The sequence below is a fragment of the Schistocerca gregaria genome, chromosome 3 (assembly GCF_023897955.1).
Source record: "Schistocerca gregaria isolate iqSchGreg1 chromosome 3, iqSchGreg1.2, whole genome shotgun sequence".
In the NCBI taxonomy this organism is placed as follows: domain Eukaryota; kingdom Metazoa; phylum Arthropoda; class Insecta; order Orthoptera; family Acrididae; genus Schistocerca; species Schistocerca gregaria.
Window position 1 is genome coordinate 525,461,590 of NC_064922.1, and position 435,167 is coordinate 525,896,756.

At 39.8% G+C, this 435,167-nt stretch overlaps 2 protein-coding genes across 4 annotated transcripts; one reads left to right on the forward strand and one right to left on the reverse strand.

The window, feature by feature from the left end:
- Nucleotides 1–31,354: 31,354 nt before the first annotated feature.
- On the reverse strand, nt 31,355–308,707 carry LOC126354008 (tonsoku-like protein). 3 transcript variants are annotated; one of them, XM_050003320.1, is made up of 25 exons: nt 308,003–308,707; nt 303,268–303,314; nt 286,804–286,931; nt 275,755–275,884; nt 270,044–270,215; nt 261,384–261,501; nt 242,434–242,625; nt 230,299–230,413; nt 229,980–230,131; nt 211,749–211,895; nt 188,068–188,254; nt 187,453–187,560; nt 165,169–165,326; nt 162,776–163,012; nt 162,565–162,682; nt 148,898–149,301; nt 139,214–139,347; nt 103,235–103,420; nt 98,477–98,704; nt 92,170–92,345; nt 83,014–83,189; nt 62,365–62,493; nt 34,090–34,240; nt 32,212–32,473; nt 31,355–32,076 (listed from the first exon to the last, which is right to left on the reverse strand). In XM_050003320.1, exons 2-25 carry the CDS (start codon nt 303,278–303,280, stop codon nt 31,785–31,787), a joined length of 4,113 nt encoding a protein of 1,370 aa, XP_049859277.1. In that variant the 5' UTR covers nt 303,281–303,314; nt 308,003–308,707; the 3' UTR covers nt 31,355–31,784. The 3 variants fall into 3 exon arrangements, with proteins under 3 accessions (XP_049859277.1, XP_049859278.1, XP_049859279.1); XM_050003321.1 differs by having other exon boundaries at nt 148,898–149,298; nt 308,003–308,620; XM_050003322.1 differs by lacking the exons at nt 303,268–303,314; nt 308,003–308,707 and adding an exon at nt 294,075–295,821.
- A 19,782-nt stretch (nt 308,708–328,489) lies between these two features.
- Nucleotides 328,490–393,795, forward strand: LOC126354010 (tRNA N6-adenosine threonylcarbamoyltransferase). The gene is made up of 6 exons (XM_050003324.1): nt 328,490–328,788; nt 334,926–335,147; nt 350,880–351,099; nt 351,250–351,428; nt 368,775–369,006; nt 393,589–393,795. The coding sequence occupies exons 1-6, from the start codon at nt 328,674–328,676 to the stop codon at nt 393,623–393,625; spliced, it is 1,005 nt and encodes a 334-aa protein (XP_049859281.1). The 5' UTR covers nt 328,490–328,673; the 3' UTR covers nt 393,626–393,795.
- The last annotated feature ends 41,372 nt before the right edge of the window (nt 393,796–435,167 follow it).

Below are 435,167 nucleotides of genomic sequence, written 5' to 3' on the forward strand. Positions count from 1 at the left end.
TGTGAAAATTACAGAACCATCAGTTTAATAAGTCACAGCTGCAAAACACTAATGCGAATTCTTCACAGATGAATGGAAAAACTGATAGAAGCCGACCTCGGGGAAGATCAGTTTGGATTCCGTAGAAATGTTGGAACATGTGAGGCAGTACTGACCCTATGACTTATCTTAGAAGAAAGATTAAGGAAAGGGAAACCTACGTTTCTAGCATTTGTAGACTTAGAGAAAGCTTTTGACAATGTTGATTGGAATACTCTCTTTCAAATTCTGAAGGTGGAAGGGGTAAAATACAGGGAGTGAAAGGCTATTTACAATTTGTACAGAAACCAGATGGCAGTTATAAGAGTCGAGGGATATGAAAGGGAAGCAGTGGTTGGGAAGGGAGTGAGACAGGGTTGTAGCCTATCCCCAATGTTATTCAATCTGTATATTGAGCAAGCAATAAAGGAAACAAAAGAAAAGTGTGGAGTAGGAATTAAAATCCATGGAGAAGGAATAAAAACTTTGAGGTTCGCCGATGACAATGTAATTCTGTCAGAGACAGCAAAGGACTTGGAAGAGCAGTTGAACGGAATGGACAGTGTCTTGAAAGGAGGGTATAAGATGAACATCAAGAAAAGCGAAACTAGGATAATGGAATCTAGTCTAATTAAGTCAGGTGATGCTGAGGGAATTAGATTAGGAAATGAGACACTTAAAGTAGTAAAGGAGTTTTGCTATTTAGGGAGCAAAATAACTGATGACGGTTGAAGTAGAGAGGATATAAAATGTAGACTGGCAATGGCAATGAAAGCGTTTTTGAAGAAGAAAAATTTGTTAACATCGAGTATAGATTTAAGTGTCAGGAAGTCGTTCCTGAAAGTATTTGTATGGAGTGTAGCCATGTATGGAAGTGAATCATGGACGATAAATAGTTTGGACAAGAAGAGAATAGAAGCTTTTGAAATGTGGTGCTACAGAAGAATGCTGAAGATTAGATGGGTAGAACACAAAACTAATGAGGAGGTATTGAATAGAATTGGGGAGAAGAGAAGCTTGTGGCACAACTTGACTAGAAGAAGGGATCAGTTGGTAGGACATGTTCTGAGGCATCAAGGGATCACCAATTTAGTACTGGAGGGCAGCGTATAGGGTAAAAATCGTAGAGGGAGACCAAGAGATGAATAATCTAAGCAGATTCAGAAGGATGTAGGCTGCAGTAGGTACTGGGAGATGAAGAAGCTTGCACAGGATAGAGTAGCATGGAGAGCTGCATCAAACCAATCTCAGGACTGAAGACCACAACAACAACAATGTAATCACAAAAGTAGCGAAAACTGACACATGTGAATGTATACAATAATAACAGAAACAAAAGCGTTTCAGTAAACATGGGACCAGGTTCGTATGCGACATAATTGCAAACGTGTTTTAAGGAACCACCACTCACTTCAGTATGAAATATTGTGCTAGTTAGTCTACATTTATTTGGACTGTAAACTTTTAGATAAGGTCCCCATCTAACTGGACTCAAAAGTTCACCCAGTACTTACCTCAATAAGAAATTAAAGACAGCAATGCATTTAACTCTGTCAGCCACTGAATACTGCTAGAAAAACTCTACTGCTATGGTTGTAGAGACGCAGAGCTATCTCTGATCAGATACTACCTGAGTGACAGAACCCACATTGTGCTGTTCAACAATGTGACATCAAATGTCTTAGAAGGGTGTGCCACAAGGTTCTGTGTTTGGACCTCTACTCTTGATAGTACGTGTAAATGACTTGCTCAGCACCATATTGAGTAAATCCACACTCTTTGCAGATGATACCACTATTCTTACAGCTGGCAAAGTCTTAGGAATGTTAAAGCAGAAAAGTAGGGGTCGTCACAGAGCAGCCAGCAAGTGGTTACAAATCCTTGTATTGTTGCATACTAACCATGAAAAAACTGTAAATATCCTCTTCAGGTTATGTATTAAAGATGATGGCAATGGCTGTGTTGCAGCCAAATTACTTGGCATCCATTTTGCCTCAAAAGCATTGAAGAGTCATGCTGATTATATAAGTTCTAAGTTAGCATGTGTGACATTTTTTTAAAAGTAAACTAAGATCTCATGTTAGTGTTAAGTTATTGTTAGTGCATACTTTGCCCTTTTCCACATCCACTTGGTATACCATTTTGTCATGGAGAATTCCTCTGGAGTTCTGACTTTGCAAAAGAAGACAGATGCATCTACAGTCTTGTATTTTAATAAAATAATACAAATACCAATGGCTGCATCCATTTTTATATCTAACTGTCAAAAGAAAACCAATACAGTCAGGAAGTAATTAACATAACAGACATCTGAAACAACAGAGTGATGTATCAGTTGTTATACTTAAGAAATCTCAGTTACAGGTACATGGGGCATAAAACTATTTAACATGTTGCCAGTACACGTATGAATTGCGGAGTATGTTTAAAAGCTCCACATTGAAATACATCAGAAAAAATTATTTTATGCAATATAATTGATCAAAATGTGTCATAAGTGCTATTACAGCTTCAATTAGATTAAACTTATATATGTGAATATATCATGTGCAGTAAGATGCAGAATTTTATACCTTGCTAGATAATAATGATCTAATAGATAATAATGATCCAAAATACCTTTTACACCACGCATGCCATTTATGTGATTGCATATGAAAATGAGTATGTATACCAAAGACATCATCGATTATATATTTATTGCTTAAAAAAAGTGTAATAAATAAATCTAAATTTCTTTCAGTACGTTACATGCTAACATTTACGGTATACTAGTACCTTTTAAAGGAAATGCTCTCTGTGTTGTCCTCACGTCTGGAGACAATATTGCATTTTTCTCTGCTGCAAATTACAAATTCTTTTAAACATCTAGGTTCTGCTCATACAGCTTGAGATGAGAGTTGGTTTCACTCCATTCCTTCAGTAATATCGATACTTGGCGTTTGAGATAATTCAAGAGGAAAAAAATTCTGGAGAATTGAGGTCAGATGGCCTTGGAAGCCAAGGTACAGGTCCTGTCCGAGCTATCCATCTTGGACCATACAGGAATGTCAGATGTCTTCAGCAACAAAAAATTCACTGTCCTGCATGTAGGTCCACATTCTCTGACATTATGCTAGGTAAGGCATGCCATGGGTGAAATTTGAGCCAAACTGGATGGAGACTTAGTCGAAAAGATTATATCTGAAATACATTAGGATTAAGCCAATATCTTAACTCAAGTCAGTGCCAACTCGTCACCACATATTCGTAATTATCTCGTGCACAGCCCATTGATCCATGTTTATTGGAACGTTTTCACATCAGTTAACGTATACTTTCACACATCAGTTTATGCTGTTGTGATCCAGTCTGTATACACAGGATGATCATTAACAAAACCGACAAACTGCAGGGATGGATTTCTGATGGGAAATGGAAGAAAAAAGGTCGTATGAACATGTGTCCAGACGTGGATGGCATATATGCAACAACAAATCATCCTGGAACACAATACAGAGAATCATCGCATATCCACATGACAACAGATGTTCACAGCAGCCTCCATAGGAAACAATGCACATGTTCACACATCGTATCCTGTATTGCCCCACTCTTTTGCATGTTCTGGCCTCTCTCCAAATAGTGTCACAGACATCATGAACACACTGTTGAAGGGTCTGCATATCAGGATCTGGTTCAGCATACACAATGCTTTTCACATGCCCTCGCATGGAAAAATCCAGGAGGTTAAGTCTGATGTACTAGCAGGTTTTGCCATAGGGCGTTTACATCCTAAAGGTGTGGCAAACTATAATGCAGAAGTGGGGTGATGTTCCGTCATGCAAAAATCACATAACTTGTCATATTGTCAAATGCACATTCTGAAGCAGCCCAGGCAGAGTATGCTGCAAGAATTGCAAGTACATTCCTCCATCGAGGCATTGTGGAATAACAACCAGCCCAAGTATGTGGTTGCCAAAAATCCCTGCCCACCTATTGATGCTGAAGAGATACCTTAACCATTTCCTGAAGATTGTTTGTAGCACACAGATGACAATCATGCAGACTGATGATGCCAGTTCTGGTAAAGGTTGCTTCATTGGTAAAGAGAGCTGGTAACAGAAATCCCATAATTGTGATGGTCTGGCGCAAAAATCATCAACAAAATCCTTCTCATAGAGAGAAATCTCCTGCTGATAATCCTTGCAATAGTTTCAGGTAAGAGGGATAGTAGCAGCTATCATGCAGGATACACATAATAGTACTTTAGCTCACACCTTGTTGCCAGGTCACTTGCCTAGAGCTTGTACTAGAATTTGTCTCAGTATTCTGTATAACCTGGCCCTCCATATCATGTACACACAATCTGCTACCTCTGTGGACATTTGTCTGTCTGAAAGGACCCAATGTCACACAAACATCCAAAAAGGGCTTGAAATGTTGTTGGATGTGGCTGGTGTCTGCATAGCCATACTCCTCTCTACTGTTCCCATCTGCTTGGCCATACACAAATACTGTCTTGGCTTGTTCCCGACAAGAATACAGGGCCATTATAATGCTTACAGTACACTGATTCAATCAGACAGCTTGCACCACAAAAAGAACACACAGCATATGGCCAGAGAAACTTTCATTTATTAGCGCCGTCTACCATGGCAACATGTGTCCAGAGACCTTTTTTTGAGCATTTCCAGTCAGGAATTCGCCCCTGTAATTTGTCGATTTTTATCAATGTTCGCTCTATGTAATAAAAAAAATTATTTATAAAATTTACAGATAAATAATACAGGGTGGGGCAAATGGAAGCTGCCCAGTCAGTGGATACAACTGGATGTGAGTGTAGTATGCATACAACCAGACCCTAAGATGATGGAGCAATTTCCCATACAGCCAGCTAGATCTTGGAGCACATTTATGCAATCTTCACACCTGACAGAGTTGTTAGCAGAAGTCAGTCTGGTTGCGGCCCTAGCTGGCCATGCAGGTCACCTGATCAGTCAATGTGTGATTAATTAGTGTGCCAACCCCTCAAGTCTAACGTGTATCGCAACAAGTCTCATAGTCTCTGTAGCAGAAAATTCTCGATGAGACTGCACCAATTTCAGCAGTCCAGCTTCAACCTGCCTTCAGCAACTAGCTGACCAGGGCCCAAAAGCGCCAAGAGATGTATAGTAGTCACTTTCAACATCTGCTACAGTCAGGTTAGTACCTTATTTTCTTTCCTCTGCTGTTTCTTTGTATCCTGGAACTCTGTTCTCCAGAACACTTTTATTTGTCCCACCCTGTTTATCTTATCTGGTTCACAGCTTGCTGTAAATATTTTAATCTGTCATGATTTACGTGACTGGTAATTCAGTTTAAATTGGTGCTATCAGCAGAAATCAAAACCCGGGCCAACCAAGTGAAAGTACCATTCATCGAAGGAGGGACATATATATCAGAATCTCAGTAAGTTGCCTTACTATGCCTGCTTTCATTCACTGCTTTCGTATGGCATCATATTCTGGGGTAATTCATCGTTGAGTAGAAAAGTATTCATTGCTCAAAAACGTGTAATCAGAATAATTGCTGGAGCCCACCCATGGTCATCCTGCAGACATCTATTTAAGGATCTAGGGATCCTCACAGTATATATATTCACTTATGAAATTTGTTGTTAATAATCCAACCCAGTTCAAAAGTAATAGCAGTGTGCATAGCTATAACACCAGGAGAAAGGATGATCTTCACTATGCAGGATTAAATGACTTTGGCACAGAAAGGGGTAAATTATGCTGCCATAAAAGTCTTTGGTCACCTACCAAACAGCATCAAAAGCCTGACAGACAGTCAACCAACATTTAAAAATAAATTAAAAGAATTTCTAGATGACAACTCCTTCTACTCATTGGCAGAATTTTTAGATATAAATTAAGGGAGGGAAAAAAAACTAACTTAAACATTAGTGTCATGCAATATTTTGTGTAATGTAATATCTTGTACAGACATCTTTCATTAACCTGACACGTTCCACATTATTACAAAGTGTCGTATTCATGATCTATGGAACAAGTATTAATTAATCTATACTGGTATCAGGTTGGTGCACATGTCGGTAGCGTTTTTGTTTTGTGTGTAGGTATTCTGGTTATTGTGGTTTTTTTTATCGCATGTCATTTTTCACTTGCAGTTCACTGTTGCTGTTTGAGCTTAAATATTGTCATTTGGAGATAGTGAGTGGAGCTGCAGATGCTAGAAAATGGAGTTCCAGGCTCTTGCCTGGTTGTGGGGATGTGGCAGTTGCCGTACTCCTCACATGAGCAGCATGCTGGTGGACACGAGTGAGTCAGATCAGCATGGATGATCGGGGGGGGTGGCAGTGGAGGCAGGCCCACCCTCCATCCCAGTGTGATGTTCGAATGGAGATAGTGTATGCACGTCTGAGTAAATAGTATAGCCAGCAGACAGGCTTGGACCTGTACAAAAAACTCTGTCAGTATTCAGAGTCTTGGGTCTTCTTCCCCTGTATTCCAGGTTGGTCATCTTGCATCATCCTCTGTATTGTGACATTGTAGTAGTATTGCACCAGTACTCCGGGTTTCAGATTCTTTGTCCCATTATTCCAAGTCAACCAGCACAACAATTCACCACTCTGAATGTCCTGCCAGTTTATATTTATGACAACAGGCCCACTACAACATAAAATGCACCAGCACAATTGGGCTATTGTTTGAATTTCCCACCATTTTATACCAACTGGCCTTTGTACAATGGGTGTGGGGAAAAATCAAGACTCATTGATAACATCTTTGGTGACAGACAGCACACTTCAATTCTCCTTGTTATACTACTTCGACTGGGACATCTATGGATTCATTGCAAGTGGTACGGACAGGCATTCACAGCGGCCCATGCTTAACAGAACTATTTTCAACCTTTTAGCTTCAGGCAGGCCTGACCTTATCGACGGAGTCGGCATGGAGCCAGGTATTGTGATCATGGTGACGGTGGTCATGAAAGTTAATAAATCCAAGAAGGCTAAGAGAGTATTTTTGCTAGAAAGAGCAGATACATAGTTGTTAGCATTCCACTTAGAGAATGAATAGACATCATTTAGTTCCAGTATCATGGACGTAGAGGAATTATGGACAAAATTTAAATGCAATATAAATTTCACTCAAGAGAAGTATCTGGCAAGTAAGTAGATTAAGGACTGAAAAGACTCACCTTAGCTTAATGACATAATCTGGAAATTACTGAGAAAGCAGACACTGTTGCACACTTGGTTCAAAAAAAGAACGTGCAAATAACAACAGGCAAAAGTCATTAGAAATTCATGATTCTGTATAAAGATGGATGCACAAAGCATAAAAAAAACTATTACCATTGTACCTCAGCAAAAGGTCTACTGAGTACTCAAGAAAATTTTATTCCTACATGTAATTGCTAAGTGGGTCAAAGGGTTCTATCCAGTTTACCAGTCAAGTGTAGTAATACAAGACAGCAGCAGAAGGAAATCCGAAATTTTAAATCTCGCATTTAAGAGGTCATTCATGCAAGAGGATCGTACAAGTATACCGTTATCTGACCACCATAGAGATGCCCTGAATGGAGGAGGTAGTAATGGGCATACATTGCGCAGAGAACCACCTTGAAAGAATTGAAAACAAATATGTCATTGTTCCGACTGGATTCCCAGTTCGGTTTTATGGAGTTTAGTCTACAGCATTGGCTCCCAACTTACCTTGCATTTATCACAACTCTCTCATTCCATGCAAACTTCCAAACAACTGGAAAAAAATCCAGACATGGGTGTCTACTGTCTATAAGACAGGTAAAAGAATGGACCCGCAAAATTGCAGACCAATATCCTTAACATCTGTTTGTTGGAGAATTCCTGAATGTGTTCTCAGTTCAAATATAATAAATTTCCTTGAGCTTCTGTGCGACACTCAGTCTGCAGTTTTCTTACATTATATCATGTGAACCATGGACAAAGGGTAAAAGTCACATTTCACATTCCTAGATTTCTGGAAAGCACGTATCATGGTGTCCCATTGCAGAATGTTAATGAAGGTTATCAGATGTGCAAATGATTAGAAGACTTCTTCTGTAATAGAACCCAGGATATTTCCCTTGAAGGAGAGTGGTCTTCAGACAAGGGAATCATCAGGAACGCCTCACGGAAGTGTGACAGGACTGCTTTTGGTTGGTTGGTTTGTGGGGGTTGAAGGGACCAGACTACAAAGGCCATCACAGACCCTTGGACCGCTTTTATTCCTTACATACGTAAACGATATGACTGATGGGTGAGCAGCAGTCTGTGGTTGTTTGCTGATGATGCTGTGATGTAGAGCAAGCAGGTGTAGTCGAGTGACTGCAGGAGGTAAGAGTTGACTTTGGGAGAATTTCTATTTGGTGTGATGAATGGCAGTTTGCTCTACATGTAGAAAGGTGTAAGTTAATGCTGATGAGATGGAAAAACAATCCTGTAATGTTTGAATACAGCATTAGTAGTGCTTGGCTTGAGACTGTTACATCAATTAGTTATCTAGGCACAACACTGCAATGCAGTATGAAATGGAATGTGCACATCAGAATGGTAGTAGGGAAAGTGAATGGTTAACTTTGGACAACTGGGAGAGTATTAGGAAAGTGTGGATCATCTGTATCGAGTCTGCATACAGACCACTAGTATGATCCATTCTTGAGTACTTCTGAAATGTTTGGGATCTCCACCAGGTCAGATTAAAGGAAGATTTTGAAGCAATTCAGAGATGTGTTGCTCGATTTGTTACTGGTAGTTTCGATCGACATGCGAGTATTAGAGATACTTCGAGAACTCAATTAGAAATCACTGGTGGGAAGACAAAGACAGCATTATTTTTGTGGAGCATTACTGAGAAAATTTACATAACTGGCATCTGAAGCTCACTGCAGAAAATTCCACTGCAGCCAACGTTCATTTTGCGCCATGATTTTGACCAAAATAAATTTACTATAAATGTTTACCTTATGCCTCTGAGTGCATCAAGGAAAATGATGCTACCCCTTTGTTCTAATATGCAATCCATGATAGTGTGATATGCCTCCCTCTGGTCCTCACGCAGTTGTGGCCTCTTAGTTGCTACATATGCGTGCATGTTATCGACACTGTAATTCATGTTGTGTATGTACTCCCTCTGCAGTACATGTTATTGGCCCTTTTGCATCTGGCACGCCAAGTGGAGGTAACATTTTGTTGTTCATGGCCACAAATTTGTACTTGATGACAACCAACACTTGGCTGAAAATTCCTGGCCAACACATAATGGCCACAGTGGGATTCTCTCTCTGGATTATGGCAAATTCTTCCTTACTCATTGCCTCCTTATATTTCTCCCACAGTACGTTTGAATTACATGGGCTGCATGTCATCAATATTACAGCAACGAGATTTCTTATGTGCAGAGGAAGTAAGATATATTTGGTGTCATGCTATGTGCTGTCCCCATGCTGATCTCCTTCATGTAACCCCAACTTGTGACATGGCTCTCAAAATGTTGTGCACACCTTGCCATTTACTCGTTCCAACTCCATGAAAGAATGTGGTTTGTGAATCATTTGCAGCATCATTCTTAAGAAGAATAATTTTTTGTTTGCACTGGGTACACACCATTCAATGCATCATTCCTATCAATATCGTGTCCGGTGGTACACTGGCCAACTTTTTACCTGCAGAAAAGTTTCCTTTACTTGTGCCACATGTAATATTTGCACATCTCTGGATACACCAAAGTTCTCACAAATAGGTCCTTCTGCCATAGTTGTAATAATTAATGATGTATGACAAACTCTTGTAGAAAGAGGCCCTTCTCAAACAACTGGTGTTGAATTTCCTGCAGAAGCACTCTGGCAAAGTTCAAAAGAAATCTGTTTAATGGTGAAAAAATCTGCAAAAGTGGCTCATTTATTCTATCTCAAAAAACTCAATTTTTTGTTGCAAAATTCTCAGTACTAGTGCTCACACTACCTTGCGGAGTTTACCAATTGGAAAAATATGTCCAGACATCCTGCCCGTTATAAAAACTCACAAATGTATACCAATCATAGCAAGAATTAAAAAATTACGTATAAGATCAAGCAGGTAAAAAAAGCTCTCCAAAGAGTTACCATGAAACTGTTGAGTGCTATGAGTCTAGATGAAAGTTTTTTTTTTTTTTTTTAATAAAAATGTGTCAATTAGAAGAGTCCTTTAATACTGTGATAACAGATGCAGACATACTTGCTGACAGACTGGCATCTGATCACTCTTTTGAAAGAGAAATCTCTTTTCCCGAAGAGTGAAGATATAATTTACCTATGAATCTAACAAAGAACATATTGATGAAAGTGAAGTGAATGTTGATTTAAGATACTTTTCTCTGCCCTACTGTCTATATTGATATCTGCTCACTAAAAGACAGATTTTAATACGGACAGTAATAGTAAGTGCTTCACCTTTCATCTTTCTATGTGAGATTCATGTTCTTCAGATGTGGGATGGTGAAAAAGTAAAAGCTGGGTGCATGGGAATTGGGACTTACGTGAGTTAGCTACATGTTCCATAGACAATATGAACAATTATTTTATTGGAATGCTGTGGAATGAGTCAGTTTAAAGGATATGTATACATTTTTAGTGTTAACATTAATGAACACTTTTTTTTAGTTCTGATGCAACTACATATATTTGTAAGTATAGTTGCATGACTAGGTTATATTTTATATTATTGGGCTAATGATTAAAGATTTTCATTGTTGCATAGTGCACTCCTTTTTGAGTGAATGGCGGCTTTAATAATGCATAATAAAATGGTGATGAATAAGGCATCAATGGGGAGGAACTAAATGATGAAGATTTGAGCTTAGTGTAACATTCTTCCTGTTGGACGTTCTCCATAAATCTCATTATCATATTTTTGTAACAAAAAACAATTTGATTGATTTCTTTTCCCAATGCCTATGTAAACTTACAAGTCCTGCTGACTTCACATATTTCAGTAGGTAGTGGCGAAAGAGATGATTTCAAAACTTACACCTTAGGCCATCACTTTCTGAAGAATGATTATATGAGCTGTCAACTTTATAGTCATAGGACGTGATATCTTTGGATTCTATTTTGAAAGAGTTTGCTAAGTGCAATGCTAGAAAGAAATCCAACACATAATGTTTTTATTCAAGGGATAAATTTTCAGTCCATACACTGAACAAGTGTGGAAGTTACACATGGCTTTATTATTAGAGTATTTCTTTTTCATATCACACACAAAATTTTGTTTTCGCATTCATCTCCAAACATAAACAAATTGGCAATGTTTAAACAATGGAAAATCCAATATGGAATATAACAATATAATGAAAATCATTGTTGCTACTCACCATATACAGGAGATGCTGATACACAGAAAGGCATAACAAAAAGACTGTTGAAAAGTTAGCTTTTGGCCAACAACGCATTTATCAAAAATAGACAACATATACATACTCAAACAAATGCAATTCACACACACAGGGCCACAGTCTCTGGCAGTTAAGAGCCAGATCCCGTTGGCTCCAGCTGCCAGACAGTGTTCATGTGTGTGCGAGTTGCATTTGCGTGTGTGTGTTGTCCATTTTCAACAAAAGCCTTGTTGGTCGAAAACTAACTTTCTGACAGTGTTTTTGTTGTGCCTTCCTGTGACTCAGCATCTCTGTTACATAGTGAGTAGCAACTATTCCTTTCCTTATATTGTGGCAATGTTCATCTATTTTCAACTAGTTTCATGGCAAATTTTCCAAAATTCACTTACTTATTGGTGGATTTTCTTCAAGTGTAATGAACATATAATTTTTCAGGCCTACTTATGCAATTATACTTAATAATGATCTTCCTTTCTTTCTTTTAACAAGTTGCCAGTTTTTAAATAAATCTTCATCTGTGGGAAACTAGAAGCTGTTCAGAAGAAATGGTTGTAGATCACATTTCAAACTTGCTCCGTTTCCTGTCAGACATTTTATGTTAACAGGCAAATGATCAAACATTTTTGTTGATACATATTAAACTCCATTCTGAATCACTGACCTCATGTAATAAAGAGCAATAAACTTAATTTTAGTGTATAGCGTAATAGATATTGACACTCCTGTTCTTGTCAAATTGTGATGGATTATTTATGACAAATTTTACTGGTGAATAAATAGTGAATGTACAATTAAGAGTGCCTAACTCCTTGAAGAGGCAACTAACACATGAATACGTATGATACTAAATGGAAATATGCAAAATATGTTAGATGGTCGATTTCTCTGTTTACAAGACTAGCAATGACATGAAAGTAGAAAATAGTTGAACTTAACAGTCTGAGCATCTCAATAATATGCTTCTTGCAGTTCAAATTTAAAACAGTTATTCTACCATGTTTACTGACATCTTTTCATGCACTGCATTGTTGGCATGACTATTTGTTGTACAGAACTGAATGCAGTGAATTTTCTCAAAATTTAGGGAGAGGCCATTTTAAGAGAAGCACTTAGCAGTTCTTAGTAAAACATCATTAATAATTTCTTCTGCTGCTTTCTCTAAAATTGGATTTACTATAAAACTAACATTAGTTGCAAAAAGAGGTAATTCACCTTGAAAAATGTTCAGTGGAACGTCATTCATATATGCAATAGGAGTGGGACCAAAATTGAACCTCGTGCTACTCCCTCTATGATTTCTCCCCATTCACTAAAATTTTCTCTCTTCCATACTGTTTCAGTTATTCAGCCCAAATTTTGCAGTCTGTTTGTTAAGTGTGATTGGAATCAATTATGTGTAAACCCATCAATTCCGTATACCTTGGTTTTATAAGAGAGTAACATGAGCTACACAATCAGACACCTTGGGAAGATTTAGAAAAAAATTGTTATTTAAGGTTCATAATACTTGATGAGTGAATATATAAACAGCAGTCTCAATTGAGTTTCTATTTAAATTTGTGATTATTCTTGAGTATATTAGTGTTTTTAGAATATTTTGGAAAAAATTTCAGCATGGAAATTGGATGGTAATTGCCGAAGTCTTTCTTGTCACCTTCCTTATCAAGAGGTTTAACAGTGACACACTTGAATCTATCTGGAAAACTTCTCTGTGCCAGTTATGCATCACACGTGTCACTAAGGACATGTTATGTTAGAACAGCTCAACAGAACTTTGTTTGTATTCCAACACCATAGGAGCTTTTGTTTTTCAGCAATTTTATAATACTATTAATTTCAGTGTAGGAGGATACTAATTCCATAAAAAATAATATTAATCAGGGTCCTGCTGCCTTGAAGCACACAACTTGGAAAATTTAAAATTAAAATCAGACTAACAACTAAGTAATGATCCCAATTCATTTTACTTCTCAGAATCTTTTATAAAATCTCCACTAATTCGGGAATACCACAAATTTTCTCAAGTGAAATTTCCTGATTTCCAGAAAAGTTTTAGCATTTTTCCCTGACAAAGTTTGAGATCTCAATTAAAGACATAAGTTGACAATAAAATTTAAGGACTTCAGTATTTCTCCTCCATTTGAGCAAAAATCTTAAGTACTTACATTAACATCTTTTGTAATGAACTGTTTTTAGATGGAGGAAGCAAGTCAGATGGTATATGGTTTTTATTAAGTCCACTGTTGTTATTTTATTTCAGGAAAACAAAATGCAGTTGGTGGCAAAAATTTGCATTTCTTAGGAATAGCAAGACAGATTTAAAATACCTTCACTGACTTGAGAAATAACCTCAGAAAAAAGCAGGCCTGTTGAAAGAAGTGTGTAAGGCAGGGAATAATTGCATAATCCAACACTATAGGTGACGGCTAATAAAATGTCGGTTATACTACATTCACTATTGACAGTTATTACCCACTGTGTTATGTCTATTATTTTACAGGTATTGTGTGATTTTTCTTTCGAGAAATATATGAGTATATACAGTACAAACCTCCAATGACTGCCACAACTTTCTTCCTCTTATCACCCATTCTTTCTAATATATAAACTACTTTTGAAGTGGCAAAATGTACTAGAACAAATAAAAGTTTACAAAATTCCACACTATACAATGTACTTGCTGTGAGACAGACGGGGCCGCTGTGTCAACAATCTCTGAGAATCAGATCCAAACAAACCACTCCTCACGCTTCTCATCGGCAACTGCTAGGCTAGAGGCAAGAAGTGGTGGCAACACTTGCAAGCTGAGGAGAGTGGTAGGAAGGGGAGAAGCAATAAGAATGAGGGAGTAGGACGTGGCGCACATACTCAGCTGCATCCAGCCAACAACGATGCATTACATCTCAGTAAACAAACCATTTCATCTACTGAAACAAGATTTTTGCCTTTTTTTCCCAAATTTCCCTGATATGTTTGAAATTCCTGGATTTCCAGAACTTGTGGCAACACTGTAATTGCTCTTTGTTTCTTATCTGACAAGTGTTTCAGTAACAAATCTAGATTTCTCATAAATAGCAGAAAGTCTCCTAAGGGGATCTGAAGACTATTATAGTTCGAAGACAAGTATTCTGCAGCAACAACTCACAAGCACATGCTTTTACATTCTGAACTACGTAAAACTGTTTGTTTCAATATTTTTGGCTTTTTGTCCAAATTTTACAAATGTTGCAACTCTCCCTTTTTATAACGTTGACTCTATACAAAAATGATGCTGGTTTATAATCACTGATATCATATTCTCTATCCCTATGGTCACATGGTTTTCAGAGAGGCACAGAACATCTACCACCTCAAAATTTCTCATACTTCTAGGCACACAATAAACTCATCTACCTAGTTTAAATGGGAGGTAAGATACTGTGTGAAGAGTTTGACAGAGCACTGAAAGACCTGAGTCGAAACAATGCCCTGGAGTAGACAACATTCCATTAGAACTACTGACGGCCTTGGGAAAGCCAGTCATGACAAAACTCTACCAGCTGGTGAGCAAGATGTATGAGACAGGTGAAATACCCTCAGACTTCAAGAAGAATATAATTCCAATCCCAAAGAAAGGAGGTGCTGATAGATGTGAAAATTACCGAACTATCAGTTTAATAAGTCACAGCTGCAAATTACTAATGCGAATTCTTTACAGACGAATGAAAAAACTGGTAGATGCGGACCTCGGGGAGGATCAGTTTGGATTCCGTAGAAATGTTGGAACACGTGAGGCAATACTGACCTTACGACTTATCTTAGAAGAAAGATTAAGAAAAGGCAAACCTACGTTTCTAGCATTTGTAGACTTGGAGAAAGCTTTTGACAATGTTGATTGGAATACTCTCTTTCAAATTCTGAAGGTGGCAGGGGTAAAATACAGGGAGCGAAAGGCTGTTTACAATTTGTACAGAAACCAGATGGCAGTTATTAGAGTCAAGGGGCATGAAATGGAAGCAGTGGTTGGGAAAGCTTCTCCCTGATGTTATTCAATCTGTATATTGAGCAAGCAGTAAAGGAAACAAAAGAAAAATTTGGAGTAGGTATTAAAATTCATGGAGAAGAAGTAAAAACTTTGAGGTTCGCCGATGACATTGTAATTCTGTCAGAGACAGCAATGGACTTGGAAGAGCAGTTGAACGGAATGGACAGTGTCTTGAAAGGAGGATATAAGATGAACATCAACAAAAGCAAAACGAGGATAATGGAATGTAGTCAAATTAAATCGGGTGATGCTGAGGGAATTAGATTAGGAAATGAGACACTTAAAGTAGTAAAGGAGTTTTGCTATTTAGGAAGTAAAATAACTGATGATGGTCGAAGTAGAGAGGATATAAAATGTAGACTGGCAATGGCAAGGAAAGCGTTTCTGAAGAAGAGAAATTTGTTAATATCGAATATAGATTTGTGTGTCAGGAAGTCGTTTCTGAAAGTATTTGTTTGGAGTGTAGCCGTGTATGGAAGTGAAACATGGACGATAACTAGTTTGGACAAGAAGACAATAGAAGCTTCCGAAATCTGGTGCTACAGAAGAATGCTGAAGATTAGATGGGTAGATCATGTAACTAATGAGGAGGTATTGAATAGGATTGGGGAGAAGAGAAGTTTGTGGCACAACTTGACTAGAAGAAGGGATCGGTTGGTAGGACATGTTTTGAGGCATCAAGGGATCACAAATTTAGCATTGGAGGGCAGCGTGGAGGGTAAAAATCGTAGAGGGAGACCAAGAGGTGAATACACTAAGCGGATTCAGAAGGATGTAGGATGCAGTAGGTACTGGGAGATGAAGCAGCTTGCACAGGATAGAGTAGCATGGAGAGCTGCATCAAACCAGTCTCAGGACTGAAGACAACAACAACAACAACAACCTAGTTTTATCAGCCCTTAATGTTATGATGAAACAAACTATCTTTACTTTTCTGGAAAATGTTAGATGTATTATTGTCTTGTTCTATTCTAATTTCTTTCGCAACTGTATGCTTCTAACCTGACTCTAACCTAAAAAAAATGGTACCTCCTTCTGGCCCAACTCCAGTATCATCTTGAGTAGGCTTACAAACTATCTGTTCTAATTAGCTTTCAGAAAAGGCATGTAACAATGTTCTGCAGGATGGGCTGTTACGAATACCACTTACAAAACTGATTTTTCCTAGTGATTAATATTTCCTCCAGTGATTATAGTAAGACTAGAACATATTCTCATTACCAAACTGAGGTTTTCTCTAAAGTCTTTGTTTATGTCTGCTGATTTATATAAAAATCCAATTAAAATTTATGCCCACCACTGATACCGAGTTGAGTTTTGCCCAAACAATTTTGCACAGAGCTTCAGTTTTTATCCTGGTGTATATGAGCTATTGTATCTTCTGAGAGAAATACACCACCACCATTTTCCATTGGCTTATCCTTTGGTATAACTTCGACATAAGCCACAAAAAATCTCACTGTTGTCAATTTCTAGTTTTAGCCAGCTTTATGAATTACATGAGTGTATGACGTTCACCTGCTTCATTTCTTCATTGATAGTCCCCGGTGTCAACATATTGCATTGTTATATTGGCTCAAAAATGCGGGTGGAAGTTCAATACTGACTACTGTAAATGATGTAGATGACAGTTGCACAGTTGTGCTTCACAGTTTCTAATATCCTGTGTTCTCCCTGGTCCATGTACAGAGCCACACAACCTACCACCGATGCCACCAACGGCCAAGTGGACACGCAATGTCACGTCCTGTACTTCCTGCAGAAGAGACAGCATCTGCTGGAGAGGATAGTACTTAAGGTACCTCTGATATCTCTGGTACAAGACTCTTGGTGTTTCACCCAACACACCTACTCAAAGTAATTTCCAATTTCTTGACAGCAGTGAAAGCTATTTCCACTTGTTTATGAGCAGCAACTAACTTATTCCATGCCTGAGACAGCATTCACACTGAGGCTGCATTTTTACATGTGCAGAGCTCATCTGAACAATAAACCTTAAATAATCCTCACTGATTTGTTTCGACTTCAGTATCTGTTATGCTAACAAAGATTGCCAGTTATCTTTAAGATCTTGACAACAACACCTACAGAAATAGACTGCATATATAATGAGAGAAAAACCAGGGATAAAAGTACTGATTCCCTGAAGCTAACTTCGTGTCTCCAATGTTTTGAAGGTTATACTGACTCATGGACTCATATAAGAGTGCTGAACATGATTCTAATGGGTAAGTACTTACACTGCAATAACAGGGGAAACAATTTTCAGAAAAGATATTGCAGCCAAAGTTTACAGAATACACAACTGTAGATCACAATTTACTATGAAATACTTTAGGAACACCACTCATAAGAGAATGAAAATTCTCATAAATATACCTTTCATCACCTGTAAAAACATAATGAAATTACAGAATGATTGTTTTTGATAATATACTGTGAATTTTGTGCAACACTCACAAATGTTCAAAAATACACATTACATACAACAGTAAAATGCTATAATGTCGAATTTCCAATCAGATCTATCTGGCACACATAGTCTCGAACACAGGAAAATCTGGAAGTCAACCTGAATATGTGGCAATTTACATCAGCATGCCAATGATAGGCTAAAGCGTCAGTTTATCAGAAAACAGCAAAAATCAGAGAGCACCAACAAGTCACTTAATGACTAATGACTATACCACCTTGCATGATGGCTTCGTGGACATGATTCTGTTGCTTGTCACCTGAATTACAATTTGTTCTTTTGCGTAACTAGGTGCAAGGCATTGGTTTCCTGCTTAGGTTAGAAGCCTGTGACACTGAAATAGTTACATTCTATTCTTCAAGTCTGCAACTGGCCATTGCTGAAAATTGTATTTTTGGCTTATTGTTGCAATATTGGTAGTGTACTTTATTCTAAATTTAGTGTAATCTGCTGGAATAGAGAGTGTCTCAGAGCTACTCTAAGGCCTTCACTAGCCAGATGGAGCATTTCTTACTAGAATCTACATCCTTTTATAGAATTCATATACTGCAACTGGATGTCCCATACAAGTTATAAGCTATGCAGACCAATTCTGTAACCAAGTATACTTAAACGTACAGGGTCATTAAAGTCTTAGTTTCAAAACACTGTAGAAAAAGAACAGTTGCTCAGAATGACATCAAATTTGAATGGAATATTATCAAGGAAGTGGAAATGTTTTGAGATAGGAAGTTCAAATACAAATGACAGCTGAATCACAATACGACAGCTGTGGTGTGAGTTGCACTTTAAACCAACTGTACTGTGCAATGTGCAAGGCTGCACAACTTGGGCGTTCAACAGTTGTGGTATTCATAGTTGGTCAAACCCCTCTGCCTCAGAAAGGTCATACCACCCTGGGTGGGAAAGATCGGTTTTTAATTGTCCTGAGGGAAAAAAAAGCAAGAATGAAATTAGTTTTTAATTTTGATAAGATTGGTGCAAGACATGTTCAATATGCTGTCCACATTTTCTGCCACACATTGAAATCAAGGAACAGGATGTTCCACAGCAGATCTCAGAGGTCATGTTGTAGTGTAACAAGACATTTCGTTAGGAACTACCATGGTACATTCTTAGGCTCTTCGAGAAATGGTACACATTTACCTGAATGTAGACAGAAAAACTATTATTTTCAGTTAATTGAACTGGAGTGGAGCAAAACACCATCACCAGGCTTCTGTTTGTGCAGACAAAAGAATATACGCAAGAGTTGCACATTCCTTGAGCATGAGTGATGAACTAACATCGTCACCTGTTGTGGTGGACATGTTATTTAGTGCAGCTGCTGACAGAATGTGTTATGGTGGCCAATCAAGGAATAGCCAAAGAACCTTTATTAGCAATAAATGTCATTTACAATGTAATGTATTGGACTGACACTCTTGTATATGGACAAGAGAGAAGGAGCAGCCTGATGCTCACTGTAATGTAAATTGTATTATGTTTAATCTGACAATATATGGTTGAATAATGGAACTCTGGTTATGAATGCTTCACATTGTTTAAAGAAAGAAATGAGCTCTTTTTAAGCTAATTCCTGAAATCTTCGGGGAAGAGGATCTGAGCATGGAGAAGAAGATTATTGGCTGGGACCAAATAGCAGGACCAGCTGTAGGAGGTAAGGTTACAGGCGACTGTAGTATCCAGAAGATATTAGCTCATAAAGCAAACCTGAAAAGGTCATGTGCTATTCTGGGAGGATGTATGTAACTGCTAGATTTGACGTCTCCCTGTGAACACTAGGCACACAACATGTGTCGACTGTTACGGCCAAGATGGCAAGAAAAAGACGCACAAACAAACTAATAAGTACAAAATCTTGAAAAAATCACAAGAAATATTGAAGAAATACATGTTGCCAGGGGCAACAACAGTAAATGGTTATGGAACAACAATGCATGTAGCAGACAAAATGTTATTCAGTGTCACTGAAGAAATTGTTAAATGTGAAAGGAGAAGATATCTGCAGAGGTTTTGTGTAAGAAACGTAAATGAGCCTATGGCATTGTGCGCCGGGAGGAGCTGTATCAACCACTGAGGGCAAGTACTTACTGCATTTGATGCCACATTGAGTGACTTGTGCGGGATGGGGATGAAATGATGATGAGGACAACGCAACACCAGTCCCTGGGCGGAGAAAATCTCCTGCCCCAGCTGGGAACTGAACTCGAGCCCCTGGACATGGCATTCTGTCGCACTGACCACTCAGCTAATGGGGGTGGACTGTGTAAGAAAACTCACAAAATGAAATGATGCATAGTGCGGTTGACTGCAACAATACTGTGCATGTGTGACAAAATACAAATACGAGGCATTTAGGTAAGTTTTGTGTTACAAAGTGGAAGAATTGTCAGCAAGTTTTCAGCAACCAACAGACACTGCATCGGTAGATCCACAAAACACACTGTCTACAGCGGTGGGCAGCCAAGTGACACCATGTAAGCCCAGCAGCAGCGCAGCACGATTATTCAACATGACATAGTCGCAAAGCAGTCACAGTTTGTCTCAAGCACGCTGTTTTGTCAGCGGCAAGATGTGATTATTATAGTTTTATGCACTATTTCTTTCTGTTGTGGTAAAAGGAGACTAGAATAACTGGCTAGTAACATGGTGCAGGAAGCAATAAGACTTATTAGTAATTAACAGTTTGATCAAAGGATATGCCTATGTGCACCAGGAACAGGGCCGTGGAAGTACAATGAATAAATATGACGACCTGACTTTGGGCAGTTGGAGGAGATGTTTAATGTCCAAAAGGACAGTATTAATATGAAGATAAATACAAATAATGAACTCTCACTAGTACCAGACAATAATAAGATTAGTAATGAGCTATCACAAATGTGGAACAGTATAATCAATTTACAAATAAATTACGATGAATCAAGAGAGGAGCTTAAACTTAATATTCTGGCAGCTCACGCACTTCTGCAGTTCTTTAAGGTATGGTAGATAGTACTAAATGCTGTGGAAGAAGAGATGCATAAGGAAATAGTACAACGGTCTGACTTAAGTAAGTAAGGAGATATATCAACATATTCACAAGAGATGATTAGTGGTTTGGAGAAAAGGATACAGGCACTGGTAGATCAAAAATTTCAAGAGACACAAGAAAATTTGAGTAGTGTCAAATTTTTTGAGAAAGAGGATACTCAGCAGAAGAATGAGTTGAAATGGTTATAGGATGAGTTGGCCAAAATACACCAGGAACCTAAAAATAGTCAGTGCACAGGACAATCTAGTGTTAATAGTACGTTGTTGGAAGAATTGCAATTTATAAATGCATTTTCCACAATTCAAACTCGATGGTGAGTACACCCTACTTACTTCTTAACCCTTTGAGCACTGTGGATGTCATTAGCCTCTGCAGTGGTATTTCCTATAGGTGCTCCAGACGGCTGGAACCTGAGTCCTAATGACAGCTTTTACCATCAGCTAATTTCACTACCTGTGGTCCTGCAGATGTCTATAGCCACTCAGCGATATTTCCATTGGATTTCACAGTCGCCGTTCAACATTCTTGCTAGTTGGTTCATGTGATCATCTGCATTCTGCTTCTGTGGTGTAGTTTAGCTTTCTGCCTATTCGTCGGGATTTTTAGAGTACTAACATTTTTGAGTTCCACGACAAATGGCATGTCGGCCTGTTTACACTGACTAAGAGACACTCACAAGGAGTGACAGTGATGGTGAGTGTGGCATCTTCAATGACTGTAGTTATGGCAATCATTCTACAGAAGAATCTTGTAACAATACACATCCACACACTTCACCTAGTAGAAGTCACCAGAATAGTTCTTGTTGTTGTGGTCTTCAGTCCAGAGACTGGTTCGATGCAGTTCCCCATGCTACTCTATCCCGTGCAAGCTTCATCTCCCAGTACCTACTGCAACCTACATCCAGGGAATCGGTTTAGTGTATTCATGTCTTGGTCTCCGGCTACGATTTTTACCCTCCACACCACCCTCCAATACTAAATTGGTGATCCCTTGATGTCTCAGAATATGCCCTACCAACTGATCCCTTCTTCTAGTCAAGTTGTGCCACAAATTTCTCTTCTCTCCAATTCTATTCAATAACTCCTCATTAGTTATGTGATCTACCCATCTAATCTTCAGCATTCTTCTGTAACACCACAATTTTTGAGTTTTCTTTTGTTTGTTGTGTTGTTTTGGGTTTTGTTTGGCCTGGCTCTCCCAAGACTGTCAGTAGTTCTAATGGAATGTTGGCAACTCCCGGGGCCTTGTTTTGGCTTAGGTCTTTCAGTGCTCTGTCAAACTCTTCACACAGTATTGTATCTACTGTTTCATCTTCATCTACATTCTCTTCCATTTCTATAATATTGTCCTCAAGAACATTGCCCTTGTATAGATCTCCTATACACTCCTACCACCTTTCTGCTTTCCCTTCTTGGCTTAGAACTGGGTTTCCATCTGAGCTGTTAATATTCATGCAAGTGGTTCTCTATTCTCCAAATGTCTCTTTTAATTTTCTTGTAGGAAGTATCTATCTTACCCCTAGTGGTATGCACCTCTACATCCTTAAATTTGTCCTCTAGCCATCCCTGCTTAGCCATTTTGCACTTCTTGTCGATCTCATTTTTGAGACGTTTGTATTCCTTTTTGCCTGCTTCATTTACTGCATTTTTGAATTTTCTCCTTTCTTCAATTAAATTCAACATCTCTTCTGTTACCCAAGGATTTCTATTAGCCCTCGTCTTTTTACCTACTTGATCCTCTGCTACCTTGACTATTTCATCTGTCAAAATAGTTCTTAAGATTCTGAAAGTGAAGATAAATCAATCTGTAAAAGGCCACACCTTAGTGACAAATTTGATTGGCAAAAGCTTGATTTCACTCCTGCACTGCATACATTTGATGACTAATCTTCAGGACATAATCGCTAACTAGCGCCTGATTCATGGGTTCTATCCTTTTTCATGCTATTTCAAGCAGAAAATCTGATGAAATTTATAACACTTGAAACAAACCGATTTTACACTTTCACAATGGCAAATACATTGGAATTAGTTGACAGTCCACTTGGAAAGATATGGTTTTGAGAACTGTATTGCTTCATTGGTTTTCAGCTTCTCAGGCCAGCATTAAAAAGTTAAGAACGAGGGAATATTGGTCGTTAAATGTACTTCTATGCACTTCAATTTTCACCACAGTTATGTCCCATGATCCTTATATGTTACTTTTGAGAATGATGCGTTTCAGTGACAACTCTGACAATCATGGGGATAACAGGTTAAAATTAGGCAAATAATTGATAAAGTTCATATGGCGTTCTGCAGTGTATTTAATCGCTACAGAAACTGCGTTGATGAAAGCCTATTATTGTTCAAAGGTTGCTTATCTTTTAAACAATTCATTCTTTTGAAATGAAGTAGATGTGGAATCACGACATTTGTGTTGTGTAACTGTAAAACTGGATATCTCTTTAATTTCATTGTATACACAGGCACAATAACAGAAATTGTAGCCCATAATTTGGAAAAATCTGATGATAGAGTGGTGACACTAATGAAGACATGCTGTGAACGTGGAAATAACCTGTATATCAACAATTGGTATACAAGTCCACACTTGTTCCTCTGGGTTCACAACCTTACAACAGCAGCATGTGGTACTGTACGAAGCAACAGGTGCAATTTGCTGAAGCTACAGAAGAAACTGAAATGAGGAGGAGTTGAATTTATGACAACTGACACGATGCTTGCCATGAAGTGGTGTGACAAGAGAGAAGTGTTGATGTTGACTATCTGTAACACTACAGAAATGGATGACATGGGAAAAAAAAACAGGAGGACTCACAACGAAGCAAGTTGGGATAATTTTAATTCCCATCTTGTTTTGCCATCTGCCTCCTTAAAATTCATTTTTTCACTTTTAACTAATTACAATTAACATATGTGAGTGTAACCTGGATTTTCATAAATGAGAAAGACTGGCCCTGTTTTAAAGAATATAACACCAGATCTAGTTTTATGTATGCAATTGATTTTCTAATTTATTTTGACTATGCTTAGTTAATATAATTTGTTATGGGGCAAAATCAGTAATTGTTTTGTAACTTAAGTTCTATTGTTGACAAATAAACAAATATAAATTCAGCAATAATTGTAAATATTTGGATGACTAAATGCTAGTATTCTTAAAGTATCTATTTGGCTATAGTCAGAAACATGTTAGCAAAACCAGCTCTTAATAAATTCCAAAGTAATTAACAGTTTTGTCAAAAGTATTGTTTGCGTAAATATATTTGTTAATTTCATTATGTAAACAAATAATTCGGCTTAACCCTCGTAGTAGAAGAAACTACGAAAAAGAATCGACGTATTCCGTGAATTTAATGACTTATGTTGAAATTGTAATTTCTGTAAATTTAACTTCGAACAATGTGTAGTTTCAGCACCTATTATCATGAGAATATATAATGCCCCGATTTTTGGTCCCGAGACAGTCAGTCCATGGCCAAGTTTCAGATGAGGAATCTGTGTTGGTTTAACGACAACAATGCATCAACTTAACAGTGAAATAAGTGTTACACCAATAGGCCATGTGTTAAAGCAATGACAGTGTCTGCTCCATATGTACCTTTCTATCCTTCAAGAATTGTTGTGAACTTTGTGGTTACTTTTTTACTGCTCGTAGATGTTCAACAGTAAACTATTGTACCAGTATGCGGATGTTCACCTGCAACCTATTAATAAGGCTTATCGAAAGTTAAACAATAGCACACTGGCAATATATAACTGTGTACTACTGGGGGGTTGTAAACAGTGAAAGTAAACTACTGTGAAATGCAAGTGTGCACCTGTCGGCTACATCATTTACAGTAGACACCACCTAGTTTTTCAGCCAATACTGCGACAACGAGGACAACAAACGAAAAAACAAAGCAAGCAGAACTGTCACAGACAGGAGAGAAAGTAATGAAACTGCAATGTGTTGTCAACTACAACGCAAGCATAGGCGGAGGACATGCTATTAAGCTCAGTTGCATCTTCGCGTAAATCTGTTAAATGGTACAAAAAGGACCCCCCCCCACACACACCCATCATGTTGTTGACATTTGTTTTGAACACACACACTCTTCGCAGATCGGTGACAGAGAAAATACCATTAGCACATTTTCAGTTAAGTCTGGTACGAGAACTTGTGGAAAAATTGGCTGGGAAGGGAAGACGAGAATCCTCTGCACTTTACTGGAAGGCACTTTCCAAATGTCATTCCAAGTGGCAAGTTCAAGAAATGCAGACTATAGCATAGCTGTGCAGTCTGCTCGAAACAAAATGTGTGCCAAGAAGTAAAATACGAGTGCAAAACATGCAACATGCCCTTGCTTGTTGTACCATGTTTTGAAACATACCAAACAAAGAACTTTTAGTCAATTTGGCACATCTGGAAGATGAAGTTAAGCCCTTACCTCTGAAAAAATCATTTGAAAATAAAAATCAGAAAATGAAAAATAAATACAAAAATAAAAAATTAACTTCTCCTTTGCTGATCCAAAGCCCAGATGAGAAAGAAGGATAGGAAATGAAACAGTGCAAAAACATGCATAAATAAATAAAAATAGAGATTTATCTGACCTTGAAGAGCCTCTCCTGATGAATTACTGTGCTGACACACACCTTATGTACAAACATGTGAAACATCCAGTCTGTGCTGGCGAACACAGACTGGATGCTTCAAGTGCAAGACCATCATCGGATTCAATCATGAATAACTAAAATCGTGAAAACCCTACAGAAAAAAGGTCTTTGACAATTTCCCAATTTTTTAAGCAACTATTATATCAGAAAATCATCAGTTGCACACACTCACTCATTTCTGAAGCACAAAAGGTTATTAGGAATTAAAGGTGACATTTAATTAGGCAGTGTAGAAAGTTTAGTACTTCCTTATCGAATTCTTAAACAAAAGTTATACATCATCATTTATATCTGCTGTATCATAACAACTGTGTCACATATAAAAAGAATTCAGAAACGTTGACTTTAAGGTCATGAGAAATTTGACAGAAGACGATTGACCTTTTCAAGCATATTCTGACCTCCATGCATTTTCTCTTTAATGGAGAATACTATTAACAAACAGAAGGAGTCGCAATTAGAAAGACAAAGCCTTGCAAGGGGAGGGGATCTAAGACAGCTACCCACCCTCAGTAGCTCACTTCGTCAGTGCACCTGATGATGGCGACATGTCTGATCGCCGAAATATTGTGCCTGTTGGACAATATGGCCCGTCAGTACACCTGTGCACTGTTCGAACATTATGAAATACGTTTAATCACCACACAGAAAATGATAAATTCAGAGAATAGTTCCCAAAAGGTTCCACACATACTGATAAATGAATTACTACAAATGACGACAGGATTATCACCTATCCATCTTTTAGGCTATCTTATTTCTTTCTTCAACCTTAACAAATCAATTCTTTACTTCCCTTCTTCCTTCTCCACCAGGAGCACCATTCTATCTTTCCTTCAATCCATATTCATATGTTTCTATCAGTGAACCCTTCTATTTTCCACAATTTCTATCACAAACTGTTTTCACATGATAGCCGAGGACAGCAACACGTGTGACACTGTGACACGGATGAATGGACGTAATTTTCTCACCATGCACACACCAATGTTTTCATAGGATAATTGATTAAAGCAACACGTGTGATGCTATGACATGGACAAATGGATGTAACTGTGTATATGAATCAGTATGCTACATGTTAGGCATGTCACACATTGTAGGGGAAGATAATGGGGGACAGCCCATGCATGCAGGACAAAAGTCTTAAATATGACATGCTAACATGAGCGTAATGAGCAGGAGATAGCAGTGCCGCCTAATGAGAAGTCGATTAATTGATAGTGCAGATGCGCGATCAATAAACAGTGATGGAAATAGATAAAAGTATATGAAAAATACAAGGAGGCAGCCTGAACAAATTAGAATGTGAACTGATCACAAAGTCAGAAATGTCTTGTGGATAATATATTGGAAGAAAGGTTGGTGAGTCTTGAAGGGAAACAGTATTTGAGTACTCATTATAAGTGTAATAGAGGGATATGATGTACCTTGTTAAGATCGGGTATGGAGTTGTGTTGAGTAAATTCAGGCTTAGGTAAACCCACGGGTGGGGTGGCCCAACCATATTTTTGATGATGAGTGAAGGAGGTAGAGGGGTATATCACACAGTATTTTGAGAAAATAGGGACAAGAATACCGGACCTTGGAAAGATGGAGAAAAGAATATGTTGAAAGGAAATGAGAGGGCAAGTGTCTGAAATTAGATAAAGTTGCTTCAAAAATAAAAGAATGAAAAAGAAAAACAATAAATAATTTATGTGACTTGCCCGTCCTGAGCTTCATTAGTCGGATACTGTCATGTTCTAAAGTTTGATCCTTATAGTAAGGTACTATAAGCTAATTTTTAAACAAGTCCTAAGGCACAGGCACATTGTTGGGTTCTAGAAACAAGAAATAAGGCGAAAATGGTATGTATTTGTTAGGAATTTAGAGGCAAGAAATGATTAGAGTCTGTAAAATTGTATAATAAAGAACGTGAGTAAAATTAAGTGATCTGGACGACCAGGGTATAGGGAAATGACAGCTGACAACTCAAGCATTTCCGAAATGCGTCTGCAGCAGCAGCTTCACTAGTTGCACAATGAGCAGAGGAGTGCTATCTTGCATAAAAATGATCCTACACACATTTCCACAGTTTTGAAGGGTTGGAATGATGGTGCACGAAAGAATCTCATAGCATTTACCAGTGATGGTACATGTAACAGGACCTGCAGAAACAATCTCCTTGAAAAAATATGGGCCTACAATAAATGATGCTTTCAACCCGCATCACACAGTTATCTTTGCAGAATGAAGTGGTTCCAGTTGATGTGCATCTGGATTTTCTGTTGACCATATTCTGCAGTTCTACTTATTTACATGTCCTCTTGTCCACAGAATTTCCATTGCCGTTTATTGTCCATTTCCATGCAAGCAAGAAATGCTGGTATCTGTGTGGAATTCATACTTAAAAAGATTTTTATCATTCTGACAGTAACACTGTTTCAATTAAAGAGACAAATTACTTTGAGAAATACAGCAATTTGCAATATGTACTTTCTTTCTCACCAACCTTAAGTGACATGTCTAGTCTGTAGCTCTACTTACATTGGAACGATTATTTACTTTATCCTGCAAAAGAGAGATCATTTCCTTGTCATTACATTTTTTAAATTTCTTTGTCGATGTCACTCAAATATTATAGGTTCTTACCTCTCATGTGTTTGAAAACTTCATCTATCAACACTATCTTTTCTATAAACTCTAGATTGTCAGAAAGAGTTTTGAAGAAAAGAAAAAAATTATGTTTTAGTCTGCTACAGCATGACAACTGACAAAATTCTGACAACACTGTTTAATATATAAGTCAGTTTTTTAAATTGCTTCTGCAGTGCAACAGTCAGTTCAATTCTATTACATCCTCATTAAAATTTCAATGAGAGCATACTGGATTGTCTGCTGCAGCTTTCATTATTTGAATTAACTACAACTCCACTAACTCACATTGAACTTCCTTTCACAACCACCCTCCCCGTTACTGTGGTGTTTCACAGAGTCACTGACGTTTTGCATACGTCTCCGCTGTATGCTACAATGATTTTTGGCTGTCAAAACACATGAACAGTAAGCAGTAATAGTTGCACAGCTGGCAGTAAATGGAGGGAAGATAAAATACCTGATCTTTACACACTAATCTGCATTTTTCTTCAACAACACAGATTCATGCAATTTGGGGTCACCATTCAGAATCGAAAGATCACAATGGGATTCTCTTGGAGGAGTCGTTGGTTGGCTATTGTATCCATAAATACATAGTTGTAAATGTATGTCTGTGTTGTTCCATTCCATGTCATCGTATTAATAGAATGCTGTTTAAAATCAACATTTACCAATACCCTGGTCTCATTCTACCACAACAGTATTGTGGTAACAAAGGTTGAAAATTACATCAATACACAATCACAATATCACTAAACAACTAAGGGCACGGCCGACTTCCTTCCCAATCCTTCCTTAACCTGAGCTTGCGCTCCGTCTCTAATGACCTCATTGTCGACGGGACGTTAAACACTAACCACCACCACCACCACCACCACCACCACCACCACCACCACTAAACAACGCTCAATAAAAAATGTTGATCTAATACAACAGTTAATGAGCAGTTTGAAGAACTTTCTAGATACATTGATTTAAATGTTCTCAGGCAACTGACTGAAGGTCTACAATAGCCTATTACTGAACTGAGCTCCTTTCTTCTTCTTCTTCTTCTTCTTAAGAAAGAAATGGGTTCAAACTTCACTCCCACACTTCCATTATTTTTACAGTGATACGATGATAGGTGACCAGGCTGACGTTGAATGTCTGGGAAGTATCATATAAATTCAAATTTGTGGAATTCAGTTGCCAGATCAAATACCTTCTACAGGAGTCAGGCCTGAAAATTGAAAAATTGTGGAATTGGATGTTGGCTGGATCATGAAGATTTTTTAATTTGCCTTTCATTTCGCCTTCACAGCTCAATAATTCATCAGGAACAATGTGTGGATCGGATTCCATGTTCAACTCAGTTCCCTTTCCCCCAACAGGATTACTGGTGTAGGTCAGGGACACCAAGTCATTCAAGTGGTATCCAACTGAAAACTTACACCAGGCCCTTGAGTCATACAAAATTATTATTATTATTATACAGGGTGAGGCATGAGGCATAATAAAGAGCGATTTTTAAAAGGCTGTTATGTAAAAACACTTCATTAATTTTTTTTAATTCCATAATCTTAAAATATACCAAAAAACATTTTCTGCAATAGTAAAACATTGGTTATTTTTTGAAGATAACTCCAGTAAGATTGAATCCGGTTAGATGCACACATTCCTCCAGCCAGACCTTCAGTGACTCATCACACTGCGCAGCACTGCCAGTGGAATTTGAACAACTTCCTGTCGGATCCGCTCTTTCAGGACTTCAGTTGTTCAAGGGGGGGTCATCTTGGTAAACTTTGCTTTTCAGATAACCCCACAAGAAAAAGTCACATGTTTTGATGTCCACTGAAGGAGAAGGCCATGCAATATCGCCATTTCAGGACTTCATATGATTTGGAAACAAACAACTGACAATATTTGTGCTTACTCGAGCAATGTGTGAGGTTGCTCGGTCCTGCTGGAAATAGTCTCATCATTCACTTTGTAGTGTGCAAGTTGAGGAGTTTCCCAATAGGTCTGCATATCTCTGCGGAGTCACTGTTACAGCACTGCCAAGGCCATCTACAAAAAAGTGTGGCCCTATGACCCCTAATGACATCGTGCGCACCACACAGGAACTTTTGCAGAGCACAATGGTTGCTGATGCAGTTCTCTAGGATTAACGTCACTCCAAAATCGAAAGTTCTGTATGTTCACATAACCAGAGAGATGGATGTGAGCTCCATCGCTCATCCACAAATGGTTTACAATGTCCTCATCTTGATTAATCATGTAGAAACTTTTTTTAGCAGAACTGGCTTTGGCTGACATAATCTGTTTTCTTAAGGGCCTGAACCATTTGGATCTTGTGGGGGCAAAAGTCCAAATCTTGGTGTAAAATTTTTCTTACCACTCTGTTTAAAATCCCAATTGTAGCGCTGTGCCAGCGAGCTGAGTGACAAGGGCTTATCTCAGTGGCAACTCTTACATGTTCGATGTTTTCAGGTGTGTGCACAGTTTTTAGTCTCCCAGTTTCTTCTTTGTCGTTGACGTCTCTTCAAAGTTCTCAACCCATTTTTTATTGCACAGGCAGGTGGAAGCGGCCAATTCTGATGAATGTTGAAGTGGTTATGGAATGAATGAAGTGTTAGCTGGTATGAACTACTGTTTTCATAAAATGCTTTGACAGCGAACGCATGATGCTGTGGTGTGCAGCACTCCAATATGACTAAATGATGTTTCGTGCCAAACGTAACTGACACTACCCCCTCCAACCCTCTCCAATGCAGCTTGATTTGCATACTTTTTACAATCGCTCGATATTTTGTCGCACTCTGTACTTTCCACATAGCTTTTGAACTCGATGTTTTAAATAAACTACAATGTATGCATTGTGTACGTAAAGACAGCACAGAGGAAAGGTAAATCTGATTTAATAAACTGGTAATTATGATCTATTAGCCTTTTTTATGATGCCAAATTTCAATCTTGTTGATCTGTGTAATTCCATAATATGCAGAACTAATCTCTAAAATGAGTCTCTTTCAAACAGTTTACCGAACACAGAGGATTAGCTGAGTGTTCCACATAATATCACTGTCTCATCCACACAGATTCATCAGTGCACAGAAATAAATTACACAAAAGATGTAATTGTAAGTGTAGGCTTCTGCGACCGTAGTCACTGCCAATATTTTTTTTGTTTCAGTGTATGTGACCCATCTGTCAATTCATAAAATTCCTCAGGATTATTTGCTTGAGGAAGGCCATTTACAACATTGGAGAATTTTATGTACTGACAATGTGGTCCTATACCCTGAAAAATTTTATTGACTAAAGATGTAATTGTTTACAATTAAAACAAGCAAGCAGCCATCACTGCTATAAAATTCATATCAAACAATATTGTGGTAACTCGAGCGAACATACAATACACCTGTTGTAAACAACAATATATTTGAATGGAGGATACTGACTTATTATGTGTTGCAATAACTATGTGATTGATGTATATGCCTTATAATCTATCTAGTAAAAAATGGTGGGTTTCAAAATTTTAATTCATAATGAATAAAACAAATTATGCATTTGAGGTTATGAACAATAGTCCTCCTGGAGCTTTGCGGATGCTGCACTGTGCACCCCAATCAACAGTACTCAGATCTGCTGACACAATTATTTCTCTTGAATAACTGACAGGTGGAAGCCATGACAATGGTGAGGTGCCACTTAAGTGCAGTAACACAGAATTACAGCCTGAAAGGTCGATTTGTTGAATGCACAACTGCAAAAGGCGTCGTAGTGAAACAGATGTGAGAGCTGTGTTGCCTTGCAGACGGAGTTGCTTGAGGTTTGTTGCTTTTTGTAATGGCCTAAATTTGAAATCAGAAGAAAAAAATTAACTAATAGGCAATTTTAATAGGTTTTTTACTAAAGTCATGTTTATTATAACAGTTACTAAAAATAAATCAATTAGCACAATGATATAGCAGTCTTGTAGTTTTTACCTAAGTAGTTCCCATATATCTGTATCCTTTAAGTTACAGTTGGAGAGGTCCAAGCTTTCCAAATTCTCAGGCTCACAACCTGCACCAGCCAGAAAGATAGCTAAATCCCGGGCAATCGTACTACAGCCATCTTCACATCCTGACTGTGTGTTACCCAAATTAAGTTCCTTTATTTTTACTGGAGATATTTGTTTCAGGAAGTCTCGAGCTCCTTCGAGACCAAGACAATTAAAACTTACATCCAGTTCTTCAAGTAACTCAACTGCCAAAAAAGAAAGGAAGAGAAAATAACAAATATGTACCAAACTATACAAGAGGTTAGTTAGAAAAGAACTTTTGCTGAGAACAATGTTCAAAAAACTACATGTTGCACAAGATTTTATAAAATACATTTTACTGCATAAAGCAAGAAGAATATGCAATGCCTATGTGTGATCAACTCATGAGACATCTCTTTGAAAATATACGACATTTTAATGTCACTTTTGTAACATTATTCTCTAACAAAGTCTGACTAAACAATTCATATTAGTAAAATAACAAACACGATATCATAGACACTGGATGGGGGAGGGAGGGGGGGGGGGATCTTCACTATTGTTTATTAAATTTGACCTTAGTGACAATGGAAGTTATTTATGTTCTGACAAAAAAGTATGTCAAATGATTTGAAACACTGACAGGTAACTAATATAACTAGATAGACAAAAAAGCTGTTCTCCTAGCAGTGACAGGAGAAATACATAAAAGTTAGTGAAATGTAGAAGCTTTCAGAGCCAGTGGCTCCTTCTTCTGATGGAAGGGTTGAAGAGAAAGGAAGAAAGATGAAGGAAAAGGACTGGTGAGTTTAGGAAATGGGGAGGGTTATGGAAAATTTGCCCAGGATGAGAAGGAACAACTGAATCATATGGTATCATCTAATTATATTATATTTTCAACTCTTAAATGCAAACAGACAGCTAAATTTATTAAATACAGTAACATATACAGGGTGTGTCCCCTAAGAGCCATCAGCCACATTTCTCTGGCACTTCAGCAGATATTTGCATTTTCTTTTTTGCAATCTATAGCTGGAGTCAGGAAAAACAAATACTGATCGTCAAGTCTTTCATGTAATACCCAATGCTCATAGAAAAATAATGGTTCATTTCCTGTTACGAACTAAATGATTTTTAAAGTGAAATTTGATGTGCCCATTTGATAGAGCAGTCCCTAATTAGCTTGGAAGACTAACCAGTTCTCCGGCAGTGACAGCACCAACCAGGCCCACGCTGATTGCTACTGCCACACAGTAGCACTGCTTAGTAGTAACTGCTGCTGGAATACTGGTTACTCACCATGTTTTACTGTCACTATTTGTCTGGGCTGCATCCAGCTACAGACTCCAAAAAATAAATTGCAAATATCTGCCAAAACACCAGAGAAAATCTCCCTGACGACTCTTAGGAGGAACACCCTGTACCTATATATAGACTTGGAGCAAAAATAGTATGGACTAACAATATACTTTCTGCCTACATTAAACTACTTTTCATTTTTTACATACTCATTAGAAAATGGGAAGTCTGTGCCCCTGTACAAAAATTAACAACAGTAAAGAGTTGGCAAAGTAATTGTTTATAATACCTCACACAAATGATACGTGGAACAATGATATGGAACTGATGACAGAAATTTTTTGTGATGGTACCAAAAAGCCAAATATGAAAAGCAAATCTTGATTTGTATTGAAACAAAATTACAAATCACAGGACTGAAATTATTGCACATGTTAACAGAAAGTGAGTATACTGTAAAAAAAAAGAGGTCCATAATTTGATAAAAAAATTTAAATCATGCAATCAGAAGTTTTAATTTATCAAACAAGGATATACATACGGCATTCATGCATATTTTCAGGTCCGCTAGTAAGTGAGCAAGCATGAAGATTCAGGGAAGTTAAGCTAGATAATGATGTGAATATCACTTGAAGGTGCTTCACAGCCTCCTGTCCCAAGGGATTGCAGCTCAGATTCAATCGATGGAGGCCCTATAGTGTTAAAAATTTCATTAATCATTTATACATCGGCAAATAGCAAATGAACATCAATTTGAAAGATAAGCATTGTTTGGTTATTTAGGAATGACACAACTTTTTTGTAGATTTAAAAACAAAGATTTCATGACTTACCAAACAGGAAAGCGCTGATAGATAGGCACAATTAAAAAAAAAAAAAATTGAGCTTTCACAGCCTTTAAATATGTCTGTCTGTGTGTGTGTGTGTGTGTGTGTGTGTGTACACCTGTCCTTTTTTCCCCCTAAGGTAAGTCTTTCTGCTCCCGGGATTGGAATGGCTCCTTACCCTCTCCCTTAAAACCCACATCCTTTCATCTTTCCCTCTCCTTCCCTCTTTCCTGACGAAGAAAGCGTGGGTTGCAAAAGCTCGAAATTTTGTGTGTGTGTTTTTTTATTGTGCCTATCTACCAGCACTTTCCCGTTTGGAAATTCATGGAATCTTTATTTTTAATGTATTTTTCCCATGTGGAATGTAATATATATAAAATAGAAAGAAACTTCCACATGGGAAAAATATATTAAAAACAAAGATTCCAAGACTTACCAAGCGGGAAAGCGCCGGCAGACAGGCACATGAACAAAACACACAAACAGAATTACGAGCTTTCGCAACTGGCAGTTGCTTCGTCAGGAAAGAGGGAAGGAGAGGGAAAAATGAAAGGATGTGGGTTTTAAGGGAGAGGGTAAGGAGTCATTCCAATCCTGGGAGCGGAAAGACTTCCCTTAGCGGAAAAAAAGGACAGGTGTACACTCGCACACACACACACACACACACACACACACACACACACACACACACACACACACACACACATATCCATCCGCACATACACAGACACAAGCAGACATATTTCATATATATTCTGTTGATATATATATATATATATATATATATATATATATATATATATATAAAAATAAAGATTCCAAGACTTACCAAGCGGGAAAGCACCGGCAGACAGGCACATGAACAAAACACACAAACACACACACAGAATTACAAGCTTTCGCAACTGGCAGTTGCTTCGTCAGGAAGCAACTGCCAGTTGCGAAAGCTTGTAATTCTGTGTGTGTGTTTGTGTGTTTTGTTCATGTGCCTGTCTGCCGGCGCTTTCCCGCTTGGTAAGTCTTGGAATCTTTATTTTTAATATATTTTTCCCATGTGGAAGTTTCTTTCTGTTTTTTATATATATATATATATATATATATATATATATATATATATATATATATATATATATATATATATATATCAACAGAATAACGTTTAACAACAATAATAAACAACAATAATAAAATTTTCATTGAGGCCAAGCATGCAAAACAATTAGTGCCTGGTAAGCCAAAGATATTTAAATGTCAGTGAAGTTATTATATAAAACTTTTCACAATGCAAAAATTTAACATTCTCCCTTGTTTAATATCTTACACACACTCGTATTTTGCATAACTTCCTTAGTCGGGCAGCAAATGATGTTTTTTTTTGATAAATCCACAAGTTAATTTTCTGTATCTACACTTGAAATGTTAACTTCACCAGCTGTAACTAATTCTCAAACACAGAATATGTTTTGTCCATCAGTGAAATTCAAGATTCTGTGCGAGTCGAACAGCAGCTTCATTGTCCACTCATAGGCAAGGTTTCTAATCCTTTATCTGGTGAAGTTCAGTTAAAAGTCTCTTCATCTACACCATTTCTCACGCTGCTTCACTAACCACTGCAACTTCAGCTTTTCTAGTAGAGATTGCAAGGGAAGTTCGTAGCTGACTCATCAAACTGACAGGTGCACCAAAGTACAGGCAGAGAACACCTGAGGTAGATCTTCCAGTCCACCTCCCTGATCAGCATCATTAGAACAGTCAAGAATGTCTTTGTCTTCACCGTTTTTTTAAAGAAGTCCATAGTCATATGTGCCTCCCAAGTACTGAAAAATTCTTTTTACCCTTATTACATCACATTCTGTTGGATTTTCAAGACATCTAGATACTCCTCCAACAGCATACGCCATTGTCTCGTCTTGTCCCACAAATCAGATACATCAGGGAACCCAAACAGAGTTGCCACAAGTTTCCTCAAGTGTAATTCCCTTATATTTCCCCGATTTCTGGACAAGTTTTAGCCTTTTTCCCGACAGATTTTGAGATTTCAAGGGTAAGCGTAGACGTACGTTGACAACCTGTCTTTGCATCTATGGTACAAGAAAAAATAGTGCAAACGAGGAAATATCTAAAAAAATTGCAAGTAGATAGCGTTCCCTGATGTGAGCAAAAGTCTAGTACTAATGTCAACATCTTTTGTAATGAACTGTTTTTAGATGGAGGAAGTAAGCCAAATGGTGTATGTGTTTCATTAAGACCACTGTTGTTATTTTATTTCAACAAAACGAAACACATCTGGTGACAAAAATATGCATTTCCTTGGAGTCAGAAGACAGATTTCAAATACCTTCACTGGTTTCAGAAATAACCTCAGAAAAAAGTAGGCCTGTTGAAAGAAGTGTATAAGGTAGAGGATAATTGTGTAAACCAACACTGTAGGTGACTAACAATGGACTGTTGGTTCTACTATGTTCGTTATTGTCGGTTATAACCCACTGTGTTATATAATTATTTTCAGGTATTGTGTGATTTTTCTTTCGAGAAATATAAGAGTATATAGTGTACAAACTGCCAGCGAATGACACAATTTTCTTCTTCTTAACGTCTATACTTTCTAACACATAAACTACTTTTGAAGTGCCAGACTGTACTAGAACAAATAGAAAGTCTATAAAATGCCACATGATACAACGTACTTGTGGTGAGACATTTGCAATTCCTGAAAACCATCACCCATGGCCTCTGGCCTGCAGAGGAGCACCACAGTCCTGGGTCCATGGATAAACCATGAAACAGACCCGGCCTGAGGGCAGGTCGATGAGACTACATCCAATGCACATTAGTGGGAAGCGGATGGCTTCTGATTGGCAGGCCCAATCCATTACAGATACCTGCAGAAACATCCTGTGGTTTTAGCATGGAAATCCACTCATGTGACCAACAACTCACAAGCCACAGACAGCATGTTGATGAAATGAGACCGTGGTGATCAATACATGCAACAAAAAAATTGCTCAAGTACTCTGAGAATCAATAATAATGAGGATAGGTAGCAACTCATCATAAAGATGATTGCTGAGCCACAGACAGGCCCGTAGAAAAGACAATCATCCTCTCTCAACTAAATTTTCAGCCATAGCTTTTGTCAGAAAACAAGAGCACATGCACATTCACACAATCACTCAGACAAAACTCATGCACACATGACCATTGTCTCAGGCTGCTGGATCAACAGTATCTGAGAATCAGGTCCAGACAAACCGTCCCTCATACTTCCCATTGGCAGCTGCAGGGCTAGTGACAAGCAGTAGTAATGAGGGAGTAAGGAAGCAGCCCATGTAGTCAGCTGCACCCAGTTAGTGATGATGCATGACACCTTGGTAAACAAACCATTTCATCTACTGAGACAAAAACAAGATTTTTCCAGTGGTTTTTTTCCCTAATTTCCCTGCTGTGTTTGAAATTCTCTGATATTCCCTGATTCCCAGAACCTGTGCCAACCCTGCCATCTGATCATCTTTAAGGATATTCAGCGTTCAAAGGGTTGTTTTCTGTTCAAAGGGTTGTTTTCTGTGCCACCGTCCTTTGTAATTGGAGCTGTTATGGCTCTACACCTCCCCCCATGAACCATGGACCTTGCCGTTGGCGGGGAGGCTTGCGTGCCTCAACGATACAGATAGCTGTACCGTAGGTGCAACCACAACGGACAGGTATCTGTTGAGAGGCCAGACAAACGTGTGGTTCCTGAAGAGGTGCAGCAGCCTTTTCAGTAGTTGCAGGGGCAACAGTCTGGATGATTGATTGATCTGGCCTTGTAAAATTAACCAAAACAGCCTTGCTGTTGTGGTACTGTGAATGGCTGAAAGCAAGGGGAAACTACAGCCGTAATTTTTCCCGAGGGCATGCAGCTTTACTGTAGGGTTAAATGATGATGGCGTCCTTAGGTTAAAGTTAGATATAGTGGAAATTAGTGAAGTTCGGTGGCAGGAGGAACAAGACTTCTAGTCAGGTGAATACAGGGTTATCAATACAAAATCAAATAGGGGTAATGCAGGAGTAGGTTTAATAATGAATAAAAAAAATAGGAGTGCAGGTAAGCTACTACAAACAGCATAGTGAACATATTATAGTGGCCAAGATAGACACGAAGCCCACACCTCCTACAGTAGTACAAGTTTATATGCCAACTAGCTCTGCAGATGACAAAGAAATTGAAGAAATGTATGATGAGATAAAAGAAATTATTCAGGTAGTGAAGGGAGATGAAAATTTAATAGTCATGGGTGACTGGAATTTGACAGTAGGAAAAGGGAGAGAAGGAAACATAGTAGGTGAATATGGATTGAGGCTAAGAAATGAAAGAGAAAGCCGCCTGATAGAATTTTGCACAGAGCATAAATTAATCATACCTAACACTTGGTTCAAGAATTATAAAAGAAGGTTGTATACATAGAAGAATCCTAGAGATACTAAAAGGTAACAGACAGATTATATAATGGTAAGACAGAGATTTAGGAACCGGGTTTTAAATTGTAAGAGATTTCGAGGGGCAGGTGTGGACTCTGACCACAATCTATTGGTTATGAACTGTAGAGTAAAACTAAAGAAACTACAAAAAGGTGGGAATTCGAGGAGATGGGACCTGGATAAACTGACTAAAGCAGAGGTTGTACAGAGTTTCAGGGAGAGCATAAGGGAACAATTGACAGTAATGAGGGAAAGAAATACAGTAGAAGAAGAATGGGTAGCTCTGGATGAAGTAGTGAAGGCAGCAGAGGATCAAGTAGGTAAAAAGATGAGGGCTAGTAGAAAACCTTGGGTAACAGACGAAATATTGAATTTAATTGATGAAAGGAGAAAATATAAAAATGCAGTAAGTGAAGCAGGTAAAAAGGAATACAAACGTCTCAAAAATGAGATCGACAGGAAGTGCAAAATGGCTAAGCAGGGATGGCTAGAGGACGAATGTAAGGATGTAGAGGCTTATCTCTCTAGGGGTAAGATAGATATTGCATACAGAAAAATTAAAGAGACCTTTGGAGAAAAGAGAACCACTTGTATGAATATCAAGAGCTCAGATGCAAACCCAGTTCTAAGCACAGAGGAGAAAGCAGAAAGGTGGAAGCAGTATATAGAGGGTCTACACAAGGGTGATGTAGTTGAGAACAATATTATGGAAATGGAAGAGGATGTAGATGAAGACGAAATGGGAGATACGATACTGCGTGAAGAGTTTGACAGAGCACTGAAAGACCTGAGTCGAAACAAGGCCCCAGGAGTAGACAACATTCCATTAGAACTACTGACGGCCTTGGGACAGCCAATCCTGACAAAACTCTACCATCTGGTGAACAAGATGTACGAGACAGGAGAAATACCCTCTGACTTCAAGAAGAATATATTAATTCATATCCCAAAGAAAGCAGGTGTTGACAGGTGTGAAAATTACCGAACTATCAGTTTAATAAGTCACAGCTGCAAAATAATAACGCGAATTCTTTCCAGACGAATGGAAAAACTGATAGACACCGACCTTGGGGAAGATCAGTTTGGATTCCGTAGAAATGTTGGAACACGTGAGGCAATACTGACCCTACGACTTATCTTAGAAGAAAGATTAAGGAAAGGCAAACCTACATTTCTAGGATTTGTAGACTCAGAGAAAGCTTTTGACATTGTTGACTGGAATACTCTCTTTCAAATTTTAAAGGTGGCAGAGGTAAAATACAGGAAGCGAAAGGCTATTTACAATTTGTACAGAAAGCAGATGGCAGTTATAAGAGTCGAGGGGTATGAAAGGGAAGCAGTGATTGGGAAGGGAGTGAGACAGTGTTGTAGCCTATCCCCGATGTTGTTCAATCTGTATATTGAGCAAGCAGTAAAGGAAACAAAAGAAAAATTCGGAAAAGGTATTAAAATCCATGAAAAATAAATAAAAACTTTGAGGTTCTCCGATGACATTGTAATTCTGTCAGAGACAAAAAAGGACTTGGAAGAGCCGTTGAACGGAATGGACAGTGTCTTGAAAGGAGGATATAAGATGATCAACAAAAGAAAACAAGGATAATGGAATGTAGTCGAATTAACTCAGGTGATGCTGAGGGAATTAGATTAGGAAATGAGACACTTAAAGTAGTAAAGGAGTTTTGCTATTTGGGGAGCAAAATAACTGATGATGGTCGAAGTAGAGAGGATATAAAATGTAGACTAGCAATGGCAAGGAAAGCGTTTCTGTAGAAGAGAAATTTATTAACATCGAGTATAGATTTAAGTGTCAGGAAGTCATTTCTGAAAGTATTTGTATGGACTGTAGCCATGTATGGAAGTGAAACATGGACAATAAATAGCTTGGACAAGAAGAGAATAGAAGCTTTCGAAATGTGGTGCTACTTAAGAATGTTGAAGATTAGGTGGGTAGATCACGTAACTAATGAGGAGGTATTGAATAGAATTGGGGAGAAGAGAAGATTGTGGCACAACTTGACTAGAAGAAGGGATCGGTTGGTAGGACATGTCCTGAGGCATCAAGGGATCACAAATTTAGCATTGGAGGGCAGCACGGAGGGTAAAAATCGTAGAGGGAGGCCAAGAGATGAATACACTTAGCAGATTCAGAAGGATGTATGTTGCAGTAGGTACTGGGAGATGAAGGAGCTTGCACAGGATAGATTAGCATGGAGAGCTGCATCAAACCAGTCTCAGGACTGAAGACCACAACAATAACAATAGCTCAACAACCTCTCATGCCACAGTGCTTCAAAACCTTCTTGGTGCAGTGAGTCTGACTGACTTGAATTGAGCCATCTTCTTTTCTATCAATTTCAAACCCAATGAAATATGATGCTGGCTTTGATTTTATTTTGAATTCTCTTTCAAGATTTCCAATATATATTTTTAAGTTCACTGTTACTGTTTGCCGCAATCAATCCATCATCAACATTGAGTACGAAGAAAACTTTGTAAGATTCTTTCTGTCTCGTAAAGAGACAAGGATCAGCTTCATTTCTCTTAAATCCTAATTCCATCACAAAATTAGTGAATTCCTCATTACAGCAGTGGATGCATTTTTTCAGGCCATATAAGCTTTTCATTAATTGACATACCTGCCTAGAACCATCATTACAACCTTCAGGGCGTCATAAATGTAATTTCCTTCAGGTGGCCATAAAGAAAGGTGGTAGTCACATCTGTATGTGCAGTGTTCACCTTATCTTTAGCTGTAACACTGAGTAATGTCCGAGTAGTCAACATCTTTTCCACAGGGCTGAAAGTCTGTTCATAATAAATCCCTTTGTTTTGAGGAAATCCTTTGATAACCAATCTTGCTTTGAATCTGTCAACCAACACATAAGCATTAGTCTTTAGTTGACATATCCACTTACATGGAATTGTCCTCTTTTCAGGAGGCAAATCTTCCACATTCCACATCCATTTTCTTGATGTCCTGCCAATTCTTGATCCATTGCTGCTTTCCAGTCATCTTGTTGACTCAGCTTTATGGCATCACCATAAGATTTTGGTTCCTTATAGATCATTAACTGCATTACATAGTGTTGAACTCTTTTTGGATATTTTAGCATTAAACGTTCATGCAATTGTGGCCTAATTTTTCCATCATCAGATTGTTCTAATCTCTCTTTCAGTTTCATCCTGTAAATCATCATAATTATCAAACTCAATCTGTTCTAAATTCGCTTCTGTTTCACCCTGTAAATTATCATAATTATCAAACTCATTTTCTTTTGGAAACTTAATTTCACTTCGCTCCTAATTTTGTCTGATGACTCTGAGATTTCCAATGAGAGACATCAAGATCCATAGGAACTACTGGATTTTCCTTTTGCATTATTTTCTCTTCAAAAATAACATGCTATGATCTCATTAACTGACAATTTTCTTAAACCAGAGCCAATAACCATCGCCATGGTCATAGCCAATCAGAATCCTTTTTATTGCTTTTCGATCGATTTTCTCCCATGATTGTTTTGGAACATGAACATAACATTTAAACCCTATTATATGTAGGTGCCTCATGTCAGGCTTCTTTCGATACCACATTTCATATGGAGACATCCTTACAATACTGGAAGGTCCCGTTTGATTCAGGATGCATACTGCAGAATTTTTATCATTTCAGCTCAAAATTACGGAGGAATGTTTCCACGAGCATGCATCATAGCCCTGCCTGTTTCAACAAGAGTAAGATTTTCTCTTTCACTGCATCCATTTTGCTGCGGTGTGTATGGAAGATTAAAATGTTGTAAAATCTCCCTTGTCTATTTATTGTTGAACTCTCCTCCATTATCACTTAAAGAGGTTTTTAACTGTATGCACAGCAGTCTTTCTTTCAGTTATGAACAGTATTAGTTTATTATGAACTGATTTTTCCCTGTCGAAATAAAATTTCTTGATCACATGATTTGGCTTCTTACAGTAATGACAGACAACTTTCTCTTCCCACTATAGTTGCATAGGAGACTGTTTCAATGACTTACTTATAAGAGCCTCTTGAGGTGTAGAATCTCCTCCTTTATTCGACAGTGCTTTCTCATATGCACAAAGTTGAGCTGCCAAGTTATCAACTGTCTATCACTTTTTGACATAAGCATCCAACTGGATTTAAATGAAAAATACTCATCAGGTAGTGTGCCTACAATTTTACAGATTAAAAATAAATTGGGTAATTCCAGATTTTCTACATCTTTGGCCTTTTCTTGCTTCAAACCATTCCACACATTTTTCAGTTTCATATATGAGTTGCTACATCATCCCTAGAATGTTTCACATATCCAAAAAATCATAAACAAAGGTCATAAACTTTATCTTCCAAAACACTATCAAATAATTTACACAATTCTGCTCATACTTCTCGAGATGTATAAGATACTTTATTTTCTGCAACGTTTCCTCAATCATATTCAAAGTCAATACAATTAAAGCATTGCTGTCAGCCTTAAGATAATTATTTGGTTTGTTTTTATGTGTCTGTTTTTCTTGAGCAGTGGCATCTTCTGTCAGTTCTACAGGTTTAACTAACCCACCTTCAATAATATCAAGTGCTCCAGGAATACCATGTGGACAGATATTTGCTTTGTATTTCAATTTGATTGCCCTTCCAGTAAACCAATGTAGATTACTGTTGCGAATCCATAGTTGAACTTCACTCCAAAAGTAACACTGATGTACAAAGTTGCAACATGCGAATTTCAAAATTTAAACTTCATTTACATATAAAACTTACAGCTTGTGTTTCTTCAATTCCTGCAGTAGTGCACCTTGGCCCATAACCTGTTTGGTTATTTAGGAATGATACAAGTTTTTCACAGAAAAAAAAAGAAAACTTAAGTGAAGTTATTGAATTAAACTGTTCACAATGCAAAACTTTACCAGGCATAATGTTATAAAGATTTTACAAGCTCTTAGTAGATCTTTTTCAATTTCAAAAAAAGGAAACAAATTACAAAATGTGTACACAATTAAAGACTTTTACAATGAACTAAACTTTCCATGCTGAAGGAAAAAAATTCTATGAATTTCAGGATGTATTTCCATTGTGAGTTATGAAAATATTTTGAATAGTGCAAAAGTATTTCAGTGGTTTATTCAACTTTGATGCTATCTATAATACTTGGCTTGCTTTTTTAATTTCATGTTTGTTCATCTTAATGGATTCATTGTGTAACTTTCATGATTTCTATTTTTTAATGTTGACTGGTGTAACTGAAGCTGAACACAACGTGTTTCGAAAGCTACATTTCTTTAGGGTTCAGTAAAGGGTAGCCCTAGTTTTTCATGCAGTGTTGAAATAGAGAAAAGATACACACAGTGGACCATTCTGTGTGCAGTATAACAATGGCAAGTGAAACTGAGAATGGTGATGTAATTAATGAAGGTGACTGTTGACCAGGACGGTGTTGATATGGAACCTATTCATGTATCAGGATTAATTAACAAAATTCAAACTGTACAAGCAATTGAAAATGAAAGTTCAAATTTGACTATGAACACTGAATCATAAGAGGCACTGGTCAGCAACAATCAAGTTGAAAATGTAGGGAAGGTGAGCATGTTAATGCAGTTGTTACAAAAAGTGGTCGCACCTTTCAGGCCAGATATTCAAATATTATCTGATGGTAATCACAATTTGAATAAAAATCTAGATGATCATGAGCAAAATTTGAACAAAGAACTAGATAATCATGAAAGAAAAATGATGGCAGATAACCAATGATTGAGTCAAGAATTGAAGACAGATAATCAAAAACTGAAAATAGTTTTGAAGAAAATATTGACACACCTGACAACTTTCAAAAACAAAAAATCAGAAATATGAATGACCTAAAACAGTGGCTCATTTTTAAATAACATCAAAACAATTGATGTGTGCCTTTCTGAATCATATCACAAAGCTACACAATAGCTATAAAAATGCAAATGAAAACACTAGAACTACCCAAAATGATGATTCGTAAAACAAGGGAAAGGGAACCACTTACCTATAGCGGACTGGTGTGTAGTCCACAGAAATATGCAATAGAAAAAAGTTAACTTGCAATTTATTTCTGTTACATCACTTCGATCATAAGCTTTAATGCTCGTTTATAACATTTTAAAATTATGTAAATTTTCTATTACTTGTTTCTGTGCATCCCACAACTTTCTGCTAAAGGTATTCTTTTCTTCTTCCTAGCTCTATAGCACTTGAAGTGCCTTCGCCTGCTCTATGACATCACTCCATTTATCCTTGTCCAGCATCTTGCTTCTCCATCCTCTGACACCAATAATTTTTAAATCCTACTGTATGTCATCCAAGTATCAAAGTCTTGGTCTTCTCCTGCTTCTTTGTCCCACTGGATTTTGCAACAGTGCTGTTTTTGTTGGGTTCTCATGTTCCACATGAAAAACATGGTTGACTCATTTCAGGCAGTTTATTTTAATTACCTTTATGATTTCAATACCTTTGTATAATCCTCCGTCTTCATTAGTTGCCCCATATATTTTGCGTAACACCTTTTGTTTACAATATTCTATGAGCTCTTCACACCCATTATATCAGTGTCCCAGTTTCTGAGACATATGTTCATACTGGAAGTATTAAAGTTTTATTCAGTTGACGATTTGTTCTTCTGGACTGATTCTTGGACTAAGTTGTGAAGACAGACCATAATAGCATTTCTTAGATAGGTGGATGTGTTGCTTTATTTCCTTACTAATATCGTTCTGCGATGTTACCAGTGTTCCTAGACAGATAAATTCACTAACAGATTCCAATTACACTTGGTAAATTTCTAAAACTGTAGTCTGGTCATATTATTCGTATGCATCTGGTTTTACTGATGTTCACTCCCAGTGCCATTTCTATTGTTGTTATCACTAGTGCCCTATATGTTTCTTTAGCAGCTAGTTCTGTTATTGCAATAATATCCACATCATCTGCACAGGGCAGAAGCTGCAGCATTCTATTGTATATTGTGCTTGTTGTGTTGATTTGATCTGTCCTTATTACCTTCTCTAGGGCAATGGTGAAAATCACATATGAAAGTGCATCCCCTTGCCTCAGTCCACAGTTAGTTTAAAAATTTAGCATTAAATTTCCTTGGGTCCATACGGTTCAATCTATTTTCCCCAAAATCAAACATATGAGGTGTATTAACTGTTACAGTATGCCCAGTTGATTCATGTCTTCAAAAGGCTTACTCCTATTTAAAGTGTCATTTGCAACAAATATATTATGTGTTTCTATATTGCATTTGGTCAATAGTTGACTTGCCAGATCTAAAGCCTGCATGATATCTCCCAATCACTTTTTCTGCAAAAGAATTTACACAGTCACAAAACATGGAGGAGAATACTTTATATGTGGTATTTAATAATGTTATTCCCCTATAGTTTTACATTCCAGGGTGTCCCCTTTCTTATGCACAGCACGTATCACACCAATACTCCAATCATTTTGGATGACTTTTTGCTTCCACTCATATATGAGATGCATCTAACTAAATTTTCTCCGCCACATTTAATAAGCTCAACTGGCAGGCTGTCATTGCCAGGTGACTTACTGTTGGCTAGTTTCTTTCCTGCTAGCCGAACCTTGTGTGTTGAGGACATCCCATTTTCCTCTTCTTCCACTTCTTATGTGTCAGTATTCACAGAGTCTGATAATTCCTTATAAGTACTCTGCCCAACAACGTAACACTCCTCCTTGCGATGCCACTAGTTCACAATTTTTCCCTCTATACTGTGTTGCTTTGGTTGAAATTCTTTTCCAAGGTTATTGACCTTTCTGTAGAATTTACTGCTTTCATTAGTGGGTATTCAATGTCCTGCAACTGTCTTTCATTAAAGCTTCTCTTCTTTGCTTTCAATATCTGCTTTTCTGAACACCTTTTTTCTATACAGTCAACCACAAGCATTCTCATTCTTCTGGTCTGCATCTTTTTATATGCTTCATTATTTGTTCTTGTTGTCTCCTCATACCCTTCATGATACCATTCATTCCTTCTGCTCTATTGTTCCTCTGGTACCGTGCGCTGTGGAATTTGAATCCCCACCAGATGTCATGGATGTCGAAGACCCCTAGAGGTCTCTACACTAACGCGCCGTAAGCTATGGCGGCACGCGCCGTGTGGCCCGCTGTTAGTGTGAGGGTGCCACAGTGGAACACGTCGTTCCAGTGGCCAATAGCGGCACCCTCGATAGCATACTTAAGCACCTGCCTCTCGCTCAACCAGCCCCTCTAATCTCGCGTACATCTGTGGACACATCGTCTCGTGTTAGACAGCTTACTTACTTTCTTGTTCTGTGTACGAGTGGACGTGTTTTTTAGGTTTCCTGTGACTCCATTCTTCGATCTTGTTGTTTGTTCTCTCCTTCGTTGGTCATGTCCATCCGCTCCTTTCGTGTTGTTATTGTTCGCAGGCCTCTCTGCGGGTCCCGCCGCACTTGCCGTCATTTACACCTCGCGACCGCTCCAGACGCAGTTGCAACAGTTTTGGCAACGAGGATGGGATTCGCCCTTCGGGTCATAATGTCGCGGCCATTGAGGCCCTTCCTCGTTCCAAGGACCTATCTGTACTGCAGGTGTTTTTGGGCAAGGTTACTTATTACTTAAAGTTCTTGCCCCAGGCTGCCTCCGTTGCTCAACCCCTCAATCACTTGCGTCGCAAAGGGGAACTTTTGGTTTGGATTCCTGCCTGTTACACAGGGTTTTCTCCGTTTAAAGGCAACGCTGAAGTCCGGCCCTTGCCTTACTTCCTTCTCTCTGGACCGCTCCTTGGTTGTGGCGGCTGATGCGTCAGCATACGGCATAGGGGCCGTCCTCGCGCACCAGCATTCCAATGGCTCCGAACAGCCCATCGCTTATGCCTCTAAGACGTTGATCCCAGCACAACGGAACTACTACCAGGTTGAAAAGGAGGCCCTGGTGACCGTGTTTGCCGTCCAAAACTTTCATACCTATCTCTTTGGGGCAAAGTTCTCCCTTCTGACGGACCATAAACCCTTGGTTACACTTTTTGGATCCTACTCTCACCTTCCAGAGCAGACAGCTCAACATCTCCAGCACTGGGCATTGTTTTCATGTAATTATGCTTACACCATCCGGTATAAGTCCACCACACACCATGCTAATGCAGACACTTTGTCACGTCTCCCAGCAGGCCCCGATCCTGCCTTTGACCAACAGGAGGTCCTCTGCTTTCACACTGATTCCACCCACCGGGATGCGCTGGATGGTCTGCCTCTTATGGCTGCTCACATTGCTGCAGCTACCTGCTGCGACCCTGTCTTGAAGCAGGTTCTCAACTACGTGGTCTATGGGTGGCCGTCCTATGTTACTCGTAGGATACAGTCCGATTTCAGCCCCTGGCGCCACCTGCCCCATAGGCTCTCCGTGGTCGATGATGTCCTACTGTTGGCCATGGAGTCGGTTGCTCACCAGGTGGTCATCCCTCCGGAATTGCGGCTTTGGGTACTCAGTATGTTACACCACGGGCACTGGGGTATGTCCCGTATGAAAGTTTTGGCTCGCTGGCATGTGTATTGGCCTGGCATCGACGGCGATATTGAGCACCTGGTCAGAGGGTGCACTGTCTGTGCGCATCACCAGGCAAGACCCCCTCAGTCATTTGCACCCTGGTCTGACAAACACTTAGACCAAGCGATGAAAACCCACTGCATGAATAAAACTCAAAACTAAATCTGCCATTGCAACGTCATTTGAAAAAAGTGCAGGAAGCATATCAGGCAGCGCAAACGTCTGCCTGAGCAGAGTTAAAAGTGGGCAGTCCAACAAGATGTGGACCATCATCAAAGCTGACCCTCAGCGACATAAGGGTGGGTCCTCATGGCACAATAAATAGCTGTGTGTTATCCAGCTGTGGCCAATGCGCAGCTGGCAGAGGACAACAGAGTCCTTGCGAAACAACTGCAAGGAAGACTGCCACCCATGGTATCCTCCTCTATGGCCCGAAGTTTGTTGGTATAAGGAAAGGTGTGCCATTCTTCACCCCAGGTGGGAAGTACCTTCTGCCTCAAAACTGACCTGAGGTCACTCTCCGAAAGGAGAGTGCACTGACAGCCTGCTTGGCCAACGTGTCAGCACGTTCATTTCCCGGGATGCCGACGTGACCCGTGGTCCACACAAAGATCACAGAGCGGCCGCAACGGGCAAGAGTATGGAGGGACTCCTGGATGGCCATAACCAGACAAGAGTGAGGGAAATACTGGTCAATAGGTCGTAAACCGCTCAGGCAGTCACTACAGATAACGAAGGACTCACCTGAGCAGGAGAAGATATACTCTAGGGTGGAAGAGATGGCGACCAGCTCGGCAGTGAAAACACTGCAGCCAGCCGGCAATGAGTGTTGTTCATAATGATCTCCTAGAGAAAGAGCATAACCAACATGACCAGCAACCATCGAAATGTCAGTAGAGACCACGTCAGAGCTTTTAAACGCGGGAAGGACTGAAAGAAAACAGTGGCGGAGGGCCTCAGGAGGGACTGAGTTCTTCGAGCCCTGTGCCAAATCGAGCTGAAGGCATGGGCGGGGCACACACCACAGAGAGGCCCGGAAAAGAGGTGGAAGAGGGAAAATCTCAAGCCCAGAGAGAAGAGCTCTGACGCAAACTGCGATCTTACACCCTGACCAGGGCCACCATTCTGGAAGATGGATGACCGACTGAGGGAACATGAGATGATAACTGGGATGCCCAGGCAAACTACAAACATGTGTAGCATAAGTGGCCAGTAACCGTTGGCGCCAGAACCGCAATGGAGGGACACCCGCCTCCACAAGTATGCTGTTGACAGGGCTTGTGTGGAAAGCTGCAGTGGCGAGTCAGATCCCACTGTGAAGGATGGGGTCCAGAAACTACATTGTGCAAGGTGATGCCAAACTGTAAGCCAGGCTACCATAATCTAGACGAGACTGAATTAACACCTGGTACAGCTGTAGAAGGGTAGACCGATCGGCACCCCAGCTGGTATGACTCAAGCAACAAAGAGCGTTAAGATGCACCCAGCATGTCTGATTAAGCTGCCGAATATGAGGGAAGCAAGTCAACCGAATATCAAAACCAGATCCCATAAACCATAGTGTCTCCACCACAGCAAGAGGTTCGCTGTGAAGATAAGGCCGTGGCTCAGGGTGAACAGTGCGTCGCCGACAGAAATCCATAACGCAGCTCTTGGCAGCCGAAAACTGGAAGCCATGCACTACAGCCCAAGACTGCACCTTGTGGATAGCGCCCTGCAGCTGTCGTTCAGCAGCTGCAATGCCAGTGGAGCTAAAGTATAGGCAGAAGTCGTCAGCATACAAAGAAGCCAAGACAGACGTTCGCACCACCGCAGTGAGCCCATTAATTGCAATAAAAACGAGGCAGACACTTAAAGACAGATTCTTGTGGTACCCCATCCTCCTGAACTTGGGAGGAACTACGGGAGGCTGCAACTTGCACGCAGAAGGAACAAAGCGACAGAATATTCTGTATGAAAATCAGGAGCAGACCCCAAAGGCCCCAACCATGAAGTGTAAGGAGGATGTGATATTGCCATGCCTTATTATATGCCTTCTGCATGTTAAAAAAGATGGTGACCAAATGCTGATGGCGGGCAAAGGCCGTACAGGTGGCACACTCCAGGCACACCAAATTATCGCCGGCAGATCAGCCCTTACGGAGCCCACCCTGAGATGGAGCCAGAAGGCCCTGAGACTCAAGTAGCCAACTCAACCTCTGGCTCACCAAGCGTTAGAGCAACTTGCAAAGAACGTGGAGAGGCTAACCCACCTCCAGTGGGTTCTTTCTACGTTTCAACATGGGGATTATGATGCTTTCCCGCCACTGTGACGGGAACTCACCCTTGACCCTGATACATTTAAAAAGGTCTAGGAGGCGTCACTGTCAGTCCACTGAGAGGTGTTTAAGCATCTGACAGTGGATGCGATCTGGCCCGGGAGCCGTATCACGGCAAGCGGCTAGGGCACTTTGGAATTCCCACTCACTGAACAGAGCATTGTACGATTGAGAGTGACACATGTGAAATGAAAGGCTCCGACGTTCCAACCACTCTCTCAGGGAGCGGAAGGCCAGTGGGTAATTCGCATACGCAGAACTCTGAGCAAAATGCTCTGCTTAGTGATTTGCAATTGTGTCGGAGTCAGTACAGACTGCTCCATTCAGTGAAAGCGCAGGTATGCTGACGGGGTCCTATAGTCATAGAGTCACCGAATCTTGGCCCAAACCTGCGATGGAGAGGTATGGGGGCCAATGGTGGAGACATACCTTCCCCAGCATTCCTGTTTGCATTGGTTAATGAGGTGGTGGCCTTGCACAGAGACGTTTAAAGGCGATAAGGAGTGCCAATAAGGGATGCTGCTTGTTACACTGGAGTGCCTGCCTGCGATCTTTAATTGCCTCCACGATCTTGGGCGACCACCAAGGCACAGTCCTCTGCCGAGGGAACCCAAGACAGGGAAAGGTAGATTCTGTGCCAGTAACGACGCCGGTTGTGACTGAGTGAACTACCGCATAAATGGCGTTATTCGAAAGAGGCTCAATAGTCCCAGTCAGCCTTATTCATAGCCCATCTGCAGGTGTGCCCAGAATAGTGACGCTGTGGCAGTGACAGGAAGAACGGAGAGTGGTCACTATCGCACAAGTTGTCATGCACATTCCATTGGACATATGGTAATAGGCTAGGGCTGCAGATCGAAAGGTCAAGGGCTGAGTATTGCCATGTGCCACACTGAAATGTGTGTAGGCACCAGTATTTAAAAGAGAAAGGTCGAGCTGTGCCAATACTTGCTCAATGATGCTGCCTTGGCCTGTTGCCACAGATCCACCCCACAGAGGGTTATGGGCATTGAAGTCACCCAGTAACAGAAAAGGTGGCGGCAAATGAGCTGTTAGCACAGCCAGGAGATGCTGCAGGACATCACCATCCGGTGGAAGATAGAGACTGCAGACAGTAACAGCCTGAGGCATCGATACCCGAACAGTGACAGCCTCTAAAGGTGTTTGTAGAGGGACAGACTCGCTGTAAAGAGAATGAAGGACATAGATGCAGACACTACCAGATACCCTCTCATAAGCTGCCCAGTTCTTATAATAACCCCGATGGTCATGGAGGGCAAGGTTCGCATCGCCGGAAACCAAGTTTCGTGAAGAGCAATGCAGAGGAAAGGGTGAAGGCTGAGAAGTTGTCAGAGCTCAGAAAGATGGTGGAAAAAACCACTGCAGTTCCACTGGAGGATGACATTGTACATGGCCGAGAAAGGCGTGAAGAGCCCGAGGAGGCAGATTATGCTGCTGGGTCATCTGCTGCCACCGATTGAGTACCGATGGGAGTCGCATCCATCATGTCTGAGGGACTGGTGAGATCTAGGTCCTCAGTGGACATCAGAATCTCCACCGCATCTTCAGATGCAGAGGTTGTAGGTAGCGGTGGAGTGGGTGCCACCACAATTTCCTTGGTCTTAGCGGTCTTTCATTTCGATTTCTCACACTGTTTCTTTGGTTGCCCTTGCTGGGAGGGCTTCTTTGATTCAGTCTCTGGGACTGAAGAGGACCGCGAAGCCCTACGACCAGCTACCTGTGGCTTCTTCAGCCCGCGGGGGTGATGCTCCCAAGGTAGGTGGTGCGGGAGCAACAGGGAGGGAAGTGCCCCCCACCATCAAGGGGGCATGTGTGGTCCTTCGGCTCTGAGAGGTGACTGTATGTGGTGCAACAGATGGAGCTGTAACAGGAGTGACAGTGGCGGCATAAGATGACGTCATGCGTCCTTCTGTAGAATCTTACAGCTGGCGAGCAAGGGGGATGGTGCTCTCTGCAGTTCACACAGACGGGAGGCAGGGCACATGGAGTATCGGGATGGGATGGATGACTACAATCACGACATATGAGGCTGGAAGCGCAGCGGGAAGACATATGGCCGAACTTCCAACACTTGAAGCACCGCATCGGGGGATGAGTATATGGCTTGACATCACAGTGGTAGACCATACCTTCACCTTCTCGGGTAATGTGTCACCCTCGAAGGCCAAGATGAACGCATCTGTGGCAATCTGATTATCCCTTTGACCGTGGTGGATGCGCCGGATGAAATGGACACCTCGTCGCTTTAAGTTGGCGAGCAGCTCGTCATAAGACTGTAAAAGAAGGTCCGTGTGGAAGATAATGCCCTGGACCATATTTAAGCTTTTATGGGACGTGATAGTAATAGGAACATCCCCCAGCTTCTTACAAGTGAGTAATGCCTGTGACTGGGCAGAGGATGCTGTTTTTATCAGGACTGACCCAGACCGCATTTTTGAAAAGCCCTCCACCTCCCCAAACTTGTCCTCTAAATGCTCTACCAAGAACCGAGGCTTCATGGACACAAAGGATTCCCCTTCAGCTCTCGTACAGATTAGATACTGGGGTGAATACATCTCGCTGTCATTCATAGCCTTTCGTTCCTCCCATGGTGTGGCCAGGAAGGATAACGATTTGGTGTCACATATGTTTGCATTAAAGTGAGCCCTCAAATGCTTAGAGACTGTTGGTGGTTGGCCAGCAGCAAGAGAAGATATGCCACGCTTCATTGCGTGTCATCCACCCTGATGCCACCTAATCCAACCAAGGGCACTCCCCACGGGTGCCACCCAGCCACAGCAAGGGCCACCTGGCAGGATGGCCATCGTCAGCGCAGAAAGCAACACTGCAGAGTGTATGGCGGAAAGAGGAGATGACCAAGAGATGAGAGCAAGCGGGACTGCAATGTAACAATGAATAAGCTGGCTAAAGGTCTCAATGTACGATGGACACAATGCACCACGTAAGGCGCCCTTCCCCAATTGGCTCACTCTTCGGAGTAATTTTGAAATATGGTAGTCAAACCCAAGTGGGGACCATCACATCAGGGCCAAAGCGTTTGAGACTCCTTTTAGTCGCCTCTTACGACAAGCAGGAATACCATGGGCCTATTCTTACCTGCAAACCTGCAGGGGGTGTACAGGTCTGTAATGCTAATAATTTGTGTAGGTTCATGTCTCTAATTGGTGGTATAAATTTCATTGCAATCACATCTCATGGTCTTTGTGTTTCACTTTTTCCAAACAGCAGTGTATTTCATTCCAGCTATGTAGCTTATAAGTATTAAGGTACAATTAAATATTGAATAACATTGGAACAATCATAAGAACATGTGCAGTACATCTCTTCTTAGTGATGAAGCTTGATCAGCATATGTCATTTTCCTCCTTAATTAAATCTCTAACACGTGGTGAGAATGGAGTAGAGATGCTAGGACAGAGGTGCAATTATCTTTACACCAAACACTTCACAATATACTTCTATTGATTTAAAGAAGTAACTGTTGAAAATTTTGACTTTGCGAGCAATTCTTTGTTGACAGTTTGCTGAAAGCAGTCACCCTGCATTCTTGATATTGTCAACAATCTCTCCAAGTTTTCATCTACAGCAGACAATCAAAACTATTCCTGTTTTAGTTACCTGGCTAAATATCTTCTCATATTCAGCATTACTATTAAGTATCATTAGAATACCTAACATAACACAACCTAATCTGTCTTCTTCTTCTTCTTCTTTTTTTTACATAGCCATCACTACTTATTTTTTCCTGTCAGGGACCACTGTAGGTCAATTCTTTCTCCACTTAAGATTTTATCCAGTAGATAATGTATCCAAAATGCACAAAACTGGGATGACAATTCATCCATGGCATCACGCTGTTTACCTGGATGGGTGTTCGATAACATTGGAAACTTTTCCACATAATACACCAGGGCAGAAAATAATGCATGAGAAACAGATCTAATTTGTGAAACCGTGGCATTCATCAGCATTCCACTATTCACTGGTAAATGCAGCAATTAACTGGTGGGTGATCAAAAAGTCAGTATAAATTTGAAAACTGAATAAATCACGGAATAACATAGATAGAGCGTACAAATTGACACACATGCTTGGAATGACATGGGATTTTATTAGAACCAAAAAAATTACAAAAGTTTAAAAAAGTACCACAGATGGCACTTCAACTGATCAGAATAGCAATAATTAGCATGACAAAGTAAGACAAATCAAAGATGATTTTCTTTACAGTGAATGCTCAATATGTGCACCATCATTCCTCAAAATACTTGTAGTCGTGGAATAATGTTGTGAACAGCACTGTAAAGCATGTCCGGAGTTATGGTGAGGCATTGGCGTCTTTCAGCATCCCTAGAGATGTCGGTCGATCACGATACACTTGCGACTTCAGTTAACCCCAATCGCACGGACTGAGGTCTGGGTACGTGCGAGGCCAAGCATGATGAAAGTGGCGGCTGAGTATACAATCACCAAACGACGCGCGTTACAGATCTTTCACGTGTCTAGCAATATGGGGTGGAGGGCCATCCTGCATAAACATCGTACGTTCCAGCAGGTGTTTATCAGCTAGGCTGGGGATGATGCGTGACTTTCTCATTATGCAATGAAGCTTCCACGACAGTTCTAGGGTTTTCGGTAGCCCTAGTTCTGCAGTTGTGGGCGTTGACAGACCCTTGGAGCATGAAATGAGCTTTGTCGATCCACAAAATGTTACTCAACCAATCGTCGTCTTCTGCCATCTTTTGAAACGCCAACACCGCAAATGCCCTCCGCTTCACTAAATCGCCAGGTAACAGTTCATGATGCCAATGGATTTTGTACAGATAGAATCGGAGGGTACACCTAAGTGTCAACCAAACAGTAGTGTATGGAATGCCAGTGCGACATGCGACTGCATGAGCACTGACTTCTCCGCGCATAGACGAACCCACTACAGTCTCCATTTGTTCCTGAACTGTCTCAGCAGCATTAGGCCTTGTGCTCGGTCGGCCACTACGGGGTCTATCGCCTAAACAGCCCGTGGCTTCGAACTTTAAAATCATTCTCGCCATAGCTGCATTTGTCAATGGACCTTTACCCGTTCGAATCCCCTTCCTATGGCGATAGGATCGTAATGCTGAACTAGCACATTCCCCATTCTGATAATACAGCTTCACTAAAAGCATCCTTTCAGGTAACGTCAACATGCTGCGACTGCTGGCGCATCAGATTCTCTCTCTCATTACAGCTCCTTTTATACACGATTGTCATACGCAGTCACTGACGTTTTGCTGTCCAGCACCATCAGTCGGACATTTTGTGAAGTTTGCTTTTTTTTCTAATAAAACCCCATGTCATTCCAAACATGTGTGTCAATTTTTATCTCTCTACCTACATTATTCCGTGGTTTATTAAGTTTTCAAATTTATACTGAGTTTTTGATCACCAGGTATTTTCGAACAGAAGAGAAGAATTCCTCCTCTCACCAAGCCTGAGACAATCCACAAGTTGAGAAGTACAATTACCAATGACCAAATTACAATCCTCCTCTTGGTTTCTTCATCTATCAACCTCAAGAAGATAATAGGATTTTACCACTATAGGTTGTACTAATTTTGGGTGTGTGCAGCAGTACACCTGGCAGTAAATAGTTGTGAGGCACATTAGACTGGAAAATTATAATTTGATAAAAACAGACATAAAGCTTTATTTAAATCCGATGACAGGAATATAAGAATCCTTTCTTCACAGACAGTTTGTACTTAGTTGAGAATCCCGTTTAATCGTTTTGCTTGTAGATGAAAATAAAGTTGGTAATCCACTAACATTATTATTAATTGGGAATTAATTTAACAAATGAGGACATCCAACAACAAAGAGGTTAGGCATGTAATTTTTCAACAGACCTACTCCATTCTTCATTCCAACCATTATATGCGTATTACCAAGAGATATGGCTAAACAGTTACTGAATGAAATATTAACCTCCTTGAAAGTGTTAAGAAGTGTTTGTTTATTGATACCTGTAGAATCCCCTTTAAAGTTAGGGGGGGGATAATTAGCTGCTTTCAGTTTTTGGACTGTCTTACTTTAAACAGTAACAACTATAGGATGAAAATCAGAACTGTCTTTGTTACTACTGTCTGTTGAAATAAAAAAAAGGGTAATCTTTCAAAGATTCTACAATTTCTTTTTTTTTCTTTTTCACCATTTCTCCTATAACTGTGATAGTTTCTGTTCTTGCACAGCCGTATCTCTTCACTATACTGTTGTCTGGGAACATTTTCCTTAATAGGTAACACATATGGTCAGCACAACTGATTGGCAAACTGTGATCTAAAATAAATGTGGCAAACAAGCATTCAGCATTTATCACTTCCACCTTTAACATCAAATGCAATTACTTTTTTACTTTTGCTCACAACCTTAACTTTTCTAGGTGTTTTTTTGTTTCTACAAGTTTCAAATCTTTTTTTTTTCCTCCATGTGGTGTACAAATGTCACATTGGCGAAGAGTACAAAATTCAAATGATGGACCTTTCCTAGACTCGATAACACAGGGCAACTGATTTGAATATTGCTTCAAGAAAACTTTTTTTTTCCGAACTACTATGAATATGACGAATACTATACATGTGAAATAATCACGGATACAAAAATAAACCATTTTTGGGGATTTAAGTAACAAAATAACACTCTTATGAATCATCCACTCTAATGATTTATACTGATAATAAAATGTTGCATAATAAGCTATTTCACTTAAGCACAATGACAAGACACACACAAAGCCAAACACAGAATAACACTGACCAGTTACAAGTATACATTGTACAAAATGTATAGGAATGAGGAAAAGCAACAATCAATGTAAAATTGAGGATGGAATAATGACAATATTATGAAAATGACAGATTGCTACTCATTGTTTTGAGGAGACACTGAGCTGCAGACAAGCACAACAAAAATACTGCTCTACATTTGCTCTTTTGTCTAAAAGGCCTTCTTATAAAGTAGAAAACACACTCACATTCATACAAGCACAACGCACACACAAAACCACTGTCTCTAGTAGCTGAGGCCAGATTGTGTACAGCAACTTCCCCTGCTGGAAGAAGCAGTCTATGGGTGGTAGGGCAGGAATAGAAAGGTAAGGGTAGGTGTACTGCTGCTTGTGGGAGTACGCAGCGACATGATGGGAATAGGGTAGGGCTTCTAGGTGCATTATAAAGGTTTTGCGGGAAGGAGAGAAGTAGAGGATGGGAAAAAGAATAGTATGTGCATTGGTTAAATAAAAGGCTATGCACTACTGGAATGGGGCAGAGAAAGAGATACGTAGGTGAAGGACAGGGTCTAGAGAAGGTTGAGGCATTGGGGGAGGGGGAGGCTACAGGAAGTTAGAATATAGTGCACAGAAAGTTCCCACCTGTGCAATTTAGAAAATGTTAGTGTTGGCTGGAAGGATCCAGGTGGTACAGACTGTGTTACTGAAGTGAAGCACATTATGTTGGACAGCATATTCAGCAACTGGGTGGCACAGATGTTTCTCGGCCACAGTTTGTTGGTGGCCAGGTATGTGGACACACAGCTTGATAGTTGTTATGCCCACATAGAAAGTGATACAATTGTACAGCTTAGATTGTGTATCATATGACTGCTTTACCAGGTAGTGCTGCCTTGCATGGGCTAGGTGATGCCTGTGACCAGATTGGAGGAGCTGGTTGTGGGAGGATGTATAGGACTGGTCCATTGGAGAGATATGAGCCATGATGCAAGGGGTTAAGTGCAGGGGTGGGGTAGGAATGGACAAGGATATTGCATAGGTTCAGTGGATGGCAGAATACTGCTGTGGGATGGGTCGGAAGGGTAGGGTGTAGCATATCCCTCATTTCAGGGTACGATGAGAGGTAGTTGAAAACTTGGCAGATCTGATTCAGTTGCTCCAGTCCTGGATGGTACTGAGTCCTGAGAAGAGTGCTTCTTTGTGGCCGGATGGTGCGAATGTGGAAGGTGATGGAAGATCTCTCATGATTGCAATATATGCTACATTGCCATAGCCCTCCTGACCGCACTCTTCGTTAGTCCCTAGCAGCCCTAAACTGCCCCTCTATGACCATAAGCAGCAGTACACCTTCCACCACCACTGCCCTGCTATCCATCTCCCTTCCTGCCTCAGCCTCCACCTTACCCCCACCAACCACAAATTGTGTTTCCCAACATGTGCAGCTGCTGTAGGTAATCTGGCTGCAGTGGCTAGAGACACTGGTCAAGTATGTGTGAGTTGCAAATGTGGGTGTTTTCTATTTTATGACATGGCCTTTTGGCCAAAAGCTAAGATGTATAGCAGTCTATATGTTGTGTCTGTCTGCCTGCGACTCAACATCTCCTCTATATAGTGATTAGCAATCTATATCGTTTCCATAATACTGTTGACACACATGCTAATTTCTATAAACTTCCAAGGTGTACATTGGTATTAGGTTCGACAAAAATTAGCTAAAACTCCAGAGAAATGATAGAGTGATAAAAAATTGAGAGAAAAAGTGGAAAATCAGGAGTCTTCCTTCTAAATCAGGAGAGTTGCAGATAAGTGTTTGATAAAAAAAAGTAACAGGTATTCATAATTACACACAAGAGTTATTCAAGGAAATGGAGCCTAAAGGGCTGAAGAATACCCCACATTTCGATTGCAATCACAACAGCAAATAACACAATGCAGAGAAAGAATCCGAGTGGTCAAAGTTCACTCTCAATTAATCTCACAGTAACAAGAAGTTCATCAGTCTATTGAACTGAGTACAACAATTCATGATGTCATTACTGACATGCAAAAGTCATGTGATGAAAGCAATTCCAGCAACACGTTAATTTATGATGTACAAAGGCATTCTTCTGACACTGAAATTAACATTAATGAGCTGGATCAATTTTTTAAGGTAAAAAATAATTGCAGTAATGAAATTGATTGAAGTTTGACAAGAGAAGACATTGATTTGCTGATGCAAGAAAACTAGAATGGTAACTGCTACTCCAATGTAACAACAGACAATTTTGCTACCAACAGACAATTTAAAATTACATGTTTACGAGTTCCTAATGAGGCAAAAAGGACCAATATTTGTAAACTGTAGGACCAATATTTGTGCACAGCAAATGTATATTGGTGACTGTATGGCAAGAGAGATCAACATGGAAAAGTTTACAGCATCTGCATAGTCTGAAACAACACTCTTAGGTAGATAATTGTAAATGGATTGAGAGAACGACATTTGTAATTTATTAAGCCTTGACAAGAATGTAAACAATTGTGCCTGGAAATTCACAGCTTTCTTGATGAAATTATTGTGAAATAGGATATCGAAAAAATAGCATGAGAAAAAGAATAAAATTGTATGTTACTTATGGAAGGAATAAGAGAAAAAATGACTAGAAAGGTAAGAGGAAGAAACTTCAAATTTATTGTTACACGAGAAAACTCAGGGTAACTTTTGAAACTTGTGTAGAAATTCACTGTTTTTTTCTTTTCTTTACTTTTTTTCCATAGGTGAGTGTATTTAAAATTATCTACTTGTACTGTGCCCAATAAATTTGCTTGAGACTATTATTCATGTCTTTACGATGCGCTGGCACGCGTCTTGCCTTGGAGTGATTCTACCACCTGTTATTTCCCTGTTGTTCAAGATACCAGCTAGTGACACTATTTCATCATGACATCAGAGCCTCTGCAAGGAGGTGGTATATAGGAAAATTATGTCACTTCACAGGATCCCAGCAGTTGGCGTACTTTATTGTAAAATCAGAGTACTTCCAAGTATAGTGAGTGATTAAGATGAAATTATGCAACGTAAAGTGTGTTTACAGCGGGATATTCCAAATTCTGAGGTAATTATGTACAAACATGTATTTACATACATAAACTGCATGCCACAAATCTAACTCTGCCCCTTCTATTTTCTTTCTTCATTTAAGAACATGCTACCTGTTAATATTTATGTATTTAACCTGGAAATATTATATACCTTGTATACATGATATTAATGGCATGATTAATCTTGTTATGTGCACACATAATAAGTTCATATTTGACTACCATGATAATACCAATTCAAGGATCAGTTCCCCTCAATATACATTCTTTTCAAATTAATCAGTCTTGCTTAAAGACAGACTGACAACAACAAGATGGACTTGAATGTGATGATGTAAAGAGTATGGTGAAAAGAGGATTATACACTAAGTTAAACTCGTTATATGTCAAAAAACATAGCAACTGTGAAGCTAGTATGGACTATCGAAACATATGATTATTGTTATCTTGCTACGGATCACCGTCATTATGAGGGAAATCAAGAAACTAAGTACTTTAAATAACGGGCTCTAGGCTTGTCTAGCTTTGAAAACAAAACATTCCTTCTAACTTCTATATGAAATAACTAAAATTAAGATTACTATTAATTATCTTTCATTATAAGGAACTTGTTTCCTATATTTTTAAAGCTAGTAACACTGTCTGAAATCTGAGATGTAATCATACCCAATGAATTCTTTCACACATTAGGAGGGTGTAGCACACCGTGAGAGTAGTCTGTCTTAACAGAGTACTTAAAATGTAGCAAACACTCATTTATAACCAGTATCGGTGTGATAATGCAGGGAATACCGTAATATGAGCTTGTCTACCATGTGCCCCACACAGTTATAAAGATTGTTCTGATAGTATTACATTTCGTTGAAAGAAAAATTCTATTAAAAGGACATTTTGTGATTTGTTTGAAAAATGAGTCACTGCACATATAAAAGTTGTATAGAAAGTGGATGTCTGAGGGTATGACGGCCACAGTTGAGGTTGATTGGTGTCTACCAAATTCACAGATGCACTTTCACATCTACAGGATGAGCTCAGAGACATGGAATCAATAAAGGCTAATCACAGTTGTTCCTCTTCACACTAATGGAATATTTTCTACTTACATCTAAAACACAATCAGAAATAAAAGGTTGACTCTTTTGCAGCTTCTTTTAGGCACCTCCTTCACCCAAAGAAAGAAACATGATGGAGGCATGAAAGCAATGATGCAGATCATAGATCAGGAGGAAGATAAAGTGTGGGAAAAGAAATTGATGCAACAATTAACTAAAAGCCAAAATTCAAATTGCAGAAAACTTACAAAGAGCTATCAAACATAGGTAGGCCAAAAAGAGTGAAAGAGAGCATAGAATTTAAATTAGATTATTGAAAATAGAATTCGCGGAAGAAATGAGGGGACGGCACGTTAGCAACTGCTAAAGAAGTGCCACTGAGAATATTGGTCTCACAGTTTATGATTTTTGTTAATAGCTGTTGTTTTCCCAGTAGCTGTGGTATATATTTCAGAATAAAATTTAGCCATCATGTATACATTATTCAAATGGAATAATACTTGGTAAAAAATACAATTATGTTGTGAGATTTCTTTAGTTCGTGAGAAGTCCTCACATGTGACCGAACTGAGAACTGGAGAAATCAATTCTGTCCCTTGACTGCTACTATGTTTTTCATTGTTTGTATCCCACTGTTCATTATTCTGTTCTATTTCCCACATAATTACCATTTATAATGTACATTTTTATAATGTTAGTAAAACTTATGAAAAATAAGAACATACCTGCAATGGCAGTGATTTGTTTGCTGAAAATGAGCTACTCAAATGGGAGAGACCAGCAGCTGAAATATTATTGCAGCTGATGTCCAACTTCTTCAGATGAGGCGTTGTTAATAAACATGCAGCCAAGAGCTATGAAAGAAATCAATGGCAAAGGAATTACTGTCAGAAAAAAAAAGTTGTAACATTTCCAGCAAGCGAGCTCAATGAGAACTCGTATCAAATTATGACAAAATTATACCTTTTACGGAGACACAGGAGACAAAAAAGTGCATCAGATACAAATTCAGTGGGACAAGAACATCCCCCCTCTCCTCTTACACACACACACACACACACACACACACACACACACACACACACACACAAATGGACTGAGCTGTTAAATAAAAGAAAGTGATCAAAAAGACTTTTTAGTTCGGAAAAATTCTCCTTGAATTGAGGATGAAAGTTTGTTTCTTGGTTGATCTAGTGCATTGAAAATATAGAAAACTATGTAAGAAAACATAAATAAATCACAAAAACAAGAGTGTGGCTATGAAACTTCTGGGCAGATTAAAACTGTACACCAGACCAGGATTTGCATAATAACAGACACTAAGAATTTGAAGTAATAAGACACGGTGTACAACATGGTTCTATATTGGTCCTGTGTTATTTTGATATAACAGTGATCTTCCACTTTCATTATCAGAAGATGCAAATGACTCAAGTACAGGGAATAAAATGAAGTACTTGTCCTCCAGTTGAAAAGCCAGCTAATGAAATGTTTGAGAACCTCAACAGATACTTCTAAGCTAATGGATTACATTCAATTTTGACAGGGCTCTGAAGAGAATGGTCGATACATGCCCAGAATTTTTTTACATATGAAGAACACATTACAGGACATGCACTGTCAAAGCTGTACTTGCTAATACACGCCAAGACTATTTAAAAAAATTGTTGAAGTTACTCATTGTTGCCAAACAGAATTGCTTTTAACAGTGGTTTGTACAGCTCTTCCTGCCTAGTGCATAAATCACAAATGAGCAAAAGCACCAGTGACAGGACAGGACAGTGCACGATCTGGTGCTCCACACTTAAGGAATTTCATGCATCTAATCTGTATGAAAAATGTAACATATCATTGAAAAACTTCCAGTTCATATTGACAGCTAAAATGTTGCAGCTATAATTCTAACAAAGGTGACTAGCACAGAAGAATAATCATGTAATCAAGGCTTGTTTTGACACATCACAAATGTCTTCTATCACATCAATGGGGAATTTAATTTGTTGGAAAGGAATAGTACATACATGAACATAATTTTAAAACAATTGTTGTGTATTTTGTACATTCCAGTAAGAATGAAATAGTTGCTTGTTTATTCCTCATAGTCAGCAAAAAATGACCAAAACAAATGTTTTCCTTATTATCCATCGCAAAAAAGTTAATGCATGCAGGCACTTCTCAGTAATTACTAATTTCATCTAAACAATAATGAGACGGGGCAGGAAATGATTCCAGCTGTTATTCTGCATATCAAACTGCCTTGCAGAAATATCTGATAAAATGTGGTGACGTGAACTGATAATGCACATGTGTACAAGGTTCTGAATATCATGCCACTGATAAAAATGAAATGGCAAAGAGCTACTGCTTATCTTACTGTCCAACAAATTCCTTGTAATAGGCTTGATACACATTATGTGTTTGGGGAGTGGGGACGGGTGTGCGCTGTATTCAACAATATTTCTATAGTCGTCCTGAAAGACAGACACGTCACTATGTTACAACCAAGAGCCCAACAAAAGCAACAGTAGTTTTTTAATTTTTGTTCTAATGAGCTCCTAGGTTCCAGAAGAAAGATAAAAAAATATGGAAATATTAATCCTCTCTTATTTATGGTTGGTATTATTATGTAGGTCTTCCGCAGGATTAGATGGTTTCACTGCATACCATGTTCTTCATATTTCATATTTGCAAATCGAGAATGTTAATTGTAGTCTACATTACTATGAAATTTTGGAAGCTGCAGGAAGACTGAATCTGTTAGCATAGACGTGCTAAGGAAATATAATGAATATTATCTCGGCTTGATGTTCACCATTTTCTACTTGCAAATACCACAAAATGAACTGCTAACTACTGTTATTTCTGGTTAATAAACAAATTGCACATTCATGTGCATCCTAATCATGAACAATTATGTGAACAGCAACCCTCAAAAGATATTGAATTCGACTTGCCAAATTATGACTTGGTTGTCTCTTCTTATCCACATTCTGATGTACTGCCAACCATTTTGTGAACTTGCACTGTGATGGCTCTGCTGGGGGTGCATGTCCCTCCTGGTACCTTGCGGGCAATCATACTGGCAATTTTCAACGACTTTTTAATTACACTTGCACAATGTTCCTTAACAGCTAAACAATAGGACGTAAGTCAAGGTGTCTGATTTCACCATTCCCTTGATACTCCATAAAGTTTAGTACTGCTCACGGAACTTCACAATCCTTAAAAACGGTATAACCAAACAACGAAGTAGAGGGAATAGGTAGCATCAAATGTTCCGGTTTGCAGACAAGTCACACACAACCTTAACCAAAGCCACACTCTAGAATTAATGAAGCACATAGGCTCAGCTGAGTTTGCAGTGTGCATGATTACTGTTGTAGGTGATTCAGAAATAAAGAAACTACATACCTTTTCCCAGTATTGTAATTATTAATATGACTGTCAGGTTTACAGCTGAATCTTATAACCATATTCATGTAATATTTTGGCATTTCAACTGGCCGATATCTGCAGATGGGAAGCAGAACTGTTGAAAAGCCAGATCCGAAAACCCTAGATAGCCTGCAGAGTGGCAATGATGCATATTCCAGCAGCTGTAAGTGCTGACCCATAGCAGAGTGCACACGCAGAGTCACATGTGGTGAATGTTAGGATTACAATCAAGACAACTGCCATTAAAATCTGTTCTCACCCACATCACAAGCACTATGAGGTAATACACACTAAAATGGGGTTTGTAACTTCGCTAATCTGCTTCAGATTTGGAGTAGTTTTTAAATGAAATTTCACACACCGTAAAGTTAAACAATGGAAAATGCTGGATGGAGTAATGACAATATTATGAAAGGTATAGATTACTACTCACTAGGGCTTCTGATAAATATTGATACTTTTTCCAAAAAGTATTGATATGTATCTCCGATATCCTTCCCCCCTCCCCCTCCCATTGTATATATCTGTATCAAAATGACAACATTGAGTGCTGGTATTTTTATTTTATATTTTTTCAGAATTTTTGGAAAATATTTGAAGCTGTTCTTTTGAAATTGTAGTAGAACATAACTTTACTTTCATTGTGTGAAGAAGTCTTACTATTTTTTGAGCTTTCATCACATCCAATCTTTTATATTTAAATGTGTGAAGCAAGTATAGGTGATACAAAATTTGTCTGACTGCACTGGGGGGTGGCGGACTGAATGGAATAATAAGATTTCCGATGTCAAGAAACAGCACACCAGTTAAGTTAAAAAACAATTTTTAATGCAACTGACGAGTTATTTCTTCACATGGGCATTCTTAAAAAACAGCTGCTGAAAATGATGAACAAAAATCTGAATGACAGACTGGTCTTTGTGGTGGGAGGAGACATGTGAGGGGAAATGCTGATGTAATTGGTGCTCAGCGCTACCAACAGAAACTGCCACATTTAGCTTCACCACATTATTTTGACATGACATGAAGGGTTCTGTACAAATCCGATAAGCGACAAAACTAAACGACAGACCCATTGGGCACCTTTTATGTGCCACTTACATGTAGTTACCACAGTTAGAAAAGTAGTTATCGCCAAGCATGAATGTGCATCATTTTCCTTTCAATTATTGCTCTAAGGGGGATAGGCAGGCTGCTAGCTTGTTGGATGAGTGAAATATCTTATAGCAGACCAGTATTTAAATATACAACATTAAAATGAGCCGTATATTTAACTCGTGTAGTCAATATTTTTTCCCGTCGATATACAGATACTTTTATTCGATATATCGAAAGCTGATGATTTTTTTTAAATATTGATATATTGGATCCTCAATGTTTTTTAAAAATATCGTCAATCCTACTTCACACCATACAACTGAGATGCTGAGTCGCAAATGAGCACAACAAAAAGATTGTCGAACAAGTAAGCTTTTGGCAAGAAAGGCATTCATCGGAATTAGATGAAAAACACACACACACACACACACACACACACACACACTGTATCTCTCACTCACACAAATGCAACCCACACACTCGCACACATGACCACAGTCTCTGGCTGCCAAAATCAGAATGCAAGCAGCAGTACACTTACATAACATCTACCCACAGAAACATACACAAAGTTACAGAAGCATCATGTATACAGAAAAAAAAGAAGCGTACACCAACACCGAAGAGATGACATAAAATATCTAACACATCAACTTACAATAGCTACACTCACAAAAATTTGATATCATAATCTAGTACACCAATATCTCCGCTACAGAAACCATCAACATCATCAAACAACACTTAGAACAAGAATGAATCACTAAAGCACATAAAATAAATGGCAAACATTCAAAAATTAAGCATGATGCAAAACTATTTCTCATCTGACAGTCAGTTCTACTCACAACAAAACGGAGTCAGCTGTCAGTGGACTCCAAGTCAAAATTTTCCTTAATCAAAATAAGAACAAAATATCTGAAACCATAGTAAGACCCAAACAAAACAGAACATTATACTGGCATTGCTAAGTAGCTGACATCATTTGCTTTCTAGACTAAGCACCCAGTCACACCCACCAACTCTACAATGACAAACACAATCCATCCAATAACAAAATTTGCCATAGAAACAGAAACGACAAAAAGTTAAATTTTCTTGATCTCGCAATTTCCATATGCATGAGCCCACCAACACAGCCATGAACTAAAACTCAAACCATCTTGTAAGACACAAAAAAGCTGATTCCAATACAAGCCACATGGACTGAAAATAACCCCACTCAATGAAGACAACTACAAAACTGAACTACAGATAGTCAACAAACCAATAGTTTTTTAGAACTGATATGGTGGAAGGGATATCTAGTGCACAAAAACAAACAGATCACCATCAACATTGAAATTCAGGTACACACAACACAAACACACAAAATTCACATATAAAATGCAAACCCACATGAACAAGAAGCATCCACAATGACAGACAAATGATATACTCTTACTAACAACAACAAAGCATCTCATAAGACAGGCAACATAAAAAATAAGGACTGAAAGTCAATACCAACAAAAACTCAATACAGAGAACTAAGGACAACCAATAGCAAGCTGACATGGCAGCTGGTTATTGACTGCAATTGAATCTACACGGGATAGACAGTCAGAAATTTTAATATTAGGTACACACAGGTTAGAAGAGCACTAAAAAGCTGCCAGTCTACATTCGCAGAATACCTTACAGATACGGACCATAGTTAGACAGACATCAACACTGACCTAAAAATTCTCAAATGCAGTAAATGTCTTTCCAACAGAAACTAGTATTGAAGAAAACTACAAAATATGGAAAGAACAGATATAATAAATAAGTACAAAGCTCTCTGCAATGGAACTCTGTTGTCCGCTCCTAAAGAACTGTTAATGCACATGACTAGGCTCGGATTCCCAGCTACAGAGAGCCTGCCGTCTGGTGCAAGACCTCTCTCTCTCTAACATACAAAGAACTAATGTAACAGTTTAACATTCCTAGTCATAAATTTTCAATGTAAACACCATTTACAGATTAGCCCTTAAGTCCCTTTTATGTAAGAGCCTTAATGGTACAGATGACAAACAGTAAAAGAAAATCACCTATACCACAAAGAAAAGAAAGTAACAGAAATGACATGTGATAAAAAAGTATATAAAAAAATCTGTTTTCAAATTTTGACCACATCCATAGCTGCATTGTTAACATCACTCTCCTTGCTATGGTAGAACCCAGGTTCAATTCTCAGTACCTGCTCAGATTTTTTATGAGTTAGGGATGTCTCAAATGGTTTCCACTCAAGTCTTGTGAGGCTGAATAAGGAGCTGCTTGAATAAAGTGAAAAAAGAATCTGTGGCATTACAAGGATTCATCTACTGGAAGTAACAGCTGGAGAGATCGGCAACATGGTGATCACTTGTCCCACAGCTATAGATGGCTTCATTCAGTTGGCCACTCAGAACAGACTTAAGGCCTAATCTGTAAATGGTGTTTATGTTTCTTATTTAAATTTGTGAATAATTAAGTTAAAACAGAAATAGTAAAAAGCCATTTATCCACTTACTTAATAGAAGAAAAAGAATAAACCATCTTCTGACAATGCTATAACTTCAGTGAAACATGCTAGGGCAGAAATGAATACATAATTGTATTTGATCAAAATGGAACCCATAGAAAAACAAATTTATTTGTAAGCAAAACAGAATTACAAGTGCGAGTTCTAACTTCAAGATGAAAAACGGTGTTGACTTATTCAGCACATTTATAACTTTGGGGAAAGATTGTGCAGGCAAAAGGCAATCAACATTATACACATTTGAAATAACAAACTAAAATATAATTTAGCGATTAAAAAGGACAATACTCTTTCATTTTCAAGAGAGAGCATTTCATTATAGTGAAAACCTTACCACTACAGAAAAAGCATTTTCTCAAAAAAGCAATGAAAATCTAACTGAAACCAGTTCAAAGCAGCATATTCATACATTTTGATTTATTAAAAAATTTTCTTTTAAATTTGCTTCATATTCAACAGTTATATTGTATTCTGCATACAATATCTTCTCTGTTAGTCCCATTTGGTATGGGCCTCAAGAGTATATTGTAATCAACCTCTTCTGTAGACTGACTGCTTTTTCTCAGTATCCTACCAAAGAAAAAACCTATGGCTGAGCATATGCGATCGCTGATCAGTCCTTTTCATATCCCCAAAATTGTTACACCTAGCAGTTTATAAGAGTTGACTAATTCCAACTGATATTGCAGACACAGGCTATTGTGTTTTTGCATTTCGTGAAGACACAGTTTTATATTTGTGATCATTTACAACTTTTTTCAGATAGTACTTCATTATAAATAGCTGTATCATCTGCAAAAAGTCTGTGATCACTATTTAAATAGTCTACCAGGAAATTAATATAAGGCAGTATCTGTAGCACTTCTACAAATGTTGCACTGATGACTCCTGGTGGAAGACAGTATGCTGCATCCTCCTAACCAAGAAATCCTTGATCCAGTCACAAATATCATTTGATTCTCGATATGATCACACTTTCAGTATCAGATCTGATACAATACTGAATCAAGCGCTTTTCAGATGTTGAGAATTACTGCATTTATCGACTGCCTTGATTCATATATTTCAGTACATCTTGTTATAAGAGCGCAACTTGAGTTTCATATAAGCGATGGTTTCGAAATGCATGCTGGAGGGGATCATTGTGTTTGAGGTATCTTATTATGCATGAGAACAGAACAGGTTAAAAGATTTTACAAAAAATAGATGTTGATAATATTGGAAGCTATTTCTGTCGATAATGTTGTTGTTGTTGTTGTGGTCTTCAGTCCTGAGATTGGTTTGATGCAGCTCTCCATGCTTCTCTATCCTGTGCAAGCCTCTTCATCTCCCAGTACCCACTGCAACCTACATCCTTCTGAATCTGCTTAGTGTATTCATCTCTCGGTCTCCCTCTACGATTTTTACCCTCCACGCTGCCCTCCAATACTAAATTGGTGATCCCTTGATGCCTCAGAACATGTCCTACCAACCGATCCCTTCTTCTGATGAAGTTGTGCCACAAACTTCTCTTCTCCCCAATCCTATTCAATACTTCGCCATTAGTTATGTGATCTACCCATCTAATCTTCAGCATTCTTCTGTAGCACCACATTTCGAAAGATTCTATTGTCTTCTTGTCCAAACTATTTATCGTCCATGTTTCACTTCCATACATAGCTACACTCCATACAAATACTTTCCGAAATGTCTTCCTGACACTTAAATCTATACTCGATGTTAACAAACTTCTCTTCTTCAGAAACGCTTTCCTTGCCATTGCCAGTCTACATTTTATATCCTCTCTACTTCGACCATCATCAGTTATTTTGCTCCCCAAATAGCAAAACTCCTTTACTACTTTAAGTGTCTCATTTTCTAAACTAATTCTCTCAGCATCACCCGACTTAATTCAACTACATTCCATTATCCTTGTTTTGCTTTTGTTGATGTTCATCTTATATCCTCCTTTCAAGACACTATCCATTCCGTTCAACTGCTCTTCCAAGTCCTTTGCTGTCTCTGACAGAATTACAATGTCATCGGCGAACCTCAAAGTTTTTATTTCTTCTCCATGGATTTTAATAACTACTCCGAACTTTTCTTTTGTTTCCTTCACTGCTTGCTCAATATACAGATTGAATAACATTGGGGATAGGCTACAACCCTGTCACACTCCCTTCCCAACCACTGCTTCCTTTTCATATCCCTCGACTCTTATAACTGCCATCTGGTTTCTGTACAAATTGTAAATAGCCTTTCGCTGCCTGTATTTTACCCCTGACACCTTCAGAATTTGAAAGAGAGTATTCCAATCAACATTGTCAAAAGCTTTCTCTAAGTCTACACATGCTAGAAACGTAGGTTTGCCCTTCCTTAATCTAGCTTCTAAAATAAGTCGTAGGGTCAGTATTGCCTCACGTGTTCCAACATTTCTACAGAATCCAAACTGATCTTCCCCGAGGTCGGATTCTACTAGTTTTTCCATTCATCTGTAAAGAATTCGCGTTAGTATTTTGCAGCTGTGACTTATTAAACTGATAGTTCGGTAATTTTCACATCTGTCAACACTTGCTTTCTTTGGGATTGGAATTATTATATTCTTCTTAAAGTCTCAGGGTATTTCACCTGTCTCATACATCTTGCTCACCAGATGGTAGAGTTTTGTCTGGACTGGCTCTCCCAAGGCCGTCAGTAGTTCTAATGGAATGTTGTCTACTCCGGGGGCCTTGTTTCGACTCAGGTCTTTCAGTGCTCTGTCAAACTCTTCACGCAGTATCATATCTCCCATTTCATCTTCATCTACATCCTCTTCCATTTCCATAATATTGTCCTCAAGTATATCGCCCTGGTATAGATCCTCTATATACTCCTTCCACCTTTCTGCTTTCCCTTCTTTGCTTAGAACTGGGTTTCCATCTGAGCTCTTGATGTTCATACAAGGGGTTCACTTTTCTCCAAAGGTCTCTTTAATTTTCCTGTAGGCCGTATCTATCTTACCCCTAGTGAGATAAGCCTCTACATCCTTACATTTGTCCTCTAGCCATCCATGCTTAGCCATTTTGCACTTCCTGTCGATCTCATTTTTGAGACGTCTGTATTCCTTTTTGCCTGCTTCATTTACTGCATTTTTATATTTTCTCCTTTCATCAATTAAATTCAATATTTCTTCTGTTACCCAAGGATTTCTACTAGCCCTCGTCTTTTTACCTACTTGATCCTCTGCTGCCTTCACTACTTCATCCCTCAAAGCTACCCATTCTCCTTCTACTGTATTTCTTTCCCCCATTCCTGTCAATTGCTCCCTTATGTTCTCCCTGAAACTCTGTACAACCTCTGGTTCTTTCAGTTTATCCAGGTCCCATCTCCTTAAATTTCCACCTTTTTGCAGTTTCTTCAGTTTTAATCTACAGGTCATAACCAATAGATTGCGGTCAGAGTCCACTTCTACGCCTGGAAATGAGTTACAATTTCAAACCTGGTTCCTAAATCTCTGTCTTACCATTATATAATCTGTCTGATACCTGTCAATATCTCCAGGCTTCTTCCATGTATATAGCCTTCTTTTATGATTCTTGAACCAAATGTTACCTATGATTAAGTTGTGCTCTGTGCAAAATTCTACCAGGCGGCTTCCTCTTTCATTTCTTTGCCCCAGTCCATATCCACCTACTATGTTTCCTTCTCTCCCTTTTCCTACTACCGAATTCCAGTCACCCAGGACTATTAAATTTTCGTCTCCCTTCACTATCTGAATAATTTCTTTGATTTGATCATACATTTCATCAATTTCTTCGTCATCTGCAGAGCTAGTTGGCATATAAACTTGTACTACTGTAGTAGGTGTGGGCTTCGTATCTATCTTGGCCACAATAATGCATTCACTATGCTGTTTGTAGTAGCTTACCCGCATTCCTATTTTCCTATTCATTATTAAACCTACTCCTGCATTACCCCTATTTGATTTTGTGTTTATAACCCTGTAGTCACCTGACCAGAAGTCTTGTTCCTCCTGCCACCGAACTTCACTAATTCCCACTATATCCAACTTTAACCTATTCATTTCCATTTTTAAATTTTCTAACCTACTTGCCCGATTAAGGGATCTGACATTCCAAGCTCCGATCCGTAGAATGCCAGTTTTCTTTCTCCCTGTCAATAATATTGGAAGCTATTTCTGTAGGATCACTTAGCTTCCCTTCCAGTAGACAGGTGACTGATGCTTTCTTCCAACAGCTGAGTACAGTCCCCTCCTCAACACAATGCATTATGGTTTGTGAGGTGTCTTTCAATATGATACTGGTGTGATAGTCTCACAGGTTTCACAAACTGTCCTCCTGACTGTGCCTGTCTCATTAAACTTCTCTCTATCTACTCCATCTGCTCTGCTTTCTTATAGGAAAAGGCTACTCCACTGTACTCATTGTTGTTTCCTTTTCTTATGTTAGTCTTCGAATGCGGTGCTGTAATCCTTGAGGTCAGAAGCCAGAATATGTAACCTGACAAGAATGCAAATACCACTCAGAAGAATCAACACATAAATAAAATCTTATTGTTATGTAATCTTTTTACCATTGGTATTACAATGATGATACCAAGAATCACCACTTTTTCTGCTCACAAAGAAAGAATAACTTTTTTGGTAATGTACTGAACAGCAAGAAAGCACTTTCTATCTTGCACTATGACCACAGTACAGTGATTTCGATGGCCTCAGATCATAATTAATTATTTCGATTTTGAATAAACCAACCGATAAAAGTCTAAATATACACACAGTTTTAACCATCTAAATAATTACAAAAACAGTCAAACCAACTCGTTATGACAGTGAAAATCCCCAAATCAAATCAAAGTGGAAATACGAATATTTTTCAGGTCATGCATATATTGAAAGCAATACAGATTTATTATTAACATTTCCTAAAAACTGTATTATATTTCATTTATGTTTATGTACACAGCATAATTCTACAAAAAAGTTTTATGTTCACACACTGAGTGGCTATTAAAATTATGAGGTTAGCAAATTATACTATTTCTGCTGATCAGTTTGGTGCATATTTCTATATGTGCAATATTGGTTCTGTGAGTTACATTGATATTCTCATATTTGAGTGTGTTGCCCTTTTGTTAAGTGTTGGTGTCCATCCTTACGTACTATTTTCTTGAGGCTGCTCTAATTGTCTTAATTTCTTCTCTTGTCACCGTTTTTTTTTTTTTTTGTGTCCTAACTAGTGTGATTTGGGGGCTTGTTAGTTAGCATATTTTTGTTTTTACATTACTGTTTCTTTATTGTCACTGTAGATCATTCAGTCTTCTTTTTTTTATATATTCATTCTACTAATTTTAATGAAATTATATCTTCAGGTAAGTACACTATGTTGGTCTGATGTGTGTCTCTCAGGCGTAATATGATGTCCACACAACTTGTAACAGAGCACGGTGAGATTATTCTACTTATTCTTATACCAATTCTTACATCATTTTTCCCCTCCTTTTATGATTTAATTTTGTTGATAACACATACAAAGTAGTTAATTGAAATATTTAATTTCTTATTGCAGCAGGAATTCAAAAAACTTTATTATTCACTGTGCAATTTCCTGATTACTGATGGCTAAGTGTAGTTACCTCATGAGGAACTATTTCTTCTAAAAAAAAAAAAAGTTCTTGATTTACTATACATACAATGAGAAGAAAAGTTGTTTGTTTCTTGATTTGGTATAGATCATCTGAAAGCCCTCGTTCTCCTCTTTCCCAAAGATTTTGATTTTTCCAAAAACATCAAATTTTAAAAGTTATTTCAATTCAATAATTTCATGTTCTAGAATCTTTTGATATTAAAATGTAGTTATTACAAACATTTAGTACCATAGTTTTGTGGCCTTGATTTTTCTCTTTCAAAAAATGCTAATTTTCACTTAAGTAGCTAGTTAATTATCCACACTAAAAACTTGCACTTCCTCGAGATTTCCTAGAAAATTTTGAAAATGCCATTTCATAGTTATATATCCAGACATAGATGATGTGACTTACCAAACAAAAGCGCCGGCAGGTCGATAGACACACAAACATACACACAAAATTCGAGCCTTCGCAGCCTGCGGTTGCTTCGTCAGGAAAGAGGGAAGGAGAGGGAAAGATGAAAGGATGTGGGTTTAAGGGAGAGGGTAAGGAGTCATTCCAATCCCGGGACTGGAAAGACTTTACCTTAGGGGGAAAAAAAGGATAGGTATACACTCGCACACACACACGTCCATCCGCGCATACACAGACACAAGCAGACTATTTTTCCCACATGGAATGTTTCCCTCTATTATATTCATACCATTTCATAGTTAGCCGCACATTATGTAAACACCATGTACTTGGTATCAAGTTAAAGTGTGTATTTACTTTGAATCAGTCAGAACCCAGGAGTGAAACTGTAAACATCATGTAGTTCTAATTATAGAAACAAACTATGTTTCGTAATTTTCAGTCAGTCATGATTGGACATCTACTGTGTGCAATTATTATGCCAGTTGGTTGGTTGGTTTGGGGGATTAAAGGGACCAGACTGCTATGGTCATCGGTCCCTTTTTCCAAAAAATCTAAAACCACCCAAAGAGAAGAAAAACGAACAACAGGAAAGACGGCAGACGACACAGGACAAGAACTATTCAGACAATGAACAGACAAAACAAAGTGAAAACCACACAGAGTGTGGCGGTGGTTGGCCGACCATAGGGATAAAAAAGGAAAAGCCAACCACCGAGAACACATTAATTACTCAGTTTAAAATCGTAGGCCAAAGGCCAGACTCAACACAATACAATAAAATGAAACAGAAACACTAAGATTAAATGATAAAAAACCCCTGACCGATTAAAACGTAAAACTATGTCAGCCATAGCAGAGTCATCTGTTAAAAGCGCAGGGAGTGTGTCAGGGAGTGCAAACGACTGCCTGAGCACAGCTAAAAGTGGACAGTCCAATAAAATGTGAACCACTGTCAAAACGGAGCAGCGACATAAAGGTGGGTCCTCACGTCGCAATAGGTGGCCGTGCGTCAGCCATGTGTGCCCAGTGTGCAGCTGGCAGAGGACAACAGACTCCTTGCGAGAGGCCTGCAAGGAGGAGCACCACACATCGGTAGCCTCCTTGATGGCCCGAAGTTTGTTTCGTGAAGGCAGGGCGCGCCATTCAGTGTCCCAAAGGTCCAGAATTTTGCTGCGTAGGAACGCTCACAAATCTGTCTCTGGGAGGCCAATGTCCAGAGATGGCGTACTGGTGGCCTCTTTCGCCAGGCGGTCAACATTCTCATTGCCGGGTATCCCAACATGGCCTGGGGTCCACACGAAGATCACAGAGCGTATGCAACGCGCAAGAGTACACAGGGACTTCTGGATAGCCATCACCAGACAAGAACGAGGGAAACACTGGTTGAGAGCTCGTAAACTGCTCAGGGAATCGGTACAGATAATGAAGGACTCACCTGAGCAGGAGCGGTTATACTCTAGGGCCGAAAGATGGCAACCAGCTCAGCAGTGTAAACACTGCAGCCAGCCGGCAACGAATGTTGTTCAGAATGGTCCCCTACAGTTAGTGCATAACCATCGAACCGTCTGTGTAGACAATGCCAGAGCCCTGATACGTGGCCAGGATGGAATAAAAGCGGCGTCGGAAGGCCTCCGGAGGGACTGAGTCCTTCGGGCCCTGTGCCAAGTCGAGCCGAAGGCAAGGGCGAGGGCGAGGCACACACCATGGGGGTGTACGCAATATGGCCCGGAAAGGAGGTGGTACAGGGAAACACCCAAGCCCGTAGAGAAGCTGTTTGACACATACAGCAATCGGACAACCCGACCTGGTCCGAAGTTCTGGCAGATGGACGACAGACTGCGGGAACAGGACACGATAATTTGGATGCCCAGGCAAACTAAAAACATGGGCAGCATAAGCAGCCAGTAATGGTTGGCGTCGTAACCGCCATGGAGGGACACCAGCCTCCACAAGTATGCTGTCCACAGGGCTGGTCCAGAAGGCACCAGTGGCAAGGCGTATCCCGCTGTGGAGGATTGGATCCAGCAGCCGTAACGCAGATGGGGATGCTGAGCCATAAGCCAGACTCCCATAGTTCAGACCGGACTGGATTAACGCCTGGTAAAGCCGTAGGAGAGTAGATCGGTCGGCGTTCCACCTGGTGTGGGTCAGGCATCGCAGAGCTTTTAGATGCCGCCAACACACCTGTTTTAAGCTGCCGAATATGAGGCAGCCAAGTCAACCGGGCATCAAAAACCACCACCAAAAACCTATGTGACTCCACCACTGTAAGAAGCTCGCCGTCGACATAAAGCCGCGGCTCCGGGTGAACAGTGCGTCGCCGGCAGAAATGCATAACGCAGGTCTTGGCTGCCGAAAACTGAAAGCCATGCGCTACAGCCCAAGACTGCACCTTGCGGATTGTGCCCTGTAGCTGACGTTCAGCAGCTGCAATACCAATAGAGCTGTAGTAAACGCAGAAGTCGTCAGCATACAGGGAAGCGGAGACAGAATTTCCCACGGCCGCAGCAAGCCCGTTAATGGCTATTAAAAACAGACAGACACTTAGAACAGAACCCTTTGGCACACCGTTCTCCTGGACTTGGAAGGAACTATATGAGGCCGCGACATGCACGAGGAAGGTACGATACGACAGAAAATTGCGGATATAGATCGGCAGAGGGCCCCGAAGACCCCATCCATGAAGCGTAGAAAGGATATGATGACGCCATGTCGTATCATACGCCTTCCGCATGTCGAAAAAGACAGCGACCAGATGCTGACGGCGGGCAAAGGCAGTACGGATGGCTGACTCCAGGCTCACCAGATTGTCGGCGGCGGAGTGGCCTTTACGAAACCCACCCTTAGACAGAGCCAGAAGGCCCCATGACTCCAGTACCCAATTCAAGCGCTGGCTCACCATCCGTTCAAGCAACTTGCAAAGAGCATTGGCGAGGCTAATGGGACGGTAGCTGTCCACCTGTATAGGATTCTTCCCCGGTTTCAGAATGGGGACAACAAGACTTTCCCGTCATTGCGACGGAAACTCACCCTCAACCCAAATGCGGTTGTAAAGGTTGAGGAGGCATTGCTGGCAGTCCACTGAAAGGTGTTTCAGCATCTGAGTGTGGATGCTATCTGGCCCAGGAGCGGTATCAGGACAAGCGGCGAGGGCACTGCGAAATTCCCACTCACTGAATGGAACATTGACAATTCAGGATGGTGGGTGCGAAAAGAAAGACTCCGACATTCCATTCGCTCTTTAATGGAGCGTATAACATTTCAGCTCCTCAACACCAAATTAAAACGTTGCATTAGGAGGTGTCTGCTTCGTGCAAAAGGTCTTGAGTTCATATTGACGACAACAAGTAATTCTTCATTACAGACGTTTATTTACAAACAGAACTGACAGACTTCACAGACTCAACAACTGACTCTCAGAGCTAACCGCACTGCATATCCGAACTGGCAACTGACAACTCCTAGTTGTATTAATATCTTTCCAAACAATGAGAGACTTTGACAATGTTTTGTTTACAATACGATAGCAATTCACAACTTAAAACTAAATTAGACATTACAGAATTTTAGTACAGATTAAAGTAACTAAAAGGATCAGTACATATAAATTCTTACAAGCATAATTTCCAAATAGATTTTATAACATTTTTCTACCAGCTTCTGGATAACCTTCACCAGATTTGTACCGATGTTTCCAGAAATATCTTGACATTTGATTCTGGATATTTCTTGAGTGATTTAGAACAACTATTTATATGTAAAATGATTTAAATCGTGTTTCAAAACGTAAATAAATCTTTTTAGCAATATTTCTTGATACAAATCGTCTTTCGAAATTAGGTTATGAAACAGTTTTCACAAGTTTTCGTATTTTTGCGATCATAATATAGAATTTCTCCATAGAAAGTTCCAGAAGTGTGCATTAAACGTTCATTTACAGACTTTCTCTTTAGCTGGTGAGTTTTTAAAAGTATCTTGTCCATATTATACGAAATAATTTAGCTCAAAACTGATAATTTATACAATTAATCAGAGCTACAGCACACAGTGAGTCTTTCTTTTACAAAATGAAATATAATTACAAAATTGAATGGTAATAGGTTACTAACACTAATATATATTTACATTAATTCTATTTTTGTTCTTTCTGTGCAAAATGTCCTAATATTGACACAGTACAATATTTAAACATCACCAAAGTTTCCCTTTACATTTTGCATATCTGTATCGACATCCCCTAAAAGTCTACAGTATCGAATACTTCAATATGTCCCAATATGTCCTGTAATGTTACAAGCGGAAGCGCAAGGGGTAGTTGGCAGAAGCGGAATTCAGGGCAAAGTGCTCTGCCAAGCGGTCGGAGTCAGTACAAACTGCTCCATTCAGTGAGAGCGCAGGGACGCTGACAGGGGTCTGATAGCCATAGAGGCGTCGAATCTTGGCCCAGACCTGCAATGGAGTGACATGGAGGCCAATGGTGGACACATACCGCTCCCAGCACTCCTGCTTGCGGTGGCAGATAATGCAGCGCATGCAGCCGTTTGAAGGCGATAAGGTGTTCAATTGACGGATGTCGCTTGTGACGCTGGAGCACCTGCCGGCGAGCTTTAATCGCTTCAGCAATCTCAGGCGACCACCAAGGCACAGTCCGCCTCCAAGGGGACCCAGAAGAACGGGGAATGGCAGATTCGGCGGCAGTAATGATGCCGGTGGTAACCGATTGAACCACTGCATCAATGTCCTCGTTAGAGAGAGGCTCAATAGCGGCAGTGGAGGAGAACAAGTCCCAGTCAGCCTTATTCAGAGCCCATCTGCTAGGACGCCCAGAAGATTGACGCTGTGGCAGTGACAGAAAGATCGGAAAGTGGTCACTACCACACAGGTCGTCATGCACTCTCCATTGGACAGACGGTAAGAGGCTAGGGCTACAGATCGAAAGGTCAATGGCGGAGTATGTGCCATGCGCCACACTGAAGTGTGTGAAGGCACCATCATTTAATATTGAGAGATCGAGCTGCGCCAATAAATGCTCAACGATGGCGCCTCGACCTGTTGCCACTGACCCACCCCACAGATGGTTATGGGCGTTAAAGTCGGCCAGTAACAAGAAAGGTGGCAGCAATTGGGCTATAAGAGCAGCCAGGACATGCTGCGCGACATCACCATCCGGTGGAAGGTAAAGACTGCAGACAGTAACAGCCTGTGGCGTGCACACCCGAACAGCGACAGCCTCTAAAGGTGTTTGGAGAGGGACAGACACGCTGTGAAGAGAGTTCAGGACATATATGCAGACGCCACCAGACACCCTTTCATAAACTGCCCGGTTCTTATAATAACCCTGATAGCCACGGAGGGCGGGGGTTCGCATTGCCGGAAACCAAGTTTCCTGCAGAGCAATGCAGAGGAAAGGGTGAAGGCTGATAAGTTGGCGGAGCTCAGCTAGATGGTGGAAGAAACCGCTACAGTTCCACTGGACGATGGTGTTGTCCATGGCTGAGAAAGGCGCGACGGGACTGGGAAAGCAGATTATGCTGCTGGGTCACCTGCTGCCTCCGATTGAGCACCTGGGATAGTGCTTTCCATGGCGTCTGAGGGACCGGCGAGATCGAGGTCCTCAGCGGACGCCAGAATCTCCACCTCGTCCTCAGACGCAGAGCTTGTAGGAAGCGGTGGGATGGGTGCCACCGCTATGTCGTTAGCCTTGCGGACTTTCTTCTTCTTCTGTTTCTCGCACTGTGCCTTCGGTGGTTCAGGCTGGGAGGGCTTCACCGGGTCAGTCTCAGGGACAGACGACGACCGTGAGGCCCTACGACCAGGGACCGGTGGTTGTTTGAGCCACTTGCGGCTGTCTGCTTTTGTACCGGTCGGAACATGCAAAGGGAGGTCCCCAAGGGACCCTTCCTGGCGAGAGGAGCCGAAGAAGTTTTACACTTCTCCAGCTGGGAAGGGGGAACTGATGTCCCCGATGGTTGGTGGGGTGTTGCTCCTGACGTAGATGGAGCAGGAGCAACAGGAAATTTAGTGCCCCCCACAATCAAGGGGGCAGGGTTGGACCTTCGACTCTGAGAGCTGATGGAACTGTAGCAGGAGTGACAGTTGCGGTATAAGAAGATGTCATACGCACTGGATGAAGCCGATCATATTTCCGCTTCGCCTCAGTGTACGTCAGTCGGTCGAGGGTATTGATTTCCATGATTTTCCGCTCCTTCTGCAGAATTGGACAGTCCGGCGAGCAAGGCGGATGGTGTTCTCCACAGTTCACACAGATGGGAGGCGGGGCACAGGGAATATCAGGATGGGATGGTCGACCACAATCGCGACATACAAGGTGGAAGCACAGCGTGAAGACATATGGCCGAACTTCCAACACTTGAAGCACCGCATCGGGGGCGGGATATATGGCTTGACATCACAACGGTACACCATCACCTTGACCTTCTCACGTAATGTGTCAACCTCAAAGGCCAAGATTAAGGCACCGGTGGCAACCTGATGTTCCCTCGGACCCCAGTGGAAGGGCCGGACGAAATGGACACCTCGTCGCTCCAAGTTGGCGCGCAGCTCGTCATCGGATTGTAAAAGGAAATCCCTGTGGAGGATAATGCCCTGGAGCATATTCAAACTTTTATGGGGCATGATAGTAACGAAGACATCCCCCAGCTTATTACAAGCTAGCAAGGCTCGTGACTGGGCGGAGGATGCCGTTTTTATAAACACCGATCTGGACCGCATTTTGGACAAGCCATCCACCTCCCCAATCTTGTCCTCTAAATGCTCTACAAAGAACTGAGGCTTCACGGTCATAAAGGATTCCCTATCAGCTCTGGTACAGACAAGATACCTGGGTGAATACGTCTCACTTTCGGTCAATGCCTTTCGCTCCTCCCACGGTGTAGCCAGGGAGGGGAACAATTTGGGGTCATAAACGTTACCCTTAAAATGGGCCCTCCAATGCTTAGAGAATATGGAGGTCAAACCAGACAGGGGACCATCACATAAGGCCGAAACGTTTGAGACTCCTTTTAGTCACCTCTTACGACAGGCAGGAATACCGTGGGCCTATTCTCACCCCCGAACCCGCAGGGGGTTATTATGCCAGTTATTGAAAGTCATACGAAGTAAGGTATTACTCTTACACCAGTGAACAACATGCAATTTAGTTAACTGGTGAGCTTACTGATCTGTATCCTGCATGTTACACAGATGATCATCTAAAAGAGAGCACTGTGTGTTAATAAACATTAAGAGTTCAAAAATCAATTGCTGCAGTATTGTGCACCTTATTTAACAAATATTTATCAGGTTCATTACTAGTAGGACGAGAATCAAAGAAGATATGTTATGAGACTTCAGACGCATAACTCCAGGCCTGTAAAGCTTTAATGCGAGCAAGATGATGAAACCAGAGAAAGAAAGAAAAAGAAAAAATCAAACAAAGTCTAATGACAAAGTGTGTAGTGAGTAATATGGACTGTTTTGACATGTCTTTACAAGATGACACAAATACCAAATGATGCCATAAGGCTGGCAAACATTGTTCTAATGTTTATGTTACTTTGTATTTCAATGTGTATACTCCAATATTACTCATACATCAAAATATTTTACTGCAAGTGAAAAAGCAAGCAAGAAAATCAGAGTCAAATCTAATGTTACAGAAAGATGTGCTTGTACGTAAATGTTTAGTATAACTGGATAACAGATGAGAAACACAGGACTATTAAAAGAGCTTTATGGAAACAAAATATTGGGCTGATTTCAGTTAGCTGTAAAAATATTACCATTTTCAAACCATTTAAGACGTTTTCTTTCCTAAAACAAAAAAAATCATGACACAAACACTTTTTGCAGTTTCATAGGTGGAATCTGAATAAATAAAATTTTCAATCATTCTCTTCAACTCTCAAATGAAGTAACTTTTTTCATCAATCAGTAATTAGCTACTTACACAAACTATACAGAGCAAAATAAGAAAAGATACTGCTTTTGAATAATGACAAGTTTTATGTTTCTGTTGACAGTACATGGGGTGATGCCACCTACCCACAATTATTCTGTCTATGTAGCACACAAACATCAATTTTTATATTTAGAGTTTGTAAAGAAACATGTGCTGCAAAGGTGTATTTACACAATGATACCCTACTTCTGAACCTGCAAACTATTCCTCCTTCACTCCTGTTAGTAGTTTCTGACAAATAAGAGAAGCATAAAGACATATCAACAAATTAATCTTTCAAACATGTGGAACATTAATACTGCATTTACAAACCTTCATTCCATCATCACCCAGACAGTTCCCTGACAAATTCAGCGAGAGGGTATTTTGATAGCGAAGTGCTTGGAAAACTGGAGACAGGGATACTGAAGTCAGTGCAAGATCTGCAAGCTGTAGGCACTGTGTTGCTTGGCACATTTCCAGCACCTGAAGAACATGAGCATCTGCAACTACAACATTAGAGAAGATACCAGCACTTGTTACTTGTCTTTGACAATAACAATGTTTGAGTTTTTTCACATTAAAAATCAATTATCAATAGAACTAATGCATATTTTGAGCAGCAACAGTGTTATGTCAAAAAAGGAAAAAAAAATGTAGGTTTTCACATGAGAACACGGTATGATTGGCTAGAGCATTAATACAAAATAAAACACTATCTCTGTCACACAGTTCTACACTACAATGATAATTCAAATAAAATGTATAGCTACAAGAGCCATTTTAAAGGGGTCCTGAAAATAATGGAAATTCCTGCACTAGCAAAACATTCCTTTGCATACTCTCTAACAGCACTTTCCTTACAGTTGATGAACTGGTGGCTCTTCTCATGTTATTTAAGAAGTGTATTACAATATATCTCTTTGGGAAGCTCTTTAACAGCTGCTCAGGAGATAAAATGATACACAGGAAGGGATTCTTAACATTTCTGAGTGAGAGAGATATCATATATGGACAAATGTGGGGTGTTTAGGTGGCTGCAGTGTTGTCTGAACCTGTGACTCATTAAGAAAATGTCTACATTTCAGCCTCTCTGTGAGAAAGCATATTTTTGTTATCCTAAAACAAAACTATGCAAATCAGTCTTTGTTTTCCTTGGATTCTTTTGAACTCTAATAAGATTTGCATAATCCAGCACACCAACCTACATCCACATCCATTCACTGCAAACCACTGTTAAACAAATGGCACAGGGTACTTCCCATTGTATCAGGTAGTGGAGTGGAAAATATTTGCACCACTTTGAAATCTTATAATGATCTGACAAAACTTTTATGCAGCTTTTTTCAGATAGTACTTTGTTAAAGAGAACTGCATAACTGGAAAAAAGTGTGAGGTTAAAATAAATGTTGTCTCTCAGGTCATTAACACAATCGAGACTGGCTCACTCACTCTGGATGGGGCAGTTTTTAAACATATTTTTCGGAAATCATAGCTTTGTAATAGTTAATGCAGTAAAGTCATCTGATGTTTCATTTGAAATGACGAAACCTCGTTTATCTGTTCTTAAAAATCTTGCTATAAAATATTAAAATTAGCAGATAAAAAAAGATTTACTGAATCATGTTCTTATTTCGGGGGAGGGGGGGTGAGAACCCACCTCGTTCACACCATTCTTACAAATAAACTGCCTGAGTGTGGTTTATTTTGGAACAATAAGGTATAAAAAGAGTTACATCACGATTTGGACACCACCAGGACATTTCTTTGCAGCACTTCTTTCTTCTGCCTCTTAGTGAAACGGAGCAGCCTTTGGAGACAGGTGGTGGATGAGATTTTTTTCTATATAGGTGGAATTTTTTCCACAAAATGTCATCCACTAAGTCCACTTGGACCAAGAACTGTACAGGAATTAACCTCTTACCTTGTGCTGCCTTTGGCGCAGACCAACTCCCTAATTATGTAAGAAATTGGGAGAGAGTACACATTTTTCTTTTTTCCTCATCTCTGTTTCAAAGAACATGAATGAGTTCCTGATGCCCATCACAATCAAATGAAAGAATAACTTTTTCCGCTATTTGAACTGCTTTCTCTTGAAAGGATGAGAAGCAATCACTTGATCTGATTTATCTATTACTACTTTGTGAATATTACGATCCAGAACTACTTCTGGTTTTGCTTCAGTCATTGGTCCCTCATGACCACACAATTACCTCTGTTGCTGAAGCGGTGTGGCATGAAGAAAGCATAAAAAAAATAAACCATCCTTCACGTTCCTTCATTTTAGGCAGTGCGGACATTCCCTTCTCTCTTTTAAAAAAAATCACATCATCAACTGTCCTTCCTTGATTCTTGGCTTTACAACCATCGGTTGAGGAAGATCCTTTCTGTTAGCGATGTAAGTGCCTACTGCCCTTGTCTTGCACTGCCATGAATAAAGACAGCGGGTGATATATAATTGTGATCCTTGAATACTGTATAACCTTTGTCAAAGTAATTTTATAGTACTTTCTTCAAAAATGCCATAACACCTGGCTGCTACAGGCTGTTCTCAGTTCATATTTCTGTCCTAAGTATGTACCCAATCAAAGCATTGCCAACAACAAATGACATTAATCATCTGATTTGCTCTTCATGTAAACATGAAAATATATTTGTCCTTACAATTCAAACTTTTAAAAAACAGTCACTGATTTTTGGGTTTTCGCTCAGTACAGGTGAATTATTAACACAAAAAACTCTTAAATATCATCAATTTTGGCTTGGTCCACTTTCTACATACACTGTTGGCATTCGACTTGTTTTGCCATCTGTGCTCAACTATTATCGAACCAGCATACCGATTAGTTTCAGTGGTTGCTGCTTTGCCTGGGATAAAAATGAAATGATCATATGGGATTATTGGCTGGGAGCGACCACATCTCGAGGCTGTTTGGCTGCTTGATGAAAGTCTTTCAATTTGACACCATTTTGGCACTCTGCATGTCAATGAAACTGAGATGAAACAATTGGAATGACACAAACACCCAGTCCAAGAGTGAAGAAAATCTTTTGACCTGCCAAAGAACAGAACCTGGGACCAGTGATCAAGAGGCAGTGACAGTAACCACTAGACCACGAGCAATAGACTACCCGGCATAAACAATGCACAAGAATCAGCTGGTGTGGGAATGGTGTCAAGTGGTGCCTGCACACCATCCCAGCTTCTCATCTGCTGTCTTCAGTAGTTACAGCAGTTACAATGACAAAGTAGCATACAAAGTGCTGCTGTTGAGTATAGATGTTAAGAATTCAAACATTATGCAGTAGCAAAATGCAGAGACCCTTTCCTTGTGCAGTCCACATGGTTACCAACAGTGGGTAGAAAGCACAATGGCTGCAATGAATTTTTAAGTACACCACAAGCAAGGTTCAGGCACTGTCTGCCCAATTAACTGCCGCTGATTGAGTCATATTCGGGCTCCGTCCCAACACACTTCACTTCACTTAAGCAGTCAGGAATTTCATTTTATACCTCATAGGAACACACTTATGTCAATAAGTTTTACTTAAACAGTTAAAAGTACTTGAGAATTGTCTTGAGCAAAATTCAATTTATTCTTGTTCACTAATCTACATACATGTTTCGGCATTGTTATACCATCCTTAACAATCTTATGAAAAGGAAAGTTGCTACTCACCATATGGCAGAGATGCTGAGTTGCAGATAGGCACAATAAAAGGACTGTCACAAATAAATAAAGCTTTCAGCCATTAAGGCTTTATCCAGCAGCAGCACCAGCAGGGATGGTGAGGGGGGAGGGATAGTATTGTGGGGGTGGCGGACAGTGAAGTGCTGCAGGTTAGACAAGTGGGGAGGGGGAAGTAGTGGAAAAGGAGAGAAGTAAAAAGACTGAGTGTTTTGGTGGAATGACTGCTGTGTAGAGCTGGATTTGAAACAGAGAAGGGGCTGAATGAGAGAGGACAGTGACTAACGAAGGGTGACGCTAGGAGGGTTACGCGGTGTTTCTATGTTTTATTACAGGTGGTATTTTAATAGTCTCTAATTTGTAACTAATAACGAAACATGGAACTGGCCAAGGTAGGGTAGCTCGCATGCCTCTACGACACATACAGCCATAATGTGGCGAGGTCATACTAACCTCTTGTTCCTGGACAGGGGCAGCAGTCCTTTCAGTAGTTGCAGAGACAATAGCTTGGATGATTGGCTGACCTGACATTGTAACATTAGCCAATGTGGTCTTGCACTCTTATTGTGAATGGCTGGAAGGTAGGTGAAACGATAGTTGTGTTTTTTTTCCCTTCCCTGACGGTATACAGCACTACTGTATGGCTTAACAGGGTTGGCATTCTGTTGGGTAAAATATTCCAAATGTGAAAGAATTCCACATTCGCATCTCCAGGCAGGAACTGCTCAGGAGGATGTCATCATCAGAGAAATCAATACTGTCATTCTACAGGTTGGAGCATGGAATATTAGATCTCTTGATAAGTTAGGTAGGTTAACAAATTTAAAAAGGGAAATGGATAGTTTGAACTTAGGTATGGTAGTAGTATTGTGCACTGGGAGGGAGAATAGTACTTCTGGTAAAGTCAGTACAGGGTTATTAAGATAAAATCAGATAGGGGTAATGCATTAGTAAGCCTAAGAACGAATAAGAAAGTACAAATGAGTGTAAGTGACTATGAACAGCATAGTGAACACAGTAATATAGCCAAGATAGACATGAAGCACACCTACCAAAGTAGTATAAGTTGATATGCCAACTAGCTCCATATATGATGAAGAGATTGAAAGAATAAATAATGAGATCGAGGAAATTATTCTGATGGTGTGACTGGAGTATGGTAATAGGAAAAGGAAGAGAAGGAAGATTAGTAAGAAAATTGAACTGGGCAAACAAATGAAAGAGGAAGATGCCTGAGAGAATTTTGCACAGAACATAATTAAATCATTGCTAATACTCGGTTTCATAATTATGAAAGAAGGCTTATATGTGCAATAAACCTGGGGACACTAGAAAGTTTGAGCGTGATTACATAATGATAAGACAGAGATCTCAGAATAAGATTTTAAATTGTAAGAAATTTCCAGGGGCAGATGTGGACAATGACCATAATTTATAGGTTATGAACAGCAAATTAAAAGAGAAGAAGTTGCAAAAGGGTAGTGAATTGACATGGAAACACTGAAGGAAACAGGGGTTGTTGAAAATTTCACGAGTAGCATTACACAACACTGAACTGAAACAGACGAAAGGAGTACAACGCAAAATGAATAATTAGCTTTGACAGATTAAATAGGAAAGACAGTAGGGGATCACACAGGTAAAAAGATTAGTCCTCCCTTAGGAGATATTGAATTTAACTGATGAAACTAGAAAACATAGAAATGCACAATGGCTAAGCAGGACTGGCTAAATAACAAATGCAAGGCTGTAGAAGTCTGTGTAACTATTTGAAAGACAGAGGCTGCCTGTAGGAAAATTGAAGATACCTTTGGAGAAGACAGAATTGACTGTATGAGCATCAAGAGCTTAGACAGCAAATCAGTACTAAGCAAAGAAGCGAAAGGTGGCAGGAATATGCGGAAGGTCAGTATAAGGGTAATTAGCTTGAGGACAATATTATATGAAGAGAAGAAGTAGGTGAAGGATGAGTTGGGAGATACGATTCTGCTAGAAGAATTTGACAAAGCATTTAAGTACCTAAGTGGAAACAAGGTCCCTGGAGCAAATGAATATTTCCATAGAATTATTGAGATCCTTGGGAGAGCCAGCCATGAAAAATGTATTCCACCTGATGTGCAAGATATGAGAGTTGCAAGATACACGAGTCAAATGAAATACTCTCAGGCTTCAGGAAAATGTAATAATTCCAGTACCAAAGAAGGCAGGTGATGACAGATGCGAATACTACCAAAACACACTTTGTAGACTGGACTACACTCTTGGAATTTTCAAGGTAGCAGGAATAAAATACAGGGATCAAAAAGATATCTACACCTTGCACAGAAAATGAGATTGTAACTGTAGGGGCCGAATGACATGAAAGGGAAGCCATAGTTGACAAGGGAGTAAAACAGTGTTGTAGCCTATCCATGATGTTATTCAATGTGAACACTTGGCAGTCTGCGAAGGAAACGAAGGAGAAATTTGAGAAGGGAATTAAAGATCAGAGAGAAGAAATAACTTGATCATTCACTAATGACATTGCAATTCTGTCAGAGACAGATAAGGACTTGGAAGAGCAGTTGAACAGAATGGATTAGTGTCTTGAAAAAAGATTATACGACTAATTTCAATTAAAAGTAAAACAAGGGGAAAGGGATTTTGTCAAAGTAAATCAGGCAATGCAGAGGGAATTACATTAGGAACCAAGAAGTTGAATGCAGTACAAGAGTTTTGCTACGTGGGTAGTGAAATATCTGTTGATGGTCAAAGTAGAGAGGATATAAAATGCAGAGTTGCAAAATCATTTCCAAAAAAAAAAGAGGAATGGGGTAACTTCTAATATAAATTCGAGTGTTAGGACATCTCTTCTGGAGGTATTTGCCTGAAGCTTTGTATCAAACTGTATTTAGCTTTGTATCAAACTGAAATGTGGACGACAGCCATTTCAAATAAAATGACAGAAGCTTTTGAGATGTGGTGCTGTAGAGAAACACTGAGAATTAGATGGGTAGATTGAATAATAAATGATGAAGTAGAGGAATTGGAGAAAAAAATAATTTATGGCACAACTTAACTAAAGGAAAAGATCAACTGATAGGACGCATCCCAAGGCACCAAGGAATTGTCTGTTTGGTAATGGAAGCAAGTGTGGGGAGAAAAATTGTAGAGGGAAACCATGGCTTGAATGTAGTAAGCAGCTTGAAACAGATGTAGGCTGTGGTAGTTATGCAGAGCTGAGGCATGCATGGGATAGACTGGCATGAAGAGCTGCATCAAACCAGACTCCAGTGACGGCAACAACAATAACAACGAAAAAAATATATTTTTCTATAGCATAATTCTTGTATTTTTCATTGTTTCTGTTATTTATTTACTACTTCTGAAAAGCTGCTATTATGACTACAATTATTTCTTTTCCTGTTATGTTTTTGATGCTTGTATGAAAGTGTGCCAGATCATGAATTAGAAATCATACTAACAGGGTTCAAACTAATAATATTTGTGAGTGTGAACACTTAGTTTCACAATTTTTTTCTGTGATCAGGACTGGTATAGGAAATTTATTTCATGGTGACACAAGTCCAGTTCCAATTAAGTGTTTTGATCTGATCCCTCTCACTTCTTTGCGGAATTGATTAATGGCATGTTTTTAGGTGTCCTGACATGTTATTGTTTCCATTTTATACACAATATTTCGACAACCAACCCACAAGTCTTCTTCAGAAGCTGCGAGTACACATAACAGCAAAACCTGTAGCACCCGAGAAAGACAGCATGGTTGGTCATCCAAACATTATGCATAAAATGGGGAACAACAACTTGAGACGAACTACAGGAAGTACACTGTTAAAATGTATCAACTTTCTATTTCCTGACAGTTCCTTAAGGGCATAGAGCATAGTTCACTGCAAAGAGCTGCATAGTTTTTCTTGTACTACAGTTTTTTTGTATGTATTAGTTCTACTCCACAATTAATTTCTGTGGAGAGCTGTTACACTATCTAAAATGTTTTAGATCCATATCAATGTTTGTCGGTCTACGGTTCACTTCCATGTAACGTACCACAAATTTTGATTTAAAGCTGACTTTTCTTTAGTGTTCTTCTCCATGTATTTAGTGTAAAAATTCCTAGTCATCTCCTCAATAAATCTTGACACATAGTTTTGGCAAGTGCACTGACAAATGCTAGATGTTTTGTCTCTCTGTGGTAGAGTTTATCAACAATCTCTTTCATATTAAACAGTCAGTTGTGTAGGCTATATTTAGCCCTAGTTGTCAATCCTGTGGTGAGCTGCTTTATTGTTGTAGGAATGTGTACAACATTAATTTAATTATATGCTTATTGCCCTTCTGTGTGTGTGTGTGTGTGTGTGTGGTGTGTGTGTGTGTGTGTGTGTGTGTGTGTGTATTTGTCTGCTGGTGTGTTCTTGTTCCAAATAAATGTGAAGGAGACCTCATGCACTTAATAAATAAATGAAACAAAACCACAGGGATCATGCCCGAACAGTAATCGTGCAACAGATATATGGTACATATTTATTCACAGAAATAAAGCAACTTATGGTATTAAATATATGGACCATAGTCAAATGAAAACTGACATATCTAAAAGTTCTGAAAGAGAGTAGCTCTTCGCAGAAACTAATCACTGAATGTAACTACTAAGCAGAAAGTATTATAGCAGACAGGGAGGACATACTAATGAATAAACATATCTATCGCCTGCATTGTGCTCTGTTCTCAAGGAATTGTTAGAATGTAAAAACACACACACACACACACACACACACACAATAATATAGTGTACTTAAAATGTCCTCCAAGAAAATTGGCAATCAGCAGCATGATCTGTTGTTTGTCCACAGCTTTTCTGAACAGTGATTATGTGATCAATCCAAACCATTGGCTTAAGTTCTTTAGCCAGGATAATTTTGTATGTTCTGGATCATGTCTGCCATCAATCTTTCCTTCAAGTATTTGTTGCAACAGGTTGTATTTGTCATTGCACATTATACGGCCAATGTATTAGTGCCTTCTTGTCTTGGTGGTATTGAGAATTTCTAAATCTTTGTTCATATGCTGCAGTATTGCTACATTAATGACTTTATCTGACCAGTAATAAGAAAGACAGACTCCAATAAGAGGAAGCAAATGTGCTACTTCCTCAAGTTTGTCAATCTGCCAAAGAAACTGACGATCACCATATCACATGTATGTATTTGTTTGTCCAATGTTACTTACATTTAACAGCAAAATTAAGGGAAATCCATTGAGGACAGTGTAACAGCAATGAAACATTTATGGGAAACTGTTTTGCTCAAGGTTGGATCCTCAAATATATTTTACAAAATATGACAAGGGGCACAAAGCTGGAGACCTCCCTTTGTGTCTAATAAATGCACATTATTAAAACCTGCAAAATGAATATCACTGTCATGGTCTTTCATGGATACGTGAAATAAGAGCAAACCAAGTTAGCCTCAAACTTACACAGTTATCTCTCCACCACAAAGAACAAAAGTATGATATAAAAACTGATTAATAATTATGATACAACTAACAAACGTTTTTGGGAAACAGATGTGCACATTGCTATTGTCAGATAATTCTTTGGTGGGAATAAATTAAAAAGGTTCTTTAGATGGCACTGTTAAAGCCTTTGGTTCCTTACACTAAAGACAATTTTATTTTCAGAGACCATTGGCAATAAATGTATTTCATTTCTTTATCCATAATTATGAATGTCACATTCATGAAATACCATTCATGCACAAGGATTTTATTTATATTACAAACAGATATTGAACAGTATTACCTGACTGTAAACTAGCGGCAGCTTCCACATATCTTTCTGTCAGTGGTGGTAGGTTCCATGACACAACAGATGCTATCAATTCATTGCTACCAGTTATGAGAGAAATCGGGTCATCTTCAGCTAGCAATGCTCCATCACTGGTTTGAAGAGTGAGTGTTGGTCGCAAGCCTTCTAAACTAGAGAGGGTTATAATGATAATGACAAAGTTAATAATAACAACAAAACTATTATGAAATTGGATGCTTATGTCATTATCGCCATTCTATGTACTTCAATTATGTTTCACGTCTTAATTAAACATTACTTTCAACTAGTATCTACTTTTTATTTTCCATTAATAGTATCATTGAATGAAACATTACATTCACTAAATGATCAATTGTATAAGCTACATATGGTAATCAAAAAAATATACATTTGAAATTAATTCTGATATGTAGAAATCAGATCAATGGTTCTACAGTGAATACAATGTTGTTTGCAAAATATAAAACAAGCTCTGACACATAAGATTTTTGTTTGTTCCACTAACTGCACATCATATAATCTAATGTTAGAGAAATTATATTGGAGAAATGGGTAGATCACATAACTAATGAGGAAGTATTGAATAGGATTGGGGAGAAGAGAAGTTTGTGGCACAACTTGACCAGAAGAAGGGATTGGTTGGTAGGACATGTTCTGAGGCATCAAGGGATCACCAATTTAGTATTGGAGGGCAGCGTGGAGGGTAAAATTCGTAGAGGGAGACCAAGAGATGACTACACTAAGCAAATTCAGAAGGATGTAGGTTGCAGTAGGTACTGGGAGATGAAGAAGCTTGCACAGGATAGAGTAGCATGGAGAGCTGCATCAAACCAATCTCAGGACTGAAGACCACAACAACAACATTGGAGAAATGAAAATGTGAGAGATTAATACAAAACAAATGCCATAGTTAATGATAAGAAATATACTTAATCTAAGTTAAATTTACATGTCTTGTTACTTAATGCACATATTACTACTAGGTGAAGTTGAACCCCCACTGCATCACGCACAGCTTTATGATCTAATTTTCTTAGTTTCCATGCAGCTTTCGTTATTTCCTCTGTGAAATCTACAGTAAGTGTTTCTGTCTAAAGTTTTTGACAAATTTATTTGGACTCTTTCTAGACATCTTTTGATATGTTGAATCCAAGGTAAAGTTTCCACTTTTTCTGTCTATGTTAAAATTTTCTGGGTAAGTTGTGTTGCTGGGTGTATGAAAATGTGGCTATAAAATTTAAATTTTCTTTTCAGGTGTCTGCCTTGTGGTTTAATAATAATAATAAAAAAATTGTGATAAATGTAAATACAGATGCAAATTTTGCTTCAAAATGTGGGAACACAAATTACTTAATAGATGCTATTCATAGTGAAATGTATCTAGATGAACTTTTTCAGAGATAGTTTGAAATTGCTTTATTTTCTGCATATAAATATGGCGAATGTTTTCAGTTTTCATTTCCTGGTATAGTACTTCTACTGGCAAAGCCCGTATTGGAAATGTAAGAAGAATGTGTTTGCAAAATAAAAAGTGCTTTAATGCAACTACCTATCAGTGTGATCAATGCTCTGGTCCAATGACAATTATGAGCAGCTGAATTAGGGTTGCCATCTGTCCCTTATTGTATGGGATGTCTCATATTTGAGGTTAAAATTTTGCATTCAGTATTATGGACTGTTGTCCCATAAAAATGAGTGTTTGTCTTTCTTGTCTATAGATAGTTTAAAATACATATTTGAGTGCCATTGAGGTCCAAAGTAGCTCAATTACCGGTTTCTCTTTGGAGCCTCAGGAAAAGGAAATCTCATGACGTCCCAAAATTTGGTGGTAAAGCTGAGCATACTGGATTATTTACCTTGTCCTTCACCACATTCTTCTGTAGGTCTTCCCTTCCAACTCCCAATATGACTATTCAGGCTGTTTGAGACTAAATCTATGTAAATTGTGAAGTTATCAAAGGTCATTGAAGACATCAATGTTAAGATGTCAGATTCTGATGAAAATTCTTACAACTTCTAGAAAGAAAGTTCAACAAGCAATATCAGATCAAAATAGCTGGGAATCATCATAAACGGGGGTGAAACCTGATGCTGGACAATGCCAAAAGGCTCAATACTCCATCTGTGTGCGTATCTCACTTCAGTGAGTCAGATCTTAACCAACATAAAAGGAATACAAAATAACAAATTGAAATAAAAAATCTGGATCAATAATCTTCCAATCAAGTGCCTTCACAAACACAGAACGATAAAGTGACTGCAGCAGAACTGTGTTTCATGTGGAAGAACAAAGGGAGAAAACTTGGTGGAAGATATATTGGTTCCTAAGTCTCTAAATGATGAGACCACACTTGTTTCTAAAAACTATTTCTTTTCAGTTGCAATAGCAATAAAGGTAACTGTAAAATCTTTCCTCTCTGTGTAAGATACTATACAGCTACAAGCAGTTTACAAAACAAGTTGCTACATTTTTACGGAAGTGCCAATAAAAACACTAGTTCAACTCCTCTCATTAAAACGGGCTCTAACCTGCCTCCTACAGCACCAGTTCCTATGCCTCTGGTTGCTACTGGCTTTGATCTAATGCTATTTATTCAGTTTCATAAACACCAAATGTCACAGTTGATGATGGCAGTCCAGCAGCTCATTAATGCATTGATGCTGCATCAATTCTGCTACAATATGCAGCCATATTCACAGTACCACCTCAATGAATTCTACCATTCTGAGTTTTCAATAAACAACAAGAGAAATGGAATGAGTACTACATCGACGATCACTGTGCTACACCTCAAGTGCAAAGTACCATGAAACTTGCTTATTTCTTGTCAATGGCCGGCACAGGAGTTTACCACCTCACTCAGAAGTTATTCCTGGCAAGTAGGCTGAGGTTACTAGTTTCTGAAGATTTAGTTGCGGCCCTCACTAAGCATTAAGAGGATCCGGTACGGGTTACTGCAGCTCGTTACAAGTTCTTTTGATTGCAGAAAAAGCCAGAATAGACTTACCATCAGTGGGTCACTGAACTTAAAGGTTTGACATGACACTGTCATTTTCAATGTGGCTGTGGACAGTTCTATAGAGACGCAATGATTCATGATGCCAGCCAGTGCGATTCGTGAACAAATTCTCAAGCATTCTGATCCTACTTGGAAACAAACATTACAAATTAATGAACATGAGGACTTGTATGACAGTGACGTGGAAAACTTTGAGGTAGCTCCCATTTGCAGTGCAATGAAAAGTTACAAACAGGTACGGCCTTGTGACTGACCACTGCGGACAAACAGGCCACCAAGCCGTAGACCGAGTAAACAAGTGTCAACATGTGTGTTCGCTGTGAAATCATGTTCCCGTTGCTTTTCCACACATAAAAGACAATACTGTCCTTCGCGAAATATGTCTGCTTTGCTTGTTGAAAGCCATGTCATGTACAGTCTATTGTGTTTGCAATGGAAAAAGAACTCAACCCACGATCACTCTTCTAAGTGCGGAGCACCTTCTCACTCAGTGAATATAGCTTTTTCTAAGCCTGTTGCCAATACCAGTAATGACAAAATTCAGGGTGGGCCTTCAATCTCCGCCCCCTTCCCGCCAAGTGCTGCGCAACGACAGTCAAACAGTTTGTGAACTTAAGACACTGGTGCTTCCATTACACTGCTTAATCGTGCAGTGCACAGAACTGATTGATTACTTTCACTTACAAGTTACTGCAAAAGAGTCAATGCAACTATTCCCAAATCAAGAAGGAAGCGCCTGTTATTACCTATGGTGTGACGAAGTTTCACCATTATCTGTTTGGTTAAAAGTTTTCCCTAGTGACGGACCATAAGCCACTTCAGTCTTTGTTTCAGCCATCCAAACCCTGTTCCTCCATGCACGGCTCAGAAGCTACAACTTTAGGCTTGGGTATTGTCTCAGTATAAGTATGAAATATTGTACCGGCCCATGTCGAAGCATGGAAATGTTGACACCTTTTCTCGCCTTCCTGTTGGTCCTGGTTCTGAATTCGATGATACTGTCGCATCTTGTTGTCAAATTGATGCGCAGGAAACTGAACTTTTACAGACATCCCCCTCCTCTATATCCGTACTGCTTGGTATCATTCAGTGAAAACCATTCATATCTCTTTTGTGTGACAATATTTTGGTCATGTGCACCACGTCTTGGTCCAGCATGGTGTGATTTTATTGCCAAATGGTTCCCAATAATCCCATGTGCTTATTCCTAAAGTGTTGCAATGGTATGTCTTGTGACTGCTCTACCAAGGACATTGGGGAATTGCAAGCAAAAAACAGTTAGTACGTCAACACTGTACTTGGCCAGTCATGGTTGCCCACAATGAACAGATGATGTCACAGTGTCACGCATGTGATGAAACTCTATCGGTCCTGCCATAAATGTTTTCAGATTGGCCAAAGTCTCAATCATTGTGGCAATGAGTGCATACTGACTTTGCTGGTTCCTTTTGGGACACTTGTTGGCTTATTGTTGTGGACTCTTGTAGAAAATACCCATTTGCAGTGCCCATGAACTAGAATACATTGCATAGCACCATCAGGCTCTGTCATCTATTTTTTGCTTGGGACGTTTGCCTGAAGTATTGATTACAGACAACAGACCACTGTTTACGGCTCAGGTCTTTGAATAGTACTGCCAATGTTATTGCTCACCCTACAAGTGCTCCGTTTCGTGCTCAGTTGAATGGAGAAGCTGAATGACTTGAGCATACGTTCAAACAACATATGAACAAACTATGTGCCTCCCATACATGGGAGCAAGTGCTGTTGCTCTTCCTTGCAACATATTGCTTCCAACCCCATGACGGTCTGTCACCAGCGGAGCTTACACATGGCTGGCACCACCACACACTGCTCTAGTTGTTGCACCCACTGCAGCGCACAGAGCCTCCCACACACTGCAAATATCAGTTTGCACCTAATGATTTTGTTATTTTCAGAGTTTGTGGTTGCAACAGGCCCTGGGAGAGAAGAACGATTCTTCAAAATTTGGGTGCCTACAAGTATTTATGAACTTTCCTTATTTTTGTGAAAAATTCTGTATTTTAAGGTAAATGTTCCTTCTTTCTTATACCACAAAGTGGCAATCCTAAGCTGAATGGTCTGTATAAGGTACATGCCATGTAAAGCAATGTAGTATTGAGCTGTGGGACATAGCACCTTAGAACAAAGAAACACTTACACTTATTTACCAGCAAAAGTTCAAGTGTTAGTATAATGCGACCACATTTAACATGGTAGTTTTCGGGGATGGGTGTTTTGAACCATGAGTGCATCAAATACTAGTAGAGGTTGGGCCTGAACTACTCCATTTATGACACTGCCAATCACACAAGCAACTGCATCATAGCTGTTAACGATCGCTTTTTGTGCACTGCGGTTTTCTTTTCTTATTTCATTCTGAAGTAAATGAAGAAGTCTCTGGTCTGTCACACAGTTTGATTATGAACTTCACAACACAGAACAGTTGGTGATTCCTATGACCATGTGTCAATTCTGCTTTCGCAGAAACACAGAATGTGGGTAAAGGCTGCTGACCGGCAAGAGAAAGGGGGAGGCTTTTTTCTCCACACTGCTTCTCTCCCTCAGGCAGATATAATTTAATTTCTGTATGCTTGCAGCTGACTGCCAGTTTATAGGGCCTGCACTCTTCACTACAGCTACCGGAAAACAAAACCTGTCACCGTTACTTTGACCACACCGGAATTCTTCCCCTATCATATGAACTGAGTTATTTTTTGTACTACTTCTATGCTAACTGCCTTGTGAGTTCTGCCTGTAGCATTGTCAAGTATGCTTGCTCATGAAATGTCATAATATTATGCAGATTTTGGAATTAATGAATTAAGTGAGAGAAAAAAATAATGTGAAGAAAGACCTTAAACCAGAGAAGCAGTTCAATGGCAGGTAAATGCTACTGCTTCTCAACATAAACAATCCTTTGTCAAAAGCTCAAATACAACCAAAAGAAGAAAACAAGCAAAAACCATTTTGGGAGAAGCATAGATGGAAAAGCATCTTTCAAAATGATCTCACACGTGTACTTCTGTCATTCAGTTAATAAGCATATGTGGTAAATTAACAAGAGACAAGTGAGGAAGCACAGATGACAGTTAATGCTTCTTAAGAAATTCAGATGCTGATTGTCAGGGAGTATCACAAAATTATAATTACTCAATTAACCACATCCCAAAATAGCAACACATTGCAATTTAAGCTTATGAAATGAGATAGATGGTTGAAGAAAAGAAGCTACGCACCTATAGTAGCGACGTGCTGTTTCTTGCACCAGCCATCCTATACTGAGACTGGCATCTGGAACTGGGATAAGAAACTTCTTATCCTCAACACACACTCTTATAGCATGTACCACTGAGGCTTGAGAAGTGGATGGTAGCAAACGCTGAGATGATGAAATTTCACCACTGTGACTGGTACTAACATCCAGTTGAGACGATCGACCTTTGTGAGGTTGCTGGCGTTTCCACCTGCAAAATTAAGACTTATCAAATCATTCACAAATCACATTACATATTTTATCGATTTTGATAAATCTACAAGGTTGTAACAGATGGTGGGTTTAGAGGATATAGAGTAACTGTAAACGAATACATGAAGGAAAAGGAGTTATGTCCTCCTGATAATTAGATCAAAGATTCCAAGACTTACCAAGCGGGAAAGCCCCGGCAGACAGGCACAATGAACAAAACACACAAACACACACACAGAATTAATAGCTTTCGCAACCGATGGTTGCTTCTTCAGGAAGAAGAGGGAAAGACGAAAGGATGTGGGTTTTAAGGGAGAGGGTAAGGAGTCATTCCAATCCCGGGAGCGGAAAGACTTCCCTTAGGGGGAAAAAAAGGACAGGTGTACACTCGCGCACACACACACACGCACACATATCCATCCGCACATACACAGACACAAGCAGACATATTTAGGCAAAGAGTAAGGGCAGAGATGTCAGTCGAGGCGCGCGCACACACACACACACACACACACACACACACACACACACACACACACACACATATCCATCCATACATACACAGACACAAGTGTGTTTTATTCATTGTGCCTATTTACCGGCGCTTTCCCGCTTGGTAAGTCTTGGAATCTTTGTTTTTAATATATTTTTCCCATGTGGAAGTTTCTTTCTATTTTATTTACAACTTTGTTTTTAGATATATTTACGTACATTCATGTATATATAACATTTAGAGAGCTTGTGTATATAGGATTTAGAGATCTTACATTATGTCATAAAAGAAATAGGACATCAGAGAATACCCCAAGAACAGTGGAATTTTGTACACCATACTAAAATGCATAATTCGCCTTTAAGTGCAGATTCATAAGTCAAATACACAATGAAGTAGGCCCCAAACTCATCTAAAGATTTTTCAGTGTGATTTTCAGGATGCCAATTTTCTTGGCATACCAGTACTGTACTATCTCATGTTTGGTTCTTTATTTTTGCATAATGCCATATGTACCAGAAGATGAGCACGTACACTTGAAATTCAGCGAATAGCCAATAATGTGGAAAGAAACACATTGTTTCAAAGACACTGACTGCCTCTGCGGAAAAGATTAATAAAATCCAAATTTCTTTTGCAAACCAACAAAAGTAACTTCATCATTATGCATGGTAATTAATGCTGGATTGCCAACAATGTAGAAATTAAATAATATCAGAAAACTGTTATGTGAATGTATTTTAATTCACTTAACAGCTCCTAGCCACAGAAATCCATTTTTGTAAATGAAAACACCAAAATCACAAAACGTAAACATGTGTCACAAGGAGACTCCCCCTCCCCAACCACCACCACAACAGCTCAGTCTGCTCCACATATGCTTCAATCTGGCAGCTTGGCCACAAGCAGGAGAATGCACTGTACATGTGAGACTTCTGCTCTGGGCATATACATGAGCCTACTTACAACTGCTCAAACAAACCTAATTAAACAGTTGTGGTGTCATGCTTATTGAAAGCACTTCGTTGTTACAAAATATCGCACAGCCTTCGAGACATTTTTCTGTTGGTAGACACTTGCGTGCACATTATGTTTTATTTTTATAAATGGCGCATTTTCTTTGCAACTTAAATTTTATGTTGGCGTTTTTCTCTCATTTATGTTTTATTGCTGCAGTATTATACTGCAGTAGCGGGCTAAAGTAAGACTATCAGTTCTTAACAGTGAAAATTGATGACGTTAAAAGTAAGAAGCCTCTTGCCCTGATGTAATATGGCTATGAGCAGACAAAATTCTGTCCACACCAACATCATTATCTCCAACACAAGATGGACACAATTAACAAACTAAAGAAAAATGAAATGAGTACATTTGCAAAAACATTTGGAAAAGGGTAGAGTGGTGCTCTCTGTAAACATGACGAGTTGAGTTGTAGACAGGCACAACAAAAAAGGGTGTTACCCATTTTGCTTTCCCCAAAGCCATCTTCGGAAATGAAAAACATACACAGACTTGCACACAAACAAGAACACCTCATGGACACATGACCAGCATTTCTGGCAGCTCGGACTGGAATGTAACTGTCACATTGAACGAAAGTAGCAATCTGGAGTGTGGCAGGGAGGAGTAGCAAAGTACAGGTGGGTGGAGAGAAGTATGGTGTCTGGCAAAGCACACAGGGATTTAATGGAGGCATGGTAAGACTTACAGGCACAACATAGGGGAGCTGTGGGGTAATAAGTGGGAGAGGGGATTGAGCAGAAAAGAAGAGGTGCAGGGAAGGGGAAAGATGTATGGGTGTGTTGGCAGACAGTGGCACTCAATGAGGGTCCTGAATGGGAATAGCAATGAGGTGATGGGGCAGAGGGTGCAGGTACAGTTGCTTACCATAGGTTGAAGCTGGGATAATTTTGGGAATGGACAGTGTGTAAAAGGATAACTCCCATCCGCATTTTTCAGAAAAGCTGGTGGTGGGGACAATTCAGATGGCCTGGGTTGTGAAGCAGCCACTGAAATCAAGCATTTTATGTCTGTGCTCCACACTGTGCCACAGGGTGATCTACCATGCACTTGGTCATAGTTTGATGGTAACCATTAATCCTGGTGGAGAGCTGGTTGGTAGTCATACCAATAAAAAGCTATGCAATGATTGCAGCAGTGCTAATATATGACATTGCTGCTTTTACAGGTGGCCCAGCCTCTGATGAGGTTGGATGAGACTGTGACAGAATTGGAATAGGAAATGCTGTTTGATGGACAGGGCAGGCCTTGCACCTGGGTCTTCCACAGAGATATGATTCCTGCGGCAACAGGTTGGGTTTAGGAGTGGTGTAGTGATGGACTAGGAAGTTATTAAGTTTGGGTGGTCAAGCAAACATCACTTGAGGTGAAAAGGGATCTTGGGTAAGATGTCCCTCACTTCAGGGCATAATGGTAGGTAGCCAAAGACCTGACGAAGGATTTGGTTTCACTGTTCCATTCCAGGGTTGTATTGGGTGATGCAGGAAGCATTCCTTTGTAGCTGATTCTTGGAGATGGTGGGAAAATTGTCAGTGAGCGGGGAAATGGAATGCAAGTTCTGTTTTCACATTAGGTCTGAGGGTAGCACCTATGTGTGAAGGCCTTGGTGAGACCTTCAGCATACAGGGCAAGTGAGTGCTTGTCACTGCAGATATGCTGTCCCCAGGTGGCCAGACTATATGGGAACAATTTTTGGTGAGGAATAGATGGCAGCTGTTGAAATGCAGGTACTGTTTGTGGCTGGTGTGTTTTATGTGGGCAGAGGTGTGTATGGAACCATCAAAGAGGAGGAGGTCACATCCAGGAATGTGGTATACTCGGTCGAGGAAGACCAAATGAAGTGGATGGGAGAGAAAGTGTTGATATTGTAAAGAAATGAGGATAGGGTGTCTTGGGCCTGATTCCAGATCATGAAGATATTATCAATAAACATGAACCAGACCAAGGATTGAGGATTTTGGGAGACTGGCCATAGGGATCATCTCCCTGTGGAAGATCCAGGTGCAAGACCTGCCCATCCATCCACCCTGCACCTCCTTTTCCAGTCCTGTCACAGGCTTATCCTACACCATCAGAAGCTGTGACACCTGTGAAAGCAGCAACGTTATATACCAGTTCAGCTGCAATCGTTGCACTGCTTTTTATGTTGGTATAACTACCAACCAGCTGTTCACCATGATGAACCAAACTGTGACCAAGAGTACGGTAGGTCACGCTGTGGCACAACATGTAGATGAACATAACATGCTTGATTTCATTGGCTGCTTCACAACCTGGGCCGTCTGGATTCTCCTCTCCACCACAAGATTTTCTGAACTGTGCAAGTGGGAGTTATCCCTACAGAACATTAGAGGCTCCCGAAATTATCCAAGCCAAAACCTGTGGTAACCTACTGTCCTCATACCCTCCACCCAACAGTTTCAGCCTCCAATGTGCTATCTCCTCTCGATGCATTCCCCCCTCTCCCTTACTGTGTGTCACCATCTGCCAACTACCTGTCCATCTTACCCTTTCCCCGCTACTCTCCTTTTCTGACTTCCCCCCCTCCCCCCCCTTTCCTAACAGTCTCCTGATATACTACACATAGCAGTCTTGTCATCCCTCCATCCTGCAAGATAGTGCTCTTCTTTCTACCCATCCTTATCCTGCTATCCCCCCCCCCCCCCCCCCTGCTAAACTCCAGACTGGGACTGGTCCCATCTGTTGGAGATGATGGTGAAGTATGTGTGAGGTGCACTTGCTCAAGTGAATCTGTGTGTGGGAAGCTCTTTGCTCTTTGCTGAAGAAGGCTTTGACTAAAGCTAAATGTGTGACAGTCTTTTTGCTGTGCCTGCCTTCAACTCAAGGGCCATCTTTACGGTGAGTAACAATCTATCCTTATCCTACTATTGGTGATATTCCAAACTGGAGTTTCCACTGGTTGTCAGGCACGCTTACATGACATAAAATGTCGACTAGTAAGTGTCCTCTCCAGTATTTTAACACAATCAAAGAAAGTTCACTTTTGATACACACCTTTCATTTGAAGAACAAGGTTGTGATGCATCTTCAATGTTATAGTCATCGTCTGTGCTAGGATTTAGGCAATATTCATTCAAGTTCAATGATGAGTTCGGGTATGCTCTTTGTGGAGAGATATCTGATGAGTGCACATTATCAGCAACCACTCTTTGTCTTCCAGCAGATCCAATTAGCCCAGATCTGTCAAGCAAAATGAGAACGTAATTTAGTACATTAGATTGGAAAAGAGAAAAAAAAGCAGAAAATAAATCCAGCTAAACACTGATGAAGTACTGTGAGATTGAAAATGCTGCTGTGAGTGATTTTACGTCACAACTACATAAAATATTTTCTGTGACACAGTAAACTTTGACACGTAATTTGGTAGACACCTTTTTCCACACAAAGCGCTGCACTTCAAAAGTATTTTGGAAGTATAAAGTGCATTATCATTGACATCTGATGTAGAACACAAACAAAAATGTAAGCCTACTTGTGCTGATAACACAAACACTACTTTGCTTACACTAAAAAAGGAAAAAAAAAATATGTTACTTAAGGAAAAAAAATTCTACAGGCCTCCAAAAAGAAACAAGCCGGAGTGTGGAAAGCGCAAACCAGTGACAGGAGTTTAATATTGGAGCATTTGTAACGAGATGTGGTTACGACCAGAGCGTGGAAGATCACAGCCCATTGCTAGCCGCTAGAGAGCACACGTAGATGTCACGTGAATAGAGAGCCAGCAGCAGCATGCATCAATCGTACAACGCTGCCAGTCGTATTGCAAACAGTGACATGGAGGGGTCAACAGAAGAGCAAAGGAGTGTTGATCATTTTCTGACAGTGGCAGAGTAGGAGGAACGGACATTCCTCGGCGAATGCCACAAGTGTACAGCAAACACTGCATGTCCCTTGCAAGGGTCAAGGTGCGGCACAAGCACTTCAGGGAAGGACGGGTGCAATTAGCTGGTGGTGCAAGGTCTGGAGCACCACACTGAGTGACAGTGAAAGCCATAACCACGATGGTCGGATTGAGCATCTCACCCGTGAGGTCATTCTGCTCCACGACAATGCAAAGCCTCATACGGCCAACAAAGTTGCGGCACTCCTGCAGAAATTCAAATGGGATGTTCTTGGCCATCCTCCACACAGTCTGGACATCTCTCCGTGTGATTATGCCATTTTTGGTCTCCTTAAAAAGGCTCTGAGGGGCAAACGATTCAACTCGGATGATGACGTCCAGCTGTACGTACGGAGCTGGTTAACATCGCAGCCCTGGGAATTTTATGAGACAGCCATTCACCACCTTGTGTCACAGTGGGACAGCCAGGGTCAACGCGTCTAACATAGAGGTACTGGTTTCTGTAATTATGTCTCCGCCTCATTTCTTTTTCAATGCCCCTTATACCTTATAGTTACATACTGTGCACAATTACATCAAACAATATGCCTGACAGGTGTGAAATATTCGTGATGATTATAAATGATGTTTATCTAGAGAAAACCTATGAGTGTGTGTCTATATATATACATTACATATTATGAAACCTTACAATGCTAAATGGAATGAGAACAACTTTCTCTTTAGAACACATGTAAATATAATCATAAGACAATTTCTTCTATCAGTGCAATGTCACTTGTCTCAGTGACACTTCCGGGTCACAGTAAGAAAAAAAGAAACTACTGCTGGCCAGAGGAAAGACTCTAAATATAGGTCTCTTGTTACCTCTAAACCCATACTTAGACAGATCTGTGGAATGCACTGACTATGTACATTGAATAATACCATGCAGGGACAAATAGCAGATGGACAGAATGTTAAACGCACTGATAACTTTGCTGTTGAGTGGCTTTAAGCCCTACGAACTCACACTCACAATCACAATCTCTCTCTCTCTCTCTCTCTCTCTCTCTCTCTCTCTCTCTCTCTCTCTCTCTCTCTCTCTCACACACACACACACACACACACACACACACAAAATTTGTTATGAATAGGGACCTGGAAAACTCACATTTGCAATGAATGTGAAAAGAGATGAGAATTGTGCCTGAAAATTCTAAAATGAAAAATTATCTAATAAGTGCTATTTCATATGGAATTCCTTCCAGATTAACTATTTTATCAAATCTGCCCTACATAAGATGCACACAACAAAATGCAACATAGAACTCAGCTGTGGGACCCAGCGTCTTAGTACAAAGAAACATGTATGCCTGTCTGCTAGTTAAAGTTCAAAATCTGTATACTTTGCATACTGTAATATGGCAGTTTTAGATGGCGGGGTTTTGGTCTGTAGTTGTGTCAAATATTGGTAGAGGTCAGGCCTGAAATACCTCATTTACCACACTGCAAATGTCCAACAAGCAATTACAAAGTAGCATTTATTAAATCCTTTTTGCTGTGCCTTGCCCACTGTTCTATTTCCTTGTTTTGAAATAAATGAAGGGACTAATCTCAGTCAGTCACAAGAGTTCGATTATGGTCCTCACAACACCAGAAGGGATTCGTGATCGCCATCACCATGTCACTGTATTTACATCATTATGAGTTTTGCTAGGCAGGTCAGATACCAGTTTCCTGATAGGAAGTTATTTGACACAAATGTCATCTTGAAATCAGCTGGTTTGCTTTCTGATCCAGTCAGCAAATAAATATTAGAGGCAGACAACTTCAAACACAGTTCAACATAAACATCACTGAACAAAAAACCACTCCATCCTGATAAACAGAATTTTTTTTTATAAACAAGACAAAACTTGAATAAGCAAGTGTGTCAGTTGTGCATTTACATGAGAGCAAATACTGACCAATTGTGAAATTGGAAATCTGGAAGAAATGATATTGGAATGTTTGTATGACCAATGAGGAGTGGCGATGTAGATTTATGAAATTTGGTTTTTGGAGCTCCCCATGCACGAATAGTGACACACTGTGTCAGTTTTGCTTACACAGAACATGAGTGTAGGCTGGCTGCCCTGTGTGACGTGGGTGGGACTTATTTTCCCAGACCACTCCTCTCCACTTTAGCAGCCTTAACTCTAGTTCGTTTGCACTTGCAGCCAACAGCCAGTTTATAGTGTCCACACTCTAAACTATAACAACTGGGAAACAAGACCTGTCAACACAGTATTTGGACCATACTGGAAGTCTTCCTCCAACATGCAAATAGGTACTTCTGGGTTATATTTCTATGACAAGTACCTAGTCGGTTCTATCTCTGGAACTGTCAAGTATGGGTGCACAGCTAAGAGTTGCCATATAAGGTCAAAATGAATATTCTGCAGATTTTGTAAGTATTGAAAAGAGAGAGAATTAAGAAACTGTTCATCGGTGGGAAAAATGCTACTACTTCTCAACAGAAACAATCATTTGTTGAAAGCTTAAAACACAGCTGAGGAAAGACAATTATCAGAGATCATTTCAGAAGAAAATTGTTAAAACTTTAGCAAAAGCAAATATTCCAGTCAAAAAGCAGTCCAAACAACACTTTTTTTTTAAAAAAAAGTCACTTTCAAATGACTAAGACTTAGACTTCAGGCACAATGTTTGCCAAACTATTAAGTTTATATGTCTAATCCCTTACAAAATAATAATAATAATAATAATGATTTAGATGTGAAATTCACCAAAAATGTATGTTATATTTCCATGTCACTAGTTATGAACAATACAGTGTGCAAGGTGGAATGAAATATGTTTCCATTATACAATGGTGTTGTTAACACAGATTTAGACCTCACAACATACTGACATATGTTGTCAACTACGGTGTTGTGTAAAAATTCAAAGTTAATTGGTCAAGTGTTTTCCAAGATTTTTGGGAACAAGTTCAAACAATGACTTGTATAATAGTACAGATTATAGATTTTGTACCTCTGCCTGTTCATTAAGGATGTTGTCTGGGTGTTTCCCGATGCGGTGCAATCTCTGTTTCTTCAAAGATATTCAATAATCTAACTTTTTCTGTTTTGTGAAGAATGGTGATGATCTTAGTGATTTCAATAGTGGCGCTAAAGACTGATAGATTGGATTACCTAACATTAACATGCTGTCTATTTCTCATTTGGAAATTTCTCCTTGTTTGATACATTATATTAGGTTATTATAAATGTGGAAGGAATGTAATGAAATGGAATGTAAGTAATTTAGGAAGAAAGGCGACCACTCAACAAATAGTACAAGTGTTGAGTAGTTAACAGCCACACAAGGAAGAATGAAAACTTGCTAGCTATCAGACCAATTACTAACAAAGAGATACAGGGGCTGGCCAGTACTTACCTCAGCTCAGTACAGCCGATAAAAACACAAAAAATTACCGAAAATTTAAGTTTCTAGCTTTCGGAATAAATGTTCCTTCATCAGGGAGGAGAGAGGGGAAAGAAAGGGAAGAAGCTATCAGACCAATTACTAACAAAGAGATACAGGGGCTGGCCAGTACTTACCTCAGCTCAGTACAGCCGATAGAAACACAAAAAATAACCGAAAATTTAAGTTCCTAGCTTTCGGAATAAATGTTCCTTCATCAGGGAGGAGAGAGGGGAAAGAAAGGGAAGAAGGGAAAGTGGATTTAGTTACTCACAACCCAGGTTATGAAGCAACAGGGAAAGGAAAACAGGGAGAGTAGCAAGGATGGAGGCATGGTTGTCAGAGGGAAGCCAAAGATATTCTACTGTAGGTACTGTGCCAGCTTCAAACCAAAGAGGATGCATACAGAAGTAAAGAGGTGTATAGTATAAAGATGTAGGATGAGAAGACGCACGAATGGCTAAAGAGGAAAGGGAAACAGGAGAAGACTGAAAAGTTAATGGGAGTGAGGTTGTTTAACGTAGGTTCAGTCCAGGGGGATGGCGGGATGAAAGGATGTGCTGGAGTGCAAGTTCCCATCTCTGCAGTTCAGAAGGACTGGTGTTGGGTGGGAGAAGCCAAATGGCACATACGGTGTAGCAGGTTCCTAGGTCCCTAAAATTATGCTGGAGGGCATGCTCCGCTACTGGGTATTGAACATCTCCTAGGCGGACAGTTCGTCTGTGTCCGTTCATGCGCTCAGCCAGTTTAGTTGTCATACCAATGTAAAAGGCTGTGCAGTGCAGGCATGTCAGCTGATAAATGACGTGTAGTTTCACACGTGGCCCTGCCTCGAATTGTGTATGTTTTACCAGTAGCGGGGCTGGAGTAGGTGGTTGTGGGGGGATGCATAGGGCAGGTTTTGCAGCGGGGTCAGTTACAGGGGTAGGAACTGCTGGGTAGAGAAGGTAGTCTGGGAATATTGTAGGGTTTAACAAGGATGTTACGGAGGTTAGGGGGACGACGAAAGGCAACTCTGGGTGGTGTGGGGAGAATTTTGTCAAGGGATGATCTCATTTCAGGTGTTGACTTGAGAAAGTCATATCCATGGCGGAGTAATTTATTGATGTATTCGAGGCCAGGATAATATTGGGTGACAAGGGGGATGCTTCTGTGTGGTCTGAGGGTAGGAATATTGTTGTTGGACGGGGAGGAATGTATTGCTCGGGAGATCTGTTTGTGGACAAGGTCTGCAGGATAGTTGCGAGAGAGGAAAGCACTGGTCAGGTTATTGGTGTAATTGTTGAGGGATTCGTCACTGGAGCAGATACCTTTGCCACGAATACCTAGGCTGTAGGGAAGGGAGCGTTTGATGTGGAATGGATGGCAGCTATAAAAGTGAAGGTACTGTTGTTTGTTGGTGGGTTTGATATGGACAGAGGTGTGGATGTGAGCTTCAACAAGATGAAGGTCAACATCCAGGAAGGTGGCTTGGGTTTTGGAGAAGGACCAGGTGAAATTCAGATTCTACCTACAGTAGAATATCTTTGGCTTCCCTCTGACAACCATGCCTCCATCCTTGCTACCCTCCCTGTTGCTTCATAACCTGGGTTGTGAGTAACTAAATCCACTTTCCCTTCTTCCCTTTCTTTCCCGTCTCTCCTCCCTGATAAAGGAACATTTATTCCGAAAGCTAGGAACTTAAATTTTCGGTTATTTTTTGTGTTTCTTTCGGCTGTACTGAGCTGAGGTAAGTACTGGCCAGCCCCTCTATCTCTTTGTTAGTAATTGTTTTACATCTTTATATGAGATTTTCCATTAATTAGCTATCAGACCAATCATTTAATGAGCAAGTGTGTCTCTTCCCCCACTCCCCTGCCTCCAACTCAACTGCAACACCTCTATCTCTGTGCAGCTACACTGTGCCAACACACAGCACCGGGACTGCAGTTTGGTAGGTGGACTCATTGAGAGGCTGTGTTTACTGGGGTGGATCAAGGGAGAAAGAGGCAGAATGTGGGAGAACGGTTTGAGGAGGGGTAGCTGGCACTCGGTGGGAGACAACAGGTGAGTGAAGTAAGAATGTTGGAGGCACAGGCAGCAAGTGCACAGGATAGGAATGACATATGGGTACTAGAGCCAGTGAGTCTGTGAGGCGCACAATGACGATGATGTGAAGGTGCACATTATCAAGACTATTTTCAACCAGGATACCATAATGAGAGTACTTAGCAATTTCCAAAAAACTTTAAACATAATTTCAAACCTTCTCTAAACTTCTTCTCATGTAAATTCTCAAAGCCAAATATTTAACACATTAACTACCTTGTGAAGTAATCAAGAGCTTTTAAACAACCTGGGACTTAATTATGTATACTGACCTACCTGAGATGCATATTTCTGATCTGTTGAATTTATCTGTGGGTATTTACTGTGTTCTTGAGTCTTTTCTGTATTGCACTGCCTGTTCTGCATCCTATTTGAAGTGTTAGTGATGGCCGTGGTCAGCCGTCTTCAGGCTGCTGCCTCGGAGTGTAGCGGCAGCGGGGAGTCTGGTGCATCGCAAGGTACACCCCAGGTGTTACATGCTTCACCCACTGTCCCTGCTGTCGAGACATCTTTGTGGGTACCGGGTGCGGTTGGGCCACCCTCTCCCCAAGGGGAGTGAAGGGTTCAGCGGCGTTCGCGGCGCACGAGGCGGAGGGGCAATGTGGAGGCTGCCCGTGTGGCATCGCCCGCTCTGCCTGTGAGTGGACATGTGGCCGCTCCTTCAGCAAGGTCCGAGCAGGCACACGGGGGGAGGGGTTTATTAGTTATTGGGAGCTCCAACGTTAGGCGGCTGATGGAGCTCCTTAGGCAAATAGCGGAAAGGTCGGGGAAGAAGGCCAGTGTTCACTCAGTCTGCTTGCCGGGGGGTCTCATCCGAGATGTGGAGGAGGCCCTACCGACGGCGATAAAGAGCACTGGGTGCACCCGACTGCAAACTGTTGCTCATATCGGCACCAATGACTCCTGCCGTCTGGGTTCAGAGGTCATCCTCAGTTCGTACAGGCGGTTGGCGGAGTTGGTGATGGCGGAAAGCCTCGCTCGCGGGGTGGAATCAGAGCTAACTATTTGTAGTATCGTTCACAGAACCGATCGCGGTCCTCTGGTTTGGAGCCGAGTGGAAGGCTTAAACCAGAGGCTCAGACGATTCTGCGGAGAGCTGGGGTGCAAATTTCTCGACCTCCGCTATTGGGTGGAGAAATGTAGGGTCCCCCTGAATAGGTCAGGCGCGCACTACACGCCGGAAGCGGCTACGAGGGTAGCGGAGTACGTGTGGAGTGCACATGGGGTTTTTTTAGGTTAGAGAATTCCCTCCCTAGGCCCGACAAGACGCCTCCTGAGATGCGGCAAGACAGGAGTAGGCAAAATAAAAAAAGGGAATAACAATATTAATGTGCTAATAGTAAACTGCAGGAGCGTCTATAGAAAGGTCCCAGAACTGCTCTCATTAATAAACGGTCACAACGCCCATATAGTACTAGGAACAGAAAGTTGGCTGAAACCAGACGTAAACAGTAATGAAATCCTAAACTCTGATTGGAATGTATACCGCAGAGATAGGCTGGACAGTGAAGGGGGAGGCGTGTTTATAGCGATAAGAAGTGCAATAGTATCGAAGGAAATTGACGGAGATTCGAATTGTGAAATGATTTGGGTGAAGGTCACGGTTAAAGCAGGCTCAGACATGGTAATTGGATGTCTCTATAGGCCCCCGGGCTCAGCAGCTGTTGTGGCTCAGCACCTGAAGAATAATTTGGAAAATATTTCAAGTAGATTTCCCCACCATGTTATAGTTCTGGGTGGAGATTTTAATTTGCCGGATATAGACTGGGAGACTCAAACGTTCATAACGGGTGGCAGGGACAAAGAATCCATTGAAATATGTTTAAGTGCTTTATCTGAAAACTACTTTGAGCAGTTAAACAGAAAACCGACTCGTGGCGATAACATATTAGACCTTCTGGTGACAAACAGACCCGAACTATTTGAATCAGTTAATGCAGAACAGGGAATCAGCGATCATAAAGCGGTTACTGCATCGATGATTTCAGCCGTAAATAGAAATATTAAAAAAGGTAGGAAGATTTTCCTGTTTAGCAAAAGTGACAAAAAGCAGATTTCAGAGTACCTGACGGCTCAACACAAAAGTTTTGTCTCAAGTGCAGATAGTGTTGAGGATCAGTGGACAAAGTTCAAAACCATGGTACAATATGCGTTAGATGAGTATGTGCCAAGCAAGATCGTAAGAGATGGGAAAGAGCCACCGTGGTACAACAACCGAGTTAGAAAACTGCTGCGGAAGCAAAGGGAACTTCACAGCAAACATAAACATAGCCAAAGCCTTGCAGACAAACAAAAATTACAAGAAGCGAAATGTAGTGTGAGGAGGACTATGCGAGAGGCTTTCAATGAATTCGAAAGTAAAGTTGTATGTACTGACTTGGCAGAAAATCCTAAGAAATTTTGGTCCTATGTCAAAGCGGTAGGTGGATCAAAACAAAATGTCCAGACACTCTGTGACCAAAATGGTACTGAAACAGAGGATGACAGACTAAAGGCCGAAATACTAAATGTCTTCTTCCAAAGCTGTTTCACAGAGGAAGACTGCACTGTGCTTCCTTCTCTAGATTGTCGCACAGTTGACAAAATGGTAGATATCGAAGTAGACGACAGAGGGATGGAGAAACAATTAAAATCGCTCAAAAGAGGAAAGGCCGCTGGTCCTGATGGGATACCAGTTCGATTTTACACAGAGTACGCGAAGGAACTTGCCCCCCTTCTTGCAGCGGTGTACCGTAGGTCTCTAGAAGAGCGAAGCGTTCCAAAGGATTGGAAAAGGGCACAGGTTATCCCCGTTTTCAAGAAGGGACGTCGAACAGATGTGCAGAACTATAGACCTATATCTCTAACGTCGATCAGTTGTAGAATTTTGGAACACGTATTATGTTCGAGTATAATGTCTTCTCTGGAGACTAGAAATCTACTCTGTAGGAATCAGCATGGGTTTCGAAAAAGATGGTCGTGTGAAACCCAGCTCGCGCTATTCGTCCACGAGACTCAGAGGGCCTTAGACACGGGTTCACAGGTAGATGCCGTGTTTCTTGACTTCCGCAAGGCGTTTGACACAGTTCCCCACAGTCATTTAATGAACAAAGTAAGAGCATACGGACTATCTGATCAATTGTGTGATTGGATTGAGGAGTTCCTAGATAACAGAACGCAGCATGTCATTCTCAATGGAGAGAAGTCTTCCAAAGTAAGAGTGATTTCAGGTGTGCCGCAGGGGAGTGTCATAGGACCGTTGCTATTCACAATATACATAAATGACCTGGTGGATGACATCGGAAGTTCACTGAGGCTTTTTGCAGATGATGCTGTGGTGTATCGAGAGGTTGCAACAATGGAAAATTGTACTGAAATGCAGGAGGATCTGCAACGAATTGACACATGGTGCACGGAATGGCAATTGAATCTCAATGTAGAGAAGTGTAATGTGATGCGAATACATAGAAAGATAGGTCCCTTATCATTTAGCTACAAAATAGCAGGTCAGCAACTGGAAGCAGTTAATTCCATAAATTATCTGGGAGTACGCATTAGGAGTGATTTAAAATGGAATGATCATATAAAGTTGATCGTCGGTAAAGCAGATGCCAGACTGAGATTCATTGGAAGAATCCTAAGGAAATGCAATCCGACAAGAAAGGAAGTAGGTTACAGTACGCTTGTTCGCCCAATGCTTGAATACTGCTCAGCAGTGTGGGATCCGCACCAGGTAGGGTTGATAGAAGAGATAGAGAAGATCCAACGGAGAGCAGCGCGCTTCGTTACAGGATCATTTAGTAATTGCGAACGCGTTACGGAGATGATAGGTAAACTCCAGTGGAAGACTCTGCAGGAGAGACGCTCAGTAGCTCGGTACGGGCTTTTGTTAAAGTTTCGAGAACATACCTACACCGAAGAGTCAAGCAGTACATTGCTCCCTCCTACGTATATCTCGCGAAGAGACCATGAGGATAAAATCAGAGAGATTAGAGCCCACACAGAAGCATACCGACAATCCTTCTTTCCACGTACAATACGAGACTGGAATAGAAGGGAGAACCGATAGAGGTACTAAGGGTACCCTCCGCCACACACCGTCAGGTGGCTTGCGGAGTATGGATGTAGATGTAGATATGTATTTTTTTGAATAAATATCTCTATCACATGGGTACATAACAATTCTCCACTGCTATTTGTTTTATTGTATTTATCTCCAGTGTGCAGTTCTGTTTGATTATGGGTGTTCTGTTCAGTCTGTGGAGCATGAGTAAGAAGCTTGCTTGTCAATGGGTGGTATATCCTTTATTTTAATTTGTAGCTGTTTTATGAGTATCAATCACACATTATGTCATCAACTTAGCAGTACTGGCATACAAGTTTGCTTTTTTTTTTTTTTTTACGAATGAGAAGAAATTGTTCTCCAAGTTGTTCAAGAATATATTGGCTAAGAGGCCACTAACTGATGATCCCACTGGCATTTCTTTGTGTTAGGAATAAAGTTCTTTGCTAATAAAAAGTAATTTTGTGCTGTTATGGTCTTGAGTATGGTTCCTATTTTTGTATGTGTGAGTGAGTGAGAGTGAGAGAGAGAGAGAGAGAGAGAGAGAGAGAGAGAGAGAGAGAGAGAGAGAGAGAGAGAGAGAGAGAGAGGGGGGGGGGGGGCAGAGAGGGAGGGGGGAAGAGGGTGAGAGGGAAAGGGGGAAAGAGGGAGGGAGGGAGGTAGGTTGATGGGCGGGGGAGAGAGAGAGGGAGGGAGAGAGAGAGAGAGAGAGAGAGAGAGAACGCATTTTTGCCTTGTTGTTTAAAGTCCTGGTGTGATGATGCAGTTTCTTTCTTCTATTGGAATGCAGTGGATAGTATGATAAAAGAAAACAGTCAAAATTGATATATAAAATGAAAAACTGAGCAACAAATTGTCAAAACAAAAGTGAATTGGTTTAATAGGTTGGTGAGTCAAAAAGTGAGCTAAGTAGTTAGGTAATCACACTCCAGCCGCCACTCGTGACACATCAGCAGAGTCACAAGTTATATAGTTAGTTTTTCTGTGTGCTTTTACAGTTTAACTCACAAATTAGTAGCAGCAGTGTGGATAATGTGTGTGTAAATGCTAGACGAGCTGGCCGCAGTCCGCCAACAGCTGGAAAAGGTGTTGACTGCGTTCAGCAGTCTGAAGGCTGCTGCCTCAGGGTGTAGTGGTGGCAGAGAATTTGGATCATAGCATGGGACACCTATATTGTCACTGGTTTCACCCTTTGGCCCTGCTACCAAAGACTTTACAGCATATCTTACTCGTAGGATCCACACTCACCACAGGGTGAGTGGCGGGTTGTTACACTACTGCGTTACTTTATGTGAAGAGTCAATGTGGGGATGGCCATATGGCCTCGGCCTTTCACCCTGTAAGTGGACAGGTGGGCACTCCTTCAGCAGGATCCAAGCTGGCACATAGGGGGAGGTGTTTACTAGTTACTGGGCTCTCATGTTGGCACTAATGACCCTCTGACTTGTTCTGAGGCACCCTCAGTTCATACAGGCGACTGGCAAGAGTGGTGAAGGCTGCTAGCCACATTCACTGGGTGCAAACAGAGTTCACAATCTGTAGCACCATATCCTGAACTGATTGGAGTCCTTTGGTTTTGTAGCTAGTCTCTTTAGTAGTCTTGTTGCAAACTTCTACACATTCCTTTAATAAATGCAGTCTCTGGTTTGCCTTCCACTCAAAATAACCTACTTGACAGGTCTAGTTTAAGTTGTTCATAATTGTAAATCCTAAGTATTTAGTTGAATTGACAGCCTTTAGATTTGTGTGATTTATCATGTATCTGGAAATTTAACGGATTTCTTTTAGAACTGATGTGAGTAATCCGACACTCTCCCTTATTTAGAGCCAATTGTTACTTTCTCCACCATTCTGATATCCTGTCTAAACAATTTTGCAGTTCGTTTTGATCTTATGCTAGGTTTACTATATGGTAAATGACAGCATCATCTGCAAACAATCTAAGAAAGATTCACTGGATGTCTCCTAAATTGTTTCTGGAGATTATGAACAGCAGATAGCTTGCAACACTTCCTTGGAGACCACCAGATATTCCTTCTGTTTTACTTGGTGACTTACCACTGATTACTGTGAATTGTGATTTTCCAATAGCAAATTATGAATCTAGTCGCACAACTGAGACAACACTGCATAGGCACACAATTTGATTTGAAGTCTCTTTTGAGGAACGGTGTCAAATCCTCCTTGAAATCTAGAAATATGGAATAAATTTGAGATCCCTGCTGATAGCACTCCACTCCATGTGAATAACAAACCGGTTGTGTTTCACAAGAATGACATTTTCTGAATCCATGCTATGTGTCAATAAACAATTTTCTTTGATGTTGTTCATAATGTTCAAACTCAGTATGTGTTCCAAAATTCTATTGTGAATCAATGTCAGAGACACTAGTCTGTAATCCATCAGATTACTACTATTCCCTTTCTTGAGTATTGGCATGACCTGCGCAACTATCCCAGTCTTTCGGTACAGACCTTCTGTAGAGTGAGCAGTTGCATGTGACTGCTAAGTATGGAGCTATTTCGTCAGTGTACTCTGAAAGAAACCTAACTGAAATACAATCTGGACTGGAACACTTGCCTTTATTATGTGATTTAATCTGTTTCGCTATACCGAGGATATCTGCTTCTAAGTTAGTGGCACTGTTATTGACAATATTACCATTGCTACTGTGCAGCAAAGATACTGGCTGTGTCTTGCCGCTGGTGTAGTTTACATACCACTAGAATCTCTTTGGATTCGCTGCCAGATTTTGAAACAGAGCTTTGTTGCAGAAGGTATTAAAAGCATCTCACACTGAAGACTGTGCTAAGTTTCAAACTTCAGTAAAACGTCACCAGTTTCGAAATTTTGTGTTCTTTTCAATTTAGTATGGTTTTGTCATTGCTTTTGCAACAGTGTTCTGGCCTATTTTGTGTACCTTGGTGGATTAGTACCATCTTTGATTAATTTATTTGGTATACATCTGTCATTTTCTTTGAATTTAAGTCACGTCTGATGCTTACATGGTTAGAATTGAAAGAGTGGAGACTGTCTCTTAGGAATGTGTCACACGAAATTTTGTCTGCTTTCTTAAATGGATATATTTTGTATTTATTTTTAGTGGATTTGGATGTTTGGGTGTTCAGTTTCACTACAATGACACTGTAGTCGCTAATATCTGTATCCGTCACAATGCTTCCTATTTGCTCAGGATTATTTGTTGCTAAGAGGTCAAGTATGTTTTTGCAACCATTTACAAGGCAAGAGGGCTTCTGAACTAATTGTTAAAATAATTTTCAGAAAAAGCATTTAGTACGATTTCAGACAATGTTTTATGCCTACCACTGACTTTAAACATGTATTTTCGCCAACACATCAAAGGCAGATATAAGTGACCATCAACTATAATTGTACGAGTGGGGTATTACTGAAAATGAGATTCAAGTTTTCTTTGAACTGTACAGCAACTGTGTCATCTGAATTGTGGGGGAGGGGGGGGGGGGAGGTAAAGGGAATTTATTAATTTATTCTGGTTATCATGTATAACTTCTATCCGTACTGACTCATAGGAACTATCCGACTCAATTTCACTTCAAGATAAACGACTCCAACAGCAACAAACACTCTACCACCATTGGTACACAATAAATCATTTCTGAACATGATTAGGTCCTTTGTAAAAATTTTGGCTGAGTTTACCTCCAGCTTTAGCCAGCTTTTGATACCTACAATTTGAGTTTCAGCACCTTCTGTTACTGCCTAGGACTCACGTTCTTTCCCAGCACAGCTACAACAATTTACAACTACAATACTGTTTGTTGCTAGTGTACTCCTGTTCTGTGTTTGCCCTCCATCCTTTGAGACTGTACCCCATTCTGTACTTTTACAAGATCCTCTAACCTACAAAACCTTCCAATCCATTCCAGACACTTCTATCTACCAGTGTAGAAACTTCCTGTGTGTAGTGGACTCCTGACATTTTAAATGGAACTTGGGGGCCTCTTTTGAACATCCACTAGTCAATACACAAAGAGCAAAATAAGATTGGGAACCACGCAAAGGAACTTTGCCTGTTGAAATTCTTCATAGTAAATTACCCAGGTGTTCCTGACATAGTATGTGAAATTACTGCACTCCAAGGAAGTCGTCATTCTCACGTTATTCTTGGCAAGTGGAAACAGAACCCACCCATAAAAGAGGGTTGTAATCAGGCAAGCTTTCAGAACCAGTGGCTCCTTTTTCACACAGAAGGGTCATAGGGGAAGGAAAAGGGGTGAAGAAAAAGGGATGGAGAGGTCTAGGGGAAAAAGGTAGACTTTGGGAAAGTTAACCAGAACCATGGGTCAGGGGAGAATTACCACACGGGATGAGAAGGAAAGATTGATTGTTGGGGAAAGTCTATGGATTCAATGCTGGTGGTATGGAAAAGCAGTCTTGTGAAGTGGTCCAGAACATGTTTTATAAAAACTGTCTTGAGCAGTTAGTTTGAGAACCCACATGAAACTGAAATATTATAAACCTTATAGCTATAAATGGACCTGACCGAGTGTCAGTATGACCTTATCAACAGTGTCACCCATGCCATTATAGTAGCAATGCTTACTAAAGTTTGTAAATTTATGAAGAAGGCTAGAAGAGTATTTATGACAGAAAGGGCAGATAAGCAGTTGTTAGCATCCTATTTAGACAGTGAATAGACATAATATAATCCCACTTTGATGGATGCAAATCAATATTTAAACTGATTGTAAACCACACTCTGGAAAAGTATATGCCAACTAAACAAATTAAGGATGGAAAAGTCACACCACGATTAAATAATAAAATTTGGTAAACACTAAGGAAGCAGATTGTTGCACTCCCTGGTAATAAAAGAATGTACAAATGTCAAAAAGCAGAAGTTAGAAGAAATCGTGCATGTATTAAAAGATTGAAGTGCCAAGTGTACAACAACTTTCACAGTCATACCTCTGCAAAAAGAATCTTGTAGAGAAATCAAGAGATTTGTAGTCTTACATAAAATCACTAAATGAGTCGAGGTTTTCTATTCAATCACTCATTAGCCAGTTTGGTATGTAAACTGAAGTCAAGGAAACATGCAGAGGGACTGTACAGATAGGCCATCATTTGACCATTATACAGACTCCCATATGGAGGACACAGAAACAGGCATAATTATAGTTGAAAACAAGTACACTGCCAGCTCCTGACGGAATCCCACTTCCCTTTCCAAGAGAGTATCCTGTGGCACTGGCCCTTTACTTAACTTGTGTTTTAGCAAAAAATCTTGCGCAATGCAAAGTCCCATGTGACTGGAAAAAACGTAGGTGACTCCTATACCATGTGGTCATGATTAAAGTACAGCTACTCACGGAGGCCCAGTGTCGGCTGTGATTATAGTATAGCAGAAAAACTTGATAGATGCTACTGTGTTAATGCAGAACCAATTTATGCTGGAAAACAAGTTAGTTCCTGCAGCCACCAGGTGCTACTCTAGTGCTATACACTGTTTTTATGAAGGTATGACATAAATGCTGTTATTTGATAGTCCATAACATGGGTAAACAGTATGGCTATCAAGAAGAGACTGTGCACTGTTAGTGAATCAATTTTATATGGACGACTACAATTACGGTACTGAGCTGAGAGACTACCATTGACTGAAAGCCCTGAGGAGAGTCCTGATGACATTACGTGGTTTAAAGTTATAAAAAAATCCAGAAGTATGTGTATCAAGTCTGAGATTAGCACCTCTGATGACAAAGTTAAAACAATATGGAATATAGTTAAAAGGGAAACAGGGCAACCAACGTCACACGACAACAGTATTACTGTTAAGCACAATGAAAAGCTTATAAATGAAAATATTTATAAATTTATAAATGAAAATATTTTTAATAATCATTTTATAAATGTAGTGGAAAATATAGGCACCAGCTGCTCACCAGATAGGGCAGAACTCTATATGAAAGAGGCATTCCCGGTGCAAACAAATGAAATTGAATTCCTACCCACCTCACCGTCTGAAATTAAGAAAATAATAAATTCACTTAAGATTAAAAACTCACATGGAACTGATGGTATCTCCAATAGAATACTAAAATCTTGTCCACACCTGATAAGTCGAGTTCTTAGCCACATATGTAATAGCTCATTGAATCAGGGAATATTTCCTGACAGATTGAAATATGCCATAGTTAAACCCTTGTATAAAAAAGGTGACAAGACAGACGTCAACAATTATCGTCCTATTTCACTTCTGACATCCTTCTCAAAAGTGTTTGAAAAAGTAATGTACTCAAGAGTAACTTTACACATTAGTGGGAATAACGTTTTAACAAAATGTCAGTTCGGTTTTCAGAAAGGTGTTTCAACAGATAGTGCTATACACGCTTTCACTGATCAAATTTTAAATGCTCTGGATAGTAGAACATCACCAATTGGGATTTTCTGTGATCTCTCTAAGGCTTTTGATTGTGTGGATCATGAAATCCTCTTAGATAAGCTGAAGTACTATGGAATGAATGGTTTAGTACACAGATGGTTCACTTCATATTTAACTGGTAGAATGCAGAAGGTTGAAACAGTAAACCCACATAGTACACAAAGGGCAGCAGATTATTCAGACTGGGGATGTCTCAAGAATGGGGTACCGCAGGGCTCTGTCTTGGGGCCTTTATTGTTTTTAATATATGTTAATGACTTGCCTAATTATATTCATGAAGATACAAACTTGGTTCTCTTTGCAGATGACACAAATATTGTAATCAAGCCTAAAAAGCAAGAATCAGCTGAGGAAAATGCAAATAATGTTTTTCAAAGAGTTATTAGGTGGTTTTCCGCAAATGGACTTTCATTGAACTTTGAAAAAACACTGTACATACAGTTCAGTACAGGGAAAGGCATAACACCGGAAATAAATATAGAGTGTGGGGGAAAATCTTTAGCTAAAGCAGATTGTTGAAAATTTCTGGGTGTCTGTATTGATCAGAATTTAAACTGGAAGACACACTTTGACAATCTACTGAAACGATTGAGCTCAGCTACCTATGCTATTAGTGTCATTGCAAATTTTGGAGACAAGCACATCAGTAAGTTAGCTTACCATGCATATTTTCATTTGTTGCTTTCTTACGGAATCATCTTTTGGGGCAATTCATCACTAAGAAAGAAGGTATTTCTTGCACAAAAACGTGTTATCAGAATAATGTCTGGGGCTCATCCAAGATCATCTTGTAGACAATTATTTAAAGAATTAGGGATATTGCCAGTAGCTTCACAATATATAAACAGCCTAATGAAATTTGTTGTTAGTAACCCAGATCACTTCAGAATTAATAGCACAGTCCACAGCTACAATACTAGAAGACAGGGTGACCTTCACTACCGTTCATTGAATTTGACATTGGCACAAAAGGGGGTGAATTATACTGCCACAAAGATTTTTGGTCAATTGCCAAACAATATCAAAAGTCTGACAGACAACCAATCGGCATTCAAAAGTAAGTTAAGGGAATTTCTGAATGACAACTCCTTCTACTCCATAGATGAATTTTTAGACATAGGCCAAAGAAATACAGTAAGCATTAACAATTGTTCCGTATATAAGACTAACAATGATTATTTGGGATAAATGAATCTTGTGTACTTTGACACGTTCCACATCATTACGAAAGAACGAAAGAATCGTGTTCATGATCCATGGAACAAGTAATATATATATCCTTTCGTCTTTCCCTCTCCTTCCTGAAGAAGCAACCATCGGCTGCGAAAGCTAGTAATTCTGTGTGTGTGTTTTGTTCATGTGCCTGTCCGCCGGCGCTTTCCCGCTTGGTAAGTCTTGGAATCTTTGTTTTTAAAACCCACATCCTTTCGTCTTTCCCTCTCCTTCCTGAAGAAGCAACCATCGGTTGCGAAAGCTAGTAATTCTGTGTGTGTGTTTGTGTGTTTTGTTCATGTGCCTGTCTGCCGGCGCTTTCCCGCTTGGTAAGTCTTGGAATCTTTGTTTTTAATATATTTCTCCCATGTGGAAGTTTCTTTCTATTTTATATATATATATATATATATATATATATATATATATATATATATATATATATATATATATATAATAAAAAAGAGGAAGATGACAAATTTGAAAACACGAAGGAGCTTGCTACAGCATCTGGATGAGGCAGACATCTTATCCCAGTGGAAGTTTTTGATGAAGTTACTGTTGCCCTGACTGACCATGCAGCAAATGCCCAAGATGGTGCTAGTGATTGTGCAGTGTCACGAGTATTGCCCATCCCATGATCAACAGGACGGCAAGATTTATGGTCTATATTAAACTGGTATCTATACAAGATGGTGCAGCAGCATTCTGAATATGCCCTTCTATGGAGTGGAGAATTTTGGACTACAGGGTGCAGTGAATAAAACAGAAATTCCGAATTTGGGGTGCTGTTAAAACTGTGTGTTGTGCATAAAGTGTCATCGCACTCATTGTATGTGACTATGTGATGTGGATTTTCAAGCACCTTTATTCTTGGTGCATTCTTCTTTGGAGAGAATATACTCAGAGGGCTGGTCCGGTGTACCGTAATGTTTGCACATTATTGGAATCTCCTTGTATAGCATGCGATTTCTACTTTGGAATAGTGTAACTGCAGAAACTGCTGTCTTAATGCAAGATGGGGCAACACTTCATATTACTCACCCAGTGAAAGATCTGCTTGATGCACCCTTCCACAAATATGATATCTCCCTAGGTTTTCCAGATGTGTGGCCTGCAATATCGCTTGATCTGAATCCATGTGAGTTCTGGATCTGGAGATAACTAGAAGAATGCATTTACCAGGGGTACGTTTTGTCTCTACCTGATCTGAAGGCCAGTATACAGGAACACTTTGCTCAGATTCCACCAGAACTGCTGCAAACAACTCTTGGTCATGTCGTTTTTTGGATCCAGCATCTTGTGGATGCCTCTGATGCTCATACTGAACAAATTTTGTAAGCAGCACTTAATAATACACTCAACATTAGTCTTTCTCCCTTGTTTGACCTCTTTTTACCATGTCCTTTTCCTAATCCATTACATATGGAAACATTGTTATACACCTTTCTTGAATTCACAGTGTTGGATTTGCATCTGGTGGTTAAAATTGGAACTAATTCTTCCCCACTATAAATCAGTTCTGCATTAATACATTACAATATCTACCAAGATTCCCTGCCATATGATAATTACAACCCACAATGGACTTCTGTGAGAAGCTGAAATTTAATTATGACCACCTGGTATATAAGAAGGGTAAAAAAATCAGACCCACGTCCTTAATACTGTACCTAGACAGATTGCCTGGCCAGTACCAAAGTCAGAACTCTACCTATGTCCTGTGGGTTGTCTATTTGTTGCACTGCAGACATTTGTCCACCCTCCCCCCCCCACTATTGCGTGAACCATTGATAGTGATCTTGGAGCAATTCTTTCCATCCGCTGTCACATGTTTACATGTCTATCTGTCTGCCCGGCTATATAGGCAATGGCATGAATGCCAGCAGACAGACAAATTCTGCACTGAGCAATTAAGTTGGCCACATCCTTCAGCCTATCAGTCTGAGCTGTATCACTCACTGGTCTGTTGGCATCGCTGCATGACCAGTGCCACTGTTGCCTGAGAAAGCACAGCTTCCCATCAGTCCCCAAAGCAGTCTGTTAACACTCCCTCCGACTTCACCACATCCCACCTCACCATACCCGGTGGCATTGTTGCAGCTCAAATGTATGACAATGGTCAAGCACCACTTCCCATTGGGCATTGACACTTGTTTATTTGTTTCTCTAATGCTGCTGCACACGCCAGGTGTCAGCTGTGCCCTCACTGTAGCCTCTCATGGGCATCAGCCACGACCCCAATGTAGCATCTTGTAGGTGTTTGCCTGTGGCCTCGCAGTAGCATCTCACTTGGCTTGGCCCCAGCTACACCTCAGGATCTCAGCAGATGCCAGCTGTGCCTTGTCACAGCATGACATGCACAAGTCGCACCAATGCCTCTGTACCACCGAGCATCAGCAGTGATCTCACAGCAGCAGTACACCAATACCTGAAAGGCTCATGTTGATGCCAACAGGACTGGCTCTTTGGCGCCCTGCCTACCAGAGACAGAGGAGCATTTCCTGTTGTATTACTAGATGTCACACATTATAAACCTTGTCTTGCCTTTGCAATATGTTATTGCTGAAGCTACCTGGAACTGCTGTATTCACATGCAAGTGCCAGCAGACAAAAGGATACAAAAGCTGGTGATGAGACTGTTCCGTCAGTGTTCCCAGCGCCTTTACCTGGCGTCATAGTTTCCAGATATGGCTGCCACTGTGTCCTGCCCCACACTTGGCATTGAACTTTCCACAAGGGTCGATACTGTCAGCACCTCTTGCTGATGTATCACCAGCCCACTGGAGTCTGGTTGAACTCATCAGGACCTCCCTCACTCCACTGGCTCCTCGGAGTCTGGCACAGCACACTGGCGTCATCATGCCTTTGGCAACCACCGCCCCAGTCAAGCCTGCCTCCTGTCACCGATATCTTACCAACATATCTGCTTCCAGCCTTTCAGAGACCCAGCTGACATTTCAACCAGCATTTTGGCATCCGGCTGTATTCAGCCAAAATTGCCTCCATGTATGCCTCACTTCTAGGCTGACACAGCCTCACTGTTAATCCCGCTGGCCTGGGACCTCCATTCCATCCTCCTGGAATGATTAAATTTCATCTACGACACTTCCACATCCCAAACCCATTGCTCACCTGGTCTTCTGGGAGCCTGGGCAACATGCTGTCTTCCTTTCACTGATGTCTATCTTGGTCGCGTGTGAATCTCTGGCTTTGGTCAATTATGCTGGCTGCATCTCATGGTCTATCAATCAGAGCCAACTGAACTCAGACCCCACTCTAGGCTTATTATCACCCACATCCACTGTCCCTCAGTCAGATCCACTTGCACCTCACCTAGTCATGCACCACCTCTCACTGACCTTCTGATGTTCGCCGATCAGTCTTGGCAGCCCATCGTGTTCCAGGGACCACCATTTGTCATGTGCCACCTCCCATCAGGCCACTGACAGGTGCCACTACTGACCCCACGGCTTTGCCATATTGTGCCTCATAATATCTTGTGCAGTCAAGTGTCTGCTCCCTCAATATAATTTCTAGGCATAATGTTATAAGCATGTAAGGACAGCAGCAAAGAAGGACAATGATCAACTTTGGTTTATTGGGAGAGTTTTACGAAAGTGCAGCTCAACCAAAAGGGAGACCAAGTGCAGAACAATTATGCGACCCATTCTTGAGTACTGTTCTGAATATCTGGGGTCTCCAACAGATCAGATTAACAGTAGATGTCACAATAATCCAGAGGTGTGTGGCTAGATTAGTTACTGATAGGCTGAATCAACAGGCGAGTGTTACAAAAATGATTTGTGAACTCAAATAAAAGTCCATGATGGGAAGACAAAGTTCTTTTCATGAAACACTGAACTGAGAAAGTTTAGAGAACAAGTATTTATAGCTAACTGCAGTGCAATTCTACAACCACCAATGTACATTTTGTGTAAAGATCACAGAAACAAAATTAGAGGAATTAGAACTCTTTCAGAGATATATGCACAGTTGTTTTTCCCTTGCTTCATCTGCTAGTGGAATAGGAAAAGAAATGACTAATAGCTGTACATGGTATTCTCTGCCATACGACATACAGATACTTACTGAGTATACATGTAGATGTAGCTAAAAAAAACTTTTGAAAACATTAAAATGGTTTAAATGGTCAAATTATTCAGAGAGAAGTGACAGAATGGAATTTTGTGGAAAGCTGCTGAGAAAATTAGTAAATTTAAACAAACAATTTGACAAATTGACTCAGTGTGATGCATTAAGAAGAAGATTATCTGGGAAAGTAATAGATTACATGATCTCAGATAAGAGGAAAGTCAGTGGCCATGCTACAGTTGATTTACCAGTTCCCAGCAAATCATCAAAGTTACACACCGTCAGGTGTGTTTGGCACTTGGATAGGTTACTTTTCGGGCTGTCATGTGCTGTTGATGTGCTGGGGTGCTCTCAACCTCGTCATGCCAATTCAGGAGCTACTTGAGCAAGTAGTGGTAGCTCCAGATAGTGTCGGAAGTTCCATGTGGCTTTTCGCGGATGATGCTGTAGTGTACAGAGAAGTTGCAGCATTAGAAAATTGTAGCGAAATGCCGGAAGATCTGCAGCGGATAGGCACTTGGTGTACGGAGTGGCAACTGACCCTTAACATAGACAAATGTAACGTATTGCGAGTACATAGAAAGAAGGATCCTTTATTGTACGATTATATGATAGCGGAACAAACACTGGTAGCAGTTACTTCTGTAAAATATCTGGGAGTATGCGTGCGGAACGACTTGAAGTGGAATGATCATATAAAATTAATTGTCGGTAAGGCGGGCACCAGGTTGAGATACATTGGGAGAGTCCTTAGAAAATGTAGTCCATCGACAAAGGAGGTGGCTTACAAAACACTTGTTCGACCTATACTTGAGCATTGCTCATCAGTGTGGGATCCATACCAGGTCGGGTTGACGGAGGAGATAGAGAAGATCCAAAGAAGAGCGGTGCATTTCATCACAGGGTTATTTGGTAACCGTGATAGCATTACGAAGATGTTTAGCAAACTCAAGTGGCACATTCTGCAAGAGAGGCACTCTGCATCGCGGTGTAGCTTGCTCGCCAGGTTTCGAGAGGGTGCGTTTCTGGATGAGGTATCGAATATATTGCTTCCCCCTACTTATACCTCCCGAGGAGATCACGAATGTAAAATTACAGAGATTCGAGCGCACATGGCGGATTTCCGGCAGTCGTTCTTCCCGTGAACGATACGCGACTGGAACAGAAAAGGGAGGTAATGATAGTGGCATGTAAAGTGCCCTCCGCCACACACCATCGGGTGGCTTGCAGAGTATAAATGTAGATGTAGATGTAGATGAAAGTTTACAACGTTCAGGAGAACAGTGTGCTTACCACACGCCTCTCCATATCGCATCTGATGACTTAGTCTGCTGAGGATGATAAGGCAGCTAGTTAGCATCTTTGGGCCTTCTTGTGCATTTTGGACAGAGTTATTGTTTTTGTCTTCTTTTTTTATAATAGGAGAAATAGGCAGGAAAAACTGACGGTTATCCCACTAGGAGCTTGTTAGTTTGGGGTGATGAACGTAAATCAAAACTGGGCTAATAAATCTGGGAAAAGGTTTGAAGTGAGAAGGAGTCAAGAGATTTATGAGCAGTGTAATAAGGAGACAAACCAGGTGAAAAGGCAGTAATTTGATACAGAATTTCAGAAAGCAATGAATAATAGTATAAAAGGTAGTAGTAATTCTAACTAATGTGTGCAATGAAGAATTTGATATTTTACTCACAAATTTTCATAGCCGTCGAGAAAGTGAAACCTCTAGGGGAGAAGAAATGACTAGTAGTAATTATGAAGATGCTGGAATTAATAATATGATGTGTAATGAAGAAATAAAGGTTGGATGTAATCTAGCTGATTTTGATTTCGTAACATATGCGTTTGATAATCTCATACTGGAAGGTGAAGAATTTTTGCAATCTAATGATGATGTTACTATTAATACAGATGTTGATGAGAAAAATATTGATATCGATGAAGATTATGATTATGCAACTAATGGGATGTTTTGGAAATTAAGGGACAAGCAATAGAGGATAGTGACTGAGAGTGTGACGGTGAAGACGTAGGGTGAGCAAGTCACTGATAGAAATATACATGGCCGGCCGCAGTGGCAAGCGGTTCTAGGCACTTTAGTCCGGAACTGCGCGATTTCTACGGTCGGAGGTTCGAATCCAGCCTCGGGCATGGATGTGTGATGTCCTTAGGTTAGTTAGGTTTAAGTAGTTCTAAGTTTTAGGGGACTGATGAATTGAGATTTTAAGTCCCATAGTTCTCAGGTTAGATTAGATTAATACTTGTTCCATAGATCATGAATACGACACTTCGTAATGATGTGGAACGTGTCAGGTTAATGAAAGATGTCTGTACAAGATATTACATTACAAAAAATATTGCATAACACTAATGTTTAAGTTAGTTTTTTTTCCCTCCCTTAATTTATATCTAAAAATTCAGCCAATGAGTAGAAGGAGTTGTCATTTAGAAATTCTTTTAATTTATTTTTAAATGTTGTTTGACTATCTGTGAGGCTTTTGATGCTGTTTGGTAGGTGACCAAAGACTTTTCTGGCAGCATAATTTACCCCTTTCTGTGCCAAAGTCAGATTTAACCCTGCATAGTGAAGATCATCCTTTCTCCTGGTGTTATAGCTATGCACATTGCTATTACTTTTGAACTGGGTTGGATTATTAACAACAAATTTCATAAGTGAATATATATACTGTGAGGTTACTGTGAGGATCCCTAGATCCTTAAATAGATGTCTGCAGGATGACCGTGGGTGGGCTCCAGCAATTATTCTGATTACACGTTTTTGAGCAATAAATACTTTTCTATTCAACGATGAATTACCCCAGAATATGATGCCATATGAAAGCAGTGAATGAAAGTAGGCATAGTAAGCTAATTTACTGAGATTCGTATCACCAAAATTTGCAATAACCATAATAGCATACGTAGCTGAACTCAGATGTATCAGCAGACCATCAATGTGTAGCTTCCAGTTTAATCTCTCATCAATGGACACACCTAAAAATTTTGAAAATTCCACCTTAGCTACAGACTTCTGTTCAAAGTCTATATTTATTACTGGAGTTGTGCCATTTACTGTACGGAACTGTATATACTGTGTTTTATCAAAATTTAAAGAGAGTCCGTTTGCTGAGAACCACTTAATAATTTTGTGAAAAACATCATTTACAATTACATCACTTAGTTCTTGGTTTTTGGATGTTATTACTATACTTGTATCATCAGCAAAAAGAACTAACTTTGCATCTTCATCAATATGGAATGGTAAGTCATGGATTTATATCAAGAACAGTAACGGACCTAAGACCGAACCCTGTGGGACCCCGTACTTGATAGCCCCCAGTTTGGGAATCAGCTGTTGTTTTAACATTACATGAACCACTTATTTCAACTTTCTGCATTCTTCCAGTTAAGTATGAATTAAACCATTTGTGCACTGCCCCCCTCAAACCATAATGATTTAGCTTATCTAAAAGAATTTCTTGATTTACACAATCAAAGGCCTTTGAGAGATCACAAAAAATACCAAAGGGTGATGTTCGGTTATTCAGAGCATTTAATATTTGATCTGTGAAAGTGTATATAGCATTTTCTGTTGAAAAGCCTTTCTGAAAACCAAACTGACATTTTGTTAGTACTTTATTTTTACAAATATGGGAGGCTACTCTTGAATACATTACTTTCTCAAAAATTTTTGATAGAGCTGTCAGGAGAGAGATTGGGCGATAGTTTTTGACATTTGACGTATCCCCCTTTTTATGCAATGGTTTTACAATGGCATATTTCAGTCTATCAGGGAAAACACCCTGCTCCAAAGAGCTATTACATACATGGCTGAGAATCCTACTTATCTGTGGGAAACAAGCTTTAAGTATCTTGCTGGAAATGCCATCAATTCCGTAAGAGCTTTTACTTTTCAGTGAGTCTATTATTTTACTGATTTCAGAGGGAGAGGTTGGTGGAAATACAGTTGTTTCAAACTGCACAGGTATGGCCTCTTCTATTAGAATCCTTGCCTCTTCTAGTTAAGATCTAGATCCTATTTTCTCCACAACATTTAAAAAATGATTATTGAAATTATTTCCAATTTCTGATTGTTTGTTAGTACACTTGTCATTCAGTTTTATGGCACTAAAGTCTTCCTGTGCCATTTGAACCACTTGAAATATACATGAGGGCCAAATTTTGCTGCTATATATTGACAGCTGATTAGTTATCTGGGGAGGAGAAGACAGAAATATTAACTGTGTTAATGAAGGATGTGGAAAACAAGGATTATAATTTTTGAGGATATCTCAGACTATTTGTCATACTGACAGAAACATAAGTCTGGACTAGATTTGAGAAAATTTATGAGAAAATGGATCCTGTTTGGTGGGTGAAGATAAAGAATAAATTGGAAAATGAGGAGTCTGTGGGTGATACTCAATGTGTTACTGTGGTTTGTGAAAATGAAGTGCAATCTGGTACTGCTATGAATATTCTACAAAGGATGAGAAACTAGTAGGAAAAGAAAAATAAAAAAATATGAATTTTTAATCAACTGAGAATGGTCCTTTTATTAAAGGGGAGATGGGAAAGAATGTGACGCACAGTGAAGCCCATTTATTTATTTTGTAATTGATGGTTGAGGAGGTAATTGCTTAGTAGGCATTGGTAATCCAATTTTTGTAATACCTGAAAACTTTAGTGAAAAAATTAAGTAAAGCATAGATTTTGTTGAAATAATGCTAATGGGAATCAAAACAAGAGGAGTCAGTGGAAGACATAATAAAATTGTGCAAAAACAAAGAGTTACCATTTGCTTCGGGGCCAATATTTTTGCAAGGTTGCTCAGTACTGTAAGCTGAAGTGAGAACATTTTTGGGGATGAATTGGATTATGAAGGTGTAAGTAGGTTTCTAATGATTAATACATTCAGAACAGAATTTCTTCGAAGACAAAAACGGTTATTCAAAATTGTGTAAATAGTAAGAATCAGATTTGGAGAGGAAAGGGAGACTTATGCTAATGAAAATTTTGTTGGGTATACTGAGGATGAGTTGTCTCACGAACAATACCATAGTATAGTAGGAGCCAAATCAGAAAAGGAAAAAAGTTAGTGCTTAGAGCAGAAAACAAAATTGCACGTCTTACTCTAGAATTATTATGATGTAATGGATGAAAAACCAGGAAAAGTTAGAAACTGTGTATACCTTAAAGCTGAAGCCTCATCAACCATTCTTTATCAAACCTCATGGTTACCCAGAGAAAAAGAAGTAAGAGAATTTCAAGAAATGGACAGCTGAGGAATGACAGATGCACTTGTGAGTGCAATAATCCTCTTCTTGTTGTCTTGAAGAAAGATGCAGGTATAAGGCTTGTTCTCAACTATTAGACATCTTAATAAATTTTTAGAACAAGAAAATAATCATCCACAGAATACTGATGAATTGTTACACAAATCTGGATCTAACTTCATCAAATTCCATTTGAGCATGATTCCAGAAAATCTACTGTTTTCCTTTAAGGGTAATGTTATCAAATGGTTGAAATGGCTCTGAGCACTATGCGACTTAACTTCTAAAGTCATCAGTCACCTAGAACTTAGAACTAATTAAACCTAACTAACCTAAGAACATTACACACATCCATGCCAGAGGCAGGATTCGAACCTGCGACCGTAGCGGTTGCTCAGTTCCAAACTGTAACGCCTAGAACCGCACAGCCACTCCGGCCGGCTGTAATGTTATCAACATTGTTTAGTATCTTTTAGACTTAATGTGTACATTGCTGAATCCATTCAAGCTTTGCAGTTTGTTTTGGGGAAAGATTTGCTTGCTAAATTAACTGCCTATATTGGTGATATTTAACTATCTGGAAAAATTGGGAGGAATATTTTGGATTGTTCTGGAAAGTTAGTGAAAAATTAAGGGAAGGGAAGGAAAGATAAAACTGAGGTCTCTGCAAAAATTTCATATCCCAAAAACTTAAAAAGCAACTGAAATTATTCTTTGGACTTCATAGTTTCTAGAGAATATTTGTAAGCACTCAGACTTTATTATTTTATTATTTACATTTTATGGCCTTCATTGGACCACTCTAGCCAACTTTATACAAGGAATTTTTCAGTTTCCTCTCAGCCCAGTACTTCTTCATTCACTCGGATCTCATCCTTCTTTCTTCATCAGAAATCACCCTTCTTATTGTCTGTTTAGTGATTCTCATTTGCAGTCTGGTTTGCTTGTCAGTGAGTTTCCTGATTTTGTCAGTTTTGTTTCTTAGGTCTTCCAATGTAATCTGCAGCTCATCCATATCTTCCTTGATTTTGGTGATCCGCTTAAAGTGGCACTTACTACTCCACAATTTTTCTATTATTCTTCTGATGATCCTGTTCTCTGGTGTTTTGGTTAGACTTTAACTAACCTATATGTAAATAATACATTGGAGAAAAGTACTGTTTGAGTTTGTAGTGATAGCTGCAGAAGGCTGAAAGGAGATTCAGAAACAACTTTGTGAAAGCACGATTTCGTATGGACCAGATCTGTCATTACCTTTTTGCATTATGATGGATAGCAGTAACTCAGGAGTAGGAGCATATTTATTTAAGGAAAAAGAAGTTGATGGGAACAGCAAACACAGATTTATGGCTTTTACAGAAAAATGAAAAAAAAAAATATGTATATTGATACACAAAAACTTCTTAAACTTACTGAAAGCCCAGTGTACAGATTTCTGTTTACTGGGTCACAGACTCATAGTTCACTCAAATCGCAAAGCAAGGAGTGTAAGCTTTATCATAGCAGACTGACTAGGTGGACATTATTCATTCAACACTGTAACTATACTAGTAAATAGATAAACGGGAAGAAAAATTTAACTACTGAAGATGTTTTCTCTGTATTACCAGTGAGGGTGGGAGGGGTTTGAGTTAGTGGATAGCATTGATGATTGTGAAAAGGAATTCAAAATTATGCTACTGAAAGGCAATAAAGATGAGAAAGAAATTAAAAATATTTGCAATGATCCAAGAAGAAATCAAGGCCACGATCCTAATTGGAAATTTGCAAAAAGATATGTAGGAAAGAAGGGAGACGAAACAGTTGATCAGTACTACTAAGTGTATAAGGGAATAATTTTCAGAAGAATTGATACTTGTAGTAATAATTGGAAATTATGTTGGCCTCATAAGTTTATTTAATTAATTATGTACATGAAAGTTTTGGTCTTTGTGTTGCTCTGAAATGAATTCAAAAGATTTAGGAAATAAGGAAAAAACTTGTGACTTGTGATAGGAGCCAAAGAGTTAAAGCTACTAATTATTCATGCAGAGGATTAGCGAAAAACATTGTAAGAAATAAATAAATTATATGTACCATACCATTAACCATAAATAGTTTTTGTTACATTTCTAATAGTTGAGTTATTTTCAAAATTGAAAAACTTTACCAAATGAAAATTTGTGAAAGAGTTATTTCCCCAGTGTTGGAATACTTAAAGTAATCCTATCAGACAATGCAATTCAATTCATCTAAAAAGTCAGAAAAAATTTATGGAGAGAGAAGAAATGTATAACATACTAATTTCTGCGTATCGTCCTTCGAGTAATCCTAAAATACGCATCAGGTGCAGAGAACCATAAGGTCCTAAGGCACAAAAACGTTAATTTTGAGATTGTAGCATATTTCCATGCTCCTGATATATGTTGATTTTATGGTGAGTCATGTTTATCTGTGCTGCAGACAAACATGGTATAAATGAACATTCATCAAAAGTTGTCTCACTGATTTTTGTGATACTCACTTCAATATGTGCCTGATGACGGTGTGATTTAGGCCCTTATGTTTCTCAGTGCCTCATATGAAGAAAGTTGGCAGGTTATGTAGAACATATAGCAGCAAAAATAATTTGAACTGAATTGAACATGTTACCAACTTTGAAGACATCTTGAATAATTTACAGAATACTTCCACTGGATTTTCCCCACACGAAATTTTGTTAGGTACAAGATCAGCCTACCTTACAATAGTGCTTACTGTCTACATAGCATGCAAAAGTATTGCACCAAAAGACAGAGAAGACATTATTTGGAAAACATTGGAGAAGCAAATGGAGATCAGAAGACACTAACATGACCAGAAATTAAAAATTATATAATTTTAAGTGTGTGATATAGATTTTATTAAAACTCATGGAAGATCAAAATACATTAGCAGTGAACTGAAAAAATTCTTTGACACGTATACTGGACCATTAATTTTAAATCAAGCAAGGTCCTTGCATTTAAGAACTGTGACTAACTTAAAATCTTACAAACAGGTGTCTAATGTATCTAACTAATCTGTGCATGCATATCATCATAGCAACTTTGACTCGACTTTTATTTGGGTCCTTAGGGTTTCCATTACTATTATTTTTTTTATGTTCTCTCAGCAGGACACAATACGCTTTGTATGTCATGTGCATAGTTAACACAAGGACCCCTAGCTAAGTAGCTAAGTAGGTATATATCTCCTGACTATCCTTCTCTTACTTTCCTGCCAATTATGGCCACTGCATGATTTCTGTAACTTTGAACTGATTATGTTTTTTGCTGCACTGTTTATACAATTCACAGTTACATATTCTCATTGCCCAAGTACTTACGCAATTTGTTGTTTATTATACCCTCACACTCAGTGCTTATGCAATTTGCAGTTTATCACACCCTTCATCTCAGTGCTTATGAAATTTAAAATTAATTATATTATTCAAAATGTTGCATATACTATTTGCAAATTAATTACAGTCTTCCTCTCTGTGCATATACAATTTGGAGTTAATTACACTCTTTCCTTTAGGACTTTACACACTAGTGGGACCCATTCTCGAATACCACTTGAGGATGTGGGATCCCCACCAGGTAAGGTTAAAGGAAGCTGTCAAAGCAATCAATTCAGAGGCACACTTCCAGGTTTGTTACTGGGAGTTTTGATCAACACACGAGTATTTTGGAGAAGCTTAGTGAATTCAAATGGCAGTCCCCAAAGGGAAGACGATTTTTTCCCCCCCATGCAACATTATTGAGAAACATTTGAAAAACCAGCATTTATGATTGACTGCAGAACAATTTCAAAAACCACAAATACAAGATAAGAAAAATTAGGGCTCATACAGAAGCATATATACAGCCGATTTTCCAATGCTTCATTTGAGAGTGAAACAGAAAATGGAATGACTTGTGGTGGCACTAAGTACCTCCGCCACAAATGGTGTGGTGGCTTGTTGAGTATGTATGTAGATGACACGTGTTAAGGCATGAGATTGATAGTGAATCTCCCTCTATCTCTGCAAAACTTATCAGAATATGTTTACCTCCCATGCCCACAGGTGGCAGCCAGCACTGTGCTGACTTAAGCAGATCAACCACACTTGTGGTGTCAGTAGTGTGTTGGGACATTTAAACTGGTAATAGGCTGGAGGCGCTACACTGTCATATAATTCCATGTTGTGGGCGAGCAAGAGATGTGCGGGTGTGGGTAAATAAAGTAATAATCTATGAGAAGAGTTAGATAGGTATACAATGTACGGAAGTTCGGGTAGATCCAGGTAGCTTTCTTGGATAACCTAAGGGATAAGGTGACCACTCACAAGAAACATGAAATCTGGGTTCAAGTAGTCGTACGGCACAAACTGTGTACATCACTTTTTGCAGTACATCTATACCTATTACAGTTAAGTTTAACTCCACAGCTAAATTTCAACACGTTATCTGACGACAAATTTACACTAAAACTGATCTCTCCAACTGAGTAATAATTTAAAATATCTAATATGGCAGTCAACCGTTATCATTAAAACCAGTAAGATAAGGTAAATGTCATCACTTTTCTGGTCGGATCCACAGAGATAATTTAATTGTAAAGTTCTCACGAAATCATGTTTTGAAATGTACTACTGTAATTAAATTTAACTGTAATAAGTGCAGATGTACTACCTAAAACGATATATGCAAATTTGTGCTAGACCAGGTCTTGATGCCTGATTTCCTGCTTATTGCGAGCAGTTGCCTTACCTCTTAAGGTGTCTGGGCACACTCCCCGGACGAACTCAAACTTCCTTACTACTTACCTGCCTCCTACCTATCAGCAGATGTGTATGTAGATTCCTTGAATACTATATGGAAGTAAACATGAGGTAGTACATAAACTACACCAGAGGTGCTCCACCTTTTAGGCCTGACATCTACTACAAGCATTTTAGTCTTTAGATATCTACTGATTTAAAAATTCACAAAGGTTTAACACCACCAAAGCCAAAATTAATCATTTTAATAACACCAAATACATAAAAGGTAATTTTCTATCCAACAGAAGTTTCAGCCCTACTACCCAATTTTTCAAGATAAGAGGGCAGATGGGAGGGCAGGGGGTAGGGAATTACACCATCATAAATGTTGAAAAACATTTGTTCAGATGCTTGGCTTTGCATACTATCAGGAAGTTTATAATCTTGCAAATAATTTTTCAGAGGCAACCTTACATATTCTGAAAGATGAGATCAGTCAGTTTATTTCTGGACTTAGATTTCATTACATTCATTGTTGAAACACTGTCTCATGTGGATAAGTTGACAAAAAAATGATAAAACTTACAATGTCACTTTCTGCAGTGTTAGGGTATGTCTTCACACTCACTAATTACCAAAAGTTGTCTTCATTTTATTCTGACATTATGGAAAAGTCATTTTGAATCCTCTTCAAGTTCAGTCTTACTACAAGAGAAAAACAGTATTCATTCCATTTAAAAGATCTTCCTCCACAAACAGCCATTTAGAAAGGCTGAGCTAAGAAAGCCTGAACAGTTCTACTTTTTTGAACTCCAAATTCAGTTTTCAAATTCTGTCTCCAGTGTTGTCAGGTTGCCCGTATGTGTCTTTGCAGTCTCTTGATTCAATAATGTTTGTTGATCTAAAAGCTCTAACTAATTGAATTTGAGGAAAGTATTTCACATTTAATTTTGGTAACTGTGCTATCCGAAGGTCAAGTTTTGCATGAAACACTTTATCGAAGACATAAACGTTCTGACAGTTCCTTTTTTTTCCCTTGAAGTTGTTTAACTCACATAGTTTAACTGTCATATGAGTTACAAATGCTAGAACCAACAACCAGATTAAATCACAGAGAACTAGGTAATCTCCCTCTTTTTCATCTGACACACAAGATTTTATCACAGGCAGAAGTCCTCTAAATCTGCTTAAAACCATGGCTATACTCAGCCACTGAACTTTGGTGGGCAACTGTAAGTCTCCATACCAGCTCTCCAGTTCTAATAGCGCACTGAACTTTCTTCTCTATAGTGATTGTGAGCAAACTGAATTCACAATTTTTGTAACAATACTCATAACATGTATCATTTCCAAAATACATCCACAACGCACTTGCTGATGCATGATACAATGATACTCAAAGAAAGAAAGGAAATGTTTGTTGTTAGCACACAAGGTTACAAATTCTTGGTATTTGCCCACCATGCAAGGCACTCCATCAGTAGTAATAGCCACAAGTTACTGAAATGGGAGATCATATTCAGAAATGAAGGATTTGAATGCATCTTAAAAATCTTCTCCTCGTGTAGTATCTTTCAAGGAGGAGGCTATTGGTGTTTAACGTTCCGTCGACAACGAGGTCATTAGAGACGGAGCGCAAGCTCGGGTGAGGGAAGGATGGGGAAGGAAATCGGCAGTGCCCTTTCAAAGGAACCATCCTGGCATTTGCCTGAAGCAATTGAGGGAAATCACGGAAAACCTAAATCAGGATGGCCGGAGACGGGATTGAAACGTCGTCCTCCCGAATGCGAGTCCAGTGTGCTAATCACTGCGCGACCTCGCTCGGTAGTGTCTTTCAAGAACAAAACTGTAAGAAAGTCTTCTTTTACACTGAAACCCAAAAATACCAATCTTAAAAAAAAATCATAAATTGGGGTGAATAACTCCAGCTACTGAGCCATCTAGCTGCAATGAGAAACAAGCAGGACTAAAAATCTTTTATCAGTTGATCTCTTACATTTTCCGGCACTAATTTCACTTTTCTTGATACACTATGTCTTGCCAGTAGCATGTCTCTGATGACTGATACTAATCTCTGACTTGGCTTTAAATGGGGAAAACAAGGACTCACTAACAGCCAGAAGGCATTCCTTAACAACAATGCCATCATAAAATGGTTTTCCACATTTCATCAGTACTTCTGATTGTGTTATGTTTGATGAAAAGCTGTTTTGCATTGACCTTGCAAGAAATACTGTTGTGATTGTAATTTACTTTTAACATTAGAATGTTTCTTCCTTCTCAACTCACTACCAATAGCTGCTTCCAATCCAAAGTCTTTTGTGAACTGTTCTAAAATGGTGTTCAATACTTCCCTTTCCAGATGAGGCTCAAATAGCATTATATATTGTGTAGGTTCTTTAAATGGCCTACACATAGAAATAAATAACTAATGATTACTGTTCGCACCATCCCCGTGCGGCAGAGATCTTCTATGGAGGTAAGATTATATCTGAGTAAGTTAACAGGAAATTGAAAGCCATATTACAAAATTTTTTATGTACCTCAATTGTTGTGTCTCCCCACTTCACACCATAGTTGTTTGGAGATGTTTGTTGTCAATTGTGTAGCATACTATTCGGCAGTATTGACTGATGCTGTGCTGCCCTGTTGTGTGTATTGCACTATTTTGATAGCGAGTGTTTCAAAAATGAGTGATGAGTGCTTATCTGACATGTCAGTACAAACTGCAAATTAAGTATTAATAAGTATTTAACCAATCACTACCACCATCACGCACACTGTCGTTTCGTGGAAGCTCAGAAACAGAGGTTTGTGTTGCCTACTGGAGGCAGAGCTTGTTCATCCCGAACACCACACCTCATCCTGCGACAAACCCTGAGCTCTCTCCCTGCTCACCGCTACCCCTGCTCACAGCATGCAAAATTACAGTTGTGAGTAGAACCTCACCATGCAGCACGAAAGATTGTCGCTTGGCATGAGCATTAAAGGCAGCGAAATGTAGATGGAGACAAAAGAGGTGGAGACAGTGTTATCAGACTTACCAACTACAAATGCTGTTAGAAACTCTCATTGTCAATAAATAAAATTTCACAAAACAGCTCATTTAAACAGATTTGAGACACAGGCTTTTAAATATCAACTCATAAAGCCAAGGCTATTGACTGGTCAATGGTGATCAACAGGTTGAGCTCCCCTGCACTACACTGATATTGAGGTAGAACAAATTTTTAGAAAAAATTACAAAAGGTGTTGGAATTAATCAAAATCGCACTGAGCATTTTGAACAGTGACTAGATGACAGTGAGACAACCAAGTGTCTGTATAAAATAATAAATCCTCTTCAGCTGCCAGTAAGTTCTTAACTTATCACACAGCTGGTTTTGAAGCCTAAAGCTTCATCTACAGGTGCCACCAAATTATTATGAAAACTATCTTTCTCATTCCTGTACTCTGTTCATATGTGTCAGCTTTTGGAAAAAGCTATAATTCTGCTAGACAACTTTGTAATTTAGTTTCAAGTTGAATTTTTCGTATGCTAAATAAATAACAGGGGCTCCTTCAAAGCAGAAATTTCAGTTTATTGGGTCCTATGCAATATAAATTGGGAACTTACAGAGAAATGTGCACTCTGTAGTATGTTTGACACATGTCTGACAAGAAACAAAAAGATTAAAATGTGCTGCCATATCTCAAACTCTTGAATCATACAGATGTCTTTTAATATGATGATGGTTATAAAGATGATTACCAAGAACAACTAGAGCTACGAGAAACAATAAGGAAAGGTAATAATACTATACTTTTCAGCTTCTGTTCTCTTTCGTTTGGTGGGGCGTTTTTCAATTCCAAGATCATCTTCCAGCCAGTCTTCTCCAACATCACTAACTGATAGAAATCCAGTTTCGTTTGTTACATTATTCTCTCTGTCTACTGACTGCAAGACAAAAGAACACAACCATTCTTGACATGACCATTCATATGATGAGAAATTTCAGAGATATATAAATTTGAGACGCATCGCAGGATATATATATATATATATATATATATATATATATATATATATATATATATATATATATATACAAAGGCAAAAAATAAACAATTTACAGGAAGAAATATCTACAGAAACTGAAATGTACATAATTTATTGAAAATAAGTCATATTATTACTATTTTAACAAATGGTAGTTCAAGATGTATCTCATGGCTTTGGAAAGGCTGAACATTTCTAGATATTTCATGAATTTACTCCTCCGCCAGGGTAGCCGAGAGCACTAATGCACTGCTTCCTGGACTCGGGTGGCGTGCCAGCCCCAGATCGAATCCACTCATCAGATTAACGTCGGAGGGCCGGTGCGCCAGCCAGCCTGGAAGTGGTTTTTAGGCAGTTTTCCACATCCCCCTAGGTGAATACTGGGATGGTCTCCACATCCCGCCTCAGTTACCCGAGTCGCAGACATTTGCAACATGTTCACACTATTCCATGGCTTACACTAGACACAGACAGCTGGGGTACACTAATTCCTTCCTGGGGGGGGGGGGGGGGGGGGGGGTTACGAGGGTGGCGATAGGAAGGGCATCGGGCCACCCCTTAAACTTATAATGCCACATAAGATTAACCGTGGCCGAGCCCACATAACTATGGGACAAGGCTCAGGAAGAGGAAGATTTCGTGAATTTACTAATTCTGGCAATACAGATCACTTTTGTTAATGCTGCAGAATTCCACATTGTATGCCAGAGAATCTGAACAATTTTACCTCACCAAAGCCAAATGAGACATCAATTATTATTGCAGGATCTCCTGAGTGTTAAGATGAGAGTTTCTTTGGGTCTTTCTTTTGTTTAATTCATTAAGATAGCTTGTAATTCTTTCATTAAAAGAGTGTATACAAAAACTGGAACCTTTCCTTTCGTTTATATATATGCTTGTAAGTAAACTATGGGCTGTATATCCTTTCGTATTAACTCTGAAGAATATGTATACTCCACTGCAAAATTCTGTGTAGTCTGAGAAACTCCATAATATCTGAACATAACCTGAACTATTCTTCCAATTGCGTAACCTCTCACAGTTACTTAGTTAATGGTATGACAATGTAGGTACTACATAGGACAACAAGAAATTAAAAATTAGTGGATACACTTTTGATATCACTAACACTTAGATAATGTAGATACAATGCATCAAGCCATCACATATATTAAATGCAAGAACAACATAAGAACAGCAGCATACGATCAGACAGTTGATTGAAGTAATGCAGCATCCAATCACCTTGTTATTAATTTTTAACATATCTGGTAGCTGTATTTCTTTAAGTAATTACCTACATCCACTACCATGAAGCTGAACCACCATTATTATGGATTATTGATACTTTTACAGTCTTGAATGGTTTCTGCCCTAAACACACATTAAAACTAGTCAATGATTCTCCATAAAATATAACCTGTAAGTATTACGAACCACAAACATATCTCAGTTCTGATACTAGTGATTCTTCATGCTCACTGCTGTATGCTCTATTTGTGAATTAAAGAAGTGGTATGTCCAATTCTAAAAATGCACATCTTCATGCAGCATTGTTTTTGATCTGATGAGTGCACTAAGAAAACATAGATGCAACTTCTTGACAGAATAAGTTTGTGTGCCAATGGATTCTTTTGCCTTTCACTGAAATACTGCTTTTTGAAAAATTAATAAAGCATGCCTCAAATGTTTAATTAATAAAAATAAATTTTCTCTGAGTAAACAAATCCATTTTTAAGGAGAAAAGTCCATAACTTAATATAAAAATGTATTTTGTACTGTTCATATAAAGAATATTCCAGAGAAATGTTTATATATCGAAAATTTATAAACCTGCTTTCCTCTGCCATTAACGCCATATCTCAATTTATTATGTTGCATTTTAGAAATTTTTCAGGCTGCCGTGAAGGAGAGTTGACAATGTGTTGCTTGGTGGCCAAAACCAAACGCTACTAGTATTCAACTGGCATTTACTTTTTCAAACTTTTATTTCAGCATCCCTGAGATCACTTTTACAATGCCATCAGTCAACATTCTCACTGATCTGATGGGAATCTGATGCTAGATGGTGGAGTTCAAATCAATTAATAAGCAATTAAAATTTTTCTATGCACCATTTTGCCATTTCAGAGGCTTTGCCAGCAGCAGATGTGATTAAAAGTTTTATCATATTTGTGGCGGTTATTTTTAAGTCGATTAGAAGATGCACTCTCTGACCACTAGACAGAGATACCATCTGTAACAACTGAAAGATAGTGCGGCCAGAGATGATTATTAATGAGCAAGCCGGCATGTGCTAATTAATCACTAGCTGTCTGTCTCTGTTGTGATCTCCAAGAGACTAGACACATGTGTATGCTCATCAAGCATGAGTAACACTGTGAATGTATTATGTTAAGATTATGTGAGCAAATATATCCCATACAGTTATAAAAAAGTTATTTGAATGTTTAACAGTCCACCAAAATCAGCCATTACGATTTTGGATGATCTTAGGAACCTGCAAGAACACCAGTAATAAAGCTATGGCTGCTCGAATAGCCGGAACCCCTCCCTTGTGCGATAATGTATTCCAGAATAATATTACTAAATATGAGGGCTGTCCAGAAAGTAAGTTCCGATTGGTTGTGAAATGGAAACGACTATGAAAATCCGATAAAGCTTTGCACAGGTGTGTTGGGCAGTGTCTCTAGTATGACCCTAGATAGCATCATGTTGCTCATCTCATTTCTGATCTCACAGGGAGCACTAATGATACATAGAACAATAGTGTCTCCCGCCGAGTACCAGGGCCTTGTGAGAAATTTTGCCTCGAGCTATGTAGCCAACATTACATAACTATCGTGCGGTATCTTCTTCGAGACAATACATAGCCACATTCTGCAGGAGCAATAAAGGTGCTCCTACATCATTTTCAATTGCCAATGTTTGATTACCCACAATACAGCTCATAATGAGTCCCTCAGAGTTTCATCTCTGTTCACATGAACCGCTGGCTATGAATACAACATTTTGGCACAGACAGTGAGCTGTGGGCCAGGGTAGAGAATAGGCTGAAAGCACTGGCAGCTGCCTTCTATGATGAGGGTATTGGGAAGTTGGTACAATGCTACGAAAAATGTCTAAGTCAGAACGGCGACTATGTAGAGAAGTAGCTGGAAGGTGCAGCTAACTGTTACAAGTAAAACATATTTGATTTTCACTGCGGTTTCCGTCTCGCAATCAATCGGAACTTACTTTCTAGGCAGCCCTCGTATTTAACAAACAGCAAATATCTTTTGGAGAGTTAAATTAATTTTAATCAGAAATATTTACAGCAGATACCAGAAATCAACTTCCACAGACAATTCAAACTCAATGTTTCAAATTAACTTCCCTACTTCCAAAATTTTAATATAATATTTTAATATTAGTAATATTATACCAGGTGTCACAATGGATGACTCAACAAGTGAACGGGTTGCCTGAACAAGCATATGTCAAGGCTAAATTTTCTAAACAGAAATTATCTTAATGTGTCAAAAGATTACATTACAACATGTATTCTGTTGTGGAGTGAAATAATGATTCAAAAATATGAATGTGCACAGCTAAAGAAACGTGATGCATAACAGCAACAGAAAACTTGGAAAGTGAGAGAAACAGTAAAAAGGAATGACAGACAACATGAAAGAAATTGTTGTTGTTGTTGTTGTTGTTGTTGTTGTTGTTGTGGTCTTCAGTCCTGAGACTGGTTTGATGCAGCTCTCCATGCTACTCTATCCTGAGCAAGCTTCTTCATCTACCAGTACCTACTGCAACCTACATCATTCTGAATCTGCTCAGTGTATTCATCTCTTGGTCTCCCTCTATAATTTTTACCCTCCACACTACCCTCCAATACTAAATTGGTGATCCCTTGATGCCTCAGGACATGTCCTACCAACCGATCCCTTCTTCTAGTCAAGTTGTGCCACAAACTTCTCTTCTCCCCAATCTTATTCAATACCTCCTCATTAGTTATGTAATCTAACCACCTAATCTTCAAGATTCTTCTGTAGCACCACATTTTGAAAGCTTCTATCCTCTTCTCATCCAAACTATTTATCGTCCATGTTTCACTTCCATACATGGCTACACTCCATACAAGTACTTGCAGAAACGACTTCCTGACACTTAAACTTATACTTGATGTTAACAAATTTCTCTTCTTCAGAAATGCTTTCCTTGCCATTGCCAGTCTACATTTTATATCCTCTCTACTTTGACCATATCAATTATTTTGCTCCCCAAATAGCAAAACTCCTTTACTACTTTAAGTGTCTCATTTCCTAATCTAATTCCATCAGCATCACCCGACTTAATTCAACTATATTCCATTATCTTTGTTTTGCTTTTGTTGATGTTCATCTTATATCCTCCTTTCAAGACACTATCCATTCCATTCAATTACTCTTCCAAGTCCTTTGCTGTCTTTGACAGAATTACAATGTCATCGGCGAACTTCAAAGTTTTATTTCTTCTCTATGGATTTTAATACCTACACCGAATTTTTCTTTTGTTTCCTTCACTGCTTGCTCAATGTAGTGATTGAATAACATCAGGGAGACGCTACAACCCTGTCTCACACCCTTCCCAACCACTGCTTCCCTTTGATGTCCCTCGACTCTTATAACAGCCATCTGGTTTCTGTACAAATTGTAAATAGCTTTTTGCTCCCTGTATTTAACTCCTGCCACCTTCAGAATTTGAAAGAGAGTATTCCAGTCAACATTTTCAAAAGCTTTCTCTAAGTCTACAAATGCTAGAAAAGTAGGTTTGCCTTTCCTTAATCTAGCTTCTAATATAAGTCGTAGTGTCAGTATTGCCTCACGTGTTCCGATGTTTCTACGGAATTAAAACTGATCTTACCCGAGGTCGGCTTCTATGAGTTTTTCCATTCGTCTGTAAAGAATTCGGGTTAGTATTTCGCAGCTGTGACTGATTAAACTGATAGTTCGGTAATTTTCACATCTGTCAGCACCTGCTTTCTTTGGGATTGGAATTATTATGTTCTTCTTGAAGTCTGAGGGTATTTTGCCTGTCTCATACATCTTGCTCACCAGATGGTAGGGTTTTGTCAGGAATGGCTCTCCCAAGGCTGTCAGTAGTTCTAATGGAAGTTGTCTACTCCTGGAGCTTTGTTTCGACTCAGGTCTTTCAGTGCTCTGTCAAACTCTTCACGCAGTATAGTATCTTCTATTTCAACTTAATCTACATCTTCTTCCATTTCCATAATATTGTCCTCAAGTACATCACCCTTGTATAGACCCTCTATATACTCCTTCCACCATTCTGCTTTCCCTTCTTTGCTTAGAACTGGGTTTCCATCTGAGCTCTTGATATTCATACAAGTGGTTGTCTTTTTGCCAAAGGTCTCTTTAATTTTCCTGTAGGCAGTATCTATCTTACCCCTAGTGAGATAAGCCTCTACATCCTTACATTTGTCCTCTAGCCATCCCTGCTTAGCCATTTTGCACTTCCAGTCGATCTCATTTTTGAGACGTTTGTATTCCTATTTGCCTGCTTCATTTACTGCATTTTTATATTTTCTCCTTTCATCAATTAAATTCAATATTTCTTCTGTTACCCAAGGATTTCTACTAGCCCTCGTCTTTTTACCTACTTGATCCTCTGCTGCCTTCACTACTTCATCCCTCAGAGCTACCCATTCATCTTCTACTGTACTTCTTTCCCCCATTCTTCTCAATTGTTCCCTTGTGCTCTCCCTGAAACTCTGTACATCCTCTGGTTCTTTCAGTTTATCCAGGTCCCATCTCCTTGAATTCCCACCTTTTTGCAGATTCTTCAGTTTTAATCTACAGTTCATAACCAATAGATTGTGGTCAGAGACCACATCTGCCCCTGGAAATGTCTCACAATTTAAAACCTGGTTCCTAAATCTCTGTCTTACCATTATATAATCTATCTGAAACCTGTCAATATCTCCAGGCTTCTTCCATGTATACAATCTTCTTTTATGATTCTTGAACCAAGTGCTAGCTATGATTAAGTTGTGCTCTGTGCAAAATTCTACCAGGCGGCTTCCTCTTTTGTTTCTTACCAACAATCCATATTCACCTACTACGTTTCCTTCTCTCCCTTTTTCCTACTGACGAATTCCAGTCACCCATGACTATTAAATTTTCGTCTGCCTTCACTATCTAAATAATTTCTTTTATTTCATCATACACTTCTTCAATTTCTTCATCATCTGCAGAGCTAGTAGACATATAAACTTGTACTACTGTGGTAGGTGTGGGCTTCGTATCTATCCTGGCCACAATAATGCGTTCACTATGCTGTTTGTAGTAGCTTACCGACATTCTTAGTTTCCTATTCATTATTAAACCTACTCCTGCATTACGCCTATTTGATTTTGTGTTTATAACCCTGTAGTCACCTGACCGTAAGTCTTGTTCCTTCTGCCACCGAACTTCACTAATTTCCATTATATCTAACTTAAACCTATCCATTTCCCTTTTTAAATTTTATAACCTACCTGCCCGATTAAGGGATCTGACATTCCACACTCCAATCCGTAGAATGCCAGTTTTCTTTCTCCTGATAATGACATCCTTTTGAGTAGCCCCGCCCGGAGATCCGAATGGGGGACTATTTTACCTCCGGAATGTTTTATCCAAGAGGACGCCATCATCATTTAACCACACAGTGAAGCTGCATGCCCTTAAGAAAAATTATGGCCGTAGTTTCCCCTTGGTTTCATCCATTTGCAGTACCAGCACAGTAAGGCCGTTTTGGTTAGAGTTACAAGGCCAGATCAGTCAATCGTCCAGACTGTTGGCCCTGCAACTACTGAAAAGGCTGCTGCCCCTCTTCAGGAACCACACGTTTGTCTGGCCTCTCAACAGATACCCCTTCGTTGTGATTGCACCTACGGTACAGCTATCTGCATCACTGAGCCACGCAAGCCTCCCCACCAACAGTTTCCATGGTTCATTTGGGGGGGGGGGGGCAGAGGTGGGGGGGGGGGAGATGAAAGAAATTTTCATTATTTCATCATCAAAATAAAATAATGAAAGAAACTACCACAAATTAAATCCTGATTAATGGTAAGTATCAAGTATGCATTAGGAGTGTAAGACAGGAGCTACAAAAAGGCATAAATACATTCCCTAGGCAAAATTTTTTATCAGCTGAACATTCGCAACTGAGGAACATAGTTATAAAACAATAAATCCGCTTCAGTTGCCAGTAAATTCTTAACTTATTGCACAACTGGTTTCAAAGCCTATAGATTTGTCTTCAGGTACCACTAAATTATTATGAAAACAAGAATGTGTGGCATGTGGGCCAGTCAGTCAAGGGGGCTCACACCCATGTCAAACAAATGCTTGAGAGTGCAGAGCCAGCAACCATAGCACCTGCCTGGGCATCACAACATGGGAGTGAGTCACTTACATGTCGTGCTGTCCAGATAGGTGCTATGGTTGCTGGTCCTATGCTCACGTTTTTGTGACATGGGCATGACCCTCCATGACTGACTGGCCCATATGCCAAATATTTATGTTTTCATAACAATTTGGTGGCACCCAAAACTGAAGTTTTAGGATTTGAAACCAGTTGTGTATAAGTTAAGAATCACTGGCAACTGAAGTGGATTTATTATTTTGTAAATACAATAGATGTAACCTGCTGTTTCGCCCACATATCAGTAGTTTTGTTACAATTAATTCTGAGTAAGTAAGACAGTAATTTTACAAGATGACTTTGCATAAAGATATATGCAGTGCTGGTATGCAGGTTCATCATGAATGTCTTTCTATTATTTTGTGTGTGTCGAATCTGAGAACATGCATTATATTTTCTAATCATATTCGAAAATACCTCAATTCATTACATTTTTGCAGAAGTGGTGTTTTCAGGAGTTGCTCTTGCTCACCTAGTACTGAATGTAAGATTTTGCTACCAAAGAAACACGTACCAACCATTTATGCCTTCCATTTTAATGCATTATTGTGCCCACATTTTTGATCCGTCCCCTACTTTACGATTAATGGATCATTATAAAATGCACTCTCACCAAAATTCGCCCATGTTCCATATGTAAAGATGCAAATCTCTGTTTATCATACAGCCTTTAAATAAAGCCGTATTTGTGAGTATTCAAGCGTCTTGGAAGCTGTAAGAAATGCATGGTGCTTAGTGTCTAAAATGTGCTGAGCTTGTGACTATTTTAATATCTCTGTAGCTCTTTAAGGTCACCTGAAATCCTGCATCCCAATTCTGGTGAACAAGAGATTGCTCTGAGATAGCTGGATTCCAGTAACTTTTGCAGCTTGAGCTCTGTGCCAAATTAGACTTACGTTTGCGAGGCTTACTGTAATAGTTTCAAATACGGTTCTTGGGTTTACCATCCGACTTAATTGTTGTATCTTCACCAAAACTGTCCAGCAATTCCATGTTGCGTAGCAACTCAATACCATAAATCCCACGTACAAAGACATTGCATATGCACTGTCACAGAATAATCTACAGACACTACGAGTTGCCAATCATCGTGCCAGCTTTGTCTGCATGTCACTCATGTGTAATATATTTAAAAATGTTAATAATACCCAAAATGATACAACTTTGTAAAGTAGCTCTTCCTCACTGTTCAAGCTATCGCTATACCAAATTTCATCGAATTAATAATACTGGCATTGATAAGGAAATATGGATTAAAAACTTTCTAAGTTTGGAAGTGAAAGAGTGAAAAACTTTTCAAAGAGTAATTATTGTTCCATATTTTGCATCATATTCTTCAAATCAATCAATATCTTGTATTACACACTTTGGAAGGTAGTCCTTCCTCAGCTTCAATGTCCTCCACGCCAAATTTCATGGATATCGGTTCCACGATTTAGTTGTGAAAGTGTAACAGGCATTTACTTTCACATTTATAATTTTAGTGTGAAAGTATGGACTGGCATGGATTTAAAAAGAAAGAGAGCAGGGGGGGGGGGGGGGGGGGGATATATATCATAAGTGTTGTATTCATTACATTGAACCATATTATGTAGGACATATTAAATAATAAAAACCTTTTCGCAAGTAATAAATAATGAAAACCTTTTCACAAGTAATAACATAAATTTCAAAGAGCAAAAAAGCTTTTTCAAAGCGTAATTATTGTTCTACAGTTCAGATTATAGTCTTCAAATCGATAAGTGTGTTGTACTACATACTTTCTTAAGTAGCTTATATTCTTCCTTAGTGTTTGAGCTATCTCTATATAAAAATTTTATCAGAATCTGTTCAGCAGTTTAGACATGAAAACGTAACAGTGACGTAGATGAAAGGGGACAAATGATACACCCTCAATTTTAGTATGCACGAAATTCAAACTTCCATTTAAAATTTCCTCTTTAAAATCATCTTAACATAGCACTTTGTTAAAACTAAAAAATAAAATATAATAAGTTACCGAAGATGATGTGTGTTGGGCTGTCCGAGTACGAAGACTAGCAATGGCTCGTTGATATTCCTCTCTTGCTTGAGCCCCATCAGAATCACTATCAGAAACTGCAATACATGATGAGGAGACTTCTTTATCACCAAATGGAGCTGAGTAATTGCTATCAACTTCTGTCACATCAACTGATGAAGATACAATAGGTGAACCACTTCTATCACTGACAGGACTCAAACTACGTAGTCGTCTGCTTCGTTCAGGGCTGGAGTCCTCGAGATGCCGCCGCAAGCCAGATTCATGTCTCTTTGCCTTCTTGGGTCTATTTTCTTCTGCTTTCTTTCTGCGCTTAGCCTCTGGCATGTCTCTTTTTTGTATTTTTCTTGGTAATTCTCCAGTACTGACAGAACTCTGCCCTGCTATATTGAAGATACAAAAGATATAACAGAGTTTACTTTAATTTCTTCCTTACAATATAATGTACACTTTAAATAACTCAAATTAGATAGTCATAAGGCACCAAGTCTTCTTCAAAGTACAGAGACCTCATAAAGGCAAAGTTTTAAATTTTATGGGTTTTCTGCAACTCTACAGTGTGACAGTTGTGTGTAAAACATAATATACTGTACTATTTTAAGTTAACTTGTCTTTATGTAGAAATTACACAAGAAATAACATTTCTTTAAATTTGATTTTGTAATTTTTCTCTATTTCAGGCTGCAGTGTACAGCAATTGTATCATCAGCAGAACAACTAAGACCAACTGCAAACCCATTTGAATGTGTTTGCATTTCTACAGTTTGAGAATAATGGAATGTAGTCTAATTAAATCGGGTGATGCTGAGGGAATTAGATTAGGAAATGAGACACTTAAGGTAGTAAAGGAGTTTTGCTATTTGGGGAGCAAAATAACTGATGATGGTCGAAGTAGAGAGGATATAAAATGTAGACTGGCAATGGCAAGGAAAGCATTTCTGAAGAAGAGAAATTTGTTAACATCGAGTATAGATTTAAATGTCAGGAAGTCATTTCTGAAAGTATTTGTATGGAGTGTAGCCATGTATGGAAGTAAAACATGGACGATAAATGTGGTAATTCAGAAGAATGCTAAAGATTAGATGAGTAGATCACATAACTAATGAGGAAGTATTGAATACGAATGGGGAGAAGAGAAGTTTGTGGCACAACTTGACCAGAAGAAGGGATCTGTTGGTAGGACATGTTCTGAGGCATCAAGGGATCACAAATTTAGCATTGGAGGGCAGTGTGGAAGGTAAAAATCATAGAGGGAGACCAAGAGATGAGTACACTAAGCAGATTCAGAAGGATGTAGGTTGCAGTAGGTACTGGGAGATGAAGGAGCTTGCACAGGATAGATTAGCATGGAGAGCTGCATCAAACCAGTCTCAGGACTGAGGACCACCACAACAACAACAACAACAACAACAACAACAACAACCTGATATCATGCTGCAGTATGATGGCGCCCCACTTCAATAGGCCTGTAAGTGTTAGGAAGACTTTGGATGGTACATTTCCAGGTCACTTGATTGGCAGACGAGGACCCACTTTCTGGCCTCCAAGGTCTCCATACATGACCCCATTCGAATTTTTCTTTGGGGCTTTCTGAAGGATGCTGTCTACCAGATTATGGCGTGGGACCTGTGAGCTTGCATCAGAGCAGCAATTGCACTTGTAAGGTTGAACATGGTTGGGACTGGAATACTGCTTAGAAATCCTGCATGCCACAGAAGACACATACACTGAACTCTGTTAAGAGGCTACTAAAACTTTAGGAGTGTGCAAACCCCACCTCGCTACTTAAACCCATTTCTGAAATACATATGAACAAAGTTGTAAATATTATTTTGAAACGCCCTGTATTTGCAGCAATGAAACATTCATAAATTCTCATTAAATAGCCTTAATGAGATTATTAACTGAAGATTCAGTATCTGTAGTAAGTGTCATAGCATGTAAGAGCACAAAGAATTTCATGACCTTTTTTACAACACAGTTGCATTTCGAACAGTTTTTTGAGTTAACAGGAAGTATATAATGCAGTTAAGAGTCTGACGATAGTGCTGCAATCAAGTTGGGTACAAAATGGTGTATTGTAAACTGACATGCTATCTGTTGGGTTCAAAGCAGAAGACAATGTGACTACAGTACAGCTGCCATCCAGTTGAAATGATGTCAACCCCAGCTAGGTGATAAATATAAATCTCTAAATATTCCATAGCAGTTGTACACTCCATAGGCAGGTTGTGTGTAAATTACATTAGTAATTAACTGCATCTGGGGCATGGCAAGCTTTCACTACTAGGTAGTCCCCCATAGTGGAAAGATTAACTACCATAATAAAACCTAGTCTCTCACAAAACTCAAAAGAAATTTTGCACAAGATGTGAAGGGTATTGGGCACAAAAATTAGTGCCCAGGCAATATGTTAATGGGAAAAAGACCAAAGCAGAAAACAGCGAAGTGAGAGATGAACTCCTATCTACTAATTTTCCTTTATACACACACACACACACACACACACATACACACACACACACACACACACACATACACACACACACACACACACACACACACACACACACACACAAAACCACTTTGCCACTATTCAAATACCACATAATTCCAAAGGTGAGTGCCGTATCCTGCTACTAGTGCCCACAAGTATGTGTGTGCAGAATGTGGTGACACCGCGCATGTGTGCTTGAATCAGCAGCCAACTTTATCAATGCAGGTTGGCAGCTGGAGGCCACCTGCGCAAGGCGTGTGTGCAGTACAGTCTCCGCCATGCCGTCTCCCAGCGACACGCACATATATATGCATGGAGCAGTGCTGATTGACCTTCTCTATGTTATTCTAGTTGCAGCGTGCAAATCAGTTGTTCTGTGTCTTATGGAGTCTTGAGAGGCTATTCCATTATTGATCAGAGCTTACAAATAAAGCCATATTAGTGTGACTCAGATCAGTTTTGTGTATTACTTGGTTACTATACCATTTGAGAAGAGTTTACATAGGTTTCCACATGTGTAGTCTTTAAGTGCAGTTTCATCAGATTTATTCATTACTGGCCCCGACTGAGCAGCGTACTTTGGTTGTGACCACTCTGCCGGCTTCCAGTAAGAGACAGGGTACCGATCGACCAGTCCGCGCACCCACTTTTCCTCCATATTATGATTCAGCCAAACACTGGGAAGCGTGAGAAAAAAAGACTCAAAAGCATTTTTTGGCTTTCGAAACCGTTTGGAAAACATCAGTACCACCGTCAATGCACAGTCGATCCAAGATCATATCCCCCTCCATACCAAGAGGAACTGTTGGCGAAAAATGCAATTGCCCAGTACTATTCTAAAATTGTTTTGTCTGAAGAGTTTGGATGAAGAGTATTTGTGCAGGCTGGTTTTGAATACTGCTTTTGGTCTCTACCAATATTTGTCTTCCTTTTGGTGTGACTAGCACTCCTGGTATTTTCCAACAATTTTTAGAGCAACTGACTATGCTTGTCCTGTGTTGAATTAATTATCTGGATATCACTGTCATGGGTTCATCCGCAGCTGATCACTTGAAAAATTTTACACTTTGTTTTTCTGTCTTACGGTCTGCACACTTAGTGTAACCTTGTGAAATCTCAGTTTTTTCAACCTTCTATTATTTATTTGGGGTTCAAGGGGTCACGGCACAAGGTTCTTCCTCTGCCAGACCACATCTTCATCTATGCCTCGCCCCTCATCCGTGAAGGGGTTTCAGGACTTCCTACAGAAGATAGCCTACTACCAGATATTCCTGCTGAGGCGGCCACACTGGTCCACCTAATGCCCATTTTGTTAACCCAGACTGAGAACGTTCTCTTCAAATGTTGAAATCCAAACTGTTCTTGGCACCTTGTATAGCTCCATTCTCTCTGGAACAGCACATTGTTTTGGTGACTGATGCCTCAAAGTACAGCCTCAGCATGGTCCTAGTGCACCAATATGCCGACGGCTCTGAACGACCTGTTTCTTTCACCTCCCACTTCAGCCCTGCAGCATTACTCTCAAGTGGGAAAAAGAGGTTCTTGCCACAGTCTATGCTTGCCAGAATTTTCATGTTTTTTTGTATGCCTGCATAATCCCATTGTTTCCTTGTTTAACCCTCTCACGATCTTGCCTGACAAGGCAGCACAATGCCTACAATACTGGACACTGTTCTTGACTTGCTACAATTACAATATCCATTTTCATCCTGCCTTCCTGGGGGTCCTGATCTTGATTTTGTTAATGAAGAATTGCTTTTCTTCAATCCCAATATTGAAATACAGGATGCAGTTGCCACCGATCTGGTTCTCTGCTGGATGGTTCGGTTTGTTCAACAGGGCTGGCCATGCAAATCGACAGATCATGTTTCGGACCCCTCCACTACTATTTTTCCTTACGGTATCGCCTCTCTGTTTTTGATGGTGTTTTGCTATTGCCCACGGAAGACATCTCTCCCAGGGTAGTCATTCCGGCCTCATTACAGTGTGAGGTTCTGTGGCTTCACCAGTGTCACTGGGGAGTTTTGCACACTAAACTGTTGCCTAGGAGACATGTTTTTGCCCTGGGATTGATGGCAAAATTGTTTATTTTTTCACAGCTAGTGAGTAGTGTGCCCAACAACTTGCAGCTCCCAGTGCATCTCTGCCCTCTGGCACACTCCATATCAGCCATAGGAACGTATTAATGTAGACTTTGCAGGTCCCTTCTTGAATTCCTATTGGCTCTTGATGATGGATACATTCTTCCAGTTTCCTTATATTCTCTGGTGTGTGTCAACATCAGCTGAGATCAGAATTTGTACGCTTTTGACAATTTTTTCTGTTGAGGGGTTGCCTCGTATCTTACTTTCCGATGATGGGCCCCAGTTTTTTCCTCACAACTTTCAATTATTTTGTTCCCGTCATGGATTTAGTCATATTATGGCTCATTTCTTCCACCCTCAATTAAATGGTGAGGCTGACTGACTGACAATGACGCAGAAATGGTGATGGCACTCGGCACTCCCCTCTCCAGAGCTGTCGTCGGGTTCTGCACTGGACACATTGCCCTCGAAAGTGCCCGTGTTGACACACATTCCAGCCCTATGCTGCAGTGCCCGTCAAACACGTCGTCCCAACTCGTCTGCCAGCACCCGCTGCCACGGCTCCAGATTCGATGGATGTGTCTTTTGTCGGGCAGCCTGCGCACCCACTTCATATGAGGTAGAGGTGTACTGTATGCTGCTACTAGTGCGAGTGAGTGTGAACGTGCTGAGTGTAGTGTCGCTGCGCGTGCATGTTCGAATCTGTCGCCAACTGTATCAGCATAGGACAGCTGCTGGACGCAAGCACGCAGTGCTGTCCCCGCTACTCCACCTACTGACAACTTACACTTCTTGTCTCTCTTGCTCCCTATGTGATTCTAGTTTGTATTGCACACATCAGTGTTCTGTTTCTTGTGGTGTTCTGACTGTTCACAGGTTATCATTACAACCATATTTGTGTGACTTGGATCAGTTATGAGTATTACTTGGTTACTACAGTGAGTCATATAATGACTTACAAGTGAATTAGCTCCACTCTTTAACTTATTTACAGTAGATCTCTGTGATACAGAATAAAGAAAAAACTAACAACAATAAAATAAAATGGCAAAAAAGGATATACAGTATACAAGCTTACAAACTGTGAAGACTAGGATGATTTGGAAGATTTTCCAGTCACCTTTCTAAGAGTTTTGTGATCTGTTTCTTCACAGAATTTTACAAGTGTTTCATGCTAGTAGCATCAACATTTAAAATGGAGGTCTTACTGCCAGTAGTCCCTTTATGCCTTTTGTTCAGCATACAATCCTCCTGTCAAAATATGACATACTCACACGGTGATGCCACAACTATCAAAATGACAGCTCCTCTTAACTGGGAAGAAAACAAAGGTTAAAGAGTAATTCTCTGAACTGAGGTCAGCTAGAATTGCCATATAGTCATATAGTCACTGGATGGAGATACTACTTGGTCAAGTGGATAACGGATGAATACCATATGACTTCAAATTCTATACAAACATTTGTGTCAGCATCAAGTCAACAGTTTGGATATAGCCGTATAGTCTGTTATGGATACGTGGACAAGATGGCGGTCACACTAAATGACCCATTCCCAATCCATACACTCAAGTCACACCCACTTGTGCTTTTTTAATATCATTGAGGCATACTAATATTTACTTTGACGTTTTCGCTTGACTGTCACAATAAAGAACTTTCCAGACTCATAGAAAAGGCGGCTGTTCGCCTTAAAACTATGCCATCTCTGTGAGAGCTATTGCTAATACATTGTTAAACGTAACCTTCGAATTCAGATTCATTTCTGTCTTTTTTATGAATGTTGCAATTTTCACAAATATTAATGTATTCAGGGTCCTCAAAAAAAGTGTCAAATACTTTGGGAGGTGGTAGTACTTATCAAAACAAGAAAAATAAGTCCAATAAAAATGGGCCGGAAAATGCATACTTTCTGCTATAAACGTGTTCACAGGGGTGTTAAATGTGGTGTCCATTCATGACAATGCACCCCTCAGCTCTCCGGCCTCAAATTCATGACAATGCACCTCTCTCCTCTGCGGCATAATGAATGACACACCCTTTGAAGTATACCCAGTTGTTGTTGTACCTGCTGGCACACATTGAAGATGCAACCCTGTAGTGTGCACATCTCTTTAATTGGCATGTCATAGAACAATTCCTTCAAGTATTCCCAATACCAAAAGTCAAAGGGATTGAGGTCTGGGGAACAAGCAGGTCGAGTTGTGGGAGCCCCCGACTAATGCAGCAGTCCTGAAATGTTTGCATCTGATGTTCGTGCACATTGTGACAAAAGTGTGCTAGTACGCCATCGTGCATGAATAACTTATATTCGTTGTTGCAATGGCACAGCCTCCAGCAAGGTAGGCAATACATTAATGAGAAAGTCCAGATAAAGCACTACAATAACCTTTGTGCTCGCACGTATGGATCACTGCCAAGTAGGCCTGAAGACGCATTGATTAAGAATTGGTTCTGATGACCTTTTCCCTGAATGTCTTGGTGACTTACACCTACCAATATGTGCTGGTTATGGAAATTCACAACACCTTCTCTTGTGAACCCTGGCTCATCAGTAACTACAATCTTGTATGTGGACAGTGGATCTGTGGCACACTTCTGCAACAGCCACTGACAGAACTGCCAGGTGCCATGATGATCCTGTGGCCTTAGGGCCTGAATGTGCTGTAGATGATAAGGGTACAGCAACTGTTCATGAAATATCCCCTCCCCAGATAAGAGAGTGAGACATGCCATCTACTGCCGCTAATCGTCGCACACTGCTCTCAAGGGTATCTTCCAACAAACATAACACACACTCCTCCATGACAGGCGTGCACACTGTGCTGAGGACTTCCACTGTCAGTCTTCCGAGATGCGAGGGTACCTGTGTCCCTCAGATATCAGAGGGCACGCTATTTTTCAGTGTAGAGGGTATGGGCTATGTCCATTTGCTAAACCATAGCAGAATATCATATCCACTATTTTACCTGTCAAGTAGTAGGCTTCCATTGCTAACAAGTGGTGGAAGAGAGAAAATGTAAATTTACTACACCATTTGTAAGTACGAACAGGGCAATAGCAGTAAAAACATAAGTGAATCCACACTTGGAAGAAGGTAAAACACCATGATACATATTCAGGGTCGACAGTACTGTACAATAGAGCACAAAAACACAACGAAAACCTATGTAGACTACAAAACAACTTGAACCACACTACTGAGTGCAGACCACCTGATAAGGGGTGAAGTACTGTGTGTAACACATCTTAATACCCTGCTGACACATTTGAAGGAGGAATAATTCAACAACTGTGCTAATATCCACAACCAAGCATCGCGCAGTCCTTCCTATAAACACGTTTTTATCTTGTAAAGCGTGCATTTTCGGACTCACATTTATTGGACTTATTTTTCTTGTTTTGATGAGTGCTACAGCCTCTCAAATCATTCAACACTTTTTTGGACCTCTACTATATTGATTTAGCAGGCAGAATCAGTTGCATTCTCTGTCTTTTTGCGGATATGACACACAATTTTACATGGCATGCAGTGTCAACATCGTACAATTAGACTGTCATTTACACACACAGACATTTTTGCACTATTCTACTATTATTTAATTGATTCAGTAAGATAATAATCCAATCAATATTGAGCAGTGGGGTTTCACATGTAAATTTGTACTACATTTATTGCTAGGATGGGATTGTTGCTTACATTATGATTCGTGTTTGTTCCAGTTTATATGGGAATTCATGAATAAGGCACTGCTGAAGTACCTCCAGTCAAAATCTTAAGATTATTTGTTAGTAAATTAAGAAAAACAACTCTTTATGCTAATAACATTTTAATCATCTATTAATCATATAGATACTGTTTTACACCATTTATCATGGTTGTAAATTTGAATGATCCTGCTTGTGACATTGGTGTCTTCTTTCACTAACATAATGGTTTTTAGCACACACAGGGTAAAACTTGTGAGAATATTAAAAGTAGTAAATAGGCTTCAACATGTTCTTTATCTCACTTCTGTTATGATTCTCACTGCTCTCTTCTCCAATACGAAAACCCTTTTCACAATACATAGAATTGTAAGCTCATCCTTTTTAAGAAAAACTGAAGTGTAGTACTTTATAACTATATGTAACTGGAATTAGTTACACAAGCAAATGCCTGGGAATAACAATCTACATGTATATGAAGTGAAGGAATCACATACACCCACTTATAAGTAAAGCAAATGGCTGGCTTTCATTCATTCTTAATATACTAGGAAATTGTGGTTTATCTAGAAACAATTTTGCTTATAAACATTTGTATAGCCTACCTAGGAATGAAGCTCAATATCTAGTACACACATTGTGTCAGACATATTGAGCATATACTAAAACTGCGTAATCTCACAAATGGTGATTGCAATATTTGAATTGCAAGCAAGTGAAACCGCAATGCTTGAAATCACATGGGCAAACACTTGAAGGAAGATCTTCTGCAAAAATATATTCAAGAAGAGCTCTTTAAGGCTAACTATTTAATTCAAATGTCACAGCCTCACACAGAGATTGCACTGTTATTGATGATAGATTGATTTAGTACATTCTTTAATTTTGCATGGTTCACATGCTGATCTGCTTATTTGCTTTTTGCTTATATGGTATTTCAATGCAGTCAGTTCTTTTGTGTAGCATTCAAATGTATAAACTGGAATACTGTACCATCACTTAATCCTTATTTTTGGCAGTTTATCACAAAATAATTTCATCTTGAGTTGTTGAAGATTTATAGAGATTGTCTTCTACTTTCAACACTTAATGACTGAGTGAACTCACACATCTCTTGCACATGATCTATTGAAAGATGCCACAAAACTGGAATGACAGATGATAACAATGAAACAGCACACAATACTGTACAGGAAGACAGGTAGTCAAAGGTGTATGAAATAGCACACATCATACAAGTATGAAAAGAAAGTGTAAAATGCACTGCATGAAAAATTAAGCATGAACAAAATAGGAGCCAAAACGAAATTATGATTGATGATTGGTTTGCTTCAAAAAGACTCCAATTGAGTAGTACCACAAAATTTTTAAAATACTTAATGCAAGAAATGAAACAGCAATCAAAGCAGTGCATGGAAATCAGTAACCCAGCACAAAAGATAGATAATGTCAATCTTATGTGTTGTAAAGGCTATATGCAGTACTTTCTAGGATATAAAATGGATTCTTCTTTTTGACTGCTTAGCAACAAGGAAATGGATGGGGGTAGAGATGGAAATCATCTTTGGTGAAAATGCATCTGTCAAAAAAGTAGTTTGAAAATGGGTATCTGAGAAAACTGAAGTATGAACTGCTGGAAGGAACTTGTTCTACAAAATTGTAAATAAGTGAATATTTGAAAACCTTAACCGTTGGAGCCAGTAGTTTCCTTGCTTCCATCTAGCTTGCTCACTAGAAGTTCCATGAGATGATGACGTCTTGGTTGAAACTAATAGCAGAACAGTACGATAAAAACTTTAAGCAGATTGGTGTAGTTATTTACAATGAAATATCTTTTATGCAAGCTGGGTTGCTTGAGTTTAAGGAGATTTAATTTCTTACTCGCAGCTGTTTAACAGGCTGAAATAGGATTGTAGCATTTGATTTAAACTGCTCAAATGCTGGAAAAATGTCAAAAATTAACAAAATTTTTAGTAATTATTTGCAACAGACCTTTATTACTTTTGTACACCATTACCAGCACTTAAAATGAACTTTCACTGTGGTATACTCTGCAGCAATATTTTCACCGAAGTCCTAGACCACATTTTCTTCCAGGGGATTCTCAGCAGTTCTGTTATGAATCACAGTATGAAATTCCTATGTGCATCTTCTTTTACTTTTTCAACTGACTGATAAACAATAAATTCACTGTGTATGAAATATTTAGTAGCCTTCTCAATAATTACCTTACCAGGTTTGGAAGCTTGTTTTAGCCACTTGCTCTTTTTAGTCACTTTTCATATTTGTGAATTATGTTTCCATTTTTAAAACTCCGCCTTTTGCAAAACACCATTTTTTTAAATTTTATTTTATTTTATTTTTTTTTTTTTAAATATTGTTTGCACATAAATGTTTTGATACCTATGTATAATCTACAGAGGGTCTTCTTTTATTTCTGGAACTGCATTAATTTTTGAAGAGGGGATTGGACAAATTATACTCATTTTTTAAAATGTCTTTTATGGCTTGACAGCACATTGTACTGTACGAAGCCCATTCACAAATTAACTTCCAACTAGCTGTTAAGTATAAACAAATGCTTTTTGTTTCATGGCACTTGCTTAGCTGAAAATCCTTTCGGGTTGCCAAAAACAAATCATGAACAGGCATTGTGTGTGTGTGTGTGTGTGTGTGTGTGTGTGTGTGTGTGAGCATTGTCATGATGCAGCTTCCACATGTGGTTTTGCCATTGCGGTCGTTTTCTTCAGAATGCTTCATGCAAGTGGCACATAACTTCCAGGTGGTATTCATTATTGACCTTACAACCATAAGGCAGGAACTCATCATGCACTATCCCATTCTAATCAAAGAAAATAGTGAGAACAGCATTCACATGTCATTGAATCTCTCGAATTTTTTTTTTACATCTTGGATCTTTCAGGCAGTTTCCATTGGGATGACTGGGCCTTGGTTTTGACATCACACCTCTATAACCAAGTTTCAACACCTGTTATAACCTTCTTTAGAAGTTCTGGATCACTGTTGACTTCATTCATCAATTCCTGAGCAATGTCTACGCAACATCTTCTTTGGTCAAAATTCAACACTTGCTGAACAAACTTTGCTGCTACACATTTCATGCCCAAAATATATTTAAAAAAATTGCTTGGCACGAACAAAAGGATATGTCGACATCATCAGCAATCTTCGTGATGGTGATTCGGCAATTTTCCAGAACCATTTTCCTTATTTCTTCCACATTGTCATATGTAATTGATGTGCTAGGGTGTACAGGGCAGTCATCATCTTCAACTTCTTCAATTCTCTTTGAAATGTTTATACCACTCATAACCTCTTGGCTTACTCACAGCAGAGCCGCAAAAGTCACAATCAACATTTCGAGACTGGTGCTGCACTTTGTTCCATTTTTCAAACAACATTTAATGCAAATTATATGTCCATCATTTTCAAAAGCAAAAATTCACCGAGCACTCAAAAATGCATATAACCTTCATGATAATAAACTAAATATTCAAAACAGATGAAAAAACAAACTAACTTCGGGAACATATGCACCAACAAGATTTAAAAAAAAAATTGAAAATCAGATGTATAAAGCCTACAAAATTCAAAAATTCGTATTACTTTTTTATCGCACCTCGGATGAAACTCCGAATGTCAATTTTTAAAAAACAACCTCAAAAGATGATTACTAAAGGAAACATTTTCCATTGCGACAATGCACAATCCCATACAGTGTGCGCGCGCACACACGCACACACGCACACACACACACACACACACACACACACACACACACACACACACACACACACACACACACACACACCATGGCTTTAAGCAGCATCCTCACTAAAGTCCTGATTTAACACCATATGAGTTTAATCTCTTTCCCAAGCTGAAGAACTGGCTGCTGACAGCACTTTACAATCGACATTCGGCTCAAGGATGTTGTCAACAACTGGCCGAGGCATCTGGTAACGCCATTCTTTTACAAAGGGAAAAAATGTTTGAATTTGGGTGGCGACTATGAGGACAAATAATGTCAACATGTAAGCACAGATTGTATACGCAAAAAACATTTTACCCTTTTTTTTTCTTTTCTTTTTTCAACAGCCAATCCGAGGTCAATTTATGAGAAGCCCTCATATGTCACTTTGTGTGTTTCTTTGTAGAGTGTTATTATTTTCACTGTTTGTCATACTTTTTCCATTTCATTTTTAACATGGTATCCCAAGTTTTCATGCATAAAAATGAGATTTAGGAAAGTGACATTTCTCAATGACTGCAACGCGATGTTTTCCTAAATCTCAGTTTTGTATAATCTGGCATTACCAGGTGAGAGTCAAGAGAAAAATGGTGTGAAACACTGTATATAACTACAGCTCAAAAATAAGCACACCAAGGATTTAACACAGAACAAAAAATATTGCTTATTGCCAAGACGTAAAACCCATAACAGCAGTACAAGCTGACCAACCCTGTCCTTCAAAATTAAGCCGTTTCTCAGAAACATATCAAGACCCACTGAAGATGACATACAGGTCTTGAGACATGTCTGGGTATAAAAAAAGCCATTGTGTTTTGCAGAAGGAAGAGTTTTGTAAACATCAAGAGCCTCGCCTCAACTTAAATCCTATCGAGCATGTTTAGAGTGCAAGGGGGAGACATGTTGCAGCACATCCACATGCACCAATGACCATTCAATAGTCGTCAACTAAGCTAATAGAGGAATTGAATGCCCTACCACATGCACTCCTTACCAACCGTGTGGCCAGCATGGGAGCACGTTGCAGAGTAAGCAGTACCATCTCTGATAATCACACACTCTATTAAGAACCATGCCCTGCCTTTTGTAATGTCCAAAAGACCATCTTAAGTCATGGTGACTTCAGTGTAATTATTGTCTTTGAATAAAGGTGTCATTTCTGTTAATTTCATTATGTATTTCTTTCAGTTGCCTTCTGTGCTACTATTTAGTAGTTCTTCCTATGTAAGGTCCAAGTGCCACTGAGCTATGTTCCTTGGAGGTGACACATTATGCCAAAGTTATTTTTGTTCCTAATTTTTGTAAACTTGTGTAGATAGAAAAAATAACTGTTTCCATAGCTGCTCATTGTCATCTTCATAGTTACCAAAATACTAAACAGGAAATAATTTCATTGTGAAACACAGTATTTCATGAAGTCTTCAACAGATGTGTATTTTGTATCACTATTATGTTTTATTGAGACCTCTTGCTGAATCAACCAATGATTACAAATTAATGTCTCCTGATGATACTAATTTCATCCAGCAAACAGGTTGGACTATCTGCTGGATAAAAATCTTGATTAAAATTAAAACACCACATACCTCTTTCCAAAGCATTCCTCAGCTGTCTTTCAATGGCTTCAAAAAGAATCTGATCATCTGCCTCCAGGCCACCACTTTGTGAATACCACTCCAGAAGGCAGTCCAATGGTGTCTTCCCCTTAAGCAGAATTAGAGATTATTCTAATTTGATCTCAAGTGATTTTCACACACAGTAAGGTAACATGAATATAACCAACATGAGTCTGTTTACCTCATTTGTACGCGTGACAACACATGCGCCACGGTTCAGCAATACTTGGACAGTTGAGAGATTTCCGCACAAAGCTGCATCATGCAAAGGTGTAATCCCACCACAAAGTGCTCCTCCTCTGTCATTAATCGCTGCACCATGATCCAACAACATCTCTACAATCTCAGGGAAACCAAGATTGGCTGCTTCGTGTAAAGGCAACCAGCCACAGTGATCCCGAACATTCACAGGATGACCCTACATCATAAATAATGGCACAAAATCACATATTTATACCTTATGAAAATTTCTCTTTACTTTTTTTTGTTTTATGAACTTCTAAAGGCAGAATTTTTTAAAAAAAGTGAATGTCTTTTTATAAGCTTGGTGGAGGAGATACAGGAAACCAAAAGGGGAGAAAAGTAAAAACAGTTGCCATAGCTCATGAAACACAAAATTATGCTACGGATGATGAATGAAAACTTGCCTTGTTGAATACTTACGCCATTTACACACTTATTCTTAATATTCTTCAAAGAGTTTAAATGAGTAGTCTTTGCTATGTTGTGGCTTAGAAATGTCTAATCACTATCGATAAAAAATCTGAAAAAAAAAACACTAAAAAAGGTAACACTAGAAGCCAGACACTATCTCACTTCACAGTATCAATGGGCTACATAGATCAGGGGCTGGAATGACACCAATGGCGTGAATTTATGAAGTTAGAGAAAATGTCCAACTTGGATATGAAGATTTCAAAGCACCATTCAACCCTGCTAACCCTACATTTGATACAGGGCTATTAAACTACTTATATGAGGGGTAATCATGAAGTAATAACTATCATCTTGAAAAGTAAAGCTACACAATATTTTGTTTGTTTGCACTTAAATACCTGCAGTTCTGGTAACCAATGAAATACGTATGCCACATTACTGCAGTATGCTATTAAAGGGATAAAAATGGCGCATCCCGCTGATAAAGTGGAAATCAGTTGCAAACACCCCCCCCCCCCCTCCCTCCCTGCCATGCTCTCAAGTGTTACTACGTAGTTCACTGGTAACGTGCCAGACTACATATCTAAAGGTCTCAGGCTCAATCCGCAGCCACTCTCAGTATTTTTATGAGTCTTTTTCACTTCTTTCACCTCTGGAAGCATTTGTTAGCATGAAAAATATAAACACAAAATGACAGAACTGATAAAAAGATCTACGAATTCTAGTCTTTTGTTGTTGTTGTTGTATCGCAGATGTAATAAAAGGAAAGGTGTCATGTAAAATATTTTCGTGAATATCAACATGCATGCCACCGGAGTTCTGCAACAATCTGAGAATGTGCCCACTGGATATTATCTCAACGACTGTTTATTCTAGGATCCCATTTGAGATTACATACTCTTGTTAACATTTTAATTTAATAATATCTTTATTAACATATATCTATACACTTCACTGTAAGTGCTCCTTTTATGATGCAAAGTGTTACAAAAACATCATCTAGATGCAAATGCTCAACAACCAGTGGTGCAGAAACTCAGATGGTAAGCTTTGTTAGAAATTGTGGCTACTGTCTTTTAACCAGTGCACTCTGCACCGAAGAGTGCTCTGATATTAATCTTCATGATGGACTAAAATAATCTGCTACATTGGGCCTCATACTTAATAAGGGCAGAAATCCTTGTTCTATAGCTGGGTGCATATAAGAAAGTACCAGCACTGGCAAGAGTGCAACACCCGGATTCCGACCCTGCCTAGTAGAATTTATATGCTCGGAAAACTATTGCTCTTGCTTCTTAATGTATTACTTGTTGTGTTTGCTTTATGTCAGGCATAATAAACACTATAGCGGCTAAGTGATATCACCACACCTAAACCAACATGAAAATCAATACTAAAATTTCTGTACACACCCCAATGTGCATGCTACATACACGTGGCTGGAGCGTCATGTGGTCCACTGCTCCTTGCCACTGCATATTACCCCACCACTCACTCTTTTATGTGCACAATGCTATAGTCATAGTTCAGTTAAGGAAGTAAACTTCACTTGTTCTACTCAATAAAAGGTGTCTGCACCAAGATTTTATAAGCAAGATGAGGCATGTAAAACAACTTATCACAAAACTGGGTGTTCACTCATTAACAGAAGTGTAAACATATCACCATTGTACTGTAGTACATAACCCAACAATGTAGGATCCATACAACGTTTAAATAATGAAACTATATTAATAACTGTGAAATTAAATGTATGGAAGAAAAGAATAATCTAGCTGAAAATGCAACCATGTTGGCACAATTTTTCGATCCACTAGTGAACTGTTTCATCTGCCATAATTTTGTTGAAATATTTACATGGACATTTTCTTTCTAGATGAAACTTACAATGTAAAAATATTTTACTGTTTTACATACCTGCTCAAGAAGTTTCTTAACAAGAGCTTTGTTTCCAGCAATGCAAGCAGTATGCAACTGTGTCTCCCCTTTCTCATTTCTACGCACCTTCAAACCGATTGACCGTTTTCTCGTAACTCGGGACCTATCAAATTCTTCATTTTCTGATTCTGATAAGTCTGAAAAAAAGGAAAAAGTCACTGACTTTTTATATTTCAGAGACTGCTTATATTCATATCAAATGGAAAAAGAAATCCACACTTTCACAATAAGACTTATCGATGGAATGACAGACAATGGGAACTGGGAAGCTGAAAAGAGATGTCAGAGTAGCGTCTGGTTATATCAATCAATTATGCAGGAGACCATAAGTGAAATTCAGAAAGTGTGATAGATTTAAAGACAAATTAAAGCTTTGGCCAAGTCATGCCCCACAGCAGATTGTTAATGAAAGTACGAGCATATTTAATAGGTTGCCCGATATGTCAGTGGCTCAAATACTTCTTAAGGAACAGAACCCAGTACGTATCTGGCAGACAGGGCGGTCAGCAATCTGCAGTTGTTTGTTGATTATGCTTTGGTGTATGGGAAGATAATAAAGTTGAGTGACTGTAGGAGAATACAAGATGACTTTGACAAAATTTCTAGTTGGTATGACAAATAATAGCTGGCTATAAATGTAGAAAAATATAAGTCAATGCAGATGAGTAGGAAAAACAAATCTGTAATGTTTTAATACAGTATTAGTAGCAGACTGCTTGACACAGTGACATTGTTTAATTATCTGGGTGTAACATAACAATGCAGTATGAAATGGAACAGGCACAAGACAATTGGGATAGAGAAGGTCAACGGTCAACTTCAGTTTTGTGGGAGAATGGACACTAACACAGCCTATTCTTGAGTTCTGCTCTCAAGTGTTTGGGATCCATACCAGGTCGTAATGAAGAAAGACACAGAAGCACTTCAATTCAGAGGCAGGCTACAAGATTTGTTATTGGTGGGTTTGAACACCATGCAAGCATTACGGTTGCTTTGGGAACACAAATGGGAATCCCTGGTGGTAAGGTGATGTTTTTTTAACACCCACTGTTGAGATAATTTAGAGAAAATGCATTTGAGGCTGACTCTAATGCTGCCAACACACTTTTCACATAAGGACCACAAAGATAAGATACGAGAAATAAGGGCTCATACAGAGGCATATAGACTGTTGTTTTTCCATCACTCTATTTGTGATTGGAACAGGAAAGGAAATGACTAATTATGGTACAGTGTACTCTTCATTATGCACTGTATGGTGACTTATGGAGTACATGTGTACATGTAGATGCAGATGCAGATGCAGATGATAGCTCAGTTGGTAAGATAACCTCTCAACAAATGCAAATGTCAGCCTGATACATGATTTTAATTATCCATGAAGAGTCATTCCTACATTTATGCACTGCCAATCACAACGAGAAAGTGGTTTTAAAAATTCATATTTTTACCTGCTTAACAATTCAGCACTAATTTTCTTCACATGCTGTAAATGTCATAAGTTCTAAATTTTTTTTACCCCTAACACCTATATGAGGTAGAAGTTGCTCCTTCTCCACTAAAAGATCATTGGTGGCATTGCATTGGTGGAGGGAAAGGGACAGGTGTGTAAAAAACAATGACTAACAAAGGCTGAGGCTATGTGGGTTATGGGTACTTAGGATACATTGTAAGGAGGGTTCCCACCTGTGCAATTTAGAAAAGCTGGTGCTGCTGCAAAGGATCCAGATGGCACAGGCTGTGAAGCAGTCACTGAAATGAAGAACGTTGTATTGGGCAGCATGTTCCGCAATGGGGTGGTCAAGCTGTTTCTTGGCCACAGTTTGCTGGTCATGCAGACAGACAGCTTGTTGGCTGTTATGCCCACATAAAATGCAGCACAGTGGTTGCACCTCAGCTCATAGATCACTTGCCCAGTTTCACAGGTAGCCCAGCCTTTGATGGGAGTTTTGCGACTGCAGTCAGTACTGCAGTATCATCATCATCATCATCATCATCATTATCATCGTCAGTCAGCTGGTACATTGTCTGAAGATGGCCTAATATTAAACGCTGAAACTACCCACATTTTTAGAAAACGATTGTCCGATCAAGACTGATTTTTACTAATTCTATTTTTCTGTGTGGTGACTTTTAACTTATAGATGTTTTTTATTCATTCCCTGCAATATTGTTACGTAGCAGTTGCAATCAGGTTTACACTCGATGGCCACTGCAAAATGGTAGTAAGAAAGCAAAATTTCTGGCAAAAAATTAAAGAAAAAAGTTGTATACACCACAACTAAGGACAATAAGTATGTCATGAGTGTTTCAAACTGTATAAAAAATTAACAAGGTTATCTTTGAAGCCAAGAAACTGTACCATTTATATTATATTCAAGGAATGAATATACACTCCTGGAAATTGAAATAAGAACACCGTGAATTCATTGTCCCAGGAAGGGGAAACTTTATTGACACATTCCTGGGGTCAGATACATCACATGATCACACTGACAGAACCACAGGCACATAGACACAGGCAACAGAGCATGCACAATGTCGGCACTAGTACAGTGTATATCCACCTTTCGCAGCAATGCAGGCTGCTATTCTCCCATGGAGACGATCGTAGAGATGCTGGATGTAGTCCTGTGGAACGGCTTGCCATGCCATTTCCACCTGGCGCCTCAGTTGGACCAGCGTTCGTGCTGGACGTGCAGATCGCGTGAGACGACGCTTCATCCAGTCCCAAACATGCTCAATGGGGGACAGATCCGGAGATCTTGTTGGCCAGGGTAGTTGACTTACACCTTCTAGAGCACGTTGGGTGGCACGGGATACATGCGGACGTGCATTGTCCTGTTGGAACAGCAAGTTCCCTTGCCGGTCTAGGAATGGTAGAACGATGGGTTCGATGACGGTTTGGATGTACCGTGCACTATTCAGTGTCCCCTCGACGATCACCAGAGGTGTACGGCCAGTGTAGGAGATCGCTCCCCACACCATGATGCCGGGTGTTGGCCCTGTGTGCCTCGGTCGTATGCAGTCCTGATTGTGGCGCCCACCTGCACGGCGCCAAACACGCATACGACCATCATTGGCACCAAGGCAGAAGCGACTCTCATCGCTGAAGACGACAAGTCTCCATTCGTCCCTCCATTCATGCCTGTCGCCACACCAATGGAGGCGGGCCGCACGATGTTGGGGCGTGAGCGGAAGACGGCCTAACGGTGTGCAGGACCGTAGCCCAGCTTCATGGAGACGGTTGTGAATGGTCCTCGCCGATACCCCAGGAGCAACAGTGTCCCTAATTTGCTGGGAAGTGGCGGTGCAGTCCCCTACGGCACTGCGTAGGATCCTACGGTCTTGGCGTGCATTCGTGCATCGCTGCGGTCCGGTCCCAGGTCGACGGGCACGTGCACCTTCCGCCAACCACTGGCGACAACATCGATGTACTGTGGAGACCTCACGCCCCACGTGTTGAGCAATTCGGCGGTACGTCCACCCGGCCTCCCGCATGCCCACTATACGCCCTCGCTCAAAGTTCGTCAACTGCACATACGGTTCACGTCCACGCTGTCGTGGCATGCTACCAGTGTTAAAGACTGCGATGGAGCTCCGTATGCCACGGCAAACTGGCTGACACTGACGGCGGCGGTGCACAAATGCTGCGCAGCTAGCGCCATTCGATGGCCAACACCGCAGTTCCTGGTGTGTCCGCTATGCCGAGCGTGTGATCATTGCTTGTACAGCCCTCTCGCAGTGTCCGGAGCAAGTATGGTGGGTCTGACACACCGGTGTCAATGTGTTCTGTTTTCCATTTCCAGGAGTGTAAATCAATGTGGGGAACTGAAATGTTTAAACATGGTTTGCTGCCATTCTATAATTTACGAAAGAATGGCATTCTGTAAATTTAAAATGTAAACAACGCAAATTAAGAAATAATGTCAGGCCTGGAAGAGGTACAGGACAAGTGTTGAAACGTCTTGTGATAAAAAAAAAAAAAAATAAAAAAAATAAAAAATAAATTAAAAAAAAAACCACTGTGTTCCACGCAAAGCAGATTTGTAAAATTCTTTTGAAGTGTCAATATATTTGAAACAAAACATTTTATTCAATAATACTACAGGACATCAGAGACTGCCCCAAGAGCATCACAATTTTGTAAACCATACTGAAATGCATAATTCGGCTTTAAGTGCATATTCATACATGCAGATTCACACTAAAGTACACCCCTATCTGATATTAACCTTTTCAGTTTTCAGGTTGCCAATTTTCTTGGAGTACCAGTACTGTATTATCCTATGTTTGGTTCCTTACTACAACATATTGCCATATATGCCCGAAGATGAAAACATGCAGTTAAATTCAGTGAACAGTGGAAACTAGCCCACAGTGTGGAATGATACACTTTGTTTAAAATAAATTGCCTCTGCAGAAAAGATTAATAGGAGCCAAATTTCTTTAGCAAACACACAAATAACTTCATTGTTCTACAAAATGATTAATGCTTGATTGCTAATAACATGCAAATAAAAATCAGAAAACTGAAACTAATAACATATTTTAATCTTCTGAAATACTGTGAATATATTTTAATTCACCTGACAGCTACCAGCACATGACTCCATTTGTTTTCATTTGACATAAAAGCTGTAAACGAAGAGAAAAGAGCAAAATCACAAAATGTACACATGGGTCACATGGAGACTAACCCCCCACCCTACGCACAACAAAACAGACTGCTCTGCACATGCACAAATCTGGCAGCTATGGCATGTAAGAAATTTTTTTTATAGTAGTATCGGCTGGCTTGCTACTACTTCTCATACAAATAACAGCCACACTTCAAGTAGCCAGAAGTGGGAGAAGGCAGTTCTCTGCACGTGCACAAGCCTACTGCCAATTGCTCAAACGAACCTAAAATTGTAAACAGTTGTGACATCAAGCCCATTGAAAGCAGTTTCTTGTTAGTAAGTATTGCATAGTCTTCACCCTAAAGCATTTGACACATTTTGCTGTCAGCAGACACTCACCTGTGCACTGTTTTTTGTTGTTGTAAATGGTGCATTTTCATTGCAACAAAATTTTTATTTTTGTATCATTCTCTCGTTTATGTTATATTGCTGCAGTGTTGTTCTGCACTAGCACTCTAAAGTAAAACTATTTGTTAAAGTATCAGTTCTTACTGTCAAGATTACAAAAATTTAACTGCAGACTACGACAATGAAAAATTCCCAGATTTTCCCCAGTTTTTTTCTGGACGACAAAATTACTGGGTTTTTCATGGATTTCCCGGTTGACCCGTGGCATATACTACCTGAATCATACCTAGGCAACAGGAAACAGTATGCATCAATAGGGAACAAAAATCAGTTGGAAACGAAAGTCAGGCTCCAGCTCTTGGCTGACATACGAGTACAAATACAGAGCGGCAAGTTATGTGTTTATCTTTTTCTATTTTTCTTGTAGTATACTTATTAAATTTTGTGCATGTTTCTCTGTTTAAGAGGTTTCATCTCACGTTTTTGTAAACGTAAATTCATTCAGTCTGTAGCACAGTAGTTGCTCACTGAACGCCTGCTACGTTGGTCATTAACGCAACAGCACCCATTGGTGACACATTAGGAGGGTAGCTAGTTGCATATCTTGAATTGTCTGCTTTTATAGTTCTCTTCTTCAATTAGTCTTGCTAGAATGGCTTGGATGTGTGCATGCCATGTGCGGATGCAGGAGGAGCTGGCCGCAGTTCGCCAAGAGCTGAATGTGCTTTCGGCTATGGTCAGTCACCTTCAGGCTGCTGCCTCAGGGAATAGCAGTGGCAAGAATCTGGTGCATCACATGGGTCACGTCAGATATTGCTTGTTTTGCCCAAGGGCTTTGATTCCGAGGCACCTCCTACCGCACCCTACATGGTGGATCTGCTCTCACAGCAGGGTGAGTGGCAGATAGTAATGTGTTTGTGTCACTCGTAGAGGAGGGTCAATGTGGAGACTGGCCGCTCCCTCAGCAGGGCCCCAGTAGGCACACGCAGGAAGTGGTTTACTTGTTATTGGAAGCTCCATTGTTAGGAATGTTATGGAGCCCCTTAGGCAGATAGTGTTCAGTGCTGGAAAGAAAGCCAATGTGCACTCGGTATGTCTGCTGTGAAGCCCTCATCCAAGATGTGGAGCCAGCCTTCACTGTGGCTATTAAGCAAGTAGAGTGCAGTCATCTGTACATTTTGGCTCACATTGGCACCAACGACGCTTGTCGCATGGATTCTGAGGTGATCCTCAGATCATACAGGCGGTTGTAAAGGTAATGAAGACTGCTGGCCTCGCACTACGGGTGCAAGCAGAGCTCACAATTTGCAGCATCGATACCAAAGTTGATCGAGATCCTTTGGTTGAGAGCCAAGTGGAGGTTCCCAACCAAATGCATTGTCGACTCCGTGTCAGTCCTGGCTGCAGATTTCGAGACCTGTGTTATTGTTTGGGGATTTGTTGGACTCCCCTTGATAGGTCAGGGGTGCACTAACGAGACAGCTACTCAGGTAGCAGGGTGCAACACACAAATGAAGCACTACTCAGGTACAAGAGTACTCGTGGAGTGCACATGAGGTTTTTTTTAAGTGAGGCACCAGTCTCAGGCGTTCTGATGAACACTCGCAAATTGATATGCAGTAAGGGAAATCAAAAAGGCGTTCAGTAAAGACATTTCGACTGTCACAATTTTATCAAGAAACTGCCAAAGTATTCGCAATAAGGTTCCCAAATTTACTTCCTACTAGGAGAGCACTAAAGACGAAGTTTTAAATTTCACTTTCAAGAAATCATTCACACTGGAGAATCGAACAAATACACCATCAGCTGACCATCGAACAAACGCCATATGGACTAAATAGTAATAAGTGTGCCTGCCATAGAGAAACAACTGAAAAATTTGAAAGCAAATAAATCACCAGGTCTGGATGGAATCCCAGTTCCATTTTACAAAGAGTACTCTATGGCACTGGCCCCTTACCTAGCTTGCACTTATTGTGAATCTCTCGCCCAGCACAAAGTCCCAAGCAATGGGAAAAAAGTGCAGATTTCCAGTATATAATAAGGGTAAAAGAATGGACCTGCAAAATTACAGACCAACATCCCTAACTTCTATTTACTGCAGAATTCTTGAACATATTCTCTATTTGAATATAACAAACTTTCTTGAGACTGAGAAGCTGATATCCATGAATCAGCATAATTTTAGAAACCATCACTCCTGTGAATCTCAGTTTGCCCCTTTCTTGCATGATATGCTTAGAACTATGGATGAAGGGCAACAGGCAGATTCCATATTTCTAGATTTCTGGGAAGCATTAGACATGGTGCTCCACTGCAGACTGTTAAAGAAGATACGAGCATAAGGAATAAGTTAAGAAATATGTGAGGGGCACACAGATTACTTAAATAATAGAACCCAGTATGATACTCTCGACGGCGAGTGTTCATTAGAGACAAGGGTATCATTAGGAGTGCCCCTGGGAAGTGTGACAGGACTATTGTTGTTCTCTATACACATAAATGATTTGGCGGACAGGGTGGGCAGCAATTTGTGGTGGTTTGTGGTTGATGTATGGTAAGGTGTGAAAGTTGAGTAACTGTAGGAAGATACAAGATGATTTAGACAAAATTTCCAGTTGCTTTGATGAATGGCAGCTACCCCTAAATGTGGAAAAATGTAAGATAATGCAGACAAGTTGGAAAATCAAATCTTTAATTTTCGGATATAGCATTTGTAGTGTACTGATTGATACAGTCAAGTCGTTTAAATATCTGGGTGTAATGTTGAAAAGCAATATGAGGTGGTATGAGCATCTATGAGAACTGTGGTAGGGAAGGCGAACAAATGGTTGACTGCGGTTTATTGGGAGAATTTTAGGAAAGAGTGGTTCGCCAGTAAAAGAGACAGCATATAGGACACTGGTGCGAGTGTTTGGTGTCTGTAGCAGGTTGGAATGAAAAGAGACATCGAAGTAATTCAGAAGCGAGCTGCTAGATTTGTTACTGGTACATTCAAATAAAACGTGTTACAAAGATGCTTCGGGAACTCAGATGGGAATCCACATTCCACTGCCACAACGTACATTGCGTATACGAACAATAAAAATAAGAGATGAGAAATTACGGATCACACAGTGTCACATAGGTACTCATTTTTCCCTCGCTGTATTTGTGATTGGAACAGGAAAGGAAATGACAAGCAGTGGTACAGGATACACTCCTCCATGCACCATACGGCAGCTTGCAGAGTATCGATGTAGGTGTAGATTTACATCAAACAGGGAGTGCCGCAAGGTTTAGTAATGAGGACATTGCTGTTAAATCTGTTTAAAAATTACACAGATGGAGAACAGAAAGGCAAAACAAAAAAAAATATGTATGCAGATGACACAACAATACTGAACAGTGACAATACTAGACAGTGAGAAGAGCACATATTTCAGCAAACGATACAGACCAATGGCACACCGAAAATAAACTGGTAATAAACTGCAAGAAGACTATATAAGCAGTGTTCAGAAACAAAGGGAGAACTGATCGTATGGATTTAGAAGAGGATTAAACACGACTGGAAAAAATAGATTCTACTACATTTCTATTTGCTGCTGTGAATAATGACCTAAAATGCAAACTGCCTATTAATTCTGTCTGCAATAAATGCAGCTCTATCATATTCATTACAAAGCAGCTATCACAACATGCAAAAAAACAGTTTCTGTGTGCAGTATACCATGGATTGTTCGAACTGTACCTGTAGTGTGGGGAAACTACGGGATTCAGCATACAAAGTGTCCACATTGGATGGGAGAAAAGAGTAACATTTCAAGAAGGATTTTTGAACATGTAGCAACTGCTTTAAAAACTAGGTATATTGTCTTTTGTGTCTTTATAAACATCTAATATAATAATGTATATCAACAAAGATAGTTCGTATGGGATTACAAATGCTAGTGTGCACACGCACAACACACAGAAGGAGAGGGAGTTAAAGAGCAAACTGCACCATTGACAGCCCTTGAAAAAGGACCTCAGTACTCAGGTATCAGGTTACTAAAAAGTCTGCCCAACATCCTACATGAAAGTATACACGACCCTGACTTTCCAAATAAATTCAAAGACTATCTAGTGGAAAAAGAATTTTAGTGTTACAGAATACCTGTTAAATTTAATTTGGATGTATTGTTTTTGTAATAAATGGTGTTAAGGTGTAATCAAAATCGTTGCTTCCTAAGGAATTAGGAATATGTCCTATATAACATGTATACTTGCAGTACACAATGTAATCTTACAGGATCAAATAAAATTCAGCTGTGTAAAATATGGGTGGTATAAACACATACATAAAAATTCCCCCCACCCCCTCCCAACTTTCTATATGCTGTCATGTGGTTGGAACGTGGAAAGGTTCTTGAGAACATGCTAGAATGGAGTATCTAAATGACATGAATATAAAAGCAACAGTTGAGGTCACAGGTACTGTAGTGTGCAGTACATTCAGCAAATGGATGGTCTAGTTCGTTGTTAGCCACAGTTAGACTGTGACTCTTCATGCTGGTGGACAGCTGGCTAGTACTCGTACCTTCATAGAACACTGCATGGTAACTGCAGTTGGTTGGTTGGTTGGTTGGTTGGTTTAAAAAGGGGGGGGGGGGCAAACTACTGGGTCATTCTGATAAAAATAATTCCACAAGGCTGGAAATAAAACAAACGAGACATAGAACACCAAGCCAGAAAAAAGGAAAAACCACGTGCACAACAGAAGGGCAACAAACACTAAAATGGACAAAAGTAGACAAGCAAACCACAGAGAGATGCAAGAAACAGATAGAAGGGGTAAAAACAAGAGAGCAAATGCCCATGGCTGGCAGACCACTAGAATAAAAAGGATAAGCCAGCCAATCTGCGACAGTAAAACATCCAGCCCAAAGCAATAGTGGGGAGAACACAAAGGGACAAAGGACATGCACTAAAACTTAGATCGAATGATAAAACCCTCCCTCATGTATAAAATGTAAAACTAAATTAGCCGATGACGCGTTGTCAGCTAAAACTAATGGTAAAAATTCCAGTAACTAAAAATTCCATCACAGGGTAGCCAAAGGAGGACAGCTCAACAAGATATAGGCCACTGTCAGCCGGGTGCCACAACGACACTGAGGTGAGTGTTCACGGCGCACGAGGTAGCCATTTGTCACCCAAGCGTGGCCAATGCGGAGCCAGCAGAGAACGACTGAGTCCCTGTGAGAGGACGGCATGGAGGACTGCCACACATTCGTAGTCTCCTTAATGGGACGCAGTTTGTTGTGTTTACTGACATTATGCCATTCCGTCTCCCAAAGTTGAAAAACCTTGCAGCATTATACTGAATGCATATCAGTTTCAGAGATGCCGATCTCCGGAAGCAGTTTCCGTGTAGCCAGTTTGACCAGACTGTCAGTAAGTTCGTTGCCTGGGATGCTGACGTGACCTGGGGTTCAGACAAACACTACTGAATGACTGGACCGTTCCAGGGCATAGATGGACTCCTGGATGGTTGCTACCAAAAAATGACGGGGGTAGCACTGGTCGATAGCTTGTAGACTGCTCAAGGAGTCGGTACACACAAGAAATGACTCCCCAGGGCATGGACGGATGTGCTCAAGAGCACGATATACAGCCACCAGTTCTGGAGTGAAAACACTGAAACCATCAAGCAAGAAATGCTGCTCAATATGTCCACCATGGACATACGCAAAGCTGACATGACCATCAGCCATCGAACCATCGCTGTAAACCACTTCATGGCCCCAGTACATGTGACGAATTGAGAGGAAGTGACAGCGGAGAACGGCAGTGTTGACTGAATCCTTAGGGCCATGTGAAAGGTCCAGGCGAAACCACGGCCTAGGTTACACCAAGGATGTGCATGGGATTGGACCTCGAGTATAGGTGGTAAAGGCAAGGACTCCAGTTCAGACAGAAGGGATCGAACGCGAACTGAATTGTAAGCCCTGACCTGGGCCACCGATGGGGGAGATGAATCACTGTGGGTGGAAAAAGGAGACGGTAATTCAGATGTGCAGGAGAACTATGAACGTGTGCAACATAACTGGTGAGCAGTTGTGCCTGCCTAACCTACAATTGTGGGACTCCAGCCTCGACCAGGACACTGGTCACCGGACTCATCCTAAGAGCTCCCATTCTAGTCAAATGCCACAATGGTGCACTGGGTCGAGTAAACCTAACACTGAGGGCACCACCGAACCATAACACACACTCCCATAGTCAACGCACGATTGAGCAAGGGCTCTGTAGAGCTGAAGCTGCAGAGAGTCATCTGCACCCCAATTGGTGTTGCTCAGGCAGCAGAGGGCATTGAAGTGCTGCCAGCACTTCCACTTAAGCTGACGGAGGTGAGGAAGCCAAGCCAATTGGGCATCAAAAATCAGTCCTAAGAATCGAATGTCTCCATTAAATTGGGTGGATCATCATTAAGGTAAAGTTCTGGTTCTGGATGAACGCTACAACACCGACAGAAGTGTGTAACACGTGGCTTTGCGGCCCAAAACTGGAAGTTGTGGGCTAGAGCCCATGACTGCGCCTTGTGGATGGCTCCCTGTAGGAGCTGCTCAGCAACACCAGTACTGGTGGAGCAGTATGAAATGCAGAAATAGAGAGAGAGCGAGATGGACGGCCCAACAGCTGATGCTAGACCGTTAATGGCCACTAAGAAGAGAGATACACTCAATACGGAGCCCTGTGGGACCCCATTCTCCTGGATATAGGGAGAACTATGGGAGACACCAACTTGGATACAGAAAGTACAATGCGACAGGAAATTGCAGATAAAAATCTGAAGTGGGCCTTGGAGACCCCACTTGTATAATGTATCAAGGATATGATGACGCCAGGTGGTGTCATATGCTTTGCGTAGATCAAAAAAGACAGTAACAAGGTGTTGGTGTCTGGAAAAGGCTGTACGGATAGCAGACTCAAGGGACACAAGATTATCAGTGGTAGAGTGACCCTGGCGGAAACTGCCCTGGCACAGAGACAGTAGGCCACATGACTCCAGGACCCAACAAAACCGCCGACACGCCATACATTCCAACAGTTTACAAAGAACGTTGGTGAGGCTGATGGAATAATAGGTATCCACATCAAACAGGTTTTTGTTGTTTGTTTGAGCACTGGTATGATGGTGATCTCCTGTCACTGCAATGGAAAGCTGCCATCGCAGCAGATCTGGTTGAAAATGACAAGGAGATGTCGCTTGTAGTCAGATTGTTCAAATGGCTCTAAGCACTACGGGACTTAACATAGGAGGTCATCAGTCCCTAGACTTGGAACTACTTAAACCTAACTAACCTAAGGACATCACAAACATCCATGCCTGAGGCAGAATTCGAAACTGCAACTGTAGCAGCAGCGCGATTCCGAACTGAAGCACCTAGAGCCGTTCGGCCACAGCAGCCGGCGCTTGTAAGACAAGAGCTGTTTAATCATCTGACTGTGGATCTGATATGGCCCAGGAGCTGTGTCAGGGCAACGTTCAAGGGCACTGAGGAGCCTCCACTCTGTAAATGGGGTGTTATAGGGTTCACTGTGTCGTGCAAAGAATGAGAAGACTTTCCCTTCCATCCGCCATTTGAGAATCCCAAAGGCTGGGGGCCAATTCACCGACACAGAGGCTCAAGTATAGTGCTCAGCTAAGTGCTCGGCAATTGCGTTTGCAATGGTAGATAACACGCCATGAATGGTAACGCCACGGACACCTATTTGGGTTTGGAACCCATAAACAAGTCTGATATACGTCCAGACTTGGGAAGATGACATATGGCACCCAATGGTCGAGACGTATCTCTCCCACCACTCCTGTTTCCATCTTTTTATAAGCTGGTGAACACGGGCACGGAGCCGTTTAGAAGCTATTAGGTGCTCCAGGGAAGGGTGCCACTTATATCACTGTAGAGCTCACCTATGCTCTTTAATGGCCTCAGTAATTTACAGTGACCATCAAGGTACCATCTTTTGCCAGGGGCACCCCAAGGAACAAGAGATGGCACTTTCCGCCACAGAAACAATTGTTGTAGTGACCTGCTCAACCATCAAATCGATGGCACCACGAGGGAGGGAGACTCGATGATGACAGCAGCAATAAAGGATTCCCAATCTGCCTTGGTTAAAACCCATCTGGGTAGGTGGCCAGGGGCGAAACAGCAGGGGAGTGACATGAAGATCAGGAAGTGGTCACTAGCACACAAGTCATCATGTGCTCTCCAGTGGATACATGGGAGAAGGCCAGGACTGCAAACCGAGAGATCAATGGCCGAATATGTGCCATGTGCCACACTGAAACGTGTGAGGGCACCTGTCTTGAGGGGGCAAAGGTCGAGGCGAGTGAGCATGTCCTAAACAACTCTGCCATGGCCATTAACCTTGGTTCCACCCCACAAATGGCTATGGACATTGAAATCGCCCAGAAGGAGAAAAAGAGTGTGTGTGTGTGTGTGTGTGTGTGTGTGTGTGTGTGTGTGTGTGTGTGAGGGGGGGTTTCAAAATGAGTGCAGCTGACGCATGGGGTGGTGCTTCACCATCTGGAGGGAGGTAGGTAGATGTTACAGATGGTAATGTCCTGCATTGACCTCACCCTGACAACCACAGCTTCTAAAGGTGTTTGAAGGGGCATAGGTTCACTGCAGACAGAGGTAAGGATGAAAATACATACTCCACCTGACAGCTGGTCACAGGCAGGACAGTTTTGGTAGTACCCCCAGTAGCGACTATGGGCGGGGGACCGCATTGCGGGAAGCCAGGTTTCTTGAAGGACAATGCAAAAGGCAGGTGTACTGCGTAAGAGTTGACATAACTCAACCAGGTGGAAGAAAAAACCGCCACAGTTCCACAGTAGAATGATGCTTTCTCTCATCCTGGGTGGCATGCAGTGACCAAGAAGGCAAATTAGGCCTCAGCATCACCTCTCGTCACTTGAGTGTTCGCATCCAGCATCACTGCATCTGAGGTGTCGGCTAGATACAAGGTCCTCAAGGGATGCCAGAATCTCCACCTTGTCCTCGGACACAGAGCCGTGGAGGAGTACTGATGTAGAGGGCACTGAAGGCTCCCATTTCTTAGGGGACTCCTTCTTTGAAGTTTTGCCCTCTCGCCGCTCCTTAGGGGCTTGCTCGGAGGGCTTATCAGCAGTAGCTTCAGGGACAGAGGAAGATCTTGAAGCCCTTCGATTAGCAGCCAGTTGCTCTTTCAACCATCGGCTGGTGTCCACTGGACTACTGGGGGGAGGGGGAGGGGGGGGAGGGGGACTGTGGAATGTAGAGACCCAAGGGACCCCTTCTGCATAAGAGGAGCCGCAGGAGGCTTTTACTTCTCTGGCTGGGGAGAGGGGACCGATGTCCTCGGCATTTTGGAGGGGGAGGGGGGGGGGGGGTAATGCCCCCAAAGTAGAAGCTCTGGGAGCAACAGAAGAAGGTGTGCCCCCTGCCAACCGGACAGTAACCTTATATGATGGGCGTAACGGCGTCATCGATGGTAACGCCGTCGCGGCGGTTGATATGAAGGTAGCATGGGAACAGGGTTTAGTCTGTTATATTTGTGTTAAGTCTCATGGTAAGATAGCCTGTCCAGGGTCTTGTACTCCATAATTTTGCAATCCTTTTGCAGTACCAGCCCGTTCGGCGAGCAGGGAACGTGATGCGGTCCACAATTCACACAGGTGGGAGGAGGCATATGGAGTATTCAGATGCAGCGAACTTCTGCAGTCTCTACATGTGGCACTGGAAGAACACCACTAGGACATGTGCCCAAATTTCCAGCACTTAAAGCACCGCATAGGGGGAGGGACATAGGGTTTGACGTCGCATTGGTAAACCATCACCTTGACCCTTTCAGGTAATGAATCACCCTCACAGGCCAATATGAAGGCACCAGTGGCAACCATATTGTCTTTGGGTCCCCTGTATACGTGCCAGATGAAATGAACACTCTGCTGTTCTAAATTAGCTCATTATCTGACTGTAAAAGGAGGTTGCGATGAAAAATAATTGCCTGGACCATATTGAGGCTTCTGTGAGAGTACCAAAACAGGAATATCACCCAGCTTGTCAGGCGAGTAACGTCCGGGACTGGTTTCGGGGTGCCGTCTGAATCCAAATTGATGCACTGTGCATTTTGGACAGCGCTGTCACTAGCCCAAACTTATCCTCCAGGTGCTCAACAAAAAAAAAACCAGGGGCTTCATTTCCAGAAAGCAGTACCCATCAGTTCTGCTGCAAACTAAGTAACGTGGCGAATAAGGGTCCTGTCACTCTGAAGCCCGACGTTCCTCCCAAAGTGTTGCTAGAGAGGGGAATGATTTAGGGTCATACTTGTCAGCATTGAAATCAATCTTTTCTTTCTTAGAGACTGCTGGGGCCATTGGGTCCCCAGCAAAAGAAGATTTAGTCTGCTTCATTGCGGGTCATCCACCCTAATGCCACCCACTCTGATCAGGGGTCCTATTCTGTACTGTTCATACTGATCGGTGTAGTAGATTAGTCTTGGTAGTGACATCATTTTCGGTTCTTTATCGAAATATCCTATTCAGTAAGCTTCTGAGACTTGTTATCGAACAGTCCTCTCACTGATTTTATGACAATTGTACCGAGAGGCTGAGACTGTTCTGCGACCATGTGGGCTGCAGATTCCTCGACTTGCGCCAAAGGGTGGTGGAGTTTTGGGTTCCACTGGATAGGTCAGGAGTCCACTACACACAGCAGGCAGCTACACAGGTAGCAGGGGTTGTGTGGCGTGGACTGGGTGGTGTTTTAGGTTAGATGGCCTCGGGCAAGTACAGAAAGGGCAACAGCCTCAAAGGGTGTGGGGCAAAGTCAGGACATGCAGGGACCAAGCAACAATCGGTATTGTAATTGTAAACTGTCGAAGCTGCGTTGGTAAAGTACCGGAACTTCAAGCACTGATAGAAAGCCCCAAAGCTGAAATCATTATAGGTACACAAAGCTGGCTGAGGTCAGAGATAAATTCTGTCGAAATTTTTACAAAGGCACAGATGGTCTTTAGAAAGCATAGACTGCATGCAACCGGTGGTGGCGTGTTTGTCGCTGTTAGTAGTTGTTTATCCTGTAGTGAGGTAGAAGTGGATAGTTCCTGTGAATTATTATGGGTGGAGGTTACACTCAACAACCAAGCTAGGTTAATAATTGGCTCCTTTAACTGACCTCCCGACTCAGCAGCATTAGTGGCAGAACAACTGAGAGAAAATTTGGAATACATTTCACATAAATTTTCTCAGCATGTTATAGTCTTAGGTGGAGATTTCAATTTACCAGATATAGACTGGGACCCTCAGATGTTTAGGACAGGTGGTAGGGACAGAGCATCGGGTGACATTATACCGAGTGCACTATCCGAAAATTACCTCGGGCAATTCAACAGAGAACCGACACGTGGAGATAACATCTTGGACCTACTGATAACAAACAGACCCGAACTTTGCGACTCTGAAAGCGCAGAACAGGGAATCAGTAATCATAAGGCCGTTGCAGCATCCCTGAATATGGAAGTTAATAGGAATATAAAAAAAGGGAGGAAGGTTTATCTGTTTAGCAAGAGTAATGGAAGGCAGATTTCAGACTACCTAACAGAACAAAACTAAAATTTCTGTTCTGAAACTGATAATGTTGAGTGTTTATGGAAAATCGTTTTAGACAGGTACATGCCGAGTAAAACTGTGAGGGATGGGAAAAACCCACTGTGGTTCAACAACAAAGTTAGGAAACTATTGCGAAAGCAAAGAGAGCTTCACTCCAAGTTTAAACGCAGCCAAGACCACTCAGACAAACAGAAGCTAAACGATGTCAAAGTTAGCGTAAGGAGGGCTATGCAGGAAGCGTTCAGTGAATTCGAAAGTAAAATTCTATGTTCTGACTTGACAGAAAATCCTAGGAAGATCTGGTCTTACATTAAATCAGCAAGTGGCTCGAAACAGCATATCCAGACACTCTGAGATGATGATGGTATTGAAACAGAGGATGACACACGTAAAGCTGAAATACTAAACATCTTTTTCCAAAGCTGTTTCACTGAGGAAGATCGCACTGCAGTTCCTTCTCTAAACCCTCGCGCAAACGAAAAATGGCAGAAATCAAAATAAGTGTCCAAAAAATAGAAAAGCAACTGGAATCACTCAACAGAGGAAAGTCCACTGGACCTGATGGGGTACCAATTCGATTCTACACAGAGTACGCGAAAGAACTTGCCCCCTTCTAACAGCCGTGTACCGCAAGTCTGTAGAGGAACGGAAGGTTCCAAATGATTGGAAAAGAGCACAGATAGTCCCAGTCTTCAAGAAGGGACGTCGAGCAGATGCGCAAAACTATAGACCTATATCTCTGACATCGATCTGTTGAAGAATTTTAGAACATGTTTTTTTACAAGCATATCATATCATTTCTGGAAACCCACAATGTACACTGTAGGAATCAACATGGATTCTGGAAACAGCAATCGTGAGCGACCCAACTCGCTTTATTTGTTCATGAGACCCAGAAAATATTAGATACAGGCTCCCAGGTACATGCCATTTTCCTTGACTTCCAGAAGGCGTTCGATACAGCTCTGCACTGTCGCCTGATAAACAAAGTAAGAGCTTACGGAATATCAGACCAGCTGTGTGTCTGGATTGAAGAGTTTTTAGCAAACAGAACACAGCATGTTGTTATCAATGGAGAGACGTCTACAGATGTTAAAGTAACCTCTGGAGTGCCACAGGGGAGTGTTGTGGGATCATTGCTTTTCACAATATATATAAATGACCTAGTAGATAGTGTCGGAAGTCCCATGCAGCTTTTCGCGGATGATGCTGTAGTATACAGAGAAGTTGCAGCATTAGAAAATTGCAGCGAAATGCAGGAAGATCTGCAGCAGATAGGCACTTGGTGCAGGGAGTGGCAACTGACCCTTAACACAGACAAATGTAATGTAACGCGAATAGATAGAAAGAAGAATCCTTTATTGTATGATTATATGATAGCAGAACAAACACTGGTAGCAGTTACTTCTGCTAAATATCTGGGAGTATGCGTGCGGAACGATCTGAAATAGAATGATCATATAAAATTAATTGTTGGTAAGGTGGGTACCAGGTTGAGATTCATTGGGAGAGTCCTGAGAAAATGTAGTCCATCAACAAAGGAGATGGCTTACAAAACACTCGTTCGACCTATACTTGAGTATTGCTCATCAGTGTGGGATCTGTACCAGATCGGGTTGACGGAGGAGACAGAGAAGATCCAAAGAAAAATGGCATGTTTCGTCACAGGGTTATTTGGTAAGCATGATAGTGTTACGGAGATGTTTAGCAAACTCAAGTGGCAGACTCTGCAAGAGAGGCACTCTGCTTTGCAGTGTAGCTTGCTGTACAGGTTTTGAGAGGGTGTGTTTCTGGATGCGGTATGGAATATATTGCTTACCCTATGTATACCTCCCGAGGAGATCACGAATGTAAAATTAGAGACATTTGAGCGCGCACGGAGGCTTTCCGGCTGTCGTTCTTCCTGCTAACCATACGCGACTGGAACAGGAAAGGGAGGTAATGACAGCGGCACGTAAAGTGACCTCTGGCACACACCGTTGGGTGGCTTGCGGAGTATAAATGTAGATGTAGTAGTAGAGAGGTTTTGGATTTCGGTCTGGCCCTGTCGATCGGTGAGCTGTGGTTTATTTACACCTATAATTTGTGATTTTTAACATATTTAGCAGTTTTAGCTTTGGATTTAGTGATTTGGTTACTAAAGAATCACCAGAGGACACATCCAGTTGGAAAGTAAGTTTATGATAGACTATTTTCCTTTGTTAGAAATATGGTTAGGTTAGGTTGTTCCTGTAAATGATTACATAAAAAAAAAAACCGTTTTCGCTCAATATTCTCTCAAAATAAGTGTTATTTGTATGCAATTAAGAGTTTAAACATCATTAAATATCAAGACATCGGCTCTGCTTATGTATATTACGTGAGTGTGAACTGACGTTACTGGTGCCTTGGTGTAGTTTTTTCCCACAAATGGGTTAGTTAGTAATTATCGAAACATGTTTACAACTTTCAAGTAACAATGGAAATCAATTATGTAAAGTCTGATATTGGAAACCTTCCAAACTATCACGCATTTATGACTTATGCAGCACTGTTTGGCAACGAAGTCAGCGTACATTCCTCTACACAATACTACAAGAATTGTGCACTCCATGTCTGTTGTTTGGCGTGGCCAAGTGGTTAGCGTGGGGGAATGCGATACAAAAAATCATGGGTTCGCGCATGGGCGGATGCAAAAAAATTTTTTTTCTTCTTCATATATGTAACACGTTCCGAGACGCTGTTATTCGTGTAAGTTAAGATTTTTCTGCAATATTCGTTATTACTTACATGTAAGAGCGCACTTCCTCAGTAATGATTTTGTTATTTGTGTGTGTTTAAAATACAAAATATGATATTGCTGTGAGTGAAACAACCAACGGTGACCATTATATTTTTTCTTCTCACAAATAATTCACCATTTGTTCCGAATATGTAGCGACTTCTGAGTATGCAGTTAGACAGGAATCGAAGAGCACAACTTAAATTATTGGGAATGTAACTAGCAGCAGTCATCTTCATAATCTTGCTTGTCACAAGTATTTATCTGCAACTGGATCCTCAACCACAGTAGACAGAGATGAAAGATTTCTGCCGTAATATTTTTAGACTGTAGCACCTTATACGAAACATTTTCATTCATTTAAAAAAAAAAGATGCTTTTTCGAGAGCTCTTGCAGTTTGTCCAAGTTTGTAACACGCATCTCATGAATGAAAATGTTCGTATATGGTGCAAAAAAAACGAGAGAGAGAGAGAGAGAGAGAGAGAGAGAGAGAGAGAGAGAGAGAGAAGAGAGAGAGAGAGAGAGAGAGAGATGACAATGCAGCGGCAATCTGCAGAATACAGTCAAATACGCTATCATTATTATGCGTGCATGGAAACATGCTTTCAGAGAAACTGTAAAAACTTTTATGCATTTTACCTGACAATCATGGAAATGGACATACTGCGCCTGATACTGTTAAGGAGGAGGCAAGGGCGATGAAGGCAGGCACATCAGCTAGATGGAATGCGGCGTCATGCGTAATGGCAAAGTAAACGCAATTTTCAGTACTCGGAAGAATAGTGCGCCTGTGTCGTCTGCTAGCCACTTTGTGTTTGTGGTACTGTGCGCGCTGCAGTGCGCATGTACAGATCTGTGGCTGCTTGCTTTTGATTGGCTTGCGTGACACGAACCAAAAACAGCGCTTCAGATCTCTATACCCGAATGGTATCACTACCGAAATACATACTGAATAACGCAGCGACTCTTAATTCGAGCACTAGACCGTTCGGTGCTATTGAGTACCAAAATGATCGGCACAATGGCAGAAAAATACAGACTAGGCAACCAAGGCTCTACCCATGGGCGCCACCCAGCAACAGTAAAGGCCACATGGCCGGGAGTGCTGATGCCCCACGAAGACAGGCATCTGCTCCTTGGCATACTGAGTTTACAACTCAGGCATCAGCAATGCAATCCCTGTGTTGTCAGGGGGCTACCACAAATGGGTACCTGACAGTCCCAACACAACAGACTGGCTACTGTGCTGGATATTGGGCACAGAGAAATCCAAGATTGTCATGGGGGTGAAAGAGGACTGGAGACAATGGAAAAAGATGACATACCCCGGAAGGTGTCCTCACCCACATAGTTGAATTGCAGGTGGCGATGCAAAGCCATGATGACAAGAGGTTCAGGAGATCGAATCTAAGTGCACTATGGATAACTCATGCACCACATAAGGCTTCCTTCCCCATATGACTCGCAGTTCTGTAGAATTTGGGAAGTGGCAGGTCAAATCATACCATGGGACACATGGGACCTGAACTTATAGGGCCAAAAAGTGGGAGACTCCTTTAAGTCATCTCTTACAACAGGCAGGAATAACTTGGGGCTATTCTAACCCTCAGACCTGAAGGTGGGGGGGGGGGGAGGGGGGGGGGGGACTGCTGCACAGCTAGGATATGACATGACAACTGTACCTTTATACAGATAGAAATATGGGTATGACAACTAAACAGCTGTCTAACTGCATGAATACGTTAACACCCAGTGTCAAATTGTGGGCTACTGCTGCACACTGTAACACACATCTTCAACAGGTGTTTCAATACCCATGATATAGGTCCACTTAATAAATAACCATGAAGCCTAGTTTTTTAATACTGTAATTGTGCACATAATTTCTTTTGAGCTATTCACATTATTTACAACAGAACCAAAACATCACTGTACATACAGAGTAGATTCTTTCGTGACAAAGCTAACTAACAGTCTTTTCGACAAATGTCCAGAAAGGGTGGGAGTGGATAGGCAAAATTTTGACGCCAATGTTCTTAAATTTAATTTCTACACAATTTGGAATTATTTATAGACAGTAGTAACAAACTAACATTAAATTTTATCAAAAACATATAAAGTGAAAACAGATTCCATCAACTGATAACTTACTTTCTGGCCAACCCCTTGTTTGTTAACCATGTTTCCTGTTGATGTTATTAACATTAAGACTGGTTTAAGAAGAATAGCTTTCTCATGAAAAATGAAGAAACTGCTTAACTTCAAGGAATTTTCCTGTAAGCAGCTTTATAAAATGATTTATAGAACAAAACTGTTAATATGTGATTAATCAAGAAAAATATTTTAAAATAAGTGGAAATGCAGAAGAAGGATCACAGTATTCCCTACAGCGCACTACACCAAAGGTGGTAGACAATACCTTCGGTATCATGCACTGCATGCACTACTTTGATCCAATATTTCCAAAAGCTAGATTAGTAAATAGTCTACACAACAATTTTAAGGAAGCCATTTTCAGAAACGAGATCAACACTACCAAAAAACGATTCCCACACCTGTCAGAATAACCTAACAATGGCTACCGCTATTTGCACACTATCACTGCTAAGCCTTAATGATATTCCTTATCATATATTTTTATCAGTTCTTATATGTTGTTTAATGACTCTAATATTTTATTGTATGATTTGTCCCATATCATACCATGTTTCCAAACTGTGGAGATGGTTATCAATATTATGATGATATTTGCCTTATTTTTGTACTATATAAAGTCTACTAGGAAAAAATAAAATAATTTCCTTGGGACAACAATAAGGAAACTCAAAAACCAGAAAGAGTATACCTGTCAAGGATACATCATCACCAATGTCTGGGGTTTCATTTTCTTCAGTATCTGATGTTTCACTCTCTTCTGTGTAACCAGTCAATTCCAGTTCTTTCTTGGTGATCTCTGAAAGATAATTATCATTTTACAACTTTAGTTCATACATTTCAACAAAGAGATTTTATACAATTGCATTTAGTACTTAGCAGTGGTATTCACAACTGAAAAATATTATTTTTTCTTATTTATACGGTAAGTGAAGCATGTGCCAGGCAATTTGTGCAGCACTGTGTCACATTGCACTTGTGCCGTGTCAGGCTGTTTGAGTACACAGCAAAATTTATACTGGAGCAAGCAATGACCCTTTGTAGCAAGTGTTATTTTCGCTCTATAAATAACATTACTCTCCCTTTACATTTCGTGCTATTCTCTCCTGTGGAGAAGGAAGGCAAATTTCTAAAGAATATGGGATCTTAGCAGAAATGAAAACAATACTTAGTCTGTAGCTGCACCCCAGCCATATCAGGCAAAAACTTCACTTGGTTGAGCTATAATCTACGCTATATTCTAAATCTTTGTTGCATTATTTTAACTGTATACTATCAGTCTATGAATGGAAAAACTAAGATATACCTGCCAAATTATTGTGTCCTCCTGCTTTTTGTACATAATACAAGCTTCGCAAAACTGTAGCCTCCAATTTCTTGTCATTTGCAAGAACAGCAAGTGCACGAGCTTTCTCATATATGTTTTGCACTTCTGATAGTGGACTTTTCTTCAATTCCATTAACTGGGCAATTGTAAGTGTGGTTTTACATGCCTGGAAGAATTTTTTTTTACTGTTAATATTTGTAGTATTTTTTTTAACAACGCCACTGTCTATAAAGCAGAAACTGGTGGCAATTGTAATGAAATTGGTTCAGTTCTTTAAAAACCATGCTACTGAGTAGATGAGTTTTTACGCAAAGGACAGACATTATTGAGAAATGAATCACAGGCACTCCCCACTATCAGAGTTCTAAGGTTAAAAGAATATACTTTTCAAACAAACAGGAAAATTATTGTAACAATGATAAAAATCTGGTATCTTATGTGCTAAAAAAGAATAAATCAGTGGTTCTAGAATTACTGATGCCCTATTCACCAGATATTAATTCTAAGTCTTCCAAATCTGAAATCATTGAATTTTATAATTCAGCTAAATGCAGTGTGGATGCATTTGATCAGAAATGTGCAAATTGTTCAGTGTTGAGAACATTTGGGTGTTGGCCAACAGCAGTATTTGGAGCATTGCTTAACTTATCTACAGTAGACACTTTCATCATATGGAATGTATCAAACAAAAACAGCAAGACAGTGCAAATCTGCAAGGCATTGATCAAAGCAAATATCAAAGAGGAAAATGAATTACAAAATTTTTTCTAATCACTTGCAGATTACAATGAAACAAGTTCTTTTAAAAATTTTAAACACGATAGCAGGGTTGACAAATGTGCGGTGTTAAGTCCAAGCAGGACCGAATCAGCCAAAAAAGTCAACGGTTCACTTATGTCCAGGTCTTTAAGACATGAAAAGTACCAAATGATACTCTACATGTCAAAAATAAACATGAAATATGCATTCCATTGACAAAAAAAAGATCCCTTGACTGTCGTGAATGAAAAATAGAGCCACCATTTAGAATGGGATACTTTTCATTGTTTTAGTTGATTCATTAATGTAACTACTGTCATTTTTTTAAGACACTGTTTATTTTTTTTCTTTATAGTTTACTTAACTGATCAAAATGTTCAAATGTGTGTGAAATCTTATGGGACTTAACTGCTAAGGTCATCAGTCCCTAAGTCTACACATTTCTTAACCTAAATTATTTTCAGGACAAACATACACACACCCATGCCCGAGGGAGGATTCGAACCTCCGCCGGGACCAGCCGCACAGTCTGTTACTGCAGCGCCTTAACTGATCATTACTTGATTACAAAACTTGTCTTTGAATGTTGTTGAAATACATTTTCTTTGTTTTTAAGATAATTCCAAAAACTCCATTTAAGAATCCAATGTTAACTGTTATTAATTGTTGGCAAGATCATGTTTCCTTTTTTAACAAAGACTGATTTTTCATAAACAGAAGCCTTCTTTATTGAGTCTGTAACGACAGTTTAGATTAACATATATAGGTTTCAGACATTTTTTGTTTTGATGGTCAAGAAGTACCCTATGAAGTTGCTAACACCAGTCCAAACAAAGAGTGTAGTTAAGGGACAAAGGAACTTTTTGAAGGGATAAAGGACCTCGGATTCCTTACACTCACTTCTCAATATGTTTATTCCTCGATGGTTTTTGTTACTGATGATAAAATCAATTTCAGCTGAACTGTAATACACACAACAACAGAAGACGACAATAATTTTTATGTTGACTCTGATTTACCTCCATGCCCAAGGGTTCAGAATGGAGTTATGTACTCTGATGGGAAAATACTCAACAAGTTCCCATCTAACATAAAGCAAGCATTAGGAATCCCTACCAATTCGCCAAAAAAATTAAAAATGTACATCATTAGACACTATTTCCAGATCTGAAAATTTAGATTCAGAGAGTCAAAAGTTTTGTTTGCCACATTACAAGTAGCAGTGTTTGTCACAAATCTATATTGCAAGTAGTAATGTCCTGTAAATAGGACTCTATATTTACAGATGTAAAAATATTTTACCTGTAAAATAACAGTGGAATCAAGTAAATATTAAGCTACTAACAGGAGATAAGCAGTAGCAATATAGTAACACTGCAGAGACTGCAAACCTTCTAACTGCCTCAGACACAACAAAAACAGAAAAAGACTGTAAGGGCAGTTTCCAGTGGTATTAACATGAGATGGCTATGTACAGGGGACACAATTCCTGTAAATTACAGACTTGCGGGTTGTGGACTCAGAGCTGGTGTCTGACCACAACCCAAATGTTTTCCATTGGGTTCAGATTAGGCAAATTTTGTGACTAAGACATCAATGTGAGTTCATCATGCTCTTCAAACCACTGTAATACAGTGGGGATAGAGATCAAACATGAAGGGATGCAGATGGCTAACAACAATGTTCATACAGTCCACAGTTGTTTCCTCAATTACAGCCGCAGGTCCCATAGAAGCCGAGATGAAAGTCCCAGATAGCACTATGCTATCACTGACCTGGTGTAACAATGTTTCCATTGATTCACGGTCCAGTCTCGATGATCCCATGACCACAAGAATTGTAACTGGCAATGTCGCTGGTCAACTTAGGGAATATGTAGGAGTCATGCTCTGGAACCCCAATTCAACCATGTGTGCTGAACAGTGTGCTCTGAAATAATTCTGCTTGCATCAGCATTGTATTGGTGTTGCATCTGTCACAGATTGTCACCTACCCTGCTTTACAGAGCAGGCAAGCCTCCAATCTTCACTTTAAGTGACAAGATGTGGTTATCCAGCACCTTCTCGGCAACTGCTGGTTTCATCGTCCTTCAACCACTTTTCATAGATGCTCAAGATATTAGCACGTGAACAACTTCGCTATTTCCGAGATGTTTGGTCCCAGGCTCAGTGCCTTAATAATTTTGACCTTTGTCAAAGTCACTTATATCAGTGGATTCCCCCAACTGCAGGCCAAATCATCAAAAATCTCTTACATGGAATGCCACCAGGAGACATTCAATTTTGCAGTGGGCAGCAATCATAATGTTTTGGCTCATTTGTGTAAGCCAAATGTTTTACTAATAACTCTGTAAGTAGTGATGATCCTGATAAGCTTTGCCAATGCAGCAATTTCAACTGTCATTACACAATATTTTGGGAAAGGGTTTCTAATCTTAAAACTTTTAGTTAATTTGTCAGTTGCACAGGAAGGGTTAGCACAGGTATCAAGTACAGTTTGCAGCATTTAGTTTTAGTAGGAAAAGGGAGAGAAGGAAACGCAGTAGGTGAATATGGATCGGGGCTAAGAAATGAAAGAGGAAGCCGCCTGGTGGAATTTTGCACAGAGCACAACTTAATCATAGCTAACACTTGGTTCAAGAATCATAAAAGAAAGTTGTATACATGGAAGAAGCCTGGAGATACTGACAGGTTTCAGATAAATTATATAATGGTAAGACAGAGATTTAGGAACCAGGTTTTATATTGTAAGACATTTCCAGGGGCAGATGTGGACTCTGACCACAATCTATTGGTTATGAACTGTAGATTAAAACTGAAGAAACTGCAAAAAGGTGTGAATTTAAGGAGATGGGACCTGGATAAACTGACTAAACCAGAGGCTGTCAGAGTTTCAGGGAGAGCATAAGAGAACAATTGACAAGAATGGGGGAAAGAAATACAGTAGAAGAAGAATGGGTAGCTTTGAAAGATGAAGTAATGAAGGCAGCAGAGGATCAAGTAGCTAAAAAGAAGAGGGCTACTAGAAATCCTTGGGTAACAGAAGAAATATTGAATTTAATTGATGAAAGGAGAAAATATAAAAATGCAGTAAATGAAGCTGGCAAGAAGGAATACAAATATCTCAAAAACGATATTGACAGGAAGTGCAAAATGGCTAAGCAGGGATGGCTAGAGGACAAATGTAAGGATATAGAGGCTTATCTCACTACGGGTAAGATAGATACTGCCAACAGGAAAATTAAAGAGACCTTTGGAGAACAGAGAACCACTTGTATGAATATCAGGAGCTCAGATGGGAACTCAGTTGTAGGCAAAGAAGGGAAAGCAGAAAGGTGGAAGGAGTATATAGAAGGTCTATACAAGGGTGATGTACTTGAGGACAATATTATGGAAATGGAGGAGGAAGTAGATGAAGATGAAATGGGAGATACGATACTGTGTGAAGAGTTTGACAGAGCACTGAAAGACCTGACTCGAAACAAGGCCCCAGGAGTAGACAACATTCCATTAGAACTACTGACGGCCTTGGGAGAGCTAGTCCTGACAAAACTCTACTGTCTGGTGAGCAAGATGTATGAGACAGGCAAAATACCCTTAGACTTCAAGAAGAATATAATAATTACAATCCCAAAGTAATCAGGTGCCGACAGATGTGAAAATACTAATGTGAATTCTTTACAGATGAATGGAAAAACTTGTAGAAGATGACCTCGGGGAAGATCATTTTGGATTCCGTAGAAATATAGGAACACATGAGGCAATACTGACCCTACTACTTATCTTACAAGCTAGATTAAGGAAAGGTAAACCTACGTTTCCAGCATTTGTAGACTTAGAGAAAGTTTTTCACAATGTTGACTAGAATAATCTCTTTCAAATTCTGAAGGTGGCAGGGGTAAAATACAGGGAGCGAAAGGCTATTTACAATTTGTACAGAAAGCAGATGGCTGTTATAAGAGTCGAGGGACATGAGAGGGAAACAGTGGTTGGGAAGGGAGTGAGACAGGGTTGTAGCCTCTCCCCAATGTTATTCAATCTGTATATTGAGCAAGCAGTAAAGGAAACAAAAGAAAAATTTGGAGTACGTATTAAAATCCATGGAGAAGAAATAAAAACTTTGAGGTTCGCTGATGACATTGTAATTCTGAGACAGCAAAGGACTTATAAGAGCAGTTGAATGGAATGGATAGCGTCTTGAAAGGAGGATATAAGATGAACATCAATAAAAGCAAAATGAGGATACTGTAATTTAGTCGAATTAAGTCGGGTGATGCTGAGTGAATTAGATTAGGAAATGAGACACTTAAAGTAGTAAAGGAGTTTTGCTATTTGGGGAGCAAAATAACTGATCATGGTCGAAGTAGAGAGAATATAAATTGTAGACTGGCAATGGCAAGGAAAGTGTTTCTGATAAAGAGAAATTTGTTAACATCGAGTATAGATCTAAGTGTCAGGAAGTCGTTTCTGAAAGTATTTGTATGGAGTGTAGTCATGTATGGAAGTGAAACATGGACGATAAGAGGTTTGGACAAGAAGAGAATAGAAGCTTTCGAAATGTGGTGCTGCAGAAGAACACTGAAGATCAGATGGGTAGATCATATAACTAATGACGAAGTATTGAATAGGATTGGGGAGAAGAGAAGTTTGTGGCACAACTTGACTAGAAGAAGGGATCGATTTGTAGGACATGTTCTGAGGCATCAAGGGATCACCAATTTAATATTGGAGGGCAGCGTGGAGGGTAAAAATCGTAGAGGGAGACCAAGAGATGAATACACTAAGCAGATTCAGAAGGATGTAGGTTGCAGCAGGTACTGGGAGATGATGAAGCTTGCTCAGGATAGAGTAGCATGGAGAGCTGCATCAAACCAGTCTCAGGACTGAAGGCCACAACAACAACAACAACAACAACAACAACAACAACAGTTTTAAGTCTAGAGGAGAGGACTATATTACAGTAAATCCTAGCGAATTATTGAAAAGCCTGCAATGTAGTTCCCAATATGATAGCTTCAATATCAACAACTAAAACAGCTTCAGCACTTCACAGACTGTGGGCAAAAGTGTTCAGGCAAATCCGAAGTTCAGAATCAGTTTTCACGGTAGAGATGAAAGGAGTAAGCTAAGACTAGAGGAAATGTTAAGACGACCAACAAAGACAGTCAGGTAGTAGGCATCGGAACGTAATATCAGTACCAGTAAATAACTCTTTGTGGTATAAACGTCAGGTAGCTATTATTTTTAAGACAATTGCAGGGCATGAAAGTGTCACCAGTGATTCAGGCTTTTGTGTCAGTATCTTGGTACAGAAACTCATTCCCTTATACTCTGAATGCATGCAACAGCTTGAACTACAACCTCAATTACACATGTTAGGATGAAGCCACACACATAAACACGAATAATACTCATTACACTAGTGTGAAGACCATATCATTTGTATTAGAGTGGTGCATGAAGTCATGGTATAAGGTGTTCTATACAAGGAGCTAATGCATAGCTTGTGGTGTTACTTAGGAGGCAGTAGCGCTAACACATTAGTGTAATTGAAGTGTCACACCTCCTTGGTCTGTAGCTAAATATGCCAGATAACAAATTACTTGCATAGTTAATTATTTAACCAACAAAAGCATCCAGTCTGATATAAGTAGTATTTATATTACTCCAATGATTTCCACTATTTTCTGTACACCTTTGTTTGGATAAAGACTTGCCTACAAAATACATAAGTTATTGAAAGAGCTTCTAGCAATGTACAATACAGCAGCTTGCAATAAACAGGGAATGTAAAGAACACTCACTCAGTATTTCCCATCAAACTTAAAAGGTCTTACAAATGAAAACGATAAACTTATTTTTCAACACAGGAAAATTAAACAAAAAATAGAAATCAGTAGGCGTGTTACGCTACTAGAAAACCACTTCGAAGAAAGATGATGAGATATTGACTCTTACACAGAAGATTACAGCAACTAGCCACTTTTTGCAATGCTACTTATTTATTTAAACATCACAGTTACCAGTTTAGAACAGACAGGTTCATCTTCAGATGGCTAGTTCACGTTTTACATTAGCTTTCACAATGTAAACATGTTATTGCAAAAACAGTGAAAGAAAAGGTAAAATGGCTATATACACACAGATCAACTTTAAATCTCAGGCTCAAAGTGTTAAGTGTTTAACAAATCTTCGAATGCAGTAATGCAATGGTGGATTGAGGACGCAGGAAGAATTTTATATCCATCAAGTAGTTGGACAGAGTGTTAATGCAATGCATATTTACCTAGAGTTATTTGTTTGTGGAAACATTAATGCAGACTTCCTGTAAATATTAATGATCAAGATGAGTTATTTGTATCCAACTCCGGATTATTACCCACTGAAAAGTTCACAGCAAGGATTGCACTTTAAAGTGGAACATCCACTGACAAATTATTTTTAGATTCAACCAACTCCAGAGATTTAAAAGTGAAACAGATAGTAAATAGTTCATCTGACCAAATGATGATGATCAAATTTCAACAAGTATGCAGAGGCCTCTAAAGTTAAGATGGTAAAAGAAAATATATGACAATAATATCCGTCATTATCAGCAATAACTCAGTATCTGTACTCTGACAGAATGTATGACCATAATACTGGCAAGAAATTTACAAAGGAAGCAGTGGAAATTAACTACTACTTAAACACATTCCTATTACAATGGGCCCCATTTTCTTCTAAAGGAACTGAGTACCAAATTAAAATGAAGCAGGGTACAGGATGTATAACATCAGAGATTAAAGTACTTGGTTCCAAGAAGAGAATGCTTGACCTTATTATGAAAACAATCTACAATTGAAACACCATTACAACTAGTACTATGGAACCTCCAGCCGATCAAGCAAAAAACAAAAATCATGAAATATGCACAAAACACAACACTCTGGAGCATTATTAAATAAAAAATAAATATGAAACAAATAAACACAGAGAGGAAAATGAAACTGAGAGTCTTGATAATAAGGACTCATTGAAATCATTGGGGCCAAATTCATTAATTACATCCTCACAGTGATATATACACTGCACCTTTTAATAAACAATCAAATGCGGATTCATTTCATCTAATGCAGTAGACATTGTTTACAACATCAGCAAATGCTGGTGTAACATCTATGGAGATATAAGAATCATTATGATACAGTTGTTATTGTGGTCTTCAGTCCCCTCCCTCTACAATCACCCTCCTCTTCCCCCCCCTTTTCCTTCCACTGCCAAATTCAAAATTCCTTGGCCTCTGTCACAATTTGCCCATTTAAGCAATCACTTTTTTTAGTCAAGAGTCAAATTGTGTCACAAAATTATTCAGTACAACCTCGTCAGTTATTCTATCTAGTCATCTAATGTTCAAAATTCTTCTGTATCACCAGTTTTCAAAAGCCTTCTACCCTCTACCAGGCTACATTCCATACAAATGCCAACAAAAAAGTAAATTCTTTCTTAGAGAAATATTTTTCTTGATATTGCCAGTCTGCATTTTATAACCTCTTATACTTTGGCCATTGGCAGTTATATTGCTGCCCAAATAGCAAAACTTATCACCTACTTTTTGTGTCGCATTTCCTAATCTAATTCTGTCAGCATCACCTGATTTCATTAGCTTACACTCCATTACCCTTGTTTCAGTTTTGTTGTTTTCATATCATAGTCTCTTCTGAAGACCCAACCTATTCAGTTCTACTGCTCTTCCAAGTTATTTGCTATCTACGACAGAATTACAAGGTTATCAGCAAACCACAAAGTTTTTATTTCTTCCCTCTAAACTTTTAATTCTCTTTGGAAATATATTCTAGTTGTGTTTACTGCTTGCTGAAAGTATAGGCTGAATAATATTGTAGACAAACTACAACCTGTCTCACTCCCTTCTCAACAACTGCTTCCCTTTCATGTCTTGCTATTCTCGTAACTGCAGTGTGGTTTCTGTACAAGTTGTACATAACCTTTCTCTCTATATATTTCAGTTTCAACTGCAGGTCTCTACAGATCCATCAGTTCAGAGTAAAGCTCTTTCCTCTCCAGATGTGATACTTGAAACACATTAAGGTGGGGTGGTTCCACTGCTTACAATTCTGCTCCTTAAACCCTCTTTTTTCCCTTTCATTATGTACATAATACATATGCTACATTTATGTGAAATGACTAATTTCTTTTTCATGCCAATGTTTACAAAATGTTAATGCCCATTAAGTAATTTCATGATTAATTAAAAACAAAGAAACAATTAGTTTATCTAAAAACAATTTATGAGAAGACTATTAAGCATTTCTGATACCTACGGAACCCATGCTGTTGAGATTTTCAATGAGCAAATTGCTAGTTGTTTATAAAATAATGTACCTCAGTCAAAAGCCCTCATGTTCTTCATACCAGTAAACATCATATTTTTTTCAAAAATTTTCTTCTTCAGAAGTTATTCATAATTAAGATTTTCACCTTCCAGAACTGTTGATTCTCTGATGATTATTCAGCCCCATAGTTTTGTAGCCCTAATTTTCCTGACTACTTACTGTAAAGAAGATACATCAAGTTGTAGACTGGCACAATTAAAAGACACTTACAAAGCTTTCGCCCACAGCCTTCATCAGCAAGAGAGAAACACACATCGTTAGTACACACAAGGAAGCACACCTCACACCAACTTCAGCAGCTCAGGCCGGAATGTCACACAAATAATTAACTATTTTTAGTGGGATTTGCGAATTCTCATGGGAGTATTCACATATTTACAACACAATTCCTATTTTATTAATTTTCTCATTCATCAATCTACAGTTAAACGGACTCTCTATTGTGCCCAGTGTATTTCTGTATCCTCTAAATTTGTGTGGCGACAGCCCATTTATATCTACATATTAAATTTATTCTTGCACATCTCTACAAAAGTGCATAAGTACAGCACCATAGACAGTCCAAGTATAGCCACCAACAGCCATTCAAAATCTTCAGAGTTTAAGTTAGCCAGCAGCCCATGGCCAGTGCAAATATATCAGCATCACGCAATTACTTCATGTTATGATACAGGTTTCATTTCCTCCTACATGGAATTCTAATACCATTAATTATCCAAAATGGTTGCTTATTAGAATCACATATCTACCTACAATTTTTTTTTAATTTGAAAGAGCTATCATAAAAAGGGTACAGGTTTTTAAAATTGCATTATAATTGACATTCAAGTTCTGTGAATTGTGTAGACTTCTGGTCAAGTGTGCTCTTCAAGATTGGCTTTAAATGTCTGCATTGCAAGTGGACTTGTATCACTAGATCTTTTGTTTACTACTATGGGATATGACTGCCTAGATCCCTTTCAGCATTACTTCCTGTACATCATGATGTCTTTGTGGCAGTCAACTACGCAAACAGTCTGCCTTTGATTGTGCTGTTGTTTCTCTGAGCGCTACCTGGAAGAGACACATCTTTAGCAGATTGACATATTTACATAAATCCTTTGACATCATTTCCTTCGAGAATCAGACGGATATTGAAATCTCCACACACTAATTTCATATCTTTCTCAAGTATTGAGCTTAGCATGCAATGGAGCTTTAGTAACCTGGGTTTACCTTAGTGGTCTGCTTTTCGGTGTCCGGTTTTTTTGCTGTAAACTGGTTTTTATAACAAGTTTTAACCAATGGACATAACACCGTGGATTAGTTTGACACCTTTTTACATTTACTTTCATTCATAATATTATGATGATCAGCTTGCCTGTAAAAATTCATACATTAATCATATCTTAACACTTCCACTACATAGTGAAGTGTTTTTAACGGTGGTAACATATTTTCAGTACAGTTCCACCTCCAGTTGTAATAGGGACTTGACGATGCATTTGCTTACATAGTCACCTCACATAAAAAATTGTTCAATTGTCATTATTAATTGATTGTGTACTATTAATGAAATAATTGAAGCAGAGATGTTCACTTTTTATGACGCAAGTAACTGGCTTTGCATGCGAACCAAGAGGAAAATATCACAGAAGATGCCAGTCAAGTACAAATAACAAATTGTCGAATTTCATTGATCTGTTATCAACATAAACTGGAAATATGGAGGAGATTTCACTAACCTCTGATGTATCTTTTAACAGAACTGTAGATTCCAATGGCACAGAAAGCATTACTGCTAAAACTACTACAGGGCACAAAAATACTCATAACACCATCGTTTTAAACTGCTGTGCTGCTGGGACAAAGCTGCCATCACTTTTGACTTGCGAAGGGAAAAAAAAAATAATAATAAATAAAAAAACTTCCTAAGGAACAACTGGCAAAAGGAGTATTGTGCATGTACACAATAGAGCAGGGTATATATGTGGACGAGGTAAAAAATTTCCCCGATTTTTTCCCAGACTTCCCGCTTAAAAATACGCTTTCTCCCAGTTGAAAATACACTTTTTCCGTGTTAACTGACAGTATACTTTTTCTCGGAACTGTAAAAATTATCAATCCTTTGAAATGGTTATGGTTCTATTCACTGGTGTAGAAATCCCAGCACTTTAGAAAACAAAACTCAAAGAAAAACAACAAGCTTTGGGAAGATGCCTAACATGTGGCAACAAGTACACTGCGTATTTTTGTATTACAAAAGTATAAATTCAACTTCCACCAAACACCATATGTTACTTTCCGAAGCATTGAAATCAAGTTGGTGATGCGCTTTTGTAAACGAGTCATAGCTCATGTCACGTGATCTCACCAGCCAATGACAGCAGATATTCAGAGCATAGGACACGTGATGAAGTCGGCCAATAGCAACATCGTTGTTAAGTGGCGCGAACACACAAATAGAAAAAGTTAGTGGTTTAAATTAATATACATACTGTTGCTACAAGAAAAGAAAAGCTTTCACATATAATATTGGTCTCTAAGATTAACAAGCTGCAAGAGGAGCTAACTTCTGCATATAATGTTGATCTTTTTTTTTGCACGTATTACACGTTGAGATACATCACACAGATGTGCCAGTAAAATTTATAACGGTGACATAAATGCCTAACCGTCTGGGCTCGAAATTATTCTAAATGGTTGTCCTCAAAGAGCTGGTTTTTAAATGAGAGTTAAACACTCTGTGATTTAACAAATTTATCGTACATTCTCCCACATACTTCATCTTACGTAAAAGGAAATTTACTTTGAAAGTAATGCTTTTCAAACAACCATTCACAATATTTTCCTGCAACCAGTTAGAAATAGGTTCATTTCAGCAGTTGCCAGAGAGCGCCAGATAACAGCCATCATCGCACTTGCACAGCTACGATGCTGCAGGAAGCTCTTACGTTCGTATGTATACAACATTAAAAGACCTTACATTATGTCATAAAAGAAACAAGACATGAAGGATAATTCACTGGAATTTTGTGAACCTTACTAAAATGCATAATTCAGCTTAAAGTACACATTTGTACGTCCAGATTCGAATGTAAATTTTCTTGGAGTACCAGTACTGTATTATCTCATGTTTGGTTATTTATTATGGCATAATAATTCAGAAGATGGAAACGTGCACTTGAAATGCAGCAAACACATGAAACTAGTCAATAGTGTGAAACTAAACATTTCATTTCCAATAAATTCACTGCCTCAGCAGAGAAGATTAACAAAAGCCGAATTTATTTAGCAAACCGACTAAAATAACTTCATTGTTCTGCAAGGTGAATAATGCTTGACTGTCAGAAAGGTGGAAATAAAATAAAACCAGAAACTAATAACATAGTTTAGGCTTCTGTAATTATGTGAATGTATTTTAATTCACTTGATAGCTCCCTGTCACAGAAATCTGTTTTGTTTTCATTTGCCATGAGAGCAATAAATGACGAGGGAACAGCAAAACCACTAAACGTAAACACGGGTCATGTGGAGACTACCCACCTCCACACAACAACTCAGACTGTTCTGTGTATCAGCCCCGGATCTATGATATTTCCAAACCGGGCCAACAATAGATAGTGGCACCCCCTCTCCCTCGAGCGTTTGAGGTAGGACACCAAAAATTTTAAAAATTCCATTTTTCAAAAATATGTTCATTTTGTAGCACACATCTTTCTGTAGAGTCTGATACATAAAACATGTATATTCAAGGAAATTTAAGACATGTTATTTGGTCATAAGTGTGCCAAAGTGCCACACCTCTTCGCACAGCATTCTTATATCGTATGTCACTGTGTTTCGGTCTTTGGAATTCAAACGTGTAATATTTTGTAATGGATGCCATCAAAAAAACTATATTCAGGACAGTGCAAATTAAAGTTTCCTGTGGTGCCTCTCCTGTACCCAGTCAGCCTGTTTGACATACTGCCCCTCTTAAAAAGTAAACTCGCAATTAATGCTGGGCAGGACTGTTTGTAACTGGGAGAACAAGAACTCTTGTAACACACACCAAATGAATGAGACTGTTTTGGCACAAACAGTCATTTTTATAACACGACACAATATAATTCATTAAGTACCAACATCAAATGTCTATTAGGCCTACTACAAGCAAAAAGTATTATGTTAGGAAATAGTTTCACATTTCATTCATACGCTCTAGCTTCTGAAGCATTTTTATATAAATTTGGAATCACCAAATTCTTCCACAATTTGTGTGATGTCTCCATTTCTTCTCCATCCTTGTTCTAACAAACAATCTTCTCATCACTAATTCTGTAACTATTCCTGCAAGTGTCAAAACTTACTCCCCGGTAAACTTCACTAACCCTACCACAATCAAAAAATGTCCAAAGGTGCGTGAATTCTTACAGGACCAAACTGATGAGGTCATTGGTCCCTAGACCTACAAACTACTTAAACTAACTTATACAAAGAACAACACACACACCCATGCCCGAGGGAGGATGCGAACCTCCGGCTGGAGGGGCCACGCAGTCTGTGACATGGCGCCTACCACAATCACCGGTTTAGTTATTCCGTATTTATTTTCTAGTTAGGCGTTATTACATATTTGTACAACACGTTTTCTACACTGCTCCCAGAATAGAGCTTTGGCAGCCGTTAGACAGGACTGTACAACTGGCCCTTACTAGCATACCGATCTGGCCAAAAATTTTCTGTCGAAACTTCATTTTCTTGGATACATCAAGAAGATAATACATAATCTTTCTTACCTCTTATTCCTGTTAATGGTTTATTTCCACTATGGCAGTCTGAGTTCATGGATTTCGCTAGTAATTATAACAAGGTGATCATTCACAAATCCAGACAACAACATAAACAGCTTTATTCTGCTCAGCTCACATAGCCCCATCCCCTTTTGTCTGCAGGAAATTTTGTTTCTAGATGCAACGGGGATTCTCCTGGCAGAGACATCACGTATGCTATGCACGCATTGAAAAATCAACTTAGAATCTGTTCCAAAACCAACATGAATAATTGATAGACCAACGTGCTCTGGATGCTAGGTGCTTTGTGAAACAATGCCTTTTTCCTCAAGGAAATGATTTTGGCACCCTCTCCCCCTCAGAAATTGACACCCGCGGCAGATACCCCAGTCTGCCCACGCCCCCTCCCTCCCCCTCCCCCCTAGATCCGGGCATGTTGCAGCTTAGGCGCACCAGTAAAATTTTTCGGCGTTGCATCTGGCTGCTTGCTGCTATTGGTTGTACGGCTAACTGCCACACTTCCTTAGCCAGAAGTGGGAGAAGGTACTTGCATGAGCTCGCTCGCAGCTGCTCAAACAAATCTAATGTAAGCAGTTGTGACGTCAAGTTCATCAGGGGCAATTTGTAGTTATTATACATTACACAGTCTTCCTAAAGCCTTTGACACTTTTTGCATACGCTTGTGTTTTGTTGTTGTATATGGCACATTTCCTTTAAAGTTAAAGTTTTATTTATTTTATTTATTTTATCTTCTCTCATTCATGTTTTATTGCTGCAGTACTATTCTGCAGTAGCGAGATACAATAATATTCTTTGTCTGAGTACTTGTTCTTACCCGTCAAAGTTCTTCTTCTTCTTTTAGTGTTCAACCCTGAGGTTGGTTTGCAGCAGAGCGCCATTCCTCTCTTCTGTCTGCTTTCCTCTTCATTTCCACATATGTGTTACATCCAACGTTATTCATGATCTGTTGCATGTATGATATCCTTGGTCGCCCCCGCCGATTCCTTCCCTCAATAACTCCTTCTGCTATTGTTCCAATGATATTGTTGTGTCGTAGGATGTGCCCTACAAGTTTGTCTCTTCTTGTTTGGATGTGCCTCCACAGAGATCTGGTTTCCTGTACTCTTCTAAGCACCTCTTCATTTGTTACTTTGTCTGTCCAGCTGATCTTCATCATCCTTCTATAGCACCACATCTCCAGGGCCTCTAGCCGTCTTCTCTCTGCTCTTCCAACTGTCCAAGTTTCACATCCATATAGGGGCACACTCCTTATTTTCAGACTGATGTTGTTGCTGGTGAGTAAGTTCCTTCTCCGATTAAATGCAATTTTGGCCTTTTGTATTCTGGTCGCAATTTCTTTCCAGCTTCTACCATCCCTTGTGATTTTGCTTCCCAGGTAAGTAAATTCCTGTATCACTTCCAGCTCCTCTCTTCCAATTCTAATTCTCGGAGGTTCATATTCTGCTCCTGTACTGCATACCATCACTTTAGTCTTTTTCTTGTTTATTCTCATTCCATACTGATTGTATAGAATTTTTCCCGTTGTTCTGAGGACTTCCTCTAGATCTTCTTCTGTCTCCGTGACTATAGCAATATCATCTGCATAACGTACCATGTCTATCTTCTGCCCATTAATTTTGATCCCCACCTCAGTAGTTTCTCGAACTTGGTCTATAGCTTCCTGGATGTAAGCATTGAATATAAGAGGAGAGAGAGCACATCCTTGTCTTACCCCTTTTCTAATATTTGCTTGTTGTTCCTGGTGACAGTTCCTAATCACTGCCACCTCATTCTTATAGAAACTGAGTATCACGCGGATGTCTTTGTACTTTATTCCAATTTTCCTCAGCACTCTGAACATCTCTTGCCAGATAACGTTATCAAATGCCTTTTCCATGTCTCTAAAGGCAATATAAGTTGGTTTATTTTTCTGTAATTGCTTTTCGATAATGAGTCTTAGTGCCAGAATCGCCTCTCTTGTTCCCAATCCCCTTCTGAAACCAAACTGATCTTCACTCAGCATATCCTCCACCTTCTCTTCAATTCTCTTCAGAACTATTTTTATGAGAATTTTTGATGCATGTGATATTAGGCTAAGAGTTCGGTGCTGTTCACATTTTGTAGCTGCTGCCTTCTTTGGTATAGGAACAATGATACATTTCTGGAAGTCTGTCGGTATCTCTCCTGTGTTATAGATGGACCTAATAAGTTTAAGCAGCATCATTTTCATGCCGTCACCAGCATTCTTTATTAGTTCTGCAGGGATGTCATCAATACCCGTTGCTTTGTTGTCCTGTAGTTCTTTTAGAGCTCTGTCAAATTCTTCTTGCAGAATGTCATCTCCCTTGTCATCTTCGTCTACTTCCTCTTCTCTTCCTATTACTTCCTCCGAAAGAGGTGTTCCAGCATACAACTTCTCTATGTATTCTTTCCATCTCTTCAGCATGTCTTCACCAAACAGCATTTTCCCCTCTTTATTTTCTATTGTGCCTGAGAGTACTGTTTTACGTTTGTTAAAAAAAAATTGATTTGCTGTTCTGTAGGCTAAATCAGTTCTTCCGTCAAAGTTACAAAAATTTAACTGAAACTAAAACAATGAAAAATTCCCAGAATTCTAAAAAATTCCTGGGTTTTTCCTGGTTTTCTCCCAGGTGAAAACATTCCTGGGTTTTTCCCAGATCTCCCAGTTGTCCCAGGTCGTATACACCCTGTAGAGGCTGGAAGGATGGAAGAGGGATAAGTTGCATACAGATAAAATTTGGTGTAGATGATCTGGAGGCCTGCTTTTTGAAGCCTACCCTTTTAGTATGGGATGAGTTTCATTTCCACAGAACAGAAGATGTTAAAAAGAGACTGAATGAAATGAATACTCTCAGTTAGCTGTAATTTCAGAATGACTAACTAGTTTCCTCAACCATTAGATTTATGTATCAACAGACCACTTAAGGGACTTATGAAAGAGGATTGGAACAGATGGGTGCAATCTATGGATTTTGAAATTGCATTGACCGGTAGGAGGAAGAGACCTACGTTTCTCAAGTTTGTGAGTGGGTGAAAACTTCATGAAACTCTAGACAAACTGAAAAAGTGATCAAGTTATTTAAGAAGTGTAGAATCAGTAATGCACTGATTCAGATTATCATATGGTGGCTCCAAGTGTTTTTTCCTTCCACTCTGAGGATAAATTTTGTGGATTTGAAGTTGACAATTAAAAAGTGAGCACATTTTCCCACTTACATTGCCTAAATATTTGATGATTGTGGACATGCAAAGTCTTTTAAGTGGGAAGCATCTTTTACGCCGGTGCGTCTTATATTCCAGAAAATATGGTATTACATAGTTTTCTTTATTTTCAAAGTGATTCCATATTCTCAGACAAAATGAACAGTTTGGGTCCAAAAAAATCATGGGAACAGCAAAAGACATGTGACATAATCCTTCCAAAAAGTCTGTCAGAAAAGGAAGTACATGAAGAACAGCTTCAGTGGGCAGTTTTCAAAGTATATCCACAATACTAACATGTCACTCAAACCTACTGGTAACAAATCTAGCAGCCCGCCTTTGAACGGCTTTGATGTCTTCCTTTAGTCCGATCTGGTGTGGATCCCAAACACTCAAGCAGTAGTCAAGAATACATCACACTAGTGTGTATGTGGTCTCCTTTACAGATGAACCACACTTTCCCAAAATTCTCCCATAAACCATAATTGGTCATCTGCCGTCCCTACCACAATCCCCTAACGCTCTTTCCATTTCATATCGCTTTGCAACATTACACCCAGACATCTAAAGGAGGTGACTGTGCCAAGCAGGATACAAACACTACAGTTTTATTTTTCTACTCATCTGCATTAACTTACATTTTTATACATATAGAATAGTTGTTATTTATCATTTAAATATGAAATATTGTCTATGTCATCTTATGGCCTCCTATGGTCACTCAGCTTCAACACCTTCTCACACACCAAAGCAACATCAACAAACAACTACAGATTGCTGCCCACATCATTTATGTATGTGATAATAATAGTGGTCTTATCACATTTTCCTGAGGCATTCCTGATATTACCCTTGTCTCTGATGAATGACCACCATCAAGGATGATATACTGGGTTCCATTACTTAAGAAGTCTTCGAGGCACTCACATACCTGGGAATCTATGCCATATGCCCATACCTCCATTAACAGTCTGCAGTGGAGCACTGTGTCAAATGCTCTTCAGAAATCTAGAAATATGGAACCTACCAGTTGCCCTTCATCCACAGTTCACAGTATGACACATGACAGAAGGGTAAGCTGAGATTTGCATAAGCGATGCTTTCTAACACCATGCTGATTCGTGAACATAAGCTCTTGTTTGCAAAGGAAATTTATGATATTTGATCTCGGAATATTTTCAAGAATGCTGCAGCAAACCGATGTTAAGGATACAGGTCCAGTTTCTTTTTTTTTTTTTTTTTTTTTGTGTGTGTGTGTGGGGGGGGGGGGGTCGTCCTTCCTTTTACCCTTATTATATGAAGGAGCCACCAGCACTTCTTTCCAGTCACTTTGGACTTTGTGCTGGGTGAGACTCTTGCATAAATGCAAACTAAGCAAGGGCTAATATACAAAAGTAGTATCTGGTTGGCATAGTTACAGATTTGATGCCACTTACCTGTACCAGTCACCTTTGCAAAATAAGTGATACCACACAGATTTTCTGTTGCTCATATTCTGCAATTCTGCATACTAAAATGTTGTTGAAGATTGAAATGTGCTTTGTGTGTTCACAGAATGTTTCAAGCCCATTCATTGCCCATTTCCATGTGAGTAAGCATTCCAGAGCTAACATTTATCTTGCCAGCAGGTCAGCAGGAAGCAACTCCTGAACATTGGGGATCTTGAATGGATAGCCATGTAGGGTGTTTGATAGGATTTTATGCACAATGCTCAGAAGCATGTCCAATAGTCTAGCAATTCCCTGTGCACTGCACATTTGCACAACACCACTCGACCCCTCCTGCAATGCTCTGGCTACATCTTTGACAGACATCGGATCAACTTCTTGCACTCTAAAAGAACCTGTCTTTTCGAATTTTGTAATAATTTTCTCCAGGCCCTTAGCCCTCTGGATCCAGGGTTCCATGTTCGATTCCCGGCTGGGTTGGGCATTTTCTCTTTCCGGGGACAGGATGTTTGTGCTGTCCTCATCATTTTATCATCATTCGTGAATGTGGCGAGATTGGACTGTGTAAGGATTTGGATATTGTACAACTGCACAATTGAGCGCTCCACAAACCAATCATCATCCAGACCCTTAGCAGACATGACAAACATTCACAGTTCTTTTAAAAGAGTTTTACTGCAGCGCATGATCCTTCATGGAGACAGTTATACTGGGGGTTTTGGAAGCAAACTAAGGAATAGACATGTGCTGCAAGTCTGTTGGTGTGCATATTCTGACACAGCATCATCTTTTTGTCACATTTTCGTCTTCTTATGTCAAAAAAGGAATTATTAATTAGACATATTTATAAATCTCTAAATCAAGAATTCAAGACATTCTCCAGAATGTTTTGAAAAGGACAAGGCTGGACTCTTAGAATTAAAACAAAGATGCAGGGACAGCTACCGTGACTTGACTGAAATGTTAAGATGTGGACAGTTCTTCGCTGGAAAAAATCATCATGAATGACATGACTTGATGTTAACAATATGAACCTACCACAAAATGATGAAGTGCAACATTCACATGATGGACATTCAGGCCAATGTGATGTGTGAGTTAAATAATGCCACAAAGAAGGAGTTTTCTGTCAGTTTCAAATGGGTGCATGAAGGATTATCCATTGTACTCATGTGAGAGGTGACTATGTAGAACAACGGAAGCATTAAAACCACCATATTAATTTTCCTCTATTTTTTTATACATCCAGTCTCAATAATTTTTGGACTGATGGGGTATGTTAAATATTAAGGAACAGATCTGTATTTGTATGTTACTAAAAATGTACCCTAATTTTTAACAATCCAAGTAATTTTATAGAGTTAGTATGATAACATAAGCACATCATGCATATAATACAGTAAAACTTTGTTTTACTTCATAATGTGTTTACGTGTTTCTGAGTTTACATTTAGTAATCCTATATAGCAGGTTTTACAGCTAAGATTTGAGAGGGATTTTGCTAATATTGATGTATTTTGCACATGCTGAACTGAAGCTTATTACGAAGAGTAATTTTAAACACTTTTCAAAAAAAATTGTTCAAATGGCTCTGAGCACTATGGGACTTAACATCTATGGTCATCAGTCACCTAGAACTTAGAACTACTTAAACTAACTAACCTAAGGACAGCATACAACACCCAATCATCACGAGGCAGAGAAAATCCCTGACCCCGCCGGGAATCGAACCCGGGAACCCGGGTGTGGGAAACACTTTTTCCTTTGCTGTCAACTGATTTAAGGGAAATGTTTTTGTCTTTATCAAATGCTGAGAGAATAGAAAAGTAATGCATTGTTTGTGATGAGAGTTGCATCAATATACACTGCAGACGATCAGAACACATGGATTGAGTACAGTTGGTCTTTTAGTGAAGACAGCATGAATGGTTAGTTTGATCTCATGACTTTAACATGTTAGCTCCCCTGTGAAACTCCCTGACAGCTTGAAACTGCATGCTGTACTGCTTGTCAAACCTGAAACCTTCGCTTTCGTGGGCAAGCACTTTCTATGGGAAGGAGGAGAAAGGTACTAGCAACAGTAGAACTTTGAGGGAGGGTAATGAGTTGAGCTTACATAGCTCAGTCGGTAAAAACCAGTCCACAGAAGATAAAGTTCCTAGGAGCACACTGGTTTGGCAAACTGTTTTAATCTGCGAGAAAGTTTCAAATCAGTGCCTAGTCTGCTGCAGAGTGAAATTCATTCTTAATTATTGTAATTTTTTTTTTAACTGTTCCAGTCCCCACCCCCCTTCCTGACAAAAGTAATGCTAGCAGTACGCATGATACCAGCTTGGACACGAACAGTGACACTGCAGATGTGGTTACTTTTATTATTTTCTTTCATTATGTGGTGTCACAACTAACCATCTAATTCTGTTTATCATATCCTCTGTCAAATTTCTGATGATGAGGTAGTCCTGAACAGTTGCTTAGCAATAAATAATTCATATGCAGCTTAAACATGTTGTTTTAAAGACTTTTTTTTATAAAGGTAGTTTTTTGAAGATAAAGCAAACTTTGAAATAAATAGCAAATCTAGTATAATTTTATGAAGAGTGGCTTACGAAATTTTCATGGACATTAATAAGTGGTTCTTAGCAAATGCTTTGTCACTAAACTTTGAAAATGCACACTATATGTAGTACTGAACTTTTAAGTGATTTCCTGAAGCATGTGTTTAAAATGTGACTACAAGCTGATAGGAGAGCCTGATGGAGTTAAATTACCAGGATTACAACTTGATAATAAACTCGGGTGGAAGGAACACACTGCAAACTGTTGGTAAACAAATCTTTATTTGCAAAGTGGATGTTGTCAGACAAAGATGATACAAAAATAAAAAAAGCTAGCATGTTTTGTTTACTTTCATTCCTCAATGTCATACTGCATCATTTTAGGGGAGGAACTAACCCAGCCAAGGTACACTTTTCAGAGCCCAAAAGTATGTAATACCAATTACTTGCAGTGTGAAGTCAGGAATGTTCTGCACAAGCTTGTTCAAAGAACTGGGGACACTAACTACAACCTCTTGGCATCTTTATTCCTTCATGAAATTCGTTATAAATAATCTATCTTTTTCAAACCAACACAAACACACACATCCCATAACTTGCCAGCATCCATAAAAAGACTCACTAAGTTCAATTTAAAAGGAGCAGATACTTTTTTAATAATATCACATAACACAAATGTTACATAAAATAGGACTATCATCATTGCACTAATGTGATGTATGTTAGTAAGTGTTTTAAAATGTTTTGTGTTTGATTAAACATGGCTAAGTATTCTAGGAATACCTTTTCTGCTTCAGTGTATGTAGATCTACACATGTGTGACAAGCAAAATATTGCCTATTAGATGAAAATACATTTTACATTTTCCACTTATTCCCAGGAATGGGAAAAATTACACTGACAATAACACGAAATTGGTGGCTTTTAATAAGCATAATGCAAAATCAGCAACTTTTATAAAATTTCATAAAATTTGTGAATATCCTTATTCCTGTACAAAAATACCATAAATCTGTGGACAGTAGTTTAGCAATATTGTTAACTGATAGTTACTGAACGTTGAAGTTAGGAGTTCAACTGTTTTCCCCATGATGAGGTTAGTGTATAAGCTTCCAATGATCATTAATTCCTGTGTAAAGAGCTATGGCTCTAGATGTGATGTCAAACGAAAATGTCATACTGTGAACAAACTCTGCTCCGATAACATTTTTTGTCACTGCTACATTTCCTGACATTTTGCACAACAAACTGTAGAAATAAATAAGTGTTTTCAAGAGATCTTTCATGTGGTACAGCAATTAAACTGCATATTTTTGCAGTGCAGAGGTATGAATATGATACCATGAAATACAGCACTTCAGTTTTGCAAATGCATAACTAAACACAGCATCTGCTTCGTTTGCCGCAGTCACAGCACACTATTTGTAATGTAATACAAATATCACAGTTTTCACATAATGAGAGATGGAATAATTTAAATCATGCTGCATGAGTGGTATCATTGCTTCTTATAGGATCACATAATAGTTTTACCAATGTGACTTACTACACTTTCCTGATGGATCTGATGCTAACACACTTCTCAGGTTTCCCACCGCATAACATTGTGCAAGAAGCAAAATATGTCATTGAAGCAACTGTTCGATATCTTCATTTGGTTGCAGGTCACAGCAGCAAGACGCTGCTGTATCTGTGACTAAGGCAATCACCTTAAGATGTTGTAAGTTGATTTAATGAAATATTGTAGGATTTGCACAATGTTATCTGATGGCAAAGCCAAGTAGTGTATTTGCAACTTACATCCTAATAACCACCTTTCAACCTAACTTAGATCTTGGAATACACAACAGATCAAACCACTGCCACCACAAACTCCATTCACAAAATAGTAAAATTATATTGAAATAAACATTCTCACTGTTCTATTTTAGTGTGAGAAGCACCTCTGCATGGCATCACATTTCCTGCATAGTGATTAGCTGAAAGATGCAAATTGAGTGGGTACCATGTTGATTTAGTGAAGCTTCAGTGCTCAGTGGCTTGTGTATATACTTCCACACTACAAAAATCTGCAATTTAATTGATACAACACATTAAAAATCTCTCAAAACCCCATCGTGTTTGGTATGATTTGTTGCTGAAAAATATCAGGAAATATGATATTGCCAGATAGAACTATTACCTCTTTTTTATAGTTAAAACAGTTTAAAGATTGCAGGCGCCAATAACTTGCAAGTGAAATTTTTTCTCATTAAAATATGAGGTTGAGCTGGCAATGTTTCCCTGCAAGAGCAGGCTGGGGTTTTCACATAAGTTTGTGATTCTTTGAGGAGACCAAACATGAAGTTAATGTGATAATTCTGACCAAAATTCAGTTCAGCACTTAATATTCAATAAGGTCAGGAATGTGTAAACTGTATTTCACCAACTTATTGCAATCATTACACAAAAGTTGTTATTTTTAAATAATTCACGAAAAATTCGGCCAATACGAGACATTTAAATCAACGACAAAATATTACAATCATACCTCTGCAGGGTTAGACTGCCACAGCTGTAGCTCCTTGTGACTGAATTCCAGTGCCTTGTCATATTCCTTTTTATCTTTGTATGTCTGTGATAAAGACACATAAATTGCTGCAATACTTGCTTCTGTATCTCCTATTGCTTCAGCACACTGGAAAACACAAATGATAGTGGTTTTACATGTCCTACAGCAAAACAAGCCATACATTTGCAGCAGATATTGAAAACAAAAAATAAGGTAAATTCATCACAGAACGAGCATGAAACTATTAGAATAATAAGAAAAAGTACTATTAGTGAGTGCGTGCACACACATGAGCATAAATGTGCACGTGTGCCCACCCACACACACATATATATATGTCTTTCTGCTCCCGGGATTGGAATGACTCCTTACCCTCTCCCTTAAAACCCACATCCTTTCATCTTTCCTTCTCCTTCCCTCTTTCCTGACGAAGCAACCGCTGGTTGCGAAAGCTCAAAATTTTGTGTGTGTGTTTGTGTGTTATTTTATTGTGCCTGTCTACCAGCACTTTTCCGCTTGGTAAGTCTTGGAACCTTTGTTTTAGAAAATAGAAAGAAACTACCACATGGGAAAAATATATTAAAAACACAGATTCCAAGACTTACCAAGCGGGAAAGCGCCGGTAGATAGCCACAATGAACAAAACACACAAACACACACAGGATAGGTATATACTCGCGCGCGCGCGCCCACACACACACACACACACACACACACACACACACACACACACACACACACATATCCATCCATACATACACAGACACAAGCAGACACACACACACACATATCCATCCATACATACACAGACACAAGCAGACATTTGTAAAGGCCTTTACAAATGTCTGCTTGAGTCTGTGTATGTGCGGATGGATATGTGTGTGTGTGCGAGTGTACACCTGTCCTTTTTTCCCCCTAAGGTAAGTCTTTCCGCTCCCGGGATTGTAATGACTCCTTACCCTCTCCCTTAAAACCCACACCCTTTCGTCTTTCCCTCTCCTTCCCTCTTTCCTGAAGAAGCAACCGTCGGTTGCGAAAGCTAGAAATTGTGTGTTTTATTTATTGTGCCTATCTACCGGCGCTTTCCCGCTTGGTAAGTCTTGGCTCCATCACAGCGGGACCCACCTCCTCTTCCTCAAAATCACCCTCTCCAAACCTTCCAGGAATTTCTCACTTCCAGCCTTGCCTCTATACATCGACTCGGCCAATGAACTCACCCGTCAACTCCTATCCCAAATCAAAGTCCTCAATCTTTCCTCTCCCACATTCTCACCGGCTGTTCATAGCATCCTCCTACAGGCCAACCGCAAATTAGAACAGCATGCCACCCTCCACCTCAAAAAACTATCCAATCTCCTGGTTTCCCACCTCCGGAAAGGTAACTCACTCACCCTCCACAACCTTTCCAACAAACCTCAACCTCCTCTCATTGCACACAGACCCAGTCTCTCCCATCTACTCAATCTCCCACTTCAAGCTCCACTCCCCCCAACACCTCAAAATTCTAGTCAACACAGTCTGGAACCACAACACCCCAATTCAGTTGTCAACCTTTCCTCCAAACCTCTCTCCCAATCCGAAACCTCTGCCCTATCCAAAGGCCTCACACCTTCAGCCCCTTTCCCAGGTTCAACCAAACTGCTGGAAATATCACTTTTCCATGAAGAAAAATAATCCTGATCCCACTCCTAATGATCCAACTCCCCAAGACACTATCCAAATTGAACCCTGCCTGGAACAGTTCCGTCCTCCATCACAGCGGGACCCACCTCCTCTTCCTCAAAATCACCCTCTCCAAACCTTCCAGGAATTTCTCACTTCCAGCCTTGCCTCTCAATCTTTCTTGAAAAACCTTAATCCTACTCCCAACATCACCACAGCCGAAGCCCAGGCTATCCGTGATCTGAAAGATGACCGATCCATCATCATTCTTCCGGCTGACAAGGGTTCCACGACCGTTGTACTTGATTGTCGGGAGTATGTGGCTGAGGGACTGCGTCAGCTTTCAGACAACTCTACATACAAAGTTTGCCAAGGTAATCCCATCCCTGACATCCAGGCGTAGCTTCACGGAATCCTCAGAACCTTAGGCCCCCTACAAAACCTTTCACCTCACTCTATCAAACTCCTGACCCCACCGACACCTCGCACTCCTACCTACTACCTACTTCCTAAAATTCACAAACCCAAACATCCCGGCCGCCCCATTGTAGCTGGTTACCAATCCCCCACAGAACGTATCTCTGCCTACGTAGATCAACACGTTCAACCCATTACATGCACTCTCCCATCCTTCATCAAAGACACCAACCACTTTCTCGAATGCCTGGAATCCTTACCCAGTCTGTTACCCCCGGAAACCATCCTTGTAACCATTGATGCTACTTCCCTATACACAAATATTCCGCACGTCCAGGTACCTCGCTGCAATGCAGCACTTCCTTTCACGCCGATCACCGGCCACCCTACCTAAAACCTCTTTCCTCGTCACCTTAGCCAGCTTCATCCTGACCCACAACTTCTTCACTTTTGAAGGCCAGACATACCAACAATTAAAGGGAACAGCCATGGATACCAGGATGGCCCCCTCGTATGCCAACCTATTTATGGGTCGCTTAGAGGAAGCCTTCTTGGTTACCCAAGCCTGCCAACCCAAAGTTTGGTACAGATTTATTGATGGCATCTTCATGATCTGGACTGACAGTGAAAAACAACTCCAGAATTTCCTCTCCAACCTCAACTCCTTTGATTCCATCAGATTCACCTGGTCCTACTCCAAATCCCATGCCACTTTCCTTGACGTTGACCTCCATCTGTCCAATGGCCAGCTTCACACATCCGTCCACATCAAACCCACCAACAAACAACAGTACCTTCATTATGACAGCTGCCAACCATTCCCCTTCCCTACAGCCTAGGCCTTCATGACAAATGAATCTCCTCCAGTCCTGAATCCCTGAACCATTACACCAACAACCTGAAAACAGCTTTCGCATCCCACAACTACCCTCCCGACCTGGTACAGAAGCAAATAACCAGAGCCACTTCCTCATCCCCTCAAACCCAGAACCTCTCACCGAAGAACCCCAAAAGAGCCCCACTTGTGAAAGGATACTTCCCGGGACTGGATCAGACTGTGAATGTGGCTCTCCAGCAGGGATACGAATTCCTAAAATCCTGCCCCGAAATGAGATCCATCCTTCATGAAATCCTCCCCACTCCACCAAGAGTGTCTTTCTGCCGTCCACCTAACCTTCGTAACCTCTTGGTTCATCCCTATGAAATCCCCAAACCACCTTCCCTACCCTCTGGCTCCTACCCTTGTAACCGCCCCCGGTGTAAAACCTGTCCTATTCACCCTCCCACCACCACCTACTCCAGTCCTGTAACCCGGAAGGTGTACACGATCAAAGGCAGAGCCATGTGTGAAAGCACCCACGTGATTTACCAACTGACCTGCCTACACTGTGACGCTTTCTATGTGGGAATGACCAGCAACAAACTGTCCATTCGCATGAATGGACACAGGCAGACAGTGTTTGTTGGTAATGAGGATCACCCTGTGGCTAAACATGCCTTGGTGCACGGCCAGCACATCTTGGCACAGTGTTACACTGTCCAGGTTATCTGGATACTTCCCACCAACACCAACCCATCCGAACTCCAGAGATGGGAACTTGCCCTTCAATATATCCTCTCTGCTCATTATCCACCAGGCCTCAATCTCCGCTAATTTCAAGTTGCCGCCACTCATACCTCACCTGTCATTCAACATCATCTTTGCCTCCACACTTCCACCTCGACTGACATCTCTGCCCAAACTCTTTGCCTGTAAATATGTCTGTTTGTGTCTGTAAATGTATGGATGGATATGTGCGTGTGTGCGAGTATATACCTATCCTTTTTTCCCCCTAAGGTAAGTCTTTCCGCTCCCGGGATTGGAATGACTCCTTACCCTCTCCCTTAAAACCCACATCCTTTCGTCTTTCCCTCTCCTTCCCTCTTTCCTGAAGAAGCAACTGTTGGTTGTGAAAGGTAGAAATTTTGTGTTTGTGTTTGTGTGTTATTTTATTGTGCCTGTATACCGGCACTTTCCTGCTTGGTAAGTCTTGGAACCCTTGTTTTTAATACAGAAGGAAAGAAACTTCCACATGGGAAAAAATATATTAAAAACAAAGATTCCAAGACTTACCAAGCGGGAAAGCGCCGGCAGACAGGTACAATGAACAAAACACACAAACACACAGACAGAATTACTAGCTTTCGCAACCGATGGTTGCTTCTTCAGGAAAGAGGAAAGGAGAGGGAAAAACGAAAGGATGTGGGTTTTAAGGGAGAGGGTAAGGAGTCATTCCAATCTTTCCTGAAGAAGCAACCATCGGTTGCGAAAGCTAGTAATTCTGTGTGTGTGTTTGTGTGTTTTGTTCATTGTGCCTGTCTGCCGGCACTTTCCCGCTTGGTAAGTCTTGGAATCTTTTTTAAAGAAACTTCCACATGGGAAAAATATATTAAAAACAAAGATTCCAAGACTTACCAAGTGGGAAAGCGCCGGTAAATAGGCACAATGAATAAAACACACTTGTGTCTGTGTATGTATGGATGGATGTGTGTGTGTGTGTGTGTGTGTGTGTGTGTGTGTGTGTGTGTGTGTGTGTGTGCGCGCGCGAGTATATACCTATCCTTTTTTTCCCCCTAAGGTAAGTCTTTCCGCTCCCAGGATTGGAATGACTCCTTACCCTCTCCCTTAAAACCCACATCCTTTCATCTTTCCTTTTCCTTCCCTCTTTCCTGACGAAGCAGCCGTCGGTTGCGAAAGCTCGAAATTCTGTGTGTGTGTTTGTGTGTTTTATTCATTGTGCCTATCTACCGGCGCTTTCCCGCTTGGTAAGTCTTGGAATCTTTGTTTTTAATATATTAAATTCATAATCTATGATACATTTATGTTATGAAAGTAATACAACATTCAGACACACTCAACCGTCACTCGATGTCTAGATGAAATTTAGTAGAAAAATGGTATTAAATCAGTTATATTTAATGTAGCTTAGGCTATATACACATACATATACATAATATATAACAGCAAGTAGCAGAACCTACTATTACCAAAGAATGGCTTCGATATCTAAATGTCCACTTTTCTCCTCTCACGATACGAGCTAACACAGATTAAATTTAACTTTATTTTCTCACAAGCAATGAGAAGAAATCACACTTACTACAGTATCTTACAAAATATCACAATCAAGAAAAAGAATGATATAATACACCTGAAAACATCACTCAATTTTGAAGGTATCATCAGGTAAAAACCATATATCGATAAAAAGGACAGTCACCTTGGTTATGAATTTGTCCTGCATACATGACAAAAAATCAAGGCAGCTGTCCTTTCTATCGAGGTATGGTTTTAACCAATGATTTTGGTGTGGTTTCCAGTCACTAAAGTGCAAAGTATGGGTACTATACACTGGAGTCTGTCACAAGCATAAACAAACTAGAATTATGACTAGCAGAGGGAATGGTCATAGGGATTGCAGACCGCTTCTGATGCTGTGAGGGTCATAATCAAATTCTGTGATGACTGGTCTTCGTCTTTCACTCCCTTCAAATTAGAAAGGAAAATGAGTGACACAAAGCATTTGGTAATGGCCACCTTGCAGTTGCTTATAGAGGTTGGCAGTGTGGTAAATAAGATTGTTCAGGCCTGACGTTTACTAGAACATGAAGCAAACTACAGTTCAAAACACCTGCCATCTTAAAAAACTGCCACCTTAAAACATCCATTATAATAGCTTTAGAACTTAAGCTAATACACAAATGTATGTGGTTTTAAAAAAAATTATTTTTGTTTTTAAGATGCTAGGTCCCTTGGCTGAGTCCTGGTTTGCATTATAGGGATGTATAGAAAGCATTCAAGTGCCCATAACTGACGTGACACCAAAGCACTTTGTGCATCTGTCCATAATAGCATTCATCCACTTCACTATTTTGCAAACACTTGCTTACACATACTGTGTTTCCAAATTATGCTTCATCAGATAATATAAAATACCAGTAACCGAAAAAATCATTAAATTTCAATATTTTTATGCAGGAAATAAATTTATTTCTAACAATTTCCAATAAAATAATTCATACGCATACAATCAACTATGAAATAGCATTTTTTTTAGTAATAATAAAGGAAAAGTAGTACACACACTAAAAACTAGATGTTTTGAAACATAGCAGTTTTACCAAGATGACAAGTGACCCAACAGCAAGATACCAGGAAACATTCAACAAACAGTGGAAAACAATCTTTATCACAAAAACTACAACAGCAAGGCAACGCACCAGTCACATGAAGTTGAGAAATAACAATCATTCTCAGAGCTATAATTGCAAAAGATTATTTTATTTCCCACAAATGATTTTACTCCCAGCATGAATCAGCATGGCATCACCAATAAGTGGTCTCATAGTCACTATATTCATGGAAAACCTGAAAAACAATGTCTTTATACAAATAACTGAACCTAAACAATACAAGATTATAAACTGGTATCATGTCAATGAAATAATATGCATGAATGATGAATGATTCATTCGCGTTAAACAGCTACATGGTGAAGGAAACAATTTACACTCTGAAATTCACTTCACGAAAGTAACAGACAACAAACTAACTTTTGTGGATCTCAGCAAACAAAGGATAGACAACGCACGATGTCACATGTATTACTACCCACAACCAATCAACTCACCAATTAACACACAAACAGGCAAGCTCCAAATTAATTTCCATAAACAAACAGAACAGCCGTAAACAAATGGAACTACACACAAGTTAAACAAATAGCAGTGCAAGATGGCCTTAACACCCACATTAGCCAGAAACTAAACTTTAAGATATGCATAAATACAGGGAATGAATCTGACCCTCCACCAAAAAACACACAAAGGAGGGAGGGAGGGATTTTGTAAATAAAGTTCCAATCAGGTACCAGAAGAAGCATGAACACAAGTGAACATCAACAAGGACCAGCACAGCCAGTAACATAAACATTGTCATTTGTGAAGTTCAAAATTTTAACTTGAAAGAATGGTTTGGTAAAATCAAACAATGGAAAATCCAGGATAGAATGTAACAATTTTATGAACAGGATAGTTGCAACTCACCGTACAGAGCAGTAGCTGACTCGCAGATAGGCACGACAAAAAGATTGTCAGAAAGTGAAATTTTGACCAACAAGCCGTTCGTCAAAAACAAACACACACACACACACACACACACACACACACACACACACAAATGACCAGTCCCTGGCTGCTGAGCCCAAACTGCAAACAAAAGTGCATGATGGGAGAGAGAACCGGGTGGTTGGGTTAAGGACGGCCAGGGCAGGGAGGGGGACACATAGCACGGTAGAAGTGTGGGACAGTAAAATGCTGCTTTTGGGAGCATACAGGGACGAGGTGCAGTGAGGGTAGGGCAACTAAATGCAGTCGGGAGGTTACACGAAAGAAGTAGTGGCAAAGGTGAGAAGTAAAACAACTGGGGGTATGTTGGTGGATAAGAGGGCTGTGTAGTGCTGGAATGGGAACAGGGAAGGGACTCGATGGGTAAGGACATTGACTAATGAAGGTTGAGGCCAGGGGGGGGGGGGGGGGGGTTATAGAAACATAGGATATATTGCAGGGAGAGTTACCACCTCCACAATTCAGAAAAGTTGGTGGTGCAGGTGATACGCTGAAGGTGTTGGTCTACAAGGGCAAAGATTCTCTAAGTGTGGGCATTGTAATAGGTCACAATGGGGCATCCTACGTGGTTGGGTTTATGGACTTTAGGAGGCATGCAGAAGGTAGAAGATAGGGGAGTGGTAGGGGTTAGGCGAGAGGTGGACTGCGGTGGGAAAGGGTTATGGGATGGGCCAAATGATTTCAGGAAAGACTGGTGATCCTGCCGGTTTTCTGGAACGAGGTTACTGTGGTAGGGATGGAAGTGGATGAACCTGACAGCTGATGGAGTCCTTCTACCAGACAATCCTTGCAGTTCAATACAACAATGATGAACACTTTGTCAGCAGGTATAAGGTCAGGATCAGTTTTTAGGTGGTGCATTGCGGTTTTTTCTGTGAATGTATGGCTAGCTCACATGCTGAGGGATCTGGAAAATGACAGTGAAGCAAGGTTCGAGGTTAAAAAATTCTGGAAGGTTAGCAGGGGGCGATTTCGGGGCAGCAGAGGTGGATCGTGGCTGGATGGAAGAGTGAACTGAGTCAGTCCTTCATGACTGAATTTGGGAGTGGGGTAAAAGGTGAGGCCTTTGGTAAGGACTGATACTTGTGTGGGGCTAAGGCTTTTGGAGGAAAGCTTCATGATTAAGTTTTGGGTCTGTTTAGGTTCTGAATTCTGTATGTGACCTACAAGCTAAGCTGCAACCACAAAGCTGCATTCTACTTAGGCATGACAACCAAAAAGCTGTCTGTCCACATGAATGGCCACTGATGAACTGTGGCCAAGAAACAGCTGGACCACTCTGTTGTTGAGCATGCCATCTAATACAACTGATAGTTTCACAGTCTGTGCCATCTGGATCCTTCCCACCAACACCGACTTTTCTGAATTGCGAAGCTGGTAACCCTCCCTGCAATATATCCTACGTTCCTGTAAACCTACTGGTCTCAATTTTCGTTAGTCACTGTCCTTACCCATCGAGCCCCTTCCAAGCACCCATTCCAGCACTACACAGCCCTGTATTCCACCAACACACCCTCAGTCATTTTGGTGAGTAGCATCTATCCTTTTCATAATACCGTTATTTTCCATTGTGTGCTTTTGCCTGACAGCTTCCATCCCGTAAACCAATGCTGCTTCCCTTTATTACTATTTTCAACTGCATTACTTTACTCAAGACCATCATCCCACTAATCCTTAGCCCTCACCGACACAGTCCTGCAAAAACCAAGTCACTCAGATCCAAACCTCCTTGCAATATCTTCTCTCCAGCCACAAAATTCTCTTGCTATGCAATTCCAAATTCCTGGATCCCATAACACACACTGAAACTCTTTCCCTCCAGGAACTAGGGAACATGCACAACACCACCTCAAAAAGCTCTCCACCCTTTTCACTTCCTACTCCTACCTTGGACTACCATTATCCGCTACCTCTACAACCACCTTCAAACCTCCCCCACATCCCCTGATAGCTGACAAACCCTGTCTCACAGACCCACTACATTTACCCCACCTTCAAAAACTTTCTCCAGCACCTAATCAGACCCGAAAAATATTAATCAACATTTCCCCCAAATGCCTTAGCCCCATCTAACTATCAGTCCTTCGAAAGTCCTCACCTTTTGCTCAACTCCCAAATTCAATCATGCAGGACTTGTTAAAAACCCTCTCTTTCTCCCGGTCCCTACAGGGGAAACTTTTTCAACACCAACTCTACCAATCACACTCAACCGAAGACCAATGTTGAATCCTGCCTGACTCGTTCAATCTTCCATCCTACCATGAGCCACTTACACTGACCCCAATTCGCCCCCTGTTAACTTTCCAGAATTTCTAAACCTTGAACCTTGCCTCACCGCCATTCCCAAAATCCCTCAACATGCAAACTAACCTTACATCCACAGAAAGAACTGCAACCCACCACCTAAAGACTGATCCCAACCTTATAATGCTATCTGCTGACAAAGGCTACACCACTGTTTGTTTTGAACTGCAGGCATTACCTGCCACAGTGACCTTATTCCAGAAATCCAGCAGTATTCCAGTCCATCTCTCTCCTCAACCCTACCATTCCCCACACTCATACCTTCTACATGTTTCCTAATGTCTGTAAACCCAATACCCAGGACACCCCATTGTGGCCAGATACTACACTCACACTGTTAGAATCTCTGTCCTCATAGACCAACGCCTCCAGCCTGTTACCAGCAACCTACCACCCTATATAAAAGATACCACACATTTCTTCAATCAACTCTCAACAATTCCTGTTCGTTTACCACATGGTACCCTGCTTGTCACTACTGATGCCATCCCCATTTACACTAACATCCCTAATGCCCGTGACATTACCACTATTGAACACTATCTTTCCCACTGCTCAAAGGATTCCAAACCAACAACCTTCTTTCTAGTTGCCATAAGCAACTATATCCTTACACACAATTATTTCTCCTGTGAAGGCATTACTTACACAGAAATCTGGGGTGGCTGTGGGCACCCACATGGCACCATCCTATGCCAACCTACTCACGAGTCATCTAGAGGAATCGTGCTGAAACATGGACATCTAGAGGAATCCTTCGAAAAAACCCAGAATCCCAAACCTCTGACATGGCTCAGATTCATTGATGACATGATCTGGATTGAGGGTGAGGACACCGTATCCACATTCCTTCAAAATCTCAACACCCTCTCCCCCGTTCGCTTCACGTGGCACTTCTCAACCCAACAAGCCACTTTCCTCAATGTTGACCTCCACCTCACAGATGGCTACACCAGTACCTCTGTCCATATTACACCTACCAACCACCAGCCATACCTCCACTTCAACAGCTGCCACCCATTCCACACCCAGAAATCCCTTCCATACAGGCTATAACCAAATGGCTGTCACACCTGTAGTGACGAGCAGACCTTCTCAAAATATACCGAGGGCCTCACCGGTTTCAGGCTCTGTCTCCGGCTGATACTGATGTTCGGCCGGAGATGTCTGCTTGTCCTGTTCCAGAGGTTGCCCCTCAGTCTGCAAGATCCGGGCAGTCGCAAAGGGTGGGCTTACTGGTAGTTGGGAGCTCCAATGTAAGGCACGTAATGGGGCCCCTTAGGGATATGGCAGCAAGAGAGGGGAAGAAAACCAATGTGCACTCCTTGTGCATACCGGGGGGAGTCATTCCAGATGTGGAAAGGGTCCTTCCGGTTGCCATGAAGGATACAGGGTGCACCCATCTGCAGGTGGTCGCTCATGTCGGCACCAATGATGTGTGTCGCTATGGATCGGAGGAAATCCTCTCTGCCTTCCGGCGGCTATCTGATTTGGTGAAGACTGCCGGTCTCGCTAGCGGGATGAAAGCAGACCTCACCATCTGTAGCATCGTCGACAGGACCGACTGCGGACCTTTGGTACAGAGCCGAGTGGAGGGTCTGAATCAGAGGCTGAGACGGTTCTGCAACAGTGTGGGCTGCAGATTCCTCGACTTGCGCCATAGGATGGAGGGGTTTCGAGTTCCGCTGGATAGGTCAGGAGTCCACTACACGCAGAAAGCGGCTACACGGGTAGCAGGGGCTGTGTGGCGTGGACTGGGCGGTTTTTTAGGTTAGATGGCCTCGGGCAAGTTAAGAAAGGGCAACAGCTTCAAAGGGTGCGGGGCAAAGTCAGGACATGCGGGAACCAAGCAGCAATCGGTATTGTAATTGTAAACTGTCGAAGCTGCATTGGCAAAGTACCGAAACTTCAAGCGCTGGTAGAAAGAACCGAAGCTGAAATCGTTATAGGTACAGAAAGCTGGCTGAAGCCAGAGATAAATTCAGCCGAAATTTTTACAAAGGCACAGACGGTGTTTAGAAAGGATAGATTGCATGCAACCGGTGGTGGTGTGTTTGTCGCTGTTAGTAGTAGATTATCCTGTAGTGAAGTAGAAGTGGATAGTTCCTGCGAAATATTATGGGTGGAGGTTACACTCAACAACCCAGCTAGGTTAATAATTGGCTCCTTTAACTGACCTCCCGACTCAGCAGCATTAGTGGCAGAACAGCTGCGAGAAAATTTGGAATACATTTTACATAAATTTTCTCAGCATACTATAGTCTTAGGTGGAGATTTCAATTTACCAGATATAGACTAGGATACTCAGACGTTTAGGACGGGTGGTACGGACAGAGCATCGAGTGACATTATACTGAGTGTACTATGCGCGAAAATTACCTCGAGCAACTAAACAGAGAACCGACTCATGGAGATAACATCTTGGACCTACTCATAATAAACAGACCCGAACTTTTCTACTCTGTAAGTGCAGAACAGGGACTCAGTGATCATAAGGCCGTTGCAGCATCCCTGAATACGGAAGTAAATAGGAACATAAAAAAAAGGGAGGAAGGTTTATCTGTTTAGCAAGAGTAATAGAAGGCAGATTTCAGACTACCTAACAGATCAAAACGAAAATTTCTGTTCCGACACTGACAATGTTGAGTGTTTATGGAAAAAGTTTAAGGCAATTGTAAAATGCATTTTTGACAGATAAGTGCCGAGTAAAACTGTGAGGGACGGGAAAAACCCACCGTGGTTCAACAACAAAGTTAGGAAACTACTGCGGAAGCAAAGAGAGCTTCACTCCAAGTTTAAACGCAGCCAAAACCTCTCAGGCAAACAGAACCTAAACAATGTCAAAGTTAGCGTAAGAAGGGCTATGCAGGAAGCGTTCAGTGAATTCGAAAGTAAAATTCTATGTACCGACTTGACAGAAAATCCTAGGGAGTTCTGGTCTTACGTTAAATCAGTAAGTGGCTCGAAACAGCATATCCAGACACTCCGGGATGATGATGGCTTTGAAACAGAGGATGACACGCGTAAAGCTGAAATACTAAACACCTTTTTCCAAAGCTGTTTCACAGAGGAAGATCGCACTGCAGTTCCTTCTCTAAATCCTCGCACAAACAGAAAAAGGGCTGACATCGAAATAAGTGTCCAAGGAATAGAAAAGCAACTGAAATCACTCAACAGAGGAAAGTCCATTGGACCTGACGGAATACCAATTCGATTCTACACAGAGTACGCGAATGAACTTGCCCCCCCTTCTAACAGCCGTGTACCGCAAGTCTGTAGAGGAACGGAAGGTTCCAAATGATAGGAAAAAAGCACAGGTAGTCCCAGTCTTCAAAAAGGGTCGTCGAGCAGATGCGCAAAACTATAGACCTATATTTCTGACGTCGATCTGTTGTAGAATTTTAGAACATGTTTTTTGCTCGAGTATCATGTTGTTTTTGGAAACCCAGAATCTACTCTGTAGGAATCAACATGGAATCCGAAAACAACGATCGTGTGAGACCCAAGTCGCTTTATTTGTTCATGAGACCCAGAAAATAATAGATACAGGCTCCCAGGTAGATGCTATTTTCCTAGACTTCCGGAAGGCGTTCGATACAGTTCCGCACTGTTGCCTGATAAACAAAGTAAGAGCCTACGGAATATCAGACCAGTTGTGTGGCTGGATTGAAGAGTTTTTAGCAAACAGAACACAGCATGTTGTTATCAATGGAGAGACATCTACAGACGTTAAAGTAACCTCTGGCGTGCAACAGGGGAGTGTTATGGGACCATTGCTTTTCACAATATATATATATAAATGACCTAGTAGATAGTGTCGGAAGTTCCATGCGGCTTTTTGCGGATGATGCTGTAGTATACAGAGAAGTTGCAGCATTAGAAAATTGTAGCGAAATGCAGGAAGATCTGCAGCGGATAGGCACTTGGTGTAGGGAGTGGCAACTTACCATTAACATAGACAAATGTAATGTATTGCGAATACATAGAAAGAAGGATCCTTTATTGTATGATTATATGATAGTGGAACAAACACTGGTAGCAGTTACTTCTGCTAAATATCTGGGAGTATGCGTGCGGAACGATTTGAAATGGAATGATCATATAAAATTAATTGTTGGTAAGGCGGGTACCAAGTTGAGATTCATTGGGAGAGTCCTTAGAAAATGTAGTCCATCAACAAAGGAGGTGGCTTACAAAAAACACTCGTTCGACCTATACTTGAGTATTGCTCATCAGTGTGGGACCCGTACCAGATCGGGTTGACGGAGGAGATAGAGAAGATCCAAAGAAGAGTGGCGCGTTTCGTCACAGGGTTATTTGGTAACCGTGATAGTGTTACGGAGATGTTTAGCAAACTCAAGAGGCAGACTCTGCAAGAGAGGCGCTCTGCATCACGGTGTAGCTTGCTCGCCAGGTTTCTAGAGGGTGCGTTTCTGGATGAGGTATCGAATATACTGCTTCCCCCTACTTATACCTTCCGTGGAGATCACGAATGTAAAATTAGAGAGATTCGAGCGCACACGGAGGCTTTCAGACAGTCGTTCTTCCCGCGAACCATACGCGACTGGAACAGAAAAGGGAGGTAATGACAGTGGCACGTAAAGTGCCCTCTGCCACACACCGTTGGGTGGCTTGCGGAGTATGAATGTAGATGTAGATGTAGATGTAGATGTAGAAGTCTTCACAGACCTTGTAAAAAAACAGACCCCTCATGCCTTATCTCTCCTGTTACCCACCATCTCCCAAAGTCCCACAACACAGCCACAGAGGAGCATTCCCCTTGTGACTCAGTACCATCCGGGACTGGAGTAACTGAATCACATTCTCCACAGAACAAATCCTAACAATTATTTACTTTAGATACTTCTTAATTAATGCATTCTCCACCAGGGTATCAAATACCTCAAGTCATGCACTGAAATGAAGAAAGTTCCACCCACAATCCTTCACACCCCTCCCTCAGCAATATTCTGCCGCCCACCAAACCTACACAATATCCTCGTCCATCCTGGAACAAAACCCTGCCCCCAACCCATTGCCACGTGGCTCATATCCTTGCAATAGATGTAAGTGCATGACCTGTCTCATACATCCTCCCACCACCACTTGCTACAGTCTGGTCACAAGCATCATCTGTCCCATCATTGGCAAAGCTACAGGTGAAACCATACACATGATCTACAAGCTAAGCTGCAACCAATGTGCTGCATTGTATGTGGGCATGACAACCAAGAAGCTGTTTGTCTGCATGAATGGCCAATGCAAAACTGTGGCCAAGAAACAGCTGGACCACACCATTGTTGAGCACAACGCCCAACACAAAGTTCTTTATTTCACTGACTGTTTCACAACCTGTGCCATCTGGATCCTTCCCACCAACACCAACTCTTCTGAATTGGGCAGCTGGTAACTCTTACTGTAATATACCATACATTCCCGTAACTCTCCTGGGCTCAACCTCTGTTAGTCATTGTCTTTACTCATTGAAAAACTTCCCTGTCCCCATTCCAGCACTGAATAGCCATCTATTTCACCAATGAACCCTCAGTCTTTCACCAATGCACCCGCAGTCTTTTTACTACTCTCCTTTGCCGCTACCCCCCGCCCTCCGTCTTACCTCCTAGCTGCATCTAGCTACCCTGCCCTCTCTCCACCTCATCTCATCCCTCTACACTCCCCCAAGCAGTGCTTTGCTGTCCCCTATCCCTAACCTGCTAATCCTCTCCCTTACCCCCACAACCCGTTTGCCTCTCCCATCATAAACTGCTGTTTGTAATCTGGGTTCAGAAGCCAGAGACTTGGTCATGTGTGTGTAAGTTATGTTTGCGCGAGTGTGTGGTTGCATGTGTATGTATGTTGTCTACTTTTGACGAAGGCCTTGCTAGCCAAAAGCTCACTTTCTGACAGTCTTTTTGTTGTGCCTATCTGCGACTCAGTATCTCCACTATATAGTGAGCAGTAACTATCCTTTTCATAATATGATTTGGTAAAAACATTTATTGTGTTTGTGTGTGTAGTTCTACAAAATACGACAATGCCAGATGAGGATAGGTGCCACAATAGTAACAGTAAGTAATCACAGAGAATGAAACTTCCTGGCAGATTAAAACTGTGTGCCAGATTGAGACTCGAACTCAGGACCTTTGCGTTTCGCGGGCAAGTGCTCTACCAACGACCTACCCAAGCACGACTCATGCCCTGTCCTCACAGCTTTAATTCTATCACTACCTTGTCTCCTATTTTCCAAACTTCACAGAAGCTCTCCTGTGAACCTTGCAGAACTAGCACTCCTGGAAGATAGCTCCATGGCTTAGCCATGTCTCTGCAATATGCTTTCTTCCAGGAGTGCTAGTTCTGCAAAGTTTGCAGGAGAGCTTCTGTGTAGTTTGGAAGGTAAGAGATGAGGTACTGGCAAAATTAAAGCTGTGAGGACGGAGCTTGAGTCATGTTTGGGTAGCTTGTAGCTAGAGCACTTGCCCGCGAAACGCAAAGGTCCCAAGTTCGAGTCTCGATCTGGCACACAGTTTTAATCTGCCACGAAGTTTCATATCAGTGCACACTCCGCTGTAGAGTGAAAATTTCGTTCTAATCACAGAGAATAATTGTGAAAAATTCTTGTACAACAAAATTATGTTCACGTATGAAGTGATGTTTTAAGTGCCCCTCTCTACAATTACACTTCCAGCCACGCCAACAAAGGTGGAAGACAAATTTGACTTCCTAATGACAAAGGGAGCTGAAGAGACACCAAAACATATCAGGCTGCAGCTGTACTCTATGCCGGAAGTGGCCTGAGTTCACATTCCTTTTAGCTGATACAGTGGACCACACAAACAAATCAAGAATATCCCTGGGGGACAGCTGAATGTTGAAGAAGACTAAAGAAGTCACCCAGATTGAACCAACACAGATGCAACATTTTAGGTACTGCCAAAAATGAATTATTGCATGATTCTCCACTTTATCTGTGGACTGGACCATTTTGTTTTGGCTCGTCTTAAACAAGTGCTACAGTACTGTGGTGTAGAAATTTCAATACTATGAATGCAGACGTGTTTTAGAGCAGATAAAAAACTAATTGTCTAACTTTATTTTTGAAGATGGTAACTACAACTTTACTACTACTCCTCATACTTCATATCCTTCAGCAGCTCGATGGAAAGAACCTTTTGAAACAATCAGAGCTTGTTATATTGTATTTGTGTGCGACTCAAAATTCACAATTTTTGCATTTGAAAAGGGTAAATAGATTCTTTCGTACGTCTCATCTAGTTACCACAAAATGCTGTGAAACAGGTATACTGAATATTTGTTAACTAACATGGTGACCTGATATTTGTACCTATATGAATCTTGAACACCACACAATACTCAATCTCTTGAGACGGTCTGGCGGGGTCTGTCTCCCAATCAAACATAAAAGCGACCCTGAAGTCCAAAGGAAGTTGAGCATGGTGTTTTTTTTCCACTTGAGCAAACAGAAACCATTCAATTTGGAAACTTAGAAACTGGAAAAGTATTTGTCGAGGGAGAATGTTTGACATTTCTGATCGCATCATGTGTTTATGTTATTTGATACGGAGATAAATTAAATCACAGAATCATTTTTAAGGGGGCAAGAGGCAAATATGCATTGGACACTGTGCCGGGGCAGACCATTTGTTGACATTTAGTTCACTCACAGGCAATTTAGATGACTGCCAAAATATACTACAATTAATACATACATTCACAGAAACTAAAATAGTAAACTATGAGGTGTGAGGAGAAAGATTATCACAGAGCATTATTTTTAAAGTACATAAAAATGATTAACTTCTAAATTTATGAAAAAAACTGATGTATGGGTTGTTATTAAAAAGAATCTGAGAATTTCAAAAGATTTTTGAGTGTACTAGTGTAGCGGCAGCTCACAAGAGCAGTTTCAACAGAGTACATGCTTGTACAAGTTCAGTCTGAATTGAATGTATAGGTGTGGTGTGGTTGAGACATGAAAAAATTCTGTTTGCACACATTTATGGATAATGCGTATTGCAATATTCTGGTTTGGTGAAACTGTGATGTGTTGCAAATTATACAGTTAAGTGAGAACACTTTCACAATTAAATATCTCAACTAGTATCCCTAAATACTGTTCATATTAATCAATCAAAATTGCTGCACAATGACTAGCCATCTATACCTTCTCAAATTTCCCATATGCACATCTAACTGCACAGACAAAAGCAAAGGAGATTCAGTGCGGTGAACTAGCTCACAGATAACACTGGTGATACTGAAGTGCCTACGTTGTTAAGAAGAATGATACTATGTTTCTTCATACATAATGTGTGTACACATACAAGCTGCACTGCAGGAAAAACAACAAACGGAAGTTTGGGTCTGGCCCTGAGTCATGCATGGGTAGCCAAATTGATTAAGGTGACCACTCACGTAAAACAGGAAAGTGTGAGCCCATGCAATACAAGTCTGCCAAATAGGTGCAGAAACATAAGCCTGGCTTACAGGAACATGCAGTTGTTATCTATAGGATCAGTTGTGCAGAGTGAGCTCAGATTTTCCCTGTTCCTTTCATTCATTGATTGTTCGGAAGTAATTCTTCACTTCAAAGTTAAGACTCTTATATCTGATTATATAATTGTCATAAAAATTCTTTGTTACCTGCAACATCTTCTGATAATAGATTAGTGCCCCATCAAAGTTTTTCACTGCTACTGATCCATCACCCATTATCTCATACAATTTCTTTCTGTTTACAAAATCAGTTTCTTCTAATACACGAAGTTTTTCTTCTGTCCGGCACAAAGCAATTGCTAATGGAAAAGACAGGGAAAAATGTTAACTCAGATGAAATAGAGGAAACTAAAATAATGTAAATGACATCACTTTCCATTTTGATCATCTACACCAACAAAGTACACATAGCATTTTTATAGAACACAGTCTTCAGAGGAAGAAAATCAATTGTAGTGAAGCTCACCTATTTTCAACAACCGCTCAACATTCTTTTGATCACTTTCATTAGGAGAATGCATTTTGTAAGCTTTTACCAAAGTCTGTTTTGCTGCCTGAAAATCACTCTGACTGAAGTAAACCTGGAATCAACAATTTTTTTGTAATTCCAATTTTTTCACATTATTTAGTTACGTTTAATCCATAGTAGTCAAATACTAACATTATACATTAAGTGTAATAATGTCTTCAAAATCAATCTTCATATGTTATACACCAGTGTTAAGGCAATAAAAAACACTTTAAATATAAGTTATAATACCAAAGATGTGCAAAGAGCCATCACAAAACACCAATAACAAATATCTACTGAAAGGGTTTAGATGAATTGGTGGAAAGCTTAATCAAAAGTGTCCCAGACGAGCATCAGCACATGTTGAAACTTTGTGTGAGAGGGAGAACACTCTCGCCAGTTTCTACTCACATCACCATTCTACTCTACATCACCATTATTTTAGTACATCCTTTGTCAAAAAATGCAGGATGGTTCAAAAAGAAAGAACTATTTCAGTCGTTTATTACAAACTGTGAAAGGCAGAACACAGTGTGCATGTCACTGGACAGAGGGCAGGTCAAAGTTCTACATTCACCCAAACACTCCACCATACACTCAATATGAGTTCCATGTGTTGCTAGAGAAACATCGCAACAGTGGTCCACCATTTCATTCAACACAAGAATCAATAGCTTCCAATAAAAAGCTCAGATCCTGAAGAGTAGCTGCCACAAGTGGGACAAAGATTCTGTCTTTTATGTGCCTCTAGAGAAAAAATTGCAAGGTGTGAGGTCTGGTGACTTAGGCGGCCAAAAACAATGAACAAAATCTTGTCCACCTCTTCCAATACAACACTGTGGGATGGTGGTGTTAAGATAATGCCGCATCTCAAGGTCAAAGTGGAGGGTGAGGGAGGGGAGGGGGCTTCCATGCATAAATGTGAAATCACTGGAATCTTCATGAAGTTGAGTAAACAACAAACTTTGCAGCATGTCCAGATAGAATTCTGTCACAGTTACCTCTGCAAAAAAGAAGGGTCAATAAACTCTGTGAACATAAACAGCACAAAACACATTCAGTTTCGGCAAGTTTCTTTCATGTTTGACAACACCACCATGATTTTGTGACTCGCAAAATTCTTACATTATGGCAGTTTACTTTCCCCAACAGATGAAAAGTTAATTCATCCAAAAACGTGAGTCATTTGGAACAAGTGTCCTCTGGCATATCCTGGGGAACTGAAATGCTAAATTTATACCTCTGGTTATGATCGCCACAGCACAACTGCTGCAGTAGCTGCAGCTTGTAAAGCTTCATACATAGGCATTGTTTTAGAAATGCCACACTGTTGTTTGAGAAAGTTCAAGTTCATGGCCTGCCCATCTTGTGTACTTCCAAAGGGCTCCATGGGAACACACCACCGATATGGTCGACAGATTCATCAGAAGTACGTGGCCAATAAGTCCTATTCACTTTGCATATGCAACTAGCTTCCCAGACTTATTTATGCCAGTCATCAATTCACTTATGCAGAGACAGCTTCTAGCTGAATTGATGGCACAATGTTTGATGCACTTGAAAAATGGACTGACTTCACGCAGATTCCAACACATAAAATGATTTCTCTTGTGATACAGTTAGCATGTTGTTACAAACAACAGTGTGGCTTTGTCAAAGCTTTGACCATCCTCTATTTAGTGACATGCACAATGTGTTTCTGTTTTTCATAACCTGTCAGTAATAAACAAGTGAAATCTGTTCTTTCTTTTTAAATTAATCTGTGTTATTGAATCATAGTAATAAAATCATGCCACTTGAATCTTGGACGACTTTCCTTGTATGCAAATTACTGTTCAAAATTCTTCCAACACGTAGACGATGATTTCAGTACACTACTTGGTTTCTCTGTGTGGGGGTTCACTACTGACCACATCTGAAGACTCTACATAAACGACTTCCATGCTTGCGCACACTCACAAATAAGTCATCATAAAACTCATTGGTGAGCCCAGAGATGCTCAACCTCCTGTTCTTGCACCTCCAGAGGTTGTATTTGTCCTTGTGTCAATCAAGATGCAGCAACCATTGCCCAACATCCTGGAACTCTCTAGATTTTCATGCTGGGATTCCTCACGCAAATGAAAACTCCACAGTAGGACAGCCAAAACAAAACTACAGCTTAAATCATATATATCATCTAAGACAGAAAACAAAATTGTAATAATGTTCAATTATTAACACTGTGCTTGTCTAAAACTAATTAATCATGTGCTAACTTCAATCTATCCAGTGTAATGGTTCAAGTGATAGCATAAGCTGCGGTGCTTACAGAATGTAAATATTTCTTTTGTGGCAGATAGTAGAGAAATCCTCTTCATCCTCAATTCTTTCCAACAGCATCAATCAATTTTAGTGTATTGATGAAAGTATGTTGTATTAGCAGAAGCACCACAGAATGTTCATAATCAACCTAAGCATAACCAGCCATGGTATAAAGGTGAATGTGTCCACATTAGCAGTGACGCATCAGAGAATGTCAGCTAAGCCTTACTCCCAAGCAAATTTTGTGTAAAAACTTGGAAAGAAATATAAGGGGTGATCAAAAAATTTCCGTGTGAGGATGTTACTGCAGCGTATATGTAACATAGTGCGATTCTGATGTCGGTATATAAGCACTGACATGAAGGCAAGGTATCAATGTGGGATTCATGCCTCAAATACTGCTGTAAATGCAGATACGTACATCAACTATGACAACATTATTACCAAATGTGTCCAAACAGGATCAATATGCTGTTACTCTTTTCTCAGATGCTGAAGGACAAACACTGGTAGACATCCATCGGAGAATGGAGACTGTATGGGCAGCAAGTGTGTTGAAAATCACTGTTGTCGAATGTTACACCAAGTTCCGTGCTGCTTCATGATAATACACATCCTCACATCTCAAATTCATAATGCAGAATTTATGCCAACTCATGTGGGACACACTCAAGCACGTGCCCTATAATGATAATCTCTTCACATGTGTTTCTCGTGCCTTTGGTCCCTTAGAAAGGGCCCTGAAGTGTTGATGATTCATGTCGGACAAGGATGTGCAGCAGGCACAGTGTTTTACCCAATTGGTATCTTCAAGCTGGAGCATCGTTGGGATAATTGCCTCAATGCTCACTGTGATTCTGCCTGATTGGCATACTGATTATAGGATATATGAACCCTTATAGCAATAACAACATCAGTCATAGTGACAACTGAATAGTAAATTTATGAAGTTATGTACAGCAAAATGCACATTAAGAGTACTGCCAACATTTTGCATACCATTTTTAGTAATGCACAGGAAATGGGCTTGTAATCAATTAAGAAATTTTAACCGTGAATTTGGCTATACCCTACAGAAAAAAGTGAACTGTTTGAAGCTGTTGAAAACAACTGTTTGAAGTTGTTGAAAACAGATACTATATACTATAATCATACTCACACATAAAACTGTAAACTGAGAATTTTTTTGTGGGAATCAAGTGTTACCATTGTTGGTGGTCAAGCCACATTCGGTGAGAATCCTGTTGGTCATGTCGAGGGAATGTGGACAAAGAGGGCACCAAGAACAAAATTGCAGACAGAAGTCTAATAAGGGGCATGTTAAGAGACGCGTTATAGAAATAATAACCAACTGTTAAACAATAATGGGGGGCTTCAACAAGCAGTGCGCCCAGTAAAATTTAGCATACCTAAAATGCGTACAGAGGCAGAATTTTGCTTAGTGGATGGAAACAAACATAAATCTTTACTGGACATCGGTTTGTAGGTGTTTGAGGACCTACATGGGGAAAAGGAAGTTGGGCCCACTACGATGTAGATTATTTGGAACAGGTGGGAGTGACATGCACTCACTAGAGTCAACGATACTGTATTTTCGGGCAGTGGGGGAACATTCTGGGAGTATATGGAAGTTTTGCCTCTTACAGGCAATGGGTACTATGTGATCTTAAGGTCAGACTTCTTACATGAACATCATGCTAAAATTGACCTTGTATGGCATATAACTGAACTCTGTGGGACATCATTCCATCTGAGAGAAACAATCAAAGCTCCACACTGCCACAAGGTTCATCTCTCTGGATAGGGGAACCTATACAACTGTGTGCAAGGCCTATAAGGATTCATTTATGGGAAAAATACAGCATGGTACAGTGAAACTACTACAGGTGAACTTAGGTGCTTTGCTGTTAACTGTTTTGTATATAGTTCAGCCACTAAAGGAAAATGAGGAACTAGATAAAGCATGGTGTTTTGTACACAGTAGTGTGGCGTGCATACAGGAATTTGTAGGTGAGCCAGTAACTTTGGAACCAAGGAGATGGACTTGTCTAAAGGGTCGACAGTCACCAATCTGCATAGTTTAGGGACAGATGATTTGGACAGAGTAAAGCATAAGCAAGCTGCCAGGTTAGCTGCATTGCAGGGAGAGATGAGACACCTGGAAGGAACAGATAAGTCAGCAAGGGAGCAGTTGCTCTTAGAGTTGGAGGAAACTGGTCTTTACAAGGGACACTGGTAACAGCTTGAAATCCCAACTGGGAATGAACTGTCTGTGTATCATAAACTGTACAGAATACCACATCACCACAATTGCAGATGAAAGAGTTCACTAATAAAAATTACGAAACAGTATTATTGAAGTAAGTACCAGTTCTTAGGGAGCACCAGTAATGATTGCTTCAAAAAAAAAAAAGTACAGATGACAATAAAGCCTATCAGTTTTGTTGTGGTTACAGTATCTTAATAGTCATACAACTACAGGTACTTATCTGGTCCCAAATAATCAGCTAGAAGTCGCACCAGAGGATTGGCCAAAAAATTTCTAGTTCCTTCAGCACATTACCAATACCAACAAATGTCATTTGGATTAAAGAATGCACCAGCCACATTTCAGTATCTGTTAGACAGAGCTTTGTGAGGATTACAGTCAAAGCACTGCATAGAATATTTGGATGACATAATTGTCTTTGTGAAGGACATGAAGCAATGTGCTACAGTTAAGAGAAGTGTTTAAGCAGATGCTTGCAGCACATGTAACACTCAGTAGAAAGAACTGTCACTTTACACTACATTAAATACAAAATTAGGGCATTTGAGTAATTGTGAAGAAGTCCAGACTGACCCCGACACTGCATAAGGAAAAGAAGATACACCCAGCATATTACTATAGAAAGTTTGTCCAAAATTTGTAGAGATAGGACAACCTTTCACTCACCTACTGAGTAAAGGAGTGAAGATTTATTGCTCACTGGAACACTAGGATGCTTTCAGTTAATTGGAAGATTTATTAACAATTGAACCAGTGTTGGTTTTACCAAATTATTATGCCTTGTTGCACATATAATCAAGCAATTGGATGTGCACTGCGTCAAAGTGGATCATCTGGCTGCCTATGCTTCACGTCAGTTGAATAAAGCAGAAGCAGGAAATGCCAAGCCTCATATATGGCACAGAATAATTTTGGTGTTATTTATACGGTAGGAAATTTAAAGTGATAATTGACTATGCAGGACTAAAATTACTATTACGTTTGAAAGTCCCACCAAGCAGGTTACAGCATTGGGCAGTAGGTTTGATTTTGACATAGTCCATCAACCACACAAGAAACATGAGAATGAAGATGACTTAAGTCAGAAAGTTAATGCAGTGCAACAGGTATGTTCTACCACTGAAAAGTGGCAGAAAACAGAAGCAGCTCAGGAAGACTGTAAGCTATTTGCAATTCAGCCATGATTCGTTGTGCACAATGAAGCATTAAGTAAGCAAACAATATTCCAACCTTGTGCTGTGGGTCTAGCAGCATTGCAGGCTGAAGTAATGAGACAGATGAATGATCATGTGCTGGAGGACATGGGGATCGAACAACTACGGAACAAAGTATAACCAAACAATATTGGCGGCAAATGCATAAGCAAGGTACAGAGCAATATGTAAAGAACTGTGTACCATATTCACACAATGAACTAAACTGGGTCAACAGCATATTCCACTGCAGATGTTACCTGAAGCTTGTAAATCATTTGAAATGATCGGTTTGGACATCTTTTGTCTTTTTGGGTAAATGCCAGCAAGGAAGCACTATGTACTAGACTACTATTCGTATTACATGGAAATCATGGCTATTCCAAATTAGCAACATACACAATGGCCAAGGGCACAGGGTTGTTGAAGTTTAGTGTTCTAGAGACATTAATTACACATCACAGCATTAACTTCATGCCAGAGTTAATAAAGCAACTTTATCATTTAATATGAACTTGAAAACTGGAGACAAGGTTATATCCACATGCAAATGGCAAGAGAGGAGAGAAAAAAAAGGGTTCATCAGACAATAGTGAAGAAGTTAAGTCATTATATCAAGAGTCATCATCATAATGATTGCCATATGCTATCACCCGACATGTTGGTGGCTTGTAATTTTTAGGTTCACGAGAATAAAAGACAAATACTGTATGAGGCAGTTTATGGTCAGAAAATGCCATCACCATTTGATGTAGTGAAGGCTAAGGTAGGTAAAAACGGAACTGGTTTGGAGTTTCACAAGAACTTTACGAAACAAATACAAAGACCCTGGAACAGCAGGAATGAACAGGGCAATGGAATGTTAAGTTACGTAAGTACCTTGTAGAGCAGTAGGTGCTGTCAACAAACCATTACATCTTGAAGAGAAAAACGAAAAAATTCTTTGCTCGTTATCAAAGTCCATAACAAGTAATCAAGACCACCTTGCCAGTGAATGTCAAACTGCAGCTTCTGACATGAACAACAGTTGTCTATGTTGGGCATATTAGAGCCTTCCCAGGCACACCAGAATCTTTATCATCATTACCAATGTTGGTCACAAAAAAAGGGGGAGGAGATAAGTAGGGGAAGAAAGCACTACAAGTTTAGTAGACCACTCCTGTGCAATCTACACATACATTTTCTTACACTTTACGGCATGCAGTTAAGCCGATATAAAGAAGAAGGTAGAGGGTTTGAGGCTTTTCTGCTGTATGTAACATCACCGGCGGAGACAGCCGCAAAGAGCATCATAATAATGGTGCTGCTGCCCTTCTGCAGTCATGTAAAGGTAATGTATTAAAAACTTTTGGGGTTTGTAAGGTGTATTTTTAAATATATGCCATTTCATGTATCACAGTAATGAGAATATATAAAGTGAATGATGCACAAATGATGAAGAGTTTTTGATTTATTTATAAGTACAGTACAGGTATGTTGTGAGACTTTACCAAATTCTTGAAGCATTAGGGTGGCTATACTACTGTATAATTGCTAACGAGTCAGGTGTTGACAGAGGACAAGTAACAATGTTAGTTTGCAAGAAGAATTTCATTCTTGTGGTGTGTTAACAGTTAATGGGGGATATAAAGTGGGATGTTTATTTGAACTGGTTCTAGTGAGTTGTTAGCATACTAATTTGGGGGTTTGTTTTTGTTTGGCAATGAAATTCAGATGACAGGAGATGGTGTTTGTCTATGTTGTTGTATGGATATAGTGTAAGAGATGTATAGCAAATGGGTATTTTCGGGTTGTAGGTTTAGATGAAATATTGGGAGAGGAAGTTAAGTAATTGTAGATAGACTGCAGCACTGATAAAATTTTGACACTCAAATGGTTTTGGTGTGCAGCGATTTTTGTGCATACTATGATGAAGAATATTCTGCTAGTTGTACCAGATAAGAAGTGCCGTGTGTTGATAACAAAATAGCTACAGCAAAGCCAAAGGGGGCAGAGTATGATATGCCCTTCCAGGATGGTGCAACTGTTGTGGAGAAGTGCAACATAAGCTATTTCTCGGGTGGACTGGCACAAGGGGATGTCCATGGAGCATTCTTGCAACACAACCATGCTTGGATAGGTCATTCAGTAGAGCACTTGCCTGAAAAAAGCAATGGTCCCAAGTCCAAGTCCCAGTCCAGCACACAGATTTAATCTGCCAGACAGTTTCAAATCAGTGCACACTTCACTGCAGAGTGAAAATTCAGCACAGAAACAATCCCCCAAACATTGGCTGATCCACCTCTCTGTAATATCATTTCTTCCAGGAATCCAAGATATGCAAAAGAGCTTTTGTGAAGTCTGGAAGGTAAGAGATTAAATACTGGCAGAAGTAAAAGTATGAGGACAGGTCGTGAGTCACACTTGGATAGCTCAACCGGTAGAGCACCATGCAGTTTTAATCTGCAAGAAAGTTCAAGATTGACCAATCCATTGATAAAACTAGTCAATTGTCCCAACACTAATCCTAACATTTACAAGATTCTGTCACTGTATCAACTCAAAATAATTTCTAAATAGCAAATCTCATAAGGCTGACCATCTATTAAGTACCCATGTGGATGACCTCGCACTTTTCTTTTTTTAGTGTCAATTGCCACTTTTCGCACCATACAGAAATTCTCTTTCGATCATTTTGTAATAAAATTGATCATCTGATGATTTCACTAGACGGTAAATTATAACATCATCTGCAAACAATCTAAGGGGATTGCTCAAATTATCACCTAGATCATTTATGTAAATCAGGAACAGCAGAGGGCCTATGACACTACCTTGCGGAACACCAGATATCACTTCTGTTCTACTCAATAATTTACCGTCTATCACTACGAATTGTAACCTGTCTGAGAGGTAATCGTGAATCCAGCAAAGGTTTTAATCGTAGGCACATACCAATCCAATGTGACTACTGTTGCAAAGGCCTGCTATGCAGTATGTTGACATCTCACGGCAGAGACAACTTTATTGCTTTGCAGTAGGATTTTCAATCAGGAAAATTGTATTCATTAATGAATCCATTAGGAAGGGAATGGGCTTTGTCCGACACCCACAGGCTGTTAACAAACTCGTGGTCATCATTTACCTTTTCAAGAATCTATTCTCTGAATTGTCACCACCTTAAGTGATCATTGGGTCACTTCCTGGATGACCTGCAATGTTTATGGATGATAAAATTAAGGTCAAAATTCTCTACGTGCAGCTGCCATACTATCACTGTTTTATGTTAACAGTCTTCTGTTGGTTCTTGGTAGAACAACAATATAATAAATGAAAAGCACCAGTTTGCTTTTGTTCTACAATATTATTTTTATTTCTGTTAACTGGTTTTCGGCTTACAAGGCCGTCTTCAGACATTTACTGAGTATTGTTACCAAAGAAGTTACAATTTTTGCAAACAACATTGGAAGAGAAGTAACACGTCTAGATTGAAGCAGAAACACACAGTAAGAAACATCTTTGACTGACTGGTGGTAATGCAATGAAAAAGTAAAAATTTAACAGTAAATAAATAAAAATGGAGTAGACAGGAAAAACTTGAACATAAAACAGGAACAGCACACTTACATAACAGTTTCCATTAATAAACAAAACTAATAAAATAAAATTAGTACTTGACAAGACTACATAAGAAGGTATAAAACATGGAGAGTGATACACAAAACAAAAGAAGAAGCAGTTATCAATGTAGCTACAGGATACATAAGGAACTTATGCAATATCAATAAGATAAACAGAAATAAATAAATGCAGGAAAATGGAGGTGTTTGAGGAAACATACCATAAAATGCAATCTTTGAGAGTTGGGTTGTTAAGAGGAAGAGACCAAATATTGAGGCCATCTCTCTCATCGGATTAGGGAAGAAGGGGAGAAGGGGGAAGGAAGTCGGCCATGCCCTTTCAGAGGAACCACACCGGCATTTGCCTGGGGCGATTTGGGGGAATCACGGAAAACCTAAATCAGGATGACCGGATGCGTGATTGAAACGTCGTCCTACCGAATGCGAGTCCAGTGTGCTAACCACTGTGCCACCTCGCTCGGTCTTTGAGAGCGTGGTGGTACAGCATTTTAACATTAACATTACATTAAAAGCAGTGGCTATGTAACAGTTTGCATTAAATAAATGAACAAATGAAACAACTACAAGAGGTGTTAAACATGGACAGTAATACAAGTACCAGTTAAACTTAAGATTAACTATTGAAACTACAGTCTATATGGAATACACCGACAACTTTGATAAAACAAGAACTTAATGTATACAGTAAAATGGAAATATGTAGGAACAGACAGTGCGGAAAGTAATGAACAGAGATGATTATATAAATTTTAGGAGAGGGGAAGTGTTCAGCTGTGTCTGGTCATTTAGGATTAGATCTAGACTGTGAGCAAGATGTTCTTTAATTTCCAGGGCTTCCAGAAGGTTGAGTTTATGGCCTTTGTTTGCTAAGTGAAGTGCATGAGGCACTGGCTGGTAGTTGTAAGGTTCACTCAGAACATGCTCATGAGCCTCACTCAGAGCATGCTCAGCAAATGCAGAGTCAGAATTCTGCAACCTCCAGCTGCGTTCATGTTCAGCTAGCCTAGTTGCTATGTCTCTGCTTGACTGATTGATGTAAAATTTGTCACAATCAGAACAGGTGATTTTCTATATCCACCTGTTGGCTAATAACTGGATTTAATCTTTGGGGCTGTTAAAAACACACTGGGCTGTTGTGTTCTTAACATAGTAGGAAAGCCTGTACTTGCAGGCTTTGAGTGCTTCGGCAACAATCTGTGATACCTCACCGAGAAATGGTAGTGTACACTATTTTTTGCAGACAGTGGATGGGGTAGCAGGTGGGGCATAGAGGAGGGGTATAATTTTCCATTTTTGTTTCCTGTGCAAAACGGGTCAATAAGAACCGGACTGTAGCCACTGACTGTGACAATAAATTTTATCGAATCTAACTCTGCTTTAAAATCATCTCTGGGCCTGAGGATGGATATGAGACGCTGTACCATTGAGTGCAATGCTGCATGTTTGTGAACTATGGGGTGTTGTGAGCAAGAAGGTATTACTGTGTCTGTAGTTGTAGTTTTTCTATAAATTTTGAAGTAATGTGTGTGCGTGTACTGAAGTCAGTGGTTAGATCTAAGAAGTTTATAAATTTGTTACCAATCTCCATTGTGAACTGAATATTTTTATGTTGACTCTTTAGGTTTTTCAAAAATGTGTTCAGTTGTCTTGTAGTTCCAGTCCACATACACAGGACATCATCTACATATCTAAACCAGTATTTGATATTTGCAATCAACGGTTCTGCTTTTAGAAAATTTTGTTCAAAATTGTCCATAAATATTTCAGCCAACAGTGAACTAAGAGGGGAACCCATAGCTAAGCCATCTAATTGTTTATACAGAGTCCCTTGGAACTGGAAATAGTTCTGTGCCAAGTATGTCTGTGTGGCGAGTCTCAATTCATTCAATTCCATAGGATTGGCATAACACTAGTGCACCAGCTCTGTCAGAATATCAATGCATTCCACCACTGGTATGTTGGAAAACAAGCTGCAGGCATCAAATGACACTATTTTATCTCTGTGTGAGACAGATATATCTTTTAATTTATTTACTATGTCAATGGAATTTGAAATACCGTGCTTTGGTTTGAATTTAGTCTTGCTCTTAATTAGGACATCCAGTTCACAAGGTAATTTGTAAGATGGAGCAGTGAATGATGATATAACTGGATGAATAGGGACATCTTGTTTCTGCAGTTTAGGAAGCCCATACATTCTTGGTTCATGTTAGTTAACAGTTTAGCTTCAAACTCAAGAATATGGTTTTGCATGAATTGATTGCATATTTAACATCCTCTTTGAATAATTTAGTAGGGTCTTTAGGAAGGACTTGAGAGCCTGTGGTATTCAGGAAAACATTAACTTTATCGACATAATCACATTTGCTCTAAAATACAATACTGTTGCCTTTATCAGAACAAAAGCAAACTGGTGCTTTTCATTTATCATCACAATTTTGTAGAAGTTTTGATGGCAACAGCACATTGTGAACACTATAAGAACCCATGTTACATAAAGAGCAAGATGGTGTGAAATGGTTTCTATATGTTACCCAGGGTTAACAATTGCCTAGGGCTACCAACACAAATTTCATAATTTCCCATTTCTCTGAATCTCACTAAGTGAAAAACTGCATTTATAACTGCAAAATATACACAATATAGCTCTTCATGTTTGTGTAATCAATTTATACTTCTTGTCTGCTCCTAAAAATCTACTTACCTCAGCTTTAGAAAGAAGTGCATCACAGCTGAGCAATGCTTTGTCTGGTAAACGATCAGCAATATCAAGAGCAAGATTAAGTAAAGTGAGGGCTCTTGATCGGTTATTCTGACGAACTAGAAGTGATGCCAATGAACAATAACAACGGTACAAGTCTTCATACAAATCGTTCTGTTTGTTGATGGCAATGGCCTGTGAAAAAGTTTCAAGAACAAAATATAAATTCATTTCAAGGATGAGAAAGTATTTTATGCACAATCCATCACTAATTATGGATGTAGTCTGCAGCTGTGACATGACATTCTCAATTATAATAATGCAGTATAGATAGTAGAGTTATAATTAGAAAAAAATATGGAGAGGGATTAAACCAACAAACAATTCTAAATGCAGCAAAATATTTTTTTAGTCTTTCCTGAATACCAACAAATGTGGACATTTCAGAGTTTACTCTTCATATTAACATATCTAAATTAAAATAAATAGATTTAGATCCAACTATTTTTAATAATTGTTTACTGCAATATTTTCTCTAAAAGTAATTCATTAATGGATTTACATTCCCCTTTGACTACCTTGTACTCTTATTGTTTTGAGTGGTCTGTTATGTGTATCTGTCTTTGCTGGTGTGTCATTCATCAAAGTTTCTCGCCTGCATTTACATTTCGTGGGGAGCAGTTGGCACCTGGTGCAAATGTGAAAGCTAAGTAATGTTAAATTTGTTTGTGCATTGTAGTGGGTTATTATTTTTAACCATATTTCTTGTGAAATTCTTGTAGAGAAACTTTCATATAGTTCATTTACTGTGCAGGATTAAATTTTCGCCAAGGCTACCAGTGGACAGGTAAAACACTCATTTTAAATATTGTGAAAAGGACAGATAGCTAGTCGCTGCAAAGATGACACACTGATTTGCAGGCAGGCACAAGAAATGACCTTCAGAAAAGAATACACATGCACATTCACACAAGTAAGCATACCTTACACACACATGAGCGCTGTCTCCGGGCACTACAGCCAGAATGCGTGTTTAAGATATGCTTGCTTGCTTGCTTGTGTGTGTGTGTGTGTGTGTGTGTGTGTTTTCTTTTCTGAAGAAGGCTAAGGCTCAACAACTGTAAAAGGTTTACATGTGCGAGCAGTGTGAACTCTGTTGTAGGTTCACAAGTAGTGGGTTACCGTGTGAGATTTATGGGAAGTGTTTTCATAGGGGGTGGGGGGGGTGGGGGGGGGGGGGGAATGCAGTGGGCATTTTATGGAGATCCTCTCCTGGAATTGCACAATATGAAGCAAAACTAATTTAATGGAGCTGAAGCAGCATATTTGTGTCCTTCAGGTACAGTTAGAAAACAAACAGCTAGACAGGATGATAAGGGAGAAGGGGACTGGGGAATGGGAACTGACAGCTGGTAAGAAGGTTGCTAAGAGATGAATATACAGTAAAACCTCACTTTTACCTTCTCAGAATTAATGTTTGTGGAAGTCCAAGGTTGTGATGCCTTGGTTAAGACACAAGTGCGGCATCTTAGAACTACACTACTGGCCATTAAAATTGCTACACCAAGAAGAAATGCAGAGGATAAACGGGTATTCATTGGACAAATATATACTAGAACTGACACATGATTACATTTTCATGCAATTTGAGTGCATAGATCCTGAGAAATCAGTACCCAGAACAACCACCTCTGGCCGTAATAATGGCCTTGATATGTCTGGGCATTGAGTCAAACAGAGCTTGGATGGTGTGTACAGGTACAGCTGCCCATGCAGCTTAAACACGATACCAGTTCCTCAAGAGTAGTGACTGGCGTATTGTGACGAGCCAGTTGCTCAGCCACCATTGACCACACGCTTTCAATTGGTGAGAGATCTGGGGAATGTGCTGGCCAGGGCAGCAGTTGAACATTTTCTGTATCCAGAAAGGCCCGTACAAGACCTGCAACATGCGGTCGTGCATTATCCTGCCGAAATGTAGGGTTTTGCAGGGATCGAATGAAGGGTAGGGGCACGGTTCGTAACACATCTGAAATGTAACGTCCACTGTTCAAAGTGCCGTCAATGCGAACAAGAGGTGACCAAGACGTGTAACCCATGGCACCCAATACTATCACGCTGGGTGATACGCCAGTATGGCGGTGACGAATACATGCTTCCAATGTGCATTCACTGCAATTTCGCCAAACACGAATGCAACCAACACTGTACCTGTCTTGGCTTTCTTTTTTAATCATGTACTTTTTTTTGAAATGAATATATCTGTGTGTGTGTGTGTGTGTGTGTGTGTGTGTGTGTGTGTGTGTGTGTGTGTGACCTTTTGGGGAACTGAATGTAAATGTTAAGGTCATTGTTTTATTAAGTTTTCATTTCCCTGGGTACTAATGTGATACCAAGTAAACTGTAAATCAAATAGTAAATACAATAAGCCGAATTGTTAAATTGTTTGTCACACAGATCCTTCGTGTTGTACCTGTTGGATTGAAGCATAGGTATTTGCATAAAATTCTGCATCACTTTTCTGGCACACAAACTTGAACTAAAAATTTAGATGTTCTAATAATTACATGGTATCTCATTATAGGAAGTGAAACTTAGTGATAAGCAATTAATTCTCAAGGTACTCCAACAAATTTCCCTGCTTCTGCAATGTGTGTTGCTGAAATTATTGACTTCCATAACTGTGATAGTTAAATGTAAAGCTTACGTGTCTTTGAACATAGCTATTTTCAGAGCCATTTACAGTTTCCTATGTTTTTAATAGTGTGATGTGGGTCGGTGTGACAGTGTACTAAAGTCTTACTTGAATGATTGGGGACGTACATATTTAGGAAATTCTCTTGAGATTGTTGTTGTTATTGTTCTTAAGTTAAAAAAAAATTAACTGTTGAAAGCTTGCAACTCAATTTTCTTAATTGGTTTGATGATCCGTTACACACAAAATGTCATATAAATATTTCGGTCACAAATGATGTTCAACTCTTCCTTGGGCCTAGGTCCCACCCCTCTTAGACAAACTCGCACAGTAGCTCTGTACTATTTTGGTAGCAAGAGCATTGTTGTCTTTGGGTGTAGGGGATTTGTACAGTATTGGACATCATTTGTAAAAGTTTTCTTTGCACAAATGACTTTTGTGACTAGGCAAGACAGTTGCTTATTTTTTGGGAGGGGGGGGGGGGGGGGGGGCGCGTGCGTTTGGTGTTATAGGTCTATTGCCTTCTGAATGAAGTCTCGAGCTGTGATTGGAGTGGGGTGTTTGAGAAAGGAACAGCTTCAGTATGAATGCAAGATGCCAAACCTTTCAGATGATAGGAACGTTTTTGAGCGTGACTGCGGGCACGGACAGGTATTCCGGTGCAGGTTAACAGTGGAGCTATTTGGACACCTAAGCATTGCCATGCAGCACCGCACCGTTTCCCTGTCCAAACTCGAGGAAAGCTAGAACCTCTTAAAAGATAAGTGTTCCTTCGTATCATCGGATTTATCGAATGCAGGCCCAAATTTTGCACTGGCTGCGAAGGATAGAGAACCTAGTCTCGGTTGTTACCGAATCCAAATTCAACCCGTATCAAGCAACTGCACAGCAAAATGATTAGCTTACAAATTAGTTTGAGTACTTACGAGTGGGGAAGCAGCCACGATGGTAGGGAATTAGAATTCGAGGTTGTCGAAAAGGAGGCAGTTCTTCCGGGATCCTTAGGTTGGGAGGTGGAGGATGCACGAATGCCCTTCGCTAATTTAGCTAATCCTTGTTTCAGGTGTTGTGTGGGGTTTGCCTCTTTTAGTAAAAAATGTACTATTAGAGGAAACTGCTAATGTTGCGGTCAGCCTGGCCTTCTTGCCTGACAATGCCAGGCTGATGTTAAATGGGTTCTGAACGGTTGACATCAGGGGAGAGACAATGAGGGGTTTCCTCTGCCAACTCCCCTTTTAGTGTATGAATGTTAAGAATCAGCCATTGTGCGCCTTGCTCGATTCAGGTAGTAGTGTTTCCATGATGAACCTGTGGTGATATGTTAGGTACTGCCCCATTTGTAAGTTTCTGGATTTGCATTCAGTGGATTTTTCTTGCTGTTAATGGTGAAGCCTTTCCTGTATTGGGGAGTATGTGCATCCTTTGTCATGTTAGTGGTTTTTCTTGGCCCCTAAAGGTTTTGGTCAGAAAGGGTCTGAATACTGATTTTTTATTGGGCTGTGATTTTGTCAGTAAGGCAGGGCTTGTGCTGAATTATGCACTTAAGAGGGTGTACTTTGGTTTCTGTATGGATTTGGAGTTTCTTTTGTATCATCATCCTAGGCAAGTGGCAATGTGTAGCAACCACAGTAGCATGATCAAGATAGGAGATTTGGAGGTGGGGCATTTGGAACCTGTACAAGCTCAGGCTCTCCTAAGATATTGCTTTGCTTTCCTGCAGTACTAACCGACAAACTGGGTGCTACCAATTGTATAGAGTATAAGATTTTGTTGTTCGATCAGGTTCTGGTTAGGCAGTCGCCTTGTCAATTGTCAACTCCTAGAATGAAAATATTGTGGGACTTGGTGAGTAAGATGCTCACAGAGGGTGTTATATGACTGTCCACCTTGCCATATGCCTCATCAATATGTCTGAATCTGAAGAAAAATGGAGGGGGATTTAGGGCAGTTGTTGATTATTGAGTTCTTAACCACAAGGTGATCTTTGTGTCTGCACCCCTCCCCGAGTTGCATTGATGTTTCTTGCAGTTTCCAGGGGTCATTTTTTGGTCACTGACCTTAACCAGGTGTGTTGTCAAATTCCCTTTGCTGAAGAATCCAAGCCAGTCACTGCCTTCTGCTCTGATTGGAACCTATATGAGCTTAACTGGGTTCCATTTGGGTTGCCCACCAGACCAGTGGTTCTATAAAGATTACTACATTCAGTGCTATGCAATATTAATTTTAAAAATGTGTCTACAATTGAAAATTCCTGGCTGATTAAAACTGTGTGCTGGACCGAGACTCAAACTCGGGACCTTTGCCTTTCGCGGGCAAGTGCTCTACCAACTGAACTACCCAAGCATGACTCACAGCCCGTCCCATTGATGGGGAGGCTTGCGTGCCTCAACGATACAGATAGCCGTACCGTAGGTGCAACCACAACAGAGGGGTATCTGTTGAGAGGCCAGACAAACATGTGCTTCCTGAAGAGAGGCAGCATCCTTTTCAGTAGTTGCAGGGGCAACAGTCTGGATGATTGACTGATCTGGCCTTGTATCACTAACCAAAATGGCCTTGCTGTGCTAGTACTGCGAACGGCTGAAAGCAAGGGGAAACTACAGCCGTAAATTTTCCCAAGGGCCTGCAGCTTTACTGTATGATTAAATGATGATGGCGTCCTCTTGGGTAAAATATTCTGGAGGTAAAATAGTCCTCCATTCAGATCTCCGGGCGGGGGACTACTCAGAAGGACGTTGTTATCAGGAGAAAGAAAACTGACGTTCTACGGATCGGAGTGTGGAATGTAAGATCCCTTAATCAGGCAGGGAAATGGATAGGTTAAAGTTATATATAGCGGGAATTAGTGAAGTTTGGTGGCAGGAGGAACAAGACTTTTGGTCATGTGAATACAGGGTTATAAATACAAAATCAAATAGGGGTAATGCAGGAGTAGGTTTAATAATGAATAAAAAAAATAGGAGTGCGGGTAAGCTGTTACAAACAGCATAATGAACGCATTATTGTGGCCAAGATAGACACGAAGCCCACGCATACTACAGTAGTACAAGTTTATATGCCAACTAGCTCTGAAGATAATGAAGAAATTGATGAAATGTATGATGAGATAAAAGAAATTATTCAGGTAGTGAAGGGAGACGAAAATTTAATAGTCATTGGTGACTGGAATTCGAGAGTAGGAAAAGGGAGAGAAGGAACCGTAGTAGGTGAATATGGATTGGGGGTAAGAAATGAAAGAGGAAGCTGCCTGATAGAATTTTGCACAGAGCATAAATTAATCATAGCTAACATTTGGTTCAAGAATCATGAAAGAAGGTTGTATACATGGAAGAACCCTGGAGATACTAAAAGGTATCAGTTGGATTATATAATGGTAAGACAGAGATTTAGGAACCAGGTTTTAAATTGTAAGACACTTCCAGGGGCATATGTGGACTCCGACCACAATATATTGGTTATCAATTAGAGATTAAAACTGAAGAACTCGCAAAAAGGTGGGAATTTAAGGAGATGGGACCTGGATAAACTGAAAGAACCAGAGGTTGTACAGAGTTTCAGGGAGAGCATAAGGGAACAATTGACAGGAATGGGGGAAAGAAGTACAGTAGAAGAAGAATGGGTAGCTTTGAGGGGTGAAATAGTGAAGACAGCAGAGGATCAAATAGGTAATAAGACGAGGGCTAGTAGAAACCCTTGGGTAACAGAAGAAATATTGAATTCAATTGATGAAAGGAGAAAATATAAAAATGCAGTAAATGAAGCAGGCAAAAGGAATACAAACATCTCAAAAATGAGATCGACAGGACGTGCAAAATGGCTAAGCAGGGATGGCTAGAGGACAAATGTAAGGATGTAAAGGCTTATCTCACTAGGGGTAAGATAGATAATACCTACAGGAAAGAGACCTTTGGAGAAAGGAGAAGCACTTGCATGAATATCAAGAGTTCAGATGGAAACCCAGTTATAAGCAAAGAAGGGAAAGGAGAAAGGTGGAAGGAGTATATAGAGGGTCTATACAAGGGCAATGTACTTGAGGACAATATTATGGAAGTGGGAGAGGATGTAGATGAAGATGAAATGGGAGATATGATACTGCGTGAAGAGTTTGACAGAGCACTGAAAGACCTGAGTCGAAACAAGGCCCCGGGAGTAGACAACATTCCATTAGAACTATTGATAGCCTTGGGAGAGCCAGCCCTAACAAAAGTCTAACATCTGGTGAGCAAGATGTATGAGACAGGCGAAATACCCTCAGACTTCAAGAAGAATATAATAATTCCAATCCCAAAGAAAACAGGTGTTGACAGATGTGAAAATTACTGAACTATCAGTTTAATAAGTTACAGCTGCAAAATACTAATGCAAATTCTTTACAGACGAATGGAAAAACTAGTAGAAGCCGACCTCGGGGAAGATCAGTTTGGATTCCGTAGAAATGTTGGAACACGTGAGGCAATACTGACCCTACGACTTATCTTAGAAGAAAGATTAAGGAAAGGCAAACCTACGTTTCTAGCATTTGTAGACTTAGAGAAAGCTTTCGACAATGTTGATTGGAATACTCTCTTTCAAATTCTGAAGGTGGCAGGGGTAAAATAAAGGGAGCAAAAGACTATTTACAATTTGTACAGAAACCAGATGGCAGTTGTAAGAGTCGAGGTTGTGTGAAAGGGAAGCAGTGATTGGGAAGGAAGTGAGACAGGGTTGTAGCCTATCCCCAATGTTATTCAATCTGTATATTGAGCAAGCAGTGAAGGAAACAAAAGAAAAATTCGGAGTAGGTATTAAAATAGACGGAGAAGAAATAAAAACTTTGAGGTTTGCCAATGACATCGTAATTCTGCCAGAGATAGCAAAGGACTTCGAAGAGCAGTTGAACGGAATGGACAGTGTCTTGAAAGGAGGATATAAATGAACATCAACAAAAGCAAAATGAGGATAATGGAATGTAGTCGAATTACGTCGGGTGATGCTGAGGGAATTAGATTAGGAAATGAGACACTTAAAGTAGTAAAGGAGTTTTGCTACTTGGGTAGCAAAATAACTGATGATGGTCGAAGTAGAGAGGATATCAAATGTAGACTGGCAATGGCAAGGAAAGCGTTTCTGAAGAAGAGAAATTTGTTAACATTGAGTATAGATTTAAATGTCAGGGAGGCATTCTTGAAAGTATTTGTATGGAGTGTAGCCATGTATGGAAGTGAAATGTGGACGATAAATAGTTTAGACAAGAAGAGAATAGAAGCTTTCGAAATGTGGTGCTACAGATGAGTGTGTAAGGATATGGTGTTATGGGCGCTCAACAATGTAGTCTTTAGCGCCCGAACTGAAACAACAATTGACAAGTGTCACTAAAATGCAGCAAGTGCAAAAATAGGGCTAAAATTAAAGGTGAAAGGCTACATAGGCAGTTTGCACGTCAACAGTTGCAAAGTGGAAAGCAGCACATAAAGAGGATAACTGCAAGAGAATGTAGGGGAAAGAGTTAAAATGAAACACATAGCACATGTTTGGAACTGGCCTATTACAAGAAAAAAAGTTGTGGTAAGCCACTTGGCAACACACTAAAAATTCCAACCTAAAATTTTAGGCTGAAGCCCAGAAACATCACAGTACCTTAAAACTTTCTTGACACTCGCCTTGTCATTGGCTAAAATCGAGGGTAGATCCCCACTAATATTAACTTCTGCCCTGACAGAACGATATAAATCACACTCAACTAAAATGTGGTGTACAGTGATTCGTACGCCACAGGCATCACACAGCGGGGGTTCCTGTCGCCATAGTAAGAAGGCATGCGTAAGAGGACAGTGCCCTATGCGAAGACGTGTAAGGGTCACTTCGTCACGCCTAGGTGACCGGCAGGAGGAACACCACGGCTGGATGGTGGGTTTCACCAACTGCAGCTTATTTTCCCTCACCACCAGCCATTCCTCCTCCCACAATTGCATATACTTCCGCCGCAGCACAGAAACAACACCTTGCAAAGGAATAGAACATTGTGTCACCTCCGGTAATCTGCAGGCATCCTTGGCAGCTCTATCAGCTTGTTCATTTCCCCGTATGCCCACAGGCCCTGGCACCCAGCAAAAGGACACTTGCTTGCCCTGTCGTTGGAGGATGTACAGTTGGTCGTAAATCAGCTGTTCCAACTTCTCTGCTGGGTACAGGTTCTGCAGTGACTGCAATGCACTCAGTGAGTCAGAGCAAACTAGGAAGTTTTTGCCCGGAGTACACCGTATCTGCTCCAATGCCTTCAGGATCACATGAAGTTCTGCGGAAAAAACAGTGTATTCCTGGGGAAGGTGAATCCTGATGACACGTTCGGGGAACACTACTGAGCAGCCAAGAAAATCCCCCTGTCAGGATCCATCAGTGTATACTACTGTAAAATCATGATGCCTATCTAAAATGTTAAAAAATAAAGATTTGAAAGTAAAATCTGATGTACTGTCTTTCTGAAAATTTGCCAAATCTAACATCAGTCTGGGCCTCTGGAGGAGCCAAGATGGGTATCTGCTCCAACCTTGACGTGAAACATTAAAACCGGCCACACCCATCTCTAAAATGCAATCCTTTGCACGAATCCCATAGGGCCTTGTTGCTCGTTACCGGTTGCGAAAAAGCCTTTCCAGTGGAGGCCGAGCAACAGTGTGGTATGCAGACGTGTATGGTGTGGATAATGTTTGATGGGCCTGGCACACCATTAGTAGACGCCGCCGGAGGTGAAGTGGCGGTTCACCTGCCTCTGCACACAGGCTCGGTATGGGGCTCGTTCTGAACGCCCCAGTGGCCAACCGAATCCCCTCACGGTGCACCACATCCAACAGCTTCATATAAGTGGACCTTGCAGACCCATACACCGTGCATCCATAATCAAGCCGGGACCTCACGAAGGCTCTGTAAAACCGGAGCAGACAAGTCCTGTCTGCTCCCCATGTGAGATGACTAAGACATTTTAAAATAGACATCACCTTAAGAGACCGTTTTTTTAGTTCCTTAATGTGTGGCAGCCACATAAGCTTAGAATCAAAAGTGAGGCCCAGAAACTTCACCGGGTCTTTAAAATTCAGAACGGTGCCCCTCATTCTCAACTCAAGCAAGTCAAAAATGGAACGAGAACGGTTAAAAAGAATACACACCGACTTATCAGTTGAAAACTGAAAACGCCTCTTCTGTGCCCATGCATCCAAACGTCAGAGAGTGAGTTGCAACTGACGAGTCGTCGTTGCAAGGCTTGAAGAAGAGCAAAATACAGAGAAATCGTCCACAAACAAGGAACACTGCACAGGACTTTTCACAACAGACGTAATACTATTAATAGCAATAGCAAAGACCGTCACACTTAATACACTACCCTGAGGGACGCCGTTCTCTTGTTCAATGCGACTAGACAGTACGTCTCCGACTCGGTACCGAAAATAACGTGGCGACAGGAAGGACCGAATAAAATTCGGAAGACATCCATGAAAACCACATTTGTGGAGCTGCCTGATGATAAGATGCCTCCAAGTAGTGTCGTATGCCTTTTCAATGTCAAAAAATATTCCCAACAGGTGATGGTGGCGCAGGAAAGCCTGTTGTATGGCCGCCTCAAGGAGGGCCAGGTTATCAAAGGTGGAGCGATACCTCCTGAACCCACACTGAAAGCAAGGTTATCAAAGGTGGAGCGATACCTCCTGAACCCACACTGAAAGCAACTAAGGAGTTGTCTGGATACTAACATCCAGACAAGGCGGCAGTTGACCATCCGCTCCAAGGTCTTTCCCACGCAGCTAGTGAGGGCAACACTACGGAAACTACCCGGGCACGTGCGGTCTTTCCCAGGTTTTAAAAGAGGAATTAAAATTGCTTCACACCACGAGTCGGGGAAGTGACCGGACATCCAAACTAGATTAAAAAGTCAGAGGAGGATTTCTTTATTTCTCCCTGTGAGGTGCCGCAGCAAGCTATGGTGGATTCTAACCTGACCAGGGGATGTATCACGAGCCCCACAAAATGCAAAATCAAGTTCCCAGATGGAAAATGGGCAGTTGGACTCTTCTGTATTGGGTGAGCGGAAGTCAAAACTGCTCCTCTCAGCAGCCACTCTGTGGGGCTCGAAAGCTGGATTCTGACTGGCAGTTGCAGTAATAGCTGCAAAATGAGCTGCCATAGACTGGGCAATATCTTTTGGGGTTGTGTGGAGAGTACCATTTCACATTATAGCAGCCACAGGGCACCTCCCACCTCTCCCAGAAATCCTCCTGATGGTCTCCCATACAATGGAACTTCGTGTAGAACGAGTAATGGTGTTAAGGAACTGCTGCCACGACCTCTTCTTGCTCTCGTATAATCCGACAACACTTTGCCCTCGCCACCCGAAAAGCCGCAAGGTTCTCTACAGTTGGCCGGCATTTGAACCTACGCAGAGCTGCCAGCCTAGCCCTGATTGCACAGCAGCATTCGTTGCTCCACCAAGGGACAGGCTGCCGCTTCGGTTGTCCCGTGGACTGTGGGATGGACACTTCACTGGCGCGGCGGATCACTTGAGTAATATGATCCACCCATTCCTGGACACTGACCCGATGTTCAAACTGGGCGAGTTGACTATACAGTGCCCAATTGGCTCTACCGAGCACCCATCGAGGTGGTTTCCTTTCCGGTTCCACTGCATGTGGCAGGTGAATCCGGATGGGGAAGTGATCACTGCCGTGTAAGTCATCAACCACTTTCCATGCAGCAGTGTGGGCGATGGCTGGAGAGCAAAGCGATAGATCAATGGCAGAGAACGACCCAGTTGCAATGCAAAAATGCGTGCTTTGACCTTTATTTAGCAAATAGGCCCTGGTAGACAGAAGAAGCCTCTCAATTGTTCTACCCCTGGGGCAAGTGCTCACAGAGCCTCAAAGCATATTGTGTGCATTAAAATCACCACAGAGGATGAAGGGGTGGGGGAGCTGTGTAAGAAGATCACTGAGAGCCTCTTCGTCAAGCACATCATGTGGGGGCAGGTAAAGCGAACATACTGTTAGCATATGGCGCACATGTACTAATATTGCAACTGCCTGTAAATCCATCGTGAGGGAGAGAGGCGAGGAGTGGTAGTCAGTGTTGACGAAGATACCTACTCCTCCTCAAGCTCCCTGTCCACTCAGGTTGTCCTTTTTGTGGAGGACATAACCACGTAGCTCTGGGGTGTACGTTTCACTGAAATTTGTCTCTTGCAGACATACACACACAGATCTATCCTGAATCAATAGACGTAGTTCTTCCACATGTGTCCTGAACCCTTTCAGGTTCCATTGTAGTATGGGAGCCATCATGGTGGTTGTATTTTCTGCCTCTCTTTCCGCCGAGGTGGGGAGACTGCAGCGGGTGGAGGCTCAGTCTTGGGGTGAGATGATTGCCCCATATTCTCAGACTCCATCAGCTCTGGGGAAGAGTCTGATGAAGTGTCTAGCGGGACCACATTAACATGATCCAAGGGTTTACCAGCCAATTTAATCTGTTGGTGCTGGTTGACATGTGCTTTCCTTTGTTTAGAGGGCTTTGCTGGAAACGGAGCTGGGGTGTTTATGACCATGCTGGGCTTTGGAACAGCCACAGCAATCGGAAATGCCTGGGGGTCTTCAATGTCAGCTACTGCACCTTTCTCTGCCGTTCTAGGAGGGGCTACAGGCTCTGATACAGTTGCTGCCTTGCAAGTGCACTGACATGTGCACGTATTCGTGCCAACACTAACAACCTGCGTCTGTGTAGATTCATCGACCTTCGGAGGCGACTTCTGAACAATGGAAGCAACAGACGTAACGAATGTGGGGGGCTGCATGGCCTTAAAGATCTTTTTGGCTTCACTGTAGGGGATACGCTTAGTTGTTTTTATTTCTGTATTTTATGTTCCTCTAGGAAGATTCTACAGTCCCTACTCCAAACAGGGTGGCTTTCAGAACAGTTTATACATCTGACAGGCGACGAACAGTCAATTTCGTCATGGGCAGCCTTACTACAGTTGCCACACATCGCTTCTCCCTTACTCCCTAGAGTTGTATGCCCAAAACGCTGGCACTTAAAACAGCGCATTGGGTTTGGGACATACGACCGGACGTTTAGTCAAAGAAATCCTGCCTTGACATGTTCTGGGAGTTTGGGGGTATTGAAAGTAAGAATGAAGGAGTCTGATTTCACCAGGTTCCCATCACCCTTTTCATGATATTCTGAATGTCAACAATGCCCTCCTGAGCCCACCAACTCTTTAATTCTTCTACAGGAATGTCAACAAGATCCCTACAGGTAACAACACCCTTACTGGAGTTCAGGGTGCTGTGAAGCTCTGTATCGACAGTGTATTCCCCCAAGCTTTTAGCTGTTTGAAGGTTAACTGCTTGCTGAGCAGTCAATGCTTCAACAAGTAGTGTCCCATTCCATAAACGCTTCACTGATTTTAAAGTTCCAGCTATTCCTTCTAGACACTTTTGGATATAGAAACCTTTTCAAAGGAACCCTCTTTCCTTTTTATAATTAAAAACACATTCTGGTTTTCAGTATGTACTCTGTTACTCTGAACTGCTGTACGTTTGCTGATGCCGGAGTCAGGAGGACTGGCTAACCTAGCCCTCTTGTTGGATTGGGCGGTAGTGCCTACCAGCGGTCTACCCATCCCACTGGCCAGCGAAAAATTAGAATGAGGAAAAGAGGAAGAATTCGTGGTATTCATGGTCGTACCACGAGCAGCTAGGGAAACTTACGTCTATCCAGACAGAGCCCCACATGCCTGGATAAGCCTTGTACAACTGAGGTGCGGCAGGTTCCCCAGAGATTGCCCGCAAGCGACTGTTCCACCTCAACAGCCATGCATCTAATCGGCGTGCAGCACACCTTAAGATTGAAGGGTTTTTTATAGAGGTATGTACCGTCCTCGCGATCCAGGCAACCAAGCCAAGATCCCCGGTCCCTAAGACACACAACGTTCCACTGTTGCGCCACACGGTGGTCGCTGAAGCATGCCCAGAGCTTACGGTATCAGCAGACTGGCGGCCCACACCAGTCCACAGCTCGAGGACCCCGGGTTCACCAAGCCCGTACCCAGCAAAAGAATACTCAGCCCCCTGAGAGAGCTACAGATGAATGCTGAAGATTAAATGGGTAGATCACATAATTAATGAGGAGGTATCAAATAGAATTGGAGAGAAGAGGAGCTTGTGGCAATACTCGACTAGAAGAAGGGATCGGTTGGTAGGACATATTCTGAGACATCAAGGGATCACCAATTTAGTATTGGAGGGCAGCGTGGAGGGTAAAAATCGTATAAGGAGACCAAGAGATGAATAAAACTAAGCTGATTCAGAAGGGTGTAGGCTGCAGTAGGTATTGGGAGATGAAGAAGCTTGCACAGGATAAAGTAGCATGGAGAGCTGCATCAAACTAGTCTCAGGACTGAAGACCACAACAACAGGTGTTCAGAGAGATCGTAAACTTCCATGGCCAGCTCTCTTGTTCAGGATCTAGTTCAAAAACTGAATGCTGCTCTATTTATTACTACAAGAGCATCTGCAGTATGTGAGGAACCAACAGGGAGATTAGTCTACTCCGTTTATTTTTCTGCAGTAAGTAAGGGTCCAACATGAAAATTAGTCTACTTTGCTTATTTTCATATGCTTATGACATACAACATATATTCCTGGGTAACTCTTTCCATTCACAAAGTGTATTTTTGGTTCAGAAACGGGTACTTCTAACAATATGTGGCGTCTGAGTATTCTGAAATTGTCCTTTCAATGTTGTTTGTTGCTAACAATATGAGCTTATTAACAGGAATTAGCATCTTTCACTCAGTCAGTACTACACAGAAATTCGAACTGCATTTGAACCACACCTCATTGACTCTTGTGCAAAAAAGGCTTGGAATATTCAGCAGGATCTATTTTTAATAAGCTACCACAAGAAGTTAATAAATCAGAAATTCTCACATATTCAAGTCTAAACTGAAAAATTCCCTTACGGATCACTTCTATTCTGTCGGGGAGTTCATGGAGAAAAATTAAGCTAATCCCTATGTTATACTGTTGATTAGGGTACTATGTATTCACAGCTTTTCATCTGCATACGATTCATCTTATTTTATTATAACTATCTTAATTTCATGTACTGACCGATCCTATGACCATGAAGTTCTGCTCCTCAATTCGGTCTTAAGGAGGTAAATGTGTAAAAACAAGAAAAAACACAATAATGATTTGTGTCATAAAGTAATATATTTCATAAGTTATATGATCAACAAAGGAAGAGAGATTAGAGTTCCTGGAGCAAAATTACGCTAATTCCTATGTCATAATGTTGATTATGGTACTACCGGGTGTTCAGAAGTAGCTACGCAGTGCCATGTTGTGGTGTGCTAAGTAATGACTGATACGATTGTCAGTTATTAATACAACATTTCCCATTGTTTAAGATATTTAAACCATATTTCACTAGGTATTTGCATCTTTTCGCAAGTCCAGTTTGATTGAAGACCAACATCATTGCGATCCAGGTTATCATTCTGACAACTGAACAAAGAGAGTTCCTTGTGGAGCATGTGTTCCACAATGGAGACAAGTTTACCTCAGAAGCAGAAGCTGTATTTGCAGCAAAGTTCCAAGGAGTCAAGATGCCTAATCGCAATGCTGTATAGAACCTCATCACCAAGTTTCGAAAGACTGGAAGCGTTCATAATGCTCCAAAATCAGGCAGGCCATCCACATCCACATCCAAAGAGAAGGTGTTGGAGGTGCAAGACATGATGCTGCAAATTCCAAAGAAATCAGTTATACAACTCGCTCAGCAGGCCCACGTGTCTGTGGGTTCCACTCACAAGATTCTTCTGAAGTCACCATCCATGTATGCGTACAAAACGTCAGTCGTGCATGAACTGAGACACACTGATTGCCCAGCGCATCTGAACTTCTGCAAACGTTTTCTCTCCTTCCTGGAGAACAATGATGAGGGAATTCTTGACACGTTTTTCACGGATGAGGCATGGTTTCACATTTTCGATTACGTGAATAGCCAGAATAGTCGTGTGTGGACTACAAAGACTCCACATGAATGTAGGGTGTCCCCACTGCTTGATCAAAAGATTGGTGTTTGGTACACCATGACTCATAAGCGTTTCATTGGGCCGATCTCCTTTCAGGACACCATAAATGCAGAACAGTACTGCACCTGCATTCTGGTGAACTGAATGAGGACGAAATTAAGAATGGCTGGTTCCAACAGGATGGGGTGACTGCACATACCACCCAGAAGGCAGTTATACGGCAAGTTATGAACTGCATAGTTACTTATAGAACACCATGTATATATTCACAGCTTGTCACCTGCATAGGATTCATCTACATTTTATTATACGTATGCTAATCTCATGTACTGATTCATCCCATGACCATGGAGTTTTGCTCCTTAGTTTGGTCTTAAAGAACTAAATGAGAGTAATATATTTCATAAATTATATGATCAACAATGGAAGAAAGATTAGGGTTTCAGGTTCAGAAAATGAAGCTATTAGGAGCAAAGCACAAGCTCCTCTTCAAAGGTATCATCCCAGCATTTGCCTTAAGCGATTTAGAGAAACCACAGAAAGCCTATCAGATGCCTGACGGATATTTTGACCACCATCCTCCAAATTCTTAACATAGTGCCACCTTGCTTGGACACATGATCAAAAAGTGTAGAATGGAAATTATCATAGGACTTGAATATGCAGCAGATCTCAAGGTTTGACATCACCTTGGTAACTTAAAACATCAGTAATGCATATGGAAACAATGCACACTAAATTCCTACTACAGTAAGTGCCATTTCTACAGCAAAGTATGTGGTTTCAATACGTGCAAAAAATAACTTTTTTGTATGAGAGCAATAGGATGAGTAAAGTATATGAGGTCATACAAATAATGCCTTAATAATTTATACAGGGTGTAAACAAATCCCCTTTACAGCTTTTGAGAACTTATAGTAGGGACCATGACAGTTAAGTTTGGCATAGGAAACCATGGCCGGAAACGCAGTTTTCCCACTACATGCAAAATACCACGACACACGTTGCTCTTACACTCCTGCTGCTTGTCCTCTGGATCTACTTACAAGTAGGTTCAATGTGACAACCGCTGACGTCAACATAGATACGGTACCCCCCATACTGGTACCAATCCCTTGTCCTCCACCATCTGCCACAGTCATCAAGCAGCTCTTCCTCAGGTGCCACAGGAGTTTCATAAATCAAGGATTTCGTGCAACTCTGCAGGTAGCAGTCTCATGGATTGGAGTTGGGATAACATGGAGGCCAAGCAACTGGCCCACCAAGATCTATACACTGTTGCCCAAATCGGACTGCACATGAAAAATAAGGCACCTATGAGATGGGGTGGAAGAAGCCACATCCCAATCACATGTCCATCCAGGAATCCTGCCAAAATGTTCAGACTGTACCGTTCCTGAAACCCATGAGGGTGCACAGCATGTGGATTTTCATCATCCCACACATACCTGTTGTGGGAATTAAAGGGCTACCCAGCAAACTCCTGCGGCGAACTCGAAACGAACTCTGCAACATCTGGGTGGACAGGACAATCTCCTCAGTTAACTTAGTTTCAGCCATGAAAAGGATCCATCACCGTTAAGTTGGGATTGTCCACATAACGGTGCAAGAATCAACTGCAGAAGTGGGCTTGTGACACAATATCCATCTTCTGCGGGTGGTTCTGGTGTAGAAGCATGTCCATCCAGGAATCCTGCCAAAATGTTCAGACTGTACCGTTCCTGAAACCCATGAGGGTGCACAGCATGTGGATTTTCATCATCCCACACATGCCTGTTGTAGGAATTAAAGGGCTACCCAGCAAACTCCTGCAGCGAAGTCAAAACGAACTCTGCAACATCTGGGTGGACAGGACAATCTCCTCGGTTAACTTGGTTTCAGCTGTGAAAAGGATCCATCACAGTTAAGTTGGGCTTGTCCACATAACAGTGCAAGAATCAATTGCAGAAGTGGGCTTGTGACACAATATCCACCTTCTGGGGGTGGTTCTGGTGTAGAAGCTGCACATGCAGAACATCTTGAACAGTTTGGTGATTCACATTCAGTCTATGTGCTATGTTTGTAGAACTCATTCTCAAATCATCTTCTATTTCAGGCAGTCTCTTCAAATTCGCGTGTGCGGTAATGCCACGGAGCGCCAGTACCCTTGCTAGTGGTGAATGTACCTTTCTCCGAGGCCCACTGGTATACTGTAGCAAAGAGGAAGTTTGAAGGTGTCTGGCACTGTGGAAAATACTCTGCTTACTAGTAACAAGCAGCCCTCCCATTGTACCAATCTTCGTCTGACACTAACATCATGTCGGCATATTCTGCAAATGTGTAGTTCACCATGGTCAACAGCAAAACACTAAATATGAAATTTAAGTGCAGCTTGCATTCAGTACTGTAGTAAGTAATTACTACTGTACAATAATACAGTATCACAAAGACCACAAGCACAAGAGCAGGTACAAACCTCTCTGGGCAAATCAACTGAATGGCATGTATACAAACCTGTAGTGAGGACGGGACATCAGGTGGTCAGTGAACCCTAATCAGTGGTGCCAAAAATGCAGGAGATTTGAATGTGTGTTGTGACATTTTGGGTGCAGCAGGATAACGGTATATTTCTGGGCGTGAGATCCTATGCTAAACTTAACAGTCTTGGTCCACACAACAAATCCTCAATGTCTGTAAAGGGAATTTAAGTTACACCCTGTATACTGGTGTGACTGACCCAATCACAATGTGCGAATGTTCCAAACAAATAACATAGAAGATGACTGTTAGCAGTGACTGTCTGAATTGGCAGGAAAGGAAGCTACAGCTATTGGAGAGATGTTATATAATGAGGACGTTTGCACTCCCATGAAGAACACAAAGTTAAATTAACTGCAATCAGGATAACAAAAATTAGCACTATCCTGATAATGGAGTCAACAGTCATGAAAATAAGAAAGAAAAATAGCTGACGCTACATATTTGTATGAACAATATCGTAGTTGCCATCTGTGTGTTAAGAAGAAGTAGAGAAGCTACACTGGATATTACTTTTCAAATGCAGCTGTTCTTCAAGGAATTACTGATAACCAAAGCAACTTTGGGCGATGACATTTAGGGTTCAAAAAACTCTTGACTTTTCAGTGACAAAAATGAAATGAAAACTGACAGCTCATACTTCCTAACAACACACAGCAAATGAGTAATAACAATTAATGTTACCTTTTCTATGTATTCAATACCCTTTGTCACATCTTCTTGACACTCAAGAACAAGGCCCAAGTTCAGCAACAATCTGCTTCTCATCAGCATCACTTCAATTTTGCTGACACTTTTAAGCCTAGACAAATAAAGATACAAATTTTATTAACCAAACATATCAGTATAATTTGTTTTATAATAATTTATCAATGGTCCATTTGAAAACAATTTCTTTTATCTTTTACATGATAATGAAAGTTATTGTAGAGAGCAAATAATTTAAGTGTGAAGGAGACTACTCACCCAACAGTAGATGCATTGAGTCGTAAACAAGCACACAAGAAAGAATGAAAATTTGGTAGCTTTCAGTGAAAGAAACTGTAACTGGCTGGAGACAATGAAAACACACACACACACACACACACACACACACACACACACACACAAACACCTGTACAACTACAATGTGATGTCTGAACACACAAGGTGTGGGTGTGAGTGTGAGTGTGAGTGTGTGTGTGTGTGTGTGTGTGTGTGTGTGTGTGTTTTCATTGTCTCCAGCCAGTTACAGTTTCTTTCACTGAGAGCTACCAAGTTTTCATTCTTTCTTGTGTGCTTGTTGACGACTCAATGACTGAACTCTTCTACTTTTTGTCTTTTTGTCTTTTTGTATGATACAATTAACATGGACAAGAGACAGTAGCATACATAGCATTCACCTTAAACATTTCCATCATCAATAGTAAACGAGACAAACAAATAATTATGAAACACAATAATACTTAATAAAAAGGGAGAAGAATGCATTATTGGTCTCAAATCAAGAAAAAAATGAAATAAAAATAAATACGACTATAAAGTGCAAGAGAGAAAGCTTTAAAATAAAGTGTTCTGGCAAAGGCATCAGCCTATAAGCCAGAATTATCATAAGTGCAATTCAAAATGAAGGGCAGAGGGAGAGAGAATGAGCAAGTTTAAGTGCCAGAAGCCAAAAAAAAAAAAAAAAAGATGTCAAGGAGAATTGAATAATGACAAATAGATTATTACAAAGTTGAAGGAACTGTTACAGGAAAAAAGCAGCTAAAAATGTGAAACAAAGTAAACAAAATTGGTATTATAAACAAATGAACTGTAGGAGTCAGTGAGTGTGAGTGAATGTCTGACCAACAGGTAATTACATAAACATTGCGGCTGTGGCCAGGCTGGCACAAGGAATGCACTAGACTGTCACAAAACATGTTGTGCAACTTTATAATATTTGTGCCAAATAACAAACTAATGAGCTGTAACTTTTAACCCAGGGTGACTACCATATAGGCAAACTAAGCATCTGTCTAGGATACCAAAGCACCAATTTCTAAACAGAAATTAAAAAACATTTTTGCAACTTGGTTTCTCTATCCAAGCATCAGTCTTGTTGTTACGCAGTAGGCAGCAACATGCACACCCCCTCAGACAATAGCGCATGCTGGTCACCTATGTCCTGCGTTAGATTCAATCAGTATGAAAGTATTACTGAGATAATTCACGAGCTCAAAAGGGAATCCCTGGAGGGAAGATGACACACTTTTTACGAGGCACTATTATGGAAAATTTGGAAAATTTACAGAACCGGCATTTGCGGCACACTGCAAAATGGTCCTACTGCCACCAATGTATATTTTGTTCGCTCAGTTTGGTGTGGAATGGGGAAATGAAATGACTATGACTATGACTATGACTAATACTGGTACTGGGTACCAAACACACCCCCCCCCCCCCCCCCCACTCATCACTTCTCACGGCCTTGCACTGTACAATGGCTTGTGGTTTGTAGGTGTATAGCTGAAAATGTAGGAGACACCATTCTTGTACTGGATATAGAACATGATAATGGATACAATTCCAATCCCTCCACCCCCGCCCCCCCTCCCACACACACACACACACACACATACACACACACACACACACACACACACACACACACTGAGATGAACATCAGTGTTGCAATCTGTTGTTGTGGTCTTCAGTCCTGAGAGTGGTTTGATGCAGCTCTCCATGCTACTCTATCCTATGCAAGCTTCTTCATCTCCCAATACCTACTGCAACCTACATCCTTCTGAATCTGCTTAGTGTATTCATCTCTTGGTCTCCCTCTACGATTTTTACCCTCCACGCTGCCCGCCAATGCAAAATTGGTGATCACTTGATGCCTCAGAACATGTCCTAGCAACCGATCCCTTCTTCTAGTCAAGTTGTGCCACAAGCTTCTCTTCTCCCCAATTCTATTCAATACCTCCTCATTAGTTATGTGTTCTACCCATCTAATCTTCAGCATTCTTCTGTAGCACCACATTTCAAAAGCTTCTATTCTCTTCTTGTCCAAGCTATATATTGTTCATGTTTCACTTCCATACATGGCTACACTCCATACAAATACTTTCAGAAACGACTTCCTGACACTTAAAGCTATGCTCGATGTTAACAAATTTCTCTTCTTCAGAAACGCTTTCCTTGCCATTGCCAGTCTACATTTTATATCCTCTCTACTTCGACCATCATCAGTTATTTTGCTCCCCAAATAGCAAAACTCATCTACTACTTTAAGTGTCTCATTTCCTAATCTAATTCCCTCAGCATCACTCGACTTAATTCGACTACATTCCATTATCCTCGTTTTGCTTTTGTTGATGTTCATCTTATACTCTCCTTTCAAGACACTGTCCATTCCGTTCAACTGCTCTTCGAAGTCCTTTGCTATCTCTGGCAGAATTACGATGTCATTGGCAAACCTCAAAGTTTTTATTTCTTCTCCGTCTATTTTAATACCTACTCCGAATTTTTCTTTTGTTTCCTTCACTGCTTGCTCAATATACAGATTGAATAACATTGGGGATAGGCTACAACCCTGTCTCACTTCCTTCCCAATCACTGCTTCCCTTTCACACAACCTCGACTCTTACAACTGCCATCTGGTTTCTGTACAAATTGTAAATAGTCTTTTGCTCCCTTTATTTTACCCCTGCCACCTTCAGAATTTGAAAGAGAGTATTCCAATCAACATTGTCGAAAGCTTTCTCTAAGTCTACAAATGCTAGAAACGTAGGTTTGCCTTTCCTTAATCTTTCTTCTAAGATAAGTCGTAGGGTCAGTATTGCCTCACGTGTTCCAACATTTCTACGGAATCCAAACTGATCTTCCCTGAGGTCGGCTTCTACTAGTTTTTCCATTCGTCTGTAAAGAATTTGCATTAGTATTTTGCAGCTGTAACTTATTAAACTGATAGTTCAGTAATTTTCACATCTGTCAACACCTGTTTTCTTTGGGATTGGAATTATTATATTCTTCTTGAAGTCTGAGGGTATTTCGCCTGTCTCATACATCTTGCTCACCAGATGTTAGACTTTTGTTAGGGCTGGCTCTCCCAAGGCTATCAATAGTTCTAATGGAATGTTGTCTACTCCCGGGGCCTTGTTTCGACTCAGGTCTTTCAGTGCTCTGTCAAACTCTTCACGCAGTATCATATCTCCCATTTCATCTTCATCTACATCCTCTCCCACTTCCATAATATTGTCCTCAAGTACATTGCCCTTGTATAGACCCTCTATATACTCCTTCCACCTTTCTCCTTTCCCTTCTTTGCTTATAACTGGGTTTCCATCTGAACTCTTGATATTCATGCAAGTGCTTCTCCTTTCTCCAAAGGTCTCTTTCCTGTAGGTATTATCTATCTTACCCCTAGTGAGATAAGCCTTTACATCCTTACATTTGTCCTCTAGCCATCCCTGCTTAGCCATTATGCACTTCCTGTCGATCTCATTTTTGAGACGTTTGTATTCCTTTTTGCCTGCTTCATTTACTGCATTTTTGTATTTTCTCCTTTCATCAATTAAATTCAATATTTCTTCTGTTACTAAAGGATTTCTACTAGCCCTCGTCTCTTTACCTACTTGATCCTCTGCTGCCTTCACTACTTCATCCCTCAAAGCTACCCATTCTTCTTCTACTGTATTTCTCTCCCCCATTCCTGTGAATTGTTCCCTTATGCTCTCTCTGAAACTCTGTACAACCTCTGGCTCTTTCAGTTTACCCAGGTCCCATCTCCTTTAATTCCCACCTTTTTGCAGTTTCTTCAGTTTTAATCTACAGGTCATAACCAATAAATTGTGGTCAGAGTCCACATCTGCCCCTGGAAGTGTCTTACAATTTAAAACCTGGTTCCTAAATCTCTGTCTTACCATTATATAATCTGTCTTAAACCTGTCAGTATCTCCAGGCTTCTTCCATGTATACAACCTTCTTTTATGATTCTTGAACCAAGTGTTAGCTATGATTAAGTTACGCTCTGTGCAAAATTCCACCAGGCGGCTTCCTCTTTCATTTTTTAGCCCCAATCCATATTCACCTACTACGTTTCCTTCTCTGCCTTTTCCTACTACCGAATTCCAGTCACCCATGACTATTAAATTATCATCACCCTCCACTATCTGAATAATTTATTTTATTTCATCATACATTTCTTCAATTTCTTCGTCATCTGCAGAGCTAGTTGGCATATAAACTTGTACTAATGTAGTAGGTGTGGGCTTCGTATCTATCTTGGCCACAATAATGCGTTCATTATGCTGTTTGTAGTAGCTTACCTGCATTCCTATTTTTCTATTCATTATTAAACCTACTCCAGCATTACCCCTATTTGATTTAGTGTTTATAACCCTGTAGTCACCTGACCAGAAGTCTTGTTCCTCCTGCCACCGAACTTCACTAATTCCCACGATATCTAACTTTAACCTATTCATTTCCCTTTTTAAATTTTCTAACCTACCTGCCCAATTAAGTGATCTAACATTCCACGCTCCGATCCATAGAACGCCAGTTTTCTTTCTCCTGATAACGATATCCTCTTGAGTAGGCCCCGCCCGGAGATCCGAATGGGGGACCATTTTACCTCCGGAATATTTTACCCAAGTGGATGCCATCATCATTTAATCATACAGTAAAGCTGCATGTCCTCGGGAAAAATTGCGGCTGTAGTTTCCCCTTGCTTTCAGCCGTTCGCAGTACCAGCACAGCAAGGCCGTCTAAACTTTATAAAAGACAGAGTTTGGGTACTACCTACCTTTCCCCTCCCTTCACATCATACCTACTTGGCTTTCTGGTGGAAAAAAAAGAAATGTGATTAATCCAGCAAGTAATGTTTCTATAATTTTGTTTACATACCCAAAAACCCAGACATGTGATTTGAAATTTGGACATGGTATGTGTGAATATTTGTGACATAATAATTTTATCTTATTTATTTATTCACGAATTCCGTAATTTAATGTTAGTTGCATAATCTATTAAAATGCAGCAGTTAATCATAGTCTAAGATTTCAATGGGGCACTTTATTGAGAGCTTGTATGCCTCATCAAGTATCTGGACAACAATCTTAGAAATTTGTAAATGGGGCACAAGATCACAATGTAAAATTATCATTATACCAGAACACTGTCTGTGATATTTAAAATTACAAGTTTAAAATTGAGGTTCAGCCACATCTTACACAGAAAATTAAATATTTATGATATAATGTAATCCCTTTTTCATTTGTTTATCATAAGTTAAGCCTTTTTTTTAAAAAAAAAAAAAAGGTAAGTGGAACAGAGAATATCTGCAGGCCTTTAGAGCAGGAATGAAAAATCATCAGAATCATTATAAAGAGACATACCCTCGACTTTATTTTAGTGGACACACATTAACATATTTTATGATGATGTGTATGGCCAAACAAAGAACACTAGAATCTCTGATGATTTTTTAAACAAATATTTACCTCAGGATAAAATGGATATGAGGCTTGAATTTCCAGGAGACACTGCCAGAATCAGGAAACTGAACAACTTGATGAGGAATTGCATATTATGACCCTCGTTGTTGTTGTTGGGCAGCTGTGGTGGTGGTGGTGGTGGTGGTGGTGGTGGTGGTGGTAGGGGATAAGACTGAGTGATGAGGGAGGTGGAGCAGGATAAACAAATTTTTGCATACGGTCTCAAAATACCTAGAGCAAGTCCTGCTTCTAATCTTACTGAAGCCTGTCATACCAATGCAGAATGACGAATACTATTTGTGGACTAAAAGCTCACAAATAAGTCTCAATTTAATAAAACAAATTTTGTCAAATGGTAGCTCCACATGCATAATATATAGAAATTTACACAATAGGTTTTGGTCTCTAGGCCATTATCAAATATTCAAGCCTGAATACAAAAACAAGCGAGAAGTACTCATATCTTAGGATACATCACAAGCAGCTATACATAACTTAATTATGAATAATGTTTGGCACAGCTATGAAATACATAATATATCCTGAAAACCAGAGGATTCTGAGATGATCAGGTCATTTCAATACAATTGCATGTGTAACTACCCAGCCTTAGAGAAAACCTCTGCTAGAGAGCTCTCTTCCAGCAGTAGATACTAGAACAATATTGTTTCTTTTTTATTTTGTAGAGAACAAATGTTAGGTACATAGTTCACAGTAATTTTATCGCTACTACTAGCTGTTACCTGTGGCTGCACTAGAGGGCCAGTAACTTTGTTACAATGAGTGACCGTAAATAAGCTATTGTATGTGCAATAACATCATCTGCCCTAATGTGACAGTTCGGACAAACGTAACTTGTGATATGTGCACCTCCCCCCCCCCCCCCCCCCCCCCCAACTGCTCCAATGCTCGAAGCAGTGTCTTTGCCACCCAGTGCATGCAGAGGGGCAAGGGCAGAGGTGCGCATTTATGCATTGTGTAACTGAAGAAGTTACACATTATTTTCTTTATTTTTTAGTGTCTAAAGTAGTTAACATATTTCCTTAGGGTTCATGCTGTCTTAGCAACAAATGTCACTGAACTTGATTTAGTTGATATTTGGAGACTCTAGGCTAATACTTTTCATTTCTTCTCATCGCAGTCTTATTTTCCAGATTTTAAAAACAAGATGATGATGGAATTTTCTGATGTAGCATGACAGAAACAGTAAACTATAACAGAGACCGATTTCCAGAAGTTTACATAGTTAGGTCAATATGTTAACCCAGAAAATCACATTTTACAAAGGATTTTGCTTCTATGGAACTTGATTTATGTTCAACCTTTTGAGACAGAGAGTATGGTGTGAATTTACTAGCAGTTTGTCATGGACCTCCCTACAAGCACTGCCTGCTGTTCTTACTCCTAGATGACTCACAGCTGTTTTAATGATAACCTCAGCATAAGAGAGGGTGCATTGGTTTTTGTGGTGTGCAATTCTATGGAATGATTGTTATACTGTTCAATTTTTGTTAATTCTTGGAGCAGTTATTCATTTGTGAAGGAAACTCTATGTACAGAAATAAAAGAACTACATCAGAAATCACAGAATTTTTTTAGCATTTCAGCTTTTACAGAGTCAGCATGTCATCATAAAATTTTTCATATTATTAAGATTCAATAAACTGGATGCAAAATTAAATGCACAAAAAATGAATTAGGCAATTATTTGTCTATATAAACAACATGAAGACTTTTAAAGAATCAATGTAAGAACTGTGATTCAACATGGACACTGTTATACAAAGTTCGCAGTATTCCCCAAAATATTGGTCAAGAAGAATAACCAATAGCGTTATCCATACATCATTTTTTTTCGAAAGGAAAATAGTGTGAACAGCAGAAGCGTGTTGTGGTGGTGGTGGTGGTGGGGGGTAGTGTTTAACATCCCGTCGACAACGAGGTCATTAGAGACGGAGCGCAAGCTCGGGTTAGGGAAGGACTGGGAAGGAAGTCGGCCGTGCCCTTTCGAAGGAACCATCCCGGCATTTTCCTGAAACGATTTAGGGAAATCACGGAAAACCTAAATCAGGATGGCTGTAGACGGGATTGAACCGTCGTCCTCCCGAATGCGAGTCCAGTGTGCTAACCACTGCGCCACCTCGCTCGGTATAAGTAACGTGTTGTGTATAGGAACACAGGAATATGGGGGAGAGGTGTCAACAGGTCAGGAAGGACAGAGATAGATCACAGAGAACACTTGTCTATACATAGAACTAAATGAGGGTATGGGAATAATGAGTTTGGTGGAAAGTGGGCTACAGGGGTGACATGAAGGGATAGAAATAAACAGAGGTATGTGGAAAACGAGTCCTGGAATGATTACTGTTTGGAAGAGATTATTTCAAGGATGGTTAAAAGTTACACAATCGAGAAATTTTTGTCTTAGCTGGGCAATGAATCCATACAGTGTCAGTTCTGGAAATGGGTGATAATGGTCACCTTCAACCACAGTTTGGATGTAACCTGCTAACTCAGCAGATAAGTTGATTTATGAAATGGCTGCTTGCATGTGTGAGTCTGTGAATGACAGGATGAGATATGTGTCAGATGGGTGCAAGGGACAGGTTTCAATCTTGGATCTTAGAAATAAATGAAGTCCTCTCATTATGTATATACATTATTGCTAATAATTTTTTTTCTGGGTATGGCACCACATCAATTTGCAAAATAACTGTCACTGAATAAAACATCTTTTGGCCATAGTTTCAGTGGCCTCCTCTGGGTCTACTTTTACAGTAACCAAATGGCCGTGGAAGCCTAAACGATTATATTTTGTGACTATAATCGCATGTTACAACAATTAAATTATAATTATACATCAATTCTGAGAAGAAATATTGGACTTACTTTTCACACACATTGAGACTTCGAAGATAAGCCTTCTTTGCTTCAGCCAAATACCTTGCATAATCTGAGTTATCTTTGTCTGATATGCTTTCAGCCATACAGAAGAAAGTGCGACCAATAGTGGCTAGTGCTCGCTGCTCTTCAATCTGATCATTTAGATCTTTTGCCATTTCTGCAAATTGCAGGTGTAAAAGAATTTAGTGTGCTGATATAAAAGATTCTATGAATTAACAGCTATAAATCAATCTATGAGACTTCTAATAATAATGCAATGGTCCAATTAACAAATTCATTGAAAAACAACTAAATGTAATGACTATTATGTTAAGACATGTACAAGAAAAATTTGGTTAAAAGGTAATCTAGAAATATCAGAGAGCAAAAGGACAAAAGAGGGAGGGAGTAAGAAAGACAATGTGTAAAAATAATATTGTGACAATAGTTTGTGTATGATTATATAGCAAATATACAAAGTGTGCAGCACAGTCCCAATAAACTGTTGATAATGTGGACACATCTAAATTTACACTCTAAAATCTATACCAGTTGAAAGTAATTGGTAACAGAACAGCATTCCTCTCTTAAATGTTCCATAGAAAAATATTATGTTGAAGAACTCATAGTCTACACGCTGCTACATATTCTTGAATTTTGTCACTGTTGTCATCGGCAGATACATTTACAGAGGAAAGTGATATTTTGTAAATAGCAATATAAAGGCTATAAGAGCAGCAGGGTCATATTAGTATCAGATTAGTCATTCCACGGCACCATCTTCCAGTGTTGGGAAGTTCACAAAGTGATGAAGAGCAATTCAGATCACAGCAAAATGAAACAGAAGTAATGATGCAAATCATCTAAAACATGCCTCAACATGTCTATTGTAGTTCTGTATGACATAATGAGAAGTCATCTGTAAAATCCATTAAGTACAATAAGTGAAGAAAAAGACTTCGCTTATGATAACATACACAAATGTAATTGCAATATTTATTAAAATGGCATTACTTAACCTTTAATAATGTAAGATAGAGTTTTTAACTTAAATCATCCTTCTGTATGTATATATAATTACTCCAAATCTCTTCGGGAAACCATGGAGGACATTTACACCACCTCTATGTATTTATGTTAATGTGCAGAACACCTAATTCATCCATCATTTCTTTTGGTCATGATCATGTTGCTTGTGGACTTCTGTTGTATTGCACTGTACAAACAAACAAAATGAGCTGGCTCATTGGATCAGGGTCTATATTCTTCTTTGTCTAACAGTTAAAAGTTGCCTCCAGATTGAAAGGTGTTTATTTTGGTTGCTCAAAGCTTCCTTGCCATGAGAATTATGTGGTAGCAAATTGCAGACAGGTGGTGAGGGAAATATATGAGGAAAGATAAGAGTTGTTCAGAATTATCATCACACTCCATTGGTATCAAAGATTATCTACTTGGTGAGGAGAGTAACACTCCACCCCTCAATAGAGGCAAATCAGGTTTCTAATTATTACATATGCAATACCTTCCCGTGTTATAAATTTTAATGCCTCTAGTTTCACATAAAAATTTATCAGTACTCTACCGGAAGGTAGAAGCCAACTCAATGGAGAGTTTCCTGTTCAATATGCCTTTCCCTGTGAAAGGCAATTCTTTGATAATTAAAGACTCAGTAGGGAAATTTAGGAAGATTTTCCAATGATATATCCATTTTGGCTTCACCTATTCATAGTTTAAACTCTATAGAGATATTGGATTCAGTATTAAGTTTTTTGAGACTAATTGCAAAGACCTCAAACTGAAATCTGCTAAATTTAGAATTTCTTAAGATTACCTTTTCCTTTATGTTGAACTGGTTCTGTACATGTATCTAGTATCAAACCATCAACCTTACTAGTCTCCTGGTTTGCAGCACTGACTTACAGTTCTTTTTCGCCTGATCTTTTTGAGACTTTCTTTAGTATTTGCAGACATCTTTGCAGTTGCTAGCTAATCCAGATGTTTGAGTCAATATAATCTGATCAAGTCCCCCCCCCCCCCCCCCCCCCAAATCATTTTGCTTGAGGATTCATTGGTTGTGATCCATAGCAAAGTGATGTACAAATACTAGGAGCCACAGTACTTGAAATAACTTTCTTGCATGCCTGTGAATATGAAATCGGTTTTGTGGCTTTAGCTCCCGTAGTTCCCTTCATGTAGGCAATCTGTGTTCCAGACACCCAAACAGTACACAGAACAAATTGGGAATATGTTAGGTTCAAAAGTAACCTCACATCAAGGGCCAAATGTCATCTTCTCCTTACAAGATAATATTGTATATGTCAAAACCACTGACATTGAAGATAATCCAACAGGTTTTGGATATCAGGGCAGATTTCCCACAAGTGGTAGTCAAATTGTATGTACTGTACTAGGACTAGCGCAATGAAAGTGAGTATTAGCACAGCAGTATCATTTTGTTCTCCATATACTTGCTTCATTGTGTGGTTGATTTCAGATCCTGCTTCTAGTAGTTCTTTGATGTATGAGTCCCAGAACGTTACATTTTGTTGCTTTAGTTGAGTTCATTGTTTGTCTCTCCAGAAAGTATGGTTACCTGTAGTGGTTTTGTATTTTGGCCTCAGTTCTTAGTCACAACTGTCAGTATTCGCAGCTGTATGCCCTTTTAAGATAGGCTTTCAATAACTGTACATATGTAAAGTGGTATTTACAAGGTTGTGTCCACTTAATTTACTCGAATTTCTTTCTTCTGTGGTGCTTATGCAGCTGCTCCCCATTTCACTAAGTTTTGCTCCTTTTGGCAGAGACGGCATTGCATGAGTACTGCTTGTTGTTTGAATGTGATTGCTGCATTCCTCGACTGATGTTTCAATATTTTGTAAATTATTGTATAATGGTATTTATGAACTTTTGCCAATGCAGTTATTTTATATGTTGTAATTAAAAATTATGTTTGTTAACAATCAATTTGCATCGTTTTACCTCAATGCCGCCCAGTGGCTTCTTCCCCTGTGTAACTTTTGACCTTTCAAAGCTGTTGCACAATTTTGTAAAAAATACCTTGAGTAAAACATTATGAAGTTCATGAATTCTTTACAGATGGGAATAATTTTATATGATTTAATGATGAACAGCTTAGTTGCGAACAAACAAATGCACTGTGTACCACGTATCTAGCGGCACCTAGCAGTTTAATCCACTTGGTTTCAATGTGGTTTCTTCATAGCAGTTTGCACTTACTTCTGGGTTAAGAATGGTGACAATATACAATTATCTAAGGAGCATTGTTTCAAATCATATTAAAGTCACAGGTCATAATCTGGCAGATAAAAAGAAAGAGTAATAAATTATCTTCCTAACCAAATGAAATACGTCAAAAATCTGAACAGCAGGACCTAGGTATTTAGATTATATTTCAAAATCAGTCATGACTGAAATCATTTCCCACTGCATGAAGGTGCCATTTTAATTTTTAAATTGCTCTTAATACATTTTGAACCAATTCACTTAGCAAAGTTCATTTTAATCCAATCATAACTTCACATAATATGACTTGAAACGTTCATTTCAATTTTTATTGATTGTATTGTTCGACACAGCCCGTCATGAACGAAAATCAAGTTATTAACATGTTGAAGACAGATCGATTGGTTACAGTCTCGCACTAGCCCTTCTTCCTCATGCAGTCACAGCCATTGTCCTCATGAGTCGGTCTACCAGTTTCAGCTGACGCCACACCAATGTTTAGTGCCGAAACATAAAACTACAAACTATCAACCCTTCTCCCGCTATCTCCAAATCTTGTTTTCAACTGTTTATGGACATCCAATTCCTCAGTGGCAGGCAATTATCTCAGTTTATCAATCGGAATTTCAACTGAGCTTTCCTGCATAACGCTTTCCAGTTCTACCTTGTTTTGGAGATGTAACTTCCATCCTAAAACGAAGTCTGTGATCTCATTCCACTTTGTTCGGCATGCTATAAATTTCATTTTTTTTTTTCTTTCACCATGTAAAATACTGGAATGCTTCCATGCTTGAACCTGCCAGCTTTGTGATTACAAGACCGCTTTACATTACTTAAATGTGGGTCTCGGCTGGAGTACCTAAAATGAAATACGCCTCGTCACATCATAACTACAGATTGTAAAGCTCAATTGAAGTACAAAAACATGCGTTTATGTGAACTTCATCACACAAATAACACATCAATGCACCAACATTAAAATTTCCACTGAAAATCATCATTCATAAAATACAGCAGGTGGTGTTATTTACTGAGCTTCTTTTTCATGCTGTCTTTTATTTTAGTTTTCACAGCTCCAATTCTCAGTCTACTTTCTTTCGATCACTCTCCTATGGGCAAAAGAGTGGGCTAACGATGCCCCCTAGGAAACCTGCCCTGAACATAATACATTTTGAATCAATAGCTGTGGTGCACATACTATTGGTCTGATTCATATTTTCAACACTAAATTACTATGGGAAAGAATACAAAATGACCCAATCTCACTCAACAGTTATAAAGAACATACCACAACTGGGGGTAAAAATCAATCAAACTGTATTTTCACCTTGGAAGCATTTAATATGCTTTGAAACATTGTTCCACATATTTCAGACAATTTTCTAGAGTTAAAAAACGATATTCTACTCACTATACTACAGCTTTAAACAATGGTGAAAATGTAACATATTTCATATATTTTGATACCAGTTTTGTATTGTATTTTATAGCCTTCAAAAATGACAGAAAATCAAATGCGTAATGTGAGTTCTGAAATTAAAAAAATAAGTGTGCTCATGACATCTGACAGTTATTAAATTTAATGCATTATCACAGATTATAGCAGTTGCTGTTTCACGGTCAAAAATTATCGATGAACAATTTAAATTACTCTTTAAAACTTCCCGTGGTTCCTTGGTACCTGTAAAGTAAACTTTAAAATTTGTGCACTAAAGGAGAATAGTAACTGTTCTCAAGACATGAATAATGATCAAATCTGATTGTTCTTCTTACTTCAGGAAGTACGGTGCAAAAATACTGAAGTAAATTTTACAGGCCACTGCTAGTTTGGTACAAAAAATGTCTTTAAGTACAATGATCTTTTCACTGAGAAATTTAATTACAGCTACATTATTTAACAAAATGTTAGTGCCCAGCATTTGGTGTACAAGTTACATACATTGTGTTGTGACTTGCAGATCTTTCAAAGTGCCGCCACACAGTTACGCGCGTCCTCTACATGCAGCGCTGTCTGCCAGCCATGCAGCAGCAGCGCCACCTAAGCGGCCAGCCAGCCAGTGGCCGCTAGACTTGGACTCAGTTATGATTTGACTGTTAAAGTGTACACACGTCTTACTCTGTTTACTTTCTGTGACTTCCATGTATTGTGTCTTCCATGAAATATATTTGTTCAACTTGAAATTATTACACATTGACTAGTTAAATGGCAGCAATTCAATCAAGAAAACTAAGTTTTTGCATCAGATGGAAACATGAAACAAAATTGTCTTAATGAAGGACGACATTGTCAGCAAAGACCAAATATTTAAAGAGCCACATTTTTGTCCACTGCTCTGATTGTAAGTGCAGTTTGTTATGGTTCTCCTCCTCCTCTTTCTTCTTTTGCTGCTGCTGCTGTTCTTTCCTTCTTCTTCCCTGACAGTATGTTCTGTGAACTTCAATACATATTACATAGGCAAGATATTATTCCTTACCCAGATGTTTATTTTGGTGTTCTAGTGCCTTTTCATATTCTCCCATGTTGCCATACACTTCTCCTATCATGCGATGTGCCACAGCCACCTCAATAGGCTTCTCCAGCACAGAGTAAAGCCTTTCTTCCTCCTTGAAGAAAAAGTAGAAATGATCCATTAATCATAAGACGTGTGTGTGTTACAAATTTGTCAGTCTGTTTGAGATAATAAGGAATCACACTTTTAGACATAAATTATTTGCTACAGATAATCACATACTAAACCATTTCAGTAAACTTTTTACGTCATCTGAACACTAGGCTTCTGCAGGCAATGCTTTTCAAACTGAACAAAGTCCAGCTCAAAGCCAGCCATAGTAAGGTGACTGCACACAATATGCTTGACATTCAAGTTCTAGTCTGTTTCCCAATGTTAACCTCTCTTGAATGTTCAACACAGTGACCACCACAAAAAACAAAAACTACTACATTATAATAAAGAAAACAATTAATTTAAAACCCTCTTGGTTAACTAAGCTAAATTATTTATGAGCTAATGTTGGCTATGTTGCTGACAATATTATTTGTTTTGATGATGATATAATAATGTGGTCATTGTTGGAGCATTACAATCTGTGTGCAACAACAAAAGATCACAATAACAGAAAATGTGGCCACAGGGTAACTTTTGAGATACAACAGAAGCATGAGTTGCTGCTAATTAAATTATAATTTTCTGGCAATGGAAAATACACTATGGGATAATGGCAATATTATGAAAAGGATAGAGAGCTACTCACCATATAGTGGAGATGTTGAGTCACAGACAGGCACAACAAAATGAGTGCTAAACACGTCAGCTTTCAGCCAAAAGGCCTTCTGAAGTAGACGAAAAACACACACACACACACACACACACACACACACACACATGTTCACACAAACACATCTATCCCATGCATACTGTGGCCGCCGAGGCTAGACTGCGGAGCAGTTGTGCATGATGGGAGAAATAATCTAGGTGGTGAGGGTAAGGAGGGGACTGGGGCAGGGGGAGGGATAGCAGGCTAGGGGGCAGGGGATGGGGAACTGCTGCTTGTGGGAGCACACAGGGATGTGATGGGGAGAGGGTACGGAGCTAGGTGCAGTTGGGAGGTTAAATGGAAGGATGCTGAGTGGGGGGTGGGGGGTGGGGTGAAGTAAAAAGATTGTGGGTGCGTTTGTGGAATAGTGGAACGAAAGGCTGTGTAGTAATGGAGTGAGTTCTTCAGGGAAAGTGACAGCTGGATGAAGGACGGTGGCCCCTGGCCCCCCTCTCTAGCACTACACAGCCTTCTATTCCACCAATGCACTCACAGTCTTAGGGTCTCTTTACTTCTCTTCTCTTCCGCTCCCTTTACCCTCCCCCCCCCCCCCCCCCTCCTCCTCCACACCATCCATCTAACCTCCCGACAGCACCTAGCTGCCCTAAACTCTCCACACCACAGCGCAGTATGCTCCCACAAGCAGCCGTTCACTGTCTCTCACCCAAAGCCTGCTATCACCTCCCCCCCCCCCCCCTCCCCAGCCCTTTCGTTACCCCCAACAGATTTCTTCTCCCATCACATGCAGTTGCTCGTAGTCTGTCTCAGCGACAGAGAGAATGGCCATGTGTGTGTGAGTTGTGTTTGCATGAAACCTGCCTGTTTGTGACCCAACATCTCCGCTATATGGCAAGTAGCAATCTATCCTCTTCATAACGTTATATTTTTCTGAATATTACAATATTCTCAGTAGGAGCATGTTCCTTATTTTGGGCTTAGTCTGTGCACTTCTGTAGGTTAATCTTTAATTTCTTTTATTTGTGTACTTTAGATTTACACAATTTTTCGTATGGGAACAGACTGTCAATGCTGTGTTTGGATGAGAGATGAGTTGAAGTCCCTCTGCTCACAGCTCCAGGCAGTGGTCTCTCTGGTCACACAGCATGAGGTTGTTCCCAATGGGCAACACTGTGAAGAGCCTGACATGAGGAATCCAAGGGACATCCAGCAAATTATTTGTGACCTTCCCAATCTGTCCACTGATGTAGATGGCCTGGTCACTGACCGCATTATGGCTGACCCCTCACCCATAGTCATGAGAGGCCATTTCAAAGTGCGACAGGCGGCACAATACTTTCCATGAGACCAATCAAAAAGGCCTCCCTGGTTTGTCTGACAAACATGTTCCAAGTGCAGTCTGTGGCTAATGAAGATATTGAGCCAGCCGCAGTTGTTTGTCCTAGTTTAGAGGAATCCTCTTAGTCTGTAAGCTCTCTGCAGCTCTGTTATGTGCTTAATGCTTGAGCTCCCAACTGCCACTGGCTAATGGGAGCTCCAATGTTGAGCATGTGATGGAGAGTCCCTTACGGATATTGCTGCTAAGGAAGGGAAAAAATAGAGTGTGCACTCTGTATTCATACTGGGGGGAGTCATTTTAGATATGGAGCAAATTCTCTTAGATGCCACAAAGAGCGAAGTGTGAACCCAGCTACGGGTGGTGGCTCTGTTCAGTACATTAATGTAAATGTCGTGTAACTAGGGCATCCTGTCGAGTAGGCCGTTCGCCAAGTGCAAGTCTTTCAATTTGACGCCACTTCAGCGACTTGCACATCTATGGGAATGAAATGATGGTAATTAGAACAACACAACACCCAGTCTCTGAGTGAAGAAAACCTCCGGCCCAGCCAGGAATCAAACTCGGGCCCTTAGGATTGACATTCTGTCGTGCTGACCACTCAGCTATTGGGGGCGAACGCTCAGATCAGTGCCAACAATATGTTGCTTTGGATCAGAAGAAGGTCTCTGTGGTTTCTGGCAGCTATCTGAAATGGTAAAAATAGTCAGCCTTGTTTGCAAGATGACAGTGGAGCTCGTCACCTGCAGCATCATTGACAGAACTGACTGAACATTAGGTGCAGAGTCAAGTGAAGGGTTTGAATAAAGACTGGAGGGATCTGAATCAGAGGCTCAAATGGTTCTGCTTCCATGTAGATTGCTGATTCCTTGACTTACATCATGTGGAGAGGTGCCAGGATGGCCTTAATAGATCAGGGGTCCACTAAAAACATGAGGCAGCTGCACTAGCAGCAGGGCTTGTATGGAGTGGGATGGGTAGTTATTTAGGATAAAGGGTCTATGAAAAGTACGGGTACAGTCTCAAAGGGAGCTGTCAAACATAAGATGATGGCAGACAGGAAACATCGGTATTATAGTTGTAAACTGTTACAGCTATGTTGGGAAAGAAACAGAGATCCAAGCTCTCATAGAATGCACTGAAGACCTTGAGACTGTCACTTATGAAGCAGTCAAGCAAATTTTTATATACTTATTTAAATAGATATATGGAGCATTTATTTTTGGTGGATTTGTGTGTTACGGTAATCAGTCTCGCTACAACAGCCATGTGGTCCTTAATTTCTACATCAGTCACAATGCTCTCTTTTTGCTCAGAATTATTTGTCACTAAGGGGTCTAGTAAGCTATTGCAACATTTACACTTTGTGTGGGCTCCTGAACTAATAGTTCAAACTAATATTCAGAGAAGTATTTACTATAATTTTAGATGATGTTTTACACCTACAATCGACTAAACATGTATTTCCACCAACACATCAAGGGTAGACTGAAGTCGCCAGTATTTTATTAGTCATGTACCAACTCAAAATGAGTCTCAAAGTTTCTTTGAACGTTTCACTAAAAATAACATCTGAATTTGGAGTCAGTAAAAGAAATCTGTTATTAATTTATCACAGTTATCACCCACAGCAACTCGCAGCAAGTATCTACTTTCAACCTTTGAATGTCAAGGTAATGATCTATCGGCATCCCCCACAGATGACATTACTGACAGAGTGCTGATTCATTGGTACCATACTCTGTTTACTGTTGCTTAGCATCTCCTCTAGATGTAGCTAGTGTGAACAGTGCTGATGCTCAACATTTCCATTTATGTGTACATCAATATTTATCGACTTTCAAACATCATTGCAGTGAAATACCAACGATAACTCTGCTACTGTGAAATTGCTTGTTGACACTATGCTTTATAATACTTGCTTACATTTTGCTATTTCATCTGACTGTCATTTTTAAGCAGTTTTGTTATTTAATATTGTTTCTGTGATTTTTTTCATTAAGTTAACGTTCTCAGTTTGTTAATTTGCATACGCCACAAATGGATGTTCTGCAATTGTACATTTCAATTTATTTTTCACTGCAGCATTACTTCAACTAATTGCAACCAAAACAAACAGCTCAGCTAAGCAATTTATATCCAAACATGCTGCTACTTTGTCCAGCCCACATAAAAAATGGAATAATGTCACAACAGCTAAGGCTAGAAGTTTCATAGCATCCTGATATGGGAGTCAACAAAAGTCTTATTTTACTTTCATGCAGGGGCACAAACCATCTAAGCCATTCTGATGGTCTCATAAAATATATTCAGGTCCAAATCATCATCATCATCATCATCATCATCATCATCATAATCTATGCAAATAATATTAAAGCTTTCATTTTTCTTGTGTTATTTCACTCAGAAATTTGTACAGATCTTATGAACATCAGTTAGCTTTCTTTAAATCAAGTGTTGCGTTAAATATTTCAAAAAAATCAAATTTGTATTACTTTTTTCAAAAATACTTTTTATTTCATCGCCTATGAACAATTTAAAGTGAAGACTTATGACAATCTGGGTATACCACAACAACTACATACTTTTGTAGGCAAATGTCATTTTTCAAGAAAGCACACCTCAAAGCACACACTACTGGCAACTCCAGCATCTCAGGCCAGAACGCAAACTCACATGGGATGCAAGCAGCAGTCTGGAGGAGGTGGGGGAGGGACAGTAACATATGGATGGGGAGAGAGAGGAGCACTGTCTGGAGGAGTGTGCAGGGTGTAGGGTGCCAGCAGGCGGAGTGTCAGGAGGTTGTGGGCAGGGAGGTGGGGAAAAAGGAGCAACAAAGGATAGGAATGGAGAAAGACGGGCACATGTGCTGGAAGAGGGCTGCAAATAAACAGGTTGGGAGGTGAGTATGGGGAGGAAATGGTAGGACAGAGTGAGTGGGTGGTGTGGGCCACTTTGCTGTCGACAACAGCAAAGTAGACCACCCTGTGGCACAGCATGCACCTGAACATAACACATTTGATTTCAACGGTTGCTTCACTACTCGAGCCATCTGGATCCTTCCCTCCACCACCAGATTTTTTGAACTGCGCAGATGGGAGTTATCCTTACAATATATTCTCTGCTATAATAATTATTCCGGCCACAACCTATGGCAACACACTGCCCCCACACCCTCTACCCAACATTTTCCACCCCCTCTGTCCAATCATCTCCCCCCACCCCTTCTCCCACTCTCAACTCCCACCCTGTCTATTTGCAGCTCTCTGCCAATGCATCGGCCCATATTTCACCACTGCTCTCCTTGCCCCCCCCCCCCCCCCCCCCACAACCTGCTGACACTGCGCCTGTTGGCAGTCTAGTCCCTGCACTGTCCACCAGACAGTGCTCGTCTCTCTCTCTCTCTCTCCCCCCTCTTAGTCTACTATCCCTTTCACACCCCACTAGAATGCTGCTTGCATCCCACATGATGTTGCATTCCAGCCCGAGGTGCTGGAGTTGACGGTCTTGTGTGCATGAGACGTGTGTGTGTGTGTGTGTGTGTGTGTGTGTGTGTGTGTGTGTGTGTGTGTGTGTGTGTGTGTGCATGTTTTACTGACAAAGACTGTGGCCAAAAGCTATATGTGAGTGTCTTTTAACTGTACCTGTCTGCAACTTGGTGTGTCTTCTTTAAGGTGAGTAGCAATCTGTCTTTTCCTACATTGTTGATCATTCAGCACCCAATATGGCAGACTGCAAAAGGATTAATGTCGCTAAAAGATAAACTACTTCTAAAAGCAACAAATACCCAAGCAACAGTTGAAAAGTGTAAACACAAAATGATCATAGTGCCATTTTTCAAAAAATCCATTTTCTGTGCTATTCTGTTCTCGGTACTCTGTTACATGTCCCTAGACTTGATCCTAGTACCAAACAATGGAAAAGTCTTTCAAACGTGCATTAGTAGATGGAGCATGGTCTTTGTGCCAAGTTGTGCTTCTCTTTGGAGTTCCAAAATATAAAGGATATGAAAATATTTGACTACAGTTCTACCAGTTAAACAGTTAATGCTGTATTTCTGTAGCTATTTTCATAAATACAACACAGTGTGTTAGTATTAATGGCACTCCAAAAAATATTTTCTTCCTGTATTTTGTTCAAAACTGACATTTTGGACACCATGGCCGTGTACAAAATACAAGTCGATTCTTAAATAAAAGAAACGCAAGTATCCATTGTTAATAATGTTACATCACCAGTTTCAAATAATCTGATTAATCTTCAGACAGTTGTTCATGTATATCTACATTTACATCATACTCCAGAAGCAACCTAAAGATGTGTGGCAGAGGGTATGTCTGGTACCACTAACTGATTCCTCCCTTCCCTGTTCCAGTCGGGAATGGCACGTGCATTAGTTCCAATTTCTCGAATTTTCTCATCACTGTCACTTCGTGAGATGTTGTTGTTGTTGTTGTTGTTGCTTTCAGTTCAGAAACTGGCCCGATGCAGCCCTCCATGCTACTCTATCCTGTGCAAGCTTCTTCATCTCCCAGTACCTACTCCAACCTACATCCTTCTGAATCTGTTTAGTGTATTCATCTCTTGGTCTCCCTCTATGATTTTTACCCTCCATACTGCCCTCCAATACTAAATTGGTGATCCCTTGATGCCGCAGAACATGTCCTACCAACCAATCCCTTCTTCTACTCAAGTTCTGCCACAAACTTCTCTTCTCCCCAATACTATTCAATACATCCTCATTAGTTATATAATCTACCCATCTAATTTTCAGCATTCTTCTGTAGCACCACATTTAGAATGCTTCTATTCTCTTCTTGTCCAAACTAGTTATCGTCCATGTTTCACTTCCATACATGGCTACACTCCATACAAATACTATCAGAAACGACTTCCTGACACTTCAATCTATACTCGATGTTAAAAAACTTCTCTTCTTCAGAAACGCTTTCCTTGCCATTGCCAGTCTACATTTTATACCCTACCTACTTCGAACATCATCAGTTATTTTGCTACCCAAATAACAAAACTCCTTTACTACTTTAAGTGTCTCATTTCCTAATCTAATCTCCTCAGCATCACCCGACTTAATTCGGCTACATTCCATTATCCTCATTTTGCTTTTGTTGATGTTCATCTTATACCCTCCTTTCATGACACAATCCATTCCGTTTATCTGCTCTTCCAAGTCTTGTGCTGTCTCTGACAGAATTACGTCATCAGCGAACCGCAAAGTTTTTATTTCTTCTCCATGGATTTTAATACCTACTTTGAATTTTTCTTTAGTTTCCTTCACTGCTTGTTCAATATACAGATAGAATAACATTGGGGATAGGCTGCAACCCTGTCTCACTCCCTTCCCAACCACTGCTTCCGTTTCATGCCCCTCGACTCTTATAACTGCCATCTGCTTTCTGTACAAATTGTAAATAGCCTTTCACTCCCTGTATTTTAGCCCTTCCACCATCAGAATGTGAAAGGTAGTATTCCAATCAACATTATCAAAAGCTTTCTCTAAGTCTACAAATGCTAGAAAAGTAGGTTTGCCTTTCCTTAATCTAGCTTCTAATATAAGTCGTAGAGTAAGTATTGCCTCACGTGTTCCGATATTTCAACGGAATCCAAACTGATCTTCCCCGAGGTCGGCTTACCAGTTTTTCCATTCGTCTGTAAAGAATTAGCGATAGTATTTTGCATCCATGGGTTATTAAACTGATAGTTCGGCAATTTTCACATCTGCCAACACTTGCTTTCTTTGGGATTGGAATTATTATATTCTTCTTGAAGTCTGAGGGTATTTCGCCTGTCTCATACATCTTGCTCACCAGATGGTAGAGTTTTGTTAGGCATGGCTTTCCCTAGACTGTCAGTAGTTCTAATGGAATGTTGTCTACTCCTGGGGCCTTGTTTTGACTTAGCTTTTTCAGTGCTCTGTCAAACTCTTCACGCAGTATCATATCTCTTATTTCATCTTCACCTACATTCTCTTCCATTTCTATAACATTGTACTCAAGAACATTGCCCTTGTATAGACCCTGTATATACTCCTTCCACCTTTCTCCTTTCCCTTCTTTGCTTAAGACTGGGTTTCCATCTGAGCTCTTGATATTCATACAAGTGGTTCTCTTTTCTCCAAAGGTCTCTTTAATTTTCCTGTAGGCAGTATCTATCTTACCCCTAGTGAGATAAGCCTCTACATCCTTACATTTGTCCTCTAGCCATCTCTGCTTAGTCATTTTGCACTTCCTGTCGATCTCATTTTTGAGACATTTGTATTCCTTTTTGCCTGCTACATTTACTGCATTTTTATATTTTCTCCTATCATCAATTATATTCAATATTTCTTCTGTTACCCAAGGATTTCTACTAGCCCTCGTCTTTTTACCTACTAGATCCTCTGTTGCCTTCACTACTTCATCTCTCAAAGCTACCCATTCTTCTTCTACTGTATTTCTTTTTCCACCATTCCTGTCAATTGTTTCCTTATGCTCTCCCTGAAACACTGTACAACCTCTGGTTCTTTCAGTTTATCCAGGTCTCATCTCCTCAAATTCCCACCTTTTTGCAGTTTCTTCAGTTTTAATCTACAGTTCATAACCAATAGATTGTGGTCAGAGTACACATCTGCCTCTGGTTCCTAAATCTCTGTCTTACCATTATATAATCTATCTGAAACCTGTCGGTATCTCCAGGCTTCTTCCATGTAGACGACCTTCTTTTATGATTCTTGAACCAAGTGTTAGCTATGATTAAGTTGTGCTCTGTGCAAAATTCTATCAGGCGGCTTCCTCTTTCATTTCTTACCCCTAATCCATATTCACCTACTACATTTCCTTCTCTCCCTTTTCCTACTACCGAATTCCAGTCACCCATGACTATTACATTTTTGTCTCCCTTCACTATCTAAATAATTTCTTTTATTTCATCATACATTTCTTCAATTTCTTCGTCATCTGCAGAGCTAGTTGGCATATAGACTTGTACTACTGTAGTAGGCGTGGGCTTCGTGTCTATCCTGGCCACAATAATGCATTCACTATGCTGTTTGTAGTAGATTATTCATTATTAAACCGACTGCTGCATTATCCCTATTTGATTTTGTATTTATAGCCCTGTATTGGCCTGACCAAAAGTCTTGTTACTCCTGCCACCGAAATTCACTGATTCCTACTATATCTAACTTTAAGCTATCCATTTTTCTTTTTAAATTTTCTAACCTACCTGCTCGATTAAGGGATCTGACATTCCACGCTCCGATCCGCAGAACACCAGTTTTCTTTCTCCTGATAACAACGTCCTCCTGAGTAGTTCCCGCCCGGAGATCTGAATGGGGGACTATTTTACCTCCGGAATATTTTATCGAAGAGGACGCTATCATTATTTAACTATACAGTAAAGCTGCATTCCATCGGGAATAATTACAGCTGTAGTTTCCCCTTGCTTTCAGCCTTTCGCAGTACCACAACAGCAAGGCCATTTTGGTTAGTGTCACAAGGCCAGATCAGTCAATCATCCAGCCTGTTGCCCCTGCAACTACTGAAAAGGCTGCTGCCCCTCTACAGGAACCACACGTTTGTCTGGCCTCTCAACAGATACCTCTCCGTTGTGGTTGCACCTACAGTTCGTTGAGATGTATATGGGAGGAAATAATATGTTGCCTGACTCTTTCCAGAAAGTGCTTGCTCGAAATTTCGGCTGTAGTTTACCCTTGCTTTCAGCCTTTCGCAGTACCACAACAGCAAGGCCATTTTGGTTAGTGTCACAAGGCCAGATCAGTCAATCATCCAGACTGTTGCCCCTGCAACTACTGAAAAGGCTGCTGCCCCTCTTCAGGAACCGCATGTTTGTCTACCCTCTCAACAGATTCCTCTCCATTGTGATTGCACCTACAGTACGGTGAGATGTATATGGTAGGAAATAATACATTGCCTGACTCTTTCCAGACAGTGCTTGCTCGAAATTTCAGTAGCAAATCTTTCTATGATGCATAACGGCTCTCTTGTAACTTCTGCCACTCGAGTTTGTTGAGCATCTCTGTAACACTTTAATGCCAACTACATGAACCTGTGACGATATGTATCAGTCTTCATTCACTCTTCTCTATCTTTTCTATCAGGCCTACCTGGTAACGGCCCCAGATTGACGAGCAATACTCAAGAATTGGTCAAACAACTGCCTTGCGAGCCACTTCCTATGCAAATGTGTTACATTTCCTTTAGACTCTTCCTGAATTCCAATCTGGCATCTGCTTTTCCTACCACTTGTTTTATGCAGACACTCCACTTAAGGTTGCTCTGGATATTATATTACATTTGTTCTTGTTTACATTAGTTGTTGGAAAAGCGACAAACAACTAATGTAAACAACAAATAATGTAATATAAAAGTGAACCACCATCTGAAGATCAAACTGACAAAAACCGCAAAGGGACTACTTGTGTAAATAAACAAATTATGAACTGTGGCTAGTTGCTGCTTTCTTCTTTGCAAGAAGCAACTTGTAAAAATTTTCTTACTGACAATGAGAACCAATCAGTCTCATAGTACGACACTTAAAGCATTCTTAATACAGTATTTATTTTCTCAGCTGCCTCATTTTTTGTTGTGAGCAGCATAATTTTGTGATACCACAGTAACTTGTCATTTTTTTGTATAAAATCATTTATGTACAAAGAGAAATTCGTAGTTTCTTTTCATCCTCCTGACAACTGCCAGGTTTGACACTTCTAATATTTTCCATTTCACTCTTTAATTTAATTTATTATGTCCTTTCTCAACATTGTTAAGTATTTGGTAAAACTTCAGCTCAAGTTAACTCCAGCTTTTGCCAGTTTTCAGTACATAAAATGACTATTACTGCTAATAAATAAGAAATAACATAAAACAAACTTCATAAATAAATAATGCATACATACCTTATACTGTTCTAATGCCTCCTCATACCTCCCATCACGGAAATACAGCTGCGCAAGCCTTTGGCAAATATTTGCCACTAACTCCAGGTTATCTCCAGAAAGAGCTTTCCTCTTTTTCTTTAACAATTCTGAATAATGAGAAAAATCATGACAAATTTATTTGAGAAATGAAACAACAAAGATAAAACACAGTGAATTCTCATGCCACACACTATAGAATAATGTAGTGAAGGTACAGATCTTCCACTGAAAGCTTAGGAGAATTTTCCAGAGTTCATCAAATTTCATCTACAGTATAAAAATCGGGAAAAAAAGAATGTACAAGAAGGATGATACAGTCAACAAGATGATACTTTTAAATAAAAGAATACTGAATGTAACTAGAAGACTAAAGTAACAATTTTTCACATTTCAAAATATGTTTTGATATTTTTTTTTGTATGCCAGGTTATATTCTGTAAAGAGAATGTAACATATAAACTAAAATACTAAAAACTCCTCCCGAACAGGCTATGAAGGCTGCCGTGTCATCCTCAGCCCACAGGCATCACTGGATGCGGATATGGAGGGGCATGTGGTCAGCACACCGCTCTCCCAGCTGTACGTCAGTTTCCAAGACTGGAATGTAACATGAAGCACAACAGCAGTGCAGTGAACTACTACATCAGGTAGACATGTGACACCCATACTTTCCTAAGTACATGCCATAGCAGTACTAATAAGTTGGTAGCAATATCACTGACCAACTTCAATTGTAGACTGTCAACTGAACAGTGCAAGGGCTGCAAGAGAATGATTGAGAACAGCACTTTTAAAAAAATATGGTCAACTATAAATTGTTCAACATCAAAGCTGAAAAATACTGTCTATAACAGTGTAGCTAAATCCCTGTTTTATTAACAAATGCACATTTAAACTAACTCTTCATGGTTATTTAAAAGAAGCTTTTCCCCCTCTTACACTACTGCAATACCTGGTATCAGCTATTCAGAGTCGTGAAGAAAAAAGAATCTGCCTCGGGATATAGAAAGCTCAAAAATATATGAATTCTGGATTATGAGTAGCGAAGGCTATGCTTTTGCCTCAAGTGGAGTTAATTTATTTTTGCTGAAAGAGTCCATGATTAAAGAGCAATACTTACAATGAAGGACATGAAAGTTTGAAAAGTTCATTGCAAATGGCATGGGTGACACTACAACCCCTTGGCACTGATTGCACACAAATACTAAGATTAAAAGAGCATAACATCCACAAGTTGAAATAGGGGAGTGGGGAATACATTATTTGCTAGAACAAAGAAGTGAAGAAATACAAGGCAAGTTCTGAAATGAAAGATGTCCAAACACCAAGAAAGAAATATGAAGATTCAAAGAAAAATCTAAAAACTAAAAGGTGGCACACTACGTGCACTCGACTTATATGCAGGACAGCATTAGGGACAGTGACTGTGGGGATAGTTCAGGGTTGTGAGAGAGAGAATAAATGACAAAAAAAAAAGATGATGGGCAAGAGACACAAGAATAGGAAAGGGAGAAACTGAATAGAATTCACATTTAAACCAGTGAATAGTTCACAGGACATAAAGAAAGTTCTGCACAGACAATAAATAAAAATTTGTGGGGTACTGTATACTGCAGTTTGTCAAGGTTGGAACTGGAGTCCTATTGACGAATTCTAATGAAATATAGTATTAATTTTTTTTTAAATGTAGAAAATAGGATAGAGGAATAGAGCAAGAAGAAAATAATGTGCTGAAGAAAATGGAAAAAAGTTTTATTTCAGAAGAAATTAAACATCCACTGAAACTAGAGGAGCTGGCTATATTGCAAACACACAGGAATCTCTGAACATAGAAACACATTTTTAAATTTGATAAAAAAGAGGTGTATTAAAGTGATAAGAATGAAGGATGGTTAGGGTTCTAAGATCAATAAATATTAGAATCATTTAAGATGAACAGTAATTTATAGCAATCAAAACTGTTGAACGAGTCAACTATTGCTTTGTTCACATTGCTTGCATAGCATTTGTCTAACTGATTTAGGGGAATCAAAAATGACCTCAACCAAAGTAGACAACTAAGCATTACAACCTGTGCCTCCAAAATATGAGTCCAATGGTTCAACTAATGCTCCATCTCACTCAATACAAAAAGATTCTATGTGATACCATACATGGCCAAGATAGTGGGAGGAGTAACAAATAATGATATAAGAACACCAGAATCCTATCCAAGAGTGCAACAAATTCAGAAATGTATGACCTAACAGATGCAGTTTTCATAACAGTGAGTGCTCTCATGACAAAAGTTTGGAAAAATCTCACACCGAAAAAACTGAACACAGGTGTGTACTGTTACAATTGAAGATTATCCAATGGAACAGAAGAAACATTACAAAGAATATCAGTTTTCTTTCAGTGTGAAATTTATTAAGGGATAAACATTTGGTTTTGAAAATGAAACAAATTACTTCCAATTTAAATGGCAGAGATGTAGTGCAGGTCAAAGCACGATATCTACAGAAAAAGAACAAAAATCAACTAAACGCCAACTGTTCCGCTATCTACCTAAGTAAATAACAGCTTCTCCATCTTCCAAACCTTAAAATGCATGTTTGAAATTTATATGAATTCCATCTCATACAGAGTTATCAAAAACTGTATATTCTAATAAACATGCTCAGGCACCTACAAAAAATGTTTCTAACAGTGAAAGCATTGGTAGGACAAATGTATTTGTTGTAATGGAGAGTATTTTGAAGAGGATAAGGTCCTTTTGTAAATAATTTGAAAAGCTTTAAAAAACAATTTTGTGGTTTTTTTTACCTCCTCATAGTTTAGGAAAAGGCTTATATAGAGTAAATGGTGAATCAGCAATCATAATCAAAGAAAGGGGTAGATAAGATATATTAATCATATAGGAAAACTATTGTCCTTGTAGATTGAAAAAACATAATGTCATTGTGGCATAAATAAACTGCAGGTGTATCCAAAACAAGACACGAGAATCAATCTCTCTTATTAAAGGTAGTAATGATCACACAGTACTAGGAACAGAAAGCTGGAAGTGAAAAGCAGAAAAAATTTAAATGCGGATTGGAATATACAGAGAGGTCCAGAAAAATGTAGACATTCTTTGATAATTAATACCTTTGGAACAAAATGACATAGCTTTGCAATTTTGCGCAGCAGCGTAGTCCATTGTTTTCTCCACAGACCTTTGCATGCATTTTGCAGCAGATGACAATGCAGCAATGCATGGAGTAATATTTTCGTTTTAGCAACACAAGGCCATACTGAAGTGGTACTGTAATTAGGAAAACTTGATGGAGGTACAACAGCAATGGGGTAATGTGTACGAAACTGAGCCACCATCATGTACAACAATTTATCATATTCAGGATAAATTTGAAGCCAATGGTACTGCTCAGGATGTGCGTAAGGGAAGGTCTGACTGACCAAAAACATCAACAAGTTCACCTTCCAGTGTTGCAACATTTTACTTGGTCACTTCAAAAATCTATGAAGCAGGGTGCACATGAAAGCGGAGTAAGCCGTCAAGCACACAATGAATTCTGAAGGCTCTAAAGTGGAAAGTGTATATTCGAAAATCACTGCATGCTATGAATAAGGATGACCCGAATCAGAGGATAAAGTACTGCAAGTGGTTTGAAGGCATGTTTTGTAAGGATGAACATCTTACGGGGATGGTTATCTGGTATGACGAGGTGAAATTCAAACTGAAAGGTATTATAAAACTCCCACAACTTTGTGTAAAGGGCTCCCAAAAATCCTCACGTTCGTGTGGACAAACATGTTAATCTAGTTGGTGATAATGTATGGTGTGGTCTGTCATCACGCGGTTTGATTGGCCCATTCTTCTTGGAAGGTAACATAACTCATGGGGTGTATCTCCATATGCTCCAAACACTGATTTTACCTGCCATCTGAGATATGTTTGGAAATTAAAGATTTTTACCTACAACAACATGGTGCCTCACCTCATTACCACAGAGATGTCAGAGCCTACTTGGATGAAAATCTACATGGGCGATGGATAGGTTGAAGAGGAACTGTTGAAATCCCAACACAGTCTCCAAACCTTCCACCTCTTGAAATCTACCTATGTGGAATATTGAAAAATGAAGTTTATCAACATAAGTCAGCAACATTGAAGGAGCTACAAGAAACCGTCAAGATGTCCTGTACAGCTATCACACTAGCAACATTGACAGCCATAGTTCAGTCAACAGTTAAGTGGTATTGACATTATTTGATTGCTAACAGAGGTCATTTTGAGCATACAAAATAACCTTCCCCCCTCCCTCCCTCCGACAAGAATTTTAATGGTATGTCATCATTTTGTTCCATTAATATTGACATACAAAGAGTGCCTACATTTTTCTGGCCCCGTCTGTACACTGCAAGGATATGCTAAATGTCAAAGGGTGGAAGCACTTTTATTGCCATAAAAGCCCACAATATCAAGTAAGATTATTATAGATTCTGGATGTGAAATAATCTGGTTGATAATAATCATTAACTGTATAAGTAATCACAGTAATCAACCTGGAGAGCTGTAATGGCAGACAGCTTCACAGAAAACTTGGAGAATATAAGGAACAATACTTATAACCAAAAGTTTTTGAAGATCAGAAGATTAATCTGTCAAAACTAGTTGTCCGTAATAAACATTAATTAATGTGATCTTGGACATAAAAAGCTTTTTAAAGGTATACAAAGATCACCCCCTTTATTTTCTCAATATGAGAAACTTCAGTCAGAATATCAGGGGGTACTTTTTCTGATCATGGTATTATAATAGGCGGAGGCTCAATCTGCCAGCTATAGAATGGGACAGTCACTCAACTGAAACTGGTGCCAAGATCAGGGATTTGTGTGAGAACATTGTGATAATTGTAACTCTTCAGGCTTTCCCGGCGAGATCTTGACATGTGGAATAATCGGGTCCACTGCCGGATGTTTGTGTCACTCGGCACAATATTTCGGCCACATAACTCGTTGCCTTCTTCAGGTGCTACCTGAGACTGCGATATTGGAGGATCTTGTCCAGTATTTATGCCCAGAGGGCGCTGGGTGCTCTCTCTGCCGCCTGCGCCTGCCTGGCGCAGCCTGTAATGACCTGGGGCTATGTAAACCAGGCATTTACAACATCCCGCGCCAGTGTCGAAAATCATACATTGGCCAGACAACCAGGACGGTGGACCTCAGGTGCAAAGAACACCAGAGGCACACCAGACTCGGACAGGCAACCAAATCTGCCATAGCGGAGCATTGTCTGGAGCTTGGTCATTCAATGGACAACAACACCAAAATTGTGACACAGACTCCAAGATTTTGGGACAGTGTCATAAAGAAGACCATCGAGATCAAGGTCACAGACAACCTAATAAACCGAGACAGCGGTTACCAGCTCAGCTCGGCGTGGAGTCCGGCTCTGAAGCTTATCAGGGCCCAACAAAAAGAACCAAGAAAAATCTCAAGAAGTAGTAACGCCGCAGAGAAGCACCAGGCGGGCACGGACCACAAACGCAACTCCCAACGCAGGACAGGCCTCTGACAGCCACCATGACCGTAGATGATGGACGAGCCAAGCACGGACAACTGTCAGAGCACCAGGGAAGTGCCAACACCTCAGGAGCAGTGCCAGGCGGGCGCAGACAGCGGACGGAATGCCCGACAAACGATGGGTCTCAGAGAGCTGCCGAGGGAGCACCAGGGAAGAGACAACAGCTTACAAGCAGCACCAGGCGGGCGCAGACCACGAACGGAGCGCCAAGCGCGAGACGGGCCTCAGACAGCTGCCACAACTGCAGATGGTGGACGAGGCGGGCGCGGACATCTGTGGGAGCACCAGGGAAGTGCCAATACCTCAGGAGCAGCATCAAGCGAGTGCGGACCAAGAACGGAACGCCAAACGCGTCCGGCCCCAGGCACCTGCCACGGCCACAGATGGTGGATGAGCCGGGTGCGGACGTCCGTGAGAGCATCAGAGCAGGGCCAAAACCTCAGGAGTAGCACCAGGTGGGCGCAGACCGTGAACGGAACGCCCGACACAGAACGGGCCTCAGACAGCTGCCAAGGATGGCGAACAAATCAGGCACAGGAGTCCGAGGGAGCACCGGGGAAGAGAGAACACATTACAGGCAGCGCCAGGCGGGCGCAGACGGCAGAGAGAGCACCCAGCACCCTCTGGGCATAAATACTGGACAAGATCCTCCAATACGGCAGTCTCACATAGCACCTGAAGAAGGCAACGAGTTACATGGCAAATATTGTGCCAGAGCGACACAAACATCCGGCACTAGACCCGATTATTCCACATGTCATTCTGATAATTCTTTTTTAAAATTACTTAAAGCAATCAGAGAACCCATTCATGAGGGCAACATGTTAGGTCTACTGGAAACTAACAGGCTAAAACTTTTCAAGTAATTTAACATAAAAGAGGGAATCAGTTAACATAAGTCTGTTGTATAACCAATTACTATAGGTGTTACACACTGTTGAGAGATGTGGTAGAAAAATATTTTTGCTTAGCGAGAGTGACATGAACCAGATTTCACAGTGTATGAACAGTCAACACCAAATATTCAGCTCTGGGAATGAAGCTATGGAGCACAAACAGATAAGATTGAATCCCGCTGTGCAATATGCCTTAGATATGTATAAGACAAGCAAAACAGTGAGGGATGGGATGCCCCCATCATGGTTCAATAATCATGTTACAAAGTTGTTACAAAGCAAAAATAGCTTTATTACAGGTAAACAGATTTATTTCACAGTATGAAAGATGAAGACATGCTCATATCTCTCACCATATATATTTTAGAGCCCACGTTTACTAGAGTCTTTCATTTCAAATGACTGTTCCTGTCATATCCCTGAATACTGACCATTCCTCCTGGGACACAATGTACATGGGAACTGTGACTAGTGTCCACACATATGAAGCTGGATGCTTTCCAAAATGGGATTTGTTCCCTGAACAGACCATCCTGACACTAGTTTTTTTTGGTTTTACCAAGCTGTGAAGATGAATGATGGAACTGTTCAGTTGATAAGGCCATGGCCGATTTCCTGCTCTATCCCACCTAATGGTATCATACTTTGTGTATGTACATATATTATTTCAGTAATGTAACCGACGTATTCTGTACTGTTGTATAAAATGGCCTTAGATGATTTTAAATAATAATAATAATAATAATAATAATAATAATAATAATAATAATGATAGTGATAATTACAATAATAATAATAATAAACCCCGTGGAGGCCCGGGATAAGAATAGGCCTCCGGTATGTTCTGCCAGTCGTAAAAGGTGACGAAAAGAACAAACCACTAATAGGGCTAACCACCCTATCAGTGTGATTAGTTGGTTCAGGACAGAACTAATGAAGCCTCGGACAAGCCCCATCATGGTCGTGGACGACGCTTGAACCCTATGCCCGTCCACAACGGTAACGACACTGCTACCCACACGGCAAATGATTTAAATTCAAATAGAGGTGTTTTGCAGGATATGCTTCCTGCAACCACTCTAGAAGGAAAACAAAGACAGTGGATGAGATGGTTAGATGAAGTTAACCGACACCTCATGTTCTGTTATTACCAAGCAACAAACTTAGGAACCAACACAACTGGATACAGATCACAGGTATACACAACATTTATTACCAGATACCCAGAATTAAGATTTTTAACAGAACAATGACTAGCTGATCAGATCCGTGTAATAATCAAAAATAACAGGATACCCCAATCAGAATTAGAAAACATCAAACAACAAGTACAACAAATACTGCAAAAAAATATTGTGCAGTCAGAAGAAGAAGAAAATACAGTAATGGACCCAAACATCCCAGAGCAAACAAACACAGAACAACATGCATCAATTAAACAATAGGAGGAAAATGAAATCTTAAGACAGCCACCAGAACAAGCACAAATAGAACACGAAGTGACACATGTTAGATATAGAAGAAAAATTTCAGCAGACCTATATAGAATACAAAGACACAAATACAGACATTAGACCATTCTTGCATAGACCACCAAATAACCCACAAGTCGAAACAACAATAACAACTATCAACACAATCATACACAACAAAATAAATGAAAATACAACTATGGAAGAGTTGCAACTACTGGTTTATGTAGGAGCACTCACTACACTAAATATACACACGAGTCAGAGATCAGAACCAACCACCACACAGAAGAAACCCACAAAAACAGCATAGCAACACAGGCTACAGATCAGAACAGAAAAACTGAGAAAAGACATCGGACAGCTAACACAATTTATAAGAAATGAAATATCAGACAAAAAACGAAAAAGGTTGGGTAAAATCTCACAACAAGAAGCAATAGAACAATTAGATGAAAAGAATGAGAAATTACAAGCAATGGCCAAACGACTTAGAAGATACAAAAAAAGTGAAAATAGAAGGAAACAAAACCAAACATTCAACACAAACCAAAAGGAATTTTACCAGACAATAGATAACACAGACATTAAAATAGACAATCCACCAAACATAACAGACATGGAACAATTCTGGGGCAACATATGGTCAAACCCGGTACAACATAACAGACATGCACAGTGGATACAAGCAGAAACAGACACATACAAGACGATACCACCAATGCCTGAAGTTATAATTTTGCAACATGAAGTCACCCGAGCAATTAATTGTACGCACAACTGAAAAGCCACTGGAAATGATAAAATAGAAAATTTCTGGCTAAAGAAGTTCACCTCAACACATTCACATCTAACTAAATTATTTAACAATTACATTGCAGACTCATGCACAGTCCCAGATACACTTACACAAGGAATAACTTATTTGAAACCTAAAGATCAAGCAGACACAGCAAACCCAGCAAAATATCGCCCCATAACATGCCTACCAACAATATACAAAATATTAACTTCAGTCATTACACAGAAATTAATGACACATGCAACACATAACAAAATTATAAATGAAGAACAAAAAGGCTGCTGCAAAGGAGCACGAGGGTGTAAAGAGCAACTGATAATAGATACAGAGGTGACACATCAAGCTTAAACTAAACAAAGGTCGCTGCACTATGCATACATTGATTACCAAAAAGTTTTTGATAGTGTACCCCACTCATGGTTACTACAAATATTGGAAATATACAAAGTAGATCCTAAATTGATACAGTTCCTAAACATAGTAGTAAAAAATTGGAAAACCACACTTAATATCCAAACAAATTCAAGTAATATCACATCACAGCCAATACAGATTAAGGGTGGAATATACCAAGGAGACTCATTAAGTCCTTTCTGGTTCTGCCTTGCTCTGAACCCACTATCCAACATGCTAAATAATATTAATTATGGATATAATATTACTGGAACATACCAGCACAAAATCACACATTTGCTATACATGGATGATCTAAAACTACTGGCAGCAACAAATCAACATCTCAACCAATTACTAAAGTTAACAGAAGTATTCATCAATGGTATCCTGTAAATATGACTTTTGGAACAGACAAATATAAGAAAAATAGCATAGTCAAGGGAAAATACACTAAACAAGAAGATTACATATTGGATAACCACAGCGACTGCATAGAAGCGATGGAAAAACAGATGCCTATAAATATCTAGGATACAGACAAAAAAATAGTAATAGATAATACAAATATTAAAGAAGAACTGAAAGAAAAATATAGACAAAGACAAACAAAAATAGGCTTACTGAAAACAGAATTGACAGCAAGAAACAAGACAAAAGCTATAAATACTTATACTTATGCTATACCAATATTGACCTACTCATTTGGAGTAGTGAAATGGAGTAACACAGACCTACAAGCACTCAATTCACTTACACGATCACAATGACACAAATATAGAATACATCACATACATTCAGCAACAGAAAGATTCACATTAAGCAGAAAGGATGGAGGAAGTGGATTTATCAACATAGAAACCTACATTATGGACAGGTGGACTATTTAAGAAAATCCTTTATAGAACGAGCAGGAACTAGCAAAATACACAAAGCAATCACTCAGATAAATACATCGGCTACACCATTGCAATTTCATAACCACTTCTACAACCCTTTAGATCACATAACATCAACAGACACGAAGAAAGTAAATTGGAAAAAGAAAACACTACATGGAAAGCACCCATATCATCTAACACAGACACACATCAATCAAGACGCATCCAACACATGGCTAAGAAAAGGCAATACATACAGTGAGACGGAAGGATTCATGATTGCAGTACAGGATCAAACAATAAACACCAGATATTACAGCAAGCATATTATTAAAGATCCCAATACCACAACAGATAAATGGAGAATTTGTAAACAACAAATGGAAACAGTAGACCACATCACAAGCGGATGTACAATACTAGCAAATACAGAATACCCCAGATGGCATGACAATGTGGCAAAAATAATACATCAACAACTTGCCATACAACATAAACTAATAAAACAACACATTCCCACATACAAGTATGCACCACAAAATGTACAAATTATACTGGAACAGAACCATTATAACAGATAAAACAACACCACATAACAAACCTGACATCATACTCACCAATGAAAAGAAGAAATTAACACAACTAATCAAAATACCCATACCCAATAAGACAAATATACAGAAGAAAACAGGAGAAAAAATTGAAAAATACATCCAACTGGCTGAAGAAGTCAAGGACATGTGGCATCAGGATAAAGTTGACATTATACCAATTATACTATCAACTACAGGAGTCATGCCACACAATATCCAGCAGAACATCCGCGCAATACAGCTACATCCAAACGTAACTACAGAAATCTGTAATTATTGATACATGTTCAATAACCTGAATGTCCCTAAATGCAATGTAATGTATATCATAACAGCTAAAAAGAAGTCACGCTTGATCAAGGTCCGCGACACTTTCCATTTTCAACCAGACATAATGTCTGAGAAAGGAATTTTATAATAATAAGAATAAGCATGTTTTGATTTTCTAACACCACAAAATGAAAAATGGTAAAGTAATTCTTCTATTTCATTTATTTTTCAGTCCCAGTGTCATATTTTTTATGTGACAAGTTTCAATCTCCCTGGAAAATCTTCAGACCTATGTTTGTGCCAACAAATACGTCTGTGTCAGAACAACCTGAGTGATGAGCAGTTTCAACACAGACACAGCAGGTTGCTAACACAACTACATTCTAGATCTGAGTATGATCGGAGGTGATCAACACGTCATGTGTTAAAAAATGAGCAACTGAGACAGAAAAATAAATGACACATTATGGTTGTTTTAAATATCAATACAGTTGCTGTACTCTTGTGAAGAATATGTCGACTATAGGGGGAGAGATATAGAGGAATGCTTGATAAGAGTTGTCGGCTTTGACCAGTGACGTAGGAAACATGCGACAAATGTTGTAAACAATATAATGACTATAATGTGTCTTTTTTTTTCCAAATGAGACAAGCTACAAATCAGCCTGTCACCACAGCCAGGTTTTGTTAGTATCACATTTGTTGGCTTCACAAATTCCACAAATTCACCCCCAAATTGTCGCCTTCCAACCTAACCTTGGGCAACGTTACAAATCAATCTGTCACCGCAACTAGTTCTTTTCCCCCTCATATTTGTTGGATTCGTCAACTAACACCCCCCCCCCCCCTGAAACATGGACCTTGTCGTTGGTGGGGAGGCTTGCGTGCCTCAGCGATACAGATAGCTGTACCATAGGTGCAACCACAACAGAGGGGTATCTGCTGAGAGGCCAGACAAACGTGTGGCTCCTGAAGAGGGGTAGCAGCCTTTTCAGTACTTGCATGGGCAACAGTCTGGATGATTGACTGATCTGGCCTTGTAACACTATGCAAAACAGCTTTGCTGTGCTAGTACATCAAACGGCTGAAAGCAAGGGGAAACTAGAGCCGTAATTTTTCCTGAGGGCGTGCAGATTTACTGTATGGTTAAATGATGATGGCGTCCTCTTGGATAAAACATTCCGGAGGTAAAATAGTCCCCCATTTGGATCTCCGGGCAGGGCTACTCAAAAGGATGTCGTTATCAGGAGAAAGAAAACTGGCATTCTATGGACCGGAGTGTGGAATGTCAGATCCCTTAATCGGGCAGGTAGGTTAGAATATTTAAAATGGGAAATGAATAGGTTAAAGTTAGATATCGTGGGAATTAGTGAAGTTCAGTGGCAGGAGGAACAAGACTTCTGGTCAGGTGAATACAGGGTTATAAATACAAAATCAAACAGGGGTAACACAGGAGTAGGTTTAATAATGAATAGGAAAATACAAATGTTGGTAAGCTACTACAAACAGCATAGTGAACGCATTATAGTGGCCAAGATAACACGAAGCCCACGCCTACCACAGTTGTACAAGTTTATATGCCAACTAGCTCTGCAGATGATGAAGAGATTGATGGCATGTATGATGAGATAAAAGAGATTATTCAGATAGTGAAGAGAGATGAAAATTTAATAGTCATGGGTGACTGGAATTTGGTAGTAGGAAGAGAAGCAAACGTAGTAGGCGAATATGGAATGGGTGTAAGGAAGGAATGAGAAAGCCGCCTGGTAGAATTTTGCACAGAGCATAACTTAATCATAGCCAATAGTTGGTTCAAGAATCATAAAAGAAGGCTGTATACATGGAAGAAGCCTGGAGATACTGGAAGGTCTGAGATAGATTACACAATAGTTAGACAGAGATTTAGGAGCCTGGTTTTAAACTGTAATACATTTCCAGGGTCAGATGTGGACTCTGACCACAATCTATTGGTTATGAACTGTAGATTAGATTAATACTTGTTCCATAGATCATGAATACGACACTTCGTAATGATGTGGAAAGAAAGATGTCTGTACATTACACAAAATATTGCACGACACTAATGCTTAAGTTAGTTTTTTTTCCCTCCCTTAATTTATATCTAAAAATTCAGCCAATGATTAGAAGGAGTTGTCATCTAGAAATTCTTTTAATTTATTTTTAAATGTTGGTTGACTATCTGTCAGGCTTTTGATGCTGTTTGGTAGGTGACCAAAGACTTTTGTGGCAGAAAAATTTACCCCCTTCTGTGCCAAAGTCAGATTTAACCCTACATAGTGAAGATCATCCTTTCTCCTGGTGTTATAGCTATGCACACTGCTATTACTCTTGAACTGGGCTGGATTATGTAGATTATAAGAAACTGCAAACAGGTGGGAATTTGAGGAGATGGGCCCTGGATAAACTGAAAAAAAAAAAAACACAGAGGTTGTACAGAGCTTCAGGGAGAGGATTAGGGAATGATTGAAAAGAATAGGGGAAAGAAAAAAAGTAGAAGATGAATGGGTAGCCCTGAGAGATGAAATAGTGAAGGTAGCAGAGGATCAAGTAGGTAAAAAGACGAGGGCTACAAGAAATCCTTGTGTAACAGAAGAGATACTGAATTTAATTGATGAAAGGAGAAAATACAAAAATGCATAAAATGAAGCAGGCAAAAAGGAATACAATCGTCTCAAAAATGAGATCGACAGGAAGTGCAAAATGGCTAAGCAGGGATGGCCAGAGGACAAATGTAAGGATGTAGAGGTGCATATCACTAGGGGTAAGATAGATATTGCCTACAGGAAACTTAAAGAGACCTTTCGAGAAAAGAGAACCACTTGCATGAATATTAAGAGCTCAGATGGAAACCCAGTTCTAAGCAAAGAAGGGAAAGGAGAAAGGTGGAAGGAGTATATACAGGGTCTATACAAGGGCAATGTTCTTGAAGACAATGTTATAGAAATGGAAGAGAATGTAGATGACGATGAAATAGGAGATATGATACTGCGTGAAGAGTTTGACAGAGCAACGAAAAAGCTAAGTCAAAACAAGGCCCCAGGAGTAGACAACATTCCATTACAACTACTGACAGTCTAGGGAAAGCCAGCCCTAACAAAACTCTACCATCTAGTGACAAATATGTATGAGAAATACCCTCAGACTTCAAGAAGAATATAATAATTCCAGTCCCAAAGAAAGCAAGTGTTGGCAGAAGTGAAAATTACCGAACTATCAGTTTAATAAGTCATGGATGCAAAATACTAACGTGAATACTTTACAGACGAATGGAAAAACTGGTAAGCCGACCTCGGGGAAGATCAGTTTGGATTCCATTGAAATATCGGAACACGTGAGGCAATACTTACTCTACGACTTATATTAGAAGCTAGATTAAGGAAAGGCAAACCCACTTGTCTAGTATTTGTAGACTTAGAGAAAGCTGTTGGCAATGTTGACAGGAATAATCTCTTTCTACTTCTGAAGGTGGACGGGGTAAAATACAGAGTGCGAAAGGCTATTTATAATTTGTACAGAAACCAGATGGCAGTTGTAAGAGTCGAGGTTGTGTGAAAGGGAAGCAGTGATTGGGAAGGAAGTGAGACAGGGTTGTAGCCTATCCCCAATGTTATTCAATCTGTATATTGAGCAAGCAGTGAAGGAAACAAAAATTTGGAGTAGGTATTAAAACCATGGAGAAGAAATAAAAACTTTGAGGTCCGCCGATGACATTGTAATTCTGTCAGAGACAGCAAAGGACCTGGAAGAGCAGCCCAACGGAATGGACAGTGTCTTGAAAGGAGGATATAAGATGAACATCAACAAAAGCAAAACGAGGATAATGGAATGTAGTCGGATCAAGTTGGGTGATACTGCAGGAATTAGATTAGGAAATGAGACACTTAAAGTAGTAGATGAGTTTTACTATTTTGGGAGCAAAATAACTGATGATGGTCGAAGTAGAGAGGATATCAAATGTAGACTGGCAATGGCAAGGAAAGTGTTTCTGAAGAAGAGAAATTTGTTAATATCAAGTATAGATTTAAGTGTCAGGAAGTCGTTTTTGAAAGTATTTGTATGGAGTGTAGCCATGTATGGAAGTGAAACATGGACGATATATAGCTTGGACAAGAAGAGAATAGAAGCTTTCGAAATGTGGTGTTACAGAAGAATGCTGAAAATTAGATGGGTTGATCATATAACTAACGAGGAGGTATTGAATAGAATTGGAGAGAAGAGAAATTTGTGGCACAACTTGACTAGAAGGATTGGTTGTTAGGGCATATTCTGAGGCATCAAGCGATCACCAATTTGGTATTGGAGGGCAGTGTGGAGGGTAAAATTCATAGAGGGATACCAAGAGATGAATACTCTAAACAGATTCAGAAGGATGAAGGTTGCAGTAGGTACTGGGTGATGAAGAAGCTTGCACAGGATAGAGTAGCATGTAGAGCTGCATCAAACCAGTCTCTGGACTTAAGACCACAACAACAACAATAACAACAACTAACAACGAAACTGTGAATATATTCACGCCAAGTTGATGTGACAGCAGCCTTAAACATTACTATCACTGGCCAAAGCCGACGACTCTTACTGAACTTTCCTATTGACCCAAAGAAAGCACTATGGCTGCTACTAATATTTAAGTTATTACAGACCTACAAAAAATCAGCCATGATAACTGGCTAATATTTCTACTACAGACAACTGCAAGTGATTCCATTTAATGTCATCTTGCTACTTTCAAGTGACAACTCTAAGAAGAAAAATGCCACGCACAAATGATTATACATGCAGGGACTCTACTCAGTGCTTAAAGACATGCATAGCAGCTATTTCACACTACTCATAATGCGCCCCTTCCCTTACACATAAAGTCATGGAGAAAAAAAAAAAAAAAAAAAAATATATATATATATATATATATATATATATATATATATATATATATATATATTAAAAACAAAGATTCCAAGACTTACCAAGCGGGAAAGCGCCGGCAGACAGGCACATGAACAAAACACACAAACACACACACAGAATTACGAGCACAGGATAGAGTTCGTATGTGCAGATGGATATGTGTGTGGGTGTGTGTGTGCGAGTGTACACCTGTCCTTTTTTTCCCCTAAGGGAAGTCTTTCCGCTCCCGGGATTGGAATGACTCCTTACCCTCTCCCTTAAAACCCACATCCTTTCATTTTTCCCTCTCCTTCCCTTTTTCCTGACGAAGCAACTGCCAGTTGCGAAAGCTCGTAATTCTGTGTGTGTGTTTGTGTGTTTTGTTCATGTGCCTGTCTGCCGGCGCTTTCCCGCTTGGTAAGTCTTGGAATCTTTGTTTTTAATATATTTTTCCCATGTGGAAGTTTCTTTCTATTTTATATATATAATGTGTGTGTGTGTGTGTGTGTGTGTGTGTGTGTGTGTGTGTGTGTGTAAATATGAGAATAAATGGTAGAAATACATGTGGCTCAACACAGCCTCTTTACATACATATGTTTTCTTAATAATTAATAACTTAAGACATAAATGAATCATAATTATTTATAGCTGCTGACACTTACTTTCTTCCTCCATGTTGTCTATGATCAGTTTTTGAAAGCAGAGACAGCTGCAAGGAAGACAACACGTTGATGAAAACAGCAATCCAGCTACTAAATGTTACAAATTCAAATACATGTTAATGATTTGTATACACTAATGGGCAATTGAATTAGAGGCTCCTTACTAGTAGAGACGGGTGCAAAGCATACAAAATTAGCTGGCAGTAGGTTGACAGTGGAATGGTGTGTGTGCGTGTGTGTGTTTGGGGGAGTGGAGGCTTGCATGGGGAAAGGGGAGCACACATATACTCATTTAATCAGAACTAAAATAACATATATTAAAAACAAAGATTCCAAGACTTACCAAGCGGGAAAGCGTTGGTAGATAGGCACAATGAATAAAACACACAAACACACACACAGAATTTGAGCTTTCGCAACCGGCGGCTGCTTCATCAGGAAAGAGGGAAGGAAAAGGAAAGATGAAAGGATGTGGGTTTTAAGGGAGAGGGTAAGGAGTCATTCCAATCCCGGGAGTGGAAAGACTTACCTTAGGGGGAAAAAAGGATAGGTATATACTCGCGCGCACACGCATATCCATCTATACATACACAGACACAAGCATACCAATATGTTTCCAAACGTGATAGACTGGGTGATATGCCTATAACTGAAATAGGATCATCTATTGCAATGCTCTTACTTTTATAATGAAGTACGGAGATGGATTATGTAGTGGGAAACAAGGTCAGATCACCATAATTATCTTGTTCAGTGGTGTTTTCGTGCGAAAGATTCAACTTCATAATGTCCAACTCATACTTATGTGACAATGACAAATAAGTCAGACAGGTGATGGCTGCTTGTGTCTGTGTATGTATGGATATGCGCGCGTGTGTGTGTGTGTGTGTGTGTGTGTGTGTGTGTGTGTGTGTGTGTTATCCTTTTTTCTCCCTAAGGTAAGTCTTTCCACTTCCGGGATTGGAATGACTCCTTACCCTCTCCCTTATAACCCACATCCTTTCATCTTTCCTTTTCCTTCCCTCTATCCTGACGAAGCAGCCGCCGGTTGCAAAAGCTCAAATTCTGTGTGTGTGTTTGTGTGTTTTATTCATTGTGCCTATCTACCGCGCTTTCCCGCTTGGTAAGTCTTGGAATCTTTGTTTTTAATATATTTTTCCCATATGGAAGTTTCTTTCTGTTTTATTTACATCAGAACTAAAATAACATTCACATAAGAATACCTCCACCTGCCTGAACAATGCTATTATAATCTACCATAAGTACCACCCGTGTGTATCACGTCTTCCAACGCAAGCATCTTTTTCCGTACATGTAAAATCCAGTGGTATGTTCCTGGGCTCTTTGAACAGCAGATGTACACATCTAGGGTAGTGAGTTTTACTCCTCACAGAGTAGAGCTGGCTCTGGACAGTATAGATGCTCATCGTTATTTCTGTCATCAGCACTGAATTGCTGGAGGTCAGTCCATATGAAGTGGTCCAGGGATGGTTGCTTGACCATTTTAAAATATTTTAGTTTTTTATATGTGATTGCCCTATATTTGAGAAGATTAAAACAGTTTTTTTTAAGTAATTTATCTTGCACCTATACCGGATGACGGCTATTTTCATTTGTAGGCGCACAATTATTTTTCACTCTGGAGACATTAGCAAAAATTTGAATATCTCTGCACTGGGTTAAGTTACACATTGCAATTGACATGATTGTTTTTGCGAATGTGCCCTCTACAAAATTGTCTATTACACAAAATACCCTGAATTCAAAAATAACCAGTCAAAATGACCTCCAAAGTTTGGTATCCAAGGTTTCAAAAATCCAGATTTAGGTCCAAAAATAACAAACAAGGAGTGATTTATGAGAGTCTATTTTTTTCCTATGGTTAGCATACACTACTAGCCTCATATAGAGCAAAAACACTTACAAATGTTTCCTTAATATTTTATGAATTTGAAAATTTTCATTTTTTGTAAAGCTTGGGGTTAGTTATCTCAGCTGGGACTGAATATAAAAATATGATTTTTGGGGAATGCCGGATATTACTTCCGTTTTACTGGATGACTTTCTGTCTATTACTACGAACTGTGACCTTTCTAACAGGAAATCATGAATTCAGTCGCACAACTGAGACAATATTCCGTAGGCACACAGTTTGGTTAGAAGACGCTTGTGAGGAACGGTGTCGAAAGCCTTCTGAAAATCTAAAAATATGGAGTCAAACTGACATCCCCTGTCGATAGCACTCATTACTTCACAAGTATAAAGAGCTAGTTGTGTTCCGCAAGAACGATATTTTGTGAATCCGCGTTGACTGTGTCAATAAATCATTTTCTTCGAGGTACTTCATAATGTTCGAATAGAGTACATATTCCAAAACCCTACTGCAAATCGACATTAGTGATATGGGTTCTTAATTCAGCAGATTACACCTATTTCCCTTTTTGAGTATTGACGTGACTTGAGCAACTTTCCAGTCTTTAGGTATGGAACTTTCTGTGAGCAAGTGGTTGTACATAATTGCCAAATATGGAGCTATTGCATCTGCATACTGGTACACCATCTGTACTGAAAGCCTTGCCTTTATTAAGTGATTTAAGCTGCTTTGCTACACTGAGGATATCTACTTCTATGCCTCTCATCTTCGCAGTTGTTCTTGATTGGAATTAGGGAATATTTACTTCGTCTTCTTTGGCAAAGGAGTTTTGGAAAAGCGTGTTTAATAACTCTGCTTTGGTGGCACTGTCATCAGTGACTTCAGCATTGTTATCGCACAATGAATGTATTGATTGCATCTTGGCACTGGTGCCATATGACCAGAATCTCTCTGGGTTTTCTGCCAGATTCTGAGACAGAGTTTCATCCTGGAAATTATTAAAAGCATCTCGCATTGAAGTACGCCCTATATTTCGAACTTCTGCAAAACTCTGCCAACCTTCGAGATTTTTGCGCAATTTCCTACCCTGTCAAGGCATGGCCACCTCAGAGGACAGCCACATAGTCAACAAACTCAGATGCAACTGCTGTATAGCATATACGGGCATGACTGCTACCAAGCTGGCTGTCTGCACGAATGGCGATGGTCAAACTGTGACCAAAAGACAACTTGACCAACAACGAACGAGCTTCAGTGGATGCTTCACAGCCCACATCTTCTGTATCCTTTCACAAACATGCCAGATTCTCTGAATTGCACAAGTGGAAACTCTACCTGCAACATGTCCTTCGTTCATGAAACTCACCTCGCATCAACCTTCACTAATCCCCAACCATTCTCCCACCCCAGACGCACACATGTCACCTATACATCCAGTTCATGTGAACAGCCCTTTTCCTTCCACATCCCTCTCCACTTTATATCGCCTTCAGCACAGATGTCCAGAGACTGCACCTCGCAGTCCACTATCTTGTCCCTGCTACAGCTTTTCATACTCCCACAAGCAGCACTATAGCATTTCCATAACCCCTACCCTGCTATATCTCCCTTAGCAACCCGATACTCCTTCTGTACCCCTACCACTCCAACTGAGACCACCACTCAATGCAGTGCCCAGAGAAGACAATGGCTGTGTATGTGAATGTGTTTTTCTGTCTGATGGACTATGTCCAATAACTAAAAAACATCTAAGAGTTCTTTTAAATGTGCCTCTTTGATGCTCAACATCCCTTTTATGTGGTGAGTAGCAATACATCCTTTTTCATATCGTTCTTCCGTTATTTGAGAATAAATTGACAAGGAAGGTTGATTTCAGTTTGAAGTTAATTTTGCTATCCATTAAATTCTTTACATGAATGGTTAAATGTTATGTACTGGATCCACATTGCATTTTTCAATATAGTACACACATAAACACTAGGCTTCACTACCGGTTAATTTGTTACCATAAACAGTGTTTCCGTTTACACATGCTTTGGCTCTGCCATCTCACAACCAAACTATCATTTTCCACCCTAAAATAGAACTCGGGCTGTCAGATATTTTTTGGGGGGGGGAAGTGGGGAGGGGGGGGTGTTCAATACGTAACTTTATCCAAACTATGGGTAGGTGGTCAAATACTTTTTTAGGCTTAATTCCTTACTCCTTTCTGTGACATTAAGGTAGTGTGATGGACAGTGTAAATCATTTTTCCATTCGCTAAATAATTATAAACATTACTATTATTTTGAAGCTCTGATTGGTTCCTGACAAAAAGAAACTTTATAAGGGAGGAAATTTATTGCAATGTTATCGTTAGTATGCTCAACTGTTTGAAGAGCTGTCTCCAAGTGGTGCTGTAATGAACAGTGCATATTATCCTTATTACAGGTTTATGTGGAACACAAATTTTTTCCTCAATACAAGTTCTCCAGAACATGAAGTCATAACACATCAGTGAATGGAGAAGTCAGTCATCTTTTTGAGATTTTCGAATCCAAAATTCGATGTTATAAATAACACAGAGCTGTACAGAGACAGTTAAGAAGGTCTGCAATTTATGATTTGTAGTTCACATTCTTCTTAGTATGAGCCAGTAAGAATTCCGGATAGTTTGTTTCACTCTTTCTAATAGTGCTCTCTCTCTCTCTCTCTCTAACACAGAGCTATGTGTAATCCAAGAGCTCAAGAGTGTATTTCATCATACCCTTAATTGTGAACAAAAGTAATAGGGCAGCAAACAGTACAAGGAATAAAATTAACTAGGCCTACATGTTTCCACACAATAACATTACGAATTTGTTCAGTAAATACGGTACTCACCAGGAATATATCGCTAACTAGTTGTTCTGTACGTATTTCGAACAGTTTTTGACAGGCAAGACGTTCACTTATTTAGCAGCATTTCAAGTGCTTTCCTTCTACTCCAAACGCGTAACGTTATCACCATAATTAAACAGTAAAGACTGCCAGTCTCCAATGCTGGAGAATTTAGAAGCGCGGATTTCGTTACGTGTGACATAAATCTTCATATTTGCAATGTTGAAAACGTCCTGATTTCTACAATATTTTGTGGTTTAACAGCTAAAGAAGGAAAGATGCATTTGAAGCACTGTACACTGAGAAATATTTTAAGCATTTTTAGGTCTCAAGCGATGTCGATTTAAAAGATAACATCGCATGTCCATCATCAAATAAATAAATGTGGATTTTAAACTTCAACCATACATCGCCAGTATCAGCCGCACGGTGTTTTGTAAACAACTGAGATTAAGGTGCCATTGTCACAACAAAGTATCTTAAAAATGACGATTACACAGATAAATGCCTCACAGCGGCGCAATAACTATCTCTCTTCTGCAGTAAATAACATAAACAAACAATTCATTTCACTTTGTAATCGTATCATTCGTCACAAGGGCAAAATACGCGCGCAAAATCCTGTTATTACTAATCTTTGGAAATAATGTGATCTGTGGATACGCAAAACGATAGCGCAGCCCGATTTCCACACGCGACGAAAGTGAAGACCTGTGCTGACGCCACAGCAAGTTGATAGAGGGTAGATTCAGCTGTGGCGTCGTGTGCTGCTATTTTCAAACGCTCCTGCTAATATTTCTTTTTCAATACGGTATCAATCTGAATTATTCGTACGAACATTGGTGTTGCCATTCATATTGTGGGATTAGAACTGAGCCAAGAATACATTGACAAGAACAGAAACCATAAATGTTGGATTTGGAAATAGATTTTATACAGAAATAACACTGTGACATCAAACAAACTTGTAACGGAAGTAGCATTCATAAGCGAAAACCAATTAGTGAATTACTTTCGAATGAAAAAACCCATTCTCAAGTAACTGCTGGAAGAAGTGCGACTTGGGCTACATTAAAAAATTCGGTACCTACTTGAGAGCTGTAGTCCTGACTCGAGTGAAACTAGAATTAACACATCGATATAAATAAATAAAATTTTATTGTCTTTTAAGTGTTACAGCAGAAGGCAACGTCAAGTTACAAATGCATATACATAGCCAGTATAAACACAAAAAGATTAGTTCATAAACGCTAAAACCACGATAAATTTCAACAAATTTCCAGAAAATTACTGCTAAAACCACGATAAATTTCAACAAATTTCCAGAAAATTACAATTTAAGTTAAAATAATCTGAACAAAGCATCTTGCATTGACAGAAATTGTGGTACACATCCCAAAGAATTGCTACTATGCTGTCACATTATCACATTAATAAAATTCATTAACTGCGTTGAAAGGAATTATGGACAACCAACTGTACAGTTTGTATTGAATAAGTCGAATACGGTGGAACTTCTATCATTTCCAGAGGCACTTTGTTGAACATTTTCGTACCCACCATTACACATCGGTTCAATTATTTAAATGGTACACATTTAAGTATGTCAATATGTTTATTATTTATAGTGCCATAAAAGTGCACATGCTCGCTGAACTGGTATTCTAATAAGTTATTCTTTGAATACACTAGAACAGAGTAAATGTACAAGGTTATTACTAATAATATGGTCTGCAGTACCAAACTTTTCGCGAGTTTGTAATAATCCTAATAGCTTTCTTTTGAAGTACCAAAAGATTCTGAACATGTTTACTATTGCTCCAAAATAAAACTCCAAAGGATTCTGTGAGAAGAGCAAAATTGGCTGATCTTACATAGACCAAAGTTACATGATTCTTTCAATTTCTTACCAAGCACACCACTCTACACAACCTTGCAGTAACATACTTAAAGTGTGGGCCTCAGGAAAATTTTCTGTCAGTGACAGTACTGAAAAACTAAACTCTACCTCAACAACCTCGTAATCTAAGTACAGTTTGCTGAGTTTTACTCTCGTTGAGCAAGAATCAATTGGCTTGAAACCAGATTGATGCTGGTGATAGAGAGTCTCTAGTCATGGTTTGAAGGGTATCAAAGTCTGAACTGACATTGGAAAAGGTGTGTCATCAGCATAAATAATGGAGTGAGTATTTATATAAAATGACAAAACATTTATCATTTGGTTAAATAACAAAGGCAGACATAGGCAAGGATATTTCGTAGGTTGGGTGGGCAATGGAATTCCATTGTGTAAGGGATGGAGAGGATATTTCTCATTTCAGGGCAGAACGAGAGGTAGTTGAATCCCCAGTGGAGAATGTGATTCAGATGCTGTAGTTCTGCATGGTACTGAGGCATGAGGGATATGTTATTTATTGGCTGAACAGTACAGTTGGGGGGGGGGGGGGGGTAGGTGCCTAGGAAGACGACCGTGTGAGTGTACAGTTTCTCAACAAAGTGGGGAGGATGTTTTCAACCATGAATATGTCACAAATGAATCTCAGCCAAATGAGGGGTTTGGAATAGTGAGTGGGTAGGAACTGGTCCATGCATAGGTTGGCATAACATGGATAGATTTGCCACAGTACAGAAAATCACCCACTATGTCGATGCTGGCCGCAAAAGTAACTGGTGAGCAACTATGTCACGCAGAACCACCTCTACAATGTAAGAATTAAAATCCACTACCTACCCAAATGTGTGTACCTCCTCACCATACGCCACAGAGTGAAGGAACATTGTCACTGGATATTAGGTACATGGATAAAGATCACTTGAGTTGGAAGACATGATACATATGAATGAGACTGATTTCTCGAATGTATTAGATTCCAAAGTCACAGAAACCTTCAAGTTTCCAGAAAGCATTTTACTACTATACTACAAGGCCCAGCAACAAATGGTGATCTGTTGCAGGCTCATCATATTTGCACAAAAATGAAATATGCACAAACCTCGAAGTTGAAGGTTTGAATGAAATTCCTCAAATCTGTGGGCACAAATTAAATTGACGCAGACAAATAGTAGCGTGTTAACCAGAAATCGTAACAAATTTCTATGGGAGTTACTGATTTGTGAAGTATAGAAACCCTAACTGGAGTGTAAGGGTACTGGTAGTGGGATGCATGTGTAAGTAACTCATGCCTATGGAAAGCCAATCTTAGGTTTAGTCACTGTCTTTAAGCTGCATCCACACAGTAGATATTTTCTTTTCACCTTTGTGAATGCACATAAATTTCCAGCATTACAGCTATGAATACACATTTAGGCATTTATTTCTTGGAAATGTAAAGTACATTGCTTCCTGTGTTCAGTGGAAATCTTTGCGCTTTTTGACAGATGAAATGCAGCTGGGCTCCATTTGAGTTTCATTCTGTAATGTGTTGAGGCTATGCTAGGAAGCGATTTATATGAAATGATGACTGTTGACTTCAAAAGAAGCACACTTAAATTTATAGGTGATTATAAACAAAGAAAACTCTTGTGGAATGCTGTTTCCAAACATTATTTGAATAATAATTTGAGATGTGATGCCCTGAGCGTCAGGTATTCGACTTTATAAGTTTTGAAGTAGGAAAGAAGAAGAATAAGGAAGAAATTTATGAAAAGAATGTATGAAAACTGTGGATGAACCTTCATGCTATGATGACTTAATAGCACAATAATCGAAGAGCCTAAGATCTGAACAAAACGAATGATACGGTATGTGAAGGGAAACGAAGGACATTGATGAGGCAAAAAATAAGTATAAAATTGGAAAACACAGTCTTAACTGTGCTATTGATAGCTACAATGCCACAGCATAGGTGCAAATTCTTATGTTGGCACAATGACACCGACACCAATGACAGCGCCCTCTAGCCGGCATTGTGCAGTGTACTGTTTCTCCTGTGTGGAATTGGGTTTCAAAAAAATGTAAACTAAATATTATGATAAATTTTATAAATAACTGACAAGTACGCCAAAGAAGAAGAGATAGAACTACAATGGACATGTTATTCCATGGACTCTTGCGCTTATATGCATGAACTATCTTTGCTTTGTCTTTCACTTTTCTTATCTGTTTGGATTCGGACCTAAGAGGACGTTCTTTTGTAAAGCTTATCTTGCTGTACAAGCTGATAATGTAAGTTGTACTTAAAACCCGAAAAATATAGTGGTTATTTTCTGAAAAGAATTTGTGTATGTGGTCAGTTAGTTGATTGTCTGATACCTGGATTGTCTCAATAGATATGGGGCTTAACAAAGGATTTTCATTGTTAGGAGCCATCTTAGAAAAATCTTTAACATTTTTCTTTTAGCTCATCTACGAGATGTGCCGTCGGTTAGGACCGTTAACCTTATTTGTGATCCCACGAGACCAGAGGCAGCTACTAATAATTTAATAGTTTTACTTACAGATTTTCTTTGTATAACGAGATAACATTCCAGGCAGAAAAGATCTGGTCACAGGATTCCAGTTCCATTATAGGATTTCATTTGTAGTTGTTACTCTTGTTCTCTTATATTGGGGAATAGAGACGAAACCACGATGTTAAGTTACATGTTGCAGTAGTGTACATCGAACAGACTTGGCAAATATTCTCTGGTGCAATAAGCACACGACTTCTCACGAGCCAGGAATAATATCTGTAGCATTTGGTAAATAAGAAAAGGACAATTAACTATCGACGATTACGTAACTAAACTGAGAACTGAGCTAGTTTACTGAGTGCTTATGCACTTCGGGCTAAATTAAACAGCATATCACACTGTTAATAATATTCCTACATTAGTTATTTCTCTTTTATGCTGAGTCATTGCATTAATGTGTGTTTCTTTTTTATATAAGTCACAGCTCATATTCATTCGATTGCATTACACTGATAACAAAGAAAAAGAGTCACAAATAATTTTTATTTTATTTCATTACAGCAGCTCTATGAGCGCCGCTACAGATTCAGCCCGTTTCATTCTGAGTAGACGACCAAGCAATATTGTTTCTATTTCATAGTGGGCGAGCCACTACAGATTTTGATTGTGTAACTTTTGTGAGCTTTGATACAGTGCAAAGTTAGGTACGGTATTCACATTATGTATTCAAGTAATAATATTGCGATACAGTAAAATCATTTCTAAGAGCACTACCGAAAGAGCTCTACTTCACCTGTTCCTCCTAGCTTCCTACATTCGGCCTACCCTTCAGTTTACACTAGCAGACTCACGCACCGCCTTCCAGGGGGGATACAAAATGAACTGTTGTTGGTTCTAACATCTGTGGGAAGTTCTTGACAATAAACAGTATTACTGATGGATGACTAAGACCATAAGCAAGTGATCTCTGACAGACAGTGGAAAAATGACTTCAGCCAGTGCAGACATATCTCTGCTGTATGGACTTCGCTATAATGAGGTGTGTCCTTTATAAGATATGGATTGTGTTATTGTACATTCCACATCCAAAACAGAAGAGCATCACATTGGTGACCTGTTGTTGTTGTTGCTGTCTTCAGTCCTGAGACTGGTTTGGTGCAGCTCTCCATGCTACTCTATCCTGTGCAAGCTGCTTCATCTCCCAGTACCTACTGCAACCTACATCCTTCTGAATCTGCTTAGTGTACTCATCTCTCGGTCTCCCTCTACGATTTTTACCCTCCACGCTGCCCTCCAATGCTAAATTTGTGATCCCTTGATGCCTCAAAACATGTCCTACCAACCGATCCCTTCTTCTAGTCAAGTTGTGCCACAAACTTCTCTTCTCCCCAATCCTATTCAATACCTCCTCATTAGTTACGTGATCTATCCACCTTATCTTCAGTATTCTTCTGTAGCACCACATTTCGAAAGCTTCTATTCTCTTCTTGTCCAAACTAGCTATCGTCCATGTTTCACTTCCATACATGGCTACACTCCAAACAAATACTTTCAGAAACGACTTCCTGATACATAAATCTATATTCGATGTTAACAAATTCCTCTTCTTCAGAAACGCTTTCCTTGCCATTGCCAGTCTACATTTTATATCCTCTCTACTTCGACCATCATCAGTTATTTTACTTCCTAAATAGCAAAACTCCTTTACTACTTTAAGTGTCTCATTTCGTAATCTAATTCCCTCAGCATCACCCGATTTAATTTGACTACATTCCATTATCCTCGTTTTGCTTTTGTTAATGTTCATCTTATATCCTCCTTTCAAGACACTGTCCATTCCGTTCAACTGCTCTTCCAAGTCCTTTGCCGTCTCTGACAGAATTACAATGTCATCGGCGAACCTCAAAGTTTTTACTTCGTCTCCATGAATTTTAATACGTACTCCAAATTTTTCTTTTGTTTCCTTTACTGCTTGCTCAATATACAGATTGAATAACATCGGGGAGAGGCTACAACCCTGTCTCACTCCTTTACCAACCACTGCTTCCCTTTCATGCCCCTCGACTCTTATGACTGCCATCTGGTTTCTGTACAAATTATAAGTAGCCTTTCGCTCCCTGTATTTTACCCCTGCCACCTTTAGAATTTGAAAAAGAGTATTCCAGTCAACATTGTCAAAAGCTTTCTCTAAGTCTACAAATGCTAGAAACGTAGGTTTGCTTTTTCTTAATCTTTCTTCTAAGATAAGTCGTAAGGTCAGTATTGCCTCACGTGTTCCAACATTTTGACGGAATCCAAACTGATCCTCCCCGAGGTCTGCATCTATCAGTTTTTCCATTCGTCTGTAAAGAATTCGCGTTAGTATTTTGCAGCCGTGGCTTATTAAACTCATAGTTCGGTAATTTTCACATCTGTCAGCACCTGCTTTCTTTGGGATTGGAATTATTATATTCTTCTTGAAGTATGACGATCATTTTGGGACATCTGCATTAATGGCATAGCTACACTGCTGCCATTGTGCCCTTGTTGCGCTGTGCACTTCACCCATGTGGAGAGCAGTTCTCGCGCTACAGTATCCAATATTGTGAATAACATTCTCCGTGCACCTAAAATTATCGAAAGAGACAGTGACTCTCATCATGAAAGTGCTTTGACATGAACGATGAGGTGTGTTGGACAACCTACTGTGTGATCATGCAATGGACTCCATTCCATTCGCTTAACTGGACTACTTTCGAACCACATCAATTCAACTCATTGGATTCGCATTCATTTGCTTGAGGTGAAGTATCATCCATGCTGTGTATGAATTCATTCATCCCAGGCCTCATGCTGCTGGCTGAAGTGCCTTCTGACTTGCTCACTGCTCATCATGTCAACCGTATATGGAGCCAAACTGCACAGCTGTTCTTCCTCTAAGGATGTCATCATAGCAATCTATTGGACTGGGGGACTCATCTTAAGCTGCCTCCTTTTCGGCCAGATCAGCTGTGATTCGCCAATGTGGAGAGCATTTTTGCTTCAAGTCAAGTCATAAGTAAGAGCAGAAAATTTGCCACTCTCCTTAGTCACTTAAGTCAACATGGGGATACCATCAGTGATATCACCCTCAGTCAATAAGTACAAGGATGCTCTCCGCTGCCTCGCCCAATCCCAAGAAGCACAGTTGCACCCCATAATCCATGATGAAGATTTAAAGGCCAGGACTCTGTTCGAGATATGGCATCGGTCCCACTCTCAAATAGATTTGTACTTCATGCACGTCATGTACAGAATATCTAAGCTGCCTAGGCACATGGAAAGATGATGCCAGCTCTCATCCACCTCGCTCTCATTATGACAACAGACTTTTCATTCTAGACTGCATCAGTAGCCAATGGTTCCTTGTCGGCAATACTTTACCACCCCTTCTCCACTGCTGACACTTTCCTGCTCAGGCACCCAGCGTTGTGCAACAAATTACTCGAAAATCCGACTCTGTAGACTCAGACTTTTATGGTGGACATGAGTTTTGATGACATTTTCATCTGGGCATTCATGGTTGCGGGTGTTAGTGAGCCAGACTTTCTCTAAAACTTCCATTTGGTTCCTAATCTGTATGGCGGCGTTTTTACTCATATTGCTAGCAGCCACTCTATCACAAGTGTAGTCAACCACGTCCCTTTGGAGCTGTTCACGTTATACAGCAGCTTCCACCACTTACCTGAATACCTGATTGCCGCTGGTACCTTCAGAATGCCCTCCACGCCAACGATCGCATTCAGACACTACAGCAGCTGAGATTCGACTCGTGATGAACATCCACCTGCAACACGCCAATGATACCACCCTGTGCAGAATTGACAAACCTGAAAAGGGAAACCATGTCGCACAGAGCCTTCCCGACCTTGAAACTCTTTCGCAATCTGCAGATACATTAACAGCATCATCACCATTTGCAAACACTAATATCAGAACCGCGCTTTTTACTCGACCTCCTCCTGAAGTGCCTTTGTGCTCCTCCCCACATGACCACATGCAAAACATAGTAGATGTTATTTGACTGTTAATGGTTCCCACAGAAGACGGCAGGAGCCTTAAACCATGGGAGGTTGTAGAGACTTTAAAGACCTTCTAGGGGCCACAAAAGTACTTACACACCTCAACAATATAATGTGTATACAAGAATCATCATAACACATCCAAACATCATAAAACATCAAAACAAAATTACATTAATGAAACACATGAGAACAAAGCGTAATAGTTTAAATGAGGCAAACATACCAAGTGTTCTTGCTACTAGGATGAAGTTAAAGTGTCTTTTTTGCTTAAATAAGTTGGAAATGTAGACATATCACCACTGATGAGTCACTGCGAGGACGAGTGGCGCGAGGCAGCGTGGTGTTGTGTTGTCCTCAGGGGGCAGCGTAGAAGCTGCTGGCGGTAAGGGGGTGTGGTCGTGGCCAAACCCTTTCACTGGAACTCAGCGCAGTGGGGTATGAGGGGAGATTCACATGTCTGAGCACATTTAAAAAAGGGGTTAACACTAAGGGAGCACTCACTACGCTGCACCAGTCCTTCCCACGAATTTTTAACGCAATTGAACTCTTCACATTATCAGGTAATACAATCGAACTCTTAAAACTAAGGGAGGGCACCTGCCTGATAGGGTTTTCTGCTTAGTTTAGTTTTTATCTTTTTTTAGTTATGGGCGATATGCGCTCTGAGGCTGAGGTTCTGTTACCATGGGGGGGGGGGGGGGGGGGCATAACTGTCTGCAGAATCCCTTTTTGTACAAAGTCCACATTAGTACAATAATAAGAATGACAGTGGCTGGTGTTATCGTAGCACAGAGTATAATGGTGGTATGTAGTTCGAAGGCTGTTTGACATTCACTTTAGTGTGCTACCAGGCGATCATAAGAAACTTGTCATTTTTCATGTTTTAACAAGTCATCAGTTGGCAATAGGGGGTGATCACTTGATTTATTTGATGAAGCAGGCAAATCAATTGACAAGGAAATCACGAATGAGCTTTCAGGTACAAAAAACATAAGTAAAGGGGTATGAATACTAAGTGAGTAAGCCATAGCAGCATGAAAGGTTATAAGTGGTGTTCCAACATGAACCGTTTGCTGAAGATCTGTACAAGGGCGTACCCAGGATCTGAACTAGGGGGGGTGGGGGGGGGGGGGGCAGGTCACACTAGTCTCAGGAAACAAGGACTCGAGACAACATACAGAACTTCTTCTTAAATAAAACAGCAAACCAGTGAAAAACTGCTTTTAATAAACATTTTAAATACAAGAATACACTTGTACAATCCGAGAAAATATACAGCATTTCTTATTAAATAAAACAGTAAGCTAGTGAAAAATTGCTAATATTTTCTGGGGGGTGGCAGCTACAACCACCCCCCCCCCCCTGCCCCTCGCTGGGTACGCCCATGGATCTGTACGGAGGCTATGTCAGAGTGGCAGCTGGCTGCAAGGCTGAATCCCGCACTACGTCAGAAAGGTGCAAAAGTGGCCACGTCCGTCAAATGCCACAATGGCTCGCAGTGCACATGTATGCTATGAGATGGGCACAACACAACGCTGCCAAGAGACTTCTGGATTGGAGTAGAGATTTATGGAATTCAAAATGAGCAATGATGAATATAAATGTCACAAAAAAGGGGGTATAGCGTTACTGAATAAAGGGACTAGATGTGTGTAATCGATATGGTTTATTCGACAATGACCAAGAAAACAGAAGTGGGATTACGCTAGATGCATTGTTATAGTGTGTTCTGTTTAAAATTACATTATGTATTAGTAAATTGGTTCATAGGAGACAGATATGTCACAACAATTACGTAGTTAGGCGTTATACATAAAACATAAACATGAAAATATAAAAATGAGGTACACAAATATCATATTATATTGCTGCATGTGCTTTATCAATAAGAAAACAAAGTTAGAAGACTGTTTGGGCTGACTATCCAAGTGTAGTAACGTTCACATTGTGAGAGGAAGTTTCTCATGCATCAATATATTTGCTAAGCACCATAACATGAGAATGACAAAGAAAAGTGACTCCAGTTTGGTGCAGATGGGGCATCTTGTTGCCCAGGACTATAAAAGTTGGGTTCCTAATCTCGGGTTCAAAGACTGTGTCGTTGAATGTCAATGCTGTTGATAATGAGAGGCGCTACAGTCTGGAACCGCGCGACCGCTACGGTCGCAGATTCGAATCTTGCCTCGGGCATGGATGTGTGTAATGTCCTTGGTTGGTTAGGTTTAAGTAGTTTTAAGTCCTAGGGGACTCATGACCTCAGAAGTTAAGTTCAATAGTGCTCAGAGCCATTTGAACTATTTTTGATAACGAGAGGAGAAAAACAAAACTCAACGAGAGCTAAAGACTTCCATATTGGAAGCAGAAAGCGCAAGGAATTGAATTAGAAAAGATTAAACTGAGCGTAATTTCTGAAGGAATTTTCCGTTATGATGTTGTAGTCTGCACGGCCCGTCGTTGACACGACGGTATCGCCTACTTAACTGTGTATATTACATTGCTGTGACTCCGACATAGCTGCTACGTACTTCTTCCTAAAACTCGACATCTGTCACAAGACAAAAACTTTACGGCGCGACCAAATTCGCCGTCCTTATGACTCCATACTGCTGGCCTCATCTGGCCCAGCCAGTTGTTTAAAACTCTCATCTATCCTTGGGTGTATCGCAGTGTCCTCAGACATGTCATACAGTTAAATGTTACTACTTCAGTAGTCTGAATTTCTTTGGAAAATACAACTGAAAAACCGTGTCAAAGAAGGCTCAAGTTTTGAACAGTGATTTCCGCTTACTGGCGGTTTAGATGCGGGCTAGATGCTCTTCGCGTCTGATGGTGCCTGATCAGCTGTCGTCAAAGAGCACGGAACACTGTTCTCGTGAACTCTTCTTCGACATCAAAGATTAAGGTCTGTGTTAGTCCACATGGACTGAATAGTTTTGTTGATATTGACAGATGAAAGTGGTTAGGGTGGTCTAGGCTGTGAAACCGAAATGTGAAGGAATGACTTTAGACAGCTAAGGGTCTGCATGATTACCAGTCGCGTCACACCAGTTGCGTGCCCTTGCAGGTATGGTTCTCTTGTTCATCCAACAGACTAAGTATAAGGCCAAAGCTTGCTTGTCCCGTGAGCGTGATTCACTCTGTTTACATTACCTATCATGGGGGTAGGCGTGTGGTATGTCCCTCCATATAAACATTTAAATACAAATGAAATAAAGCATGGTTACATCTTAAATTACCCTTCCTAATTAATTTCTTACCTAAGACATCGTTACTACTAAACTCTTAAATAATTGGCAATACTCGGCCACTTATTCTAGCATACTTCAAATCCCACAAAAATAATTATCATCCTCAACCTAATAACACAGTGACACATGGAAACACTAGGTTGATACTATACGAAATTACTGGTGCTGGCAAAACTCTAGCAAGTCTCTCCAATAAACTGATAATAACATATAGACAAAATAAATAATGGTGAAAATAATACATAGACCAAATGAATAATTGAACGAATACAGAGACATAAGTAATTGGCAACTCATCATAGTGATACAAGCAGTGGCAAAACAGCAACAAAAGCAAAAGTTCACAATATTAGTTCCCCTATACAAAACATCCTTATACTCCAGTTACATTTCGTAGCAAAATGAATGTAAGTATCCCCTGGTATTCCTTTATGCTCTAGTTAACTGATAGTCTTTGCTACTTCTACCTACAAGAAAACTGTCATGAAGTCATGGCAATGTTATATGTAATGTCACGTTAATACTACCTTTAACAAGATTCTGATGACAAGTGGTTTTATGTTTCCTTCAATGAACAGACCAATAATTATTAAACATATGATAAGCTGTTTCCTGTGTTGATTTGTATTCGTCATTGTTGGTATTTATCAGTCTCTCAACCAGTAGTTCCGGAGTGTATTTGTTGTTCCTTTTGTTCATTCACTCACTCACCTGCTTCTCTATATCCGTTATAGACGGCCTGTCAAAGCTGGTTGCCTCTGATAGACGTCGATATAACTTACCTGCTGGTACTTTTGTTTTTAATAAAATTAGAGTTCATTTGCTATACATAAAGTGTGTATGGAGAAAAGTAAGTTCCTTAGTATTGAAAATGTGCGTAAAGTTATTCAAAGGGTTCGTTATATAATGGTTAAGAATTCTGTGTTGAGATCCAGAGCTGTTTGTAGCGGTAAGAGGCAACAGATGTCGCGCTCGTGAGATTGTAAGTTTCTGACTGTACAGCTGACAGTACGGCTGCGCCCGGTTTCGACTGACTCAGCGGCAGTACTGGCTTTCACGCTGGGTCCGTCCTGTTGCTATGCGTTGAGTTTAATTCCTTGGGATGGACACAAAATTTCCTTCCACAGTTAGCTTATGTGGTTCACGACTGTTATTCATGGAGGATGTTTTCAAGGAACTCAGATAACTCAATCGTTATATATATATATATATATATATATATATATATATATATATATATATATATATATGTGTGTGTGTGTGTGTGTGTGTGTGTGTGTGTGTGTGTGTGTGTATGTGTGTGTGTGTGTGTGTGTGTGTGTAATTTTTTACTGGGGTGGTACTTAATTTGATAACCAAATTATTGTGCACTATTGTGCAGAGCCATCAATACCGAATGATAGCGCCAGTACAAGCACTGATATATTGACATAGGATTTTAATGAGTGTCAAGAGTAGTAAAGCCACTTATATATTTAGACTCTGCAGTAAAATAAACCTCTGGAAATCCACTCTATGGGTTTCAATACTTTTTAATAAATTTGATAACTTCATACAATAATGTGTTATTTTATTACAAATAAGTGACTGTAAGGGTTTTTTATCGCATTGTTTGGGGACATTTTGCCACTTTATAATGCATTTCTCCACTTATTTGAAGACTGAACCCATTATTTTGGCGTGACACAAACACTGCATGAACTCAAACAAACGAGTCTAGTTCTGTACTTTTGAACATACCAGAGAAAAATGAGAGCAGTTGCTGTGGTTCATTGATGATAGCGGGGGAAGTGACATCCTGCAATGACAGTCTAGTTGGACTGTGGTTCGAGAAAGTAGAATGCCTTTCAACTTTCATAACTCACCCTTATATTGGCATGACAACATGTAAGTAGGTGTTTCAGTATTGTAGTTGAATTACGCAAGTAGTGGTGGTATGGGCAGGCTGCATGTGTAAAGGGACACCCACACGAGGCATGCACATACATTTCCCACAGCATAACTACACATGCGCATTTGTGCATGGGTAATTTTCTGGAAGCAGAGGCTGGTGTGTAAAGTGTATTGCTATCCATGTTTGGTGCGATTCTTTGCTCTTTTAAGCAGATGACAGGCAGTTGCCCACATGTGTTTGATTGTTTTGTGTGTTGAGGGTACACTGTGAATCGATTTATGTGCAATAACGTCTGTTGACTCGAACGTTTATAGATGGTTACATACAAAGAAAAACGTCGCATTGAATACTGTTTCTGTTTATTTAAGCAAAATTTCGAGATGCATTGCCCTGAGCGTTACATATTGGATAAAAAGTCTGTACTGCAAAGAATAAGGCACCATAAGTTTCGAAGTAAAAAACTAAGAAGAATAAGCCAAAAAATTATGAAAAGTATGGATAAAAATTCATGCCATGGTGACTTACATGCACAAAAACTGAGGAACCTGATATCTGAAAAAAAGAAGTGATGACGTTTGTGTAACTTCTCAAAAAACGACTAAAAATAGGAGTGGAGCACAAAAATGATGAGGAAAAAGTACAACCTCTGTTCTAGTGACTAGCTAAGGCGTTTCTTACAATGGACAGAGATATAAAACAATCAAATAATAAATTGCAATTTTTCCACATTACAAGTTCCAAATCTGATAGAATTGAAATGTTTTGTTTTGTCACGAGCAATAAATAATTCACACAGATATATACCGACAAGTCACTAGTTACTAGGTAACAAAATTTTATTGCCAACCTTTTTGCTACGGTATCCTGAGTACAAAATCTAAAATATTGTTGTAACCTCTTTCTGAAATTTGCTAACAAAACGTTGTCATCGGTTTGTATTTCTTGTACCTCTGTTGTTCACATACTTATTTACCTACAGTCACTTTTGCGTTTGTTTCTGTCCCCTTTTCTTCACAATGAACGCAACATAATCTTCCAAGCACAGAAGGGCATTCATAGCAGACTGCTTGTGCAATGAGGCTGTGCGAATGTAGCTCTGTGGAGTCACCCGGAATAATGTCGCTGCCTGAAGTAGCTCAACTAACCTCACTGGACTAGGAGTTAATTTACTCTGATCGATGTTTGTGGCAAGGTGTTTTCTACCTTGTAGGACAATAAAATGTATTTGTGTGGAATCGTATGAACTGTTAGTTTTTATTATATGTAACTACAACCCCGAGAAACAAACCTCCCGCAGTGGTGACTCCGAAGTTCCAGAAGATCTGCGTTTAAGATGTAAAATCTCCCACGCTCGTCCATTGTCCTACAATGCCACAGCTACCTCCTGCTTAACCGTTTCCTGCTATAAGGGACGTCAGTCTCACTTCTTCGTCAACACCTGTGAATTCCACGAACTTTTCGTACATCAGTTTGGTACAATTTCGCTAAAACTTTAGGCAAAGTGGCCATTTCGGCAGTGAGTAGTGAACCAACGACAATTCTTCCATTGATTCTGCGTCTATCAAGCCAGAGTCACGACCTTTCGCACAAACTGGCCCATCACGTGTTTCGAATTCTCAGTATGACCTTACCAATGGCAGCACTGTAATGACATTGGGTGACTGTTTGACTAGCAATTCTGTTATGACAACGAATGTTATTCTGAGTGAACAATGGCGTCCTTACATTCCAGTAGTCAGTACACATGTTGCTATGAGCTTTCTTATGGGAAATAATGACACTTATTCCCGTGGACACTCCTTTAGCGCCAGTTAATCTGCATGCATTAACATTCCCAGTGTTTTGCAAAACTATACAGACGTCCACCAGAGTGCCACGATAATTGGTCAATGGTCAACAAAGGCCCCCTCTAAACGATCCTCAAACCGTTGCCAACTATTTACCACACCCCAGGCAAAGTAATATGGGTTCGAGTGATCTTCCTGGATAAAAAAAGCGAACTACCTGACATGGACTATGTCATCAAGCAGCATTCGACAGTGTCATCTGCGTCGCCACTGCCGCCACGTCATCTGAGTGATATCACATCTTCACCACTCATTCTGTAGTCACTTGCAGCTGCCACTGCTATGCATGACTTTCACACACTGCAACTCCTCCATGTGTGTGAAATGCCCGGATTCAGCACAACTGCTTTACCAGATTCATTACCTTATGAGCATACCATGTACTCAAAGAATCTGCCAGCTCCAATGGACCAGCACTACGCAACACATACTGCGAGTCAGACCCCCCTTCATGCTCGGCTCACATCTAACGTGCTGCACATACCTTCATCTCATTACCACGTGATTTTTCCCTATGCTTGTGTTCCTGCTGTGTCTACAGTGCCATGTATCTCTTCATCATTTTACGATGTGCTGTTATGTGATGGCTCTGCTCCTGCCGCATCTACCACGCCAGGCAATGCCCACTGCATGATAGTGCCAGCCTCACATACCAACGGCCCTTACCATGCTGCACGTCCTTAGTCGAAACTCCCTTCATTGAACGTGGACTCGCCTATGCTATGGTTCGCTCTTAGTGAGTACACATTGCAGTCCGCAGGCATCACTGAGAAATATGAAACTGCCAAGGCACTTCTGCTTCAATACTTATCACACTCACCAAAGCAACAACTTCATCTAGTGATAAGCGAAATATCACTTGGTCACAGTACATCTTCCATGCTGTGGCGTAAGCTTCTCTTGCAAATTGATACAAGCCTATTCCCAACCATACCTTTTAGACTGTTTGTCTATTAAAACTGCCAGAGAACATTCAAACGGCGATGCTCGATTTCAGACTAAATCTAGCTGACAGAATGCTAGTGCTCACACAGCACTACTCGTTGATTAACTTTTATCATGACCACAGTACAGCTGACAGTGTCCCCACCTACATCGTTGGCAATACACGACCCTAGCCAAGTGTAGCCAACAACTGTCCCACCTGCACTCCAGGCCACTACTGCGCATTGCACTGACCATACAATTCCACGTGCAATGGTCAGTTGCCATTGCCAACTGACTGGGTGGTGACGAGATGCTGGGGCTGGACTTCAGTTAAGTAGTTTTAATTCGACATGGTACCACGGTACTATAGGTTTTAATTTTAATGTTGACTGTGCCTTACTCTGGAATGTTATAGTTATTTTATGCTTCTGAAGAAGGCCAGATTAATTTAGCCAAAACCTGCTAAAGACCAACTGAGTCTGATTCTTCAAAATATTACTTTGTGTCTTCCTCAAAACAGATCAATCAATGGCTGTGCTCACCGCACCACACCCAGTGTCACTGACAGTGCCTCCACAACCACGTTGTCCATTGATGATGGTGTTACAATAACATCAATCACTATGCCCTCAGCACCCAACTTCACAACAGCGCATCTGGCTGTAGACTATTTGTACCATCCATGATGGGACAGTTCATCTCATCAAAACAACCACCAGCCCTCTGGTACACTGTCGACCCCACGGCCTATCTCCCAACAAATTCAAAGCAGCAAAAGGCACTGTGGACAAACTCTTGTGTGCTAATGCTGTATGGCTGTCCAACAGGGCCTGGGATTCTCCTATCAAGCTCATCCTCAATAATGATAATACTAGGCGATTGTGTTGTGATTATCTGTACCTTAATGTTTAAACTGTAATAGACAGCTACTCTGTACTGAACTTACAAGACTTCGCGTGCAGTCTTGCTGGTGCCACTATATTCAATATTGTTGACTATAGAAGGGCCTATTTACAGATACCTTTGGCTGGCAAGTATATACCAGAAACTGCAATAATCACACTACTCGAGTTTTCATTTTCGTCTTGTGCATTAAATAACGCGGCCCAGACCTGGGTGAGGTTTATTGATGGGTCTTTATACTCTGTATATCTAGATGAAATGATAGTTTTCTCGCAGTCACCTGATGAACGTGAGATTCATTTATGTACCGTACTGAACAAGTTAGCGACACACAGCGTCCTAATTAACAACGATAAATGGCAACTACAGCTAATTGTGTGTCACCTTTGTTGGATGTTTGGTTGACATTTTGAGGATACATTCCACGCCAGAGAAATGGGAAGAAATCTGCCCCCTCCCGCCACCCCCCCTTGAACTATCAAGAACTATGATTTTTTCTTAGAGTCATCAGTTTTTACAGACATCACCTCCCACACCTTGCTGAAACACTCTTGCATATGACTGAGTCGCTACACAGTAAGAACACCACTCTTAAGTGACTTGGACGCCTGAAATGCAGGCAACCTTCAACACGATTAATTCAGACCTCACACGGTTTGTACTCTCGCTCTTCCATTAATGAACACACAGCTTGTGATCAGTGCAAAAGTCGGCGACCACACGAGTGGCGGAATACTGCAACGAAAGATTGTCAGTGTAACACAACTGCGGCACTTCTTCTCTTGAAAGTTGACCGATACTCAGCAGAAGTTGTCGACTATCGATTTTAAGCTCTGGGGCATCTTCGAGGTGGTCTGCTATGGCCAGAATGACATTGGAGGACGCCCTCTAACCATTTACACCGAACATAATCCTCTTCCAGATGCGATCAAAAACCCTTCTGTTAACAACACACCAAGGTGCTTTTGCCATCTCGAACTAGTCTCACAATTTACCACTGATATCAGCCATGTCTGAGTTGCAGAAAATGTTGTCATGAACTACCTGTCTCGCTTGAGGCCACACCTACTCAGCTGGATTTTGAACTACTCGTTGATGCACGGGTCACAGATCCTGACCTACAAAAACTACTCACTGGACAAGTCACTGGTTTACAACTAGAATAGTGCACAGTGGTAGGAGACACCAAACCTATTTGGGGTGCTGCATCACATGAGAGTATACTATGAGTCCTTCTGCAATCCTGTCATAAAACTGTGTTCAGCTTGCTGCACAATCTTGCACATCCCAGCATTCACCCCAGACTCAAATTAGTCATGGAATGCTTCTTTTGGTCCAATGTGAAGCGTCACTGCCTTGTATGGAAACTTTGAGAAATTCACTATCCTAAAGGGACATTTTCAACACATTAATATTAATTTAGTCAGGCCACTCCCTAAGTCACAGGATTTGAGGTACGTCTTATCCATGATTGACGGTATGATGCAGTGGCTTGAGACCGCCATGTTACCAGACATTTCAACTGACACATTTCCCAAGGCCTTTGTTTATAACTGGATTGGCAGCTTCGGTTGTCCTATGTCGCTGATGACTGACCAAGGTCGGCAGTTTGCGTCCGCCTTCTTCTATGAAATGTGCCCGACTTTGCGGGTGCCATCATTTCCATTTGACTGCCTACCAGCCTGTCGGATGGCCTAGTAGTATGATGGCATCACATGTTGAAGGCAACATTAATCTGCCACTCGTAGTTATGGACTGATGCCCTGCCCTAGGTGCTTCTCAGAATTAGGACTGCTCATAAAGAATGCCTTAATTACTGAGGTCATATATGGTCAGCCACTCTGTTTTTCTTCAGACTTTGTCTATGATGGTGTAACTACAGCAGACCATGACCTGCTTCAATTAGTGTAGTGAATGTACGAGCACTGCCCATCCATCACGCAAATCCTACGATATTTGTTCAAAAGGAGTTTAACATCTGTTCCCAAGTTTTACTGAAGACAGATGCCACCAAGCCAGCTTTGGAATCTCCCTACAACGGTCCATATAGCGCAGTCAGGTTGTATACTGACACGTTTATCAGTATCATCTTAGGGTTGACCACTATGGTGTCTTTATACAGACTGAAATCTGCATATACTTTAGCTGGCTCCCCAGTGGCATGCCCTGCATCGGCGCCTCTGCAGGCAACAGACAGCCACTTCAAAGTACAACTAAATATGAGTGACTCTCTGCCAGGGTGTAAATCAAGAGAAACAAACACATTTCTAAAAGAAATGACGCTCAGAGACGAAAATGCTGTCTGCAATGGCAAACTAACCAACAGCTGGAATGTAAATATGATCTGCAGACAACCTTATTGCATTAATTGAAGTAGGCAATTTGAATAACTATTTATTCCTTCACAGAATTTCACTGGTTAGCCAACATTGGCTAGCCCCAGATACATGCGCACACTCGCGCACACATTCACACTGCTGACGAAAATGTATCTATCATCTATTGTTTTTACTGTTTTCAGGAATAAATAAATCAACTTAATGTATGTAAGAAAAAAAGCGAGTCGTATAAACTTCCTAATTTGTGAGACCAAGCAGCGCATAAAGAGTGGATTATATGCAATAAATAGCTCCAGAGAGAGATGTGACATCTTTTAAACTGAAAATTAGTTATATTTAACCAAAAAAGCCAGTTTTATATACTTCGTAAATTGTGAGACTGAGCATGGGTTATATGCAGCAAATACCTCCAGAGTGTCTTGTAGTAACTATTAAACTAAAAATTAGTTATTCAGAATGTCTATATGAACGAATACCAAAAGATTCTAAAATATTGATAGAGTTTCGTGTCTGCAGATGATATTTACATGCTGACTGTTGGTTTGTTTGCCACTGCTGGCAGCATTTTCGTCCTTAATGTTATTTCCCTGATTTACCCATCTGTGATATCTACTTTCGGATCCAACCTTTATGTTTCGTTTTCCTTGTACTTAAATCTTGTCACAGCTCTAAGGGCTTAAACTGCACTATACATTATTGCCGCCAGGGAGCAGCGTTGATAGGAAAGTGGCTCAACAAAGTACAACCGTGGGGAACTTTTTGGGGCTTGAGAAAAGTTGCATCACCTAAGTTGCGCCACTAAAAACTGCGAGCTCACATATTAGTCTGCAGTATGCCACTAGCTGTGGTGACACTTCTGTTGCGTTTGTGATGCCTTGTCGATAGGTATTCATATTTGATTCGAGATAAACGAAGAGTGGTATGTCTGCAAGGGACTTGGATTTTAGTTGGAGGAGCTGTTTATGAATTTGTGTTATACAAATGTTATTGTGAATGATAGTGTTCTTTGCTACAAAAGTTCTTGGTATTCGTTAAATGTATAAAAAATATTAGAGAAACATTGTGTATTATATTTGGAATAATGGTGGTGGCCATTGGTTTTGAAGGTAGTGCTAATAAACTTGGAATTGGAGTAGTAAGGGACGGAAAGGTTTTGGCAAATTGCAGGCGTACGTACATCACTCCTCCCGGTGAAGGTAAGCATTTGCCATCTGATTATAGAATCTATATGTTAAAATTCAAAACCAACAGACCAACACATTTGAGCTGTTGCGCTTAGGCGAGTTTTCTAAAATCAATTCTTTTTATGTGGCTTGATCCATGAATGCATTTCTCTTTGTAGTCTGCTTGGTGTAGAATGGAATTGATTAGGTGTCTTTTATTATGCTACGTTGCTCTTCTGCCAACAGCACTTATCTAAATGAGACTGAAGGTTGGAAGAGCGCCTCTTCCACCTCCCAAGAACTGACTTAATGGCCCCCCACATCCTCTCTATAGTATTCGTACAAGCCCCCATTTCATAGTTTTTAGACTCTAAACTATGGTTAACAACTAAATGATTGTACCCCTTCTCACCCAACCCCCTATAAGAAGAAGAAGCATCTGAAACTACAGTGGAACCCTGTTCTATAAGTTCCTCAATTAACCCCACTTATTCTGCCTTAGACCGCCCCTCCACAACCCTGAAAGCACATTCCGAGCACCCACCCCCTGGTTCAACAGCCCCACCACACACACACACACACACACACACACACACACACACACACACACACACACACACACACACACAGAGAGAGAGAGAGAGAGAGAGAGAGAGAGAGAGACCAACCACAGACTTACCCCTGCCATACTTCCTTTTCCCAAACTGCAACTCACCCACCTCCACCACAACCCAAGGCCCACTAAACTTACCCCTGTACTTAATAAACTCACGGCAAAACAAAAAAACCAATCAAGCACACTCCTCTCACTCACGCCAGTCTCATGCGCGCAAAAACTCCATAACAAAAGTAATATGTCAACAACACAATCTTGCACATGCGCAACCTAGACTTCTCGAACCAGGAACCATGACGTATGGAGTGCCATAGGTTATCCCTCTGGCACCACCACATATAACCGTCCCTGGTCCGAGATGCTGGAACTTTTGCCAATGTCATTTCCTTCCGACACACAGCACACTTGACCACCTCTGCGATCAACCCAAAAAGCTGTAGAAATTTGATCAGCTCCAACTGTGTCGGGCCCATCATAGCTTGGAGTTGCACATTACTTATTTTATCTGTCATATCCATACCTAACAAGACCTACAAGAAATTCATTTACTCACATTAACATGTGACATACAGGAAACAGCACAACAACAACTTTCACACAAAACCACTAAATCGTTAACTCACTGAAACCAATTCCTCTCGAAACTCAGGCAAAACTCAGACCAGCCACTAGACTCGGTAAGACCAAACTGAACCCATTACATCACAAAACACGAAACCCCTAAACACACCATCAGAGGGCACCATGAACCCCAACACAATGACACCTACAAACACGCCATATTCACAAACCATACTCTGCACCGTCATGACTCACATGCCTCAACAGCCTTACGTTGTGGGCCAAAGTCGACAGGTGGGATCGGACGCTTTGGTCGATGCGCGAGATGGAACAGTGACATAGTAATGTCTAATCTTGTCCTCACTGTTCCTCACAATCCATATGTGAGCGATACACAGGGATTGTAATGTATTCCAAGCTCCAGTGTCTAAAGCCAGTTCTTGAAACTTTGTTAATAGATGTTGTTGGGATAGTTTGCATCTACCTTCAAGAAAGAGTCTTCCAGTTCAGTTCCTTCAGTATCTTTGTAACACTCCTCCATGATTTAAATAAATGTGACCATTCATGCTACCCTTCTCTGTATCCATTCAGTATTTACCTGTTAGTCCTATCTGGTATGCGTCCCACATACTTGAACAGTATTCTAGAACCAGTCACATGAGAAATTTGTGACCAATCTCCTTTGTAGCCTGATTGCACTTCTCCAGTATTCCACCAATAAACCGAAGCCTACCATCTGCTTTACCCACAATTGGGCCTGTGTGATCATTCCATTTCATATCCCTACAAGGTTATATTCAGGTATTTGTGTGAACTGGCTGATTCTAGCTGGGACTCATTGATGTAGTCATAGGATAATGTGTTTTTTCGTTTTGTGATATGCACAGCTTTAAATTTCTAAACATTTAGACCAAGTTGCCAATCTCTGGACCACTTTGAAATTTTATCAAGATCTGACTGAATATTTATGCAGCTTCTTTCCGATAGTACTTCATTATAGGTAACTGCATCATCTGCAAAAACTCTAAGGTTACCATTAATACTGCCTGAAAGGTCATTAATAACAACATGAACAGCAAGAGTCCCAACACACTTCCCTGGGGCACACCCGAAGTTACTTCTACATCTGATGATTTTCCATCCAAGATAATATGTTGTGTCCTCCCTACCAAAAAGTCCTCAATCCAGTCACAAATTTCGCTTGATACCTCATATGATCATACTTCTGACAATAAGCATAGGCATGGCACAAAGTCAAATGCTTTTCGAAAGTCAAGAAATATGGCCTCTGTCTGACTGCCTTGATCCAAAGCATTCTGTGTGTCACGTGAGAAAATTATGCATTGTGTTTCAGTGATCAGTGTTTTCTGGAATGCATTCTGGTTGGCATGGAGGAGATCATTCTATTTGAGATACATGGTGTTTGAGCTCAGAATATTTTATAAGACATCTACAACAAATAGATGTCAAGGATTCTGGCCGGTAGTTTTATGGATCACTTCTACTACCCTTATTGTAGACTGGTGTGACCTGTGCTTTTTTTCCAGTAACTGGGCACAGTTTTTTGTTTGAGGGATTGTTGTTAAGAGGGGCTAACTCAGCTACAAATTCATATAGAATCTACTAGGGGAACCTTAGGGCCCTACAGCTTTGTTCAATTTTACCTGTTTCTCAACACCACTGACACTTATACTGATTTCACTCTGGACTTGCATTCATCAGTACAGCGATTCAAAACTGCGTTCGGCCATCCTGATGTAGGTTTTCTGTGATTTCCCTAAGTCTCTTCAGGCAAATGCCATGATGGGTCCTTTGAAAGGGCACAGCCAATTTTCTTCCCCATCCCAATCCTATGGGACCATTGACGTCTCTGTTTTGGCTTTTTTGTCCCCTCCCCCAAACCAACCAACCAATTTCGCTACCGAGCGAGGTGGCGCAGTGGTTAGCACACTGGACTCGCATTCGGGAGGACGACGGTTCAATCCCGTCTCCGGCCATCCTGATTTAGGTTTTCCATGATTTCCCTAAATCGTTTCAGGCAAATGCCGGGATTGTTCCTTTGAAAGGGCATGGCCGATTTCCTTCCCAATCCTTCCCTAACCCGAGCTTGCGCTCCGTCTCTAATGACCTCGTTGTCAACGGGACGTTAAACTCTATCCACCACCACCAATTTCGCTATTCTTTACAGTGACATGAGAATTAAATTGGGGCAATTTTCCTAGGTTTCCCTTTGCAAAGGAATATTTGAAAACAGTTAAGCATTGCAGCTTTTGCTTTGCTACCCTCAAATTTAGGTTCTGTCTCATTCACTAGGGACTGGACACATATGTAGGTGCCAGCGACATATGTCTAACATTTCCTCGGATTTTGTGAAAGATTATTTGAAAATATTCTGCTACGGTAGTCATTGAAATCTTCATGCCTCGTTGTCTTGACAGCCAAATGCATTTCGTTCGGCATCTCTTTATCTCTAGCCCTACACTTTGTTTTATGCCTATTATGCAGTAATCTCATTTTCTAGAGAAGTTCTTTACAGTGGCTGTATACCATGGAGTTTCCCTCCTGTAATGAAATGCTCTGCTAGGTACATATCTATCCAGTGTGTGGTCAACAATTCTTTTAAACTTGAGTCAGTGTTCCTCTACTCACTGCTGCCCTGTCCTAAAAGTTTAGAGTTCCTCATTGAGGTATGTCACTATTGTTTTTCTTCTTCTTCTTCTTCTTCTTCTTCTTCTTCTTCTTCTTCTTCTTCTATTTTCCCCTAGTTTACTGAACACACGAATCTTTCTGCTTGTTTTAGTTGTCCTTTGTACTTTGTTAATCATTGTTGCCACAACCATGTCATGGTCACTGATACCAGTTTCAATAAGTACATCCTCAGAGGTCAGGTCTGTATGCTGCCATTAGATCCAAAACATTTCTATCATGAGTGGGGTTCCGAAATATCTGTCTACGTGGTTTTCAGACATTTAGCAATATTTGCTTGTTGGATTATTAAAGTCTTCATTGGTGATTACAGTATGATTGAGGATGTTACCTACAAGTGAACTAAGTTTTCAGTTACATCAGGACATGAGTTTGGTTGGTATTAGAAGGATCTATTTACTGTTTTATGCCTACTCCTGATACTGAATCTTGCTCAAACAATCTCCCATGCAGCTTCAATTTATATCTCGGTAGATTTGAGTTATTGTCTGCTGTGACAAGTACACCACCTTCATTTCTGATTATCCCATCCTTTAGATATAGACTTAAATTTTCCCCAAAAATCTCAATGCTATCAATTTCAGGTTTCAACAACCTTTCTCTACCTAGAATTACGTGAGCTTCACTGTTTTTCAAGGGCACTTCAAACCCTGGCATTTTGTTGAGAATACTTCAGTAGGTAACTGTTAGGCATATCATTCAATCTTATGCTGATTCTTCTGGCTTTGCTACAGTTGCCGTTATCTGGATTGGTTGGAGGGTTACCTGATCTAACAAAACCCTTGTGTGCATTCCCCACACAGTCAGTTATCTTGAGTAGGAGCCTCTGATGTGTAGTGCACGTGTAACCCATTTAAAGGGGCCCAGCAGTTCACAACCCTGTGACCAAGTTTAGGAAGTTGCACCCTAACTTGTCACAGAATCTTCGAAGTCTGTTGTTCAGTCCTTCCACTCGACTTAAAACCAAGGGGCCACAATTAGTTCTGAGGAAAATGCTGCAAATTGTGAGCTGCTTTGAAACTGTGTTCACAAGGCTGGTCTTCTCAACCTACTCTGCCAGTCACTGGAATGAGCCAGGTATGACCTTGGAGCCTAGACAACAGGTCTCATTTGTTCCAATGTGCGCCACAAAGTTGCACCCTGTTCCCTCAGTGGCTGCCGGATAGTCCCTTCAAAATATTGAATGAGGCCCCCAGGTATACACACTGAGTGCACCTTTCTTGTCTCTTGCTGCCATTTCCCTAAGGGTACTATAATTCGCCATACGATTGCATGTATTAATATCTACAGAATAATTGTCTAGGGGTTATACTATGCAGATGAAAAGGTGTGTGAGCACTCTTTATTGATTTGTTTGTATACATGGGATTGTAACAACAAATACTACTCCAAGTGGATGTCTTTTCTGTTGTTCAGTTAGTGTCATTGGCTCTTTCACTGTGTGCGGTTGTTGGCAGTTCATTTCTTTAGGTCATAACTAATCAGCTGATAGTATACAGTAGTCGATAAGAATTGGTAAATCTAATGATTTGTTTTGGCAGAAGATATGAATTGATTACTTTTGTTTTTTGGTTGATCTGGCTATTACGGGGTATAAAGTTGGTTACTAGTTTTTGTATGTATTTCTTGTTCATATATTGTAAGTTTCTTGGAATATGATAGAACTTTTGGGGATATTGTTGTGTGTTGAAGAAGACAGTGAATGTGACTGGACAAAATCTTACTATGGTGATGAACTGATCTGTTGTGTGTTCCAGTCAACATTTTGAAAATTATGTGGAGCAGTTCCGAAATTTTCCACTAGCCAAGGTTGTGATTATGCATAACCTAAGAATGCAGTTTAAATCTTACGGAATATGCTCCAACTCCTCCTTGCTTTATTGATGCATTGTAGTGTCGAAATCAACAGCACATATAGTAAGATTCTTAAGGAAGCTGAAATGTTTATTCAGACCATAAAAAGATAATTTTTTATGTAGTTGCCTTCCAAGATCAGTTTCAGAGAGTATGCAAATAAAAAAGACAGGCTCATTGTTATGGATGCACATGTGTTAATGTGGGGCTAAAAAGGAAGCAGTTTTGTGTCCTGAGTGTTTACTGGATGGGCAACTTGTTTATGTTTTCCAGGTTGTTTTAGGTGTAAAATTATAGAGAGTAGAGACTATACCTGTCCATTAATTTTGTACTCATTATTTGTTAGAAGCACATCAAACCTCGTAAGAAGTAGTTGATGCTCTACTTGTATGTTTGAGTCAATCTTTTTTTTTTGTTTTTTGTTTCTTTACAGGTTTTATGCCTGGTGAAACAGCGCAGCATCATCGATCCAACATCAAAAGTTTATTAAGAGAAGCTCTGACAGAAAGTGGTGTTAAACCAAATGAGATTGATGTAGTTTGCTACACAAAAGGCCCCGGCATGGGAGCTCCGTTGGTTGCAGTTGCAATTGTGGCACGTACAGTGGCTCTTCTGTGGAACAAGCCAATTGTGGCTGTTAATCATTGCATAGGGCGTATCCTTTAATGTTATTTAAAGAGCATATAATGTACATTTGACAACACAGAACCATTCCCAAAAAATGGCTGAGTCCCATATTGTATACATAAAAAAATCTACTCACCAAACAGCAGCAGAACACATACATAAAAGACAGTTGTAATTGGCAAGGTTTCATAGCTAGTGGGTCCTTCTTCACACAGGAGGAAGAGGGGTAAAAGAAAAGGACTGGGGAGGTTTAGGAAAAGGGGTAGATTTCGTGGAAAGTCACGCAGAACCACAGGTTCCTTCTCATTCCATACAGCAAGTCTCCCCTGACCTGCGGTTCTGAGTGACTTTCTGGAAATGCCTTACTGCCATTAGAATGTAATGTAAGTAAATGACTATTTATGTTCTGCCTCGCCATTGTTTTTAATTTACCCCAAATGATACGATCATTACTGAAATGATTCTGTACATATTTTCACCAAGATTCTGATTAAAGAAGTGTTGAGCTCTGTTGGGAAGTATTAGAACTGATTTCTCACTGTGTCTGAGGCATACAGCAGTGACATACCATTACCGAGCTGGACAGTGACAAGAATCTTGATTTTGAAAGTGCTGAATTTTTTTTTTAGCTTATTTGCTTGTAGGGCTTTAATATCTGAAGTTGAGTAGCTGTTGCAACAATATTCATTTGATTAAATTCTTCACTAAATACTATTTCATTTGCTGTAATGAATTATCTTCCAAAGTGAGCAGCGTAACTATGAGGTTAGTTTTATAGCACAAGATGGCGTATTCCTAATATGGAAGTGCGTGGGTTTCCTAAGAAGTTGTTGTTGTTGTGGTCTTCAGTCCTGAGACTGGTTTGATGCAGCTCTCCATGCTAATCTATCCTGTGCAAGCTTCTTCATCTACCAGTACCTACTGCAACCTACTTCCTTCTGAATCTGTTTAGTGTATTCATCTCTTGGTCTCCCTCTACGATTTTTACCCTCCACGCTGCCCTCCAATACTAAATTTGTGATCCCTTGATGCCTCAGGACATGTCCTACCAACCGATCCCTTCTTCTAGTCAAGTTGTGCCACAAACTTCTCTTCTCCCCAATCTTATTCAATACCTCCTCATTAGTTATGTAATCTAAGCACCTAATCTTCAACATTCTTCTGTAGCACCACATTTTGAAAGCTTCTATCCTCTTCTCGTCCAAACTATTTATCGTCCATGTTTCACTTCCATACATGGCTACACTCCATACAAATACTTTCAGAAACGACTTCCTGACACTTAAATCTGTACTCAATGTTAACAAATTTCTCTTCTTCAGAAACGCTTTCCTTGCCGTTGCCAGTCTACATTTTATATCCTCTCTACTTCGACCATCATCAATTATTTTGCTCCCCAAATAGCAAAACTACTTTACTACTTTAAGTGTCTCATTTCATAATCTAATTCCCTCAGCATCATCCGACTTAATTTGACTACATTCCATTATCCTTGTTTTGCTTTTGTTGTTGTTCATCTTATACCCTCCTTTCATGACACTATCCATTCCGTTTACCTGCTCTTCCAAGTCCTTTGCTGACTCTGAAAGAATTACGTCATTGACGAACCTCGAAGTTTTTATTTCTTCTCCATGGATTTTAATACCTACTCCGAATTTTTCTTTTGTTTCCTTCACTGCTTGTTCAATATACAGATAGAATAACATTGGGGATAGGCTACAACCCTGTCTCACTCCCTTCCCAACCACTGCCTCCGTTTCATGCCCGACTCTTAAAACTGCCATCAGCTTTCTGTACAAATTATAAATAGCCTTTTGATCCCTGTATTTTACCCCTGCCACCATCAGAATGTGAAAGGTAGTATTCCAATCAACATTATCAAAAGCTTTCTCTAAGTCTACAAATGCTAGAAAAGTAGGTTTGCCTTTCCTTAATCTAGCTTCTAATATAAGTCGTAGAGTAAGTATTGCCTCACGTGTTCCGATATTTCAACGGAATCCAAACTGATCTTCCCCGAGGTCGGCTTACCAGTTTTTCCATTCGTCTGTAAAGAATTAGCGTTAGTATTTTGCATCCATGGCTTATTAAACTGATAGTTCGGCAATTTTCACATCTGCCAACACTTGCTTTCTTTGGGATTGGAATTATTATATTCTTCTTGAAGTCTGAGGGTATTTCGCCTGTCTCATACATCTTGCTCACCAGATGGTAGAGTTTTGTTAGGCATGGCTTTCCCTAGACTGTCAGTAGTTCTAATGGAATGTTGTCTACTCCTGGGGCCTTGTTTTGACTTAGTTTTTTCAGTGCTCTGTCAAACTCTTCACGCAGTATCATATCTCTTATTTCATCTTCACCTACATTCTCTTCCATTTCTATAACATTGTCCTCAAGAACATTGCCCTTGTATAGACCCTGTATATACTCCTTCCACCTTTCTCCTTTCCCTTCTTTGCTTAAGACTGGGTTTCCATCTGAGCTCTTGATATTCATACAAGTGGTTCTCTTTTCTCCAAGGGTCTCTTTAATTTTCCTGTAGGCAGTATCTATCTTACCACTAGTGAGATAAGCCTCTACATCCTTACATTTGTCCTCTAGCCATCCCTGCTTAGTCATTTTGCACTTCCTGTCGATCTCATTTTTGAGACATTTGTATTCCTTTTTGCCTGCTACATTTACTGCATTTTTATATTTTCTCCTATCATCAATTATATTCAATATTTCTTCTGTTACCCAAGGATTTCTACTAGCCCTCGTCTTTTTACCTACTAGTTCCTCTGTTGCCTTCACTACTTCATCTCTCAAAGCTACCCATTCTTCTTCTACTGTATTTCTTTTTCCTCCATTCCTGTCAATTGTTCCCTTATGCTCTCCCTGAAACTCTGTACAACCTCTGGTTTAGTCAGTTTATCCAGGTCCCATCTCTTTAAATTCCCACCTTTTTTGCAATTTCTTCAGTTTTAATCTACAGTTCATAACCAGTAGATTGTGGTCAGAGTCCACATCTGCCCCTGGAAATGTCCTACAGTTTAAAACCTGGTTCCTAAATCTCTGTCTTACCATTATATAATCTATCTGATACCTTTTAGTATCTCCAAGATTCTTCCATGTATACAACCTTCTTTTATGATTCTTGAACCAAGTGTTAGCTATGATTACGTTATGCTCTGTGCAAAATTCTAACAGACGGCTTCCTCTTTCATTTCTTACCCCCAATCCATATTCACCTACTATGTTTCCTAAGAAGTGACAGTGACATATTAGGATGCACTATCTCACACTAGTAGCTCGATTGAGACCCACAGTTTTAGTAAGTGACTTAACAATTTAGTCAGTACTGTGAAGCCATCTGTTGAGGATTCCGTTTTGGTGATATTGATTAGGCATCATATCACATTTGTGCAACCGACAAAGCAAGAGAGGGAGCTGAATCCACATCATCTATTTTTCGTAAAGTACAGCTTCATGTGTGGAATTCATGGGGCCATTTAACATGTGTTTTCCCCAAGAAATAGAAATATGATGTGCAAATAACCCAGCCCCTGCCATGCTTTAAACAACCTCTGGAAATGGGACTCTTCCCATGTAACAGGCATACGTGTACAGACAATGACTTTGCAGTTAACCAGGAGTCTGACATACAAGATTCAAACAGTGGAGAAAATGTGACTCCAAATGGTTTCCAACCAACTCACAAAACCAGAAGTCACATCAAAAGCCACCAGCTACAGTAAAATCAGCATGTTCAAAATCTATTAAGTAGCTAACATTGTCTTCATACAGAAAACATTTGAAACAGTTTAAAGAGAAGAATGGTGTAACAGAATCAAGGGAGACAGAAATGAAGTCTGATACAAATTTAACTGGGGACAGTGCTTTAGATGAGGAATCTGAAGAAGAAGTCACTAAATGTGTGTTCTGCAGCAGTCATTTCTCTTGAGACTAAGAGAGAGAAATGGGGGCTGTGCATGGAATGTTATCCTGGGGCTCACAAAGAGTATTAACTTGAAAAAGAGCTTTCATATGCTTCGACTGCATTTTTTTTTTTTTTTTTTTTTTTTTGCACAATAATTGCAGGAAATGTTGGAGAGACAGTAAGAAAGCATATATTATTATTTTAGGGTCTACTTGTTCTTTTATTTGTCAGTATCTCTGACTGTCACTTATTAGGACACCATTTCTACTTCACTTCAAATTGGTTAGTTTTGTTCTTTTCTGAAGTTTGCTTGTGTTAAGTACAATGATTTCACTTAGATTTCCAGTTAACAAACATACAGTTATTTCAGATGTAATGATATAAAGTGGAGTAATGTGAGATAAAAGTGTCACATCAGGGATGAGGTAATTGGAAGGTCCACCAACCACTGGCATAAATTTCCTGCCTCGACCTATGAGGCATGGAGATGGTTAGCCTCTGGAAGTGTGTGTCATCTGCCATGTAACTCTCCCAACACTGGGTCCCACAGATGGTACAGATGGTCTAGTGTGCATAGGACCAGTGCGACCAATGTAAATTCATGTGATGCTTCAGTTTGGCACCTAAGTTTTCAATAGGTCTCAAGTATGGCACTTGAAAAGGACAGTTGATCAGGTTGACATCAGCCTGTTGTGAAAACTGTAATGGACTTTTCGACTTGTATAAACCAGTGGTGGTCTTGAACTGGGTCACTCCACCGGGACAGCAGATAGTGCATCCTCATACTTGGCACCATACTATATTTCATGATGTGTACATACTGATCCATTGTGAGGTGACCATAAGTTCAATGTAGTATCGCTGCCCCATCAAATTACATGAACACCCAGCATGAAAGTCTGATACAGCCAACCACACAAATTTTGCACCCTGTACTGAGAGTCATAATGTGCTTCCTCTGGCCTGTAGACCACAACCAGACCCTCATTCACTGAGCTAAATATTAACATCATGTGAAAATGAGATGTAGTGCCAGTCATGATCTACATTCAATTCAGTAAAGACAAGCCCATAAAATTTGTGGCTACCAGAGAGAGCCTCCATATTAGCACCCCTGGCAGCCATAAAGCCAGTATCCGGTAAGCAGCTAAAACAGATTGCTAGCATCCAGGGACATTGGTCTCAATTGTGAGTTGGATGGTATTTAAAAATGGACATTCCGTTTAGGTGTCAATTAATTTGTTGTCTTGCTGAAGCTTTGAAATCTTTGCTATGCCCAACCTTCGAAGCTGGCCACTTAGCCCCATCTCACACCACCACTTTACGCACTTCAGGATACTCCAAGATTGAACGCTGCACCTTACTGCCACCACATATGCACTGAAATCGGTCATTTGGGACAAGTGCCATGTGACTGTAGTCATACTTCTACTATATTGGTATTACACTTGTGACACATCAACTGACAATAGTGTAAAAAAAGAAAATATGGTATCGAGATAACCCTAATCACTGCAGTGGAACCCCAGAGTCTGAAACTTTGCCACATGGGTGCCCCACATCTGTACAAACTTGCAGTTTTTTGTTTATTCGAGGCTGAAGTAGCTTGGCATTTCAAACAGAGAAAAGTAAGAATTATAATGTATATATAAAACAGAATGCAGAAATTTGACACAGTTACAGAAAATCAGTAAGATCTATAAGTAAACTTGTTACAATATGAAGGAAAGAAATACATTACTAAAAGTTGTTACATGTTATTGTTGCGAATGTGTGATGCATTACCTTGTACCCAACCAAAGGTACCAGAGACTATCAGGACATGCGAACAATTCCGTTTTTCAACTGTATGGCCATTCATTATTACTACATTGCTGATCATCCATTTTGCAGTCATTCAGAGCTTTGAAGGAGGAGCTATAAAGAACGTTTCTCAGCTTGCTTTAAAGTGATTTCATTATTGTAGATTACCGGACACTGTGTAGAGTTATGATTGAAAATCAGAGAGCAATGTTAGGTAAATGAATATCATCACTTTCATTTTAATTAAATGTTTTAGTATCACATTCCACTTGCTGGTGTACTGCAGAGCGCCTAAAGGCATGAGCAAAATGCCTGACCACAACCCGCTCCAAGTTGTGCAACATATTTGCCATTTTCTTTTTATCTAATTTGAATTATGGTTTTCCATGAGATGAGGAGCTGCAACGATCAACAAATGTTACAGCAACAAATGCGATGGCAAGTCTTACTCTACTCAATGCTCATGACTGCCAGGAGCACAGTCAGTGCACAGCCTCAGCTTCTAGTGTTTCAGTCAGCGTCTGGAGCCACTTGTTTGCGGAAGGAAATCATCTTTATGACTGTTTTTTTAACTTTTTCCGTGACAGTGCTGTCTGAAACAAAGATGGAAACAAATAGGTATGCAGGTACAAAAATTGCCTTAATGAAACGGTGAAATGAAAAAAAAAAAAAAAAGAACTCTGTGTGGCACAAGTGGGATTCATTAAAACTACACAAAATATATTGTCATCCCCCCCCCCCCCCACCCCGCCCACACCAACAGTGTGTCTCGTGAAGTTAGCAAAGCTTAGTGACTATTGGTCAACTGATCCATTATCATTTTTGCAAACAGGCGTTGTGAGTCGATTGTTGAGCCGTGATAGGTTTTCCAGTTTTGTGTTCATGCTCAGTGCCAATGACAACTCAAAGTACATAAAAAAGGAGAGGAAAACCATCACACTCTTCATAAAATTAGACCTGTGTTCAACTTTTTTGTCAACAAATTTAGATTCAGTGTTATGCCACACGAAAACTTGACTACAGATTAAGCTATTTATCCATCTCATGGATTTGTTAAGAGTTCACCTCCGGCAATGGAGGGTGAAGCTTTGACAATGCCAGCCACTCGTGCTGGCGAAACGTCAGCAAAATCATCACACGAACGTCGGCCGAAGAACCCGAGACAGAAGCAAATAAGCAGTTTGTCAACAAGTGGCCACGAAAGTCTTAACAATTTGGAATCCATTTATTATTCAGAAAGATGTTGATGCAATTGCTGGTCCTGTGAAATTCTGCTCTCGTTTATGGAATGGCACCTTGCTTTTGGAGGTGGCATTTGATGCTCAAGCACATTAACTACTTGCTACCTCGATTATCCACCACTACCCTGTTTGTGTCGAGACTCATAGAACTTCGAATTCTTCCTGTGGTGTAATTTACACCAGGCTGCTTGGCGGTCTAACCGAGGTCGAAATACAATCTTACCTCTCTGAACACAGTGTCATTGCCGTTCATCATGTAATGAAAAGGTCGATTCCTCCTTGGTGCCCACCCGCACTCTTTTCCTCACGTTTGATAGGGTGGTGCTGCTGTCCTAGATTAAAGCAAGCTATGGAATCATTACGGTTGTACAATCCGAATCCAAAGCGCTGTTACCAGTTTCATTGTTTCAGTCACACTAGAACGTCTTGTCGACATCCAGCCAAATGAGTAACTTGTGGTAGGGATGCACATGAGGATGAATGTCCACCTCCTCCTCCCTGCTGTATTAACTGCAATGGCGGCCATGCCATCTCCTCCTCCTGGGATTGTCCTTTGTATCTAGATGAGTGGGCTGTTAAAGAGATTCGGGTAAAGGAAAAAGTGCCTTACCCAGTAGCTCGCAAATTACTGGCTAGTCTCAAACATTTGTTCTCCCCTGTGGCACTTATAGTTCAGTTCTTGTTACCCCTCGCTCCATGAAGGACATAGCTACACAGACATGCAACCTCAGATTTGGCTCTGAGGTTGTGAAGTCACCCAGTGTCAAGGTAGCATTGTCATCGCCCCGTCCCACTGTGCAGCAAACTGTCAAACTCTTGCCTAAAGGGGTGGAGCTATCCACTACACAACCGGCAGGCAGGAAAGGCCAGAAGGAGTACTCCCAAGATGACTTCTTCCGTCCCTCCTGCCAAACATCACCCAAATCGTTCTCTACTCGGAAGGGCTCGAAGAAGTCCGCTGAAGACAAACTGTCTTTCCCTTTACCAATTTGAAGCTCCTGCTCAACAGTGTCGCCATGTGGTCGCTTAGCCTGGCCAGCCTCTGTCTTGCCAGTGTGCACCACCAACCATTTTTCTGCGTTGGACTCCTCCGACCGCCTGCACAAGCACGCCGGATGCTTGTGTGGACTCCATGGAGCAGGATCCTCCTGCTTCTGTGCCCTGTAGTAGCGACTCTCCACCGGCTGTCCCTTGGCAGACACTGAGTTGACATCCCTACATCTCTTCCTCCTCATGACTGTCCTCCAATGGAATGTTCGAGTCCTTTGGTCCCACAAAGAATATTTGCGGCTGCTTCTTGCATCGCAGCATCGCCTTGTACTTTGCTTTTGTACTTTGCTTTCAGGAAACGAAATTGCACCCTCAAGACCGCTTTGAGCTTCCACATTACTTACTGATTCGTTTTGACCTTCCACCTGAGTTCGGCATCCCATCTCATGGGGTGTCATGCTGCGTATACAGGATGGCCTTCATAATCAGCCCATCTCCCTGACTACCCGTCTTCAAGCTGTTACCATTCTTCCTTCCCCACGTGACTTTCTCCCTCTGTACCATTTATGTACCTCTGTCCTTCGATGGCACCAGGACTGACTTCCTTCAACTTATTGGGCAGCTACCTCCACTGTTTTATTACTCGGTGACTTTAATGCGCATCATCCCCTTTGGGGTTCTCCCAGGACCTGCCAAAGAGGTGCCCTCTTGGTTGACATTTTAACCAACTCAACCTCTTCTGCATTAACACTGGTCCACCCACTTTCCTTTATGACTCCTCGCGCACCTATTCCCATATGGACCTATCCTTTTGCATTGCCCACCTTGCCCATCGTCTTGAGTGGTCTGTTCTTTCTGATGCCTACTCAAGCGACCATTTCCCATGTGCTCTCCATCTGCTGACTCCTACCCCATCCACATGCATGCCCAAGTGGCAGCTTATTCAGGCTGACTGGCAGCTTTACTCCTCCCTGGCGACCTTCTCGGATAAAGATTTCCTCATTTGTGATGAACAGGTGGACTATCTCACAAATATTATCCTTACTGCTGCAGAATGTTCCATTCCTCGCACTTCCTCATTACCACATCGTGTCTTAGTCCCCTGGTGGGCTGCGGCGTGCTTCGTTGCAATTTGTGGACAGAGACATGCTCTCCGTGTTTTTACTGCCACCCTTCACTGGAAAACTGCATTTATTATAAACATTTGCATGCAAAGTGTCGTCGAGTTATTCGGGATAGCAAAATAGCTAGTTGGATCTCGTTCACTAGTTCTTTTAACAGTTCCACATCTTCCTCTGTTGTGTGGACCAACCTCTGAAGGCTCTCTGGAACCAAGATCCATTCCCCCATTTCCGACCTGACAGTAGTTGCCGCTGTCATCATGGGTTTTGTTGCTATCCACAACACCTTGGGCCGCCATTTTCTGGACGTTTTGAGCTCTTCCCACTATCATCCTGCCTTTATCCATAGGAAATGATGCCCTTCTTTTCTCCTAATCGTGAGCACTACAGTGCCACCTTTATTATGAGGGAACAAGAACTTGCTCTCAGTTCATCCCGGTCCTCCGGCCCAGGGCCAGACACTATCCACATTCAGATGTTGCAGCACCACTCTCTTGCAGGCAGGCACTTTGTGCTTAACACATACAACTACATCTGGGCTCATTTCCTGGACACTGGCGTAAAGCCGCAGTTCCTAATCCCGGTAAGGATAAAAACCTTACATCTAGCTACTGCCGCATCTCTCTTACCAGCTGCATTTGCAAGGTGATGGAATGTGTGATTCATGCCTAGCTGGTGTGGTGGCTCGAATCTCGCCATTTACTCACGATTGCACAGTGTGGATTTTGGCCGTGGCGTTCTGCAGTTGACGATCTCGTTACTTTGTTCACCCGTGTCATGAATGGTTTTTTGCAGCAATCCCAGACTGTAGCCGTGTTTTTCGATTTGTAGAAGGCCTATGACACCTGCTGGAGAACTGGTATACTCTGTACTCTTTACATGTGGGGCTTCCATGGGTGCCTGCCCTGTTCTCTTCGGGCATTTTTACAAGACCGAGTTTTCATCGTGCATGTGGGTTCTGCTTTGTCCGACACCTTTATTCAGGAAAATGGTGTGCCTCAGGGTTCCCTCCTGAGCGTCATCCTCTCTGCTATTGCCATTAACCCTATCATGGCTTGTCTCCCACGAGCTCCCTTTTTGGCTCCCCATTTGTTGATGGTTTTGCAGTTCTCCAAGGACCTGTCTCACTGAGTGGCATCTTCAGCACTGTCGTGATCATCTTCACTCCTGGAGCATCGCCAATGCCTTTAGCTTTTCCACTGACAAAACCATCTGTATGAATTTTTGGTGGTGCAAATGGTTTCTCCCACCATCTCTACATCTTGGGCCTGTTGCCCTTCCGTTCCTTGTCTCTACAAAATTCCTGGGGCTCGTGCTCAATAGGAAACACTCTTGGTCCTCCCATGTCTCTCACCTTGTAGCCCGCTGTACACAGTCCCTCAATGCCCTACGTGTCCTCAATGGTCTTTCTTGGGATGCCTATTGAACCACCCTCCTCCATTTGTACCGGGCCCTTGTCCATTCGAAACTTGAATATGGGTGCTTTGTTTATGCATCTGCATGCCCATCCCTTTTACGCCATGTCAACACTATCCATCATTGTGGCATCTGTTTGGCGACAGTGCCTTTTACACCAGCCCAGTTGAGACTCTATGCTGAAGCTGCTGAACTACCACTGTCCTACCACGGTGTCTTTCTCCTCAGTAGCTATGCATGCTGTTTGTCTGCCATGCGTGGCCACCCTTCCTATGCCTCCATCTTTGATAATTCCTTCGATTGTCAGTATGGGGCTTGTCCCTCTTCTCTGTTAGCTCCTGGAGTCTGCTTTCGCCACTTGCTATGGTAGCTTAACTTCACACTGCCTACAACTTTCCCCATGTTGTGAACCCTTCACCACCTCAGCTTTGTGAAGTGGCCCATGTTAACCTTGGCCTTCGTTCGCTTCCTAAGGATACTACTACAGCCTCAGTCTATCGCCTTCAGTTTCACGACCTTCGCATGAAATTTAGCGATAGTACCTTTGTATACATTGATGGCTCTCGGACTGACCATTGGGTTGGGTGTACATTCGTCATTGGCACCTGTGTCTTTTGATATTGGCTTCCAGCCCACTCCTCAGTATTTACAGCCGAGCTTTTTGCCTTGTATCAGGCCGTGGAGTACATCCGGCAACACAGCCTTCCCAATTGTGTCCTCTGCTCAGACTCACTCAGCACCCTCCAAAGTCTCTGTGTGCTATACACTGCTCATCCCTTAGTGCAGTGGGTACAGGAAAATTATCACTTGCTTACTCTTGGTGGGGCCAGTGTCATGTTTCTGTGGGGCCCTGGCCATGTCGGTCTGCCAGGAAACGAGACTGCTGTTGCTGCCTCAGCCCATGAGTACCTCTATTCCCCCCCCCCCCCCCTCCCCCCGATGATCTCTGCATTACCATCCGTCCAGAGGTGGTGTCCCTTTGGCAACACCAATGGTTCTCCCTTCACGGGAATAAGCTTCGGCATATTAAGCCTCTCCTGGCTTGGACAACCTCCTCTCGGCCCTCCCGCCGAGAGGAGATTATTTTAACTCGGCTGCGTATTGGCCACTGCCTTTTTAGCCATTGTCATTGGCTCAGTGGCGCTGCCCCACCACTTTGTACGCATTGCGTCCAAATTTTTTACTAATTTATGTTCCATCTTGGGTTTGCCATCTGATTTATCAGCTGTTTTAGCAAAGGATGCACGGGCTGTTGCCCGCATTGTACTTTTTATCCACCGAAGCATTATGGCGAAGGCCATTTTATTTTTAGTTTGGATCTCCATTTTTGCATGGTGTTTTTATTTAGTGCTTTTTCCATGTGCCTAGTTTAGATGCCTCCTATTCTTTCTATTGCGGCTGACATGTAGTTGTTTCCCTTGTCTCTGTGTTTGCCTTCTATAGTTTTGACTTGGGTGCGTATGATCTCAGTTGTATTTTGCGCCCTAAAACAAAACAAACAATTGTCTACCCACAAAACATCAGGTTACCACCAAAGACATTCCAGTATGTTAAAAAGATGTTATTACAACATTAATGAAACCGGACATTGTAATTTAATACAATAGGAACAAGGCTGATATAGATTGTGTGGCTCAGGTCTACAGTTACTACCCATTCCCACGAAAAACAGTGGAGTGATGGAAAAACTTTTCTTTTGTGTTTTTGTAATGCCTGTTGTGAACAGTTTTATTTTGTACAAGGATGTGAGTAAACAGAAAATCGCTCTTGTGGACTTCATAAAAAAAAGTTTCCTTGAAATTGGTTGCAACGGGAGGAGACTTTCGATCTTTAGAACCAACACCAAACACTGTCCTGGACAGAAATTTTGCTCGTCACTCTCCAGAAAAAGTACTTCCCACAGCCAACAAAGTAAATACTATGCATTATCGCAAAGTTTGCTCTGACAAAGGGAAGAAAAAGACCAGCAAGTGGATAAGAAAAGAAAGCAGATCATGGTGCAAAGACTGCAACATTGAACTCTGTGTACATCAATGCTTTCAGGATTACTACTTGAAAGGGAATTATGTATGAAATATATGCAGTCACTTTAAATCATAAACTATTAAACAAACAATGCCTGTGAACCTAATTCTTTTTATTATAAACACCAGAAATCATGTTATGAAACGTAAAAGTCTTTTCCGTTTCTCAAGCTGTTGGGAATGCTGGTACATCTCTACTGATGCTAGCACATACAAGGAGCATTTGAAAAGTCAATGCAAAGTCCTAGAGATGGCAACACCGGCACGTATCGAGATCATGTTTAGTTAGTAGCATCTTTGGAAAGAACGCACACCAAGTTTCAGCCATATTGGTCTATTTCTTTGTCTTTGGCATTCGTGTGAATTGAGGAAGTCAAGTGATTGTCAAAAAATGGATGAAAAATAATTTCTTGTGGTGATTAAACATTACTTTATGGAAGGCAAAATGACTCAGGAGACTAAAGAGAAGCTTGATAAACATTACGGTGACTCTGCACCTTCGATTAGAACAGTTTATAAGTGGTTTCAAAATTTTCGGAGTGGCCACATGGGCACAAGTGATGCTGAATGTTCTGGACGCCCTGTGGAGGTTACGACTCCAGAAATCATTGATAAAATCCATGATATGGTGACGGATGACAGAAGAGTTAAGGTGCGTGAGATTGCTAGTGCTGTGGGCATCTAAAATGAATGGGTACGTAATATTTTGCATGAACATTTGGACATGAGAAAGAAAGCTATCCGCACGATGGGTTTCATGATTGCTCACGCTTGACAAAAAGTGGAATCATGTAAAGTGTTGCAAGGCTGGTTTGCAACTGTTCAGGAAGAATCCGCAGGACTTAAAGTGTCGTTTTGTCACTGTGGATGAAACTTGGATATATTACTATACTCCTGAGAACAAACGACAATCTAAACAATGGGTTAGCAAAGGAGAATATGCACCAAAAAAGGTGAAGACCATTCCTTTGGCTGGAAAGATTATGGTGACTGTCTTTTGGGATTCGCAAGGAATAATCCTCATTGACTATCTGTAAAAGGGTAAATCTATTAAATGTTAATATTATTCATCATTATTGGATCGTTTGAAAACCGAGCTGCAAGAAAATGCCGGCGATTGGACCACAAAAAAGTCCTTTACCATCACGACAATGCACCAGCACACACCTCAGCAGTTGTGGTTGCAAAATTAATGGAAATGGGATTCCAACTCGTTTCACATCCCCCCCCCCCCCCCATTCTCCAGACTTGGCTCCCTTGGACTACCATTTGTTCCCCAATTTGAAGAAATGGCTGGCGGGACAAAGATTTTATTCAAACGAGGAGGTGATTGTAGCAATTAATAGCTATTTTGCAGACTTGGACAATTCCTATTATTTGGAAGGGATCAACAAATTAGAACATCATTGGACTATGTCGAATAATTAAAAAAAAAGGTTTACGCCAAGCACATAAGTAGTTTTTATTTTTGGACGGACTTTTCAAACGCCCCTCGGATATAAGCTTACATTTATCCTAATCTATAAAGTATGGAGTTTCAAATGATGTTAGAAATGTGCCTTTGAGGCTCTTTGTTATTGTACACTTAGTCATTAAAGTTGCTTGAAAACCACCAGTGCACCTGCACTGTCGAGGTGCTTGCATAGCAGCGTGGAATGTGTTAAATGATGGCTCGTATCATTCCGTGGAACGTATCTAAAAAATATAAACACTTAGTTCCTGTCACGTTATGTTATCCACTTCATACAAAAGCCATTTTATGTGTCATTAGTCAACTTGTCCAGCCATTTTTGTTTGTTGGGGGTTGTTAATTAACAGCATTTGCTTTTAATTTGGAACATCATGTGCCATTGGGGTTGATTCCAGGAGAGGCAGACCTAAACATGTTGCTTAGCGTTTGTTCTGAAGATAGATTTTTTCTTGGCAGAAATTTCCTTTCGTAAGCCTGTTGTCATGAATGAAAAGTGGAGAAACTGGGCCTTGCCTTTAGTGCTCAACAAGTTGTAAGAGCAGCTGCTAATGACCTAGCTGACGGTACCAGCACTTTCTGAATTGACAGTTGACAGTATTGGTCCAGGGCAGTGGGTGATGACACTGTTCTAAGTCATGAGTCCGTGGTTATCAGCACCCATACAAATTCCTGATTTTTTCACCATCCAGTCCCACCACTTCCCCAAATAATGAGGACAACACAAGCACCCAGTCCCCGGGTGGTTAAAATCCCCAACCTGGCTGGGAATCGAGCCCGGGATCCTGTGCTCCAGAGACAACAATGCTAGCCACAAGCTGTGGACTTCACAGAGAAGATACATGGTCTGTATGGGAATTCATCTAAGAGTGCAGAAAATCTTCCAGTCTAACAATAATTATGGGAAATGTTTTTATGATTTAATACTCACAGGTACCATCAAATGAAAACATTCCACGTGGGAAAAATATATCTAAAAACAAAGATGATGTTACTTACCAAACGAAAGGGTCGGTATGTTGATAGGCACACAAATAAACACAAACACACACACAGAATTTTTTGTGTGTGAGTTTGTGTTTATTTGTGTTTCTATCAACATACCAACGCTTTCGTTTGGTAAGTTACATCATCTTTGTCACACGAAATCTGAGGGTGCTAGTAGTAGCCATGTCTGTACTAGGGTACTAGAGCAGTTGGTGGACATTGGTATGGTGAAGGACTATGTCATTGGCAGTAAATAGCTGCTAGTTAGAGGGTGGCAAGAGCTGTGGTGGAGGAAGGTGTTTTTGCATAAGTACGCTGTGTTGAGTAGTTTTGGGAAAACTTTCGACGTATTGCATTAGGTTTGCCATATTAATATGGCCATACTGAGCAGTAATTACCTGGTTTGAGAGAAACCAGTAGGGTGGAGTCAATAGTGATATTTAAGTAGGTTAAGTTGGCAGTTAGAACTTTGATGGACTGGTCAGGCACAATGTAGCTACATAGGTGTGTGTGTGTGTGTGTGTGTGTGTGTGTGTGTGTGTGTGTGTGTGTGTGTGTGTGTGTGTGTGGGTGTGTGTGGATTTTTTTTATGGAGGGGGGGGGGGGGCACAGCAGGGAGGGGCATGTGCTTCTAGCCACTTAAAGGAAGCAAGCTTCCATTTGTTTATGTTGGCGTACATGTCATTTTTAAAAGAAACACTTTTTTTTATTTCTCTTGAATTTTGGTCTTCTTTTAGAATTGCTTGGGTTTTACAAATGGCTGTATGTACTTTTATATTCCTTAAAAAAATATCAAGATATTGAAATGGGACGCTTGATAACAAAAAGTGAGAATCCAACTGTGCTATATGTCAGTGGTGGAAACACTCAAGTGATAGCATATTCCCGCCGCCGATATCGGATATTTGGAGAAACAATTGATATAGCTGTAGGGAATTGCCTAGATAGGTTTGCACGAGTTTTGAAGCTGTCTAATGATCCAAGTCCTGGCTATAACATAGAACAAATGGCAAAAAAGTAAGAAATTGCTGTAGGTATCCTGAAACCCAAATAATATATTGTGACAATTATATAGTTTACTGCATTACAACATATAAGTGTGCTGATTTGCATTATATTGTAGAATATATAGTAAAGAGAGGTTGAAAGTTCCCTTTTCTGTTACAGGGGTACAAAATTCCTCCAACTGCCCTATGCCGTGAAAGGCATGGATGTTTCATTCTCAGGTCTTCTTTCATTTATTGAGGACAGAGCCAAACATCTTCTGGATAATGGGGAATATTCTCCTGAAGATCTTTGTTTTTCTCTACAGGAAACTGTGTTTGCGATGCTTGTGGAGACCACAGGTATGTAACGTAGGGAAATATATGCACAGTAATGTTTCAGATACCTTGTAGTTAGTGTTATAAAATTCCCGGGAATTAAAATCGAAGAAATATCCCCAGGGAATATTGCTGGCAATATTCCCAAAATTCATAAATTCCTGGGAATTTATGATTAATTAGCAAGATAGCTCCAAAAACTGTTAATTAATAGGTAAAGGCAGTAATTATATGGTTAAGTTAAACTCAAAAACTGAAATATATTTTGAGCTAAAATTATAATTAAATAAAATTCCTGGGAATTTATAATTTTAAAAACAAAATCGCTCGAATTATTAGGTCAATGTGATAATTATGTGATTTTAAAAAACATGAACACTCTTATATGTTAAAAAAATATTATTATTTATTAAAAATATCATAAAAACAACCAGAATGTAAAGTGTTAGAAAAATCAAATTAAAACTACTAAAAGGCAAAAGGTTTAATACAGCATCTTTACATCTTCAACCTTTTTCTAAGTTCCCTAGTCACTATCTCTCTCACTTTTAATGTCCATTTAAATCATCTTGATCGTTCTCTTCTACATTTCCAAATCCAAAAAAATCATCATCATCGTTACAGTTACCTGACTCGATCTCATCCCCTTCTTCCATCTCAAGGATTTCTTAGTCTTCTTCCTGTCGTGTTTCCTCAGGGTTGGCTTCTGCTTGCTTGCTTGCTTGCTTGTTTCTTTCTTCTTCTCTTTTTGAGGTGGAGCATTCGTGAGCTTACAGTTAAAAGAAAGAAATTTTAGTTTCACTGCTCGCTCAGAAGAAAGGCGGTGTCTTTTCTTCGAATGCAACCAAGAAAACGTACTAAATGTGTGCTCTGTGGCAGCTGAAGTTACTGGTGCCCTCAATATTCTTATGGCTACATCTGCCAAGTCGCAAGTGCCTCTCAACCCGCTCCACCATGACAGAGGCCTGATCATTTTATCCTTATCATCCATCCCTTCCCAAAGAAACTGAGAATAAGCTTTCGTTGTGTTTGTAGTCAGCTAAACTTTCTCTTACGTTTAAGATGTTCAAACTATATGCCATGCACAGTCTCAAACAAATCCTATGGTATCTAGTAGTTCCGTAGGATCGAGCAAACTTCCCTGCATTTTAGTGTGCAGCATAAATTCTGTGAGATGGATTTGTTCAGTGCCAAAATTTTTTCTCTCGATGAACTCTTCCATGATTGTCTTTTCTTCAGATTTTGGCATTGGTGATGTTGGTAAGTTTTCCTTCATACTTTTCTCTAGCTCATTTAATTTCCTGACCACTCTGTGTATTTGTGGGTCATTTGATTCAATGGATGTGATAAAATCAACAATTGGTTACAGCAGTTTTATCATTTTTTCTATTCTAACCCAAAACACAGCATCGTCTAATGGTTTCCTTTTGATGGATGGGTCTAGATCAGCCTTTTCATTGATAGCCAATGTTTGGAGGACCCCTTTGTTCCCCATCTGGCCTCCCCAGGTAAATTCAGAGATATTTGATCTTTGAACCTTTTCTCAGAAAAAATTTCACCGAACAAAGCTTTCAATGTGTGACTCTTTTTGCTAGTCTTTACTACAGTTATCACTTGTGCGAAGAAACTTTGAACAGTCTGGCATCCTAAGATGTCAGCACTCAGTAAATGGTGGAGGTGAGCTATACAACCTAATGGTACTATATGAGGATACTTTTCTTTCAGCAGTGTTAAGGCTGCCTTCATGTTCGGAGCATTGTCGGCAATAACCACCAAAATCAGGACCATACTTCTCAATGACAGATCTAATGATCTCTGCCAGGTATTCGGCATTATGTCTCAGTGTGTCATTTTGAAATCTACAAAAAATGGTTCTGGCTTTTAAAATCACAAAATTAATTATAGACTTGTTCCTGATATTACTCCAACCATCACATTTAAGATGTAAATTTTTTGTTTCCTTAATTATTTTTGTTATTTCTTCTTTCCTTTCTGTATACTGAGCCTCAAGATAAGTTGTAGACATTCGAAATCTTGATGGTAACTTCTGTGCAACAAAGACATCGGGGATTCACTTACACAAACTGCATTAGCTAAGGATTGGTTCAGCATTTCCTGGGGGGAAAAAATTAATGATAACAAACCATTTAATAAAGGCACAACAAAGAATAAAAACTGTTAACTTGTGCCACTTAAAAAGTTTTTATTGCCTTTGAGAAATGGGATAAACATGAAACTACTTTTTATTTTATTCCCAGTCCCAAGTAAGAATTATTAAAAAATAATCGATATGGGACACTCACACCTACAGTGTACAGAATTAAAGTATTTATATCCTACAAAAGACGCACTACACACTACATTGTAAACTCTTCTGAGATTCGAAGGAGCAGTTGCAACCTAGGCCTACTACTCCTAAAGGTGGAAAAAGTTATTTGTCAAAGGAGAAGTGAAGCCATATTATATTAGCATGAGGGTTCAGTCAGAAAAACTAACCTACTTTTGTTAACAAACTTTCGTTTTCCCAACAATAACCAACCTACTTTTGTTTTTGTGGTGTTTAAATGGCGGGAAATAATTTGGCTAGGAGCTGCCAATGTATCTCTTTGATAGACTTAAGGAAAATCACTAGAGTTTCCACTTTGGCTGTCAGTTTGTAATTCGCCTTCTTAATACAATGGAATACGTACCACATTCTTACTTTTTAACATTACAAAAAAAATTTAGACCTACAGTAGTATAGTTGTAGATCCCAAATTAGAAGTGTGTTCAGATAGGGGACTTGGCCGAGGTGGAGGTGGTCTTGGTGACTTGAAAGGAGATGTAACTGAACTTAAACCAGCCAAGGTTAAAAAAGCTTGACCTTGGGTAGTCTGGCCTACATTTGAATGTGCATCCATTGTCAATGGTTGATTGATATCCTTTGTGATTGATGGTCTAGGTATTGGTTTACTGACAGTGATAATACGTTTCAATCCTGCAGGGCATTTGATACATTTTTTATGTGGTTTTCTATTTTAACTGAATTACCTCGTTTATATTTTTGAGTACAATACTTACAAACAACACCTTGTTAAAGAAGTCCCAAACAAAGTTATTTCATTCACTTCCCACTTAAATGTTACAGTTTCAGACACTCATCTCACAAAAGGTTCTAATGAAATGGGTTCTTTAACTTGCAAACACAATTATGAACAAAAAAAAAATTAATATGGCTGTCTCTCTGAAGGCTGCAGTAATGCACTTTCCGAGAGACGTGTGTGTGTGGGTGGGGGGGGGGGGGACAACTTAATTAGATTTTATTTTATTTTAATACTCTTTTTTTATTTGAAAGCTCCTACTTTCTATTTTAAATTATAAATAAAATATTTGGATGGGTTTTAAGTTTAGGATTATATGGTTCTGGACTTAACCTCCTTGTTAGAAATAAACACATTTTTTTGGTTTCCAGTGTTTTAAATATCAAAGAATTAACCCTAGAACTGCCAAGCGTCGAAATTTTCGACTCTTAGGTTTCCTAGAACAGCCAACGTCGAAATAATCAACCTTTAGAAAAACCGAGTTTATAGTATTAATAAGCCATCTAGTGAGTAGCTAAAGTTACTAAAATACACAAGGAAGTTGGTTTATTCAATTTGTTAAGTTTTCTGTCGATGTTAGAGATATTTTAGGGTATAAAGTTTTTTTTAAAACTTGTGTGTATTTTGTAAACAGTAGTAATTGAAAATGGCGTTTCAGGGAAAAATTTTGCTAATAAACTGGCCGAGATTTATGATTTACTTGAAAATACAAGTTGTTTTATTGACATAGAACATGGTAAAACATTAATTAAAAATTCTAAAAGTGAAAGTCATAGCGATATTTTGGAAAATAAATTTATAATTCATAATTCATTGCAGGAAATTGAGTCTTTGAATTCTGAAAGTGAATCACCTCTAGTCATTCATTTGGAAAATTTAAAAAAATACTACAGATGACAGCTGGTTGAGAATTACGCATCCGGAGAAATATTTCGCAAGTTTAGGTTTCATTCAGAGAAATGTGGGGTTTCAACTTGCCTAAAAATAGTAGGCCTAGGGACTACTTTAAGTGATTTTTTTCCACCAGACTTATGGTAAATGATGTTTTGCATGGAATTTTCAAGGAAATTAATGCTAGGAATGATAAATCTTGGATTAAAATGTAGGAATTTACTAGGGTTCTTTAAATGGTAATAAGTGTTAAAACATTCAAAATCGAAAAAATTTCATAAATTCCCAATTTTTGGGAATCTTCCTGGGCCAAAGAAATATTTCCAGCAATATCTCGTTTTATAAGTTCCCTTCCACAAGGGAATATATGCGTTCCACACCACTGCTTATAGTGTTAATTCATTTTTCATCATCAGCATCTGCTTTTATTTAAAACTTTACATTTCTTGGTTTCAGTATTTCACGGTCTGTGTTAGTGATTTCATTGCACATTGAAGTTTGCTTTTGGGATGACCCAATTTTACAGTCATATTAACATAAGTCATGTGTTTGTACCACAAACCAACAATTCCAAACCTTTTCTGTGAGCATCGAGTGATTTGGTTGCAGTGTGCTGTGAGGGTGTATTTAAAACAGCAGTACATGTCGTATATTGCTACATTTGTTTGAGTTCAACAAAGCAGGATGCACACTAGGAGCCCAACAAAGCATACTTGCACTTTGAATCAGCAAACGTATACGAATGTACCACAAGGCTAAAGCCTGATTAAAATTACTTTTTGGTTGACATTTTAGACATGATAATACACGAACAATGATACTAACCTTTCATGTACAACATAACCAAATGCTACTGGGTCCTTTCACATAAGACACCATTTGGTATCACATCTACAGTTGTTATCATAAAGACTGGCCTACATTAGATAAACCTTTGTACTTGACACTGAACTTTTTTGAAGGCGGCAAATCATCATAGCGACTGATTATGGAAAGTCATAAACATAACACTATAACACCCAGTTTTTAGTGTAATGATTAATTCCTGACATATAGAATAGCAAAGGTTCAAATCTCATCATGATCTGAAATTTTTTTATTTCTAAATCTTATCAAAATTACTTCGATTGTTATTTTTTAAAATAAATTGGTTTAAGTGTGTATTTTTTTAATTTATAATATTTTACTGCATCATTTTCATCATTGTATTGCTTTTTTAATTTGCACATATTTTTTCTTCCTATCATTCTTTTTTCTGTTTGGACTCTACATGTTTTTCCTATAATCTATAACCAGATCTGCTTATCTGTTAGTAACACAGCTGCTCATGTAGCCAAAGTGAGAATAGTTCCAGGTAAGAAATGAAAGTAAGAAATTGTTGTTGATATAGTCTTCAGTTCAGACATTGGTTTAATGCAACTCTCCATGCTACTCCAACCTGTGCAAGCTTATTCATCTCCCATTACCTACTGCAACCTGCATCTTTCTGAATCTGCTTAGTGTATTCATCTTTCGGTCTCCCTCTACGATTTTTACCCTCCACACTGCCCTCCAATACCAAATTGGTGATTCCTTGATGCCTCAGGACATGTCCTACCAACCAATCCCTTCTTCTAGTCAAGTTGTGCCACAAACTTCTCTTCTCACCAATCCTATTCAATACTGACTCATTAGATATGTGGTCTACCCATCTAATATTCAGCATTCTTCTGTAGCACCACATTTCGAAAGCTTCTATTCTCTTCCTGTCCAAACTATTCATTGTCCATGATTCACTTCTTTACGAGGCTACACTCCACACAAATACTATCAGAAAGGACTGCCTGACGAATACACGCTTCCAATGTGCATTCACTGCGATGTCGCCAAACACGGATGCGACCATCATGATGCTGTAAACAGAACCTGGATTCATCCGAAAAAATGAAGTTTTGCCATTCGTGCATCCAGGTTCGTCGTTGAGTACACCATCGCAGGTGCTCCTGCCTGTGATGCAGCATCAAGGGTAATCGCAGCCATGGTCTCAGAGCTGATAGTCCATGCTGCTGCAAACGTCGTTGAACTGTTCGTGCAGATGGTTGTTGTCTTGCAAACGTCCCCATCTGTTGACTTTGGGATCGAAACATGGCTGCACGATCCATTACAGCCATGCGGATAAGATGCCTATCATCTCGACTGCTAGTGATATGAGGCCCTTGGGATGCAGCACGGCATTCCATATTATCCTCCTAAACCCATCAATTTCATATTCCACTAACAGTCATTGGATCTCGACCACTGCGAGCAGCAATGTCGTGATACGATGGATCACAATTGCGATAGGCTACAATATGACCTTTATCAAAGTCGGAAACGTGATGGTTCTCATTTCTCCTCCTTACACGATGCATCACAACAATGTTTCACCAGGCAGCGCTGGTCAACTACTGTTTTTGTATGAGAAATCGGTTGGAAACTTTCCTCATGTCAGCACGTAGTAGGTGTCACTATCGGCGCCAACCTTGTGTGAATGCTCTGAAAAGCTAATCATTTGCATATCACAGCACCTTCTTCCTGTTGGTTAAATTTCACGTCTGAAGCACGTCATCTTCGTGGTGTTGCAACTTTAATGGACAGTAGTGCAAAATTATGTGAGATCTCCCTGCACAAGAAGTGAAAATGAAAATTCGCATATAAACTAGTCAGAGTTCTGTAGAGCATGTTGTCCTGTTAGAAATATCTCGCATTGTCTTGACTTAAAGAAATGTGTAGTACGGGTTTTATTTCGTTTTATAACTTTTTGTTTTAATAAATATTCTTATGGGATAGTGCAGCCAAAGTACATGAAGTATTTATTCAAAAGAAGTGAGCAGTAAAGGATTGTGTAAAATATGGGTATATAACCACATATTTTCCGGAAATTACTTTAAGGTTCAGCGAGTACTTACACTCACTTTTCTAGTACATTTTCCCCTTAATGGCTTTTATTATTGACAGTAATATCTAGACTCAGCAATAGACAAGTTTTGTAGTTACTTAGCAAATTGACAGGTCCCTTGTAGAACTTCATGACAATTAGTACAATGTATTGTAAACAGGACTCAGTGTTTTCAGATGTAAGTAAGTATTTTCTTTGAAAAATTCCTTCTTAATCAAATAAATATTAACTCGTTGACAAGGCTGTTTCCTGCAGCAAATAGTGGCCAGCTACTTAATATAACTGAAGAGCAAACAGCTGTTTTAGCTCCTTTCTTTCTAATTTACTTCCTTAAGGTTAACTGTTATGAACAAGAATAACAGTAAGCCAAATAGTGAGAATATATTGTTGAACGGTTTACAGATCAAGGTTTTACAAATTTGATGTCTTTTGGCTTGTTTGACATTGATGATTGTTCTTTTTATGGGTCCTGACAATGAATGAATGTCTAGTCTGGCCACTGAGTGAGATGACATTCACATTAGGGAGACCCATGGTGCAGTCCAAAATTAGGTTTCCTTTGGTTTCTGTAAGTTACTTGAGGAGAATGCTGGGATGCTGTTTTTAAAATGTGCAAGCCTAATTTCCTTTGTCATCCTGAGTTCCTCCATATTAAGTGATCTTCTGATCAGTGGTATAACAACCCCTGATCTTCCTTCCTTCTTTGGCCTACATATTTCAGTTGGAAGAGAACTATAGGCATGTGTTAGTCATATGATAATCGCATTCTTACACATCAGTATTCTTTAATCAGTATTCTTTACTCTCGGCAAACTATAAATGAAGTGAGCAATAACATTGGTGTACATTATTGTATGATTTTGTAGCACTTGAAGATATGTGGAAAAGTCTGTAGTTGAAATCCCCATTAGCGCATAAATGAAGCACAATGCATTGTTTGGATTAACAGATTGTTCTGCTTTATACAATATGATTTCAGTTGATGCTTATTTCAAGTAATAGCCTGTATGGATCCAACATTTCAGTATCCTGATTTTTGTTTTGTAGATCAGTGTGAGGAGTGGAACAGATGCTAGCTGCTTTTCTTCCAGTATTCGACTAGTCAGTCTTTCCTTCACACAGATGCAGTTTGAGAAAAACTGTGGTTTCATGTTTCACTGGAGGTGCACCATTTGTTGTAATTAACATTCTTGTTTTTGTGTTTATGATTTTTGTGTAAGTAATGGAAAAAGATGATTAAATTGATGGTTGTTTCTAACACTGTAGTGATTGATTGATCATGTAGGCATTGTAGTGTTGAACCTCGCATGGTCTTGCCTACCTCCAAATTGTGAACAAGCTCACTCTGTTAGATGACTACAGCTTAGTGCGGAATCTGTGCCATTATATAGTTTGACATTTTTCACTCATTCAAATTACTGTCAGAGATTAAGTATAATATTTGATAGAAAAAAATTACAGTTTGAGCTGTGGATCATAACATTTGTCATGATCTGACACTTACCTACTGAACAACTGAGGCAAACAATATTTGGGTGTCTACGAAACACATTAGTTTCACTATATTATTACATTTCCTTGCGGATGCAATTTTGCAAACAGTATTGTGAAATGAGTAATGTTCTAATCAGTTATTAGCTTCAGTTTACGGAAAATCACTGTATAGTGTGTTATGGTATGTATATAATCTACCAAAATCACGTACGTCTTTGATTTTCCATATGTGGGTGGTGTGTGGAAGAAAGACTGTTAGAACATCTCCATCGTTTGACTTTCTCTAATTTTATCATAATGATTATATTATTACATAAGCTGTATGTAAAGGAAGTAAAATGCATTTTGAGTCACTCGGGGAGGTACACTCCCAAAAAATTGTAAAGTTTTATGGTCTGAACCCTGTTTCTTCCCTGTAGCATATCTGACAGGAGGTTGTTGGAAATTTTTGTGATGTTCTAAAATATAGATCAATTCATTGCAAAGGAAATAATTCGGATTTGATTTTTGTTTTGTTTTTCCAACTAATCCTATACTCAATCATTTAAACTGGTGTTGCATTTTTAGGTGACATGCTTCATGGATGAAAGGTAGTACTTTCATATTCTGGAAAATAAAGCTGGCCACATCCCTGGCATACAGTAAGCCATGTGTGACAAATGGTGAGCACTTGTGAGAAATCAGCATTTGGCTGGATGTAGATTTGGCAAATATGAGATTCCCAAACTGAGAAATGGTGAGCGCTCCCAATCTTCTGTAACTGTAAGCTGTATGCATGCTTCAGCAGCAGTAATGTGGCAGGACAGTGGGACATGTGTGTTACAGAGTGTAGGGATCTTGGCTTTACTATCTGGTTTTTTGAGGATGGAACAAACTTCTTGAAATAAAACTCCTCAACCTCAGGGTGTGCTACACGCTCATGAATGGGTGGCTGTTGAGCCGAATAACACAGGCACTGCAATATCATATTTATCTGCCGACACTGGGCAATTGACTTTCAAACAAAATGTCTCCCCTGTACAGGAATATACATAGTGGATGTACGAGTACAGGTTGTAGACACATGGTTGATGACACATGGAAAATTGGGTATGGCCATGAATTGTGTCCAGATAGCCAAATGATTAAGGTGAGTGCTTGCGATAAGTGGGAAGTCAGAGTTCGAATCCCAGTCTGGCACAAATTTTTATTGTTGTCATTCCTTTATACAGCTGGTGGTAGTCCGTATTTGCAACTGTGAGTACATTTCATGAAATGGTTATTAGTGTACAATCTGGAGCACTTTATGCATCTGTATTGTATAAGGCTTACTTGGGCAAGTAGGGCACTGCCTGGATTGGCCTTCAAATATGTTGCTGTTCTTGTGTGCATCATGTTGTCCAATTTAATCCATAACAACAGTTCCAGCAGGATGAGTGTATTATTTGGGAGCAATAACAACCAAATGAACTCATGTACAACTTCCTTGCAACGTATTTAAGAAAATTTTTTCTTCAATGAAAAGTGGGGGATGGTTCGTGGAAAAGTCACAGTATGCTTTGCATTAACTCCAATGCAAACACCACTCTGTTGTATCATCTGATTGTTAAGTTTGCACTGCGAGAGAAATTTATGTGCTGCTAATGTAATTGATATTCAGAGTAACGCTTTCAGTTATTTATTACAGGAGTTGTTATTCTGTCTTTATGTTATATACACAAAGATGTTGGTAGGTTTCAAGACACTAAGTTGTTCACATGTCTACTCTAGTGTAACTGCCACCACAAAGGAAGGCCTCTGGAACAGTTTCTCTGCTGTTCTAAAAGATCACTGACATGCAGAAAGATAGCAATGACAATCACAGTAATCTTCAAAATTAATTACCAAAACTGGAATAAAACTTGTGCTGTTCAATAGCAAATGACACTCCAACTGACCTATTAACTGTTTGCAAGTGGGGTGGGATATGTCAGGTTAGTGAATTTTGCAGACACAGTTTTTAAGCTTACAACAATGATGTCTGTGTAACGGAGTCCAGCTGGCAGATCGTCCATTTACTAATTCACTCAAAGCCAGATTGTTGAAAGCTTAGGCCTTCATACATTTGGAAACAATGCATAGTTTATGCACAGAACAATCTCGTACAGTTTCCACTCGAAGTCTGTACTACAATAGAATTTACAGCCTCTGTTTCATCTTAACAGACTTCACTGCTCTAATAAATTATGGTGTAAGTCTACTCTCTGTGTCATGCTGCTGGTTCTAGGATGTTGCAAACATCTGAAGTTTCTTTTTCCTCCCGATGCCTTCTGCTGTAATCTTGAAAATAAATCTTCTTTTTCTCACAGTTCTTGGCTCTTCCCAGACATCTTCCCCACCTGCCCTTCCTCTTCTGCATCAGTCTTGCAAATAAAATTTTTGCCCTGAAATATTTGCAAATAATAGCAACAGTGGTGCAGCAGTTGTCTTCCAGAATGTTGCAAGTTCTGCTCGTCTTGTGAAATATAACAACATTCTCATGGCACTGCCCCTGATATCTTTCAAACTTCTCCTTCTGCCACTAATAGAACTATTCTTTTTTCCAGAAACTAATCAACTTTTTGAAAGTTCATTCTGCACTTGTGCCTGACACCTTTAACAGAGTTGAGTCCTGCCGTGAAGTACACTGCTCATCAACTGTCTCTTCCTCTCACAATTTTTGTTACTCTGATAAAATATTCCTGCTCTGCTGAAACTTTCAGAAATACAAAGACAATATACATATGTACATTCAAAATAATATTACATCTCAAATAACATTACATTTCAAATAACATTACAGATTTACTTAACAGTTTTTCATTACATGTTCACATATCAAAACCACAAAATTAAATAAATGAAATATAAAAGACAGTAGTATGTACATATGCTGCAATCATTAAGTTTTGATATTGACACATGGAGCGTAGACACCCATAAAAACCTGCATCTCTCAACAAGGTGCCACAAAACATGGTGTACATTTTCTATTTATTTTCTAATCCTCCAACCCTGAAGGCCATATGTCCCTGGTGCACATTAAAAAAAAACACACAAATTCCCTCAAAAAAGTTCCTGTCAGCTGCTATATGTGCTGCCAATGTCTGTGTAGCTCCTGAAAGCATTGCTGACATTTTGGTAGGAGTTGTGATCTCTTCAGCCAAATGAAATCCACTCTCTTGTATGAGTGCTTTCATACGGGGAAAGAAACCAAAATTGTATGATGTGAGAAAGGGTGAGTACAGAGGCTGTGACAAAATGGTGTCACAAGTTCCTCTTGGCTGAGGACAGAGCGATGTGCAGGGGTGTTGTGTAGCAACAGCCAGTTCTTCCCACACCAAAATTCAGGATGCTTACGATGAATTAAATCATGTAAATGGCCAAGGGTCTCTTTGTAGTAAGTTTTGTTTACTGTTGCACTATCTGTGAGGAAAGTGTGAACAATTCCACCTGAATAAAAAAAAAAAAAAAAAAAAAAAAAAGACTTAAGCATCACCTTGCCTTTTGACCCGTTTTATTGCGTTTCCTTCTGTCGTGGCGATACTAACTTTTTCCAGGTGGCAGATACTAACTTCAGTTGCGGATTGTACAGGAAACACCGTGATTAATCTCCATTTATGATCCAGTTGAAAAATGTTGCCTCATCATCAGCACTACTGATCAGGTCCCCACAAATCATCATGTGATCATCATATTGGTTTTGCATCAGGATGTGTGCTACACCTTGCTAATTAAGACATGACATGTTCAGGCCACAGTCAGAAATTTGTAGAATGTACAGTGCGTAGCTCTACTGCTGCTGCAAGATGAGAGCAGTTGGCACATACCGACATTGCAACACCTTCAGTCTCGTGTGTCAGTTCGAACCATTTGTGACCGAGCAGTATGCACATTATTCTCCATACTGTTTCTCCCTTGCGAAAAATGTCACTGCCACCTAAATACAACGCAGCAACTTTATGCATCATTGCTGTAGATGTCCTGCATCATTTGAAACATTTCAGTGCAGTTTTGCTTAATTTATATCAGAACTTGATGTATGTCCATTGTCTCAGCTGCAACATACTAGAATTCTCACATAGGAGTCAATTCACCATCACAACAACTGTAGTTCTGCTTACAGTGCACAGATGCAGCTTTCTCTTGCCTGGACAAAAACTGACTAGGTACCATATCACAGTGCTGTTGTGTTCTGAGAGCGAGTGCGAAGGACACACAGCTACAGTAACAGGGGTCTTCCCTCAGGTGAATACTTGATGAGTGGAAGATTGCATGGGATGCTTGTAGAACTCCAACAGCTGCTAGGTACAAGTTGTAAGGGGTGCAGAGTACGGAACACTATGAGAATAAATAAAGAATCAGGGTGGAAATTCTAAGTGCACCCTCTTGCTAGTAACATTTGGAGACTCCTCTGGCACTATTTCCTAACATGACTTCTCATCAGTCGCACTCTGAGTTGCAGTTCATGTACATAGTGTTCTTCCATTACCATATTTGGTTATGTCTGGAGGCTCCTTCCTGTTGGCTGCGTCTCAGGATGCAGCAGGTCACATAGCTCTGAGTGTAACTATGTTTGTCACAAGGTGCCTTGAGGTCAGCTTGTACTGTTATCATCTTTCAAATACTGAGGGAATGCTTCCTGGCTTCCGTGTAACTGATTTCTGGACTGCCTCAGTGGAACAGTTCTCAAATTTTTAAATATGTATATTCGGCAGGACTGAGATTAGCAGCAGTGCTCTAGTGCACCACACAGCTGCTGTGAATCCAGTCACAGAACTTAATCATTTTATTATGCATATGTGTTTGTGTGTGCATGTGTTAATCACCAAAACAGCAGAAATATGCCCATCACAGGGATTCCACATTTCTTGCTTTCGTTCAGTGGAAACTTCTTGAATATCTTTGCATCAGAGTACATTACACCACTCTTGAAATAAAAAAGATGCAATGTCCCTATGAAAAACATTTTGTGATCTTGAATTGAGATTTTGAAAAATCACAGTTCAGCTGAAACTGATTTTTATTATTAGTAACAAAACAATTAATGAGTAATGTACCAGAAAGTAATAAAATGAATTCCAGTATTCACTTCCCTTAATGCTTCCAACACTCTTGAACATATGTATCCAGCAGAAATAAATGCCAAATATGCAGGACATTTGACTTCTACAGTATCAGAATGGGAGGGAGATAGTATTCTGCTGAGCTCTGTGACACACAGGAATAAAGAGAACTGAACAAGCTGAAGCACCATTTATTCTGGGGCAACATCATGCAACATTGTGGCATGCAGCAGTGTTGCACGCTACATGACGCACAGTGTCACATTAATCGTGCAAGCATAGACAGCACCGTGCATCATTTCGCAAGCTGCCCCAGTGTGCCGTAGCTAGCTCCCAATGTCAGTGGGTTGGTATGCTACATTATCTGTATGGCAGTGGTAAATTTAAAAATATGGAGTGGTCAAACAAGAAGTATTTACGGTTCATAGAGGACTACAGAAAAGCCAACATTTTGTTGAATGTATGTGGAAGTAATTATAAAAATAATGTAATGAAAAGAGATGTTATACGGAATCTCACTTCAAAATATAAAGTTAATGAGAAAGCTATAAGGAAGAAGATTAAAAATCTGGGAAGTGTAGTTCATTGCGAACACACAGAAAGAAAATAGTGCGCAGATATGAATAATTAAAATTCATTCTAGATGTGATGGAACTACATGCAGGAATGGACAGCTCAATTGTAAATATCTCAATTTCAGTAACTATTTGTATTTTGTAAATGATACTACTTTCTACCAAATTTGTTTGAATATGTATTAGATAAATGTGAACAGTAGTTTCAAAATTCATTTTACCACAGTAGACCATGCAAAAAAAGTTTGTGGGGAAAAATAAATAAAAAGTTTGAGTTCACTTATATGATTTTAGTTGTTTACGTAAAAGACTATACATTGTAGTACATACATAATTAATATATCTTGATACAGGTTGATACTATTAGTATCTGTTGCGCCACTCGACCTTCCTTTGTGGTGTCGTAAAATATTTTTCAAATGAAACTACCAAAAATTTCAAACACTTCTTTTTTCTTCAAATTCCTTCAAAACTAAGCTCTTAATAAAAGAAGCCAAGGTTACCAAAAGTGTAGAGCAACCATGGGCACTTGCATGACACCATTCTATACCAATGTATTCATGGGACATCTAGAGGAATTCTTCTTACCATCCAGTATCCTAAACTCCTCATCTGGTTCAGACTTATTGATATCTTCAAGATCTGTGCCAAGGGCGAGGACAGCCTGTCGCATTCCTCCAGAACCTCAACACCTTCTACCATATTCACCTCACCTTGTCCTCCTCAGTACAACAAGCCACCTTCCTTGATGTTGACCTCCACCTTGTGGGTGGCCTCATCTGTATCTCTGTACACATTAAACCTACCAACCCCCAAAAATACTTCTGTTTTGACAGCTGCCACAAATTCCACACAGAGAAGTCCCTTCCATGTAGCCTAGCCAATCCATGTTTCGCTTCTGCTGTAAAGGGCAGTCCTTTTCCAATTATGCTAGTGGTCTTGCTGAGACCTTAACAGACCAAATTTACCCTCCCCACCTTGTTTAGAAACATACTCTGTGATATGTCTCCTGTCACCACCTAAGACAGGAGCAACTGAATCACTTTCTCTGCCAGGATTTCAACTAGCTCTCATGTCCTGAAATGAGAAATATCATCCCCACCTCTCCCACAGTGGCATTCTGCCAATCACTCAGCATGTGCCTTATCCTTGTGCGTCTCTATTGTGCCCCTGCTTGCAAACTGCTGCCTCTTGAGTCATATCCTCGTAAAAGACCTAAATGCAAGACAGGCTCCATACATCCTCTCACTACCACCTTCTTCAATCCTATCACAGACATCTTGTACCTCACTAGAAGCGGGACCACCTTAAAAGCAGCCTTATGGTCTACTGACGTAGCTCTACCACTGTGTGACATTGTATGTTTGCTTGATCACTAAGAACTGCCAAAATGTGGTCAATAGAGAGCTGGACCAGTAAGTTGCTGAGCATGCTGCTGAACAGGGCGTTCATCACTTCGACTGCACCACAGCATCTGACTTCTGAATTCTTCCCACCATCACCAGCTTTTCTGAATTGCACAGAGGAGAACTCTCCATGCAATATATCCTTCGTTCCTGTAACACCATTAGGATTAACCATTGCTAGTCCCTGCTCTCCACCTGCCTTCACTCCTTTCCTGCTCCCACTCCATCCTCATTCACATATTTTAGACTACTAGTTCCAGTGCATAGTTCTTTCCATTGCTATGCTTCTCTTCTCTTTCTTGATCTCTCCCCCCCCCCCCCCCCCCACCCCCCTTTCCCCTATGCATAGCTCTCCCAATGTGACACCTAGCAGTCCACCATCTTGTCCTCATCGCATACCTGCACATTTCCACAGATTGCACTGCAGCATATTCCACCACCCCTCCCTACCCTGCTATCCCTCTCCCAAGCCAACACACATCTTTGATGTACCTCCCACTACCCATCCCAGCCAAGATTGCTGCTCACCATGGTCAGGCCTCAGCACTTGGTGGCAACAATGACATGATAGTTCTTAACTCTCTGTGTGCAAGAATCAATCGGTAACTGCTACCAGCGTTCAGGTATTCGCATGCATCTTGCCATCCCACATGAACAGAGATGAGTAAGTGTGTGATTTGACTGTAGATTGTGCCTGTCAATATCAGTTTCCTTGCATATTATTTATTGTTTTTGTCTACTTAGCAAGGTAAAAACCTCTGAACTTTCACCATGTTTGACTGATACCTGCAGTAATTTGCAGATTGAAAGTCTCGTTTGAGAGTTTTACAAATTGGGCTTATATGGCGCACAACCTCCTTCCCCCCCCCCCCCCCCCCCTCCCCCTTCCACCCACACACACCCATGAATAGATCACTTTTTGATCATTGAAATATGAAATATGTTTCACTTTGTCAGTTGCTGCTTTTATGCTAATGCATTACAGATATGCATTAACGGAAGGTAGGAAATAGGAGTCATATAGGTCTTATGTTATTTGATATACTGACAATTTTCTGTGACTGTTTTACAATTTCAAAGACACTACAGTTAAAACATTAATAGTCACAAAAAAGTTTCAGTTCATAATGGAGCTGGTACAGCAACCAGTACGTGTGATATGAAGAAACAAGTGGTCTTCGTTGCAGTGTTAAAATTTCTTTATTACTTCCCAATGATTCATTTCACCTTTATTTAGGCATCTTCGGAGTGACTGATATTTGGTAACAATAGGTATATGGGATATCGCACATAAAATATCCGATCAGGTAAATGCCCCTTTTCAAAGCCTTAAAAACACTGTACAGTGCCTTTATTATGGCATGTGGTGCAGTCCAGTAGAAACCAAACAAGATCAGGTCTACAATAAAGCTTTACGTCATAAACATGTAATGTGTGCAACCAGAATATGCACTACACCTCTGGTATGTTTATGATGTAAAGCTTTACTGTAGGCCTGATCCTGTTTAGTTTGCATTGGGCCTTAATAAACGTTTGACGAGAGACATTGACATGCTGGGACATTTTATGTTCAGTGTCCCATGTACCCATAACCACAAAATACCAGCCAATCTCAAGATGCTCAAATAAGGGTGAAACATGTCATTGGGATATAATAAAAAAAATTTATCACTTTAACCAAGACTGCTTGTTCCTTCATTTTGACAGCTGGATTCTATACAAATTTTGTGATCTTACTTAAGATGATAAAAATGTCTTCTTGTGGCATAACACTCCCCTCTCAACCTCTCACTTGCACTCTACCTCACACTTCCCTTCCTCTGCTTTAATTTTGTCACATTCCTCATTTATTTTCTATTCATTCAGTCATTATTAGTCTTTGAGCAGCCCCTATGGAATTAATTCCAGTGGTTTATGAAATAAATTCACTATTTATGTTTGCAGAACGTGCAATGGCGCATTGTGGATCTTCTGAAGTTTTAATAGTTGGTGGTGTAGGATGTAATCTTCGATTGCAAGAAATGATGGGTACAATGTGTGCAGAACGTGGTGCTACACTGTATGCCACTGATGAACGATTCTGCATTGACAATGGTGCAATGATTGCCCATGCGGGCTGTGAAATGTTTCGGAGTGGAACTATTACACCTTTTGAAGAGACAACATGCACTCAGAGGTAAGAGATGAAATCATGTAGCATGTAACTTAAAACCTTTATTTGCAAGCTGCAAAATTTTCTGCTTTGGTGAAGTGTGTTTGCCAGGGGTGTGAGAAAGTTACGTCATTGGACGCTCTCCTGAGTATATCAGTGCCAGTAATTGAAACTGTTGTTGACAGTAAGGTATGAAAGTATTTCACCATTTCTGGATTAATTGAAGTGATGAGATGCTGGCCAGTTGCTGATGGGCATTCCTGATTTTGCATTATTAATCGTCTGTAGAGTAAAGGCTTCACCAGTTCTAACTATAGCATCACAGTAATAGAACAACAAGTCTGTGGTTGATTGATATTTTAGAACCTGTTGTTCCATAGTGGGAGCAGCTACTTTTTGAAATACTTATTTATTCCCATAAATTAGCTCCATAGGTAATCCTGGCCCATCTTAAGAGTGGATTCACAGAAGTTACGTTTTTATTTCTATAGCATGATGCTGAGAACTGGTTATGTGACAAGAAAGTAGGAAAAAAACTGTAATTTATCACCATGAATGAGAGTTATATGGTGAGATGTGTTGAAAAAGTATTTCTTTTACTTATTGAGACTACTTCGTAGTTATTATCCACATTGTAGCTTTTATTTTAATTTTCTATTGAGTGCTGATTAATCACGTTCACTCTAAATATGTGGATACTAATAAATGTGCCATTTTAAATCTGCCATCATCCTCCAACTGCTGATGTGTACAAAAATTGTCACTGAAAAAGATACCACTTTTCACTCTGAAATAATTTTTTGATTTGGAGCGTATTAAGCAATTGATGTTGTGCAAATACATTGATCTAAACTGATGTTAACATGGTCAAAAAATAGTGTTACAGTGATTACAGCACAATGAAGCAAGACACTGTAGGCATCCCACCATTCTTTGTGCTCCATGATCAAGAAGCCGAAACAGCAAAGGGGACACCGGTTCCACTTTAGTAAGGCAGGATGAACTCGCAAAACATCTCATCACCAGGATCAAAGAAGTGTGGCCTATTGCTTACATATGAGCCCTGTACCCCCAGGAGTGAGACACAGAATGCTATAAGACCAAGCACTGTCCATTGAGATAAGCCCCAGAGACTTGGTATGGATTTTTACACTCTTGCATAAAATATGACTATCGTAAAAGTGACTAAAATGCTACTTTGGATCTTATTGTATCCTACATTGCTTGTTGGTCATCACATATGAAGTCTAGGATTTTGATCATTTATCAAGAAGACAAAAGTACAGAGATGTCGTACTTGTCATCTGTGTGAAGCCCTGCTGCAGTCCAGAGATCCAGATCAATGATGGGAGGTTCAAGGAAACTGAAGACCCACTCAATGATCGCGGAGCTTCTATGGGGAAGGATACCTTCAATACTCATGACAGTGAAGAAAATGTAACAACACAATCAGAAAATGAGGACCTAACAACACAATCAGAAAATGAGGACCTAACAACACAATCAGAAAGTGAGGATCTGCCAATTTTGCCATAAGAGAATCACTTACAAAGTCTAGAGCCAGAGTACTGTAGTAGTCAACTTCAATCAGAATTTTTGAAACAATAGGTTGCTGTTTCTTCAGGAGAGGGAGAAGTGCTGCAAGCTGTTGCGCATGCAGCATAGTGTAGTGGTTAGCAGCCTTGGTTTGTGCGCTACAGTTTGCTAGTTCAATCCAACCACTAACAATCATTTATTATTTACAGTTTCTGGCATGTTCTTTAAATATATTATGTTTGTAATGTTCATATATTCTGGACTGTTTCATGTTTTTATAAGTAACTGCACTCTCCATCCAGGTGTCCAGTTCTGCTCTGGCTGTATTTGGTGCCTGTAATAAACATGCTTTCAGTTCTAAGTGTTGCCCTCAGTTGATGTCTTTGCCTTCAGATTTGCATTTGATCATTTTTTTCAGTGTACCACTGTCATTTGTGATGATAATACATTAAAGCTTTTCCTATCTTCATGTCACATAGCCAATACCTAGCACCATGCTGTGGAAATGAAGATGTAACTTCAATGTGGGCCCCATCTGAAGATGAACTTGAAAATAATTTTATGGTAGTACAAAAATCTTTTGGAAAATAACTAGTCGCAGCTACTTAGGTAGCAGAGTTCTTGTGGAGTGCACATGAGGGTTTTTTAGGCTAGTCTGTAGTTTGAGGTACTCTGATCAACACTTCCCGGTCAATATGCCGCAAGGGAAGTTAGACCGCATTGAGAGTAAAGACTCTTTGACTGTCAGAATTTTATTTCCAGGAAAGTTCTCTCGCCCAAATTATTCTTGGGACCGAGAGCTGGCTGAAATCTGAAGTGCAAAGTTCTGATGTATTTAGTGAGTCATGTAACGTAAATCAGGAAGACAGATTAAAGGCCATAGGAGGGGACATGTTCATTGCAGTTAACAAAAATATTGTTTCTATTGCTGCAGAAGTTGACCGTGACAGTGGAGTTATGTGCTTGTGTATCACAGGCATAGATGAAACCACGTTAATTGTTGGATGTTTTTACCGGCTACCGATTCCGGACAGTTCTACAGTCATACAAAAGAAGTCCACGGTCAGTAGCGCATAAATACCTAGATAATGCATTGCTAGTTGGATGTGACTTTAACCTGCAGAGTATAGAATAAGATGAAACTTCCTGGCAGATTAAAACTATTTTCCAGACTGAGACTCGAGCTCGGTACTGGCGCAATTAAAGCTGTGAAGACGGGGCGGAGTCGTGCTTAGTTAGTTCAGTTGGTAGATCACTTGCTCCCGAAAGGCAAAGTTCCCGAGTTCGAGTCTCGGTTTGGCTCACAGTTTTAATCTGCCAGGAAGTTTCATGTCAGTGCACACTCCGCTGTAGAGTGAAAATTTCATTCTATAGAATAGGATGTCTATGGATATGTGGAAAGGGCGGGGGGGGGGGGGGGGGGGGTGTTACAGACTGACTGTCGTACATAGTACTGTTGAACACACTTTTCTGGAAACTATCTTGAGCAGCTAATTCAGCAGCCAGTAGGCAGTGGTTGTATTGGAGACCTTGTAGCTACAATTAGGCCAGACCTTATTGAAATCATCAGTGTAGAAACAGGGATTAGCAGTCATGATGTCTTTGTAGCAGCAGTGGTTATGAAAGTTAATAAATCAGGCAAGAAGGCTAGGAGAGTGTTTATGATGGAAAGAGCAAATAGCATCTCACTTAGACAGCGAATTGACATCACTTAGTTCCAAAAAGTTGGATGCAGAAGAATTATGTGCAAAGTTGAAGCAGATTGTAAATCGTGGTCTGGAAAGTTATGTGCCTAGTGAGTGTATTAAGGATGCAAAACACCCACCATGGTTTAATAACCAAATCCATAAGGTACTGAGGAAGCAGATGCTTTGTATTCTCAGTTCAGGAGAACACACACAAATGATGAGAAGCAAACGTTAGTGGAGATTTGTGCATTTGTGAAGTCTTTGCAGGAAGAATACAACAACTACCACAGTCATACCTTAGCAAAAGATCTGGCACAGAATCTGAGAATTTTGATTGTATTTAAAATGACCAAGTGGGTCTAATATCTCCATACAGTACCGTGTTGACCAGTCTGGTGTGGCAGTTGAAGACAGCAAAATGAAAGACGAAGTTTTAAAATTTGCATTCAAGAAATCATTCACGTAGGAGAATTGTACAAATGTACTTTCATTTTACCATTGGACAGACTCCCATATGGACAACAAAGTAATAAGCATCTCTGGTTTAGGATTTATGTAGATGCTGGCTCACTCCTTGTAGTTCAAGGTGAGTCAGAACACTTCATGAGGTCTGTCACATAATATCTTACACATTTACCTTTTTTTAAGTCCAGCTGTTGTAGTTGATTTTTATGAAGTAGTGGCCTTACTAATCATTGCCTCCGCAATACCGTGTATAGCTGAGGAAAGGTGTGACTTCTTCATGTCTGCCACTGTTATTGGAGCATAACAAGATAACTTCTACTCCTATCATGAAAAAGCATGTCCACCACTTTCCTGTTACAGACATATATTTCCGTGAATGGGTGTACAGATCATTAGAGTGAATCGTGAATTAGAGTAGAACACAAATTTTCATACAACATACATCTTGAAGGCTCTACACGACATTAAACATTACAGTATATTTTATTTGTCACAAAACCACCTTGTCTTTTGTTTCCATTCTTTGAGTGTGTGGCTGCCCCTTGATGGTCAAGCCAACACCAAGCACTGATGCCAAAACAAAAAAGTTCCCACCCACAACAGGTGAAGCCGTGTACTTGTCAAAATTTGTCATTATCGTGTATTCCACATCTTCCATTTAATGTCTGCACATACGAAAACAAACACCTGCGCAAGGTATACTTTCTGTGATTTACTCTATACATAATATTATTCCATTGCAATCATCTTTCCTTGTACTACACGAGTGTGAAAGGTCATTTGCCTAAATGGCATGTAATACTTCACATTCCCTCACTTAAAGGAAAGATGTCAGGATCTCTCAAAAATTATTTCTCATTAACATACAATAGTATACAACCTAATTACTTAAAAATACTTGATATGTTTTCCTTCTTTAAAAAGGAATGAAACTTCATTTTTAATAACAAGTTTTCCAAGTTTCGTTGTTTCATTTCAGGTAAACTGTGCTCAACATTATTAGCTTAATTTGTGTAACTCCATCTTATTTGCTTCACATCCTGTGTGAAGTAAGAAATTGTTATATGGCTTCCTCAATGGTGAGTGTTCATCAGAGACAAGGGTATTGTGATAGGACAACTTTTCTGTATATGCGTAAATGATTTGGTGGAAAAGATGGGCTGCGAGCTGTGTTTGCTGATGATGCTGTGGTGTATGGTAAGGCATCGAATTTGAGTTACTGTAGGAGGATGGGAGATGACTTATAAAAACTTTTTATTTGGTGTAATGAATGGCAGCTATATGTAGAAAAATGTAAGCTAATTCAGATGAGTAGAAAAACAAACCCACAATGTATATTAGTGCCGTGCTTGACACAGTCGCATAATTTAAATAAGTAGGTGTGACGTTGCATAGTGATATGAAATGGAACAAACATGTCGGAACTGTGGTAGGGAAGGTGAATAGTCGACTTCAGTTTATTGGGATAATTTTAGGAAAGTGTGGTTCATCTGTAAATATACAATGCTGGTGTGACCTCTTCTTGAGTACTGCTCGATTTTTTGGGATCTGTGCCAAGTCGGATTAAAGGAAGACATCAAAACAGTTTGAAGGCAGGCTGCTAGATTTGTTACTGGTAGGTTTAGACAAGTCATAAGTGTTACGGAGATGCATCAGGAACTCAAATGGGAATCCCTATAGGGAAGGTACATTCTTTTCGAGGAACACTATTGAGAAAATTTAGAGAACCAACATTTGAAGTTGACTGCTACACGATTCTACTGCTGCCAACATATAGTGCACATAAGGACCACAAAGATAAGATACGAGAGATTAGGGCTCACACAGAGGCATATAGACTATCAGTTTTTTGCTATATTTGTGTGTGGAGCAGGAAAGGAAATGGCAAGTACTGGTACAAGGTACCCTCAATTATATGCTTTATGGTGGCTTGCAGAGTATTGATGTAGATGTATTTATATAAGTACAGTGTTGCCATAGGTTCTTTAAATCTGGGAAATTGGGGAATATCAAACCCATTAGGGAACTATCAGGGAAATTTGAAAAAAAAAAAAAAATGCTGGAAAAATCTCATTTTTGTCTCAGTAGATGAAACAGTTTGTTTACTGAGGTGTTGTGCATCTTTGCTGGGTGGGTGCAGCTGAGTACATGTGCTGCTCCCTACTCCCTCATTCCTTGCTGCCGCCACTTCTTGCCACTAGCCTTGCAACTGCTGACAATAGGCAAGAAAGCATGGAGAGTGATTTGTTTGGATGCTGTAGACGCAGCTGCCGGAGATTGCAGTCATGTGTGTGAGTTGTGTTGGAGTGATTGTGTGAATGTGTGTGTGTCCTGTTTTCTGACAAAAGCTATGGTTGAAAATTTAGTTGTGAGTGTGATTGCTGAGCCACAGACAGGTATGTAGAAAAGACTATCATCTTTACGGTCAGTTACTACTTATCCTCATTATTATTGATTCTCAGAGTATTTGAACAAGTTATACGTTGCATGGATTGATCACCATGGTCTCATTTCATCAACATGCTGTCTGTGGCTTGTGAGTAGCTGGCCACGTGAGTGGATTTCCACAATGGGCCAAAACTGGAGTTTATTTCTGCGGGTATTTGTAATGGATCAAGCCTGCCAATCTGAAGCCATTCAGTTCCCACTAATGTGCAGGCTCTGCACCGTCAGATCTAGTCCCACCAACATGCCTGCAGGCCGGGTCTGTTTATGTGTGGCATAATGCAGCCGATTCTCATGGTTTATTTATGGACCCAGGACTGTGGTGCTTCTCAGCAGGCTAGAGACCATGGGCGATGGATTTAAAGAATTGAAACTGTCTCACTGCAAGCGTGTTGTACAGTGTGGTGTTTTATAGATATTTTATTTGTTTTAGTACATTTTGACACTTCAAAAGTAGTTCATGTGTTAAAATGTACGGGCGATAAGAAGAATAAAATTGTATCAGTCGCTGGCAGTTTGCACACTATGTATGCATATGTCTTTCGAAAGAAAATTCGCACAATACCTGTAAAATAATAGATATAACACAGTGGGTAATAACTGACAATGACAAACATAGTAGAACCAACATTTTATTGGCAATCACCTGCAGTGTTAGTTTACACAATTCTTTCACGCCTTATACATTTCTTTCAAGAGGCCTACATTGTTCTGAGGTTATTTCTGCAATTGGTGAAGGTATTTTAAATATGCCTTGCGACTCCAAGGAAATGCGTGTTTCTATTACCAAATGTGTTTAGTTTTATTGAAATAAAATTACTTCATTGATCTTAATGAAACACACATGCCATTTGGCTTGCTTTCTCCATCAAAAAACAGTTCATTACAAAAGATGTTGATGTTATTACTTAAGATTTTTGCTCAAATCAGGAAATACCATCTGCTTCCAAGTTTATTTCAAATATTTCCTTCTTTGCACTATTGTTTCTTGTACTCTAGCTGCAAAGACAGATTATCCACTTATGTCTTAACGTACCTTTGATATCTCACAATTTATCAGGGAGAAATGCTAAAACACTCTGGAATTCAGGGAAATATCAGGAAATTTCACTTGGGGAAATGTGTGGCAACCCTGAAGTAGTACCTGTTCAAAACAGCTGTACACACTAAGCCACTTAATTGGATTACCTTACAAACATAGTCTAACCAAGTGAAACACTTGCATCACTGTGAGGATAAGCATTGCAGTTTGGGGGTAACAGATGGAAGTTTTGTGTTGTCTTGGGTAGCTTAATGATAGGCAACTGCTTGTGATAAGTGAGAAATACAGGTTTGACTCCTGGTGCAGTGCAAATTTCCATACATCACCAGCATGTAGAACATCTGTACTAAATATAGCTGATGTCAGGTAATTTACATTCAACAATTTTTTTTGATGTGGTTTGTATTACTCATATCAAAACAATCTTTGATTATCCAGCTGTCCTTATTAAACAAAAAACAAAAAAAACTGTGCTACAATTCTAAATAACAGTTCAAACACAAAACTGTGCAACTGATAACAATTAATGATTATGCAAGTCAGTACTTTTGCAGTGACTCTGATCAGATTGATAAGAAGCAAATGCATTTTCAGATTTCCAGTGCCCACACAGATTCTGAAGGTCATAATTTGTCAGGCAAATTGGATCGTTTCAAGTTTCCACAGTCTGATTTGGAAGTTTCTAAACTTCAAAGCATTAATACAGACTACTGTTGTCACAAATAATTATTGACTGTGATATGACATAGAGGTGTGTTAATACAAGCAGTGTAACTACCATAGAGCACTTGTTTTAAGCAGTAGACAGAAGTTGTGGAAAGGCTTGTTTCATTGAAAATGTGTCATTATTGAAACATTTTCAATGAAACAAACCTTTCCACAACTTCTGTCTACTCATTGTTGAGACTAGATGCAGTGTATGGTGTGAGTGTAAACACAATATTTGAGCTCTCTGTTATAGGCAGGCATGTAGTAGGGATGACAATCTGTGCAGGGCACTGTTATAACAGGAACAAATAAAATTTATGGAACACAGTACTTTGTAGAGCTGATGTATGGTACAGTGAAATACAGATTGCATGTAGCACTGAACACTTTGCGTGCACAACAATAATACAGAATAGGCTGAGCACTCATTTGTGGTCACTTAAACAATACTATTTCTTTTATGGCTCACCAGAGTGCGCCGTGGGGTCGACCCACATGGTGTCTAAAGTGGGCCTGAGAAGTGTACGGGTGCACGATGTCTGAAATCACACACTTCATGAGTTAAGGTACATCACTGCTATGTTCTAGGGGGAAACCACATATATACATAAAAGCACTAGGAATAGAAAAATGGAGAGTACAGGAGAAGCACTGGTACTGAAAAAGAGCACCGGTACTGTGATAAAAAGCACTGGTCTCAAACGGCATTGAGATTACTTGTCACAGAAATGCCAATGATGGTGCTGTGACCATTTCATTGCCTGATGATGGCAACAGCTGCTGCAGCATGTGGTGGGTAGGCACCAGCGAGGAGGGACAGAAGTGATGAGTGGCCAGTTTGGCACAAAGTCCCCCTCTCACGAGAGGCCGCAGTGCAGGACTGGGGACAGCATCTCTGTAGTGACATCCTCTTCAAGGTCAGTTTTTGGCACCAGAGGCATCAGTGGAGGCATGGGAGATGATTACTGCACTGCTCTGGCAATGGCTGTATACAAAGGGGGTGGAGGTGGGGACCTCAGACAGAGATCAGTCAGGTATCGACCCCCCCCCCCCCCCCCCCAAAGCACAAACTTTACCATCTGCGACATACGAACAGGCATTGGGGGCGAGGTAGGTGTTGTGCCCTCCAGGATAGAGCCCTCCATGTGCAGCGACAGCTGGTCAAGTTACGGGATGTCCACATGTCAGGAGTGTGAACGACACACGAGTGCCAGCCCCAGTGATGGCAAGAACCCAATTTGGCCTGTGGCAAAAACAATGAGCCCAGACAGGCACACATGGTCTGAAGCGTTGCTGAGCCGGCAGCACTGGCGGACGCAGCGTCAGATGCAGCAAGTGAAGGGATGTCTGTGGTTGGCATCCATTTAATTGCTCCACCAGGCTCTTGTCCCCCACTGGAGTGTATGGTACATGCCCAAAAAACAGTCTTAAAACAGTTTCAGGGTACCTGCCGGATACGTACTTCCACATGTGAGTTTTAAATGTCTCAACCATGCCTTCAGCCTCACAGGTAGATTGAGGATGAAATGGGGGACCTGTGAGATAGTGAATGCCACTCGCCTGACAAAAAGATACAAATTCTTGAGAAACAAACAGGTGGCCATTATCAGTAGCCACAGTATATGGAAGTGTCTCAATTGCAAAAATCTTAGACGGGACTGAAATAGTGACTGCTGCGGATGTGGTCGGACAACGTGCCACGTAGGGAAACTTGGCATAGGTGTCCAGTACAATGAGCCAATATTGATTTAGGAAGGCCCAAGCAAAATTAACATGTAGACCAGGGCTGGACAAATACCGTTTCACAAGTGCGGGCGCTCACAGGTGCCTGCAAGGTGTGGCCGCGGCTCTCCCCCATTCTGCCAGCCAGCAGTACCCCCACCATCCACTCACCTAGCCATGCACGTCACTGCACTGTGCGGAATCACTCAGTCCGTTTACTTCCCATAGTTTTTATTGTCTGTGCAGACATGTTGTTCGGTGTTTTTGATAAAACAGAACTAGTGGGTGGAAAATGGCTGAGGAGGAGTTAAAGTCCTTTGAACCCATACGCGTTAATCCACAGTGGAAAGATGAGTATGTTTTTGTTGGAATGCAAAGCGGACCTCAGTGTTTGATTTACAGTGCAACATTGTCTTCACTGAAGAAGTACAATGTGCAGCGACATTATCAACTGCTTCATGAGAAGGATATAGTCAGTTTGAATAATGAAGAAAGAAAAGTCAAACTCATCAAACTGAAGCAGAAAAAGGACAAAGACTTACATATACATGTAGATAATTATGACACTGTTTCATATTATTGCTGTTGTTAATAATATGTTATGTGCATTTTCCCTCACTTTTACCTTTTCCTGTAGGTATTTACAGGACGAAAACCTCATCATTCACATCAATGCAGCAATGACACTAAGCTATCGTGTAGCTCGTAGGTTAAAAAGCATCGCCCTTCGGCAATGGAGAATTTGTGAAAGAATGTTTTGCTGCTGCTGCAACAATTTTGTGCTCAGCAAGTCTTCCTGTTTTTGAAACTGTTCCTCTTTCATGGAGAATGGTGTGCAGTTGCATTGAAGAAAGAGCACACAATGTGGAAGCTCATTTGAGAAGCAGGACCAAAGATTTGGTTTTCTTTTCATTAGCATTGGACAAAAGCACTGATGTATGTGATATTGCTCAACTTGCAGTCTTTTTGCAAAGACTTGATTCTCAGTTTGATGTGACTTTGGAACTCCTCGATTTAGTGCCAAAGCATTACGCAACAACAGACAATGATATATTTTTGTGCGTAGAACATATAATAGAGAAATATGAGGTATTGGTCATAAGTCTGGTATCGTTGCTTTGATATAAAAAAAGTTGAAAGCCGGCGGTGTCCAGCAGGAACTACCAGCAATATGTTGCTTTCTTCACCGTGTTAATTTGCTAGCAAAATTTGCCAAACTATTTGGTGTCATGGACGTGGTTATAAAAACAGATGTGAAAGGAAAAACTGGTGAAAGAATTTGATGATCCACCGTGGATTTTAGACCTTGCGTTTTTAACTGACGGAACAAAGCATCTGAATAGCTTGGATGTAGCTTTGCAAGGTAGAGATAAGGTAATTAGCGAAGTGTTTGACACTGTTTTGGCTTTCAAGAGAAAACAGATTTTTTGGGCAAAGCCACTGTCAGAAATGCCGTGTGTACGCTTCTTGAGAGTTGCACTAGTTGTTAGTGAAAACAATTTGGAACTGGAGAGGCTCAAAGAACTCTTTGATGGGTTTGTAACAATGCTACAGTCTCTTGAAGGCTTTTTTGATACCAGATTTGAGGACTTAAATCTTCTGGAATGTGATGTTACCCCTTTCGCAACGCCTTTTGCAGTCAACGTTGAAAATGTGCCTTCTGAAATTCAGTTGGAACTCACGGACTTTCAATGCAGTCGTGTACTGAAGGAGAAGTTTCACACTGCAGAAACCTTGGAAAGCTTCTACAAATATTTTCCACGTGAACAGTTTCCATTGTTATTTAAAATAGCTGCTCGTGTGTATAGTTCTTCCGCAACAACATACTTGTGCGAAAGTGTTTTCTCCATAATGAAACTGACAAAATTGAAGCTTAGGAGTAGTCTTACTAACGTTCATCTGACTGGTGCAGTGCACCTAATGACCAGTAATTTCACACCAAATATTGAGATGCTAGTTCAAAATCATTGTAAAAACATCCAGGATGATGTAAAATAATGCCTATGTCCTATTCGTATGTGGTACCACTCCTCTGAACTACACGCGTCTGTGTAAATATAATGTAACACTTATAATACAAATGTGTTTGTTTGTTAATCCTTTACATCTGTTTCCTATTTGTGGCCTTGAAAGTAGAACATGTTACAATTGTTCTAAACTGTTTTTCATCCGTTCACAGCCAACCGTTGCATGGTACAGTATACACAGACTTCAGGTAAGCACGTTTTACACTTACCTCCCACACACGCATGTTGTGCCACATACAATTGGGCCTCCTGATAATCGTGTACCGGCGCCAAGTTCACGGACGCCGCATATGTGTGAAACGACGTCGGACTTGTGTGTGTTCCACCAGCACGACATACGTTAGCTTGTCCATACTCAGTTTTGTACACAAAGCACTCTAACAGTGGCATGGTTGCGCTTGGTGCAAAATACATACCCAAGTGCCCAGCCACATTGCATAGCTCTGCTATCTGCACTATGTGCCCTGACAGTTGCTCAACGTTGCCCTCGCGGCTCATGGTGCCCGTGGGCAACCATGCAGGCAGCTCTTGTGCCCACCCCTGATGTAGATGCTCCCTCAGACACTGCAGTGTCGGCCATGGGGAAAAGGATGTCCACAGAGCTGCCTGTTGCTGAACACAGTGAGTGCAAGCAGCAGTAAGCTGCATAATGTCACCATCAATGCCCAACCAATATACATGCTGGCATGCCAAAGCTTTGGTGGGAGAGAGGTTCCCAATGACTGACATGCAGAAACTGCAGTAGATTATGGCATAAGGAAGCAGGAATAATAACAGGGGTAGCAATGTCCTCTGTAGCTAACAAAAGAACCCCATCAAATACTGAAACATGGTGCTTGAGGGAGAAGTAATTATGCAAGGAATCAGAGGTATGGCTGGGGGGTTTTCAGGGCACAGGTATTGCACAAAAGAGAGGAACTGACTGAGTACAGGATCCGTGGTAACAGCCAATGCTGTCAAGCCACTAGTGAATGGAAAACCATCGACCAGGTTCTGGTTCTCAATGTATAAATAGAAACAAAACAACTGGTATTGATCGAACACAGGGTTGGCCCGATCAGTAGGTGAAATTAGGCATCGGCATTGGCGCATTGTGATGTTGACTGGTAATGGATCTGATAATGATAACAGGATAGGAAGAGAGCCCACTACTGTGAACAATGTGCTGCTTCGTCCTACATGGAAGCTGAAGGATTAGAAAGAGCAACAAATGACTTGTGCGTAATTAAATGGAAGATGAGAAGACATGAAATTTCTTGATGGCAAACATATTTGCTAAAACCTCCTTTCCAATCTAATAAAACCACTGATGAGTGGGAGTCAGTCTTAAAAGCATAACCAATGGGTCATTCAGTCCTGTCCGTGTAGTTATTTGCCAACACTATGCCAAGACCATGCTGAGAGGTAGCCAAGACGAGATGCTCACTTGGCTGAAAAGTGGCCAGACACGGAGCAGATTGAAGCTTAGGTGTAAGCAAAGGGAACACGTGGTCTCAAGCTGGGGACTAGAAAAAGGCACATTTTTTATGCAAAAGCATGTGCAGATGCTGAGCAACAGTGGATGCATCTGGTACAAACTTATAATAGATGCAACTGTGCCTAGAAATGCCTGCAGCTCCTTTATGGAGCTTGGCTGTGGCAAAGTTGCAATTGCATCAACATAGTGATGCAACACCATGACCCCTGTGTGAGAAACCTCAAAACTTAGGTACTCAGTTGACGGCTGAAAAAAATAGAAATTGGGCAAGATTGCACTTCTACATCTACATCTAATCCATACTCCGCAAGCCACCTGACGGTGTGTGGCGGAGCGTACTTTGACTACCTCTATCGGTTCTCAACAATCAGTTTAATAAGCCACAGCTGCAAAATACAAACACGAATTCTTTACAGACGAATGGAAAAACTGGTAGAAGCCGACCTCGGGGAAGATCAGTTTGGATTCCGTAGAAATACTGGAACACGTGAGGCAATACTAACCTTACGACTTATCTTAGAAAATAGATTAAGGAAAGCCAAACCTACACTTCTAGCATTTGTAGACTTAGAGAAAGCTTTTGACAATGTTGACTGGAATACTCTCTTTCAAATTCTAAAGGTGGCAGGGGTAAAATACAGAGAGCGAAAGGCGATTTACAATTTGTACAGAAACCAGATGGCAGTTATGAGTTGAGGGACATGAAAGGGAAGTAGTGGTGGGGAAGGGAGTGAGACAGGGCTGTAGTCTATCCCCGATGTTATTCAATCTGTATATTGAGCAAGCAGTGAAGGAAACAAAAGAAAAATTCGGAGTAGGTATTAAAATAGACGGAGAAGAAATAAAAACTTTGAGGTTTGCCAATGACATCATAATTCTGCCAGAGATAGCAAAGGACTTCGAAGAGCAGTTGAACGGAATGGACAGTGTCTTGAAAGGAGAGTATAAGATGAACATCAACAAAAGCAAAACGAGGATAATGGAATGTAGTCGAATTAAGTCGAGTGATGCTGAGGGAATTAGATTAGGAAATGAGACACTTAAAGCAGTAAAGGAGTTTTGCTATTTTGGGAGCAAAATAACTGATGATGGTCGAAGTAGAGAGGATATCAAATGTAGACTGGCAATGGGAAGGAAAGCATTTCTGAAGAAGAGAAATTTGTTAACATTGAGTATAGATTTGAGTGTCAGGAAGCCATTTCTGAAAGTATTTATATGGAGTGTAGCCGTGTATGGAAGTGAAACATGGACGATAAATAGTTTGGACAAGAAGAGAATAGAAGCTTTTGAAATGTGGTGCTACAGAAGAATGCTGAAGATTAGATGGGTAGATCACATAACTAACGAGGAAGTATTGAATAGGATTGGGGAGAAGAGAAGTTTCTGACACAACTTGACTAGAAGAAGGAATCGGTTGTTAGGACATGTTCTGAGGCATCAAGGGATCACTAATTTAGTATGGGAGGGCAGTGTGGAGGGTAAAAATCGTAGAGGGAGACCAAGAGATGAATACACTAAGCAGATTCAGAAGGATGTAGGTTGCAGTGGGTACTGGGAGATGAAGAAGCTTGCACAGGATAGAGTAGCATGGAGAGCTGCATCAAACGTCTCAGGACTGAAGACCACAACAACAACATATCGGTTCTCCCTTCTATTCCAGTCTCGTATGTGGGAAGAAAGACTTTCGATATGCCTCTGTGTGGGCTCTAATCTCTCTGATTTTATCCTCATGGTCTCTTCACGAGATATACGTAGGATACATATACTGCTTGACTCCTCCGTGAAGGTGGTTCACGAAACTTCAACAGAAGCCCATACCGAGCTACTGAGCGTCTCTCCTGCAGAGTCTTCCACTGGAGTTTATCTATCATCTCTGTAACGCTTTCGTGATTACTAAATGATCCTGTAATGAAGCACGCTGCTCTCCGTTGGATCTTCTCTATCTCTTCTATCAACCCTATCTGGTACGGATCCCACACTGGTGAGCAATATTCAAGCAGTGGGCAAACAAGCGTACTGTAACCTACTTCCTTTGTTTTCGGATTGCATTTCCTTAGGATTCTTCCAGTGAATCTCAGTCTGCCATCTGCTTTACCGACGATCAACTTTATATGATCATTCCATTTTAAATCGCTCCTAATGCCTGCTCCCAGATAATTCACGGAATTAAATGCTTCCAGTTGCTGACCTGCTACATTGTAGCTAAATGATAAATGATCTTTCTTTCTGTGTATTCAAAGCACATTACATTTGTCTATATTGAGATTCAATTGCCATTCCCTGCATCATGCGTCAATTTTTTGCAAATCTTCCTGCATTTCAGTACAATTTTCCATTGTTACGACCTCTCGATATACTACAGCATCATCCGCAAAAAGCCTCAGTGAACTTCCGATGTTATCCACAAGGTCATTTATGTATATTGTGAATAGCAACTGTCCTACGACACTTCCCTGCGGCACATCTGAAATCGCTCTTACTTCGGAAGACTTCTCTCCACTGCGTTCTGTTATCTAGGAACTCTTCAATCCAATCTCACAATCGGTCTGATAGTCCATATGCTCTTACTTTGTTCATTAAACGACTGTGGGGAACTGTGTCGAACGCCTTGCGGAAGTCAAGAGACCCACAGACTGAAAAAACAGAAAACAATTGAAAATTGCTAAGGTGATCTTCGGTGGAAGACTGCAAAACAGTGATACTGTTGAAGTAATTGATGCATCTGGGCACAGAGGCTGTCAGCTTTTCTAAAACATTCTGAAAAATTGCAGGCACACTGGCAATGCCAAATGGCAATTGTTGTTATTGGTACAGGTCGAAAGGTTTATTGACAACGGAAGGTGACTAGTGGTCTCATCCAAGGGGAGCTGGAGGTATACTACCGACAATTCAATGTTTTGGAAAAGTAGTGGTCGCCTGATAATTTTGTGAGGAACTCATCAGGGCAAGGCAAAGGGTATGTGTCTATCATGGACTGTGCATTAATCATGACGCTGAAGTCGCCATAGAGGTGAAGCGTACCCTTCGGCATCTTAATGATGACCAGTGGTGTGGTCCATTCACTGGAAGAAATAGGCCGAATGACACTGAGTGTCACCAAATGGTCTAATTCAGCCTTGGCAGAGTCGTGCAGTGCGACAAGCACTTGCTGCTCCTGAAAACAACGAGGGTCGGTGGACTCTTCCATGGCAATGTGAGCCTGAAAACCATTTGCAAAACCAAGCCCAGAGGAAAACAATGACAAAAACTCAGAACAGAGGGACTCCAGTTGCTGGTACGGGACTTGATCTGACACAAAATTTACCTCGTTGCCAGCGGAGAAACTGAAAGCATTAAATGGATCTAAGCTGAAGAGGTCTGTGGTATGAGAATGATTCACAACAAGGAAGGTGAGAGGATGAACATCAGATTTGTAAGATACAGGAGTGAAGAACTGACTTAGGATCAGTATCTGCTGTTTATTGCAGCTAACCAGCTTCTGTGAAACCTGTGTGAGGTGAGAGGAGCCCAAGTCCATGTATGTTTGTCCGCTTATGAAATTCACTGCAGCTTCTGTATCCACTTGCATGTTTAGTGGTGTATTAAACACACACAGGTCAATAAACATTTTGTTTGGGGAGACATTCGTTGTAGAGATACAGTTGATGGCCATCGGTACTTCTGTGTCCGCCATGTTTGAAGAGTAGTTATACACCGATGTAGTGTGGCCTTTCTTTCAACGCTTGTTGCAAACTGCCCAATGCTTAGCGCAAGATGAACAGGGCGACATGGCCACTGTTGTGACGTGGCTTGTTGGTGCTGTGGCCATCAATAATGCTACCCCATGTGAAGCTGAGTCAAGGGTTGTATAACTACAATGGCTTCCCCATTATCCTGAACGCATGCAGTGTGCCCAACAGCGGTTGACTGAGGAAATTCCAATACCTCCTCCCAACCACCAATCTGATTTGCCTGCGGCTTGGACACTTCGAAGGACTGTCGTATATTGAGCACATCTGTTAGGCTTGGAAGAATAGCAGGAAGAATAACAACATTGTGCACCTTGTGATCAGCGTAGGATTTTTGATGGGTACTTTTGTGGTACGAAGTACCCTCCGCCACACACCGTATGGTGGATTGCGGAGTATGGATGTAGATGTAGATGTAGTAGTGACAAATTTATGACGACAGCCCAACCTGTGTAATTGGGCAACCCAGGCTTTGTAAGTTTGGTTTGGGCATTGATGAGCGTGGTAAAATTCTACATGCGTTGCAGTGACATGTTCTGTCACAGTAATACGTTGAGAGAAGCTTGACATTCCATCAAATGATAAGCTGGTTGGTTCTTGTAAAGGCGTAAGTTGGCACAACAACAGGTACAGCCAGGAAAAAATGAAAGCACAGTTTTGCATTGCCCACATGAAACACCTGGAAATGTTGAGATAACTGTGTCTCGTAGGAGTTTGAATCTTCAGCCGATTCATCATATGCCAGAAAGGGTGATGGTTGCACTGGTGGAAGAGAACATGCTGTGAACATGTGATGGTTGCCCGCTTTATTTCTTCGTTGATTGTCCTTGGTGTCGATGTACTGCATTGCTACACTGGCTGAAACATGGGGTTTGTAATTTCAACGCTGTAAATAGTGTAGCCGACAGGTTGCATTTCACAGTTGTTTACTTTCACTGTTCACAACCTCCCAATAATACACAGTTATATATAGTCAGTACTCTATTGCTTAACTTTCGATAAGCCTCATTAATAGGTTTCAGCCAAACATACACATACCGCTTCAATAGATTACTGTTGAACATCTACGAGCAGTAGAAAACATAACCACACATTTCAGTCTTTTACCACACATTTCAGTCTTTTACCACACATTTCAGTCTTTTACCACACATTTCAGTCTTTTACCACACATTTCAGTCTTTTACCACACATTTCAGTGCTTTAGAATAATAAGGTACATATAGACCAGACACTGTCATTGTTTTAACACATGCCCTGATTGTGTTACACTTATTTCACAGATGCATTGTTGTTGTTCTAACCAACACAGGTTTCTTGTCTGAAACGCAGCCGTGGACTGACTGTCTTGGGACCAAAAATCAGGCCCTTACATATCCTCACAATAATAGGTACTGAAACTGCACATTGCTTGAAGTTAACGTTACAGAAATTACAATTAAAACTTGACTCATTAAATTAGCTGAATACATCGAAAAATTGGTTCTTTTTGACAGTTTCGTCTACTACAAGGGTTAAGCTGAATTATTTGTTTAAATCATGAAATTAACATATATAGTTATGCAAACAATACTTTTGATGAAACTGTTGATTACTTTGGAATTAATTAAGAGTTGGCTTAGCAAACACATTTTCGAATAGTACCAAATAGATCCTTTAAGAATACTGTTAGTTGTTCCTTCAAATGTTTATAATTATTTATATTTGTTTATAAGTCAACAATAGAATTTAAGTTATGAAACAATTACTGATTTCACCCTATAATGAAAGATACCAACCAGGAACAGTCAAAATAAATTAAAAAATCAATTACATACATAAAACTAAGCAAAAAATTAGATCTTGTGTTAGATTCTTAAAAACTAAGGGCTAACCTTTCTTTTTTATGAAAATTTAGATTATACTGGCATGTTAATGGTAATTAGTTAGACACAAAAAAATTAATTTTAAGGAGGCAGATGGCAAAACAATAGGGGAAGTAAAATTATCCCAGATTGTTTCATCACAAGCACTCAGATGCCACTTGATTGGGAACAGTGGTGAGAGCGTGTTGTTGTTCCACGAAACCTTGCTGGTGGGCAGTGATATTTTTAGTATATCTTCCATCAAGATGTTTGTTGTCTGACTTAACACTGACTCTAACACATGGAGAAAATGTAATACCATTGTCGTCGAGAAAGTTTTTTTATAGATAGTACTAACATGATTTATGAAACACAGTACTTTGTAGAGCGAGCGTAAGATACAAAGAGGCACAGGTCATGCATAGCACTGAATCCATTGAATGGACAGCAGGAATACAGGTTAAAGAATAGAACAAGCACTCATTTGCAATTGCTTAAATAATATTGTTTCTTTTGCGGCTCACCATAGTGTGCCAGGAGGCGTACCCAGGTGGTCTCTATATGCGGACCTGTGAACTGTACGGACGCGCAATCTCTGAAATTGTGTGCATTATGACTAAAGGTATATCAGGGGCATGGGTCACAGCATATCAGAGGTGACATGAGAGATCAGCCCTTTGAGGCCAACAGTGCCCAGATGGTATCATCAGTATCCCAGAGACAATGATTCAACATGTGTTAACCACTACCCAGGGCAACCACAAGTATTGTATGAACTGATGAACTGTGTGGAATGTTTAATGGTCTACTGTGGAAGCAAACAATTTGAATGTGGGGCATCAGGAACCCATTTCTACCAGAACAGTGTGGAGACCAGTGCACTGTGCAGGCTTCAGTAGCCACTGACAGACTATTGCCCCTTTGGTGACATCTCAGCACAGACCTTAATGACTAGTGTGGGCCCACTAACATAGACACTGAACTGTACAACAAAGCCAGTATGCTGCTCGGGCAGGTGAAACTCAGCTTCAGTTCTATTGAGTTGATGGGAACATGAGAATTCAGTGTTTTCCCCATTGAAGCTACAGACCTTGCCTGTGACAGTGTTATATCCCAGCAGGAGGTGGCTCCGTTATGGTGTGGGCTTTGTTGAAATGGTTGCAATTAGGGCCATTGTCCTATTGCAGGGACTACGATATGTGACCATTCTTGTAGACGGTCCGTATCCCTTTCTGACATTAAAGTGCCCTAATGTAGAGGTCATGTTCTGAGAGGACAAAGCAACATAGCAATACTGTTTGGTTGCACACAGGTGGCTTAATGATCACTAAAGAGAATTCATGACCATGGCTTGATCTCCCAGATCACCAAATCTTAAACCAGTTAAACATTTAGGAGATGCTGTCGATACCTGTGTATACTTGACGAACCAGCACCAACTTCATGAGTATGGTTAAGAGTAACATTGTAAGATGTATGGATCACTATCTCTCCAGGACATTCCAATACCTCATAGAATCTGTGCCTTGAAGTGTTGTTCAATTTTTAGTGCTTTAGAATGAGCGACTCTTTATTAATACCACATACAGTGCGTTTCCATGATGATCTGTTTTTACTCCAACAAGGCACCTTACACCATCAAGTGTATCAATGTGATTGCTAAAGATAGCATCACAACAATGCATACCATGTGAAAAGATACTCAGTAAATTTTTGCACATACCTTGACTCTGACTCATTGCACCACCCTGAATTTTTTAATGCAGTTTGACCATATGCGACTGACCTAAATTCACTTTTCAAGGCCAATCCCACTACATGATTGTGTGTCTTCATTTTGATTCTTAGATAAAACAGTTGCACAAAGGCAGAGCCTGGTACTGTGCATAATGCCAAACATTTAAATAAATATTTGTATCTCCTAATATCCAAATAACTTTGTGTTTATGCTTGAGACTACTGGTTTTAGGGTGTATATTTCGGTTTTTGAATTCACTGTCTCACTTTCATTTATAAAATTGTGTGAATCAAAACACAGCATTACATTCATATTGAGTACAAAATAATTTTACTTGAATATTTGCAAGATTTATGTAGTATGGGACCTAGTAACACATGAAGTGTTTATTTTCATCACTTTTCTCTTGAAAGCAAAATGTTTTTAAGTACTAAAGTAGTATGTGTACTCAACTGAATGGGAAGTTATCATGCAGCAATGAAGTTCATTGAACAAAAATAACTTTGGTTAGTTGGTGAAGAGATACAGCTTGAAAGAAAAAAAAAATGAATTGAAATTGCAAGAAAAGGATGACTTTATGTGCTAGTGGGTGTACGTGATACTTTCTACACAGGAAACTCCTATCTAATGTTTTCTTCAATCTTTAGAAGGCCTGTGTTGCAAGTATGAGACATGTTGTCCTCGGATAACTTCCATGACAGTTTTCACATTCTGATACTCTTCTTACATCCACAAGCAGTTTTAAGCGCCAAGTTTTCTAACTTCTATCAAATTGTTTTGAACAAGAGACCTAAGTGCCCCTGCTTAATTGTGTGTGTGTGTGTGTGTGTGTGTGTGTGTGTGTCAGATGCAGTGACTGTAGACAAGTTTAGAACCAGCCGTAGTCATAACTTCAATGATGAACCACCACTGAACACTAACTTATGAAGCAGCAGATATGTAAAGCAATACAAGTATCTCACTATTATACTAGTGTTCCATTACCCAAGGAACAACATTATTGTCTGTATGAAATGGGGACTTCTGATTTGTCTTTTTTGTTTAAGTTTTTAAACAAACAAGATAATTTTTATGTGATATAGAGCCATTTGGTTGTGATATTTTGGTAACTGTTTTCTGAATTTATTTGCTCTGTCAATTTTAATTATTAAGCTCTAAGTCTTATGTGATCTTTGAGGTACTGGAATGCATGAAGTGTGATTTGAGGATGTTTTTTCTCATACATTAAATTCCCTACAATCTCCTCTGTGTACTTTATCAAAATGATGTACTCAACAAACAGAATGTTCCTGACTGTATGGGTTCTCATTTTTGCTGTAAATTTGGGAGAAGCATGTATAACTCTTCTGGGTTTCAGAACGTGTTGGAATTTGGCAGAGATGTAAAGATGTAGTAACAAGTTAGCATAGGATCCATTAGGTCTAAAAGTTATGCCATGTGACAATGTGTCGTTTTCCTTGATGCTTCCATCTCACTTTTGAATCTGCATGTCATTCTTCTGTGGAATAATGACTGTGTTATGGAAAGGATAGATTGCTACTCACCATACAGTGGACATGTTAGTTGCAGACATCCATAAGAAACAGAAAACTTACTTGTTTAGCAGTCTTTTTGTTGTGCTTCTCTGCGACCCAGCTACTCCCCTATATGGTGAGTAGCAACCTATCCTTTTCAATATATTGTCCTTTTTCCATCCTACATTTTCCATTGTTTGATTTTTCAGTGGCATAAGTATCTGATGGTGAAGGGCAAGGCTTCTGAAACAAAGGGGTATTTATTTATCTCAGCTTACGATATTAAATTTGATTTGTGGATTTTTTTTTTTTTTTTTTTTTCAGAGGGGAGACCTAGCAATTTGCGGCACTTAACAGTATTTGTGATTCAGTATGCTAGTCTTCTTTTTTTAATGAGAAGGTAGCTGCCAATTATAGTTGATAAGAAGAGTTATGCGGTGCATATTAAAAAAAAAAGTGCAGTGTTAACATATCTTCATCCATTAGTATGGAAGCTTATGTGTGCTAAACTTGTGTGTTCTATAGATGCTATAGAATGGATTGCTAATCCATTGTCAGTCCAATGTTCGGGTAACCAAATACATCTCTTGTACTCTTTTTAGTAATTTACATGATATTTTTCTCTTCTTAATTCTAAAATAGTAGCATAGCAAAAATTCAGCAGGAGGTTGGTACAGGTGCTAAAGATCATGTTGTCTTGCATCTGAAAGCGCATTTCCATCTTTTTTCCATGTAATACTCATATTTCCTGTTGTTAGTAATACTCATTCCTTATCTTTCATTCAGTTAATATGATATTCAGTCTGTTCCTTCTTACTTGACTTCCTTATCCCGTCATACTTCTCCATACCTCCTGTCTCTCTGTTATGGCATATCATTGCCTCTCCCTTTCTTGGTAATAATTTTACCACTATTATTAGGTATCTGTTTTTCTTTTTAAAATCTATTTTATGTAAATGATTTGTTACAAGTATCAACTGAATGAAATAGATCCCCAAATTTTTTAAACAACGGGAAATCCAGGATAGAATGTAACAGTATTATGAAAAGGGTAGTCACTACTCAACATATAGCAGAGATACTGAATTATAGATAGGCACAACAAAAAGACTGTCACACAATTAGCTTAGGGCCAACAAGGCCTTTTTCAAAAATAGACAGCACACACACACACACACACACACACACACACACACACACACACACAAATTCACACCACATGATCAAAGTCTCTGGCGGCTGAAGCCAGACACGAACAGCAGTGCATAATTGGAGAGGATAGTAAAGTGCTGTTGTGGGAACATACAAGGGTGAGATGGAGAGAGGGTAGGGCAGCTGGATGTAGTTAGGAGGTTAGATGGAGGACCACAGCGTGTGTGTGTGTGTGTGTGTGTGTGTGTGTGTGTGTGTGTGTGTGTGTGTGTGTGTGTGTGCGCGGGCGTGTGTGTGTGCGCGTGTGTGTGTGTGTGTGTGTGTGTTTTCATACTGATGTTACATTTTCCCAATTTTTTGATACTGATGTTACATTTTCCCAATTTTTTGATACTGATGTTACATTTTCCCATTTTTTTGATATTTTTAAGCATTAACTTCAAAGGTTGTTCAGTGTAGTGGAAGATTCTATATCAGTGAATTGTATAACTTCAAGCCATGTTACGTCATCACATTCTTAAGAGTTCATGGTTCCACTGACGCTGTATATTATTTAAATAAGATGCATTATTCACCATTAGCCACTACTCTGCAGAACCTTGACTTATTTTAATTGGTGCCTGGTCACATTGAACTCAAACAAAAGGAGTACAATAATTACATAATATCAACTGACTGACTCATTTCGAAACTTAAAACTGCCTCCCTCGTTGTTCCACATGATTGCTGCACTCATGTCCTTTGTCATACATTCTGTGAAGAAGTCCATTGATCATTGTCTTTCTCTCTAAGCTTGCCTCCAAGGATTTTACCTGTTACACAATTATTTGTGAAGTAAATACTTGAGAATAATGCAGGAAAACATTTTTGCTTCTGTATACACACAGAATTCGGAACACATTGGTTGATGTACACTCTTTCTCTTAACTCTAAGGTTACAGCCACTGCCAAGGAGCATCATTCCCCCCATCCCCCACCCCTCCCATCCTCCCATATCCCCCACCTTCCAGCCCCTTCCCATCCTCCAAAACTATCTGCCAATGATAGTTTAAATATTAGTCTAAATATTCTTGACATTCTTCACAAAATTTGTTCTTGATTGGAAGAAATAACTGATCCATTTCAGATGAATGTGCACATGTTTTAATACAGTTAACTTAATTAAGTTTGACTTTCAGCATGCTGTATCAGTTTCAATTCCAAATCATTAAATGTTAATTGCTTTTTCAGTGAAAGTGTCATCAAATATGACACTGCCTGTTGCACTTGTATCAAATGAAATAATTTTTTTCTATAGCATTCTGCAGCAGACAACATATTTAACTAGAACATTTTTTTCGATGTGCTTGATGGTCTTTATTTTGAAATATTGATAACTTGTTCACATGTGTGTGCGTGTGCGTGTGCGTGTGCGCGCGCGCGCCCGTGTTTTACATTTGGTGTAGATGTGCATGTTTCTTTGCAGCTCATAGTGGCGGTCAGTTGTCTTGTGTTAATGTTTCGTAATAATGTGTTTACAGATATCGGACTGATGAAGTAGAAGTGACTTGGAGGTAGAATATGTGAAATGGGACATCCAAACGGAACAGAAGGAATATATCAATCCTCTTACTTGTTTGTACCATACTTGCACAAGCAGGAGACTGTACCTCTCTGTATATGATGACTGTCAGAAAATGTAAAAATAAAGAGCTCTCAAATAAAAATAACTGCTTGTCAAAAATGAAGTTGTTGTTTTTAATAATTAGAGTATTAAATTTAAAAGTAATATCTTCGTAATTTCTGAACAGTGATGATGTTTGAGGCTGTGATCACAGAGGGATTCCTCTGACAGTTGATATCGACAGAAGACAGCTGACCTTTTCAAATATGTATGTCAGTATGTATGCAGTCTCAGTTCAACTGCTTTCCGTGACTGAGTGTACAGATTTCGGACAAAGTTTGGCGAAATTAAAATCAATTTTTTCGTTGGCTGAATTGTACGACATTGCCACATCCAAAACTCGTATTGAGAGAAACTTATAAGTTCCGTATACGGAGTTTGTGGCATTCTGAGGATGAAAAGTATCATAACATGGATATATCTCAGAGTACATTGTTTCAATTTGCTACTTTGTTCTTTATTAACCCACTAGCAGATGTGCCATTTTTCGTAACGTGGTTACTCTTAGTATAATTAACAATGATCAAATAAACTTACTTTATATGGCCTAAATCACTGTTTTATTGAACAATAATAAAATAAATCTTTCTTTGTATCACTCGGTTGCCACACACAAGTGTTACGCCATAGTAATGACCGTCTTGAAGCATTAAATAGTGCAGTTGCCTCAGACCTCCACCAACCGCTTATTTGATTACTAATTACCTCAATATATAACTGCCTCATTGTGGAATTGTGCTGCTAAATCAGGGGTCAGTTTCTTGTTCTGATTATAAATTTATCCAGACTTCAATATCAGTGCTCAAATATCTGTTTTGTAAAGCAGTTCAGCACAATCCCCAAAAAGACTTGGAAAAAATTGCCTCTGAAGATTTGAAAATTACCAAGCACTGTTAAGTACAAAATGGCTCTAATGTCTTAATGATTTCATTGGCAGCTCAGAGTGTAGCATAATGTATTTGTAATTATGAAGTTGCTGTACGAGTCTCACTAGTAGCAATTTTTTTAAAATCCATATTTATTATCAAACTGAAATTTTAAATAATTAGTGTGGAATCATATTTTTAAAATTTATGTAAGATCTTTTTATTTTAAGTTCCTATGTGCAAGGGCACACAAGCAAACACAACAAATTAAAATTTGGCCGAAAATAGAAAAACATATAATTTTTTATTTTTAGAAAATTAACATCATCATTGATGCAAATATATTTTTCATTTACCAGGGCACTTTGCATGTCTGTATCGAACTGTAATTTATTTTCACACAGCTCGTAGTTAAAAATAAGGTGTTAATTTGATTAAGAATATGATTTCACATGTTTTAAATCATATTTACACTTTTTAATAAATATGGTTTTAAAAAAGCAAATATAAGTATGCTACTGACAGTATTCGAACCTTTTTTAACCATGGAAGTTCTGAATACAGACTTACTATGCTATGTGCTGAGCTACAAAGAATTTGTTATGAGACTTCAATTGTTTTGAGCTTAACAGCACTTGGAAATCTTCTGATCTTTAAAGATGATTTTTTTTTCTAGTTTTGTTGAGAATTGCATAGTATTGCTTTATGAGATGGATGTCCAATAACTGACCTTCAGGTGCTATAAGTATGAAAAAAACTGTAGTGGGCCAGTGTATAAGGTCCCCTGGTGAGTAGTACTCTAGTGGAATTTGAGTTAATAACATATCTAGAGTAATCTCAATTTTGAGAACAAGGTGTTACATACCTGTAGAGTGGATTAAAAAAGTTACTGTATGGTTGTGATTAGCCTTTCTTCTGCTGAAATGCATTTTTGAAGTTGGATTGATTTTCAGTGTCACCACGAATAACCTCTCTTCATTCTTGTATCTTCATGCAACTTATCTGGTTGTTTCAATAACCGAGCTAAAAGGGTATGGTATTTTCCACTCTTCTCGAGACACACAAAAGTGATTCACTTACATTTGTCATCATGTTAATGAGAAAAGTTGCAATGCAGGACTTGTATCTAAGCTCAGAAATGGTTTGGCTCCCATCCCACCAAAAACATATGTAAGAGATTGGACACAATGTGATCAAGTTGCTGACGGATAACAGGCAATGTCTGGTGGTGGTTTCTGGTGACCATCTTCATCCCACTGTGACTGCAGCCCAACTGCATGAGTCTCTGTAGATTCTCACCGAGGTAACACCTTTGAAGCACTTTTTGAAACACTAGGTAGACAATGTGTAATATAAATGGTGACACAGTTTTTGCTGTGAAATGCACACCTCATTTTGCAGTGCATTATAGTTTATGATTTTACAAACGCCATGTTGTCTCTGTTTCACACATGTCAGTCATACTCCTAAATGTGTTTGATGAGATGATGTGATTTAATAATAAAGTGGGAACCTTGGAAAGAAATAAAAGAAATCGTACAGACAAATAACATATTGTCCAGTACCAAGGTGAGTTTTCTTGATGACTGTTTCATTTAAGTATTATCATAGTGGATTGATGATAAAAAGATAGCAGGAACTGAACATGTCCTCTGATTGCAGAAGTACTGAGTTACTGGAGAAGTTATTTAAATTCCTATACTAATTGAAAACTGCACAATCACAGACTATACAAATGAGTTTTATAACTGAGGTTGTTTATGGACAGAATCAGAGACAGAACCATTTCATATGAAGGTTTGCAGTGTGGAAGGTGAGGAAGGAAGGATCAAATATGTACATAAAATATGACAAAGTGACAGCGCAACAATAATTGTATTTTATAATGTGATTAGTGCTACTGTAAATGTTAATACTCATGTCTTGAGTGGTAATTTGTCAAAGATTACTAGTTGCAAATTTCTGGTTTCGGAATTATGCATTGAGGACACTGTCTCTTTAAATGCAAATGATCAGTGTAGATAAAGTATTGTAGTCAACTACAGACAATGCAAATTGCTTGTGTTAAACATCAGGTGACAGGTCATGTTTGTAAATATAGAAAAAAATTCAGAATGAAATTTGATACATGTAAATTGAAATTTATCTTTGTAAATGAGGAATTGCTAGAAATGTAGCCTCTCAGACAACATAGTATAGCATATATTCGCAAGTTAAAACTGTATGATGGACTAACTAAGTTACCAGTCTATTGTGGGCAGTGTAGTACTAACTGGGCCATGTGACTTCATCTGGCTGATCATGCCAAAGCTTCAGCATGCTTTCAGTTACTCTCCATACCTCATGAAAGATATGTATCCGGGTGCGAGTCCTGGTCTTGCACACAGTTATAAGTTGTCACACGTGTTCATCATGTCATGTTCTCTACTAAAGAGTATTCATTGTAATACAGCCCTGAATGTTCAGTTTATATTCATGCAAAAGAAATTATAGGCATCCCATTTTTTACACAGACAAGATGTATATGACATTTATAAGAAGAAACTGGCCCTGTTATCTCTACCCAGTTGATTATAAATACATGAAGCCTTTCGCCTTAGTTCTTTGTTTGCTTTCAAAATTTGGAAGTTTTGAAAAAAATAGCCATAAATAGTACAGGTGGACATAGCAGATGTCTATGTGGTTAATTAATTATACCAGCTGAAAAATGCCCCTGTCGGAGCACAAAAAAGGAGGTGAATGCGCTCCTCTTTAAAAGGTTCTGACAGAAAATCGGTAACTAGATCTTCAGTCCTCATTCCGTGTTCCTTAACAAAAACTTTGACATGATAACATATTTTCACTCTTCTAACACAGAACATTCTACGTCCTTTACCCAGTCTCCCTTTGTAATTAATCATACTCAGCATCTCCTCTTACTGCCACTGTCTGTATATGTCCCCCTCCCAATGTCTCCTTTTTCTCCAGTTGATTTACAGTATATCCCACTGCCACTGTCTTCTCTCTGACTTGCTGCACTGTCTTCTCTCTGATATCCTGCACTGTCTTCTTTTGACTTTCTTTATATTTCCACTGTCTCCAACATACCTTGATAGCTCAAAAATACTGGCAGATCCAACCCCTACACCCATGTCTTCAAAATTTTGGTCCAAAATTTGCTGTCCCCTATAACAACTTGTTGAAGTTCACATTACAAAATCCAGACCCCCAAGCCTGTGTATGGTCTCCACTAATTTGTATTCCAGATCGTTGCTTCTGTTCAACATGACATAGTTGCATTGCTGCTGGAGTGGCCAGAGATAGTGGTCATGTGACTATGAGGTGTGCTTGCTTTCCTTTCTGAAGAAGATGAATAACAGTCTTTCCACCTTGCCTGTCTGCAACTCGTGTCATCTTTACGGAGAGTAGCAATTTATCATTTTCATAGTGTTGTTAACTTAAAACCTCAGAACCGTTGAGATGATCCTAGAACCCCCGTCATCTGTTTACTAGGTAAGTTAAAGCTACATTTATGCCTTAGACCAGATATTATGTGCTTATTTTACATGCAGAAGTACGGTAAATTTGAACATCTGGACCTCGGTAAAACACCATGATGTTGATAAAAATATTGAAGTTTCCACAGAATATCATCTTAAATGATGAAAAAAATTTTGAAGATCTGACATGAAAAGAAATTACAGAAGTGGCCATCTTTTTCTAATTGTTACTATACGTACCCAAAAATCATGGTTATTCAGGGTGTTCTCAGGAATCACCCATGAACAAATGTTCTTTTATAAGTAATGTAATATCCACCCTAGACCATGCAAAAGAACCAACTGGTTTGTTCATTTTGTCTGAGCTGCAGGAAGTATGTAATGTTTAAATTTTGACCTTGTACTGTAGGATAGCTACAGTATACCCATTCTTTTGACAGCTGTACAAACACTCGCTGGGCTAATGGCTATTCAAATAACTTGATCCCTTTATCTCTGTGATCAGTAGAACCCAACAAGAACCCCTGAAATATAGCATTTCCATGCAGGGCTTGTTGTTGGAAAAGATAGATTGTCACTCACCACACAGAGAAGGCATCGAGATGCAGACAGGTGCAATGAAAAGGAGTACTGAAATATTTATGTGTAAGCTTTTGGACAATGTTCTTCTTCTGAAGTAGGCCGCACACATGCTTACGAGTAAATATTTCAGTAATGTATTTCATTGTGCCTGTTTGCGACTATATGCCTCCACCTTTCAATAGTACTGTCGTTGTTATTCCATTGTGGATTTTTCAATGGGTAATCAACAAGTTATTCTTGTTCTGACCATGAACGAGAACTTTTAGAACCATGGAACACACCTAGATTTTCACTTACAAATTGGAGCTGTTATTAACTGTGTTAATTAACAACTGCCATTTAATTACTGTAAATTATATCTGATTGCTGAAGCTATGTTTAACACAGTAGAATTAAAGAGGATGCTGATCCATTGGTGAAAGTTGCTTTTTCTTCAGTTAAATTAAATAATTGATGTTTATCTTGCATCAGTAGTGTAACAACTGAGAGAACACATTGAAACTTATCAAAGAACAGCAGTCATTTGCCTTTCCCATTACTCAAGGTCACCTTTCCTAATCATGTGGCACCACCTAACCATCTATCACACTGGTAGGCATAATCTTCACTAAAGCTTAGCATCTTAACATCACTTTGAATATTCTTCAGCCATCTGGTTTGAGGCCTTCCTCTCCCTATCCTCTTTGTAGGCAAGGAAAGGCACTTTTTTCGTGATGTGGTCATCAGATCGTATTGCTGTATGTGATCCATATCAGGCAGTATTCTGAGAGTTTTCATGTATGAGGTTGACTTTAAAACTACCACTCATGAATTCATTGCGTACTTTGTCTTTCAAGATGTTACACCTCCCACCCCTCATTGCAGGTCCATTTGTGTTGTATGGAGCTTCTGTTCTAAATCTTTTTTGTTGCTCAAACTTTACTGCAATACGATAGGGCTGGTCTTACTGCCGTTTGTTAAATTTTGCCTTTGATTTTTATGAGCACTTTTACATTGCATAGAACCCCTGAAATTGTACCTCACTTGTTCCAGCCAGATATTATTCTACAAGTTATATTTGCTTCAATAGGTCCATCATCTGACATTACTGATCCTAGTACTTAAAACGTTTAACTCTGGAAAATGTTCTGTTATCAAGCATAATATCTGTGGCGTATGTATAATTATCTGAAGTTACACATCATAAACTCAGCCTTTGTTGTACTGATGTGTAAACCATTTGTTTAAAGTGTCAGTCTTTACTCCTCAAGGTTCTCTTGAATTTCTTCTTTGCCAGTTTGTTACTGAGGCCCACCAGGACTCATATGCTGATTTGATAGTTCATGATGCTATAATATGCCAGGCCTCTGACAACTGAACGTGTTTTACAATGTGAAAAATCCATCTCTTACAGATGTTCAAAACATTGCATAGTCTTTTGAAGCAGCTGCCATTGCTTCCTCTCCTCCTCGGCCTCAGTCGGTTAGCTCATGTGATAAAAGACGACATTGGCGCAATGCAACATCGGCCTTCATGCCGCACAGTACTGCGCTGTGCTAAGCAGCAGCAGGAGCAGTCAGTTTCACAACAGCAGGTGCTTGCTCCTCTTCCACTGTAATCTTATTCCTTTGTTCAACATGTGTGTTCTGCATGTCCCAAGTGTTGGACTCTTGCAACCATTATAAAATAAGAGGGGGGAGGAGACATTCTGTCTATGTGCATCTCTCAGCCTCCTTCACCAGACAGTAACATTGATGTGAGCAGTGTTTCCCAAGTTATGGTAGCCCCAACACAATACTTTGAAGAGTCTGTGATGGAAAAGATATTAAAAATACAAGTGGACAGGGTTGCAGCAGTGATTTTATTAAATCATCAAACCTTTGTGGATTGTGGATCACCAGCGTTGTCACCTGTCTCTCATCACTTGATGAGGAACAGCAAATGATGAATACTCATGTTGCTTCTGTAGTGTACAAAGCAGTTGTTTGGCTTTTAACTTTCGTAGTAGTTGATGATGCCAACACTGAAAATTAATTTAGGTTAGATGCCTTCAAAGCTTTTGGGTTCTCTGTTTTTGACAAGGCACATCTGCTATCAGATCAAGTTACATATTTGCTCTGCTTGGAAGATTCCACACTGTTTTTGGAAGGGTCAGGATGTGCTATCACTTTCAAGACTCGCATCACAATGAAGCTGATGGCACACTCCCATTTTTTTCATGCTTGTCCAGTTCCAGTAGCTTTATGGGACTGGATAAAATTTGTACTAGAATGACTTTTATCTTTGGGTGTTATCACACCTGTTTCCTCTTGAGAATGGTCTACTTTGTTGGTAACTGTCAAAAACCCTAACAGGAACCTTCTGCTCTGTGGTGATTTTAAAGTTTCTGTGCATTCACAGTCTGTTATTGATACAAAGTTTCTGTGCATTCACAGTCTGTTATTGATACAAAGTTTCTGTGCATACACAGTCTGTTATTGATACCTTTCCGTCAGCCCATCCAGATGAACTTGCACAGCTTCCCGGTGGCCAGTATTTTTCCAAAATAGACTTGTCAGAAGCCTAGATATAACTGCCCCTGGGTAATGAATCCAAATGTGTCCTCATAGTGAATACCCCTTTTGGGTTATATCAATAAAAGTGCCATCATTCAGTGTGGGTAGCATGCCTGCCCCTTTTCCAGTAATTTTTGGAGCAATTCATGGCCTCCGTACTTGGGTGCATTAACTACCTGGATGATATTGTGGTCTCAGGTTACTCAACAGATGAACATCTGTTTAACGTTTGTGCCTTGTTCACAGTGCTACAGGCTACTAGTTAGAAATGTAATTATAACAAATTGCAATTACTTCACCCATCTATAGTGTATCTCAGTTTTGAAGTCCTGTGTGCTATCATCAAGCATTTACGCCAGCATGTCGGTGTTACGGCTTTGCCTCATCCTACCAGTGTCAGAGTGTTGCATGTCTTTCTCAGAAACATTGCATACTACCATAAATTTCTTCCTCATGCAGCCACTTCATGCTCTCGTATGTAAAGATTTTCGTTTACACTGATCAGCTACCTGCGAGTATGCTTCACATTCAGCATCTTGATTAGTTACCTTCTAACCAGGCCAACACCTTGTTTTGGCTACAGATGCCTCCCAAAACGGCTTTGGGGCCATTCTTGCTCACAAATATGTGGACAGTTCTTAATACCCTACTGCATAAGCTTCCAAAACTCTAAGTCAGGCGCAATAGCACTACTTGCAGACAGAAAAAGAAACCCTTACTATTGTGACATGCACCAAAAATTTCCTTTTTTCCTATACGGTTCTAAGTTTCATTTCATTACTGATCAAAAACCTCTGGTTTCTTTTTTCAGTCGTCCGGCATCTTAACTGGATGAAGTGGTCAATTGTCTACAATTTGGGCTCTGTTTTCGTCATGTTATAACAATAAGATACCTTTCTGACCACCCAACACAACAGCTCTTTCTCGATTGCTGATTGGCCACAATCCAGCATTTGATGAGGATAAACTGTTATGTTTCCATTTAGACATCAAAGCCCAAAACACAGTGGATGGTTTTTCCCTTACGAGTTCTCGGATTGTGGCGGCTCTTGCAGCTGATTCTGCCTTATGTCAGGTTATCCACCTTGTCCACCATGGTTGGCCAGATAAACCACTGAGCTGAGCGTTGGATCCATCGCGTAATTGATGTCCTCTCAACCATTGCCTCTCAGTTCTTGATGAAATATTACTGTTGGCTATTGAAGAGTTGGCGTCCAGGTTGTGATCCCTTCTGCCCTGTGGTGGGACATCAGGACCCTCTCCACCAGAAGCATTTGGGTGTTTCTCATACAAAATTGCTGACATGCCACCACATGTCTCAACTGGGTATTGACGATAACATCATGCACATTTTGGCAGCCTGCCTGCAGTGCACCAACTGTCAAACAATGACAGGCCCCTTTTCCCCCATGGCCTGCCCCCAGCTCCCCTGAAAACTTATTCATGTTGATTTTGCAGGTCCATTCTTTAATTGCTTTTAGCTTGTAGTAGTTGATGCTTTCTCAAAATTTCCTTATGTGGTTTGTTGCCGAAGCATATACATGGCTGCTATGGTCACAACCATCTCAAATATCTTTTTCATAGGAGAATTGCCATATTCGCTTGTGACAGACTATGTCTGACAGTCGGCTTCTCAAGATTTTGAAGATTTTCATACAATGAGTGGCAACTGAAATGTTACAGCTTGTCTCTTTCATCCTGAGTGCAGTGGAAAGACAGAGCAGCTAGTCCATAATCAGAACCCACATGAAAAAATATATCAATCGATCTTCTCCCAAGGAAGCCCTTGGTATGTTCCTGAATTCATATCGGTTCGCTCCAGCCAGTGGCAATAACCCGGTGGAGCTGCTTCAAGGCCACCCAGCCCTGTATGCTGCTTCATCTGCCCCAGTGCCCATCTTGCAGTGATTCCAGCTGGGCTCCGCTATCTGGGCCTGTGGGTTTGGTCCTAAGTGGATACCAGTGGTCATCCAGTTTTGATGAAGCTGCTGCCTCTGCATGATGTGTACCTCCGATGGCTTGGTGTTACAACACTGTGGTGAGCTCCATCCATGCATGACCGAACATGCACTGGAGAGCTGTTTGCTCTTGCGGCCACCTCCACCATCTGCGCTGGCTGCTGCAGTGTTATCTATGCCTCTTTTGGTTTTGGCACTGTCTTTGCTTCGGGTGGCATTGCTGCCAGGCAGAGTAGTTAGTGCTGGGCCATCTTCATCTCCACAGCTGCCTCCATTGCTGGGTGCGTTTGTCCACACCTGCACCATTTCGTACCATATTCTCCTCTGACTGCATGACACCTGCTCCAGCAGTTGTCAGCAGCTGCTCATGAAGACATGAGCATCCTGACACTGAACACTTTTCTCCAGGGAGGAAGGAGTGTTGTAACCTTATAGTGTGAATGCATGTAATCAGTCGGCATGCGATACAAGTGCCTCCATGGCCGGCATAGAGAATTTGCCTTGCAACATGGAAGGAGGTGCAGCAAGCACTGTTCTGTGCGCACAACAACCCAATATAAGCCTGGCATGCTCGGCCCTCAGCCTCACTTATGTTTACTTGCATATTGTATACTCACCAACGAAACTTTATGTTGACTTGTTCTATAGTTATGAGACTTCGTACTGTTCTGTACTTCACTCAGTATTATTGTGGATCTCTTCATGTGGAAACAGAATAAAACTTGTTTGGTGTTAACTTATGGTATTGTGTCTGTACAAAGTTTAAATAGTTGTGGTTCAGTTATTCAGTGTCAGCCTCCAATTCTGACTCCATTCATGCAAGAGGAATGCAATTAATGTCATTTCATTTTAGCTTTCCAAGTGAAATATTCTGACCCACACAACTAAAAGTATTGAGAAGGTGACAGAAAATACCAGTGGGATACTTCATACTGTTTAACTTATAAGTGAGAAAATGGCTTGTTTTGTAGAGAATTCTTTACTAAAGTCAACCTGAAGGGAAGTTAACAGGTTGTGCTGAAGCAGGTGCAATTCCAGTGGGAGAGGGGTAGTTGTCATATATACATTTTAGTATAAATGTGTATATTCTTACATATAACAGTTTTCCAAATTTCTCTGCTAACTTTTGGAAAATAAGAGGATAAAGCAGCAAGAAAATTAAGTCCTGAAAATGGTTAGGAATAGTCCCAGTTCTTGCCTGAGGTCTAGTCCATGTGGATGAGTTTGAAGCCTTGCTGGAAGGATGAAACATGTTGTTGTTGTTGTTGTTGTGGTCTTCAATCCTGAGACTGGTTTGATGCAGCTCTCCATGCTAATCTATCCTGTGCAAGCTCCTTCATCTCCCAGTACCTACTGCAGCCTACATCCTTCTGAATCTGCTTAGTGTATTCATCTATTGGTCTCCCTCTATGATTTTTACCCTCCACACTGCCCTCCAATGCTAAATTTGTGATCCCTTGATGCCTCAGAACATGTCCTACCAACGGATCCCTTCTTCTAGTCAAGTTGTGCCACAAACTTCTCTTCTCCCCAATCCTATTCAATACCTCCTCATTAGTTACGTGACATACCCACCTAATCTTCAACATTCTTCTGTAGCACCACATTTCGAAAGCTTCTATTCTCTTCTTGTCCAAACTATTTATTGTCCATGTTTCACCTCCATACATGGCTACAGTCCATACAAATACTTTCAGAAACGACTTCCTGACACTTAAATCTATACTTGAAGTTAACAAATTTCTCTTCTTTAGAAACGCTTTCCTTGCCATTGCCAGTCTACATTTTATATCCTCTCTACTTCGACCATCATCAGTTATTTTGCTCCCTAAATAGCAAAACTCCTTTACTACTTTAAGTGCCTCATTTCCTAATCTAATTCCCTCAGCATCACCCGACTTAAATCGACTACATTCCATTATCCTCGTTTTAATTTTGTTGATGTTCATCTGATACCCTCCTTTCAAGACACTGTCCATTCCATTCAACTACTCTTCCAAGTTCTTTGCTGTCTCTGACAGATTTACAATGTCATCGGTGAACCTCAAAGTTTTTATTTCTTCTCCCTGGATTTTAATACCTACTCCAAATTATTCTTTTGTTTGCTTTACTGCTTGCTCAATATACAGATTGAATAACATCGGGGAGAGGCTACAACCCTTGTCTCACTCCCTTCCCAACGACTGCTTTCCTTTCATACCCCTCAATTCGTATGACTGCCATCTACTTTCTGTACAAATTGTAAATAGCCTTTCGCTCCCTGTATTTTACCCCTGCCACCTTCAGAATTTGAAAGAGAGTATTCCAATCAACATTGTCAAAAGCTTTCTCTAAGTCTACAAATGCTAGAAACATAGGTTTGCCTTTCCTGAATCTTTCTTCTAAGATACGTCTTAAGGTCAGTATTGCCTCACGTGTTCCAACATTTCTACAGAATCCAAACTGATCTTCCCTGAGGTCGGCTTCTACCAGTTTTACCATTTGTCTGTAAATAATTCATGTTAGTATTTTACAGCTATGTCTTATTAAACTGATAGTTCGGTAATTTTCACATCTGCCAACACCTGCTTTCTTTGGGATTGGAATTATTATATTCTTCTTGAAGTCTGAGGGTATTTCGCCTGTCTCATACATCTTGCTCACCAGATGGTAGAGTTTTGTCAGGACTGGCTCTCCCAAGGCTGTCAGTAGTTCTAATGGAATGTTGTCTACTTCGGGGGCCTTGTTTCGACTCAGGTCTTTCAGTGCTCTGTCAAACTCTTCACGCAGTATCGTATCTCCCATTTCATCTTCATCTACATCCTCTTTCATTTCCATAATATTATCTTCAAGTACATCTCCGTTGTATAGACCCTCTATATACTCCTTCCACCTTTCTGCTTTCCTCTCTTTGCTTAGAACTGGGTTTCCATCTGAGCTCTTGATATTCATACAAGTGGTTCTCCTTTCTCCAAAGGTCTCTTTAATTTTCCTGTAGGCTGTGTCTATCTTACCCCTAGTGAGATAAACCTCTACATCCTGACATTTGTCCTCTAGCGATGCCTGCTTGGCCATCTTGCACTTCCTGTTGATCTCATTTTTGAGATGTTTGTATTCCTTTTTGCCTGCTTCATTTACTGCATTTTTATATTTTCTCCTTTCATCAATTAAACTCAATATTTCTTCTGTTACCCAAGGATTTCTACTAGCCCTCATCTTTTTACCTACTTGACCCTCTGCTGCCTTCACTATTTCATCCCTCAGAGCTCCCCCTTTGTCTTCTACTGTATTTCTTTCCCCCATTCCTGTCAATTGTTCCCTTATGCTCTCCCTGAAACTCTGTACAACCTCTGGTTTAGTCTGTTTATCCAGGTCCCGTCTCCTTAAATTCCCACCTTTTTGATAAAACATACCAGTCGGGAAATAGTGCCAATTCACAGGTTGACTACTTGCAGCCCACGACAAATCCTACACAGTTCCTGAGTGCCCTCACAGACCAGGAAACCAAATGTGGTTGAGTAAGGCAAGACAGAAAGGCAAAGGCTCTCTGCTAAAAAACATAGTGGAACATCAGTACAAATGAAGGAAAGAAATAGCACAATCCCCCTGCCCCTTTCCTTGTATACACAGTTGGATCATTAGGATGCAGGCCTTTGTTCACAACCATAGAACTAAGTGAATTGCTGGTTGGTTTTTACAGCATGTAAATTATGACATAGTCAAAATTTTTACAGTTTGTTGCTGTATAAGCTTTTAAGGGGGGAGATAATGGATTTGGACAAAAAAAATCAATTTTTCAAATACATTATTTTCTTGATCTACACAGTTTAATCTATCTTGTATGTGAATTTTATCATGATAGCAGCTTTAGAAATGCCTTTAAATTGTTAAACTGATTAACTCTGCACTGTCGGCCACTCTCACCTTTACCGACATTTGGGAAACTGCTTGCTTCAGCGGAATTTTTGTCAGTGTGAAGGCTATTTTCTTTTGATATCTTTGGCTGACATCTATATCTCTGACTGACATTTGTATCTTTGCCTGAAAACTTTCTTGCATGTGGTTTACTTACATTTTGGCAATACTAACACGTATTAGCAGGTGGAAGGTTGAATTTGCAAGATTTATACATAATGTTTGGTGGAAAACTGGTGTTTAGGAAATGGAGGTTTCATGGAAATTGGTTTACCAACAAAAAAGAAGCAGTTGCTTGAAATGAAGAACAGAAGCTCTCAGTTCCAGCATCGAAAGTTGGGATAGGAGAATTGTACAGATGCATGAATGATGTTGATATGAATTCCACTGGATTCAGACTTATTAATTTAGAGCTTCTGTGCCAGGCTATAAAGTTTTCGTGTTCATTTGTTATCAGTAAAACTATGGACTGCATGATTATTGTGGAAGAAAGAAGAGTGGAAATAGCTTGCAATTTTAAATTAATTTGTAATTCGTGCGGCTATGAATTTTCTTTTTCCTCCTTAAACAAAACTGGCACAGGTACCAGTGAAAGCATATGCTCTGAGATGCCTTGGATAGGGTAGGGAAGAAGGTAATTTATTGTGTGGTTTTCTGCACACGCCTCCACCTTGTAGAATGTTTCAAAAAATAAATAAAGAAATGTCTGGTGCTGTATGCAACACTCCCGAAGTTTCTATGAAGAAAGCAGTGAAGGAATTGGTGGAAATAAACAAAAAAGTTATAGATCCAGGGGTAGATATTCATAACAGTGAATCTTCTACGAATGTTACTGACCTGTGTTCTCTGTATGGAGTTGCATCTGCTATTAGTATTGACGCAACAAAGAAAATGTTTAACAATGAAGACAGTGACTAACTGTGACAAGGAAAGCATGCAGTAGCATGCTCTATAAATTATAGTGGCTTAAGTGAGGGCATGGAGGCTGCTGCAGTTGTGAGGATGTGCTTCAGATCTAAGGGCCAGGTCTTAGATATTCTAAGCACCTTGGTGAGGGGTGCTCCTCTTCATTCAAAACTGTAACAGATAAAAATCTGTACAATACAGCAATAGAAAAGTTGGAATGTGTTGGCCGCATACAAAAGAGGCTTGGTAGTAGGCTTCATTGCTTGATGAAAGAGAAGAAGGGTGAAGTACTTGAGGATGGAAGAGCACTAGGAGGAAAAGGCAGGTATACTCTGAAAGAAATTGATTCTCTTCAATTATTTCAGGGGTGATCTGTCAGGAAAAACAAACACAATTTAGAAGCAATGAGGCATGGTGTGTGGCAATTTTTTTCCCACAAACTATCCACTGACCAAACACCAATGCACAATCTGTGTGCGAAAGACGATTGGTATTAGTTCAACAACAGAAATGAGAATGCAGTTAAGCCGACTATCAGGTTTCTTGCAAACCCTGATTTATTGAGGAAGTGTCTTCATGGAAAGAAACAAAATGCAAATGAAAGCCTCAATAATTTAATTTGGATCAGATGCCCAAAAAGGACATTCTGTAGACTTGAAGTACTCAAAATAGGTGTCTACGATGTAGTTTTACGTTGTTGTTGTTGTGGTCTTCAGTCCTGAGACTGGTTTGATGCAGCTCTCCATGCTACTCTATCCTGTGCAAGATTCTTCATCTACTAGTACGTACTGCAGCCTACATCCTTCTGAATCTGCTTAGTGTATTCATCTATTGGTCTCCCTCTATGATTTTTACCCTCCACACTGCCCTTCAATACTAAATTGGTGATCCCTCGATGTCTCAGAACATGTCCTACCAACGGATCCCTTCTTGTAGTCAAGTTGTGCCACAAGCTCCTCTTCTCCCCAATTCTATTCAATACCTCCTCATTAGTTATTTGATCTACCCATCTAATCTTCAGCATTCTTCTGTAGCACCACATTTCGAAAGCTTCTATTCTCTTCTTCTCTAAACTATTTATTGTCCACATTTCACTTCCATACATGGCTACCCTCCATACAAATACTTTCAGAAATGACTTCCTGATGTTTAAATTTATACTCGATGTTAACAAGTTTTTCTTCTTCAAAAACGCTTTCTTTGCCATTGCCAGTCTACATTTTATATCCCCTCTACTTCAACCATCATCAGTTATTTTGCTCCCCAAATAGCAAAACTCCTTTACTACTTTAAGTGCCTCATTTCCTAATATAATTCCCTCTGCATCACCCGACTTGACTACATTCCATTATCCTCGTTTTGCTTTTGTTGATGTTCATCTTATACTCTCCTTTCAAGACACTGTCCATTCCATTCAACTGCTCTTCCAAGCTCTTTGCTGTCTCTGACAGAATTACAATGTCATCAGTGAGCCTCAAAGTTTTTATTTCTTCTCCATGGATTTTAATACCTACTCCGAATTTTTCTTTTGTTTCCTTTACTGCTTGTTCAATATACAGATTGAATAGCATCGGGGAGAGAGGCTACAATGCTGTATCACTCCCTTCCCAATGACTGCTTTCCTTTCATACCCCTCAATTCGTATGACTGCCATCTGCTTTCTGTGCAAATTGTAAATAGCCTTTCGCTCCCTGTATTTTACCCTGCCACCTTCAGAATTTGAAAGAGAGTATTCCAATCAACATTGCCAAAAGCTTTTTCTAAGTCTACAAATGCTAGAAACATAAGTTTGCCTTTCCTGAATCTTTCTTCTAAGATAAGTCTTAAGGTCAGTATTGCCTCACGTGTTCCAACATTTCTACGGAATCCAAACTGATCTTCCCTGAGGTCGGCTTCTATCAGTTTTTCCATTTGTCTGTAAAGAATTCGTGTTAGTATTTTGCATCTGTGACTTATTAAACTGATAGTTCGGTAATTTTTCATCTGTCAACATTTGCTTTCTTTGGGATTGGAATTATTATATTCTTCTTGAAGTCTGAGGGTATTTCGCCTGTCTCATACATCTTGCTCACCAGATGGTAGAGTTTTGTCAGGATTGGCTCTCCCAAGGCTGTCAGTAGTTCTAATGGAATGTTGTCTACTTCGGGGGCCTTGTTTCGACTCAGGTCTTTCAGTGCTCTGTCAAAATCTTCACGCAGTATCATATCTCCCATTTCATCTTCATCTACATCCTCTTCCATTTCCATAATATTGTCCTCAAGTACATCGCCCTTGTATAGACCCTCTATATACTCCTTCCAGCTTTCTGCTTTCCTCTCTTTGCTTAGAACTGGGTTTCCATCTGAGCTCTTGATATTCATACAAGTGGTTCTCTTTTCTCCAAAGGTCTCTTTAATTTTCCTGTAGGCAGTATCTATCTTACCCCTAGTGAGATAAGCCTCTACATCCTTACATTTGTCCTCTAGCCATCCCTGCTTAGTCATTTTGCACTTCCTGTCAATCTCATTTTTGAGACGTTTGTATTCCTTTTTGCCTGCTACATTTACAGCATTTTTATATTTTTCTCCTATCATCAATTATATTCAATATTTCTTCTGTTACCCAAGGGTTTCTACTTGCCCTCGTCTTTTCACCTATTTGATCCCCTGCTGCCTTTACTCTTGCATCCCTCAAAGCTACCTATTCTTTTTCTACTGTATTTCTTTCCCCCATTCCTGTCAATTGTTTCCTTATGCTCTCCCTGAAACTCTGCACAACCTCTGGTTTAGTCTGTTTATCCAGGTCCCATCTCCTTAAATTCCCACCTTTTTGCAATTTCTTCTGTTTTACGTTAAAATAATGGAAATTATGGCAGAATTGAAGTGCTGAAGAGAATTGGTGTAGTGCCTGGTTTGTTTAGAATAAAATCATTTTACACCATTGACGAGAGCAGGGACAAGAAAGCTAACAGCTCAGTGTCTTACCTGCAAATACAGGCCAGGCAGATTCGAAGAGGAGAGAAGAGAAACCTGGAGGATGAGGAGTATCAGTATGGAGGATTTTAAAATTGAGGTAAACTTATTACATGTAGAAGTACGAGAAGAATATCTTTGAACCTCATTTACTGTGTTTTACATTTTTTATGTTATTAGATGCCTCTTCTCAACAACTATATGCGACAATGCTATGAAATTTTCAGGAACTATTTGCAACATGTTGCTGTCTCCCTGGAACTAAAAAATATGAGATCCTGCAATTACATTCTGATTTTTAGATGACTGTATGTAGAGAAAAAGTTAATTTTGGATGTGCAAAATTAAGAACTCTGTTAATGATATAATTTGTACCATAAATTAGTAATTGTAGTTCAGTGCTATTATAACCTTTTCAGGACACTACAATAAAATTTTCAGATTAATTGCATGGTTAGAATTTATTAGCTTTTTATAAAAAAGACAATAAAAAATAAAAAATTCAAATTTCAGGCTAAATATTAGACCTAAATATTTTATTATATTTTTCTGTCGAAACACAGCTCTTTTGCTTTACACATGCAAAATTTTTTATTTGTACATTAATAAATGTATAGCTGTAATGATTTTTTAAAATTAATGTTCATATTTTCCTTTACATCCCCCCTTAAATCAACTGCGTTATGTAAACAGTTCTCAAATTTTTCATAAGTGGTGTACTGTACGAAGCACTTGTGTAAACAAATAACAACAATTATAGTTATTATTATTATTGTTGTTGTTGTTAACACCTTTTAAATGTTTGATTGTTATTACTATTAAAACCCTAAGAGTCTGTTGCATGTTAAAAGTGGTGATGACAGCATGTTTGATTTGGCAGATGGGGAAGAGTGAGGGAGGAGGGGGGCCTTGGGTAGGGACTCGCAGACAGTAACAGGAAAAAACGCACTGAAGATCTGCTGAAACGTTTGAGTTCAGCTACTTATGCTATTAGGGTCATTGCAAATTTTGGCGTGCTGCGTCGTCAGACACTGGGTTTCCACGTCGTGTTCGGGTCGGTAGGCTGTGAGGACACTGACCGCTTCTGAGTATGTATGTAATGAGTTTTTAATAAAAGTTAAAGTAAATTATTCAACCGTGTTCAAATGCTGATCACCGGCTCACCCTAAGACCCTCACACCCACCCGCCATCATCCTGACCAGTCAAATACCTTATAAAATGGTGCCAGGAGTGGGATCCTCTGGTAATCCTTTCCTGGGGAGAGAAGAAAAATTACAGTCTTCCAATAAGGTATAGCAGTGATTGGCATTGTTTGCAAAGTTCGTGTTTCGTATCCGTACATGGAAGCAGCACAAGGCAGATACCATCCTCCATCGGAGCACATCTCTGCAGACGATGCAATGGAACGAGACCCAGCACTGAACGTAGGACTGCAGCAGATACTGGCTGAGTGGAACGGGTTCATCAAACTCTCATGAAAATGGTAAGTCATTATGTGGGCAGCAAACATGATTCGTGTGACACCTACATTCCATTCGTACTGAGTGCTTACAACACGAAGGTGCATACCAGCACGCAGCTCAGCCCTTACGAAATCATCTATGGCAGTTGAATGACCTCACCATTTGACTTCGCAGCATCAGCAAGAGGCAGCAGCAATGAACACATCAGGGACCTATCTAGCAAAATGCAGGAAGTATGGAAGCATGTAAAGGCTCAGAACCATCAGTCCTTTTTGCAGCAGGCCGCACAACACAATTGCGGAGCAGTCGTACGTAAGTATTACGTTGGAGATTTAGTCTATTCGAGTAACACCGTGTTGAAGAAGGGTCACGTTAAGAAATTTAAGTTGCATTGGAAAGGGATATATAAGGCCCATGAAATTATCTCCCCACTCACATTAAAAGTCCAATTGCCGTTTCGCTCTATCATAGTGCACGTGAACCATGTAAAGCCATATCTGAGCAATCCAGCGCTGGAACCAGCTGATGAACTGAAAGAATGACCCTGAGGCAGACCCCAGAAGCAGCTGACACATCTGCAGAGCACTCCCAATGGTAACCAGCCAGTGTGCCGTCGATGCTGAGATCCACAGTTTGATGCTGAGGGGCCAGGTCGCCCCCGAACGTGCCCCGGTGCGGCCCTGAGCTCCCTCTCGTCAAGATATGTGTTACGGCCAAGACAACACTAAGTGCGTATACGTCATTTACAGCAGTGTGCAGTGTCTAATTGCGTATGTGCAGAAGTGGAAGTGCGTTATTCTGGTAACAATGAACTGAGTCAGTGTTAACATTGTTCTTATTGCAGAAAACTAACTTCTTGCCTTCATTATGTTCAATTTAAGGATAGTGATTGTTTTCGCTTTGATCACTTGCTTTTATTTTGTCTTTTAGAATCCTTCCGCATCAATCTGGTGTTCTTTTTGAACCACAAACTAGTATGGCAGTAGCTAGTGGTAATTTTAAGATTATTTTGAAGTATAACCTGAGTGAGGTAGAAGAGCAGTTTCAGAACATAAGTGAACTCATTAACCTTATTGAGGCAATTCCAGTCAACCAAACGATATGGGATCCAGCACTTTCATGGTACCATAGTTGGGTTATGGCTGAAAACCAAGTCAAGGTAGCCTTTATCGCGTATAGAAGGGAAATTGATTCCAGAATGAGATTTTCACTCTGCAGCAGAGTGTATGCTGATATGAAACTTCCTGGCAGAGACTCGAACTCAGGACCTTTGCCTTTCACGGGCAAGTGCTGTACCATCTGAACGACTCACGCCCAGTCCTCACAGCTTTACTTCTGCCAGTATCTCGTATCCTACCTTCCATGGCTAAGCCATGTCTCTGCGGTATCCTTTCTTTCAGGAGTGCTAGTTCTGCAAGGTTTGCAGCAGAGCTTCTGTAAAGTTCGGAAGGTAGGAGATGAGATACTGGCAGAAGTAAAGCTGAGAGGACCGGGCGTGAGTCGTGCTTCGGTAGCTCAGATGGTAGAGCACTTGCCAGCGAAAGGCAAAGATCCCGAGTTCGAGTCTCGGTCAGGCACACAGTTTTAATCTGCCAGGAAGTTTCATATCAGCGTACACTCTGCTGAAGAGTGAAAATCTCATTCTGGAAACATCCCCCAGGCTGTGGCTAAGCCATGTCTGTGCGGTATCCTTTCTTTCAGGAGTGCTAGTTCTGCAAGGTTTGCAGGAGAGCTTCTGTAAAGTTTGGAAGGTAGGAGATGAGATACTGGCAAAAGTAAAGCTGTGAGGACCGGGTGTGAGTCGTGCTTTGGTAGCTTAGATGGTAGAGCACTTGCCCGCAAAAGGCAAAGGTCCCGAGTTCGAGTCTCGGTCGGGCACACAGTTTTAATCTGCCAGGAAGTTTCAGGAAATTGATTGCTTTTTAAATATTTTACCCCGCAATAATCTTGTTAGACATAAGCAGGCTTGGTTTGAGTTTGGTGGCAATATACTCAGAACTGTCTTCGGAACATTAACTAACAGGGACTTGGTTGACTTGAATAACAAGTTAGTGCAGCTAGGGGAAGCAGTACATTCCAATGCTAAAGAACTCTCTGAACATTTAGTGATACTACGTGATATGCAGCAGACAGTTACTAACAATACCGTGTTCATTGCTAAGGTTGTTAAGCAGTTCATAGCTCATTTTAGGGATCTATACAATGAGACTACAAGAGTCCAAAGGGAATTACGGAATGAAGTCAATATCTTGAATGCCCATGTAGAATTAAATACTTTGTTGTTTAGGATTACCGATAGTTTGTCAAATGCATGACTAGATGCTTCTGATCTGAGCCAGCCCATTGAAACTAGCTCAGCTAATCATTTGAGCAGTGTTTCGCTGCATCCTAAAGATTTTTTGGCATTTCTAATAGCTATGGAAAGGAAACTAACTAATCCTGCGACTATGATCCTCCGTGTCAATATGCAAAATTTGTATTTCTTTTACCAATTGAATGATGTAGATGCAATCATGATGGACAATGATTGGCTCTAATTGTCACCATTCCCTTAGCAGACTTCAGGCATCACTTTGAAGTTTACCGTGTGTATACCTGTCCAGTATTTTGGGCACCCCTCCATACCTATGTTCAGTACCATCTGCGGGAGTACTTTTTAATTAGTCAGGACTGAAGATATTTCTTAGCTTTATCTCAGAGCACTTTGCACAAATGTGAGCAAACAAAAAAACTTGTTTGTCCTTCGAATATCATATTTTCCGACAGTCTTGTATATAGCTGTGAGAGAGATCTTTTAATGAATGTTCAACCCCGGAACTACTGTCTCAGGAACCTGAAAACACTCACTCAACCCTTGCTACAATGGTTCGCAGAAGGTATCATCTACTCATTCAACTCAACAATTGACCTGACCTTCATGTGTAACAAGTCCTTCTCCCCCTTTACCCAAAAGATACAAGGTAGTGGTTTTGTGGTAGACACAGAAAACTGTGAGCTGTCAAGTTCCTTTTTCCATGTATCCCAAATATCCCAAGGCACCTTGTATGTAGAAGGCAAGTTATCTGTAACTCCCATTTCTACTGTATACCACAATAATACTTACTTATTTGAGTTAATGAATTCATTCAATTTTAATTTAAGTGGGACAGTCGAACTGTACAACAAATTAGTTCAATCCATAAGTACTAGTGGCAACGATATGAATTTGATTCATACTTTTAACAGTATTAACCAGTATCAACAAGCTACTCAGAGTACCATTACTTTAAAGCTTTCCATTGGACTAACTACAAATTTTGCAATAATTTTGTTATGTTTGATCACCTTTGGTTTTTACGTATTAAAGCGGTCAAGGCCCTCTGCACCTGCTGAGCTCAAACACATTACTGCTGGTGACATTGTAGTTGACTTGGCACCTATTGTGAATGAAGCCTAAGGTTATTAGAAGTTATTTGGTAGAGGATTGTTAATGAGCCACCAGGTAGCTCAATTTTAATCGGTAAGGTGGTGTAAAGGAACAGGTGAAGTAGGCAAGTGATCGTTCACCCTCCAGCGCGGTACACATATTTCCGTCACCGCTGATTCCACATTGTCGGGTCGCTGTCTGTGCTAGTCAGCTAGCAATGCAGGATAAAATTGGGTCTTTCTGTCAGTCGGGCAGCTGTTGTCATCAGACACCCTGCTGCGTCGTCAGACACTGGGCTTCCGCGTTGCGTTTGGGTCGGTAGACTGTGAGGACACTGACTACTTCTGAGTATGTATGTAACGAGTTTTTAATAAAAGTTAAAGTAAATTATTTGACCGTGTTCAAATGCTGATCACCAGCTGGCATTAAGACCCTCACGCCCACCCGCCATCATCCTGACCTGTCAAATACCTTATAGTAGACACCTTCTATTAACCTGACACATTCTACATTATTACAAAGTGTCGTATTCATGATCAGTGGAACGTATACTAATCTAATCTAATCTAATGTATTCTAATCTAACAAACTGTGACTAATGTAAAACAAGCAGAATTAATTCTTTTTGCAGGTGACATTATTATTGTAATGAGTCCAAAAGTATACACACAACAGAATAGAGGTAAGCAATGTTCTTAAAAGCAGTAGTGAATGGTTTCTGTGAATGGTCTCTCTCTGTCTGTTTCAAAAAGGCACATCAAGTTTGGTTCTACACATCTAGAGGTACTACACCAATAATAAGTGCAACACATGGCGAGGAAATAATAACTTGCATCAGGGGCACCAATAATATAGTTTGTAGGATGAGAGGTAAACCTGAGGGTTTGGAGTATTTTTAATATTTTGGAAGATGAATGACTCTGGCAAAACCTGCATAATACTGAATTTTAAATCATTTTCTTGAAAGAAAAACAGATGACTACACTATATTTTCCTCTCTGGCAGATTGGAACTTCTGCAACAAGTTGCTTCAGCCAGATTTACATTCAAACAGGACACATTTTGTCTTTTCATTTAATACTGTAATATGGAATAATCTTCTGTGGTAACTCATCTTAAAGAGAGAAAAGTCTACATTGCTTAAAAACAATCTGTAAAAATATGTGGTGCTCAGCTATGATCATCTGTGAGACACTGTTTAAGGAGTTAGGCATTTTGACTACTGCCTCACAGTGTATTTATTCCCTCATGATATTTGTTGTAAGTAATATGCTGTAGTTCAAAAGGAACAATAATTTATGTAATTAGAATATCAGAAGACAAAGTGACATTCATTACTCCACATGAAGGTTGTCTTCAGCACAAGAACGGACGCACAGTGCTGACACCAAAGTTTTTATTTCTTATCCAGTGATATAAAGTGTCTGACGGACAGCAAAATTAAATCTGAAAGCAATATGAAAAAGTTTGTGCTTGACAATTCCCATTCTGTGGAACAATTTCCATTTTTGAGATGAGTAATGTGTGGTGGCTCACAGTTACTAATAGCTGTTTAAAATGTAAACAAAAAGTATAAATGGTCAGCATGTAGTCATATATTCATATGAATGTCTAATGTGATTGTAAAGTAACTCATTCTATGTCATTACAATTAATTGTATAAATAATCCATGGGGCATGAAAGGAGCAGTATTCACTAACCTGTACTACTTCTGTCTATACACTTAGTGATCAAAAGCACCCGGACACCTGGCTGAAAATGACTACAAGTTCGTGGCGCCCTCCATCAGCAATGCTGGAATTCTGTATGGTGTTGGCCTACCATTAGCTTTGATACAGCTTCCACTCTTGCAGGCATATGTTTAATCAGATGCTGGAAGGTTTCATGGGCAATGGCAGCCCATTCTTCATGGAGTGCTGCTCTGAGGACAGATAGCTATGTCGGTCGATGAGGCCTGGCCTGAAGTCGGCATTCCAAAACATGCCAAAGGCGTGCTATATGATTCAGGTCAGGACTCTGTGGAAGCCAGTCCATTACAGGGATTTTACTGTCATATAACCACTCCGCCACAGGCCATGCATTATGAACAGGTGCTCAATCGCATTGAAAGACACAATTGCCATCCCTGAATTACTCTTCAACAGTGGGAAGCAAGAAGGTGGTTAAAACATCAATATAGGCCTGTGATATGATAGTGCCATTAGTGCCATGCAAAACAACAAGGGGTGCATGCTCCCTCCATGAAAAACACAACCACATCATAAACACCCCCCCCCCTCCCCCCGAATTTTGTTTCTTACTGTTGGCACTACACACACAAGCAGTCGATGTTCATTGGGCATTTGTCATGCCCTGCTGTTGGATCGCTATATTGTGTACTGTGATCCGTCACTCCACACAATGTTTTTCCACTGTTCAATTGTCCAATGTTTACACTGCTTACACCAAGCGACGTGTCATTTGCCATTTACCAGTGTGATGTGTGGTTTATGAGTAGCCGCTCAACCATGAAATCCAAGGTTTCTCACCTTCCACCTAACTGTAATAGTAGTTGCAGTGGATCCTGATGCAGTTTGGAATTCCAGTGTGATGGTCTGGATAGATGTCTTTCTATTACACATTACGACCCTCTTCAACTGTCGGCGTTCTCTGTCAGGCAACAGACGAGGTCAACCTGTACACTTATGTGCTGTACGTGCCCCTTCACATTTCCACTTCACTATCACATTGTAAACAGTGGACCTAGGGATGCTTAGGAAAGTGGAAACCTCCCATACAGACTTGTGACACACCTGACCACATTCGAAGTCTGTGAGTTTTGCGGAGCACCCCATTCTGCTCACTCATGATGTCTAATGACTACTGAGGTTACTAATCTGGAGTACCTGGCAGTAGGTGGCAGCACAATGCACCTGATATGAAAAATGTATGTTTTTGGTGGGTGTCTGCATATTTTTGTTCGAGTACTTGATGGCTTTTGATTTCATGACAGTCCAACCTTTCTTAGCATAGGTTCTACAATTGTATCATTTTGTATTCATTTAGAATTGTATGTTCAGTTTCAGTGATGTTGCAGTACTCTTCAGTTCAAATACAATTTGATGTGGCTATCCATGTTTGTCTATCCTGTGGGGGACTCATCATCTCAGCATAACTACTGTAACATACATACATTTGATCCTGTGTACTGTAGTGAAGCCTTGGTCTTCCTCTACAATTCCTGAATGCCTAATAATTTGTCCTATCAACAGATCCCTTTATTAGTTGCTTTCTTGTCATAAATTTTCTTCCTTCCTGATTCAGTACATTCTGATTAGCTATTCAGTCTATCCATCTAATCTTTTACATTATTCGTTAGCACCACATTTAAAAAGCTTCTATTCTGTTCTGATCTGAACAGTTCATTGTCCAAGTTTCTCTTCCATGTAAAGCTACTAATTCATACAATTACTTTCGGGAAAGACTTCTTAAGACTTAAATATATATTCAGTGTTTCCAAATTTCTGCTTTTCAGAAACATTTTTCTTGTCGTTATCAGTATGCATTTTATATCATGTTTACTTTGGCTACCATCACTTATTTTACTTTCAACTAATAAGTCATCTTTTACATTTTTTGTCTCAGCTCCTGTTCTGATTTCTTATAACCTGATATAATTAGTGTTCTTTTTATTAGCTTTGTTGCATTTTTGTTGATATTCCTTATTTTAAGACACTATTCATTCTGTTCAAAGTCCTTCGGCATCTCTGACAGAATTATAATGTCATCAGCAAATCTAAAAGTTTACGTTTCTACTCCCTGAACTTGAATTACCCTTCCCAAATTTCTCCTTGATAGCCTTTACTACTTGCTCATTGTACAGAGTAAACAACATTTTGGAAAAGTTGCAGCCCTGTCTCACTCCCTTCTGAACTGCTGCTTCCCTTTCTCATCTTTTAACCCTTATAACTGCGATCCAGTTTCTGTTCAAGATGTAGATAATATTTCACGTCCTATATTTCACCCCTGCCACTTGGAGTGTATTCCAACCAACATTTTTGAAAGCTTTCTCATAATCATAGATTTGCCTTTCTTTAACCGATGTAGGGGCATATATCACTAGGGGTAAGATAGATACTGCCTACAGGAAAATTAAAGAGACCTTTGGAGAAAAGAGAACCACTTCTATGAATATCAAGAGCTCAGATGAAAACCCAGTTCTAAGCAAAGAGGGGGAAGCAGAAAGGTGGAAGGAATATATAGAAGGTCTACACAAGGGCGATGTACTTGAGGACAATATTATGGAAATGGAAGAAGATGTAGATGAAGATGAAATGGGAGATATGATACTGCGTGAAGAGTTTGACAGAGCACTGAAAGACCTAATTTGAAACAAGACCCCGGGAGTAGACAACATTTTATTAGAACTACTAACATCCTTGGGAGAGCCAGTCCTGACAAAACTCTACCATATGGTGAGCAAGGCATATGAGACTGGCGAAATACCCTCAGACTTCAAGAAGAATATAATAATTCCAATCCCAAAGAAAGCAGGTGTTGACAGATATGAAAATTACCGAACTATCAGTTTAAAATACTAAAATACTGCAAAATACTAATGCGAATTCTTTACAGACGAATGGAAAAACTGGTAGACGCTGACTTTGGGGATGGTCTGTTTGGATTCCGTATAAATATTGGAACACTTGAGGCAATACTGACCCTACGACTTATCTTAGAAGACAGATTAAGAAAAGGCAAACCTACATTTCTATCATTTGCAGACTTAGAGAAAGATTTTGACCATGTTGACTGGAATACTCTCTTCAATATTATGAAGGGGGCAGAGGTAAAATGCAGGGAGCAAAAGACTATTTACAATTTGTACAGAAACCAGAAGGCAGTTATAAGAGTCGAGGAACATGAAAGGGAACCAGTGGTTGGGATGGGAGTGAGAAAGGGTTGTAGCCTATCCCCGATGTTATTCAATCTGTATATTGAGCAAGTAGTAAAGGAAACAAAAGAAAAATTTGGAGTAGGTATTAATATCCATGGAGAACAAATAAAAACTTTAAGGTTCGCTGATGACATTGTAATACTGTCAGAGACAGCAAAGAACCTGGAAGAGCAGTTGGACGGAATGGACAGTGTCTTGAAAGGAGGATATAAGATGAACATCAACAAAAGCAAAACAAGGATAATGGAATGTAGTCGAATTAAATTGGGTGCCGCAGCAGGAATTAGATAAGGAAACGAGACGCTTAAAGTAGAAAAGGAGTTTTGCTATTTGGGGAGGAAAACAAAACTGGTCATGATCGAAGTAGAGAGGATATAAAATGTAAACTGGCAATGGCAAGGAAAGTGTTTCTGAAGAAGGGAAATTAGTTAAAATCAGGTATAGATTTGATTGTCATGAAATCGTTTTTGAAAGTATTTGTATGCAGTGTAGCCATGTATGGAAGTGAAACGGAGGCGATAAATAGTTTAGACAAGAAGAGAATAGAAGCTTTTGAAATGTGGTGCTGCAGAAGAATGCTAAAGATTAGATGGACGGATCACATAACTAATGAGGAGATATTGAATAGAACTGGAGAGAAGAGAAATTTGTGGCACAACTTGACTAGAAGAAGGGATCGGTTGGTAGAGCATATTCTGAGGCATCAGGGGATCGCCAATTTGGTATTGTAGGGCAACTAAACAGATTCAGAAGGATGTACATTGCAGTAGGTACTGGGAGATGAAGAAGCTTGCACAGGATAGAGTAGCACAGAGAGCTGCATCAAACCAGTCTCTGGACTGAAGACCACAACAACAATCTACAATTCATAACCATTATGATCCACAAGGGATCCTGGAAAGATCTTCAGTTTAAATTCTGGTTTCTATAACTGTCACACTATTATGAAATCAGTCTGAAACTTTCTGGTGTCTCCAAGGCTCTTCCATGTGCACAGCCGTCTCTCATGATACATAAATAGTGTGTTAGCAATGATTAAAATGTGCTCTGTTCAAAATTCTACCAGATGACTTGCCTTTGATTCCCTTTTCTAAGTTCATGTATGCCCATTACTTTTTCCTTTTCTTCTTTTTTGTGTTATTGAATTCAGTTCCAGTCTCCCAACGTAATTAAATTGTTGTCTCCTATAAAACAATTTATAGTGACATAAAAGAAATGATTCAATTTATTTATCCACAGAGTTAGTAGGCATATAAACATATACTCTTGTAGTTGGTGTTGTCTTTAACTTGGCTCCAATAATGTGTTTACTATGTTGCTCATAATAGTTCTCTTGTATTTCTATTTTCCTATTCATCATTAGACCTACTCTTACAGTACCCATATTTGATTTTGTGTTGATAACCCTGCACTCACCTGACCAAAAGTACTGTTCTTGCTGATTTCACACTTAACTAATTCCCACCGTATCTAACTTCAATTTACACTGGTTTTACATTCTGTAACATACCTGTTTGATTAAGGGAAGTGACATTCCAAGCTCTGATGTGTAGAATGCCGGTTCTGTATTTCTGGATGACAACATCCTCCTGAGTAATCCCTGCCTGGAGACCACATGGGTGACTATTTTAATTTCATAATATTTTACCGAAGATGATATGATCATTGTTGAATCATCCAATAGAGCTGCACATCCTAGAGATATATAAAGGCTCTCAGCTGTTCACAGTATGAACATAACAAGTCCATATTGTTTATTGTTACAAGGCCAGCACAGTCAGTCATCAATACTGTTGCCATTGCAACTTCTGAAAAAGCTGTCACACCTCTTCAGGAACTATATGTTAGTCTGGCCTCTCCAGATGCCATCTGAAATGGTTACACTTATGGCATGACAATGCGTATCATTGAGGCACGCAAGCCATCTCACCACTGCAAAGTCAATTGTTCATGGCGGGCAGATCTCAGTAATTTTAAAGTGATATTCAGTTATGATTAACACATCAGCTGCTACTTTGTTTTCTTTCATTTTCTTATATTGATATAGTAGTTGATCTATTGTATGTACAATAGCAGTAAATGTGTTACTTTAAAAGAAAAAGAAGGAAAAAAAAGGAAACAAATCTGCTCAAGCTATACTGTTGTCACATTAGTGTAAGGAGCATTCTCATATCAGTGCTGTCAGTAGTCAGGCTATGAACCCAAAGTATTTTAAATTTCTTCAAGCGAATAAATATTATATTAGTGGGGATATGCTGGCCTACCTAAAGAATAATTCTTCATGGAATTTTTAAATTAATTTATGTATTTTAAAATCAATCAACAACATCTAGAGTTGTTGCTCATACACACAGTGAGATAATTTGGATGGACAGAGGAGCACAGTGTGTCAACTGATGATAGCTTGTCTTTGAATTCAGCAGCCTTCAAGAGTTTGAATGTAAGAACAGTTCCAAGTGATTTCTCTGGCAGCACCACCAAAATGTTGACAGTAAAACACACTTATCAACTGGTCTAAAGTAGCAAAAGAAATATGATGTAAGCAATCACAGTTAAGACACATTTGGATGATGTTAAAGAACAAACATGATACTAACACCTTGTTACTTTTGGCAAAACATCTTTATATGGGTCTACAGTAAATTTATTTATATCTTGGATATTTTTCTCACACACTGTAGATGACGGCAATGAAATTGAAGTAGACAGAAGGAATGAATGGTACTTGAGTTTGAGCATAGAACCAGGAAGAAGAAGCAGCTTTGTTTGGGGGATGATTTATTGTCTGCTGCATTTTAGCGCTACACACTGTTATCAAAAACATGCAATTTTGACAGAAATAAAACTATGAAAGTAAAACAAAATTGATCTACAGCTTTATATATTAGAAAGTGAGTGGAAAATAAGGTTGTGCTCCAGATAACAAGGCCTGTCAGAAGTAACACTGAATGCACACTTATGCACACACAGTGCATTCACAACAATGGGCTTAAAAAAAAAAAAAAAAAAAACATGGAGCAGATTAAAACTAAATTGATTGCAGAACATCCATGATTCTTCTGGCTATACAGATATTTTAATCAGTCAGTGACTCAAAACATACATTTTAACAGACCAAAACTTTAATGGTGACATCCCTGTGTGGGCAAATTACAACTGGTTACAGAACCATTCTACTCTTTTTAAGGTTTTGTGAAAGTGTGTTGTGGTGAATTTCTATATAACTTCTTAGAACTTGTACTTAACTTTCATTTTGACTTCAGCAAAGGATTATTTACTAAGTTCATCACTGTTTCTAGGAGAGGAAATATGTGTGAAGTTTGCAATTTTATTTATTCATATACACACTGCATCACTTATTCTTTACGTATAAACAAACAGGATACACAAAGAAGTACTTAGAATTTTCTTCAAAGAGATATCATTGTGATCATCAAAGGCTAACACTTACTATTAATGGCTTTTGAGAGCTCTAGAGCTCATTGGTTGTGGGTTCACTGATGACTGTACATAGACTAATTCTGTAGGCACAAACTTTTCCACGACATTGACAGATATTCGGCTCCCACAAACAAGTTAGACTCATGTTTGTCGATTGGACATGTAGCCTCCTTTTTTTCTTTTCAATTTTTGTGTGTTGCATTACAGAGAATATGTTTATACCTTTTATTCTGTGCTCTATATGTATGTTGTTCATCTGTAAAATAAGCATAAATGATTTATGTAGGGTGACGAGAGTTTGACATATGGGTTATATGGTAACCACATAAGTTGATGTTTGATTTTGTTATCTTCTGTGTATTTGCTTCTTCAAAGACACCGATGTTGGCAAACTGGTCTTGCCCATTTACATTAACAATTTGAAAAATTGCATAAAAGTCATATACAATGAGTTGTTTTGTTCTCTACACTTTTTTGCATTTGCCTGGTGCTGAAGATCATGCCAATGGTTCCTTCATTGGGTCTGGAAACATTATGATTTCAGGTAAAGATTTTTCAGCTACGTGTATTGAGCAGTTGGTATCTCTGAAGATAGTGCTGGTCTGGCCTCTGAGGCAGTTTAGAAAATATCTCTTTATCTACATGCAGGTCCCTAGTCGCTATTCAAAAGTTCAGAGGGGGACACTCACAGGATAATGTTCCATCACAGCTCTTATCCTGGATGAACTTTTAACTGCATTTCCACTGCTCTGCATTTCTACATTCACCTATGCATTTTCTACATCCTCTGTTACCAATATTGTCAGTTCTACTTAAGTCATTTCCTGTGACAGTGTCATAGCTTGTGACCTGTTTACCTATATTACTCACAAATCTCTTCTTTTGGATCATTGATTCTGATGATGATTGTCAAGGGACTAATAAGCACATTGCTGATTTCCTCAGGAATCCCATTTCAAAAGTTGGTGGAAGATTTCCTTCCAGTGACTGGTAATGAAATGGCTACCTTTCAGGAGCACGGTGCCATCTATAGATCTCAATGGAACCGAGGCTTGTGCAGCTGGACATACATTGTCTTAGCAGCACTGAAGTGGTGTTGGTTTCAGCTGATGTTGCATTTCTTGGGATTTGGACTTCTATCACTGAGTTTGTCCACATACTTCAGCTCTGATTTCCAGATAATGCAGTTTCTTGGAAGCACAACTAAAGTAGTTTTGTCAGGCTGTAAAGGCTTCCCACCTACTGTTTAAGAGACCAAAAGTTATTAATAATGTTCAGTAAACCAATCACAGTGATTTTTCTTGGTATGTCTTTGGAAGAATTTTCTGCTGAAGTAGGAGAAAGCTGCAGAATGTTTGAAGAGAATGTATTCCATAGATCTAGAACTTTCTTCACATCTTCCAACCAGTTATTGAAATATTTTATCATTAGTACAAAATGGTAGTGAGCTTATATTAAAGCTAGGTTTTATGAAGCATTGGATGGGTGCCTTTGAGGGCAGTTTTTAATTTCTGCAACAGGTGTGTTTGTCACAAAAATATAAATTTAACATAATAATAAAATAACATTTTTCTGTGGCAGAAACATTCATTTATTTTAACAGTACAGTTCATATACATTTTTACAAGAACACAGTTGATCTAATTTAATCTTTTTATATTCCAGTAGATTTAAAAATAAAGTTGCTTGTGATTGTCTACTTAAGTGTGTCACAAAAGAAAAATAAAATTAGTCACAAACAGTCTCATCATGAGATGTGACAGACATTATGTGAAATTTCTCTGATATAGACACTATAAATACTGTATAAATTTGTACATTTGTTCCAATAAATAAGTAGCAATTTTATTTTTTATTTTACAGTTGCAATTCATTTGTGAGCCAATAATCTGATAAAAGTTTCAGGTCTTGAAACTTAAGACTTCCTTTGTAGTATGTCGTATTGCTGCTGTGTCATCACTTTTATTATCTTTTATTAATAAATGTGATAGGCCAAATTTCACACATACTTGAATGTGTGACTGATCATAAAATACTGCAAGGTATACTGCATAAGAACCTTTTTTGAAATTTGTATTGGATACTTAATATGTTTATTTATTCCTGCATTTCATACTGGGTAAGCAGTTATATAACTGAAATATTAGTCTTTACTGCCACATGATACATTTTTTCAGATTGGAAGTAAAGAAGCTTCTCTTTAATGTTACACAATTTAATGGCACATTAGTACAATGATAGACAGTGTGCAAATGCTTAGTTGTTAGTAACATTTACCAATTTCATTGACAAATATGTTGTGGAGACTGTCTTCAAGCATTTTGATGAGAGCAGCTGTACAAGTTGGGTGTAGCTGGTTCCTGATTTTAGCTATTGAGAAATTAATCAACTGTACATTCTTATGTTAACAAAATGGAAAAATATGCACATTGTAAGCAGAATATTGTGAGGACTGGAATTACTTTACAAAGAGAGGTAATCTGTTAGTACATAAATGTTTTTGTTTTCTTTCTAGATGATGACTGTAAAAACCAACAACTTACATTTGACATGATATTACAAAATATTTATGGCAAAGAGTTCTATTTCCACTTTGTGTATAGGCAGTTCAATTGCACATGAGAACTCATTAGGTCAAGTACTGTAACTCCTATCAAAAACATTCATACTATATTTCATGTTGTGGATCATGATATCCTGTGTGCACAAATTGTGAATATGAGTAGACTATGTGATCACAGTTTTATGGTACATTCACAGTTAAATAAACGAGAGGTGACTGAACTGGCTTGCCAAGATTATTTGGGAAAAAGACAAATAAATGACATAACAAATCCCCAGAAGCAGAGTGATAAATTAAATAAAAATTGGGAATATGGTTGCAGTATTCAGTTATAAGATGGAACTGTGAGGTTGGGAGTGTATCACAGTGATCACAGAAACAACTGTGTTTAACTTAGGAGTTTACTATTTCTCTGTTTCAGGACTGAAGTTAACGCTACTTTCCACACCAGTGAGGTCATTAATATAAGGTAACAGGATGACTGAAAGTCTGAACTGTGGTGCTACATAACTGAAGGAACAGATAGTTGCCTAACAAAGAGAAGAACCAAGTTGGAGGGTTGCAGTTGGTAATCACAATACCAATACTGAAAAATACCCAGTGATAAGAAAGAAAAAAAGGAAAGAGCCCAGGATAAGCTTGAAATGAAGAAAATGAAAAGGAGGTGGGAGATCTTATAAAATGATGATACAGATTAGCAGATTTTGAATAATGATATCATATGCAGTCAATAAAAATGTTTGAGTGCAGGAATAAAGACAACATTTTCAGATAATTTGTTCTACCATGATATGTAACAGAGTCTACTGTCCATTCTGTTATTCTTTTGGCATAACCACTATATTCTTCCTCTACTGGCTGTCTGTCAAAATTGCAACTTAACATAAATAAGTCGTTACTTTACAAAGGTCATCTAAGTTACAGTACACGTGCTGTTAGCAAGTGTATTCCACAATTTTGTGTCCATGGTAAACTTTTATCAGATGTTTGCTCATTATACACATACACATTTCAATCTGCATTCATAAGCGTAGAGTTTTTTATCGCAACAGCATGTTATGAAAATCTTTATATTAAAAATCTGCTTACAATACTATCAATATATATATAATATATTTATGCATCTTTTTGAATTCCACTTATAACTCATCTAGAATATATTTTGTAGAGTTTTGTCTCTGTTATTTGACAGTCAGATCACACATCACCTCATTTAAATAGAAGGGTATCACAGTTAATAATTCTGTAATCTATCTGATGTGTGAGATCATTACTTAACCACTTTTTTGCTCTTGTGTAAAGTTTAATTGTTAATAAACAATTTTTGTAGCTTAATGGCAAAAAAATTCTTTCAATTTTCTGTCTAACATGACAGATACAGTGTTGTAGTATATATTTGTTCGTTAGCATCACATACCATAAATGAAAAGAATAGTTCTTTTGTAAGCGCAAGTACAAAATATGCAGTGCATGTAAGGATCTGTATTCATTAATAAATATGATTTGGAAGATAAGTATTTGACAGTAGAGGAACCACATCACACACAATGGATTCTTTGGATATTTTATGCATGATTCTACATGGAATAATCCAGTAGCAGTAGCTGACTATCATTCCCCATAACTTGTAAAAAATATTTTCTCTTTTTATATTGTGCAATTAAAAAGCATATTTTATGTATGAATAAAGGTGACTGTTCACCATGTCTCTCAGCAGATACATAAACAGTTCATACAATCTCCTGTATGTCAGCATAGTCATTAATGTATAACATTATATGAGATGCTTCCTTGGAAGCGGTTCACAGAAATATTTTTCTTTTTCACCTGTAAAATCATAATTATTACAAACTGTTGAAACACTAAATATCCAGAAGAACAGGTGAAAAGTTGATTTGATCAGAGAGAGGTGACTATTTTAGATAATACAAAGAGTGAAAAAGTAAAATTTGATTCACTATCTGACGATGACTTCTATATTACAGAGCAAACACGAAAAACTGGATTTACTCGAAATCATGTTATTGTTTATGAATGACTGTAACTGTTATCTAACATTACTAATATATCATTTAAAGGTACGAATTTTGATTAATCTATCCTTTTGTTTTACCCTATCCTGTTCATAACCAGGATAAGGAACCTGAAGTTCAATAGTAAAAAAACACAAAATTGAAATACTAGATTAACTGTAATTTGTGTGCTGTTCCTCATTTAAAAATTTGACCAAGCACATGGTTAACAAACCTTAATTTAATGTTATCTGTTGGTGACACCATGACTTTCATATTTATGAGATTATTTTTCTCTTTATTAATATTTCTCAGATTTTGAAAAAAAGGAAAAAAAAAAGAAAAAGCTATGCTGTTCTCATCTGTACTTGGATGCTGCAGTATCATAGGAAATTTTTTGAAGTTGTTTGATAGTAATTAATTCTAAAGCACTATTTGATTATAAACAAGTGATCATTTGTTGAAATATATTATGTAATGCTGCTTTCCACATTTAACAATGCATAACAGAACGTATTCTCTAAATGTAACAACATTTAATTATTTTTTAATTGACGTACTTACTTGTTCTTCTGCAGTCTACATTCCTACAGCAAAAAATGGACAAAATAGTCTTTAATGTATTGTAAATGTTAGTTTCTTGCATCTGCGATTATCCCTTGCAATTTTTCATAGAGAATCATCCAAAATATTAATGGTTGATTTACTAAAAACTGGCTGTAAGTTTTTCCACCACTGTCTTTGTGAACAGGATGTAACCATACAGACAGGTACATGCTTCTCACAAAAGCTGTAAGACTTTCTCTGTGTCTAAACATTTTCTGGTTGGTTCTGCTATAAGATTTAGATGAATGAAGATGTAACATACAGGTCATGGGAACCTAATCCCATTGAAAACAGAAAAGTATATGCATTTCTATGGAATTTTCATGCCTATCATGGTTGAATATAATCGTGCCATTTTTCATACTATAGTAATTTGGTTAATTTAATAATTACCTTTACAGGGTTATTTAAATTTATATTTCACAGAAAACATTTAAAAAATTATTTTTATTATTGACCTTTGGACGTACATTTCTGTTGTCTTACAAAAAACTTGCACACTCATTCTGTTGCTTGCAATTAATTTCAGTGGATAATTCAGAACGATGTATAATTGTGCAGACACTAGGCCTACTAACTTTGTAATTTATGTAGAGAATCAATTTTATACAAACTGTCTATGTGGTCACATTATGTGAAATTATACAATTTTTTGATAGGGAAAGGTTAAAAGTAAAAGTAACAAAAAGAAAGAAGATGAGAACAAAAATAATAACATAATTCTCACTCCTAATAAGATGAGCAATAAATACTACAAATATGCTTTTAACTCAATAATGACTGCTAAAAAGTGGAGTATGTTTAAATCAAATACCTGCTTCAATATTAAAAATGATTTACTTTCTGTATAAGTATAAAACCTATATTCATCACAAAATTAAAAACTTATTTAAATTCTCCAAAAGATTGAAACCTGTCACAAGAATAAACTGACAGTAACATAGAAGCTTTGAAAACTAGCAATTTCTTCATTACATTTGGAATCCATCACTTAAAGTGAGAGATAAGTTAAATCCAACTTATGAATAACATGAAATGAGGATGAAGATAGGCAGAATTGTTATCATAATGTGGAAAAGAAACTGTTCATCATTATTTTGTAACTGGCTACACAATGAATAACAATCACAAAGAAAAACAGTTTATAGTATTAAGAAAATGACATAACATGAAGTAAAAAGAAAGAAAAGCCAGTGAAGTTGAAGGGAAAAGACAATAACAGATAGTGAAGAAGTTATAAAAATTCATAAGGATGATGAATTTGTTGTTGACAGTTGATTAGATACACAGTGTAAACAAGTATGACATGAGTAAAATTTTAAAATTTTAATTAATGGAATGAAAATACATTAAGAGAAAGAAAATACCTTAACTCTACATGAGGTAACCTCATGGAATAAATATAAGTCCAATGTGAGCTGTAGAACAGGATACTGTTTACAGAATTTTGGTATTACCTCATTAGGAACTCCATCCAAAATGTCAGTGAGAGGTAAAACAAATACTTTGCCTTTGTTTTTCCACCTCACAGCAAATTTGGTATTGAAATAGTTTTGAATTGCTCATGGGTATTCAGCCAGGTGGCGTCATGTAAATGGTGCAATATTTTGGGACTCTGATGTGGTGCTGCTAATGTCTATATGTTCTCCTAATGGCACTGCCTTATATATGTTTGCACTTCTACTGTCGATCTTGGACCCTCGGTAACATGGCATGACTCTGGTGCTGATGTGAAGGGCTAAAGTGTCATCAAGGAATAAATCATTGATCCAAAATTCCCATGGCACTGTTGCCATGTTCAGTACACTGTTGGAGAAGAAGAACAATATCTTTATGATATTGTCTAAGCGCCTCAGTTGGCATGGTTTGAGTGACTGGTGTTTCGTTTTGTGTAGACCTAAAGATGCGTCCAGCATTTTGCTAAGCTTTATTAGAAACTTGTCACGTGGCTGTATCTCCACAAATTCCTTTCAGACACAGTACCAAAAGGAATCATTCTGTTGTAACACACTGGTCATGTCATACTTAATGCTGTGTTCTGTGGAGAGGAAAGACTGTGTGAAAGCTGAGTTTGTTGAGTTTTTAGTATGGGACCTATTGTGCTGATGGTAGTGGCCATTTGTAACTGGTTACACAAATTAGACTATCTATAAAACTGTCTATTTCATCTGAGTTCACTGATCCAAACATCCATTTCACAGGGCAGTGCCAGGCCAGCATCTCCCATTTCCACATGCTGCGTAAATGAAGACCAGATGTTATGCTAAAGCACAGCATCTGCACAAAGCCAACACATATAGGTACATACTTGGAAGCCCCCAGCTGTTATCACTCTTCACAACATAAAATCATCCTAAGCACACAGCTACACAGGGCTCATGAAATGCCTGGCTAAGAAATCCTAGTAATTGAGTAAAAACAACTTAGTTTCCAGAAGAACAGTTAAAACAGCCTTCAGATTCAATGTGTCTTGAAGCTGCAGAAGCCTATACCACACATTGTGAGAGAGGGAGAAAAATCTGTAGGAATGGCATTCCTCCCCTACATTTGATACACATTTTCAAAACTGGAAGGATTCCTGGGAAAGACAATGACAACTGTGTGTTCTGTCCACTGCCAAGGACAAAAGCTGTAGTAAGCACTGTGAAAGATGACCTGGGACTCAAAATGAGGACTCTACCACATTGTATGCTAGTGTGGAAGAATTTACTTAGATTTGACCAGTACAGGAGATGTGCACAGAGTGAAAGTGCCTCACCAATAAGTGACAACCAACAAAGTAAGCTGTACAAAAGTATTTCCCCTCCACAGAACATAGTATGAAGTTAAATGACATCAATGTTTTACAACAGATCTATACTGTGAGACTGCATCCTAAAGGTATTGGTGGAGGAAAGGCTACACACCAGGCTTCTAAAAAAAAGACATTGGTTTTCAATGTAGTAAAGTGTGTGACTTGGCTTTGAGCCTGTTGAAAGCTCACCATCAGACAGATCATAGCTACACTCATGCAGTATCAACTGAAGAACTAAGACGAAACCTGAAAACATTTCTGATCCTCTCCAGCAGGACCCTGAACACAGTGGTGGCACCATAGCAACTGAAAGGTGTAGCTTATGCTCCAACAGTGCACATCAATCCTCCACGATACCAGAGGACTTAGATACATGTATTTCAAGCAAAGGCTATGTAGTAGATGACAATATCACTGCAGTGCCATTTATATGGAATATAGAGAATGGCTCGTATGTGAGATGATACACTACATAGATATGTTGGCAGGAAGATCTTCACTTATTAGTAGTTGTCTGTCAAAGTAGTTATCACTGCTGCCGTAATATCACAGATATGATAACTGAGATACAATAAATAAATTCAGAAGAGAATGACAGAGATCTTGTGAATTATTTTCTTTTTTAAATTTTTATTTTAATGCTAACCTTCCTAGAGCATATTGCTTTTGGGGATTAGATTTAACTTTTGAGTGTTATGCTGTGGCTGTCAGTTCCTGTGTTAAACCTTATCATTATGCTTGATAATGACTTTACACGCTACTTTACTATACCTAAACTTAATTTATTCTGAAATTATTGTAGAAATCCCTTTTTTGGGTCCAGTAGGAAAAATACTCTTGTAGTATCATCTTCAGACAGAACCAAAAATGAAAAAGTGTGGGACCCATTCTGTACCTTTGATTATGACTGGCAGAAATAAGAAAGACTACATTTTTTTGCTAGAAGTAACTAACAGTTTCATATTCAGAGTGTTCACTGCTTAGAATTAATATTGTGTTTCATACTGTATTAATTCAGAAAAATGAAACAATGTTTGTATTCATGGTGGTCACACTACAAAATAATTCTTCCATATCTGGTATAGTGATGTTACTTCCTTTAAATACTTCCTTATTTTAGACAACACAGGCCATGACCAAATTAATCAGGCTTTTGTGAATATCTGCGTAACTACTACACAGTATAAGTTTTTAGGCCAACTTGTTATTTCAATTTTCTTATATTTCACCATTACCATCATTTGTTAAAACAAGGAATGTGAGAAAAACATACACCAGTGTGTATTTAAAAGTCAGAGACTGCTCTGTGCATAGAACCTCTGTGTCTGCCTAATTGTTGATACTGTAAGAAAGACTGTAATACAGTAATGTGTAATGATGATCTTCGAAATTGCCACCAAAGCCTGACAATATTGCAGGGAACTATAAATTGTGTTTATTGCCTGGAGAAACATTTCAAAAAACACTTATAGTAGATTTTACATAAAGTTTCATTAAAACACCTGTTGTCCTCCAAAACTAGTTAACATATTACTTGACATCATACTTAGACTTTGTGCAAGCATATTACTGAACCTTAAACTTAAATCAGTACTAATGAGTATGACTGGTGCAGTGACTTAATAAGTTAAGTGTTTTGAGTTTTGTACATTACATTTTTGTAATCTGTAGACAGTTGTGCATAGGCTTATACATGTTTTAATTTTATGTAACCACTGAGAATTGCCAACATTTTCTGCACATGGCAATTTTAGTTTATATACTGGTGTCTGTGTGATCAGGTCTTTTCTTTGGAGTCTTTGAAAGAATCAAGTAACTAGTTACAAGACATTCATGCTCAGAGAAAAGAAATGATGTCATTTAAAACGTGGGTTTACTATGTAATTTCAAATGTTTAGTGTACCTTAACGTTTTTTAATATCTGAGATATATGTCTGTACATTGTTTTCATCTTTTAGTATGTAACCACAATTAATATATTGACAGTTTCTGAGTAAAATTGGAAAATAGGAAATATGTAAAGAAATAATGTATTTATGCTTGTAACAACTGCTGAAGAAGTATATTTTTTGTTGTAATCTAGAATGAGTTTGCTGTAGATAATTCTCAAGCAAGAAAAGAATACACACACTCCTGCCCTACTAATTTTTTTCTTAACTATCAGCAGTTGCCCTTGTACTAATGCTTAAAGTGCATTTCATATTTCCAGTATATGCATGATATCCTATACCATTTCTGACAGTACACAAATACCATTCTCTGATGAATTAACTATTTTATTCCCCTCAACAACTGCACTAACATATCTTGTGAGATTTTAAAGTAATGTCTGTAGTGCACTAGTTGATGATAACACTTATTTTTTTTACATTTTGTGAATGTATTGATTGAAGTTGTTTTTGCTGTGACAGTATATGTTGTAGGACTGATGTTAAGGAAAATTTTCTAGATATGCCAAAGAATTGAAAGGGTTGGTGAAGAAAACTGCTAACCCAAAAGCTGAGTTATAGGACATTATATGCTGGATAACTCAAAGACAAAATACAATAAGACAAGACAATTTACATAGTAGACAGTTATTTCTAGTATCGTACTATATGATGTTACCAACACATGATGCATTTAAAAACACAACAGATAATGTAATCAGACAGAGCTTCATGAAATGTGTGAATTGCACTTTCTTCTGCTGACACCTTCAATTGAATGTGATTATTTTCGATTTGATATAATTTTTTTTTTCAAGGTTGAGTTAACCAAAGTGAGATTTTTGTGATGTAAATGGTAAATAATGGTAAATAATAATTAACAAGAAAAGAATATTGCAAGAAATTTTCAAACAAATCTCCACAAAAATAGTCATCACTATTGATGCAAGGTGAACAGTATTGACTGTCAGAGATTAATGCACATAAAGAGGCATACTGACTTGTCAGTTTTACCTCACTTCATTTGTATTTGGAAGGGAATGAACTACAGTGGTAAGAAGTATTCTTCACTAAATGCAGTAAAGCATCATGTGAGTTGTACAGGATGTATAAGA

Excerpts from the sequence above, each read along its gene's own strand:
- LOC126354008 (XM_050003320.1), bottom strand. Across the intron at positions 165,327-187,452 it reads TGATGATGTATCCTTGACAG|ACTTATCAGAATCAGAAAAT; the intron begins GTATACTCTTTC and ends CCTTTTTTTCAG. Across the intron at positions 92,346-98,476 it reads ACAGCACGTCGCTACTATAG|TTTAGAAGGCTTGCGACCAA; the intron begins GTGCGTAGCTTC and ends AACCCTCTCTAG.
- LOC126354010 (XM_050003324.1), top strand. The coding sequence starts at position 328,674 with ATGGTGGTGGCCATTGGTTTTGAAGGTAGTGCTAATAAACTTGGAATT. Across the intron at positions 328,789-334,925 it reads CATCACTCCTCCCGGTGAAG|GTTTTATGCCTGGTGAAACA; the intron begins GTAAGCATTTGC and ends GTTTCTTTACAG. Across the intron at positions 369,007-393,588 it reads GAGACAACATGCACTCAGAG|ATATCGGACTGATGAAGTAG; the intron begins GTAAGAGATGAA and ends ATGTGTTTACAG.